The 542,443-nt window shown below is 37.5% G+C and overlaps 88 protein-coding genes, 4 long non-coding RNA genes, 3 other non-coding genes and 25 pseudogenes across 130 annotated transcripts in view; 46 read left to right on the plus strand and 74 right to left on the minus strand.

The window, feature by feature from the left end:
* The window catches only part of LOC103341097 (uncharacterized), a 2,127-nt gene extending 2,014 nt beyond the window's left edge, over positions 1–113 (plus strand). For all 3 annotated transcript variants that reach the window (XM_008244575.2, XM_089043446.1, XM_089043448.1), the window contains exon 4: positions 1–113. This exon is cut by the window's left edge. The gene's annotated coding sequence lies outside the window, so the exon portion shown is untranslated.
* A 1,204-nt stretch (positions 114–1,317) lies between these two features.
* On the minus strand, positions 1,318–2,431 carry LOC148914494 (umecyanin-like). Its single transcript, XM_089042228.1, has 2 exons — positions 2,129–2,431; positions 1,318–1,877 (listed from the first exon to the last, which is right to left on the minus strand). Exons 1-2 carry the CDS (start codon positions 2,343–2,345, stop codon positions 1,546–1,548), a joined length of 549 nt encoding a protein of 182 aa, XP_088898354.1. The 5' UTR covers positions 2,346–2,431; the 3' UTR covers positions 1,318–1,545.
* A 2,256-nt stretch (positions 2,432–4,687) lies between these two features.
* Positions 4,688–5,672, minus strand: LOC103341096 (stellacyanin-like). Its single transcript, XM_008244574.3, has 2 exons — positions 5,385–5,672; positions 4,688–5,182 (listed from the first exon to the last, which is right to left on the minus strand). The coding sequence occupies exons 1-2, from the start codon at positions 5,569–5,571 to the stop codon at positions 4,875–4,877; spliced, it is 495 nt and encodes a 164-aa protein (XP_008242796.2). The 5' UTR covers positions 5,572–5,672; the 3' UTR covers positions 4,688–4,874.
* A 3,629-nt stretch (positions 5,673–9,301) lies between these two features.
* On the minus strand, positions 9,302–14,256 carry LOC103341094 (uncharacterized). Its single transcript, XM_008244572.3, has 6 exons — positions 14,029–14,256; positions 13,545–13,916; positions 13,064–13,435; positions 12,566–12,933; positions 10,105–10,375; positions 9,302–10,009 (listed from the first exon to the last, which is right to left on the minus strand). The coding sequence occupies exons 1-6, from the start codon at positions 14,201–14,203 to the stop codon at positions 9,465–9,467; spliced, it is 2,103 nt and encodes a 700-aa protein (XP_008242794.2). The 5' UTR covers positions 14,204–14,256; the 3' UTR covers positions 9,302–9,464.
* Positions 14,257–16,948: 2,692 nt separating this feature from the next.
* On the minus strand, positions 16,949–17,846 carry LOC103341093 (mavicyanin-like). The gene is made up of 2 exons (XM_008244571.3): positions 17,651–17,846; positions 16,949–17,466 (listed from the first exon to the last, which is right to left on the minus strand). The coding sequence occupies exons 1-2, from the start codon at positions 17,844–17,846 to the stop codon at positions 17,177–17,179; spliced, it is 486 nt and encodes a 161-aa protein (XP_008242793.3). The 3' UTR covers positions 16,949–17,176.
* Positions 17,847–21,014: 3,168 nt separating this feature from the next.
* On the minus strand, positions 21,015–21,627 carry LOC103341158 (mavicyanin-like). Its single transcript, XM_008244638.2, has 2 exons — positions 21,426–21,627; positions 21,015–21,325 (listed from the first exon to the last, which is right to left on the minus strand). Exons 1-2 carry the CDS (start codon positions 21,625–21,627, stop codon positions 21,015–21,017), a joined length of 513 nt encoding a protein of 170 aa, XP_008242860.2.
* Positions 21,628–23,572: 1,945 nt separating this feature from the next.
* Positions 23,573–24,341, minus strand: LOC103341091 (umecyanin-like). The gene is made up of 2 exons (XM_008244570.2): positions 24,090–24,341; positions 23,573–23,968 (listed from the first exon to the last, which is right to left on the minus strand). The coding sequence occupies exons 1-2, from the start codon at positions 24,268–24,270 to the stop codon at positions 23,628–23,630; spliced, it is 522 nt and encodes a 173-aa protein (XP_008242792.2). The 5' UTR covers positions 24,271–24,341; the 3' UTR covers positions 23,573–23,627.
* A 1,536-nt stretch (positions 24,342–25,877) lies between these two features.
* LOC103341090 (umecyanin-like) lies at positions 25,878–26,673 on the minus strand. Its single transcript, XM_089043207.1, has 2 exons — positions 26,448–26,673; positions 25,878–26,332 (listed from the first exon to the last, which is right to left on the minus strand). Exons 1-2 carry the CDS (start codon positions 26,638–26,640, stop codon positions 25,986–25,988), a joined length of 540 nt encoding a protein of 179 aa, XP_088899333.1. The 5' UTR covers positions 26,641–26,673; the 3' UTR covers positions 25,878–25,985.
* A 1,573-nt stretch (positions 26,674–28,246) lies between these two features.
* LOC148914495 (cucumber peeling cupredoxin-like) lies at positions 28,247–29,215 on the minus strand. The gene is made up of 2 exons (XM_089042642.1): positions 28,937–29,215; positions 28,247–28,852 (listed from the first exon to the last, which is right to left on the minus strand). The coding sequence occupies exons 1-2, from the start codon at positions 29,136–29,138 to the stop codon at positions 28,371–28,373; spliced, it is 684 nt and encodes a 227-aa protein (XP_088898768.1). The 5' UTR covers positions 29,139–29,215; the 3' UTR covers positions 28,247–28,370.
* A 1,361-nt stretch (positions 29,216–30,576) lies between these two features.
* On the minus strand, positions 30,577–33,363 carry LOC103341088 (glucan endo-1,3-beta-glucosidase 14-like). Its single transcript, XM_008244567.2, has 3 exons — positions 32,985–33,363; positions 31,055–32,097; positions 30,577–30,831 (listed from the first exon to the last, which is right to left on the minus strand). The coding sequence occupies exons 1-3, from the start codon at positions 33,049–33,051 to the stop codon at positions 30,745–30,747; spliced, it is 1,197 nt and encodes a 398-aa protein (XP_008242789.1). The 5' UTR covers positions 33,052–33,363; the 3' UTR covers positions 30,577–30,744.
* Positions 33,364–36,442: 3,079 nt separating this feature from the next.
* On the minus strand, positions 36,443–39,027 carry LOC103341157 (glucan endo-1,3-beta-glucosidase 10-like; annotated as a pseudogene). The gene is made up of 3 exons (XR_016122877.1): positions 38,609–39,027; positions 36,957–37,899; positions 36,443–36,699 (listed from the first exon to the last, which is right to left on the minus strand). The product of XR_016122877.1 is annotated as a glucan endo-1,3-beta-glucosidase 10-like (transcript).
* Positions 39,028–39,305: 278 nt separating this feature from the next.
* On the plus strand, positions 39,306–41,325 carry LOC103341087 (chloroplast thylakoid lumen protein). Its single transcript, XM_008244566.3, has 4 exons — positions 39,306–39,775; positions 40,470–40,609; positions 40,867–40,939; positions 41,109–41,325. The coding sequence occupies exons 1-4, from the start codon at positions 39,397–39,399 to the stop codon at positions 41,216–41,218; spliced, it is 702 nt and encodes a 233-aa protein (XP_008242788.1). The 5' UTR covers positions 39,306–39,396; the 3' UTR covers positions 41,219–41,325.
* Positions 41,326–41,957: 632 nt separating this feature from the next.
* LOC103341086 (uncharacterized) lies at positions 41,958–44,662 on the minus strand. The gene is made up of 3 exons (XM_089042915.1): positions 44,505–44,662; positions 44,273–44,361; positions 41,958–43,118 (listed from the first exon to the last, which is right to left on the minus strand). The coding sequence occupies exons 2-3, from the start codon at positions 44,348–44,350 to the stop codon at positions 42,243–42,245; spliced, it is 954 nt and encodes a 317-aa protein (XP_088899041.1). The 5' UTR covers positions 44,351–44,361; positions 44,505–44,662; the 3' UTR covers positions 41,958–42,242.
* Positions 44,663–51,210: 6,548 nt separating this feature from the next.
* On the plus strand, positions 51,211–54,678 carry YAB5 (plant-specific transcription factor YABBY family protein). The gene is made up of 7 exons (XM_008244564.2): positions 51,211–51,630; positions 52,791–52,910; positions 53,640–53,769; positions 53,885–53,933; positions 54,019–54,094; positions 54,183–54,251; positions 54,377–54,678. The coding sequence occupies exons 1-7, from the start codon at positions 51,556–51,558 to the stop codon at positions 54,422–54,424; spliced, it is 567 nt and encodes a 188-aa protein (XP_008242786.1). The 5' UTR covers positions 51,211–51,555; the 3' UTR covers positions 54,425–54,678.
* A 2,663-nt stretch (positions 54,679–57,341) lies between these two features.
* LOC103341084 (nucleoporin-like protein) lies at positions 57,342–62,055 on the minus strand. The gene is made up of 8 exons (XM_008244562.2): positions 61,612–62,055; positions 61,259–61,320; positions 60,907–61,061; positions 60,227–60,440; positions 59,346–59,657; positions 59,154–59,240; positions 58,099–58,725; positions 57,342–57,969 (listed from the first exon to the last, which is right to left on the minus strand). The coding sequence occupies exons 1-8, from the start codon at positions 61,886–61,888 to the stop codon at positions 57,511–57,513; spliced, it is 2,193 nt and encodes a 730-aa protein (XP_008242784.2). The 5' UTR covers positions 61,889–62,055; the 3' UTR covers positions 57,342–57,510.
* A 2,552-nt stretch (positions 62,056–64,607) lies between these two features.
* LOC103341083 (Nucleoside transporter family protein) lies at positions 64,608–66,185 on the plus strand. The gene is made up of 2 exons (XM_008244561.3): positions 64,608–65,192; positions 65,394–66,185. Exons 1-2 carry the CDS (start codon positions 64,688–64,690, stop codon positions 66,086–66,088), a joined length of 1,200 nt encoding a protein of 399 aa, XP_008242783.1. The 5' UTR covers positions 64,608–64,687; the 3' UTR covers positions 66,089–66,185.
* A 371-nt stretch (positions 66,186–66,556) lies between these two features.
* LOC103341156 (phosphatidylinositol/phosphatidylcholine transfer protein SFH10 pseudogene) lies at positions 66,557–68,597 on the minus strand (annotated as a pseudogene).
* A 225-nt stretch (positions 68,598–68,822) lies between these two features.
* LOC103341082 (Tetratricopeptide repeat (TPR)-like superfamily protein) lies at positions 68,823–70,455 on the minus strand. The gene is made up of 3 exons (XM_008244560.3): positions 69,664–70,455; positions 69,311–69,483; positions 68,823–69,196 (listed from the first exon to the last, which is right to left on the minus strand). The coding sequence occupies exons 1-3, from the start codon at positions 70,279–70,281 to the stop codon at positions 69,040–69,042; spliced, it is 948 nt and encodes a 315-aa protein (XP_008242782.2). The 5' UTR covers positions 70,282–70,455; the 3' UTR covers positions 68,823–69,039.
* Positions 70,456–75,328: 4,873 nt separating this feature from the next.
* On the plus strand, positions 75,329–78,385 carry LOC103341080 (CBL-interacting serine/threonine-protein kinase 24-like). Its single transcript, XM_008244559.3, is given in 11 exon segments — positions 75,329–75,484; positions 75,828–76,070; positions 76,216–76,278; positions 76,435–76,453; positions 76,456–76,493; positions 76,605–76,712; positions 76,823–76,897; positions 77,044–77,097; positions 77,264–77,389; positions 77,723–77,812; positions 78,115–78,385. Coding segments are annotated over 10 exon segments (864 nt in total). The 5' UTR covers positions 75,329–75,484; positions 75,828–75,905; the 3' UTR covers positions 78,241–78,385.
* A 4,515-nt stretch (positions 78,386–82,900) lies between these two features.
* Positions 82,901–87,649, plus strand: LOC103341079 (CBL-interacting serine/threonine-protein kinase 24-like). The gene is given in 16 exon segments (XM_089042290.1): positions 82,901–83,051; positions 83,375–83,617; positions 83,757–83,819; positions 83,976–84,047; positions 84,159–84,266; positions 84,377–84,451; positions 84,598–84,651; positions 84,819–84,944; positions 85,281–85,370; positions 85,674–85,796; positions 86,027–86,146; positions 86,461–86,577; positions 86,805–86,861; positions 86,967–87,041; positions 87,245–87,307; positions 87,309–87,649. Coding segments are annotated over 15 exon segments (1,332 nt in total). The 5' UTR covers positions 82,901–83,051; positions 83,375–83,452; the 3' UTR covers positions 87,333–87,649.
* A 369-nt stretch (positions 87,650–88,018) lies between these two features.
* LOC148914496 (EPIDERMAL PATTERNING FACTOR-like protein 8) lies at positions 88,019–88,683 on the minus strand. Its single transcript, XM_089042291.1, has 2 exons — positions 88,490–88,683; positions 88,019–88,379 (listed from the first exon to the last, which is right to left on the minus strand). The coding sequence occupies exons 1-2, from the start codon at positions 88,581–88,583 to the stop codon at positions 88,132–88,134; spliced, it is 342 nt and encodes a 113-aa protein (XP_088898417.1). The 5' UTR covers positions 88,584–88,683; the 3' UTR covers positions 88,019–88,131.
* Positions 88,684–90,657: 1,974 nt separating this feature from the next.
* LOC103341078 (EIN3-binding F-box protein 1-like) lies at positions 90,658–94,390 on the minus strand. The gene is made up of 2 exons (XM_089042649.1): positions 93,998–94,390; positions 90,658–93,416 (listed from the first exon to the last, which is right to left on the minus strand). The coding sequence occupies exons 1-2, from the start codon at positions 94,020–94,022 to the stop codon at positions 91,477–91,479; spliced, it is 1,965 nt and encodes a 654-aa protein (XP_088898775.1). The 5' UTR covers positions 94,023–94,390; the 3' UTR covers positions 90,658–91,476.
* Positions 94,391–99,248: 4,858 nt separating this feature from the next.
* Positions 99,249–101,892, minus strand: LOC103341077 (uncharacterized). Its single transcript, XM_008244557.3, has 5 exons — positions 101,428–101,892; positions 100,695–100,951; positions 100,045–100,135; positions 99,749–99,821; positions 99,249–99,617 (listed from the first exon to the last, which is right to left on the minus strand). Exons 1-5 carry the CDS (start codon positions 101,487–101,489, stop codon positions 99,564–99,566), a joined length of 537 nt encoding a protein of 178 aa, XP_008242779.1. The 5' UTR covers positions 101,490–101,892; the 3' UTR covers positions 99,249–99,563.
* Positions 101,893–102,668: 776 nt separating this feature from the next.
* LOC103341076 (Ribosomal protein L36) lies at positions 102,669–104,620 on the minus strand. 2 transcript variants are annotated; one of them, XM_089043140.1, is made up of 3 exons: positions 104,462–104,620; positions 103,862–104,018; positions 102,669–102,997 (listed from the first exon to the last, which is right to left on the minus strand). In XM_089043140.1, exons 2-3 carry the CDS (start codon positions 104,011–104,013, stop codon positions 102,829–102,831), a joined length of 321 nt encoding a protein of 106 aa, XP_088899266.1. In that variant the 5' UTR covers positions 104,014–104,018; positions 104,462–104,620; the 3' UTR covers positions 102,669–102,828. The 2 variants fall into 2 exon arrangements, with proteins under 2 accessions (XP_088899266.1, XP_088899267.1); XM_089043141.1 differs by having other exon boundaries at positions 103,862–104,015; positions 104,462–104,612.
* Positions 104,621–112,172: 7,552 nt separating this feature from the next.
* On the minus strand, positions 112,173–113,163 carry LOC103341075 (uncharacterized). The gene is made up of 2 exons (XM_008244554.3): positions 112,733–113,163; positions 112,173–112,577 (listed from the first exon to the last, which is right to left on the minus strand). The coding sequence occupies exons 1-2, from the start codon at positions 112,902–112,904 to the stop codon at positions 112,288–112,290; spliced, it is 462 nt and encodes a 153-aa protein (XP_008242776.2). The 5' UTR covers positions 112,905–113,163; the 3' UTR covers positions 112,173–112,287.
* Positions 113,164–114,781: 1,618 nt separating this feature from the next.
* LOC103341074 (phospholipase D alpha 1-like) lies at positions 114,782–118,418 on the minus strand. Its single transcript, XM_008244553.2, has 3 exons — positions 118,040–118,418; positions 115,547–117,437; positions 114,782–115,453 (listed from the first exon to the last, which is right to left on the minus strand). The coding sequence occupies exons 1-3, from the start codon at positions 118,133–118,135 to the stop codon at positions 115,017–115,019; spliced, it is 2,424 nt and encodes an 807-aa protein (XP_008242775.2). The 5' UTR covers positions 118,136–118,418; the 3' UTR covers positions 114,782–115,016.
* A 742-nt stretch (positions 118,419–119,160) lies between these two features.
* On the minus strand, positions 119,161–122,416 carry LOC103341073 (uncharacterized). 3 transcript variants are annotated; one of them, XM_089042736.1, is made up of 9 exons: positions 121,958–122,415; positions 121,398–121,490; positions 121,186–121,290; positions 120,885–121,037; positions 120,700–120,798; positions 120,383–120,511; positions 119,959–120,138; positions 119,667–119,783; positions 119,161–119,493 (listed from the first exon to the last, which is right to left on the minus strand). In XM_089042736.1, exons 1-9 carry the CDS (start codon positions 122,291–122,293, stop codon positions 119,308–119,310), a joined length of 1,398 nt encoding a protein of 465 aa, XP_088898862.1. In that variant the 5' UTR covers positions 122,294–122,415; the 3' UTR covers positions 119,161–119,307. The 3 variants fall into 3 exon arrangements, with proteins under 3 accessions (XP_088898862.1, XP_088898864.1, XP_088898863.1); XM_089042738.1 differs by lacking the exon at positions 121,186–121,290 and having other exon boundaries at positions 121,958–122,416; XM_089042737.1 differs by lacking the exon at positions 121,186–121,290 and having other exon boundaries at positions 120,885–121,041; positions 121,384–121,490; positions 121,958–122,416.
* A 2,417-nt stretch (positions 122,417–124,833) lies between these two features.
* Positions 124,834–125,891, minus strand: LOC103341072 (ethylene-responsive transcription factor WIN1-like). Its single transcript, XM_008244552.2, has 2 exons — positions 125,701–125,891; positions 124,834–125,582 (listed from the first exon to the last, which is right to left on the minus strand). Exons 1-2 carry the CDS (start codon positions 125,778–125,780, stop codon positions 124,931–124,933), a joined length of 732 nt encoding a protein of 243 aa, XP_008242774.1. The 5' UTR covers positions 125,781–125,891; the 3' UTR covers positions 124,834–124,930.
* Positions 125,892–132,122: 6,231 nt separating this feature from the next.
* LOC103341071 (SPX domain-containing protein 1) lies at positions 132,123–134,584 on the plus strand. Its single transcript, XM_008244551.3, has 3 exons — positions 132,123–132,648; positions 133,208–133,334; positions 133,920–134,584. Exons 1-3 carry the CDS (start codon positions 132,352–132,354, stop codon positions 134,369–134,371), a joined length of 876 nt encoding a protein of 291 aa, XP_008242773.1. The 5' UTR covers positions 132,123–132,351; the 3' UTR covers positions 134,372–134,584.
* A 646-nt stretch (positions 134,585–135,230) lies between these two features.
* LOC103341155 (peroxidase superfamily protein) lies at positions 135,231–136,950 on the plus strand. Its single transcript, XM_008244637.3, has 4 exons — positions 135,231–135,599; positions 135,711–135,890; positions 135,990–136,152; positions 136,250–136,950. Exons 1-4 carry the CDS (start codon positions 135,399–135,401, stop codon positions 136,669–136,671), a joined length of 966 nt encoding a protein of 321 aa, XP_008242859.3. The 5' UTR covers positions 135,231–135,398; the 3' UTR covers positions 136,672–136,950.
* Positions 136,951–137,065: 115 nt separating this feature from the next.
* Positions 137,066–137,147, minus strand: TRNAS-GCU (transfer RNA serine (anticodon GCU)). The gene has a single exon. It is a non-coding gene; the product is annotated as a tRNA-Ser (tRNA).
* A 1,159-nt stretch (positions 137,148–138,306) lies between these two features.
* On the plus strand, positions 138,307–140,940 carry TED4 (Plant heme oxygenase (decyclizing) family protein). Its single transcript, XM_008244550.3, has 4 exons — positions 138,307–139,116; positions 139,880–140,103; positions 140,395–140,502; positions 140,623–140,940. Exons 1-4 carry the CDS (start codon positions 138,687–138,689, stop codon positions 140,713–140,715), a joined length of 855 nt encoding a protein of 284 aa, XP_008242772.2. The 5' UTR covers positions 138,307–138,686; the 3' UTR covers positions 140,716–140,940.
* A 140-nt stretch (positions 140,941–141,080) lies between these two features.
* LOC103341069 (embryo-specific protein ATS3A) lies at positions 141,081–142,192 on the plus strand. 2 transcript variants are annotated; one of them, XM_089043020.1, is made up of 3 exons: positions 141,081–141,367; positions 141,586–141,718; positions 141,794–142,192. In XM_089043020.1, exons 1-3 carry the CDS (start codon positions 141,273–141,275, stop codon positions 142,049–142,051), a joined length of 486 nt encoding a protein of 161 aa, XP_088899146.1. In that variant the 5' UTR covers positions 141,081–141,272; the 3' UTR covers positions 142,052–142,192. The 2 variants fall into 2 exon arrangements, with proteins under 2 accessions (XP_088899146.1, XP_008242771.1); XM_008244549.3 differs by lacking the exon at positions 141,081–141,367 and having other exon boundaries at positions 141,434–141,718.
* Positions 142,193–142,525: 333 nt separating this feature from the next.
* Positions 142,526–142,598, plus strand: TRNAR-CCU (transfer RNA arginine (anticodon CCU)). Its single transcript has one exon. It is a non-coding gene; the product is annotated as a tRNA-Arg (tRNA).
* Positions 142,599–142,807: 209 nt separating this feature from the next.
* LOC103341068 (protein BUNDLE SHEATH DEFECTIVE 2, chloroplastic-like) lies at positions 142,808–145,205 on the minus strand. The gene is made up of 5 exons (XM_008244548.2): positions 145,022–145,205; positions 144,832–144,929; positions 144,279–144,342; positions 143,394–143,490; positions 142,808–143,129 (listed from the first exon to the last, which is right to left on the minus strand). Exons 1-5 carry the CDS (start codon positions 145,077–145,079, stop codon positions 143,051–143,053), a joined length of 396 nt encoding a protein of 131 aa, XP_008242770.1. The 5' UTR covers positions 145,080–145,205; the 3' UTR covers positions 142,808–143,050.
* Positions 145,206–145,237: 32 nt separating this feature from the next.
* LOC103341067 (uncharacterized) lies at positions 145,238–147,823 on the plus strand. Of its 2 annotated transcripts, XR_514748.2 has the most exons (9): positions 145,238–145,441; positions 145,595–145,725; positions 145,943–146,015; positions 146,459–146,541; positions 146,674–146,712; positions 146,839–146,909; positions 146,980–147,094; positions 147,401–147,542; positions 147,670–147,823. XR_514748.2 is itself a non-coding variant. In XM_008244547.3 (8 exons), the coding sequence occupies exons 1-8, from the start codon at positions 145,396–145,398 to the stop codon at positions 147,473–147,475; spliced, it is 633 nt and encodes a 210-aa protein (XP_008242769.2). In that variant the 5' UTR covers positions 145,238–145,395; the 3' UTR covers positions 147,476–147,823. The 2 variants fall into 2 exon arrangements, 1 of the variants encoding a protein (XP_008242769.2); XM_008244547.3 differs by having other exon boundaries at positions 147,401–147,823.
* On the minus strand, positions 147,778–154,307 carry LOC103341154 (pleiotropic drug resistance protein 1-like). 2 transcript variants are annotated; one of them, XM_008244636.3, is made up of 21 exons: positions 153,854–154,294; positions 153,596–153,716; positions 153,374–153,462; positions 153,198–153,285; positions 152,928–153,087; positions 152,756–152,832; positions 152,521–152,574; positions 152,300–152,390; positions 151,903–152,204; positions 151,537–151,818; positions 151,138–151,454; positions 150,869–151,029; positions 150,687–150,790; positions 150,446–150,602; positions 149,525–150,309; positions 149,344–149,427; positions 149,115–149,248; positions 148,802–149,029; positions 148,559–148,730; positions 148,229–148,483; positions 147,778–148,101 (listed from the first exon to the last, which is right to left on the minus strand). In XM_008244636.3, the coding sequence occupies exons 1-21, from the start codon at positions 154,186–154,188 to the stop codon at positions 147,844–147,846; spliced, it is 4,254 nt and encodes a 1,417-aa protein (XP_008242858.2). In that variant the 5' UTR covers positions 154,189–154,294; the 3' UTR covers positions 147,778–147,843. The 2 variants fall into 2 exon arrangements, with proteins under 2 accessions (XP_008242858.2, XP_016651845.2); XM_016796359.2 differs by having other exon boundaries at positions 147,888–148,101; positions 148,206–148,483; positions 153,854–154,307.
* Positions 154,308–156,621: 2,314 nt separating this feature from the next.
* Positions 156,622–158,293, plus strand: LOC103341153 (sphinganine C4-monooxygenase 1 pseudogene; annotated as a pseudogene).
* A 5,157-nt stretch (positions 158,294–163,450) lies between these two features.
* Positions 163,451–166,299, minus strand: LOC103341066 (FkbM family methyltransferase). Its single transcript, XM_008244546.3, has 2 exons — positions 165,053–166,299; positions 163,451–164,283 (listed from the first exon to the last, which is right to left on the minus strand). Exons 1-2 carry the CDS (start codon positions 165,653–165,655, stop codon positions 163,921–163,923), a joined length of 966 nt encoding a protein of 321 aa, XP_008242768.1. The 5' UTR covers positions 165,656–166,299; the 3' UTR covers positions 163,451–163,920.
* Positions 166,300–168,381: 2,082 nt separating this feature from the next.
* Positions 168,382–172,431, plus strand: LOC103341065 (Pectin lyase-like superfamily protein). The gene is made up of 10 exons (XM_008244545.2): positions 168,382–168,586; positions 168,689–168,823; positions 168,971–169,141; positions 169,278–169,304; positions 169,432–169,639; positions 169,737–169,818; positions 169,917–170,025; positions 170,112–170,228; positions 170,310–170,530; positions 172,294–172,431. Exons 1-10 carry the CDS (start codon positions 168,440–168,442, stop codon positions 172,316–172,318), a joined length of 1,242 nt encoding a protein of 413 aa, XP_008242767.2. The 5' UTR covers positions 168,382–168,439; the 3' UTR covers positions 172,319–172,431.
* On the minus strand, positions 170,821–189,353 carry EMB3142 (nuclear pore complex protein (DUF3414)). Its single transcript, XM_016796433.2, has 45 exons — positions 189,032–189,353; positions 188,724–188,819; positions 188,012–188,086; positions 187,801–187,905; positions 187,598–187,708; positions 187,056–187,215; positions 186,041–186,126; positions 185,821–185,943; positions 185,503–185,730; positions 185,313–185,402; positions 184,532–184,681; positions 183,950–184,066; positions 183,643–183,849; positions 182,647–182,748; positions 182,372–182,515; positions 181,467–181,597; positions 181,253–181,372; positions 180,893–181,016; positions 180,459–180,656; positions 179,745–179,863; positions 179,398–179,548; positions 179,196–179,308; positions 179,024–179,105; positions 178,805–178,891; positions 178,601–178,678; positions 177,954–178,160; positions 177,281–177,373; positions 177,067–177,180; positions 176,771–176,941; positions 176,589–176,644; positions 176,442–176,514; positions 176,163–176,353; positions 175,945–176,071; positions 175,759–175,836; positions 175,238–175,402; positions 174,293–174,439; positions 174,048–174,185; positions 173,269–173,412; positions 172,793–172,915; positions 172,581–172,676; positions 172,331–172,468; positions 172,136–172,236; positions 171,440–171,559; positions 171,181–171,313; positions 170,821–171,098 (listed from the first exon to the last, which is right to left on the minus strand). The coding sequence occupies exons 1-45, from the start codon at positions 189,170–189,172 to the stop codon at positions 171,015–171,017; spliced, it is 5,637 nt and encodes a 1,878-aa protein (XP_016651919.2). The 5' UTR covers positions 189,173–189,353; the 3' UTR covers positions 170,821–171,014.
* A 2,744-nt stretch (positions 189,354–192,097) lies between these two features.
* LOC103341063 (2-alkenal reductase (NADP(+)-dependent)-like) lies at positions 192,098–193,801 on the plus strand. Its single transcript, XM_008244543.2, has 5 exons — positions 192,098–192,331; positions 192,453–192,630; positions 192,965–193,131; positions 193,237–193,319; positions 193,423–193,801. Exons 1-5 carry the CDS (start codon positions 192,098–192,100, stop codon positions 193,799–193,801), a joined length of 1,041 nt encoding a protein of 346 aa, XP_008242765.2.
* Positions 193,802–194,006: 205 nt separating this feature from the next.
* Positions 194,007–195,806, plus strand: LOC103341152 (pentatricopeptide repeat-containing protein At5g66520 pseudogene; annotated as a pseudogene).
* A 372-nt stretch (positions 195,807–196,178) lies between these two features.
* On the minus strand, positions 196,179–199,198 carry LOC103341060 (beta-glucuronosyltransferase GlcAT14B-like). Its single transcript, XM_008244541.3, has 4 exons — positions 198,352–199,198; positions 197,721–197,796; positions 197,476–197,591; positions 196,179–196,975 (listed from the first exon to the last, which is right to left on the minus strand). Exons 1-4 carry the CDS (start codon positions 198,899–198,901, stop codon positions 196,458–196,460), a joined length of 1,260 nt encoding a protein of 419 aa, XP_008242763.2. The 5' UTR covers positions 198,902–199,198; the 3' UTR covers positions 196,179–196,457.
* A 3,204-nt stretch (positions 199,199–202,402) lies between these two features.
* On the plus strand, positions 202,403–204,033 carry LOC103341059 (putative sugar phosphate/phosphate translocator At4g32390 pseudogene; annotated as a pseudogene). The gene has a single exon (XR_016122903.1). The product of XR_016122903.1 is annotated as a putative sugar phosphate/phosphate translocator At4g32390 pseudogene (transcript).
* A 1,125-nt stretch (positions 204,034–205,158) lies between these two features.
* Positions 205,159–205,533, minus strand: LOC103341151 (protein NRT1/ PTR FAMILY 6.2 pseudogene; annotated as a pseudogene).
* Positions 205,534–206,466: 933 nt separating this feature from the next.
* On the minus strand, positions 206,467–210,988 carry LOC103341149 (protein NRT1/ PTR FAMILY 6.2-like; annotated as a pseudogene). The gene is made up of 5 exons (XR_016122495.1): positions 210,244–210,988; positions 209,624–209,841; positions 208,848–209,398; positions 208,315–208,664; positions 206,467–207,012 (listed from the first exon to the last, which is right to left on the minus strand). The product of XR_016122495.1 is annotated as a protein NRT1/ PTR FAMILY 6.2-like (transcript).
* A 994-nt stretch (positions 210,989–211,982) lies between these two features.
* On the minus strand, positions 211,983–212,064 carry TRNAS-AGA (transfer RNA serine (anticodon AGA)). The gene has a single exon. It is a non-coding gene; the product is annotated as a tRNA-Ser (tRNA).
* Positions 212,065–213,313: 1,249 nt separating this feature from the next.
* On the minus strand, positions 213,314–214,266 carry LOC103341058 (fasciclin-like arabinogalactan protein 9). Its single transcript, XM_008244539.2, has one exon. The coding sequence runs from the start codon at positions 214,214–214,216 to the stop codon at positions 213,467–213,469; it is 750 nt and encodes a 249-aa protein (XP_008242761.2). The 5' UTR covers positions 214,217–214,266; the 3' UTR covers positions 213,314–213,466.
* Positions 214,267–216,208: 1,942 nt separating this feature from the next.
* On the plus strand, positions 216,209–218,794 carry LOC103341148 (pentatricopeptide repeat-containing protein At4g32430, mitochondrial-like). The gene has a single exon (XM_008244631.3). The coding sequence runs from the start codon at positions 216,343–216,345 to the stop codon at positions 218,683–218,685; it is 2,343 nt and encodes a 780-aa protein (XP_008242853.3). The 5' UTR covers positions 216,209–216,342; the 3' UTR covers positions 218,686–218,794.
* Positions 218,795–219,602: 808 nt separating this feature from the next.
* On the plus strand, positions 219,603–221,346 carry LOC103341147 (pentatricopeptide repeat-containing protein At4g32430, mitochondrial pseudogene; annotated as a pseudogene).
* Positions 221,347–223,076: 1,730 nt separating this feature from the next.
* On the plus strand, positions 223,077–224,263 carry LOC148914497 (pentatricopeptide repeat-containing protein At4g32430, mitochondrial pseudogene; annotated as a pseudogene).
* Positions 224,264–224,294: 31 nt separating this feature from the next.
* Positions 224,295–233,526, plus strand: LOC148914498 (pentatricopeptide repeat-containing protein At4g32430, mitochondrial pseudogene; annotated as a pseudogene). Its single transcript, XR_016122648.1, has 4 exons — positions 224,295–224,298; positions 226,441–226,876; positions 229,173–231,241; positions 233,114–233,526. The product of XR_016122648.1 is annotated as a pentatricopeptide repeat-containing protein At4g32430, mitochondrial pseudogene (transcript).
* A 2,667-nt stretch (positions 233,527–236,193) lies between these two features.
* Positions 236,194–237,144, minus strand: LOC148914499 (pentatricopeptide repeat-containing protein At4g32430, mitochondrial pseudogene; annotated as a pseudogene).
* A 5,566-nt stretch (positions 237,145–242,710) lies between these two features.
* On the minus strand, positions 242,711–243,669 carry LOC148914500 (uncharacterized). The gene is made up of 2 exons (XR_016122633.1): positions 243,001–243,669; positions 242,711–242,901 (listed from the first exon to the last, which is right to left on the minus strand). It is a non-coding gene; the product is annotated as an uncharacterized LOC148914500 (long non-coding RNA).
* Positions 243,670–245,194: 1,525 nt separating this feature from the next.
* On the plus strand, positions 245,195–251,039 carry LOC148914501 (pentatricopeptide repeat-containing protein At4g32430, mitochondrial pseudogene; annotated as a pseudogene).
* A 2,211-nt stretch (positions 251,040–253,250) lies between these two features.
* On the plus strand, positions 253,251–260,082 carry LOC148914502 (pentatricopeptide repeat-containing protein At4g32430, mitochondrial pseudogene; annotated as a pseudogene). Its single transcript, XR_016122649.1, has 5 exons — positions 253,251–253,320; positions 253,471–253,693; positions 255,949–257,839; positions 257,936–257,997; positions 259,867–260,082. The product of XR_016122649.1 is annotated as a pentatricopeptide repeat-containing protein At4g32430, mitochondrial pseudogene (transcript).
* Positions 260,083–263,024: 2,942 nt separating this feature from the next.
* LOC148914503 (pentatricopeptide repeat-containing protein At4g32430, mitochondrial pseudogene) lies at positions 263,025–267,063 on the minus strand (annotated as a pseudogene).
* A 2,089-nt stretch (positions 267,064–269,152) lies between these two features.
* Positions 269,153–271,033, minus strand: LOC103341057 (Ribosomal protein L7Ae/L30e/S12e/Gadd45 family protein). The gene is made up of 5 exons (XM_008244538.3): positions 270,875–271,033; positions 270,649–270,769; positions 270,423–270,526; positions 269,565–269,696; positions 269,153–269,465 (listed from the first exon to the last, which is right to left on the minus strand). The coding sequence occupies exons 1-5, from the start codon at positions 270,875–270,877 to the stop codon at positions 269,439–269,441; spliced, it is 387 nt and encodes a 128-aa protein (XP_008242760.1). The 5' UTR covers positions 270,878–271,033; the 3' UTR covers positions 269,153–269,438.
* A 3,404-nt stretch (positions 271,034–274,437) lies between these two features.
* LOC103341056 (uncharacterized) lies at positions 274,438–278,111 on the plus strand. 2 transcript variants are annotated; one of them, XM_008244536.3, is made up of 8 exons: positions 274,473–274,881; positions 275,004–275,116; positions 275,984–276,055; positions 276,466–276,501; positions 276,611–276,656; positions 276,948–277,035; positions 277,488–277,545; positions 277,857–278,111. In XM_008244536.3, the coding sequence occupies exons 1-8, from the start codon at positions 274,803–274,805 to the stop codon at positions 277,905–277,907; spliced, it is 543 nt and encodes a 180-aa protein (XP_008242758.2). In that variant the 5' UTR covers positions 274,473–274,802; the 3' UTR covers positions 277,908–278,111. The 2 variants fall into 2 exon arrangements, with proteins under 2 accessions (XP_088898745.1, XP_008242758.2); XM_089042619.1 differs by lacking the exon at positions 275,984–276,055 and having other exon boundaries at positions 274,438–274,881.
* A 126-nt stretch (positions 278,112–278,237) lies between these two features.
* On the minus strand, positions 278,238–280,977 carry LOC103341055 (chaperone protein dnaJ 49 pseudogene; annotated as a pseudogene). Its single transcript, XR_016122629.1, has 2 exons — positions 279,496–280,977; positions 278,238–278,715 (listed from the first exon to the last, which is right to left on the minus strand). The product of XR_016122629.1 is annotated as a chaperone protein dnaJ 49 pseudogene (transcript).
* A 204-nt stretch (positions 280,978–281,181) lies between these two features.
* On the plus strand, positions 281,182–283,731 carry LOC103341054 (ribosome biogenesis regulatory protein (RRS1) family protein). The gene is made up of 8 exons (XM_008244534.3): positions 281,182–281,361; positions 281,574–281,724; positions 282,082–282,133; positions 282,353–282,481; positions 282,614–282,731; positions 282,981–283,164; positions 283,260–283,373; positions 283,454–283,731. The coding sequence occupies exons 1-8, from the start codon at positions 281,273–281,275 to the stop codon at positions 283,601–283,603; spliced, it is 987 nt and encodes a 328-aa protein (XP_008242756.1). The 5' UTR covers positions 281,182–281,272; the 3' UTR covers positions 283,604–283,731.
* Positions 283,732–284,145: 414 nt separating this feature from the next.
* Positions 284,146–286,568, plus strand: LOC103341146 (adenine nucleotide transporter BT1, chloroplastic/mitochondrial-like). Its single transcript, XM_008244630.3, has 3 exons — positions 284,146–285,076; positions 285,709–285,867; positions 285,953–286,568. The coding sequence occupies exons 1-3, from the start codon at positions 284,507–284,509 to the stop codon at positions 286,421–286,423; spliced, it is 1,200 nt and encodes a 399-aa protein (XP_008242852.2). The 5' UTR covers positions 284,146–284,506; the 3' UTR covers positions 286,424–286,568.
* Positions 286,569–287,182: 614 nt separating this feature from the next.
* LOC103341053 (DEAD-box ATP-dependent RNA helicase 52C-like) lies at positions 287,183–291,384 on the minus strand. Its single transcript, XM_008244533.2, has 6 exons — positions 290,326–291,384; positions 290,126–290,209; positions 289,273–289,515; positions 288,889–289,056; positions 288,615–288,728; positions 287,183–288,045 (listed from the first exon to the last, which is right to left on the minus strand). The coding sequence occupies exons 1-6, from the start codon at positions 291,022–291,024 to the stop codon at positions 287,512–287,514; spliced, it is 1,842 nt and encodes a 613-aa protein (XP_008242755.2). The 5' UTR covers positions 291,025–291,384; the 3' UTR covers positions 287,183–287,511.
* A 979-nt stretch (positions 291,385–292,363) lies between these two features.
* LOC103341052 (uncharacterized) lies at positions 292,364–295,409 on the minus strand. Its single transcript, XM_008244532.2, has 8 exons — positions 295,256–295,409; positions 295,033–295,161; positions 294,750–294,865; positions 294,499–294,580; positions 294,146–294,205; positions 293,961–294,068; positions 293,451–293,496; positions 292,364–292,969 (listed from the first exon to the last, which is right to left on the minus strand). Exons 1-8 carry the CDS (start codon positions 295,328–295,330, stop codon positions 292,740–292,742), a joined length of 846 nt encoding a protein of 281 aa, XP_008242754.2. The 5' UTR covers positions 295,331–295,409; the 3' UTR covers positions 292,364–292,739.
* Positions 295,410–296,026: 617 nt separating this feature from the next.
* On the minus strand, positions 296,027–297,805 carry LOC103341145 (F-box/LRR-repeat protein At3g58900). Its single transcript, XM_089042663.1, is given in 4 exon segments — positions 296,027–296,368; positions 296,556–297,161; positions 297,163–297,541; positions 297,543–297,805. Coding segments are annotated over 3 exon segments (1,035 nt in total). The 3' UTR covers positions 296,027–296,368; positions 296,556–296,768.
* A 1,244-nt stretch (positions 297,806–299,049) lies between these two features.
* Positions 299,050–302,942, plus strand: EMB1187 (Protein kinase superfamily protein). Its single transcript, XM_008244531.3, has 11 exons — positions 299,050–299,306; positions 299,606–299,697; positions 299,887–299,993; positions 300,315–300,420; positions 300,849–300,971; positions 301,155–301,246; positions 301,541–301,625; positions 301,995–302,100; positions 302,204–302,270; positions 302,408–302,500; positions 302,583–302,942. Exons 1-11 carry the CDS (start codon positions 299,170–299,172, stop codon positions 302,721–302,723), a joined length of 1,149 nt encoding a protein of 382 aa, XP_008242753.2. The 5' UTR covers positions 299,050–299,169; the 3' UTR covers positions 302,724–302,942.
* Positions 302,943–303,026: 84 nt separating this feature from the next.
* On the minus strand, positions 303,027–305,979 carry LOC103341050 (F-box/kelch-repeat protein At1g55270-like). The gene is made up of 3 exons (XM_016796098.2): positions 305,232–305,979; positions 305,022–305,138; positions 303,027–304,515 (listed from the first exon to the last, which is right to left on the minus strand). Exons 2-3 carry the CDS (start codon positions 305,046–305,048, stop codon positions 303,256–303,258), a joined length of 1,287 nt encoding a protein of 428 aa, XP_016651584.1. The 5' UTR covers positions 305,049–305,138; positions 305,232–305,979; the 3' UTR covers positions 303,027–303,255.
* Positions 305,980–308,357: 2,378 nt separating this feature from the next.
* On the minus strand, positions 308,358–311,144 carry LOC103341049 (testis- and ovary-specific PAZ domain protein). Its single transcript, XM_008244529.3, has 4 exons — positions 310,133–311,144; positions 309,320–309,484; positions 309,189–309,240; positions 308,358–309,084 (listed from the first exon to the last, which is right to left on the minus strand). Exons 1-4 carry the CDS (start codon positions 310,387–310,389, stop codon positions 308,962–308,964), a joined length of 597 nt encoding a protein of 198 aa, XP_008242751.1. The 5' UTR covers positions 310,390–311,144; the 3' UTR covers positions 308,358–308,961.
* Positions 311,145–311,935: 791 nt separating this feature from the next.
* LOC103341048 (RNA polymerase II transcription mediator) lies at positions 311,936–315,407 on the minus strand. The gene is made up of 8 exons (XM_008244528.2): positions 315,171–315,407; positions 314,866–315,064; positions 314,648–314,761; positions 314,460–314,545; positions 313,800–314,172; positions 313,251–313,712; positions 312,849–313,166; positions 311,936–312,659 (listed from the first exon to the last, which is right to left on the minus strand). The coding sequence occupies exons 1-8, from the start codon at positions 315,257–315,259 to the stop codon at positions 312,336–312,338; spliced, it is 1,965 nt and encodes a 654-aa protein (XP_008242750.2). The 5' UTR covers positions 315,260–315,407; the 3' UTR covers positions 311,936–312,335.
* A 4,138-nt stretch (positions 315,408–319,545) lies between these two features.
* Positions 319,546–320,658, plus strand: LOC148914504 (pentatricopeptide repeat-containing protein At4g32430, mitochondrial pseudogene; annotated as a pseudogene).
* A 1,550-nt stretch (positions 320,659–322,208) lies between these two features.
* Positions 322,209–325,030, minus strand: LOC148914505 (glyoxylase I 4 pseudogene; annotated as a pseudogene).
* A 1,644-nt stretch (positions 325,031–326,674) lies between these two features.
* LOC148914506 (chaperonin CPN60-1, mitochondrial-like) lies at positions 326,675–329,928 on the plus strand. Its single transcript, XM_089042620.1, has 6 exons — positions 326,675–326,801; positions 327,253–327,297; positions 327,528–327,635; positions 329,183–329,287; positions 329,402–329,488; positions 329,660–329,928. The coding sequence occupies exons 1-6, from the start codon at positions 326,706–326,708 to the stop codon at positions 329,663–329,665; spliced, it is 447 nt and encodes a 148-aa protein (XP_088898746.1). The 5' UTR covers positions 326,675–326,705; the 3' UTR covers positions 329,666–329,928.
* A 1,164-nt stretch (positions 329,929–331,092) lies between these two features.
* On the minus strand, positions 331,093–332,893 carry LOC148914507 (uncharacterized). Its single transcript, XR_016122634.1, has 2 exons — positions 332,839–332,893; positions 331,093–332,035 (listed from the first exon to the last, which is right to left on the minus strand). It is a non-coding gene; the product is annotated as an uncharacterized LOC148914507 (long non-coding RNA).
* Positions 332,894–337,097: 4,204 nt separating this feature from the next.
* LOC148914508 (pentatricopeptide repeat-containing protein At4g32430, mitochondrial pseudogene) lies at positions 337,098–338,923 on the minus strand (annotated as a pseudogene).
* A 1,320-nt stretch (positions 338,924–340,243) lies between these two features.
* On the plus strand, positions 340,244–341,436 carry LOC148914509 (glyoxylase I 4-like). Its single transcript, XM_089042666.1, has 4 exons — positions 340,244–340,276; positions 340,361–340,509; positions 340,648–340,754; positions 340,916–341,436. Exons 1-4 carry the CDS (start codon positions 340,244–340,246, stop codon positions 341,209–341,211), a joined length of 585 nt encoding a protein of 194 aa, XP_088898792.1. The 3' UTR covers positions 341,212–341,436.
* Positions 341,437–342,937: 1,501 nt separating this feature from the next.
* On the minus strand, positions 342,938–343,675 carry LOC148914510 (pentatricopeptide repeat-containing protein At4g32430, mitochondrial pseudogene; annotated as a pseudogene).
* Positions 343,676–350,352: 6,677 nt separating this feature from the next.
* On the minus strand, positions 350,353–352,609 carry LOC103333942 (pentatricopeptide repeat-containing protein At4g32430, mitochondrial pseudogene; annotated as a pseudogene).
* Positions 352,610–353,626: 1,017 nt separating this feature from the next.
* On the plus strand, positions 353,627–354,694 carry LOC103341047 (glyoxylase I 4-like). The gene is made up of 3 exons (XM_008244527.2): positions 353,627–353,769; positions 353,908–354,014; positions 354,174–354,694. The coding sequence occupies exons 1-3, from the start codon at positions 353,636–353,638 to the stop codon at positions 354,467–354,469; spliced, it is 537 nt and encodes a 178-aa protein (XP_008242749.2). The 5' UTR covers positions 353,627–353,635; the 3' UTR covers positions 354,470–354,694.
* On the minus strand, positions 354,317–355,281 carry LOC148914511 (uncharacterized). Its single transcript, XR_016122635.1, has 3 exons — positions 355,143–355,281; positions 354,701–354,845; positions 354,317–354,454 (listed from the first exon to the last, which is right to left on the minus strand). It is a non-coding gene; the product is annotated as an uncharacterized LOC148914511 (long non-coding RNA).
* A 916-nt stretch (positions 355,282–356,197) lies between these two features.
* On the minus strand, positions 356,198–356,934 carry LOC148914512 (pentatricopeptide repeat-containing protein At4g32430, mitochondrial pseudogene; annotated as a pseudogene).
* Positions 356,935–363,601: 6,667 nt separating this feature from the next.
* Positions 363,602–365,847, minus strand: LOC148914513 (pentatricopeptide repeat-containing protein At4g32430, mitochondrial pseudogene; annotated as a pseudogene).
* Positions 365,848–366,866: 1,019 nt separating this feature from the next.
* LOC148914514 (glyoxylase I 4-like) lies at positions 366,867–367,934 on the plus strand. The gene is made up of 3 exons (XM_089042622.1): positions 366,867–367,009; positions 367,148–367,254; positions 367,414–367,934. The coding sequence occupies exons 1-3, from the start codon at positions 366,876–366,878 to the stop codon at positions 367,707–367,709; spliced, it is 537 nt and encodes a 178-aa protein (XP_088898748.1). The 5' UTR covers positions 366,867–366,875; the 3' UTR covers positions 367,710–367,934.
* LOC148914515 (uncharacterized) lies at positions 367,557–368,521 on the minus strand. Its single transcript, XR_016122636.1, has 3 exons — positions 368,383–368,521; positions 367,941–368,085; positions 367,557–367,694 (listed from the first exon to the last, which is right to left on the minus strand). It is a non-coding gene; the product is annotated as an uncharacterized LOC148914515 (long non-coding RNA).
* Positions 368,522–369,437: 916 nt separating this feature from the next.
* LOC148914516 (pentatricopeptide repeat-containing protein At4g32430, mitochondrial pseudogene) lies at positions 369,438–370,176 on the minus strand (annotated as a pseudogene).
* A 6,661-nt stretch (positions 370,177–376,837) lies between these two features.
* Positions 376,838–379,093, minus strand: LOC148914517 (pentatricopeptide repeat-containing protein At4g32430, mitochondrial pseudogene; annotated as a pseudogene).
* A 3,300-nt stretch (positions 379,094–382,393) lies between these two features.
* LOC103341046 (Dynein light chain type 1 family protein) lies at positions 382,394–384,016 on the plus strand. Its single transcript, XM_008244526.2, has 2 exons — positions 382,394–382,928; positions 383,691–384,016. Exons 1-2 carry the CDS (start codon positions 382,485–382,487, stop codon positions 383,844–383,846), a joined length of 600 nt encoding a protein of 199 aa, XP_008242748.1. The 5' UTR covers positions 382,394–382,484; the 3' UTR covers positions 383,847–384,016.
* Positions 384,017–386,436: 2,420 nt separating this feature from the next.
* LOC103341038 (plant/protein) lies at positions 386,437–387,343 on the minus strand. The gene has a single exon (XM_008244518.3). It carries the CDS (start codon positions 387,005–387,007, stop codon positions 386,666–386,668), a length of 342 nt encoding a protein of 113 aa, XP_008242740.2. The 5' UTR covers positions 387,008–387,343; the 3' UTR covers positions 386,437–386,665.
* Positions 387,344–388,306: 963 nt separating this feature from the next.
* On the minus strand, positions 388,307–391,484 carry LOC103341037 (zinc finger CCCH domain-containing protein 34-like). Its single transcript, XM_008244517.2, has 3 exons — positions 391,195–391,484; positions 390,712–390,822; positions 388,307–390,230 (listed from the first exon to the last, which is right to left on the minus strand). Exons 1-3 carry the CDS (start codon positions 391,264–391,266, stop codon positions 388,782–388,784), a joined length of 1,632 nt encoding a protein of 543 aa, XP_008242739.2. The 5' UTR covers positions 391,267–391,484; the 3' UTR covers positions 388,307–388,781.
* Positions 391,485–392,163: 679 nt separating this feature from the next.
* Positions 392,164–396,077, minus strand: LOC103341036 (FAD/NAD(P)-binding oxidoreductase). The gene is made up of 13 exons (XM_008244516.3): positions 395,706–396,077; positions 395,017–395,059; positions 394,686–394,761; positions 394,410–394,469; positions 394,266–394,316; positions 394,012–394,066; positions 393,831–393,901; positions 393,699–393,750; positions 393,299–393,376; positions 392,984–393,073; positions 392,767–392,880; positions 392,579–392,647; positions 392,164–392,473 (listed from the first exon to the last, which is right to left on the minus strand). Exons 1-13 carry the CDS (start codon positions 395,862–395,864, stop codon positions 392,417–392,419), a joined length of 975 nt encoding a protein of 324 aa, XP_008242738.2. The 5' UTR covers positions 395,865–396,077; the 3' UTR covers positions 392,164–392,416.
* Positions 396,078–398,473: 2,396 nt separating this feature from the next.
* Positions 398,474–400,740, plus strand: LOC103341035 (uncharacterized). Its single transcript, XM_008244515.2, has 2 exons — positions 398,474–399,983; positions 400,129–400,740. The coding sequence occupies exons 1-2, from the start codon at positions 399,267–399,269 to the stop codon at positions 400,408–400,410; spliced, it is 999 nt and encodes a 332-aa protein (XP_008242737.1). The 5' UTR covers positions 398,474–399,266; the 3' UTR covers positions 400,411–400,740.
* Positions 400,741–400,799: 59 nt separating this feature from the next.
* On the minus strand, positions 400,800–403,274 carry NUDX19 (nudix hydrolase homolog 19). Its single transcript, XM_008244514.2, has 6 exons — positions 402,629–403,274; positions 402,248–402,388; positions 402,069–402,173; positions 401,802–401,901; positions 401,593–401,685; positions 400,800–401,374 (listed from the first exon to the last, which is right to left on the minus strand). The coding sequence occupies exons 1-6, from the start codon at positions 403,226–403,228 to the stop codon at positions 401,085–401,087; spliced, it is 1,329 nt and encodes a 442-aa protein (XP_008242736.1). The 5' UTR covers positions 403,229–403,274; the 3' UTR covers positions 400,800–401,084.
* Positions 403,275–403,969: 695 nt separating this feature from the next.
* On the minus strand, positions 403,970–406,566 carry LOC103341033 (Zinc finger (CCCH-type) family protein). 2 transcript variants are annotated; one of them, XM_008244512.3, is made up of 3 exons: positions 406,059–406,566; positions 405,123–405,928; positions 403,970–404,515 (listed from the first exon to the last, which is right to left on the minus strand). In XM_008244512.3, exons 2-3 carry the CDS (start codon positions 405,898–405,900, stop codon positions 404,253–404,255), a joined length of 1,041 nt encoding a protein of 346 aa, XP_008242734.2. In that variant the 5' UTR covers positions 405,901–405,928; positions 406,059–406,566; the 3' UTR covers positions 403,970–404,252. The 2 variants fall into 2 exon arrangements, with proteins under 2 accessions (XP_008242734.2, XP_088898744.1); XM_089042618.1 differs by lacking the exon at positions 406,059–406,566 and having other exon boundaries at positions 405,123–406,052.
* A 1,957-nt stretch (positions 406,567–408,523) lies between these two features.
* LOC103341032 (Ran BP2/NZF zinc finger-like superfamily protein) lies at positions 408,524–409,899 on the minus strand. The gene is made up of 4 exons (XM_089042621.1): positions 409,732–409,899; positions 409,217–409,540; positions 408,958–409,028; positions 408,524–408,863 (listed from the first exon to the last, which is right to left on the minus strand). Exons 2-4 carry the CDS (start codon positions 409,525–409,527, stop codon positions 408,856–408,858), a joined length of 390 nt encoding a protein of 129 aa, XP_088898747.1. The 5' UTR covers positions 409,528–409,540; positions 409,732–409,899; the 3' UTR covers positions 408,524–408,855.
* A 5,072-nt stretch (positions 409,900–414,971) lies between these two features.
* LOC103341031 (pentatricopeptide repeat-containing protein At1g08070, chloroplastic) lies at positions 414,972–417,374 on the plus strand. The gene has a single exon (XM_008244510.3). The coding sequence runs from the start codon at positions 415,054–415,056 to the stop codon at positions 417,271–417,273; it is 2,220 nt and encodes a 739-aa protein (XP_008242732.2). The 5' UTR covers positions 414,972–415,053; the 3' UTR covers positions 417,274–417,374.
* On the minus strand, positions 417,347–418,636 carry LOC103341029 (early nodulin-93-like). The gene is made up of 4 exons (XM_008244509.3): positions 418,352–418,636; positions 417,869–417,930; positions 417,699–417,774; positions 417,347–417,598 (listed from the first exon to the last, which is right to left on the minus strand). The coding sequence occupies exons 1-4, from the start codon at positions 418,440–418,442 to the stop codon at positions 417,504–417,506; spliced, it is 324 nt and encodes a 107-aa protein (XP_008242731.1). The 5' UTR covers positions 418,443–418,636; the 3' UTR covers positions 417,347–417,503.
* Positions 418,637–422,951: 4,315 nt separating this feature from the next.
* PID2 (AGC (cAMP-dependent, cGMP-dependent and protein kinase C) kinase family protein) lies at positions 422,952–424,825 on the minus strand. Its single transcript, XM_008244508.2, has 2 exons — positions 424,176–424,825; positions 422,952–423,975 (listed from the first exon to the last, which is right to left on the minus strand). Exons 1-2 carry the CDS (start codon positions 424,754–424,756, stop codon positions 423,075–423,077), a joined length of 1,482 nt encoding a protein of 493 aa, XP_008242730.2. The 5' UTR covers positions 424,757–424,825; the 3' UTR covers positions 422,952–423,074.
* Positions 424,826–427,373: 2,548 nt separating this feature from the next.
* On the minus strand, positions 427,374–431,481 carry LOC103341045 (G-type lectin S-receptor-like serine/threonine-protein kinase At4g27290). The gene is made up of 7 exons (XM_089042224.1): positions 429,599–431,481; positions 429,344–429,442; positions 429,035–429,252; positions 428,679–428,886; positions 428,357–428,594; positions 428,068–428,218; positions 427,374–427,976 (listed from the first exon to the last, which is right to left on the minus strand). Exons 1-7 carry the CDS (start codon positions 430,830–430,832, stop codon positions 427,677–427,679), a joined length of 2,448 nt encoding a protein of 815 aa, XP_088898350.1. The 5' UTR covers positions 430,833–431,481; the 3' UTR covers positions 427,374–427,676.
* Positions 431,482–432,261: 780 nt separating this feature from the next.
* LOC103341027 (plastid transcriptionally active protein) lies at positions 432,262–433,083 on the plus strand. Its single transcript, XM_008244507.3, has 3 exons — positions 432,262–432,479; positions 432,588–432,736; positions 432,921–433,083. The coding sequence occupies exons 1-3, from the start codon at positions 432,354–432,356 to the stop codon at positions 432,961–432,963; spliced, it is 318 nt and encodes a 105-aa protein (XP_008242729.2). The 5' UTR covers positions 432,262–432,353; the 3' UTR covers positions 432,964–433,083.
* A 2,325-nt stretch (positions 433,084–435,408) lies between these two features.
* On the plus strand, positions 435,409–440,558 carry LOC103341044 (RAF-like serine/threonine-protein kinase 20). The gene is made up of 8 exons (XM_089043626.1): positions 435,409–437,811; positions 437,966–438,064; positions 438,159–438,311; positions 438,544–438,707; positions 439,160–439,307; positions 439,474–439,596; positions 439,703–439,790; positions 439,911–440,558. The coding sequence occupies exons 1-8, from the start codon at positions 435,409–435,411 to the stop codon at positions 440,075–440,077; spliced, it is 3,345 nt and encodes a 1,114-aa protein (XP_088899752.1). The 3' UTR covers positions 440,078–440,558.
* Positions 440,559–443,369: 2,811 nt separating this feature from the next.
* LOC103341025 (MAP kinase kinase kinase, putative (DUF1644)) lies at positions 443,370–446,037 on the plus strand. 2 transcript variants are annotated; one of them, XM_008244504.3, is made up of 3 exons: positions 443,370–443,527; positions 443,599–443,678; positions 444,680–446,037. In XM_008244504.3, exon 3 carries the CDS (start codon positions 444,739–444,741, stop codon positions 445,762–445,764), a length of 1,026 nt encoding a protein of 341 aa, XP_008242726.1. In that variant the 5' UTR covers positions 443,370–443,527; positions 443,599–443,678; positions 444,680–444,738; the 3' UTR covers positions 445,765–446,037. The 2 variants fall into 2 exon arrangements, with proteins under 2 accessions (XP_008242726.1, XP_088898500.1); XM_089042374.1 differs by lacking the exon at positions 443,599–443,678 and having other exon boundaries at positions 443,381–443,568.
* A 137-nt stretch (positions 446,038–446,174) lies between these two features.
* Positions 446,175–449,345, plus strand: LOC103341026 (deSI-like protein At4g17486). Of its 2 annotated transcripts, none has more exons than XM_008244505.3 (4): positions 446,175–446,962; positions 447,845–448,132; positions 448,622–448,702; positions 448,832–449,345. In XM_008244505.3, exons 1-4 carry the CDS (start codon positions 446,803–446,805, stop codon positions 448,984–448,986), a joined length of 684 nt encoding a protein of 227 aa, XP_008242727.2. In that variant the 5' UTR covers positions 446,175–446,802; the 3' UTR covers positions 448,987–449,345. The 2 variants fall into 2 exon arrangements, with proteins under 2 accessions (XP_008242727.2, XP_008242728.2); XM_008244506.3 differs by having other exon boundaries at positions 448,835–449,345.
* A 163-nt stretch (positions 449,346–449,508) lies between these two features.
* Positions 449,509–453,714, minus strand: LOC103341024 (alpha/beta-Hydrolases superfamily protein). Of its 2 annotated transcripts, none has more exons than XM_008244503.2 (10): positions 453,566–453,714; positions 452,244–452,341; positions 451,662–451,776; positions 451,391–451,427; positions 451,234–451,303; positions 450,913–451,017; positions 450,385–450,535; positions 450,200–450,282; positions 449,922–450,015; positions 449,509–449,833 (listed from the first exon to the last, which is right to left on the minus strand). In XM_008244503.2, the coding sequence occupies exons 2-10, from the start codon at positions 452,272–452,274 to the stop codon at positions 449,746–449,748; spliced, it is 774 nt and encodes a 257-aa protein (XP_008242725.1). In that variant the 5' UTR covers positions 452,275–452,341; positions 453,566–453,714; the 3' UTR covers positions 449,509–449,745. The 2 variants fall into 2 exon arrangements, with proteins under 2 accessions (XP_008242725.1, XP_088898501.1); XM_089042375.1 differs by lacking the exon at positions 453,566–453,714 and adding an exon at positions 453,360–453,541.
* A 542-nt stretch (positions 453,715–454,256) lies between these two features.
* Positions 454,257–456,085, minus strand: LOC103341022 (Protein kinase superfamily protein). Its single transcript, XM_008244502.3, has one exon. It carries the CDS (start codon positions 455,803–455,805, stop codon positions 454,447–454,449), a length of 1,359 nt encoding a protein of 452 aa, XP_008242724.2. The 5' UTR covers positions 455,806–456,085; the 3' UTR covers positions 454,257–454,446.
* Positions 456,086–457,441: 1,356 nt separating this feature from the next.
* Positions 457,442–460,481, plus strand: PRMT10 (protein arginine methyltransferase 10). Its single transcript, XM_008244500.2, has 7 exons — positions 457,442–457,791; positions 457,990–458,182; positions 458,271–458,376; positions 458,901–459,090; positions 459,420–459,605; positions 459,706–459,789; positions 459,909–460,481. Exons 1-7 carry the CDS (start codon positions 457,579–457,581, stop codon positions 460,083–460,085), a joined length of 1,149 nt encoding a protein of 382 aa, XP_008242722.2. The 5' UTR covers positions 457,442–457,578; the 3' UTR covers positions 460,086–460,481.
* Positions 460,482–464,160: 3,679 nt separating this feature from the next.
* On the plus strand, positions 464,161–470,133 carry LOC103341019 (uncharacterized). Of its 10 annotated transcripts, XR_016122854.1 has the most exons (6): positions 464,162–464,376; positions 465,181–465,604; positions 466,013–466,690; positions 467,346–467,604; positions 469,270–469,650; positions 469,950–470,133. XR_016122854.1 is itself a non-coding variant. In XM_089043154.1 (5 exons), the coding sequence occupies exons 2-4, from the start codon at positions 465,203–465,205 to the stop codon at positions 467,391–467,393; spliced, it is 1,128 nt and encodes a 375-aa protein (XP_088899280.1). In that variant the 5' UTR covers positions 464,161–464,376; positions 465,181–465,202; the 3' UTR covers positions 467,394–467,433; positions 468,013–468,887. The 10 variants fall into 10 exon arrangements, 5 of the variants coding, with proteins under 5 accessions (XP_088899280.1, XP_016651956.2, XP_088899279.1 ...); XM_089043154.1 differs by lacking the exons at positions 469,270–469,650; positions 469,950–470,133 and adding an exon at positions 468,013–468,887 and having other exon boundaries at positions 464,161–464,376; positions 467,346–467,433; XM_016796470.2 differs by lacking the exons at positions 469,270–469,650; positions 469,950–470,133 and adding an exon at positions 468,498–468,887 and having other exon boundaries at positions 464,161–464,376; positions 467,346–467,433.
* A 2,098-nt stretch (positions 470,134–472,231) lies between these two features.
* On the minus strand, positions 472,232–475,951 carry BAS1 (Cytochrome P450 superfamily protein). Its single transcript, XM_008244497.2, has 5 exons — positions 475,401–475,951; positions 474,375–474,598; positions 474,056–474,297; positions 473,575–473,968; positions 472,232–473,354 (listed from the first exon to the last, which is right to left on the minus strand). The coding sequence occupies exons 1-5, from the start codon at positions 475,681–475,683 to the stop codon at positions 472,896–472,898; spliced, it is 1,602 nt and encodes a 533-aa protein (XP_008242719.2). The 5' UTR covers positions 475,684–475,951; the 3' UTR covers positions 472,232–472,895.
* Positions 475,952–485,335: 9,384 nt separating this feature from the next.
* On the minus strand, positions 485,336–488,126 carry LOC103341016 (GTP-binding nuclear protein Ran-3-like). Its single transcript, XM_008244496.2, has 8 exons — positions 487,950–488,126; positions 487,736–487,805; positions 487,122–487,178; positions 486,909–487,026; positions 486,283–486,372; positions 485,989–486,168; positions 485,809–485,886; positions 485,336–485,601 (listed from the first exon to the last, which is right to left on the minus strand). Exons 1-8 carry the CDS (start codon positions 487,950–487,952, stop codon positions 485,532–485,534), a joined length of 666 nt encoding a protein of 221 aa, XP_008242718.1. The 5' UTR covers positions 487,953–488,126; the 3' UTR covers positions 485,336–485,531.
* Positions 488,127–488,340: 214 nt separating this feature from the next.
* On the plus strand, positions 488,341–490,100 carry LOC103341015 (SH3/FCH domain protein). Of its 3 annotated transcripts, none has more exons than XM_089042684.1 (4): positions 488,341–488,519; positions 488,637–488,719; positions 488,827–488,917; positions 489,286–489,585. In XM_089042684.1, exons 1-4 carry the CDS (start codon positions 488,482–488,484, stop codon positions 489,344–489,346), a joined length of 273 nt encoding a protein of 90 aa, XP_088898810.1. In that variant the 5' UTR covers positions 488,341–488,481; the 3' UTR covers positions 489,347–489,585. The 3 variants fall into 3 exon arrangements, with proteins under 3 accessions (XP_088898810.1, XP_088898811.1, XP_008242717.1); XM_089042685.1 differs by lacking the exon at positions 489,286–489,585 and adding an exon at positions 489,256–489,278 and having other exon boundaries at positions 488,827–488,934; XM_008244495.3 differs by lacking the exon at positions 489,286–489,585 and adding an exon at positions 489,813–490,100 and having other exon boundaries at positions 488,345–488,519.
* Positions 490,101–490,814: 714 nt separating this feature from the next.
* Positions 490,815–491,490, minus strand: LOC103341014 (uncharacterized). Its single transcript, XM_008244494.3, has one exon. It carries the CDS (start codon positions 491,412–491,414, stop codon positions 491,040–491,042), a length of 375 nt encoding a protein of 124 aa, XP_008242716.1. The 5' UTR covers positions 491,415–491,490; the 3' UTR covers positions 490,815–491,039.
* Positions 491,491–502,481: 10,991 nt separating this feature from the next.
* On the plus strand, positions 502,482–508,240 carry LOC103341013 (K+ transporter 1). Its single transcript, XM_089042655.1, has 11 exons — positions 502,482–502,928; positions 504,003–504,368; positions 504,534–504,591; positions 504,691–504,999; positions 505,080–505,325; positions 505,460–505,558; positions 505,674–505,710; positions 505,829–506,001; positions 506,118–506,312; positions 506,432–506,507; positions 507,264–508,240. Exons 1-11 carry the CDS (start codon positions 502,741–502,743, stop codon positions 508,175–508,177), a joined length of 2,661 nt encoding a protein of 886 aa, XP_088898781.1. The 5' UTR covers positions 502,482–502,740; the 3' UTR covers positions 508,178–508,240.
* A 589-nt stretch (positions 508,241–508,829) lies between these two features.
* LOC103341012 (RING/FYVE/PHD zinc finger superfamily protein) lies at positions 508,830–511,809 on the minus strand. The gene is given in 8 exon segments (XM_008244492.3): positions 508,830–509,086; positions 509,088–509,099; positions 509,221–509,507; positions 510,295–510,418; positions 510,619–510,765; positions 510,875–510,960; positions 511,266–511,486; positions 511,691–511,809. Coding segments are annotated over 7 exon segments (921 nt in total). The 5' UTR covers positions 511,450–511,486; positions 511,691–511,809; the 3' UTR covers positions 508,830–509,005.
* A 1,166-nt stretch (positions 511,810–512,975) lies between these two features.
* Positions 512,976–514,015, minus strand: LOC103341011 (EG45-like domain containing protein). Its single transcript, XM_008244489.3, has 3 exons — positions 513,758–514,015; positions 513,315–513,615; positions 512,976–513,239 (listed from the first exon to the last, which is right to left on the minus strand). The coding sequence occupies exons 1-3, from the start codon at positions 513,873–513,875 to the stop codon at positions 513,233–513,235; spliced, it is 426 nt and encodes a 141-aa protein (XP_008242711.1). The 5' UTR covers positions 513,876–514,015; the 3' UTR covers positions 512,976–513,232.
* A 614-nt stretch (positions 514,016–514,629) lies between these two features.
* Positions 514,630–518,656, minus strand: LOC103341010 (26S proteasome regulatory subunit 8 homolog A). The gene is made up of 9 exons (XM_008244488.3): positions 518,287–518,656; positions 517,320–517,417; positions 516,959–517,183; positions 516,774–516,836; positions 516,511–516,674; positions 515,833–515,989; positions 515,632–515,730; positions 515,249–515,359; positions 514,630–515,153 (listed from the first exon to the last, which is right to left on the minus strand). The coding sequence occupies exons 1-9, from the start codon at positions 518,480–518,482 to the stop codon at positions 515,013–515,015; spliced, it is 1,254 nt and encodes a 417-aa protein (XP_008242710.1). The 5' UTR covers positions 518,483–518,656; the 3' UTR covers positions 514,630–515,012.
* A 1,386-nt stretch (positions 518,657–520,042) lies between these two features.
* Positions 520,043–523,429, plus strand: LOC103341009 (uncharacterized). The gene is made up of 7 exons (XM_008244487.3): positions 520,043–520,554; positions 520,943–521,078; positions 521,306–521,387; positions 521,998–522,173; positions 522,319–522,456; positions 522,535–522,674; positions 522,959–523,429. Exons 1-7 carry the CDS (start codon positions 520,437–520,439, stop codon positions 523,210–523,212), a joined length of 1,044 nt encoding a protein of 347 aa, XP_008242709.2. The 5' UTR covers positions 520,043–520,436; the 3' UTR covers positions 523,213–523,429.
* Positions 523,430–523,841: 412 nt separating this feature from the next.
* LOC103341007 (putative histone H2A variant 3) lies at positions 523,842–526,134 on the plus strand. The gene is made up of 2 exons (XM_008244486.2): positions 523,842–524,142; positions 525,529–526,134. The coding sequence occupies exons 1-2, from the start codon at positions 524,032–524,034 to the stop codon at positions 525,823–525,825; spliced, it is 408 nt and encodes a 135-aa protein (XP_008242708.1). The 5' UTR covers positions 523,842–524,031; the 3' UTR covers positions 525,826–526,134.
* Positions 526,135–526,441: 307 nt separating this feature from the next.
* LOC103341006 (3-ketoacyl-CoA synthase 11) lies at positions 526,442–529,409 on the minus strand. 2 transcript variants are annotated; one of them, XM_008244485.3, is made up of 2 exons: positions 529,011–529,409; positions 526,442–528,365 (listed from the first exon to the last, which is right to left on the minus strand). In XM_008244485.3, exon 2 carries the CDS (start codon positions 528,357–528,359, stop codon positions 526,800–526,802), a length of 1,560 nt encoding a protein of 519 aa, XP_008242707.2. In that variant the 5' UTR covers positions 528,360–528,365; positions 529,011–529,409; the 3' UTR covers positions 526,442–526,799. The 2 variants fall into 2 exon arrangements, with proteins under 2 accessions (XP_008242707.2, XP_088899334.1); XM_089043208.1 differs by having other exon boundaries at positions 526,442–528,458; positions 529,011–529,133.
* A 498-nt stretch (positions 529,410–529,907) lies between these two features.
* On the minus strand, positions 529,908–533,452 carry HBP5 (SOUL heme-binding family protein). Of its 5 annotated transcripts, none has more exons than XR_016122870.1 (9): positions 532,917–533,452; positions 532,309–532,446; positions 532,154–532,222; positions 531,983–532,054; positions 531,820–531,902; positions 531,609–531,740; positions 531,272–531,485; positions 530,858–530,970; positions 529,908–530,353 (listed from the first exon to the last, which is right to left on the minus strand). XR_016122870.1 is itself a non-coding variant. In XM_089043209.1 (8 exons), exons 2-8 carry the CDS (start codon positions 532,411–532,413, stop codon positions 530,926–530,928), a joined length of 720 nt encoding a protein of 239 aa, XP_088899335.1. In that variant the 5' UTR covers positions 532,414–532,446; positions 532,917–533,452; the 3' UTR covers positions 530,647–530,925. The 5 variants fall into 5 exon arrangements, 1 of the variants encoding a protein (XP_088899335.1); XR_016122873.1 differs by having other exon boundaries at positions 532,309–532,442; positions 532,917–533,362; XR_016122872.1 differs by having other exon boundaries at positions 530,187–530,328.
* A 4,626-nt stretch (positions 533,453–538,078) lies between these two features.
* Positions 538,079–540,848, minus strand: LOC103341043 (pentatricopeptide repeat-containing protein At1g31430-like; annotated as a pseudogene).
* A 742-nt stretch (positions 540,849–541,590) lies between these two features.
* The window catches only part of GONST4 (golgi nucleotide sugar transporter 4), a 1,702-nt gene continuing 849 nt past the window's right edge, over positions 541,591–542,443 (plus strand). The window contains exon 1 of the mRNA XM_008244482.2: positions 541,591–542,443. This exon is cut by the window's right edge and continues 849 nt beyond it. Coding sequence (XP_008242704.2) covers positions 542,036–542,443 — 408 coding nt within the window. The 5' untranslated portion in view covers positions 541,591–542,035.

Consider the following 542,443-nt stretch of genomic DNA (forward strand, 5'->3'; position numbering starts at 1 on the left):
TGAAATTTCACAAGTTGATGTTACTTGCTAGTTGCATTCGTGGAAAGATGTGAGTTGTAAATGAAACCCGAGTTGGATTTATATTATATGATCAATGTCCTGGTAACATCAAATTTCCTGCTCGTGACAGAAACTAGTGAGATCAGTCAACTTTGCATTAGTTAGACTTATTGAGTTGAGTGAAAATGAGAGAATTAAGTGTTGTAGGTAGAAGACATGAGAGCTTTGTGGTACTGTGCAAACATGGAAGCAAAGCAAATAGAAACTTCAAATTTTAGGACTTCACAACAATGAATTGGAGTCCTCTATGAAAATTTGGCATTCCCCTCTGCGGCCTCCAAGTGGATGGCTTCTTTCCAAGAATTTGTTTACCCCAGAACCTAGAAAATTAATATTGAAAGTTGTAGGGAAATTATTGTTCATTGTTTGATTCAGATATTAGGTTAACAGTTCCTATAAGCTTTTAGATGATGAGTGCTTCTAATTTTGGGAATGGGCCGTATTCAGATCCGGTGTGTTATAGGTTCCAAGGGAAAACCTTTGCTGTTTTGCTTGGTGTCTGAGGGAGTATAGCTTTGTCTGATCAATATCTGATATTGAGACCTGGGTTGAGAGCTTTTGAAGATCATTATCAATTTTTTGAAGGTTTGTAGAGAAAATCCTTTTGTGAGGGCTCGAATGGTGTAGGGGTTTCGTTTTGACACAATGTTGAATCCTCTTATATGAGAATTTTCAAAAGTTGTTACTTGTTAGTTGCATTTGTGGAAAGACGTCAATGAATTGTAAATGAGAGACCTGAGTTGAAACATCAAATTTCCTGCATATAACTATTGAGATCAATCAACATTGCATTACTTGAGACTTGTTCAGGGCAGAAGACATTTTCGATCTCTGTAGTTTAAACTGAAACAATCATTCCCCAATAGTTTAGTAACATTTGCATTTGGTCCAAAATTACTTTTCTTTGCCCAGTTAATTGAGAGACATGATGCATCTCGTGACTCGTCGCATGGAAGGGTAAAAGTGTAATTTCATCAGGGCACAGTACTGAAACTGATGAAGCAACAATTTATTGTGAATTGTTGAAAAAAAAGGTAGAGCATTGATTGATGTATATATGATCATGAAATAACAAATTCAATTCAGTAACATTTTACTGGGAAGGAAGGACCAGTGCAGAGAATGAGAATTAAAGCGAGGACAGAAATGAGAATATTTGCAACAAATTAAAGTAGGTCGTTTGCCCGCGAAAACCTTCAACTCATTTGAACAAGTAACCCAGTTCAAAGTTCAAACCAAGGATTGGAATTATGCCCAGAAAAGAAAAACGCCATGTTCAAACTTCAAAGTTGAAACCCTTGCCAAGCAAGCGTGCATTACATTTCGTTTGGTATAACAACTTACACGTACCACTTTTATTCAAAATAATTGTACAGTACACTAGTGCGTTGATGTATAACATCATGTTATTGTAATGATAAATATGAATATGATCAAACCATACTAAATAAAAGGAACATACATTAGTTTAGGACAACGAATTTATTAAGAATGATCAAGGAAAGAAATGGCAACTAGTGTGGAGATGATGAGGCCAAAGAAAGAGCCGAGAGTAGTTGGAGTGAGAGATGAAGCATAGGAGGGTGGTGGTGGTGGTGGAGGAGGAGAGGAGTTGTTGGCTGCTGATCCAACGGTGATGGTGACCTTTTGGCCTCGCTCGCAGTGATCACCAACACTGCAGATGAAGTAAAGTGTATCAGTAGAATTGATTTCGATCCTCACACCTGGGCCGGACACGATCCCTGGGTCAGTGCAGTTATCGTATTCTTCTTTTGACGCTACTCCGCCCACGTTGTGGTTTCCAGTCCAATTGAATACTGCAGCATTAAGATAAACATTAACATTAACCAGTAATGATGACAAAATTAATAAGAACGAATTAAAGATATTCCATTTAGGTATTGATTAATTTTTCAGATTAAGCACGTTTGGGACCGCTTAGGAACCATTTAGGTATTTGAAGAAGGTTGAAATTTTAAAAAACATTTTCAAGGACTTCATGAAAATAGCGTTTCTAAGCACTCCAAACCAAACAGACAAAAACATAGCATATAGCATGCTTACTTACCAAGTCCATCTCCTATCTGAAACTTCTTGGAGGCAGCCCATTCGGAATAGAAAGAGGTGTTTGGGGGAACAGCCCAGCCCAAGCTGTCACCAACAACATAATCTTCTGCAGTTGCACCTTTCAAATTCAATAATGAAGGAAAAGCCACCGCCATAACCACGAAGCAAGCCATCACCATATTCATCTTGTTCATCATCCCCCTGCTGCGGCTGCCCATTTGCCCTACTTAACTATGCTGGAGTAGAAGTGTGTTTGCAAATTGCAATGTTAATTAGATATGCCAAGTGTGTGTTGATGGTAGGAATTAGTTGGTGTGGGATATTAATAGGCTGGGGTCGATACTCATGTAATGAACACGTACACGACAATGACACTTCAATATATATATATATATCTTTAGAAATCTTCAAAGGGGAACATGCATGTGCGTTAATTCATGAATATTGAATCCAATAAAATAAAGCATCTTCTGTGCCTCGATTGATTGATCCATCACAAGATGAAAGATCAAAAGGAAGCCAAGTTTTACCATTTCTCTGAAAGTCAAGAGACGTACGGGTCAATTGCGTGAAGCCCTTGGTTCGGTATATCACACTTGAATTCAATTCAATTTTAGACCCGTCTTCTCTTCTCTTTCTTCTTTTCCATTTTTAAATGAGAATATATTACCTATGGGCTTGGCTGTCGACATTTGTTTACCTTGTACAAGACTCACAATTATCTGCCTTAAAAGGAAATAACCAAAAATTAAACAAACCTTAAAAGATTTACATATAGATAGTAAATAGATGCCAAGTTATTAACGAAGGATGAGTTTTAAAACTGCTCAGAGAGAGAGACTGCCAAAGATATTAACAACCAGCTGCGGCGATATTATCAATCTTACGACTTCCGATCCCAAATACTTTTTTCCATCATATATACTACAATTGTTTTGTTTCCACCATTATTGTTATATATATATATATATATATATATATGCCTCTCTTGATTTACATCCAAATCATTATTGTGCCCAAATGTATAACATAACATACATGTTTTCTTTATTTTATTTTATTTTTGCCATTGTTACGCCTCTCTTGATGACAATCAAAGATAGATTCTTCTAATATGACATTGATACGTATGTATTATTATTGTCAATAATATGATAATAACAAAATGTACTGACATGTTATTGAGAATATCGATACAAAATTCTGTTATCTTGTATATATATATAGGTTCTACCAGCTCTTTAATTAAAGGTGGTATACAAAATGTGGTCTCTCTAGCATGAACCTTTTAGTAAATATGTACATGTGAGTTATTTACTCACCAATCTGGGTGATGTGGCAAATTGGAGTCCACCAACATCATAATCGAAACGACATGAGGGAATAGGCAGATAGGGAAGAATGGGGATTAGGTAGGGTTTTTTTAAAGAGTAATGCTGCACTTACTACATTTTTATCCCACATTTTTATATCACATGATGTGACATGTCCATATTATACGTCACATCAATTAAATCAATGAAGTGTATTTTAATTAAGACAATTAGAAAAACAAATACTGGAATAAATCATAAAAGAAAAGAAAATATTAAATAATTTTAATTGACGTGGCTGTCCACCTCAGCTACCACATAAGATGGTATAGGGATGTGGTATACAAATGTGGCAAGAGTAGCATTATTCTTTTTGTAGTTATTTATTTTTATAATTTTATGTTATTTTGTTATGTTGTAATTAATAATGTTTTTTTTAGTACAAGCAATAGTCTAAATTAGATTGAAGGAGATTTATCACACACACACACACACACACACAACTATGATATCATTGGGATTCGAACGTGAGACCTCTTATCTGCAAGTTAAGGCCTTTTTCCATTAGGCTAGACCCCTTTGGTAGTTAAAAAAAAAATTTAAGGTAAATAATTTAGCAAAGATGTTTGATACAAATTTTACTAAATAGCCCTTGTCACGTCAACAATTTTAACAGACTTTTGGATGGAGTTAATGATATGGGGCAATGTGGAACAACAAATCTTGGGCAAAATGGATCACTTGGACTTCCAAGAAGTAAAATGAGACCTGATCATAGTTTTGGGGGCATTGCAACAAATAAGCCTTATATTTATGGAAAAACTACATAAAACTCCCCAAATTATATGGTCATTTTCAAGTTCATATCAAACTTTAGAGACATTTACGAGTACATAATCAAACTCCCGGAAAACCTACAAATTGACCCTCCATTACACAAACTGTTAATGAATTTGTTAAATGTTGATGTAACAAATGTGACCCCCAATTTTTGATGATGTAGATTCCATGTGGCCAAAATATATAATAAACAATTCTTTTGTTTTTACAAATATTTATTGACAAACTTTGAATTCATTGACTGGGTTTGGGTTTAGGGTCTGTTTGTCTAAAGTTTAAACTGAGCATCACTAGGCCCAGCTAATCTGACAGGCCTGGGCTCAATTCATGTTATAAGTGTGTGTTTTTAACATAAGTACACCCATTAATCTGATCTGTGCAATCAACATCCAAAAAGATTCCCAAGAAAAGAGGAAAAAAAACTTCCAACTGTCCCTGCATTGAATCTGCTATAGAAAGAAACAATGAATGAAAATGAACAAAAAGGATGAACACTTTCGACCAAAAAAAATAGACAAAAAAAAAGGATGAACACAAAACAATCTGCCAATTACAAGAACATATATGAGGCAGTACATAGTACATTTTATTTAATTAGTAGCTCAAGAAGAAGGCTGCTATGGCACTGCAGAACAACAAGGCAGCGATATTAAGGGTGGGAGAAGAAGCGCTGTTCCCTTCCCACCAGCGATCATCATCTCCTCCAATTTTGATAGTCACCTTCTGTCCAAAATCACTGCAGTGACTGTCTACCGTGCATATGAAGTATCGGGTCAAGTTGGACGTCAGTGTAATTGGTACAGGGCTTGAATCATACGAAGCCAAAGGATTCGACTTTGTGCAGTTCCCGTAATTAGCCTCTGATACTTCAGCTACTGTGTGTGACCCAGTCCAGTTAAATACTGCAAAAACATCAAACAAAAAGTTTTGAGTTTAAATTTCACCAAAGACAGTTATTAGTTGATTAACCAAAAAAAACTTAATAATATTGAAGATATAGACAAGGCAAATCTGGGTTAGGTCAGTTTACTACGGCAATGAGCCGCCCGCTTCACCCATGAATCCCCTCCCCATAGTAGGGTTTTTGAAGTAAATAACAATTACCTATTGTGTCACCAATCTGAAAGCTCTTTTTGTTAGCCCAGGTTTTATAGGCTATAGAGCCCGCTGGAGGAATGGTCCAGCCTAAATCGTCTCCAACAGTGTAATTATCAGCTGCGGCACCCTTCAACAGGGCCACCGCAACAACAAGAAGCAAGCAACCAACATGTAAGCCCATCTGATTAGCCATCTCTGTGCTGCTGTGTTCTGCTTTAGGTCGTCCCTGGCTCTCTACTTTTCTTCTCTTTTTGGAAATGTTTTGGTGTATGAATCATCTAACGTCGACTACTTATAAGATTGCTGGGATTGCTTTATTAGAATTCCTTTTTCTCTTTTTTGTTGATTCAGAACTGTGCCAACCAAGCGAGTTCCTTGCTTTCAACATAGGCGACTGGTCGTTGCCAACGTTAACTCATCATCATCTAGAAGGTTGACCATTTTCTATACATAAACATATTCTTTTCATTTCAAAATGATTAACGCGTTATTCTCGTTCTGGAAGCAAAGACCAAAACATACGGTATTGTATAATTGTAATCTAGGATTAAATGAAGCTCACTCAAGTCATGATGGCAGAAAGCCATTGTGTGATTGGGATTGGAACTCAAAATTCAAACCCCTTTTTTGTTGTTGTTGTGGTTTTTGGTACATTTAATTCAAACCAAAGCAACTACGTCTTTGTCTTTCTTTTCCTTATTTTTCCCAATTTAGGATATAGTAAACTCTGTTTCTGGTATATCCACTTTACAACAATGTGAAAGGTATATATGCGAAGTTACTAAATGGTAACCATGCCAAACGGAAGGTATGGTCGTCATGACTAAATGGTAACCAGGCCAAACTAGAGGTAGCAGGCTATAGTTGGAGGTAGCTAGAGTGTGTTACTTTAGAAAACCTGACATGATATACAATTAACACTCTAAACACGTCATCTTACAATCATCGTTCATACGAAAATAAGAGAGAAATTTATCTTTATTTTTAAACAATCGATATTCTACTTTAATCTAATCTAAATTACGGGAAGATTCGAACTCAGGTGCAGAGTGGGGAGCACGTCCACTTTAGCCAATTTGGCTAAACCCATGTATATGTTAAGATGATTTTTATGAAGTGCCAATTATTAATCAATCAAGTCCTTAATTTTAAAGTTAAACGTGATCAAATTTTATTGAATGATCCAAGGAAGTAACTTTGATCGATGCAAGGAAGTAACCATTACCCAAAAAAGAAAAAAAGAAAAAAGAAAAAAGGACTGCCCTAAAGGATTAAGCGAGTCTTTCTTCACATAAGGGTTCGGTCATCGATCCTTAGTTAAAACATGAACATTTTAAGGTGGTGTTTGGGGTTGCTTAAATTTTTTTAAAAACAGCTTATTTTTAAAATTTTCTGACTTTAGGTGTTCGGTAAAACAAGTGAAAGCCATTTGAAAAAAAATCACAGGCCAGTAGTAGCAGATTTGAGAAGCGGGTGGCGAGCTGCTTTTATAATATGCTTATTTTTGAAGCATGCGGAGCTTTTAATGAAACTTTCATATCCCTATACTACCCTCATATGTTTTTAAACAATTACATGTTTTTGCCATAATTTCCACTCCCTCAGATTTCACGCCTCCTACATCTCCATTTCACTCTCTCAAAATAGTTCATAGTGTTGATAGAATTTTGATTCTGGGCATAAACGACAAGTGAGTTTGTTTTGGTTTTTAGAATATCTTAGGGTAAGAGATGGGTTAGCCAGTGGGAAATGGGTGGCTTGGCTTGTATTAGAGAAGCCTTAAACTTGCTCAAGCTAAAGAGCAAAGAAGTTGCAGAGAAGGGAGACGAAGAAGAAGGGAAAAGAAAGAAGGGGGAGGGTCGAGAGAAGAAGGGGATTTGATGGGGAAAATAGAGAGAGAGAGAGAGAGAGAGAGAGAGAGAGAGAGAGAGAGAGAGAGAGAAAACGAAATTGTAGGTGTTCAACTCTGAAATTGCAGTGCTCGACTTTGCGGCGTATATATATATACCTTCACAAACACTGTAACATCTCACATCGACCAATGGAGAGGGGGTGATGTGCCTACCTCTATCTAGTATGAGGCCTTTTAGGAGCTCACTGGCTTCGGAGTCATGAACTCGGTTAAGCGAGTTAGGGCTAAGGCAATCTAAGAATGGGTAACCCATTGAGAAGTTGCTTGTGAGTTCCTAGAAACAAAACCGTGAGGGCAGAGAGGCCCAAAACGGACAATATCGTCTTCTGGCGGAGCCGATCCCGGATGTGACAATTTGGTATCAAAGTCACTATGTTGTGTGGTGCGAGTGTGCCGACAAGGACGTTGGGCCCTTGAGAGGGTGGATTGTAACATCCCACATTGACCAACGGAGAGAGGGTGATGTGCTTTATATGTACTTGTCCACCTTTAGTACGAGGTCTTTTAGAGCTCACCTTGAGTCACGAACTTGAAGTTAAGCGAGCTAGGCAATCCCAGATAGAGAGAGGCCCAAAAAGATAATATCATGCTAAGCCGATCCCGAGATGTGACAAACATGAATTTGTATGAAACTATTGCATTTGGGCTTTTTTTGGATTGGGGCTGCTTGTGTTGGAATTGGTTTTGATTGGAAACTTCAGGTGTCTAAATAACAAGAATTTGTATGAAATCACAACAAAAACAAGTTTTGTATTGAAGCTTTTGGATGAGGAGTTGGTTGGACGACGATAGCCAAAAGAAATGAGGCTTGGGAAGGAAGAAGAAAAGAGAAAGAAGATAAGAGGAAGAAGAAAAAAAGGCGTGGCTTGGGAAGGAAGAAGAAAGGAGAAAGAAAAGAAAAATGGGCCTGGGAAGGAAGAAGAAAAGAGAGAGGAAGGAAGAGGGAGAAAGAAAAAAGAAAAAGAAATAGGGCTGGGAAGGAAGAAAAAATTTATGTAGAGAAATTGGTTTTTTTTTAAAAAAAAGTAGAAAAAGAATGAAGAAAATAACGAATAGTTTCATCGTCATGTATTTTTTTATCATTATACATGCTAAAAGCACTTATGATAAAAATTTATCAAACACTTTGACTACTCGCCGTAGTTTTTCAAAAACAATTTACCAAATGCTTAGTAACTTTTTTCACAGTTGATTATTTTTACAAGATAGCAGAAAAAGTTCTTTTTTTCTTTTTCTAAAACACAGTAATACCAAACTATGCCCGAGATAAAGCATACAACTTTAAACACAAGTGGACTGAGGTGCTGACATGAAAAGCTACTAGCTATGGTCATTTTCGATTTTGAAAATACGAGACGGAGACCCATATTTTTGTAGGCCTCTAGTCTGTCTAGGCCTACAATATGAAACCAAGTGGCTCTCTCTGGATTTTGGCATTTGTCATATTAGTTATATGTCTCTGTCTTAATTCAATAATGTGTCCTTTTTGTCGTCCAAGGACGGGAAAATAGTAATCTAATAATGTGTGGTTTAAGCGGATTTGTTCTCTGTTTGAATTAATAACTTTTGACATATTCTAATTTAATGAATTGATCATGTCCTCATGTGTGACGAGAGTCGAGACGAAGCTGATATTTTACCATATCAACAGACTTGGAAGGAAATGGTCCGTCCATGGTCCACCAGGCTATCGCCATACACGCACGTAGCAAGTAGAACAGCTGCTGCTGCTGGCGTGGAACCAAAATTGCCTTTTCTAAAAGCTAGATGATAATGCAGCAAAAAAAAAAGGATATCTATCTACAACATTGCAAGTAGAAGATAAGGCTGAGTCTGGCACCGTGTCAAACTTTGAATTTTCTTATGGTAAACCAGACAAATGAATTGGTTGGAAGAGTTGGTAGAAAATTGAATTAAAAGTTTGAAAGCAAACCATCTAATTTGAATTTCTTTTTGTCCACAATATTATTCATTCATGAAAAAGAAATGAACGGAAGAAATCCTCCATGGCTGAAAAGTCAAAAACTCAAAATCAGCTTTATTAGATCAATAATATACTCACTGTGTATAAAAACAACAATCACGTACGCCATCCCATATAGCGCTGCGCTGTCTAATAATTAATTTAAATGAATCACATCACACAAATTAACTATATACCAACACGCATCCATCTAAAACAACAAAGCCAAAGCAATGAACAGGAAGGTTGCAGATAGGCCAGCAACCCTAACAGATGTTGCTGCACTTGGTGGTGGTGGTGGAGGGCTAGCAGAACCTTCTGGTGTTGGTGGTGATGATGGAGTGGTTGGGCTGCTGGGGCTGCCAGATGGAGGACTGCCGCCGCTGCCAGGGGTAGTGCTAGTACTCGGACCCGGTGCCGGAACAGCTGCCGGTGGTGGAGGAGGAGAACTAGTACTGGGAGCGGGTGCCGGAACAGCTGCCGGTGGTGAAGGTGAAGGTGAAGGAGGAGGAGAGCTAGTACTTGGTGCAGGAGCTGGAGCTGGAGATGAAGTTCCGGTGACATTGATGCTCAACTTTTGACCACCAATACAATGGCCACCAAAGGTACAAATGTAATAATGCTCCCCAGAACTGTTCAGTTTGAGATTTGCAGGGCCGTTAGTCTCAATTGAAATGGGGCTATTGGCATTGCAAGAATCATAAGATGCCTTTGTCACTTCAGCTACGTCATGATTTCCGGTGCTAAATTTGAACACTGTGTATGTACATAAATATATAAATGAGATTAGATCATCACATAAATTAAACAATGAGTAATTAGCTGAGCTAATTAAGCTTATTGTTAATTACCAAGAACGTCGCCAACAGTGAAGGTCTTGTTTGATGCCCAGGTAGCGTAAGTTCCAGCGGGAGGGACGGTCCAACCCAACGCATCACCCACTTCATAAGTATTTGCTGCCCCCACCGAGTTCATTACCAAAGCCAGAGCCGCCATGGCTACAAAAAACGCCATGTTTGAGTTCTTTGCCATCGCTTTTGTGTTTTTGAAGGTCAGGTCGCCCCTGTTTTCTCTTGCTCTGTTTTTCTGTCCTCTGTTCTTCAACCTTACTAAAAGTTTGGGTTATTATGGCAAGAACTGAGTAGGAGAGAATATCTTCGTCATCCTTTATATAGAGGAAGGCCTTGCGATGATCACAAGTTATGGTAGTTTGGAGCCGTCGGATGGATGCCACGTTTGTTCTTCGGTCAGCATGATCGATGCTTCAGATGTGCTGATGAGGTAGGCTCAACTGGTCCAACTCTGCCGAGATATGGGACTTGTGGTGTGGACATTCAGATTTCCGCGTGAGAGGCTGAGAGCTCTCACCAAACAAAAGTGTGACCATACCTTTAGGCGTTGACTAGTCATTGCTTTATATGAATTAAATTGCCAAGTCTGGGAATTAGAGTTCATAATCGAAACAAGTGAGAAAAAGTAAAGGAACGACCACATTGACCATCTAGTAGTATAATTTTTTACCAAGGAAATTGCCAAACAAAATAATAAAAAAGGGTTTCCTTACAATGTGGAACGTAGAATTTGTCAGACTTAGACAGTAGGCCAAGCGTGGATTCGTTAAACCCTCCATTTCCATGTGAATTTGGCGACTCTTTCCGCGTTTGGATTCACATACATGAAAGAATTGCGTCAATTGACAATGGCAGCACCTTTTCTTTTCTCTGTATACGCCCCCAAGAAAAGGTCATTTGATATGTATGTATGATATCTACGTGAATAATTCTAAAATAATAATATATCAAATGGAATCGAACTCTTAACCTAACTTAATTCTAACACATTTCGATTTCGTCACTCATTCTCGTCACTTGAACTAACCACAATGGCTTAAATACTTACAATCAAAACTGCGTTCTTCTTGTTATTCCTACAATTTACATCAAGTATATGTCATAGACTTTCCTAACATACTTCTTGAGCATAGTTCTGGGCACTTATATTCTTGCAATGCTTTGCATCCTTTTAGAGGCATGTTATTACTCTGCTAGATCGTCTGTTTTAGATGGTTGGCTGCAGCACAAGTAAAAGAAAATCTACTTGCATCAAAATTGTTTGCTAATGACTTAAACAAAGTAATCTGCTGTTGTAAAAACGATGAATTCAAGTGTGAATGATATTGAACAAGAAAGCCTTAATAATCGAGTTTCTGGTTGCTTGTGTTTGTTCACATGTTACTGATATTTTGTTAATCTTGAAGACAGTTGCTTCAGTAACCTAAAAAAAAATTCCATCTGTCATCTACTCAAAATTTTCAAACAATTGTCAGCACAGTTGGTTCTTTCTTATTATTCAGTCAGGAAGCAGTGGATTGTTAATGGCTCATTAAAGTGAATAAGAGCCTCCTAAACATAGATTATACTTTTCTTTGATAATTAAGATCATGATGATCCTAATCCATTGCAAGTAAAATTTCAGAAGTGCTCTGAACCTGGCTAGTAGCACTGTAAAATTTTACACTTTCAACTTCTGGCCCTGACGATATATCGAAATATATTTCTTTCTCATTCATTAGTTTAAGCGAAGGAGACCTTGCTCCAACCAGACCAAAGTCCAATCTTTTGTTTTTTTTGGTTTTTTCTTGAACACCTAACTCCATGACTTTTTGACACATAATCTGCTATTTTCATATATAGCCTAGGCTTTGATTATGAGCGCTTTCGAGGAACTTTCCAAATTGACCGACTATATATGCCTGGAACAATTTTCTGCAATCCAATTTTGACTTTATGATATATAGCATTATTATATGGTTCCATTTTATATTAGCATCAAAGAATTTGAAGTATGCTTTTTTTTTTTTTTGGATACAAGTGATATTCTATTTTAATTTAATCTATACTATAGCGTGGAGGGGGACTTAAACTCGGGTGCAGAGTGAGGAGCACATCTGCTCTAGCCAACTTGACTAAGTACATGTCTGAATTTGAAGTAAACGAATGTAAACGAAACGAAGTTGAAGAGTATAACTAAAAACAGGTAAATGGCTGCAATTATTCATATATATAACCACCAATGTAAACGAAAGAGCAGCCATGATTATTACAGGTGTCAAAGATCAATGGAGGACAAGGCAAACAAATAGCTTTGTCCAAAATCCATGTACAAAAACTGAATGTTTATATAAATCAAATCAAACCAATGCAGCCTCAGGGTCTATATGTACTGCAAATATAAAGAACTAAGGTAGGAGGACTTAATACAAAGGAACAAAAACACATGAACTAGCTATAGCTAGCTAGCTACTAATAATCAATAATAGAGAAACGCTGCCATGGAAATGAGCACGAAGGTGAAGTGTCCGCTGCCAATCTTGGAAGGGGCAGAGCTGGATGGAGCAGGAGCAGAGCCCGGGCCACCAGTAGAAGTAGTAGGTGAGGAAGGTGCTACGGAACCAGAGGGGGAGGTGGCTGTGCTACTGGCTGTCACGTTAATGGCTAGTTTTTGTCCCCAGACGCAGTGGCGATCGTAGGTGGAGGTGAAGAAATACTCACCACTGGTGTTGAGAAGGATGCTTACTGGACTCTTTGAATAAACAGCAATCGTATTGTTGGTTGTGCAGTTTTCATAAGCTGACTTGGTCACCACAGCTACATCTTGCGTGTCATTCACAAAGTTGAAAACTGCAAAAGCAAGAAATTGAAACATTAATTGGATTATCAATTAAAAAGTTCTTAAAGTCACAGGTTTAAATTTTAATTAACAGAAAAGTAATTAATATTTCATATGTAGCAGAGTTTAGTGTGTTTTTACCTAGAGTGTCTCCCACGATGAAGGTTTTGCCATAAGCCCAAGTGGCATAAGCATATTCGCTGCCTGGGACAATCCAACCCAACTTGTCACCAACGGTGTAAGTGACTGGTCCTCTGGGGGTTGGGGCAGGAGCTGGGACTGAAGGGCTAGGGTTTGGTCCAGGATTAGCAGTCACGTTGATGGCTAGCTTTTGTCCCAATTCACAGCGCTTGTCCTTGGTGCCAATGAAATAGTACTGTCCAACAGTCTCCAACTTGAAATAGGCCGGGCCAGTTGTCTGAACTGTGGCATTGGTGTTTGAAATATTGCAGGATTCAAAAGCCTCCTTGGTCACCCTGGCTACATCTTGTTCTCCGGTTGTGAAGTTGAACTCTAAAGTTGAGCAAACATATCTCATCAAACATCAATGAATTGAACATAATCCAATTGAAATATACTTCGTTACTTAATTCGGTCTTAAACTAATTAATTAATTATTTACCTAGAGTGTCTCCCACATAGAAAGTCTTGCCATAAGCCCATGTAGCATAAGCAAGTTCACCACCTGGCGGGACAATCCATCCGAAATGATCACCAACGACGTAAGTCACGGCGCCTCTAGGTGCAGGACTGGGTTTAGGTGCAGGGCTTGGAGTAGGGGATCCATGTTCTGCAGTCACGTTGATGGCTAGCTTTTGTCCCAACCTGCAGTGCTTGTCCTTGGTGCCAATGAAATAGTACTCTCCAATGGTATCCAAAGTGAAATTGGCCGGACTAGTTGTTTTAAGTGTGAGGGGGTTTGTTGAATTGCAGGTCTTGAAAGCTTCCTTTGTGACCCTGGCTACATCTTGGTCACCGTTTGTGAAGTTGAACACTGAAAATTGATCAAACACATAATCAATAAGACACGTATATAAGACATACGGGCAATCTGCCTTACATTAATATTGCTAAAACAACTACTGTTGGCTTGTATTTGTACGTACCAAGAATGTCACCGACGGCGAATGTTTGCGTTTCAGCCCAGGCTTCATAAGCGTAGGCACCTCCGGGAGGGACCAGCCATCCAAATTTATCTCCAACCACATGGGTTTGCTGTGCTGCTGTGGAGTGGAGCAGAGCAACCACTGTTATGGCTAGAATTGTAAGTTGTCTGCCCATGTTTGTCTTTTCGTAACTTGTAAGTGCTGCTTTTCTTGTCTAGCTCTCTTGTTTGTATGTTAACGCTTCTGTTTCTGTGAAGAATGAGATTTCTGTTGCGGCCTTTTTTATAGAGGTGTTAGCAGGAAGAAATTATGGGGAAGCTTTGGTGATAATGACATTAACAAATTAATGTTAGCAAACGTTTCCCAATTTTATACTCGATCACATTTCATTCAAGGAGGTCTAGAAACCTATGACCAATCTACAATTGACGTGGACCCAGTTGATTTAATCAAATGAAGATGAAGACGTGCATATCTCAGGACAGAAAGTCCTGCTTTGGTTAGGTCTGTTAGTGAACTTTATTTGCTACTTGTCTTGAAAGAAAGATAAAAATGAAAAAAATCTCAAATCATATATGTACACCTTCCATTTGTATTTCTTAATTTTGTAGAAATAATATACAGTGGGATATTTGGATAAAACACTTTCCTTTGTTTGTAAATGAAGTCTTATTTCATAAGCCTAGTCTGCAATATCATTTTAATTTTATTATGCAGCCTCTAGAGTGAGCTTGAAATGATCCAGCATTTTCAGCGTAACGCGTTTTCGACCATCAATACCTTCTAAAAGACGAATAACTTTTGATTTGGCCTGCATATTTATGTAGTTTTGAACCTATCTACAATCAAATAGTCAAAATTTCTAAACTTTTTAATCTATTGCTTGGGGATTGCTCTACTCTATTCTATGACACCAACTTTTTTTTTCTTCTCTCACATTACTGCAGGCTGCATCCATAAGTTTCGACAGAATGGCATATGTCATTGAGTTTGTAATGCCTACCAAGAATAACATGACTTTTGCCAAGGCATTGGAGATCCTCTAAGCCTTCTTTCTCTGACTTCTAATGATAACAGAAGTTTCATACAACTATTATACCTTTTGTTTTATTTAATTAACATGACCAGTTCATTTTAATCCTTCCATAATGAAGAATTATTAGTCTTATATTACTGCATAATCTCTCCACTTCATGTTGACTGGCCAGGGCAGATCAGCTTCTTCTGTAAGACATATAATATATATTTACAGAAACAGAGACACCCTTGCTCATGAATTTGGTTGGTTCCTCTGTTTCTGTTATGTAAATCAGGGGAAGAAAAACACTGATGCTCTGTTTTGAATAATAATTCTCACCAATAAATAAGAAGAAGTTCAAAGTTTAATGCTTGTTTTTTTACATTTATACAAGATAAAAATATGCAAGTGTAAAATAATAGCAAAAGGATTTAAAAAGATTATAAATTTAAGAGAGTCAAGAAACGTAGAATAGAAGAAGCATTGTCTTTCAATATTGTTAAGCCGTCATTATTCAACTAAATATGGATTGTGATTGCAAATTGTAATACTAAGTCAGCTTAAGAAAATTCATTTACAACATCGCATCTGGACTCCAGATCATCAACTCCCCAAATCAACCTTGGTCAGAGGAGAGGATATGCCTTATGAATTTGTCTTTCACAAAGACGCTTCTAGAAATTGAATAGAAGAAGCATTAAACACACCCTCATTGATCATGTATAATTTCCCTCAGTCAAGCCTCTCCTCAGTCAGTCCTTTTTTCTATATAAAAAAAGGCTTAATTAAATTAATTTCAAGATAAATGTCGAGAGTTGCTGACAGAGCCTGTTGACATTCAAGCCTAATACGTGAACAACATATATTAAGTGACGTGAAACACGTATGATCGTTTACTGCATGAAGATGAAATGGTTGTTGATATGGAAGGGGGAGACCGTCCTGTAAGTGGAGGGGCAAATAGAAGTTTTGTAACTTTTAAAAGACCCACTAAACGTGACAATAATTCATGAAGTACAAATCTGCAATATTTGAATCTTTCATCGTTTGGTAGGTCTTCATTGTCATGTATTTCGTGAGCAAGGCCTCAAATTTCTTCTACTTCCTCGATCCGAACCTTCCTACTCTGACCCCTCTAATTTATTAATTAATTTGCCAAAGTCTTCCAACAAGGCGGCTTCACGGGCTCAAGAATAAATTAAATACGCACCCATTCCATCCATATGATATATAGTATATATTACCTTGTGTACACTATAATATATTTAATTTGATGCCGCTGGATTTTGTTATTATTTCTTATTTAATAAATAAAGGTTTTAACTTCCTTATCGACTGTTTTGTTCATTTTTGTTTCCTTTTTTTTTGGGGTCAAAATTTGTGTTTTCTTGTTTTGGGCCATAGAAGTTTGCATAAGCTTGAATTAATCTTAAATTGATTTCTTGCAAGTTGATTTCTTCCAACTCTGGTTTCAAAACTAATTGTAACCATATATACATGTACTGCATCACCTTTCCCCGGTACAATGAATGATGTTTTTAAAAGTACAAAATTCTTGTGCGCAGTATGAGGTGTCACATGCATCCATACCAAAAAAAAAAAATTAAATAAATAAATCTCCAACAAAAGAAAGTAATTTATGTAGCGAGACTAGGAATAAAGATTTGAGTAGTCCGCTAAATTTATTTCCCCTTCTTAATCAAGGAGTGTAACATTAATGATTCATCTCGTGTATGATTTGGACAATATTTATTTACATTCAATCCACCAGGCGTATATTATTTTATTAGTATCTACATTGAGTTTTGCAATGAAGTCCAACAAATTTCGGTTTGTATCAATAGTCCTTTTTAAAACTTTATTCATTGAATTTTTCATATCGAGACTTGTTCCCCTATAATAATCTCGTCTTGTCTTTATGTTGATTCTCTTCAAATAAAGTTGAACATACATACGCAGTTTCATCAACTCCGGTATCACAAATTAATTATGATAAAAGAGAAGGAAGGAAAAACAAGCTTGAATTCTTGCATTTATTTAAAAGATTAAACTGTTGAAAATTACAGAATTATATAATCACGTAATTAACTTTATTTGGGCTTCAAGATCGATGGTTACATAATTGATTAATTATGTTCTCGTGCCCTGCATGATCTTTTGAGACACAAATTTGAGGGGGAAGGAGGACGTTGGACTTGGACTTGGAGAATCGGTTGAAGAGGGAGCGAAGTAAATGGCTAACTTCTGGCCTTTGGAGCAGTGGCCGGCCAAGGAGCTTGTGAAATAAAATGTATCGCTTGCAAGAAATTGAAGTGTCGCTGGTTCTTCGAATTCATATAAGGGGTCCGTGGTGTTACACGTGTCAAAATCTTCCTTGGTTACCACAGCCAAGTCATCTTCTCCGGCAGAAAAGTTAAACACTGCAAAACAAACAACATATCACTAAATAATTAGGCAGCGAAATTTCGAATTTTACTTGTTGGTTTTTTTTTAGGGCAAAGTTTTAACGTAAACATTTCCAGTTTTTGTAACCATTCTTTCTGTCTTTCGATCAAATAAAATAAAGTAGCGAAATTCCAAGAAGAAAATAAAGAAATTGAAAACCTAGAATATCTTTGACTACAAAGCTATGCTTGGCAGCCCAGGCAGCATAAGTGGCAGCGCCGCCCGGAGGAATGGTCCAACCCAAGTCGTCTCCGACGGTATACAATGCAGCTTCTGCTGTAGGCAGCATCATCATTGATGCTGCTACCGCTGCTATAACAAGGAGCATCGCATTATTCACAATAATATTAGTCATGATGTTCTTGAAATATTGTGTAGGAAATGATGTGGTGTGGTGTATCAATTTATAGAGGAGGAGTTTTTGAATTATAGCAATGGCCTGACATCTAGCAATTGCAAGCTGTGCAACGGAATTTGTACCCATAGGTATTCATGGCGTCGATCTTAACTATGTCGAAAATGTTAAATATAACTTTTAAATGACAATTCCTAGACTTCAAATAAATTACGGATTGTTTTTATTTTATTATTTTTTGTATTTTAAATTCAAAGGGAAACAAAGCCTTGCCCAACAGAAAAAAAGTTTTAATTATAGTTGTTATCATTTGTGGGACGATGAGAAACACGACAATAGTCGTACAACAATTTGAAGAAAGTAAATAATGTTGGGAGAAGATTGTGATTTGTTGTGAGATATTTATACATCAAAATATATATATATATATGCCAATATTTATTTATTTTTTTCAGAATCTTTTGACCTTTTTTCGGGTATGTTCTAAGCCTTGCATTGCTTCACCAGGAAAGCCTCGCATTGCTTCACCAGGAATCTTAAACCCTTTCCTTTCCTTTCTTGATGCTTAAGAATAAACGACAACCGAGGAAAGTGAACCAAAATCCAATTTCATTTATGCCAATTTTAGATTTTCTTACCATTAATTTAATATTCAGGATTTTGAGCTTTCTTCCCATTTAAGTATCTCTTGAAACCAAAACAAATCACTCAAAGCAGTAATTAGTGCCCAGAAAGCCTTCACATTCTCTATATATATTTCTTACCTATCCAAAACATATTCGTCTTTAATTTCTACAAACCCATTAGTCTGATACCTCTTCTTCTTTTTCTATTCTACTCTACAAAGATCTAAAGCAATTCTGATGGAGCAACATCGTGCATCCGTTCCAGTATGTATTTTTCTTTTATTTCTATTGTATTTGGTGGATACGTAAATATATATATTATTCTTTAGAGTTTTCGATTGAAATAGTCCTTGAATTTGTCCTCGAATTGCATTTTGGTTATCATATTATTCCTGATGATTTCAAATTTATGTGACAATTCCCTGCAGATTTGTACTATAAAAATGAATCTCCATTGTTGTGCAAAGTGTCCAATAAAATTGAAGGAAAAGTTGCAGAAACTTAATGGTAAATATATATGTTTTCCTCCGATCCGTTCATGATTTCATCATGCATGTGGCTCATTTATTTAGTTTATAATTTTTTTCTTTATTTTTTATTTTATAGGAGTGGAGGACATAAACATAGATCCAGAACAAGGATTATTAAAAGTTTCAGGTAACATAGACCCTATGGTTCTCACAAATATAGTTAAAAACATGGATAAAAAGGCAGAACTTTGGTCCTTCCAGAAAGAACCCTACAAAAACAATGTCAATATTGGTGCGTCTACTAAGTACAACATCCAAATTGGCGAAGATTGCTCTTGTGATGGTGATGAGGCTGAAAGCAGTTCTGATGATGAAAGCAAACACAGTATTGTACCCAAGAAGCAACATGGGGTACTCACTTGGGCCAAAAATGACAAGAAGAAGAATGGGAAGGGATTTTCTGGGATGGGAATGGGCATGGGCATGCCTATGCCTCCTCAGCATCGGCCGCCTATGCGGCCATCTATGGGCATTCCGGCCCATAGGAGCTTTCATGGGATGCCAAGGCTCGGATATCGGCCACCAAACCCATATTATCAACCAATGACGTATCATAGACCATCACCACCATCATATGGTTACTACGGACAAATTCAACCGCCACCCTATTCTTATTTTCAATCAAGATCGCCACCGAAAGTTAACCCTATCGTCCACTACACTAATTATGCGGACAACTATCGGTACCCTATGTAGATCAATCATATTGTTGATTGAACATGCCTAGTCCATATTTTTTTAAAATTGTTGCTAGGTTAATTTCTACGTACGTAGGTTTTGCTTTCATATTTGGATAAGTTCTTAATTTCTTTGTTTTGGCTCAAACATGAACTTTCTGACATTGTGTTTTGAACATTTATGATCTCATAATCATTTATTTATATGTTAAAGTCCTGGTGTTTATTATTTTCTCGTTTGTGTGGCTGCTTGCAATTAGTAATTTGATGTTGATCCAATGTTATCTTTGAAATACACCAAAGACCTATCCTTCTTTTATAAAGCCCTTCTGAGACGGAATTTACTCCTATATATACACATATTTGGATGTTATATATACTTACTCAGTTGTACTTACTTCATGCATAATAAAGAGGTTTATTTATAAATTTTTACCGTCAATTTTCTCCTACATCCTTTTTATGCTATAAAACAGAGAATCGTCAGCTATATTCACCTTCAAGTCAGATCAGATGAGTAGAATTGATACTAATTGAAAAAAAATTTTGATCATCTTATTGAAAAAATTTAATAGTATAGCCGTTCGGCTATTTTCAGAGTAGCCACACGGCTATACTATTGAAATATTCCATCTACAGAGTATCGCCGCGTGGCCATACTCTTTTAATAAAAACACGGGTCTTTTTAAAAAATGTTTTAAAATAGTATAGCCGCACTATTTCATAGTATAGCCGCGCGGCTATACTATTTGATTCATTTCCGACCATTTTTATTTTGGGCGGTTCTCAATTTCACTTTTTTGCTCTTCTAAAATTTCAATTATGTTCCTTGATTGGCTTTCTACTCAAAATTTGCAAGCAAAGGTCTCATTTTATCTGATGTTTGACCATCTGATGTATTATTTTCAATCACTGTATCAAAACCTGTGCATTTTTCATCTGAGGTTCTTGCAGTCGGTGGAGCAGTTGTCTGACATGGTCGAGACCTCAACAGGCAACATACTATTTCATTACTATGTACAGTTGCTTATAAATGAATGAACTATATCTGCAATTTGGAGTACTGATTTAGGGAAAGAGCACCAATGTGCTGGTCAATCATCAGTTCCCTTATTTTCTGGTCCATTCTGGTAGATGTTGGCTAAACGTTATGGTTAATTATGATTGTTTCTATCAGCAGATGCAAATTACAACTGGAAGGTATCACACATTGCTAATCAGAAATTCATCACTGTACATGCATTATAGCTGGTAAAGAACTTTGATACATGACTACATACGTCACACCGAATTAGGTTTAGCACTATTAAATATTTAATTAATTAAGGTTACATATCAAACTTTCCTGAACCCAACTTTTCTAGACAGCACAAATTTGAGGGGCAGGGATGCAGCAGGAGGAGCGTCAGCACTACTTGGACTTGGACTAGGGCTTGGACTTGCAGAGGGAGCAAAAGTAACGGCTACCTTTTGGCCTTGGGCACAGTGGCCAGCAAAGCTGCAGATGATATAAAATGTGTCTGCCGAAAGAAATTGAAAGCTTGCTGGTTTCTGGAGTTGAAATAAGGGATCTGTGGAGTTGCAAATCTCAAAGTTCTCCTTGGTTACCAATGTCACGTCGTGTTCTCCTTGTGCAAACTTGAAGTCTGCATGCATCAATCATCATCATCATGTAATTAAATTAGCTAAATGGAAAAAAATAAATAAATAAAAATGTAAATGGAGAGAATTGATTAATATTATTACCTAGAATGTCGTTAACTAGGAAGTTATATTTGGAAGCCCATTCAACGTAAGTGGCAGCGCCATTCGGTGGGACAGTCCAACCCAAGTCGTCTCCTACAACATACTCTGCTGCTTCTGTTGTCTGTAACACCATTGATGCTGCTGCTGCTACTGCTATAGCAAAAACCATCAGATTCCCATTATTCATGGAACTTTTCACCATCTTTCTCGTCCTTGTTCCTCGTATATATATATATATATTATATGAAAACTAATGCCAGTTGTTTAGGTCCGGAAGGAAGTACAATGCATTGCTTTCTGAAGTTTATGCATATGTATATATAGAGAGGCAGATATACTTTGTTATGTTATCGGCATTGAGATCAAATTAAATTAAACTAGAGGATAGTGATTGATTGTACAAATATCCAAGTTTCAATTGCAATCTGACAAGCTGGGTTGTTATGGGTTCGGTACTAATTATGTCGAAGAAAACGTAACTAAAGTTTTGCAATCCGACAAGCTGGGTAATAGGATTTTAACCTTTGTTTTGTTTGTAGTTAATTTAAATTCTACAAAACACTAACCTGCAGGCCTTGGGCAACCTTGGCTGATTGTCCAACACAAAAAACTTGACTTGGTTACAAAGGAACCAATGTCTCCCTTATTCACACACATAATTTGCACAAGTATTATTCATTTATTTTTGCTAGTTTTTAGAAATTGAAACCACAAAAGTGATTTCACACTAGTATAGTATGTACAATTTTTAATGGGCAATGATTTCCCCACTCCTATTTTATCCACTTACACTCCTTTTTTAGTTATAAAAAGGAGTGTAAGTGGATAAAATAGGAGAAAAAGGAGTGAAATCACCACTCTTTTTAATTCCTTTGATACGATTCTTTGTCGTACAGCTTCCACGACATAAAATGGAAGCAGCCAAACCGATGCAAAACATAAAAGGTGCCCTCTATTTGCAATTAACATCTTTAGAATTCATAGGACCCGTCTGGTAATGTTTTCAGAGAATAAAAATGATGAAACAAATTTTTCAGAATTCAAGAATACGTCTGATATATTAATTGGAAAACAGATTCATAAAATAAAAACAATGAAATCGTGTTTGGTAGTACAATTTAAGATGAGTTATTTTTAAAGTATATTTTTGCTAATGTCTTTACTAAAAGAAATAATTAAAACAATAATAAAATTTCACGAACATTCTAATTGATTTATAAAATTAATAAATCAGATAAAAAACAAAAGATCTATTTAAAAGAAAAAAAAAAATTTGAAACACAACCCCACTGCACCATTCTCTCTCTCTCACCGACCCAAAACCCCCTTCTCTGTCTGAACTACATACTCTCACTGTCTCACACTCCCTCCCTTACCCACAACCCCAGAGGGGCTCTAGCATAGAGCCCTCCCCACCCACAGCCCCCCCCACCACCTTCATTTCTTGGTACCCAAAGTCCCCCAAAAGCCATCCTGATAAAAAATAAAAATAAAGTCCCCGGAGCCAAAGTATGACTCAGACCCAAAGTTGAATTCATGTTTTTTTTTTTTTTGGGTCATCTTGCTTTATTAACCTCATCCTCCCACACAGAGAAGGTTTCAAACACAAAGGTGGCGGTGAGGACAGAGAGGAACAGAGAGATGGTGGTGAGGACAGTGAGGAGCAGAGAGATTGCGGTGAGGACAGAGAGGAGCAGAGAGATGGCGTATCGCAGTGGTGGTGAGAGACTGAGACAAAGAGGTTGACGAGATAGCAGAGATGACAGAGGATAGAGAGCTTTCAGTTTTGAGTCGAGAGTGAAGTGAGATGAGAATTCATGTTTTCGTTTTCACAGAAAACAACAAGTTGTTTTCAACTTTTGTGCATAAGGTTTGGATTCATTTTCGGAAGTCTATTTCTACGTTTTGCAAAAACATAGCACCGAAAGCGTTTTCGGTGAAAAACGGAAAATGAAAATGGACTCCCAAAAACGATAACGAACGGGCCTAATTAAGCCATTCTTGAAAAAAAACAGGCATGCAGTTTTAATGGCATAAAAAAAACCGGGGCAAAAAAAAAAACCAAGAGTGGACTTAAAGAAAGTTCAAATGTTATTATTAGGGTTTCTGATCAAACACTACATACATATAATAGTAGAAAGTGCGTCTAGTTATTCATAAGGTCCTGTTGGCAAATACTAGCTAGCTAGCAAAGAATTATATCTAGAGAGATTTGATCGCTGCAGGTATTATTTTCTTGAAGCCATATTCTTTCTTGGACACAAATTTGACTGTGGTAGCATATTTTTCATCAGCATCATCAGCGCTTTGACTTGGACTTGGAGCTGGACTTGGAGATGCAGTGGGAGCGAAGTAAAGGGCAATCTTTTGGCCTTTGGCACAATGGCCGGCGAAGGTGCAGGTCAAATAGAACGTGCCCTCTTTTAGAAATTGAAATTCTCCTGGTTCTTTGAACACAATTAAGGGTTCCGCGGTGTTGCACGCATCAAAATCCTCCTTGGTCACCAAAGCCAAGTCTTGTTCTCCTACTGCAAAGTTAAAGACTGTACAGTGCACAAACAAAACCATATAGATTAATTAGCGATATGCATGCCATGCCATGCCATATGCCAACAACACTCAAAAACAAAAAGAACAAGTAATAAAAGGAAAAGTATAGCTCACTTAGAAAGTCGTTTACTACCAAGCTATGCTCGGCAGCCCATGCAGCATACGTGGCGGCGCCACCCGGTGGAATGGTCCAACCCAGGCCGTCTCCTACTGTGTATTCTGCAGCGTCTGTTCCATGTAGCATGAACACTGCAACTGCTATAGCAAGGATCATATTCATGGTTTTAGCCCCCATCTTAATTTCTTGAATATTTCTCCTACGTATGTCCTTGTGTTTGTGTTCTTTGTGATGGAAGGAAGGAAGGAAGGAAGTTGGTTAGTAATATGGTTGGGATGAAGTGAAGTCTGATTTTATAGAGGGGAGACCTCTTGGATTTTAGGAAGCGAATGAGCAAAACCCGCCAAATTTCACAAAGCGATACGTCAAAATATGCATTGTGTTTGACATCCCGAAATTGCAAGCTAATTAAGGAAACATCAAACCATTAATTTATTGATACGCATAGTGATGGGTCGGTATTAATTATGTCCAAACCTTAAATCATGATACATACAAATGTGTTCAATTGTTTTTTGGTGTATACAACACAAACCTGCAGGCCTTGGGGTGCATTGCGTGATTGCCTAAAAGGAAAAGCTCGCTTCATAATTGTTTCTAGTAAGCCAGCGCACTAATAATCTCACCGACAGAAGCTACAATCAACCAGCACTGATAAATTTGTACGTATTCATCATTAATCTTGTGGCAATAAGCTGGCTTTGAGTTATCTTGCTCTTGTTTTTGTGAAAGTTGGACTCATTTGTATTCGCATATGGGTCCAAACCAAACCAATATTATATGAGAGATTAATAGACGTATACAAGCTAATGCAAATAATTTTCGTTCATGTTGACTTTATGGGTTGATGATCTATCATCTATGCCCTTGGCACCTTTCCGCCCACAAAATTTCCGCTGTTTTGAATCAAACACGATCAACTATTAATGAGTAATCCTAATTTGTCTGAATTTGGTCAAGGGATGTAGAAATATTACGTGTTATTAAATTAAATGAATTGAGCTTAACAAATTAGTAATAGTAATCCTTGGCACACATTAAAGCTCACCAAGGCGAAGAGTTATAATATGAATGGACGACAAGGGTTATTTTTCCCTCTTTTAGAGAATAGTATCAATAAATATTTACTTATATATATATTATAACATATGTATAAGATGTACCATATAACCGTACTACTGTAGTATTCTATAATCATTCTAATCACTCCACCAGGACATGTTAGCTTTGAGTCTATCTATAGGTAATATAATTAATGTAAATGAATATCTTCTTGTAGAGGTTTGGCTTTGCGTTGTTTCTTAATCTTACCTTTTAATTTTCATTCCATAGGACCATAATTTTTGTAAAATTTGATGTCATGCTTCTTGTCCTATACGTAGTGCCAAATCCCTATATAATATATAGGGTTTCGGATCATGATTTCATTATTTGGGTTTATGGATCACACCACATGCACATACAGTACATAGTGCCTCTAGTTATTCATAAGAAAATATATATAGTTTTCCTTCTCTTGGCATATAGGCTACAGGAGGCAATCAATCAAAGGCGAAGCTAGCAAAAAAGGAATTACATCATTACAGGCAGTAATTTCTTGAGCCCGTGTTGTTTTTTGGACACAAATTTGACCGAGGTAGCATGCTGTTGATCAGCCCAGCCAGAAATTGCAAGCTAGTTAAGGAAGCTAGCTATCCTGTGTAATTGTAATTTGTTTACATTCGACAAAGAAAATAATCACAAAAACTGGACTTAAATATAAATAAAAAATTTATTATTGGGGCATATATGGATCACACCACATACTAAGCACAAAGTGCCTCTAGTTATTCATAAGATGACAATATACTAGTATTCTTCTTTGCAAGCTATATATAGCGAGCAAGGAATATTTAGAGGGACTTCATCGTTACAGGCAATAATTTCTTGAAGCCATACTCTTTCTTGGACACAAATTTGACCGCGGCAGCATCACCAGCACTTTGGCTTTGGCTTTGGCTTTGACTTGCAGCGGGACTTGGAGATGGAGATCCGCCTGAGGGAGCGAAGTAGAGGGCAATCTTTTGGCCTTTGGCGCAATGGCCGGCGAAGGTGCAGGTCAAATAATACATGCCCTCACTTTCAAATATAAAGTCTCCTGGATCTTGGAACACAAACAACGGGTCGGATGTGTTGCACGCATCAAAATCCTCCTTGGTTACTAAAGCTAAATCTTGTTCTCCAACCGCAAAGTTAAATGCTGCACAAACAACATATATGCATCTAGGTTAGCGAATTAATAATGCATACAAATATTAATTAGAGAGAAAGTAATTAATTTATTATTTGGAAAGTTTCACAGAAATATAGCTCACTTAGAATATCAGAAACTACCAAACTATGCTTGGCAGCCCATGAAGCGTAAGTGGCGGCGCCACCCGGAGGAATGGTCCAACCGAGCTCGTCACCTACTGTGTATTGTGCAGCTTCTGTTCCATGTAGCGTGAATACTGCCGCTGCTATAACAAGGACCAGCACATTGCTCACATTCATGCTATTAGCCACCATATCTTTCTTCAATATTTCTCCTACGAGTCTCTGTGTTTGTGTTCTTGTGTAGGAAGGAAAGAAGGAAGGAAGTTAGTTAGTATATGGTCGGGACTTGAAGTCTGAATTTATAGAGGGAGAGAGCTCTCGGATATTAGGAAGCGGGTGAGCGAGAGCCGCCAAATTTCACAAAGAAACAAGTTATATCAGCATTGTGTATAGCTAGCTGTGTAAGTATCCATGCTTTAATTCATTGTTATGGGATGTCCCCGAAGAAACAAAGCATTAATTAATTAATACGTAATATCTCGAAGGGTTGCGTACTGTCGATGTTAATTATGTTGATAAAGTACCGTAAAACGTTATAAATCTTGATAGCTAGCCACTCAACTTAATTTTCTGTGTATTCTGAAATATTGTATATAACACAAATGTACGTATTTTTCATGTTTAATATATGTGTTTTTATTTATTTATAAAGATTTCAATAAAACACAAAAAATTTCACGTATTATACACAAAATACTCACATTATTGAATAATAAATAAATAGATTTAAATATTTGAATACTAATTATTCACTTAGTAAATAATAATTAAAACATAACTACTAATTAAAGTAATTGAACAAGAGAAATTCAGGTTAATGGGTATAGCCGCACGGCTACACTGTGAAACGATTCCATTTATAGAGTACAGCCGTCGGTTTCACTGTTGAAATACTCTATTTACAGAGTATAGCCGTTCGGCTATACACTTTTTAAAAACACGCGTCTTTTAAAAAAAATTTAAATACTATAGCCGCCCGCATATACCGCGGAAAAAAATTCTATTTATACCGTATAGCCGCGCGGCTATACTGTTGAAATATTCTATCTATTTGCAGAGTATAGCCGGGCAAAAAAAAATTCTATTTATAGAATATAGCCGCCGGCTCTACTGTTGAAATATTCTATTTACAGATTATAGCCGGGCGGCTATACCGTTTAAAAAAATTCTTTTTTATAGCGTATAGCCGAACGGTTATACTGTTGAAATACTCTATTTACAGAGTGTAGCCGAGCGGCCATACTTTTTATACGTCTTTAAAAAAATTTAAATAGTATAGCCCCTCGGCTATACAGGGGTGGTTTTAAATTTGTTCGTACTAAATAGTATAGCCGCTTGGCTATACGGGGGGATTCTTGCAGAATAGCCGCGCGGCTGGACTATTGAAGTAGTCTATTTAGAATATAGCCGCGCGGCTATACCTCTCGGTATGTTTTCTCTGCTTATATGAACTTTTCTTGTGCTCTGCTCCCTCATTAAATCCTTCGTTTCATTCATTTGCGATCATTTTTTATTTTGGGAGGTTTTCAATTTCACTTTTTTGCTCTTCTAAAATGTAAATTATGTTCCTTGATTGGCTGTCTACTCAAAATTTTGCAAGCAAAGGTCTCATTTTATCTGATGTATTATTTCCAATCACTGTATAAAAAACCTGTGCATTTTTCATCTGGGGTTCTTGCAGTCGGTGGAGCAGTTGTCTGACATGGTCGAGACCTCAACAGGCAACATACTATTTCATTACTATGTACAGTTGCTTATAAATGAATGAACTATATCTGCAATTTGGAGTACTGATTTAGGGAAAGAACACCAATGTGCTGGATAATAGATTTTTGTGGAGTTTGCTAATGAACATAAAATAACAAAGGAAAACTTAAGGGGCGAATCGCGATCGAAAGAAGACTGAGTAGTTGGACTCTAGCCTAGAAGAGGTAGAAAAGAGCAATGGCAATGGACATGAAAATAGTAGAAATAGCAGAAGCCAGAGACGAGGCTGAGGACGGAGGAGGTGCTGTTGTGGCTGCCGTAGTTGGTGGCGACGAAGAAGGAGTTGTGGCCTCAGGAGGAGGAGTCTCGGCTTGAGAAGAAGGAGAAGGAGAAGGAGGAGGAGTTTTGGGGGGTTCAGAATTAGGAGCAGGAGCAGTAGGAGTTGTGGGGGCTTCAGAATGAGGAGCAGGGGCAGGAGCAGAAGGGCCAGTGGCTATGACTTTGATGCTTAACTTTTGACCCTGGCTACAGTGACCAGGGAAAGCACAGATGAAATAGTAATCGCCAGTTTGATTGAGGCTGTATTTGGCGGGTCCTTGGTTTTCAGGTAGGCTCAGCAGATCGGTGTTGTTGCACGCATCAAAAGCTTCCTTTCCAAGTCTCGCTACGTCATGTCCTCCGGTAGTGAATTCGAACACTACAACAGCAAGAAAACACAAACATACTAAATAAGTTGGTGTTTCTCTCTGATATTAATATCTGAATTCCTATTGTAAATTACCTAGAATGTCGCCAACTTTGAAGGTGTGATTGGCAGCCCAGGAAGTATAAAATTCGGGAGCAAGAGTATTGGTCCAGCCAGAAGCGCCGCCTACAGTGTGTGTTTCAGCTTCTGCTCTTTCTATGATCAATGCCGCTGCTGCTGCTATAACAATTACAACAACAGCAGCTCTCACATTATGACTAACTAGTTTAGACGCCATGCCTAATTCTATATGGGATATGAGTGTTCACAGGTTGCCCCACTGCTATTTGGTATTTTTGAGCTTTGCCTTGCTTCTCTTACAATATATTACATGTTTATATAGATCCAGATGCAGAGAAGGAGCCCTTGCATTTCATGCCCCATTTGGTTTAGTCAGATGTTGCAATAGGACAGTTGTATTCTATAATGGCATCAGCAGCAGGAACAGCACCATGTGCAGCAAAAGTCAATGACTGTAAACATGTTCCAATAGTCAACGAGAATCATATGCACAATGGGGTCGAATCAGTTGGCAGCTTGGCATCTCAAGGAATATTGTGAATGATATTGGAGTAAATTTTAAATTTCACCATTTCATGTTATTTTAATGGAGATTAGAGTGCAATACTAGTATTTCAAGTGTTAATAAGAATTTTCTAAATTTACTGACAACAACTTTCATCTCATATCTCAGTGTGTCACTTGACAAGTTTCAATGGAGGGAGGATGAAGAAGTACAATGACTTCTTTTTTTTTTATAATGAAAGAAGTACAATGACCTTGAATTGGTAAATTTAGTTAAATTTGGTTTATAGAATATCTCTGTCAGACCGATCAATAAGATTAATAGTTGCATCTATTCTCCTTTTAAGCATATTAAAATTTGGGGCTTCGATCAATTTACACATTCTGTTATTTTGACCGTCTAATCTTCTATTAAATTGACGACATGGCATGTCATGAAAAAGAATAGGAAGCTTCTTATTGTTCCCTCCCTTGCCATGCCATGACTTATTCGTTGGTTGCCAACTTTATATCTTTTATGTCTTGAGTTTTTTTATGGGCAATGATTTCCCCACTTTTATTTTATCCACTTACACTCCTTTTTTAGTTATAAAAAAGGAGTGTAAGTGGATAAAATAGGAGAAAAATGAGTGGGGAAATCACCACTCTTTTTTATTTAAGGCAAAAAAAGTATACGTATGACTCGGCACAATCAAAAAGTGTATATATGTATATATACTGTCGTGGCAAGCAATACTGTTGAACGACTCGCCGTTTTTAAGAGGTCAAGAGTGAGAACAACAGACAATGGAAGGAAGTTCTCCACGTAATCCAATTGACCGACATGATTTTGTGGCCAACTTTCAGTTTTGGTATCTCTAGTTTAAACTGGTGGTCCATGTACTGTACATATGCCCCACTTCACGTGGAGGGGTATTTTTGCCTACTCAAGCCAGCAACTTACTCATCTCTCTCTCTTTGCTATTTTTCACGTTACATGGTTCTTTCTTGGGAGATTCGTGTTTACCTTCATCATTGATTCTAAAATCAATTGTTTCAACATCTTGGAAAATTTTAAACAGCTTTTCCATTTTTATTTATAAATATCCCCAAGAAGCCTTTAAAAAGTGGTTGGAAATCATGTGACGAGAGAATAAATGGAACAAAAGGAGTTGTAGAAAAAGCAAAACTGATATACATTTCCTCTGATGGATAAACTTAATAAGCAATATAGCTAGCTGCTACCATACAATTTTCGAATCAATGTTACGTTTGTACTTTTGAAGGAGACGTGATCAACTCCGACTGCTGCTGCTGCTGCTGCCTGGTTTGGTCAATCATCATCTCAAAAACAGAAGAAATGCTGCTGCCATAGAGATTGGTAATATCAAGTATTGCGATCGAGACCAGCCTCGAGCTCCAATATCCTGTAAAAGAAACAGAACAAAAAGAAACTAATGAATTCCTGTTGTTTGGACACTCACTGCACACCAAGCAATGACACTCCATGGGATTCAATTTTATTCATTTTATTTCTTCAAACATACTTCTTTTATTTTCAGCAAGAATTCCAATTCATGAAAATCCAATCTCCAAGACATTAATTAGCATTCAGATGACTTAGTTCATGGGAGGTAAGGAAACTTGTACCTTCGAAGATAAGCGCAACGAATCTGCAGATGATGATACAAGTCCATGAAACCCAATGTCATATGCAATGGTCCCATCAGGCTTGTACAGTCCAAAATTTCTCTCAGAAGTTGGCCCCGGTTTCAAGTTCTCATTAAATATGGCAAAAATATACGCCTTCACTACAGACTTTGGCCGGAGAGGGGTCCCTTTTTTCTTTGCTAGCCTTTTACGTAGATTATAATTATATGTCCTGGCATTATTTACTGTAGCTGCAGCTTCATTGTCATCCCCACGCGAAGCCCACCCTGTCTCTGTAATGATAACTTCCATCTTTTTGAATCCAGTATCTTCCAATGCTGCATAGGCTGCATCAATCTGAGCATCAAGCATGTTATCATAATGAAGGTCAGTCTTTGGATCAGAAATCCCCTGAGTTTTCTGGAAAAGAGCATAATTAATATCTATGTTCTCCGGATCACTCATGTAGGCAAGGAATGGGTAAGCATTTAAACAGAAAGGAGACCCGATTTCTGAGAAGAACTCCAAAAGTGGCTTCATGTATTGCTGTTTAACATTATCTCTGAATATACAGGAAGAGGGAGGGAAGGAATTAGCAAAAACAGCCTGTGAATGGGCAGTGGTAATCTGAACTACATCAGTTAATCCTAGCTCCTTTATTGCATTATAGATATTTTTAACTGCACCCAAAAGAGCTCCCCACAATTCATAATCGGTCCCACCTAATACTTCATTGCCCACAGCAATCCCACGGATGCGTGTTTCAGGAAGGAATGCCTGCACATTTTCTTTAACCCAATCCCTTGCATGGTCCTCATTGGCACTCATGTCTTTCAGGTATCCATTTGGAAGTCCTACGACTAAATCAAGCCCAGTCCCGCTAAAAGCCTTGAGAACACTGTGATCAGCATCATATATCCTGACATTCTTTATCTTTGCTGCTCTGAGAAGAGTAGCAACTTTATCAGGAGAAGGGATGTTATCTGCAATTCTTCCATAATTTATTCCATAGGCTCCAGTGAATGCTTGTACTGCCACAGAGGCTGGGAAAGAACACAAACAGCACCATCAATCATTTGTTCATGTGGTAATGAAAGACAATGGCAACATATTAGGTGCCATATTTTACGCTAAAATTAGCATAGCAATCATTTCAGTGAACCAATCATAGAGATTGGTAGAGAACCAGTTCGGGCTTATTCCACCATAAAATAGGCTCTCCATCTTCTTTTTTTAATGGGAAGGGAGGCAGATCTCCTGTTTATACAATTTCAAGGAAATCACACCACTACAAATGGAATCATTAAACTGAACATTTTGAATTTTCATGAAACCGTGTGATAAATCCCAATAACCGTAAACAAGTAGATTTTGTTTTATTTTTAATCTTCAAAGATTCTTATACATTAAAAAGACTGTAGTATCATCTGTACACTTTGAAAAGTAGGAGTAATCAACTGGAAAATTTTGTAAACCTGTATAATAAAGAAAACAGATTATTCTATTTGAGAAGAACAAAAAAGAAAGAGAAAAGACTACAGCATCTAGCGGAGAGCCACAGAAACTTCAGTCAAATCTCTTTCATTAAGGGAAAAAAACACACACACACAACTTCAGATAACCAATGAAGGAGAAAGCCAATCAATCCTCACCTAAAAACAGAAACAGAGAGATTCCTAAATCTCAGGATTGACCAATGTTAATATGAAACTATCACAAAGCAATCAAAATCAATAACCACTGAAATATCTAAACCCAATTTCTTCAAGAAACCGACTACCCACTGTAAATAATCACATAGAATAGAAATACACTGTTCTATAACCATCCAATTCAACAAATTCAAGCAGATAGCAGTTAAAACCATAAAAAGCCAACTCCACAAATCAATTGAATAACAACAATCTGATCAAAGAAAAAAGAAAGGTACCAATTAGAGTGGAGAAGACCAAGAAGACGTGAAGAAACTGAGCAAAGAACCAGAAGCTCTTCATCATGGTCTCGGAATAAAAGCCAACAACAAAGGTTTCAACTTTTGGCAAAGATCCCGATATGGGTTGGTGAGGAGGACCAAACAAAGAGCAAAACTGACAAAAAAAAACCGTTCAAATTCAATGCAGTGCTTCTTCTTCCTCAGGCATGCCATAAGGCATTAATGAATAACACCCCTTTCAATCTGTCTCTTTCATTGACACTGCTCTCTTTCGAGTTGCCGACTTTGTGTCAGGCAAAGTGTGGTTAAGAAGGAGAAGATTAACAAAACTGGGTTTTGGCTGTCGTTTTGTGTTGTGAGGGATCAAAGGGAGTTGAGGTTTTGGGCGTTTGGGTGGTTTTATAGAGTTTTTCTGTGCCTTTACTTTACTGTTTATGCAAAGCGTGTTTGCGCCTACGGGTCTTGCTCTTATTGGTCGAAGTTCTTTTTTTATATATTTCTTTTCCACTTTGGACTTTCACTTTGCTCCGGCGGAATTTACTTGACCACTTTCTTTTCTCAAGCGGCCAATAGGAGGATGACATGTTTCAAACAACCTGGCTCTTTTTTGTGCAGAAGCTCACGCGCTTGCTTTTAGCAAAGTTCTTACTAAAGCCATTACCCTCTCCTTCCCTCCCTAAACCAACACCGACCTTGGTCGTCAGCACCCTGATCAGGGACAAAACACAATTATAAACAATAATAAAAGTGGAAGCTTACTGAGAAAATAATTGAATCTAAACAAAATCAATCACCAATTTGATGAATTATTGTTTTGGTCAATGGGGTAGGTAGAGGGGCTGTTTGGCTTCTGGCAAACTAGTACTTTGCTCTTTATCAAGGTTAAGTTAAAGCAGGCCATAGGAAAAACAATAGGAACCACACAATGAAATCAATAATGCATTTTATCCTACCAAATATAATGTTTGAGATATTGAGTTTCATTTCTTTCATTTTTGTCATTCGCTAGAGAGGGACGCGGAGTATTATATTGAGAGGGACAGCGGAGTATTATATTGAGTTTCTTTTCTTTTACATGTCCGAAAAATAAAACACAGAAAAAGGATGTAGCGAGATTAAGCTAATTTGAACATGCTTGGTAGCACTAATTTTTGTCACCTTCCTCTCTTTTAGAATGCGCGTGGACAATTTTTGTCCTATTGACCGTTCCTCTTGTCCTTTGGTCCGACATTGCTGCCTTCCAGTTACTTTGGTACGAGTCTCCTCCATGCACGTGGGAAGAAAATGAAGAACATTATTTAGTTTTGCTATATGACTCATATGATATGAGCATTGAAAAATTGAACACCACTTCTCAGAAAGGTTGAGAATTACAGAACCATGCATTTTTCAGAAATGATGATGCAAATATTGTGAGGCCAAGAATGTGTTTTCTTATAAATGAAGTATACAAGAAGCAAAGCAAACACACTGATCTGTGCGACTTACTTTGTCATTAGCATTCACTTTAACCTAAAAAGTACCTTTTCCATTCCATTAAACAAAATCATTTTTTTATTTGCTGACTTGTCAAAACACCTTTCCAAATTCATGTTTTTTGTTTTCTCTCTCAAAATTTTCATAGTGGCAATATAGAGATGGAAAAATAGAACAAGTTCTGTCATGGAAGTTGAAGGATCACAATCTCCATGTATACTTCATATATATGTCTTTACTTATTTCACAAGTCCAGACCAAAAAAACTTATTTCACAAGATAAGAGAAAAAAATTATATTGGGTTGCTCAAGGAATATAAGATATTGGCAAAGCTATAATGATTGGGCACAAAAATACAAATGGAAAATCCATGTGTCCAACACTCAAAAGTGTCATCTCTCAGTAAACTTTTTCCCATTATTGTTAAGTTTTTTTCTTTTTTCTTTCTTTTGTTCCTCCTTCCGTATGAATCGATCATACGGAGAGAAAAGGAAGACTTAGAACAAGAAAGACAAACTATGCAGTGAGCCTGGAAAACTGTAATGATGCCAATTTCCAAGTTATGCCTTAACTACGTACTCGTTTTCCTTTAAAAAGAAAATTGAAATTATGCTCTGTTTTCAAGTTTTAGGACAATTAGAACCTGATTCCATATTCTGCTTCCACACAATTATTCTTCACATGCATTTGACTTGCATACTAGAAATGCAATACCGTATACGATCCAAAAATCGTTTTCTATAATACGTTTTATGGGTATTTTCTTCTTAGGCAAATAAAAAATTTAACAATGAGTAACTGAATTTGGATTCAGTTTATTTTAGATTGTCTGCCCGCCAGTTCATAAAGTTTTGGTAATGGAAAGAGGTTTGTAATGCCTGAGGCATTAATTAGTTATAAACATGCAGCCTGCTAATTTGATATATTAAAGCCAACTGATGTTCTGGAAAGAAGCAAAGGGTGGTTTACTTAGAGGACAAGAGACTTGGTAGCCTTTGTCTTTTGAGTTTTGTTTTTCATAACCTTTTTTCTGTCTAATTATTTAAAAAGCCATTTTAAGCAGTAAACGCGTATGTTGCTATATGATCCCACTAAGCTCAGTCCCAGTGGAGGTGAAGAAGCCACTTTTGTTTGTTGGAATATATGCACCAAGTGTGGAAAAAGCTGAGCTCTAAACAAATTAAGGTGGAGACTCCTTTGTAATGTTTGATATACCTTTTAAGGAAAATATCTATAATGCACAGAGAGAGAGAGAGAGAGAGATGTTTAATGGGTGGGTGATGAATGAGAGGGTTGTCTCTTTTGAGCTGGTTTAAAAAGAGAGATGAATTCTGGTAGTAAATGTGAAATCACAAAAGTGATGGATCGAAAGAAAAGATCGTTATAAATACAGAAAGGAAAAAGAAGTTGCTTTAGCCCTTAGCCATACCAACTGATATGGGAATCTACTTTTACATCCACTGTTTGTTGTTGAATTTATAATATTAGCCATGGAGCACGTAGGCTTTTTCTTTTGTGCTAGTTTAGAACTGAGAAATCCATCCAGGGAGGGGCCCATTTTAACATTACCTTTGATTTAGGATTGGTAAAGTTGAATCCTACATTTAATCAGTTGGGGTTTGATTGGGCATCACTTAGACCTGCAATTTGCTAATTTGATCCCACTAGCCCATTTGCTGACCTCTGTGTGGTTGCCTTTATTGGCTGTGGAATAACTTTTGGGACAAGGACTTGGTTTTAGGCAAAGAGAAATTGAGAAAGGGACATGACTGCAGCTGAATGAAGTAATATTTTCTTGTGCTTGGAAGTGGTGGATGGATAGTCGACCAAGTTTTGATTTGAGTATTAAAACTTGAGAAAGAAGGAAAATGTTCCTTTCATTCATATAATGATAGGGGGCAAAATTGATGAACCATTTTCAAATGCTGAGTTGGTTTTGATAGTTAATGACGTTGGATGGCTCTGTATAGTATATGGATTGATGGGGACATTGTAGCACTACAGCTTCTCTATTTTTAATTCAGTACCTCTGGATTTCCCCAGCAAAAATAGCAGACGATAAGGTAAAAAGAATTTTTTTTTAATAAATAAATAAAAGAAAAAGAAATGAGCACTGAAATTCTCTCTACTGTTGCCTGGTTTGCACAAGCATCATTTTAAAAGCAGAACCAATGCTGCAGCAGAGATTGGTAACATCAAGTATTGCGACTGAGACCTACCATGAGCTCCAATATGCTGTTCTAACAGTGTACATAAAGAAACAGAACAAAAAGAAACCAATGAGATGAGGAAGCACTTCCAATAATATAGTAATTCAGGTAACAAGATCAAAGCGTTGCAAAGCAATGACAATCTAAGACAATGTAATGGGATTCAAGTTTATTCATTGTTTCTTCAACCAAATATCATTTATATTTAGGAAGAACACAAATCATGCAAACCCAAATAAGCATTCAAATGACTTAGTTTATGGGAGCTTAGGAAACTTGTACCTTTAAAGATAAAAGAAACGAATATTCAGATGATGAATTTGCAGATATTGACTCTCCAGATACTGAATCTGCAAATATTGACTCTGGAAATGACAAATCTGCAGAAGATGAATTTTCAGTTGATGATAAAAGTCCATCAAACCCAATGTCATATGAAAATGGTCCCATCAACCTTGAACAGTCCATAATTTCTCTCAGAAGTTGGCCCAGGTTTCAAGTCCTCATTAAATATGGCAAAGACTTAGGTCTTCGCTGCAAGTTTTGGCCGAAGAGGGGTCCCTTTCTCCTTTGCTAGCCCTTTACGTAGATTATAATTATATATCCTTGCATTATTTACAGTGGCTGCAGTTTCATTGCCATCTTCCAATGTTGCATAGGCTGCATCAATCTGAGCGTCAAGCATGTTATCATAGTAAAATTTAGTATTTGGATTCGAAACGAGCATAATTTATATCAATGTTTGATGGATCAGCCATGTAGACAAGGAAAGGGGCAGCATTTAAACAGAATTGAGACCTGATTTCCGCAAAGAGCTCCAAAATGGCTTCATGTATTTCTGCTTAAACAGTCTTTTTAAATGTGCAGGAACGAACAAAAACAGCCTGTGCATGTGGAGTGGTAATCTGAACTAAATCAGCTAATTGTAGCTTCTTTACTGCCTTGTAGATGTTTTTTAACTGCACCCAAAAGAGCTCCCCACAATTCAAATTCAGCCATACCTAATACTTCATTGCCCGCACAAATCCCACGGATGAGTGTATCAGGAAGGAATGCCTGCACATTTTCTTTAATCCAATTCATTGCTTGATCATCATTGGCACTCATGGCTTGCAGGTATCCATTTAGAAGTGCCACCACCACTAATTCAAGCCCTGTCCCTCTGAAAGCCTTGATGGCATCATGATCAGCATCATATATTTTCATATTCTTCATCTTTGCTGCCCTGATCAGAGAAACAACTTTATCAGGTGAAGGGATGTTATCTGCAATTCTTCCATAATTTATTCCATAGGTTCCGGTGAATGCTTGCACCGCCACAGAAGCTGGGAAAGAGCACAAACATCACCCATTTGTACATGTACTTGGTATGAAAGACAACACGGGGAAAGATTATATAAGTGCCATATTTTACACTCAAATTAACATAACTTACTCCAGTCTCAACCAGAAAAGAAATGTACTCCATTCAAGCACATAGATTGTGTAGAAGTTAGAACCCAGTTTGGGCTTACTACAATATATAGAACCTTTTTTTTTTTGGGTTACATGGCGGAGTCAAAGCCCTACATAAACAATCATCATCCAAAATATGCTCTACAGACGAAGGAAAAACATCAAAACTATGCAAACCCAAGGATAAATGGTGCCCCATAGCAGCAATATAGAACCCATTTTGATTGTATAGAAAGTTACACTAATCAATACAATATGAAGCTATCATCGAGCAATCTAAGTCAAGAACCGCTAAGATATCTAAACCCAATAGCCAAAAGAAAGCAACTTTCCACTACAAAAAATCACATAGATATACATTGTTCTATAACCATCCAATTCATCAAATTCAAGCACACAGCAGTTGAAACTGAGAACCCAACTCCAAAAATCAATGCAATGACAACAATCTATGAAGTAAAAGCAAAAAAGAAAGATACCAATTAAAAGGGAGAAGACCAAGAAGACGTGAACAAACTGAGCAAAGAACAAGAAGCTTTTCTCATGGCCTCGGAACAAAACCCCGCAATGAAAGCTTCAATCTTTGGCAAAGATCCCGTTATGGGTTGGTGAAGTGGACCAAACAAAGAGCAAAACCGACAAATACAAACACTTGAATGCAGTGCTGCTGTGCTTCTTCTTCTTCAGGCAAGCCATGAGAGAAGTTTATGAGTACTACTCTGCGGTTGTTTTCTGAGGATCAGAAGGGGTTTTGGTCGTTTTGGCGGTTTTATCGAGTTACGCTGTTGCTCACTTTGACTTTGGACTTTCATACGTTTGTTTGGTTTGGAATTTACTTTTACCACTTTCTACTCATAATTCGTGAATAGGAGGATGACACGTTTGACTGAACTATGTCTGTGCAGTTCCCCGCGCTTGCTTTAACCGCAGTGTTACTCGCTTCAGAGGTGGCCGCAGGATGATTTGATTCTATTTACTCAATTAATCAAATCATCCAGCTCTTTGTAAATTCTAAATTGTAAGGTCCAAAATTTTCCACCTGACATGAGCGTTAGAAAATTCATCAATATTTTTTTTCCAGATTACCATAATACCCTTGATCATTAGGAAAAATGACTGGATCAGATGACAGAATCCTGCAACCTTATCTCAAAAGTTGTAACATGTCAATTCAATACCTCTGAATTTTCCCACCAAAAAATACCAGAAAATAAGGTAAAAGAATCAAAGAAAAACAAAAAAGAAAAGAAAAGAAAGAAGGAAAGAAATGGCCACAGCCATTCTCTCTACTGCAAACACCTTCCTCCCTTCAACTCTGTCCTCTTCTCCATCTTCTGTTGTTTCTTCTTCATTGACAATACCAACGTTAGTTTGTTTCCAAAATCGAAATGGCAAGAGACCATTGGCTGTTTGCAAGGCCCTGAGTGAGCCACCACAATCAGCTTCTCCAATTCTGACCAAAAGAAGCCTCTCTATCTGCTTTGTCACCAGCTTTGTCTTCTCATTGGTTGGTAAACACTGCTCCAGTTCTAATGCAGCAATTCTAGAAGCTGATGATGATGAGGAGCTCTTGGAAAAGGTTAAAAATGATAGAAAGAAGAGGCTTGAAAGACAGGGAGTTATCAGCTCAGCCAAAAAAGAAACAGGTTTTGTCCCTTTATTTAATTGACTTGTGTTCCATTCACTTCAAGATCGATCACAAGACGCTTCATGTTTTCTGCATGTTTAATTTAATTTCAACAAAACTTATCAATTCCCAGTTATAGAATAGGTAGCAGAATTATATTTTCTGATGAAAAATGCGTTTACAAGTTCTGTTCATAAGTGATAATGTTTTCTAGTTTAGGTTTTGAGGCTTCAGCTTGAAAGGTCATAGAAGCCCCCTATATATTTTTTATTTAATAAGGCTTCTGTCTGTCAGTTTAGAAGGGTATGTTTGTGGGGGTCGGATTTTAGGTACACATGTTGGATAGCAATCTATCTTTCGGAATTGGACGAAAACAATCTATTTTAGAGTGCTGGGAAGGCTGCATTTTGCCTGATTCCCATGTGATAATGGCAAAAAAAAACAGTGGAGAATTAAGGAGCTGCTCTGTGTGTGCTACATTGTTTCTAAGTTTCTAGTGCATTCTGGCATTCAAATTGGAGTAGTTCAGTCTTGAGACGGCTTTGCTTTCGTTTTTCTAACTATTGAAACTAAATAACACAAAACAAATCAGCGTTTGTGTAATTCGATGGTTTTATATGAAACTGATTATTTGATCTTGTTGACATGATTTTCTCAAATTCAGGCACCATGATGCTTCCGCGACGACAATAATATGATATGTTGCATTGCAGGATATCTGCAGGAACTGGTGTACAGGCTGAGCAAAGCAGGCCAAGCCATTGAAAGCAACGATTTGCCAACAGCTAGTTCAGTTCTTGGGGCCAGCACAGATACAGATTGGGTTCAGAAGGCCAATATTGCTTTGAATAAGGTCATCCTGCTGGTTTATAAGAACAAGATTAGCACACATAATGTTCTAGATAGTTTCTTATAAGCAAGCAATGTGGCTTGTCACAGAAAACCTCAACCATCAAAACTTATAACATACATTGCGCGTTTAGATTCTTGATTTCAGAATGAAGAGTTTCCATGAAGAGTTATTGCTTCTGCTATTTGTTATGTTGCATATATTGCATAGCTTTATGACTTTTTTTTTTTCTCCTTCTGTTCTGTGTACCTTCTCAACAGCTAAGCTCTAGTCCTGAAGAGAAGACTGAGGTGGATACTTTCAATTCATCCTTGGCTTCATTGATATCATCAGGTGGGTTGTTATTAACTCTCATCACTGTAAATGATTCAATGAGATTACAGTATATTACAGAAAACGGTCCAATATCTGACTGGAATATCATCAACATTTAGTTCAAATTACATAATAAACATACTTTTTCTTCATATTTGAAAACCATTTTTCTTGTGGTTTTATGCAGTTACTCGGAATGATGTAGATTCCTCCAAACTTGCTTTTGTGTCTTCTGCCAACGCAATTGAGAAATGGACATCATTAACCGGGCTCATTGACCAGCTTAAGGGACTTTAAACAGACAACGAGATGATCACTACACTTTTTTTTTCTTTGTATGAGAGGAAAACTTTTAGTTCCTTGAATTCTCTGGTTTTATTTTATTGGTGCAATTTGAGTTCAAAGGTCTCCGTTGAGTTTCGGCTACAGTAAACTCAACAGTCTTCACTAAACACTACAAATTTCGATTTCATTGTTCTTTACACATTGAGTTGAATTAAGGGAGATTCACTATTATACCCAATATAATGGCTCAAATTATAAAAATACCATATATAAAATAGAGTTTAGAAACACACCCAAAGCTCATTTATAACATAACAAAGAGGCTTTTAACTTCTTATAAATTACAAAACTATCTTCGATTTCTTATAACAAGCCTACCCGCAAAACCTCATTAAAAAACTCAAAACACTCAATAGGGCATCAAAGTAATTTAATAATCAAAATTAAATTCAATAGGATCAGTTATCATTTTATAGGTTTTTTTTTTTTTGGTTTATTTATAGAAATTAAATGATTTAGAGTTTATTTATATCATTAGTGTTAAGAATGGGTATATGATTAAATATCTCTTGAAGTAATGGAACTTTTCATTTTTGTATGCATTGGGCAACCCACAGCTATGGATGTTTCAGTGTTTTATGATTTCAAATCTTCAGTCTTCCCATAAAACACAGAATTAACCCACCCACCATCCGGCAAAATCAACATTCAATATCAACAGCAGCTAGATCAAGTCATCTCAAGCATGGGCTTCAAAAGTGAAACGAGTTCTTAACATCACTACAACAATACAGGGCATAATAGTATTACATCACCAGTATTTTACACCATAATGTTACAGAGGTCACTGACAGCTACATTCTTTCTAGTACAACAAAAGGATGGTACATTATAGGCCTAATCTAATGATCCTATAGACGGATGCTTCAATGAACAATCAGATAGCTAAAATTAACAACACTGAAACTAATGATTTTCTCAGAAATGTGAAAGGGTCAGAATGCTGGACGAGAAACCGGAGCCATTCAGCAAACCATCAAGCTTCATTGCCTGGGCCGCCATTCTCAATCACTTCTCCTTCAACCTTCTTGCCCGCTTCATGAACACCTGAACTATTTTTTCCCTCAGTGTTCCCTTTTGCTGCTTCTTTCTCCTCGATTTCTACTTCAGTTTCAATAGCAACTTCGTTATGTTTCTCTTTTTCTTCTCCTTCTACTTCATGTTTGTCCTCATCAACAATAGCAATTTCTGCTTTGCCCTGATCCCCCGTCTTTTCCTCTTTCCCTACCTCAACCTGTGGTTGCTCACCCTTCTCTCCTACTTTTTCCCCTTCCGCATTTTCTTTTTCGGTTTGTTTTCCAAAACCAGAACCTTCAACTTCCTTCCCATCAATGGATGCTTTTGAATCTTCTGGACCAGCTTTGCTAGTTTTCTTGCACTCTTCAGCATCGCCAGGTATGTTAGCTTCTTGTTCAACTTTTGTTTCTTCAAGTTGAGCTACTTCTGTCTTGGTATCTGCATCTGGTGCTTTTTCCTCATCTTGGTTTTCCTTCACATCATCCTTTTCCATCTCAGCTTTTTCAGCAGCTTGCACATCACTAATTTTTGTCTCCTCAGCTCCTTCAGGACCAGCTTGCTTTTCTTTACTATCCTTCTTCGCCGAAGTTGATTTTCTGCTTCGCTTCTTTGGGGGCTCACCTTCTGGTGGTGGAGTTGCTTTTGCCTTCTCACTAATCCTTGCTGATCTCCTTGGTGTCTCACCAGTGCTCCAATCAAATTCTGATACTGCAGGACCCCCGGGGTGTGCTTTCAGGTACTGTTCCAACTGTCTTTTGTTGGTGATCTCCTCTCCCGTTGGAGCTGTAAATACGATTTCATTTTTCTTAGGAGTTCCACTTTGCTTGGGCAGAAACTGCATGTTACAAAGACCAACCTCAGCATGTTATATTGACTTCAAAAACTGGAAAAGAAAAAAAAACATAACGAGAGGAGTATAGGTTTGAAAATCGCTTTAACTATTAGTAAACTCAATTAAATTTAAAAAAGTACGTGGAAATCAAATAAGATATAAATTATTGCACCATGGTTGGAAGATACTGAAACTGCACTTATGAGATAAAGGACAGTGCTCATGCACCTAATGAAATCAACAAGCACAGAGACCTAAAAGTTCATTGGTGTAGCTCACTAAAGTTTCTAAGTAATGCAACTGAGGAAACTTAAATATGAAAGCTGGAAATCTAATCCAACAAATATATCCGAATAAAACCAATCCATAATTGCACACAACCTATATTCCCATTGCTCAATCAGTTCTAACAACATAAAACTGATCCGTTTGATATTCTTGTTAAGTGGAAGCAGGTCAATCAAGGTAAAAGAGTCATTTACACTTTCCATAGACCCAGTCATGTTCGCCTAACATGTTCACTTGCCAGCCATACCATAAAAGAGATCACATGCTTAAAAGTTAAAAGTAAGAATTATAAATAAGAACAATAATTTTTTTAAAAATTATCAGCAATATATTGAGGAAGGGAATTATCCCCAAATGAAATCACTGAGATTGTAATTGCCCCACTTTTATTCAAAAGTCCACATTCCAAACTGCACTTCACAAAAACAAAAACAAAAACCCCAAATCCACAGATATATGAAAATGCAGAAACCATACATGAGTTACAAGCAGAGTTCCATGAAACAAGTACAACAATGCTCAAAATATGAGAGCGTTTCCCCCCAAAACCTTACCTGACCAACCGACATAGTTTAACCTAACAAACTATATACAAAAGCCTCAGAAGCTTAAGCATAATTACTGAAATTCAACAGAAAATGAGGAACAGCCACAAACCCTAAATAAGAACCATTAACACATCATCAAATTTTACCAGCAAAAGTCACCAAATCACAAAACCCGACAAACTCAAATGAAATTTCCCCAAATAAACAGGAATATAAGTGATATAGCAACCAAAGAATTGAAAATTTGATGGCTCGGAAAACTTAAAAGGGCCAAGCAAAACAGAGAGAGAGAGAGAGAGAGAGAGAAAGCAAAGAATAAACCTTCTTAACCCAACCCGAAGGAGCTGGTAGTTCTAAGGACACAACCTCCTCACCCTCCTTCTCCACTGAGCTTGCCATTTCACTTTCACCTACCAAAATTCAACCAAATTCAACCCCCCACAAAAAAAACTCCTGAATTTAATAAGCAGAGTACATAATACAATATTTATTAGAAGAAAAAAAAGGGAAAAATAAAATGCGACAAGCACTAAGCTAGAGAGAAGTTGCTTACTTTCTCTGCAAAATTTGAAGTCTTTGAAATCGATGAAGGGGAAAAGAGGGCTAACTGAATATGAACAGAGACAACTATAACAGACACGTTGTTGAATCAGGGCATTTGTGCTTCTGTTTCTCTCTCTAACCCAAAGAGTTGGAGAGCTGGTCTGTGATTTCGGTGCTGGGTATTTGGATTCGTCACGGTAATATAATGAAGCGACACGTGTCCCAGATCGGAGTTTATGAACGGCTTAGATTGTGCCTACGTGAATTGGTTGGTTTTGACTTCGGATGACTGTGAGTCACCGCTGGGGCTTGTGACGCTCGTCTTCGCGATTACTTTGGATTTACAACCATACAATCAGTACGGTGGACAAGAGAGGCTGCAGGAGCTCATATTTTGAATTTCAAAAATGGTCTGTAGAAAGAACAAAAAAAGAATATCCAGCATTTGGAAACTCAGTTAATAAATTGAAGTAATAAAAATCTTTGGGGATGATAATCTGTGTAATTTAATAAAAATAGTAATTGCCCAAAAAAAAAGATAATATAATAAATTTGACCGACCGGTTTGTTAATCTAATCGACAGAAAGGAAAACTCGAACTTGAATACAAAGGGTAAGCGTATTGCTACGGTGAATTGGCCTAATTTCGTCTGTTAGTCAGCAATTAGTTAGAATCCCATTAAATTTCAAATTTCAATTCGGTGTAAAAATGAAATCACTATATGGGTATTATGTGTTGTCGGATTGACTTAGGTTTCAGACATGTGGCGGGGGGGCCTGGTTTGCCCTTTTAAGGTGCGAATCGAGCGATTGACTTCAGCGTGCGACATCTGAATTGTAATAAACGACACAGAATTCAGGTTATCCATAAACTGCCTTATCCACATGGACCGGATCCCCTACACATTTGCTTGTTTTTTTCTCTTTTTTTTTTTTTGTGCATTATTACTTTTTGGCCTTGGCATAATATGAATTTAATAAATTAAATAAATAGATAAATTTACAAGAGAAGACAGCGAAAGGAATTGAATTTTTTATTTTCTTGAAAAAAGAATCATAATTGAATACTTTGGGGACAAGTTCAATCAGTCTGGAAAAGTCGGCACACCTTTTTGTTTATTCATTATTTATTTTCCGCTTGCCACCTAATCCTTAAAATATATTTATACTTTGAAGATTGGATTGTTGGGAGGGTGTCGGTCGGGTGGCTGAACATTGAGGCCCAAGCCCAGTCTAAGCAGCTCTATGGGCCTATCGCAACCTAGAATAGATGCAGCAGCATTGCATGAGAGAGAATGCAGATATGTAAGAATTAATTATTTATATCGTGCAAAGAATAATAGTACATAGAAATGGAGCAAATTGTGGAGGACAAAAAGTAAGTTTGGATTTGATGTGTGTGGATAATTAATTGATTGGGGGAACAGCGTTCACATGAAGCGCATGGCTAGGTTTTCATTGCTTGTATCAATATTGACCTTGTACATGGATGTTGCATTTTCTTCACGATACTGCACTCAATTGTCATTTTCCAGAATTACTCATTTTCTTTATGTTGGGCCTCCAACATGTATAAATATATGTACTGTCTTTTAGCTTCCAAATGCAACAGCCTTCACCCTTCACCCTTCAAATGCAAACCCCCTCCATCAGTCGTAACAAAACAACACTCCGCCGTCCACGTGAAGGATTTGAAGTTATCTATAAGATATAAATGCCAGATTAATTACCAGAGCGTACCTAGAAAGATGAAGAGATGCAAGCGCAGTCTAGGTCCAAGTTCTGCACCTACACCTTACTAGTTGCACTGGTCACGAAAAGAAGAAATTAAGTCAGTAGGCTCTTTACTTTTTTTTTTCTTTCCCAGAGTAGGCTCTTTACTTTATTACATACCAGATAGCTAGAAAGAGATAGCAAATTGAAGTGCTGATATAAAAAAGTAGATGGAGTAATGTAAAAATAAAAAGACAAGACATTTACTTAAGTTTCAATAAGCGAGCTTATTCGGGCTGGGTCGAGTTATTGGCGAGCTAGGCCGAGGACAGGCTGGAAGTTTCAAAACCTAAACTCAAGTCCTACTCAACCTTAGAGTGAATCAGGCCGATCGGGCCTAATCGCCGAATCGAATTTTGGCCCTTCAAGTCTCAAACTACCCATTTCGACTCACAAATCGCGGATCAAATGATGGCCTCTTTGACCATTCTTGTATTACCCAAAGTAAAAAAAACTGTTGCGGGATGATCTATATCCAACAATTTCTTAAAGTTGCCAAAATGAACGTAGTGTTGCTAACTACTTGTTTATTTATTATTTATTTGCTCGAAAGATAAGAAGCTTTTTAAGCCTACTTTTTGACATTGAGGGTCTGCAACCCTAATACATAAATTAATTGTACATAAAATCTCGAGGCTTTCCTCTTGATATAAGGTGCACTCAGCTTCGACCTAAAAAAGAAAATTTGTTAAAGTGAAAATTTATCCACACAGATTTCAAGAAAGTTTGTCTGATAATTTGTACTTAAAAAGGTTCTCCAATCAATTTATGAGCACAAATGACTTTTCAAGTTCCATTTGGCTGGCAGATTATTATTCCCACTAATAATAATATATAGTCAATCGTCCACGGATATGGGGCTCCACAAGGCACACTGTTGTCTGATTCTTATTGTTCCTTCGTTTGTGCATAATGTAATGATATGAAGATCTCTATCCATGCTGTTCATATAATATTGTACAGTAATGTTCATCATTCATTTTCTCCTCTCAAGTCTTAAATGCATGGATATAGGACAGACAATCAAAAGGGTATACAGATTGTAAATTGATTAATTACCATATAGTACATGCATGTAGTAGTGAAATTGAATTGAATATAAATTGGATGGTTATTTCGTCTGCATAACGTGGATAGTTTTATTTGGTTTGAGGTGCCCTTGATTTTATTTAGGACGCCCTATTATGTGATTTTTTGAATCAGAGTCAGGCGTTTTGTCCTCCTATTTTAATTCTTCGTTTTATCAATAAAGTTTCCCTCGTTCCGTCAAGATTCTCTAATAATAAAATAATAATAATAATAATAAAAGAATGATTACATACCTATATTCAGATGGGAAAACAAATTTGGTTGGTTTATTAATGATCATTGTGTCTACACTCTGAGACTCCTAGATTATTAAAGATGTGGACATACATATGGATGGAGTGTCAATATAAATTTTGTATGCCATTGAAAAAGAAGAAGAAAGAAGAAGAAGAAGAAGGACAAAAAAACTGGTAAATAAAATGAACGAAGGATTAGGTAGGGAAATCACGGAGTAAAATAAAATACTTATGTTTCAAAATAATACGCCGCAACAAACAATTGACTATAGTGTATAATATTTTAGAACATTAAACAATATTATTAATAATCTTACAAGTAGGGGGCAGTGGCAAAAATCAGCAATGTCGTCTTACGCCTGTTTATTAGACCAAGAGACATGGAAAGGGACGCAACCCAAACAGCCACTACAGAGTGTTTTTTTTTTTTTTTTTTGGGTTGAAATTTTTTGGGATTGTATTCATAATTCAGTTTTTATTTTATAAAAACAACTAATCATAAAAGGCCAATACAAACTAGCCATTATAATAACGGAGAGATCTAACATCAAATTTAAGACAATTTTGTGCGCCTCCATTAACATCAAATTTAAGATAATTTTGTGCACCGGTACCTCCATTAACAATCATGGATGATTGAAGAAACTCTGGCATATGTGCATCGATCCAACTAAGATTGCAAACTCATAACAATCAAAAAGATATCAAACTTGAAAAAATTAAGTCGTAACAATACAAATAAAACTCTCACAAAAGAAAAGGTGAAAACTACACAGAAAACCTAAAGAGTTTTTGAGACTTATTCTAAATATAAAGAAATCGTAAAAATGATAGCGAGTGGAGATCCGACACTGAGATGCAATCGTTTGTAATAGGTGAAAGAAAATCATAACAAAACGAAGAAAAAAAGGGGAAACATGATGTCAATTCCACACAAAGGAGGGCTTACAACCCCCGGAAAGGAACTTGACTTTCAAGGGACTAGGTTTTTTCAGTTTTGTGATCAGAGTACTTTATCTAGTAGGCAGGCCAAATCCACACACACACAGAGATAAGTATATCCTAATAATGTTTCAATTTTATCATTTTCTCCAACGTCTTTTATATTTCAGACGTTATTTTTGTCCACCTCGATAATGTCCAATTGCATTTAAATGAGAGAAAAGTAGATAGTAGGTTGTCAAGTAGAAATCTTTGTATTCCCTGGTTATATATCAATGTAACATTTCATTCCCGAAATGTATATAACATGGATTTACAAGTGAAAGATTAAATTTTTTGGGGTCAAATTTACAAGTGAATTTAATGTGTGGAAGAGTTAAATATGTATCGGCCGGCCGAGCTAAAAAAAATTGTATATATTAACCTCTAAATATGGAAAATTTTGATCCTTATATATACACTTGTAAGTTGGAATGCACGAAAGAATCTTGTCGATCTTGCATGGTTCATGGTTTCGGGTATGAACATTAAGAATTATTCTGTGTAGGGTTTGTGTTTCTTGAAGCAATATATTCTCAAATTAGCCAAAAAGATAGAGGAAAAAAGAAGAAAAGGAAACGTGCTTTTACTTGTTAAATACACAAGTAAAAGAGAAGAACTAAAATACTTTGCAATTGTTGTTTCTTTGTTTGTTTTAAATTACTTGATGAAGAAGGTTTTTTTATTATTTTATAAATGCGAATTGAAATTGCTAAAAGTTTCTGTGCATACCAGTACTCACCCATCATATATATCTATTACGTGAAACATGAAATTGATGGCAAGTTATGTGTACACATTGATTGTATATATCTTTTTTAAGGGAACCTACATATTCTAAATATATATACTTACATGTGGGAAAATGTAAAATGGGTCAGCTTGGGGGATGCAGGCATGCTCGAAATTGGATGTGGACTAAGCTAGTTTGAGGCACTGAGCCGGTTGAATTAATTTCTAAAATATATGTGTGCATATAGATTGAAGAGGGGGGGAGTTTTGTTACATGCAACTGATTTAAGTTTTTTATTAAAAAAAACATAAATTTTATTAAATAAATTTCAATGATATCAATTCTAAGAAGACAACAATTAATATGCTAAAAACAAAACTAAAGCAAACAAAAGTCGCATTAAAATTACTAGCTCACATCATCACAATTAAGCATAATCCCAAACAAAGCCCACCAGCCCAATATAGCCGAAACCCCTAGAGCAGCCTACAAACCTAAATGAACTCTACTACCACCACCTGAAGAAGCATTGTCGCGGTCACACCCACCACCATATAAAATCTTGAAGTGAGAACAAAATCCGTAATTGATCTAGGGAAAACATGGTTTCCAAAGATCTACATGCACATAAGAGCGAATAAATAAACCAAACAACAACCCTGACAAATAGATGAATGGCAGCAAATTCAGTCAAATATGATGTAGAACCAAATTTAGAGAACACGAGTAATATTTGAGATTAGGTTTTGGGAGAATGATTTGATTGAGAACATACCCTCAAAGAGGTGGTGGGGAATTTCAACTTGAGCATGGTTCAAAGGAAATTACCACAAGGAGCTTCTTATTCCAAACACCTGAATAGACACTAACCCAAAATTTAAAAAAAAAAGACAAGAAAATATGAAGGGGAAGAGGGACAGTAACGCTTCTTCCTTCTCTATGAAGTTTTCCTTTTGAACTCACAAAAAGAGAGAACTGCTAGAATTTTGCTTTGCTCTCAAAAAATATAGGGAATTTCACTAAAACACCCAAAATGGGGGTTGAAATTATAAAAAAACTCAAGCACTATTTAAATATATAAACACACCCAAAACCCATCATTACACACACTCAAAATTCGTTTATAAACACACCCAAAAAGTTGACTTTGGGGTTGATTTTGGGTGTGTTTCTATGTTTAAATAGTGTTTGAGTTTTTTTATAAATACATGTCTAGGATTAGGTTTATTTATAAATTTGTAAAAAATTAATTGATATACCATATAAGTGTCCATTACATAGAGCATATATAGAAATGAGTTGCATGTTATTAAGTTACCAAATTATCAACCTTATTTTGAACCCAAAAAAAAAAATTTGTCAACCTTATCAATTATTTAGGTTAAACCGGAGTACGTATTTTAATTTATTTTAAAAAGAAATTATCACGATCCCCAAAATTTATGATAGTACATAGCATAGGCGCATATATATATATATATATATATATATACACATAAGCATCATGCATGCATACACATACACATACACATGCATACATTCAGTTAATATTTATATTTACAATGGGTCATTCATTATTAATAGTTACCATCCATGATCGCTGAGAGATTAGGTAAAATGCAGCCAGAAAACTTGTCCCTCTATTAAATAATCTTCTCATTAATTATAAGTATAATTAACATATCTCACAAAACCAACCCAAAATAGAAATAGCTAAGCATAAGCTTTTAGATTGGTAGCTGTAGTAGTACCATTACCAAGCAAGTACCTGATTCCTGAACCGCATTTGGTGTCCAATAAAAAAAAACCCGGTTTTCCATGAAACCCACTTTTGCTTTCGTTTCCCGGTCCCAGCATTCTCTTGCCTTCCCTGGCCACTTCCAAACACAACCCACTTTTTTTTTAATCATTATACTCTCTCCCCCTTACCACTTACCCTTACCCTCTTACCTTTCTCTCTGGCTCACTTCTTCCTTGGAATCTCTCTCTCTCCCCCTCTTAAATTTCTAGCTCTATATATGTTAGCCATTGAGGTGTAGTGTGATAGTACATAACCTATCTTGAAAGCAAGGAGTGGTTGAGAGAGAAGAAAGAGCTTTTGCTTTTGAGCTTGGTGTAATTTGCAAAAGCTGAGCTTAGAGAGCTTCCTCTCTTTTGCTTGCTTTGCTTTCTTTGTTTGTTTCTTGGTTAATCGGCTTAAGGAAGGAGTTTCTTAATTTTGTGATAATTGCATCACAGCAAGAGCCATCATGACCAGCTGCATCGATGTTGCGACTGAGCAACTCTGCTACATCCCCTGCAACTTTTGCAATATTGTTCTCGCGGTATCTCTCTCTATAAATATATATACATCTCTCTCTTCTTCTTCTTTTTTCTCTCTCTCTCTCTCTGTGATGATGATGATTTCCTCTTTCTTCTTTCCTCTTTCTTCTTTCTTCTTTCTTCTTTCTTCTTTCTTCTTTCTTTAATGGGAGATCTCCCTGCTTTTCAGCGATCTCAGCAAACCCCACTACCTACCTTGTTTCTTCTATATATCTATCTATCTTTCTATCTGTGTATAGATATATTTGTTATCTTTTCTCTGTCTTTCCCAGGCCAGGCTATGTATAAATGTATGCAACCCGATCCTGCTGAAAAAGCAGGCTTTAATTGATTCGTGATCTGGTTTTGGTGTTATTTCAGTGAAATCTATTATTGATTTTATTAGTTTACAGGGAGGGTTTTCTTTGTTTAAATTAGGTTTATGGTCAGGTCTCCATCGTTGGACTTTACTTTTTCTTCTTCTTTTGCAGTCAAAGAAAAGTCATACCATGAAGGTCCTCCTGAAGCGCTTAAGACCACACACACCATGAGAGAGAGAGACAGAGAGAGAGAGATCTAGCTGGACTCTGAGAGAGAGAGAGAGAGAGAGAGAGAGAGAGAGAGAGAGAGAGAGAGTTGATTGGCTAATTTATGTTTTGTAGTTGTAAGTTAATAGAGTTTGTTTTAAACGTCAAAACAAGAGGGGTGGTTTGATGATAAACCATTGACGAAGACAAGTCCTTCACCCTTTGATTTCCTCACTCTTTTGCGGCAGGCTTACCTTTTCCTTACTCTAAACACTGCACTACCTGAGGTCTTGTCAAAACTCACTCCTCCTTTTGCTAATAGCCTGATTGGGAAAACACAAAATGAACTTCTCATTTCTCACTCACTATTAGCTTCTTTCCTAGAAAAAGAAAAGAAAAAAAACTCCTCTCACAGCAATCTCAATATGCTTCTCTATTTTTAGGGTTTTCTACTTAATTTTCACACTTTTTTTCCGCAACCAAAAAACCCAATATATTCTTATTAGCTACTTTTTTTCTTTCGTCTTCTGTTCTTCTCCTTCATTTTCTGTGAAGTTCATTCCATTTGATGTCTTTATTTATTAATTACACAATTAATCTTGATGTGCAGTCGGTGTAAGAAAATACTAATGAAGGATTCAAATAAATATGTGCAGGTGAGTGTTCCATGCAGCAGCCTATTCGACATTGTGACAGTTCGATGCGGGCACTGCACCAATTTATGGTCCGTGAACATGGCCGCTGCCTTTCAGTCACTGTCCTGGCCAGATGTCCAGGTGCGCCTATATATTTATTTATTTATTTATTTATAAATGTATACATACATTCTAACTGATTAATTATTCAATTTGAGCTAGCAGAGGCTCCCTCTGAAATCTAGGGCTAGCTTCTGGGCGTTACTTCTTTTTTAGGAAATCGAAGACTTGATGAGGATCTGTATCCCTTAACACAGATCGAGTATTTCAAAGCAGTTGCAATACTGAAACCCTAGGTAGCTGGCACAGCAGCCGCCGTAACCCACAACCCAATACCTAAAATTTTGCTTCTTTTTTCTTTTGTTTATAGGTAGATGGGGGTGCAGGAGCTGTCCTCCTCCTGACCCATCAAGGCTAAGCAGCCAGCAATTGCTTTTCTCTTTTTTCTTTTGCTTGATTTGATTGACATGAATGTAAGGCTTCTTAGGTTTTAATGATTTCTTTTCCATCATCTTTGTCCTCTACTGTGCAAGCAAGCAGCCCAAATTTTTTTAAAATTTCTTTCAGCAACAACTGTCAATCTGGGTTTTATATGCTTTATTTTTATATGACAGTCCTAACTGATTCAGTCCTATCAATGCTCGCTCAGCCTCTTTTCCTGCTCCTCCCGCGGCCCGCCCCCCTATAAAAAAAAAACCAGGCCACCTGATAGCTACCCAGCTACCATAAAATAATCGAAAATAGTAATTACCAGGCCAACTGATTTTTTGTTTTTGTTTTTGTTTATGTATTTATATACTTGCATTGCAGGCACAAAACTACAACTATAACGCGCAGAATTACCGGATTGAGTCAGGTTCCTCGTCCAAATGCAACAAGAAGATTGCAACCAGAGACCCCACTGCAGATCATGTCACTGAGGAAAGGGGTGTGAACCGACGTTAGTACTTTTTATACCTAATTAATCATCCCATGTTATTATCATAATTTGTAATTTCACAGCTAATTACGCAATCTCTAATGTTTATTGATTGAGTTGGTATTTTCTTTCTCAGCTCCCGAGAAGAGGCAACGTGTACCTTCTGCATATAACCAGTTCATAAAGTAACTAAACCAGTCGATGAACATCCTTGTTTTCTTTACATTTGCATTTGCTAAACGAGTCTTAATTAATTATATTTGATTATAGGGAGGAAATTCAGAGGATCAAGGCCAATAATCCAGATATTAGCCATAGAGAGGCTTTCAGCACTGCTGCCAAAAACGTAAGTATTGAAACCAGATTGTAAAAAAATTACTATGACTGACACATGAACTATATTCATCATTAACTAGCTTCTTTTCTCTTTCTAGTGGGCGCACTTCCCTCACATTCATTTTGGGCTGATGTTGGAGACTAACAATCAGCCTAAGCTGGACAATGTAAGTTGTTTCATATTTTCTGTCTTTCAAAATTAGTAAGTTCAAAAGAATGATTATATCTAACAAATCAAATGGATGGCCTGATCACATTTTATTATATATTCTAACCAAAAAAATTGTTGCAGGACTCTGAGAAACATCTTATGTCAAGGGCTGCACTGCTGAATAAATGATCGACGGTGGTCATGCAGTGATATCAAAGTTATACAAGAATTGCGTCGACTGATCTACGTACTGCGTTTGTTTTAAGGAAATTGAATTGAATTACGATATCCTTCTTCTTTGTTTGTACTGTTGTCATCTCAGGGGGTTGTTTTCTACGTCTACTTTCCTTAATTAAATATTTGTCATCTTCGTCAATGCTTTGTGCTTGTTATATAATAAATTTCCTCTTGCTATAAGATGGCCATGATCTGATATTTTCCTATCTTCTGTTCGTATACTTGAGCCCAAATCCATGGCATGGCACATATGAGAAGGAGACCTACGTCTGTTTCTTGGATATACAGATTTTATTGTTTTGATGTTTGTTGGTTAAGTTCTGGGTTTAAATTTGAAAGCTTTTGAAGTTCTATTATTGCTTTTCTCTTTGCAAAAATGCGTTGCCCTACAAATAAAATATACGCATGGTCACAATCAGAATCACTGTACGTATACAAATAAAATATACGTACTTAGATGCTCTCTTGTTAACCAGTCTGCTACTTTTGTTGCCTATCAAAAGTTTTTCATCGACTGATAATAAAACTACTCTGAAGCGATTTCTTCATAAATCTATTTATATATCTAATAAAAAGAGATTTTGATTTTAATAAGTTCACATATATATTGAAAACATATACTCAATTTTATAAACACCACCCTCTTGTTCTTTCCATGTCAAACTTAAGTACGTTTTACGTTCTTAATAATGATTGGTTTAAGAGATGCTAAACCCTAAACCCCATATGTTACATATAAAATGGATTTTACTAAGAATTTGAAATAATTCATCTCCCTCTCATGAAATATAATCTGCTTATGTTTCTCACTGCTAGGCCTAGTATCCACAGTCATCATCTGCAAAAACCATTGTCTATACAAGGGGGTACGTGTCCCTCTTGCACCCTTACTTGAAGACACATGATTTGCGGGTAAAATTCTATGGAAGCTTAGGGAAAAGGGTAAGTCTCGTAATATATATATCAGCAACGAGCTACCATGACTTTATATAATTTCCAGTTGAATTATTGGATGAAGGCATGTAATGTGATGTGTGTGTGTGTGGGGGGTAGAGAGAGAGAAAAAGGCATTCTTTCCTTTGAAAAAAGGAAAAAAAAAGGAAGCAAATATCTAAGAAAAGCCATTGCCTGTCCAAGCATGGACTGCAACCCATAAATAATATGACCTCTGTGAAAAGGAATTCATGGACCACCATTTTGGCTCTCTGCCACATATCCCATTTTCATTGATACCTCCAGAGAATCACTTCCATACAAAAGCACTAAAGCAGCTTATTAGAGCAAGCACTTTAATCTTGAATATTAGCTTCAGGGAAGGAATTGCCTTCCAACTTTGGTATCGTACGCATTAACTTATAAATAAATATATGCGAGCCCAAAGGAGAAGCAAAAAAGAAGACTAAGGTGGTTTTGGGTTGCATGGTCAAAAATAAATACTGAAATGGTTTGGTTGTGGTGGTGATAGAATTTAGGAGGGGACCAATGAATGTCCTACGGATCTTGAAGTGGGTTATGGTAGATTTGAACAAGCTGGCAAGTTTTCTTTTTTCCTTGTTTTAGTAAACGAAAGGAAAAGGAAAAATAGTACAAAATGGTTATGGTGGTGTGGTGGTGTGGTGGTGCGGTGGTGTGGTGGTGGGGGTGGGCAGAGTGATACGGCTGAGAGGGCTGCTCTGCTCTGTTCTGCTCTCTGCCCACCCATTCTGACACTTAGAATCTGAAACGTCAATTTCATGTCTGTTAAGCATTCATCTCACTCATTTCAATGTCATTTCACCTCTGACTTCCCCCCCTTCCCTTCCGCTACACCCTCTCCACTCTCTCCTCCTCCACTCGCTCTCTCTTTCGAGTTTGGAAGTTTGTTGTGCTTGTGACTTCGCTCTCTTTATGTCTTTTGGAATGTATGTTGCTGTCCTCTCAAGGTGTTCCTACACTACTTAAATGCTGTGGGGCCCATTATACCTTACCCCATATAAATATCATCAAGTTGATGATGATGATGATGATGATGATGATCACCAAGGCGCCGGGGGCCCCACAGAGTGAGTGAGTGAGTGACTGGGCTAGACTGAAAAGGATTAGAGAGAGAGAGCAAAGACGACCAAAGCTTCTTCCTTCCTTGAGAAAATTGGAGCAACACGTGATTCCTTGCCATGGCATCATGTTCTGTGTGTCTGGATATGCATTCATTTGTTTCTTGATTATTACTTACTACAAAATTCTCCAACCTCCAATGTCTCCACGTGTCTGTGTGGCAAGAAACTATGCCACGTACCTTGTGGTGCTACCCTTTACTCATCCCTCAGGAAAAATATATTTATAATTTTTTTTTTTAATACGAGTAATAATCTAAACAACAAAGGAAGAGGATTTCTCACACGCTATATTAAGGTGTCATTGGAATTCGAACTTGATACCACTATATAAAAATGAATGTTCTTTTTCATTAGGATAAATCCGTTGACAATTATTTATACATTTTATATTCTGTGATATGTGTTACGAGGTACATACACATCCATGCAGTCATCACCATGTTCTGTCATGTTCATTGTTCAGTCATAGCATAACATAAATTGAAACAAGAAACATGGATGAGCGACAAGGCAGGCGCAGGACCATTTTTAGCACATCTTCAAGCTGACTTTTTAAAACATCAAACAAACGACTCTCTGCTTCTGCTGCTGCTGATAAGCTGGTTGGCGTTCAGCACATTAATGGCCTTCACGTCTTGTCACTCACGCATCCATTACAATTTACACTACTTCCTGGATTTCAAAACATCAAACAACCCCGCTGGTTGCTGGTTTTCAAAACATCAGCGAGAATTGACCAAGGAGAATTCACGGATATGAATAAGCTAGGAGAATTTAACCAAAACCCACCAATTCATTCACAGTTGTAACTTGTAACCAAGGAGAATTAATTGCAACAGATGAGCGTTCACTAAGCTAGTTGCCTTCTCACTTCCAATTCCAAGGTACAATCAGGCAGATGAGTTAGAATACAAACTTTAGAAACAAAACCTTACGCCTATACTACCCAAAAGAAATGCTAATAACAGATGGCACTTTGCCTATTGAACCGAAAGCCAAGGTTGGCTTATCTGATCCAAAACTGAACTTAATATCTGAAGCATCATCATTCTGGATTTCCGCACTTGTAGAAGGGAATGAAAATGCAAGCGGAGCAGACTTCTTGGATCCAAATTCGTAAGTAGGAACAGCGTCTACATCTTTCAGCTGATGCTGCTGACTGCTTCCCAGGAAAGATGGCATAAGGGAGGGTGTCGGTGGTTCAGAAAACACTGCAGACGATGTCGAAACAGGGAAGGTAAACCCAGAGCTATTACCAGAAGAAAACGCCCATTTTGAATCTGGCTTGTCAATAGCTATAGAAGGAAACACACGTTTAGTTGCTGAAGATTGAGATGGAGGCTTCTTTTGTTGATTTGGTACCTCAGAGCCAACAGCATTCAGGCCAATCTTAGGAAAATCCTGCAAATTTGTAAAAATTAGCTGCATTTCAGTACGATCTCGTGATCTATCACCACAACACAATATTACTTTGAAGATAATGCGTTTAGTAGCAGGCAAAGCAAAAGCAATTTAAAAAGGATAAAACACCTCATGTGTACTCTTGACTAGAGATCTTCCATCCCTCCCATCACCAGAAGGACTGGTGTTTACAACATCTGTAGCTTTTACAGTATTCTCCAGAGGTGGAATCTTAAACAGAGAATTCCCCTTGTAAGCATTCTCATGAGCAGAATTTTTCTGGAAATCTTGATTCATGAGCTTACGAGAACTGGACCCTCCTACAAGTGGTAAGCTATCATGCCCATTCTGGTTGACTGAAGCAACACCAGAAGACACGGGTTTCTTCCATGCAATGGCTAGCTTTAACTCTTCTGACTTATCTTTAGGAGTGGGCTGGTTTCTATCAATGTGCTCCAAGATTGTCCTGGCAATCAGACTAGACTGTGGATGAACAGTTGGCACACCAAAGCCGGAAGCCTTCTTGTCAGATGCGGGGATTTGGGAGTTGCCACTTAGTCCTACAGATTCAAAAATCTTCTTGCTGGCAGGCAAGAAGCCTTTGGTAGCATTGGAGTTTTCCACACGTGAAGACCCAATTGGAGAGGAATGAACATACGGAGATCCTCTAGTAGGAGTTTGTGCAATAATTTTATGTCGTGACTTGCGAATTGGTCCCACTGATCCATAGCCACCATCCAATGCATCATCCCTTGGCTTCACCAACGCATTGAAACACAAAGAAATAAACAATCAAGTCAAGAGCCAATAGCTTGATTGATAAGGGTTCAATTATCATGCAAAATTACAAGTTGATTTAGCATCTGAGATTCAACCTGTGGAACACTATGTACTTAAGTACTTATTATTCATTGCCATACTTATAAATGCATAAATAAAGTTTTTTAACTTGGCTATGAATGTACGTTCCAAATATCCAAAAACTAAGATTTTCACATATGCACCAGCAACTGCACAGTACAAAAAGAAATACAACAAATGCATTCTGTGATGCCAAAAACTAACTTGACTTCAGCTCCCTAGTCCATCTAACTACCTAAATCCAGTTCTAAAATCTAATAAAGTAATCCACGTATACCTGTAATTTAACCATTGATACAATGATCACCAATATGTAAATTTACCTGCCCATACATAGGAGTCTGTGATTGTTTCCAGGAAGTAGATAATGTTCTTGGGGCCTTATCATTACCACTTTGTAGTTGAGTTAACTGGTGACATGCAATAAAGAAAATTACCATCTACAAAGCATGAAGCATGTCTACTAGAATCAGAAAGTTAGAACTCCAAAACCAGGATCAAGACCTGTAACATACCTTCGACTTGGATTTTGAATATATAGTTCTAGAATAAGGGGTTCGAGGAAAACTCTGAAGGCCAAATCTGCCTCCTTCAGTCTGTGGGGTTAGATAATCACGTTGATCCTTTACCATGGAACCAGGCCAGCATGTCGATGGCTTAGATGAAGGGGTTGGAATAAATGGTTTTGAAGAAAACTCATCGCCGTGCAGTATGGCCCTTTCATCTTTTGACACTGTATTCTCAGAAGAAAAATCAATTTCTGATGTTCTGCTTCCCATATATGCTCTTGCAATTTCAATAGGTGAAGCACCTACTTCATCTCGAATCTGAAAAGTTTGAAAGAAATAAGAGATTCATATAAGAATATAAAAGGATGCAAGTGAACCACATATATCAAAATTCAACGTATCATGGAAGGTGTTTACACAACTCAACTATTTAAGAAGTTAAATTCAGATTTATCTGCAAAAATATGCGGGTAACTTCTGCACGCCACTTTTCTTTGCTTTTTCAATAAGAAAAACAAATCACTGTTCAATTTTAAGAAAATGATAATCACAACCATCATGGATATGCAGAAACAGACACAATGAAAGCAGTTTAGGAAAGAAAGGTTGGATCCTTTAACAAAATAAATTAAAATTAGAAGAACACTCAAAAGGGCATGGGTTACTCCATTGGATAATCTTTTACCTCTCCTAAAATTCCATTCACCAATACCAGAGTGATGATTTAAAAGACAGAGATCAAGTGCATTGAGCAAACAATAAGCAAGATTTCTTATGGAGGATAAATGCATGAATTAAAAAATTCACATAAGTTAAAATGCTTAACAAAATTGATTCTCCCTACTTAAATGTCACTATAAACAGAGCAAGTTGACAGCGACACTCACAGCTGACTGGTGTAGAGGGGTTGAGGTTCCCCAAATAGCTTTATTCAAGTCTTCCTGTTTTTCTTCAGATGACGTCTTTGGAAAATCATCTGTAATTACCACCCCCTTACCTTTTTCTGCAGTACTAATGGTTTGATTTCTATTTTCACGGTCCACAGTAGGATGTTCAACAGTCCTTGAATGTATAATTTCCATCAAGTGATTGACTTCATCCCTGGATAGAGATGGAATGAGGTTAGAGGGAGTAAGAAAAGACTGGTAAAATAACACATAATAAGACAAAGACTGCATGCCAGAGTGCCCACGAGTGAATGAATTTACAACTTGAGCTTTAATTAAAGGAAATGAAGACGGCAGGTCTGAAGAAGAGAAACTTGGGTTTCTAGTTCAAATGTAATAGTGGAATCTGAAACACAGTTTTGATATCAGAAACAGGCTTCTCAAAAAACCTTCATTTATACAACCTCTGTCGGAAAGCAACTACTTTACTCATATCAACAAAAAGTGCTCATCTGAACCAAAACTACGCTCCACCATTTTGACACATTAGCAATGCATCATAGTGGCAAACAATTAGTAAGTTTATGTTTTACAGATAGCTACAGTCAAAGATGGAATAAATGCAGCACACAACTTGGAATCTAAGAGAAATCTACACGACTACCAAATGCATAACTTGCCTAGAAAACTTTTTCCCCTTCAATAGCTGCTCAATTTCAGAAAGTCCAATCTCATCAGACCGGGCACCATTCTTGTCTCCATTAAAATCAGAACCACTTTTTAATCCATCTGCTTTGCTAGGGCCTGCTGTTTCACTTGTTCTGGATATCCCATTCTGCAAAGATGAATGTCGAACAAGTTTACGGTTTGAAATGCAAAAACACCGTCTGAAGTTGCATGCATGTGCACCCAAAGAAACAATTACAACAATACTTATACTAATGAGCCGAATAAAAGGACAAGTGACTTGTGAAACAGGATCTGAAGGTACTGCATATCCACAAAATACAATCCATATGGAAAAAGCCTCACATTTAGATCACAATGGTCTTCATCACCAGTACCATTTTGTTCTGTCTCTGTGTGCCATTCATCTGTTCCAGAATAACTCAATGAGTTAAAAGCCAAAGAAAAATCCATAATGTTAAATGGCAACATAAAGATAAAGTAATCAAATTTAATTGAAACGAACAATAATGGAAACAAGGCACAATCCAATCAATTATGTAATGCACACAAAACCAATGCCTGAATCAATCCAATTGCAAAGCAATGAATTTTATTTACCAGCATACCTATTTTAATTCACAAAACATAAATAATTTGAAAAAGTAATAGGAAGAAGAAGGTCAAAACCCTAAGAGAGGGAGAGAATTGCGACTGACCGTGATTTTGGACATTGGGCGGGGGTAGGGCACTGAGGGAGTTCGATTTGGAGAAGAAAGAGGGGAAGAGCCGAGTGGCGCCTCCGGCTATCAGCCGATAAGCCGGATCAACGACGCTCGATAACCACCGCCGCCGTCCCCGTTCGGCTTCGCTCAAAGGCGGACGCTCATACGGCGTCGTCGACGGCTTACGAGACGGTGGCTTCCTCAGTTTCCCTCCCACCCCTCTGTCTCCGTATAGCCCCGCAGACGGCGTCGTTTCGCCACCCTTCTCCATTCGTCTCTCTATCTCTCTCCTCTTCTCTTCTCGTCCTTCTCTGTTTGTGCTTCCACTCTCTGCTCTCAGTCCGATGTGGAACTCGCTTTTTGACTACCGTTTTCCTTGTTCTTTGTGGACTATTGAGAAGCGGAAACTTGTTTTGTTCTGTTTTTTTTTTTCTTCTTTTAATTTGGATTTCAGTGAGTTTTTATTTATTTATCCAATTTTAAGTGAGTTTGTATTTTTTTTAATCTGTAAATTCGGGGAAAAAAAATTACTTGTAAAAAGAGCACGTGCTTCTACTCAAATTTTGGTGATTTTTGCTTTATTTATAAAATAAAAAAAATTCTGTAAATTTGGAAAAAAAAAAACATATATATCTCATATTTCATACATCTTTCTTTCTATCTTTCTCATCACATATAAAAGCTTTATTTGTAAGTTTGGATCTTCCTCGTTTTTTCATCTTATATTTCAATTTTATCTCGAGACTCTGAAAAAGTCTTGTTTCAAAATGAGGTCTATTTCGGTTTCCAAATTTATAAATTGAAAAGACAAAATGTTTAGGGTTGGCTTGTGGAGCTTGATTGAATCAAGCTTATATGCGTGTTCATGTCTATTTTAATTGCTAATCCATCTCAGCAATATATTGGATAAATGATTGTGGTGAGCAACAAGAATATTGGGAAAATGTTCTTTTTTGAAGAAAAATAATAATAAAAAAAGTTGTATGTATCATCATTGTTCCTAGTACCTAGTACATAAATATAAACTTATGGAAGTAACCGCAGCCATCTAAATAGGCAAAAAAAGAATCCTTTTTTTTGGTAAATCTGAGACCAAGAGCTTTCCTTTTCAAGTGTTACATTATTGGCATATAGCTCATACTCTTTAATGGTACACCACTGCACTCCTTCTCTTTCACTTTCTGAAAAAGTTGAAGGGTGAGTGAGATCTTCAATTCAACATTTGATAAGTAAATTTGTAGACGCTAACTCATGTGGTAGTAGTTTATTTGTTTTCATTCCGAATCCACTTTAAACTTTATTTATTCACAATAAATAAGGAACTGCTACATTAATTAGTGACACAGCGCATCTCTATCATTATTGAGTATTGTTACCAAGCAAAGAGAATCATACGCTGTAAGCTGTGCAATATAGACTTTTGCCAGTTGCCATGGTATGGCACACCATCATCTCATATGTTCTTTTTATGTAGTGCCACTAGTGCTAATGCTCCATCAACTACGTACGACCTGCATATATGTGTAGTGCTTGTGCCTCTAAGCTGTACAGAAGCATCAATGAAAAAATTAATTCCTGACAGTAAAGAAGAAAGGAAGAGAATCAAGTTCCCAGATGGCTAATCAAAATCTTTCCAACCAAATAATTGAGGCCACCCCAAAAATAGGCAGGCCCATCAGTCTTGAAGACAGAAACCGGTTTTGGCTCTCCTCCAGTGAATCCCCCTTTAGCCTACTTTACAAAAGTAATGACAAGACTCACAACTTAATGACAAGACTCACAACTTTGAAAACTGAACACTAAACCTGCGCATGATTAACAATTGGTCATGATTGCGGAAGTTCAAGGGGAGGAACGGAATTCTGGAAATCTTTAGTGCCGCTACAAGAGTCTGCAGGGCGCGGACAATGCATGCCAGCCAGCCAGCCAGCCAGCTTAATATCACCCACCAACCATTCATGTCCCTACTCAGCATAATTTTCCCACATCAATGAGCCTCATTTGATGCTGATTCTGGACCCGTCAATCAAATCCATGGAGCAAGCAAGTAATTAGAGCCGTCAGCTACCCACTGGCTCCAGTCTCCAGGCTCCAGCTTAGTTTGTTTAAATGGGCTTGTCTTGTGTTGTTAAACTACCAGTTGCTAAAGACAGGGGATAGTAATTAATGGAAAATACTTCCCTCAGGATGACATTTGTGTACAAGTTTTTCTTTTTGTGTTTTATATTAATTATTTTTTGCACATGTGTCAAACCGTGATTTATAGGAAACTTAATTAATAATAGGGGAATGCTACAAACATTTTCTTTAACTTTCTTTTTTGAACCTTCTCTCTTTTTAGCTTAACATGTGTCATTCTCTTTACACTTAAAACAATGTCATTAATATATTATACAAGCTAACTTTTGCTTTCCAAATTTACCCTTATTAATTGTATTCAATTTATTCCAAAAAAATTCACAACTTTCTTAACATATATATTTTTTTTAATGACAATTTTTTTTATTTAAGAAAATGTCTGCTTAAAAAAAAAAGAGGAAATGTCCTTTCCTCTTTTTTTTTTTAACGTCAAGTTTAGAATTAGAATTTATTTATTTATTTTAAAAAAAATGACATTTCCTCTTTTTTTTTAAAACAAAAATTTTCTTTAAAAAAAATAATTTGACGTTAAAAAAATTTTAATATGATGGTAAGAAAGTTGTGAAATTTGTTTGGATAAATTGAATACATTTAATAAGGGTAAACTTAGAAAACCAAAGTTAGTTTGTATAATATATTAATGACGTTGTTTTAAGTGTAAGGAAAATGACACATATCAAGCAAAAAATAGAGAAAGTCCAAAAGAGAATGTTAGAGAGAAGGTTGCTAACATCCTCTTAATAATAAGCCAGAGCTGTATATTAGGAAGCCTAGCCCTGCCCAATTATTAGCCAGAGCTTGGGATCAATCAAGCTAGGAGTTGGAGATTCCTTTCTTGTCAAAAATCACTTCACTATGCTCACTTACCGCTTAAAATGCTTGCTTTAATAAGTTCCAACCAAAGGTTGATAGACCATCAAGAACTCAAAAAATGGAAGGTGGAGTGAAGGGTCTTGAGTATCAAGCCGAGCCAAGAGATGCATACAAAGTTGCTTACGTTATTCATTTCTTGCTGGGAGCAGGCAATTTGCTTCCTTGGAATGCATTTATCACAGCGGTTGATTACTTTGGCCATCTCTATCCAACCAAGCATGTTGAGAAGGTCTTCTCTGTTGCTTACATGAGTTCATCAGTGGTAGTACTTGTGATGATGAGCTGTGGGAGCTGGTGGGAGAAGATGAGCCCTAGACTGAGACTCAACTTGGGATTTTCTCTTTTTATTCTCTCTTTAATGGTGGCTCCTGTAACAGACTGGTTTTGGTACAGTACAACTGGGTCAAGTAGTGGGAGAGCCAATGCAGGTTATGGTGTGACAGTTGCATCAGTTGTAGTGTGTGGCTTAGCTGATGGCTTGGTTGGAGGAAGCTTGATGGGATCCGCCGGAAAGCTTCCAAAAAAGTACATGCAAGCTGTTTTTGCTGGAACTGCTTCTTCAGGTACCAATTCCATGTATAGAAAATTGCACTTTGAGTTCCTGCTTTGCTTTTTCAATCCAGCGAACTGTATTTAATTTGGGTACTTTTTGCCTGCCAATAGTAGAAGTGTATATGCTGTACACATAGATGCATGAAAGATAAAAGCAAAGCTACAAGTAACCCCATTTTCATTTGTTAAACAAATCCTCTGCTTGTTGGCAGGTGTTATAATTTCTCTTTTGAGAATTTCAACCAAGGCAATGCTTCCACAGACCCCAAAAGGTCTTAGAACAAGCGCCCACTTGTATTTTATGGTCAGCACCGTATTCCTCCTATGCTGCATCATTGGTTGCAACTTGCTGTACAGGTTAACAGTCATGCAGGAACATTGTAAACTTGTTCAAGATGAATCATTCTGCTCAAGACCGAAATTTTGGGCTGTGGCGCGAAAAGTCCCGGGGCCGGCTTTTGGGATTTTCATAATCTATACTGTGACTTTGTCAATTTTCCCAGGATTTATAGCTGAAAATCTGGAATCCAAGCTTCTTCAAGATTGGTACCCTATTTTGCTGATCACAGTGTACAACATTGCAGATTTAGTGGGCAAGTCTTTGACTGCGGTTTATCTTCTAAAGAGTATCAAAAAGGCAACGTGGGCTTGCATTACCAGACTCCTATTTTATCCCATCTTCACTGCTTGCCTCCATGGACCAATATGGCTGAAAACTGAAATTCCAATGGTTGTTCTCACATTTTTGCTTGGACTGACCAATGGGTATCTGACAAGTGTTATCATGATGACAGTTCCGAAAACTGTACCAGTTTCAGAGGCAGAGCTTTCTGCCATTGTAATGGTTGTGTTCCTCGGAGTTGGGTTGGTCAGTGGTTCGGTTCTCGGCTGGTTCTGGGTCTTATGAGCCTCACTAGGTTACTTCATTCTGTATTTCATTGTTAGAAATGCTGAAACCTTGTCAATGTATGTAAGCTTATAAAACAATTGCTAAGTTCTTAAAAGACTAGTTTCAGAAAACTCGTCTTAATGCTTTAAGCAAAATCAATCTGGAACTCTTTTCTCTGCAAAAAGAGAGAATAACAAAGGCCTAACTTGTCAAAATCGTTCGCTTGGCTGCTGAGAAGATGCAGATAAAAGAGGGGGCTAATGTGGAACTTTATGAAAGAAAATTCCAACCACTTAGGCAAGTGTTTTTTCAGGATCTAGCATACTGCACACTTTTTGACAAGTTTGGTCCCTATTAAAGAAAGCTTTTCCATTTCCATCTTTGCCTGCCAAAAGCATTTTGAATTATTAGATGTAGTTAGGTAGGCTGAACTCAAATAACTCGAACTTTTGATTACTCAACTCAAATCAAATCAAAAGTAAAAGATACACGATAATCTTGGCCATATTATGCACAATTCTATCTATGAAGGTTAAATTTGTACAATCAAATACATGTGGTAAATGGGACAATAAGTGAGGCCGAATTTAGGTGGCTTCTGAGAAACATAAATCATAAGCATCTTTTCTCCCTTCACCAGTGGAAACATTTCTTCTTCTTCTTCTTGTCAAGATGTGCCAAGAGCTCTTCTTGTCGGGAAAGTGACTCCTCCAGAGCCTTCTGTGTTGCCATGAGCTCTTGCTCCAAAACATCAACCCTGCCTAAAGTATCAGTCAGCATTTTCTCCTTCTCAGGTCGCATGTTCGCTTGTTTCATGCTCAAAGCGCTTTCTCTTCCACTTCAGCCATGCGCTTCATGAAAGACTTGAAATCTGCATCAAAGATATTGTCAGACTGTGAAGGCGCCTGGCGTTTGCACATTGTGTCATCATCATCACAGTGAACGGCGCTGGAGTAGAAGGTAGAATCGGTGAGCTTCTTCGGCATGTTGCTAATACAAATAATAAATGCCATAATACCACTGAAAATCCAAAAGCCGAACCATCAGGAGATTCGCTAGCATCAGATTTGGCAACACAATCTGCTGGTTCGGAGAAGGCAAATTTGTCAAACTCTCCGTTCCCCACCACCATTCGCCTAGTTGAACCCACAGTTTTATCAGCCATTGAGGCAGAGTCCTCGTACTTGTAAGATTCTAGGCAACTTTTGGTAACGGATATGATTGGAGAAGGTTGAGTGTGCTTAATTTGGTGCACGGGAGCTTGATCACCTCCCTTCTCTTCAGTGACTTCAGTTCCAAGTTTCCTTGAACACTTATGATCACCATTTTGGACCATCTTCAATATCTCCTGGTCCTTCCATGGTCCCTTATCAGAACGCATACAGCCTCCTTGATCGGCACAAGTACATGTACCTCCTAAAAAATCTGGCAACTCACTAGCATCAATTATATCAAGCAAATCATTCTGGTACTTATTGCCAAGGACATGAATCTTTGCCGTTGTCCTGGGATCAAGGAAGGACTTCACGGTGCTCCACAACATTCGAAAACCAGCACCAGCATTGATGATAAACAAGCGGTTCAAGGTCTCAGGATAATTGTCACCATCAATCTTCTGAAGCCGTGTGATAAGCTCCCTGGCAGCTTTGTTGAAATTTTTAAGTCCCACCCCTTGCACATCCAGGATGGTTGTACTTTGATCAATGTGCTTCTTTGCTGCAATTGAGCAAGCAGGGAACTTGCCATCAAATGTTCTTTCAAACTCCCGGACATGGTATTTCACGTACCGGTCCATGGTTGTGACTTGCATTAGCTTGGTGGGATCTACTTTAGTCTCTCAATGTACACAGGCCTTCCATCTTTGTCCACTCCATGATGTACTTGGGGATAATATTCCAGGACTTCATTGAGTTCCTTGAATTCAAAATCCTTCATAACAGTGTCAGCACCGAATGCCTTCCTCCACTGGAGCATGTCTGACCACATTTGCTTGGTTTTCTCCATATCGAATTTCCTGGCCTTCAAGAATCGAAGCATTATGTGATAATCATCGTGCTTGGAAGGAAGAAGCTCCTCCAATATGAGTGCCTGACGGAAGGCCTCAACAGACTGCAACTCTCCGGGTCGTGCACATCACCGATTTCCACAGCGATGACTATACTGCTTCTTCTACTCCTTCTTGACAAAAAATTTCTCAACTTGGCAGAGGCATTCATTGCTTTTTTCTTCAATGAACCCGACACTGGTTTTGGAGATAAGAGGTCCAGACATGGTGTCTCGCTTGAGGAAATGCTTTGGCTGTCTGAGAGATGTAGGGTTGAGAGATTCATCTGGTTAACACAATGGGGTGTTTGGAGGGCAGGGAGACGATGGGTATAAATAAACATATTTTGAATTTTGGCATCCTTAGAAAGTGACGGAAGGACAGTGGGTATGCACGTTGAGGACAAACACAAAATGAGGGAGAATTGACGGCATTTTCCATTTTTAGGCTTCGATTCAGAGCTTGAGGAGGGTTATTATCAACAATCAGTGTTTAAACAGTGTTTTCCTCAAAACTCGCTCTCTAGTCTTTCCTTCTACCGTTCATGCATGGATTATTTGATCCGAACCTAACGGAACCAACTTTTCAATCCGTTTCTTCAAGCTATGGTGGTGCCAAATTAAATGGAAACATTAGATAGGACTCTAATTTAGATTGCAGATCCTGGGTTAGAATATCATCGGGGAGAGAGAGAGACCGAGACAGAGATTATGCCTTCAAAACATTCCATTTAATCACTTATTTTGATTACATTTCTTTTACAAGACATGACTAGAAAAGAACTTGAAAACAAAACCAGATCAGTCTCAGTTACACAACCCATCTCACCACAGCACAGCAGCAGCCAAAGGATCACTAAAAAGGTTAAGAAACAGGCAGATATATATAAGTGTATAAACAGAAGGTCAGCAGTCCGAAGATATCTTTATGCAGCAGCTGCTAATGGAGGAGGTGAAGGAGGAGCTCCTTGCAACAAATTGGGTGTGGATGCTCTGTTGTTGGCGCCTTCTTTCAAATCCTCCTCCTCCTCCTCATCTTCCTCAGAATCCCAAAGAAACTTAGCATAGGATGCTAGAACAAAACTGCACCATCAAAACCACAAAACTCAGTCAAAATTTTAATTCACAGAGCCCTTTTTAACAGACCAAAAAGATTATTATTTTTACTGGCATATATTTAGATGAGATGACCCTCACCTATCATCGGGGGCCGCTTGAACAGCTTGATCAAAGTAAGTCTGAGCTCTAGGAGCATCCTTATGATTCTGCCATACCAAATCCGCAAACATTGATAGGACATTTCCATCATTTGGGTTCGCCAAAATGGCTCTCCCACAGTACTCTTCAGCCTTTTCAAAATCCCCACGAACCTGCAATTTGAACAACGTTTCATTAGCTTCGGTGAAAGTAATTTAACCCCAGCTAATCAAAATACGTAAGATCCACAGATAAGATAAAAATTAAACATATTTTTCAGTAAATTCTAAATCTTTTCTATTAAAATTAAAGATTTTGATATAAAAATCAAAGCTTTGGTATATATAACATACCTCTTTTAAAAAACGAGCATAATTGCTGAGAATCATGGGATTTCCAGGATAAGTGTCGATCATTTTCTGATAATAGATCTCAGTGTTACCACTCCCATTATTATTCGAATCCCAAAATCCTGAGCTCCCATCATCTCCACCGTCCGATCCACCACCCCCTTCGCCATTACCACCGCAGATCTTGCCACCGCCTCCACCAACCCCACCCTCAACCAAAACGCCCAACAAGCCCTTGTTCTCCCTCAAGCCGATCTCACACCCTTCCACCTCTGGCAATCCCAACGACACCGTTCTCCTAAACTCGGAAGAAAAAGCCATTTCCATCTCCTCATCCTCCTCTCTCTCCTCGAACCCATTCAAGGGCATTTTGAATGGCTTTCTTTTGGGCGTCAGCGAGAGATCTCTAAGATCGGCCTCAGAGGCCGCCCGAGTCATCTTCCTAGCCGAGTCGTCGATCGGCGACAACGTAAGAGGAGACCGCGACGAGGCCGAGAGGGCAAGGGAGCGAGTTTTGGCGATTTGGCGTACCATTTCGGGTTGTTGTTCTGGAAATGATGAGTCTTTGGAGTGGGGTAGCCATGAATTTAGTACGGGCGTTGATGAGCTCCTTAGAAGCATTTTTTCTTATTCTTGAAAATATGGGTCTGAGGAACCCCCAAATCTCAGACTCCTTTAGAACCCTAAAATGACAAAATTTGAAATAAAAGTTTTAGAACTTGGAGGGGAAGAGAGATGAGGGTTTGAAGGAATTGAGTGTTTTGCAGGTGAGCGAGGCGAGGTGAGGATGGAATAGAAAGAAGTCACGGGGAAACATTTTATATATAGGGGATGGAGGGAAGGGTGTAAGGATGAGATCTGAGCCGTTGATCATCTGTGCATGAAGTAGAGTGTGTGAGATGGTGTGAGGCACGTGGTTCGTTTGACAATTGGGTGCTGTATTGTTGGGACGTGTTTGGCAGTGTGGTATTTTGGCAGCGCAAGAAAAGCTCAACACTCTCCCTACACACGTGTGATATGCTCCAATGAAAGTGCTTCTAAATCAGGAAAAGTCCCATGTAGTATGCCCCTCAAGTTGCTACATTAATTTAGGAACCTTGCATGCATTTTTGCAATTGGAATGGAAGTCAGGTCAACCATTGACTTTTTTTTTTCCTTCTATTTTGTTCCTCACATTCATAAATGGTAGTTTTATTTAAGGAGACGGATAATAAATTCGAGAAAACCTAACTCTGGCAACAACAAAAAACTAAAAATTTGTTTCTAAACAAAAAACAACATCATGTGTGTAGGTCTACCTAAAACAAATTTAAACTAACTCCTTAAAAAGATGATGCAATCGAATTTTAATTAAAATGATTTATTTTGGGGGGTTGTGTGTGCGCCAAATTTCGCCCAAAAAAAGCGTTTATTCTACAAGCACGTGATTATTGTCAAACACGTCCTACGAAATGGAAGTTGGCTTCTTCGTGTATACGCGGGACGAAACCCAATTGCCCACTGGGCACATGCTACCAGGCTACGCCCAACTTTAAAAGCAGCCATGGAGCTGGGACCCATTTCAAAACTAGAACCGTCGGATTTTATCTTTGGTGGAATCCGACGGCAGAGATTGACTCTCCTCGCGCCCACCATTTTCCCCCAACCGAAACAACTGGCGCTTCGATAATAAAGTATGGCAGGATTTTTCGCGGTAATAGTTTCTGTACTCTGAAAACCCCCTGACTTTAGTCAAATTAACGAATTTGCCACTTAAACTACTAACGGCCAGCGTTGCTTGAGCTGGGCCCAATACCTGAACGCAATTACCTGGGTGGAGCCCATGGACCCACTGGATCGATTCAACGGTGAGCTTTGTACCGCCGAGGCGTGGGCATCTCCCTCAGAGACTCTTCTTTGTCGCAGAGCGAGGCAACTTGCTCCATCATGGGTAAATTTGTCATTTCAATGTGCTGAGATATTTTCATTTAACATCCTGTTTATTATTCTTTAGTCATTTCTTTCTTGTTTGGTTTTGAGCCGTTTTGACGAGTGTGGTTTCATCAGTATGTGGATGATTGAGACTCGATAAGATATGCAGGAGGGGAGAAACATTTATATCAAAAGGAGATAACACTATCTTGATATCTTCGTCAATCATGATATGTTAAGTGTAATAATTTTATCACATGGTAGTATGTGATTAATCGAAAATAACAAAATATTATTATTTATATTTCATATAAGTTATTTTGCATGAGATGACAAAATTGTATATGCGCAAGTCTATGTGGCCTTCACCATAAAGTTTATATTTCAATTGAGGGTCGCTAAATTTATTGGTCAATTATGTTGAAGAATATAAAGTATGTCTATTTTGACAAAATAAATACAATATATTATGAATGGTTACACTACTAATGTTCACTGAGGTATTTTGTGATAAAACTCCACATCTACTAGGTTATTTAAGTGGTTAAGTTTTTGACAATATATATGTCGCTAGTAGTGGGCCGTTAATATATGTCTGTGAAATTTAACAAAATAGAGCTATTCTACCACACTTATCTATTGTGAATTTGTGAATGGTGTTGCGGTATGTTTTTGTTAATCACCCACAAGCACATGAGTGATTATCAATGTTCTTACTTAAAATTAGACTCATTTTAAACTACAGTTTTTAACCCACACAGAAAGAGAAGAACAGCTTTTTAAATCCATGAAACAGGGAGAATGCTTTTATTTATTTGTTTGTTTGCTAGCCTTTATTTGGCATTGATGTTCTGAGAACCTGTCTGCATCTCTCACATGCCACATCCATTATTTGGCAAATGGAACCAAACATGGCAGTAGTTTTCGAGGGTGACTTGGTGTCATTTTCCACATACGTACGTACTTCCAATGAGAGGTGTAGATGCTTGAGTCTAAGTTGAGCCGAAATGAGAAAATAAAATTAAGATTATGATAGGTTATTGGTTCGACATAAATTTGAGAGATTGAGAGCCGGGGATTATAGATTGCCACTAACAATAATTCAAGTTGCAAAAGTTAGGAAGTAGACTGATGAACACTGAAAAAGCCACAGGAGTAGAGATAGCGAATTAATGGATTGAAAGAGAAATATAAGTAAATAACGATCCAACTTGTGTGATGGAGGTTCCAAGATGATCAAAAGGCAAACAACCAAATCAAATTCAGCCCATGTATCGATCCTCTCTCTAGCTTCCTCGCACCCTCCACTAAGAATGAGCAAGTCGTCAAAGTGGGAACCAGTTCACGTGCTTTAATTTCTTAAGTTTTAACTTCTTCCATGCTGCTGTCTATTAATTTTCTTGCCTTTCATTATCTTTATTTTAGGTTAATTCGTACATTATCTTCGTGTTATTTTTGTTGGCTTACAATCTTCATGCTCTACTTTCACTTTCATTTCATGACAAATTATAGAATAGTATGAATATACCATGAAAAGCAAGTTTTAAAATTTATTTTATTTTATTTACAGCCATGTGCTTTTATACTATTGGATGTGTAGGCTCTACACATGTGCCACGTCAGCAATTTAACAAAAAAATTGACAGAAGTAACGGTAGCACATGGCTTTAAATTAAATAAAATAAATTTTAAAACTTAAAACCTTTGGAAAAAAAAAATTTTGCTATATTCTGTCTTTCTCTTTCTTTGTTCATGGAGGATAACTTTAAAGAGTTCTGATCACCATTAGTGTCTCAAAAAAAATAGGGGGTGTTTTAAAATTTATTTTATTTTAAAAGTGATAATTTTGCAAACCTCAAAGATTATTTGTGATAAAAAGCCATAATTCCTAATATTAATGAATTTATGACATCAGTGGTCCATTTCCAAGTTTGGGCTACCATGTGGCCAACCAAGTTCAAGTCGAAGAGTGACATTGGGTTGGGTTGGGGCCCTTTGACCATAAAATAAAAATAAAAACTCCATGTTATATAAAGCCCATTGATTACTTTATGATAGAATTCCATTTTTTTGCATTTATTATATTTATGGAAAATAAAAGGGTATGTCATGACCAAAATACTTTAAAAGTGAAAATATTTTATATAACATTCTAATTTTTACTTTAAGGTAGAAAATGCCGTCTTTCGTGATGGTTAAGATAAAACGCAATGTATCTTGACCGAATCATAATAGTATGACGTGCAATCACTCCAAATCTCGACCTACAGCATCATCTTTTTTTTGTTTATACAAAATAATTAAATGATCAGCTCGAATTTAAAAGTGTTAACTTTACAAGTTGAAATGTTGATGAAGCTTACGACTAGGACATGTCTATGGCTAGCTATGAGATAGGCACGCAAATGACAACCCAGCTTTCTAATTAAACCGTGTTTAATTAGAACATCCCTTTAGCACCTCGATATAAAATTAATTCTTTAATTAATCCAATTGGTCTTTTATTTTATAATTGTTTCACCTAAGTCAAACCATAAACAGAAGAATACATGGATGGATTGATAAGAAAGATCAAACTCCTATCCTATCTTAGCATAGATTGTAATATTTTTTTGAATTGTTAATGCAATCTAAATAACAAAACTATGATATAGACATCCCAATTAAGATTGCAAATTCAGAATAATAAAAAAGATATAAAGCTTTAAAAAAACTAATTCATAACAATACAAATTAAACTCTAAAAAATGAGAATTTCTTCGATCATGCGTGATCGTTAGTAGAGGCAGAAAAAATTGTCTTAATTTTAATGTTAGATCACTCATTTATTGTAATAACCATTTGTGACTAGTGGCTTATTTTAGCTGAATTATGAATACAATCACAAAATTTTTAGAAAAATATATTTAAAAATAGCAAAACTAGAAACGTAATGACTTGTTTTCATGAACAAAACAAAAAAACGTTACGACTTTTTGAGAGCCCAACATAACAAGCTAACCAACCTAATTATTTTTATTTGATTAAAAGCAGCTTCAATTTTGTACAACTAAAAAGGCAATATAAATTAATTTATTATTATGTGGTGAATTTTTTGGGTTGTGTTTGTTAGTATTTTAAACACTTTATTTATCAACATTCTTGATATTAAGTAATAGTTTGGCATTGCTTATTTGTGGTGATAAGTGATTTTTAAAAAAAATTGGGAAGCACAACCCGTTTGATAAACTATGAGAAAATCACTTATTGTTAAAACTTACTATGAAAGAAAGCTATAAGGGAAAGTAGTTAATGAGGTGTTTTCATTTTCTGATTATGCATGAATCGGTTTCAAAGAGAAGTTGGGTTTAATGATTATGCGACAATCATTTTCTAATTATATGGGAATTAGTACCAACAACACTCTTAACGAAAAGTTTACCAAATGTCAAACTGTTTTCTCTCATAACAAATCTGACAACGATTATTTTCACAGCATATTAATGCAAAACTAGCCCTAAAATTCATTTAAACAATTTAGTGCTAATCACATATATATATATATATCACGTGGCAAACGGTAAATTACGAACTTATAATTTATTGGATTTTTGTATGATAGTAATTACCTTTGGAATAACATTTAAAATTCCGACCAAAAAAGAAGAGTGGTATATATAATTATCGCTCGAACTGTATAAATACTCGTAAGAACGTCACGTCATGTGGAAATTTCATAAAAACAAACAAAAGGCGAGATCCGACGTAATTTCCACGCTCAGCGGTTAAATTTGGACTACTCTCTTTCTCTCTCTCTCTCCCCCCGCGCTCTCTCTCTTAGCAGCCTCGGCCTCGTCGGAGCCAACCAGAGACGCAGCTGAATTTGGGCACCGGAGATACGAAAAGCACATACGTTGGATATTCTCATTATCCGGTAAGACCCTTGCCGGATTATTCCTCATTGTGTTCTCATTCTCTTGTCTTTCCAATTTTCGCTCTCTCACTCCGATTCAGCACCTCCCGATTCATTAGTGGTCAATTTGATTGCTGAAAATCACAACCACGCGAATTGAATTCCACAATTTTCGACTTGTCTCTTCGCTCCATGATCCGTCGCTGGGTGCTTCGGTTCCCTACAATCTTCAATACAAAAAGATTCGATCTTTTCTTAATTAAGAGCAGTGCTATAACTTGGTTTCATTGAATTTACATTTTTTTTTTTTGGGTATGGTGTGTGGAGTTTTTGTTGAAGTTTAACTTTTTGTTTGTCTTGGCAGATCCTAAATTCTGAATTTCCGTGAATCGAAGAGTTTGGTTTTGTTATTTTTGTGGGAAATGAGCTTACAGTGATAGCAATGAAGAAGGTGTCGAGAAAGGTAGGGAAGTATGAGGTTGGGCGAACCATCGGCGAAGGAACATTCGGCAAGGTTAAGTTTGCCAGGAACATCGAAACCGGTGAAAGTGTGGCCATGAAGATTTTGGCCAAAAGCACCATTCTCAAGCACAGAATGGTTGATCAGGTATTCACTTGCTCTTCCTTCCTTCAATCCCAAATACAATTTCACACACACGTATAAATCAATATGTGTGTTTAAATTTTCGTGTTATATGATTGCTCCTACTTGGACTAAATGACTAGGCTAACTTCTTTTAGTTTTGTTTCAGATTAAAAAAGAGATATCCATAATGAAGATTGTCAGGCATCCTAATATAGTACGGTTGCATGAGGTATTCTTATACTTCCCCGGATAAACACCTCATTTCTTTGAGAACTTTTCTTGTTAACATTAAGAAATTGCTATATATTCTCTTCTTGACATCACCGCTGATATGGCGTTTTTTCTTTTCCTTGTCACTTTTGGCTCTCTCATTTCAAAATTCTAGGTTTTGGCGGACTGGACGAAAACGAGTTTGTAACTGGAGGAGAATTGTTTGATAAAATTGTAAGGTTTCTTCTTGAATTGGGACCATCGTCATTATAACCAACTCACTTACATTCCTGTAGGTTTATCTCTTTATGCCAGAACATTTTAACACTTAATTTTGATTTACAGGTTCACCAAGGAAAGCTTCCTGAATATGAATCAAGGAAATACTTTCAACAGCTCATAGATGCAGTTGCCCATTGTCATAGTAAGGGTGTGTTCCACAGAGACCTGAAGGTGCAAATCAATATTCAGTTTGACGCTAATTTTCCTACTTGCATTTGTGATTTCTATACAGTGCTGTGTTCCTGAGTAGTTCTGTATTTTATTTGTGATATAATTTGCAGCCTGAGAATCTTCTCCTTGATTCTTATGGAAATTTGAAGGTTTCTGATTTTGGACTAAGTGCATTGCCTGAACAAGTAAGAATTATCTCATTTTATATGCATTCTATCAAGCTTGAGAAGTTTACTTTTTTTAATATGCTTTTCTTAAAATTTATCCTTTCTTCTTCTCTTCTCTTCTATCTCTCTGACTAATACTTCTACATTGCCTAATCTTTGAGCAGGGAGTTGGTCTTCTTCACACTACGTGTGGAACCCCAAACTATGTTGCGCCTGAGGTACATTTTTTATACACTTCACTGTTGCATTCACACCATCCAGTCGATGAGATAGATACCCTGTGACTTGGTATTGTGTGCCAAAAAAAAGAAGCAATAATTATAGAAGTCAGGTGGAGAGAACAAAATCTTATGCTAAATATGTTATGCTACCATTGCCTAACAGGTGCTGGGGGACCAAGGTTATGATGGCGCAGCTGCTGATGCTTGGTCATGTGGGGTCATCCTATATGTTCTAATGGCTGGATATCTCCCATTTGATGAGATAAACCTTCCTACCCTATATAGAAAGGTATGCTGTCATTGTTCAACATATTGCATTGTCCATGCCTAACACAATCATTTTCTTTACTATATATCTTAAAATTTTATTTTATTTTATTTTCTTCCCTTCTGGATGTCTTATATATTCATACTATCCTATTGTATTCCTATTCACATACTTTGTTGTACCACAGTATCAGACATACAACCAGTATAGTCCCCAGAACACATTTGTGCCTTTATCCCCCCTTCCTTTCACTTCTTGTCACTCCCACAATTATTCTTTATGGACGTTATAAGAGCATTTTATAGTGCACAAGCGTGATAGGAGCTTCTAACCGTTCATTTGGCTTGTCTGTAGATTAATGCAGCAGAGTTTTCCTGTCCATATTGGTTTTCTCCTGAGGCAAATTCTCTGATACATAAGATACTTGATCCTAATCCTAAAACTGTGAGTATTTTATTTCAACATATGCAGATATTAGTAATTTCCGAGACAATTGATTTAAAGGTCTATACGGTTAACTTCACATAGTATTTTCATGATCAAATAAAGTGTGTTTGTACAAGTATTTACCAAATTTTTTCTATGTTTATTGGAAGCCATATGCCCGTAGAGTATGTGCTATAATAGGGAGGAGAGTCTTGGTTGACTTATAATGTCAGTTCAGGGAAAAGAAAAAAATCTGCATTACTGGGACAAAGTTAATGATTCTCCTTTGCTTTATTTAACTGGTTCATGTGTTAATGCAGCGTATTCAGATTGGAGGAATCAGAAAGGATCCTTGGTTTAGGAAAAATTATGTGCCTTTCAAAAATGGGGAAGATGAGGAAGTGAGTTTGGATGATGTTCGTGCAGTGTTTGAGGATTTTTCGTAATAGTTTCTGTACTCTGAAAACCCCTGAGTTTAGTCAAATTAACGAATTTGCCACTTGAACTACTAACGGCCAGCGTTGCTTGAGCTGGGCCCAATACCTGACGCAATTACAAATTGAAGGACTTGGTTGACATCCTGGGTGGAGCCCATGGGCCCACTGGATCGATTCAACGGCGAGCTTTGTACCGCCAAGGCGTGAGCATCACGTCATGGACTGGATTCTGATGGTGCAGCTCACCTCCCTTTGCATTTGCAGGATTTGTTTTGTATTCGATCTCCCACAGTGACTCTTCTTTGTTGCAGAGCGGGGCAACTTGCTCCATCATGGGTAAATTTGTCATTTCAATGTGCTGATTTGTGATATTTTTATTTAACATCCTGTTTATTATTCTGTAGTCATTCTCTCTTGTTTGGTTTTGAGTCGTTTTGACGAATGTGGTTTCGTCGGTATGTGGATGATTGAGACTTAATTTGCAGAGAGGGAGAAACATTTACATAAAACAGGAATAGTACTATTTTGCTATTCTCGGTCAATCACAATATGATAAACGTGATAATATTTTTATGCAACATGATTGGTCAAAGATAACAAAATAATGTTATTTCCGTTTCATATAAGTTTTCTTGCATGAGATGACAAAATTATATATGCGCATGTCTATGTGGCCTTCACTAGAAAGTTTATATTTCAATTGAGGGACACTAAATTTGTTGGTCAAATATGTTGAAGAATATAAAGCCTCAGAAATTTGACAAAATAAATACAACATATAATGAATGGTTACACTACTAATATCACTAAGGTATTTCATGATAAAACTCCACATCTACTAGGCTACTTAGAGCATCCACAGTGGGGAGGTGTAAATTTGGAGATGTAAAGTTACTTTTACATCTTCTTTACACCTCTGGGAGATGTAAATGTCATTTTTGCTCCAATGAGTTGGATGCAAATTCAAAGATATAAATTCGATTTTCTTGTATTAATTTGTTTTTTGAGTAAAAAAAAATTTATGTTTTTTTTTTTTGGTTTATTTTTTTATGTGTTAGGTTTAATTATTTTTTCTAAACAAATCAACCTAAAATTATAAAAATTCCGATAAGATATAATTTCATTCAATATGATGTAAATAAAATTAATCTAAATTGTCCCCTTTGATATGAATTTATTTTTCACCATTAATCAGTTTTATATTTCAATTTGAATGAAATCTGGCCATATATTTCAATTTGCATCATTTTAATAACTTCCCCATTTTAATAAATCTCAACCACACCCTGAGCCCACCATTTTAATAACTTCACCATCTTTTAGGTAGTTTTCCAATCTACTATCTCTTGCCTTTTCTGTTACAGGACCCACTTGGATGGGTGTAAAATTAGATGTACATTTGCATCTTTTTTCCCATCTCACGGTTGTGATGTATATTTACATTCGTATACACCTCCTCATTGCAGGACATTCACAACCAAATGTGTATATTTGACATACACCTCCATATACACTTTAACACTGTAGATGCTCTTAGATAATAAGTTTTGGACAATATTTGTGTTGCTAATAGTGGACCATTAGTATATGTCTATGAAATTTAACAAAATAGAGCTATTCTACAATACTTCCCATTGTGAATCTGTGAATTTGTGAATTTGTGAATGGTGTTGCAGTATGTTTTTGTTAATCACCCACAAGCACATGAGTGATTATCAATGTTCTTATTTAAAATTAGACTCATTTAAACTTCAGTTTTTAAGCCTACACATAAAGAGAAGAAGAATTTTTTAAATCTATGAAGCAGGGAGAATGCTTTTATTTATTTATTTGTTTGTTTGTTTGTTAGCCTTTACTAATCTCTCGATGGGCTTAAGTTGGCATTGATGTTCTGAGAACCTGTCTGCACCTCTCACATGCCACATCCATTATTTGGCAAATGGAACCAACATGGCAGTAGTTTTCGAGGGTGACTTGGTGAAGGGTCATTTTCCACATACGTACTTCCAACTATCCAAAATGGAAAAGTCTCCTTTTCAAATAATGAAAATTTGTGGAATGACAGCTACCAAACCAACAATTCAGTAGCCTATAGATGGTAACCAAGTAAACTTTGCATCCTTCAACAGAAATACAGTGGCATAAGTTAATGAAACTATGAAGACAAGAAATGGGTAAGAAACTTAAATAATTTTAAATCAGGTATCTGAAATTTTTAGACGTGCTCAATGAAAAACATACTTTTTTTTTATACATGCTGAGAGAGAGAGAGAGAGAGAGAGAGAGAGAGAGAGAAGAGGGTGATGAGGGGTTGTAAGATGTGTTTTGGGGGCGGTTGGGGTTGGGGTGAGGGAGAAAGGGAGAGAGAGGTCCCTTTTTGCTCTCTTTTTTGTCCTTGAAAATGGAAAGACAAAAAATATCCTTAAAAATGGATGAAAAATTATATGGTGTTAAAGTCAGATAACAAATCAATTTTGAAAAATTAAGATGACATTTCTCTTAAATTTTTCTTTAAAGTGACAAATTAAAACTGATGTATTAGTTTAGATGACATTTCTTAAAAAATTCATTATATTAATGAATTAATGACATAAGTGGTCCATTTCCAAGTTTGGGCTGCCATGTGGCCAAACCGATTCAAGTCGAAGGGTGACATTGGGTTGGGTTAGGGCCCTTTGACCATAAAATAAAAATTCCATGTTATAGAAGCCCATTGATTACTTTATGATAGAATTCCACTTTTTTGCATTTATTATATTTATGGAAAATAAAAGGGTATGTCATGACCAAAATACTTAAAAAGTGCAAATATTTATATAAATTTCTAATTTTTACTTTTATTTTTGTCTATAGCCAAAAGGTAGAAAATGCCGACTTTTATGATAGTTAAGGTAAAACGCACCGTATCTTGACTGAATCAGAACAGTATGACGTGCGTGGTGCAATCACTCCAAATCTCTACCTATGACGTCATCTTCGTTTTGTTTATACAAAATAATTAAATGATCAGCTCGAATTTAAAAGTGTTAACTTTACAAGTTGAACTGTTGATGAAGCTTACGATTAAGACATGTCTATGGCTGGCTATGAGATAGGCATGCAAATGACAACTCAGCTTTCTAATTAAACCGTGTTTAATTAGAACATCCCTTTGATAAGCACCTATATATATAATTAATTATTTAATTAATCCAGTTGATCTTATATTTTATAATTGTTTCACCTAAGTCAAACCATAAACGTAAGAAGTCATGGATGGATTGTTAAGAAATATCAAACTCCTATCTTAGCTTAGATTTTAATATTTTCTTGAATTGTTAGTGCAATCTAAATAGTAAAACTATGACATAGACATTCCAACTAATATTGCAAACTCAAAATAATCAAAAAGATATAAAGCTTGAAAAAATCAAGACATACAATACAAATAAAACTCTCACAAAAGAGAGTTTATTTGATCACGTGTGATCGTTAGTAAAGGTGCACCAAATTATCTTAATTTTGATGTTAGACCACTCCGTTATTATAATGACCATTTGTGACTAGTGGCTTTTTTTGATTGAATTATGAATGCAATCATAAAATTTATAAAACATATATATATATATATATATAAAACAACAAAACAAAACTAGGAACGTATTAACGTAATGACTTGTTTTCATGAACAAACAAAAAACGTTACAACTTTTTGAGAGCCCAACATAACAAGCTAACCAACCTAATTATTTTTATTTGACTAAAAAAAGCTTCAATTTTAAACACTTTATTTATCAACATTCTTGATACTAAAATTCGTTTAAGCAATTCTATAAATAGTAGTTTAGTGCTAATCACATCCATATATATATATATATATATATCACGTGGCAAACGGTAAATTACGAACTTATAATTTATTGGATTTTTTGTATGATAGTAATTACCTTTGGAATCTATCTATCTATCTATATCTATATATAAAGCAAAAGGCAGAAAATGGTGAAACATTCAAAATATCAAAAAATGTCATTTATTAATTCAAACATTAAGAATTGAAATTATTAATTAAATTAGGATAATATGGTAAATTCATATTTTTTATATTAAAAAAATTGAAATAAAAACAAAGTCAGATAATAGCTCCTACTTTTATGGAACGTAACTACCCATATTATATTTTCTTAATTCTAAACATAATTTAAAAAAAAAAAAAAACCAAATTGGCACATGCTCAGGGGTTAGTATATATAAAGTAAAAGACAAAAAATAGTAAAACATTCAAAATATCATAAAATGCCATTGGTTAATGTAAATATTAAGATTTGAAATTAGTAATTAAATAAGAATAATATGGTAAATTCACACCTTTTTTATTTTAAAAAATTAAAATTAAAAGAAAAATTAGATAATAGATCTTACTTTTATAGAACACAACTATCCATTTTATTTTTTTATTTTAAAATAAATTTAAATTTTTTTTGAAAAAAACATATTGCAAGTGCAGAAGCGTGCGTAAAGGCTAGCACTTAAAATTCCGACCAAGAAAGAAACTCAAAATCAAATCATATTTATAAAAAAAGTGGTATGTATTATTATCGGTCGAACTGTATAAATACTCGTAAGAACGTCACGTCATTTGGAAATTTCATAAAAACAAACAAAAGGCCAGCTCCGACGTAATTTCCACGTTCAGCGGTTAAATTTGGACTACTCTCTCTCCTCTCTACCCGCGCTCTCTCTCTTACCAGCCTCGGCCTCGTCGGAGCCAACCAGAGACGCAGCTTAATTTCGGCACCCGGAGATACGAAAGCACATACCTTGGATATTCTCATTATCCGGTAAGACCCCTGCCGGATTATTCCTCATTGTGTTCTCATTCTCGTCTTTCCAATTTTCGCTCTCTCACTCCGATTCACCACCTCCCGATTCATTAGTGGTCAATTTGATTGCTGAAAATCACAACCAGCGAATTGAATTCCACAATTTTCGACTTGTCTCTTCGCTCCATGATCCGTCGCTGGGTGCTTCGGTTCCCTACAATCTTCAATACAAAAAGATTCGATTTTAGTGCTAAACCTTTGTTTCATTGAATTTACTTTTCTTTTTTTGGTTTGGTGTGTGGAGTTTTTGTTGAAGTTGAAGTTTTTGTTTGTCTTGGCAGATCCTAAATTCTGAATTTCCGTGAATCGAAGAGTTTGGTTTTGTCATTTTTGTGGGAAATGAGCTTAGAGAGATAACAATGAAGAAGGTGTCGAGAAAGGTAGGGAAGTATGAGGTTGGGCGAACCATCGGCGAAGGAACATTCGCCAAGGTTAAGTTTGCCAGGAACATCGAAACCAGTGAAAGTGTGGCCATGAAGATTTTGGCCAAAAGCACCATTCTCAAGCACAGAATGGTTGATCAGGTATTCACTAGCTCTTCCTTCCTTCAATCGCAAATACAATTTCACAGACACGTATAGGTCAATATGTGTGTTTAAATTTTCGTGTTTTGCTCCTACTTGGACTAAATGACTAGGCTAACTTCTTTTAGTTCTGTTTCAGATTAAAAGAGAGATATCCATAATGAAGATTGTCAGGCATCCTAATATAGTACGGTTGCATGAGGTATTCTTATACTTCCCCGGATAAACACGTCATTTCTTTGAGGACTTTTCTTGTTAACATTAAGAAATTGCTATATATTCTCTTCTTGACATCACCGCTGATATGGCTTTTTTTCTTTTCCTTGTCACTTTTGGCTCTCTCATTTCAAAATTCTAGGTTTTGGCGGGCCGGACGAAAATATTTATAATTCTCGAGTTTGTAACTGGAGGAGAATTGTTTGATAAAATTGTAAGGTTTCTTCTTGAATTGGGACCATCGTCATTATAACCAACTCACTTACATTCCTGTAGGTTTATGTCTTTATGCCAGAATATTTTAACACTGAATTTTGATTTACAGGTTCACCAAGGAAAGCTTCCTGAATATGAATCAAGGAAATACTTTCAACAGCTCATAGATGCAGTTGCCCATTGTCATAGCAAGGGTGTGTTCCACAGAGACCTGAAGGTGCAAATCAATATTCAGTTTGACGCTAATTTTTCTACTTGCATTTGTGATTTCTATACAGTGCTGTGGTCCTGAGTAGTTCTGTATTTTATTTGTGATATAATTTGCAGCCCGAGAATCTTCTCCTTGATTCTTATGGAAATTTGAAGGTTTCTGATTTTGGACTAAGTGCATTGCCTGAACAAGTAAGAATTATCTCATTCTATATGCATTCTATCAAGCTTGAGAAGTTTACTTTTTTTAATATGCTTTTCTTAAACTTTATCCTTTCTTCTTCTCTCCTCTTCTATCTCTCTGACTAATACTTCTACATTGCCTAATCTTTGAGCAGGGAGTTTGTCTTCTTCACACTACGTGTGGAACCCCAAACTATGTTGCGCCTGAGGTACATTTTTTATACACTGCACTGTTGCATTCACACCATCCAATTGATGAGATAGATACCCTGTGACTTGGTATTGTGTGCCAAAAAAAAGAGAGCAATAATTATAGAAGTCAGGTGGAGAGAACAAAATCTTATGCTAAATATGTTATGCTACTATTGCCTAACAGGTGCTGGGGGACCAAGGTTATGATGGCGCAGCTGCTGATGTTTGGTCATGTGGGGTCATCCTATATGTTCTAATGGCTGGATATCTCCCATTTGATGAGACAAACCTTCCTACCCTATATAGAAAGGTATGCTGCCGTTGTTCAACATATTGCAGTGTCCATGCCTAACACAATAATTTTCTTCACTATATATCTTAAAATTTTCGTTTATTTTCTTTTCTTCCCTTCTGAGATGTCTTATATATTCACACACACTATCCTATTGTATTCCTATTCACATACTTTGTTGTACCACCGTATCAGACATACCAGTATAGTCTCCAGAACACATTTGTGCCTTTATCTCCCCCCTCCTTTCACTTCTTGTCACTCCTACAATTATTCTTTATGGACGTTATAAGAGCATTTTATACTGCCCAAGCGTGATAGGAGCTTCTAACCGTTCATTTGGCTTGTCTGTAGATTAATGCAGCAGAGTTTTCCTGTCCATATTGGTTTTCTCCTGAGGCAAATTCTCTGATACATAAGATACTTGATCCTAATCCTAAAACTGTGAGTATTTTATTTCAACATATGCAGATATTAGTAATTTCCGAGACAATTGATTTAAAGATCTATACGGTTAACTTCACATAGTATTTTCATGATCAAATAAAGTGTGTTTGTACAAGTATTTATCAAAAAAAATTCTATGTTTATTGGAAGCCATATGCCCGTAGAGTATGTGCTATAATAGGGAGGAGGGTCTTGGTTGACTTATAATGTCAGTTCAGGGAAAAGAAAAAAATCTGCATTACTGGGACGAAGTTAATGATTCTCCTTTGCTTTCTTTAACTGGTTCATGTGTTAATGCAGCGCATTCAGATTGGAGGAATCAGAAAGGATCCTTGGTTTAGGAAAAATTATGTGCCTTTCAAAAATGGGGAAGATGAGGAAGTGAGTTTGGATGATGTTCATGCAGTGTTTGAAGATATTGAGGTTGGTTGGTGATTTGTTTGTTCTACACTCTTTCTTTGAGTAAGAAATTTTCCAATGCAAGTTCCACAATTTTGTGGTTTATATGCTTATGAAGTATAGATTATAGATTAGTAGTGTACAGTAAATTAATGATAATGTGATGGCTTTCATTGTTTGTCCTAGTTTATGCATTTCAAAGTCTATTTGGTACCTAAAGTATAAAGTATTTGTTCACTATCGGTTTGTCACAGGACCAATATGTAGCAGAGAGATCAGAAAGTAAGGACGGCGGTCCATTATTAATGAACGCATTTGAGATGATTACCCTATCCCAAGGGCTAAATCTATCAGCATTGTTTGACAGGAGACAGGTATAGTTGTATGCTTTCAGTACTTTTGCTGCCACGTATTTCTCAGAAATCTCTTGTGCCCAATTACTGCTTCACAGTTTGACAAGTATTCGTTTGGCTAGGCTTTAACTTGTTATTTTGTCAAAACATGTAACATAGTACTTTTTTCTTATTCCTTGTATGCCATGTTTCTCTTCTTTTCTACAAATTGTTACTACCTTTTCGTTGGAAATACAGATAACTATTTCTTTATATTCCTTCAAATTGATCGAATTTTGTATTACTGTATTTCTCTGTCTCTCTGTCTCTCAAGTTTCATTTTTTCCCCCTTGCAGGATTACATAAACCGGCAAACTCGATTTGTTTCCCGAAAACCAGCTAAAGTTATAATTTCAAATGTAGAAGCTGTTGCAGAATCAATGAGTCTGAAGGTCCATACACGTAATTACAAGGTATGATTTGTAATGTTGGCCTTTACTTTATATAATCAAGTTTTTGCACCTTGTTATATACAGTCCAAACATTGACTAACAATCTTGGTTGAGTTATGAGTTTACCTTGTGCTGTGGATTGGAAGAAAATATGAACTGTGGATGATGCTACCTGAAAAATCCTTTAGTTCTTCCTTTTTTGTTTGATATAGTGTGTTCTGATCTCGTGTATAATTTTTGAACCACAGACAAGACTAGAAGGAATATCTTCAAATAAGGCCGGACAATTTGCAGTTGTCCTCGAGGTGACTTTAATATTTGTCTGCATAACCATTGTAGTTATCCTTTGAAACGAAGCCTTGATTTCAGTAAAATCACTGTTTAACATGATTGTTATCTTTTCTATAAAGGTTTATGAAGTTGCACCATCCCTTTTCATGGTGGATGTTCGAAAGGCTGCAGGAGATACTCTTGAATATCATAAGGTTAGCTTCTACTGGATTTCATAAGTTCAGGTCTATCGTTAATGTTTACTAATCGTACTTGGCTGCTCAAATATGATTTTTTTTTTGGGTGGGTCTCGAGTTCTCAAACCTGATTCTTATTTTGTTTCTCCTCCTCGTAAACTCTCTTTGAAGATTGCATGCTTGCATCAGTTAATTTATCTTTCCTGTGATTCTTTTTGCAGTTTTACAAAAATTTCTGTGCCAAATTAAAAGACATTATTTGGAAACCAAAGGAGGGTATGGCTAGTTCCAATCTGCTTCAAACAATGACTTGCTGATCCATTTCCTTGGGGTGTGATGCAAATCAGTAAGCAGCATTCTAGTGTGTTCTCCGTTGGGACATGTACTGAAAATAGACAGCATACTAGTGTGTTCCCCGTATGTCGTAGTCTTTTGTATATATATATTTTTTTGTCAGTTTTGGTTTCAATATTGTTACGCCTACAATCATGAAAAGAAAATCTAGTAATTTTCCATCTAAAGATGTCACCGTGTATTTAGTGTGTTGGAAATGATCCTCCCAATGTATAATCATGAAGATTGTTTATTTAATCCACCAGTGTAGCGGTTTCTTTATGGTTCCATAAGTAATTCTCTCTTGTATCGAGTTTGTCACTGCAAGTTCATGACATGGGATTCTGATGAACGTCACCAACGGCAAGCACAATTCTTGGTTCGTTTTTTTCTTTTGGCCCTTATTGCCTGCAAGTAATTACCATATGTATTGATTATCCAACTAGACATACGGTCCAAAATTCTTTGCAAACGAAATGTCTTGAACAAGATCAAAATAAGCACTAGTTACCGCCTTCATGTCATGATATGTTTTTCTGAAGTATACACAAAACGGCAACAATCGAAGTACTGGTAATCAATTAGTCTCAATTTTAAAGAGCAATGCAACCCAATGCAACCCATGAAAGGAGTAGGTAGACTTAAACTTATGAAAGAGTAAATGGGGTGAGATTAATCAGTCTCTGTATCAAATATATATCATAAGCTGCTACTTAGTACATAGGAAGGAAGTAGGAAGGAAAATGATTAGGTTGGCTAAGCTAAAACAAAATGTTCAAGGTTGGAACAACTTGTTCCTGCATTTGCATTTCCATGAGAGGAGATAATAGCTTTCATCTCCCTGATTTGAATTTGCTGCCTTGAGATGATTATTCCCATGGTGTGCAGAAGCAACAAGAGTGGGCGTGCAAGGTATGCAACCCATGCACCTCTTAACACACCTAGGTGGACTTGAACCCAACACCATCTCCATTTGCTCTTTCAAGCCCTGATGTGCACCATCTCTCACCAATACTGGCTCAGCTTATAGAAAGAAGAAGAAGAAGAAAAAAAAAAACCAGAATAAATCAGCAAAACCAAGATATTTTTTTAGTAGAGCAATGTCTCAACTTCAATGGGTTCTTTTCAGTTACCTGAATTGGAAGGCAAGAATGTGAGAGAAAAGATAAACACCATAATGACTGTAATCTTTAACTCATTCGTACATCTTCTTGAAGAAGCCATCATGGGATGGGATTATTTGGGTTTTGTGGGGTCGCAATAGGATGATGGAGGGAATGACTTAGTTTTGAAGCTTGTTTTTTTCTTTAATTTTCTTTTTATTGGAGCTAACTGTCAGTTTGTCTTTCAGCGTGAATGACTGAAGTTACAAGTTTTTTCTTTTTCATCTTTTTCTGCCTGAATTGACTTTTCCTTGCCTCCTTTTCAAATTATTGGTGTACAAATTACAATATAATGCTCTCTCTACTTTGTCATCATGCAAGGCCAGGAGGCTTTAACCTGTTAGATTATCCCCCCTTGCTTTGTTTTCTATAAACAACACATGCCATGGTATTGTTGACACTCAACTATTTCCCCCAACGCTTCCAATTCTCTCTCACATCAGCTCATGTGTGTGTGTGTGTGTGTGAGAGAGAGAGAGAGAGAGAGAGAGAGATGGAAAATAGTTGGATTTTTTCTGCATTATTCTACGTAGAATTGCATTAAGGTGTTATCTTAAGGTGTGTTACCAACATGATCATTTTGATTGATGATGAGATGGGGGTGTGATGTGTGCTCTGGAAAAGCACTCTCAAAGTCAAGATCAAGAGCCCATGCTTTCCAGGACTTGCAGAAAGAAGCTACTTTCTGCAGTGGTGTCATAAAATAAAACAGCCTCTTTTGTTTGTGCATTTACTCTTATTAGTAGGCGTAGACTTGGTTTGGGTTTGTTCAGTTTTGGGCTCAACCCGAACACCGAACCGTAAGTTTCGGTTTGGTTATTTTAAAACCAAAATCAAACCATAATTGATGAAAACCGACCACTTCGGTTAATTGGACTTGGTGGTTGGTTTGGTTCGATTTCGGTTTTTTGGCTTTCTTAGAGAGAGAGAGAGAGAGAGAAGAAATAAAAGCGATGGAGAGGAGAAAAGAAAAAAAAGAGAGGGAGAGATAGAAGAAGAAGAAGAATGAAAAAAGAAGAAGAGGGAGTGAAGACAGATATAAGAAGAATGAGAAGAAAAAAAAAATAGAGAGAGAGAGATTGATGAAGACAAGACAGACGGAGAGATTGAGAGAGTAGAAAAAAAAAGATTGAAACTATGTATTATATATAATATTTTTTAATATCTTCGGTTTGGTTTGATTAAACCTTGGTTTTGAATTTGAAAATCGTACACCGAATCATATATTTCAATTTGATTTGGGTTCAAACAGACGACCAAAAAAATATTGAAAAAAAACCAAATTAACCCAACCCATCAGTTTGGTTTGGGCGGTATGACTGAGTTACCGGTTTGAATGCCCAGCCTACTTATTAGCCTAAAGAGAACCAACAATTTGCTCAAAAGGCCTCCTTCAGTCCATGGATTTCTTAAAAGATAGATGTATTTTCTTTTTTTTCTTTATTTTTTTGTTTTGGGTGTCTAGGAGAGAGAGAGAGAGAGAGAGAGAGAGAGAGGGTGGGTTGGTGTTGTGTGAAAAACATAATATGAATGACATGATTGAAATTGGTATTTCCTTTTTTCATAAACAGGGGAGAATCTGTACACAGAGAGTCTAACTGCTCAACATCTCAGGCTTCGGAACAACCACGTGGTATAGTGCAGAAATAGTAGGCTAGGAGGCTAGCACGGCCAGTCCCTTATCTGCTCAAAATCTCGTATCTGCTATTATTTTAGATTTATACATAATACATGAATAGATAGGACAAACAGTCATTCATTGATAACACAATCAACAGTCGGGTAGCCAAAATTGCCGTTCTTTTTCTGTCATCTCTCACCAGAGAGTACAGTCAACAGACACACCAGAACAGAAGAGCTGGTTGTTTTCACTGCCTTGGGGAGCTCACCCCCTCACCAGTTGTTTCATCATCCTGACATTTCCACCACCTCATCGCCATCTCTTCATGTCTCCAGTGTAAAATAAACAACAAACACCACTTTAATTGTTGGCCTCTAAAACCTCACCAGACTTGTCATCTCTAAATTTGTAAATTGCCATTTCATTTCATTTCATTTCTTCTTTTGTAATTTTTTTTTGTGCATCGAAATTTGTCATCAATTATGTATTCTTATATAAAAGAAATGCATCCCACACATGATGAAAAATAACTAAAAACTTTACTCGTAGTTGCAGAGTACAATTCATAAGCAAGGAGAAACCTGCAAAACTATGACTTGGTTGGGAAAAAAAACAACCCTAAACAAGGTTGTCTACGGCAGATGAATGGAATCACCGCCACCACCAAAGCCGAAAAGCAGGAGGAACCCGTACTTGGATTTGAACCGAACATAGCAACCAAACACTTACTAAGTATGCTCATGAAACGGGAAAACTAATCCCATAAACATGTGCAATACCAAGACCCTAAATAAACACAAAGGAAAAACTATGATCTCAGACAACAGACTTCCGTAAGACTGAAAAATAAGGAAAGCTTGATCAGACACGCCAACTAAGGAATGTAGGACAAAGCTAAAAACACCAGGTAAACCATCCAGTGCAACAAAAAGAGGACCGAATGCAAATGGAAACACCTTGTCTCAGCGGTTGGTGACTGCATTCTAGGGGAACCATGGCCATGAAAGAGGCAGCCTCCCGTTGATGAGGGGGCTAAACAGTTGAAACAGGCTTTCCCATGTTAAGAAAGCCTGCAAAAAAAAAACCGACGACCGACGAAATTATATGCCAAAGTCCCCCTGGAAAACAACCAAGCCACTGAGCTACCAAGCAGGGCCACTGCTGATGAGCCAAAAATGTTGTATGCTGAACGTCGCTACCCGCGTGAACTGACTGTATGAACTTAACATCTACGATATGACAAGTCGAACTAGAGTTCTTTGGATTTCTTGATCTTACCCCTACGTAATATCTACTTCTCCCCCTTTGCCACATAGGCATGCTGTTCCATTCGTGATTAGGCCAGGATATCACATCTCCACAAGCTCTCGACAAGTAGCTCAACTGATCTGTTGCTGATTGCAGTACAGTTTTGGAGATTCAACCCCACCAGGGTCTTGCCCAATTTCTTCAGGGAAGAGAGGCTCTTGTGTGATATTTCAGAACAGCCAGAAATGGAGAGGACTTGCAAATTGATCCGATCTGCACAAGAAAGGAAAGCAAGGCCAGAATCTGTGATTGCACACTTGGATACATCTAGCTCACGAAGAAACAAGCAGTTGTCTGCAATTGCCGCCAAGCTTGCATCAGTAATCTTCCTGCACCCATCGAGACTCAATACCTCCAGAGTCTCCCCATGTAGCCTCGCTAACGCCACAACTACTTCATCTGTCAAATTCAAGCAACCATTAAGATTCACTTTGACAAGTCCTTCCTCCAAACTCTCTAGAAGCGAGAGAATCCCAGCATCTGTCATTCCACAGAGACCACTCAGGTCTACATTCTGGAGCTGAGGGCACAACCTTCCTACCAGGGCCAGGCTAGCACTACCAAAGCCAGGGCAGTTTCGAACGGACAAGGATCGAAGCGATATGCAACAAGAGAGCATAGGTACTGCTGAACCTATATCCTTGATTCCCATGCACTTCACTAGAGTAAGAGACCTCAGCTTTGCTCCACAGTTCGAGAGGGCAGAAATTATCCCTGCTTGGGTAACCCTGTTACACTCCTCCAGTTGCAAGCTCTCAAGCGATCCTGCAGCTTTGGCAAAACCTACCAGCCCATTGTCAGACACAAAGCAACACTTGCGAAGGCACATCTGCTTCAAATTTGTGCAACCCTTGCCAATGGCTTCAAGACTGACATCTGTAGTTCCCCGACAGGAAGTAATTGTCAATGAAACCAGATTCTGCAGAGCTTGAGCATTACCCATGACCCAAAAGCCTTTCTCACTTACATTCTGGAGACCACTAAGAACTAAATTGGTAACAGCCTTGCCATAATGCCCAATCACGGCTAGAGAGAAATCTGTGATGTTCAAAGCCTGAAGCTTTACCTTCGTTAGCACAGAAGAAGCTGATGATAAGAGACTAGAAACTCCATGATCTCCAACAAGAGTGCAGTCTCTGATAGATATGGACTGCAGCTTGGAGCAAAACCTTCCAATAGCTTGCAAGCCCTCATTACCGATCCTTGAACAGGCTTCAACATTCAAAGCAGTCAAATTTGGGCATCTCTCTGCAATTGCAATCAAAGCTCTGTTGGAAATTGAGGGACACTGGCAAAGATCAAGCTTCTCCAACAAAGGGCATCCTTTAGCTATCTCAATCAGACCTTCGTCACCAACAGAAGAGACGTTCCATAAAGAAAGAGACTTGAGAGAAGGGCACCCCTGAGCAACTGCTGAGAGGCCAAGGTTGGTAACCCCACGGAATGAGTTGCTACCTCGAATCGATAGCTTACCCAGTCCCCCACGGCTACTGGTTCCAACGGCAATAGCAGCAAGTCTAATATCTGTCGCTTTCTTCCCTTCCAAAGACCTTGTGAGGTAACCATCATTTTCCAGTTCTTGATCTTCTTCACCAGTGGTCATTTCAGTGTCATCTGAATTGTCAAGCTTCAAGGGTTGAATCACCTTATCTGCAGCTGGGCTTTTGCAAAGATCAACCTTGCGGATACTGCTTAAGAGCATAAGCCACTTCTTAGAGACGCATGCACATGAGCTCCTTTCTTTACCACCATCCAGGCGCCTGAAGATCTCAAAGAGACATTCATCAGGAAGAACTTCAATTGAAGGCTTCCTGACTTGCTCAAAATCGCTCCCTTCGAAGGCAAATTGGGAATCATTGCGAGCCCGCTTGCTAGGACGGTAATACGCACTGGGGCCAATTGACAACAGGCAACCCAAATCCATGGGATTTGAGTAAAAAGAACCCGCAGCGTAGAAATCATCATCACCTGCAAACCCCAAAACAAAAACTAAACTCAGCTAAAAGCATCCACATCTCAAGTCTGATAGCTAAACCTAAAGTCAAAATCATTACATCCAATGAAGGAATACTGAAAGCCAAACCTTAAGTCTGGATGATGATATTGAAAGATAACTAATAATTTTAATCATGGATTAAATTCAATATGTGAGGATTTACCATATTATACAATCCTAGTGAATCTAAACACTCTTGCTTGGGATTTCTAAGCGAAATCTTTTACCCCTAGAAACACCAACAACAAAAAGGCATAGGATTTTCGAACAAAACAAACATCCAGAGGATGAAAAGGGCAACAAGCATGTATGACAATATATGATCTTGAACACAATAAGATATTTGAATATTCAAGCAGGCATTGAATCTAAGCATTCTTCAACCAACAAGGGAGCAAAAGATTCAGGCTAGAGGACATAGAGATCGATATGAATTGGATATAAAGATTACAACTTGAGACCAACCCGTTAAAACTAGACCAAGATGATGAAACCCCATTAAACCAAACCCACAAAAATCGGATCATAACCTCACAAAAACATAGGAACTTACCACTGTAATTAACGAGGGCAGGCATGACTGTTCCTCAGAGCACAAACCTCCAGAGATGGCAAAGAGAAAAAGGCTGAAGACGAAAAGCGTTGAAATCAGAGTGATGAGAGTGCAGAGGTTAAAGAGCATTTGAGAAAGAACCCTAACAAGTAGGGAAAAAAAGATGGGAGGAAGAAATGAGGAGCTTGTTGAAATGGGTATGGTGTTGCGGAGGAGAATGGCAATGGTATATATGTGTCATTGGGAAAAGCTTATATTGGGAAACGAGAAATAAAAAGGTGTCGCTCTCGTCTTCTCTCTCTCTCTTTCTCTCACATACATCTGATCTGCTACATGCAATGAATCCTTCCTCAAAACCAGTCTTCCCTACTCTAACCACCTCCCTCAGCAAAATACCGCCAAACCGAAAACCACCCTTTCCCTTCTTAATTTTTAATTTTCTATTGTACAACATTTTTTTATTTGTGGTGTTAATTGGGTTTATAATTTGATAGGAGTTTATTAAAAGATTCACGCATGTGTCACGATACATATTATTATTTTAAATTAAATTTCATTTTTGCGAAAATAATATATGCTTTTTATTTATCTTATTTTGGGGGATGAAGATCCTTGTATTGTATCATATACTATCATGCATCATCTTACTTATCTTATGCCAATCCTTGTTTAGTTTCACTTCAACTTAAATTAGTAAGTTTATAAACTTGGGTTCATCATTTTTCAACACATCACATCAAATACTATACTTTCATTTCGAAATTTTATAAATTTAAATGGATTTTTTTTTCCATATGTACATTGAATCAAATACTGTGGTCCAATTCAAGGTCCCTTTCTCTCTTCTTCCTTTTTTTTTTTTTTCGGTCACAAAGGGAGAGAATCCAACAAGTTCCAAGTTAGAAACATGCCCTCACAAATATAATTTAAAAAAAACAGAGATATACAATGTAACCAGATTAATTAGTAGCAAAATGAGTATGAAATTAAAAGGTAATCTGCAACTTCTTGCTTATAATTTTTGTATGAGGTCATTTGTACTCATAGCTATATGAGTGCTTTCGTGAATTTGGATAAGGACAAACAAATAGGAATTAATTTGGATTGGATTTTAACAGCTTTATTTCCCTATGTTACTTTGGCCTTTGTCGATGATCTAGAGATTTAATTTTGTTTAGACTTTATTGATTAACGCGTTTAAATAAGATAAAATAAGAGCAAGTGTTGTAATATTAAGCCGAAATATTATGATCAGACAAGAATTACATAAATCATTAATGATGATGATGATGGCTTCAATTGGGAGGAAAGAGTTGATGATGTTTTGTCTAATTGGAGAACTGAGTCTCATAATTAAATCCCATTATTAGGTGGCTTTTAATTTGTCCTTTCAAGTTCAACAGATGATTAACCTTGTTTCTGTTTGGAACCAAACCACCCAAATCAACGAGTGGTGGCAAATTGGCAAATTGGCAAATTGGCAATGGCACGTCTAATCAACTATATGTGGGATAAGATTTGAAAATATCCAACTTCATCTTTCTTTTTTGTATGTATTGCATCAAACGCTCTAAACATGACTTCTTTTAACCACAATAGCACGAGTAAAACGATTATATCACTAATGAATTTTCTATATCGATCTATATACGAAGAAAGTTGCATTTGTTTGATTCACGAATTTCTCGTTCTCTATTGGAATAGAAATCGATAATAATCTATTATTTTAGTGTGTTGTATTTAACAAGAAATCGATGCCTAATACATAGCTTGAGAAAGCTAAATTTTGGCAAGTGAAGGTTGATATTGGACCGAAGAAAGAAAAGTAAAATGTTGGCATGTCATGGCATCCATTGACAAGTTCAACTTGTGCGAAATTGTGGCACGAATACAAGTCAACATGCAGTGGTCAAAATTTGTTTCCCATAGAGATAGAGGACATACATGCATTATGCATACATCAAGAATGAATATGAGGGAAGGAGAGTGGGGCCCATGCCATATGCCATCTGGTTCTCTTCCCTTGGACAAATTAGAAAGTTCATGTGAAGATGTGCAATGAATTTGTAATTAAATAATATTGGCTGTAGGTCCAATGGATGTCTCAAAATATAACATTTTCAGACTAAGTAGGCTTAGAAAAAAAATTATAAAAAATATTAAGAGTAGGGTTGGGTTAGAAATTATCATGAATCAATGGATCGCTTTCAAGTATCCTCTTAGAGAGAGAGAGAGAGAGAGAGAGAGAGAGAGAGAGAAGATGATACAAACTTTGGCTTTTTTCTTAGTTGGGTTTTTCATTTTGGTTGATTTTCTAACTAAAGTCGATAGCTACTACCTCTATTCGTTTTCTTCAAGACTCCGCCAAGCCAACGTACCGACCATTTCTTCTTTTCATTATTCACCAACTTTTTCCTTGTTTGGATAACTTGCCTTTTTTTTTATTACTTAAATTATATGCGCATAATTAGGTAAAAAAATTTGTTTCTGATGTGCTTTAAAAATAATTAGCTGTAAAGTAAAACAGCTTTGTGTTTGGTAAACAATATTTTTAAAGTGTTGTTAGTACCAAAAACTGTGTCAAAACCGTTTGATACATTTAATATAAAACTATTTTAACTGTGAATAATGATTAAAATAAACATGATGTTGAAAGTGTTATGTGCTAATCATGTGGTGATAGTGGTGGTGGTGGTGGAGTGGAGGTGGTGGTGAAAGAGATGAATGTGGAGTTGGTTGTTATGATAGTGGTGGTGGTGGAGGAGGATGAGGAGGATGTGGTGGTGGTGGTGGTGTCGATGGCAGTGGTTGTGGAGGTGGTAGAGTTTGATTTGGAAGTGGAGGCGGTGTCATTTTTTTAAATGAATTATGGTATTTTGGGAATTAAAAAAATTTATTAAAGGCTCATCTCTGCTTCTTTTGAAAGTAACTTTGAAAAGCAACTCAAAATCTACTTTTAAAAATCAAAAAACCACGCTTTAAAAATAATCAGAATATTTTATTTTTACCAAACACCTTAAACGACTTAACTTTAAAGTGAAACAGATTTTTTGCCCCACAAAAAAGGAAAAAAAAGAAGAAAAACCCTAAACGGGCCTAAGTAAAAACTTATACATTCCTACTAATAGCAGTGTGGCATGTGTAACCATAAAATGTGTTTTTTCTTTTTCTTTCTTTAAACTTGATCCATCTCTTATTTTTTATTTTTTTATTTTAAAAAATGGTTAAAAGAATGCATGCATTGCATTTTTGGCTTTTGCCTTTTTTTGTTGGTTGTGGTTAGAAAGAATGATGTCAAAATGTGCATTGAAAATAAGAAATAAGAAGGTGTTTATTACTAGAAGTCAGGTGTGGGGTGGGGTGGGATTGAAAATGTGACCAGAAACAGGGATGGAATGAATGGAAGGCTAGAAACATTGGATCCTCTCTCTCCCCACTTGGTCTGGGTCTTTCTTTGTCTAGTGTAGAGTCGACTTGGTAAATAAATAAATAATACAAGGGTATTTATGTAATTCAAGAATAAATATCTTGGAAATTTCAGACCCTCTCCTCCCTCCATCAATGAATTTCCACAAGGTTCATGTTCATCTAGAAAAAGGAATAAACAAGAAACAAACAAGGAAAGAAAGTACAAATCTCTATTTTTTCTTTACCAAACCCCCCAACTGAAATAAATATAAAGAAAAAAACCCACTCCCCCAGTCCTTGGGGTAGTAATTAACCTTTTGGAGGGTGGAGAAGGAAGGTACAAGTAGTATAATGCGTGTTTGGTCTTTTTCGGAATGTTTGTGATTTGTATCTGGTCTACATCTATATAAAATTAATATTTACTTACCACTATGAGGCCCCTAATAATAATAATAAAGTTTCATATTACTTTTTCCAAAAGTTAATATTTATTTAGTAATGTAATTTGGGTGATCAACTTGAATTTGAACCAACCAACAGGGCAGACAATCATGCCAGCTAATAACACACAAACATCCTCGTGCCCATCAAGATCATGTTTTACTACACGAATGCGATTAGCTTAATTAGCTTAATTAAGTTAATGATTAATGAGATAAGCTTGCCAACATACTATGTAATGAATGAAAAGGTGAGATGAAAGAAAGGGAAAGGTAAAAGGTAGGCACAGGGTTCATGTATGTAGCAATGGCTTGCAAAAGTCTGAAATGACCAAATAAATTTAAAATATTTTATAAGAAGAGTGAGAATTTTAAATTTGTTGAGTGTAGACCCAGTCTAATGGTTTTGTTGAGTCTTTGATTCTTAATTTCTCTCTGTAAATAAAGTCTTTGCCCTAATATTATCTATGCTGACTTTTTATGACATGAAAATAAGAGTATAGTTTTTTTCTCGTAGAGAGATCCTTCGGTAAGTATTTTATGTTATAAATTGAATATATACTTCTAATATTTGCCGTATAATTTCATTCATTAAATGTATTGGTATTATCACCCCTCTTGTCTCTTGTCTATATGTAAAGTTAGATGCTCAAGTTGGTTGTAGGTTTTGTTTATAATGTCTCGAAACATTCAGTGTACTAGAATAGTACGGGGGAGAGATTCAATATAAATTGAGTATGTCAAGCTCAAGTTGTTGAATTGGATGGGAGGGGGGGCTTGCTTTTTCAGAAAAGACAAGACTTTCTCACTCACCACCACCACACCAACGTACCAAGTGGAGAAGAAAAGTGGCAATCGATGCAACTTGGTGGTTTTCCCGTTGGGGAGAGAGCCCCCGGATAAGAGTGTGAGAGGTCTTGCTGTAATGCAGCTTAATTTGGCAGCATTTTGGATTGTGCATCATGCATCGTGCACTTCACGGACCTTTGGATTGGCTGCGAAGATCTTTATACCGTAGGATAAGCTCAGTACCCATTTAGGTCCCAGTACGGAACGGAAGTCATGACTTCTACACAAACACAAAACAATCTTTGTTTCGACCAAATCAAAATACGACCTCCCCAAATATACACGCATTTGCATTTCTTACTTGGACCAGCAAAGTTGCGTCCTTGTTCATGCATCAAATTGCCAGCCAGCCCGCCAACCACGGTGTTGGTCAAATTCCAAAATGGTCCAATTACAATTTCGTTGCACCCTACATGGGCTGCGAAACATGCATGCATGTATGCTTAGTAGTACGACTGACCTTCAAAGAAACACCACTGCTTTCCCATCTAGAAGAAGATAGAGAAGAAAAGAAAAAGGCACCGAAAAAGAAAATGCTTACACATTGGGAGGAAGGACAGAAACAGACATTTATACATACAAAAGATCACCATGAGATGAAGCTTAGTTTAGTATAGTTTTGAAACACTTTTACTTTTGGTATTCACACAAGCAAAGGCAACTGGTTCCTATCATCCGAGGCAGAGGGCATGTTCCACCGTTCCATGGGGGCACACAAGATGAAAATATCACTGGGTAAAATTACAATTAAACTTGAACATATTTTCATTGTTCTGGTTCCTTCTTTGCCCTCGGCATGTAAGCACGACTCTGAGATTTACAAAGATCAAGTATCTTTCTGACGTTAAAAGGCAGAGTCTGATACTCGCTCAATCATACAGCCCCTCCTGCTCCCATACTTCCACGAGAAAGTCTATCATGTCCTGTCAATATGAACCCAATTAGCATTTCAACATAAACTGACATAGAATCCAAAACAAATATCAAGCAAAACTGCCAAATCAGATGGAAGACTTAACGAGACCCACCCCCAAAAAGGAAAAAGAGGACTTACAGACAAAGGAATGCGCTGCGTGAAAGACTGTCTCTGTTTGGTTCCAACCAATCTTTCATACGTTGAATTCCAACTGTAAGGACAAAGTTAGTTAACCATGGGGTGAAAGATATATGCAAATTAAAATACAAAGCATACAAGTTTATGTGATTCATTGGAGCCAGGATTAACCCATAGTTGAATATATTATTTCTACCACATACACCTGCTAATACAATTTCCTCCATTCGTGAAGTTGCAAAAGCATTTAGTCCATCAGCTACTTTGGAAATGGTAAAAGAGTACAAGTAACATACCTTAATCTGCTTTCCCGACTTGTTGGAGTATGATTTCTAGGCTTGCCACTTCCAATCCATTCAAGCCTGGTCTGGTTCCAGAGAACAAGACCTGCAGTTACAAAGTGTAAATGCTATAAGTCAACATTCTACACACTTACAAATATTGAAGTTCACAAGAGCATGGATAAGGATTATGCCAAACTTGACTAAAGGAGGATTTAAAAAAAGTACCAGCACCAGAAGTAGATAATGCATTAGCATAACCAGATGGAACTTATAAATATATACAGGAACAGACTTTCAATTTACCACAAAGAAATATAAGAAATCAGAAATGTCTTTCAGTGCTAACTTTTGGTATAAACAAGTACACCATATTTCTTCAGAAACTTACTTTTAATATCGCAAAATTAAATTCTTATCAGTACGCATGAGGTTCGCAACATAGCAGTGAAAACTAGGGAACTTTACAGAATACGTTTTGTTTTCTCTTTTCCATTTCCCTCTATTTATATATTTTAGGCTCCTCTTTTCTTGTTAAATGTTTGGGATTGTAAAAGAGACATGGGTAAAACATGACATGACCTCTTAGCACATATTTAAACAGAGAACACAGAATTGCCAGACCAAAATAAGAACGGTATAAATAGCATACAATGAAAACTTGCCATTATTTACAAAGTCAGACTGGCTGCTTGTGCTACCAGCCACACTGCCATGGGTGAGGGTCTGGTTGGAGGTGCTGATGGATGAGATGCTTCTCTGGGATTGAAGAGCACTATTGTCCAAGTCGTATGTACTGCTGCTCCAAAAATCATCTGAGATGCCAGGTTTCTTAACAGTTCGACCTTGAATTCTCAATCCCTTGGACGGCTCATCGACGGCAATAATTGGTGTGGGTTTAGTGCAGCATCCAAAACAACCACTGCTCTGTTAAAACCCAGGTTAAACCTTATTGCACAATTAAATTCCACCAACAAAAGACTGTACAGTGTTGATGCGAGAGTTACAGGTGTTAATATGTCAAGTCAATCATTCAAAGTGGCTAAATACCATCGATTCCGATACACCCAATCCCAGGGGATTTCATTTAACATCTGAGGGAAAATTATTCAAAACTCAAGCTGAACTTGCCATTGTTACCAAAAAGACTTCAAATTCTTAGAACCCAGATGGCAAAATTTCTTAACTTGGAAAGCATTTATAATCTGAAATTCGCTCCCAAACTTAGAAAGTTAAATTTTTACTACTAACCCAGTAAGCAGCAAGTCAAACCTTTCAAAAATAGCAGATTTGGAAGAACCCGAATAACTACCATAAATAGCAGATACAGAAACAAAGACACTAAATACAAGCACAAAAAGATAAAGGATTTCGCGTTAAGTGTAATCGAAGACTTACCCCATGCAAGCGAGTAAGTGACGGATCCAAGTTGTCACGGAGGCGTTGAGAGTCGTCACCATTTAGCCTGCAAGTGGAGTGAGTTTTGCCGGGAACATTCAAAAGCTAAAGTTTAAAAACAACGAATTTGGAGGTTTAGGGTTTCCAGTTTTCCAGGGAAGAAGGGAAAATCGAGTCCAGTGTATAAAGAATTGATGAGAAAGTGAGAGCGAGTCCGCGTGGACTTGTGTTTTCTTCGATTGTGTGGGAATCGTTGTTTTCGATTGGGTGATTTTGGATTTTGTTTTCGATTTATTTATTAAACATTAATTAATTAACTAATTAATACGCTGCTGGACGCGGGCCTGTCCACTGCAGTTTCTTTCTCCCACTAGCGTGCTGCTGAGGACGACTTGAGAAAAGGAAAATATCTTCAGACTAAAGGCTTTTTTTTTTTTTTTTTTGGTCTGAAATTCACAGACTAAAGGCTAGTTGCACTTAATTTTCTTTTGGGTGTTAAAAGGTTGTGCGCGGCAATTTCCAGGAAGGCTCGTTGCACATAATTTTCTTTCGGGTGTTAAAGATTGTGAGAGGCAATTTCCAGGAAGGCCCAAGACAAGACTTAATTGGCAAAATTCTATAATGAGGTGTTGAAACTCTCATGTGGACCTTTATTTTATGAGAGGACCTTTATATTAGCCATAAGATCATTTCATTAAACTCGAGTGAAGTTTCTATTTAAATGAATCCTGCAACTAATATAAAAGTCCACAACTATGATTCATATATGACACCCTCACCATCAAACAACTCCGATGGCAATGTTGATGCCTGAATAATATTATTAGGTTTTTATGTAGGTATCTGAGCACGAAAGAAAAGAAACATACATGATTGGGTACTCTCTCCTTTTTTTTTTCCTCTTTTTTTCGGTCAATTAAGATATATAAAGGTTCGCCTTTCGGGTATGACTTACAAGAGATGGGTAGACCTACCCGCATAATTCATAATTTTTATGGATTCATTAATTTGGTTCCATATGATCAGTAAAATGAATATGAAAAGAAAACTCTTGCAACATCCAAATTACGTTTCACTTTCATACCATCTAATTCTCTTCCAGGAAATCAGATAAAGTGTCCTTAACAATTCGAGCCATCTCATTTCCTGATTTATATATGTGGAGCAGGTAAGGTCGCTACGATCAGAATCTCTAGCACAGCTAAGTCTAAACACACACACACACACCAGAAAGCGAGGGAGAGATGGAAGTATTATATATAGTAGCAGATTAAAAGTTAAAATCCAAGAGAAAAAGAGAGGAGCTTATAACATTTTGAATATATCTCTGGCAGCACAACCAAAGAAAGGAACCTAAAAACTGAGATAAGGTTTGCATTCTTCCCATTTCAAATTTCAAAGCTACTTGGCCTTGTTGAACAGCAGGGAGGCCAGGCCCACCCTCCATCCAAGTATCATAGAGGGTATAGAGGGCATCGAGGGTTCGTGCTTTTTGGGTATCAGAGAGGCCAGACCTGCTTGCACGGTGTGACCAGAGCTGTTCTCCAGCTTGGCACTAGTCTCTGTGTACCTGAAAAGAATTCAAACATTCAACTAAAAAATTGCCAATTTCACTCCATTGCCACATCACATTTCTATAGGAAGTTCATGTGTAAGAGAAAGATTCGCATGTGAGACATCTACATACAGATATGCAGCAGTTTGTGAACATACAGATTCACATGTTAGGTTACTACTAACATGTTCTGAAGTTATTAAAATCTTTACACATATGACTAAATTCATGCTATATATGCCAGACAGAACTAATGAAAAACTGAAAAGCTACTTTCATATCAGCAAAAAGTATGATTATAGACACACATGCATGAAAAACACCACATGGAGCAGGTAAGCTAGATACAATTAGTGTAAAAAAATGGCAACCACCATCTCAGAAGTTAGAATTAGACGATGCAGTAACCTAAACCATTGACTCCATAAATTGTTGTTTCTCTTCTGCCAAATTGATGACTAAAAGCATTGTAACCGCTATGAGTTTTGTTCTATGGAAAGATTGCCAAGTCCTAATCTCCTAGATAACATTTATTATACAAAAGGAGGCTCCAGGCCACTTATGCAGGCTTGCCAAATGAAGGTCCACATATAGTAGGAAAAGTGCCTTTTTGTGTGCTCAATGATAAGAAGTATCCAAGAATCACTTAGTAAAACCACCAAACGAACTATGTACAACAAATTTACAAGAGGCAAGGGATCTCCAGGTGTTAGGGAAGAATTTGGAGTGAATTCGTCTAACATGTTTTGTTCTGTCTTAGATTACGGGGTGCTTAACATGGGATGTTTCCTTTTAAGATTAACGCAATCAGAAGAATTTGCCAAAGTAAACATATAAAAGCATAAAAAAAGAGAAATGAAGGCATGAAAGGAAGCGTACATGGAAGACACCGTGCCTTCGTATGCAAATGTTGACATGCCCTGTCTTTGCTTATGCTTGGGATTGGCTGTGCAAAGCACATAAACACGCCCACGACGTTTAACCGTCTTACAAAACTCACACATCTTCTTCACAGAGGAACGCACCTTCATGGCTACTGAATTCATATATTTTATAAACAAAAACAAAAATTTAAGAAACCATCAAATTCAGCACCAACCCAAGTCATGCTTGAGATGACTAATGAGAAACAAAAAACAGTTGCAAATTGAACAAGAAGCTGGCAAAGTAATCAGTTAAATTTTCAATTTTTGTAAATGAAGGGACCTAATTATAGTATATGACATCACCATCAGTAGTTTCAGATTATCAAATCCATGAGAGATTCACAATCCACAGTACATTCACAAAATTCATATTAAACCAAAAACAAATGCCGACTGTTGGATCAAAATCCGCCTTGTATTCATCTAAAAAAACAGGTAAAACATGCATAAGTAAAACCAATTACAGAAACCCTAGAAGCCTGTAGAAATTACTAGCACGCAATAGCAAATGTTCTATACATATTTTCGTACATCAATGGAGCACAACAAGTACCTGATGGCTGACGACGACGGCGTTTGGTTTGGTTGATAAAGAAATGACCCCGCCTCTCTCTGTAGTGTGGGTGTGTGTGCTGCTTCGTTGTTCTTCTTCTTCAGCGTCTGCGTCTGAGAGTGTAAACCTCTGTTTCCGTGAACCAAGTATGTTGGGCCCAACCCGTATCCACATTTGTGGTGGGCCTTTATTGGGCTTCAAGGCCAGCGAACTATGTTGGGCCCAACCTCTGTCTCAGTCAATAATTCTCACATGATAAAAATAAAAATAAACCGACCCGACAGCCAGGCGCCCAGACCCGCCTAGCCGCCTAGGCCGATTTTTCGAAAAATGTTTCCGAAATTTGAAAAAAGCATCTGATAAGTTGCGGATGCTTTTACAAAAAGCATCTGATAAGTTTAAGCGATACTCTGTCATAATTCTTGACGAGGTTCATGAGCTGAGGTTGAACACGGACTTACTTATCGGAATGCTATCTGGTGTAATTAGTGCTCGTCATGTAAAGCTTGATGTGGTGCTTATAACTGCCAAAACTTGTATTAATCAAGGTTTACAACCCCTTTTTATTATTATTCTCATTTGCATGTGATGGCAGAAAGAATATGCAGAGCAGCAAAAGGCGGTGATTTCGGGAAGAACGACAAGTCCTGGGCAGCAAGTTTTTCCGTTAAAGCTTGTGCTGATGAGTGCTACCTAGCGAATTGAAGACTTTATGAATAATAGAAAGCTGTTTCGTGATCCCCCACCGGATATAGATGTCAGTGCCAGACAATTTCCAGTAAGCATTAAGTTTGAAATGACAACTGATGAAGAAAAACCTTATGATATGATTATTCAATCAAATGAAGAGAAGTTAGTGTCTCGTGAAAGCTTTATAATGTGGACAGTGATGCTCTGTCCAGGGCTTATGCTTTGCAGTGCTATGAACTTTCCAACAGCCCATTGAGATTCCGCAATGACAATGCTCTACACCCGACCAATCATGCAGGAAATGTCCAAGCTGAGAAAGCAGCTACTCAAAATTTTCTTTAAATATCAAAATGGTGTTTCTGACGGTGAGAAAGAATTTTTATGAACCTGGGAGATGTAAAAGAAGATTGGAGGGTTTCCCATGATAAGAAGCCTCTCTCAGTTGACGATGAAAAGCTCTTGTGCCAAGCTATTTGTGCTGGTTGGGCGGATAGGGTTGCCACACTCATTGGCTCATCCAAATCAGGAGATAGAAAAGTTCGTGCAGTTGGGTATGAAGCCTGCATGGTTGAAGAAACAGTGTACCTCGACCACAGGTCATCTGTTTCTAATCCAACCCCTGAGTTTTTGGTGTACACTGAGTTAATACAGACAAGCTCAGGACCACCATTAATGCACGGCGTTACTTGTGTCGAACCAGAATGGCTTGTTGAGTATGCTCCATCTTTCTGCACTTCCTCTGCACATATTGAACCATACTGTTACGTGAGTATCCAAGCCTAATCGTGTGCCCTAGAGTAGGCTTATGCTTAGGATGCTAGGCTTGGAGCGGTTTTGGAATAAGTTTGGAAGTTAGGGTTTTTGGTTCGGACTTGGATTTTGAGTTTGGAGGCTAAAATCAATTTTTGGAATCCTAAAATAGTTGTTACAATATTTTTGGGTACTTAAAAAGAAATTTCCAGGATTTTATAATAATAGAAACTATTTTAAAAATACATTTGGAAATTAAAAATAATTTTTCAAGTCTATAAAAGAATATAAAAGAATTAAATACTATTTATTAAGTAATTTATGAAATTAATTAAAATATTTAAATACTAGTTATTCACTAAAGAAATAATAACTAAATAACTAATTAACTAATTAAAATAATTAAATAAGGCTAATGATATTACTTAGTTACAAATATTAAACTAAACAAACTAATTTGTATGAAAAAATTTTTAAAAAACGCCACAAAATAATTTTAAATAATTAACTATATATTGAGTAATTTATGAAATTAAATTATCTAAATAAATAATAATTAAAATTAAAGTCATTAAATAAGGTTAAGATATTTCTTAATTAAAAATATTAAAATAAACAAACTAATTTTTTTTTAAAAAATAAAAAATAAATATGCATATTCGAATAAATACAAATAAAAAATTAAAAAACAAAGATGATAGCCGCGCGGCTATACTCTTAAAAATGGCAGCTAATCAGCAAGCCCATTTATATTCTATGAAAAATGGTAACTGGAGTACTTCCCCCGTAAGACTGACTATAACTAAAATACTTTCATTTTAGTAGAAAATTTACTCCCTTCTTTATCACTTGCAGAAACCAAACTATATGCAATACAAATAACAACACCGGAAGCAAACTTAAATTTTAAAAAACCTAATAGGAAGAAAAATATAGTAACAAGTCTTCATTCTGGATAGTAAACATAATGGGAGTTTCACTAAAACACCCAAAAAGGGTAAACTACTCAAATGGTCCTCAAATTTGTACGCGATTTACATTTTGGTCCATAAATTAAATTAGTAGTCCAAATGGTAAATAAACTCTATTTTAATCGCTGATTTGATCCAACTGTTACATTCTGTCAATGTTGCTGTTAAATATGAGGGCAAATTGGTCATTTCGTACATTACAAATAAATAAATGCTAAAATATAAATAAAAACTCTCTCTCTCTCTCTCTCTCTCTCTCTCATGGCCACCAGCCTCAAGCTCCAACCCCTAAACCCATCCCACAACCACTCTCCACCCAAACCTATCCAACAACCACCCTCCATCCCAAACCCATCTCTCCATTTATAATCTGCTGACCTCTCAATTCATTCAGCAAAATCCCATCTCTATCAAATTGCCTTTTATTTCCAACGCCATCTGCCCGCATTCATAAAACATTTCTTAGGCTCCAGATTTTTGTTCAACATCATCTCCAGTTCTATATTCATTTGTGCATTTCATTGAACACATGAGAAGCAACCCATGATGTAGAGCATACAAATCCCCCACCCCACCTCCGCTCATTTCTTTTTTACCCTTGAACCTACCCGTAGCAAGCATTGGCTAAGAGGATCTGTGCCTCAGCCATCTTGGTGGAGGTGGTCTCCGACCAACTCCTCAACACCATCCTCCAAAAACTGAAGCTAAACCTAGTAGCCTGCTTTAGCTTTTTCAAATTGGCTTCAAAGCAGCAAAAATTTAGGCCCAACCTCAAGTCTTATAGTATAATTGTACATATATTGTCAAGAGCTCGAATGTACGATCAAATCATAGCGTATTTGAACAAATTGGTTGGCCTCTGCAACAATAATTATTCAGCCTCTATGGTATGGGATGAGCTTGTTAGGGTTTATAAGGAATTTACTCAGAACACCATCTCAACAACCACCCGGACCTTCTACCCATCCCCCTTGATTTCCCTTTGTTGTTGAGAGACAACCACCCACCACCCTCCTCCCCACCTCATCACTCGCTAACCCCACCTCCCAAAATCACAGCCACTGTTAATTTTTCATGTGCTTGATGAGTTTCCCAGTAGTTCACAAATTGGGTAGTAAAAATGAAGAAAAATATTAACTTTCAAGAAAATTTGTGATACCTCTTGACGTTCTTAGCCGAAGAACCCAAGAGTTTTTTCAATTCCAGAACATAATCGAATGGCATTTGCTTGTCAGCTTCAACTTTTTCATCCCCGTTTGCTTCCAAGATGCTTTTGTGTTTAGCATGAAGAATAGAGTCCAAGCACCTGCAAATTAAACAGCTTTTGGTTATTCAATATGTCTGTGTTTCTTCCAGCCATTGAAATGGGTTCAATGGGATTACGAAGAGAGAAGAAGAAAGTATTGCAGAGCATCATCTTCATCGCCATTTTTGTATTTTATATTTGTTTTAACCTTATTTTATTTGTTAATGATGAAAAGTGATATTTGCCCCTAAAATTTAGTTACATTTAACAGAAAATGTAACGGTTGGATCAAATGAGCGATTAAAATAAAGTTTATGTACTATTTGGACTAATAATTTAATTTAGGGACCAAAATGTAAATCACGTGGATAAGTTTGAGGATCATTTGAGTAATTTATCCTTTAAAAAATTATGAAATAATCAGAATCAAAATTCATCGAATAAATATTCGAATATATTTAAAGAAGTATTGCCTGACGTAGAAGATAATGGGCTTTGGTCTTTGGGCTTTGGGCTTTTGAAGAGAATAACGCTTGTAGCAGTCGTTGGTGGAAAAAAAAAGAAAAAAAAAACAAAAAAGGAGGCCACCGCTTTCTTTAGAAGCCCACCAATGATCATTGACTATCGCCATTTATCTTAAGTTTGAAAATGATTTTTTATTAAATTTAAAAAAAATTGATGACGGAGACAAACAAAACGTGGGGGGCTAAATCAGCAATCTTTTGTGTTGAAAGATATTTGATAATAAACAAAGAATTATTGGTACTTGGTGAAATGGCACGCAACACTAAAGTGACAAGCATGATTAGTACAGGGGTTAACTAAAATGTTTCCACTGATGGATGAAATTTGTTGGCAAATTATAAACAAACGCGTTTGATTTCCGGAATCTAAGGATGCCGATTCATGATTCTTTGCTGTAATTAGTTAATAGTTACGTATGTTAGGGATGTTCCAACATTTGTAATTAATATTTAACTCTCAACAACCCCATGCCCACTGATGAAGTACAATTAGGATTAGTGTTAATTAATTGATTAACACTAGCGTGATGGCATTTCCTTTTTGTTTACTTATACTCCCTTTTGTTATTTAATATATTTTACTATAACAAAAAAAGGGAGAGTAAGTAAGCTCGCTCGCTCTACCAGTAGGGTCTAGCCCAATGAAAAATGGTATTGATTTGCATATCTCTATGACATCAAGAAATCCCCTCCCCTCTAGTTTATAGTTTAGACTATCACGTTTACTATATATAAAAAACACACTAAACTTGCTCATCCTTATCTTCAATTAAACCATTTTATTTTGGCTACTTTAGCGGTGACCAAATTAATTTCAACGCTTCCATTCCATGTTTAGGCAAGCTTTCACCTCTCCCACCTAATATGCCAAATCGGATGAAGTCACTTGTACTAATAAATTAAACATGTTGGAATTTGATTGGCTAGTATTTTCTTTTTTTAAAATTTCGTGTTTCTTCTTCTACTTTCAATCGATAATTTTTAAAGTACATTATGGCAAGCCACGATGAGGTAAGATGAGCACACCTTGCTGTAATTTGCAAAGTTTAATATTAGGTTTTATGTTAAATGCTGTATAATTAAAGGCTTAATTAAATACAGCAAAAAAGCAGTGGCTCTTTTTATTGACTGAACGGAGGGCCATTGGACCACTTAAAAGAGGAAAGCCTCCTATTTCTCTCTCTTTTTCACATAGAAAAATGTTACAAAGTTGATGAGGTCACAAAGAAAGTGGATCCAGGAAGCATCTACCTACAGATTTTGCAGATGTCATGCTCCCTTTTACTGCGCTGGTGATTTGTGAATGGACCTGTGTGAATGTGTTGGTCACCTTCCACTGCTATTATATGTTTTTTGCCATTCAATTAGCATCTATAATAATTGGACGCTTTGCTCACCAAACCAAAGTAATCATTAACTTTCTTTTTCAGAAAATCATCATTATTCAGTAGTTAGCGAGACTTTTTTTGGTTAAAGGTAATTACTCATACTTACGAGATTATGCGTTATAATCTCTCCTAATTAATATCGCTTGTATTTTCATTTTTAAGAGTAAGCGAGACAATATGTTGCGGGTTTGCTATGGAAGACTTTGAGCTTGATTTGGACCCAATTGGATTTGGTGCATGATGCGCTATGAATTGCCAAAGCTAGAACCGACATGTTGGCCAAAGTCACAAAGCTTGCAAGAACACTGCCCAACAGGGCCAATCTGTTACACATCAAATCCCCAAGCATGATGAAGATAATAATTGTGGGATTTCAATTTGTTAAAGGGCAGTCTTTAAATTACCTCCAAAGTAACCAATCACAGCCCAAATTGACATATAGTGGTGGCGAGTGAGGGGGCTAAGAACAGAAGAAATACAATACACAACAAAGTTCTCAAATTTGGTTGGTTGGGTGTGACTTGGTGACCAGACCAAAACTATGGAACTTGGAACATGCTTCTGTTGCAGCTTGTACTCTCCAATAAGAAAGACATAAGAAAATAATCAAATTGGAATTTAATAACAGAACAAAACAAATTTGGATTAAACAACTGACAGAAGACATATGGGATGGGACGCACCGTGAGGCATGAGATGAGCCCCCACAAACAACATACTGAACCCTCCTTTTCAACAAATGCAACAGTAGCAAGACAAAGAAGCTCTTCATGATACATATATTTTATATATATATATATATATATATAAACCAATAAAAATTTCAGTTGCCCATTCCGCTTCTACATGTTTTGGTTGGTTTACTTTTCTCCAATCTCTTGCTTGGCATGTCTCATCCACAACCACAGAGCCTAAAGCGTCAGAAATGAGCCTACACTCACATGATGATGGAAGAAAAAAGAAACAGAGCAGGGAAATGCAAGGAAGGACTCTATTCTATTTTCTCCTCTGTCCTTATTTGCCATATTCCTATAAAAACAAAATTGACCACCAAATTTTCATTTTTCATATGTTCTGTAAGAGTTTTCAGACCCCCAATGACCTCAATCAAAATGGTGCATGCATGTTTGGCCATTTTCATAAGTGTTGTTTTTTCCATTCTCTCTGGAATATGTTTGCTTTGCAGTAAGTCAAGAATCAATTTTATTTTATTTTGATGATGAGTTAGTCAAGAATCAATTCATATGCTGCGATGGAGATGGGCCAATAATTTTATGTTTTCTCTGTGTATGTTGTTGATAGTTAGCTTTGCTTCTTATCCAAGGTTTTATCAGGTCAAGGAGTAAAAGTCTTTGTTATTTGATTGTGCGATTAGGTAAAGATAAAGGTAGTTGGGTAGTGGGTAGATAGAGGAGGAAGCATCCTCGCAGTGGCAGGCACATGGCTGTGTTCACACTCTGCATGGATGCTACCATACATACACATGTGAAGGAATTTATTTGTCAAAAGAAGCACACACACGATACAAGAACACCCACACATTATTCAATTACAATCATCAGTCAAACCCCAGCAAGTTGTGAACAAGTTCAGCCTAAGAAGAAGAAGACCAACTCAAATTCTCACATTGACATTGTCTCTGTTCTCTTCCTTCAGCAGGGTCATAGGGCTCTCAATTTCGAAGGTTTTTTTTTTCGTTTTTGTTTTTTGGTGTGTGGATTTGGAAGTCTACCAAGTCACAGGAAACAGAGCAAAATGGTGGGCAAATTCTGTAAATGCAAATCCCATATTTATTAATTGGCCTGTTGTGGACCCTGAAAGAGGAGAGATATTGGAGAGGCATTGGAGAGGCACTATTACAATCCAACCGTTTCTTTGATATTTTTTTTTGGTAGCTAGCAACATTTTAAAGTAGGAATCAGGCAGCTAGAGCTACACAGAGCCACAGAACAGAGGAAAGATGTAAGGCTGAATCTTGTTGAAAATTTTCAGTTGCTTCAAGAAACCCAAGAAGATGAAGGATTGAAATATCAACAAAAAAAATGTCCCATTAATTAAAGAGGATCCACCCTGTGCCCAATCAATCATGTTACTAGGAGAAACATAAAACGGCAACAACTACCAAAACCTGTGGGCCCATCATTCCTTACAATTCCGAATATTCCTTATAACCTCAGAAGAAAATTTGTACAAATTAAAGAAGAAAAAGAAAACGAAAGCACTAATCTTTATACACAATATACAGAGAACGTGTGAATCAGTATGAGTAGGCCAATCGGTGAACCACACGATCCCTGAGAATTCCATTGTAGAGAGCCGCGCGGTTAGCAGGCATTGGTCCTTTGAATTTTTGGACCCTTGTCTTTTTAAAATTCAGTACTGTAGATGAAGTTGAAGATGCCGACAAGCAAGAAGAAGAAGAAGAAGTGGAAGAAGTGGAGGTAATTATCTGATGCTGCCTTCTAAACTCCTGACCATCTCCACTTGGATCCACCACATCCTCTGCAAAGTGCACCCTTTTGTTCTTCTTCCTCCTCTTCTTTCCTTCTGCAGACCCAACAAGAAAAATTAAAGCAACCATGTATATAATTAGCCATTTAACCATGAGCCAGAGAAAACAGAGAATTAACCATGAAACAGAGAAAACAGAGTATTAAACAAGAAACAGAGGAAACAGAGGGAGCAGGGAATGTTAAGCATACCAGAAGATATACAAGATCGTAGAATTTGAGGTGAGGACTGGTTGATTTGGTCAACTGGGAAGTGAGAATTGGGCAAGGATTTCTGTAGGCGAAGAGCTAGGAGGATGACAGTGCCAGAAACCGCCATGGCTGTGGCCAAGACCACCCCTTGTGAGCCCAACACTGAAGACATGATCTTTTTCTCTTTCTTTAATTCCTCTCTCTCCAAGAAGAAGAAAAACAGATAAGAAAGAAACAGAAACCAGAAACCAAAAAGAAGTGGACTTACATGAATGAGGGAGAGGGTAGTGTGGTTTAATAGTAGTATACTTGGGTTGGGGGGCTGGGCTAGAAGGTGGATAAATAGTTATGGTGGTGCAGTGGGAACTACATGTGAATATGATATTGAATTCAGCCAAATGGGATTATTTTATTGTAAACATTTTGATCAACCATTGGTCATTAGTTTTTTTCTTTTATAATAATTTTTTCATTTCTTTTTTGGGTCCTTTTCTTTTTCTCTTTGAATTGGTAAAAATGTATTTTTATTAGGGGAGGGGGAAATGGGGACTCCGTTTCTGTCCGTCTTTGTGCTGTGTAGTGTCGGCTTATTAACTTTTGCTCGTGCACCGCACGGCAGTGCCAAATGAAGAGAAAGTTTTATTATTGGTGACGTCAGTTGCTTGTTTGGAAATTGGGGAGGAAGCGAGACTAACTACCTCAGCAGCATTACTTTTTGACACTTTCACAAACTTATGGAATGTGGAGGATTAATTAGAACCCTAGCTACGTGCAAGGCACCCCTCTTGCATAACCCGAATCTTGTGAGTTCCGATCCGCACGAAAGTCGTAACGATTTGAACACTGTTTCGGAGAGAGGCTCAGTGAGAAAAATATGTATGTAAAGTGCATCTCTACTATTTAGTGAATTGTGAGTATGTGAATATGCTTCCAATTCATGAGTTTGATTGGTGTAATAATTGGGATCAATTTGCAGCAGCACATGGGTAATGTTTGTTTTACCCAGATGAAACAGAGAGTAGTGAATTGCACTGCAATATAAGGAGCGTGAGAATGGCACAGAGGGTTCAATTATTAGGGTTTTTCTTTGAATATACGCAGCCTTAAATTTGTCATCCATGACATGTCAAGCCGTTCCATGCCAAAAGATTGGAGTTCTTGATGGTCAGATCTAGTTGAAAATAGGAAAATGACTTAGGACCAATGGAGTCAAAGGCTTAGAGGTTTGATGACAGAAGAAAAGAAATAAAATAATGGAGCAAGCTGCGCATGCATCATCCTCGCCAGTTAATATTGCTCAGAACTCGGTCACAATGTTACATGTGGCCCTGTTAGGTTCCCAAAAGCCAATAGGCAATGGCCTTAGATTGTTGTTGGATGTTTCCCTAAATTCTAGAATGGATAGACCGTATGAAAAACATTATGAACTGGTTCAAATATTTTATTATATAGAGTTTGAGTAAGATAAGGAACAAACAAGTTAAGAAAGACAACATATTAAAAGATAACATGCATGAATGAATTTATCTCAGTATTTAACCTAATTAAGTAGTTGACAAGATAAAGGTTCTGGACCCTTTTCAAGATAATCAATATCAACAAGTCATCTATTCTATGCCATCACTTCTTCTGCAAGGAAATGGTTCTTCTTAGAGATGTAAACAAAGGAGTTTGAATAGTTGAATAGGAATTATGACCATAATTAGTTACTGTCTTAAAGTGTATATGTTAATGGTTCCAAAAGCAGATATCAAATCCCAATAATTGAAACAAACAGATTTGAAAGGTTGTTTGTGAAGATTGTCTCATCAAAATAAAGACGTAGGTGGAGAGTAGGGTGTTGAAAGTGTTTACATCTACAGCTAGAGAGAATCTCTCATGCAACGGGGATAGCAAAACGGTGCTATACCCGTTGCAAGAAAGGTTTTTCCTACAGCTGGCTGTTCGTTCAAAACATTTAAGGTAGAGATGTCCTGTTTTGAGTAGTCAAAGAAGTACAACAATTTGCTGCTGGCAAGCTTAGAAGTATAACCCTTCTGGAAGAAAAAAAAAACTAAAAAAAATGTTAAATTTGAGACAGGAATAGTTAATTAACAAGTGCACACAGCATAAACTCAGATGTTGAAGCCGTTGGATCATAAGATTTAAATTAAATACAATAGGTGTCTGGTAACCCAATGACTTCAATATTTATGCTTATGCTATGTGCTCATTATATCAAGACATGATTACAATGCACCTAGCGGCTAGCATTTAAAAGAGAGAAACAAAGGAGATCATCACTCTAAGTAGTGAGGATTGATGGAAGCAACTCAGATTTGGAGCCTAGAACTCGAGCCTTGGTGTCTGGGAAAAATTCTGTTCCAGGCAACTCTGTGATCTCTCCATTTGCAGCAGCAACCCTAATGGGGTAGCTAAGCAAATGCCCTGGCAAGTCACCATCCAATGTCTCACATGAAAAAAGGTCCCAATGCTTTTCAGCAATTTGGTTCACCTTTCTGATGCATTTTACACTCTCTGGTTCAAGGAAGGTGTCATCAAGCAGGCCCAAGTGTTCATACCACAATGCCAATCTGAGACCATGGATTTGGCCCCTGGCTGCCCCTCTGGTTGATAGGTGATGTGGTTGGTAGGCTCCCATGGCAATCTCTGTGTCCCTGGCACCATCCATTGACCTCTGATTGATGTTGGCCGATCCGATGATTATGTACTCATCATCAACTGCAAAAGCCAGACATTTCAAACATTTTAATTAGTACAATCTAGTTAATTAAGAATTCAAATAATTAAGAAGAATGTGATAGATTGGCTTACCTATCATCACCTTGGCATGAACATAGATCATGAACCGCCTGGCTTGCTGAGCTCTACTATAATCTGTATCATGTTCTGGTTTTTCTGGAGGTTCATATTCTCCACTTCGCTTCTTCTCACGATTGCCAAGGCAAAAGAATGTCAAATAGTCCCTGGGGTTTGCCTCAAGCCCCTTGGCTTGTAGAGCTTGAACAATGTCCTTATACATCATCTCCATTGTCATCTTCTGCCAGTGCAATATTGCCTGAACAGATTGACTTTCTGGGATACCCTCTGGCCACATGGGCATGACAATGTAGACAGTAAACCTTTCTCCAGCTTCAATCTTGCTAACAATCTTTAGAGACAGTTCCTTTGGAATCAAATGCAAAGCACCAACCTCCTCAACTTTAAGGGTATGATCTGAATGCCAAGAGAAAGAGCTTCCAAGAAAATACTGGTTTTCAATGTAGATAGAACTCTTTGCTCGCCGGATGGCATTGATATATGCATCCTGAATGCTTCGATCAATCACATGATCTTTCCCAGTAACAAGACCTGCCCTGGCAGCATCTTCAGGAGAGTCAGGAAATCCAAATGCAGCTCCTCCATCGATGGACCGGAACAATTGAACATTCCATGTTTCATGGTCTTGAGGGAAGATAACTGGAGATGGAGGTATAAATGTGTCATCAAGTTCTCTCAGCTCAACAAGCAAGTCCTTCCCACCTTGCTTCCTCCATCTTTGCTCAAAGTTGAACAGGACATCCCAGGCAATAGGCCCTTCTAACCTACAATGAATGTCATGCCAAGGCTCCCTTGGTCCACCCTTTGTGATTGAGGCACCAGCAAAATTGGGCTGATGGAGATCATTCTTGTGGGTTGTGCCTAAAGTCCTGAAAATGGGATGGGAGGGAGTGTCATATCTCCCATCACAAAGATCAATGCCACCAATGAAGCTCACAATCCTCCTCTTTTCTAATCCTCCATTGGGCAATTCACTGTCCACCACCACAATCTTCTGGTGATGAGTGAACATGGTAGAAACCTCTAAATCCTGGATAATGCTCTGCCCGTTGTCAGGATTTCGAGGACATAATACGCAGTGAACTTTCGTGTGATGGAAGTAACTTTCGGTATCTTCATCGTGGGTAGCCATCACTCCATCTCTCTTTAGCAACCTCACTGAAGTTCTGTCATCCCAAACAAGCATTAGGACCTGAACTCCTTCATTTGCCTTCTTCTTTAGAAGCTCTCCCAGAGTCAAATCTCCTCCTGGCTTTTGCCTCTTTGGGTCCCTTATCAATGTGATTGAAGTACATACAGACCAACCTGCTATGTATATTAAGTGCTTTGCATTAGAAATGGCATCAAAAACGTCTTCCCAGCACCGGTGTGATTCATAGCACTTGGCCCCAGCAAGAGGGATTTTTGGGATGAAATTGTCTGGGACATGAGCATCTTGGTAAAGGGTAACTCTGCAACCATTCCTCTGTGTGAAAAATGTGTATGGAACACCTGGGAATTCAGGACTTCTGATTCCACGAGACCAATTAGGGTCTTCGTTTACGCTTGACAACCGTAATTTCACATGGATTTTGGAACCTCCATGTAAAGGTTTATTGTTATTATCCAAGATCTTAAGCCATCTGTCTACTTCTTCTCCATTAAGGAGTTCTGCAGCAGGCATGTAAGCTCTTCCAATCACTGTGGCCCCAATAGCATTGTCTTCTTTGATAGAGAAAACAACATTAGAAGCCTTGTGGGCGCAGTAAATATGAAAAGATTCACGCCACCGGGGATTTTTAGTTGCATTTTCAAGCAGTCTGGTTCGGCCAACCCTAGCATTTTCCAAATCAATCGTAGCATAGAGTCTGGAACCTTTCCCAAACTCAACTGACTTTTTAAGAAGCTACAGTTGAAATCATAAGTTAGATCTTTTACATTTTGCAAGTCAACAGAAAATAGAACCATATTAAACCATACTTAACAGAAAATAGAACATATTAAACCATACTTAGAAAGTTAAAAGGCTTCTTTGCAAGTCATTTATGGATATGGATCAACATGCCATTATTGACTCAAGGAGAAATATCATAAATGTTGCCATTATTGACTCAAGGTCGAAAATTCACAAATGTTACTGTGCGCTAGCCACTTTGAAGGACGAAAGCACAGAGCCAAATATAAACATGGAAATTTGATGGTCACCTGAGTATCTATCACCACCACTCACTCTAGCACAATTTTTGTTTGAAGGAATACTTTGCATCAGTGAGAATTTTGGATGATATGTCAATGAAAGATATATGTTAAAATTAAACTTGAGAGGTAAAAGAAAGATTAGATGACTTGATCATCAAGTCTTGAATGGAGACTGAGGCATAATTTTTCTCAGATATGCTTCAAGAGAAGAAAACTGAATAACAAAAAACAACTACAGAATGATTTAATCTGCAGATATTCAATGCAATTCAGAAAGAAGAAAAAAGAAAGTGATATATATGTATATACCTTGCAGAAGAAGATGCTGCAACCACTAGCCATGAGCCTATCAACCTCATAGATGGTTGTATGAAGTACGCCATGCAGAAGTACTGTTTGCGCCATATCGATCTCTCAAACTGTATCCCGGAATTGAACACAGGCTTGCAGCTGATCAGTCAATCAAAGCAAGCACTTGCTGCTCATGACATGAATTGAAGTTAAGCATTCACAAGTCTTAGCAAGGAAGAAATAATAACAAAGTAACGTTGAACAAAAGGTATGACCAAGAACAAACAAGTCAAACCAAAACACAAAGAATAACAGATGAGATGGAGTTGTCAATTCATGAAAACAATATATCTGTATATAATTATATCCAACAAAACAAATATGAATTGAAGCAACGTGAGAAATTTCAATACGTGTATCGGAGTGGTTGCGTTTCAAAGGGAGTTGAAGAATTAAAAAACACGAGGATATATATAGGCAGTGGTGGTGCAGGTAAAACCAACCATGTCTCGGCTAAGCCATGTGATGTGTATGTAATATGTATAGCCGAGATTAGGTTAGACGTGTTTTTGAAACTTCGAAATTTGTTAACGTTTTAAATATATATTATTGGGGTACCATTCGTTCCTAACTGTCTCATTCTGCACATGTCATTTGTGTGTATGATCAGCTAGCAACCATTTTCCAAGTCTTTAATTTTCTTGTTTCTTTTTCTGAGGTTCTTAACAACCAATTGGTGGCTGAAAACAAGGGTCATTGATGCTGCCCAATGAGAAAAGGTTATTGATTAATTTTATGGAAAAGTATTAGTTTCAATGGTCGTACCATGACATCATATTATGTGATACAAATCATATTACTGGCAAGACTTTTTTTTGTGTCTTAGACTTTCCCTTTTGACTTGAAGAACGGTTCATGCAGTTGAGGAAAAAGAATAAACAAACCTTCCCAGTTGATCACCAATGGGGTTTTATTTCTTTAACGTGCCAAATTGCGAAATAATAAATCTTCTGCAGCTGATTTTGAGGGTCAAGCTGTGAGCTGTCCTGACAGGGATGTGAGGTGACGTTTTCAGGCTGGTTGGACAAGGTTAGGTTACTTGCTAATCACATTTTCTATGTCCTTTAGTTAGATGCTGGTTTCTGCAGATGAATTGCACCCCTCTGAATATGTATCATTGAAAATTGTTTGGGTACAAATTAATCTAAAGCAACAGCTCTCGTCTTGTTCATCGTTACAACCATGGTAAGGGAAAAAATGTACAGAAAATAGTATATGTAATGGATTTACAGGGTCAAAGACAAACGATAGGTAGACGGGTCAGAACTAAGATCCCGAGCTACCTGGAGGAGGTGTTCTATATTAATGTCTGGGTAGTTCTGCAGAAGCTTCAAGTTTGCCACAAAATCGCCACTTAATAGTCTGCTTTTCACGCACAGCAACATTGCGCAACAAATTTTTAGAAGCATATCCTGTAGAGTTTCTACCAAGAAATCAGTATTTGTTCATAATGGTGCAACATCATAACTAAAATAAAAAAGAAAGGAGGAAAAACAAAGCACAATAGCAATAATTGGGAGTAGCATTGGAGTGATTTACTGAGTTACTAACATGTAGAGAGAGAGAGAGAGAGAGAGAGAGAGACCTGTACACCATAAGGACTACTCAATAGTGAATCCCAGATTCTCATGATGCATTGGAAATTGAACTCCTGTGTAAGCAGCAATGTGATCCACCTGAATGCATAGTATTGCGGTTTCACCTGCTTACAGAGGCATATGTTATAAGATGTGAAGTTAGGCTCAAGATAAGCTGTTGAAGACGGTAAAACTTCAATGATCTAGGAATAATATACAACTTGGAAAAGGCATCTCAGTTCAACTTCACCAAGATTTCAAGAAAAAGCAACTCTTGTAATTCCCTTTGATATAATTTACCTTTGTAGTGAACTCAAGATGCCTCCACAATTCCTCATCGTTGGCTTTCAATAACTCTGACAAGCGGGAAAGAGTAGAGAGTATGCCCACTGCACTGTTATCCAGTTGTTCGCAAAAGTGATCCACTGAGTCACTCAAGAGTCGAACAAAACAAGAAAAGCTATCTGCTTCTGCATTTGCCTGCAGAATGAAACCATCATGTGGATTTATTTCTGTTTACACTTGGACAAGAAAGTATAACCTTTAAGACATAAAAAGAAGATGGAGGCCATCGAAGTAAATACAGAAAACATTTCACAACTCAATTTTAAACTTCCTAAGTATTTGCAGGATAAGGTCCTGAATAGATACATTTTATATCAAACATAATAAGCCAAAGACATCTAATATAAAGACATGAAGATTTCCAAGGGAACTCTCTTACAGCATTTTGCTCATTGGTGTCAGTGCTAAAGACATAGTATATTGGTGCCAAGACCTCATTCATGCCTTGCACATAACGGATCACTGGATTTAGTTTTGCAAACAAGAGAAGAATGCTTCTCATTGATTCCTGAAAATAGAAATGCAGCAAAGATCCGGTGAGTGACACTGATAATTAATCTATTTGCTGGACATGTGAGCCAAACACAACAAGGTGACCAGAGTAATCAGTGAATTTGATATATATCCTGCTTGGAAAGTGTCAGTAACAAGGAGACCAAATTATGAAAAATAGTTTATTCCGTGGGAACCATATACCCTGTGTTTCCTACTGAATGATGAGTCCCCTGAGAAAAATTTCAAATCTGGGTGTGTGCGTTGCAAATCACGGTCTATCTGTTCTGCAATCTCTGTATGCTATAAATAAATGTGCAGAATGATTAGCGTCACCTAATTATACAGAAAAAGCCAAGATACAATCTTATAGTGAGAAGGCATCTTACCTGAAAGTATTGGTGCCAAACACTAGCCTTACCAAGGCTTAAAGGGTGATCTTCCTCAGAAATTTCATGTCGCTTCAGCGGTCCAGCTACAACACCGTCAGCAGGATGGTCGCAGTAACTCAAAGCACCAACATTTTTCCTTGTGAGTTGTGACTGTCTAGATTCAAGATTTTGATTAGTGCATAATAAAAACTAACCAGAGTAATGCACCTGATGTATATGTTTTGTTTTGTAAGAAAATTTCTGCAAATAAATTGCTACTGTGTAGTTTGTTCACTATGCAACTTGGGGAGCATCTTACAGGACTCACGAGGAGCTCCTCTTTAAGCTTGGCATATTTTAGTCGATTTTCTATCAGCTCTTTTTCCCACAAATCACGAGAAGGAGGTAGATAACCTAAGAGCAGCTGTGTGCATAAATAGTACGGACAATCTTTAAGTACTTCAAAACAGTAACGTAATTTACATTGCAGAAACTGCTAGTGACGAAACAAAGTAACCTGTAGTCCTGTACCTTCCAGGCAGTTGCCCGCAAACCTCCCCCATCTGGAAGCCCTGAACTAGCAATTCTTTGCAACTTTTCCAAATTTATCTCCGGCTGAGAAAGCTAATTGCAAAAGAAGAAATGAAAAGCTTAAAGCTGAAAATTAGCAGGACAAATAAAAAAGAAGAATAAAATCAACAAATTGCAAAGCCTAATATGATCTATATGATTTCTGAGCAAATGTAGGATCGACAAACTATCAAAATTGCCTTGTTTGTTGGTTTTAACTCAAACAAATTCCACATTGATAAAGATTCTTCTAGGGTTACAGCTTCGACCACATTGCAAAAAAATTTCCTTTTCTTTGTGACAAATTCCCAGTAATTACACACAAACACAGAACTAAACCTACTAAACTCCAGAACAAACCCTAATTAAAACAACAAATCAAAAAATAAACAAAGAAAACCAATAATTTACATCAAGAATCAAAATGCAGCATCACATTCACACTAAAATTAAATTGCCCTCTTCCATAAATAAATAAACTGACAATTTTTGCTCTTTTCTTTCGTTCATCAGATTCTCACCTCATACTCAAGATCGGATCTTTTATCATCAGCCGCAATGGCTGCCAACACCGAGACCGAACCCGGCCCTTCTCTTTCAGGTTTGGGCCTGACCCTTAAATCGGATTCTCTATCCACCTTCTCATCATAATCCTCGTCATCTTGGTCATTCTCACTCTCTCCGCCCGACCCATACCCGTTGGGCTGAATCGTCTCGAGCTCTTCACCGGACTCGAACACTAAATCGGACCCTCGATTTTCCTCCTCTTTGTCTTCGAATCCAGCGACCAAGCTGCCCAGCCGGTCCGGGAAGGCGCGCTTGGCCTTGTCCGGGAGCTTGAGCTTGCCTTTGAGCATGGTGGCCGAGTTGGGACCGAGTTAAGAAGGATGATAGGGCCGAGTTGGGTTTCTGGATTTGTGTGTGATTGCATTGGAACCGGTGAGAGTGAAGAGAGAAAGGGTTTTTGGGGAGCCATGAGTCGGATTGAACTCGACAACAGTGACTCAGTTTCGCGCTTTCTGAAAGAATGGTAGTTTACCGTTGAAGGGTAGGTCGGCCCATGTAGGACCCGCAAAGTCTTTTTTGCTCTTTTTCCGTCCAATCATTGTCTGCCACATCAAATAACTAGCTTGGACCTCCTGCTATTAAGCCCAATTAGGCCCAAATTGTGGGTCATTTATTATTGGTTGGGCCAATCTATCTGTCTCTCTTTATTTCAGCCCAAAGCTTTTCATTTTTTATTTTTAATTTGGCAAAAACCTCACCCCCTCCCCTGTTCCAAACTTTGGCCCACAAAAATAAAACATTATTTTTAATTTGCCAACGGATAGCACCGTGAAAAATGATTTTGATTTTCAGACTAGTAGTCTTAGGTTCAAACCTCTATAACACCTTGATAGTGTGTGTGTGAAAAACATCATCTCCTTTCTAACTATGACTCAAAAAAAAAAAAAAAAATATTTTAAAATTGTTTTTAATCTTTCTTGTATTGTTATCGATTTTCATTATTTAAGACAAGCTTTGCTCTCACTTTCTCGTCTCTTCTGTCGAGGCATGTGGAATACATTGCTGCTGCCGTTGTTGTTGTTGTTGTTGTTGTTGTTGTTTCCAACAATGCCCTTTGCCAGAGATGCAAGAGATGACAAAATATCTAACAAACAACAGTGACCCCTATTGATTATTGACACCACAACATTTCAGCTTTAAAATAAACGTAATATGCTTAGCATTTTCCTATTTTCTTATTGGTGTTTAGAAAAAAACCTTAATGGGGGACAACAGTATTTTCTTAATTGATTTGAGTTCATTTTCAAACTTCGGTGGAGGCCAGCTGGGGACCCTAAATGGCAAAACAAGACCGCTTCTTCAAAGATGTAAAGGAAATTGGATGACTACATTTATTTATGATATCAACCTACTACGTACTATGTCAAGTCTAATTAGTCTTTGTTTAACTCTTTTATTTTTACCAGTTTACCTTTATAATATCAAAAAATTTGCGAGATTTGTATAGATTTTTTTGTTGTTGCCAAAGTTATGAAGGGGAGGGAGGAAACTCACCCACACGTATAGGTATCATGGGGATTGAACCGAATCACTTGGGAGTACACCAAAACCCTAACCAATCCAACTAACACCCCATTAGATAATCGTATTGTATAAATACATACACATATATATATATAATATGTGGGGCTTTTCCTTTTCGTATCCAAAAATATATATGTGTGTGGGGCGCACTAAAAAAAAAAACCAGACTATATCTGCGAGTTTGAATTCATGATTCGGTTGGAGACATGTCTTAGATGATCATTATACAATAATATTGATAGAGTTCTATCTTAATCAATTGCGACATGTAGATTGACCAATAACGAATGATGTTTACAGAGAGAGGCTGAGGAAGGCTTTTGGAACATATGCTTACCGGTTACCACGACCCCCATCACTTTTATCACTCTCAGATCAGAGAGAGAGAGAGAGAGAGAGAGAGAGAGAGAGAGGAGGTCTTTATTTTAGTAACCTCGACTTTAACCAAAAAGAAGTAGATCAGTGACGTCCATGCAAAATAGTTTTGTTGTTGTTTTATTTTAAGAATAGCAACAGAGTTAATTACCACGAATTAGGGGATGTCACAATACAATTTAGGAAGATCAATATCCCCAAAAGAAACCCTTATACATACTAAATTACGTACAACAATTTTCACAAGATGATGATTCCTCATGGTACGTAGAAGAAGAAGCACAAATCAACAAATTTGACTAATCACAATGATTCTAGCTCAATCACGTGGGAATTATCATTTGCACCCTTTCAATAAACTAATTATATAAAAACCAAAAGAATTCTGATGATCCATCTTTTTCATTGTTAGGAACAGAATTATTTCCCCGACCAAAAGCAAAGGAATACAATTATTTCCAAACACAAGACGAATTAATATTAGTATATATATAGTGAGTTTCTACGGAGGATCCGTCAAATAAGCTTATTTGAGGGACACTCTTGTAGGGTTCATTCTGTATTGTATTTCACTAATTCAAACCGTTTATTTTGTGGATATTCATTCAAAAATCATCTCTACAAAAAATCACTTGAATCCGATATCATTTGACTACTCAACTGAATTATTGAAATTTTAGTACTTTCTTGAAATACTGTATTATTAATTTTGTATGATACAATTAGATGTCGAAGCAGTTTCCAATTTGTCTAATTTTTTTTAAGAATGATATATGATTATAAACTTAAAAAATAGATGGTTTGTATACATTGTACTTTCTTAATTTTAACTAAGGATAGTAGTCACTCCTCTTTTATCTGCATTTTAAACTGATTATTTTGCTAATTTATTTGCACTGAAATTGAAGAAGAAGTGTTGAAATCACTAGCCTTGACCAAACAAACATATGTATATATAAATACTATATGACAATATATATAAATAAATATATATAGCTAGTAATTAAAAAAAATTAAGACTAGTAGAACTACAAGTAAAAGCTTTCCTCTCCTGGTTGAATGCCAAATGAAGAATTACTAGGACTTGGACAATTTCTGTTAAGCAGCTCTTCTATCATCTGCAGTGCAATTTTCTCTTCTTCATCCATCTCGGCTATGAGTTCCGGCGCCCTCGCTGATGACGTTGACGCTGATGACTCAGAAGTCGACATTATCAACGGTGATGATGATGAAATACTCTGGCCATGATCATCAGCAGCGTTAGTGTTATTACTGTTCTTCTTCTTGCCAAGCTGAACAGTCATGACCCAGTTGGAATTATCAGAGCGTTGACCGGCTCGCTTTTGCCAGACTCCAATGTGAGAGCTCTCATTGTCGAGCCTCAAGCAGGTCATGGATGGAGATGGAAGCTTGCTGCATTTCCTGAGCTTGGCATGTAAGATTTCTGATAAACCCTTCGGCTCGGATAGCGAATGGTCCAAGTCGCTCGAGCTACCTCTGGGGTCTGATCCGACGGCCATGGCGGCGGCAGCAGCAGTAGTAGTATTAGTATTAGTTTGAGTGGTAGAAATTGGGAAATTGGTTTTGGCATTTCGGCCACTCATCAAAACAGCTGCTTCATCGTAGGCTCGGGCTGCCTCCTCAGCTGTCTCAAATGTGCCTAGCCACACCCTTCTCTTCCTGCCCTCATCATCACACGTAGACATATATATATAGAGTGATGAAGTTATATAAAAATGAAAGAAAATAAATATAATCTGAGCATATGTATAAATATATATATATATATATAGCTTACAGTAAGGGGTGGCGAATTTCTGAGACCCAAGAGCCCCAGTGACGCTGCCTGACACCTCTGAACTTCTTTGATTGCACCATTTTGTTTGTTTATTTGAGAGAGAGAAAAAGGGAGAGAGAGAGAGAAAGACTGATCTATTGATAGAGAGACGATAGGGTACAGGATGGACAGGGATATATAGAGAAAGTAAAGAATGAAAGAAGGGGATGGAGAGGTCTCAGAAAAGTTAACAGAAGGAAAGGCTTACATAGAAATGTAGAAAAGGTACACTGTCGGCCAACTAAAAGCTTACTATACGTACTGCATTTGCTCCTTGTAATTAATTTCGTCAACTACAATATATACAGTAACAGAGTACCCTGTCATCAATACATATAATTTGTAACTTGCCTCTCTTCGATTTTGAGCTTGACTTGTCCACCAGCTACTCTCTCTCTCTCTCTCTCTCTCTCTCTCAAATATTAAAGATATTACAGACTTATTATTGGGGAATTTGGACAAATAATTGCCTATATATATCATTGAATGTAAATGGTAATTATGATTTTTACATATATAAGTTATAGGCTATAGCAAACTTGTTACATCCTGGGATCGGTTATGTCGTGGCTCAGCCATAGCACGATATTGTCCGCTTTGGGCCATTTTCTCTGCCTCACGGTTTTATTTCTGGGAACTCACAAACAACTTCCCAGTGGCATAGCCTCAATTCGTTTAACTTCGGAATTCTAGAAGCAAACATGTACATATAAGGCACATCACCCCCTCTCTGTTGATCAATGTGGGATGTTACAAAACTAGGTGGGCAAATTATAACAATATGGCCGGTGTATATATCTTCATCTTCATAATTAATATCATGTCCATCTCCAGCTAGCTAGCTAGCTAGTTAACATATTAATCGTCTTTTCCATGATCACTTGAATTTACAAAAATCAACTGATCGATTCGATTGGACACATTTCATTTCATTGCATGAAATTAACTTCTTCAACCTCTCGTTCCTCATGAACCCAAATACATTATATATATATATATATATTTCCACGTAAGTTGACTGGAAAATTATTTGGAAGGACTTCACATGGGACTATAAAGACATCGATAGATAAGTGTACTGTGATGAACTTGTAACAAATACAATGGATGACTTGAAATGATGGGGAAGTGATTTTAGAGGCTAACTTATTAACTCCTCTCTGTCTTTCTAGGCTCCATATGTATGGTCAATCTCATGTATCAGCATCATATATTGTAATTTGTATCCTCTCTCTCTCTCTCTCTCTCTCTCTCTCTCTCTCTCCAGGCTCCATGTGTATGGTCAATCTTATGCATCAGCATGATATATATTGTAATTTGTACCCTCTCTCTCTCTCTCTCTCTCTCTCTGCCTATATATATATATATATATATGCATCATATTTTAATATTTTTGTGGGTTTGGGGTTTCTTATTTTCAGCTTCTTCCTCGAAATTGACATTTTACCAAATTGAGAAGAGACCACTACTCTGCAGGTTCTAACTGTAGGTATTGTGTGTCAGTTGTATATATTTTCCTTTTTCCATTAATTAATTGTTAGTGTTGGTTAATCCTATAAATTATCAAGGTGGTCGAATGTGTAATCACAGTCAATCTCTTAAAGAAGTAGAGGGCCCGGATGATCAATTCTGTGGTCGAGTCACAATGTGAGTTTTAAACTAATTTCAGGGACCAGACTTCATTGGATTTGACCTGCAAGCAGTGCCAAGCACGCCCTAGCTAAGTTACTAGGGTAAGGTACGTAGAAGTGGGCATGAGCGCACAGTTTAAAGAGCTATAAATAGAATGGTCCACATGAGCCGTACGATTACGAAAGTGAGGTGATGTATGATTAAAATATGCATATGGGGTGGAGATTCCAGTTCCAAACATGTCGCTTTACCCTCATTCAATAGCCGATTGAAATTCCTCAACCATTGGGTTAGGTTTCATATTTAAGATTTTCAAGGGCTACGTGGCACAAACAGAGAGCATATCTCTTGCATGAACTCAGTGGGACTCAAAACGAAGCTTATTAGACAATAACAGATCGATCCAATTTCATGTATTATATACATACATATACATATATATTCTAATATCCGAACATATACATATATTTTCATATTCAGACATCTGTATGTTATTATTATATAAAATTGTAACAAGTAGGGAAAATGTGATGCTTAATAACCCGTGAAAAAGAATAATATATCTTCACACCGTAATTCTTAGTTTTAATTACTTGTTTATTGGCTTAACAGATATCATCGGATTCATCAATGGCATATTGGTGACTAAATTAGAATTCTAGTAGTCTCATGGTGCACGCCCCTCTATGTAATATATATAATATACTTTTTAATCAGAGAAATTAAATAAGATGTATTAGGTACATAGGTTAGATATATAATTAAATATGTGCTTCCTGAACCCAAGCATGGAAGGGGACATAATCATGAGATGAGAGAGACTCACTCATGAAGAGGAGGATCCATGGTGAAATAGTTGCGAAATAGAGGGACTTGTAATTTGAATTGAGAGAGAGAGCATATCCCATGTGCAGTGTGTTCTCTCTCCATGGATACTAGTACTACTTCGTATGATTTGACCTTTTTCTGTGTTTGATCTCCATGTAAATTGTAAAATTGTAATTAAATTGTTGTAATAATATTAATTACAGCGGATGTGTCTAATACAATTTCACGTAATTGTTGTATGTAAGGACACGATCAAGTGGGTTGACTATGGCAACTAAGTATGTCTCTTTTCATTTTCTGAAACGTATGATTTTCTGTTTTTGTTGTCAAATTTCTAAAAGGTTTGATTAGACCCATGCGAAATTGGGTGCATCTAAATTAATTTGGGTGTTATATTTTCTAATAGAGTGTGTGAAATCAATAATTGTAGCTTAATAATTGACCCACTAACGGGTTTTAATTTCTTCTTTTGAATAGACAATAAATAAATATATAATTTAAAAGACGTCCTTTAAAGTAGTCCACAATTTTTATACTAAGATATATGCACTTGCTGACTAGATGCCGAGGCCGGAGGACCGCCACCACCGCCTTCTCTCAAAAACTTGGTGTATTCAAAAGTCTCTCCCCCGACCTCCTCTGCATTATTTAGTGCGTATAGCTGAATTCTTGCAAAATCAAGGGTATTGTTTCCAGAAAGAAAAGAAAAACACTACGCAATGGCAAACAGTGCTATATATAAACATTTCATTTGGTCGTTATTTGGTCTCTTCAAAAACTGTTAACCTCCAGATATTTGCTAGCTAATCATATACACATGCACGAGGGAAATGAATTTGCATGAAAAGTTAGGTCGTCCACTTATTTGGAAATAGACCTACACAAACGGCATTGTGTTTTTGAATGTTATGTAGGTCCGATTTAAAGAATATCCAAGCCTCCAAATGTCATAATAATCATATTCTATTTTCTCATCAACCCGGCCTTCTTGTCATCATTTCCTCTATTTCGTCTTTCTCCTTTGGTAGGTGGCCTGAGTAGTTCTTGTCAATTTAACAGTTTTATACTGGGTCTTCATTTAAGTGTTTACGGGGGAAATTTTATATTCCATTCCTATCATAATATGTGTATTTATTTATTAATGTAGTCCATGATATATTACCCATGAATTAATAGTACCACATGACCGCAACCATTGCATGAAAAAGTTTCCGTTTTGTGGGGACCAATAATACTATGTCACGTAAAAGTGTTATTATGTATATCATAACGTTATTAATCGGGATAATAAAACATATGGCTGTTGTTTGTCCAACCACCAAAAACCCCACTATAGAATTCTACCACTGTACAGACAGCAAATATTGTTTACAATGTTGTCCGTGTGATTGAGTCGGTAAAGGCCTACAGAATCATACCCTGAAAGCCCAACTGGCTAATAGCCTCAGATTGGTTGGTCAAACATTAATATATGGGCTTTGACCCTAAACAGCTAGTAGCAGGCCCATATTTGAACCCAGGACTGACCTTTGTTTCGTCAAATGAACCAACAGAGCTGCATATGTTACCCACCACATGTTGGACGGGAAGCTAGCAACTATCGTAACATTATTCCACGTGGCCGGCGTTGATAAGCTACTTTATAGCGTAACATAGAGCTCCTCTTCGAGTCCTTTCAATTAGTTAATAATTTAGTACAATGTTGTTAATATCTTCCATTACGAATATCCTGAAAAATATTCTCCATAGATGCCACAGTTGATGTGAGATCATAAAATATAATTAGGAGTTAGGGTTTGGCCAACACCCAATAACCAAACCAAGATCCAATCCAAGCATGTGTTTGGTGTGGACTTTGAGCTCAATCAAATATACGATTCATACATTATAGTTTGGGGTGGATAGGAAAGACCGCTGGCTTTCTAGTGCGGGTGATATCTCATATGGGATGGGAGAGCATAAAGGAACCCAAATGAGAATATGCCCGAAGGTTATATTTTCCTTCCTTTGGGCTTAATTTTTATTTTTAAATCTATAGTTATATGAAAATATTATCATCCTCCTCAACACATCACATCAAAACTGTTATCTCTTTTTCTTATCAAAATCTTTTCCACACAAGATTGTTTAGCATGTTATGTTGTGAAGTTGCTATCTGACTGTTATTTTGTCACATAACGTGCTAAATTATTTAACAATTGAACTTTCCGCTATACATGTGTTGTTTCCATAATCACTAGTGTGATAATCTATGATACTATAAACAATTAGTACTTTTCTAGTAGTGGTATTAGATATTTATATAACTTTAAGTATGGTTTTGTCTTTTGTTGTTGGACGCAATTATTGTGGTGATAATTATCTTGATAGAGATTAAGACTCGATAGAGTGTGTTTTTATAGATTGTATAGATTTTATTAGTAAGATTTCAAATGAGTTTTTAAGCTATGAATGTAACCCATGAATTGTCCAAAAACTTCGATGCTAGATTGAAGAGGAGGAAATGAAGGAATGATGCTAGAAGCAAGAAGAGGAGAGGAGGATGAAACAATGCATTACACACCAAAAAGAGAGGGAAAGCTCATAAAAAAACAAGCAAGACTTGTCCGTGAATCCGAAATTTCCAACCTCCAAGACTCAGACTTTAAGCCCAAAATTCAAGAGTGGAAGGAAGCGAAGAATATCCCAGAGATAGATCCGAATATTGTCCGTGAAGCCGAAAATTCCAAGATAAAATAGTTTCACAATTTAATGAACGAACTTGGACATCTTCTTTGCGTTGTCGTGTATGACACGCTGGCATAGTACAAGAGAGCCACGTGTATTTTCAGTATGTTAATCTTTGGGTCCGTTGAGAGATAAGGGATGCTTCCGAATCAGAATTATACCATGCGTTGCCGTTGCGTCAGAAATTAAATTAGCAAACAACAACAACAGCCCTCCTCACTTTGGCTCGGCTTACCGGGCTTGGCCTTTCTCTTTCGCTTCTTTTTCTTTTCCTTCTTTAAGGAACAAATTTAAAAATATATATATCTTCTTATAAATAAATAATATAATTACCCCATCTCTTTGACGACGTGGCAAATTATCCTTCAAACTAAGCTATGTCAATCTCCAACTTGGGCTTTTTCATCAATGATTGAAGGTCTCTTGAGATAATCAGCTTTTGTTAGAATATACGAGTACAAAATATTATGGTCCTTCATCATAATTTATTTTCAGTAATTAGACTTGATAAACACAATTAATGATTCAAGACATATAAGGCACTATGATTCTTAGTCTATTTGGGAGAGTTACGGTTATGACTTGTGATTATTTACTTAATTATTTTTATCTCAATATCCAATATATTTATTAAATTTTATTCATGTGACATATTGATCCTATAATTAAATACAAAATTAATTTTCTTTATTAAAAAAAGTAAAGTATTACCATATATGTTTAATGAAAGATTTCATTAGTAAATTTATTAGTTAAAAATTTGATGAATCAAACATTACTAATTATGAAATGACAATAATGAGATCTCTACACTCATCAATGTTGGAATCCAGCAATTTCGTGTTTGATTGATAATTATATTGTAAATATTTACGAAAAAGTATAGAATTTGCCCTGATCGTGAGTGTGGGGTAGCCCTAGCCTCTTCCTCCCCTTAACTTTTTGTTATCCCAAGTGAAAAAGCAACCAAAAGGGAAAAGCAAAACCAAATTGTATCCATTTTCCCCCACAAAACGACTCAGCTCACTCGCTCCGTGTCTCCAACCCGGCTACACTCCTCGAGCCACTCCAGATCAATATTGCTCCAAGTGTCGCTTAATTAAAAACCAAATAAATAAAAAACTAACAAAATTAAAAAAAATCCTCTATCTGTCGCTCACACAGTCACACAAAACGGGCACTTGAACTGAGAAAAGGGAATAAAACCCGTAATATACTCTTCGAAAACAAAAGGATATTCCAACATTAACCCTTCGAATATTCTCTCCCTACCGTTATATCCCCCTCCCTCCCCTCCCCTCCCCTCTACCTTTACCCCCACCCGCACCCACACCCACTCCCACTCCCTCGTATTTTCTCCCATTTTCCCGAGAAAATCTCTAAACTTTACCTTTCTATCCGAACAAACAAGATTTCGAATTCGAGATGAAGTTCGGTAAGAGCCTGAGCAGCCAGATCGAGGAAACCTTGCCGGAATGGCGGGACAAGTTCTTGTCCTACAAGGAGCTCAAGAAGTGCCTGAAGCTCATCGAGCCGAAAGGCGGTGACAGGCCCACCAAGCGTCCCAGGATTGATGCCTCCGCTGATTGTGCGGACGCCCACGGAGATAAGGAGGGCATGTCCACGGCGGAGATCAATTTCATTCAGTTGTTGGAGGACGAGCTCGAGAAATTTAACTCCTTCTTTGTAGAAAAGGAGGAAGAATATATTATTACCTTGAAGGTATTCTTTTTCTAATCTCATGTTCTAGTTTTTCTTTTTTCTTTCTTCTATGGTTGTTTGGTTCCTGAGAAATTTTTTAATTTAGATTATACAAGTTTCATAAAGCATCTAACTTTTATGTTCTAGAATTCAAAATAACGTTCACAAGCTTTTCTTTCGCATTCATCTGTTTCCTTTCTCTGGAACCAAACAGAGTCTTTAGGCCATCTAATTAATTATCGTTTATCTTCTCTTCCACGTTTCTCTTTACGAGACCGTTAGTCATTTTGGCTTTGCCGTTGCTTTTATGAACCACACGTAGTATGTGTGCGGGAGGCTGGCTGCCACCTGTCACTTTGAACTGGTTCGCACCTCGCTTTGTATGGCTGTTGTTGCTTTTGCTGCGGTATTTTCCGTTAGTTAACAAACACACCGTTTGGTACAGTAAATAAACTCAGTGCCAACTTGCGCCTTGTGTTACTAATAATGCATTGCTGCAATCGCAATTTTATTTATTTATTTTAAATACATATAATACAGTGGCAGGAAATGAATAGTATTATATGTGTATGGAATGCAGGAGATACAAGACAGGGTGGCAAAAGCAAAGCATTCCAATGAAGAGATTACTAAGATTCGCAAGGAGATAGTGGACTTCCATGGAGAGATGGTTTTGCTGGAGAATTATAGTGCCCTCAACTATACAGGTATTCATCTTTTTCTTTTACTTCTTTCTTTGGAATTTAGCAAACTTGAAGACTGAAAAGTATGCTAGCTTGTCATTATGGCTTTCCATATGTTTATATTTATTTTGACATTCCGTGTGCATGAAGGCATTTAGGATAAACCCTCATAAAGCCATTGCCAATGCGAAAGGGTTCAATCAAGACTCGGAAAACTATTTGTTGTTAAAGGTTATCGATACGTTTTGCATTAAGGCTTTATGATTTCAATGCACATGTTTAGACGTAAAGATTTGTGCGCATTTGGGTATTAATACCTTCACATCAGCTCCTTTATCTGTGGTTATCAATATGTAGTTAAGAGTATGGTGACAATCTTGTTCAGCCTTTATGAAGAGCTTTGCATGAACTTGGTCTCCCACCTGCACATCATCAAGGACTTATCCTGTGTTTTTTTTATTCTTTTCATTATGGTCATAGGAACTTTACATTCTTTGGTCTTTTAAACTACAAATTGTGTGAGTTTGACAAGTTTAAGTGAACGATCTAAACTGTGTTGTGTAGAAATATTTCATGGTTTAAAGAGCTCAATTTAATTTCTTTTAACAGGACTGGTAAAGATACTCAAGAAGTACGATAAAAGAACTGGTGCTCTTATGCGCTTGCCCTTCATTCAGAAGGTCTTGCAACAGCCTTTCTTCACCACCGACTTGCTCTACAAGCTCGTGAAGGAGTGTGAGATTACGCTTGACCAGCTCTTTGCCATGACTGAACAGCCCATTCCAAATGAAGGATCTGATGGGGATGAAGGGTGCGATCCTTCAACTTCTGCCACTACCACTACCGAGAGTGATGGCATTCCCAGAGTAAACAAGGGACTAGCAGAGATCGAGTTCATTGAAAGCTTGTACATGAAAAGTACTATATCGGCATTGCGGGCTTTGAAGGAAATTAGGAGTGGAAGCTCTACAGTTAGTGTCTTTTCGTTGCCGCCACTGCAAATAAGTGAATTAGAGGATGAATGGAAAAAAGTCCCTGTTCTGGAACAAGTTGCCAAGTAGCTAGATAGGTTGTGGGTACTGAAATGGGGACTAGTATGTGGCCCCTTTTGTTTTGTTTTTGCTGTTTATCCAAAAACCTTACATGCATCTGCTATGCATGCTTTTATATACTAACACAGGTAAAATGCAAAACTGTAGCTGGAATGAGTTCATTAGAATTAAGTTCTGTATAATAAAATCTTTGGCCTAATAGAAGTAATAATGTTCTCCATATTTTGCAAACGTAGTTTTTCGGACAATATCTTGTTTTTACTCTTAACAAAAAATTTGGAAAGATACCGCTAAATCGCTGCCGAAAATAGCAACTTAGGTGTTCGTTCGTTCTCACAGCTAGAACAGAGGCATTTGGTACTTTTCAGTATCTTCCTGTTGCGGATTTATGGATGCCATTACAGAGCATTTCCATAAAAGATGAACTTTGAACTCTTCAAAGCTCAAGAGATTCATTCTCATGCGATCAGGGGTTTGCGCAAACTATAATATATATATATATATATATATATCTACTGTTAGGAATGGAAGCCTGTTGCATTGCAGGTTTTTGTACTTGAATTATGAACACTACCAACTTACTTAAGCACTAAGTTGAAGTGCTGCACTAATTGAGAAAATAAAACTTTAATTTGCATGCACACGATCAAGCTTTTGGATGCAAAAATAGGAAATAAAAGCAAATGGGAACCCCCAATACGAGAACAATTAAAAGGAAAAAAGAAGAAATGGACTTAAACAAACAACATCATCAACAGAGGGGAAAAACGCGTGGAAGAATAAAGTTGCAGAATCAAAGATGAGAGTGAGAGAGGGGCGCCTACCACATTATATTACAGTTCACATTCAAATACAATATCCATGTAGAGTGAAATCTACCATCTTCTCTAAAGCTCATATATGGCCCACACGTTCCACTAATAAAAGGGTTACAAGCCAAAAATGCGATGGAAAGAAAGTGGCTCAAGCAAATCCATTTATAAACGAAGTAGTGGTGCATGTTTTTGTGAAGAGTGAAGAAGCAATTACAACAGATATGAAAGCCACAGGGTCGTTTTTTCTTGTCATTCTGGTAATGATTTTGCCTGTACAAGGTCAACTGAAAACTGGGTTTTACTCCTCTTCATGCCCAAAAGCTGAGGCCACAATCAGGTCCACGGTTGAATCATACTTCAACAAAGATCCTACCATTGCAGCTGGCCTGCTTAGGCTCCATTTCCATGACTGCTTTGTTCAGGTTTTCGTTTTCTTCTTTTGCTGAGTGACCTACTCTTTGTTCATATTTTTTAGTTTGGGCCATTTGGCATGTTACATGTTCATGCTTCTTGCTTGTGTTCATGTTCCACAGGGTTGTGATGGGTCGGTTTTGGTTACGGGCTCGTCCGCGGAGAGAAATGCATTGCCAAATCTTGGGTTGAGAGGATTTGAAGTAATTGATGATGCAAAAGCACAACTAGAGGCCTTGTGTCCTGGAGTTGTCTCATGTGCTGATATACTTGCACTGGCTGCTCGTGATGCTGTTGACTTGGTAAAAACATACCCCTCTGTTTAGCATACACACTAAATAATAGATTCAATTAAATTTAATTGGTTTCTAATGATGTATTTCTTGCTGTATTAATTTCAGAGTGACGGTCCAAGTTGGTCAGTGCCCACTGGAAGAAGAGATGGCAGGGTCTCTTTGTCATCTCAAGCATCAAACTTACCATCTCCTCTTGATTCTGTTGCTGCCCAAAGGCAAAAGTTTGCTGCTAAAGGCCTTGACGATCATGATCTTGTAACTCTAGTTGGTAAGCTCTCTTTTTCAGCACAAAGGCTATAATGATTTATATGTATAATTACAAAAAGCTCCAAACTAAGCTACAAATTTATGGAAATTGGATGCAGGGGCACATACTATTGGCCAAACAGACTGCACATTTATCAGATACCGTCTTTACAATTTCACAGCAACTGGGAATTCTGACCCGACCATAAACCAAGCCTTCCTAGCACAACTCCAAGCTCTTTGCCCCAAAGATGGAGATGGCTCTAAGCGGGTGTCGTTAGATATAGGCAGCCAGACTAATTTTGATGTGAGCTTCTTCAAGAATGTGAGGGATGGCAATGCCGTTCTGGAGTCAGACCAGAGGCTTTGGGGTGATGCTTCAACTCGCAACATAATGCAAAACTATGCTGGCAACATAAGGGGGTTGCTTGGATTTAGATTTGACTTTGAATTCCCAAAAGCTATGATCAAAATGAGTGGCATTGAGGTGAAAACTGGTGCACAAGGAGAGATTAGAAAAGTGTGCTCAAAATTTAACTAGTCACCCAAAAAAGAGCAGCAAGGGCCTTGTAACTCAATGGGTAAGAGCAGTTATTCATGCAGGTCACGTGTTCAATTCCTCTATTAGTATTGCTTGTATTAAAAAAAGGCTAAGAAAAAGGATGATGTGTAATAAAATAAGAAAAGTGCATGTGTGATATATGTGACACCTTTGGATTGCCAAAAAAAGTAAAGATATAGTGGAACATAAAATTAAAAAATTGTATGTGTGATATATGTGACATCTTTGGATTGTATCTTAATGAAGAGAATTTGGTCAGGGCCCTGTTCTTTCGCTATGGGTCTTTATTGGTCCATTTATCCATTAAATGAGACGACTGAGCCCACCCAGACTTCAAAAATAAAATAAAAGCCTAATTAAACCAAAAAGTAATCGTCGCCTGAGAGATTCGAACTCTCGCGGGGAAACCCCATGTACTTAGCAGGCACACGCCTTAACCACTCGGCCAAAGCGACTTTGATGTCCACTTGTCTTCTACTTTCATTTATATTCGGTTTTCCTAGCCTCTTTTTAACAATACAAGAAATTTCCATAAATAATTAGTCTGTAAATCATATGTAAAATAAGGGAACTTGGCTTTTGTTTGGTTTTCTTAATATCGCATCATTCTTGCAAATTACAATTTGACACATCATGTGCGAAAATAAATTATAAAACATAAAAAAGAAAAATTTATAGACACACTACTAAACTCTCACTAACAAAAATATAGAATTTCTTACCTGGAGAAAAATAAGGGAAGTATTGTCCATAAAGTAAGGCCATCCTCAATGAGGGCTCTATTTGGAGTTCAACCACCACAAGACTCCAATATATACAAACTCTTTCTAAAAATGCATCTCCAATAGTACAAATTTAGGACTTTAAAACTTAAAGCCCAACTAGAATAGTAGCTAAATGTGTGAGTTTAGTTGAAGTCCTTGAAACCGAGTGGGACCCACCAATTGAAAAAACTGCAGCCCATGTTTGTTTGAATTCCCACTTGCTGCCGACTGTACATGCCAAAAACTTGGATGTTCATTGCATGTTGGGCCACATGCATGAACCAAAATTCAATTGTTTCAACAGCTCTATTCCAACGATCAACATGCATGAACCAAAAATTGCAAAGCTGTTTTAAACAGCTCTATTCCAAATTTTGTCCAAATTTTGATTTTTTGTTGTTGAAATGTTCACAAAAAAAAACTAACATAACATGAATAAACATTAAAGTAAAATAGTTAACTAAAAAAAACACCCAACGTAAATCAAATTACATAATAAAAAATATAGAGCCTGCCATGAATATATAACCTCTTATTGTAGGAGAGATTCATTTAGAGCCCCAAAAATTCTATCGAAGCTCTAAATAAGATTCTATAAACCATTTTTAGAATCCTAACCATTGGAGATGGCCTAATGCTGTTGTCTTTGACGCTGAAAAGAACAGAGAAGATAGTCAAAAGACTGTTCCACACTTGCCCACGGCAGGGTCCCAAAGCCACAAACTACTTCAAGTCGTATTACCAGGTTGCCCCGTGAAGCAAAAGGTAAAACGACGTCGGATGACCTCCACCGACCCAGCTCAGCATTGGAATTGTCCCGACGAAACTCTCTCTTCTCTCTATCCACTAATCCAGAACTGAGAACCAGAAGAAGTAAATTAACATTAAAACAGAGAAACCAAGAAACAGAGCAACCCTTCTATCCAATATTCAATTTCGATAGCAACAAAACACAGAGAGACCCATACGCACGCACGCACCAGCCCACACTGCACCAAATTCAATATTTTCAATTTGTTTTTTGCTTAACTTATTGTTTGATTAAAAAATTGTTTTTGTAATATTATCCATCGCTTTGGCTTGAAGAGGACGTGAACCGCCGTTTCAAGCCAAACACATAATCTATTTCTTGTTTCTTAAATCTAAAAGTTCCGTTCACGCTTCGCTATCATACACTTAACTCACTCACTCACTCTTCCTCGCTTTGTTTCAATCTTTGAACTTTCGGAAATGGCTTCTTTAACCCCAATTTCGCAATCCCAGTCCCTTTTTAACAAGACCCGTTGCCCACCCAAGTCTCTCACCAGCCCCAATTTAGGCTCTGATTTCTTGCTTAAAAAATCTTCTGTTTCGATCCCAAGGATGACTACCAGAGTGCCCATGAAGGCTCCTGGGGTTGTTTCTGCCACCACGGTGGAGAAGGCCAAGAAGAGATACCCGGGTGAGTCAAAGGGGTTTGTGGAGGAGATGAGGTTTGTGGCCATGAAATTACACACCAAGGACCAAGCTAAGGAGGGTGAGAAGGAGGTCAAAGAGCCTCAGGAGAGACCAGTGGCTAAGTGGGAACCAACCGTTGATGGGTATTTGAAGTTCCTTGTGGATAGCAAGTTGGTGTATGATACCCTTGAAGGGATTGTTGAAAAGGCCCCTTTCCCTTCTTGTGAGTGATTTTTTGATCATTTAAATTTTGGTTCTTTGAATGGTTTTTGTCATGTAACTTTGTGCCTATTCTTGTATTTGTTTGAAGGTTTTTTTGGGTGTGCATCCTTCGAGATTTTATTGTTTGGTGTGGATTGACTAACTGTCAATATTGCCTTTCGCTATTGTTCTGAAAGTTCTGATTTTGAATATCTGTACTTGGTGTTATATGATCTTGCTATACTTTAGCTGTATGTGGTATGATTTTTGGCCTTGTGGGCGTGTGTGATTTTGCATTTTATAGCACCAAGGCATTGCTTTTCTATGTGTTGGTTAGGTGTTATTGGTCATTTATGTTTCTTTGATTTTAGAGTTGTACGATCTCCACTCCACTTCTGCTATCATAATGATGCTGCACTAACAAAGAGATCCAGTTCTACACATGCATATGTATATCTCTCACAAAACTTTTATGTTAGGATACTGCATCAGAGTCTTACCATTATAAATAAAGCTTTCCCTTTATGTTAGGATACTGCATCAGATTTTCCATGTTTAGCGACATGTTTTATTCTTGTTTAGTCTTGATTATCATGACATTTTGGGACTTGTCTAGGGAGTTTTCAAATACGAAAATTGAAATGAGGTAACTAAGGTTTCATATCAATGGAAGTATTGCTGATGTCCTGTCTGTTTATCTGAGTGCTTGTAACGCTACATGTATTTATTTACCGTAAATATGACTAAACTAAAATGTACCGTTGCTGTATGGGTTTTGGCTATAGATTCTGAGTTCAGAAATACTGGATTGGAAAGGTCTGCAAAATTGGCAAAGGATTTGGAGTGGTTCAAGGAGCAAGGCCATGTCATACCAGAACCTTCTGCTCCTGGTGTTACCTATGCAGAATATCTTAAGGAACTGTCAGAGAAGGATCCTCAAGCATTTCTGTGCCACTTCTATAATATATACTTTGCTCATTCAGCTGGTGGTCGAATGATTGGGAAAAAGGTATAGAAATAATGCTCGGAGTCCATTCTCATACAAATATGTCATGGTCTATGTTGCATTGGCTCCAGTGCCTGAGCTGGTTGAGAGTCTAAACTTGCGTAGCAGGAACCAAGTTAATCTAATTGGTAATTCTGACTTAGGGGCATGAGTGATATTCCCTATACTAGATATGTGAATCTTTCCCCTTACCTGATTAGTTCAAGCAGGGAGCTCAAACAACATTTGATTTTCTTTCAAATGCAGCTGAGGTCCAGTTCTTAACTCAAATGTTTTATTTTTCCCCAACTTCAGGTGGCTGAAATGATACTCGACAAGAAGGAATTGGAATTCTATAAATGGGATGGTGAACTTCCCCAGTTGTTGCAGAATGTAAGGGAGAAGTTGAATAAAGTTGCCCAGGTGAGTTAGCTAGCTGCTGTTCTTTTGCAAAAACTTTCTTGTATGCATCTCTTTGCTTGATTGAAGTTTCGTGTATGTATTTCCTTGCTTGATGTGTTATTTACATCTATGCATCACCAGAGCTGGACGAGGGAGGAGAAGAACCATTGCTTGGAAGAAACCGAGAAATCATTCAAACATTCAGGAGAGATTCTGCGTCTAATATTGTCATGATGCCACATGATATGATGGTGTGCTGCCACCGCTGTTGTGATCTTGTGTTTCCATTGGTACACGCCTCATCTTAAAAACTGTCTGTGGAGGCGTGGGATTTACAGTTATTGTCCTTAAAAAGAAAAGAAACAATTGTGAAATATGTAAATAAGATTTGGCTTACCCCTTCTAATTTATGGAGTGCTTATTTCCAACTGATCTATTTATAAGCTTTTATTTTAACCAGTGCCCAGTGTTTTTTTATTTTGTGCTATGGTTCTCTTCTGGTTCGTTTACTTTTTTAGACCCTCATGTTGTCTCTGCCCTTGGGAAGATTGGGGCCCAAACCTAAATGTTGAGAAGACAAAGACCCGGGCCTAGCCCCGCCAAACTCTCTATGCTAAATTAACCGCTGAAAAACTTGCGTGAGTAACACTATTCACACGTGAATAACACTACGTGCTATTCCATTCTTTTGAGAGTCTCTCTAAACCGACCTATAACATCAAAAGAATATATTGAGCGTCAGTGATTCAGTATGCGCAGTAAGTCAGCATACTAGCTTTTGGGAGTGTTGAATGAGTTGGAAAATTACTATTTCATCCCTCAGATTTTTACTTGTAAAGAGCAGTTATAAGGCAAACACTTCCCGGGGCATGTATGGAACAAGAATGTGAGCAAACCAAAGACTGTCATAGAGTTATCATTTTGCATAGACTGCAGGGGACAATATATTTGTATAAATATATGCAACCCATACTCTTGGTTAATATCTCATTTCTGGAACCAAAAGAAATTGCAGGAAAAGATGGTAAAACTAGTTGTGTTTTCAGTCCTTTTTGCTTTCTTCTTGATGGGTTTTTTGCATTTGCATGTTGCTTCTTCTACCAGCTTCAAGCCCGAAACTAGTCTGCAGGCCAAGAGGAGCTGCCCTTATACAGTGATCATAAAAACCAGCTGCTCTTCAACCACTTTCACCAGAGACCAAATCAGCCTCGCCTATGGTGATGCTTTTGGCAATGAGGTAATTAGAAGTTGGTCATGTAATTCATTAAATCTTAATTGATCATTTTATTGGTTTAATTTGGTTAATGCGCAGGTGTATGCAAAGAGGCTTGACAATCCAGCTTCAAGGACGTTTGAGAGGTGCTCCTCCGACAAGTTCGAGATAAACGGGCCATGTACGCGTAACATCTGTTATCTGAACCTTCTGAGGAATGGATCCGACGGTTGGAAACCTGAGTTCGTCAAGATATACGGTCCACATGCGAACACTGTTTCGTTTAACTTTAACACTTTCTTGCCCAACCGAGTGTGGTTTGGCCACAATCTATGCCATGGTGTCTCTGCCCCTTGAAATATTTTGTCATCAAATCAAACATCTATGTATGCATTATTGCATGTCTCTGCCTCTTGATCTGCTGTATAATTTATGTGATTGAAGTTCGATGTTTGTTGATAACAAGTAAATATAGTACATGAGTGAGTTTGATGTTTCTATCGAAGATTGAATTTTGAGAGAAACAAAACGCAGCAGGACCCGCGGTCTCCAAAATGCATCAAGTCAATGTTCCCATTAATTAATTAAATAAAAAAGGAAAAAAGAACTTTATGAACATTCAAACAGTAAGGACAAGTTGAATGAAATTGCCCAGGTCACATTGATTGCTCTCTCTACTTTGGAAAAATTCTTGAGGTTTCTTTCAGGTTTCTATTGGTAATTGGTTAATATTTGGTTACTGGCTGTGGCTGACAATTTTCCAAAATAACGTGACCAAACAGACATGCAAGTCTATTTTTGAATATTTTTGTGATAAAGAAGGACACAAGAGCGCCTGTAGCTCAGTGGATAGAGCGTCTGTTTCCTAAGCAGAAAGTCGTAGGTTCGACCCCTACCTGGCGCGTTTTCGTTTTAATCTTTAAAACCTGTTTTTTTGGTTGGAATCAGCCAGCCAACTTCGTTCCATTTATTATTATTTATTCATTCCAAATTCCAATGACTGGCTTAGAAATTAGAATCCATGAATGATGAGCTTTACTTGTAATTTTATCTAAGGATGACCACAACGCGGTTTTATCACCACTATTTAACACTTGAGAATTTTTCCACACCAAAAAAAAAAAAACCTTGGTTCTTCTTCATTGTTATTAGAACAAAATGCAGTAACCAACAGATTGGAACCAGACGTGCAGGCAAAATATCTGACCCAATAAAATTTTGGCTTGTTTTTCCAACAGTGCTAAAACCAATATTACAAAAGTCTAAACAAAGCAATAAGTTCTCCACTTGGTTACCAAGTACAACATTTCACTATAACAACAAACTGAGCAGCATATCTTTGCAAGTTGCAACGTTCTAGGAGTCATGTGTGCTCATGAAGCCACCCAAAAACCCAGCACCATTGCATTCTCCACACAAAATGTCCCTTTTACCCCTGCAAGAAAACATACAATTATTAGTATCAGATGGTAAGCATATATAAGAACTAGCACAAAATCCTCAAAAGGTGAAAGACAGACAATCGAAGGATGGGTGTAATGCAAGCGGGACTAATTATAAGCAGGGATTTTCGATGAAGGGAAGGGACAACATGCAGCATTTGAAGTTTAAGATCTCTTTATTAGGAAAATTAGCTCTAATTTCCCTTAATGGAAATTATGAAAATAAAATAGATGTTGATACGAATCAACATGGCTACCTGCAAAGCCAACATAGTCCACCAGCTTTAAACTGTCCATTGAAGTGGTCTACAGAATTAACTCCAGTACCTTTGCATTGAGAACACGATATAGCACCTGGTTGGTGAATTATAAAAAAAAAAATTGTGAGACGAAATTTTCAGATGCTGATACTAACAAATGAGAAGAGATCTTCTAATCAAAAACTTGAAAAAGATGATTTGCAGGAAAAGGCTGGCAATGCATATGCAACATATTAAATTGTCCAGGAGAACATTGACAAATCACAATAACTTGAGTAAAAGTGTCCTCAAAATCAATTTCTAAGCAATGACTATGGACAATGCAATCCCTGAATCTCAAGCCCATAAGTTAACCATGGAGGAAAGGAATGAGTTTCATTTTTTTATTTTTTTATTTTTATTTTTAAATCTCTTATTTTTGCCGTTAACAGGAAAGCAGCATGCAAAGATGGGTAATTGAAAATTCGAAAACAGCCAGCCAAACTCAACCTAAGTATAAAATATAAATCATTGACTGAAAGACCCCGGTAATAAAGAAGGTATCCAGCAGTGACGCTTCATTATTTAAAGGTTCTTTCCTCCAACAAGAATAATTTAGGAAAAGGGTGAAAAGACCTATTATTTATCTTTTGCTGCCATCTTGATGAACCACATTGCAATCAGATATGTCTAGTTTCTGAGTTAATCATCTGATTAACACATAGTTGGCTAGATGTGAAAGAAATAGATGATTAAGTCCTATAACTCCTCTCAGATATATAATGCCAGAGAGTCAACAAATATAGGAGGAAATAGTATGCTTGAATGCTTTCAGAGATTTCATTCTAAAGCCCCCAGTCAATATTCAGCATAAGTTACAGTATCTACCAGTTATCCACTTACCATTTCCCTCACATTTAGAACAGACTAGGCTATTTGTTTTGGTAGTTTGATTACCATCTGTCGCCTGCAAGACAAAACCAAAGTGAAGTCCAAGGAAAAGAATAACCTTCAATATACTATCAAGTGTTTCCAAGTAAGCTTTTCCTAATATTACTTCTCTGCGATTTGCATATACAAGCTTTTCTACTCATATGCTTACATGTATCAAACTTTAAAAGCCAAAAGATTTTTCTGAAATGATAAAACAGGACCATTTATAGTGTTGCAGTCATCAAAGTTAGACTTCAAAATGGGCATCTTTTGGCTATCAAACTTCATTATGAACGCGTTTCTCACTCTTAGTTTCACAAAGAAAGTTTACAATACATTTATCCCATTTCAGTTCTAATATATTTCTTCATAAAGCTACGTTACCCATCTATCTGTCGCCCCCTGAAATGCACTAGGAAAACAATTTAATAAAACGGTCCAAGTAACGTGCTTGAGCGAAGGAAATGAATGCAAGGCAATCCTATTCAAAATTTCGATAAATGGTTAACCTAAAATGTCTCACCTTGACCTCCCAAGACTGAAAGTTTGCAGCTTTTGAGTTCTGAAATACTTCATTCGCTCGAAGAACCTTCCCACCAATTGAATTATCTATCAACACCCCTGTAGATAAATCAAATTGAATTAACAAAAACAAATAGAGAACAATCAACTAAAGTCGTTGAGAGAGAGAGAGAGAGAGAGAGAGAGGGTACTTGGTTTGTTTGTGGATTTGAAGGAACAAACAGGTGTGAAAGAAAGAGAGCTTGCCATTCAAAGAGGTTTTCAAAATTTTCTTTCTCTTGCAATAAGAAAGTTATCAACTTTATTGAAGAGCGAAGCTTAGACTGAAGAGTGCGAAGAAGGTAAGCAATCGGTGGTGGTAACCAATACAGGTAAAACAGGATAAGGTCCCCCTTATACAAACACACATTTCAATGACCTCAATGCCCTTGGTCAAATGACGCTGCTGCTTTGAAAGAAAAAGGTCCTTACAGTAAATTCACTCTTCAAACAGTTTAGAAGCATTTCCTGCTCTTTAGAAATAAAAAGCAGTCGTTTATAGAAAATAAAAAACGAACCCAAAAAAATGGCGAGCACTCTCTTGGCAGCTCCTTGCTTTCTGTCTCTGCAAAGTAAGTTCGGTACTTTCATTTTTTTTTAAGTGTTGGTTTCTATCTTCAATTGTGCACAGATAATTCAGTGAAGTACAAGTGTGTAGTTCTATATATTAATTTGGCAAGTGAGAGATGCATATATTGAACTGATTATGAGAGTATTTCACACAGAGAGAGAAGTGGGTGGATTTTTGAGAAGCTTCAGGAGCCCAAATTATGACAAAGTGAAGTATAACCAAGGTTTACTGAGAACAAGAAATAGTGGCACCAATGGTGGTGGCTCCCTTGTTGTGGCCTCAGTGGTTATTCACTTAATCCTTCTATAATTATTTTACCCACATCCATATTTGTTGCATATGTTTTTGCAATATGAGAGATGTTACACTCTTAAGGTTATGAAAATAAGGATTTGTACCCAATATTGCCTCAGGAGGCAAGAATTTTGATTCTTGGTTTGATAGGTTTTGTTAATGACCAGATTCTGGACGCCACTCTTGATGTTAGTTTCATCTGTGACAGTTTGGAAGGAAAGTCAAGAGCACACAGACTGTGATACCCGAGCCAGATTACCGAATTCCAATTGTTCTACTAGGTAGATGCTGAAGTTTGTGTATTGATTATTCTAATTTATGTAAACCACAGTTGAAGTTATGCGTGCAGAACTTTCTTATCCCAGTTCACGGGGATTAATTGTTAGTAGGTTGTTTTGCTTGAAATTTATAGCATGTTTGAGCAGCATTGAAGGCTGAGCAACTGCCTTCCTTTTTTATTTGGTCATCTTAAGCTTTGGAGTTTTTAGTATCAGAAGCCAACTCCTAAAATTTCCAAGTTATAACACTACACGCATGATGCATCGTACTCATATCGTACTCATTTTTTTTTCATGTTGACATTTTGTAATGATTATAGCTGGTTAGACTCTTTCTTTGAGGACCTTGTATCAAATAGCCGCCTGTCAACTATCCATTGTTTAAACAAAGATTGCATTATCTAGAAACACTATGTACATGATGTCAAAAATGTTGGTTGAAACAGGTCTATCTGGTGGGTTAGCTTATACAAATAATCTTTTACCAGCTGCGCCCATCGGTCTCCTTGGATTACTCCTATTGTTTCAGGTAACAGTGCTGGAAATGGTTGCAGTACAAGCTTGATAATAGAACTTAGACATGACATGTTGCCTTTTTTTTATTTAATATATAAATTTGGAGAAGTAGCTGAACTTTTTTCTTTTGGTGTTCTTCTTCCAGACTACTAGAGTCAGATTTGTCTTTGATGACGAGGCACTGGTTTGTTCATTTAACCCTCTTAAGAAGTGTGGTATTTCTAGTAATATACTTCAATTCCTTTTAATGTATGTTCACTCAGCCTGTAGATTTAGTTTACCTTTTTCTCTGTGATTTTTGTTTCTGTAGGAAGTAAAAGTAGGAGAGCAGCTTCAGAATTCAGGTGAAAATGTCTTCGTGGGTGGAAAAAATCGTTGGAAGTAAGTATGCTCTATGAACCCATTGGATTTCATTAAAAGGTAAGTCAGTTAACTTATTTTTCTAATATAGATACTCAACGTTTGTGAATTGGGAGCTTTGGTGGCCAAATTTCCCTATTCTGGTGTATTTTAAGGAGAGGCAAACAAAGCCTGAAGGACAAGTTCACTTCTTTCCTGTGATATTTGTAAGTATCCAAGTTTCAAGCTTTTATCTGTTTGTGGGGTTCGAGTCTATGGAATTCTGCTAGCAACTGATGAAAGCTTGGGATGAGATTTAGGAAGAGGGATTTATTTTGAACTTTTACATTTACATGGTGAAGCTCTTAGGATTTTTTTCTCAGATTGCATGGGACTTAAGGGGGCAGGGAAGGTTAGTTAGGGTATAGTTTTGGTCAAAATCTTGCCAGAACACACTGAACCTAACACACACGCACACATACAGATTGAAAAGTGGTAAAATTATCTGATATCTGCTGTCATGTGGCGATCAGAATGGGAAGCAACTTTATGATGTGTTGTTGGAGAGAGCTGGTCCTTCCCAAACCAGTGGGCCAAAAGATACTTGAAGGCAGGGGCATTGTGGTTACAACTATTCAATTCTGCTGTCTGATAGCAAAGATGTTATCTTCTGAGGTATGAAAAAAAAAACATCAATAACTAGAATGCTACTTTATATATGTTTTTCACATGAGGCAGCCTTTGCTTTGGCATTGTTCCACTGGAGGGGTTCTAAATTTTGGAATTTTCTATATTTTTTCAGGCGACATTTTTTTTCAGTCAACTTATCTGTGCTGTATTCTTTTGAACATTCTATTCTATGTGATGTATAATACTACCAATTTTATACATGGAAGTCAAGTCAGAGATCAAAAGTATAAAAAATGGAACTTGCATATCATATTTTTTCTTTAAAAGTACATGTATGATGTTAATTTCATCTCTTTTGGTAGTTCACTGTTTTAATTCCTAAGGCAAAGATGAAACAAAATACCACTGAATACCCAACTAGCACAATTGCAACAACATCTAGAAAGTCATGTCTATACCCAAAATAATTCCTCATAAAATCATCCACAGTTTCACCAGAATCAAGTGTGTCCGTTATGCCCCCAAACTGTGAAGAAAACAATCCGTACAAGCTCCAAGAGGTAGGGCTTATCCAATAGAACCATCTCCACCATATTGGAATTCTCTGTAACCAGCAAACAAAAATGTGAGTACACTTCAAAAAAAAGAAATTTTTTTTTTACACAAACACAAACAGAAAAACAGAAAATGGGTTTCTAGTCACAGCACCTTTTGCAACATGGGGCACTTACTGTTTTGGGAATGATAAATCCTGAAATAATGTTCCATAATGGAAAGAAGGCGGATGAAACTACAGCAGAGATGGTGTTATTGGGAGTAATGGCCACAATCATCATGCCATGGAAGGTGAAGTATAAGAAGGTGAAATACATGAAGAAGAAATACCAAAAGAACTTGCTGACCGTCCAATCAAATCCAACCATGCTATATACTATAACCCCGTATATGATAGTCTGGATCAAAGTGTATGGGATTTCAATGACAGCCTGCAATACAACAATGGAATTTGGTCATGAGATTCCTTTTGGAATAACAACCTTGCTGCAAGTTAGTGAACAAACCTCTCCAAAGGCAAATGGAAAAGCCGAGTACATTCCAGCAGCCCTTTCTCTGTAAAAGACCATCCTCTCAGTACCTACAACTGGCTGCACTGATAAGGAATTTTGTATCCCAATGAAGAGAACAGCAGCATACATAGAACCCATTGCTTGTAAAAGATCTCTTTGCCGTTGCCTGCATTTCAGGAAAATTTTTAATTAGCCAAATTAAGAACCAGGAGATTGACAGGTATGTTACATTATTACCTTTTGGAGCCAAGATCCCAGAAAATTGTTCCAAATAGCAAAGCCATCATAGCTGTGTAAAAAAGTCTCACTGCACTGTATTGTGGGTTTCGCCAGTATGATACATGTTGCTTCCATAGGCAAGCTAGACACTGTGTAAAGAAAGACTGAGAATATTGTGTCGGAAAGTGCAAGTCTTTTGAATCTGGTGTAGGGGTACTTAGTTCCTTGATCAAGGCCTTGTTTCGCCTAAACATTAACACATATATTATTAGTAGCTGAAACAGATGTCTACTTAGCAATATTATTATCTGAGTTTTTATGGATCTCTTACCTGTACATTTCTGAATTCTTGTATATGTCTGCGAAATTAACCCCTAGAGCTGCTTCTTGTGCTGCAGAAGTAACCTCCAACATCCAAGTTGCAGGATTGTAACCATCCTTTATTTTAGGAACTCCTCTAATCCCCTAATTAATTGATTAAATATAACTCATCTATGTTAGTAATAGAAGTTGAGCAAAAAATATGGCATAAATATATTTCATGTATGCATAAGCCTAACCTCAAAGTATTCGATCAACTTGGAAGAATGGCGGCCTAGAGGGCCAACATATATTTCTTCTCCTCCCTGTTTCAAAAGCAGCATCTGCAACAGGAAATCAAAAAAAATATAAGTTCTTCTAACACTACTATAGCATAGTATCCAAATACTCCTAAAGCATAAAAAGGGATCTTATGATCACCTCATCAAAAGCATCGAATATGTCAATGCTTGGCTGGTGGATGGTGCAGACTACAGTTCTTCCAGTGTCCACTGTATTCCTCACTGTTCTCATTACAATTGCTGCTGCCCTGGCATCAAGGCCAGAGGTCGGCTCATCCATAAATATGATGGATGGGTTGGCAACAAGCTCTACCGCAATCGTTAGCCGTTTGCGCTGCTCAGTTGAGAGACCATTCACTCCAGGCAATCCAACAAGTGCGTCACGTATCGTTGTCAACTCCACAAGCTCCATTACTTCCTCAATGAACATCCTTCTGTTCTGGAGATTGACCTCTGGAGGTAATCGGAGCCATGTAGAGTAAACCAAAGACTCATAAACTGTAACATGAGGAGAGTGTATGTCTGTTTGCTCACAATATCCTGTTACCCGAGCAAATGTGTCTTGCTTTTTTGGATATCCAGATAAGGTGATGCTTCCCTCAATGTATCCACCTGTTTTTCTTCCTGCCAAAACATCCAGCAGAGTAGTTTTTCCAGCACCACTAACACCCATTAGAGCCGTAAGGACCCCGGGCCTAAAAGTACCACTAACACCCTTCAGAATTTCATGCCGGTCATCGGTTATGCCTTGATCTTTCGTTTCCTGTGGCATGTCAACAGCATATCTAATTTCATCAAACGTAAATGAAAGGGGTTCAAAAGGAAGAACCATTCCGCACTGCTTGGTCCGATTCACTGCATTTTTGCTACCTTCTGTTGCAGCCAAAGCCTCATTGGAAACTGCTGCCTGGTTCTCCTCAAGTGCTGTGCATGCAGGAAAGGAAATTGATTCCCATTATCAAAACATAACATTCAATTGTGTTTGAAAACAGTTTTACCAACAACAAAAAAAAAAAAAAATTGTGTTTGAAAACGGAAAAGGGTCTAGGTTGGTTCTCACGATCAAGATATTGAAGTGCCAAATTGAAAAGGATATTGAACAGAAGAATAAATCCAATCAAAGCTGCCACTCCAATCCAGTACCAACGTGCTTCCGGGAATATCCCTCGAGACTTCAAGACTAGAACTCCTAATGCTTCTGTTGAGTTGGCAGGAACCTGTAATACAAATTTTCTCAAGCAAATTAATTAGATCACATTTTCCGAAACAAAAAAAAATTCACAAAAGAGATCCTTACGTACATGGCTCCAACTTTCTCCTAGAAATTCATTGACAGCCATTGCATTCAGTCCGTACGTGAATGGTGAGAGATAATATCCCCACAACGTCCATTTGTTCATATCCTCTGAATCAAACAAAGACATATTCTTTAACATCAAACCTTAAATTATATGATATGAGATTGTACCAAAGATAGATTTACCTCGTGATAAGATAAAGCCACCCAGGCCAAGAATGACGAGGAAAGCAACAAACCCAAATGTGTTTGCAACAGTTATGTTCCTTCCTAATGCTCCTATCAATCGAAACAGTCCATTTGCCATCTGACTAATACACAGTAGTACAAGGAACTGTTTGAAAAACCTGTTACAAGTTAGTGAATTTTGTTAATTAGATTTCATAACCAATACGTAATCTGATCTGGGACTAAATTTTCAAAAGTAATTAGAATATCTTTCACTTTTCGATCACCTTCCGATGCTTGGATCATAACCTATAGTGTAGTAAGTGATGATCATCCAAATGAAGACTTCCACAAAGGTCATAGGGATCCTTATCACCCATTGCGGTAAAGAGTATGCCCAAGCAGGATAGAACAGATGGTCCCTTTGCTTGAAGAACACGGGAAGTCTCTCAACAGTCATATGAAGCTCTGCAAACCCGTTGAACATAATTGAGAGCAGTGTAAAGAATAAAGCTCCCATATAAATTCCACCATCTTCTACTGTGCTCCGGTGCATCTCAGTACGTAGGAACAACGTCGTTGTTACAAAAGCAGCTACAATAAGCTGAAACCATAGACAACAAAAGCACTTCATTTGCTGAAATTAAAATCAAAGATGAGCTATACGTGTTATATACTACTTGTACCTGCGCCAATTTGAAAACGTAGACAAACTTATTCCTGTTCATAAGCAAAATTTGTCTGTCCATACAAGCTTTGAACAGTTCCTTCTTGCTAACACCATTCTTCTTAGTTGCTAAAGATGCAGGGTGGCCTTCAGACTTGTTAAATGGAATAGCAAGCTCATCACCAAGTTTTTGACCAATGTGAAATGACTTAATTGCTTCAGAAAATTCTTTGGTTGTTACAAAGCCATAAGGCTTATCTCTATGAACCCAATATTGCTCTTGATCTTTCCTTGATGTCACCTATCATTGAATTCAAAACAAAAATGAAAGTTGAATTAGTGGGAGGAGATATATGTCATTAACTGTATGAGTAAGTTAAGTTACTTCTTGTAGGAAATCAGCGATTCCTTTCCTCTCTGGACATTTGAAGCCCATGTACTCAAAGAACTCAAGCACATTCTCACAGGGGCCTTGATACACAATGTAGCCATCCGAGAGGAGAATTATATCATCAAAGAGAGCATAAGTCTCTGGTGCTGGCTGCAGGAGGGAGATTAATGCAGTTCCGTTGAGGATGTGGACGTATTGTCGCAGTGAATTCAATATTTGAAATGTTGTTGAACTGTCCAGGCCAGTTGATATCTCATCCATAAAAAGTACTCTTTCTGGTCCAACCAGCATCTCCCCTGTAATTGTTGGCCATTTTTCATTTATAAGAATCAGCCTAATTATCCTGTGAGACATTCAGGGTTTGGAATTACAATTTCTATGATAGCTCTACCTGTCGTGACTCGCTTTTTCTGTCCACCAGATATACCTCTGGTCATTTCGTCCCCTACCACGGTGTCAGCACAAGCTTCCAGTCCCAAAACCTGCAAAATTTTATTAGCAAAAAATTCCAAACTCTTTTTAGCTCAAACGGAAAGTATATAGACCAAGAGAGTTAGTATCTTTATATGATGTAATGTAAGGCATTAACTTGGACGAATTGCGGTTACATACCTTGAGTATCAAATCTGTAACAACATTGGTTTCCCGTCCTTTTAGTACTGCTGCCTGCAACAACAACAACAAAAAAAAAAAAAAAAAAAGGTTGAACTATGAAGAAATTCTGGAAGATGGAAATGCTACTTCAAGGAACAAGTACAAACTAAATTGCCTATCAGCTGATACTGCAGCATCTTGTTAATTGGTGAATAATACAAATGAAACAGTTCCACATTAACTAGGTTCATACCTTCATGATGAGATCAAGATCAAGATCTGGCATAATATTTGCAGCCTCCTCTCTCCTTGATAATTCTACCAACATTTCTGAAAATTTTCCAAATGCAAAAATTTAATAACTCAATTCAGATTGTCCAGAGTTGTTCAAAACTAGAGTAAGGGTGTTTTGAGTTAGAGAGTACCATAACGTGGTCCAACCCCTTGACATCTAGCTGAAAAAGCAAACGTTTCTCTCACTGTCAATTCTGGTATGTGGAGATCATGTTGACTAACATAAGCTGCCGTCCTCTGCGGTACAAACTCCCCCATCCCTTGTCCGTTGTATGTAACTCTCCCCGAAAGCTAGTAGTCAAGTCGTAATGAAGCAATTCGATCCATTACATTTACATCCAATCAGTGAATTTAAATATAAAATATTACTATTATGATGACAATGATATCATTATGCTTACTTTTAGATCATGTTTATTAAGTTTTCCAGCCAATGCCAATAGTACTGTGGTCTTTCCAGAGCCTGGGGGCCCTAAAAGTAGTGTCATCCTGCAGAAATCAGACCAGAAGATGATCAATATGATGCATGAAAAGCGCCGGGGTGGGGAGGCGCAGCTTGAAAATCGAATCTAATTACCTTCTTGGCTTGATAATTCCACTCGCATCATGGAGGATTGGCAATGGTTTTTTTTTACTTGGAAGAATGTGAAAACAATTCAGGAACCCCTTAAAATCCAAAAAGAAAGAGGTTGGTTGGTTTGATATGTACCAGCTAGGTGAAACTAAGCATACATACATGTCGTGGATATATAAATATGTATAAATTTGATTCAAAAGATTAACTATATTTATTTCCTACCTCTAACATATTGATGGAGAAGTTGAGCATTGTAGGTGATGCCCTGCTTCCTACGTAAGCTTGTGCTTCAACGTTCAAATGCTCGAACCGCACTTCAGTTGTTGGGAATTCAAGTCCAACTCTGCGTTTAGAATTTAAGAAACAGAGAAATTAAAAACCCACCAAACCAATGCAGAGAGTACAAAATTCAAAGCTAAGCCGCAAGCATTCAGAAGAATATTGAAATTAGAAAAATAAAATAAAATAAAGTAGAATTACCTATCCATGCGGTCCTTGAGCTTGAGCAAGAAGGAAGACGTGGCACAATTGTTAATATTATTCTTATCTTGGTGGTCTACATTATTAATCTTGACCAGCCTCTCCAGCAACTTGTTCCTTTCTATTGGCCCAAGTTTCTTTACATCAATCTCTCTGTTTTCTTGATCCTGATCATGGGCGAGTAGTATGCCTCTCCTTATTCTTGAGCGAGTAGGCAGTCGCTCTAGAGCAGCCCATGACGTCATTTTCAGATTCTCGGCTCCTTCTCCTTCTCCTTCTCCTTCAGGGGAAGACTTGGAGTTTGGCTGCTGCTGCTGTTCTAGTTCGAGGTTCATGGCTTGGCTGGCAATGGCCGATACTATCTTCTCTTCCTCCTCTGTCTTTGTATTTGTAGACCAAATAAAAAGGGCAGGCACCAAGTAAAGTAAACGCAGAAAGTTTACCGTTTAGTTTCGACGGCGAGCGAAGGTAAAAGCAAAATTATTGCTGAACGACAGAGAATAACCCTAAATAATTGTATAGTATTATTATTTTTGTACATCTGTAAAACTGTGATTTGTAGAAGTAGAAATGGCTAAGGAAGCAGTGCCCTTTTGGGACAACGAATACAAAATACAGGTAAAATATATTTGGACTTACTTCGTACGTACAATCAATGAAAGAAGAGGACTTTCTACGTCAATCAGAGCTTCTATTAAAATTCTCTCTCCAATTAATTCATATAATTGATTATGTGATCCTCAACTTCCCTTTTATTCAAGGGAAATATTTAGGGTTGGTTTGGAAATACTTCTTTATAAAACACTTTTGCTCATAAGCATTTCTAGCAAAAGCTCTTTTATTATAAAAATGTTGAAATTTTTACAAAAGAAAATCCAAGTGCTTCCTAAATAAGCATATATATATATTATGTATTTCTCTTACTGCAACTAGTGCAAGACCCTATTTTATATAGTGGATCAATTCAAATGGAAATAAAAGGAGAGAATAGTGAGGCGTTCGATAAGGCTCTTAGATGAGGTCTTATATCTTAATTATTAGATCAAATTAATCAGTTTAATTTAAAGACTAACCAATTAATCAAACCATTAAGATATAAGACCTCATCTAAGGTCTTATCTAAGACCCTCAATATAAAATTCTTGATCGAAAACAAGATGTGAATGGAGGTGTCCCTCACAACATGAGAATACACTTCATTGAAGTCCACACCATCTCTTTGACTATACGTTGTGGTCTTTGACAAAGAAAACTGTATGATGTGACCTTGTTCTATGCATTTATCTCCGCTATTCTCCGGTGGACCAATTCAAATGGAAATAAAAGTCTTTGTTAAACCAACTAGTACGCTGCGCACCAGGGTTTTAGTCCTAGAAGTTTGCCATTATCCTGGGAATGACTAGGGAAGCAATGCCCTTTTGGGACAATGAATACAAAATACAGGTATTTGGACTTACTTCGTACGTACAATCAATGAAAGAAGAGGACTTTCTGCGGGTAAGAGTCCATGAGAGCTTCTTATTAGTTTTGTCCTTTATTGAAAAATTCTTTCACCAATTAATTCATATAATTGACTATGTGATCCTCAACTTCCCTTTTATTATGACGTTATCAAATGATATTTCGCGTGGGATGAGGGAAATAAATTTAGGATTTTAACAAAAGTCAGAATTTTTAAATTGACATGAACCAGTTCTCATGTTTAGAAAAAAGAACATAGAAATTTAGAAATTCCGAGTGGGAAAAAACATGGAATTTGGAGGTTATAAATCTCAACTTTAAATTCTATCTAAAAGTCGTCATTTCTAAAATTCTAAGAGAGATTGAGTTTTTAAAAGAGATAACTTTACAAATAAATGTTAAATTTCATATTTTAAATATGTTACCAAAACAAGAAACTTTACAAATTCTAGCACATTAACTTCTATCATTTATGAATTTCTTTGTACTTTTAAATTTCCTCATCCAAACGCACGGTAAGGGATATCAAATTTTCAGTGTAAAAAATACAATCAATAATACCCTAATTAAATTGGACCAAAAAAAAGAATAATATATTAGAATATATCTGTATTTTTCCTTAATAAAAAAATAAAAGAATATATGTGATAAACATAAAAAGCTAAATGATATTCATATTTGATTCATTAACTTATCGAGTTAAGGTATTTGGATTATAATAATCAGATTGTCATAATAAACTGAAAGTTCATCTCTTATAATAACATCGGATTCAAAAATCTCCGGTCAAGCTTCTTTTTAGACTCCACAATGCAACTGGTGCAAGACCCAGCAAAAGAAAACTATATATATATATATATATATATATATATATATATATTCAAATCGTTTATTTCCAACAATCGCGGATCGTAAGCAATACGCAAATAGAGCTGTCTTTCACAACAAGAGAGAATACTTCAGTCAAGTCCACACCCTCTCTTTGACTATATGTTGTGGTGGTCCTGACAAAGAAAACTACATGTTCTATGTATTCCTCTCCATTATTCTCCAGTAGTGGACCAATTCAAATGGAAATAAAAGTCTTTGTTAAACCAACTAGTACGCTGCCCACTAGGGTTTTAGTTTTAGTGCTAGAATTTTGCCATTAACCCAAGACTATTTACAGTACAAAACAAAGAGGCCAAGACTTATAATAATGGGTCAACTGCTAATATATTCGGTGCAAATGTATATTAGTATGTACACATTTTGATCTCTCTCGTTTAACTAGGTCAAAGTCACCATTGACTCCCTCCCTATATATACAAGGCCCCTCGTCACCTTTATTAAGTATGAGAATGAATTTTCCTGCTATGGGTAAAATTTCAGATGAAATATTGGGAATTTTTGTCCCAATCTTCATATATTGGATTTATGCAGGCATACTTGCAGTTTTAGAAACTGCATTTCCCAAGTACAAAATGCAAACCACTGAACAACAAGATGAGAAAAATTTGGTGTCCAGATCGACTGTAATCAAAGGCGTCTTTGTACAGCAATCCTTGCAGGCCATCATTGCGGCTCTGTTGTTCTTGCTAACTGGAGGCGCAAATCCTCATCATGTCCATGCGGCTGCTCATGCGGCAGCTGCAGCAGGAGGAGGGACTGGAGCCACTGCATCTGCATGCAGGTGTATTATTCAGTTCGCCACTGCCATGTTGGTAATGGACACGTGGCAATACTTCATGCACAGATACATGCATGAGAACAAGTTTTTATACAAGTATATCCACTCACATCATCACACACTATTGGCTCCTTATGCGTTTGGAGCTTTGTACAATCACCCTTTGGAGGGACTTATGGTTGATACGATGAGCGGGGTCATAAGTTTTCTGGTATCTGGAATGTCTCCACGAACCTCCATCTTCTTCTTCTCCTTTGCAACGATTAAAGCCGTGGACGATCATTCTGGGTTATGGATCCCTTGGAACCCATTCCATGTCTTTTTTAGAAACAATAGTGGTTACCATGCTATTCACCATCAGCTTCATGGAACCAAGTATAACTTCTCTCAGCCCTTCTTTGTGTTTTGGGATATAATATTTGGCACCTACTATATGCCACAAGTTGATCATAAAAACGAGGACAAGCAAAAATAACAAGCTCGATCGGTTAATTGATCAACGCCAGGCGAAGAAGCAGCCAGCTATAGCCTATATATATATATATATATATATATATATATATATATAGTTAAATTATGCAATAAATGTATTTGTTATGTGTTATATTTTATTTTCTTGGGTTTCTTCTATGAGATTTTCTATTTAAACCCCGCAGTTCTCTTTGTTCATCCTAACTTCTAATTCAAATTTTCACAATTTCTAAGAAAAACTCACTATCTTCCCAAACTACCCTTAAATACACACCCAGCATAAAAAATAAAAAATAAAAAATAAAAGAGTTTTTCTATTTAAACCCCACAATTTTCTTTGTTCACTCAAATACTTAAATCATTAAACTCTTAAGTTTTATTATTGTACAAAAAGACAAAAAAATCATATGTTGTCATGAGACAATGGTGAAGAGGCAGAAGTGGTGAAGCATGATCATGAAAATGAAGGTGAACAAGAGTTGGAAATATAGAAGGATGATTATGATCTCCGAATTACTCTGGCGATGGTTTATTTTTGGGGTGTGGGTGGTCTCTATTTATAGAGGGAGATGCTGGTTTTAATTAATTAAATTACAATATTAATAATACAAATTTATAAATAAACCCAATCCTAGACATGTATTTATAAAAAAACCCAAGCATTATTTAAACATAGAAACACACCCAAAATCAACCCAAAAGTCAACTTTTTGGGTGTGTTTATAAATGGGTTTTGAGTGTGTGTAATGATGGGTTTTGGGTGTGTTTATATGTTTAAATAGTGCTTGGGTTTTTTTTATAATTTCAACCCCCATTTTGGGTGTTTTAGTGAAACTCCCTATTAATAATATGTATTTAACCTGTTCATTGATAATTAATTTAATAGGCATGCATGTTCCCCTCTCAGTTTTATTTTGATGCTCAAAGAGCTAGAGTCAATCAAAGGTAGGCATGCTTTTTGTATGATTGATTACTTGTACAGTAAGACAAATCAAACTCTAAGGACTACTTTTATACTTTTATTGTTATTTTTAAGAGTAATCTGGCAACAGGATATAGAGGAGTTTGTGTTTTTCTAAAACCTAACATGAAGAGTGGTGGAATGTGTGTATAGATGTACTAGGGTTAAATCTTAAGTTGGATGATCTTTTTTGTCTTTTTACACAATAATAAAACTTAATAGCTTAATGATTTAAATATTGGGTTGAACAAAGAGAAGTGTGAGGTTTAAATAGAAGCGGACCCTTCTAACTTTCTAACTCTAATTAATTGTTATTCTTTACTTATATGGTTTTTCCTATATTGATCTTTCCCCGTGATTATGCATTTCATTATTACTCCTTAGGTGGAAGGTGAAAAAGGCCCCCTTCCGGGGGTGCCCGAGCCATCAGTGAGATACCACTATGGAAGAGACTATAGATAGAATCTATCCAATTTTTACAGTGCAATGGTTGGCTGTTCACGAACTAGCTATACCTATCGTTTCCTTTCTAACTTCAATCTTGCTACTCTTTCATTTATTGAGTTCTCTTAGAGTTTTTGTTATTGAATCGGCCATTTGTCAATTAAATCTACCAATACTAGCTATTCAGTTCTCTTTTGAGCAATGCATTATGATTTGTTTCACTAAGTCTTTCTCAGACTAATAATGTTGATCTTCCTTGAGGGAATCTTATTATTAACTAATTATTAGGAACAACAATACAAACAGATTATGACCAAAGAAAATAATATATGTAGAAAAATAAAAGGAGAAGAGCAGGGAGGGTTAGCTTAATTTAAATTAGTCCGCTTGTCCTCTTGCGTAAACGGAGCAATATCCCTCTTTCTAGGGGCAGATCCACAAAAGAGCAAGGGTGGTCAATTGACCCCTGCAGCCTATGAAATCCTCCATTAGAGCGGCCAAAGTTGACCCTCGCAAAGTGTTTGACGAAATGCCCCAAAGAAGAAGCACAACGTGCACAGTGCAGATGGAGGAGAAGAAGCACAGAGCACAGTGCGCGCCTTCTTTTTTTTGTTCTCATTAAACCACAGCCAAAACGTGCACGCCTTCATATTTGTTTTGTTCGTTGGGCGTCAAAACGACGTCGTTCTACTAAAGGCTTGTTTTTTGTTTTTTTTTCCGACATTGTACAGATTGCCTTATTTCCATTAAGTAAATGTCTTTGTCATTTTACTTTCATTTATTTTTATATTATTCAATTTACTTAAGTTTACAATGTAAATAAGGAAGTACCCCCCATTTGGATTCAAATAAAAATATTAGAAAATCAAATTCTTACCAAATCAAAATATGAAAAATTAGTTTTAGTTCAACATGCGATTTGAAATAAAAATGAAGGCTTATTAAGTCAATATATACTTCATATAAAAATCTCATAAAATTAGGTTTTCTTTTTTGATATGTAGGAAATGAAAGCCGCCAAAAATTATCTTCAGAAAATGATAATTCTAAAAAAACATTTTTCATACTTAGCTAAAATTATCTTTGTCCTTCAATACTGACAAAATTGCAGTGGACGAGACAAATTATTTTAGTGCTCACTGTGTTGCTTTGGCAGCAAATGTAGGATTGCATCTACTAGCGAGGAACCAAGAGTGTGTCTCGTTGACTGCTTTAGTCACAACCTTGAAGGCAGAGATCGCTGACTTGCAGGGGAAACCCAAGCAATCGAACCGACATATACAAGCATTAGAGAGGAGAAATCGAGACTATGCAGAGCTGGTGAAGGTCTTACAAACTCGTGTATCAAGAAGAGAAGGATGAGGATTTGAGATGAAGAAGTTGTTGTTGTTGGTTTTTTTTTTTTTTTGATGTGGTTTACTAGAGATATTTCTGGTTTATTGCAATGTGTATCTATTTTTTGAAGTTGATGCAGTTCTAATGAACATGAGTGTTTTGTATAGTTTTATCTATTAACTATGAATAAGAATATTATCGTTTCATTTCGATGAGTTTATTTTGTGTAGATTTTTTTTTAACCTTTTATACGTTGACCACTGGAATGAAAATTCCTAGATCTGCCACTGCCTCTTTCCTTCAATGACGCGGTGGTTGGTTGTAGGAAATTTTCCAGACATAGGTAATGGAATGGTTGGCCATCTCATTATCATCTTGTTGTGTGATTCTGTTTCTGTGAGTGTGGGGTTGACTGATAACAGTTTCTTCTTGCCACATCATTTTATACTATTTTATTATCTATCACGCTTAGAATGTGAATGGGAGAGAATAGATTCCGGGAATCTTTTTAGATTGTAAGTTAGTGGGTTGGGGTGGGCTGTTTTGAATTTGTAGGATGCCTTGTATTAGGGGTGGTTGCGGTTCGGTAACCGCGAATTTTTACTCAAACCGCAAACCGACCGACTATTTGCGGTTTGGTGATTTTTGAAATTGCAAACCGACCGCGTTTTGCGGTTTACCGCATTGCGGTAAACAGCAAAATGCGGTTGGTTACCGCGAATTATCGGTTTAAAACCACAAGTTCTCAAGCATTCACAAAAATATAAATTCACAACCTCAATTTCTCAAGCATATATAAATTCACAATCTCCTCAACTTCTCAAGCATTCACAACCTAAGAAAATTAAAGTTACAATTCCAAGCATTCCAGTTAAAGTTAAACTTCTCAAGCATTCCAATTCCAAATACTTTAAAGTTACAAATCAAAAGGAAAATGCAAAGCAAAATGAATTAAAGTTACAACCAAAAAGAAAAATTCAATTCAAAGTTAATTAAAGTTACAAACTAAAAGGAAAATGAATGTACCAATGTTACAAACTCAAGTGTTGGTGGTGAGTGGATTTGAAGAACCTCGTTGTGTTGTTTGAGCACCAAAGTTATCTACAAATAAAACAACATAGTTTAGTACATTTTATTATAAGAAGAAGCATAAATAACATTAGAATAAATAAACTAATTACTTACAAGTTGTCATATGTTCCATTTCCTTGTAGAATTCAACATCATCATCCGTACGGCTACACTTTGCAGTTTGCGGTAACCGCAAGTTTTGAAAATTAAATACAACCGCAACCGCAAATGCGGTTCGGTTCTTAATACCGCAAATGCGGTTCGGTTTACCGCGATTGCGGTTTCATTGCGGTAAATTATCGGTTGGTTTTTGCGATTTTTCGGTTTAAAATGCCACCCCTACCTTGTATAATAAACGGAAAAAGCTTAGCCGTTGGTACATAATCTAAGTTAACAATCTATCTGTTCATAATGGAAACCAAATTAACACCTCTATAAATTCATAAATAGCACACCATTAACAAAACAAGAAACCATTTATCTATATATATAAAGCAAAAGGCAAAGAATGGTGAAACATTCAAAATACTATAAAATGTCATTGGTTAATGCAAACATTAAAAATTAAAATTATTAATCAAATGAGGATAATATGGTAAATTCACACTTTTTCATATTAAAATTTTTTATAAACAAAATCAGATAATGAATCATATTTTTATGGAACACAACTACTCATTGTCTTTTTTAATTCTAAAAAAAAATTTAATTTTTTTTAATTTAAAAGCCTTCTTGCAGCGCAAGCGCATGCAGGGAGGCTAGTACTAAAATACAGAAGGAAAGAAATGCCAATAATACACAAATAAAGGGTATTTGCAGCAATGACCCCTCAACTATACCTGTAGTTACAGTTTGGTCACTCAATTCAATTATTAGTTGCAGAGATCACTCAAGTATGTATTTTGTTGCACCATTAGTCCATCCGTCAAGTCTGTGACTTTTTCTGTTAAAAATGAGAGTAAATTCGAAAATTCATCCACAACCCTCCCTTTTTCGTCAAGTCTGTAACTCTTGAACACACTTGTCAATTTTAGTTTTCTGAAGGGGAGGAATCTGTGCATTGGGTGGCTTGCAACCCTCAAGTAAAGAATCCAATGATCATGAGCCCTGTGAGGAGGAAGTCCAGTTGGAGGCTGAAAAACAGCTTCAAAACTATGTAAAAGCTCTTGCAAGGACTGTTGCTGGGTTAAAGAACAAGTAGACTCAGTATCGTGGACTGGAGCAGACTGAAGAAGACATAAAACCACACCAAAATTGCTCTGATGTAGTAGTTTTTCCATCTACAAATTCGTGATAGACTGTGGTGTTGAAGGTTTAGAATTGGAAAGGCGATAATGCTTAGCGCCAACTTGAATTCCATCTTAAGGTTCTTGAAATTCTATCAAGGTCGTCAGAGTTGGATCGGTAGACGATCTCATCGAGGGGGTAGGACTTGGAGTCGGCGGCGGCAGTAGAGGAATGGTCGGTGTTGAAGGGGACGTAGTGGGCAGAGAAATGGTGGGTGTGGGTTGTGTTGTGGTAGTGAGCTTCGTCGCGACTGTTGCGGCAATGGAGGATTGTGGAGGAAGAGGAGGGTTGTGGATGAATTTCCAAATTTACCCTCATTTTTGACAGAAAATTTAATAGAGTTTGACAGAGGGACTAATAGTGCAACAAAACACCTACTTGAGTGACCTCTGCAACTAATAATTGAATTAAGTGACCAAACTGTAACTACATGTATAGTTAAGAGACCATTGCTACGAATAACCCCACAAATAAATTGCCAAGAAAAGAAAAAAAAAGGGTCACCATATATATAGGAAAGGACTTTGGTTTGGAACAATTGCTTCCTTAAGAAAGGTCTTAGATTCAAGTCCTAGCATCCGTGTAATGTGTATAAATTTAGTATGTTATCGCTTCTCTCAATAGGAAAAAAATCACCATATATAAATATTATTTTGTCAAATATATAAATAAACATCAAAAGGTATATTAACCCGAAAAAAAATATATTGGTATATCAACATATGTATTTGTTAAAAGAAATGTAAAAGGTATAAGAGCTAGTTGATATGCAGTGCAGGTAAGCGTCTGCGTATACTTTCAGTTTTCTTTTCCCCTGTACACGTTTCCAATAGAGTGCCTTCATCGCACAGCAATGAAGGGGATAAAAGTATATGGTGTCTACTAGAACTAACAAATATTGAAGTCAACATCCTCAATGAATCCAACAGAAATTGAAGGTCTCTCAAATGCATCAGTAACATCAGGCAACAATAAATAACTTTACAATCTCCAAAGGCACACTGCACCAACAAAATGTAAACCAAAGTCAATTGGTAAGAAAGAATGCCGGCTAACATATAAAGATAAATCTAGTTGAGCTCAACAAGCAGCTTCTTCCGAACCAGATCTCCTTTCAATGTATTTCAATGTCTTGAGGGAATGTTCTTCCTCTCAAAAAGCTTGTCTTCAACCACTGTGCATTGGCCCTGCATCTACAGACTCCAGTCTCTCACCAAGTTCTAGTGATACCCATGTAAGACCAAACGTCTAACTTATCTCACAGAAACATGTATGATTAATCCGTCTCAGAAGATTATATGCAAACCTACCATGACACAGTAGTTTAGTTCTGGTTCTTGTGGCAAAGCTAAAGGTACGAAATACATGCTAACCCAATTTGGTGCAGTGTGCATCTGTACCAAGCTGTGTGCAATGATTGTAACCCACACCACGTAGGAACTTTCGTATCTCTTTTGCGCTGCTATTACTGGCTTGCAAGAGCCGTTCATCTTCCTCATAAATGATATAGGGTGCTTCGCTTGCCTTCCTTGATAGTAACCTGGACGCTCCTTTCAGCACATGATATTCCCAGCCTTGAACATCAATCTTGAGCAGAAGAACAGGCTCTGAATCTGGGATTACATCATCAAGAGGGATGGTTCTTACTTGAACTGCCACCTCTTCCTTATTCTTGAAGGCCAACTTTGCACCAGCGGCTGAAATAGCACTATTGTCCATCCGACCGACCAACTGGTCACATAAGCAAGATTCACATTAGAAACGCAGCAGACAGGAGATTATCACAGCATTACAAATTAACATTTTGTAGAGCTTATTAATAGTTATCTGTTGTTATAAAAATGATGAACGAATCAGACAAGAAAGGGAAAAAACATGATCCATTGCTTCCCTATATAAATCAAACAACACGCCATAAATAGAATTGGTTGTGCTAATTGGAATGCCGTTTAATATTTCAGCCTCTCTCAAGTATTTAATCGTAAGCATCATGTATTGCATGTTTCATATTCTCAGTGAAACAAGGGCTAAAAAAGGGCAGCAGACCTAAAGGCAATGCATGATTTTCAATCAATCAAAAGCACAACCTAGGTTCCCATGGATTCAGTATGACCACCAATTCAACCCATCATGTAACTATAGCGCATAATTAAATTTTCATATCCATATGCCTAGGAGAAACAAAGTTGGAATCACCCTAATTACTTTCCTATGTATTCTCAAATTGCAAATGTCATATTATTTACTCATCTTCAACAATTCGAAATTCATTTAAGGTTTCAACTTCCACAATGTTGGAAGAAAAGAAACAAAAAAGGATATTCATTTCATAAACCCAGTCATAGGTACCGGCTTATGTAATCACAAAAATAGTGAAACAACCAACAACAGCATAACAGCTTCAAAATAAAGCTCAAAATGAAAAAGAAAGAAAACAGAAGCAGAAAGGCAAAACAAGAAAGACTAAAATTGAACCCAAAGAAAAGAAAAAAGACGGTACCTTGTGGAAGGTGATATTGCCAGGGCGATCGGAGGCTGCGGCCTCGAACACAGTGACCAAATCTCCAACACGATTCAAGTAAATGCCATCACAAATCCTCTGCAAATTTTCGAAAACGGGCTCGAAAGCTAGCACCTGAAAGCCCATAACCGCGGCAGCGAAGCTGGCCATGCCCACATTGGCACCCACGTCCACCACAAGCCCATTGTCCCTCCCTTCACCTTTGAATTTCTCCAAAACCCCCTGAATCGTCGCCGATATATCGGGTCTCCGGAAAGGCTTGCCCTTGAGAAATCTGACGATGTCCTTGTGCGGCTTCTCGGGCAACCTACCCAAATCGGCGAGCGAGTAGATGAAAGGGTAGCTAAGGCCTTCGACTACGTTAGCGATTACAGGGTGGGACTGCGGGCACTCTTCGCAATTGAAAGGTGGGATTGGGTAAATCCGGAGATCGGTTCTGATGGTGGGGTGAAGGCCTGGAGGGGAGGGGTTTGACGAAGGGCGAGAGGCGAGGAAGAAGAAGATGAAGATGAGGACGAGAGTGGCAGCGAAGAGAAGCAATAGGGGTCTCATGGGTTTCTCTTTCTTCCAGGCATTAGCCATTGAAAATTGGAAAATTGGAAAACTAGTGGGAAGAGTTTGGGTTTGTTTTCCGGGAGAATAGGTGACTTTCTCGGAAAATGAGTGATTTTCCGGGAAAGTTAAGATTGGATCTGATACAGATACTTGCAGTTGCTTGTTGCTCTGGAAGATTTTCTGGGAGAGTGTTCAAATTTCAGCTCTCAGTAGTCCACAGAGAGTGAAGATTGAGAGACTTCTATCGTACGAGGGTGCTCTTTCAGGGCTCTCTTCCTGAGCCGTTTGATCAGATGTGCGGCTAAGATTTTAACTCACAGACCCACCGGTGATAAAAAAAACAATCGGGCACCAGTAAAAACAGAGCAAAGATAGAACAAAAGTTGGATTAACAAAACAAAGATGGCGGCCGATTTGGGATGAATGAGTAAGAACTGAAGATTTGTAATCTGGATGGGATTGAAGGAAAGGAAATTCTTACTTTTGTATCAATTTTGATAACTGTCTCTAAAACAGTTTGTGGCAGCTGAACCAAAATGTTCTAAACTCTGCCATGTTGTTTCTCCCAAAATCCTATTTTGGGCTATAAAATAGTTTTGGGCAACTCAGACGAAGGTGTTCTAAACTTGTGTGATGCTCAGTCAATGTTTGCTCACTTCTGTGGATCATTGTCCAAAAACACTCAAATATATTCTGAATTGGATTGATTTATTAAGCCAGCCCAGAATAAAAAGGCCGAGACAGACAAACAAGGGCTAGCCTACACATAGCTTCAAAAGGGCCCAACAAAAAACAGCCCAAGGTTGAGACCTAACAAAATGATCACCACGAAATGGGATTTAAGATTTCTTCTTTCAAACGACTTTAGTTAAATTAAAAGTTTAAGTTGCTCTCCCATCATCAATCATAGCTCATTTAGTATGAGATAGGTGGAGTAATAGAAATTTAAAGTACAAAATCTTCATAAAATGGAAATGAAATAAGAAAATCCTCTTATTAATCACAAGCATTACTGCCTTTTGGTAAAATAAAATACCATTTTTGACGACGTTTGTTGTTGGGTGGAGATGACATGCCTTTCCCTCTCTTTTGGTTGATTTGATACACCTGCAGTTGTCAAAACAGAAATGCTTGCCAGCAGCAGATGATCATACCATGTTATTGAAGAAGCAAGACTTGCCAAATCCATTTCATGAAAAACAAAGGAAAACAAAAACTAACCAAATGCTCATCCATTTTCTTGCTAACCATTCAACCTCCTCAACAACATCAGTAATGTTGGAGCTTCTAACAGACACCAACCTTAAAATTGCTTCTTTGGTCATAAAAGAAAGCAGCACAAAAGCTACTCTATTCAACAAGGATTGCTAACCATTCAACCGAAACGTTCGGTTGAATGGTTATGATAAAACTTGGACTTCCCGCCCTCTTCAGCTCATATATTAAAAACGAAGATAAAATAGATGAGACTAAATTCGTTTCTAGATGCTTATATAAACGTTTTTCGTAACTTAACTTAATGCGTGTGTTATAACTAGCAGTTTTGAATCTTGATACAGAAACATAAATTTTATAACACTACTGTACTTGGTTGTGCAGCATATATGCAGAATTAGAAGCTTTTTTGCATCAATGTGATCAGGTTACTTGCTCGTCTCTCATATATATATATATATGAAAGATTTTTTTTTTATTTGAAAAAAGGGACTTCAAGATGTAACTCTGATTTCCTCCAAACTCATACTACTTATCTCCACGCAAGAGTGAGTTCAATGCTATTCTCGTCCTCATTTAGACGAAAGAATGCATCGAATCGAAGGGTTGACAAAAACATATGGCCATGGAGCATATATGCTCATAGAATTAAATTCATTTGAAACCCTAGCTAACATCCCTTTACTGTCAAGCAGCTACTGGGAAAATGAAGCGGTATGGGATTTTATCTGAGTTAAAAGTTCAGTTGAATGGTATTAAGTTACTTGACGTTTTTATTTTCCTATCATTTATAACTGCCCAAAAGAGTTCTTAGACTGCTCTATTTGCTGATAAATAATCAATAAATCTAAAAGTCATAATTTGCCATTTGGGTTTTTGTTTTTGTTTTTTTGTTTTCTCCATGTTCTTGCAGATACCATAAAGTTTGCGGCTTCCTTTTGGTGGTATCTTAATTCCACGAATGCCATGGTAAGAAGCTAAGTGTTAGCCTCTACAGCATTTATTTATGACTCAGTATAGATGTTTTAATTATAATTAATTTGTTGTCATTTTCACGACGTTTTTTGTGTGATTTTGGGTCTTTCAGATCTCAGGTTTAATGAGTTTCATCACTTACATTTGTTTTACATGGTCAAATCTATGTGTTAATAAAAGTTATTGCTATAGATTAGGATTTTTTTGGAAAGTTATTGCTAAGAAATGAAGATTTTTAAGCATATATTATAAAGGGAGTTTCATTAAAACACCAAAAATGGAAGCTTAAATTATAAAAAAACCCAAGCACTATTTAAACATATAAACACACCAAAAACTCATCATTACACACACTCAAAATCCATTTATAAATACACCAAAAAGTTGACTTTGGGGTTGATTTTGGGTGTGTTTCTATTTAAATAGTGCTTAGATTTTTTTATAAATACATGTTTATGATTGAGTTTATTTATAAATTTGTATATTATAAATTGGTTTTCATATGTAAAAACAAAAGCCCATTATTAACAATGGGAGGGAGACAAGACAATATAACCCAAAAGAAAAAAGAAAGTAAATATATATTTTGAAAACCTTTCTGCTTTCGTATGAATTGAATCGATGCAGGGTGGTCATTATTTTTTGCTACTTTTTGTTGGGCCATTAGTTTCTGTCAGTATTGCTTGTTCAACTGAACATGCAAATCAAACGACTTTTGATGTCAGTGACTATGGAGCTGTCAGTGGAGGCCACATAGATGATTCCGAAGTAGGCAAACTCTGTTTTCCTTTCAACTTACAGTTGATTTTCTTTCTCAGTGATGATATGAGTTTTCATCCACTAATTAATGTCATATCATTGAGATTACAGGCATTCTTGAAGGCCTGGAATGCAGCATGCGGCTCAGAAACTGAAAATCCTACCTTAATCGTTCCACCGAAGAGATTTCTGCTCAATCCAATCGTTTTCAGCGGTCCATGCAGGGCTAAAAACATCAATTTTTTGGTGGGTCAAAGATCTTTCTGATATAGTTCAGATTTTTGTTATGTATATGTAGATTTTTGTTTTCTGGGTTGGTGCAATAATTTATCAAGACACATTATTGATATTTCATTGGTATTGCCCAAATGATTTGTGATTTTCCATAAATAGATATTTGGGAGACTTTTGGCACCAGACTCCCCTGGAGCATGGAAGGAGCTTGACCCAAGTCAATGGCTAGCTTTCAATGGTGTAAGCGGTCTCAATATTGCTGGCCCTGGTAGAATCAATGGAAGGGGCAAGGCCTGGTGGGATCAGTCATGCAGAGACCACCCTCGCCTGGTTCGTACATTTCCAAATTTTACATCTAAAATAAAATAAAATTCACCTATTAATATTAATATTATTGTGTAAATTAATCTGCTCTGCCTTCTCTCTTTCTGATATAGTTTGTTGTTGCCAAATGCCAACCTTTCAGGTGGGATGCAGTACATTGGCCCCAACTGTAAGTAATAACAATATTCTCATGGCCTATATAAATATCATATCATCTTGAGATTGAAGCAACATTTGACCTTAGTTTCAGGGGCACTAGTACAATTAAGCCTTATTTATCTGATGGTGAAGCGCAGGCAGTGAAGTTGGTGTCGTGTAAAAACAGCAGCATCAGTGAGATTCATTTCGTAAACAGCTCTCAAACCCATGTCCTAATCAGAGATTGTGATGGGATCAACATAGAAAACGTACTGATTGAAGCTCCAGAGAGGAGCCCCAACACTGATGGCATTCACATCTCAGCCTCTCACAATGTGGTTATCACCAACGCCATTATAGGCACCGGTAATTAACAATTTCTCAGTCTTTTTTCTCAACATTCCAACTTTTCCTATATATATTTTTATTTTGTCTATCAGCAATGACTTATTTTGCTCCACAGGTGATGATTGTGTGTCCATTGGAGACCATACATCCAACATAGCCATCTCCTATGTTAAATGCGGTCCGGGTCATGGAATTAGGTAATATGTTGTTAATTACATTGTCTTTACAAGATTAAACAACATTATTAACCACTAAATTAGATGCCCTTCCTTTCAACTGTGTTTGAATATAACAGCATTGGAAGCTTAGGGAGGAGTGGGAATTTTGTTCAGGTAGAGAACATTCATGTAAGTAAGGTATATCTCCAAGGAACTACCAACGGAGCTCGGATCAAGACATGGCAGGTACTAAATCAAAGTGGTATAATTGCTCACATTTTAAGTTTTACTGTCTTATGACATTTTCTTCCTAAATTCACATGTTCATAAAGGTCGGCAGAGGCTATGTCCGGCGGGTCACATTCGAGCACATCTTTTTTCGGTCCGTCAAGAACCCCATAATTATCGATCAAAACTACTGCAACAAAAGTGGTGCCTGCAAGGAAATGGTAAACCAGTCACACCCTTCTTTTTCCTGATTTCTAACTTGGTTTTAAATCTTGTTCATTTGTGCTACTTTTTGGTTGTAGGAAACTGGGGTTCACATAACTGATGTCTCCTTCAATCAATTGTATGGGACATCTAGTTCCCGTGTAGCTGTGAATCTGAATTGCAGTCGCTCAGTTGCTTGCACCAGTATATATTTGAAGTCAATATACCTTAGATCTGCTCTAGCAGGGCAGAACGTGACTTCTAACTGCACCAATGCCCATGGCGTTGCCTTCGGAGTAATTCAACCAGACCCCTGCCTGTAAGTTTGAACTCATGATGATTTACCATGTTGTGTAAGAATTTGATTCATTTAACTAATTGATTCACTTATCGAACCGATGGATTATCGTTTACAAAATAAAGACTAGAAGAATGCTAACATATTACTCTCGCCCTCTAACTTCAACAAAATTAACTTTTCTAATCTTCAATTGATGTAACAAATTTTTTTTTCCTTAATGGATGTTTTGATATTGAATTTTACATCAAAACTTCAGCAACAGTTGATGTTTCGCACAAATTCCAGCTTGAAAACAGAGTAAAGCTGTGTTTGACTGACAAAAAAAAGTTGTATTACTTTGCACACTTGTAACAAAGTCGTCATTTTACAGATTGCATCATGATGGCATACCCTTAATGACAATCAATCCTAATATAATACAACACTAGAACATCAGAACGCATAACTCAATACATTATGTGAAATTTATCGAGTCAAACTATTATAGCCAATTAGGGCATCCTCACGAACCCAACCTTTGGATCGTCATTTCCTTGAGTGAAGTCACTAATCTGCGAAACACCTTAAGATTGTGGCCTACTTTATCCTGAGAAGAGAAGAAAGAAAAATTAAAGAAAATTTCACACTTAGGAACTGAGAATGACCGGGCCACATAGTAAGAAGCAGACCTTGCTTAGTAACTCGAGTCGTTCTAAAGTTGGAATCAGATTTCCACACAACGAAGATATGTCCTGATCCGGGTCAGATTTGGCACCATAAGCAATTGCCTTCAAAGATCCATTGGCATCGGATACCAAAGATCTGTCAAGAAAAAACAACATTGACCAAAAAAAGAACATTAAGCCTCAACATGCTTCCAGAATCAACACCCTTCTCCGAGGAAATGAAAGACAAAGAAAAGAAAGAAAGAAATGAAGAGGTGCATACCTGTCCTGAAAATGGATTAGGAAAACATTCAGCACATGTTCCACGAGTGGAAGTAACAAAGTTACTAACTGATCTCGGATACCAACAACCTGGCACATTTCGACCATTGCAATGTATCTCCTGGAAAAAAATAAAGCGAGAATCCAATAGAAAATTATATGCTTCATGTACCCAGGACAAAAGAAAAAAGAAAAATGTGTTAATCAAACAAACTAATTCTGATGAAGTTGAACTACTTGGGCAAATCAATTGAACAAAGACAACAATTTTACTTCTTAATGGGGAATATGTAATTGCAGCTGCTTTTGAGCAAAGGACAATAGCAGACATGATAAACCGATTAATTAATAACTGTCACTTTTTCCAAGTAAATTGAAAAACAAATCCATCACTTTCACTCGTGTTCTCTTGCTTGTCACTATCATCAGTATATATTTCAACATACATTCAAATATATGTTGATACCCATAACTTGTATTTTCTGCTCACTAGTGCCTGACAATCTCAAGGATATGCTGATATCTATAACTTGCATTGGGCAGATATACAATTTCTCATTAGGTTATAACGTATAATTAAAGGAGTTTTATCAAAACTCACTTAACACAACAAATTGACAGACATTATTGAAATGATTAAACATTTCAGTGAAAAATTTGGAGGAAAAAGAAAAAGAAAAGACAACTCAAGGACTACCTTTTCTGAATATTGTCAGATGATGACATACAAACTTGCTGAGCAAACATATTGATAATTTCATCCACCTCCTGTCTTGATACTTCATTTATGTCTCGAATCTGCAGATTATATACAAAAAGGTCATAGTAATTTAATGTTCAAATTTTTGTGTGAAGTGATAAAGCAGGAAATGTTGTTTGAATCCAATTTTACCTTATTTAGTAGTAAGGATTTTTCCTCGGTGGCTCTTTCAAGAGCAGTTGTGGCAGAAGTGAGAAAAGAACCAAGCAAACTCAATGTGGGATGTTGAAGACGAACAGCAGCATTGTAATCAGGGGGAACGTCTGAGATCTGTAGTAAAGCAAGTTCGTTAGTGAAGTATTAACAGATCTATCAAGCCAATACAACTTGAGCAGGTCAATCATTAATAACATGCAGATCAGCCCAATGATTATCTACCTACCTGCAGTCTAAGTGATTTCTTTGTGACCAGAAAATATAGATAAAAGCTCAGGCTGAAGCATAATCGAAACGAATTAAGCTCTGACTTCCTCTTATTCTGCTCTTTCGCCATCAAACAAGGGGAAACAGAAAACAGCAATATCAAAAACTAAACTACAAGGACTGCACAGTCAATAGGTCAATTTACGTTGCCTTAATAGAACATGTGCAAACCTCAACGGATTGAACTGATCGAGCAGAACTGACAGACTCCCAGTCACGAGAGAAAAGAGCATGCATCAAACCAAAAAGCCCTTGAACAAAGCCACATTCATCACTCTCTTCATAAGGCCAAACCTACAAAGGAGGAAATGTTTAAGTGCATTGCGTTATTAAACTCAAGCCAACTAAGCCTTTACCAACCAAATGGAATGAAAAAAGTAGACAGGAAACTCTTGCAGAAAAATAAACAGCATTGCAGTTTATAGAACAATACATGTGGAAACTGGGAAAATGGATTTTAGGGATCCAGTTAAATGCCCCAAAAAAACGCATATGATCATATCCTACTCAACCAAGTTACAGGCCTAAACTGTTCAAAAACCTTTTTTGGAGGCACATTAACGAAGCTAGCTTTAAGCAGGAGAAGTTGACCACAGCTTCTTTAACACAATTCATGCAATCCAAAATAGATTATAAAGAACAGTTACCTTGCTAAGTATACCAACAACCAGATTTATCTGCTCCATCACCAATTCATCAGCTTCGGAAATGTCTTCCCGAAGAACATGATCAAAAAGTGATCTATGCCCTTTGACAAAATCTATGACTTCTCGAACAATTTTATTCTTCACCTATTATATGAATCCAAATTATAACGGAAACGGCATTTTCTGAAATACAAAAGGACATTGAATATAGAAAACCAAGACTGACAGAAACCTTAGGCAAATATTTAGAAACAGAAAAGAAAAAAAAAACAAGTCAGTGATTTTTACAAGACGTGGCCTTTACAAGTTAGTGGTTTTTACTGAATTTGCATAATGAAATTACAAAATTGTATAAGCTTCCCACCAATTTAATCATAATAAAATCCTAAGTGTGATATTCATGTAGGATTCTGTACTTCAGCAATTGGATAATTTACGCTTCATACAAGTATGCAAGCTATTTAAGTAAAGTTTCTAGCAATAACATATAGCTGATACAACACACTCTTTGACAAGTAGTTGACAGGACCTGCAACTTAAAATACAGCATTAGAAATAGTTATTATTTGTTTCAAGTCTTCTCAAGAAATAAAAACAATTTCGCTACTAGGTTGTTATTTCTTCAATTCCAACATCCCAATTGCAAGGTATATTGAATGGATTTCAGCAGGTAAAATTGTGTCTAGTAGATGAAGCATGCCATGATAAAACCAACATTCTAGGACAACAGAACCAGAAATTTCAAAAGCTTTCTGAAAAGAAAATCAAGGAAGGCTAACCTCAAAAAATTCAGAAGTATCAACCAACGACAACAGAGAAAACACTAATCTAAGAATAGGAGTTATAACCATCCTTTGCTTCTTGATATCCACTGGAACATCTCTTTGATGCTTAGTGCCAACCCATCTCAAGCTTCCCTGCATTTGCATGAAATTCAGCAATGAGATAAAAGAAATTTTCTGAATAAGCACAGAAAGCAGTTTGTGTTTCTTTTAAATAAAGAAAACACATAAGCAGCACTTACGAGAAAGTTTACTGCCCTGCATGAAGCGATATGCTCCAAAGCACCCATCGAAAAGATAACCTGAGCTCCAGATTTCCCATATTTGTGACTTATTCTTAGTAGTAAAGCAAGTTCAGCCTCGAGAGTGTATGCTCGCTGTCCACCATCCTAGAACAATTTTTTAGCAAAATTATGTGAGATGTGAAGTTAAAAAGTAAAAGAGGCAATGTGAAAGAGCACCTGAAAAAAAAAAATATCAGCAGAAGATAGTATGACAAACTAAGAAATCGATATCATAGAAGAAAGTACAATAGCTTCACCAAACTTCAAATCAAATCAAACTCATATATACACTAAAAATTGGGTTGTGAAAGAATTTGCAAAAGGTCGGTTAGGGAGGGCACATATGTTACTACCTCAAAGGATTTTACACAGTGAAAAATGGCAAAGTTTTTTTAAGTGAGTTTTTTTGTTTTTTTTGTTTTTTTTTGTTTTATAAATTGTCAATATGGGTCAGATTTGTACTAGTGCTGCTGGTGTAAAATTCTCTAAAACAGAACTGCCTAAAAATTTGTTTAAAATTTTAAAATAAGGTCAGACCAGTAAAGTCCTATAATAAGTTTATGAAAAGCCTGTTCCCGGCGTTACAAAATTAACAAAGCACTATATGTAATGATAGCAGTTAAATACAAAGCAAAAGTTCCTATACAGTAGAACTGCTGTAGTGCTGACCACCAGTTCCCAACCCAAACTCAGGTATATTCTCTGGTAAACAACTTATCAGGAATTATTGGATAATTTGGATTTCAGGTAATAAGGAAAAGCATTTTACCAACGTCGAAAAGGTGAGATCTTACAGTTGGCTAAACTTAAACGTGTCAAATAAAGGTTAAATGTTAATAATGCCTAGTATCATACAATCAAAACCACCCTGCTATTGGACTTGATAATTTATTAAACAAGCACCTGATGAGAGAAATTGCTGATGCTCATTAAGCAAGATCTTAAGAAACCCCTGCTTTGAAGTTGGCTTAAGAAATATCTTTCATGATCTACACAAATCAATGCATCCAAAACATAGAGTGCCATTTGCTTCCCAAGTTCACTGCCTTGAGTAGCATCCCTTATTACCTAAAGATTCATAGTTGAAACAAAATATGTCAAAGATTAAAAAATAAAGGGAAAATAGTATTTGCATTGTAATAATTCACTTGATAATAATGATTAAAGATATTGGAAGCAGTAACAATTTTATATTGTGTATGCATGACAGTGTGATGCGTATGCACTCAAAACTACATAATCCTAATACTGCAGAACCTTCCTAGCAGCAAAAACATGTCCCACAGAAGAACTCTTCCATGTAAATTATAATTCAGATCCAACTCCTTCCATATTAACAAAATACTTGGTCTTGAGTAAACTAAAATATCGAGCTATATTTTCTATTAGATACCAAAAAGTTAGGGCAAGAATGCGAGACTTACCAAATCCAAAATAGGCTGAGCTACTTTCCTTAATATAGAGAAATTGGCACGAGCAAGTTCAGCCTGCTCTCGATTGATCTGAGGAAATAACATAAGTAGAATCACCATTGTTAATGCTATTCTTTCCACCGGATGATATTTAGTGCAAATTAAAAGCAATACATTGAAATGATAGAAACTACACACCTTCTGGAGTTCCATATCATCACCATCTTGTTCATCAAGCAGCAAGAACTGCAGAACGGTTGACGGGACATCTGGATCAAGCATATGTTGACAGTACTGAAAATAGCTAAGAAGCAAAGTATATAGCCTGAAAACAATTTCCTGAAGGTCAGATGCAGACTGAAAGAGTTTAAACAAGCATGGAAGCAGCAGAACCGATATCCTGACCAGGACCATACCGTCTCCTTAAGGCTTCTGATGATTCATGTCTAAGGATAGCCAACGTAAGCTTAAACAGGATTGCGTGACAAGCTCCATTGGGTAATTGTTTTGCCATGATAATATCAAGACATGCCAAACTATCAGAATTAAAACCACCAGGGAATAAAAACCTTTCATCTCTTAACTTTGCCATGCATGTCAGGGCAACCTAAGAAATTTTGTTTTTAAATTAGAGATCAGCAATAACTTTCAAATTGAAGCAACATTGTAAGACCAGAAAAATAAATCAGTGATACCTGGCACAACATAATTGCCATCTTCAATGAACAGTCTGGAGAAGCAGAAGCAGTAAGAGCAGCATCAAGAACCCTGTCAATGGCAAGACAATGTGTTACGAGAGGAATAGGAAATGAAGAAAACGACAGATTACAATATAGACATACTGATATAGAACTTCAGATCGATTTCCAAGTGATGATATCCTTCTGGATGCAGATATCTACCAAAAAAAGAAGAAAAATGACAAATATTGGTGAATGTAATGCTGACAAATTATTATTAGTTTAAGGCTAAAACCGAATTGAAGACTTCTCAATCATGCAAACTATGAAAGATAAGAAGAGACCTCAACAATATGTGACCAGCCAGTTAACATATGTAGTTGGGCAGCTTGCTCCTCAAGGTTCTTATTGTGCTTCCATCCCCATCTCAACAACTGTTGAATTGTTTCTTTTACATCATTCAGCTCTACGTCACTTCCAATGTTACTCAACTGGGGATAAACAGATTTGAATTTCTGACCAAGAAAAAAAAAACAATATAAATCAGCAACAGGACTATCTGTTTTCAATTCAGGGATGAAAACAATTAACATCTAGTACTTAAGGAATAAATTCACTTTCTGGAACTTAATCACGCAACCTGCCAAAGTTTGTCGCGGAATGAAGCAAGGTCTATTAATCGATCACCCCGCTCTGAGTAATAATAAACACCACCCTTTCCAGAAGTTGTAGGATAAGTAAGTATGTCATCTGCCTAAGAAACATATTTGATCAAATGCAGCGCAAGTGAAACAAAATAAGATATAACGATCAGACTGTTACCAGCAAGTATCAATTACAAAACAGAATATTACCAACAATTCATATTTTGTATTAGAAACAACCGGAGACAGATTCATTGTGGTATCTGGGGATTTAAATTGCACTACTTCAAGCAACTCCAACACCTGTAATGGACAAGAATCTAAGTTTCATCTGACAGCAAGAACAGATATTGTACAGAACTCCAGAAAGTTCTAAAACGAAAACAATATTAAAAAACCACAATATTTACTACTATGATAATGACCACCCTCAACCCTGATTGTTTATAGCATGAAGCTAAGTCAAAGATTAACTCTTCCATAACTAGAAAAATAAAAGTTATATATGACATTTAACTAAATATTAATATTACTAGATACTTATTATACTAGAGAATCCAACCTGAAACCAATTGGTAATGGTGAGAGACCCCCAGATTTTACATATTGAGAATCGTTTACGGCTTAGAATTCCTAATAAAGACTATTATATTTTCAAAAATACTTAATTGAAATTATCTCTAATATAAAGGCATGGTTGATTGAAGATAATTAGCAGACTGTCAAATACACCTAAAATCAATTAAATAAATCAATAAAAACTTGAAATGGGAATAGCTTTCAGAAAAGAATAAAACAAGAAATTACTAATGATAAAAAGATTTGTTAGCCCACAGTGGCATGAGATTAAGGTACACATGTACATTTAAGCAATCAACAATACCTTACTCTTACTAACAGTGCGGGTTCCAGCATGTTCCACGCCATCTTGAAGAGAAAAGGAATGAGATGCGAGGTAATCAATTCCAGTTTCAACATTTTCCTGCCCAAAAAGGTGCGAAAGGATGCTAAGGCATGCCTCTCGGTGAGTAGAGCTATTGACATCACCAACATGCAGTTCAATGGCTAACAGTCTCAGAAGCCAAGCTCTCTGTGAATAAGAGAGAAGTGAAAAAAGAAAGAAACAATATTTACATTATGGACTGGAAAGCAAGCATCACAAATATAAAGAACTACAAAAGTACACCACCCATGTGCCAAAATATTTGCTCATAAGGATTTATGAGTCATGGCTAAAGCTTGAAGACTGAAGAAGAGTGACCTTGAAACATAGGCTGTTGATGCAGTAGGATGCAGAATGAATGTCAACAAAACAAAATGAAAGACACCTAACGTAGAACAGCCTCATCCTTCACATACCCATGTTTGCCTCTACCAATAAAAAAACTTTTTTTCCTACAACAAATAAATAAGGCAATCTATACGAAGTAATCACTATATGTCGTCCACTATCAGTTCAGCATTTTGGAAAGTTCAATAAGAGATGCAAAAGGTGTGAGATCACAACAACTAAATAATTACAGAAGAAACCTGATGAAGGGAACTGATGCGAAGCGCCTGGTTGTTATTCCGTTTAGGAAGTGGGGCAACCCCAATTGTATCTAGGTGCTGTTGTGATAAAAGCCATATGAGAAAAGAAGAATGAAAACAGCAATTAAGATAAGACAAAGAAATATCAGCACTTCAAAGTTTTATTCAAGAGCATCACATATTAAAAGATTAGTGCATCTTTACCTTTACAAAAAACTGATACTTTTTACTACTCAACAGATCCATAGTAGGACCACCTGTCAGTGGATCTAGGCACAACTCATAAAGGAGCTGCAAATAGTCAAGAAATTCTCTAAGACAAACCGTGGGAAAAATTCAAACAAACAATGAAATGTATGCTCCAAAAGAGAACAGAAAGAAAGAAGAGATATCCCAAAAGAGGTAGAGACTGTTTGATCTAACCTTAAAACCGAATTCATGAAGTAACACATTGACATCAGGCTTTGAAAGCTTCTCCAAGATTTCAAGAATAACCTTCAAGCAACTGCAAACAACATTATGGAGCACAATTCACTAGACAGAAATTGGATTACATAGACATGAAATCATTAGGGTATCTTTAAAGCAGCTAAACCTGTAATGAAACTTTGGCTGTAATACAGTCCGTTCAATGGGGCTGTCAAGATCAAACTTGAGTAGTAAATGGGTGATATTGGGAGCTGGCCGACTGATATTGTCTACTAGAAGCTGTAAAAATAGAAATGAAACTATGTCAGCGTATTCAAGAAGACAATAGCTATTGGATAGGAAGAAATCATGGAAATGACAGGGCAAACCTGCAATATCAGTACACCTGGATCCTCACTTGTGTTCTCTATGATCTGGCACGCTTCTGATCGTAATTCTAGGCAGGCTGCATAATCCTCAATCAAACAGCTTCCAGCATTGGATTTTAGCAGTAACTGTACAAGCCCAACCATGCGAGAACTGTGTCCCAAAATAATAATAATGCAACATCATTTAAGCTTCCATCAGATGTTGTGTATTAGAAATTTATCATGAAAATATGATATTTATGCGATGTTTGAAAAAGGTTACATGCATAAAGCTTTGGGCCATATCAGATCCCATCGGAGCAGATCAAGATGACAAAGCAAAACACAGAATGGATGAAGGGACTTACCTTAATATACTCATGATTTTGATAGAGCACTGCTGAATTTGAGGTCGAAAATCATATCTGACATATTCCAGTAAGGCTACAATTTGATTATGATCTTGAGAGAGTATAACATCCAGTGGCTGCAGAGAAAAGGATTAGTAATTAGAACAAATCCTTGAAAAAGAATTTGGCATGTACTGCACCCATGAACAATGCTCAAAACAAGCTTTCTAGGTCATGTAACCATCTATTAGTAAAATTACATTCTATTATAACTGGGCATGGAAATGAATGTTGTGTATTGGCACAGAGAGGGCATCGATATCCCAGCTGCAAAAAGATGTGATGACAGGACAACATATATATGTGAATCTTTTATTTATATATTTGTCTACATTTGGGCGCATGTTTGCACTGCAAATAACCATATATATCAAAACTATGACGAAACACCTGCTTGTAAATTTCTTGATAAAAAATAGTAAATCTGTATAATGTTGTATTCTCGTAAGTTTATTTAAGCACACAAAGTTGTGTCCAATGTTGAGGAAACAAGTGTCCTAAAAATTATAGTTTCTACTGAAACATAGTTTCTGAGAAAGTATTAACTCATGACTGTAAAACAGAAATAATTTTCAGAATGATGCACAGATATCTTATATATCCATTCCAAAAAACAAGTGTGCCAAAGTGCATGTAAAAATAAGCTACGCATCCAGTACAACAAAATAATACCTGGTAAAGAGGACGCCAGAAATCAGAAAGAAGCAAATCCTTCTCCAAGACAAGGATTACAATTTCCAAAGAGAGTTGCACAGCCTTTTCTAAAAGTGGCCCATACACTTCATTTGTCCGTTCAGTTATGATGGTATTGACTCCAGGCAAAAGAATACCCATAATGTTCCGGAAAACAGTTTTGCCACTCATGAAATCCTGTAACAAATTTTTTGTTAAGAGAAAGAATGGGCACAATATTGTCTTTCTATGTTAGATCAAGCAATCACAACATCATCAGAAAATCCCTTCAAAACCAAGATGACAATAATAACAACAATTGTACTAATAAAAGTACATAAAACACAATGCAATCATTAGCTTTTAACATGCATATGCTTGATATGACATTAATTGAATAGAACAAATGAACAAAAGGAAGAATAAGCACAAACTTTTAGCAACTCTAATATGGGTAGCTGCATCTGGAGTGGAGATGGTTGTGTTACTGTTGAAAGCTGAGAACGGTCAGCGACAACGTCGATGTCCTCCTCATTGATGTCATACATACTCAATATCCTGCATTGTAAATCACACGAAGATCCAAATTTTTCGACATTCAAAATCCGATATTAAACCACAAAAAGTATAAAATTACACTATTATACCAAACAGATAGACCTGGTTCAGGTAATAAAAACTGAGAAAAGACAGTAAACAGAGGATCTGGTGGAAAGAAACCTTTAAGATGCAATAAAACCATAAAATAAAATAAAAAATACAAGCTTCTGACATGGACCGTAGGATTAACTTACATATGAAAATGCTGAAGACAAGCAACAACCAACTGCCATTTCTCACAAGGATTTGCATAGGCTCTTTGGGGGAACGGCCTGAAAACATGATCATAGATGAACCTAAAGATGCCAATGAATCTGCCAAACAGGACAAACCTCTCGTCAATAGGGTGAGCATTCCCGAAAAAGAAGTAAAAAATCCAAAGAAATATTAGACAAACCAGCAACCCACCTACGCCCTCTATCGCTTAGGTCTCTTTCTTCAGAAATAAGAGTATTTAACAGGTTAAGGAAAGATATTGTTGAAGGATATTGTTCTCTCCTTGCTTCGATTTCATTCAACTCAAATTGCATGTCATATACCTGTAAAAGACAGACAGTTTTCACATATAAAATACATATAGGACCGTTAAATTACCTTGTAACTAGTTACCATACCCAAAGAACTTCTGGAAGAATGTTGCCAAACCAACCTACACCCTCTAGTCTTACTGACAACAATAATAATACACACAAGGGAAATGACAACATATATATATATATATCACATTTATTAACTGTCACACAATTAAGGCATACATATGCCAATTACTATTCACACCCCTTCAACATATGTTCAACATGCATGACCCATAAAAACATTAGTTGCAACATCCGCATCATAGCTACACTTCAAAAATTTATGGTAATAAATTGCTAAGAAACATATATGGAGAATTTTTTTCCTTATATCCCACAAGAGTTTGCACGAGTTTCCTGTTGGAGGACATAAATAACTTTTCTTATTCAGACAATAGAGGAATAGATGAGGTAAAATATAAATATCAAATCCTACGTGCCTTTTAGATGCCCAATCCTTGAAGTCCACTATACATTACCTATTTTGATAATTATATTCTACCAGGGACCAAAGTTGATTAAATAAGTATAAGCTTACTTCATGCATCTGACAAGTGTCTATATTGGGCAGTTTAAACTCAGATGTAAGACAAATAAATCCCAACTACCTTTAGACTACTCTAAAACTAAGGAAAGGTTTCATAGAGGAACGAGACAGGGTCAGGAAAATAATTAAAAAGAGGGCTTTGTTTTATTTATTTGACACCTAGCTACCACACACTACCACCCAAAACCAACCTGTGCTGACATGGGCTGTGCACTCTTCCCAGCATGAGATCCAACAACCACAGGTAGATCATACTGCTCAAGATAACTCCAAACTGTATCTTTTAGGACAGGGGAGACATGAACAAAAGTTGTGATTGTATTACGCAAAGCACCCTGCAACAGTTAGCAACATACTTTATCAACAACAAAGAATTCAATTGAAGCTTCCAACAATCAATAAAGAAGCCACAAATGGTATACTAGGATAATCCTCAATGAAGCAGCATTAAAATACAGCCATCAACCTTCACATAAGGAGGCACATTTTCATAACCAAGGAGCTTGAATAGAGGCTCAATATCAGAAAACCAGTTCTTTCTTTCAAGGGGATTTCCATTTTCCACAACCTGCAGCACATTACAAAGAACCATAAAAAGAAGTTATTCCTTTCCACATAAAACCAGTAAGAAGACTTCAATGTACAATTGCATCTGCGTAGAGAGATAAAAGGCATCTAACCTAACAAAATATAGCAGGTTCGTGCCATGTGGGCTACAGGTAGTAATTAACTAAACATAACGAAACAACCAAGATTCATACAAGTCATATAATTTTTCCGCTGCTGATACATTCTGACAAGGATTTTCTCCCTATCAGATATTTTAATCCATAAGCACAGAAAGCACTGCAGCTTTTGCACACACAGATGAAATCCTAGACATCTTTTGAGCATCTTTTGAGAATCAAGAACAAACTAAGAAGTCTAACATATCAAGAACAGAAATGTCAAATGTTAAATATTAGTGAACAAGTTGAAAAGAAATTGGAAATAAATTCCAACTAATCCACACACAGATATACCATATCATTCAATAAGCTATACAGAATATTAGCACAGATATACCATCTCCTTTCCTAAGCTCTAGAGCAAAGCAGGGTCTGAATTTTCCAGGAATCTACAAAATCATTTGAGTTCCCAGAAAAAAGTAAAGTTCACTCCAATACAAAGTGAATATATGAGAAACAGCAATGGAATATAAAATGAACAAACAACTTCACTTGGTATTTTCATTTTCATTTTTTCGTTGTAATAAGCAGTCTACTTAATATTATCAAAATTGTTGAAAGATTAAGTTGAGTAGGTAATTATATTATGAATGCCAAATACAAGTCAATGAGGTTATGGTTAACAAAAACTTGTCCGCAATTGAGAAACAAAACTATATTATACCATCTGGTAAATAAGAACAAAAGAAATCAACTGAAAGGTGAATAAATTGAAAAATGAAGCACACTAAAACCTTTTGAAGAACATTCAAATAAGCAACAAGTGCTTTTGCATCCCCCTCTGGGAATTCCGGTAGCATACCACCCGCAGTTTGAAGGGATTGTTTAAATTTCTCATCATAAATTGATAAGCAGTCAAACAAAGTGCTCCACCCAACAGAGCGGAACACTTTACCCTGAAGTAACTCAAAAACCTTTGAAGCACCTTCTTCACTAGATGCCTGAAAGGAACATAAGAACATGAAAATTAGGAAATTGCACACTTGCAAAGCATGCCTCATATATCAAGATTCAAAACCAGCTGAAACATGTTCTTCATACCAAGGTACTCAGCATATTCAAGAAGGCCACAAGAGTCTGAAAATTTGTATGATCCTCTCCAGCAAAGTTCACAAATGTCCACAAGACATCATTGCCAGACAACAGCTCTGGTTCCTTCTGGGGAAAATAATGCATAAAGAAGGCAAATATGAGGTCCAACTCATATAGACGAAAGAAGACACATTACACTGGAAAGATGCAAGATAAACAATAGATCAAGAAGCATCGCTTCAAATGCATTTGAATAAAACCTGTAGAACATCTTAAGGAAATTAAGCAATTGTACTTGTATTACAGAATAAGACAAGCACATCAAATCACTGTCATTTGGATTAAAAAAAGAATTGGTGTAAAATTGGAAAGGTACTCAAGATGGAAAGAGTGTCACATGCCAACATGAAGTCAACATGTTTGACTAACAATTAATTTAATGGCTTAAGCTGAGTAATAATTTTTTCCTTCATTAATGAAATTGCTGTTTCTTATTAAAAAATTTATTTCAAAAATAGATTTATCCAAGGACAAATAAAATCTCAATCACACTAACATGAAAAGTTAAAAAGTGTTTTTGTTCAAATTAACCTGATAAATTTCGCTCACAAACTCCAAGAGAGAGACAAATGGTAACGGGCCGGTTTCAGAGACTTGTGGAGAAGTTAAGTTACTATCATGTGATCCACCCATGCGGTATGGACTAAGAATGCTCATAGCCCGCTCCTTCGATTCTTTTACCTGCAAGGAAACTTCACCAAGCTGTAAGAAAAAACTTGCAAGTGAGGGGTGAAACCTATATTATATAAATACATTACAAATATACATGGGGGTGGGGGGAGGGAGAGACAGACTTGTATTACATTTTGATGAGAGAGAAGGATGGAATAAATTTAAATTTCCAAAGTGCAAAATGTTTCGATCAGCAATAGCCAATAGCAGTTAGATAGGGAAGTAGTGAATTGGAATTCCTGTTCTGCACCAAAAATCCTTGCCGCACCAAGTGCATGAACAAAGTATCCATTATCCACATCTCATGCAGAAATATATGTCTCAATTATACAATCAAGAATCCTGAATCCCAATTTACTTAGAAGCAAAATCATCTAGTTCATTCTCATCTATCTCCGATTCCCAATGCATATACAAATTTTGATTATCCAAATCTCATCCGCAAGCTTGGTCAGTTGTAGAAATTTGACAACACTGAAGTTGCAGTCTAATTAAACTTAAGAATAAATGAGAGGCATGCATATAGGCCAAGTTAGTCTTTCAACTACATTTTCTGCCAAGTCTATCACATTTTATACATCAAAATTAATTTTTTCCAATATATCGTTATATTCCAAGAACTAAAAAAAAATCAACTGACCTTGTCTCTGGCAAGTGGGTGAGACAAGAAACAAGTGATCAGCTTATGAAGGTAAGCATTGTACATATAAATCATATCCTCATCATCATTCTGCACAAATTACAGAAAGGATGCCCATAAGAAACAATATAGGAAAGTTTAATGACAAATTACTTTTGACAGCATCCAATAAAAGAAATCACAAACCAACCTGATAAGCGGCAGTTCGAAGAACTTTATCTAGTATAAATTGGAAAACATTGTTTGAAAAAATGGCTTCTAAGCATGACTGTAGGTAACCCAAATCACTCGATGAAGCACTTGATACAGTATCCCTTGCAGTAATAGCATCTTGTATTAACATCAAGTGTACAGCCCAAGCAAGCCTTGTGCTATCAACAAAACCCTGAACGTTTGGATCATTTCCAGCAGCCATTACCTGAAGCACAGAAGGAGCATCAATTTTCGAATCCCCATCAGAAATTTCATTAACACTGAGAAGAAAAATCAAGCAAGCATTTTGTCTTACAATTTCATGAAATTCATGTCTAAAAGAAGCATCATGGGACAGGACAGATGCTTTATCTGGCACTGCACTCAGAGCATCTGATATGAAAGCGATCACAAGAGAAAAAAGAAGACTAAATGTAATCTGCATAAACATAAATATATAAATAGCGTGACAAGGCAGCAACACAAAAGAAACAAGAAGCAAAACTAAATCACTCAACATGAAGAGAAGGACATGCCTGACGTTTCATGGTGTTGTTAGTCTCACTAAGTTCAGCAGCACAATCTTTTAAAATGAAAAGTATATCCTTCACATCCTTTGAACCTGCAATCAACATATCAAATAAAGATGTTAATATAGATTATCTTAAGGGATTCCAAGAGAATAGTAAAACGATGTTAATACAAATTATCTTAAGAGCACATGGAAGTCACTACAAAGTGTAATTCATTACCATTGGTTTTGTTCAAACAACAGAAAAAAAGTATCATCCATATGATTCCAACACAAGCTATACATAAACAATGAGCTTTAAAACTATCAAATAAATCACATATGTTGTGTCAATATAAATGCATCAATATTGCCATTGTTTTTTAACCAAGGCACTGCAACATGCACGCTGAAAATATCAAACTCTACCAATTTAGGTACCAACACCTATGACAAGGGAACATGTCGTGTCGCCAACTCTGCCAACCTTGTCAAATGCAATGCTAGTGGGGCATGTACTGAGTACTTCCAAATTGTAAGATCTTAAATCACAAGCACTTTGGTACCAGACGTTTTGTCTATACTCTATTCACAATAGTCACAACACCCAAATTTGTAAAATGCTAGGCTTCAAGATTTCTTTCCTGAAGAATCCACTTTTTACCCACCAAAAAGACGCAAATTGACCATTTTGTCAGTAAATGTTTATTTATTTAAGCAATGCACATCAAAAGTGACAACATTTACTGAAGCAATGCACATCAAAAGTGACAACAATAATTCCCCTCCCAAAAGCTAAAATCATGAATGACAAACCAGAATGAATCTCATACACAACTAAGAACAAATCAACTAGCTCAACTATAATGTTTAGAAACGCAGTGGAAATCAAATTTACAAAATGTCCAAAGAAATTCACAATAAATAAATCTTTAATAATGATCAACTTCTTTGCATGCAAAATCTAACACTACACTGTAAATATTCAGTATGCACAAAAACAACACCATAGTAATAAACCCATAAAATGTGCTGCTTACACGTTCGCACAACCAGAATAGAAAGGACAAGGCAATGTCCAAGTATGAGCCTCTCCCTAGAAACCACAGCACGCCGCCCCACAAGAGCACCTCTAGAATCTAGAACATAGTGCTCAGAGTGAGGCCCACCCAGGCCAGCCGGTTCTTCTCGATTGAGTTCCTAAAATCAAACCCACCACAATTATGTTCAAAACTATATTGAGAAATGACAACACTGAAATTGCCCACACTAAAAAAAGGTGATCACTGTGGCATTCAAGGAAAATAGTCCTTTAATTAAAAAAAAAGAATATATTTCTAACACATGCTATAATAAGTTGTCTTCTAACAATAAACCCAGCAATACTTAAACATGTGAAGCAATCTGTAGATTAAAAATCCTCTTGGTTGGAAAATTCCATAGTGAAACAATGAACAACTCATAACAAGAGAGATCAGTGTCAGCAGATGTAGTAAACTTTCTTTTTACATGCAAAATCCTAATGTAAATACTACACTTGAAATATGCACAATATGAAAGAAACTTGGTCAATGTTCCAAACCTTTATAAGAGATATTAACCTATGCCTTAGCCCATTATTGATAAGATTTTCCAAGGATTTCTGAATGTCAGACACAAGATCAGCTTCAAGTCCCTGGTCAAGCACAATGGCCTGCAATCGTATGAAAATCCATTAAAAATTAAAGGGCCAAAGTAATAATTAAAAGGTTTTAGGATGATGACTAGGGGTAGGAGAGTGAATACCCTTAATAGTGTATAGAGGGCTGTTAATAGATCTCTTCTCTCTGTGTACCAGAGACCTGCTGCAAGGCGCAAAACTTCTACTGGCTCTCTTCCCATTAAGCCCCACTAGAAATGAAACATAAAATTAAAACAGAAAATCATGTAATATTGCCAACTTGTAAATTATAGGCCAATGGGATATTATTAGAAACAAAAGATATCATAAATCTACCTCTTGATTAGCAGCGATAAGCAAACGGACACAATCTATCTCATTGAGGTGGAGGTCGTCGCTCAACTTCAAAGCCTATAATCCAACATAACATCAAACCACCCCAAAAAAAAAAGAAAATATCATACAGAATATAACTCAAACGCTATATACTATCCAGCAAATTTAAATGAAATTGCAAATTATTTAAAAAAGAAGTCCAGACTTCAATTACTTGAAAAGGTATTAAGAGAAAATGCAATATCATATGTCTTACTGAGGCAGAAAACTGAAAAATGCTGCACCAGCTTGACATTTTGTCTGAAGACAAATGGTTTCTCTGAATCATGTGTTATAACATGAAGATTGAACTAGGAATAAAATCCATCAAATAGTAAGGATATGACCCAAACATGAAAATTTGGTTGTAAGCATGATTAAATCACGTATGAAGCATGGCATAATTCCCTTACAACAATTCTATGGCCAAGCATATACTTTATGCATTTTGAAAAGAGAAAATTTGGTTCATATATCCCACAAAATAATAACAAGTAGTAACTAAATTCTTGAAAAAAGGACAGTTCAAAAATTACCATTATAATTAAATTTGAACCCCTTAACACTATTTGAAATTCAACTTTATGGGATCTAGTGGTTATTCTACTACGCCCTTAGCAGAAGGCACAGGAATGAACACTTCCAAACAACAAGGAACGAGTGGTATACATACAATCTGGACGTCCTGGTCATCAAGCGAAATTGGCGGCCCATCCGGAAGCCTAACTTCTCTCGACTGAACTTGCGCCCGATCTGAGGGTTTCGGAGGCTACAAAACGTAATGAACAAAATTCAGCAATAAGAGTAAAATCCCTAAAACCATTAAGATAACGGTACCGAGAAACGAAGTAAACTCCACGCATAATTTCCAATTCAAAACTCTCCTATTACGAAATTTTAAAAATCTCTACGCTTCCATGTTCTTTTCTTGTCCTTCATTGTGCTCGGAGACCAAACGATATAGAACTAATGGGACCATACCGGATAGGAAAGGAGGGCCTGGAAGGAGGAGAGAGAGTTGCGAATGGCGTGCATGAGCTCCACTCTTTGAGACGGGCTCGGAGGCGACGGGCCCAGTAGGGCCGATTCGACAGTAGAGAGCAGCTGCTTCGGTAACACCATTGTGGATTGTGGATTGTAGATTGGTACTGCGACTGGTGCAAATGTTGAAACCCTAGGATAGAGAAATTAAAAGGCGGGAAATGGAATGCGAGGGTCTGCAATTTTGCTATGGGGGCAGAGAAAGGAAAGAAGAGGGTTTTGGGGTTTTGGTAAACCGTATAAGCCCTAATGGCGGTGACACAGCGACACTGGCTATTTGAATATGTATCCTTTTGTCCTAGTTTCAAAGTTTTTTTTATTGCTACAAATTTGAACATTATTAGGACAATGGATTTGTGAAAAAATAATTTATTAATTATTCCGTATAGCCGAGCGGCTATACTGTTTCTTTTAATACAAATTTATAAATAAACCCAATCCTAGACATGTATTTATAAAAAAACTCAAGCACTATTTAAACATAGAAACACACCCAAAATTAACCCCAAAGTCAACTTTTTGGGTGTGTTTATAAATGGGTTTTGAGTGTGTATAATGATGGGTTTTGGGTGTGTTTATAAAGTGTTTTGGGTGTTGGGTTTTTTTATAATTTCAACCTCCATTTTGGGTGTTTTAGTGAAACTCCCTTCTTTTAAACCCCCCGTACGGCTGTACTATTTCTGTTTTTAAAAATTGGAAAAACCCGAGTATGGCCGGCCGGCTATACTATTTCTCTTTTTTGAAAAACAAAAACAGAGTTATTTCTTTCAAAACAATTTTAAACCAAGTAAAGCCGAGCGGCGGTACTATTTCTTTAAAACATTGGGAGACGCAGTATAGCCGAACGGCGATACTATTGCTGGTTAAAAAAAAACCAAAAATCCCATTACAGCCGGTCGGCTATACTATTTCTCTTTTTGAAAAACAAAAAACCGAGTATAGCCGGCTATACTATTTCTTTCAAAACAATTACAAACCGAGTAAAGCTTGGGAAAACACAGTATCGCCGCACGGCTATACAATTTCTTTTTTCAAAAAAATTCTAAAAACCGCCTACATTTTCCTCTCCGTCTCCTTCATCCAAATGCTCAAAGCCCTGTTGCTCGTTGTGGTTTATTCAATTGGCGTTGTGTTCAAGAAGGACCCTTTCAAAAGTGACACTAGGCTCAACATGGTTTCGATCTCTGTTGGTGTCACCATCGCCACTTATGGAGAAGCCAAATTCAATACTTGGGGAGTGGCGTTGCAGCTTTTAGCTGTGGCTTTTGAGGCCATGAGGTTGGTTCTTATTCAGATTCTGCTTAATGCTAAGGGTATTAGTTTGACCATGTTGCGCGATGTTGCTTTGTGTTCTTGTGCGTACCCTGGGTTATTGTTGAGTTGCCAGTGTTGAGGCGGACCTCCAGTTTTCATTTCGTTTTCGTCATTTTCAGGACGAATTCGGTGTTTGCATTTAAAAAATATAAAAACCCCAGTGCAACTTTTCCGAGTATTCCAGGTATAGCCGCGCGGCTATATGATTTCTTTTTTAAAAAAATTAGGAAAAATCCGAGTCTAGCCGAGCGGCGATACTATTTCTTAGTATTCTATTTTTTAAAAAAAATTGGAAACCCGAGTATAGCCGCGCGGCTAAATGATTTCTTTTTAAAAAAGTTGGCACGCCCAGGTATAGCCGACCGGCTATACTATTTCTTTTAAAAAAATTGGAAAACCCGAGTATAGCCGCGCGGCTATACTATTTCTTTTGTTAAAAACTGGGAAACCCGAGTATTCCAGGTATAGCCGATCGGCTACACTATTTCTTTTTAAATAGATTGGAAACCACGAGTATAGCCGATCGGCTAGACTGTTTCTTTTAAAAAAATAATAAACACAGGACAGCCGGGCGGCTATACGATTCTTCTTTTTGAAAAATAAAAACCGCATATAGCCGTCTGGCTATACTTTTTCTTTTTAAAAAAAATTGAAAAAAACCGAGGATAGTCACCCGCTATACTATTTCTTTTAAAATAACTGAAAAAACTGAGAAATGGCAATCGGCTATACTATTTCTTTAAAAAAATACAAATTTATAAATAAACCCAATTCTAGACATGTATTTATAAAAAAAACTCAAACACTATTTAAACATAGAAACACACTCAAAATCAACAATTGAATATTTTTTGGGTGTATTTATAAATGGGTTTTGAGTGTGTGTAATGATGAGTTTTGGGTGTGTTTATAAAGTGTTTTGAGTGTTGGGTTTTTTTATAATTTCAGCCCCTATTTTGGGTGTTTTAGTGAAACTCCTTGAAAAAAATTGGAAAAAAACACAGTATAGCCGATCGGCTATACTATTTCTTTTTTAGACAAGTTAATTTGAACTAACGACGTCCGTTAGATGGTGGGTTTCAGGTTTGGTGAAAAAAAAATAATAATAAAAATTGGGGCAACAAAGCTCGACCGAAGGCATCTTCTTTGTGTTTTAATCGGCTGGCCAAGTCTCTCTCTTTCAAGATTTTAACTTGTACGTTGGTTTGGCCTGTTCTCATCAAAGAATCAACCATTCTTGTGGATTTTTATGAGCATGTTATTCCATCTTTTAATTTTTAAATGCAGACAAGCTAGACTAATTTTGGTGAGTCACTAGCTCCGCATGGACCAGTACGTACGTGCATAGGATAAATAATCAACCAATGGTTTTTCTTTAATAATTTTCCTTTCTAATTCATTTTCTGCATTGAAAATGCTACCAGGTACAGGAAAAAAAATTACTCGTCGTTCTGTTCAATGCTCTGTCTTTGTTACATCCAATTCTTTATTGAAGCTCTGTCTTTTTAATTTTGGTCTGAGAAGGTCAAATGGTGATTATATCAGCATGAACAACAAACTGTCCGGCTTTTTAATTTTTCTAATGAGCCTGTTAGAAACATCCAGTGAGATTATCCTTGCTACTGCAATCTCTGTAGTGTATATATACATGTTATCCACTGAGCTTTTCACAACGAGGCAAGGCAAGTGAAGATGGAGGTAGCCAATAGGTACATAACAATAAAGACCCATATAGACGGTGAACCCAAGGAGTCAGACTTTGAGCTCAGGACTTTAGCCCTTGATATATCAGTTGACCCCGGTTCCACTGATATTATTGTGAAGAATCTGTATGTGTCAATTGACCCCTACCAGCTAAACCGCATGAAAAGTTTCAGCTCTTCACAGAAAGCTATAGGCTTTGCAGCTGCCATCACTCCAGGAGAAGTAAGCTGTCATACAATTCATTGAAGCATATGTTTCTGAGTTGAGAGTTTTGTTTGTTACAGAATCTGAAACGGCTGTTTTTTTTATTATAAATATCTTTTCATTTGTTTTATGATGACAGACTATTGATGCTTATGGTGTGGCAAAAGTTGTGGCTTCTGGGAATCCTGAATTTGAGAAGGATGACTTGGTTGTGGGGCTCATCACTTGGGGAGAGTATAGTGTACTAAAAGAAGGAAGCATGTTTAGGAAATTGGATCCTTTGGGATTTCCACTGTCTTACCAAGTTGGAATTCTAGGTAATTAATTACCAATTTACCACTTAACATCTGCATCTTCATCTTCAATTTTGCATTGTTGTTTTGCAATTCTTGTATAATGGATATGGTTTTGAATCTTGAGCCAAACAACTTCAACAGCAAATGCGCAGAACGGTAGGGATGATATGTACATTAATTTGGCCATTAGTAAATTGTTAGATGAGAAATTAGAACAGTTAGTCATCTTTGTGTCTGATCAGTGGCAGCTGAGAAACCTTAAGTTTCTGCCAATCTCTCAACTATGGCAGTGGAGTGCTATGCAGAGGATTTGTTTTTCATAACAATGCATTAATTTGCTTATTTGCTCTTGCAGGTTTCAGTGGACTTACAGCATATGGTGGATTTTTTGAAGTATGCCAGCCCAAGAAGGGGGAGAAAGTTTTCGTGTCTGCAGCTTCTGGATCGGTTGGGAATTTGGTCGGACAGTATGCAAAACTGTTTGGTTGCTACGTTGTTGGCTGTGCAGGAACCAATGAAAAGGTGACCTTACAAAACTTTTCAGTCATTATACTATTGTGTGAATGAAAATTGGTCTGAATGTTGTATCATTATAAAGGTTGAGTTCTTAAGTTCAACTTGCTATAGGTAGCACTGCTCAAGGAAAAGCTCGGATTTGATGACGCATTCAACTACAAGGAAGAGTCTGATTTAAAGCCAACCCTCAAAAAGTAAATCCTCCCTTATATACTCAAGGCTGGTGGCTTTGAAGCTAAATAATATATGCCTAAAATAAATTGATTCAGCTGTGTGTTCTAATGTTTTGATCTACAGGTACTTCCCTAATGGGATTGACATATACTTCGACAATGTGGGGGCTGAGATGCTAGAAGCAGCAGTTTCTAACATGAACACTTTTGGTAGAGTTGCCGTTTGTGGCGTAATCTCTGAGTATACAGATGCTGGAAAGAGAGCTGCACCAGATATGCTAGATGTTATATACAAGAGAATCAAGATCCAGGGGTTTTTAGCAGCTGATCAAATGATTGTCTATTCGGATTTTCTTTCCACCACCACAGATCATCTTCGTACTGGAAAATTGCATGCCATTGAAGACATCTCACATGGTCTGGAGAGTGTTCCATCAGCTTTCATTGGACTTTTCCGTGGCCATAACACGGGAAAGAAAATTGTTAAGATTCCAGATGAGTGAACGAAAGAAATCTCATTTTGCTTTGATTCATAAATTGGAAAATGAGCATTTGCTCTAATCATAATCGTTTGCTTCTACCAGCACTAATTTTATCTGCAGTAGTTTCACAAATCCACCAAAGGTCCATATTTTTTGAGTCACATTTGGCTTCAATTTGATGTTATATAAAAAACCATAACCAACTTAGCAGACAAGGCTAGGTTAGGTCCAGGAAAGGTCCGTTTGGGTTGACTTGGCTGCAACTGATAAGTGCTTTGACTTTATAAAGTCGTTAAATCAGACGGCTTTAATAATTTTGATCAAGCTATCTCATTCCTCCTCTTGGGGCAGAAACCCCGCCCATTCAGATGATTCAGAAAACCGTTAAAAGCAACGACCTTGTTTCCCTCTCACAAAAATGCAAAACCCTAAACCAACTCAAGCAAATCTACGCCCACCTCCTCACATGTCGTCTACCAGAAAACCCCTACGCAATTGCACCGCTCCTCTCGGCCTCCACAACCTCGAAAGATGCTTCCTTGTTTTGCTACGCTTGCTCAATCTTCAAGCATCATCATCACCGCAACACCTTCATGTACAACACCATGATCAGAGGATATGTTCTTCTATCGCATACGCCAATTCCCGCCATTTTGTGTTATTTAGACATGCTGAATCGTGGGTTTGTTCCTAATAACTATACTTTTCCGCCATTGATCAAAGCGTGTACAATTCTCATCCCGAATTCTAAGCTAAGTGGTCGCTTAGTTCATGCCCATGTTGTTAAATTTGGGTACCGGGATGACCCTTTTGTTCTTAGCTCGCTGATCGAGTTTTACTCTGTTATCCACGACATGGAAACTGCAAAGTTGTTGTTCGATAAAAGTCCAAAGAGGGATGTGGTGGTGTGGACGGCAATGATTGACGGGTATGGAAAGGCGGGGGACGTTGAAAATGCAAGAGCTTTGTTTGATGAAATGCCTGAGAGGAATGCTATATCGTGGAGTGCAATGATGGCTGCGTATTCTCGGGTGAACCACTTCAGAGAGGTGCTTTATTTATTTAGGCAAATGCAAGAAGTAGGCACAAAGCCTAATGAGTCAGTTCTTGTTAGTGTTCTCACTGCCTCTGCTCATCTTGGTGCGGTCACGCAAGGCTTGTGGGTCCACTCATATGCTAAAAGGTACAATCTTGAATCAAATAAGATATTGGCCACTGCACTGGTTGATATGTACTCAAAATGCGGATATGTGGAAGCAGCTTTGTGGGTTTTTGAGGGCATTTCTAATAAGGATGCTAGAGCGTGGAATGCTATGATTGCTGGGGTTGCAATGAATGGTGATGCAAGGAAATCACTTGAACTCTTTAATAAAATGGTTGAATATGGTGGCGTTCAACCCACAGAGACCACATTTGTTGCTGTTCTCACGGCTTGTACGCATGCAAAAATGGTTGACAAGGGCCTTGAGTTGTTTGATCAAATGGGTAACCTTTACGGGGTTAAACCTGGGCTTGAGCACTACGGATGTGTTGTTGACCTTTTGGCAAGGGCAGGCTTGGTGGAGGAAGCTGAGAAGTTTACAGAGGTCAAGATGGGAGGACTACGACGAGGGGATGTCAATGTGTGGGGAGCATTACTGGCTGCATGCAGAGTTCATGGGAATGTTGAAGTTGGGGACAGAATTTGGAAAAAGCTCGCTGAGATGGGAGTAGCTGACTGTGGCATTCATGTTCTTTCATATAATATGTACAAGGCTGCTGGCATGGAATTGGAGGCAAACAGAGTCAGAAATATGATCTCGGAAGCGGGAATGAAGAAGAAACCTGGTTCCAGTGTGATAGAGTTAAATGGAGTGGCTGAAGAATTCCTTATTGGTGATATTTGTCATCCACAAGCAGAAGAAATAGTTAATATGCTCGACTCTCTTTGTAAAATGGTGAATTTGGGGGGTTGACTAACAACCTCTCAATGTACTTTTTGTTTTTTCATATTTTAATGCCAACATGCCATTTTTTTACCTCAAAATATTGCTTAAGTCGTCGAATAATGCAACAGAAAGATGAATGATTCTTTCGATTTATTTACAGCAAGTCTATAACAAATTAGTCTTGTATATTTACCGGTTAATTTGTAGTAAGTATATAACAGACAACCTGTAAGGCTGTAATTGTTGGAATATTTTTCTCTTAAAAGAGCAAAAAAAAACATTTCTTTATAATTATATCAATAAACTATGGCAATGAGCAGGGCTAGCTAGTCATCTTCTCCCCTGGCTTGAATGCTAACTGCAGCTGCGTATGTGCTGTTGAAAGACTATATAAACTGTTTGAATCTACATTTTTAATTTTTATGTTTATATTATTTTCTCTTTATGATAACCTGCAGAAACTCGGCATATAAGCATGATTCAACATCACTTATCATTATGTAAATTAAATAATACATTAAATTACACCTTCAGCTTTTGAACTAGAAGAATATGGTATTGAATATTACCAGATATGGTAATGCACATATATATGATGGTAGCTAGTAACTTCTCTTCCCCACTAAGTTCCTATAGCCTACTATATGCCTTATTGGCCATTATTAATATAAACTAAGATCAATAAACGGCATTGCTTACTTGGTATAACTTCTAAAATTAGCATAGTAGTTTATCTGGACTCTCAGGAGTCAGGTGCATTGCTTTGCGTGAAAATCCTCTGCAGATATCAAACCAGTGATGAGACGTTTTAGCCTTTCAGCACCTGGACCCGGCCTAAGAGTGGTGATGTTTTTTAAATTGTAATCTGGAACAGTTACATTTGCATTTCCTTGAGTACTGAACCATCCACCTGGTACAAATCCATCGGCATTGCAGCCTAAAAGCTCAGAGTCGATCTTGTCAAGAACTGACTCATTCCTGCCAAACTTCCTGGCGAAGGGAGCATTGCTGTCTACCATCCGCCGGAAGTCATCACTGATGAGGAAATGCGGATGTTGTTTTGGCGGGGTGTCCCATGATATGAAGTGGAGATCATGGTTCACAGTAGTGTTCCGAAACTCCTCGGCATTGCAGATGACAGTGTGGAAATACCCTTCTGGTGAAGAAAGAAAGTTGGCATAATACATAAGCACTATCCTTGGGAGATTGTCCCAACCCCATAAAATATACTCTATAAAAGGGCGGGAGAGCATCATCCAAGCAGAACCTGAGGAAATTATTGAGCAGAATCCAGAATCAGGTAATAGTTAAATGCACAGAGGGACTTTTAAAGTTGAATAAATCAATTCAAATTCTTCCTATAGTAATGAGTCAATGACAGATGACAAGAAAATTAAGGTATTGTGTGCATAGCACAAAGGCAAAAGGAAAAAGAAACTACGCCGTCATGTAACTTATGTTACAGAAATTGTTTCTAATTTGAAACAATTTAGAGATATAACACGCCAACCAGATGTGTGCTAGAAATAATTTAAACTTCTCTTATATGCAGATAATTGTTTCAATAATAGCAATATCATAAAACTTTCTTGGGCATTGGCCTTAAACCATCGTTTGTTAAAACATTAGGTTTATCTAGTTATTCACAAATTTGAAAGAGATTTTGGCATTCTATCCTGTGAAAGATCAATAATCATAAAGTAGGTGAAGGAAACAACAGGTAGACAGATCAATCAAAATGAGAGCACTGGAAGCAGACATTTTCACCTGTATACAACTTATATGCAGTTGGCACACTCCTTTTCTCTGAAACCCAGAATACATCTGATTTTTGCAGGCTATACAGCCCTGGATCAATTATAACGGGTTTTGCCCTCTGATTCCTGTGGGGTTCATGGAATTCAAACCCTTAAGGAGCAGTTATATATAACTTTACAGATTTAGTGTGTCCTACTTGTGAACTTAATAAAAACAAAAAATTACTAGAAAAGGAGGAAAGATGAGCCACATACTCCTTCCAGCCAATGTCACTGGTATGCTCAATAAAATTAAGATTTCTTGGAATGGATGACAAGACATGAAGCAGATCTGTGGTACAGGAAAGACAGACATATAAACTAAGGCGTTAGGATATGACAGGGCCAGAAATGGGCAATCAAATGAAATCAGCATAGAAACTAACAAATTGCACCAATGCCAGAGATCACAGATAAAACTGCAAGAGTAAAGCCCCACTTCCCTTATCTTCTCTGTATTATAAAACAAGAGCAATATCTGAATGCCAGTACAGCTAGCAATGAGCAAAAGTAGTTATATTGTACTTACCAAAAAAATAAGCTTGGGAAACCAAGAAATCCAATGCATAAATGCAGAACAAAATCACAAAATCCGATGCATAAATGTGAGACAACTTGGTCAAAACAGTCAATGCAAACCCATAATAAGCAAAATCCAGTTCCTAACCACATTAAAGAAAAAGAATAAAAGAAAAAAAAATTCATAAATTACCCATTCTACACGTTAGACAGGTCCTTCAAAGAACCAATTCCAAGCTAATTAAAAAAAATTTCCCAAAGCAGAGACTCAGTCAATGAATCAGAAAGACCAAAATCACATTTTGCTATTAAAAGGCCGTAAATTTACCATCTTGGGTCACTAAAGGATAATCGGAAGCACTCAAATTGATAAACCAATCCCAATCTCCACCTTCCTTCAACAAAATTGCCGCAGCGTGAAGTGTATTGGTAACCATAGTAGGGCCTCTGTAAGTTACCAAATTGGCCCTCACAACCGCTCTAACATTACCCAATTTGGTAAACAGCGGCTCATTCTTGACAAACGTGGCCAAGTCCATCCTCTCCTCAGCCGAAGCCTCGAGGTCCAAATGCACTGCATATTGATTCCTGGGATGGTACAGAGCCTTCAAGGTCCTCTTCAAGCTCTCGCCGTCGCCCATTGAGCCAGAGATCAAGTAAGCCAGTCTTGGTACTGGGTCTTTGGAGGTAGCTGAAACCTTTAACTTGGACTCCACAAAATGCGGGAGCTCATTCTTCACACGGGTCTTGTACAATCTTGAAGAAGATGATCTAGAGGAAGTGAAAACAGTGATAAATATGAGCAGAGTAGATAACAACAAAGAAAGCACCAATGGTAAAAACCACTTCTTTTTCTTCTGTGGCTTGTTGGTCTCCATGCCGACAAAAACAGAAGAACAAGAACCAAAGCTAGGCTAGCTAGCAAGGAAAAAAAACAACAAAAAAAAGCTTTTCTTCTGCTTCTAAACAAAACGATAAATTTATCAAGTTCGGGTTTTTTTTTTTCTGGGTTGGGCGGCGCAGGATATGGGGAAGTGCTCCTGGGGGATCTGTGCTGAGAGATGGTGTTGGTTGCACAATCTGGTTGGTGGGGTTCACGGAATGAATGAACCTATTTGGTATACATTCTCTTCTTTTTTTACTTTTCTTTTTCTGTGGTTTAGTGGGTAAATGAGATTATGATTTATACGAGAAGGTGATTTATTTAGTTGCTAAACAGTAAAGCATGAGATTCTTCTGGGAATGCGATTGCGTACCGTTGAGAGAGAGAAGTTACTGTTGAGAGGGACTGTGCGCACAGTGTGTGTGCTTTCCCTTTTTTTTTTTGGGGTTGGAGAGTGACCTTTTAGCAGTGAGGTTTGTGGCGTGACTCATATATCTATTGAAGAAGAATCAAACACGCGGTTGTCAATCAATGGCCATTGGCCAGAGAGATAGAGCTAATTAGCTGGAAAAAATAATTCTCTGGGCCCTATGCGTTAAAGGTTAAAGACGCTCACTGCACTCCTTGTGCCCAGAAAAAGTATTGAAATTGAACAGTCATGACACTTTGTTTCACTCCACATGATTCGCAATTAGCCTTTTTAGAATTCCCCCTTCTGCTTTTAAACAAATTTGGTTGTATTAACCTGCCTGTATAAACGTGTCTTGTGTAATTTTTCAACATTTGGTTTTTGTTTGTTTTGATGTGAAATGCCACAGGCGTTGTAATTGGATTGGAGAGTGGTTGCCACAAAAAAAACAATAGGTTATTTGGGGGGAGAAAAACTTCTATATTAGGAGATATTCCGACCATGTTATGTTATTTACAATGATGACAGGACGTAGTTAGTCGAAATAGCAAAACAATGATATTCCCATAATATACAAGTTCTTCACTATAGAAGGAGCCTTGCAATCTTGGGCCATTAAGAAATATACAAATTTATAAATAAACCCAATCCTAGACATGTATTTATAAAAAAAACACAAGCAATATTTAAACATAGAAACACACCCAAAATTAACTCCAAAGTCAACTTTTTGGGTGTGTTTATAAATGAGTTTTGAGTGTGTGTAATGATGGGTTTTGGGTGTGTTTATATGTTTAAATAGTGCTTGGTTTTTTTATAATTTCAACCCTCATTTTGAGTGTTTTAGTGAAACTCCCTAAGAAATATTGGGCTGATTTTCTTTCTTAAGAATCAAGAATCTGGATAAACTTTTGAGCCAGCTGCAGTTTGGCACACCTCAACTCACAAAACCCCAAGGCCCATTGGATGTCAATTGAATCAGACCAAACAAACAAATGGCAACGAATCCAAAAGTTGACGTAGGGGGTGAATGGATGTTAACTTTTCTGCTGGTGAAGTCAATGGCAGCATGCACCTTCAAGTCAGGTGACAACAGCGTGAGAAAAGAACCCTTCAAAGCAAGCAAGAGCAGTGTCACCGACTCACCTTCCTGGGTCTTCGCCCTTGATTGCGTGGCAATTCAGTCTTTTCTTTGTTCAATTTCTAAGTTTCAAGTTTCAACCCAAAAAAGTCTCAGTCAACAATCTAACACAACTAGTATAAACCAACCCTGCTTGGTTCATCTCTCTGATATTAATAAAGATCTTTAATTTGGTCTCCCAATTACTCAATGAAACATATACGTAAAGTTCTAACTTGACTAATTAGCCTCTTAACATGTGACTCGTTTTTTCTTTTTTCATCTTTCCATCATAAACTTGTAATTCAAGTAATTAAAATTATTTATTTATAAATGCATCCGAAGTCTTGTGTTTAATTTTCCTCTTTTTCATATATAAAAATAATAATCCTCTTTCTCAATATCTTTTATGTAAATTTTTAAATTTTTATTTTAAATTTTAATATTTACAATTGGGGATATTGAAGAACAACACATTTTCTAAAGTCTATAGACACATTGATTACTTCAAAACTACTAACCCAAGTCGACACATAGTAAAATATATATTAAAATAATATCATTAATACCGATATTTTGGAATTATATCCTTAATACAGACAAGACGATATTTAAATAATATTTGGGGTTTATTTTGATAGGTGTTAAAATACATTACTTATTTTTGTTTGATAATGTTGAAATACGTTACATTATATTTAGATTTGATTACTACCTGAAAATAGAAATAAAGATCTTTAATTTGGTCTCCCAATTACTCAATGAAACATATACGTAAAGTTCTAACTTGACTAATTAGCCTCTTAACATGTGACTCGTTTTTTCTTTTTTCATCTTTCCATCATAAACTTGTAATTCAAGTAATTAAAATTATTTATTTATAAATGCATCCGAAGTCTTGTGTTTAATTTTCCTCTTTTTCATATATAAAAATAATAATCCTCTTTCTCAATATCTTTTATGTAAATTTTTAAATTTTTATTTTAAATTTAATATTTACAATTGGGGATATTGAAGAACAACACATTTTCTAAAGTCTATAGACACATTGATTACTTCAAAACTACTAACCCAAGTCAACACATAGTAAAATATATATTAAAATAATATCATTAATACCGATATTTTGGAATTATATCCTTAATACAGACAAGACGATATTTAAATAATATTTGGGGTTTATTTTGATAGGTGTTGAAATACATTACTTATTTTTGTTTGATAATGTTGAAATACGTTACATTATATTTAGATTTGATTACTACCTGAAAATAGAAATAAAGATCTTTAATTTGGTCTCCCAATTACTCAATGAAACATATACGTAAAGTTCTAACTTGACTAATTAACCTCTTAACATGTGCATCGTTTTTTCTTTTCCTTTTTCATCTTTCCATCATAAACTTGTAATTCAAGTAATTAAAATTAATTATTTATAAATGTATCCGAAGTCTTGTATTTAATTCTCCCCTTTTTCTTATTTATTTTTTTTAAACCATCTTTCTCAATATCTTTTATATAAAATTTTAAAATTTTATTAAAAATTTAATATTTACAATTGGGGATATTGAAGAAACACATTTTCTAAAGTCTATAGACACATTGATTACTTCAAAACTACTAACCCAAGTCGACGCATAGTAAAATATAGATTAAAATAATATCGTTAATACCGATATTTTGGAATTATATCCTTAATACCGACAAGACGATATTTAAATAATATTTGGGGCTTATTTTGGTAGGTGTTGATTATATTTAGATTTGATTACTACCTGAAAATAGAAATAAATATAAAGACGAATAAGAAGTGGAAGCAAAAAAAAATGCGAGTATTTGGACCAACCAAAAAAAACCTAAATTTGGAAGTTGAAATCACATAATCAAAACTCCAGTTAAAAAAAAAATGAAAATGGAAGTGAAGTTAGAATCAAACTCTAGTCACAAAGCCCATATCCTATCAAAGCCCAAATTCTAACTCCTCCTCTCTTTTCCGTTCCACAGTGGAGGAGATATTGGGATTTGAGAAGGTCTCCTCCTCCTTCCAAACCAAAACCCCTTATTTAAATCCCAGGGTCAGTGGGAGTCTTAGGGTTAGGATTTCAGATCCAATCAAGTCCCAAATTTCTCTGTGAAAAATGGGACTTTCAGAAGGGGTGGTGAAGAAGGTGCTCCTCTCCTACACCTACGTTGCCATATGGATCTTCCTCAGCTTTACCGTGATTGTTTACAACAAGTACATCCTCGATCACAAGATGTACAATTGGCCCTTCCCAATTTCGCTCACCATGATCCATATGGGCTTCTGCTCATCCCTGGCTTACCTCCTCGTCCGCGTCTTCAAGCTCGTCGAGCCTGTCTCCATGTCACGTGACCTCTACCTCAAGTCTGTCGTGCCCATCGGAGCCCTGTACGCCCTCTCGCTCTGGTTCTCAAACTCCGCCTACATATTCCTCTCCGTCTCCTTCATCCAAATGCTCAAAGCCCTGATGCCCGTTGCGGTTTATTCAATTGGGGTTGTGTTCAAGAAGGATCCTTTCAAAAGTGACACTATGCTCAACATGGTTTCGATCTCTGTTGGTGTCGCCATCGCCGCTTATGGAGAAGCCAAATTCAATAGTTGGGGAGTGGCGTTGCAGCTTTTAGCTGTGGCTTTTGAGGCCACGAGGCTGGTTCTTATTCAGATTCTGCTTAATGCTAAGGGTATTAGTTTGAACCCCATTACTTCACTTTACTATGTTGCGCCATGTTGCTTTGTGTTCTTGTGCGTACCCTGGGTTATTGTTGAGTTGCCAGTGTTGAGGGAGACCTCCAGTTTTCATTTCGATTTCGTCATTTTCGGGACGAATTCGGTGTGTGCGTTTGCTCTGAATCTTGCCGTGTTTCTGTTGGTGGGAAAGACTTCTGCTTTGACTATGAATGTTGCTGGGGTTGTCAAAGATTGGCTTTTGATTGCGTTTTCGTGGTCCGTGATTAAGGATACGGTGACACCCGTGAATTTGATCGGATATCTGATCGCTTTCCTCGGGGTTGCCTATTACAATCATGCCAAATTGCAGGCACTTAAGGCCCTAGAGGCGCAGAGGAAGTCTCAGCAGGATAATTTGGAGGCCGGGAGGTTATTGGAGGAGAGAGATGGAGAAGGGACTGGAAAGAAGAATGAAACCCAGGATTGATTTGCTAATGGGTAACTTCAACATTGTATCTGATAAAAAGGAAATATCCGATAAATAAGGAAATAGAGAATTACATTGAAGAAAATCGAGAAAGAGCAACGGGAAGCCCTATGTATCAATTGGGTTGTTGATTGTTTAGACTTGAGCATCTATTGTTCTGGTTATGTGGTGTTAGATGATTATGTGTTACTCACTCTTTGTTCTTAGTCATTTTTGGTTTTATATCTAATAGTTCAATTTAGCAGTGGTCATCCTTACCGTGCATTGTGGCAATTTATCTTTGAGAGTAGGAAATTATAAATGTTTTGAGACTCATAATTAGTTTACAAAGAGAGCTTGAAGTCATTGAGCATATTTATTCATATGCTTTTTCTTACTGTATTATGTACCCTTTATCTATATCGACTCGGTTCCTTCTTGTACTTTGCTTCTAATATTTACATGTCGTCGTTGTTCTTTTTCTATACATAATGTCACTATATGATTATTTTTACTATGTTTTGAGCTGGAAAGAAGTCAAGTAAATTTGGGTTGAGTTAACACCAATTTTATAGCTGTTGTTCCAGCATTTCTTGCATCTTCCATTTGGTTGATCTTATATAAATTCAGGCACTTGATAACAGATGGTTTTACTAAATTCATCAAAATGGATTTAGGGTTTCTTCTCATGTTGTTGCTATCAGGTGCTGGTTTTCTTCCAGGACATTAAATGCTACATACTGCTTGTTGGATCCCAAAAAAAAAAAATGTAAAATAGTGATCTGGAACTTTTGTGTAAAGTCTAAACTAATCATTTTCTTTAAGCGAGAGCTATCTGATCTGGCAAACAGTTTTGATGCTTTGAGACGGTTTAGATGAAGAATTTAACTGATGCATTACCGTCAGTTACACGCTATTCTTTGAACTACTTTGGATTGAGAACTGATGCATAAGGCCATTTACTTTGAATTTTTGTATTGGGAGTCTTTTAGTCAGGACTCAGTCTTTTGGCAAGTTTGGTCTTTTTGAGAAACACCCTCCTTTTCCTAAGTTACTGCTAAAAAAATTGACAGTTTGTGTCCTTTTGATGCCACGCTGCATTTGAGCTTTGAAAGAAAGACGACTGTTAAATGTTGGCGAGGGATTTGCTTCTCCTCCCCCAAATCACAGAGGAATTAGATGAGAATGATGGCGCTCATGAAAATGTCAAAGGAAAATTATACTGTGACAGGAGCAAATTACAGATTGGACAGAAATATAAAACAGAACATCAATTCCTTTGTGATCAATGACAAAGAAAGGGATGAAATCACTTTCTCAATGGCCATTCAAACTTAACGACAGGCAAACCAGAGGAAGCTCTTTGCACGGCCAATTTTCAAACCTGTCTTATGAAGAACCAGCTCCAACATTAGGAAATAGGCATGTATGATGAAATACAGCTTTCTTTGAAGTATCTTTTGCTATAAAAAAAATGTGGTGCATTGTGGGAACAAAAAAAAGCCACTTGCACTGATGTCTGCTCAACTATAATTAGCAACTAGCACTTATCTTCAGCAGGATAATCATTAGCAGCAGAAGTAGGTGTCAAGCCTCTCATTGTTTATACTGCTCGCAAGCCATCCATCTTTGCCTCCTGTCACCTTATTCACAATCGATACCAAGAGACTGCTAAAGAAGAAACCAAAGGACAATGCGCTAACGAAGAGGCCTGTGCTCATAGTTTTCATTCCTTTAGGCGATTCGGTTATGAAGAAATCAAGCTGGCCAGTGTATACGAAAGCATTAGCAGAACCCACCAGAATGAACTGTGGGAGGAAGAAGAAAACACTAATATGCAGAGGATTTGATCCACCATTGGCTTTAGCAACTGCTAACCTCTTCCTCTCACATATTGCTGCTGCTCCCATCCCAATAGTTGATAGCACAAGCCCAATTGCCATTCTCTATAGATGGGTGAAACCTATTGCATGCAGATAGAGATGGATAAATGCATACTGAGTCTTTTACACACTTAACTTTGCCAAAATTAGTAATCAGTTTGTTGTGGAGTATTTACTTGTTCAAATTAGTAATCATTTCATAGCCTCATCAGTATGTATTTACTTAATATGTACAAGTAGTTTATATAAATTGAACAAAGGCTTTAAACAACAAACAGCTTAGTAACAACACGTAGTCTTTACCTGCTTTAACTACTTGTACAGAACAGGCCAAAACATAAGAAAACTACTTGTACATATTAAAAACAACAGTTGCAATTGCTTGATTGATTCCATCTCATGTACAACTTCATCCTACTTTTGGAAAGAGAGTGAGAGAGAGGAAGACAAATTTGAAGGACAAACCCAATCCAAGCCAAACACTTAAGCTTATCTGATGTAATTATCTCATGTTTATTCCTTGTAAATCTCTTCCTCTTATCTTGATAGAGTTATATCTCTATCTAATCTCTTTCTACTGGTTACAAGTGTTGATCAGTACAAAGAGACTAGATAAAGATATAAGAGGAAGAGATTTACAAGGACTAAACGTGGACAACATATTTGTCCAAATTCGTTCATATCTGAACTGTGTAATATATATTCATCTACGAATACCTATATTTTTATTTTCACCGGTACTTTTATCATGTTCCTAATATAGGCAGTTAATATGAGATTATTATGCTAATTCAAGTTGAAACTTTCATCACTGCGTTATTAAAATTGCCACATGTTATTTTTATGTGGGGTTGTAGCAGTGGCTTTCATGTCATTTTGATGCATGTATATATACATTTACACTTGTAGTACACGACACACTCGAAATAATCACACCCTCATTTCTATTAAGATTCTCAAAGCAAACATAAATTAATGAACACCACAGAATAGCTAGCACCTATCCTCAGCAGAGGAACCATTAGCTTTAGCAGTAGTAGAAGTCATCTGCAAAGCAGGTGGATGCTGTTCGTGTGTCTTGTACCACCTTGCACAAACAAGATAAACTACAAAATTGATTACGCTTAGAACGGTCAAAAATCCATAGAAACAATCAAGCCTCCCATAATTTATATTGTCTGTAAGCCATCCTTGCTCATCTTTGCTTCCTGTCACCGCCTTCACAATCGAAACCAAGAATCTACTAACAAATAAACCAAGGGATAAAGTGCTGAGGAAGAGGCCTGTGCTCATAGTTTTCATTCCTTTGGGTGACTTGGTTATGAAGAAATCGAGCTGGCCGGTGTATATGAAAGCTTCACCAGAACCCACCAGGAAGAATTGTGGGATCAATAAGAACACACTGATAGGCAGAGTTTTAGTGGTGCCTCCCACTGCTCTAACAACTGACAACCTCTTCCTCTCGGATAATGCTGCCACTGCCATTCCAAATTGTTGATAGGACAAGGCCAATTGCCATCCTCTGTAGATTGGTGAAACCTATCGCAAAGAGAAAATGTTTTCAAGAACTGCAGTGTAATTTATTCTTGTATGTACTTGCATTCAAGATTGTTATGTAAAGTAACAATCAAGGGTAAGAAAATCATCATATTATCATAAAACTAAGATTGCCATTAGTATTTTTTTCTTAGTAGAAATTGTTAGTACGAAATTTGTATTGTCATTTCCTAGACTTGTTTACTGGATGTTTTGGCACAACTCATTCAACCCCATACATCCGAGGCATGACTTGACCGATATGAGAAACTTGACTTCAGGTAAATCATGACATAATCATGCATTCATTATAGGATTCTTAATTGGAGTTATTTTTCACTTAAAGTATTTTTATCTTGATCTTATTTTTAATAGGATTAGATTTTATCTCTTGAGATTACTTTCCTAGTTAGACTCTATTTTGGTTTAAGTTAAAATTATTAAGTTTTCATCATCTTGGACTTGGAAAGGATGTTTGAATGAATATCCTATTTGGCTTCGTTGTTTACATATTGATATACACTGTTTTGTTGGATATCAATTGATGATTGGATAATCATCCTTTATAGTACAAAAGATGACGAAATAGAATAGGACTTTATTTCAATCAAATCTGATTTGGCACGTTGGTGATATATTAGCTTTTTGAATCATCTCTTGTAATACAACAACACAGTTGTATAAAGCCAAGGGTGCATCTCCTTCTTGGCGACAGCTTTTGAGATATTTGTTTTGAGCATATAGAATTCTAAGAAAAGCTATTGTGCGGATATTTGAGATAAATCATCAAGTGTTCAATGTTTACTTGGTGATTTATCAAACACTTTAATCATTCATATTGCATTCATATGCATGTCGGTGACTCATACGGTTGAGGGCACCAAGACCGTGGTGGCGGTTTTTCTCCGGTGAGCTTGAAGCAATCGTGGCCAGTATTGCGTTCAACAGAAGGAGTATAGAAGATCATCCTGTGACAGAAGTTGAGTTATGAAGAAGTCGGTAAACATTATCTAGAGTGTGTCTAAGATAAGTGTGTGAGTACTTCTTGTAATCATCGTTCTATAGTGGATTTGTGTTGGACTGAGAAGTCCCGTGGATTTTCCCCAGAGGTGGGGTTTTACCACGTAAAATAATTTTCTGTGTGTTCTTTTAATTTAAGCTCTGCACGTTACAGGATTGATAGGCCATATCAATCTTGCTTCAAAAGTTAATTATTATTTATTGCAAAAAATTCGAATTAGCCTGTTTAACCTTCTCTAGGCATATATAGACATCCTACAGGTATTTTCAGAAATAATCATGTACCTGGTTGGCCATTCCATTTCATCCAAAGAGGCATGATGAGACGGTCATAGAAAGCCAGAGTGATCATTATGGCTAGCACAAAGAAGACTGTAAGAGAGCCGGCTGGGATTTGAAATTTTCCGATTGACCTCTGCATGGTGGATGCTTGTTCTACAGAGAAGGTGATCATCTGTGTATGGGCAGTCCAAAACATGATGGTTGTGGCCCATATTGGAACTAGTCTTGCCATCATTTTCACCTCCTCCACCCTTGTAACTGACCGTAGCTTCCAAGGGTTTGGGGAAAGGGAACCTGCAGCATTTCTCTCCTCAAAATCTCCTTGTGCCAGAATAGCAGCCTTGTCCAAGAAACTATCCAAAAATTGAACCACATAACATGAAATGCAAAATATCAGGCAATCGAAGATTTGTGGCAAAAAGAAAAGAACAAAGAATAAAGAATAAAGAATAGTCCATGTAATCTTGCAGAGCAAGCCTGCTCAGTAACCAATAACCCCACTTCATCATTTCCCATAAAATAAATACTGAACTTACCGGAACTGATCAGTGTGATAAATTCTTGAAGCCTCAGGAGAATTCTCATACAATGAGTTTGTATCAACTGGACTGGTCATCTTTCTCTTCCTTATAGCAGCCACAATAACATGCAAAATTTGAACTATGGGACTTCCCTAGCTTTTCTTGTATCTGTATCTTCTAGTCCCAGCCAAAAATAGTAAGATGGCCATAAACATTGAAATGGAACATACTCCATAGGCCAAGCTCCGATCCACCTCATCTTGTATGTAGACAAGGATTGTGACTGCGACCAAAGTTCCTGTGCTAATGAAGAGGAAAAACCTATTGAAGAAATAGGCCATCTGGGCTTTCTCTTTGTCATCTTTCTCGTAAAATTAGTCAGTTCCAAATCCTGAAACACTTGATTTCAACCCACCAACCCCTAGTCCAATTGTGTATAAAGCCAGGTAAAAAATTCCCATTTGGAACCCGTTGGCTTGCTCGCAGTTGATGTTGGCAGCAGTAGCGTGACAAAGAGGCGGCCGTAGCTGTGGCAGTTTTACTGATATTGCTAATGCAACTATGCCCTGCATCAGAATTATTTGATTTAAGATTAGATCACAGTTAATTATTATGGAGCACAAGAAGAAGGCAATGGTTAGAACATATCACCAAGAAACTTAAGAGAAACATATATAGTATACCATGATCATGGTGGATTAAAAAACCTTTTCATTCAAAAAAAAAAAAGAAAAAGAAAAGATGCATGTGCATACACCAATAATAAAATGGACATAGTCTAAAAAACAAACCAGTGTTTGTATTGAAGCAAAGATTGCAATAGTGTTGTATCTGGCAAGAAAGGAATCGGCCAGGAAGCCTCCAAGCAAACACAGGAGAAAGGATGTTCCTACAAAATCTGTGACAATATTGGCTGAAGTTGAACTTGGCAAATGCATTGTTCCAACTAGGTATGTCGCCAGATTAACTCCGATTCCCATGGTTGAAAGCCTTTCGCATATTTCAATTCCTATACAAAAATAATGAAATTTTTTAATTAGGTTGCCATATAGTTGAAATAAGCAAAAGGGTTATTTGAGTAATTGGCAAGAGAATTGTTTTCATGCATTTGTGCTGCCGAATGTGCTGATTATGGAATATTATTTTGTCCAGAAATAGAATGTTTCCCTCATTGATTAAACATGTTACGTACAACCCCTAAAACCCATCTCTCACCCCCAGCCATCACCTTTGCATGAACCTCCTACTCGAACTCGATCACAGTTAAGCTGTACTAATTAACTGATCAAACTACCAACACCACTTCTGATCAAATATGATCACTGACTGTTTCATAAGGAATTAACTTCGAAGTTAACAAGCTATAATGATTGTGAATAAATTCTTCAATCACGAAAGCAAGAGCGTATACCTAATATAAGCGCGGCCGCCACCCAACCGCCAGTTCTGGACTTGTCAGCAGGGAACCCTTTGTAGTCCACAGCATCGGCAACAGTCCAACTCATTTTCCCGTCCTGAGGAAAACAGACATTAATGTCTTCAATTTGCATGTGTTTATATAAGAGCGGAAGAAGAAATATTTCAACTTGCATTAGCAACCAGGATATCAAGTATACATCTCAGAAACGAAACTGAATACCAACCATTTTCTAAAGTTTCAACAGGGAAATGACCACGAAAATACCAACGCTGATAAAGAAAGCTGGGAAACTGAACTGAAGGTGTTCTACTCACAAATTGGATTTGTCCAAGTCTTGGGAGCCACCCCTTTTATAGGCAGGCAGAGAGCCTAACCTAAACCAATGTTACACACAAATTGAAGTGACCTCCCCACTGCAAGTCCGAGATTGATGCATGTTCTGATAAAGGTAGAGAAGAGATTAAGCTTATCCCATTTGATGGGTGGAAGATTCTAGGGCTCATTAAAATTGTGTTTTATTTAGATATATAAACTGGAAATTATTGTAAAAATAAATATAAAGGTGGGATGGTGATTGAGAAAGTATATAAGAGAAAAATTTGGAATCTGGAACTTTGGCACACCCGTGGCGTTTTGCGTCTCATGATCTCTGATAAGTGACGGATATGTTTTGGTTGTGAAGACGATTGTGAACCACAGCAAAATATGCACCTACCGAGGCCTTTGTAATTCTAAGTGCTTTTGCTGCCCCACAACCAAATCCTCCTCTCCATGTATATATTGTTTATTGTATTGTCTCTGTTAGGCATTTGATTGATTACAATATATAATGATGATTTTTTCTTCTTCTTTTCTGACATGAAAATTAAAAGGTTATCAAATTGTGTATGAAGAGTTTTTAAAAGATGTCTCAGTTTGACAAATATTATATACAATGCATGTTCACACACAGCAGCACCACCAGGCACCATCAACAGACAGCACTGAGTTTGTGAATTTGATCAAGTATACCCACCGGCCATTAGGGTAGCATCACATGAGGTATTTCAGATATGAGAAACCCATAACCAGACAAACCCTCTTGTGGTTCACAGGCCCAGTCCCCACACCTCACCCACTACCCTTCCACAGCTCCTCCACTCCACTAATGAACTAACTAGCTTTTGACCCTTGTAATAGATCCCCTTTTTTTCCAAGTATTATTCTCTTCCTAATGGTACCTTGATAGAGATTCTTATTTTGACAATTTTTAATATTATCAGTTTGCTGCAATGCAATGCCATCAAAAAGATCATTCAACATAACTGTGGTGCCCAGATATGTTGTCAAATCTGATTTGCATTAATTAAATGCATGCCATCCCAAAGTCATGCATGATAGCAAAATAATGTCACTTTTAGGTGATTAAATTAGAAAAAGGGTGATATGGTGATGACTCAAATATCTTGTTTAATGGTGATTAGAAGTCATATAGTGACTCATTATCTATATAATGTACTGCTAACTGGTAAGATGAACATGACAGCAAAAAACAATGCCCTGTTTTCTGAATATTAATTGATGTATCTTGTTCATATGATGACTCATTTCTGTTTAACTCTGTCTCTGCGGCATGGCATGCAAAACAAACGCTAGCCTGCATAAATGAGTGAAGAAGGGGAAGCAAAAAAGAGCAAAATGCAAGTCACAATCTCTCTCCTCTTCCAAATTCTAAAAGAAACATAAAAAAACGTGGTCGGCAGGATTCGAACCTGCGCGGGCAAAGCCCACATGATTTCTAGTCATGCCCGATAACCACTCCGGCACGACCACTTGGTGCTAATTGTTCTACAACTTTGCATATATATTCCTCTATTAAGTTTTAATGCCCAAAGTGAGTGTCCTTACAATTTGGACCCATCAAAGTTATTGAATTATATCATTGTCCATCAATCAATGCCGCTGTGAAATTAGGGACGCAATTTCATCAATCAATGTAGATTTTTAATTTCTCATATTATTGGATGTTACCAATACCAAGTTTGTACTCTTTTGTTTTAATAAAAATAAAAAGGCTTATTATCACAAAACGTCTCTAAGGTTTACGAAACTATCAGATTGCATCCTTAATGTTTTTTTGTGTCATTTATGGTCCTCAAGGTTGGTATGTGCAATTACAAATGGTCCATGCCGTTAGGTTCTGTCAAAAACTCTGTTAGTTTGCTGATGTGGCATACATATATATCACAAAATATTCCTTAGGTTTACACACTTATCACAAATGGTCCCTACAAAATTTTTTTAAAAAAAATCTAAAATTCATAAAATTTTGGTTTTCTTTTAAAAATTATTTATAAATTAAAAAACCATTTTTAGAAGGATTTTAATCTTGAGGACCGTTTATGAACCCTAAACCTTTAGTTTTTTTCATTTTTAAATTTTATGATTTTTAAATTATTTTTTAAAAACTTAATTAGTTTGTTGATGTGACATATATATGGAGCCCACATCTACAATAATATAGTGTCACATGTATTTAAAATTTAATATATTTTTTAAAATAATTATAATTCATAAAATTTAAAAAAGAAAACAAAAAATTTATGAATTTTAAATTTAAAAAATTAAAAAATTTCATAAAGACCATTTGTGATAGGTGTGTGAACTTCAAGGATATTTTGTGATATACATATATGCCACGTCAGCAAACTAACGGAATTTTTGACGGAACCTAACGGCAGAGACCATTTGTGATAATGCATACTAACCTTGAGAATCACGAATCACAAAAAAAAACATTAAGGATGCAATCTGATAGTTTCGTAAACCTTAGGAACATCTTGTGATAATAAGCCAAATAAAAATAAAGATAAAGAGAGAGAATATACCGATGCTCACATGCAACTTGCAAGTGTGAGAAGGCCTGAGCCAAATTGAATATAGAACTAGAAATATAATTCAAGTTGCTGCAAATGGAAAGGCAACCAACTACCCAGGAGACAGGATCACGTTTGGTCCTTTACAGAGCTAAGAGAGGTCCCAAATTGCGTTAAAACCCAACAGTATTAGGATTTATTGGGAATAACAATCAATCAAACAATTTGATTCAAAAATTTAAAACAAAAGTACCAAAAACATAGAGAAATAGGGAGGAATACAAATTAAGAACACGAATGTTTGTGCGTAGGTCCATATCCCACAGCCCTAGCTGGGATATTATATATTGGATGCTTAATTACGAGAAAATCCCTATGAAAAGCAAACCCATCATCCCAAACACCAATCCCATGAAACCCGCATTGCTCTTAATCGAACCAGCATCAGAATTATCAGGTGACGACGCAGCTTTTGTTGCCGTTTCGTTTGAGCTTCCTGATGATGAGTGGGTCTTAGCTGGAGGAGGAGCCGATGCAGGTGCCTTGGCGCCAAACAAGTCATTAGGCAACAGTACTTTGTCCACTTGGTAAACGGCCAATGGAAACTGTTGTCTAAGTGCATTGTTGATCTGAGTCTCCACCACCCCACTAGACACATTAACTTGGTTTCCCGACCCTGTGAAGTTCAGCCCGTACGCGCCGCCGTCTTGGCCCGTGGCCTGAGTTCTAACGGGGTTTGACACCGTTAAAAGACTGGTTAGAGTGTAATATTTGGGCAGCACATGGTAGAGCACAACGGCTACTTGTTGTTGGGTTCTTAGATTGTTGAGTGTGCCGGCTTTGAGGCTGGTGAAAGCATTGTCTGTCGGGGCAAAGACGGTTAGGCCCTCGGTGGAGCTGTTGAGTTGGTTTGTAATTTGGGATGCTACTTGGGTTTGGATTAGGAGGCGGATGAAGGTGGTGTATTGGCCGTTCTTATCGAGGATGCCGGTGAAGTTGAGTGGGCCCGCGGGACCCGGGGCGGGTGCGGTTTGGGCTTGGGTGTGGGGGGTGAAGAGGAGGAGGAAGGAGAAGGCTGCAGTGAGAGTTGGGAGAATGAGAGCTGCCATGGTGTTTTTGGATGGAGTGGTGTAGTGTAGTGTAGTGGGATGATGGGGGATTTTATGGGATAAGGCGTAAAGGTATGGGGTCGGTGAGAGAGAGAGAGAGCCTATGTTGGAATGAGCTGGCTTGGCTCTAATTGTGGACTAAAATAAATCATGACAACACATAAAAGAAGAAATTATATTTGGGCACAAACGTGACAACGCTTCTTCATATAATTTTTTTCCTTTTTTTAGTTGAAAATATATAGACCAAATAAATTAGCATATATCTATTGAATAAACAGCTCAGCTGACAAATATTTGCTAGTCTGATTTGGATGTCTAGCCATCCATGAGTAGTAGTAGTATGTTTGACCTATCTATATATTAAAATCCTATACATTCGTTCACCTTGTGTAAGTTGAGGTGCATTTGTAAATGATACAATGAAATTATATATATATAATTTGAGGGACACCCTTTAGGGTACTCTATAATTTTTTTTTTTCAATGATCAAAACAATCTATTTTTTAAGTCTACATTCATAGATCATCCTTGCAAAAAATTAGACAAATCAGAAACTGTTTAATATCCAATTGTATCTTACAAAATCAATGAACACTGCTTCAAGAAAGTACTAAAATTTCAAAAACACAATTGAGTGGTCAAACAATATCGGATTCAAGGTAGAGATAATTTTTGAATGATTATCTAAAACATAGACGGTTTGAATTAGTGAAATACAATGCAAAGTGAGCTTTACAAGGATGTTCCTCAAATAAACTAATTTGAGGGATCCCTCAATGGAAGCTATTTATATATATATATATATATATATATATATGATGAAATTAGTTATCTCATATTTGTGATATTCTTTATTCAAACAACAGATCCTGAAAGAAGAAAAAAAAGTTAAACCCTTTAGAATTAGTAGTCCAAGTAGGACTAAGACAAAATTAAACTCGGCTCAACCCATCAAGTAGTAGTATTACGTTTGTCTGCATATTCTTTTATTGATTAATCAAAAAGCAGAGACAGACAGAAGGTATAAGCATATATCCAGATCAGTGATCAGTTCGGGCAGCTTGGCTGGCATATAACATGGCATGTGGGATTCCCGTTTAACAGCTCTATATAGTTTGGTTTCAACACTATACAACTACAGTCCAGCCTACCAACGGGGAAGAACTTGCATGTCATCACGGGGTCCTCAATTTATCGCATTTTGTAATGTAAAACAGTTATCGCAAGTAGCAGAATGTGATCAATAAGAAATAGCAAAACAGTGATATTCTCATGAATCATGACATACAAGTTTTCTTCCTGCCAAAGAAGTATTGTTCCCCATGAGCAATGATGATGAAGAAGAGAAAATTTAATATAAAATAATATAGTGCAACATTATTGTGTGTGTTAGGAACCAAATGCGTGTTGCAGGGCCCATTATCCACAATATACCAGTCTGTTTGTCCCTACACTAGCATATCTATTTGTATACAACTCTCAGCCCGTCCTCATTCATTCATTTTGAAGTATATATACTGCCAATGCCAGGTGGGATTAATGTTTGCAGCTTGATGAATTTGTACCAACTCTGCCTTGCCTTCAGTTTCATGCCAACAACTACAAAATATTTATTTATAAGTAGCTGCTCTGCTCGCGTTTCATATTTAGTATACATCCCACAGGTAGGCGATAATCTTCAATCTTTTTTCTCATACACACAACTGATGTTGTGGAAGTTTGAACGTAAAACCTCTACTATGTAAGTCAAGACTCTTAATATTTGCCAATGCCAAGTGGGACCACTGGCTCAATCTTAATAACCTAACAATCATGCATTCCAATCCTAATTTTGATGTATATTTTGAGGTTTATTTAAGCCCAATCATTGGGTATGGTGTGAGGATGGGCAAGGCAGATCCTAATGGACTACCAAATCGTTTTTTTTTGGGTGACTACCAAATCATTTATAAGCCCATTTTATGCATACATCTTACTACAAACAAAAAGCCCATGCTTTATTTCTTAAAAGAAAACCCAAAGAAACAAAAGCCAGGGTTTTGGCTTTCAGAGGGTTTAAGGCGCGTTCTCCTCTCTGCCTCATGCTATTTTCTGATTACAATCGGCGTTTTGTTCGTTTCTCATGATTATCCGCCAACTGAATTTCAAAACCCTCCAACGAATACCCAAGCAACGGTATGCTAGCTGCTCTTACTTCCATTCATTCAGACATGAGCACCAACCGTTCGACCAAAATCCCCAACCAAATGCAGCCTCAACTAACCGCTCTATGCTCAACTACTTGCACAGAAACCTTCCACTTAGAGCCCTTGACATGTTCTGTAAGCAACTTCAACTACATTTGTCTCATAACATCGATGAAGTTACCGTTACCCTTGCTGTCAAGGCCTGTCAAGGGGACCCTAAATCTGGATGCCAAATTCACGGGTTTGCAGTTTCTTCTGGATTTGCTTTGTATACTACGGTTTCAAATTCTTTGATGAGTATGTACACTAAAGCTGGGCAGCTTGATGGTGCCTTACTTATCTTTGAAACTATGTGTTATACTGATATAGTTTCTTGGAATACTATTCTTTCGGGATTTCGAACAAGTGAGGGTGCATTGAATTTTGCGCTTAGGATGAATTTTAATGGAGTTGTTTTTGATCCAGTGACTTATACTACGGTTCTTGCTTTTTGTGCGGATCATGAAGATTTTCTATTTGGATTACAACTGCATTCTCTTATATTTAGGTCTGGTTTAGATGGTGAAGTTTTTGTTGGAAATGCACTTATAAGTATGTATTCGAGGTGGAGACGGTTAATAGAAGCTAGGAGTGTGTTTGATGAAATGGCGAATAAGGATCTGGTTTCATGGAATGCAATACTATCAGGTTACTCTCAAGAGGGAAATCATGGGCTTGAAGCGATTTTTGTCTTTATTGAGATGGTGAGAGAAGGGGTGGGGTTAGATCATGTCTCATTTACTAGTGCAGTTTCAGCTTGTGGTCATGAAATGAATTTAGAACTTGGGAAACAGATACATGGCTTGACAATTAAATCAGGATATGGAAGTCATGTTTCAGTTTGTAATGTATTGATCTCGACATATTCAAAGTGTGAGGTTACTGAAGATGCAAAATTAGTCTTTCATTGCATGAATGATCGCAACGTAGTGTCTTGGACGACTATGATTTCTATAGACGAAGAAGGTGCCATCTCTCTATTTAATGAGATGAGATTGGATGGAGTATATCCAAATGATGTTACATTTGTTGGACTAATCCATGCTATATCAATTAGGAAGTTGGTGGAGGAAGGCGAAATGATGCATGGGTTTTGCATAAAGACTGGCTTTTTATCAAAGCATAATGTTTGCAACAGCTTGATTACCATGTATGCTAAGTTCGAGTCCATGCATGACTCCATCAAAGTTTTTGAGGAGTTAAACAGCAGAGAAATCATATCGTGGAATGCTTTGATTTCAGGGTTTGCTCAGAACAGGTTGTGTCAAGATGCACTAAAAACATTCTTGGTAGCAACTATGGAGTCGAAGCCAAACAATTACACATTTGGTAGTGTCTTGAGTGCAATTGGTGATGCTCAGGATATTTCTCTGAAATTTGGCCAACGATGCCACTCTTCCTTGATCAAACTTGGATTAGTGACTGACCCAATTATCGCAGGTGCTCTTCTTGATATGTATGCAAAGCGAGGAAGCATTTGTGAGTCCAAAAGAGTTTTCAGTGAGACGCCTCATAAAAGTCAGTTTGCTTGGACTGCAATAATATCTGCGTATGCTGGGCATGGAGACTATGACTCGGTGATAGAATTGTTCAAGGAGATGGAGAAAGAAGGGGTAAGACCTGATTCAGTCACATTTCTTTCTATACTAACAGCATGCGGCAGAAAGGGAATGGTGGAGATGGGCCGTCACCTCTTTCACTCAATGGTGAAAGACTATCATATTGAACCATCTCCTCAACATTATTCAAGTATGGTAGACATGTTGGGACGGGCAGGGAAATTGGAGGAAGCAGAGGAATTGATGAGTCAGATCCCGGGACAGCCAGGGTTTTCATTGTTGCAAAGCCTGCTTGGGGCTTGCAGGATCCATGGGAATGTGGAGATGGCGGAGAGAGTAGCCGATACATTGATGAGATTGGAACCAATGGAATCAGGTTCTTTTGTGTTGATGTCCAACTTGTATGCTGAGAAAGGGGACTGGGAAATGGTAGCAAAAGTTAGGAAAGGGATGAGAGATAAAGGAGTGAGAAAGGAAGTGGGATATAGTTGGGTGGATACTGGTGATGCTGATGGTTCCTTGTATCTGCATGGGTTTTCATCTGGTGATACATCCCACCCACAGTCTGGGGAGATATGTAGAATGGCAAAATGTCTAGGATTAGATATGAAAATTTTGAGAGAGAACATGTGGGAGACAAAATCACTGAAAATGGACTCCTTCTCAAGGCCCTCACTTTGAAGGCTTGAATCTGTACATGTAAAGCTTCAAAAATAACTCATGATTGTTAAGAAGTGATGTAGCCAAATTTCTAAAAATAAAAATAAAAAAAGGAATTTCATCTTGAGGTAACATACAAATGAAGTTTTGATGTGAACGATAACAAAAGGTCATGTATGGGTTCTCTTTGCCTATCACCACCTATAATCTTCTAGTTTAACGTTTATAATAAAAAGAAAAAAGAAAGGTTGCATATACAAAAGGATATAAATGAGTGAAAATTAACCATCAAGATCTGGTGAGTCATGGAAACAACCAGAAGACAAAGCAATAATAATAGAGCTTATATATAGCCGAGCGGCTATACTATTTAAATATATTATTTTGAAGGTATAGCCGCCGGCTATACTCTTTGAATGTATCCGAATATTTTAAAGGTATAGACGCGGCTATACTATTTAAATGTAGTATAGCCGTGCGGCTATACACTCGTATATAGCCGAGCGGCTATACGCGCACTTGCAGCCACGACCATTTTGCTTCTCCATAAGCGCCCAAGCTTCAAAGACTCGGTCTTAAGCTCTCTCTCTCCTCTCAACTCAAGCTTGATTTTTTCTTTCATTTTGCTCCGTTGATTGGATTGGATTGAACTCTCTCTAAAACGATCAAATGACATTTAGCTATTGAAATCTCCACTAAGATAACAACTCGATGCTATAAGGGAGTTAGGCGGCTGGCGGATCTAGGCGCTCCTAGGATGCCCGCCAATCTAGCTTTGGTGTGTCTAGGCGGCGCCTAGGTTTCGGTCGCCGCCCATTTTGTTCCAAATGAAGACAAGTTTGCACTCGCAGAGGAATGTGGTGCGAGTGAAATGAAGAGAAACGAACACGATGAAGTTACTACCTTAGAGCCCTTGACATGTTCTATAAGCAACTTCAATGCATTTGTCTCATAACATCGATGAAAATCTGTTTCTTGCTATCAAGGCTCATAGGACCCCAAACCCGGATGCCAAATTCACGGGTTTGCGTTTCTGGGTTTGCTTAGATACTACGGTTTCAAATTCTTTGATGAGCGTGTACACCAAAAGTTTGATGGTCCCTTACTTATCTTTGAGACTGTGCTATACTAATATAGTTTCTTAGAATACTGTTCTTTAGGGGTTTCGAACAAGTGAGGGTGCGTTGAATTTTGCTCTTGATGTAGAACAAATGGTAGATTTTATCGCGGTTGAGCTAGAAAAAGGACATAGGGGGAATTTGCAGATTTGTCGTCTGAGATTTGATTAGGACGCAAAATACCATTTCGGAAAAGGAACGATGCCACGAGTCAAACTCACAGCTTTGCTGTGATGTATGGTGGATTTTGGCATCCTGAGGTCGTTTGGCCTTCCAAAAATGCATTCAAAGTTTCGTAGTTAATTTTCGGAATAAATTCTGTTTTCAGTTTTAATGTAATAACTCGCATAGCAGTTCAAGGGTTGAGAGATGTGTATTTAGACAGATTTAGTGAACGTTTTTCATCATCTCAGATTTTAATAAACTTATCCAAAGAGAATTACTCTTAATTTCTGGTGGAATCCAGATTTCTTGTTACTCAAGGTTTTCATTTGAAACCTGTGTTGCTTATGCTGTGTCAGCTCTTTGGATGAATTTTAATGGAGTTGTTTTTGATCCAGTGACTTATACTATGATTCTTGCTTTTTGTACGGATCATGAAGATTTTCAATTTGGATTACAACTGCATTCTCTTATATTTAAGTCAGGTTTAGATGGTGTAGTTTTTTTACAAGTACGTATTCGAGGTAGAGGTGGTTAATAGAATGTGTTTGATGAAATGGCGAATGAGGATCTGGTTTCATGGAATGCAATACTATCAGGTTACTCTCAAGAGGGAATTCATTGGCTTGAGGCCATTTTTGTCTTTGTTGAGATGGTGGGAGAAGGGATGGGGTTAGATCATGTCTCATTTACTAGTGCAGTTTCACGGTCATGAAATGAATTTAGAACTTGTGAAACAGATACATGGCTTGACAATTAAATCAGGATATGGAAGTCATGTTTCAGTTTGTAATGTATTGATCTCGACATATTCAAAGTGTGAGGTTACTGAAGATGCAAAATTAATCTTGCAGTGCATGAATGATCGCAACGTAGTGTCTTGGACAACTATGATTTCAATAGACGAAGAAGATGCCATCTCTCTATTTAATGAGATGAGATTGGATGGAGTATATCCAAATGATGTTACATTTGTTGGACTAATCCATGCTATATCAATTAGGAAGTTGGTGGAGGAAGGCGAAATGATTCATGGGTTTTGCATAAAGACTGGCTTTTTATCAAAGCATAATGTTTGCAACAGCTTGATTACCATGTATGCTAAGTTTGAGTCCATGCATGACTCCATCAAAGTTTTTGAGCAGTTAAACTGCAGGGAAATCATATCGTGGAATGCTTTGATTTCCGGGTATGCTCAGAACGGGTTGTGTCAAGATGCACTATAAAAACATTCTTGGTAGCAACTACGGAGTCAAAGCCAAACAATTTCACATTTGGTAGTGTCTTGAGTGCAACTGGTGATGCTCATGATATTTCTTTGAAATATGGCCAATGATGCCACTCTTCCTTGATCAAACTTGGATTAGTGACTGGCCCAATTATCGCAGGTGCTCTTCTTTAGTATTAAGGTAAGGCAAAATTTGTGCGGTATCTTTTTCATTTGGTTCCTATATTTACAAAAGTTTCTAGCAGGAATATATTGCAGCAGCTGTTCTTCAGGACAATTTACGTAAGTGTTGATTCTCTTGCAGGGAACAGAATCATCTGAAAAGGGACTCCTTCTCAAGGCCCCGCATTTTGAAGGCTTGAATCCGTGCATGTAAAACTTCAAAAGTAACTCATGATTGTTCAGAAGTTCTGTAGCCAAATTTCTAAAAATAAAAATAAAAAAACGAAATTCATCTTGAGGTAACATACAAATGAAATTTTGATGTAAACGATAACAAAAGGTCATGTATGGGTTCCCTTTGCCCATCACCACCTATAATCAGGGGCGGATCTATTAAGGCGCAAGGAGGTGCAGATGCACCTCCTTGAGCCGGAAAAACCATTGTAGGTGCTTCAAATCGCCCCTTTGCTCAACTGGTGTACAAATGACCTTATTTCCATTTTCAACATTTAAGTAAATGTCTTTGTCTTTTTACTGTTATTTATTTTTATATTACTCCATTTACTTAAGTTTACAATGTAAATAAGGAAGTACATTTGGATTCAAATAAAATACTAGAAAATCAAATTCACCAAATAAAAATATGAAAATTGGTTTTAGTGCAAAATACGATTTAGGCTAAAAATGATAGCTCATTAAGTCAATATATACTTCATACTAAAATCCCATAAAATCAAGTTTTCTTATTTGATGTATAAGGAATAAAAGCCGCCAAAAATTATCTTGAGAAAATGATTATTCAAAACCATTTTCATACTTAGTCAATATTGCACCTTTGCTAAAAATTTCGTCCGCCAGTGCCTATAATATTCTTGTTTAACGTTTATAATAAAATAAAAAAAAAGAAAGGTTGCATATACAAAAGGATATAAATGAGTGAAAATTAATCATCAAGATCTGGTGAGTCATGGAAACAACCAGAAGACAAAGCAATAATAATAGAGCAAAATGCAAGTTATATATAGCCGAGCGGCTTTACTATTTCAATATATTATTTTGAAGGTATAGCCGATCGGCTATACTATTTAAATGTATTATTTTGACGGTGTAGCCGTACGGCTATATTCTGTAAATGTATTCGAATATTTTAAGGTATAGCCGGTCGGCTATACTATTTAAATGTATTATTTTAACGGTATAGCCGTCCGGCTATACGCTGCGAATGTATGCAAATATTTTGAGTTATAGCCGATCGGCTATACGCGGCACTCGCACCCACAGCCATTTTGCTTCTCCATAAGCGCTTCCAAGCTTTAAAGACTCGGTCTTGAGCCTCTCTCTCTCCCTCTCAACTCAAGCTTCGATTTTTGTTCTTTTATTTCGGCTGCTCCGTTGATTGGATTGGATTGGATTGGATTGGACTCTCTCTATGAAAACCATCAAATGTCATTCAGCTATTGAAATCTCCACTAAGATAACAACTCTGATGCTATAAGGGAGTTAGGCGGGTCTAGGCGGCCCCTAGGCGGTCTGGGTGGGTCTAGGCGGCGCCTAGGCTGCCTGGGCTGTTCTAGGCTGCTCTGGTGGGTCTAGGCGGCGCCTAGGTTTCCTGGGCGGGTCTGGCAGCCTCCATTTTGTTCCAAATGAAGACAGACGAAGTTGGAACTCGCAGAGGAATGTGGTGCACGAGTGAAATGAAGAGACAGAGAAACGAACACGATGAAGTTACCGTTACCCTTAGAGCCCTTGACATGTTCTGTCAGCAACTTCAACTACATTTGTCTCATAACAATGATGAAAATACCGTTACCCTTGCTATCAAGGCCTGTCAAGGGGACCCCAAACCCGGATGCCAAATTCACGGGTTTGCAGTTTCTTCTGGGTTTTCTTCATATACTACGGTTTCAAATTCTTTGATGAGTGTATACACCAAAGCTGGCCAGTTTGATGGTCCCTTACTTATCTTTGAGACTGTGCTATACTGATATAGTTTCTTAGAATACTATTCTTTCGGGGTTTCGAACAAGTGAGGGTGCATTGAATTTTGCTCTTAGGATGAATTTTAATGGAGTTGTCTTTTATCCAGTGACTTAAACTACGATTCTTGCTTTTTGTGCGGATCATGAAGATTTTCTATTTGGATTACAACTACATTCTCTTATATTTAAGTCTGGTTTAGATGGTGAAGTTTTTTTATAAGTATGTATTCGAGGTAGAGGTGGTTAGTAAAAGCTAGGAATGTGTTTGATGAAATGGCGAATGAGGATCTGGTTTCATGGAATGCAATACTATCAGGTTACTCTCAAGAGGGAAATCATGGGCTTGAGGCGATTTTTGTCTTTATTGAGATGGTGGGAGAAGGGATGGGGTTAGATCATGTCTCATTTACTTTTGCAGTTTCAGCTTGCGGTCATGAAATGAATTTAGAACTTGGGAAACAGATACATGGCTTGACAATTAAATCAGGATATGGAAGTCATGTTTCAGTTTGTAATGTATTTTTCTCGACATATTCAAAGTGTGAGGATATGGAAGTCATGGCGAAATGATTCATGGGTTTTGCATAAAGACTGGCTTTTTATCAAAGCATAATGTTTGCAACAGCTTGATCACCATGTATGCTAAGTTTGATTCCATGCATGACTCCATCAAAGTTTTTGAGGAGTTGAACTGCAGAGAAATCATATCGTGGAATGCTTTGATTTCCGGGTATGCTCAGAACGGGCTGTGTCAAAATGCACTAAAAACATTCTTGGGAGCAACTATGGAGTCGAAGCCAAACAATTTCACATTTGGTAGTGTCTTGAGTGCAATTGGTGATGCTCATGATATTTCTCTGAAATATGGCCAATGATGCCACTCTTCCTCGATCAAACTTGGATTAGTGACTGGCCCAATTGTCGCAGGTGCTCTTCTTGAAAGTTGCTGACGGTTTCGTATAATTTGATCTTGGGACCAAGATGGGTGAGTTGTCTTATGAGATGTCTAGCCATTCATTTGATCTTTAGTTACTGCTCTTGTTCAATATTTTTGTCTTTTGATGTGCTCTTCAAGTACCGTATCGGTACAGGACATATATCCACCAGAAGGGTCTAGAGAGAGAGCAGACGTAAGTTCATGACAATTTGGTTTGTTGTAATCTCTCTATTGTAATGTAATCTCTCTATTGGAGTGTGCTCTTTTCTTTTGTATTTTATTTTAAAATTTTTGTTGTAGAGAATAGTAAGAAGCTTGAGTTAAACTTGATCTGGTGCTTAACAATGCTTTTGAGTTTTTTTTTTTTAATTATTATTTTTAATATTAATAAATTGGTCACACATTTTTCTAGATGCAAAGTTGCGTAGTTTTCAACTTCAATTGGCAAAACTTGAGATGCAATAATCAGAGCTTAAAGTGTTGTGGATGAGGCATCTTATTTTACATGTGACAAGTGACCTAATGGAATTTGGTTGTATATCTTCAAATGTATTATAGTTGTCACTGAATTAAGTCTAATAATGTCATTGCTAAAAGGCCCTGTAGCTAATGTATTAATAGCCTGAAGTGTAACATGCATCACTGTAGGAAGATGAAGGACAAAGTTCTTCCATGTTTTTCCCCCTCATATTGGTTGCGCCTATATGGCTTAACTTCAATACCTATCCAGTTGCAGGAATTGACAAATAATGCAGCAGAGTATGCTCGGTTATGGATAGGGCGGGGTAAAAGAGCAGCAGGTCAAGGCAAAATGCTCAAGAATGACATCAACTGAATGAACTCAGAATTTACCTTCTTTTTTGTTTGTTTTTAAATGGGTTATCTCCATAAGTTAAATCTCTTAGTACTTTATAATAGGTATATGGATGACCTATAAGAATATCCTGAATCAGATCTTCCATTATTTTGCGTGAATATTACTGCTGGACTGAGATTGCATGTTTGAATTTGGTGGTCAAATGTAATGGTTGGAAATAAAAGATTAGTTTTATTAGGTTATACCTTTTGTTCCATTGAAATGTTTGTCATATTCATATTTCATCTTTACGAAGCTTCTGCTTGGAACATTTTGGGGAGGATCTTTATCTCTAGATCAACATATCTTATTTATATGTAATGCCAGTGTACATAAGAACGGTTTCTTTCCCTATTCTTGTGTTCAGTATACCTATGTGCCCTATGTATGATAGTATCTCTTTACATATCGAAGACGACTTGAGAGACTTCTCGGCGTGGAAGCGTTGATGCCTTCACTATAAGATCCTGAGCATTTCAGCTTCTTGGTAACTTTATATTTCTCTTTATTAAAATTGAGTATATTGTGGGTTGTGATTGCCAGTATTAATGTATGATTGGATGCAACTTGCTTCTTTATCAAACCGGCGTCCTCCTAAAAGTTTGGATCTCCTATGCTTGCGAGATACAAGGGTGGTATTGCACTTTTCTCCCCTCTTAATATTGAGAATTTCAGGTGCACATGGTTATAGTATATGTAAGATTGAGATGCTACTTCTCATCTAACACGTTTGAAATCTCATTTAGAATAGTTCGTATATATATCAATGCCATATGACCTCGGATACATTCAATTTATTTCAAAACTCTTCTCTTCGTTGTCTCATTAGACTATTTGTATCCAATTTTTCATCCACAGAGAATACAACGTGAACTGATATATCTCATAGCAAAAGAGCAAGGTTGTCAAGTGCAATGAGAAAAAGGCTGTCATTGAGTTTAGTTCATAATTATGATGGATACATTTTAGAAAGTAAATTCTTACACAAGCCAATTTTATACTATGAAATTCAAGATTCTTTTATTCCCAAAATGTTGGCAAACCCCTATTTTTTGTTGTTGTATTTATGGGTTTAAGTTGCATTATTTCTTATAAATAAAATCCATTTTTTATTTTGGCCTAATGGACTAATAGCTGGAATTCATTAGAATGAGAGGTGTCAGAAAGATTTTAAATTCTCATTCCCAAATATCACTGGTATAAAAAAATACTTGAAGAAATAACTCTATCCTAATTAGTTAAAGTGGTATTTTAAAATAACATGACAAAATTGTATATTTAAATCGTATAGCCGGTCGGCTATACTATTTAAATATATTATTTTAACGGTATAGCCGTGCGGCTATACGCTTCGAATATATTCGAATATTCTAATAACATCGATGAAAATACCGTTACCCTTGCTATCAAGGCCTGTCAAGGGGACCCCAAACCCGGATGCCAAATTCACAGGTTTGCAGTTTCTTCTAGGTTTTCTTCGTATACTACGGTTTCAAATTCTTTGATGAGTGTGTACACCAAAGCTGGCCAGTTTGATGGTCCCTCACTTATCTTTGAGACTCTGCTATACTGATATAGTTTCATAGAATACTATTCTTTCAGGGTTTCGAACAAGTGAGGGTGCATTGAATTTTGCTCTTTGGATGAATTTTAATGGAGTTGTTTTTGATCCAGTGACTTATACTACGATTCTTGCTTTTTGTACGGATCATGAAGATTTTCTATTTGGATTACAACTACATTCTCTTATATTTAAGTCTGGTTTAGATGGTGAGGCGGTTAATAGAAGCTCAATAAATCAAATACTAAGCTGGATTAAACATCTGTAGAAAACTATGCTCATGTAAGATTTTGTACAAGCTCAATAAATCAAATACTAAGGACACAAAATAATAAAAACCGAAGGCTTTTAACTTGTGTCTTCGTCGCATTTAAGTACAAGAGGATCATTGTCACAGCAGCAATGAAAATGATAGGCGTTCTGAACTTTAACAGCAAAAAAAAGATAGGTGTAGAGTATTGAAAAAATAAAAAGGAAAATGGTTTATTGATTAGATATAGGACTGCAAGACTTCATCTATTGACTTTATTAGATTTTCTGATATTCAAAACCCCAAACAACCTGATTCCTAGTATTTGAGGCAAATATTCAGAAAGTAATATGATTTGTTAGGCGCCGGCGGATTGTGATGGACGTCTACTCCCATATTTCTTGTAGAATCTGAGCAACTGTTGATTATAAAAGGAGAAAAGCATGTAATCTGTTTCACATTTTTTTTTTCCATTTTTTATTCTATACAGTCATATGTGGCCAAAACCATCATTTGCAACATATCTGTGATTGATATTGGAAAATCAACATATCTCTTTGTTTTCCCATCATAATATTATGTTCCCTGCAACTGCAAGAGAATCAACACTTACGTAAATTTGTCCTGAAGAACAGCTGCTGCAATATATTCATGCTAGAAACCTTTGTGAATATAGGAACCAAATGAAAAAGATACCGCACAAATTTTGCCTTACCTTAATAATGACCAGATGATGACCTAGAAGGTTTACACCCCATGCCAATGTGCTGGTAGGTACAAACCAATACCTATAATTTAATACATATGCCTGATCAGTATATAGATTACGAAAATGATCTTTTTGTATGCTGAGAAAGGGGACTGGGATATAGTTGGGTGGATACTGGTGATGCTGATGGTTCCTTGTATCTGCATGGGTTTTCATCAGGTGATACATCCCACCCAGCGTCTGGGGAGATAATGTAGAATGGCAAAATGTCTAGGATTAGAGTTGAAAATTTTGAGAATGGACTCCTTCTCAAGGCCCTCACTTTGAAGGCTTGAATCTGTACATGTAAAACTTCAAAAGTAACTCATGATTGTTAAGAAGTTATGTAGCCAAATTTAAAAAAAAAAAGAAAAAAAAGGAAATTCATCTTGAGGCAACATACAAATGAAGTTTTGATGTGAACGATAACAAAAGGTCATGTATGGGTTCCCTTTGCCCATCACCACCTATAATCTTCTTGTAATTAACGTTTATAATAAAAAGGAAAAAGAAAGGTTGCATATACAAAAGGGTCATATAAATGAGTGAAAATTAACCATCAAGATCTGGTGAGTCATGGAAACAACCAGAAGAGAAAGCAATAATAGAGCAAAATGCAAGTTCACTATAGCCGTGCGGCTATACTATTTAAATATATTATTTTGACGGTATACCCGCGCGGCGATACCCTTTGAATATATTCGAATATTTCAATATATAGCCGATCGGTTATACTATTTAAATGTATTATTTTGACAGTATAGCCGTCCGGCTATACGTTCGATTATTTTAGCGTATAGCCGCGCGGCTAGACTATTTAAATCTAGTATTGTGACGGTATAGCCGTTCGGCTATACGCTGTGAATGTATTCGAATATTTTAAGGTACTATACGCGGCACTCGCACCCATAGCCATTTTGCTTCTCCATAAGCCCTTCCCAAGCTTCAAAGACTCGGTCTTGAGCCTCTCTCTCTCCCTCTCAACTCAAGCTTCGATTTTTTTTTCTTTCATTTCGGCTGCTCCGTTGATTGGATTGGATTGGACTCTCTCTACGAAAGCCATCAAATTTCATTCAGCTATTGAAATCTCCACTAAGATAACAACTCTGATGCTATAAGGGAGTTAGGCGGCTCCTAGGCGGCCTGGGCGGATCTAGGCGGCTCCTAGGCGGCCTGGGCGGGTCTAGGCGGCCCCTAGGCCGCCTGGGCGGGTCTAGGCGGGTCTGGTGTGTCTAGGCGGCGGCTAGGTTTCCTGGGTGGGTCTAGGCCAAAGCTGGCCAGTTTGATGGTCCCTTACTTATCTTTGAGACTGTGCTATACTGATATAGTTTCTTAGAATACTATTCTTTCAGGGTTTCGAACAAGCGAGGGTGCATTGAATTTTGCTCTTAGGATGAATTTTAATGGAGTTGTTTTTTATCCAGTGACTTAAACTACGATTCTTGCTTTTTGTGCGGATCATGAAGATTTTCTATTTGGATTACAACTGCATTCTCTTATATTTAAGTCTGGTTTAGATGGTGAAGTTTTTTTATAAGTATGTATTCGAGGTAGAGGCGGTTAGTAGAAGCCAGGAATGTGTTTGATGAAATGGCGAATGAGGATCTGGTTTCATGGAATGCAATACAATCAGGTTACTCTCAAGAGGGAAATCATGGGCTTGAGGCGATTTTTGTCTTTATTGAGATGGTGGGAGAAGTGATGGGGTTAGATCATGTCTCATTTACTAGTGCAGTTTCAGCTTGCGGTCATGAAATGAATTTAGAACTTGGGAAACAGATACATGGCTTGACAATTAAATCAGGATATGGAAATCATGTTTCAGTTTGTAATGTATTGATCTCGACATATTCCAAGTGTGAGGTTACTGAAGATGCAAAATTAGTCTTTCAATGCATGAATGATCGCAACGTAGTGTCTTGGCCAACTATGATTTCAATAGACGAAGACGATGCCATCTCTCTATTTAATGAGATGAGATTGGATGGTGTATATCCAAATGATGTTACATTTGTTGGACTAATCCATGCTATATCAATTAGGAAGTTGGTGGAGGAAGGCGAATGATTCATGGGGTTTTGCATAAAGACTGGCTTTTTATCAAAGCATAATGTTTGCAACAGCTTGATCACCATGTATGCTAAGTTTGAGTCCATGCATGACTCCATCAAAGTTTTTGAGGAGTTAAACTGCAGAGAAATCAAATCATGGAATGCTTTGATTTCAGGGTATGCTCAGAAAGGGCTGTGTCAAGATGCACTAAAAACTTGGTAGCAACCATGGAGTCGAAGCCAAATAATTACACATTTGGTAGTGTCTTGAGTGCAATTGGTGATGCTCATGATATTTCTCTGAAATACGGCCAATGATGCCACTCTTCCTCGATCAAACTTGGATTAGTGACTGGCCTAATTATTGCAGGTGCTCTTATAGATATGTATGCAAAGCAAGGAAGCATTTGGGTTTCCAAAAGAGTTTTCAGTGAGACGCCTCATACAAGTCAGTTTGCTTGGACTGCAATAATATCTGCATATGTTGGGCATGGAGACTATGACTCAGTGATAGAATTGTTCAAGGAGATGGAGAGAGAAGGGGTAAGACCTGATTCAGTCACATTTCTTTCTATACGAGCAGCATGCAGCAGAAATGGAATGGTGGAGATGGGCCGTCACGTCTTTCATTCAATGGTGAAAGACTATCATATTGAACCATCTCCTCAACATTATTCAAGTATGGTGGAGATGTTGGGACATGCAGGGAAATTGGAGGAAGCAGAGGAATTGATGAGTCAGATCCCGAGACAGCCAGGGTTTTCGTTGTTGCGGCAGAGAGAGTAGCCGATATTTTAGGTTTGTCAGCATGATATGTGCTTTCTAATTTTTTGTGCTTAATTAGTGTTATCGCTTTCAGAGCTTACCAAGATTATTGTTTGCTTCAGTTCTGACACCTTCAATATCTTCCTTTTGTTTTTGCCATTGTGACACTTAATGACATTATACAAAAGAAATTCCTAGAGGAATTTGCCGAAAGGAAGTTGGAGAATGATACAATGACAAACTTTGGTGTTGATTTGATCCACTCTTTGTAATGGATGGTATCCTCCCATTTCAGAAGTTTCCGATACCCATTTTTGAACCTCGGAATAGACTTATGGTAAGTTGGTTAGCAGTTTGTATTTTTCACATATGACATTCATAAAATATTTAAACGTAGAAGTGCATTTGCTGCAAAATAACTATGTTGAAAATGTTATCTGGCAAGTTTTGTATGCCTACTTGGTACTTTTTTACAGTCCATGTGTTCTGTTGTTTTTGTTGAATATTCATAGATTTTTGCTTGTACCTTGTCACTCAAACAACGGATAAGGAGTATAATGGAAGGCAACCGTCGGATGGGAATGATAGATTAGTGTCACTGGTCCTTTTCTTTTCCTTTTAACTTTCTTAAGGTATATAGAGTTTGACCCAAAGTATAAGTTTCACTGATTGTGGCTTGTTTTTTTTTAATTTTGTAGGTTATCATTGATTCTTCAACATGTTCAATAGCTGATTTTGCTTGTGAAGTGGAACTTACCAAGTAGGTCTTTCATCCTCCTCCTTTCCTTCTTAATTTTCTAGTATGCAGAATGTCATTTGTAAACTCCACTACCATGCTTCCTCCTTTCAAAGAAAAAAATTATTATTTATGTAGGTGTGAACCACTTCCAGATGGACGTTTCTATTTAGAGGATAGATACTAGTGCCTTTTACTTCAATCTGTACTTTTGCGCTCTGTTTACATTGTTTTAATGCATTATGAATGCTAAAACTGATCTACTTTTCATTTAATGAACAATTATCCTTTATTTTTTGTCTTTATGTATACACATGAGGTTGCAAATTACTATTAGGCTTATCTATGATAAATATTTCCATATCAGAACGTATTTTGTTTGAAGTTATGATGTTTTTTTTTAATGATCCATTCACACACTTATAATAATACTATTTCATGCAGATTGAAAGTTGATGATGACGGTTTCGTATAATTCGATCTTGGGACCAAGATGGGTGAGTTGTCTTATGAGATGTCTGGCCATTCATTTGATCTTTAGTGATTGCTCTTGTTCAATATTTTTGTCTTTTGATGTGCTCTTCAGGTACCGTATGGGTACAGGACATATATCCACCAGAAGGGTCTAGAGAGAGAGCAAACGTAAGTTCATGACAATTTGGTTTGCTGTAATCTCTCTAGTGGAGTGTGCTCTTTTCTTTTATCTTTTATTTTTAGATTTTTTGTTGTAGAGAATACTAAGAAGCTTGAGTTAAACTTGATCTGGTGCTTAACAATGCTTTTGAGTTTATTTATTTATAATATTAAAACTTTTTATTAATAAATTGGTCACATATTTTTCTAGATGCAAAGTTGCGTAGTTTTCAACTTCAATTGGCAAAACTTGAGATACAATAAGCAGAGCTTAAAGTGTTGTGGATAAGACATCTTATTTTACATGTGACACGTGACCTAATGGAATTTGGTTGTAAATCTTCAAATGTATAATAGTTGCCACTGAATTAAGTCTAATAATGTCATTGCTAAAAGGCCCTGTAGCTAATGTATTAATAGCCTGAAGTGTAACTTGCATCACTGTAGGAAGATGCAGGACAAAGTTCTTCCATGCTTTTCCCCCTCATATTGGTTGCGCCTATATGGTTTAACTTCTATATCTGTCCAGTTGCAGGAATTGACAAATAATGCAGCAGAGTATGCTCGATTATGGGTAGGGCGTGTAAAAGAGCAGCACGTCAAGGTAAAATGCTCAGGAATGACATGAATTGAATGAACTCGGAATTACCTTTTTTTTTTTTTTTAATGGGTTATCTCTATAAGTTAAATCTCTTAGTCCTCTATAATAGGTATTTGGATGACCATTAAGAATACCCGGAATCAGATTTTCTATTATTTTGGGTGAATATTACTGCCTGACTGAGATTGAATGTTTCAATTTGGTGGTCAGTTGTAATGGTTGGAAATGAAAGACTAGTTTTATTAGGTTAAACCTTTTGTTCCGCTGAAATGTCTGTCATATTCAGATTTCATCTTTAGGAAGCTTCTACTTGGAACATTTGGGGAGGATCTTTATCTCTAGATCAACATATCTTATTTACTTGTGACAATTTGTCTTTATTCAAGCCATTAAAATTTTCAATCTATATGTAATGCCAGTGTACATAAGAATGGTTTCTTCCCCTATTCTTGTGTTCAGTATACCGATGTGCCCTTTTGATGTATGATAGTATCTCTTTATAGATCAAAGATGACTTGAGAGACTTCTCAGCGTGGAAGCGCTGATGCCTTCACTACAAGATCCTGAGCGTTTCAGCTTTTGGGTAATTTTATATTTCTCTTTATTAAAATTGAGTATATCGTGGGTTGTGATTGCCGGTATTAATGTATGATTGGATGCAGCTTGCTTCTTTATCAAACCAGCATCCTCATGAAAGGTTGGATCTCCTATGCTTGCGAGATACAAGAAAGGTATTGCACTTTTTTCCCCTCTTGACATTGGGAATTTCATGTGCACGTGGGTATGAAATATGTAAGAATGAGATGCTTCTTCTCATCTAACACAGTGTTTGAAATCTCATTTAAAATAGTTCGTATATATATATCAATGCCATATGACCTCTGATAACACTTCAATTTATTTCAAAACTCTTCTCTTCATTGTCTCATTAGACTGTTTTCCAATTTTTCATATACAGAGAATATATTGATGTATCTCAAAGTAGAAGAGCATGGTTGTCAAGTGTAATGAGAAAAAGATTGTCATTGGGTTCAGTTTATAATTACGATATAGACATTTTAGAAAGAAAATTCTTATTCAAGCCATTTTATGCTATGAAATTCAACATTCTTTGATCCACAAAATGTTGGTGGATCCTTATTTTTGTTTTTGTATTTATGGGTTTAACATATATTATTTCTCATAAATAGAATTGATTTTTTATTCTTGCCGACCGGCTATACCTTATTGAATATTGATTTTTTATTCTTGCCGAGCGGCTGTAAGCATTAAATATATTATTTTAACGGTATAGCCGGTCGGCTGTAATATTTTAAATGTATAGCCGAACGGCTATACTCATTAAATATATTATTCTAAAAATATATTATAAGATACAGCCGTTCGGCTGTTCTCCTTAAATAAATTGTATAGCCGCTCGGCTATATCCATTAAATATATTATTTTAAGGTTTAATTATATTAGGGTAGTCACAAACAAAAAAAGTTGCAAAATCATAAACATACGTAAATTGGACGCCATGTAGCCACGGATAGAGACTCGAACTCGTAGTTAGGCGGCCTTGGCGGATCTAGGCTGCTCTTGGGAGGTCCGGCGGATCGGGCGGCCTAGGCGGATTCTGGCGGCCTAGGCGGATCTAGGCGGTGCCTAGACGGTCTAGGAGGATCTAGGCGGCGCCTAGGCGGTCTGGGCGGATTTAGGCGGCGCTGGGCGGTTCTAGGCGAAGTCTGGGAGCCAGGGCGGTCGTGTCCTTTTTTGTTTCCAAATGAAGACAACGGAAGACCCCGCCATGACTTGATCTCTGCCTTGTATTCTCTGCGATACTTCAGAATCAGAGATGAGCTTATTGTCTATCAGTCGCTCTAGATTCTTCCTTCTTAAAACTAGTTTGACCTGTGAATAAGGATATTAATCTTCCCTTTTAATTAGGGGGTGTGTTTACTCTCGCCAACATTTGGTCTGACCTGGGTTTGTGTAAAATTACATGCAAAATAAAGAGAGGAAGAAAAGAAGAAGAAAAATGCACCAATTACTTTGCAGCTAATAAGAAGTTTCCTCGTCTCCGCAACTGCAATGGAGTCACCAACGTGTCAGCAGAAGAAACGAGTAATGGAGTCACCAACGTAACATGTTTATTTTAAACTCGAATATGTTCTCTCTATTTGCTTATTGCACGTAATATTTTCAAGTTGAGAAATAGAGCATGCTGAATTTGAAGTCCTTGAATCACATCTCATTGGTGTGCAGATCAGTTGAGAAATCCCTTGATTTCTACCAGAGTGTTCTTGGGTTCTTTCCAATTAGGAGGCCTGGCTCCTTCGACTTTAATGGTGCATGGTATAATTCTTGTGTGTTTTAACTTTTCTAGCTGTCATGATTGAGTAACCAAATATGAAAATGATCTTACATATAAGAGCAAGGGAAACCAAAAACATGAGGCATAAACAGATAATATATAAGCTGGCAGTAAAATGAAACTTACCCACCACATCACAGGATGATGAGGACATCTGCTTAAATGAAAACAGAAGAACTGGGAGATCCCTTCTGTCCAAACCATAGAGCAAGTGCATCTCATCATCTCATAGCCATGCTGTTCGGTTTTGGGCTGCAAGGAGCACCCATTTCTGCAATTTCCCCATGAAGTCAAGGAGGAGAAGAAAGACAAAAATTGATGGCAATGGCGCATGTTCCAGCTATATATTTTGAACTTAAAGGGGCAGATGAGCTCAAACTATTGCAGTAGAATAGAATGGCTCATGACTTGGTTCAAGCGCTTCAACCACTCTTTCTAAAACATAAATGCTTGCATGACAGCAACAAAATGAAATACAATACAAGCATTGATTTGATGCATAGAAAATTATAGAAAGAAAAAAAACACATAAATTGTGTAATTAGTAGAATATAATTTTACAAAGGTAAAGGTGACAACAAGTTTTCAATTGTTTCTCAAAAAGAGTAAAGTAATTCCCAAGTGTGGATGCTAACTAACTACACCTCAGGTTTCTTTTTCTTCTTCCTCTTTAAGGAAATGAAATAATTCCCCACATTAGTCATATGAAACATGTTCTTTGCATCCAACATTAATTTCTTACTTTCTCTTAACTGTTTCATTGACTTTATTCATCACCTACTCTGACTCTCACTTCAATTTAGTATCCTATTGAATACGCACTATTCAATCATTTTCTTTTACGTCGTGTTTGGTAATTGGGATTGAATTGGATTCTTTATTCCTCTAAAACCTCACAATCATGCAGTTTTTTTCTGTCTCTTTCTCTGCTAGCCTAACCAATTTCTATCTACTTAAATTCCCTTCTGCTTGAAATGTTGATGTAGCAATTATTTTTGAGTTGCTTTGAGTGGTAATATGGATGGTTTGGATTATTTAAGAAACCCACATTCACCAAAATTTCAAATCTCAGGTCCTCAGGTCCTCACGCACACATCACACACACTGTTCATGAATGTATGAGAATGAGACTTAGGGCTCCCCTTGCTTCAGGACCCTCTCACTGAAAGGTCTGTTTGTTTAGCTTTTAGCCCGCAAATGTCCTTTGGATATGGGAGCCTGACTGGTGAGTCATGGAAACAACCAGAAGACAAAGCAATAATACAGCAAAATGCAAGTTACATACAGCCGGGCGGCGATACTATTTAAATATATTATTTTGAAGGTATAGCCGGACGGCTATACAGTTTGTATATATTCGAATATTTTAAAGGTATTTACAGGCGGCTATATTTTTGGATATACTCCATCCAATCTCATCTCATTAAATAGAGAGATGGCATCTTCTTCGTCTATTGAAATCATAGTTGGCCAAGACACTACGTTGCGATCATTCATGCATTGAAAGACTAATTTTGCATCTTCAGTAACCTCACACTTTGAATATGTCGAGATCAATACATTACAAACTGAAACATGATTTCCATATCCTGATTTAATTGTCAAGCCATGTATCTGTTTCCCAAGTTCTAAATTCATTTCATGACCGCAAGCTGAAACTGCACTAGTAAATGAGACATGATCTAACCCCATCACTTCTCCCACCATCTCAATAAAGACAAAAATCGCCTCAAGCTCATGATTTCCCTCTTGAGAGTAACCTAATAGTATTGCATTCCATGAAACCAGATCCTCATTCGCCATTTCATCAAACACAATCCTAGCTTCTACTAACCGCCTCTACCTCGAACACATACTTATAAAAAAACTTCACCATCTAAACCAGACTTAAATATAAGAGAATGCAGCTGTAATCCAAATAGAAAATCTTCATGATCCGCACAAAAAGCAAGAATCGTAGTTTAAGTCACTGGATAAAAAACAACTCCATTAAAATTCATCCTAAGAGCAAAATTCAATGCACCTTCACTTGTTCGAAACCCCGAAAGAATAGTATTCTAAGAAACTATATCAGTATAGCACAGTCTCAAAGATAAGTAAGGGACCATCAAACTGGCCAGCTTTGGTGTACACGCTCATCAAAGAATTTGAAACCGTAGTATACAAAGAAAACCCAGAAGAAACTGCAAACCCGTGAATTTGGCATCCGGGTTTGGGGTCCCCTTGACAGGCCTTGATAGCAAGGGTAACGGTATTTTCATTGATGTTATCAGACAAATGCAGTTGAAGTTGCTTACAGAACATGTCAAGGGCTCTAAGGGTAACGGTAACTTCATCGTGTTCATTTCTCTGTCTCTTCATTTCACTCGCGCACCACATTCCTCTGCGAGTGCAAACTTCGTCTGTCTTCATTTGGAACAAAATGGAGGCGGCCAGACCCGCCCAGGAAACCTAGGCGCCGCCTAGACCCGCCCAGGCCGCCTAGGCACCGCCTAGACCCACCCAGGCCGCCTAAGAGCCGCCTAGATCAGCCCAGGCCGCCTAGGAGCCGCCTAACTCCCTTATAGCATCAGAGTTGTTATCTTAGTGGAGATTTCAATAGCTGAATGACATTTGATGGCTTTCGTAGAGAGAGTCCAATCCAATCCAATCAACGGAGCAGTCGAAATGAAAGAAAAAAAATCGAAGCTTGAGTTGAGAGGGAGAGAGAGAGGCTCAAGACCGAGTCTTTGAAGCTTGGAAGCGCTTATGGAGAAGCAAAATGGCTGTGGGTGCGAGTGCCGCGTATAATACTTTAAAATATTCGAATGCATTCACAGCGTATAGCCGCACGGCTATACCTTCAAAATACTACATTTAAATAGTAGAGCCGGGCGGCTATACTGTAAAATATTCGAATACGTTCACAGCGTATAGCCGGACGGCTATGCCGTCAAAATAATACATTTAAATAGTATAACCGCTCGGCTATATATTAAAATATTCGAATACATTTCCAATGGTATCGCCGCACAGCTATACCGTCAAAATAGTATCGCCGCACGGCTATAGTGAACTTGCGTTTTGCTCCATTATTGCTTTGTCTTCTGGTTGTTTCCATGACTCACCAGATCTTGATGGTTAATTTTCACTCAATTATATGACCCTTTTGTATATGCAACCTTTCTTTTTCCTTTTTATTATAAACTTTAAACAAGTAAATTATAGGTGATGATGGGCAAAGGGAACCCATACATGACCTTTTGTTATCGTTCACATCAAAACTTCATTTGTATGTTGCCTCAAGATGAATTTTCTTTCTTTTTTTTTCCTCTTTTTTTTTTTTTGAAATTTGGCTACAGAACTTCTTAACCATTATGAGTTACTTTTGAAGTTTTACATGTACAGATTCAAGCCTTCAAAGTGAGGGCCATGAGAAGAAGTCCATTTTCAGTGTTTTTGCCTCCCACATGTTCTCTCTCAAAATTTTCATCTCTAATCCTAGACATTTTGCCATTCTACATATCTCCCCAGACTGTGGGTGGGATGTATCACCTGATGAAAACCCATGCAGATACAAGGAACCATCAGCATCACCAGTATCCACCCAACTATATCCCACTTAACCTTTCTCACTCCTTTATCTCTCATCCCTTTCCTAACTTTTGCTACCATTTCCCAGTCCCCTTTCTCAGCATACAAAAAGATCATTTTCGTAATCTATATACTGATCAGGCATATGTATTAGATTATAGATATTGGTTTGTACCAGCACATTGGCATGGGGTGTAAACCTTCTAGGTCATCATCTGGTCATTATTAAGGTAAGGCAAAATTTGTGCGGTATATTTTTCATTAATTTCTTACTTTCTCTTAACTGTTTCATTGACTTTATTCATCACCTACTCTGACTCTCACTTCAATTTAGTATCCTATTGAATACGCATTATTCAATCCGTTTTCTTTTACGTCGTGTTTGGTAATTGGGATTGAATTGGATTATTTATTCCTCTAAAACCTCACAATCATGCAGTTTTTTTCTGTCTCTTTCTCTGCTAGCCTAACCAATTTCTATCTACTTAAATTCCCTTCTGCGTGAAATGTTGATGTAGCAATTATTTTTGAGTTGCTTTGAGTGGTAATATGGATGGTTTGGATTATATAAGAAATCCCCACATTCACCAAAATTTCAAATCTCAGGTCCTCACTCACACATCACACACACTGTTCATGACTGTATGAGAATGAGACTTAGGGCTCCCCCTTGCTTCAGGACCCTCACTGAAAGGTCTGTTTGTTTAGCTTTTAGCCCACAAATGTCCTTTGGATATGGGAGCCTGACTGGTGAGTCATGGAAACAACCAGAAGACAAAGAAAAATGCAAGTTACATACAGCCGGACGGCTATACTATTTAAATATATTATTTTGAAGGTATAGCCGAACGGCTATACACTTTGTATATATTCGAATATTTTAAAGGTATAGACGGGCGGCTATATTTTTGGATATACTCCATCCAATCTCATCTCATTAAATGTAACATCATTTGGATATACTCCATCCAATGTCATCTCATTAAATAGAAAGATGGCATCTTCTTCGTCTATTGAAATCATAGTTGGCCAAGACACTACGTTGCGATCATTCATGCATTGAAAGACTAATTTTGTATCTTCAGTCACCTCACACTTTGAATATGTTGAGATCAATACATCACAAACTGAAACATGATTTCCATATCCTGATTTAATTGTCAAGCCATGTATCTGTTTCCCAAGTTCTAAATTCATTTCATGACCGCAACTCGCACTAGTAAGGCCAGTTTGGGATTGCTGTCACTTTTAAAAAAAATTGTTTCTGCTGTGCTTTGAAAATAATTAGCTATAAAGTAAAGTAGCTCCGTGTTTGGTAAATAATATTTTTAAAGTGCTGTTAGTACAAAAAGCAGTGTCAAAACCGTTTGGTAAGTTTTAATATAAAATTGTTGTAACTGTGAATAATGACTAAAATAGACATGATCTAACCCCATCACTTCTCCCACCATCTCAATAAAGACAAAAATCGCCTCAAGCTCATGATTTCCTTCTTGAGAGTAACCTGATAGTATTGCATTCCATGAAACCAGATCCTCATTCGCCATTTCATCAAACACAATCCTAGCTTCTACTAACCGCCTCTACCTCGAATACATACTTATAAAAAAACTTCACCATCTAAACCAGACTTAAATATAAGAGAATATAGTTGTAATCCAAATAGAAAATCTTCATGATCCGCACAAAAGCAAGAATCGTAGTTTAAGTCACTGGATCAAAAAAAACTCCATTAAAATTCATCCTAAGAGCAAAATTCAATGCACCTCACTTGTTTGAAACCCGAAAGAATAGTATTCTAAGAAACTATATCAGTATAGCACAGTCTCAAAGATAAGTAAGGACCATCAAACCGCCACTTTGGTGTACACGCTCATCAAAGAATTTGGCATACGAAGCAAACCCAGAAGAAACTGCAAACCCGTGAATTTGGCATCCGGGTTTGGGGTCCCCTACATGTGCCTTGATAGCAAGGGTAACGGTATTTTCATCCATGTTATTAGACAAATGCAATTGAAGTTGCTTACAGAACATGTCAAGGGCTCTAAGGTAACGGTAACTTCATCGTGTTCGTTTCTCTGTCTCTTCATTTCACTCGCACCACATTCCTCTGCGAGTGCAAACTTCGTCTGTCTTCATTTGGAACAAAATGGAGGCGCCTGACTACCAGAAACCTAGGCGCCGCCTAGACACCCAGACCCGCCCATCGCCTAGGAGCCGCCTAACTCCCTTATAGCATCAAAGTTGTTATCTTAGTGGAGATTTCAATAGCTGAATGACATTTGATGGCTTTCGTAGAGAGAGTCCAATCCAATCCAATCAACGGAGCAGCCAAATGAAAGAAAAAAAATCGAAGCTTGAGTTGAGAGGGAGAGAGAGAGAGAGGCTCAAGACCGAGTCTTTGAAGCTTGGAAGCGCTTATGGAGAAGCAAAATGGCTGTGGCTGCGAGTGCCGCGTATAGTACCCTAAAATAGTCGAATACATTCCCAGTTTATAGCCGAACGGCTATACCGTCAAAATATTACATCGTATAGCCGCGAGGCTATACTCTAAAATATTCGAATATATTCACAGCGTATAGCCGAACGGCTATACCGTCAAAATAATACATTTAAATAGTATAACCGCTCGGCTATATATTAAAATATTCGAATACATTTCCAATGGTATCGCCGCACGGCTATACCGTCAAAATAGTATAGCCGCACGGCTATAGTGAACTTGCAATTTGCTCTATTATTGCTTTGTCTTCTGGTTGTTTCCATGACTCACTAGATCTTGATGGTTAATTTTCACTCATTTATATGACCCTTTTGTATATGCAACCTTTCTTTTTCCTTTTTAATATAAACGTTAAACAATAAGATTATAGGTGGTGACGGGCAAAGGGAACCCATACATGACCTTTTGTTATCGTTCACATCAAAACTTCATTTGTATGTTGCCTCAAGATGAATTTCCTTTTTCTTTTTTTTTTCTTTTTTTAAAATTTGGCTACAGAACTTCTTAACAATCATGAGTTACTTTTGAAGTTTTACATGTACAGATTCAAGCCTTCAAAGTGAGGGCCTTGAGAAGGAGTCCATTTTCAGTGATTTTGCCTCCTACATGTTCTCTCTCAAAATTTTCATCTCTAATCCTAGACATTTTGCCATTCTACATATTTCCCCAGACTCTGGGTGGGATGTATCACCTGATGAAAAGCCATGCAGATACAAGGAACCATCAGCATCACCAGTATCCACCCAACTATATCCCAGTCCCCTTTCTCCGCATACAAAAAGATCATTTTCGTAATCTATATACTGATCAGGCATATGTATTAAATTATAGGTATTGGTTTGTACCTACCAGCACATTGGCATGGGGTGTAAACCTTCTAGGTCATCATCTGGTCATTATTAAGGTAAGGCAAAATTTGTGCGGTATCTTTTTCATTTGGTTCCTATATTCACAAAGGTTTCTAGCATGAATATATTGCAGCAGCTGTTCTTCAGGACAAATTTACGTAAGTGTTGATTCTCTTGCAGTTGCAGGGAACATAATATTATGATGGGAAAACAAAGAGATATGTTGATTTTCCAATATCAATCACAGATATATTGCAAATGATGGTTTTGGTCACACATGACTGTATAGAATAAAAAATGGAAAAAAAAAATGTGAAACAGATTACATGCTTTTCTCCTTTTATAATCAACAGTTGCTCAGATTCTACAAGAAATATGGGAGTAGACGTCCATCACAATCCGCCGGCGCCTAACATTTTCATTGCTGCTGTGACAATGATCCTCTTGTACTTAAATGCGGTGAAGACACAAGTTAAAAGCCTTCGGTTTTTATTATTTTGTGTCCTTAGTATTTGATTTATTGAGCCTGTACAAAATCTTACATGAGCATAGTTTTCTACAGATGTTTAATCTAGCTTACTATGGCTTGGACAATATTGAACCTGAGTTTGATATAAAGTGGATAAGGACCGCTTAGATGATCCACATGTCAAAGCCAATCTGCTATTTCAGGTCAGAGAACGTTGTCTTGTTTTGCTTTTTAGTTATTTCATCGTTTTATTCTCTTACTACCACGCATGAATTCTGCATTCAGCCACATTTCTCGCAGTTAGAATTACCAATCAGTAATTACGTCAGAGACTTGGAAGTCAGTATTCGATCAAAGTATACGAATCATCCAGGCCATGACAGATATATGTGCTAAAAGTGGGTGGATTTTAAGCTCAATTACTTGCATGCATCCTCTGCAAATGGTCGTGCAGGTATTCTTCTTAGTAGATACAATTCTGACTTCTTAGTAGTAGTACTTGCCTCGAAGTTCATAAAAACATAAAATTTAATACAAATCAAACATCAAAAGATTTCCTAGTAACACAACAACTCCATCACACTGAATATGCATTTCCTAGTCAAAGCCTCTGAAGGCTCCCACTATTACAGTCCGAAGAGGCCCATCACACGGAATATGCATTCGAAGATAGCTTAGATAAGGAGTTTCTCAATGGCATCCTGCAGTTCATACATAAAATGTTCAGAATGTAGGACCAAATCCAAGCACTAAGGAAACCTGAAACATAAATTGCAGATTAAAACTAGAACGAAGAGTACCTTGAGCTGTTGTATTTGCGACTTCAATTGACTTCCCTCATTGGAAGTCACAGAACACGCAATGACAGGTCTTGTGACACCACAGGCTCGGCCAAGTGCTTGCTTCGAAGGGACAAAAACGTAGGGAACATTCTGCCAAATTCAAATAAAACACTTGTAACGTGCTTTAAATTGATTAAAATCGCTAGGAGAATCATCAAAGTAATAAGTAAGGATTTTGAAGCTTCAACATAATAAACTAAAAAATCATGAAGAAATAAACATATAATACTATCTTGGGCATGGTCTTTCATGTCTGCAACCAATAAGCCCTGTTTACTAAAATGCTTGCACCAAATGGGATGCACACTGTCTAACCTTCAAATAGGCGATAAGGTGCATCTATGTCCAGCCATAGACCACAATCCTACCAACTAGGGTAAATACCTAACGAGTCTGGTTTGGGTCAAATATAACACAAACCGTCCCTCTATATAACACAAAACAAGTACGCAATCAAACACAACCAAAGAGGTAATAGTTCTCTCTCACTTCATTTTTGCGTGTAAAACATCAAACACTTGGAAACTACAGTGAGTAACTCTTAACAGACGATAACGAATCGTAACAGGACAGACAATGAGACTAAAAGGAAACAATTAATACACAAAAGGTGAGCAAATAAAAATAGAACTCGAGTATCTCTTTGTGAAAAGCAGCAATAGTTGAATTTATTGAACTATCCTCAGATGAGAAACACAACACAACACAACACTCAATGGTGAAAGACTATCATATTGAACCATCTCCTCAACATTATTCAAGTATGGTAGACATGTTGGGACGGGCAGGGAAATTGGAGGAAGCAGAGGAATTGATGAGTCAGATCCCGGGACAGCCAGGGTTTTCATTGTTGCAAAGCCTGCTTGGGGCTTGCAGGATCCATGGGAATGTGGAGATGGCGGAGAGAGTAGCCGATACATTGATGAGATTGGAACCAATGGAATCAGGTTCTTTTGTGTTGATGTCCAACCTGTATGCTCAGAAAGGGGACTGGGAAATGGTAGCAAAAGTTAGGAAAGGGATGAGAGATAAAGGAGTGAGAAAGGAAGTGGGATATAGTTGGGTGGATACTGGTGATGCTGATGGTTCCTTGTATCTGCATGGGTTTTCATCTGGTGATACATCCCACCCACAGTCTGGGGAGATATGTAGAATGGCAAAATGTCTAGGATTAGATATGAAAATTTTGAGAGAGAACATGTGGGAGACAAAATCACTGAAAATGGACTCCTTCTCAAGGCCCTCACTTTGAAGGCTTGAATCTGTACATGTAAAGCTTCAAAAATAACTCATGATTGTTAAGAAGTGATGTAGCCAAATTTCTAAAAATAAAAATAAAAAAAGGAATTTCATCTTGAGGTAACATACAAATGAAGTTTTGATGTGAACGATAACAAAAGGTCATGTATGGGTTCTCTTTGCCTATCACCACCTATAACCTTCTTGTTTAACGTTTATAATAAAAAGAAAAAAGAAAGGTTGCATATACAAAAGGATATAAATGAGTGAAAATTAACCATCAAGATCTGGTGAGTCATGGAAATAACCAGAAGACAAAGCAATAATAATAGAGCTTATATATAGCCGAGCGGCTATACTATTTAAATATATTATTTTGAAGGTATAGCCGCCGGCTATACTCTTTGAATGTATCTGAATATTTTAAAGGTATAGACGCACGGCTATACTATTTAAATGTAGTATAGCCGTGCGGCTATACACTCGTATATAGCCGAGCGGCTATACGCGGCACTTGCAGCCACGACCATTTTGCTTCTCCATAAGCGCTTCCAAGCTTCAAAGACTCGGCCTTAAGCCTCTCTCTCTCCCTCTCAACTCAAGCTTCGATTTTTTCTTTCATTTTGCTCCGTTGATTGGATTGGATTGAACTCTCTCTACGAAAACGATCAAATGACATTCAGCTATTGAAATCTCCACTAAGATAACAACTCGATGCTATAAGGAGTTAGGCGGCCTCAAGCGGATCTAGGCGGCTCCTAGGATGCCCGGCCAATCAAGGCTAGGCGGCTAGGCGGGTCTAGGCGGCTCGTGTGTCTAGGCGGCGCCTAGGTTTCTGGTCGCCGCCCCATTTTGTTCCAAATGAAGATGACGTAAGTTTGCACTCGTAGTAGAGGAATGTGGTGCGAGTGAAATGAAGAGACAGAGAAACGAACACGATGAAGTTACTGTTACCCTTAGAGCTCTTGACATGTTCAGAAGCAACTTCAATCGCATTTGTCTCATAACATTGATGAAAATATCTGTTTCCCTTGCTATCAAGGCATCAAGGGACCCCAAACCCGGATGCCAAATTCACGGGTTTGCAGTTTCTTCTGGGTTTGCTTCGTATACTACGGTTTCAAATTCTTTGATGAGCGTGTACACCAAAGCCGCCGCAGTTTGATGGTCCCTTACTTATCTTTGAGACTGTGCTATACTGATATAGTTTCTTAGAATACTGTTCTTTAGGGGTTTCGAACAACTGAGGGTGCGTTGAATTTTGCTCTTGATGTAGAACAAATGGCAGATTTTATCGCGGTTGAGCTAGAAAAAGGACGTAGGAGGAATTTGCAGATTTGTCGTCCGAGCTTTGATTAGGACGCAAAATACCATTTCGGAAAGGGAACGATGCCACGAGTCAAACTCACAGCTTTGCTGTGATGTATGGTGGATTTTGGCATCCTGAGGTCTTTTGGCCTTCCAAAAATGCATTCAAAGTTTTGTAGTTAATTTTCTGAATAAATTCTGTTTTTCAGTTTTAATGTAATAATTCGCCTAGCAGTTCAAGGGTTGAGAGATGTGTATTTAGACAGATTTAGTGAACGTTTTTCATCATCTCAGATTTTAATAAACTTATCCCAAGTGTAACACCCCGACCCCAAATTTATCACATGTTTTAATTTATTTAAGTGGAATTGAGAAATTACCCGTGGGATAGGGGTATTTTAGTCATTTTCTTATCCGGAAGGAATTTGGGAATTCCGGTTGTACCGTTGCATAGAGCACGGTGAGATGAGTCCGTAGACACATAGTGGGCTCGAATCGGAGTTGTAACGAGAGAGATATGATCAAATGAAGCTCAGTGGCATAATCGTAAATATTTGGAAAATGGATTTTTGGTTAAAAGACGGAATTGCCCCCGTCTCTCTCTCTCTCTCTCTCTCTCTCCCCGCGTCTCTCCCTCTCTCTCCTCTGGTTCGCGCGCCACCGCACCGGCCACATTTTGGCCGGCCGTTCGCTTATCCGCCACCACTCGGGTAGGGACCGGTCCCAAAATGACCACTGACTACCGCCGTCCCTACCCCACCCGTTCTCCGACGTCACCAGCAGCGATACTGCCGAAATTGCAGAAAACGGCCGATTTTACCCAAATTTTTGAGCTCGCTCGCGATTCCGCCACCAAATCTTGCGATCAAGGTATGCTTTCTCATCTATTTTCCGAGCTCTAGCTGCCTGTTGATAGGAATTGATCAATTTGTAGCGAGCCAACCCGATTTCTGGTGGGTTTCGCCGAATTTCGAGGAGATTCCGCCACCTCCGGTTAATTTTTGGGGTATGCCCAAGAACAAAAGTGACTCCAAATTAGGTGTATTACCTAGGGTAGGAGTCTTGGCTCACGATTTGGAAGTTTTCCGGTGATGCGATATCGCTTAGACACCCACGCGCTGCCGCGCGCGGTGGCGGCGCGTGGGCACTGTAGCTGAGGGCATTTTTGTCCCACCGTGATCCTTTCGATGTCACGAGCGCGTAGGTGTGCTCGGATCTCATTTTGGATACCGTTAGAGTTCCGAACGGATATCGCATATCGCGTATTTTCTGGGTTCGCTAGGTTTGGACCGTTGGATGGTCCTGAAGTTATAATATGTTGATCTAGGTATTACCAGGATCGTATAGGATTCGACGGATCGTAAAACGGAGTCCCGGATACTCCGGGAATGCCAACCCTATGGGTGAGTTTTAGTGACCGTCCGATCGTGCGATCGTGAGCGATCCGACCGTCCGATCTGGACCAAACTTGCAGGACATGTGTCCTAGAGCCTGTAGAACCTATAGGAACTTTCGGATCGGAATTTGGAGGTCGTGGGCCCCGCGGGCCTGTGACCAAGTTTGGGTAGTTTGACCTGGGTTGACCGCTGGACTTTTGTTGTAGTTCTATCATCCCAGGAGGGTTAGAATGACCTTAGTGACAGGTCTTGAGCGTTGTTGAGTTAAATGGTTTATATGCGAATTTAGAATATTATTATATAATTTAAATTGCGGAATTATCAGATGCTATGCCAGGGTTGAGGTTTGTATAGGAGTAGAATTTATATTTTATATATTTAATTGTGTAGATGTAAAAGGTAAATAAAGCGATCGAATGTTAGTTTACAGTGCATATACGCACTACCCACGTACCCCATATTGTGATCATGTTGAGGCCTTTAAACCCGTGTGAGGGTGGTGAGAATGTAGCCGTGCCCAGTGTGAGGTCGCACGCGCGTCTTTGGATTAGCCGGCATGTTGATGCACCCATACGTGGCGGGTCCCGACGTATGAGGGAGATATGATTGTGTGAGGGCTGGTGAGAATGTAGTCGTGCCCCAGGAGGTCGCACGCCGCCTTTGGATTAGCCGCGTGTTGCGGACTCCCATACGTGGCGGGTGGCCCCGATGTATGAGGAGATATGATTGTGTGAGGGTGGTGAGAATGTAGTCAGGCCCAGCAGAGGTCGCACGCGTCTTTGGATTAGCCGGCGTGTTGACGGACCCCATACGTGGCCAGTGCGTCCCGACGTATGAGGAGATATGATTGTGTGAAGGCTGGTGAGAATGTTGGCAGGCCCAGTGTGAGGTCGCACGCATCTTTGGATTAGCGGCGTGTTGCAGACCCCATACGAGGCCGGGTGCGTCCGTCGTATGAGGGGTGATATTGTGTTTGGGTTTGATGTGTTGTGATGGATTAAGCCTAGAATGTATGTATTTGTATGGCTGTAATGGTTTCTCTGATATTAGGAGTCAGGATAGATACGAAAGAGCTACGTGTGGCTTGATCCCTTAGTAGGTACGTAGGCACCTGAAGTTACTAGGTGCAGCCACAGATTAGACCCCACTTAGGTGGTCTTATTGAGATTGGTTTGGACCTCGTTGTTGGTCCCGAAACTTGGTTGAATTGAGGCTCGTCCGGTGGACTGAGTAAGTGAAGGTGTGTATAAGTAGATTTTGAAGTTGTTATATGCATGTTTGATGCATTGAGTTATTTTAAAAGTATTGTGGGCAGTTCTGCTAGAACCATTTGAAGGCCGGAGACCATTTATGTAAATTGCATGAGATTTTATTGTGCGTGCTGCCGGTTGGGTTATAAAATGCGCTTTTGTGCAGGTGGAAATTTTGGGAAATGTTCAATTCAGGGGAGACTCACGAAATTTCGCAGAAAGTCTCATGCCCTTAATCCTCTATGGTAAACGAGGACGATTTAAGGAGTGAACCCGGCATGGGTGTGATACCGGGTCTCCGCAGGTTCGCCTCGGGTTCCGGAAATTCGGCGGTCCTGTACCAAGAGAATTACTCTTAATTTCTGGTGGAATCGTTTCTTGTTACTCAAGGTTTCGCTTGAAACCTGTGTTGCTTGTCAGCTCTTTGGATGAATTTTAATGGAGTTGTTTTTGATCCAGTGACTTATACTATGATTCTTGCTTTTTGTACGGATCATGAAGATTTTCTATTTGGATTACAACTGCATTCTCTTATATTTAAGTCAGGTTTAGATGGTGTAGTTTTTTTACAAGTACGTATTCGAGGTAGAGGTGGTTAATAGAATGTGTTTGATGAAATGGCGAATGAGGATCTGGTTTCATGGAATGCAATACTATCAGGTTACTCTCAAGAGGGAATTCATTGGCTTGAGGCCATTTTTGCCTTTATTGAGATGGTGGGAGAAGGGATGGGGTTAGATCATGTCTCATTTACTAGTGCAGTTTCAGCTTGCGGTCATGAAATGAATTTAGAACTTGTGAAACAGATACATGGCTTGACAATTAAATCAGGATATGGAAGTCATGTTTCATTTGTAATGTATTGATCTCGACATATTCAAAGTGTGAGGTTATCAAGATGCAAAATTAATCTTGCAGTGCATGAATGATCGCAACGTAGTGTCTTGGACAACTATGATTTCAATAAACGAAGAAGATGCCATCTCTCTATTTAATGAGATGAGATTGGATGGAGTATATCCAAATGATGTTACATTTGTTGGACTAATCCATGCTATATCAATTAGGAAGTTGGTGGAGGAAGGCGAAATGATTCAAGGGTTTTGCATAAAGACTGGCTTTTTATCAAAGCATAATGTTTGCAACAGCTTGATCACCATGTATGCTAAGTTTGAGTCCATGCATGACTCCATCAAAGTTTTTGAGCAGTTAAACTGCAGAGAAATCATATCGTGGAATGCTTTGATTCCCGGGTATGCTCAAAACGGGTTGTGTCAAGATGCACTATAAAAATATTCTTGGTAGCAACTACGGAGTCAAAGCCAAACAATTTCAAATTTGGTAGTGTCTTGAGTGCAACTGGTGATGCTCATGATATTTCTTTGAAATATGGCCAATGATGCCACTCTTCCTTGATCAAACTTGGATTAGTGACTGGCCCAATTATCGCAGGTGCTCTTCTTCAGTATTAAGGTAAGGCAAAATTTGTGCGGTATCTTTTTCATTTGGTTCCAATATTTACAAAAGTTTCTAGTAGGAATATATTGCAGCAGCTGTTCTTCAGGACAATTTACGTAAGTGTTGATTCTCTTGCAGTTGCAGGGAACAGAATCACTGAAAAGGGACTCCTTCTTAAGGCCCCGCATTTTGAAGGCTTGAATCCGTGCATGTAAAACTTCAAAAGTAACTCATGATTGTTAAGAAGTTCTGTAGCCAAATTTCTAAAAATAAAAATAAAAAAACGAAATTTATCTTGAGGTAACATACAAATGAAATTTTGATGTAAACGATAACAAAAGGTCATGTATGGGTTCCCTTTGCCCATCACCACCTATAATATTCTTGTTTAACGTTTATAATAAAATAAATAAAAGAAAGGTTGCATATACAAAAGGATATAAATGAGTGAAAATTAATCATCAAGATCTGGTGAGTCATGGAAACAACCAGAAGACAAAGCAATAATAATAGAGCAAAATGCAAGTTATATATAGCCGAGCGGCTTTACTATTTCAATATATTATTTTGAAGGTATAGCCGTTCGGCTATATTCGGCTATATTGAGGGATATCCGGTCTTTATTGAGGGAAATCATGGGCTATATCCGGTCTTGATTGTTTGATGAAATGGCGAATGAGGATCTGGTTTCATGGAATGCAATACTATCAGGTTACTCTCAAGAGGGAAATCATGGGCTTGAGGCGATTTTTGTCTTTATTGAGATGGTGGGAGAAGGGATGGGGTTAGATCATGTCTCATTTACTTTTGCAGTTTCAGCTTGCGGTCATGAAATGAATTTAGAACTTGGGAAACAGATACATGGCTTGACAATTAAATCAGGATATGGAAGTCATGTTTCAGTTTGTAATGTATTTTTCTCGACATATTCAAAGTGTGAGGATATGGAAGTCATGGCGAAATGATTCATGGGTTTTGCATAAAGACTGGCTTTTTATCAAAGCATAATGTTTGCAACAGCTTGATCACCATGTATGCTAAGTTTGATTCCATGCATGACTCCATCAAAGTTTTTGAGGAGTTGAACTGCAGAGAAATCATATCGTGGAATGCTTTGATTTCCGGGTATGCTCAGAACGGGCTGTGTCAAAATGCACTAAAAACATTCTTGGGAGCAACTATGGAGTCGAAGCCAAACAATTTCACATTTGGTAGTGTCTTGAGTGCAATTGGTGATGCTCATGATATTTCTCTGAAATATGGCCAATGATGCCACTCTTCCTCGATCAAACTTGGATTAGTGACTGGCCCAATTGTCGCAGGTGCTCTTCTTGAAAGTTGCTGACGGTTTCGTATAATTTGATCTTGGGACCAAGATGGGTGAGTTGTCTTATGAGATGTCTAGCCATTCATTTGATCTTTAGTTACTGCTCTTGTTCAATATTTTTGTCTTTTGATGTGCTCTTCAAGTACCGTATCGGTACAGGACATATATCCACCAGAAGGGTCTAGAGAGAGAGCAGACGTAAGTTCATGACAATTTGGTTTGTTGTAATCTCTCTATTGGAGTGTGCTCTTTTCTTTTGTATTTTATTTTAAAATTTTTTGTTGTAGAGAATAGTAAGAAGCTTGAGTTAAACTTGATCTGGTGCTTAACAATGCTTTTGAGTTTTTTTTTTTTTTTAATTATTATTTTTAATATTAATAAATTGGTCACACATTTTTCTAGATGCAAAGTTGCGTAGTTTTCAACTTCAATTGGCAAAACTTGAGATGCAATAATCAGAGCTTAAAGTGTTGTGGATGAGGCATCTTATTTTACATGTGACAAGTGACCTAATGGAATTTGGTTGTATATCTTCAAATGTATTATAGTTGTCACTGAATTAAGTCTAATAATGTCATTGCTAAAAGGCCCTGTAGCTAATGTATTAATAGCCTGAAGTGTAACATGCATCACTGTAGGAAGATGAAGGACAAAGTTCTTCCATGTTTTTCCCCCTCATATTGGTTGCGCCTATATGGCTTAACTTCAATACCTATCCAGTTGCAGGAATTGACAAATAATGCAGCAGAGTATGCTCGGTTATGGATAGGGCGGGGTAAAAGAGCAGCAGGTCAAGGCAAAATGCTCAAGAATGACATCAACTGAATGAACTCAGAATTTACCTTCTTTTTTGTTTGTTTTTAAATGGGTTATCTCCATAAGTTAAATCTCTTAGTACTTTATAATAGGTATATGGATGACCTATAAGAATATCCTGAATCAGATCTTCCATTATTTTGCGTGAATATTACTGCTGGACTGAGATTGCATGTTTGAATTTGGTGGTCAAATGTAATGGTTGGAAATAAAAGATTAGTTTTATTAGGTTATACCTTTTGTTCCATTGAAATGTTTGTCATATTCATATTTCATCTTTACGAAGCTTCTGCTTGGAACATTTTGGGGAGGATCTTTATCTCTAGATCAACATATCTTATTTATATGTAATGCCAGTGTACATAAGAACGGTTTCTTTCCCTATTCTTGTGTTCAGTATACCTATGTGCCCTATGTATGATAGTATCTCTTTACATATCGAAGACGACTTGAGAGACTTCTCGGCGTGGAAGCGTTGATGCCTTCACTATAAGATCCTGAGCATTTCAGCTTCTTGGTAACTTTATATTTCTCTTTATTAAAATTGAGTATATTGGGGGTTGTGATTGCCAGTATTAATGTATGATTGGATGCAACTTGCTTCTTTATCAAACCGGCGTCCTCCTAAAAGTTTGGATCTCCTATGCTTGCGAGATACAAGGGTGGTATTGCACTTTTCTCCCCTCTTAATATTGAGAATTTCAGGTGCACATGGTTATAGTATATGTAAGATTGAGATGCTACTTCTCATCTAACACGTTTGAAATCTCATTTAGAATAGTTCGTATATATATCAATGCCATATGACCTCGGATACCTTCAATTTATTTCAAAACTCTTCTCTTCGTTGTCTCATTAGACTATTTGTATCCAATTTTTCATCCACAGAGAATATAACGTGAACTGATATATCTCATAGCAAAAGAGCAAGGTTGTCAAGTACAATGAGAAAAAGGTTGTCATTGAGTTTAGTTCATAATTACGATGGATACATTTTAGAAAGTAAATTCTTACACAAGCCAATTTTATACTATGAAATTCAACATTCTTTTATTCCCAAAATGTTGGCAAACCCCTATTTTTTGTTGTTGTATTTATGGGTTTAAGCTGCATTATTTCTTATAAATAAAATCCATTTTTTATTTTGGCCTAATGGACTAATAGCTGGAATTCATTATAATGGGAGGTGTCAGAAAGATTTTAAATTCTCATTCCCAAATATCACTGGTATAAAAAAAATACTTGAAGAAATAACTCTATCCTAATTAGTTAAAGTGGTATTTTAAAATAACATGACAAAATTGTATATTTAAATCGTATAGCCGGGCGGCTATACTATTTAAATATATTATTTTAACGGTATAGCCGTGCGGCTATACGCTTCGAATATATTCGAATATTCTAATAACATCGATGAAAATACCGTTACCCTTGCTATCAAGGCCTGTCAAGGGGACCCCAAACCCGGATGCCAAATTCACAGGTTTGCAGTTTCTTCTAGGTTTTCTTCGTATACTACGGTTTCAAATTCTTTGATGAGTGTGTACACCAAAGCTGGCCAGTTTGATGGTCCCTCACTTATCTTTGAGACTCTGCTATACTGATATAGTTTCATAGAATACTATTCTTTCAGGGTTTCGAACAAGTGAGGGTGCATTGAATTTTGCTCTTTGGATGAATTTTAATGGAGTTGTTTTTGATCCAGTGACTTATACTACGATTCTTGCTTTTTGTACGGATCATGAAGATTTTCTATTTGGATTACAACTGCATTCTCTTATATTTAAGTCTGGTTTAGATGGTGAGGCGGTTAATAGAAGCTCAATAAATCAAATACTAAGCTGGATTAAACATCTGTAGAAAACTATGCTCATGTAAGATTTTGTACAAGCTCAATAAATCAAATACTAAGGACACAAAATAATAAAAACCGAAGGCTTTTAACTTGTGTCTTCGTCCCATTTAAGTACAAGAGGATCATTGTCACAGCAGCAATGAAAATGATAGGCGTTCTGAACTTTAACAGCAAAAAAAAGATAGGTGTAGAGTATTGAAAAAATAAAAAGGAAAATGGTTTATTGATTAGATATAGGACTGCAAGACTTCATCCATTGACTTTATTAGATTTTCTGATATTCAAAACCCCAAACAACCTGATTCCTAGTATTTGAGGCAAATATTCAGAAAGTAATATGATTTGTTAGGCGCCGGCGGATTGTGATGGACGTCTACTCCCATATTTCTTGTAGAATCTGAGCAACTGTTGATTATAAAAGGAGAAAAGCATGTAATCTGTTTCACATTTTTTTTTTCCATTTTTTATTCTATACAGTCATGTGTGACCAAAACCATCATTTGCAATATATCGGTGATTGATATTGGAAAATCAACATATCTCTTTGTTTTCCCATCATAATATTATGTTCCCTGCAACTGCAAGAGAATCAACACTCACGTAAATTTGTCCTGAAGAACAGCTGCTGCAATATATTCATGCTAGAAACCTTTGTGAATATAGGAACCAAATGAAAAAGATACCGCACAAATTTTGCCTTACCTTAATAATGACCAGATGATGACCTAGAAGGTTTACACCCCATGCCAATGTGCTGGTAGGTACAAACCAATACCTATAATTTAATACATATGCCTGATACAGTATATAGATTACGAAAATGATCTTTTTGTATGCTGAGAAAGGGGACTGGGATATAGTTGGGTGGATACTGGTGATGCTGATGGTTCCTTGTATCTGCATGGGTTTTCATCAGGTGATACATCCCACCCAGCGTCTGGGGAGATAATGTAGAATGGCAAAATGTCTAGGATTAGAGTTGAAAATTTTGAGAATGGACTCCTTCTCAAGGCCCTCACTTTGAAGGCTTGAATCTGTACATGTAAAACTTCAAAAGTAACTCATGATTGTTAAGAAGTTATGTAGCCAAATTTCAAAAAAAAAAAAGAGGAAAAAAAAAGAATGAAAATTCATCTTGAGGCAACATACAAATGAAGTTTTGATGTGAACGATAACAAAAGGTCATGTATGGGTTCCCTTTGCCCATCATCACCTATAATCTACTTGTTTAACGTTTATAATAAAAAGGAAAAAGAAAGGTTGCATATACAAAAGGGTCATATAATTGAGTGAAAATTAACCATCAAGATCTGGTGAGCCATGGAAACAACCAGAAGACAAAGCAATAATGGAGCAAAATGCAAGTTCACTATAGCCGGGCGGCTATACTATTTTGACGGTATAGCCGTTCGGCGATACCATTGGAAATGTATTCGAATATTTTTATATATAGCCGAGCGGTTATACTATTTAAATGTATTATTTTGACAGTATAGCCGTCCGGCTATACGTTCGATTATTTTAGCGTATAGCCGCGCGGCTAGACTATTTAAATCTAGTATTGTGACGGTATAGCCGTTCGGCTATACGCTGTGAATGTATTCGAATATTTTAAGGTACTATACGCGGCACTCGCACCCATAGCCATTTTGCTTCTCCATAAGCCCTTCCCAAGCTTCAAAGACTCGGTCTTGAGCCTCTCTCTCTCCCTCTCAACTCAAGCTTCGATTTTTTTCTTTCATTTCGGCTGCTCCGTTGATTGGATTGGATTGGACTCTCTCTACGAAAGCCATCAAATTTCATTCAGCTATTGAAATCTCCACTAAGATAACAACTCTGATGCTATAAGGGAGTTAGGCGGCTCCTAGGCGGCCTGGGCGGATCAAGGCGGCTCCTAGGCGGCCTGGGCGGGTCTAGGCGGCCCCTAGGCGGCCTGGGCGGGTCTAGGCGGGTCTGGTGTGTCTAGGCGGCGGCTAGGTTTCCTGGGTGGGTCTAGGCCAAAGCTGGCCAGTTTGATGGTCCCTTACTTATCTTTGAGACTGTGCTATACTGATATAGTTTCTTAGAATACTATTCTTTCAGGGTTTCGAACAAGCGAGGGTGCATTGAATTTTGCTCTTAGGATGAATTTTAATGGAGTTGTTTTTTATCCAGTGACTTAAACTACGATTCTTGCTTTTTGTGCGGATCATGAAGATTTTCTATTTGGATTACAACTGCATTCTCTTATATTTAAGTCTGGTTTAGATGGTGAAGTTTTTTTATAAGTATGTATTCGAGGTAGAGGCGGTTAGTAGAAGCCAGGAATGTGTTTGATGAAATGGCGAATGAGGATCTGGTTTCATGGAATGCAATACAATCAGGTTACTCTCAAGAGGGAAATCATGGGCTTGAGGCGATTTTTGTCTTTATTGAGATGGTGGGAGAAGTGATGGGGTTAGATCATGTCTCATTTACTAGTGCAGTTTCAGCTTGCGGTCATGAAATGAATTTAGAACTTGGGAAACAGATACATGGCTTGACAATTAAATCAGGATATGGAAATCATGTTTCAGTTTGTAATGTATTGATCTCGACATATTCCAAGTGTGAGGTTACTGAAGATGCAAAATTAGTCTTTCAATGCATGAATGATCGCAACATAGTGTCTTGGCCAACTATGATTTCAATAGACGAAGACGATGCCATCTCTCTATTTAATGAGATGAGATTGGATGGTGTATATCCAAATGATGTTACATTTGTTGGACTAATCCATGCTATATCAATTAGGAAGTTGGTGGAGGAAGGCGAATGATTCATGGGGTTTTGCATAAAGACTGGCTTTTTATCAAAGCATAATGTTTGCAACAGCTTGATCACCATGTATGCTAAGTTTGAGTCCATGCATGACTCCATCAAAGTTTTTGAGGAGTTAAACTGCAGAGAAATCAAATCATGGAATGCTTTGATTTCAGGGTATGCTCAGAAAGGGCTGTGTCAAGATGCACTAAAAACTTGGTAGCAACCATGGAGTCGAAGCCAAATAATTACACATTTGGTAGTGTCTTGAGTGCAATTGGTGATGCTCATGATATTTCTCTGAAATACGGCCAATGATGCCACTCTTCCTCGATCAAACTTGGATTAGTGACTGGCCTAATTATTGCAGGTGCTCTTATAGATATGTATGCAAAGCAAGGAAGCATTTGGGTTTCCAAAAGAGTTTTCAGTGAGACGCCTCATACAAGTCAGTTTGCTTGGACTGCAATAATATCTGCATATGTTGGGCATGGAGACTATGACTCAGTGATAGAATTGTTCAAGGAGATGGAGAGAGAAGGGGTAAGACCTGATTCAGTCACATTTCTTTCTATACGAGCAGCATGCAGCAGAAATGGAATGGTGGAGATGGGCCGTCACGTCTTTCATTCAATGGTGAAAGACTATCATATTGAACCATCTCCTCAACATTATTCAAGTATGGTGGAGATGTTGGGACATGCAGGGAAATTGGAGGAAGCAGAGGAATTGATGAGTCAGATCCCGAGACAGCCAGGGTTTTCGTTGTTGCGGCAGAGAGAGTAGCCGATATTTTAGGTTTGTCAGTATGATATGTGCTTTCTAATTTTTTGTGCTTAATTAGTGTTATCGCTTTCAGAGCTTACCAAGATTATTGTTTGCTTCAGTTCTGACACCTTCAATATCTTCCTTTTGTTTTTGCCATTGTGACACTTAATGACATTATACAAAAGAAATTCCTAGAGGAATTTGCCGAAAGGAAGTTGGAGAATGATACAACGACAAACTTTGGTGTTGATTTGATCCACTCTTTGTAATGGATGGTATCCTCCCATTTCAGAAGTTTCCGATACCCATTTTTGAACCTCGGAATAGACTTATGGTAAGTTGGTTAGCAGTTTGTATTTTTCACATATGACATTCATAAAATATTTAAACGTAGAAGTGCATTTGCTGCAAAATAACTATGTTGAAAATGTTATCTGGCAAGTTTTGTATGCCTACTTGGTACTTTTTTACAGTCCATGTGTTCTGTTGTTTTTGTTGAATATTCATAGATTTTTGCTTGTACCTTGTCACTCAAACAACGGATAAGGAGTATAATGGAAGGCAACCGTCGGATGGGAATGATAGATTAGTGTCACTGGTCCTTTTCTTTTCCTTTTAACTTTCTTAAGGTATATAGAGTTTGACCCAAAGTATAAGTTTCACTGATTGTGGCTTGTTTTTTTTAATTTTGTAGGTTATCATTGATTCTTCAACATGTTCAATAGCTGATTTTGCTTGTGAAGTGGAACTTACCAAGTAGGTCTTTCATCCTCCTCCTTTCCTTCTTAATTTTCTAGTATGCAGAATGTCATTTGTAAACTCCACTACCATGCTTCCTCCTTTCAAAGAAAAAAATTATTATTTATGTAGGTGTGAACCACTTCCAGATGGACGTTTCTATTTAGAGGATAGATACTAGTGCCTTTTACTTCAATCTGTACTTTTGCGCTCTGTTTACATTGTTTTAATGCATTATGAATGCTAAAACTGATCTACTTTTCATTTAATGAACAATTATCCTTTATTTTTTGTCTTTATGTATACACATGAGGTTGCAAATTACTATTAGGCTTATCTATGATAAATATTTCCATATCAGAACGTATTTTGTTTGAAGTTATGATGTTTTTTTTTAATGATCCATTCACACACTTATAATAATACTATTTCATGCAGATTGAAAGTTGATGATGACGGTTTCGTATAATTCGATCTTGGGACCAAGATGGGTGAGTTGTCTTATGAGATGTCTGGCCATTCATTTGATCTTTAGTGATTGCTCTTGTTCAATATTTTTGTCTTTTGATGTGCTCTTCAGGTACCGTATGGGTACAGGACATATATCCACCAGAAGGGTCTAGAGAGAGAGCAAACGTAAGTTCATGACAATTTGGTTTGCTGTAATCTCTCTAGTGGAGTGTGCTCTTTTCTTTTATCTTTTATTTTTAGATTTTTTGTTGTAGAGAATACTAAGAAGCTTGAGTTAAACTTGATCTGGTGCTTAACAATGCTTTTGAGTTTATTTATTTATAATATTAAAACTTTTTATTAATAAATTGGTCACATATTTTTCTAGATGCAAAGTTGCGTAGTTTTCAACTTCAATTGGCAAAACTTGAGATACAATAAGCAGAGCTTAAAGTGTTGTGGATAAGACATCTTATTTTACATGTGACACGTGACCTAATGGAATTTGGTTGTAAATCTTCAAATGTATAATAGTTGCCACTGAATTAAGTCTAATAATGTCATTGCTAAAAGGCCCTGTAGCTAATGTATTAATAGCCTGAAGTGTAACTTGCATCACTGTAGGAAGATGCAGGACAAAGTTCTTCCATGCTTTTCCCCCTCATATTGGTTGCGCCTATATGGTTTAACTTCTATATCTGTCCAGTTGCAGGAATTGACAAATAATGCAGCAGAGTATGCTCGATTATGGGTAGGGCGTGTAAAAGAGCAGCACGTCAAGGTAAAATGCTCAGGAATGACATGAATTGAATGAACTCGGAATTACCTTTTTTTTTTTTAATGGGTTATCTCTATAAGTTAAATCTCTTAGTCCTCTATAATAGGTATTTGGATGACCATTAAGAATACCCGGAATCAGATTTTCTATTATTTTGGGTGAATATTACTGCCTGACTGAGATTGAATGTTTCAATTTGGTGGTCAGTTGTAATGGTTGGAAATGAAAGACTAGTTTTATTAGGTTAAACCTTTTGTTCCGCTGAAATGTCTGTCATATTCAGATTTCATCTTTAGGAAGCTTCTACTTGGAACATTTGGGGAGGATCTTTATCTCTAGATCAACATATCTTATTTACTTGTGACAATTTGTCTTTATTCAAGCCATTAAAATTTTCAATCTATATGTAATGCCAGTGTACATAAGAATGGTTTCTTCCCCTATTCTTGTGTTCAGTATACCGATGTGCCCTTTTGATGTATGATAGTATCTCTTTACAGATCAAAGATGACTTGAGAGACTTCTCAGCGTGGAAGCGCTGATGCCTTCACTACAAGATCCTGAGCGTTTCAGCTTTTGGGTAACTTTATATTTCTCTTTATTAAAATTGAGTATATCGTGGGTTGTGATTGCCGGTATTAATGTATGATTGGATGCAGCTTGCTTCTTTATCAAACCAGCATCCTCATGAAAGGTTGGATCTCCTATGCTTGCGAGATACAAGAAAGGTATTGCACTTTTTTCCCCTCTTGACATTGGGAATTTCATGTGCACGTGGGTATGAAATATGTAAGAATGAGATGCTTCTTCTCATCTAACACAGTGTTTGAAATCTCATTTAAAATAGTTCGTATTTATATATCAATGCCATATGACCTCTGATAACACTTCAATTTATTTCAAAACTCTTCTCTTCGTTGTCTCATTAGACTGTTTTCCAATTTTTCATATATAGAGAATATATTGATGTATCTCAAAGTAGAAGAGCATGGTTGTCAAGTGTAATGAGAAAAAGATTGTCATTGGGTTCAGTTTATAATTACGATATAGACATTTTAGAAAGAAAATTCTTATTCAAGCAATTTTATGCTCTGAAATTCAACATTTTTTGATCCACAAAATGTTGGTGGATCCTTATTTTTGTTTTTGTATTTATGGGTTTAACAGATATTATTTCTCATAAATAAAATTGATTTTTTATTCTTGCCGACCGGCTATACCTTATTGAATATTGATTTTTTATTCTTGCCGAGCCGCTGTAAGCATTAAATATATTATTTTAAATGTATAGCCGGTCGGCTGTAATATTTTAAATGTATAGCCGAACGGCTATACTCATTAAATATATTATTCTAAAAATATATTATAAGATACAGCCGTTCGGCTGTTCTCCTTAAATAAATTGTATAGCCGCTCGGCTAGATCCATTAAATATATTATTTTAAAGGTATAGCCGACCGGCTATACGTTTAATTATATTAGGGTAATCACAAACAAGAAAAGTTGCAAAATCATAAACATACGTAAATTGGACGCCATGTAGCCACGGATAGAGACTCGAACTCGTAGTTAGGCGGCCTTGGCGGATCTAGGCTGCTCTTGGGAGGTCCCGGCTGATCTGGGCGGCCCCTAGGCGGATCTAGGCGGTGCCTAGACGGTCTAGGAGGATCTAGGCGGCGCCCAGGCGGTCTGGGCGGATTTAGGCGGCGCCTGGGCGGTTCTAGGCGAGTCTGGGAGCCAGGGCGGGTCGTGTCCTTTTTTGTTTCCAAATGAAGACAACGGAAGACCCGGCCATGACTTGATCTCTGCCTTGTATTCTCTGCGATACTTCAGAATCAGAGATGAGCTTATTGTCTATCAGTCGCTCTAGATTCTTCCTTCTTAAAACTAGTTTGACCTGTGAATAAGGATATTAATCTTCCCTTTTAATTAGGGGGTGTGTTTACTCTCGCCAACATTTGGTCTGACCTGGGTTTGTGTAAAATTACATGCAAAATAAAGAGAGGAAGAAAAGAAGAAGAAAAATGCACCAATTACTTTGCAGCTAATAAGAAGTTTCCTCGTCTCCGCAACTGCAATGGAGTCACCAACGTGTCAGCAGAAGAAACGAGTAATGGAGTCACCAACGTAACGTGTTTATTTTAAACTCGAATATGTTCTCTCTATTTGCTTATTGCACGTAATATTTTCCAAGTTGAGAAATAGAGCATGCTGAATTTGAAGTCCTTGAATCACATCTCATTGGTGTGCAGATCAGTTGAGAAATCCCTTGATTTCTACCAGAGTGTTCTTGGGTTCTTTCCAATTAGGAGGCCTGGCTCCTTCGACTTTAATGGTGCATGGTATAATTCTTGTGTGTTTTAACTTCTCTAGCTGTCATGATTGAGTAACCAAATATGAAAATGATCTTACATATAAGAGCAAGGGAAACCAAAAACATGAGGCATAAACAGATAATATATAAGCTGGCAGTAAAATGAAACTTACCCACCACATCACAGGATGATGAGGACATCTGCTTAAATGAAAACAGAAGAACTGGGAGCTCCCTTCTGTCCAAACCATAGAGAGCAAGTGCATCTCATCATCTCATAGCCATGCTGTTCGGTTTTGGGCTGCAAGGAGCACCCATTTCTGCAATTTCCCCATGAAGTCAAGGAGGAGAAGAAAGACAAAAATTGATGGCAATGGCGCATGTTCCAGCTATGTATTTTGAACTTAAAGGGGCAGATGAGCTCAAACTATTGCAGTAGAATAGAATGGCTCATGACTTGGTTCAAGCTCTTCAACCACTCTTTCTAAAACATAAATGCTTGCATGACAGCAACAAAATGAAATACAATACAAGCATTGATTTGATGCATAGAAAATTATAGGAAGAAAAAAAACACATAAATTGTGTAATTAGTAGAATATAATTTTAATTTTTACCATGGATGAATGCCTAGCATGCCTAACTGACAAGAGAATCTTCAATAACATACAAAGGTAAAGGTGACAACAAGTTTTCAATTGTTTCTCAAAAACAGTAAAGTAATTCCCAAGTGTGGATGCTAACTAACTACACCTCAGGTTTCTTTTTCTTCTTCCTCTTTAAGGAAATGAAATAATTCCCCACATTAGTCATATGAAACATGTTCTTTGCATCCAACATTAATTTCTTACTTTCTCTTAACTGTTTCATTGACTTTATTCATCACCTACTCTGACTCTCACTTCAATTTAGTATCCTATTGAATACGCACTATTCAATCGTTTTCTTTTACGTCGTGTTTGGTAATTGGGATTGAATTGGATTATTTATTCCTCTAAAACCTCACAATCATGCAGTTTTTTTCTGTCTCTTTCTCTGCTAGCCTAACCAATTTCTATCTACTTAAATTCCCTTCTGCTTGAAATGTTGATGTAGCAATTATTTTTGAGTTGCTTTGAGTGGTAATATGGATGGTTTGGATTATTTAAGAAACCCACATTCACCAAAATTTCAAATCTCAGGTCCTCAGGTCCTCACGTCCTCACGCACACATCACACACACTGTTCATGAATGTATGAGAATGAGACTTAGGGCTCCCCTTGCTTCAGGACCCTCTCACTGAAAGGTCTGTTTGTTTAGCTTTTAGCCCGCAAATGTCCTTTGGATATGGGAGCCTGACTGGTGAGTCATGGAAACAACCAGAAGACAAAGCAATAATACAGCAAAATGCAAGTTACATACAGCCGGACGGCTATACTATTTAAATATATTATTTTGACGGTATAGCCGAACGGCTATACATTTTGTATATATTCGAATATTTTAAAGGAATAGACGGGCGGCTATATTTTTGGATATACTCCATCCAATCTCATCTCCTTAAATGTAACATCATTTGGACATACTCCATCCAATCTCATCTCATTAAATAGAGAGATGGCATCTTCTTCGTCTATTGAAATCATAGTTGGCCAAGACACTACGTTGCGATCATTCATGCATTGAAAGACTAATTTTGCATCTTCAGTCACCTCACACTTTGAATATGTCGAGATCAATACATTACAAACTGAAACATGATTTCCATATCCTGATTTAATTGTCAAGCCATGTATCTGTTTCCCAAGTTCTAAATTCATTTCATGACCGCAAGCTGAAACTGCACTAGTAAATGAGACATGATCTAACCCCATCACTTCTCCCACCATCTCAATAAAGACAAAAATCGCCTCAAGCTCATGATTTCCCTCTTGAGAGTAACCTGATAGTATTGCATTCCATGAAACCAGATCCTCATTCGCCATTTCATCAAACACAATCCTAGCTTCTACTAACCGCCTCTACCTCGAACACATACTTATAAAAAAACTTCACCATCTAAACCAGACTTAAATATAAGAGAATGCAGCTGTAATCCAAATAGAAAATCTTCATGATCCGCACAAAAAGCAAGAATCGTAGTTTAAGTCACTGGATCAAAAACAACTCCATTAAAATTCATCCTAAGAGCAAAATTCAATGCACCTTCACTTGTTCGAAACCCCGAAAGAATAGTATTCTAAGAAACTATATCAGTATAGCACAGTCTCAAAGATAAGTAAGGGACCATCAAACTGGCCAGCTTTGGTGTACACGCTCATCAAAGAATTTGAAACCGTAGTATACAAAGCAAACCCAGAAGAAACTGCAAACCCGTGAATTTGGCATCCGGGTTTGGGGTCCCCTTGACAGGCCTTGATAGCAAGGGTAACGGTATTTTCATTGAAGTTGCTTACAGAACATGTCAAGGGCTCTAAGGGTAACGGTAACTTCATCGTGTTCATTTCTCTGTCTCTTCATTTCACTCGCGCACCACATTCCTCTGCGAGTGCAAACTTCGTCTGTCTTCATTTGGAACAAAATGGAGGCGAGACCCGCCAGAAACCTAGGCGCCGCCTAGACCTAGCCGCTAGGCACCGCCTAGACCCACCCAGCCGCCTAAGAGCCGCCTAGATCCGCCAGGCCGCCTAGGAGCCGCCTAACTCCCTTATAGCATCGAGTTGTTATCTTAGTGGAGATTTCAATAGCTGAATGACATTTGATGGCTTTCGTAGAGAGAGTCCAATCCAATCCAATCAACGGGCAGTCTAAATGAAAGAAAAACAATCGAAGCTTGAGTTGAGAGGAGAGAGAGAGGCTCAAGACCGAGTCTTTGAAGCTTGGAAGCGCTTATGGAGAAGCAAAATGGCTGTGGGTGCGAGTGCCGCGTATAGTACCTTAAAATATTCGAATGCATTCACAGCGTATAGCCGAACGGCTATACCGTCAAAATACTACATTTAAATAGTAGAGCCGAACGGCTATACTGTAAAATATTCGAATACGTTCACAGCGTATAGCCGGACGGCTATGCCGTCAAAATAATACATTTAAATAGTATAACCGCTCGGCTATATAGTATAGCCGCCCGGCTATAGTGAACTTGCATTTTGCTCCATTATTGCTTTGTCTTCTGGTTGTTTCCATGACTCACCAGATCTTGATGGTTAATTTTCACTCAATTATATGACCCTTTTGTATATGCAACCTTTCTTTTTCCTTTTTATTATAAACGTTAAACAAGTAGATTATAGGTGATGATGGGCAAAGGGAACCCATACATGACCTTTTGTTATCTTTCACATCAAAACTTCATTTGTATGTTGCCTCAAGATGAATTTTCTTTCTTTTTTTTTCCTCTTTTTTTTTAAAAAAATTTGGCTACAGAACTTCTTAACCATTATGAGTTACTTTTGAAGTTTTACATGTACAGATTCAAGCCTTCAAATTGAGGGCCATGGGAAGGAGTCCATTTTCAGTGTTTTTGCCTCCCACATGTTCTCTCTCAAAATTTTCATCTCTAATCCTAGACATTTTGCCATTCTACATATCTCCCCAGACTGTGGGTGGGATGTATCACCTGATGAAAACCCATGCAGATACAAGGAACCATCAGCATCACCAGTATCCACCTTACTATATCCCACTTAACCTTTCTCACTCCTTTATCTCTCATCCCTTTCCTAACTTTTGCTACCATTTCCCAGTCCCCTTTCTCAGCATACAAAAAGATCATTTTCGTAATCTATATACTGATCAGGCATATGTATTAGATTATAGATATTGGTTTGTACCAGCACATTGGCACGGGGTGTAAACCTTCTAGGTCATCATCTGGTCATTATTAAGGTAACGCAAAATTTGTGCAGTATCTTTTTCATTAATTTCTTACTTTCTCTTAACTGTTTCATTGACTTTATTCATCACCTACTCTGACTCTCACTTCAATTTAGTATCCTACTGAATACGCATTATTCAATCCGTTTTCTTTTAAGTCGTGTTTGGTAATTGGGATTGAATTGGATTATTTATTCCTCTAAAACCTCACAATCATGCAGTTTTTTTCTGTCTCTTTCTCTGCTAGCCTAACCAATTTCTGTCTACTTAAATTCCCTTCTGCTTGAAATGTTGATGTAGCAATTATTTTTGAGTTGCTTTGAGTGGTAATATGGATGGTTTGGATTATATAAGAAACCCCACATTCACCAAAATTTCAAATCTCAGGTCCTCACTCACACATCACACACACTGTTCATGACTGTATGAGAATGAGACTTAGGGCTCCCCTTGCTTCAGGACCCTCTCACTGAAAGGTCTGTTTGTTTAGCTTTTAGCCCACAAATGTCCTTTGGATATGGGAGCCTGACTGGTGAGTCATGGAAACAACCAGAAGACAAAGCAAAATGCAAGTTACATACAGCCGGACGGCTATACTATTTAAATATATTATTTTGAAGGTATAGCCGAACGGCTATACACTTTGTATATATTCGAATATTTTAAAGGTATAGACGGGCGGCTATATTTTTGGATATACTCCATCCAATCTCATCTCATTAAATGTAACATCATTTGGATATACTCCATCCAATCTCATCTCATTAAATAGAGAGATGGCATCTTCTTCGTCTATTGAAATCATAGTTGGCCAAGACACTACGTTGCGATCATTCATGCATTGAAAGACTACTTTTGCACCTTCAGTCACCTCACACTTTGAATATGTCGAGATCAATACATTACAAACTGAAACATGATTTCCATATCCTGATTTAATTGTCAAGCCATGTATCTGTTTCCCAAGTTCTAAATTCATTTCATGACCGCAAGCTGAAAACTAGTAAATGAGACATGATCTAACCCCATCACTTCTCCCACCATCTCAATAAAGACAAAAATCGCCTCAAGCCATGATTTCCCTCTTGAGAGTAACCTGATAGTATTGCATTCCTGAAACCAGATCCTCATTCGCCATTTCATCAAACACAATCCTAGCTTCTACTAACCGCCTCTACCTCGAATACATACTTATAAAAAACTTCACCATCTAAACCAGACTTAAATATAAGAGAATGCAGTTGTAATCCAAATAGAAAATCTTCACGATCCGCACAAAAGCAAGAATCGTAGTTTAAGTCACTGGATCAAAAACAACTCCATTAAAATTCATCCTAAGAGCAAAATTCAATGCACCCTCACTTGTTCGAAACCCCGAAAGAATAGTATTCTAAGAAACTATATCAGTATAGCACAGTCTCAAAGATAAGTAAGGGACCATCAAACTGGCCAGCTTTGGTGTACACGCTCATCAAAGAATTTGGCATACGAAGCAAACCCAGAAGAAACTGCAAACCCATGAATTTGGCATCCGGGTTTGGGGTCCCCTTGACAGGCCTTGATGGCAAAGGTAACGGTATTTTCATCCATGTTATTAGACAAATGCAGTTGAAGTTGCTTACAGAACATGTCAAGGGCTCTAAGGGTAACGGTAACTTCATCGTGTTCGTTTCTCTGTCTCTTCATTTCACTCGCGCACCACATTCCTCTGCGAGTGCAAACTTCGTCTGTCTTCATTTGGAACAAAATGGAAACCTAGGCGTCGCCTAGCCAGACCCGCCGCTAGAGCCGCTAACTCCCTTATAGCATCAAAGTTGTTATCTTAGTGGAGATTTCAATAGCTGAATGACATTTGATGGCTTTCGTAGAGAGAGTCCAATCCAATCCAATCAACGGAGCAGCCGAAATGAAAGAAAAAAAATCGAAGCTTGAGTTGAGAGGGGAGAGAGAGAGGCTCAAGACCGAGTCTTTGAAGCTTGGAAGCGCTTATGGAGAAGCAAAATGGCTGTGGGTGCGAGTGCCGCGTATAGTACCCTAAAATAGTCGAATACATTCACAGTGTATAGCCGAACGGCTATACCGTCATACTCTTGATCGTATAGCGCGGCTATACTCTAAAATATTCGAATATATTCACAGCGTATAGCCGAACGGCTATACCGTCAAAATAATACATTTAAATAGTATAACCGCTCGGCTATATATTAAAATATTCGAATACATTTCCATTGGTATCGCCGCACGGCTATACCGTCAAAATAGTATAGCCGCACGGCGATAGTGAACTTGCAATTTGCTCTATTATTGCTTTGTCTTCTGGTTGTTTCCATGACTCACCAGATCTTGATGGTTAATTTTCAATCATTTATATGACCCTTTTGTATATGCAACCTTTCTTTTTCCTTTTTAATATAAACGTTAAACAATAAGATTATAGGTGGTGACGGGCAAAGGGAACCCATACATGACCTTTTGTTATCGTTCACATCAAAACTTCATTTGTATGTTGCCTCAAGATGAATTTCCTTTTTTTTTTTTTTTTTTTTTTTTAAATTTGGCTACAGAACTTCTTAACAATCATGAGTTACTTTTGAAGTTTTACATGTACAGATTCAAGCCTTCAAAGTGAGGGCCTTGAGAAGGAGTCCATTTTCAGTGATTTTGCCTCCTACATGTTCTCTCTCAAAATTTTCATCTCTAATCCTAGACATTTTGCCATTCTACATATTTCCCCAGACTCTGGGTGGGATGTATCACCTGATGAAAAGCCATGCAGATACAAGGAACCATCAGCATCACCAGTATCCACCCAACTATATCCCAGTCCCCTTTCTCCGCATACAAAAAGATCATTTTCGTAATCTATATACTGATCAGGCATATGTATTAAATTATAGGTATTGGTTTGTACCTACCAGCACATTGGCATGGGGTGTAAACCTTCTAGGTCATCATCTGGTCATTATTAAGGTAAGGCAAAATTTGTGCGGTATCTTTTTCATTTGGTTCCTATATTCACAAAGGTTTCTAGCATGAATATATTGCAGCAGCTGTTCTTCAGGACAAATTTACGTAAGTGTTGATTCTCTTGCAGTTGCAGGGAACATAATATTATGATGGGAAAACAAAGAGATATGTTGATTTTCCAATATCAATCACAGATATATTGCAAATGATGGTTTTGGTCACACATGACTGTATAGAATAAAAAATGGAAGAAAAAAAAAATGTGAAACAGATTACATGCTTTTCTCCTTTTATAATCAACAGTTGCTCAGATTCTACAAGAAATATGGGAGTAGATGTCCATCACAATCCGCCGGCGCCTAACATTTTCATTGCTGCTGTGACAATGATCCTCTTGTACTTAAATGTGCGGTGAAGACACAAGTTAAAAGCCTTCGGTTTTTATTATTTTGTGTCCTTAGTATTTGATTTATTGAGCCTGTACAAAATCTTACATGAGCATAGTTTTCTACAGATGTTTAATCTAGCTTACTATGGCTTGGACAATACTGAACCTGAGTTTGATACAAAGTGGATAAGGACCGCTTAGATGATCCACATGTCAAAGCCAATCTGCTATTTCAGGTCAGAGAACGTTGTCTTGTTTTGCTTTTTAGTTCTCTCATCGTTTTATTCTCTTACTACCACGCATGAATTCTGCATTCAGCCACATTTCTCGCAGCTAGAATTACCAATCAGTAATTATGTCACAGACTTGAAGTCAGTATTCGATCAAAGTACACGAATCATCCAGGCCATGACAGATATATGTGCTAAAAGTGGGTGGATTTTAAGCTCAATTACTCGCATGCATCCTCTGCGAATGGTCGTGCAGGTATTCTTCTTAGTAGATACAATTCTGACTTCTTAGTAGAAGTACTTGACTCGAAGTTCATAAAAACATAAAATTTAATACAAATCAAACATCAAAAGATTTCCTAGTAACACAACAACTCCATCACACTGAATATGCATTTCCTAGTCAAAGCCTCTGAAGGCTCCCACTATTACAGTCCGAAGAGGCCCATCACACAGAATATGCATTCGAAGATAGCTTAGATAAGGAGTTTCTCAATGGCATCCTGCAGTTCATACATAAAATGTTCAGAATGTAGGACCAAATCCAAGCACTAAGGAAACCTGAAACATAAATTGCAGATTAAAACTAGAACGAAGAGTACCTTGAGCTGTTGTATTTGCGACTTCAATTGACTTCCCTCATTGGAAGTCACAGAACACGCAATGACAGGTCTTGTGACACCACAGGCTCGGCCAAGTGCTTGCTTCGAAGGGACAAAAACGTAGGGAACATTCTGCCAAATTCAAATAAAACACTTGTAACGTGCTTTAAATTGATTAAAATCGCTAGGAGAATCATCAAAGTAAAAAGTAAGGATTTTGAAGCTTCAACATAATAAACTAAAAAATCATGAAGAAATAAACATATAATACTATCTTGGGCATGGTCTTTCATGTCTGCAACCAATAAGCCCTGTTTACTAAAATGCTTGCACCAAATGGGATGCACACTGTCTAACCTTCAAATAGGCGATTAGGTGCATCTATGTCCAGCCATAGACCACAATCCTACCAACTAGGGTAAATACCTAACGAGTCTGGTTTGGGTCAAATATAACACAAACCGTCCCTCTATATAACACAAAACAAGTACGCAATCAAACACAACCAAAGGGGTAATAGTTCTCTCTCACTTCATTTTTGCGTGTAAAACATCAAACACTTGGAAACTACAGTGAGTAACTCTTAACAGACGATAACGAATCGTAACAGGACAGACAATGAGACTAAAAGGAAACAATTAATACACAAAAGGTGAGCAAAGAACTCGAGTATCTCTTTGTGAAAAGCAGCAATAGTTGAATTTATTGAACTATCCTCAGATGAGAAAAACAACTCAACACTCTCCCATCATCCAATAGGAAAAAAAAAAAAAAACCATGTCGCAATCGAAGAATTAACGCATTTATGACACTAAAATTTCAGTGCCATAGATGTGTTACAAGAATGATGAATAGTACCTTATCTTCAGCCAACAGGGGAAGGTGAAGAAGAATCTCAATCGGCTCAGTGTCACAAGCCATCACTACGAACTCAGAAATACCCCTGTTGAGGGTCTTAGTCGCTGAAAAAAAACCCATAAAAAAATGTTGAACTCTATATAATTCTGACTCTATAAAGAGAGACTGCACAGATAAAAAAAAGAAGCAGGTAGCCATGGCATTGAAATATGAGCATTTAACGTACCTTCATTGGCGCCCTTTTTAAGCTGCTTGTAGTTAGCTGCCTGTTGAACCAGGTCGAGTATTGTAATCGTCAGCTGCGCATCGGCCAAAGGGTACGCTTTTGCGTTCACTGCCTCTCCTGTCTGCAATTACATTCATACACGAACAAATTAATAAACATGCAAATCACGAACACAGTCAATCAACCATGCTCAAGCTGAAAACAAAGATGAAGAGCAAGATACTACCATTGTGTGGTCGAATTCGTGGGAGCAGAGAGGCTGCTAGGGTTTTTAATGCGATATAAATTAGGGTTTAAGAAGATGCATTGCCGTCTACTGAGGGATTTTATGGGCCGCCGTAATTTACACCGACTATTAATCACCGGGTTGCTCTAGCCCGTTATGTATAAGTTGGGCTAAACCTTCTGTTTTATATTAATAATTAGTCTTGGGCCTAGAAATGTGTCTCTTATAATGTAAAAAATAAAATGTGTTATTAGGATCGGTTTTGTTCAAGGTCCCTTCGTTTAGCTGAAGGAATTGAAAATTACATAGAATTCTAAAATAACGGAATTTAGATTTCCATTATTTCAATTTCTGTTTTGGATTTATGTATATCGGATTTTGTAAATGACATTATAACAATTGTGAAATGACTCATATTTTGGTGGAAATTAAACTCATGAATTTGATGCCTCAATTTTCTTAATTTTTCAGCACGTCATTTAATAAAGGGAGCTTCACTAATATACCCAAAATAGGAGTTGAAATTATAATATAAAAAAACCCCACGTGGAATACATTTTAGAAACACACCTAAAACTCATTTATTACATAAGAAATTGGTGTTAAAGTTCCTATAAATTACGTGACTGTCATTGATCAACTTAAAAGAAGCCCAACACAAAAAACTTAAATAGCACCCAAAACAAGCCCAACCCAATTTTATAAATTTAAAATAAAAAAAATAAAAAAACCAAACAATTCATTACAAACAAAATGTCTTGAAAACCATAGCTTCATTAACGTGTCATGTTGATTAATGACTATAATGTTCCATACATTTATTGTCAAATTGATTAATTGTTGTAATGTTCCAGTAGAGGGTAATAACACTATAGTTTACTGTCATGTTGATTAATGGCTATAATGTTCCAGTTTAGGGTAATAACATTGCTAGTTTCCTATGACATCTTATTTCTTATGCATGTCTACCCATGTAATGTTTCAGTCTAGGGTAATAACACTTCCATTTTAGGGTCATAACACTATTAGTTTCCTATTATATCCTATTTCTATTTCATGTTTACCCTGTAATGTTCTAGTTTAAGGTAATAACACTACTAGTTTCATATGATATCCTATTTCTAATGCATGTTTACGCATGTAAAGTTCCAGTATAGGGTAATAACATTACTATTTTGTAATGTTCTAATCTAGGGTAATAACATTGCTAATTTACTGTTATGTTGATTAATGGCTATAATGTTCCAATCTAGGATAATAACACTGTAAGTTTACTGTCATGTTGATTTAATGGTTGTAATGTTTCAATATAAGGTAATAACACTGCTAGTTTCATATGACATCATATTTCTAATGCATGTCTACCTCGTGTAATGTTCCAGTCTAGGGTAATAACATTGCTAATGTTCTATGACATTCTATTTATACTTGTAATGTTCCAGTCTAAGGTAATAACACTGCTAGTTTACGATGTTGATTAATGTTTGTCTTGTTGCTATTTCTAATAAATGTCCACCAAAGAAAAGACAAAAGAACAAACCAAACCAACTCAAAACAAGCCGAGTCCAGATTGTTAATACTATCATGTCATAAAAGTACATTGTTAATATTTTGTCATAGAAGTACATAGTTAAACAAAAATGAGATCCATAACTGAAATAGTAACAGAGGATAAATCAATCATCAAAGCTTAAAACACATTTTGAAAATCAACTAAAATATGAAGAGAAACACATAATTGAAGCAAAAGATCAAAAATCTCAAGTCAAAACCAAACAACGACGACGACAATAAAGAGGACGATGATGACAACAACGACGTTGTGAAAGAGGAGTAGAGCTCGAATATGAGAATGAAGAATATAGTTGAACATGAGATTGTGCTTCAATGGAAGCTGCTCTTGCTCTAACACCAAGAAAACACTAGCGAGAAAGGAGAAAATAAATCAGATTTGATTTTTTGGCAGATTTGGTTTTTTGGCATATTTAATTTTTTTGGCATATTTGATTTTTTTGGCAGATTTGGACAAATCTAGTTTTTTGGTAGATTTGGGTAGATTTGATTTTTCTCTCTTAAATCTATAGTACAAGGGCAATATAAGTATTTTACACATACAAATAAACTAAACAATAGCTATTAAATTATAAAATTGACAACTGTCGATTTTTGGGGTTTTTTTTTTTGCGTGTTTATAGTTTTTAAATGGTATAGGGTTTCTTTGTAAGACTATGTCTAAGATTGGCTATATAACTAAATTTGTATTTAATAAATTCTACTCTTAAGTTGCCAAACAATGGAATTGTCAATTTCACCTTTTAAATTCTCGACTTTTAGCTAAATTTCGAGTTATTTTTCCTCATCTAAACAGAAGGTAAGAGTTTAAGAATGAGTACAAAATTAAACTCTTATATTCCGCGTACTCTTGTATTTTTGGTGGAAGGAACTCAAAATGTAGTTCCCATATTTTAGAGATTATTGTTTCCAAATGATATTTGGAAAGTTTATAAAACTTTATTGAGTTTCGTCCTAATTTAAATTGTAGTAACAAATCACCATGCTTCTAATTCATAATAAATTTTTGGGAGATTATGCTCCCACTCTCACAAGGGGGGAGACTCAATGTGACTCATATTGAAAAGGGTCTCGTCTCCTATGTGAGTATATTAAACTTGATGTCCAAATAGGTGACGTAGGGGGTCAACATTTGAGTTAGAAAATCAAATATCAATCTTTTTCAAACTGACGGTTCATTTTAGTTCGAAAATCAACCCAAAATGCCGATAAAATTGTAAGTTGAGTAGTGCCGAACCAAATCAATTATTATAATTCAATGCACAATTACTTTTTACTAAACATGTCACATTTCTATTGGAACTTGAAATATTTATGTTACTATGAGGTTGATGAAACCAAGCAACTAGGCATGATTTTTGGACAAATCAGATCATAATAAGGGGATTTCAATTCTAATCCAAACATATTCAGAATGAAAATTCTATTCCAGTTATGTTCCAAAAATAAATAAATTAGGAATTTCAATTTCCATTCTAATTCGGAAAACTCAAAATTTTTGGAAACTTTTGGAACTTACATATTCCGTTTTTGTTGTTGAAATTTCTGGAAACTAGCTACAAATTATTAACATGCCCAACCATTTGAAGAATTAAATTTGACTCAAAATTGAAAATTCATTCTATAAGCTTTTTGTTGTTGTTGTTGGAAGTACAAACTATAAGCTCAGAAAACTATTATATGCTTGTACTTAGAGGTTGTTATCCTTTAGGGAATAACTTGTTTATATCTATTTGGTCATCAAATTATATTTAGTTGAACATGAAATTCGAAAATTTTGGGAACCTCTAGATACATTCCAATTCCAATCCAATTTTTATCGGAATTTTCAGATTTTAGATGTCATAATTGATTTGGACTTGCCAAAATTGGAAAATTTTGTAACTTAATAGCTTGAAATCGGATTTTTCAATCCAACTTGCACCTGTACAAGCAACCGAACAACCCAAATCAAAATTACAGTAAATTGAACCCAGCCAAACCAATATTATTTGGTTGATTACGATTTGAAAATATGTTCAATTTAGTTATGAATTTGAGAGTATTTTCTGCACACTTGCACCTTTCTAAATGGAACCATACGGATGGTGCTCATCTTTAAGTGGCTGTGGCTGTCCAGTTGGCGACATATAATTTGACGGGTGACAAATTGTTGTTTCAACGCGGCACTCTCTCTCTCTTATTGTCAGATCCCCCGGGTTAAAATCAAAGATCATCAAACATTCACCGCGAAATCCTATTTTCTTTTGCAATTACAGACTAGTTCTGCAATCACTGCACCACCGCCACCGCCAAATTATAGTTCTGCAAAAACCAGACGACCACAGCATTTTACAACTACAACCCGTAAGCTCTAATGGGATGGTTCGGGGAGACCATGGACTCCGTCAAGTCCATTCAGATCAGACAAGCTCTCTCCCAAGCCCTCACTCTCGGTCTGTACAACCCCGAACCCATGTATTTTTTTGTTTCACTGCACAAAAGTTTTCTATTTGTTTCAATGAACTTACAAGAAAAAGAATAAGATTGCAGCTTAGGTGTTTGATATATGGTGCAGGCTTGATTGTCACGTCGGCATTGATTATATGGAAAGGGTTAATATGTATGACTGGGAGCGAATCACCTGTGGTGGTTGTGCTCTCTGAAAGCATGGAGCCTGGCTTTGCAAGGGTGAGTTCAATTCCCTTTTAAAACTTACTTCTCTTGCAGAAGAATTGTACCCAAGAGTTGTTTATGTGTCTAGGACTGTGTTGTCTAATCCAAAAGAGTCGCTTGAACTTAAAAGCATGTTTCAAGCTAAAACAAAAGTGAAGGGCCTGAATTTAAGTTTGGGATGCGGACTATGCATTGTACTTGGTTTGAGCAATTATTGTGTTTTAAAAGTAGTTGGCAATTGGTGTCTTGGTGATCGTTGGTGTTTCTGACTGTAAGAGTTGAGTGGTTAAATATTTTTCAGTTTTCTGAAATAGCTGTATACAAGATTTTGTCAAATGGTATATATACCAATGCGTTAATATAGTGGTCTATACCTAGAGATTCAGGTGCTGATTATTTTCGTTCAGAAAAGCATGTTTCTAGATTCTAGGTTATTCCAACATTCAGATGTTTAATAAACCACCATTATTCTAGTTGCATCGTATTCTTTCAGTTAAAGAAATGTTTATGAATGGTCCTTGTTGCCATTTGTGCATCTCTTCCTTTAAGAGTAGGTCTTGGGTCCACATCATGGAAGATGAGAGATTTGAGAAGTGAAAGGCTATCCGCTGTTGTGTAGCCCAATAGCATCTTATAGGTTATTGGTCTACCTATCAATATTTTGTTTAAAACCACTTTACCGTATTATCACCTGCGGTTCTACAAAGTTATGCCGCGGGGGGGCGGCTTTTGTTTACATCGTGAAGTGCTTCACTGTTACAGACACTCATCTTTGCTTTTCGTTCAATTTTTGGCATCTCATTTTACCATTAAACATGAATAAAAATATGTGCTTTCTTTTGCTCTTTTTCATTTGTTTGTTGACATAATGATGTCTTTCAGGGTGACATTTTGTTCTTGCATATGAGCGAGGATCCTATTCGGGCAGGAGAAATTGTGGTGTTTAATGTGGATGTATGCCCTTTTTATGCTATTCCTCCTTAAGTTCATTCATTTAAACTTTTTCTTATTTGTTTAATCCATTTATGAGCATCATCTAGCATGTTTTGGCGTTTATCGTATGTTTATTATACTTCATTTAATCTGAATTTTATGAAACAAGCATTGCATGATTAGCTTTCACTGCTGGAGGTTGGGTGCCCTTTTGGTTCATCAGTATAGATTACATGATTTGACAGAGAAGATTTGGCACTCGGCAATATCTTAGCTATGACATTTGGTTTCTTATTATTGTGTTGCTTTCATAACTGATGATAATTACAAAATTTTCTTTTGGGTCATACTACTGGCCTATGCATGCAATTTATTGTGTTTTCAGACTTGTAGTTGTACTTCTGCTAATATATATTTTTTGCTTTGTCTAGGGACGTGACATTCCAATCGTTCATAGAGTAATTAAGGTAAGAATCATGATTTAACCATCTGAGCAAAAGGGTGACCCTGTGACATCATAGCACCTCCCTTCAGCTTAGATGAATCTGTTTAATGTTGATGACCATTTTCTGTTAGGTTCATGAGCAGAAAGATACTGGAGAAGTTTATGTCCTCACAAAAGGTACTATTTTCTTTTCTAGGCAGATCCATTAGACCATTTAAATCTTTGTATTCCTGTCAATTATACAAATTTTTTGCTGGTCATCTCTTCTTATAATTTATAAAAGAAGAAACTGGAAAATAATAATAATAATAATAATCTTTAAGTCATTAGATGATGACATAGTAATTTGGGAAAAGTTTGAGGATTTAAATATGTTTCAGTATTTCAGTATTTCAGATTCTGAAAATCATTTTATAATGTATGATTTTAGTAACTGTAGTCTTCGTGTTTTTTTTTTTTTTTTTGCAGGAGACAATAACGACAAGGATGACAGGGCCTTGTATGCTCGGGGCCAGCATTGGTTGCAACGACGCCATATCATGGGAAGAGCTGTTGGGTATTATTTTCTTATATTTATCATTTTCTTTGAGCTGTTGGGTAATTTGTTTATATCTGTTAGGTAAATTGACAACTACCAAATACTAATGTAGAGATTTGACTTTTTCAAACAATCAGAATTGTTCTGGTTATGTTTTGAACATTTGATGCACCGAAGTCACATACAAACTAACATAAGGCTGCTTTACCATGGTCGATTCTGCATTATTTTCCGCATGAAGCTATCTAGTTTAATGGGTTGATGTATGTAAAATTAATTGTTTCTATGAAAGTTGGGTTCTACCTGGGACGATTGTGGGCTATTTCTGCCTCTTTGCCTAATCATAATATCGAGCCTGGATCCATATATACATATGTATTTGTCAATATATATATGTATCGTCTACTTTCATACATGCTGAAAGAGTGCCTTTTGATTTGTATTTGTATTTGTATTTCGTTCCTCTGCAGGTTTTTGCCTTATGTTGGATGGGTGACAATTATCATGACAGAGAGGCCTATAATCAAGGTTTGCTTTTATTGGATTTTAGATCATGCTGTGTGTATATAGCATCCTAAAGTTGAAGACATTCTTCAGATTTGTTTCTAATCGTGCATTAGTCAGTTACAAATAAATTTTTGACATTCTTCATATTAGAAGGCTCTTCTACGTGTAACTCATATGCCCATAAATCCTATGAATCTCAGAAAAACTGAGGAGAAAAAAAGCAATCGAATTTTTTAAAGGGTTTTTGCCCCCTACAATATGCCTAGGTATCTACAGCCTACAGCTGAGGCTTGGGACTTAACGAAATTAACAAGGTGTTTTTGTTCTTGCAGTACATTCTGATAGGGGCGCTGGGATTGCTGGTCATAACGTCGAAGGATTAGGGATACCAGTGTAGTGATACACATTTCTTTTCTGAAGCAGGGGAAGAGAGAGAGAGAGAGAGAGAGAGAGAGAAGCCAGTTGTAATTTTTGTTTTTCCTTACCTCCTGCCATATTGTAGCAAGGCATCAGCATCAATAATTCATCCTTATTTTGAAGGATAAAGAAAATATGAAGACTAATGAAAGTAGAAAAGTATTAGGCCATTTATCAATGTCGCAATCAATGGCACAATCAACTGGCTCATTATACTAATGAAAGAAGAAAGGTAAAAGAAACGAAGATTAGCAATAAGTGCCATTCTTCTACACTCGTGTAGCACAATTTGTCAATACAGAAATCATTTTTCCTTTATTTATGGTAAAAATCACATCTCTAGTGTATCTATGGCTCCTTGAACCGTGCATGTCTAATCCACAACATTTTATGTAGACTTTACAAATGGATGTAATCTGGATCACTTAAACTTAGATGCCATGCCAGTGCCACAAAACTCCCTCGGCGCATACACCAGCACAGGAAAAATTATGTTGAACATGATATGTAACATTAACAATAGCAAAGCTTACATACTAGCTCGTTGCATCCGTGATAATGCATGCATGGAAACATTAATTAAATCACAGACAATTTTATACAAAGTCATTGTGCATATATAAGACTAAAGAACAGAAAATGTGTGCAGGCGGCGGGCACTGTCAAGTTTTAATAAGTAGAACTTCAAAATTTGCAGCTATGATCCTTCCCTCGATTGTGCTCCATGCACCGTCCACGACAGGAAAACTGAAAGACTGGCACCTAACATGTAGTCTGCATGAAAAAACAAGAATGTAAAGCACTTTGTTACAATTTCGAAAACAAGGGGCATTTAAATTCCATCATGTAAAAGCCAAAGCACAACAATATTACATTTATAAAAATAAAAAAAAAAAAAAAAAAGTCAACACAAACATCGCAGCTGCAGGAACATGATAACACTAGATTGTTTTCGCAGAACATTATGCAAATCTTTCTTTCAATCATGTGCATATGTGATGCTATTCAGACAGGGGTAACATGGAATATTTTGAAGAAAGAAAATGAAAACAATCATTTTTGTTTCAAAGTTCTATAGTTGAAACCATAGATATGAGCAAACATATAGTTCCATCAAACTAGCAAACGAATCCTCTTGTCGTCAAGTGCAGCAGTACATTAACGAAAGAAGAATTGAGGTAAAAAAGGTTCTGCAATCAGACATAATACAAGAATTCATGAGAACACCATGCATATGAGATGGCTTTATATGCTGATTCAACCTTTCAGAACCTTAACTATCATATCTCTCAAAAGTCAGACTCCAAATTTTCACAAAAATATGTACGCCCACCGCACCATTTTCAAGTGCATATATACAAATTACTTTAGCAAGGGATCATATCTACGATAGTTTATAGCTGGAGCAACAGATGTATATCCGTAACCTGATCACACATACAACATTAGCTTGTGCGAAAGAAAAAGAAGCAGCAAAGAATCACTAATTGCACATTTCCTCACTAGTTTTATCCAGAATAGGCATAATTGTACACCATCTAAAAGAAAATATACCAGGATAAATGAGACACATTAAGCTGCCGTCTCAAACCGTTGCAACATGTCACAATGTGGTGTTTCACGAATAAATCCCCACTGGCGGCGCTGCAGCTCAAGCCGACAGTTCTGGGAAAGAATATTGAAGTATTCTCTCTCAACGCGTTGCTCTAGCGTGACACGCTCCGAGCTACCTGGCGGGAAATCTTGCTCAAACTTGGTTGACCTAACATAAAAATTAACACCCTTTTCCGTAGTAAAGCGGTATTCATAGGGATAGGACCTGGAAAGGGCATAGATAGGCTCCGAAGATGGCATAAAGTTGACAAGCAGAATAAGCAACACAGGCAACAACTGAATTAGAGTCCGAATATGGGACCCGCCAGAACCATGATCACCACCAGCCCTCTGTCCCATTCCGCCATGCCCAAAACTGAATCCACGGAACTGGGTTGCCGGTGCCATTCCTCCAAAGAAGAAGTTCCTAAAGATCTCCTCAGCATCAACATCCCCATCATAAAAACCATTAAATCCATGTGCTGCATGGCTGGAAGCACGTCTCTCGTAAACAGGCTCATCCGAGCCCATAACATCATATTTTTTCCTACTCTCTTGATTGCTAAGACACTGAAACGCCTTCGACACAGCCTTAAACGCTTCCTCAGCTCCCGGCGCCTTGTTCTTATCCGGGTGAACCTTCAAAGACAGTTTTCTATAAGCCTTTCGAACATCTTCAACAGTGCAGCTCTTTTCCACCCCCAAAATCTCATAGTAATCCTTCTTCTTCTTCAGTTGCCTCACAATCGCAATCTGCTCCTCTGTGTACGCAGCAGCTGGTGATACTTTAGAGGATGAAGATCCATCAGTTCGACGGAACTCTTTGGCGAAGCGAGGGTTGATCGGACGGCTTAGCTGAAGCCGACCCAGATGGCCCATTGGCAGACCCGCCAGCATCTGAACCGGACTGAGGATTGGAATTGCCCTCAATCGACGATAAGAGATCGTCGATGGGTAGCGTCGGATCGAGACGTCGAGCTTTAGTTAGGAATTTTAGGGCACGGGTTCGATCCCCAGCTTCCAAAGCTTCTTTCCCAATTTTGAAGCATTTCAAAGCATCGTCTTTGTTTCCGTCCATTTCAAAAACTTTCACAGAAGACAAAGACAACCAATCCCCACAAAATAATTCCAAGAAAACTAAGCCGATAAGGAACCACTATCGAGTTTCAAGAACACGCAACCCATAAAAAAAAATCGATGCTTGAATCAGAAATTGAATTCTGTTTGCTGAAAATCGCCAGAATAAAGAAAACGACTAAAGCAATGAACTTGAAACAATTCTGGGAAATTTGACTTACGAACGAAATGGATCTGAAGGAGACGTATTATAGGGATCAATCAATTTCTGGGAATTGGAAATTTTGATCGAATTAGGGTTTCATTGTACGCGGGATTTGGGGCACACTCCGACACGGTTGGGATTTTGGGAAAGAGTGATTTAGCGGAAGTGAAATTCTTGTTTTAAAGGACGTGTTTGCGTGGCAACGGTTGAAAAGTCGTTACCTGTTTTTTTTTTTCGTTATGTTAAGCCCAAAATACAGTAAGGGCAAGGCCCAATATACGATTGCCAAACAAAGATAAAAGCCCTATTACCCCAACTCTAGGTTTTTACAAATATAGGTCACGCAGAGAACGAAAACGTCGGCGTTTGGTCGTAATACATAAACCCTGGGGGTTGCTCGTTCTCTTCTTCTTTAGCTTTCAAGTCCCGAGCTGTACAACCAAAGAGGTCGCAGTAATGGAGACCCCGAACCAGATTCAAATCGACCTTGGTAATCTCATGGCCTTCGACCCTCATCACCACTTCCCCTCAGTCCCCTCCTCCAGGTTATTATTATTACAATTTTTTATAATTAATTATTTTATTTATCGTTTATATTTTGGTAATATTTTGTGTAGCACTGGGTTTGTGAATTTTTGTGTTTGAGAACTTGGTAATCTCATAACCTTATGATTGCGGTTGGTCCGATATCTGACCATTAAAAATGGTTTGTTCATTTGCCGATTTTCTTATTTTATTTATTTTTCACTATATTTAGGGAGGAATTAGTGAAGGAATGTCTAACAAAAGGCACTGAGTTGGTTCAATCGATTGCGGACAAACTTTTCAACTTACCTTCAACTGAAGACATAGATGGTCCCCTTGTGCAGTTGCCTCGTCCAGAAACTAAATTGCCCAGAGAGAAGCATGTAAGTCATTCCGCTTCGTTTCTTGATATGTATGATTGTACATATATTGCTTAACAATCTGTCATTTGAAAATAAGTGGAATGAAAGTTCTGAATGCATGGTTTCTTTTAAATAACTAAAACAATTAGAAAAAGAACTTACTTCTTAAGGGGTCTGAGGAATTCCTGTTACTTTTGATGCCCCTTCTGTGCTTCTAAATTATGGCACCCCTCATGCTAATTGGTTGACTAGAATCTTGGCATATGCAAAAGGGCTGTTAGTGCTGCTGGTTGTTTTCTGTAACTGCATTAAGAGTTTCTATTGTATTCTTAGCATAAAGACCTGACTGCCAATTGCATATTTCTTTGTTTTCTACAGCTTCCAGTGCCTAAACCTCCTACAAAATGGGAAGTGTTTGCCAAAGCGAAAGGTTAGCCATTACTGTACGGAGTTATATGAATGAAACAACTTTTTTATTTCCCCTTTTTTCCCCCTTTCCCCACCCCAAACCCAAAAGGCTCTGTTTGAGGTTTAGCATGTTTGGCTTTTTGGGCCTTGAGAAATCTAGTTGGATTTAATATTTTGGAAAATGGAATATCCACGAGCTGAACTTGTATGTGTTGGTTATATTATGTTGGGGTTTTTGCAGGTATAAAGAATCGTAAAAGAGACAAGGTTGCATATGATGAACCAAGTCAGTCGTGGAAACGTCGCTTTGGATATGATCGTGCAAATGATGAGAATAGTGTGCCTATCATTGAGGCGAAGATGACTGATGGTAGTTAATTCAAACCCTTGAGGCCTTCAGAAAAGTCATTATATTCTTTTTATAAGCACTGAAACACATGCTTTATTTTGTCGATAAGACCCGAAAACTTATCTTTGTGGCCATGGATTTCACTTTTTGCAGTGCCAGGGGAAGATCCTTTTGCTAAAAGACAAGATGAAAAAAAGAAACGAGTTGAAAAACAAGACAAAAATAGGTTGCAGAACTTGAAGCAAGCTGCAAAAGTTGGTGCTCTGCCAAGGTTTTGACCTTTTACTTCTCTGTGTTATTCAAAGCATAGATAGCTCATCACTGGTTAAACTAGAAAACCAGTTAGCAGCATACACATCTAATTGGCCATCTATAACAACAAATTCTGTCCTTTTAAGATCCAGAAAAACGTAATAAGCTAGCCTTTTTATTGTAAGTTCACACTTTGGACAAGTTTCAGAGATCTTATTATGTTTTTCTTGCATTGGAACACAATAACTTAAGTAAACTCTTTTTGCAGTCATGTTCAACTAGCTGCTACAAGGTTGCCCATAACGGGAACCCAGGCTGCACCTAAGAAGGTTACTAAAGACGAATTGGGGAATGTAGCTGGAATAGCAGCAACTGCAACAGCCAGTGGTGGAAAGTTTGACAAGAAATTGCCAGGCGAAAAGCCTTCTAAACATAAAGGAAAGTTTCGCAAGGTATGTATTCTCATCCTAGCCATGTACAACTAATTGTTGCATGTCTTGATAAAATGGTAAAGTAGTTGACCTTTTTTTCCGGCTTTTGCATTCAGTTTTTACCAGTTGTAGAAGGAAAGGGCAAACACTCGCAAGAGAAGGAGCAAACAGAGAAAGTTCTGAACAAGCTAATGTCTAAGAATTCCCATGAGATACTTAATGTTGATAAGGTTTAAATCTCTTTCGCTGGCCATGGTTTTTTCCTGCAGCATTTTATTTTCCAATTATTAACTGAATCTTTGTGACACAGGCTGTTAACATGTATAATGTCAAGAAAGACAAGAAACGAAAGAACAGACCGGAGAAGTCTCCAGCATCCTCAAGCAAGTTGAAACCAAAGAAGAACCTTCACAAGAAGCCATTAAAGAAGGGATCTTCAAGTAACAGCAAGGGAAAGTGAAGTTATTATTAGTGATGACAATGATAAGCTGTTGGAGTTTTGAAGTAGGTTCTACAAGTTTAATTATTTGGAATCAAAAGTTTTTGTGTAAGACTGCTTTATTTTTCAGGAGAAAAGTATTCGATCTCTCTCTCTCTCTCTCTCTCTCATGTATATCTACATATGTGTGTGGAAGGTGGAATTTCTGTGGTCTACATGTCCTTGGAGACATGGATTTCCAAGTTCATGAAATGTGTCCACGTGTAGTTGATGAGTCTTCCAATGAATTATGGCACAAAACAACTTTCGTCCTCTCTTTACTCAGTAATTTGGAATGGAACATCGACAACCAAAAGTTCAATTTTTATTTTCACAAGTGGATAATTCGTATGACATATGGATTTAGTAAAGCGGATCCAAGTATTTGAGTTGTATCTAAATTAAGTATTATTGTAAACGGAAAAAATAAGAGGGATCATGAACCACAAAAAATAAACCCCACTTGCCCTTTAATCTCAACTTACAAAAAAATACTCGAATATAATTGGCTCGCCTAGTTTTGCAGTATTGGGAGCAAGACGTGCTTTTCTTCTCATACCGTACGCACAAAGAAAAACAGAGACCAACCAATACAGAAGCCGTTCTTCTGAAGCGCACATCATCCTTCTTTATTCCTGTAGTCTGCGGAGAGGAGAGCCTTTTCTTATAGTTTTTCATTCTTCATGCAGACCATGTAGCAACCTCTGTATTGAAAATCTCGCGTACCTTACGCTCTCTTATTCCGAAAAAGAAACGTCCTTTTGCTAATTTTGTTGATACCCATTAAGCCAACCAACTCTTTTTATATGTTCATGCAAAACAAAAGCAACATTCTTACTACATTGGAAACTTGAAGAAGACATCTTAGTTTCAAGCTTTGGATTAATGGGTAGAAGAAGATTGCAAGGCACTGAAAATGCAACCAACGGTGTTGTGTTCTCTTGTTCTGTGATTAGGATCAATCGAAGTCCTGCATCTCACGCTGGTGGGTTGTTTGCAAGCGTTGGTCAAGTAGCAAGGGGGTTTGTTATTACACCAAATCTTCAGAATCCTATAGATAAAAGCACAAAGCTTCTGAGTTCCACATACATGAAATATATGCCAACTCCGGATTTTGGTTGGCGGATTGGCAGGGTTGATGAGTTGGTGGAAGGAGAGGCGTTGGAGCTTGGAGAAGAAGAACTGCTCAAGAACAACAAAAGGGGTGGTTTGAAATTGAAAATTAAGATTGGGAATGCATCACTGAGAAGGTTGTTCAGTGGAGCAATAGCAGGCGTGGTGTCGCGCTCTGCGGTTGCACCATTGGAGACAATAAGGACCCATTTGATGGCGGGGAGCTGTGGTCACTCCAGTTCTCAAGTATTTCAATCTATTATGGAGACTGATGGATGGCAAGGCTTATTCAGGGGTACTTTGGTCAATGTCATCCGGGTTGCCCCAAGCAAGGCTATTGAGGTATGAGGTCAAGAATGTTGTGTTTTACATTTGAATTTTGATAGTTGATTGCAACAATCTTTGAGTAAGTAGAGTTGTGCTGGAAGACTTGTTAAGTTGAACAAATATTTCACTCTGTATGGTTGTATTTTGTTTGTTTAATTCTTGTTAAAAATCTCTATGCAGTGAATTCTTCAGCTGAGAAGTATTTTATTCACTGATTTGCTTCTTTTCCCTCTGTTGTGAGATGCTATTAATTTTATTTATTGCTTGTGCACCAGATCCAGCACTAGGCTGAGATTTCTACATTAATATTTGATCAGCCAGAGATATTGACGACGATGGCGTTGGCCTTCTCTTGAATTCATTGGGAGCTGGTATATTACTTGGGGAATCAGTGGATTAGCACACATAATTACTCAACTGATTAGCTGAAGCTCTAGTATGCTTCTTGGGGATCTTTATTCTCTCCGTAAAATATATGTTTGGTAGTTCTATATCATTTCTTTGAATGCTTGTGTTTTCCCTCCTTTACTGTGTATCTATAGATTTTCAAATCTGATTGTTCTGGTTCCTGCCTATCTAAACACTGCATATTTCTGAACTACACTATTTGGTAAATATTTTCATTTGCTGATGGAACCTATGTGCAGTTATTCGCTTATGATACGGTTAATAAGCACTTGACTCGACCTGGGGAGGAGCTGAAAATCCCAATTCCCGCTTCATCAATCGCAGGCGCTGTTGCTGGATTTAGCTCAACCTTGTGTACATACCCTCTGGAATTGTTAAAAACACGATTAACTGTGCAGGTAAGCCGGAGCCTGAAAAGGATTATTGAATTTATTGGCTTCTTTTCTTTGCATCAGTACTCACAGGTTTTTATGTTGATTGCAGAGAGGAGTGTACCATAACTTTTTTCACGCATTTTCTAAAATTGTCCAAGAGGAGGGACCTGCAGGACTGTACAGAGGCCTCACCCCAAGTTTAATTGGAGTAATTCCATATGCTGCCACCAATTACTTTGCTTATGATGCACTCTCAAAAGCTTACAAGAAAGCTTTCAAAAAGGAGGAAATCGGAAATATAACTACACTTTTAATCGGGTCAGCAGCTGCTGCAATTTCAAGCAGTGCAACTTTCCCACTTGAGGTGGCTAGAAAGAAAATGCAGGTCGGGGCTCTGAATGGGAGACAATACAAGCACATACTTCATGCTCTTTCTAGCATACTTGAGAGTGAAGGAATTGCTGGTTTATACAGAGGGTTGGGGCCAAGCTACATGAAATTGGTCCCTGCTGCTGGAATATCCTTCATGTGCTATGAGGCATGCAAGCGGATACTGACTGAGAATGGGGAAGAAATCTAATACGCTGAAAACCGCAGAGTTTGTAATTTTTCGATCAATTGAAAGGTAAGTAGTTTTTAGTTCATAAACTGAAAAATGTGGCTGACTCACTAGCTAACCTTGCTCTGAATATTGAGATGGGATGTTCCATCTTTGAGTCCCTTCCACCTTCGGTGCACTCTGTTTTGCTTATAGTGCTTGCTATTAGTTTTGTTTGGGGGTATTGGCCAACTGGCCCCCATTCTACCTATTCTAATCCAACTGCTATCAATCATGTCTCTGATCTCATCAGATCATTATAAACATATGATAGGAGTCTTGCATCATCATCTTCATCGACATGAAAAGCTGTGATGAATGAAACTAAGCTGAAATTCAGGGTGTTGGAAAAAGTTATCTTTACGTATAAATGTATACATGTATCAAGAAATATAAATAAAGATTTTTTTTTTGGGTCGAAGAAATATAACTAAAGCTTGAGTGAACATCTCACCATCAAACTGAGGTAACGTGCAGTGCAGAAGAGAGAGTTCACTTGAACACATGCTTGTGGAAACAGTTCTGGCAAAAGTATGTTGACGTAGCCTCTAGTTGTTTTCTATCTGACTAAACCTTTGCTTCTTAACAACCAACACGGTATTGAAATTTTGAATGGTTAATTTCAACATGATGAAATCCCTCTAAAAATCTCATCAAGGTGAGGAATTGATATTAAACATAAAACTAAAATGAAATTGAAAGGACGACCATTTAATTTTAATTTTAAACTGCACTTGGGCATGAATCTATTAACCTGAGATTCTGCTTCATATAACAGCAGCTATAAAAACAAGCTGAGTGGAGTTGTACAAAATGAGGCTGCTCTGCTCTACATCTGGGACAAGAATTTCAATTCGAAAAGGATGACAAAAGACAAATACCCAATGAAACGAGCTACACCATACTTTGATCATATCTTCCAAAACACAAAAGACCATTGGGTTTGTTGAATCTCCAACTTGTCTGCAGCAACTATTTCTACCTTTATCAATTGATATGGTTATCATATACCCTATGTAAATATGCCACCAGCAAGTATATAATATTTCATGGTGTTGTGCACTGCATACCTATTCCCAACCACCAGCAACAATAGTTTCATAATTTCCATAGCCGTATGGAACAGTAACATCATTATAGGAAGCAGCAGAAGTGCCCACAGAACAATCTCCATAACCATAGCTGCTTGGACCGTAATAACTCTCACGCCCCGATTGGGCAGACCTACGGAAGTCATAGCCACCAAACCTACTGCCACCAGACCTTTGGCTCCTACCACCACCGCCACCACTAGTATAAGTCTGTGATCCTTCAGCATATTCGTTAAGCCAACTAGGAACCTCCTGGTTTGACTCCTGCATCAACTCAATTAGTCCCTTTGCAAGTGGCTGGTTCTTGTCATTGAAGAAGGCAGTTGCAAGACCAGAATTTCCAGCACGTCCCGTCCGACCAATCCTGTGAACATAGTCATCTATGCCTTTTGGGAGGTCAAAATTGATGACATGAGCAACATGAGGGATGTCTAAACCTCGTGAAGCAACATCTGTTGCCACCAATATTGGCGCAGAGCCACACTTGAATGATCTCAAAGCTCGTTCCCTCTCCTTCAAATTTGCAAGTCAAATATTATTGTAGATACATTGGTAGGGAATAAAAATCTTAAACCCAATACAGTACAACATATTTATCTTCAGTTACAATAACATCTAAGAATTAGGCGTTCAATTATTTACTGGAAAATAAAACTTATAATTAAGATATCAATAAGCTTGATCATAGGAAGTATTGAAGATATTGAGAATGCCAAGTTAGCAATGCTGCATGGAGAACACAGGAAGAGAAAAAGAAAATTACACTTGCAACCACATGCATTCATCTCCCTTTGAAACCAGTTTTAGGTGTAATTTGGAAGCTGATATTAAAAGTCTGCAGTCTAACTAAAAACAAAATAAACCCTATTTATATATAATTGCCAAAAAAAATAATCCATTAAGACAATTGACAGAAAGCAATGGAATCCATATAACTACTCAAACTCAGATTATAAACCGCACGAGCAACAAATGAAGACAAAAATCAGTGAACACGCAATAAATGGTGCACTCCCAAAACAAATTTAGAAAAACTGTTAAAAAAATGAAGAAATGGAGAAAAGGAAAGAAGATAATCTAACCATTTGCACTTTGTCACCATGAATAGCAATTGCTGGGAAACCATTCATGCATAACCAGTTTTCTAAAGCATCTGCACCTCTCTTGGTCTCCACAAACACCAACGTTAAAGCAGGCTGAATTACAAACAATATCATGTCTTAACATAGGCTCAGGAAAACTATCCATTTCCAAAAGAAAAAACTTAGGATGGGAGAGAATATTCTCCAATCAAAACAGAGTAGATGTCATTGTCATATAGATCACAGTTCAAGAATTCTCAAATTGACATCAAACCTTGCCATGGCTTCCATTGGCCTGCTGGCTATGAAGATGATCCATTAAGTGGCTTCGTTTGTCCATATCCTCAACAAATTCGATTTTTTGCGCAATAAGATCCGTACTTGATCCAACTCTTCCAACCGCCAGGAATATGTAGTTTGAAAGAAAATCTGCAGCAAGCCTCTGCAAGAAACAGATTATAAATACAAGCACACTAGCCAGAGGAGGTTTAAGCAAAAACTAGAAAAATTAGATCGAAGCACCAAACCACTAGGCAAGAGCAAGATACTAAGCGCAAATAATGAAACATCAAACTCATCATATCATATACGAGAACAGAATCATGTTATAAGCTGATAGAATTAATGTGCACACCAAGCATAACAAGTAATCACAAACCTGTATCTCATTTGGGAATGTAGCACTGAAAAGCAAAGTTTGTCTAGCACCAGGGCAAGGCATGTCCATTTGTTCAACAATCCTTCTAATCTGTGGCTCAAAACCCATGTCCAACATCCTATCAGCCTCATCTAATGCCAAATATTTGATCATTCTAAGTGAAACTCGTGACCTCTCAATCATGTCCACTAAGCGCCCTGGAGTGGCAACTAAGATATCAACACCTCTCTCCAGATTACGGAACTGCAGAATTGAGCATTATCAAGGCATCATTATCAATAAACAAGATATAAATGTGTGTGTGTGTGTGTGTGTGTTTTCTAAATCATTGAGTGGAGAAATGCAATCATCCTTAAAAATTAGGAACGGCAATTACACAATACCCTCACCCCGATTAACAAATCTTATACATAAACTGTTTGGTATCTCAAAAGAGAACGCTTATCTTTCTTTCCAATACTTGACCAGTTTATGATATTTCATCAACAACGCAAACCACAAATTGGGTCAGCTACCTTATATCCATAGCCAACTGCACCATTCAAAGGGCAAAGAGGAAAAACAGAAATAGGAGCACACAGAAGAGATAACCAAAGAGAAATCTAGACTTGATACCACATTGATGCTATCAAATGCATAAGCTAGTGAGGTACCAAAATCTTAAATATCAGTTTAACACAAATATACTGCATCTTATTGTGAGAAAATAGTAGTCCAGAATGGAAAGCATATGCTTAACAATCAGTATACAACAAGTGAAAAACGAAGCATAATAATCATCGTGAAAGATAACCAATGGTAATAATCAAACACAAAATTTTAGGCCACAATATCACTGAAGAAAGACACAAACCTGCTGAGAAATTGGTGCCCCACCATAAGCAACAACAATCTTGACCCCACTCTGATAAGCAAACTTCTTAGCTTCATCATGTATCTACCCAAAAAAATTCAAAAGCAAACAAAAAAAAACAGCAAATACAAAACAAAATTAGACAAACACCCATTAGCACAAAAACAACAAAAATCACCAGAAGCTAGCAAACACATTACCTGACCAGCCAACTCTCTAGTCGGAGACAAAATGAGCGCAGTAGGATACACAGTATGAGCCCCACCTCGAGTCGGCGACCTTCCCAAACTGTTATTGTTCAAGACCCCACTAATGATGGGTAAGCAAAACGCCGCCGTTTTGCCAGACCCAGTTTGAGCACAAGCCATTAAGTCCCGGCCAGCCATGACTACTGGAATCGCGTGGCGCTGAATAGGAGTGGGCTTAACGTACTTACATCGCGTTTTGATGTTGTGGTTCAAACACTCACCCAAATCGATCTCGTGAAAGGTGTCCACCGGCGGTGGAATGTCGGCGCCACTCGCCTCAACTGGGATGTCTTCGTAGGCATCAAAATTGATACCGCCATTGCTATCTTCTTCAGTGACTTTGAGTTGGTCGAATTTCTCAGAGACATTGTCAGACGGGTTTAGGTCTAGACTTGGGTTTGGGGGTGGTTGAGCCCAAAAGCGACCACCACGGCCACGACCTCGGCCCCCGCGACCCGTGCCGGCCCGACCGGGTTGCCTACCGGGACCGGTGTTGCTTGACCGAAAGCCGTACTGGGCTGACTCTGTAGAGGACCCATATCCGTAGGAGCTGCCACTGTGCCTGAGATGTGGAGGTACGTAGCTGGGCCGAGGTTGGCGAGTGGGCGTCCGGGTTGACTCAGTAACAGCATCAGACCAAGACATTGTCATTGCGACGGCGTTTTCTTCAGAGAAACAACAAAACAGGGCTCAAGCTAAAAGGAGAATATGAAAAATGGAGAGAATGTAGGGATGTGTTGTCTATATAAAAATGCAGTGCAGAGGAGAGAAGCTGTACGGACTGACGTCGTGGAGGGGTTGGCTCGAATATCAAAATGGCGTACCTATTTTGGTGAAAGAGACTGAGACGATGATGAAAAAAAAGTTGCAGTATGTAGTAAAATCACTCTCTCTCTCTCTTCTTTTCATTTCCCATAAAGTTAAAGAAGCTACAAAACCCTAAAAACCCCTTCGAATCTAGAGAGAGAGACGTTTCGCTTCTCTTTCCGAGAGGGCAGGACTCTCAGGCGAAGTATGTGGGGAGAGTGGAGAAGCGTCGTTTTGCACGTTCATTAATGCGCGCGCGTCCATGACCCATGAAACGCCCGCGAATTTTTGTTTTGCGAAATTGTCCTTTACTTCTCAATTTTATGTCGTACGGGGTCCCTTTGTAGCATGACTTGGAGCTCTGCGAGTGGGCGGTGCAGGAGACATACGGGTAGAGATTAGCTTAGGCGATTGCATTTCTGAAAATATCTTCCTGAATGGACCGGCGATATTTGTGGGAAACTGTGGGGCTCTTTGGTGCTCCACACGCGTACTGAATGCGAGTGGACTTCACTAATAGAGAAGCCCAATGGCCAAGAGGGTAGAATCGGAATTCGGCATGTTGGCTAGCCTATACATGATAACCCTTACTAGAAGTATAGGCGCACATCTTAATTTTGATTTTATCTTCCTAAATAAATAAATAAACTCTTTTTTCTTGTTAGAATAGAAAATAGTTAAATTATTTGAATTTGGGGACCTCCCAAAACTCATCCTTAAAAATATATATATATATATATATTAATTTTAATCTATATTTAAGATACGCTTTGCTATCGTTGTTTAGAAATCAGAAGGAATAGTAAAAGCATCTCCAACCAAACATGCCACGAAGACATTTAACAGCTAAAAATAATATCTCATATTACTCCAACCGATGTGTTAAAACTGATGTAAAATGAGGCTAGAAGTTGAGATGTTATTTTTGACATCCCAAAAGCAAGATGTTAAATGAATATTTTATTTTTCTTTTCTTTTATTATCTTATTAATTAAAAATGAATCAACAATAAAATGTAATAAAATAATAATTTAATTTGACATATCGAATGGGTGTAAAGCTGTGTAAGATGTCAAATTGCCACATCAACCATCAAATTTAAATTTGATATTTGGTATTTGACATCTTCCTTAGAGATGCTCTAAGCTTCAACATGATTTAAGTCCAGGAACAAGCATCAAAATAGTAGAGCAAATCATTCTTCCAATCTCCATAGCTCCTAGAAATATTTGTACTAACATATCCTTGGTCAATTGAACCATAATCAATCTGGCACAATACATCTAAAGATTTGCTAGGCATGATGGATGGCAATTCCCAAAGTATACATCAAATATGAAGAAAGAATATATATATATACACACACAAATGAGCACACCACATCAGTAACCTTCCAGTTGGTCATTCATGACAGCATTGCACTCCAACATTTGCGAAGCAAATTTGTCTCTCGGATTGTGCCATATGTTTATACCGACGCATATCAATACAGTCACGAGATTAAAGGAAGAGCTGTATCCAGTCAGTACATTGTCCGGTTACCAGTTTTCTTTTCCTCCTTAAGTCTGTTCAACCATTTCGGTTCCGGTCAATAGATGCTTCTCTTCCTCCTCAAGTCTTTCCAACCATTTCAGTCCTAGATCGCATCCTCCTTTCGCAGCAATGTGGAACCGTTCTCTTGCCATCTCAATGGGATCTGTTACAAGGCTTTCTCCATTCTTTCTTGCCATTCTGGCCAAAGAACCCCTCTTGGAAACGAACTTCGTCACAGATTCTGGAATTTCAACACCTAAGACATGCAATTATGCCATTAAGGGTATAAAAAAATCACAAAATTGGGAGGGGAAATATAAATTATGGGTGCTGCAAGCAACCAGAATCTCCATATTGAAAAGTGAAAATGGATAGGAAATGACTTTGGCTGCCACGTTGCCATCTCCTATGGTGGAATGCAGACAACTCAAATATAGCCATGGGATTTGTTTGACCATTGGCTACATGATATCTGTGTTTAGAACTGTTTTATTTTCTCATAAATAGGATGATCACCAAAGAGGACCTTACAGTGAGTGAATCTCCCAATCACCCTTCCTAGCCACTATTTGTGTTACACCATCTATGAGTGCACATCATCCCACTTAGAATTGTGCAACCAAAAATGTCACGTCAAAGTCATGATTGTCTACTCTATGGACACAAAATGTTTTTTTTTTTTAATTAAAGAAAAAATCTGGAAATAAAACAAAAGAAGCATGGTTGGAAGAATAGACCTTGAAGAAGAAGAGACCCAAATGCTATAGCTGCACCAGCATGCCCCTGCATGTATTAAAAGCAAGAACAGTTTAAAATGGTACACTAGTTGAACATAAGATGAGGTTCTGCGTATGTATACACAAAAATTTGTAAAGTTTTGTTTTTCAGAAATATTCAGTCAAGTTATTCATATGATGCACCAGTAATTATCTATGCAGTTGAATTTCCTTCTATTTTTTTTGCATTTGGATCATGAAACTTGGCACTTGTTTTGCAAATGGAAGAAAGAGGCTGTTCAAGCGAAGAAAATGTGAAAAGTTTAAGTACATATAGTTAAATGACAGAATAATCTATCAAGTACATCTAAGCCTTCAGAATTCACCATTCACCATTTTTGCCCAATGAAAATCTGTAACTACTAAAACACTTGTTTAAACAATGTCAAATTTTATGACTATTACTTAGTTTCCACCAACATGCATATCCCTCATTGATGGTCCATCACTGAAACAGGGAGCAGCATTTACCTTGTCTGATGCCCTATGGAAACACCATAATGCGGAGGCAACATCTTTCTTCACACAGTCCCCTGTCAGATACACGGCACCCAGAAGATAAAGAGCACCTGGATGCAACTAGAACATAGCAAGCTCAGGTAAGGATTCGAAACAAATTTCAGAAGCATTAAAGTTTCTGCATTATAGAAACATACCTGGTCAACAGCCTTCTCCAGATAATGGAAAGCTTGTTGATCGGATTGGACATGTTCATTCTAACCAAAACCGCAGCCAGAAAACATCACAAAGTCATTGTATAGGCAAAAAGTGAAAAGGAGAAAAGAAAGACATGTGATAAAACAATTGGCAAAGCCCTAATTTAAACCAAAAGGACAGTGTGCTAGTAGGGGAAGAGTTAGGCACAGGAGCCATTAGAGTGCATGCAAGACTATTACAGGAACAGCGCCTGGTACACCTTGGAAACATAAAATTAATACTCAGAAAACTAAATCAATCCATACAACTAAAATTCTCTACTTCAAATTCAAATTGCTTCATCAGGGCATACCTCAACTCTAAGCTTACAACCTAGTTCATACTGTGCATCCGGATCACCCATATTCGCCGCTTCAACTAACAAAGCAGCTCCTCTGTTATGACAAAAATGGCAAGAGCATCAATTCCGTGAACTCTTTTCCTTCATTCCTTTCTTTTTTTTTCTTTTCTCAAATGCTGATCTAGATGTCTCATGAAAAATTACAGAGTAATAATATGTATGGTGACTATCAATGAGTAAAAGGATTAAGATAGTAGACTTACATAGCTCTGCAAGCACCTGGGACATGGTATTTCAAATGTAATTTGGACAACCAATACCTGGCATGGGTATTTGAGTTGTCAGCTTCTAGAGCCAACTCAAAGTTCTCCTTTGCTGCCTGATGTTGATTCAAATAACAGAAAGAGACATGTTAATGCATAATGTTAGATCAGAAAACAAAAAATTATCTCAATTTCACTAACAAAACCATAAATTCAGAACTGGGTTTTTTTTTGTTTTAATGCATGGAAAACACAACTATAAAGATCCATACACATTACACACCCTTAATAGAGGGATGAGGCGGCTATCATTGAGCTCGCAATAATCGATAACTCTGTCCACTTCCTTTAGAGCACTCCACCCTTTGGCTATCAACTCCATGGCCTTCTTGTTCCTGCTGTGCATTTCTCTCTGAAAATCAAATGAACAAATGTAAGCAAATGAAAATATAAATAAATGATAATTTGCCGAAAGTAGCTTCGGAAAGTGGAAAATATGTACGGACCCGTTGATTGAATTGAGATATTCCATTGGGAGGTCTGAAACTGAGCTTCTTCAACAGCTGCCTCTGCATCATCATCTCTGTGTGTGCGAGAGCGAGAGAGAGAGAGCGCTAGCGCAAGAACGTTGGAAAGAATGGTACAAAGCCTAAAAGCAGTTGGGCTTCGGCCCCATTGTAACAAAAATAGAGGCCCGTGGACCATGGTTCATGGGTTGGTCCATCAAATCCTATAAACATCTAAAATAAATACTTCTCCTTTTCTTTTTCAATTAATTTAGGGCAATGATTTTCCCATTCTTATTTTATCCACTTACACTCCTTTTTTAGTGGATAAAAAAGGAGTGCAAGTGGATAAAATAGAAGAAAAAGGAGTGAGGAAATCACCACTCTTAATTTATGGTAACATCCACTCTCTATCATTTTAACACCTTTCAGGAAATGTGAAAATAAATTAAAAAAACCTTTAAGATAATATATTTGGGTGAACTTCAAAATAATTGAAATATAAAGAGCTACTTTATATACTAGTTGGGCATACTGCATTCGTGCACCACCTTGTATACCACTTCTCTAATAGAGGTCGGGGCCCATCTCTATTAAAAAGGTGACATGGCTACAAGAGAATATGAAATTGAAGTAAGTAGTGTATATCTAGGGAGATGCACTCTAAAATGGCTTTGAAGTCAATTACCATATTCAAAACTAATATTTAATACCAAACAAATAAATCAAGAGAAAAAACATAAATCAAAGTATTAATAGCATGATCTGAGCTTTTGCATCCTCTTCCTCACTGACTTCTAGAGGCATACATATTGTATGGTAGAGGGCAGTTTTTGTTTAAGGTATTGGATAGCATGATCTCTTGCATACGCTTCCTCATTGACTGGTATGGCATTGCTCTCGATTCCAGTAGGCCAACACCAATACCGGACAGGATTTATAATAATCTTCCCCAGTGCAACAACATTCATTTTCAAGTACATGACATGTTCATCATAACATTTCATAGCCACGGTACCCTGAAATTTCTACTTCCTTGAGGTAGTATTGGGGGCAGTTGGCATTAGCTTTCTCTATTATTGCTGTCCTCCAATCGGGAGTTCCGATACCCAACTGCACCGCACCAAAGAAACAACGCTTTAGTCACAAGAAGAACTAGAAAGAAAAACCCTAATTCCTTTTTCTTCTCCATTTTATACTTTGGTAATTTATTCAGTTTGACAATAATATTTAGTAATTCCTAAATAATAGAATGAAGAGAAATGAAATGTACGTATCAAGTAATGCATGCATAGCATACCCCAAAATTTAGTGTCCGCATGTAAGGAGCTGCCTTCATGAAAGAAGCTAACCGACCAAGGGACAAATAGTAGTCTGCATCGACTAATATTTGCAAATGCTTCAGATTTGCTAGTATGGGAAATACATGATTCGGATTGTACACCTGCAACAAAGCCAACCCACCGAACCAAATGAGGAGCAAGTAAATAAGAAAGAAAGCTGACACATGAGATTATATACTAACGGCTTCTCTGATATCCAGCTTCAAAATCTCTAGATGAAAAGGACAGGATGAAAGTTGGCTGAAAGCAAACCTTATGAATTCACTATAATCATTGCCTAACTTGTTAATGGCAACCTCAACAAGCCGCGGTACATTCTTGATATGCAATGGTACCAACAATCCACAAAAAACAAATGAGACAATGTTTGCATTAGAAATCTCAATGTTTTCGAGTTGTTGACAATATTTTATCTCCAAATGTTTCAATGCAATCGAGGGACCAACAACTTTCAAATTAACTAAATCTCGAGCTATAGTTAGAGATACTCGCTCAAGAAGTGGACAGTTGGACAATAAGAACTCGACAAGTTCCCCGGTCACAGCAACATGTCGGAAACGAATATATAACTTTGAGGGACTTGAAACCAATATTATTATTGTAATATCCACCAGATCCTAGGCTTGGAAAGCCAGAAAATTGGTGCTTCGAAGCAGATCCCTTTTCCATACCCAATAGTTTGTGGGGAAACGCATAGTCATATGGACTGTAATTCGTCCGTTCTGCCAACAAGTCCAGCTGAAGTACTTGAACTCTCTTTTCCATTGCAAATTGAATCCATTTATCAGTGTCACTTGTAAAGCCCTTGTCTAGAAAAAAGATAACCCGGAAACGTTCAATGCTTTGGCCTCTATGCTGCTCCAGCACCCGATTCACCTAATTGACGTACTTACGGCCTTCTTGGTTTAGTGTATTTTCATCAAGTCTATAGAAGTATACGGTCCTCAAAGTTAACAGCGTCTAAATTGAGAGTCGTAGTAGATGCCCAGACATACCGCCATCGCCTAGAAAGGATACTAGTCGCTGCTGCTTCCTTTAGGGTCAATAGTGACACTATACGAACAACAACTTCATGTGGCAACTTACTGATTCGGTCCTCCTCCTCCGCCGCCACCAATTCCAAGTTGTGCTCATCATCCTTGATTATTTTTCTTCTCTTTGTTCCCAATTCCTCCGACTTATTGTACTCACCATCATCCTTATACATTATATGGAGATATCATAAACATTATAAAAATAAAAAAATTAATAAAAAAGAAGAAAGAGAGTAAAGCATTTTATTGTTTACCTTGGGTTGGGCAGATTGAGAGGTTGGGGTTATTCCTTTTTCCATTAAATCTGGGAGTTTGATGACGAACGTGGAGGGAAAGAGAAACGCAATTGCAGAGTTGCTGTGGTGCAAATTTATAACTACACTACATACACACACGGACGTGTTTTCTTTAGAGAGAGAGAGAGAGAGAGAGAGAGAATAGTTTGAAGCATGCAAAACTCTATTTCATCAGTGTCCCTACTACAAACGAGGATACATGATTCAAAGAGCCGGGCTCAGCCAGTATGCATGTTTATTTTGACTTGCAGGTGTATGACTTGATTAGTCGAAAGCACAAGATCAGTATGCCAGATGGTATAATTGTTATGTGTGTGTGTGTGTGAGAGAGAGAGAGAGAGAGAGAGAGAGAGAGAGATGAGAGGTAAATAAATGAAAGATAACCATTAAATTAGGTTGTCAATCAAAACTAATTTGGCATCTCCTATATATTTGGGGTTGAAAAGAGAGAGATGCACTCTAAAAATGGCTTTGAAGTCGATTCTAGCCCCCCACAACACAAACACAATGATAAAAATTAATTAAAAAAATATTGTGCAAGTTCTATTGACCCAAATTTTCACGTTTCTGTTTAATTTAATAATAAAAATACAGAACCGTTGCATGATGTTAGCGTGGAGACGCTACGCACTAGTTTTTTAATCCAAACAGGGTCCTGATTCTATTGCTCTTTCACATCGTTTCAATTCCAATCAATCAAACCCAAATCCTTGACCAGGCCCACTAATAAGATAATGGCCCGACAGTTCAACAAATATTGTGCCATCTGGAATTTCACACTTGGCATCGTCACCATCCTTCGATTTTGACAATCCCAAAAGGCTCTTGTTGTAATGTTATATAAATGACGTCTTGCTCGTGTTACTTGGCCAGTAACCTCGCATAAAGACAAGGTTGTGTTGATGACTTCCAAGTATTTGAATTATGAAGGGATTAAAATGGTTATGGTTCGGTTCAACCATTCATGTCGCATGTGTGTTTAATATATTATCGTTATCCTTACTTTTGTTTACAAAGGCCGACATAGTGCCTTTGATTATACACAAGATTTTTTTGTTGGAAAGCAAATTATACAAGTCATTGACCACACAACTCTATTAAAAAAAATCATTGACCAGTTAGGCGGTGTCCTAAAAATCAAACTTGAAGGGATACATGTGGCAAAGATAAAAACGCCCGAGGCGCAAACGTTGCGTTTGAAAATTAAGAGGAAAACTCGGAAGCTTGAAAATAAAGCAGAAATGGGAGGGGTGAAGAACATCTGGAACGCCATGGAAGTAGCTGAGCAAACTTCAGATTGCTCCACCTCTCAGATCCATTCTTCTTCTCTATCCGTCGACCCTTCGCTTCCCCTCTCTCACATCACGCCTCTGATAATGTCAGTTTCTATCTTTTTCTTCATTTCTAGGGCCTCTTATTCATTTTCTGTTGCTTGCTTCAGCTCTTCCCTGGCCTTTATCTTTATCTTTTTATTTTGTCTGGAAAAAAATTGTTCGATTTGAAATTCTGTTTGGCAGATGAGAAATTGCGGGAAACGAAGAAAAATGTGATATCCAGGATTCCGATTTTGTGTTGTCTTTCATTTTATTCTGTTTGATCGGAAATCAAACGGGGGCTGGATCCTTTAAAATTTATCATTATTTTTTAAATTTATGTCTTATGTAATTTGATTTTCAGAGAGTTGTGCAAGGATCTATTTAAGAAATGGTCAAATTTGGAGAATTCTCGCTTCTCTGTTGGGACAGTTTCTGGTGGCATCACAAATCTATGTGAGTGTTTTCTTTTCTTCTTCTTGTGTGCTGTAGTTGGTTTCTATAAGCTAAAACAAAGTACGGGTTCGCAATAAATAGCTCATTATGTGAAATTAACTTTACTTTGATTTCCTTATTATTCAATCAGTTTTTGTGAGTCTTTTAGCTATGGTGCACAACTGAATTAGTGGTCGTTAATACATGCAGTGCTGAAGGTGACTGTTAAGGAAGAGAATGGAAACGATGTGTCTGTAACAGTCAGATTGTATGGGCCTAACACCGAGTATGTCATCAATCGGGAACGGGAATTGCTGGTAATTTTGTGAACTTTCATGGATTTATTATTATTATTATTATTATTATTTTAGTATCTTTGAGTTATATAGGTGTTGAGACTTGTTCAGGGATATGAACATATGAACGCTTGTAATCTCCGCTGTGGTCCGGTTGGGTTATAATTTTTTGAATGTAATTATCAACACAAAAATGATGTGTTTCTGTTTATGTTTGTATGAAATTTCTTTCTAACTATATTGATTGTTCGTCTTAACTTAGTTTTCTTTAGCTTTTACATTATCGATGATGTTTTACTAGCACAATTCAGTTTGTAACTCCTCACTGCATATTGTCTTCAGTCAATCAAATACCTCTCGGCTGCAGGATTTGGTGCAAATTTGCTTGGAGTTTTCGGGAATGGGATGGTGCAATCTTTCATCAATGCCCGTACGCTAATCCCATCAGGTAACTTTGGTTATATATTCTTTCGATAAGTAGAGTATTTTATCAAAGAAGCACAAGAAGGTGCTTGCATGTACCCAAGATGTATTCATAATTCAGAAAATGAAAATCAAATAAACAAGAAAAGGAGTTCTCTGGTTGTATGTGACCATTCAAAAAACAGATGGACAAATTTACCCCACCACTAAATATTCTACCCTTCAAAAGCTCTCCTTGTCAGATCTATGGATAATCTCTTGGTCAAGTCTATATTAAAAAGAGCCTCATTTCCAAGTAAATGTTCTTGAAGGCAATTTCTTCAATCGAAACTAGTATACAAGCTTAGAGACAGAAGGTCAATTCCATTGAAATAAATTATACACATTTTCAGGGTTCTTGGTGAACTGAATCTGTCCATTGACATGACTTTTAACTTCTTCCCATCTCGGCAGACATGAGAAATCCGAAGCTGGCTGCTGAAATTGCCAAGCAACTATGCAGATTTCATCAAGTGGAAATTCCAGGTTCTAAGGAACCCCAGCTGTGGAATGACTTGCTCAAATTCTTTGAGAAAGGTTTTCTCTTACTTTATTTTCAGCTTCCTATATTTTATGTTCTACATCTCCTGTTAGCTAAATTGATGTTAGGTGAATGGAAGTGACCAGATATTCATTGGCAGGTTTACTATTCCATATCAATTTTTAAATTGAGTTCATATCTGTAACTTTTCTCATGATTGAGTCACCTCCTTGTTGCAGCCTCTGCTCTTGAATTTGATGACAATGAGAAGCAGAAATTATATAAGACAATTTCATTTAGTGAAGTTCACAATGAAATTATTGAGCTGAAGGTATCCTCCCCTATCATAGTTTACTTGGTATTTCTTGTTGCTGGCTACCATTCTATCAGTTTCGATAGTATCCAGATGATAATAAATTGGCATAACATGATCTGGGGATGGCAAATGCAAAAGTGTTCTCAACGATGATATGTTGTTGAAAGATAAAGGAGTTGTATATTTATATGCATTAGAAAGTTTGTTGGTTTCAGTTGTCATTTGCTGATTCTATCTTGATTATATTGTGTGATTCGTTAGTGAACTTTATCCATATTTTCATATACGTCTCTCCTGAATATGGAACAGGAATTGACTGGCCTTTTAAATTCTCCGGTGGTTTTCGCTCACAATGACTTGCTTTCTGGAAATATAATGGTTAATGATGAAGAAGGTATTCCACTTTGTACACTTCATTTCACCCTCTCTTATTGTTGACTCGTGAGAAGTCACTTTACCTTCCATATGATGTTCAAGAGTGGTCAAATTCAATTACCAGATATCAGTTTGTGATAGTTGCCTAGGATTCTGATTGGTGGTGCCCAAGATGGCCAGAAATAAAACAGTGATGTTGGTTTTGGTTCCTTGTGCTTGAAATGGTGTTTGACATGGATAGGGGAGAAAAGCTAAAATAGATTCAAATTCTTGTTTCATCGGCTAATTTGGCTTTCCAATTTTTTCCTTCTCAACTTACAAAATGAAACTAATATTGTTTTTTGCTGTTTAGCTCTTTACTTACACTGCTTTTCTGATGAGTATCCAGATAAACTCTACTTGATTGATTTTGAGTATGGATCATACAATTATAGAGGCTTTGACATTGGGAATCACTTCAATGAATATGCAGGCTATGAATGTGACTTCACCTTGTATGTTTTCTTTTTCTTGTTTTATCTCCGTTATTTTCTTTTCTTTCAAACTATCGCGATCACATGGGATGACCTTTCACCATTGAACATTATGTCAATGCAGATGCCCGAATAAGGATGAACAGTACCATTTCTTGAGGCATTATTTACAACCTGACAATCCACATGAGGTATGTGAAGATAGCAGAGTCAATTTGCATGCACAAATTGAAAGATTTTAGTATTGGGTATGCATAAAATGGGTTTCAAACTTTTTACATGTAGGGTTTTTCTTTGATTGTTATTTTCCTATTTTCCATACCAACAGGTATCTGAGAAAGATCTGGAAGCTCTCTATGTTGAGGAAAATACATACACGTTAGCCTCACACTTGTATTGGGCTTTATGGGGACTAATCCAGGTATCCCTGTTTCTATAGCTTGTTTCTCCTCAAAAACCTTCAAATTTGTATCACTAAATATATTACGGTCAATCGTGTGTAGGCAAAGTTTTCTCCGATCAACTTTGATTATCTTGGTTATTTCTTCCTGCGATATAATGAATTCAAAAGGCAGAAGGAAAAATGCTTCTCGTTGGCAAGATCATTCCTCTCACGATCTCAGACATTAAACATGCAAACATAGGTGCCTGGATGTGATGGATTTGTAGGGAGATGGATTTTTATTTTTATTTTTATTTTTCGTTCTTTTACCGATGTAATATTCTTTTGTAGCCGTTTATCAGATGGAAATGGAAACAAACATGAACAAAATAATTGGCATTTAGGGGCTCCCTGAAGCATTGTAATGCAGAAACTTGTGTATCTGATTTGTGCAATTTTTATGTCTTCAGTTCATGTACAACAGTTTTGAGCATTCTAGATTAAATTCGTTATAGCAAATGGCACCTAACTTCTGTATATCATATAGATAAATGAATTCAAGAAGTCCACCAAAATAAACTTCGTCCACCACCTATCACATTTCATGGTACACGAGAAGAGAATCTATACCAATGTACTTTTTGCGTCCGCTACATTTCATGGTACACGAGAAGAGAACCCTGTCATCCAAGATGGCGAAACATTACATATGTAGTCCATTGAATCCTGAAATTTCGCAAAAAACATACAAACCAAAAGAGTGAACCTTTCGAATTTGATACAATTTACAGTTTCTAGGCTTGAAGAACCTGGCAGTGAACTATGTGACTTTTCAGGCGGTTCCTGCCAGCAAGACTTGACCACAGATTTGTGACCAAGGTCCTGAACTGCCCTCTACCTGCTATAGTTTCCCACAGATGTTCTGCACTTGCTCCACCAACTTCACTGGATTTCGAAACATCAACCAGTGAAATGCTCATATTATTCCGGATGATGCAAAGTTTACCATTCAGGGGAACAAGGGAAGCTGCCTCCAAAGCCCTAGAATTACCCAAATGCATCTTGCTGTCGATATGCTTGCCCCAAGAATCAGTCGCTTCATCATAAACTCTAAGTTTGCAGCCATCTTTGCAGTCCAAAGCATAGAGATGCCCATTTAAAGCAGCACTTGGGTTCCTCCAGCCTGCAACCATTCCGTCATACACAGAGTACCAGCTGTCATTTTCTGGTTGGTAGACCTCACTCAAAACTTGCCGATGAGACCCTAACCCCTTCAAGAACCATTTGCCTTCATAAACAACCCCAATGAAGGGCACCATTGCAGTGCTCATATCTGAAATGAAGGACCATCTGTTCTTGTTGGGATCATAGACTTCAGCTGATCTCAAGGACCGATGCATCCCCTCATTCTCCCCACCGGCAACATACAAGCAGTTATTAATAACACATGAGCCAAAAAAATGACGCCGCCGAAGCATATCTGGGGCACGGTGCCATTTATTGGTCCTGGCACTATAGAAAATGACTCGTCTCATTGATCCTTTTAGCGGATCTTTTCCCCCAAACAAATAGAGGTGACAGCCACTCAGTACAGCACAACCAAACCCAAGGGCTTCAGAATATTCCTTAGGGACAGGAGGAAGGGGTTGCCATAGCTGGTATACGGGGTCAAAGGCATGCCAGGAGATTTTCCCATCTCGATCTCTCTTAATTAAATATATCCATTCTTCTGCAATGCCAAGGCTCTTACGGAGGGAGTAAAAGAAGTTACCAACCAAAAGACGGTACCATCTTTTGCAAACCAGGCGGAGCTTACGATGCTCGACTCTTGGGACCCTGATTAGGCAAGCAATGGCAAGATCATCTGGAAGTCCAGGAAGTAGAGGGGACTGAATCCGGCTACCGTCACCACGTGAAGGCTTACTCCTAGTAGGATGAATGGAGGGTTTAATGTCAGGTTGAAGACAGAGCTTTGCCCCTGGGACATACTTTTTTGCTCCAGAAACAGTTTTAAGGCCAGCATCTACTCTACATAAACATGCTGTTGTATCAACCTGCAAGACAAATGTATATTACTTAAAGACAATCAACCTGGCTGTTTTACTCTCGAATTTCAGCAATTCAACTCGATGCACTATGTAAACACAGTTTCCCTGGTTTTGTGGCAAGTCATTACCACGAGGGAGCAGGTAGCATGGATAATTTTCTATTATTGTTTATAATTTGCATAGCATGAAGAACTCCTCTCAATATCATAGATGCTTGGGCAGGAGATTTATCTTTAACGTCGATACAGCAACTAACTGCATTTTCCAACCCCCCAAAAAAAAGAAACTAACATGGGGGCATAATTAGCTCCCATCAGTCTTTCCTCATCTTGAGAAAATAAGTAAAACTGAATTAGTGAAACATTTAAAACACACACACACAAAAGACCCAAGAATCTGACAATTCGAAAATGTGAAAGTCAAAGATGAAAGCTCAATATGGCATATGATTTCAGTTACCTATGCTATGAAGCAAAACATAAAAAGGCAGAGTAGTTGAAAAATAAACTTACCAGCGGAGGCTGTATCCTTCTGTCCATCTTTTCTTCCACTAGGGACTTGCCAAGACCAGATTTTGCCGCAAAAACTCCACCTCAAATATCAAATACCAATCTCTCAATCATTATGACCTGATTTGAACATAAAGAGCACGCAATGCCTAACTCATCAGAAACCAACCATCGCCATCAGAACCTAACTAAAGTTCAACTCCAAAATATTACCCAAATCTTGAACTTCACTGCAAATAATCTTTGATTAATCTCCTAAACGAAGTAACCTCAAGATGTCCTTAATCCACCTCCAGTGGTCAAAAGCCCATCTGAGTAGAATTCATAGTTGACCAAAATCAGCTTAAGAATCACAAGCCGAAACCAGTAGAGACACAGAACCCCTGAACCAGAGTTAACCCCAATCGGAAACAACGCAAGCCCGCCATTGTTCACCTCATTATCATCAAAACCAGTCGAAAATCAAAAACCCAGTTTGAAAGGCCCCAGAAAATCACACGCCAAGACCTCCATAGAGAAGAATCAAAAACCCAAAGATCTCATCTTTTCAATAAAAGATGAAAAGAAAGAAAACGCAAAACCACCAAATGCGAGACAGCACAAGACTAGGAGGCAAACAGAGCACTGAAGGAATAGATGGAGACCTCCATAACCATTAATCTTCAGTGGAGTTTAGGGCCCATTCACCTCAACGGCACAACCTACCAAGCACAAGAGTGTGTTCAACAAGAGAGAGAAAAGGAGAAAAGGGCAAACCTAAACCATTAAAAGGATCACAGAAAGAGAGAGGCTTTGAGTGATGACAATTGGGTGGTTGTTTCGTGAAAGAAATTGAAGAAACAATTCACAACCAAAGATTGGAAGTTAGCTTTTGTTTGAGACTGTGGGAAAGAGGGAGTGGGAAATGCGAGGGTCGAAAGCTCGTATTTGGTTCCACCATTTTCAGTTTTTATTTTTATTTTTTTGGACGAAGAATATGGACAAAGATTCAAAAATAAAATATGATGTGCCCCAGGGGCCCACAACTCACAAATCAACACAACCCCACCAAACGCCAAGTGCTATTTATTACACAACATTTTCTAGCATATGTGTTACGTTGTGTTGTGTTGACCCACCGCCTAAATTTATCATGAGCCCCCACTCCACCAAGGGTATTTTGGTCCTCTCGTAAGTCATTTGCTTGGTGATGACCAGAATGGGTCATGATTTTCCTAGTGTGATTGGATTATGATAACAAGCTTACTAAATTTGTGCTCCCATTTTTCTGAGTAGTGATTGGATTATGAGAAGTGATGAGAGACGAAATGTTGGGCAGTAGAAGGGTTGAATGAGAGGAATCAAATGACATCAGTTCCCACGTAAGAAAATTGGAAATATTTTAAGTAATTATTTTTGTTTGAACCGTGAAAATGATGGCTAATAATTCTAATAAAAGCTAGTATAATGTAGGGATTTGTAATTCAAATAGTTAAAAGTATTTATTCTTGCACTCGAGTTGCTAGGTTCAATTTACTTTTTCCTCAATATCACTCATATTTAAAAATAAATAAAAATTTATGTATAGATTATAGAATAATACGGTGATACGGCATGTTATAATATGAATAAACAATACAGTTCATAATATATCACGTAATCATATTACCATACTATTCTATAATCTCTCACTATACTATGCTGATACTAATTGGCATAGACAAGACTTTTTAGCATTCAATCAGAAAGAAAAAAGAAAAGTGCAGAACATGTCCTGGAGACAGCATTAAGGTCCCAAAATAGTTGTTGAAATTTCCAATTCACAAGAGTCTTTCCGAGATTTCTAGAAGGGATATGTGCCTGCCTAACACCACATGAGAAAACAAAAAAAAAACAGAAAACATTTCTTCTTCCACGTCTCTGTTATGTATCCCACACCCCATTACATCTACAGGATCTTTGGTCCTAGAAATCTTTGAAAGTTATAAACCATGGATTTGTCTAAGCTTTGCTTGGCTGATTTGTTGACTTGTTATTATATTTATAAAAAAAATTAAACAAAAAAAGCAAGATCATTAGCTCAGACGTCCTTTTGTTTTGAATCCCATGATTGGGAATAATCCAAATCATCCAAGCAAGAGGTGGATTTAAAAAGCCCCACCCCACTAACCAATCTTTCTTTCACAAGTTCCAAAAGTTTGATGATTTTGAATTAGTTAGTCCTATTTTGTAGTTAAGTCTCTCACCATCCTCTCTTCTCTGATGGGGAAGAATAAGACTTTTCAATTAATATTTAGTTGGTATCTTACCTGAACTGCTTGACCTGATGAAGCCAGGGAGGAAAAAAACAACAACAATGACTGATGGGAAAATTGAAACCATTCTTCACTCCACAGCATCAGTCTTGTATAATATGTTGAAACCCTTCTTCACTCCACAGCATGTAAAGCCATGTGGGATTGCCCGAAAACAGCTGCCTAAGAAATTTCAATCTTATCGTTTTCCAGAAAAGTCAGCCCATCTTTTGCTTTCATTCAATCTCGTGTTAGAAAAACAAGTCGTTTACGAGAAATAATAGCAGATCGCATGAGCTCACTTTCTGCTCCATCCTATATTAGTTAAAGAGTATTTACCCATATATTTGAGATTCTAAGTTCGATTTCCCCATCTCTAATATCGCTTTGTATAAAAATAAAAATGTGAGATATCTATTGGGATTGGGAGTTTCACTATCTTGCACAGTTCTATAAGGTTTTTTATTTTTATTTTTTGGAATTTCCATGTGATGCAAACTGACCAATTATTCTGAGCACTAAGTTGAGAGTTGAGAATGATGAGACTGACCACTTTTCCTTTTTGAGGGGATGGATGGGTGGATGTTGAAACATGTCTTTTACCAACTTGGGGGACAATGCATGGTTGGAGTTCTTTCATTCTTTGTTGGGTTTATAAAGAAAGTCATATCTGTGGGGTTCACATCTTCTTTCTAACACACATTCCATAGGTATACCACAAAACCAGAAAAAACCAAAAAAAAGCCCCATCTGGACATCCGTTTATCATGCAGCTTATCTTACCTAGGCAAAATTATTATCTCCTCCTAAGTCCTACCTACCTTTGGGAAAATTAGTCGCCACATCAGTTCTAGCAGAAACCAGCAATGACTAGGGCACGTGAAGAGCACCCAGAATCATAAAAACATAGTCTAAATTATACTAGTAGATACTAATGATCACAATTTGGGTTCCTTGCTCTTGCTGGCATGCTCATGGATTCCCATTATCTATTACTTTGACTTTCAATTGTTTAAATCTAATTGCTGTTAGCATAATCAATAATCATATTATAACATCAACGATATAAGCTTGGGTAAATTCCTTCAAACAAAGCTGAAAACATGTAGAAACTCTGGTGCAATCATAGCTCATTTACAACGAGAACAGAGAAAAGAAGAAGATGAAGTAATTTAACAAGAAAAGAAACATAAAGAGAAGAACTCAATATCGTAATGCCAAATCAATATCACAACCTCCGCTTTGATCCAAAAAAACATATCACAACCTCCTCCCCAGTGAAGATGGATTCATATACTAGAAACAAAGAGCATCAATCCTGTTCAAAGGGTTCAACAAGCTGTCATGAATAATTTCCGGCTGGCATCTGATCATAGAAACCTACATCCCAACCAGTCCACTTCAGGTTATGAAAATTCTATGGATGTGCCCATCAGGTGTATCAACCAAATGAGGCTCATGTAAAAAGAGAAGCTGACAGAATGCAAGACAATAAGAGTGTGTGTGTATCCTTTCTTCCACCGAAAGGGGTATGATTGAGATTGTTTGCTGTCAAAAAGGGTCAGTCTCGCACAATGAGCCAAGGAAAGCATCAGATAAAACTTCAATCTTCTTCTGACGTGACTGACCATCCATGGTTGAGTTAGAAGCTTAGAAGCTCTTGATCTAGGTCAGTATTGTTTCTCACTTAATTCCGAGGCGGCATAATCTGTACGCAGCACATCATGTTGTTGCCTAAATATCCCGATTATAACGTATGGACATATAACCATGCATGCCATAAACAGCGTGAACTGCAGTAATGCAAAGAGTAATTAAACAGTTGCCACACCAAAATAAAAAGAGAAATATGTACACCTACAAGGTATCACAAAATGAAAGGAAATTTGGGACTTACAAGAAGAGGAAGGGTCAAGAAACTCCATATTGGCCACAAAGCGAAGCAGAACCTGCAAAAACAAAGATATCAGCAGTCATAAAGATAATAGCTGATGAATGTAAATGGAATTGCAGTATGGTTCCTCTTACAAGCAAAAGGAGATGACGCCAAGTAGTGTCACAAATGGCAGAGCAGATATACTAGCTAATTCCCATTTTTCATCAAATCTCCTCACACTCCATGCGGACATACTTGTATAACAGAAGATGATAATGTTCAAAACCACGCCCACCGTTCCAAGGTATAAAGGCAATCTACAAGATATATAAGAATGCAAACTTTAAAACGTTAATGAATCCCGATTAGTTAATAAACTATCTAATTCGTGAGCAACTACTAAATATATGCAGGCAAGGCCTGCTGCTCCCTCCACTGCAAACCCAAGACTTTTCAAAACAGCACAGTTATGCTTGTCATACACATTATCCAAATCTTAAGCAAACATATGGATGAATGACTATACACTAAATCAAAACCACATTTTCATTTAATATAACAAACAATGTTGTCATGCTAACTTTTCCACTATATTACACAAATGAAGAGGCGTATCGCTGGGAATGTGACTAAGCTGCAAAACAAGGACATTTACTACATGTGTCCTAAACAATGTACATTTCTAGAGTGACAAACAATACAGCAAAGAAAAGTTTATTCTCCGTCAATTCAATGGAAAACTGTACCACCAAACGTCCATGAGTATTTCTAGTATCATTTACCAACTGCCCCAGACTAAACAAACAATGACATACTTAACGTATCTGGTCCTATAAAAAACTTTAAAAATAAAACAGTAATATTTAGTACATATTATTTCTGTCTAAAAGATAATCCTTCTACCAAGTGAATGAACAAAATAACCCGAGCTGCAAATTGAGAACAATTCAAGCAAAAATCTATACCTTCTGATTCGGTCATCATGCCAGAAGAGATATATCAAGTTGGATTTCCTATCACCATAGTAAACAATGAACGCTGCTGAGGCAAGCCAAAGGACATTCTCTACAATCTCAATCCGTGACCAAACTCTCGGAGTTCTTGGGGACGAAGTGCGCATAACCGAACATGCATCATCCTCAAGATCATCGCCACTCGATGCATACCCCTGGCTATGCCTCTGCCTCATATATCCAGCCCCAGTTGGTGTACCCCCCGACATGGAGATAAACAATGTAAATGACTAAACAAACTAGAAGAATCTCAAGCCGCACAATCTGAACAAAACACTCCAATCGCTAAACCAACTAGAAGAATTCAATTCTACAAAGAATGTGGTAAAGTGCTGCTCTTAACCTCTAATCAATATTGACCAGCAATGTGTTTCTATATCTATTCTAATCTGTGAATGAAAATTGAATACAATAAAGAACGCGCTACAGGTATTCAATCACCATATATCCAATATCAGCTATAATAAAAGAAGTCGCCATGCTTATCAAAGCAAGCAATACCAAGGCACCAATAAATCTTGATAATCCAAAGAACCCTCATGAGAAACCCAAACTCTCGCAAAACCATCTCGAATTTGAATATAAAAAGGGAGAAAAGAAGACCCAACAAGAATTTCAAAAGAACAAACCCATCTGGAGCCCAAGTCCAAAATACTTCCGCTACAAAGAACCAACGCTCCGGATTCTTCAAACCCACTTTCTGAATTCAACCTCACCTCGAAACCCACACGGCAATTTCATCGGTTTCTCCGGTTGCAGACGTCAATCCCGAGCGCCAGTCCAAGTAGAAAAGCAGAGCTGCAAGGTTATAACTAACGGAACTCGATAAGGGTATTTTAGTCTTTTGGTATTCTGGTCTGGTCTGGTCTGTCTCTGTGTGAGCGTGTGTATGTGAGTCCTGTGCAGGTGTAGAGAGGGAAGGAGGGGGATCTGTATAACAGAAAATGTTTTGGATTGTAACAAGAGGAGTGTGGGAATGATTCGTTTCGTGCACGTTTGAAGAACCTATGGAAAAAAAAAGGAAACAAAAAGAACCTTCCTATTCTATAATTATTTTTAAAAGTCCTTATCTCTTGGACTACATGATTCAAAAGATTTGTGGTTACTCACCGTTAGACGGTTCACTCACTCTTGTTAAGAACTTTTTAAACCATTGAATTAATATTCAACGGTGGGTGACTACAATCTCTTAGACTTGTGATCCAAGAGATCGGGACTGTTATTTTTAATTTTATAATTTGTAATTTTCCCTCTTTTTGGCAAGTATATTATATTTATATATATAATCACGGCGAGCAGTGAGGTGACCATCTATTTTTGTTAATTTTTATTAATTCACCTTTTGGTATTAAGGGTCTGAGATTGTGTGCCAAAAAAGTCATGCCTCTTGAAACTTGGCATGCAGTGATTGGCCGAGACACAAAAGGTCAAGGTTCTTCTTAATGAGTTGACTTATTACTTTTCTTGTTGCTTGCATTGCCTGCTTGGAAGGCAAGCAATTGTTGGCTTTGATTTGGCGTTGCCTGGCATGCTTCCAAAGCACATTTGGGTTGTTATCCATCCAACTCACGCTACCAAAAGAAAAAGGAGAGAATGTTGCCTTTCGTCTTTCCCCAAGTAGATGAGTAAAAGCGCAAAGAGATATTGCTTAGTGGGCACTAAAGGGAAGGGTTGTGTTGTTTTTATGTGCCACAAAATAACACTTGTGTTGTTGGGTGGTACCAATCTGTGACGTTAGAGTAATTGCCAGCCCACTCACCTACAAGGTTATATTTTATTACAATAGTTAATGGAAGCTGAATTACCCATTTGAGAGGGCAAAGGACATGCCACAATTGATAATGGGTTTGTATATTTAATTTATTACATGAATGGGAAGGGCATTTGTACATAAATGGGAAAAGAAAAAGAAACGCCTACGTTTCCATGAGCCACTATATGGATAGAAGTTCACACGAAGAAGACCTTTCAATGTGCTATTTAGAGCCAAGCAAGCCAATAAATCTCATTTTGCTCATGCATTTTCCTTAAGCATGAGCGTTGGTGAGGGCGGCTGACGACATTTCACTACTACGATGTTATACAATGTGGCTGACTAATACCAAACACCAGAAGCTATTCCTCTTGGAAAGCACAAAGAACGTCTGGTTCGTCATCAGTTGCCTCTTCCAGTGCACAGGCTAACCAAGTCCATCAGTGTTGAATATAAAACTTCCAGGGATAGATGACCTAAAAACTTCCTAGATTCTGATGCACCATCTGAAGCGTCCATACTAAGGTTTCGTTCCTCTACAAAACCACCATCTATGACCAACCACCATGAGATACATCCTTCGCCATCTTCTGGGTCCACATGTGCCACCAAGCTGAGTGTTTCTCCCAGATCCAGCTCAAAAGACAAACATAGAAAGTCTCTGTTTGCCTTTATTCCAACCATAAGAGCTTCTTCGTGAAGCCAGCGAATAACTTGACTTGCAACCTGTTGCCAAAGTCCACAATCATTTAATCACACAAAAGTTGTAGTGTACCACATGCAATCATATAAATATACAGAGATCAAAACACACCCATTATTATCTGTGCAAATAATCTGATAGCTTCACAATACTACCTTTGTCCTTGTTAAATTTATACCACTTAAAAGTACCTTTAGAAATATAAGAAATACCTGCTGTAAAATTATCACAGGAAGATCCGCCAAGTCACAGTCGTATCTGTTCATTGAACAAATTTCCTCAGAATTCCCTTTGAACAGGCCAACAACATTAGGAGCACCTTCCCCTTCTACATTGATGCAATCATCAGTTACAACCACCTTAGTATGAAACTGAGACTTGGTAATGTTCCTCATGTGACGCATGTCTGACGTTCTGGTTTGGCATGCATGTAGAATAGATTCAGGAATCTTCACAAAGAGCATCCAGGATGATGTCCGTGAATGCCAAGTGGGGTGGGATAACAACTGCAGATATGGTACCCCTTTAACCTACAGAATCATGAACACTACTGAGGAAAAGTTCTACGCATATAAAATTCAAAATTGATGTCTTACAATAATTTCGGACTTTACCACATTTTCCAACTCCTTAAGAACTTTGTTTGAAAAAATCCTATGAGCCAAAGACATGCAGAAATGACCAAGAAGACCAGGCCCTTCTTTGGCCAGTTGACCAGATACTCGAGCACCTGCCGAAGTGGGTCTATCCTTTGCTTTGACAAATACATGCTGGTGAAAAATCTGTTGCAGATATATTTCACAACTAATTTGATCAGGAATTACTGAAGTTTTCTTTACAGTATCCGGTTTATCTTCTGCTAACTCCAACCCATCCAATGTGTCCAAAGGTAAAATGGTATTTTCTAAGTTTTGGGTGCTTGGACTGTCAACTGTTTGTTCACCTCTAGATGGGACAAGTGATATGAACACAGAGGTTCCTTGACCTATGTTCAATTGTAAATAGTTTTCTTGTATTCCAGTCACATTGACTCCTAGAGACTGGTTGAATGCTTCACGATTTACCAAATCAAACACCTGGACCAGAAGAGCAGGATAAAACAACATTAAAATGAAGTGTGAAAGAATGATAAATAAGGAAAAACGAATAAGAATAAATTATGCCTGCTCATCGAAGATTGCTTGATGAACTTCACGAAGAAGTGAATGTGTTTCTTTAACACACTCATCGTCGCTCACAGATTCTTTCTCAGCTTCACTTGACAAACGGATTTTGGTTTGACTGGATTCAATTGGACTAACACCCAGATCAGCACCAAGAAAGCCAAATTGAAGCGAACGGTATGAGTTTGGAGGTAAATTTATCGCTAGCATGCCAGCTGAGTCATGGTCAACACGAACTGTAGAAAGAGAAGATGGCCGAAATACAGCAGCTGGATCATATAATGAACTGTCAAAGAGATCAATGGTGAAGCCTTCATTTCCAGAAGCTGAAGCTGCCACACGCTGCCGCTTAACTTTCCAGTTCTGCTGCAATCTATCCGCTTGTCAAGATGCAATATAGAGGATATTGTTGAAGAACATATGAATGCTACTGTAATGAGTTTCTTTCACTCATACATAAACAAAGTAAGTTGAGAAAAACACAAACGAACATCACAAATTCCAAGTTCACAAAATTCTTTTATGCATGAAGAAAACAACAGGACTTATTGAAGCTTTTAAGGTGATATAAATAAGTCAGGCAGAAAGGTTAAAAATTAAAGGAGATAACTTTCTTTTAGACAAGAAATTAATGGAAATACATTAACATTGCAGACTCACCTGATTAGAGCACCATAAAATCTTGCTTCTCTAGCAACCTGCCGCTCCAAAGCTTTGGCAGACTGCTTAAAGTATTTCCCAAGATGCTGTAATAGAAATCAATACAACATAAAGAGAGATTTACAAAACAAAAACAAACCGAATTTCAAAATGAGATATTTTTCACCAAAACTAAAAAGAGATGGTACCCGGAAGCATTGGAGCTTGGTTGCTGCGGATACAGCAAGATCAGACATAACTTCATCATGAAATGGCTTTGGACGCGTCATGCTAGCCACTGTTACAGCATCATTCGTTTCCACCTGCTCATACCATAACAAAGCAAGCTTAAAACCCAACCCACATTCACCTTTCATTGCAATCACAAGTATTTGCTCCTTCAAATGAGTATGCGAAAGAGACTGACAGTGTTGATGAGATCTATAATGACAGAGAGCTCCTGGTGTGCCAGCTGCAAGTTCTCCACCATGCTCTGCCATTGCCATTGCGTTGCTGCACTCTCTTTCGAGCTCTTTTTCTGCTTCTTGTTCTCGTCCTTCTCCACAGCCCAAGCGAAATCGATTCTCCGAATCAGCGATTGCCGCTTCTCTTCGTAACCTACATCACTGTAAAAAACCAACAGAAAATAATACATAAAACCACAGTTCCTGTTCGGTTGCCAAGAAAATCAACCGAAAAGAGGGTAAAGAATGAGGATAGGAAGAGCCGTACGGAGGAAATCGTTCGAGGCCGTTTTCTTCGATGACGTCCAAGCGCTTGATGGGAAGTTTGTCGAGAGAGATTTCCATTTTCCCGTCCATTTTTCTCGATAATTTTTTAGGGAAAAATTGGTCAGAACCCTAGGAGTCGGATGTTGGAGCCGGGAGCAAGTTCGGGTTTCAGTGGGTGCTTTGCTAAAAAGACATATTTGCCCCTTTTCTACAAAATATTGTTGTTTCAATTGTACAGAGTAGAGAGAGAAGAGAGAGACAGATTGAGTTGAAAATCTTCGGAATTATTGGGTGTACAAAAGGAATTAGTGGGTGTCCCTATAAATAAAATCACGCTTTATTTGGTTTTGGGCCTGAAACTGATATAAAAGCCCAAAATGGAAGAGATGTAAACAAAAGGGGAGCTTAACGTGACAGATTGAGCTTCACAATGAGGAGTTAAAGTGAGACCGATCCGACCCAAAACATTTAAAATATTTAAATCCCATGATTTCTTTACATTTGTTGATGGTGAAATTTGACTTCCTCAAATAACCTCCTCACTTTAAGCTCATTATATTTCCGACTGATGCACTAAGTCTAATAATGTCATTGCCAAAAGGCCCAGTAGCTAATGTATTAATAGCATGAAGTCCGTATTATTTTTTATTTTTTTAATGGGTTATCTCTATAGGGTATTTGGATGACCATTACAAATATATCCTAACTAGATTTTCCATTATATTGTGTGAATATTACTGCCTGACTGAGATTGCATGTTTCAATTTGATGGACAATTGTAATGGTTGGAAATGAGATTGAATATTTTATATTTAGGAAGCTTCTGCTTGGAACAAGCAATTTTATACTCTGAAATTCAATATTCTTTGATCCACAAAATGTTAGTGCATCTCGTATAAAAATAAAATAAAAATGTTGGTGCATCCTTATTTTTGTTGTTGTATTTATGGGTTTAATCTGATTATTTCTTATAAATAAAATTCATTTTTTTATTCTTACTCAAAGGGCTAATACCTGGAAATTATTAGAATTGGAGGTATCGAAAAGAATGTAAATTCTCATTCCCCAATATTGCTTGTATACATAAAATAATTTAAGAAATAACTCTAGTCCAATGGTCTAAAGTGGCATTTTAACCCTAAAACAAAAAAAAAGGACAAAATTGTATATTTAAATGGTCTAGCCGCGCGGCTGTACTATTTAAATATATTCTGCCATTTTTATGTATAGCCGGGCGGCTATACACTTTACATCTATTCGCCGCGGCTATACTATTTACATATATTCGAATCTTTTACGGTATGGCCGGACGGCTATACTCATTTAATATATTACCATTAAAGTATAGTAGCGCGGCTATACCAATTTAATCGTATAGCCGAGTGGCCATACCATTTAAATATATGATTTTAAACGTATCGCCGTGCGGCTACACTATTTAAATATATTATTTTAAATGTATAGCCGACCGGCTATACGCTTTAAATATATTTGAAATGAACACGAAGCTTGCCCTCGCAGTCACAGGCATTTCACTTCTCTATAAGCACTTCCAAGCTTGAAAGACTCGGTCTTGAGCCTCTTTCTCTCTCAACTCAAGCTTCGATTTTTTTTTCTTTCGTTTCAGCTGCTGAGTTGATTGGATTGGATTGGATGGAGTATATCCAAATAATGTTACATTTGTTGGACTAATCCATGCTATATCAATTAGGAAGTTGGTGGAGGAAGGCGAAATGATTCATGGGTTTTGCATAAAGACTGGCTTTTTATCAAAGCATAATGTTTGCAACAGCTTGATCACCATGTATGCTAAGTTTGAGTCCATGAATGACTCCATCAAAGTTTTTGAGGAGTTAAACAGCAGAGAAATCATATCGTGGAATGCTTTGATTCGGGGTTTGCTCAGAACAGGTTGTGTCAAGATGCACTAAAAACATTCTTGGTAGCAACTATGGAGTCGAAGCCAAAATTACACATTTGGTAGTGTCTTGAGTGCAATTGGTGATGCTCAGGATATTTCTCTGAAATTTGGCCAACGATGCCACTCTTCCTTGATCAAACTTGGACTAGTGACTGGCCCAATTATCGCAGGTCTCTTCTTCATATGTATGCAAAGCGAGGAAGCATCTTTGAGTCCAAAAGAGTTTTCAGTGAGACGCCTCATAAAAGTCAGTTTGCATGGACTGCAATAATATCTGCATACGCTGGGCATGGAGACTATGACTCAGATATAGAATTGTTCAAGGAGATGGAGAAAGAAGGGGTAAGACCTTATTCAGTCACATTTCCTTCTATACTAACAGCATGCAGCAGAAAGGGAAAGGTGGAGATGGGCCGTCACCTCTTTCACTCAATGGTGAAAGACTATCATATTGAACCATAATTATTCAGGTATGGTGGACATGTTGGGAGGGGCAGGGAAATTGGAGGAAGCAGAGGAATTGATGAGTCAGATCCCGGGACAGCCAGGTTTTCGTTGTTGTGGCGGAGAGAGTAGCCGATATTTTAGGTTTGTCAGCATGATATGTGTTTTCTAATTTTTTGTGCTTAATTAGTGTTATCGCTTTCAGAGCTTAATTAGTGTTTTTCCCACTTCCCTTTATAATAAAAACCGAAGGCTTTTAACTTGTGTCTTCACCGCATTTAAGTACAAGAGGATCATTGTCACAGCAGCAATGAAAATGTTAGGTGCCGGCGGATTGTGATGGACATCTACTCCCATATTTCTTGTAGAATCTGAGCAACTGTTGATTATAAAGGGAGAAAAGCATGTAATCTGATTCACATATTTTTTTCTTTACATTTTTTATTCTATATAGTCATGTGTGACCAAAACCATCATTTGCAATATATCTGTGATTGATATTGGAAAATCAACATATCTCTTTGTTTTCCCATCATAATATTATGTTCCCTGCAACTGCAAGAGAATCAACACTTACGTAAATTTGTCCTGAAGAACAGCTGCTGCAATATATTCATGCTAGAAACCTTTGTGAATATAGGAACCAAATGAAAAAGATACCGCACAAATTTTGCCTTACCTTAATAATGACCAGATGATGACCTAGAAGGTTTACACCCCATGCCAATGTGCTGGTACAAACCAATATCTATAATCTAATACATATGCCTGATCAGTATATAGATTACGAAAATGATCTTTTTGTATGCTGAGAAAGGGGACTGGGAAATGGTAGCAAAAGTTAGGAAAGGGATGAGAGATAAAGGAGTGAGAAAGGAAGTGGGATATAGTTGGGTGGATAATGGTGATGCTGATGGTTCCTTGTATCTGCATTGGTTTTCATCAGGTGATACATCCCACCCACAGTCTGGGGAGATATGTAGAATGGCAAAATGTCTAGGATTAGAGATGAAAATTTTGAGAGAGAACATGTGGGAGGCAAAAACACTGAAAATGGACTCCTTCTCAAGGCCCTCACTTTGAAGGCTTGAATCTGTACATGTCAAACTTCAAAAGTAACTCATAATGGTTAAGAAGTTCTGTAGCCAAATTTCAAAAAAAAAAAAAAGAAAAAAAAAAGGAAATTCATCTTGAGGCAACATACAAATGAAGTTTTGATGTGAACGATAACAAAAGGTCATGTATGGGTTCCCTTTGTCCATCACCACCTATAATCTTCTTGTTTAACGTTTATAATAAAAAGGAAAAAGAAAGGTTGCATATACAAAAGGGTCATATAATTGAGTGAAAATTAACCATCAAGATCTGGTGAGTCATGGAAACAACCTAGAAGACAAAGCAATAATGGAGCAAAATGCAAGTTCACTATAGCCGTGCGGCTATACTATTTAAATATATTATTTTGACGGTATAGCCGTGCGGCGATATCCTCTGAATGTATTCGAATATTTTAGTATATAGCCGAGCGGTTATACTATTTAAATGTATTATTTTGACGGTATAGCCGTCCGGCTATATTCGAATATTTTAGGGTATAGCCAGGCGGCTACACTATTTAAATGTGGTATTTTGACGGTATAGCCGACCGGCTATACGCTGTGAATGTATTCGAATATTTTAAGGTACTATACGCGGCACTCGCACCCACAGCCATTTTGCTTCTCCATAAGCGCTTCCAAGCTTCAAAGACTCAGTCTTGAGCCTCTCTCTCTCCCTCTCAACTCAAGCTTCGATTTTTTTTTCTTTCATTTCGGCTGCTCCGTTGATTGGATTGGATTGGACTCTCTCTACGAAAGCCATCAAATGTCATTCAGCTATTGAAATCTCCACTAAGATAACAACTCTGATGCTATAAGGGAGTTAGGCGGCTCCTAGGCGGCCTGGGCGGATCTAGGCGGGTCCTAGGCGGCCTGGGTGGGTCTAGGCGGCCTGGGCTAGTCTAGGCGGCGCCTAGGCGGCCTGGGCGGGTCGAGGCGGCTCTGGTGTGCTAGGCGGCGCCTAGGTTTCCTGGGCGGGTCTGGCCGCCTCCATTTTGTTCCAAATGAAGACAGACGAAGTTTGCACTCGCAGAGGAATGTGGTGCGCGAGTGAAATGAAGAGACAGAGAAATGAACACGATGAAGTTACCGTTACCCTTAGAGCCCTTGACATGTTCTGTAAGCAACTTCAACTGCATTTGTCTGATAACATCGATGAAAATACCGTTACCCTTGCTATCAAGGCCTGTCAAGGGGACCCCAAACCCGCATGCCAAATTCACGGGTTTGCAGTTTCTTCTGGGTTTGCTTCGTATACTACGGTTTCAAATTCTTTGATGAGCGTGTACACCAAAGCTGGCCAGTTTGATGGTCCCTTACTTATCTTTGAGACTGTGCTATACTGATATAGTTTCTTAGAATACTATTCTTTCGGGGTTTCGAACAAGTGAGGGTGCATTGAATTTTGCTCTTAGGATGAATTTTAATGGAGTTGTTTTTGATCCAGTGACTTAAACTACGATTCTTGCTTTATGTGCGGATCATGAAGATTTTCTATTTGGATTACAACTGCATTCTCTTATATTTAAGTCTGGTTTAGATGGTGAAGTTTTTTTATAAGTATGTATTCGAGGTAGAGGCGGTTAGTAGAAGCTAGGAATGTGTTTGATGAAATGGCGAATGAGGATCTGGTTTCATGGAATGCAATACTATCAGGTTACTCTCAGGAGGGAAATCATGGGCTTGAGGCGATTTTTGTCTTTATTGAGATGGTGGGAGAAGTGATGGGGTTAGATCATGTCTCATTTACTTTTGCAGTTTCAGCTTGCGGTCATGAAATGAATTTAGAACTTGGGAAACAGATACATGGCTTGACAATTAAATCAGGATATGGAAATCATGTTTCAGTTTGTAATGTATTGATCTCGACATATTCAAAGTGTGAGGTTACTGAAGATGCAAAATTAGTCTTTCAATGCATGAATGATCCCATCTCTCTATTTAATGAGATGAGATTGGATGGAATATATCCAAATGATGTTACATTTAAGGAGATGAGATTGGATGGAGTATATCCAAAAATATAACCACCCGTCTATACCTTTAAAATATTGTGTATAGCCGGTCGGCTATACCTTCAAAATAATATATTTAAATAGTATAGCCGCCCGGCTGTATGTAACTTGCATTTTGCTGTATTATTGCTTTGTCTTCTGGTTGTTTCCATGACTCACCAGTCAGGCTCCCATATCCAAAGGACATTTGCGGGCTAAAAGCTAAACAAACAGACCTTTCAGTGAGAGGGTCCTGAAGCAAGGGGAGCCCTAAGTCTCATTCTCATACATTCATGAACAGTGTGTGTGATGTGTGACTGAGGACCTGAGGACCTGAGATTTGAAATTTTGGTGAATGTGGGTTTCTTAAATAATCCAAACCATCCATATTACCACTCAAAGCAACTCAAAAATAATTGCTACATCAACATTTCAAGCAGAAGGGAATTTAAGTAGATAGAAATAGGTTAGGCTAGCAGAGAAAGAGACAGAAAAAAACTGCATGATTGTGAGGTTTTAGAGGAATAAATAATCCAATTCAATCCCAATTACCAAACACGACGTAAAAGAAAACGATTGAATAGTGCGTATTCAATAGGATACTAAATTGAAGTGAGAGTCAGAGTAGGTGATGAATAAAGTCAATGAAACAGTTAAGAGAAGGTAAGAAATTAATGTTGGATGCAAAGAACATGTTTCATATGACTAATGTGGGGAATTATTTCATTTCCTTAAACTTGTTAGTTAGTTAGCATCCACACTTGGGAATTACTTTACTGTTTTTGAGAAACAATTGAAAACTTGTTGTCGCCTTTTCCTTTGTATGTTATTGAAGATTCTCTTGTCAGTTAGATGTCACTCATCAAGTCATCATGGTGCCCAGTTCTTTCTTCTAATCAATGCATGCTAGGCATTCATCCATGGTAAAAATTAAAATTATATTCTCCTAATTACACAATTTATGTGTTTTTTTTCTTCCTATAATTTTCTATGCATCAAATCAGTGCTTGTATTGTATTTCATTTTGTTGCTGTCATGCATGCATTTATGTTTTAGAAAGAGTGGCTGAAGAGCTTGAACCAAGTCATGAGCCATTCTATTCTACTGCAATAGTTTGAGCTCATCTGCCCCTTTAAGTTCAAAATATATAGCTGGAACATGCGCCATTGCCATCAATTTTGTCTTTCTTCTCCTTCTTGACTTCATGGGGAAATTGCAGAAATGGGTGCTCCTTGCAGCCCAAAACCGAACAGCATGGCTATGAGATGATGAGATGCACTTGCTCTATGGTTTGGACTGAAGGGAGCTCCCAGTTCTTCTGTTTTCATTTAAGCAGATGTCCTCATCATCCTGTGATGTGGTGGGTAAGTTTCATTTTACTGCCAGCTTATATATTATCTGTTTATGCCTCATGTTTTTGGTTTCCCTTGCTCTTATATGTAAGATCATTTTCATATTTGGTTACTCAATCAAGACAGCTAGAAAAGTTAAAACACACAAGATTTCAGGCTATCAACTAAAAATTAAAACTAGATAAGTTTTCAAGTTGGTTAATCAAATTTTCACATGTACTGATCCGCACCTTACAATTTATGAACAAGGAAGGTAATCTTCCTTGATGTGTACGGAAGGAGGCATGCCATCTGCTGCTGCTGCTGTTGTTGTTTCTAGGCATTTATGGTGACACATGTGCAGGGCCTGACTGGCTCTCCCGCGAGGGGTATTACAGGAAGGTTGTCACAATTACAGATCTCAATCATAGTGGCATCAGGGTCATGGAAGAAAAGCTGAACAACTTAGATTCCACCCTCCTCCAACCTGCGCTTCACGTACTCTATCTCCATCTCCTTCAAATTTTTCTCCACTGTGACCATGCTCTCACACTAAAAACAATTCAAATGTATTTCTAGTCATTTTCACATCACAAATATACTGTACACATATAGAAGATATATATATACATAAATTCTCCTATGCGGACGTTATATATATAAGCATACAATAATGAATAAAAGAGCTAGAGAGAGAGCTGGAAAGAAATGTTGGTTTTCCAAGTTTTTAAGAATTATACCATGCACCATTAAAGTCGAAGGAGCCAGGCCTCCTAATTGGAAAGAACCCAAGAACACTCTGGTAGAAATCAAGGGATTTCTCAACTGATCTGCACACCAATGAGATGTGATTCAAGGACTTCAAATTCAGCATGCTGTATTTCTCAACTTGGAAATATGACGTGCAATAAGCAAATAGAGAGAACATATTCGAGTTTAAATAAACACGTTACGCTGGTGACTCCATTACTCGCTTCTTCACGACACTTTGGTGACTCCATTGCAGCTTGTAGAGACGAGAAACTTCTTATTAGCGGCAAAGTAATTGGTACATTTTTCTTCTTCTTTTCTTCCTCTCTTTATTTTGCATGTAATTTTACACAAAGCCAGTGTCAGACCAAATGTTGGCGAGAGTAAATACACACCCCCTAATTGAAAGGGAAGATTAATATCCTTATTCACAGTCAAACTAGTTTTAAGAAGGAAGAATCTAGAGCGACTGATAGACAGCTCATCTATGATTCGAAGTATCGCAGAGAATACAAGGCAGAGATCAAGTCATGGCGGGTCTTCCGTTGTCTTCATTTGAAACAAAAAAGGACACGACCGTGGCTCCCGGGATCGCCTAGAACCGCCAGCCGCTTAGATCCTCCTGACCGCCAGGCACCGCCTAGATCCGCCTAGGCCGCCATGATCCGCCAACCGCCTAACTACGAGTTCGAGTCCCTATCCGTGGCTACCATGGCGCCCAATTTACGTATGTTTCGATTTTGCAACTCTTTCTTTGTGATTGCCCTAATATAATTAAACGTATAGCCGTCCGGCTATACATTTAAAATATTCAAATATATTTAAATAGTACAGCGTCGGATTACTATACCGCTAAAATAATATATTTAATGCGTACACCGCCCGCTGTACCAGAAAAATATCGAATATATTTAAATAGTATAGCCGTATGCGGCTATACCATTTAAAATTTTGTCATATTATTTTAGGGTTTAGGGCTAAAATACCACTTCAGCTAATTGGGCTAGAGTTATTTCTTCAATTATTTTATTTATACAAGCGATATTGTGGAATGATAATGTAACACCCCACCCCAAATTTATCCCATGTTTAATTAATTTAAGTGGAATTGAGAAATTACCCGTGGGATAGGGTATTTTAGTCATTTTCTTACCCCAGGAGGAATTTGGGAATTCGGTTGTACTGCTTGTAGAGCACGTGAGATGAGTCCGTAGACACGTAGTGGGCTCAATCGAGTTGTAACGAGAGAGATATGATCAAAAGAAGCTCAGTGGCATAATCGTAAATATTTGGAAAATGGATTTTGGTTAAAGACGGAAATGCCCCTGCTCTGTCTCTCTCTCCCCGCGCTCTCTCCTTCCCCTCCGCTGGTTCGCGACATCAATGGAGGCCGCCACGCTTTGGCGGCCGTGCTCTCGTCCGCCACCAAAGTTGACGGCCGTACCAAAATGACCGGCCGTCCTCTTCCTACTCCCACCGGGTCTCGCCAGCCAGCCGTGATTTCGCCGGAGAACGAGGAGAAAGCGCCGGTTTGAAACGCGGCTTCGCTTCTCCGTCGTCCGCCACCGATTCCGGCAAGTGAGGTATGGATTCTCACCTATTTTTCGAGCTCTAGCTGATGGTTGGGTAGGATTTCATAAATTTTGTGGCTAAGTAGCTCGATCTACGATTTGGAATTCGGCCGGTTTTGCGATCGCGATTCCGGCCACTTCCGGTCGTTTTTGGGGTATGTCCAAGAACAAAAGTGACTCCAAATTAGGTGTATTACCTAGGGTAGGAGTCTTGGCTCACGATTTGGATGATTTCCGCGATCGCGATATCGCTTAGACACCCACCCCGGCGCGTGTGGCGGCGCGCGTGGGAACTGTAGCTGAGGGAATTTCTGTCCCATTGTGATCCTCTCGATGTCACGAGCGCGTAGGGTGTGCTCGGATCTCATTTTGGATACTGTTAGAGTTCCGAACGGATATCGATATCGCGTATTTTCCGGTTCGCTTAGGTTTGGACCGTTGGATGGTCCTGAAATTATAATATGTTGATCTGGTATTACCAGGATCGTAGGATTCGACGGATCGTAAATGGAGTCCCGATACTCAAAATGCCAACCCTAGGTTAGGTTTTAGCGATCGTCCGATCGTGCGATCGTGAGCGATCCGACCTTCCGATCTGGACCAAACTTGCAGGACGTGTGTCCTAGAGCCCTGTAGAACCTATAGGAACTTTCGGATCGGAATTTGAGGTCGTGGGCCCCGCGGGCCCGTTTGACCAAGTTTGGGTAGTTTGACCCTGGGTGGACCGCTAGACTTTCCTTGTAGTTCTACCATCCCAGGAGGGCTAGAATGACCTTAGTGATGTGTCTCGAGCGTTGTTGAGTGAAACGGAGACCGTGAGCTTAAGATATAAATTAGTGAAATTAAATGGGGAGTTTACGGTATGCTTTATTTGTGGAGGTTTATATAAGTTTAGAAATTATATTTTATATAATTAATTGTGTGGATGTTTAAAGGTAATTAAAGCGATTGAATGTTAGCTTACAGCTATACGCACTACCCCACTCTCCCATTTTGTGATCATGTTGAGGTGGTGAGAATGTAGCCGTGCCCACAGGTGGGTCGCACGCGCGTCTTTGGATTAGCGGCGAAAGGATTGCACTCCCATACGTGGCCGGGTGCGCCCGACGTATGAGGAGATATGGTTATGTGAGGGCTGGTGAGAATGTAGCCAGGCCCAGCAGGAGGTCGCACGCGTCTTTGGATTAGCCGCGCAGTTGATGACTCTATCACGTGGTCGGGTGCGCCCCACGCATGAGGAGATGTGATTGTGTGATGGCTGGTGAGAATGTAGCCGTGCCGTGGCCGTGAGAATGTAGCCGTGCCCAGCAGGAGGTCGACGCCGCCTTTGGATTAGCCGCGTATAGTGATGCACCCTACACGTGTGGCCGGTGCGCCCCGGACGATGAGGAGATATGGTTATGTGAGGGCTAGTGAGAATGCAGCCGTGCAGCAGAGGTCGCACGCGCCTTTGGATTAGCCGCGTGATTGCACCTACACGTGGCGGGTGCGTCCCGACGTATGAGGAGATGTGATTGTGTGATGGCTGGTGAGAATGTAGCTGTGCCTGGGCAGGTGGTCGCACGCGCCTTTGGATTAGCCGGGCAGTTGACAGCCCCATACGAGGCCGGGGCGTCCGTCGTATGAGGGTGATACTGTGATTGTGTTTGATGGTTGCGATGGATAAATATTTGAATGTATGTAATTGTGTGGTGGTAATGGTTTATTTGATATTAGGAGCCGTGGATTGATACGAAAGAGCTCGTGTGGCTTGATCCCTTAGTAGGTACGTAGGCACCTGGAAGTTACTAGGTGCAGCACATAGTAGACCCCACTTAGGTGGTCTTATTGGAATTGGTTTGGACCTCGTTGTTGGTCCCAAAACTTGGTTGAATTGAGGCTTGTCCTGGGGACTAAGTGAGTGAAGGTGCGCGTGAGTAGATTTTGAAATTGTTATATGCATGTTTAATGCATTAAGTTATTTTAAAGGGAAATGACCTCCAATGCCACTCATTTCATAATTTTAACTAAAAATACCATCATTTCCCAAAATTTTTAAAACTATCACATATAAATACATCTTTATTGTTGACTGATTGCACCCATATCACATTTTCAGAAATTTTGTTCTCTCCACCGACCACACTTCTTTTGCTTTGCAAAGTCATGTAATCGATAATATTGTACTCGCTTCCACTGAGATCTTCGTCACCGCCTACACATCCACGGAAAGGCCACGCTTTCACATCGTCTCCCTTCTTCTCACTTGGACTCACCGACTAAAGACGCGTAACTCGCAACAAACTTGGCTGCCAGGCGTTGCGAGATCGCTCACTTTTGTAGCCGCCCGGGATGAAGAAGGCATTGCGTCTCAAATCAGGCGGTTCGGGCTCCAAGAAGAGTCTTGGAGTCGTGGGTCCGGTCGGGACCCGGAAAGCCCAAGCGGGTTATGACGGTGGGTGAGCTAATGAGGATCCAAATGGGGATTTCTGACGCTATGGACTCTAGAGTCAGGAGAGCTCTGCTTAGGATTTCTGCTGCTCAGGTGAGCTCAATTTCTGTGCTTTCTTATTTGTGATCTTGGTTGATCTGGTTTGATGGGTTTGATTTTGTTTGGTGGGTAATGTTTGATTTTTATCACTGTGATAATTGTGATGATGGGATGGATATGGAGCTTAATTTTGCTACTGGTTTGGCCAATTTTGGATTTTGGTTTTTCTTACTTTAAAACAAAAATTGTTTCTTCACTAAGTGTAGTTCAATCTGATAAAACTGACAATGCAAAATGTTTCACGAATGTTTAATTTCATAATGGGTAATTTCAAACTTTTGTAATTTCATAATGGGTAATTTCATAATGTTTAATTTCATAATGCAAAATGTTTCACGAATGTTTAATATCAACATATTAATTTGAGTGATTATGCCACTATTTAATGATTTTAGGCTCTCCTATTGTGTGTATTTAACTGGTTCATATGATGCTGTTTCTTCAGGCCTTCATTCAGAACTTGGCATTGTTTCTCACTTCATTTTACAAGGCAAGTTTGTTAGCTTTCAGATAAATATGTCGACATATTGCCTTGCCTTCGCCAGCCGTATTTGGATATGATAGTTTTGCTGTTTGGTTTATGTTGTAACAGAATCTTTAAGCTTTACTATTGTGTTGTCTATAATTATTGTTTACTTATCCATAAAAGAGTTTGCAATTATGATTAATCTTTAAGCCTCCAATGAGGATGTTATTAGTTGTCTCCTTTTCTTTTTGCAGTCACATATTCGTGTGCTTGAAACCACACAACAGAATATAGCCGCATTGCTGATGGGTCTTGAATATCTAATAAACATCTCATATATGGATGACACTGAAGTTTTTAAGGTATAATTAATTATGATGTGCTCTCTAGCACCCACCCGAAGGCCCTATTTAGCTCTTTCTCTCTCTCTTCCCATTTGAACAATGAAGTGATAATTTGACTTGGAATTGGTTGTTTCTTCGAGCAAGATTGCTTAGAATATTAGAATTCCTTGGTTTTGAAGTGTTTGAGTTGCATCATAATTTGGATAACCCGCAGCAGCTGCAAATATGATGGGGCTGCCGGTAATTTAGATACTTTTATCTTTGAAATTTTTGTTGTTTTGAGTTTTCTGTTTTCTACTTTGTATGAATGCTTCCTTTAGTTTTACTTGAATCCCCCTATTTTTCTTTAGTCTATCCGACTGTAATTTATTTTGTAATCTCTTTGTAGTTGAATAAAGATGTATGGTTTGAAATTGGTAGTAGATAGGTAAGTCTTTTCTAAGTTTCCATCAACGAGAAGGTTGTCTGGGAAAAGACCAATTTATTATCTCAGAACTTGCAAACCTTCCATATTGAAAGAGACTCAACAAGTCTGAATTAGTTAGGTGTCTTAAATTTGTTTTGAAATTTTGGGGAGATTTTCAGTTAACCATTGGAACCTTTACCATTTTCCTATCAATAACATTCAAATCTTTTCCCAACAAATTTTGAGACAGTAGGTTTTCTAAGCATTGTGTCCATGTCACTCTTGCTCATTCACGTGGACAATCACATTAGCCATGTAATGCTTCTTTAGTTTGGTTTTAAAAATGGATTTTCTGTGTATGAGTTTAGATATGGTATTGGGCAACTTTCTTGTTAGAAATTAAGTTCAGAAGCCTTTTGAAAATACTATCTACAGAAGCTTTTTAATTTATTTTAATCTTACCAGAAACTCAGTTTCTACGATATGCTTCTTTCTTAATAGTAGAAAACGTATTGGATTATTTGTTATTTTCTTTCTTGAATGTTTTCATACTTATTTTTTGTTATTGGTGTCATTTTGATCTTGTAGATCATGAGGGAGATAATATTTGTCACACCTTGAGCATTGGAACAACTTAAACACCTTATGCTGGGCAATAGGGTCCATATCTGGTTCCATGATGGAAGAACAAGTATTGTTTGCTCTTTGTTCATCAGTTTATTTTTATGCTTAACTGAAGTCTTAATTATCTTTGATTTGATGTATAGCTCTGATTTGAGTTTTGAGTTTCATGAAATTTTCAATTATTGTACAATTCTTTAATCACAATTTCATTTGCGCTCTGCATCTGCACATGGGTTGTTTCAGTCATTATTTCTATATCAGTTTGTGTTTCATGAATATAACGATTGTATATGTTTGTCTATGTTTGTTTCTAGTCAGCAGCTTTGTCATAGGCATATTAGTGTAGTTACCGTAGTGCAAGGGCTGAAATCTGGATGATATCAACTTCTTTTTATTGTTGTTTTAAAGTGAGGTATGTGTGGATCTTATGAAATTTTTACAGAAATACATTGGAGGGCAAATAATTTTATTTTAGTTTTTTATTCCCAAATGATACCCAAAACATGTAAGCTTCACACTATGTTAATTTCTGCAGGATGGGGAAACATTGGACAATGAGTTGGAGGTTGTTGAGGGAATGAAGCTAGACAGGGGTTACATATCCCCTTATTTCATCACCAACCAGAACAATCAGAAATGTGTAAGTTTTAGTTTGACTCAGCGATAACTATGTCTTGAAACTGTTAGAGGGCAGCATCTCAAGTCCCTTTTTGCTTGATGCTGATTATCTTCAAACTTGTGTATGTGCTTATAGGAATTGGAAAATCCTCTAATCATAATCCATGAGAAGAAAATCTCAAGTATTAATGTTGTGGTTAAAGTATTGGAGTTGGTTTTGCAGGTTAGCATTTCTCTGGTTAGGTTCACTAGTTTCTTCATTTTTACTATGAATTGGTTGACAAACTTTTGCTCCTTTTCAGAAGCAAAGGTCTTTGCATTTTGTTATATATTTCATAACCAAAGTTATAAAAGAAAATGGTTTTCCTCTTTGTTAATTGAGAATCATCTGCAGTTATGATTTCAGATCTGTAGATAACCTGTTGCTGATATTGCTACACGGGAGGAGAATAGAACAACTTGGAAAATGTGCAAGAAGGGAGAGCTAACTCATACAACGAAGAACAAATTGTTGAAGTTAAGATCAAATTAGTAGAATTTGTGAGCTCTCCATTATTTATAATTATAGGTAGGAAGTATGTATGTGATAGAGCAAAGATTGGTTGACTATGTAATAACAATTGAATTTTCAAGTTTTATGAAATAAATAATTTTTACTTCGCAGGATAATATTGTTAGGGTTCAATGGCGATTTATTTTCCATGTCTAAATTGTAGTCTGTAATGGATGTGTGTATTGTATGTAGATTGACTTAATATTGATGTCCTATTGCTTGTGTATTGTACTAATATTGCCTATGTATTGTATACATATTGTATGCATATTGCCACCATATTGCATGTATATTGTGATGCTATTGTCTGTCGTAGTGCCATTATATTGCCATAATATTGCCTCTCTAATGTATGTATATTGGCCTAATATTGTTATTATATTGTATGTATATTGACTACGGCTCATCAATGGGTTTACGGTTTAGGCCATACTTCATTCAAAAAGAAGAAGAGGAGAAAGAAACAACGTGCCTTTAAAAAGCAGGTAGTCAGTGCATCATAATTGCACTATAAGACATTGTGAGAAATTATTTTAAAAAATAATTTACAAAAAAAAAAGGAAGTATGAATAAAGAGACAGAGAGCAAGAGAGCGAATAGGGGGAGAAAGAGACAGAACAAGCTAGAGAGAGAGAGCAGAGAGAGAAAGAGCTACGCTACTGAGAAAGAGAGCAAAGAGAGAGAGAGAGAGAGAGAGAGAGAGAGAGAGAGAGAGAGAGAGAGAGAGAGAGAGACAGATACCAAAGAGAAAGAGAGATGTGCCAGAGAGATTGAGCTGAGTGAGCTAAGAGAGAACAAAATTTCTGAACATGTGAAAAATCAGCAATAAGTGGACAATAATTATAGTTTTATAGGTGATAATTGTAATACTATTGCTATCATATTGTGGTTATATTGCTCTAATATTGCCTCTATAGTGTACATATATTGGCCTAATATTGCTATTATATTGTATGTCAATGGCCATTTGGTCTAATAACAGTCTCCACTTCGTTGAAAGTAATCCTGAATTCAAATCTCATGGGCACGACAATTGTTATCCATTATATTAGCATGAATTGATGTTGACTTTTGAAATGATAGTTGGAGTTGCACATCGATTCATATTCAAAAGGAAAATAATTCTCTCCCTCAATGAATCTTCGTTCAAAAGAAGGCAGCTGTCAAATATTGGGTATAAAAATGCAAGATTCACAGTAAATTAATTGGCCACAAACCACATATTACAAAACCGGGATGATTTTTGGCATGCTTGAAAAGACAAGGGCCAAATACAACAGAAAAGAAAATCCATTCAAGCTTCTCACTAAACATGGCTCAAGCACTCGACCATGATTTCAATCCAAACCTACCCAACAAGGGCATACCACATGTCCATCGTAACAGAAGAGTGGCATTTACAATATGTTTCTTTTTCTCCTAAACAAAATTGTTACTAAAATGGAACAAAAGGTCCCTCACATAGAACAATACAAGCAAAGATAGTCAATTGTCATACACACAAAATTAGTCCTCATCCATCCCTGCAGGCTGATCTATCTTACTAGGGTCACCTGCTGGTTTTGCCATTATAATCTACAAGATAGTCAAAGCATTGTCAACAACCTTTTTTTAATGAAGGTATTAAATATTAAATAGGCTGCAATAAGATAGATTCATCATTTCTCACACATTTTCAGCTAGCCAGAAAACCCCAGCATATAGATTTTCTATTTACTATCAAGCCTTCTGCACTGAAGCCATATTCATTATAAAAGTTCAACATTTCCCAAAAGTAACTTTCAATTTTATTTTATTTTTCCAAGTTAAAAACTAACGTTTGTGACCGTTCTTTTGAGTTATAAAGGAGTTTGTGTTCTGAGTACACACGGGCATACATGCATCTGTGCCAAGTTAGGGGAACGTTGAAAAAAAATAAGAGAAAAAGACTTCACAAAAAGTATAAAAGTATAAAATTAAATAAATAAATAAAAAGAATAGTAAACTAATTCATAAAGCCTCGACTTTTTATTATTATTATTATTTTAAACTGTATGTAGTTTAGCATTTTTTCTGCTTTGGCCTCAAAGATGCAATCAGGGATTCAAAGATGTAGTTCATACCAAATTTGGTTCGTCAGGTTTAAGTAGAAGACCTGGATATGAAACTCTTACACTAGGCAGCACTTTACCCTGAGAATGATTTATATTCACTTCGTACCTTGTTAGGGTTGCTTGCCTGCATGCAATATAACCCCAAATATCAAATGTAGTTATAAAGCAGAGAAACAAATTATATAAAACAGGTCACTATTGAATGACATCAGTGAAGCCTTACGTAAAGTTTTCCACCTTATGTGTGCCCACAGTTAGAACAAGCAAGCCAGGAGCATATGATGAAACTAAACTTATTCGTATCAAGTCTAAAAGAACAAATAATGTACAATAAGTAGGACGATTTTTGCCAAAACAAAGAATATTGGAACCATATTAGCAAAGCAATAAGAATTGTCCAATTTGGAAATCTCCAACTCAATCACCAATGTCATAAATCAATATTAATAACAATTTCACGAATCAAGCACAATCTTGGATACTGCACTTCTGTTTCCTGACTGGAACATGAGCAGAAAGCTTCTATTATGATCTACAGTAGCATAGGTGTCCTAGAATTCAATATTATTCTTCATTCTGAAAATGCACAAACTTAACAAGAGTCCGAGACTTCCAATTTACTAGTCACATAAGACTTCCAATCTCACTCTCCTTCTCCCCTTCCCCCTCTCTCCTCTCAGAGCAAGACCAGAACGTAAAATCCAAACAGCCTATCCCACTCCTCTAGTACCTAAAACTAACCACGTAAAATCCAAAGTAGTCATTTTATATAACACTCAATATTTTCTTAGTCAAAATCCAAAACTAGTGACACTCTTGAGGTTCATAACACTCCCATTTGACAAGACAACAAGGACCATAGGAGATCAATAGACTATGTTTCTACACATGCATATAGCAAGTTATTAGTATCAACGCACGTCTTACCCAATTTTTAATAGCATGTCATGTCCAGGAAATGCTTCTCCGTTCTTGTACAGAGGCATGAGATCACATTGCAACGCAAGGAAAAACATAACTTAAATGAAAACACTATAATTCCAGAGCTAGATACAGTGAAGGCATCAAAAAACTGGTGAACCAAATTAAAAATAATCTGGTTTGTAGTTGAGATGCAGATAGCAGTCAAGAACAATAAGTATTCTTTCAGTCAAGATTTCAATGCAAGCTCATGGCCTAAAATAATCATCACCTCCAGGTGAAATACTATTATTTAAACCGAAGTTACTCAATGTATGATACAAAAAAAGTAAATGCACACATTGTTCAGGAAAAAGCTTGAGAAGTTCACCTTTTCAAAAGTAGTTTCCCATTCTGCTTTGTAGAGTTCATACACACATGGCAAGTCAAAAATATTTTACTCAGCTGGAAGAAGTTTTCATCACCTGCCAAGAAAAAACAAAGAAAAGAATTAGCATTAATATATCTGAAGAAGGTAGAGAGAATTTTTTTTTTTTTTTTTTTTTTTTTGTTCTTCCAGATACAAAATAGATAAACAAAACTTCCTTTCAACCCAATAACAATTTATGCAGCTAAAGTTGTATGGAGTTGAATGCTACTAGTGCAGAAATTCACTACTTTAAACCAAAGATCGAATAATTTGGTCCCGAAGCCATTTTTCACCATGCTACTCTTTAAAGAATGGCACTTAAAAGATTTAGCAAACTCCAACTGACACCATTTTCATCTTTGTTACTCACCAAAAACTATGTAGCTATCTGGATCTCATGTATTTCATATTAGGAATGCATATTTAACGTAGTAATGATGCGTCATATGCCTCACTCAAGGGTATTGATTACCTCTTCTAAGATGTAACATACCATTTAAATAAAAGAAGTTTCACCAACAGAAATCATTTTTCATCATGACTGTAAGATATAATCTGACTCACTTGAATATGAGGTGCCTGGAACATTTCTTGTATGGTGCTTCAACCTCTGCCATTCCAACAAGTGATTTTCCTGCAAAGTAGGTACATATAAATCCTGTAAGTGACAAGAATTAAAGCCTCAAAGCAAGATAATAACGCTCCTAAACAAAGCAAGCACATAGAGTTTAAGCTACATGAGATGTTGGTGCTTAATAATACCAATGTAGTAACAGAGTATTTCTTTTGAAACTTCAGGATACAGGAAAGAAGAGAAGTTGACAATTCTAATTCCTTGGTTGACCAAAACAGAATACTGGTTTAAAGGTTGCTTAATTTTCATTTTTTCAAATAAAAGAAAATGAAACAAATCCAATACCAAAAACAAAACAAAAAAACAAAACATGTATTATTTGGTATTTAAACCAGCTCTTCTATGACACAAACTCTCATTATGGGACCAGTTGGCCAATGAAAGGCCATGTTTTTTTTCTCTGACAAAAGTAATATTCTAAACTACTCTAATGATGCTTATGTTGCTAGATTGTGAATTTAGATAACACACTAAGACAAGAACCAACATAATAAATGGCCTAAATTCAGAGTCTTGCAACGTAAGCATTTTACGCTGCCAGATTGTCTGGCAAGAGAACATTTCTCTATGAAGTATAGTTTAAAGCTTGCTTTGACATAACGCATTCTGGATTTTTCAAGTAATCCTAAAATGTAAACTGTTTCACCATCATAAAACTGAAAACAAAAGCAAAAAAACAAAAATTACAAACTAGAATCAAAATGATGTTAAATAACAAATAAGGTGCAATAAGATAGATTCATCATTTCTCACACATTTTTAGCAAGCCAGAAAACCCCTGGCAAATAGATTTTCTATTTACTATCAAGCCTTCTGCAACAAAAGTACATAGATTTTACGGGATGAATATTCAAAGGCATGAAGTTTAGATTCATTAACCTAATTACTTCTGGCAGAAGTTCATAAATGGGATGGATACCCGAAATTTAAAATAAACAAAAAAGCTTCCTACCTGTAATGAGTACATCAAACACAAGGCTTGATTAATTACAATTCCAATGCAGACGACCATTCACAAAAGTTTGAAATTACCCATTATGAAATTAAACATTCGTGAAATATTTTGCATTGTCAGTTTTATCATATTGAACTACACTTAGTGAAGAAACAATTTTTGTTTTAAAGTAAGAAAAACCAAAATCCAAAATTGGCCAAACCAGTAGCAAAATTAAGCTCCATATCCATCCCATCATCACAATTATCACTATGATAAAAATCAAGCATTACCCACCAAACAAAATCAAACCCATCAAACCAGATCAACCAAGATCACAAATAAGAAGGCACAGAAATTGAGCTCACCTGAGCAGCAGAAATCCCAAGCAGAGCTCTCCTGACTCTAGAGTCCATAGCGAAATCCCCATTTGGATCCTCATCAGCCACCCACCGTCATAACTCGCTTGGGCTTTCCAGGTCCCGACCGGCACCCACCGGACCCAAGACTCTTCTTGGAGCCCGAACCGGCGATTTGAGACCCAATGCCTTCTTCATCCTTCGGCGCTAAAGTGAGCGACCTGCAACGCCAGCGAGCTATTGGGCGAGTTAGCGTCTGGGTCGGTGAGTCCAAGTGAGAAGAAGCGAAGCCGATGTGAAAGCTGGGCCTTTCCGGTGGATGTGTGGTAGGCGGCGAAGATCTCAAGGGGAGCAGATAAGAGAGAGCAAAGACGAGAGACATGAGTTGTGCACAGAGAGAGAGAGCCAAGATAGACAGAGAGCTCGATAGACATATACCAAAGAGAAGAGAGTTATGCCAGAGAGAGAGAGAGAGTGAGTGAGCTAAGAGAGAGACCAAAATTTATGAACTTGTGATAAATCAGCAATAGGAGGACAATAATTTTATATTTATAGGTTATAGTTTTACAAAAATTGGGAAGGGGTGGTATTTTTAGTTAATATTAGCAAATGGGTGGTAGTGGAGGTCATTTCCCTATTTTAAAAGCATTGTGGGCAGTTCTGCTAGAAGCATTTGAAGGCCGAAGGCCATTTATGTAAATTGCATGAGATTTTATTGTGCATGCTGCGGTTGGGTTATAAAATGCGTTTATGCGGTGGAATTTTGAAATGTTCAATTTATAGGAGACTACGAATTTTCGCAGAAAGTCTCGGCCCTTAGTCTCTCTCGTAAACGAGGACATAGATTTAAAGTGAACCGGCTTGGATGTGATGCCGGGTCTCCGCAGGTTCGCCTCGGTTCTGGGAAATTCGGACGGGTCCTGTGATAATTTAAATTCTTTCCGATACCTACCATTCTAATGATTTCTAGTAATTAGCCCATTGCGCAAGAATCAAAAATCTATTTTATTTATGAGAAATAATATTGGTTAAACCCATAAATACAAAAACTATAATAAGGATCCACCAATATTTTGTGGATCAAAGAATGTTGAATTTCATAGCATAAAATTGCTTGAATAAGAATTTTCTTTCTAAAATATCTCAATCGTAATTATAAACTGAACCCAATGACAATATTTTTCTCATTACACTTGACAACCATGCTCTTTTGCTTTGAGATACATCAATATATTCTCGGTATATGAAAAATTGGATACAAAACAGTCTAATGAGACAACGAAGAGAAAAGTTTTGAAATAAATTGAAGTGTTATCAGAGGTCATATGGCATTGATATATATACGAACTATTCTAAATGAGATTTCAAACAATGTGTTAGATGAGAAGAAGCATCTCATTCTTACATATTCCATACCCACGTACACATGAAATTCCCAATGTCAAGAGGGGAAAAAAGTGCAATACCTTTCTTGTATCTCGCAAGCATAGGAGATCCAACCTTCAGGAGGATGCTCGTTTGATAAAGAAGCAAGCTGCATCCAATCATACATTAATACCGGCAATCATTGAGGCAACATACATGCTTGAATAAAGACAAATTGTCACAAGTAAATAAGATATGTTGATCTAGAGATAAAGATCCTCCCCAAATGTTCCAAGTAGAAGCTTCCTAAAGATGAAATCTGAATATGACAGACATTTCAGCGGAAAAAGGTTTAACTAATAAAACTAGTCTTTCATTTCCAACCATTTCAAACAAAAGGCACCAGTATCTATCCTCTAAATAGAAACGTCCATCTGGAAGTGGTTCACACCTACATAAATAATAATTTTTTTCTTTAAAAGGAGGAAGCATGGTAGTGGAGTTTACAAATGACATTCTGCATACTAGAAAATTAAGAAGGAAAGGAGGAGGATGAAAGACCTACTAGGTAATTTCCACTTCACAAGCAAAATCAGCTATTGAACATGTTGAAGAATCAATGATAACCTACAAAATTTAAAAAAAACAAGCCACAATCAGTGAAACTTATACTTTGGGTCAAACTCTATATACCTTAAGAAAGTTAAAAGGAAAAGAAAAGGACCAGTGACACTAATCTATCATTCCCATCCGACGGTTGCCTTCCATTATACTCCTTATCCGTTGTTTGAGTGACAAGGTACAAGCAAAAATCTATGAATATTCAACAAAAACAACAGAACACGTGGACTGTAAAAAAGTACCAAGTAGGCATACAAAACTTGCCAGATAACATTTTCAACATAGTTATTTTGCAGCAAATGCACTTCTACGTTTAAATATTTTATGAATGTCATATGTGAAAAATACAAACTGCTTCCTTGCTTTGCATACATATCAATAAGAGCACCTGCAATAATTGGGCCAGTCACTAATCCAAGTTTGATCAAGGAAGAGTGGCATAATTGGCCGTATTTCAGAGAAATATCCTGAGCATCACCAATTGCACTCAAGACACTACCAAATGTGTAATTGTTTGGCTTCGACTCCATGGTTGCTACCAAGTTTTTAGTGCATCTTGACACAGCCCTTTCTGAGCATACCCTGAAATCAAAGCACTCCATGATATGATTTCTCTGCAGTTTAACTCCTCAAAAACTTTGATGGAGTCATGCATGGACTCAAACTTAGCATACATGGTGATCAAGCTGCTGCAAACATTATGCTTTGATAAAAGCCAGTCTTTATGCAAAACCCCATGAATCATTCGCCTTCCTCCACCAACTTCCTAATTGATATAGCATGGATTAGTCCAACAAATGTAACATCATTTGGATATACACCATCCAATCTCATCTCATTAAATAGAGAGATGACATCGTCTTCGTCTATTGAAATCATAGTTAGCCAAGACACTACGTTGCGATCATTCATGGATTGAAAGACTAATTTTGCTCAGTAACCTCACACTTTGAATATGTCGAGATCAATACATTACAAACTGAAACATGATTTCCATATCCTGATTTAATTGTCAAGCCATGTATCTGTTTCCCAAGTTCTAAATTCATTTCATGACCGCAAGCTGAAACTGCACTAGTAAATGAGACATGATCTAACCCCATCACTTCTCCCACCATCTCAATAAAGACAAAAATCGCCTCAAGCCCATGATTTCCCTCTTGAGAGTAACCTGATAGTATTGCATTCCATGAAACCAGATCCTCATTCGCCATTTCATCAAACACATTCCTGGCTTCTACTAACCGCCTCTACCTCGAATACATACTTATAAAAAAACTTCACCATCTAAACCAGACTTAAATATAAGAGAATGCAGTTGTAATCCAAATAGAAAATATTCATGATCCGCACAAAAGCAAGAATCGTAGTATAAGTCACTGGATCAAAACAACTCCATTAAAATTCATCCTAAGAGCAAAATTCAATGCACCTCACTTGTTCGAAACCCCAAAAGAATAGTATTCTAAGAAACTATATCAGTATAGCACAGTCTCAAAGATAAGTAAGGGACCATCAAACTGGCCAGCTTTGGTGTACACGCTCATCAAAGAATTTGAAACCGTAGTATACGAAGCAAACCCAGAAGAAACTGCAAACCCGTGAATTTGGCATGCGGGTTTGGGGTCCCCTTGACAGGCCTTGATAGCAAGGGTAACGGTATTTTCATCGATGTTGTCAGACAAATGCAGTTGAAGTTGCTTACAGAACATGTCAAGGGCTCTAAGGGTAACGGTAACTTCATCGTGTTCGCTTCTCTGTCTCTTCATTTCACTCACGCACTACATCTACTGCGAGTGCAAACTTCGCCTGTCTTCATTTGGAACAAAATGGAGGCGGCCAGACCTGGCCCAGGAAACCTAGGCGCCGCCTAGACCCACCAGAGCAGCCTCGACCCGCCCAGGCCGCCTAGGCGCCGCCTAGACCCACCCAGGCCGCCTAGGAGCCGCCTAGATCCGCCCAGGCCGCCTAGGAGCCGCCTTGATCCGCCCAGGCAGCCTAGGAGCTGCCTTGATCCGCCCAGGCCGCCTAACTCCCTTATAGCATCAGAGTTGTTATCTTAGTGGAGATTTCATTAGCCGAATGACATTTGATGGCTTTCGTAGAGAGAGTCCAATCCAATCCAATCAACGGAGCAGCCGAAATGAAAGAAAAAAATCGAAGCTTGAGTTGAGAGGGAGAGAGAGAGGCTCAAGACCGAGTCTTTGAAGCTTGGAATCGCTTATGGAGAAGCAAAATGGCTGTGGGTGTCGGCTACACCTTAAAATATTCGAATACATTCACAGTGTATAGCCGAACGGCTATACCGTTAAAATGCTACGTTTAAATAGTATAGCCGCGCGGCTATACCTGACATTCACAGAGTATAGCCGCACGACTATACCGAAAAAATAATACATTTAAAGGGTATCGCCGCGGCTATACCGCAAAATAATATATTTAAATAGTATAGCCGCACGGCTATAGTGAACTTGCATTTTGCTCTATTATTGCTTTGTCTTCTGGTTGTTTCCATGACTCACCAGATCTTGATGGTTAATTTTCACTCATTTATATGACCCTTTTGTATATGCAACCTTTCTTTTTCCTTTTTATTATAAACGTTAAACAAGAAGATTATAGGTGGTGACGGGCAAAGGGAACCCATACATGACCCTTTGTTATCGTTCACATCAAAACTTCATTTGTACGTTGACTCAAGATGAATTTCCTTTTTTTTTTTTTTTTTTTGGAAATTTGGCTACAGAACTTCTTAACTAAGGGTCGTGTCCTTTTTTGTTTCCAAATGAAGACAACGGAAGACCCGCCATGACTTGATCTCTGCCTTGTATTCTCTCGCGATACTTAATCATAGATGAGCTCGTCTATCAGTCGCTCTAGATTCTTCCTTCTTAAAACTAGTTTGACCTGTGAATAAGGATATTAATCTTCCCTTTCAATTAGGGGGTGTGTATTTACTCTCGCCAACATTTGGTCTGACCTGGCTTTGTGTAAAATTACATGCAAAATAAAGAGAGGAAGAAAAGAAGAAGAAAAATGTACCAATTACTTTGCAGCTAATAAGAAGTTTCCTCGTCTCTACAACTGCAATGGAGTCACCAACGTGTCAGCAGAAGAAACGAGTAATGGAGTCACCAACGTAACGTGCTTATTTTAAACTCGAATATGTTCTCTCTATTTGCTTATTGCACGTAATATTTTCCAAGTTGAGAAATACAGCATGCCTGAAGTTGAAGTCCTTGAATCACATCTCATTGGTGTGCAGATCAGTTGAGAAATCCCTTGATTTCTACCAGAGTGTTCTTGGGTTCTTTCCAATTAGGAGGCCTGGCTCCTTCAACTTTAATGGTGCATGGCATAATTCTTAAAAACTTGGAAAACCAACAACAACCACCCTTCATTTTTATTGAATTGGTTTACTCTGTTTTTGAAACATTATAAATATAGAGTATTAATTTGGTTTTTGGTTAATTCTGTGACATTTGAATCATAGGCTATTCAATTGTGGCATTGGCATACATCGTCTCCAATCTGAAGACCCTGATAAAATGCCCAAGAAGATCGCCCAGATTAACCCCAAGGATAACCACATTTCTTTCCAGTTCTCTCTCTAGCTCTTTTATTCATTTTTTGTATGCTTATATATATAACGTCCGCATAGGAGAATTTATGTATATATATATATATATATATATATCTTCTATGTGTGTACAGTATATTTGTGATGTGAAAATGACTAGAAATACATTTGAATTGTTTTTAGTGTGAGAGCATGGTCACAGTGGAGAAAAATTTGAAGGAGATGGAGATAGAGTACGTGAAGCGCAGGGTGGAGGAGGGTGGAATCTACGTTGATCAGCTTTTCTTCCATGACCCTGATGCCACTATGATTGAGATCTGTAATTGTGACAACCTTCCTGTAATACCCCTCGCGGGAGAGCCAGTCAGGCCCTGCACACGTGTCAATTGCAATGCCTCGAAACAACAACAGCAGCAGCAGCAGATGGCATGCCTCCCTTCTATACACATCAAGGAAGATTACCTTCCTTGTTCATAAATTGTAAGGTGCGGATCAGTACATGTGAAAATTTGATTAACCAACTTGAAAACTTATCTAGTTTTTAATTTTTAGTTGATAGCCTGAAATCTTGTGTGTTTTAACTTTTCTAGCTGTCTTGATTGAGTAACCAAATATGAAAATGATCTTACATATAAGAGCAAGGGAAACCAAAAACATGAGGCATAAACAGATATATAATATATAAGCTGGCAGTAAAATGAAACTTACCCACCACATCACAGGATGATGAGGACATCTGCTTAAATGAAAACAGAAGAACTGGGAGCTCCCTTCAGTCCAAACCATAGAGCAAGTGCATCTCATCATCTCATAGCCATGCTGTTCGGTTTTGGGCTGCAAGGAGCACCCATTTCTGCAATTTCCCCATGAAGTCAAGAAGGAGAAGAAAGACAAAAATTGATGGCAATGGCGCATGTTCCAGCTATATATTTTGAACTTAAAGGGGCAGATGAGCTCAAACTATTGCAGTAGAATAGAATGGCTCATGACTTGGTTCAAGCTCTTCAGCCACTCTTTCTAAAACATAAATGCTTGCATGACAGCAACAAAATGAAATACAATACAAGCACTGATTTGATGCATAGAAAATTATAGGAAGAAAAACAACACATAAATTGTGTAATTAGTAGAATATAATTTTAATTTTTACCATGGATGAATGCCTAGCATGCATTGATTAGAAGAAAGAACTGGGCACCATGATGACTTGATGAGTGACATCTAACTGACAAGAGAATCTTCAATAACATACAAAGGTAAAGGAGACAACAAGTTTTCAATTGTTTCTCAAAAACAGTAAAGTAATTCCCAAGTGTGGATGCTAACTAACTACACCTCAGGTTTCTTTTTCTTCTTCCTCTTTAAGGGAATGAAATAATTCCCCACATTAGTCATATGAAACATGTTCTTTGCATCCAACATTAATTTCTTACCTTCTCTTAACTGTTTCATTGACTTTATTCATCACCTACTCTGACTCTCACTTCAATTTAGTATCCTATTGAATACGCACTATTCAATCGTTTTCTTTTACGTCGTGTTTGGTAATTGGGATTGAATTGGATTATTTATTCCTCTAAAACCTCACAATCATGCAGTTTTTTTCTGTCTCTTTCTGCTAGCCTAACCTATTTCTATCTACTTAAATTCCCTTCTGCTTGAAATGTTGTTGTAGCAATTATTTTTGAGTTGCTTTGAGTGGTAATATGGATGGTTTGGATTATTTAAGAAATCCACATTCACCAAAATTTCAAATCTCAGGTCCTCAGGTCCTCACTCACACATCACACACACTGTTCATGAATGTATGAGAATGAGACTTAGGGCTCCCCTTGCTTCAGGACCCTCTCACTGAAAGGTCTGTTTGTTTAGCTTTTAGCCCGCAAATGTCCTTTGGATATGGGAGCCTGACTGGTGAGTCATGGAAACAACCTGAAGACAAAGCAATAATACAGCAAAATGCAAGTTACATACAGCCGGGCGGCTATACTATTTAAGTATATTATTTTGAAGGTATAGCCGACCGGCTATACACAATATTTTAAAGGTATAGACGGGCGGCTATATTTTTGGATATACTCCATCCAATCTCATCTCCTTAAATGTAACATCATTTGGATATATTCCATCCAATCTCATCTCATTAAATAGAGAGATGGGATCATTCATGCATTGAAAGACTAATTTTGCATCTTCAGTAACCTCACACTTTGAATATGTCGGCTACATTACAAACTGAAACATGATTTCCATATCCTGATTTAATTGTCAAGCCATGTATCTGTTTCCCAAGTTCTAAATTCATTTCATGACCGCAAGCTGAAACTGCACTAGTAAATGAGACATGATCTAACCCCATCACTTCTCCCACCATCTCAATAAAGACAAAAATCGCCTCAAGCTCATGATTTCCCTCCTGAGAGTAACCTGATAGTATTGCATTCCATGAAACCAGATCCTCATTCGCCATTTCATCAAACACATTCCTAGCTTCTACTAACCGCCTCTACCATCTAAACCAGACTTAAATATAAGAGAATGCAGTTGTAATCCAAATAGAAAATCTTCATGATCCGCACAAAAAGCAAGAATCGTAGTATAAGTCACTGGATAAAAAACAACTCCATTAAAATTCATCCTAAGAGCAAAATTCAATGCACCCTCACTTGTTCGAAACCCCGAAAGAATAGTATTCTAAGAAACTATATCAGTATAGCACAGTCTCGAAGATAAGTAAGGGACCATCAAACTGGCCAGCTTTGGTGTACACGCTCATCAAAGAATTTGAAACCGTAGTATACGAAGCAAACCAGAAGAAACTGCAAACCCGTGAATTTGGCATGCGGGTTTGGGGTCCCCTTGACAGGCCTTGATAGCAAGGGTAACGGTATTTTTCATCGATGTTATCAGACAAATGCAGTTCAAGTTGCTTACAGAACATGTCAAGGGCTCTAAGGGTAACGGTAACTTCATCGTGTTCGTTTCTCTGTCTCTTCATTTCACTCGCGACCACATTCTCTGCGAGTGCAAACTTCGCCTGTCTTCATTTGGAAAGGCGGCCAGACCCGCCCAGGAAACCTAGGCGCCGCCTAGACACACCAGAGCCCGCCTCAACCCGCCCAGGCCGCCTAGGCGCCGCCTAGACTAGCCCAGGCCGCCTAGACCCACCCAGGCCGCCTAGGACCCGCCTAGATCCGCCCGGGCCGCCTAGGACCCGCCTAACTCCCTTATAGCATCAGAGTTGTTATCTTAGTGGAGATTTCAATAGCTGAATGACATTTGATGGCTTTCGTAGAGAGAGTCCAATCCAATCCAATCAACGGAGCAGCCGAAATGAAAGAAAAAAAAATCGAAGCTTGAGTTGAGAGGGAGAGAGAGAGGCTCAAGACTGAGTCTTTGAAGCTTGGAAGCGCTTATGGAGAAGCAAAATGGCTGTGGGTGCGAGTGCCGCGTATAGTACCTTAAAATATTCGAATACATTCACAGCGTATAGCCGGTCGGCTATACGGTCAAAATACCACATTTAAATAGTGTAGCCGCCTGGCTATACCCTAAAATATTCGAATATAGCCGGACGGCTATACCGTCAAAATAATACATTTAAATAGTATAACCGCCGCTATATACTAAAATATTCGAATACATTCAGAGGATATCGCCGCACGGCTATACCGTCAAAATAATATATTTAAATAGTATAGCCGGACGGCTATAGTGAACTTGCATTTTGCTCCATTATTGCTTTGTCTTCTGGTTGTTTCCATGACTCACCAGATCTTGATGGTTAATTTTCACTCAATTATATGACCCTTTTGTATATGCAACCTTTCTTTTTCCTTTTTATTATAGACGTTAAACAAGAAGATTATAGGCGGTGATGGACAAAGGGAACCCATACATGACCTTTTGTTATCGTTCACATCAAAACTTCATTTGTATGTTGCCTCAAGATGAATTTCCTTTTTTTTTTTTTTTTTTTTTTTTTGAAATTTGGCTACAGAAGTTCTTAACCATTATGAGTTACTTTTGAAGTTTGACATGTACAGATTCAAGCCTTCAAAGTGAGGGCCTTGAGAAGGAGTCCATTTTCAGTGTTTTTGCCTCCCACATGTTCTCTCTCAAAATTTTCATCTCTAATCCTAGACATTTTGCCATTCTACATATCTCCCCAGACTGTGGGTGGGATGTATCACCTGATGAAAACCAATGCAGATACAAGGAACCATCAGCATCACCATTATCCACCCAACTATATCCCACTTCCTTTCTCACTCCTTTATCTCTCATCCCTTTCCTAACTTTTGCTACCATTTCCCAGTCCCCTTTCTCAGCATACAAAAAGATCATTTTCGTAATCTATATACTGATCAGGCATATGTATTAGATTATAGATATTGGTTTGTACCAGCACATTGGCATGGGGTGTAAACCTTCTAGGTCATCATCTGGTCATTATGAAGGTAAGGCAAAATTTGTGCGGTATCTTTTTCATTTGGTTCCTATATTCACAAAGGTTTCTAGCCTGAATATATTGCAGCAGCTGTTCTTCAGGACAAATTTACGTTAAGTGGTGATTCTCTTGCAGTTGCAGGGAACATAATATTATGATGTGAAAACAAAGAGATATGTTGATTTTCCAATATCAATCACAGATATATTGCAAATGATGGTTTTGGTCACACATGACTATATAGAATAAAAAATGTAAAGAAAAAAATATGTGAATCAGATTACATGCTTTTCTCCTTTTATAATCAACAGTTGCTCAGATTCTACAAGAAATATGGGAGTAGATGTCCATCACAATCCGCCGGCGCCTAACATTTTCATTGCTGCTGTGACAATGATCCTCTTGTACTTAAATGCGGTGAAGACACAAGTTAAAAGCCTTCGGTTTTTATTATTTTGTGTCCTTAATATTTGATTTATTGAGCCTGTACAAAATCTTACATGAGCATAGTTTTCTACAGATGTTTAATCTAGCTTACTATGGCTTGGACAATACTGAACCTGAGTTTGATACAAAGTGGATAAGGACCGCTTAGATGATCCACATGTCAAAGCCAATCTGCTATTTCAGGTCAGAGAACGTTGTCTTATTTTGCTTTTTAGTTCTCTCATCGTTTTATTCTCTTACTACCATGCATGAATTCTGCATTCAGCCACATTTCTCGCAGTTAGAATTACCAATCAGTAATTATGTCATACATCAAAAGGGCACATCGGTATAAGAATTTTCATAGCATAAAAATAAGGATCGACCAACATTTTGTGGATCAAAGAATGTTGAATTTCATAGCATAAAATTGCTTGAATAAGAATTTTCTTTCTAAAATGTATCTATCGTAATTATAAACTGAACCCAATGACAATCTTTTTCTCATTACACTTGACAACCCTGCTCTTCTGCTTTGAGATACATCAATATATCCTCTGTATATGAAAAATTGGATACAAAACAGTCCAATGAGACAACGAAGAGAAGAGTTTTGAAATAAATTGAAGTGTTATCAGAGGTCATATGGCATTGATATATATACGAACTATTCTAAATGAGATTTCAAACAATGTGTTAGATGAGAAGAAGCATCTCATTCTTACATATTCCATACCCACGTGCACATGAAATTCCCAATGTCAAGAGGGGAAAAAAGTGCAATACCTTTCTTGTATCTCGCAAGCATAGGAGATTCAACCTTTCATGAGGATGCTGGTTTGATAAAGAAGCAAGCTGCATCCAATCATACATTAATACCGGCAATCATTGAGGCAACATACAGGCTTGAATAAAGACAAATTGTCACAAGTAAATAAGATATGTTGATCTAGAGATAAAGATCCTCCCCAAATGTTCCAAGTAGAAGCTTCCTAAAGATGAAATCTGAATATGACAGACATTTCAGCGGAACAAAAGGTTTAACCTAATAAAACTAGTCTTTCATTTCCAACCATTTCAAACAAAATACGTTCTGGTATGGAAATATTTATCATAGATAAGCCTAATAGTTAATTTGCAACCTCATGTGTATACTGATGAGTCGATTTTATATTATATATTTAACCTCATTCTTAATATATTTTGGTTAATATTTTGGAAGAATTTTGATACTTTGAATTATATTTCCAATATAGGACTTTCGACTCTCTCTGGAGCAAAACATAATCAAACGGACGAATTTTGGAGTAATTCCAGTTGGACAACATACGTGAGTCACTTAGCTTGATCGTATCAAAATATCAGACTTTTCCACCAAGCAATGATTTCCTGGCGAATAAATGAAGGAGCAGTGCGCTATGCTGGAATAGTGACGTTTTGGGCTTTTATTGCGTTTTTGGAGCCCAAGATGACCTCGGATGGGTTCGTGGCCTTCTGGAGAAGTGTTCGGAATATTTTTATCTTTAAAACGAGCTATCTTGGGCCAGATTTGGGGGAGATTTGAGACTAAAACGTGGCTAGGCAGATTGTGGGCAGATTCTCCTAATCCAATTTGGACTTTATTTCCTAGTCTTATTTTATTTTAACTTAGTTTCCTTGTGGGGATTGGGTAGCTAGGTTTTAGGAGGTATTTAAGCTCCTTTTCACAGAATTTAGAGCACTTCCTTTTTGACTTCCTTTTGGACTTCTTTTCGGCTTTGGGAGCAATTGCTAGGGTTTTGGATTTTCGCTACTTTCAGGTGTTTTCATTCTTATTCATTCGAATGATATTTTCTTGGATTTCAATTATGATTATGTGTAACTAATTCCTTTTGCTAGGGTGAGGCCGTAAGCCTTAGCATGAATGTGTAGTTTTATTAATTTGCTTATGAATGGATGCATGTTTGCTTTGAATTATTAATCACTGTGTTTAAAACTATCTATCTATTTTAATGACTGATCACCATTAGGATATGTAGACAAGTAATTTGATGCAATTTCTGTTGGAACATCACCCTGAAATTGAGGAGGGCTTCTTGTGATTAGTAATTGTAAGTTCACTTAAGGCGAACATCACGCTCTTAAGGGTTGCATGGTTTTTCAAAGGGTTTTCACAAAGCTTAATGAGTCTTACATGTTTATATTTGATCTGAACATCACAGACGGATTGCATGTTAGATATACGTTTTCGCTTGAACATCACAAGGAAAGTATGCATTAGGAAAACCTAACCTTCAAAGCATATATGTGGAAATTCATAAGTAATTGATAGAATTGCATAGGATTGCGACGGTGTTGGCTAGACCCTAGTTTTCTCTAAATTGTTAGTCTTTAAAAAGAAATCGTTTTTCTTCTTTGCTGTTATTATTTCCCAACTTTCAGATTTCTTTTACTGTTAGTTTAATCTTTTCAAATTCATAAACTTCAAATCTTTGATAAAATCTATTTTAGTTATTAATTAAGAGCTAGTTTAATTACAAATTAGTCAAACAATCTTTGGGGACAACGACCTTGCATTAGCATTTATACTACAATTACCTTGTATTCTTGCAAGTATTTTCAGTGATTTTAACCTTGTTTGCGCAGGTACTAAAAATCCTATCATATACATAAAGACAAAAAATAAAGGATAATTGTTCATTAAATGAAAAGTAGATCAGTTTTAGTATTCATAATGCATTAAAACAATGTAAACAGAGCGCAAAAGTACAGACTGAAGTAAAAGGCACTAGTATCTATCCTCTAAATAGAAACGTCCATCTGGAAGTGGTTCACACCAACATAAATAATAATTTTTTCTTTAAAAGGAGGAAGCATGGTAGTGGAGTTTACAAATGACATTCTGCATACTAGAAAATTAAGAAGGAAAGGAGGAGGATGAAAGACCTGCAAATGACATTCTTCTTTTCTTCCTCTCTCTATTTTGCATGTAATTTTACACAAACCCAGGTCAGACCAAATGTTGGCGAGAGTAAACACACCCCCTAATTAAAAGGGAAGATTAATATCCTTATTCACAGGTCAAACTAGTTTTAAGAAGGAAGAATCTAGAGCGACTGATAGACAATAAGCTCATCTCTGATTCTGAAGTATCGCAGAGAATACAAGGCAGAGATCAAGTCATGGCCGGGTCTTCCGTTGTCTTCATTTGAAACAAAAGGACACGACCCGCCTGGCTCCCGGATCGCCTAGAACCGCCAGCCGCCTAGATCCGACTGACCGCCTAGGCGCCGCCTACATCCGCCTGCATCGCCTAGATCCTCCTGCACCGTCTAGGCACCGCCTAGATCCGCCTAGCCGCCAGATCCGCCCAGGCCGCCTAACTACGAGTTCGAGTCCCTATCCGTGGCTACCATGGCGTCCAATTTACGTATGTTTCTGATTTTGCAACTCTTTCGTTTGTGATTGCCCTAATATAATTAAAACGTATAGCCGTCCGGCTATACATTTAAAATATTCAAATATATTTAAATAGTACCGCCGACCGGCTATACCGTTAAAATAATATATTTAATGCGTACAGCCGCCCGGCTGTACCGTAAAAATATCGAATATATTTAAATAGTATAGCCGTGCGGCTATACCATTTAAAATTTTGTCATATTATTTTAGGGTTTAGGGCTAAAATACCACTTCAGCTAATTGGGCTAGAGTTATTTCTTCAATTATTTTATTTATACAAGCGATATTGTGGAATGATAATTTAAATTCTTTCCGATACCTACCATTCTAATGATTTCTAGTAATTAGCCCATTGCGCAAGAATCAAAAATCTATTTTATTTATGAGAAATAATATTGGTTAAACCCATAAATACAAAAACTATAATAAGGATCCACCAATATTTTGTGGATCAAAGAATGTTGAATTTCATAGCATAAAATTGCTTGAATAAGAATTTTCTTTCTAAAATATCTCAATCGTAATTATAAACTGAACCCAATGACAATATTTTTCTCATTACACTTGACAACCATGCTCTTTTGCTTTGAGATACATCAATATATTCTCGGTATATGAAAAATTGGATACAAAACAGTCTAATGAGACAACGAAGAGAAAAGTTTTGAAATAAATTGAAGTGTTATCAGAGGTCATATGGCATTGATATATATACGAACTATTCTAAATGAGATTTCAAACAATGTGTTAGATGAGAAGAAGCATCTCATTCTTACATATTCCATACCCACGTACACATGAAATTCCCAATGTCAAGAGGGGAAAAAAGTGCAATACCTTTCTTGTATCTCGCAAGCATAGGAGATCCAACCTTTCAGGAGGATGCTCGTTTGATAAAGAAGCAAGCTGCATCCAATCATACATTAATACCGGCAATCATTGAGGCAACATACAGGCTTGAATAAAGACAAATTGTCACAAGTAAATAAGATATGTTGATCTAGAGATAAAGATCCTCCCCAAATGTTCCAAGTAGAAGCTTCCTAAAGATGAAATCTGAATATGACAGACATTTCAGCGGAAAAAGGTTTAACTAATAAAACTAGTCTTTCATTTCCAACCATTTCAAACAAAAGGCACCAGTATCTATCCTCTAAATAGAAACGTCCATCTGGAAGTGGTTCACACCTACATAAATAATAATTTTTTTCTTTAAAAGGAGGAAGCATGGTAGTGGAGTTTACAAATGACATTCTGCATACTAGAAAATTAAGAAGGAAAGGAGGAGGATGAAAGACCTACTAGGTAATTTCCACTTCACAAGCAAAATCAGCTATTGAACATGTTGAAGAATCAATGATAACCTACAAAATTTAAAAAAAACAAGCCACAATCAGTGAAACTTATACTTTGGGTCAAACTCTATATACCTTAAGAAAGTTAAAAGGAAAAGAAAAGGACCAGTGACACTAATCTATCATTCCCATCCGACGGTTGCCTTCCATTATACTCCTTATCCGTTGTTTGAGTGACAAGGTACAAGCAAAAATCTATGAATATTCAACAAAAACAACAGAACACGTGGACTGTAAAAAAGTACCAAGTAGGCATACAAAACTTGCCAGATAACATTTTCAACATAGTTATTTTGCAGCAAATGCACTTCTACGTTTAAATATTTTATGAATGTCATATGTGAAAAATACAAACTGCTTCCTTGCTTTGCATACATATCAATAAGAGCACCTGCAATAATTGGGCCAGTCACTAATCCAAGTTTGATCAAGGAAGAGTGGCATAATTGGCCGTATTTCAGAGAAATATCCTGAGCATCACCAATTGCACTCAAGACACTACCAAATGTGTAATTGTTTGGCTTCGACTCCATGGTTGCTACCAAGTTTTTAGTGCATCTTGACACAGCCCTTTCTGAGCATACCCTGAAATCAAAGCACTCCATGATATGATTTCTCTGCAGTTTAACTCCTCAAAAACTTTGATGGAGTCATGCATGGACTCAAACTTAGCATACATGGTGATCAAGCTGCTGCAAACATTATGCTTTGATAAAAAGCCAGTCTTTATGCAAAACCCCATGAATCATTCGCCTTCCTCCACCAACTTCCTAATTGATATAGCATGGATTAGTCCAACAAATGTAACATCATTTGGATATACACCATCCAATCTCATCTCATTAAATAGAGAGATGACATCGTCTTCGTCTATTGAAATCATAGTTAGCCAAGACACTACGCTTGCGATCATTCATGGATTGAAAGACTAATTTTGCTCAGTAACCTCACACTTTGAATATGTCGAGATCAATACATTACAAACTGAAACATGATTTCCATATCCTGATTTAATTGTCAAGCCATGTATCTGTTTCCCAAGTTCTAAATTCATTTCATGACCGCAAGCTGAAACTGCACTAGTAAATGAGACATGATCTAACCCCATCACTTCTCCCACCATCTCAATAAAGACAAAAATCGCCTCAAGCCCATGATTTCCCTCTTGAGAGTAACCTGATAGTATTGCATTCCATGAAACCAGATCCTCATTCGCCATTTCATCAAACACATTCCTGGCTTCTACTAACCGCCTCTACCTCGAATACATACTTATAAAAAAACTTCACCATCTAAACCAGACTTAAATATAAGAGAATGCAGTTGTAATCCAAATAGAAAATATTCATGATCCGCACAAAAAGCAAGAATCGTAGTATAAGTCACTGGATCAAAAACAACTCCATTAAAATTCATCCTAAGAGCAAAATTCAATGCACCCTCACTTGTTCGAAACCCCAAAAGAATAGTATTCTAAGAAACTATATCAGTATAGCACAGTCTCAAAGATAAGTAAGGGACCATCAAACTGGCCAGCTTTGGTGTACACGCTCATCAAAGAATTTGAAACCGTAGTATACGAAGCAAACCCAGAAGAAACTGCAAACCCGTGAATTTGGCATGCGGGTTTGGGGTCCCCTTGACAGGCCTTGATAGCAAGGGTAACGGTATTTTCATCGATGTTGTCAGACAAATGCAGTTGAAGTTGCTTACAGAACATGTCAAGGGCTCTAAGGGTAACGGTAACTTCATCGTGTTCGTTTCTCTGTCTCTTCATTTCACTCGCGCACCACATTCCTCTGCGAGTGCAAACTTCGTCTGTCTTCATTTGGAACAAAATGGAGGCGGCCAGACCCGCCCAGGAAACCTAGGCGCCGCCTAGACCCACCAGAGCAGCCTCGACCCGCCCAGGCCGCCTAGGCGCCGCCTAGACCCACCCAGGCCGCCTAGGAGCCGCCTAGATCCGCCCAGGCCGCCTAGGAGCCGCCTTGATCCGCCCAGGCAGCCTAGGAGCTGCCTTGATCCGCCCAGGCCGCCTAACTCCCTTATAGCATCAGAGTTGTTATCTTAGTGGAGATTTCATTAGCCGAATGACATTTGATGGCTTTCGTAGAGAGAGTCCAATCCAATCCAATCAACGGAGCAGCCGAAATGAAAGAAAAAAATCGAAGCTTGAGTTGAGAGGGAGAGAGAGAGGCTCAAGACCGAGTCTTTGAAGCTTGGAATCGCTTATGGAGAAGCAAAATGGCTGTGGGTGTCGGCTACACCTTAAAATATTCGAATACATTCACAGTGTATAGCCGAACGGCTATACCGTTAAAATGCTACGTTTAAATAGTATAGCCGCGCGGCTATACCTGACATTCACAGAGTATAGCCGCACGACTATACCGAAAAAATAATACATTTAAAGGGTATCGCCGCACGGCTATACCGGCAAAATAATATATTTAAATAGTATAGCCGCACGGCTATAGTGAACTTGCATTTTGCTCTATTATTGCTTTGTCTTCTGGTTGTTTCCATGACTCACCAGATCTTGATGGTTAATTTTCACTCATTTATATGACCCTTTTGTATATGCAACCTTTCTTTTTCCTTTTTATTATAAACGTTAAACAAGAAGATTATAGGTGGTGACGGGCAAAGGGAACCCATACATGACCCTTTGTTATCGTTCACATCAAAACTTCATTTGTACGTTGACTCAAGATGAATTTCCTTTTTTTTTTTTTTTGGAAATTTGGCTACAGAACTTCTTAACTAAGGGTCGTGTCCTTTTTTGTTTCCAAATGAAGACAACGGAAGACCCGGCCATGACTTGATCTCTGCCTTGTATTCTCTGCGATACTTCAGAATCATAGATGAGCTGTCTATCAGTCGCTCTAGATTCTTCCTTCTTAAAACTAGTTTGACCTGTGAATAAGGATATTAATCTTCCCTTTCAATTAGGGGGTGTGTATTTACTCTCGCCAACATTTGGTCTGACCTGGCTTTGTGTAAAATTACATGCAAAATAAAGAGAGGAAGAAAAGAAGAAGAAAAATGTACCAATTACTTTGCAGCTAATAAGAAGTTTCCTCGTCTCTACAACTGCAATGGAGTCACCAACGTGTCAGCAGAAGAAACGAGTAATGGAGTCACCAACGTAACGTGCTTATTTTAAACTCGAATATGTTCTCTCTATTTGCTTATTGCACGTAATATTTTCCAAGTTGAGAAATACAGCATGCTGAAGTTGAAGTCCTTGAATCACATCTCATTGGTGTGCAGATCAGTTGAGAAATCCCTTGATTTCTACCAGAGTGTTCTTGGGTTCTTTCCAATTAGGAGGCCTGGCTCCTTCAACTTTAATGGTGCATGGCATAATTCTTAAAAACTTGGAAAACCAACAACAACCACCCTTCATTTTTATTGAATTGGTTTACTCTGTTTTTGAAACATTATAAATATAGAGTATTAATTTGGTTTTTGGTTAATTCTGTGACATTTGAATCATAGGCTATTCAATTGTGGCATTGGCATACATCGTCTCCAATCTGAAGACCCTGATAAAATGCCCAAGAAGATCGCCCAGATTAACCCCAAGGATAACCACATTTCTTTCCAGTTCTCTCTCTAGCTCTTTTATTCATTTTTTGTATGCTTATATATATAACGTCCGCATAGGAGAATTTATGTATATATATATATATATATATATCTTCTATGTGTGTACAGTATATTTGTGATGTGAAAATGACTAGAAATACATTTGAATTGTTTTTAGTGTGAGAGCATGGTCACAGTGGAGAAAAATTTGAAGGAGATGGAGATAGAGTACGTGAAGCGCAGGGTGGAGGAGGGTGGAATCTACGTTGATCAGCTTTTCTTCCATGACCCTGATGCCACTATGATTGAGATCTGTAATTGTGACAACCTTCCTGTAATACCCCTCGCGGGAGAGCCAGTCAGGCCCTGCACACGTGTCAATTGCAATGCCTCGAAACAACAACAGCAGCAGCAGCAGATGGCATGCCTCCCTTCTATACACATCAAGGAAGATTACCTTCCTTGTTCATAAATTGTAAGGTGCGGATCAGTACATGTGAAAATTTGATTAACCAACTTGAAAACTTATCTAGTTTTTAATTTTTAGTTGATAGCCTGAAATCTTGTGTGTTTTAACTTTTCTAGCTGTCTTGATTGAGTAACCAAATATGAAAATGATCTTACATATAAGAGCAAGGGAAACCAAAAACATGAGGCATAAACAGATATATAATATATAAGCTGGCAGTAAAATGAAACTTACCCACCACATCACAGGATGATGAGGACATCTGCTTAAATGAAAACAGAAGAACTGGGAGCTCCCTTCAGTCCAAACCATAGAGCAAGTGCATCTCATCATCTCATAGCCATGCTGTTCGGTTTTGGGCTGCAAGGAGCACCCATTTCTGCAATTTCCCCATGAAGTCAAGAAGGAGAAGAAAGACAAAAATTGATGGCAATGGCGCATGTTCCAGCTATATATTTTGAACTTAAAGGGGCAGATGAGCTCAAACTATTGCAGTAGAATAGAATGGCTCATGACTTGGTTCAAGCTCTTCAGCCACTCTTTCTAAAACATAAATGCTTGCATGACAGCAACAAAATGAAATACAATACAAGCACTGATTTGATGCATAGAAAATTATAGGAAGAAAAACAACACATAAATTGTGTAATTAGTAGAATATAATTTTAATTTTTACCATGGATGAATGCCTAGCATGCATTGATTAGAAGAAAGAACTGGGCACCATGATGACTTGATGAGTGACATCTAACTGACAAGAGAATCTTCAATAACATACAAAGGTAAAGGAGACAACAAGTTTTCAATTGTTTCTCAAAAACAGTAAAGTAATTCCCAAGTGTGGATGCTAACTAACTACACCTCAGGTTTCTTTTTCTTCTTCCTCTTTAAGGGAATGAAATAATTCCCCACATTAGTCATATGAAACATGTTCTTTGCATCCAACATTAATTTCTTACCTTCTCTTAACTGTTTCATTGACTTTATTCATCACCTACTCTGACTCTCACTTCAATTTAGTATCCTATTGAATACGCACTATTCAATCGTTTTCTTTTACGTCGTGTTTGGTAATTGGGATTGAATTGGATTATTTATTCCTCTAAAACCTCACAATCATGCAGTTTTTTTCTGTCTCTTTCTCTGCTAGCCTAACCTATTTCTATCTACTTAAATTCCCTTCTGCTTGAAATGTTGTTGTAGCAATTATTTTTGAGTTGCTTTGAGTGGTAATATGGATGGTTTGGATTATTTAAGAAATCCACATTCACCAAAATTTCAAATCTAAGGTCCTCAGGTCCTCACTCACACATCACACACACTGTTCATGAATGTATGAGAATGAGACTTAGGGCTCCCCTTGCTTCAGGACCCTCTCACTGAAAGGTCTGTTTGTTTAGCTTTTAGCCCGCAAATGTCCTTTGGATATGGGAGCCTGACTGGTGAGTCATGGAAACAACCTGAAGACAAAGCAATAATACAGCAAAATGCAAGTTACATACAGCCGGGCGGCTATACTATTTAAGTATATTATTTTGAAGGTATAGCCGACCGGCTATACACAATATTTTAAAGGTATAGACGGGCGGCTATATTTTTGGATATACTCCATCCAATCTCATCTCCTTAAATGTAACATCATTTGGATATATTCCATCCAATCTCATCTCATTAAATAGAGAGATGGGATCATTCATGCATTGAAAGACTAATTTTGCATCTTCAGTAACCTCACACTTTGAATATGTCGGCTACATTACAAACTGAAACATGATTTCCATATCCTGATTTAATTGTCAAGCCATGTATCTGTTTCCCAAGTTCTAAATTCATTTCATGACCGCAAGCTGAAACTGCACTAGTAAATGAGACATGATCTAACCCCATCACTTCTCCCACCATCTCAATAAAGACAAAAATCGCCTCAAGCTCATGATTTCCCTCCTGAGAGTAACCTGATAGTATTGCATTCCATGAAACCAGATCCTCATTCGCCATTTCATCAAACACATTCCTAGCTTCTACTAACCGCCTCTACCATCTAAACCAGACTTAAATATAAGAGAATGCAGTTGTAATCCAAATAGAAAATCTTCATGATCCGCACAAAAAGCAAGAATCGTAGTATAAGTCACTGGATAAAAACAACTCCATTAAAATTCATCCTAAGAGCAAAATTCAATGCACCCTCACTTGTTCGAAACCCCGAAAGAATAGTATTCTAAGAAACTATATCAGTATAGCACAGTCTCAAGATAAGTAAGGGACCATCAAACTGGCCAGCTTTGGTGTACACGCTCATCAAAGAATTTGAAACCGTAGTATACGAAGCAAACCCAGAAGAAACTGCAAACCCGTGAATTTGGCATGCGGGTTTGGGGTCCCCTTGACAGGCCTTGATAGCAAGGGTAACGGTATTTTTCATCGATGTTATCAGACAAATGCAGTTCAAGTTGCTTACAGAACATGTCAAGGGCTCTAAGGGTAACGGTAACTTCATCGTGTTCGTTTCTCTGTCTCTTCATTTCACTCGCGCACCACATTCCTCTGCGAGTGCAAACTTCGTCTGTCTTCATTTGGAAAGGCGGCCAGACCCGCCCAGAAACCTAGGCGCCGCCTAGACACACCAGAGCCCGCCTCAACCCGCCCAGGCCGCCTAGGCGCCGCCTAGACTAGCCCAGGCCGCCTAGACCCACCCAGGCCGCCTAGGACCCGCCTAGATCCGCCCAGGCCGCCTAGGACCCGCCTAACTCCCTTATAGCATCAGAGTTGTTATCTTAGTGGAGATTTCAATAGCTGAATGACATTTGATGGCTTTCGTAGAGAGAGTCCAATCCAATCCAATCAACGGAGCAGCCGAAATGAAAGAAAAAAAAATCGAAGCTTGAGTTGAGAGGGAGAGAGAGAGGCTCAAGACTGAGTCTTTGAAGCTTGGAAGCGCTTATGGAGAAGCAAAATGGCTGTGGGTGCGAGTGCCGCGTATAGTACCTTAAAATATTCGAATACATTCACAGCGTATAGCCGGTCGGCTATACGGTCAAAATACCACATTTAAATAGTGTAGCCGCCTGGCTATACCCTAAAATATTCGAATATAGCCGGACGGCTATACCGTCAAAATAATACATTTAAATAGTATAACCGCTCGGCTATATACTAAAATATTCGAATACATTCAGAGGATATCGCCGCACGGCTATACCGTCAAAATAATATATTTAAATAGTATAGCCGGACGGCTATAGTGAACTTGCATTTTGCTCCATTATTGCTTTGTCTTCTGGTTGTTTCCATGACTCACCAGATCTTGATGGTTAATTTTCACTCAATTATATGACCCTTTTGTATATGCAACCTTTCTTTTTCCTTTTTATTATAGACGTTAAACAAGAAGATTATAGGCGGTGATGGACAAAGGGAACCCATACATGACCTTTTGTTATCGTTCACATCAAAACTTCATTTGTATGTTGCCTCAAGATGAATTTTTTTTTTTTTTTTTTTTTTTTGAAATTTGGCTACAGAAGTTCTTAACCATTATGAGTTACTTTTGAAGTTTGACATGTACAGATTCAAGCCTTCAAAGTGAGGGCCTTGAGAAGGAGTCCATTTTCAGTGTTTTTGCCTCCCACATGTTCTCTCTCAAAATTTTCATCTCTAATCCTAGACATTTTGCCATTCTACATATCTCCCCAGACTGTGGGTGGGATGTATCACCTGATGAAAACCAATGCAGATACAAGGAACCATCAGCATCACCATTATCCACCCAACTATATCCCACTTCCTTTCTCACTCCTTTATCTCTCATCCCTTTCCTAACTTTTGCTACCATTTCCCAGTCCCCTTTCTCAGCATACAAAAAGATCATTTTCGTAATCTATATACTGATCAGGCATATGTATTAGATTATAGATATTGGTTTGTACCAGCACATTGGCATGGGGTGTAAACCTTCTAGGTCATCATCTGGTCATTATGAAGGTAAGGCAAAATTTGTGCGGTATCTTTTTCATTTGGTTCCTATATTCACAAAGGTTTCTAGCCTGAATATATTGCAGCAGCTGTTCTTCAGGACAAATTTACGTTAAGTGGTGATTCTCTTGCAGTTGCAGGGAACATAATATTATGATGTGAAAACAAAGAGATATGTTGATTTTCCAATATCAATCACAGATATATTGCAAATGATGGTTTTGGTCACACATGACTATATAGAATAAAAAATGTAAAGAAAAAAATATGTGAATCAGATTACATGCTTTTCTCCTTTTATAATCAACAGTTGCTCAGATTCTACAAGAAATATGGGAGTAGATGTCCATCACAATCCGCCGGCGCCTAACATTTTCATTGCTGCTGTGACAATGATCCTCTTGTACTTAAATGCGGTGAAGACACAAGTTAAAAGCCTTCGGTTTTTATTATTTTGTGTCCTTAATATTTGATTTATTGAGCCTGTACAAAATCTTACATGAGCATAGTTTTCTACAGATGTTTAATCTAGCTTACTATGGCTTGGACAATACTGAACCTGAGTTTGATACAAAGTGGATAAGGACCGCTTAGATGATCCACATGTCAAAGCCAATCTGCTATTTCAGGTCAGAGAACGTTGTCTTATTTTGCTTTTTAGTTCTCTCATCGTTTTATTCTCTTACTACCATGCATGAATTCTGCATTCAGCCACATTTCTCGCAGTTAGAATTACCAATCAGTAATTATGTCATACATCAAAAGGGCACATCGGTATAAGAATTTTCATAGCATAAAAATAAGGATCGACCAACATTTTGTGGATCAAAGAATGTTGAATTTCATAGCATAAAATTGCTTGAATAAGAATTTTCTTTCTAAAATGTATCTATCGTAATTATAAACTGAACCCAATGACAATCTTTTTCTCATTACACTTGACAACCCTGCTCTTCTGCTTTGAGATACATCAATATATCCTCTGTATATGAAAAATTGGATACAAAACAGTCCAATGAGACAACGAAGAGAAGAGTTTTGAAATAAATTGAAGTGTTATCAGAGGTCATATGGCATTGATATATATACGAACTATTCTAAATGAGATTTCAAACAATGTGTTAGATGAGAAGAAGCATCTCATTCTTACATATTCCATACCCACGTGCACATGAAATTCCCAATGTCAAGAGGGGAAAAAAGTGCAATACCTTTCTTGTATCTCGCAAGCATAGGAGATTCAACCTTTCATGAGGATGCTGGTTTGATAAAGAAGCAAGCTGCATCCAATCATACATTAATACCGGCAATCATTGAGGCAACATACAGGCTTGAATAAAGACAAATTGTCACAAGTAAATAAGATATGTTGATCTAGAGATAAAGATCCTCCCCAAATGTTCCAAGTAGAAGCTTCCTAAAGATGAAATCTGAATATGACAGACATTTCAGCGGAACAAAAGGTTTAACCTAATAAAACTAGTCTTTCATTTCCAACCATTTCAAACAAAATACGTTCTGGTATGGAAATATTTATCATAGATAAGCCTAATAGTTAATTTGCAACCTCATGTGTATACTGATGAGTCGATTTTATATTATATATTTAACCTCATTCTTAATATATTTTGGTTAATATTTTGGAAGAATTTTGATACTTTGAATTATATTTCCAATATAGGACTTTCGACTCTCTCTGGAGCAAAACATAATCAAACGGACGAATTTTGGAGTAATTCCAGTTGGACAACATACGTGAGTCACTTAGCTTGATCGTATCAAAATATCAGACTTTTCCACCAAGCAATGATTTCCTGGCGAATAAATGAAGGAGCAGTGCGCTATGCTGGAATAGTGACGTTTTGGGCTTTTATTGCGTTTTTGGAGCCCAAGATGACCTCGGATGGGTTCGTGGCCTTCTGGAGAAGTGTTCGGAATATTTTTATCTTTAAAACGAGCTATCTTGGGCCAGATTTGGGGGAGATTTGAGACTAAAACGTGGCTAGGCAGATTGTGGGCAGATTCTCCTAATCCAATTTGGACTTTATTTCCTAGTCTTATTTTATTTTAACTTAGTTTCCTTGTGGGGATTGGGTAGCTAGGTTTTAGGAGGTATTTAAGCTCCTTTTCACAGAATTTAGAGCACTTCCTTTTTGACTTCCTTTTGGACTTCTTTTCGGCTTTGGGAGCAATTGCTAGGGTTTTGGATTTTCGCTACTTTCAGGTGTTTTCATTCTTATTCATTCGAATGATATTTTCTTGGATTTCAATTATGATTATGTGTAACTAATTCCTTTTGCTAGGGTGAGGCCGTAAGCCTTAGCATGAATGTGTAGTTTTATTAATTTGCTTATGAATGGATGCATGTTTGCTTTGAATTATTAATCACTGTGTTTAAAACTATCTATCTATTTTAATGACTGATCACCATTAGGATATGTAGACAAGTAATTTGATGCAATTTCTGTTGGAACATCACCCTGAAATTGAGGAGGGCTTCTTGTGATTAGTAATTGTAAGTTCACTTAAGGCGAACATCACGCTCTTAAGGGTTGCATGGTTTTTCAAAGGGTTTTCACAAAGCTTAATGAGTCTTACATGTTTATATTTGATCTGAACATCACAGACGGATTGCATGTTAGATATACGTTTTCGCTTGAACATCACAAGGAAAGTATGCATTAGGAAAACCTAACCTTCAAAGCATATATGTGGAAATTCATAAGTAATTGATAGAATTGCATAGGATTGCGACGGTGTTGGCTAGACCCTAGTTTTCTCTAAATTGTTAGTCTTTAAAAAGAAATCGTTTTTCTTCTTTGCTGTTATTATTTCCCAACTTTCAGATTTCTTTTACTGTTAGTTTAATCTTTTCAAATTCATAAACTTCAAATCTTTGATAAAATCTATTTTAGTTATTAATTAAGAGCTAGTTTAATTACAAATTAGTCAAACAATCTTTGGGGACAACGACCTTGCATTAGCATTTATACTACAATTACCTTGTATTCTTGCAAGTATTTTCAGTGATTTTAACCTTGTTTGCGCAGGTACTAAAAATCCTATCATATACATAAAGACAAAAAATAAAGGATAATTGTTCATTAAATGAAAAGTAGATCAGTTTTAGTATTCATAATGCATTAAAACAATGTAAACAGAGCGCAAAAGTACAGACTGAAGTAAAAGGCACTAGTATCTATCCTCTAAATAGAAACGTCCATCTGGAAGTGGTTCACACCAACATAAATAATAATTTTTTCTTTAAAAGGAGGAAGCATGGTAGTGGAGTTTACAAATGACATTCTGCATACTAGAAAATTAAGAAGGAAAGGAGGAGGATGAAAGACCTGCAAATGACATTCTTCTTTTCTTCCTCTCTCTATTTTGCATGTAATTTTACACAAACCCAGTCAGACCAAATGTTGGCGAGAGTAAACACACCCCCTAATTAAAAGGGAAGATTAATATCCTTATTCACAGGTCAAACTAGTTTTAAGAAGGAAGAATCTAGAGCGACTGATAGACAATAAGCTCATCTCGATTGAAGTATCGCAGAGAATACAAGGCGAGATCAAGTCATGGCCGGGTCTTCCGTTGTCTTCATTTGAAACAAAAGGACACGACCCGGCTCCCGATCGCCTAGAACCGCCAGCCGCCTAGATCCGACTGCACCGCCTAGGCGCCGCCTACATCCGCCTGATCGCTTAGATCCTCCTGCGGACCGTCTAGGCACCGCCTAGATCCGCCTAGGGCCGCCAGATCCGCCAGGCCGCCTAACTACGAGTTCGAGTCCCTATCCGTGGCTACCATGGCGCCCAATTTACGTATGTTTCGATTTTGCAACTCTTTCTGCTTGTGATTGCCCTAATATAATTAAAACGTATAGCCGTCCGGCTATACATTTAAAATATTCAAATATATTTAAATAGTACCGCCGACCGGCTATACCGTTAAAATAATATATTTAATGCGTACAGCCGCCCGGCTGTACCGTAAAAATATCGAATATATTTAAATAGTATAGCCGTGCGGCTATACCATTTAAAATTTTGTCATATTATTTTAGGGTTTAGGGCTAAAATACCACTTCAGCTAATTGGGCTAGAGTTATTTCTTCAATTATTTTATTTATACAAGCGATATTGTGGAATGATAATTTAAATTCTTTCCGATACCTACCATTCTAATGATTTCTAGTAATTAGCCCATTGCGCAAGAATCAAAAATCTATTTTATTTATGAGAAATAATATTGGTTAAACCCATAAATACAAAAACTATAATAAGGATCCACCAATATTTTGTGGATCAAAGAATGTTGAATTTCATAGCATAAAATTGCTTGAATAAGAATTTTCTTTCTAAAATATCTCAATCGTAATTATAAACTGAACCCAATGACAATATTTTTCTCATTACACTTGACAACCATGCTCTTTTGCTTTGAGATACATCAATATATTCTCGGTATATGAAAAATTGGATACAAAACAGTCTAATGAGACAACGAAGAGAAAAGTTTTGAAATAAATTGAAGTGTTATCAGAGGTCATATGGCATTGATATATATACGAACTATTCTAAATGAGATTTCAAACAATGTGTTAGATGAGAAGAAGCATCTCATTCTTACATATTCCATACCCACGTACACATGAAATTCCCAATGTCAAGAGGGGAAAAAAGTGCAATACCTTTCTTGTATCTCGCAAGCATAGGAGATCCAACCTTTCAGGAGGATGCTCGTTTGATAAAGAAGCAAGCTGCATCCAATCATACATTAATACCGGCAATCATTGAGGCAACATACAGGCTTGAATAAAGACAAATTGTCACAAGTAAATAAGATATGTTGATCTAGAGATAAAGATCCTCCCCAAATGTTCCAAGTAGAAGCTTCCTAAAGATGAAATCTGAATATGACAGACATTTCAGCGGAAAAAGGTTTAACTAATAAAACTAGTCTTTCATTTCCAACCATTTCAAACAAAAGGCACCAGTATCTATCCTCTAAATAGAAACGTCCATCTGGAAGTGGTTCACACCTACATAAATAATAATTTTTTTCTTTAAAAGGAGGAAGCATGGTAGTGGAGTTTACAAATGACATTCTGCATACTAGAAAATTAAGAAGGAAAGGAGGAGGATGAAAGACCTACTAGGTAATTTCCACTTCACAAGCAAAATCAGCTATTGAACATGTTGAAGAATCAATGATAACCTACAAAATTTAAAAAAAACAAGCCACAATCAGTGAAACTTATACTTTGGGTCAAACTCTATATACCTTAAGAAAGTTAAAAGGAAAAGAAAAGGACCAGTGACACTAATCTATCATTCCCATCCGACGGTTGCCTTCCATTATACTCCTTATCCGTTGTTTGAGTGACAAGGTACAAGCAAAAATCTATGAATATTCAACAAAAACAACAGAACACGTGGACTGTAAAAAAGTACCAAGTAGGCATACAAAACTTGCCAGATAACATTTTCAACATAGTTATTTTGCAGCAAATGCACTTCTACGTTTAAATATTTTATGAATGTCATATGTGAAAAATACAAACTGCTTCCTTGCTTTGCATACATATCAATAAGAGCACCTGCAATAATTGGGCCAGTCACTAATCCAAGTTTGATCAAGGAAGAGTGGCATAATTGGCCGTATTTCAGAGAAATATCCTGAGCATCACCAATTGCACTCAAGACACTACCAAATGTGTAATTGTTTGGCTTCGACTCCATGGTTGCTACCAAGTTTTTAGTGCATCTTGACACAGCCCTTTCTGAGCATACCCTGAAATCAAAGCACTCCATGATATGATTTCTCTGCAGTTTAACTCCTCAAAAACTTTGATGGAGTCATGCATGGACTCAAACTTAGCATACATGGTGATCAAGCTGCTGCAAACATTATGCTTTGATAAAAAGCCAGTCTTTATGCAAAACCCCATGAATCATTCGCCTTCCTCCACCAACTTCCTAATTGATATAGCATGGATTAGTCCAACAAATGTAACATCATTTGGATATACACCATCCAATCTCATCTCATTAAATAGAGAGATGACATCGTCTTCGTCTATTGAAATCATAGTTAGCCAAGACACTACGTTGCGATCATTCATGGATTGAAAGACTAATTTTGCTCAGTAACCTCACACTTTGAATATGTCGAGATCAATACATTACAAACTGAAACATGATTTCCATATCCTGATTTAATTGTCAAGCCATGTATCTGTTTCCCAAGTTCTAAATTCATTTCATGACCGCAAGCTGAAACTGCACTAGTAAATGAGACATGATCTAACCCCATCACTTCTCCCACCATCTCAATAAAGACAAAAATCGCCTCAAGCCCATGATTTCCCTCTTGAGAGTAACCTGATAGTATTGCATTCCATGAAACCAGATCCTCATTCGCCATTTCATCAAACACATTCCTGGCTTCTACTAACCGCCTCTACCTCGAATACATACTTATAAAAAAACTTCACCATCTAAACCAGACTTAAATATAAGAGAATGCAGTTGTAATCCAAATAGAAAATATTCATGATCCGCACAAAAAGCAAGAATCGTAGTATAAGTCACTGGATCAAAAACAACTCCATTAAAATTCATCCTAAGAGCAAAATTCAATGCACCCTCACTTGTTCGAAACCCCAAAAGAATAGTATTCTAAGAAACTATATCAGTATAGCACAGTCTCAAAGATAAGTAAGGGACCATCAAACTGGCCAGCTTTGGTGTACACGCTCATCAAAGAATTTGAAACCGTAGTATACGAAGCAAACCCAGAAGAAACTGCAAACCCGTGAATTTGGCATGCGGGTTTGGGGTCCCCTTGACAGGCCTTGATAGCAAGGGTAACGGTATTTTCATCGATGTTGTCAGACAAATGCAGTTGAAGTTGCTTACAGAACATGTCAAGGGCTCTAAGGGTAACGGTAACTTCATCGTGTTCGTTTCTCTGTCTCTTCATTTCACTCGCGCACCACATTCCTCTGCGAGTGCAAACTTCGTCTGTCTTCATTTGGAACAAAATGGAGGCGGCCAGACCCGCCCAGGAAACCTAGGCGCCGCCTAGACCCACCAGAGCAGCCTCGACCCGCCCAGGCCGCCTAGACCCACCCAGGCCGCCTAGGAGCCGCCTAGATCCGCCCAGGCCGCCTAGGAGCCGCCTTGATCCGCCCAGGCAGCCTAGGAGCTGCCTTGATCCGCCCAGGCCGCCTAACTCCCTTATAGCATCAGAGTTGTTATCTTAGTGGAGATTTCATTAGCCGAATGACATTTGATGGCTTTCGTAGAGAGAGTCCAATCCAATCCAATCAACGGAGCAGCCGAAATGAAAGAAAAAAATCGAAGCTTGAGTTGAGAGGGAGAGAGAGAGGCTCAAGACCGAGTCTTTGAAGCTTGGAATCGCTTATGGAGAAGCAAAATGGCTGTGGGTGTCGGCTACACCTTAAAATATTCGAATACATTCACAGTGTATAGCCGAACGGCTATACCGTTAAAATGCTACGTTTAAATAGTATAGCCGCGCGGCTATACCTGACATTCACAGAGTATAGCCGCACGACTATACCGAAAAAATAATACATTTAAAGGGTATCGCCGCACGGCTATACCGGCAAAATAATATATTTAAATAGTATAGCCGCACGGCTATAGTGAACTTGCATTTTGCTCTATTATTGCTTTGTCTTCTGGTTGTTTCCATGACTCACCAGATCTTGATGGTTAATTTTCACTCATTTATATGACCCTTTTGTATATGCAACCTTTCTTTTTCCTTTTTATTATAAACGTTAAACAAGAAGATTATAGGTGGTGACGGGCAAAGGGAACCCATACATGACCCTTTGTTATCGTTCACATCAAAACTTCATTTGTACGTTGACTCAAGATGAATTTCCTTTTTTTTTTTTTTTTTTTGGAAATTTGGCTACAGAACTTCTTAACTAAGGGTCGTGTCCTTTTTTGTTTCCAAATGAAGACAACGGAAGACCCGCCATGACTTGATCTCTGCCTTGTATTCTCTGCGATACTTCAGAATCATAGATGAGCTGTCTATCAGTCGCTCTAGATTCTTCCTTCTTAAAACTAGTTTGACCTGTGAATAAGGATATTAATCTTCCCTTTCAATTAGGGGGTGTGTATTTACTCTCGCCAACATTTGGTCTGACCTGGCTTTGTGTAAAATTACATGCAAAATAAAGAGAGGAAGAAAAGAAGAAGAAAAATGTACCAATTACTTTGCAGCTAATAAGAAGTTTCCTCGTCTCTACAACTGCAATGGAGTCACCAACGTGTCAGCAGAAGAAACGAGTAATGGAGTCACCAACGTAACGTGCTTATTTTAAACTCGAATATGTTCTCTCTATTTGCTTATTGCACGTAATATTTTCCAAGTTGAGAAATACAGCATGCTGAAGTTGAAGTCCTTGAATCACATCTCATTGGTGTGCAGATCAGTTGAGAAATCCCTTGATTTCTACCAGAGTGTTCTTGGGTTCTTTCCAATTAGGAGGCCTGGCTCCTTCAACTTTAATGGTGCATGGCATAATTCTTAAAAACTTGGAAAACCAACAACAACCACCCTTCATTTTTATTGAATTGGTTTACTCTGTTTTTGAAACATTATAAATATAGAGTATTAATTTGGTTTTTGGTTAATTCTGTGACATTTGAATCATAGGCTATTCAATTGTGGCATTGGCATACATCGTCTCCAATCTGAAGACCCTGATAAAATGCCCAAGAAGATCGCCCAGATTAACCCCAAGGATAACCACATTTCTTTCCAGTTCTCTCTCTAGCTCTTTTATTCATTTTTTGTATGCTTATATATATAACGTCCGCATAGGAGAATTTATGTATATATATATATATATATATATCTTCTATGTGTGTACAGTATATTTGTGATGTGAAAATGACTAGAAATACATTTGAATTGTTTTTAGTGTGAGAGCATGGTCACAGTGGAGAAAAATTTGAAGGAGATGGAGATAGAGTACGTGAAGCGCAGGGTGGAGGAGGGTGGAATCTACGTTGATCAGCTTTTCTTCCATGACCCTGATGCCACTATGATTGAGATCTGTAATTGTGACAACCTTCCTGTAATACCCCTCGCGGGAGAGCCAGTCAGGCCCTGCACACGTGTCAATTGCAATGCCTCGAAACAACAACAGCAGCAGCAGCAGATGGCATGCCTCCCTTCTATACACATCAAGGAAGATTACCTTCCTTGTTCATAAATTGTAAGGTGCGGATCAGTACATGTGAAAATTTGATTAACCAACTTGAAAACTTATCTAGTTTTTAATTTTTAGTTGATAGCCTGAAATCTTGTGTGTTTTAACTTTTCTAGCTGTCTTGATTGAGTAACCAAATATGAAAATGATCTTACATATAAGAGCAAGGGAAACCAAAAACATGAGGCATAAACAGATATATAATATATAAGCTGGCAGTAAAATGAAACTTACCCACCACATCACAGGATGATGAGGACATCTGCTTAAATGAAAACAGAAGAACTGGGAGCTCCCTTCAGTCCAAACCATAGAGCAAGTGCATCTCATCATCTCATAGCCATGCTGTTCGGTTTTGGGCTGCAAGGAGCACCCATTTCTGCAATTTCCCCATGAAGTCAAGAAGGAGAAGAAAGACAAAAATTGATGGCAATGGCGCATGTTCCAGCTATATATTTTGAACTTAAAGGGGCAGATGAGCTCAAACTATTGCAGTAGAATAGAATGGCTCATGACTTGGTTCAAGCTCTTCAGCCACTCTTTCTAAAACATAAATGCTTGCATGACAGCAACAAAATGAAATACAATACAAGCACTGATTTGATGCATAGAAAATTATAGGAAGAAAAACAACACATAAATTGTGTAATTAGTAGAATATAATTTTAATTTTTACCATGGATGAATGCCTAGCATGCATTGATTAGAAGAAAGAACTGGGCACCATGATGACTTGATGAGTGACATCTAACTGACAAGAGAATCTTCAATAACATACAAAGGTAAAGGAGACAACAAGTTTTCAATTGTTTCTCAAAAACAGTAAAGTAATTCCCAAGTGTGGATGCTAACTAACTACACCTCAGGTTTCTTTTTCTTCTTCCTCTTTAAGGGAATGAAATAATTCCCCACATTAGTCATATGAAACATGTTCTTTGCATCCAACATTAATTTCTTACCTTCTCTTAACTGTTTCATTGACTTTATTCATCACCTACTCTGACTCTCACTTCAATTTAGTATCCTATTGAATACGCACTATTCAATCGTTTTCTTTTACGTCGTGTTTGGTAATTGGGATTGAATTGGATTATTTATTCCTCTAAAACCTCACAATCATGCAGTTTTTTTCTGTCTCTTTCTCTGCTAGCCTAACCTATTTCTATCTACTTAAATTCCCTTCTGCTTGAAATGTTGTTGTAGCAATTATTTTTGAGTTGCTTTGAGTGGTAATATGGATGGTTTGGATTATTTAAGAAATCCACATTCACCAAAATTTCAAATCTAAGGTCCTCAGGTCCTCACTCACACATCACACACACTGTTCATGAATGTATGAGAATGAGACTTAGGGCTCCCCTTGCTTCAGGACCCTCTCACTGAAAGGTCTGTTTGTTTAGCTTTTAGCCCGCAAATGTCCTTTGGATATGGGAGCCTGACTGGTGAGTCATGGAAACAACCTGAAGACAAAGCAATAATACAGCAAAATGCAAGTTACATACAGCCGGGCGGCTATACTATTTAAGTATATTATTTTGAAGGTATAGCCGACCGGCTATACACAATATTTTAAAGGTATAGACGGGCGGCTATATTTTTGGATATACTCCATCCAATCTCATCTCCTTAAATGTAACATCATTTGGATATATTCCATCCAATCTCATCTCATTAAATAGAGAGATGGGATCATTCATGCATTGAAAGACTAATTTTGCATCTTCAGTAACCTCACACTTTGAATATGTCGGCTACATTACAAACTGAAACATGATTTCCATATCCTGATTTAATTGTCAAGCCATGTATCTGTTTCCCAAGTTCTAAATTCATTTCATGACCGCAAGCTGAAACTGCACTAGTAAATGAGACATGATCTAACCCCATCACTTCTCCCACCATCTCAATAAAGACAAAAATCGCCTCAAGCTCATGATTTCCCTCCTGAGAGTAACCTGATAGTATTGCATTCCATGAAACCAGATCCTCATTCGCCATTTCATCAAACACATTCCTAGCTTCTACTAACCGCCTCTACCATCTAAACCAGACTTAAATATAAGAGAATGCAGTTGTAATCCAAATAGAAAATCTTCATGATCCGCACAAAAAGCAAGAATCGTAGTATAAGTCACTGGATAAAAAACAACTCCATTAAAATTCATCCTAAGAGCAAAATTCAATGCACCCTCACTTGTTCGAAACCCCGAAAGAATAGTATTCTAAGAAACTATATCAGTATAGCACAGTCTCGAAGATAAGTAAGGGACCATCAAACTGGCCAGCTTTGGTGTACACGCTCATCAAAGAATTTGAAACCGTAGTATACGAAGCAAACCCAGAAGAAACTGCAAACCCGTGAATTTGGCATGCGGGTTTGGGGTCCCCTTGACAGGCCTTGATAGCAAGGGTAACGGTATTTTTCATCGATGTTATCAGACAAATGCAGTTCAAGTTGCTTACAGAACATGTCAAGGGCTCTAAGGGTAACGGTAACTTCATCGTGTTCGTTTCTCTGTCTCTTCATTTCACTCGCGCACCACATTCCTCTGCGAGTGCAAACTTCGTCTGTCTTCATTTGGAAAGGCGGCCAGACCCGCCCAGGAAACCTAGGCGCCGCCTAGACACACCAGAGCCCGCCTCAACCCGCCCAGGCCGCCTAGGCGCCGCCTAGACTAGCCCAGGCCGCCTAGACCCACCCAGGCCGCCTAGGACCCGCCTAGATCCGCCCAGGCCGCCTAGGACCCGCCTAACTCCCTTATAGCATCAGAGTTGTTATCTTAGTGGAGATTTCAATAGCTGAATGACATTTGATGGCTTTCGTAGAGAGAGTCCAATCCAATCCAATCAACGGAGCAGCCGAAATGAAAGAAAAAAAAATCGAAGCTTGAGTTGAGAGGGAGAGAGAGAGGCTCAAGACTGAGTCTTTGAAGCTTGGAAGCGCTTATGGAGAAGCAAAATGGCTGTGGGTGCGAGTGCCGCGTATAGTACCTTAAAATATTCGAATACATTCACAGCGTATAGCCGGTCGGCTATACGGTCAAAATACCACATTTAAATAGTGTAGCCGCCTGGCTATACCCTAAAATATTCGAATATAGCCGGACGGCTATACCGTCAAAATAATACATTTAAATAGTATAACCGCTCGGCTATATACTAAAATATTCGAATACATTCAGAGGATATCGCCGCACGGCTATACCGTCAAAATAATATATTTAAATAGTATAGCCGGACGGCTATAGTGAACTTGCATTTTGCTCCATTATTGCTTTGTCTTCTGGTTGTTTCCATGACTCACCAGATCTTGATGGTTAATTTTCACTCAATTATATGACCCTTTTGTATATGCAACCTTTCTTTTTCCTTTTTATTATAGACGTTAAACAAGAAGATTATAGGCGGTGATGGACAAAGGGAACCCATACATGACCTTTTGTTATCGTTCACATCAAAACTTCATTTGTATGTTGCCTCAAGATGAATTTCCTTTTTTTTTTTCTTTTTTTTTTTTTTGAAATTTGGCTACAGAAGTTCTTAACCATTATGAGTTACTTTTGAAGTTTGACATGTACAGATTCAAGCCTTCAAAGTGAGGGCCTTGAGAAGGAGTCCATTTTCAGTGTTTTTGCCTCCCACATGTTCTCTCTCAAAATTTTCATCTCTAATCCTAGACATTTTGCCATTCTACATATCTCCCCAGACTGTGGGTGGGATGTATCACCTGATGAAAACCAATGCAGATACAAGGAACCATCAGCATCACCATTATCCACCCAACTATATCCCACTTCCTTTCTCACTCCTTTATCTCTCATCCCTTTCCTAACTTTTGCTACCATTTCCCAGTCCCCTTTCTCAGCATACAAAAAGATCATTTTCGTAATCTATATACTGATCAGGCATATGTATTAGATTATAGATATTGGTTTGTACCAGCACATTGGCATGGGGTGTAAACCTTCTAGGTCATCATCTGGTCATTATGAAGGTAAGGCAAAATTTGTGCGGTATCTTTTTCATTTGGTTCCTATATTCACAAAGGTTTCTAGCCTGAATATATTGCAGCAGCTGTTCTTCAGGACAAATTTACGTTAAGTGGTGATTCTCTTGCAGTTGCAGGGAACATAATATTATGATGTGAAAACAAAGAGATATGTTGATTTTCCAATATCAATCACAGATATATTGCAAATGATGGTTTTGGTCACACATGACTATATAGAATAAAAAATGTAAAGAAAAAAATATGTGAATCAGATTACATGCTTTTCTCCTTTTATAATCAACAGTTGCTCAGATTCTACAAGAAATATGGGAGTAGATGTCCATCACAATCCGCCGGCGCCTAACATTTTCATTGCTGCTGTGACAATGATCCTCTTGTACTTAAATGCGGTGAAGACACAAGTTAAAAGCCTTCGGTTTTTATTATTTTGTGTCCTTAATATTTGATTTATTGAGCCTGTACAAAATCTTACATGAGCATAGTTTTCTACAGATGTTTAATCTAGCTTACTATGGCTTGGACAATACTGAACCTGAGTTTGATACAAAGTGGATAAGGACCGCTTAGATGATCCACATGTCAAAGCCAATCTGCTATTTCAGGTCAGAGAACGTTGTCTTATTTTGCTTTTTAGTTCTCTCATCGTTTTATTCTCTTACTACCATGCATGAATTCTGCATTCAGCCACATTTCTCGCAGTTAGAATTACCAATCAGTAATTATGTCATACATCAAAAGGGCACATCGGTATAAGAATTTTCATAGCATAAAAATAAGGATCGACCAACATTTTGTGGATCAAAGAATGTTGAATTTCATAGCATAAAATTGCTTGAATAAGAATTTTCTTTCTAAAATGTATCTATCGTAATTATAAACTGAACCCAATGACAATCTTTTTCTCATTACACTTGACAACCCTGCTCTTCTGCTTTGAGATACATCAATATATCCTCTGTATATGAAAAATTGGATACAAAACAGTCCAATGAGACAACGAAGAGAAGAGTTTTGAAATAAATTGAAGTGTTATCAGAGGTCATATGGCATTGATATATATACGAACTATTCTAAATGAGATTTCAAACAATGTGTTAGATGAGAAGAAGCATCTCATTCTTACATATTCCATACCCACGTGCACATGAAATTCCCAATGTCAAGAGGGGAAAAAAGTGCAATACCTTTCTTGTATCTCGCAAGCATAGGAGATTCAACCTTTCATGAGGATGCTGGTTTGATAAAGAAGCAAGCTGCATCCAATCATACATTAATACCGGCAATCATTGAGGCAACATACAGGCTTGAATAAAGACAAATTGTCACAAGTAAATAAGATATGTTGATCTAGAGATAAAGATCCTCCCCAAATGTTCCAAGTAGAAGCTTCCTAAAGATGAAATCTGAATATGACAGACATTTCAGCGGAACAAAAGGTTTAACCTAATAAAACTAGTCTTTCATTTCCAACCATTTCAAACAAAATACGTTCTGGTATGGAAATATTTATCATAGATAAGCCTAATAGTTAATTTGCAACCTCATGTGTATACTGATGAGTCGATTTTATATTATATATTTAACCTCATTCTTAATATATTTTGGTTAATATTTTGGAAGAATTTTGATACTTTGAATTATATTTCCAATATAGGACTTTCGACTCTCTCTGGAGCAAAACATAATCAAACGGACGAATTTTGGAGTAATTCCAGTTGGACAACATACGTGAGTCACTTAGCTTGATCGTATCAAAATATCAGACTTTTCCACCAAGCAATGATTTCCTGGCGAATAAATGAAGGAGCAGTGCGCTATGCTGGAATAGTGACGTTTTGGGCTTTTATTGCGTTTTTGGAGCCCAAGATGACCTCGGATGGGTTCGTGGCCTTCTGGAGAAGTGTTCGGAATATTTTTATCTTTAAAACGAGCTATCTTGGGCCAGATTTGGGGGAGATTTGAGACTAAAACGTGGCTAGGCAGATTGTGGGCAGATTCTCCTAATCCAATTTGGACTTTATTTCCTAGTCTTATTTTATTTTAACTTAGTTTCCTTGTGGGGATTGGGTAGCTAGGTTTTAGGAGGTATTTAAGCTCCTTTTCACAGAATTTAGAGCACTTCCTTTTTGACTTCCTTTTGGACTTCTTTTCGGCTTTGGGAGCAATTGCTAGGGTTTTGGATTTTCGCTACTTTCAGGTGTTTTCATTCTTATTCATTCGAATGATATTTTCTTGGATTTCAATTATGATTATGTGTAACTAATTCCTTTTGCTAGGTGAGGCCGTAAGCCTTAGCATGAATGTGTAGTTTTATTAATTTGCTTATGAATGGATGCATGTTTGCTTTGAATTATTAATCACTGTGTTTAAAACTATCTATCTATTTTAATGACTGATCACCATTAGGATATGTAGACAAGTAATTTGATGCAATTTCTGTTGGAACATCACCCTGAAATTGAGGAGGGCTTCTTGTGATTAGTAATTGTAAGTTCACTTAAGGCGAACATCACGCTCTTAAGGGTTGCATGGTTTTTCAAAGGGTTTTCACAAAGCTTAATGAGTCTTACATGTTTATATTTGATCTGAACATCACAGACGGATTGCATGTTAGATATACGTTTTCGCTTGAACATCACAAGGAAAGTATGCATTAGGAAAACCTAACCTTCAAAGCATATATGTGGAAATTCATAAGTAATTGATAGAATTGCATAGGATTGCGACGGTGTTGGCTAGACCCTAGTTTTCTCTAAATTGTTAGTCTTTAAAAAGAAATCGTTTTTCTTCTTTGCTGTTATTATTTCCCAACTTTCAGATTTCTTTTACTGTTAGTTTAATCTTTTCAAATTCATAAACTTCAAATCTTTGATAAAATCTATTTTAGTTATTAATTAAGAGCTAGTTTAATTACAAATTAGTCAAACAATCTTTGGGGACAACGACCTTGCATTAGCATTTATACTACAATTACCTTGTATTCTTGCAAGTATTTTCAGTGATTTTAACCTTGTTTGCGCAGGTACTAAAAATCCTATCATATACATAAAGACAAAAAATAAAGGATAATTGTTCATTAAATGAAAAGTAGATCAGTTTTAGTATTCATAATGCATTAAAACAATGTAAACAGAGCGCAAAAGTACAGATGAAGTAAAAGGCACTAGTATCTATCCTCTAAATAGAAACGTCCATCTGGAAGTGGTTCACACCAACATAAATAATAATTTTTTCTTTAAAAGGAGGAAGCATGGTAGTGGAGTTTACAAATGACATTCTGCATACTAGAAAATTAAGAAGGAAAGGAGGAGGATGAAAGACCTGCAAATGACATTCTTCTTTTCTTCCTCTCTCTATTTTGCATGTAATTTTACACAAACCCAGTCAGACCAAATGTTGGCGAGAGTAAACACACCCCCTAATTAAAAGGGAAGATTAATATCCTTATTCACAGGTCAAACTAGTTTTAAGAAGGAAGAATCTAGAGCGACTGATAGACAATAAGCTCATCTCGATTCAAGTATCGCAGAGAATACAAGGCGAGATCAAGTCATGGCCGGGTCTTCCGTTGTCTTCATTTGGAAACAAAAGGACACGACCCGCCTGCTCCCGCCTAGAACCGCCGCCTAGATCCGACCGCCTGGCGCCGCCTACATCCGCCTGCATCGCCTTAGATCCTCCCACCGTCTAGGCACCGCCTAGATCCGCCTAGGCCGCCAGATCCGCCCAGGCCGCCTAACTACGAGTTCGAGTCCCTATCCGTGGCTACCATGGCGTCCAATTTACGTATGTTTCGATTTTGCAACTCTTTCTGTTTGTGATTGCCCTAATATAATTAAAACGTATAGCCGTCCGGCTATACATTTAAAATATTCAAATATATTTAAATAGTACCGCCGACCGGCTATACCGTTAAAATAATATATTTAATGCGTACAGCCGCCCGGCTGTACCGTAAAAATATCGAATATATTTAAATAGTATAGCCGTGCGGCTATACCATTTAAAATTTTGTCATATTATTTTAGGGTTTAGGGCTAAAATACCACTTCAGCTAATTGGGCTAGAGTTATTTCTTCAATTATTTTATTTATACAAGCGATATTGTGGAATGATAATTTAAATTCTTTCCGATACCTACCATTCTAATGATTTCTAGTAATTAGCCCATTGCGCAAGAATCAAAAATCTATTTTATTTATGAGAAATAATATTGGTTAAACCCATAAATACAAAAACTATAATAAGGATCCACCAATATTTTGTGGATCAAAGAATGTTGAATTTCATAGCATAAAATTGCTTGAATAAGAATTTTCTTTCTAAAATATCTCAATCGTAATTATAAACTGAACCCAATGACAATATTTTTCTCATTACACTTGACAACCATGCTCTTTTGCTTTGAGATACATCAATATATTCTCGGTATATGAAAAATTGGATACAAAACAGTCTAATGAGACAACGAAGAGAAAAGTTTTGAAATAAATTGAAGTGTTATCAGAGGTCATATGGCATTGATATATATACGAACTATTCTAAATGAGATTTCAAACAATGTGTTAGATGAGAAGAAGCATCTCATTCTTACATATTCCATACCCACGTACACATGAAATTCCCAATGTCAAGAGGGGAAAAAAGTGCAATACCTTTCTTGTATCTCGCAAGCATAGGAGATCCAACCTTTCAGGAGGATGCTCGTTTGATAAAGAAGCAAGCTGCATCCAATCATACATTAATACCGGCAATCATTGAGGCAACATACAGGCTTGAATAAAGACAAATTGTCACAAGTAAATAAGATATGTTGATCTAGAGATAAAGATCCTCCCCAAATGTTCCAAGTAGAAGCTTCCTAAAGATGAAATCTGAATATGACAGACATTTCAGCGGAAAAAGGTTTAACTAATAAAACTAGTCTTTCATTTCCAACCATTTCAAACAAAAGGCACCAGTATCTATCCTCTAAATAGAAACGTCCATCTGGAAGTGGTTCACACCTACATAAATAATAATTTTTTTCTTTAAAAGGAGGAAGCATGGTAGTGGAGTTTACAAATGACATTCTGCATACTAGAAAATTAAGAAGGAAAGGAGGAGGATGAAAGACCTACTAGGTAATTTCCACTTCACAAGCAAAATCAGCTATTGAACATGTTGAAGAATCAATGATAACCTACAAAATTTAAAAAAAACAAGCCACAATCAGTGAAACTTATACTTTGGGTCAAACTCTATATACCTTAAGAAAGTTAAAAGGAAAAGAAAAGGACCAGTGACACTAATCTATCATTCCCATCCGACGGTTGCCTTCCATTATACTCCTTATCCGTTGTTTGAGTGACAAGGTACAAGCAAAAATCTATGAATATTCAACAAAAACAACAGAACACGTGGACTGTAAAAAAGTACCAAGTAGGCATACAAAACTTGCCAGATAACATTTTCAACATAGTTATTTTGCAGCAAATGCACTTCTACGTTTAAATATTTTATGAATGTCATATGTGAAAAATACAAACTGCTTCCTTGCTTTGCATACATATCAATAAGAGCACCTGCAATAATTGGGCCAGTCACTAATCCAAGTTTGATCAAGGAAGAGTGGCATAATTGGCCGTATTTCAGAGAAATATCCTGAGCATCACCAATTGCACTCAAGACACTACCAAATGTGTAATTGTTTGGCTTCGACTCCATGGTTGCTACCAAGTTTTTAGTGCATCTTGACACAGCCCTTTCTGAGCATACCCTGAAATCAAAGCACTCCATGATATGATTTCTCTGCAGTTTAACTCCTCAAAAACTTTGATGGAGTCATGCATGGACTCAAACTTAGCATACATGGTGATCAAGCTGCTGCAAACATTATGCTTTGATAAAAAGCCAGTCTTTATGCAAAACCCCATGAATCATTCGCCTTCCTCCACCAACTTCCTAATTGATATAGCATGGATTAGTCCAACAAATGTAACATCATTTGGATATACACCATCCAATCTCATCTCATTAAATAGAGAGATGACATCGTCTTCGTCTATTGAAATCATAGTTAGCCAAGACACTACGTTGCGATCATTCATGGATTGAAAGACTAATTTTGCTCAGTAACCTCACACTTTGAATATGTCGAGATCAATACATTACAAACTGAAACATGATTTCCATATCCTGATTTAATTGTCAAGCCATGTATCTGTTTCCCAAGTTCTAAATTCATTTCATGACCGCAAGCTGAAACTGCACTAGTAAATGAGACATGATCTAACCCCATCACTTCTCCCACCATCTCAATAAAGACAAAAATCGCCTCAAGCCCATGATTTCCCTCTTGAGAGTAACCTGATAGTATTGCATTCCATGAAACCAGATCCTCATTCGCCATTTCATCAAACACATTCCTGGCTTCTACTAACCGCCTCTACCTCGAATACATACTTATAAAAAAACTTCACCATCTAAACCAGACTTAAATATAAGAGAATGCAGTTGTAATCCAAATAGAAAATATTCATGATCCGCACAAAAAGCAAGAATCGTAGTATAAGTCACTGGATCAAAAACAACTCCATTAAAATTCATCCTAAGAGCAAAATTCAATGCACCCTCACTTGTTCGAAACCCCAAAAGAATAGTATTCTAAGAAACTATATCAGTATAGCACAGTCTCAAAGATAAGTAAGGGACCATCAAACTGGCCAGCTTTGGTGTACACGCTCATCAAAGAATTTGAAACCGTAGTATACGAAGCAAACCCAGAAGAAACTGCAAACCCGTGAATTTGGCATGCGGGTTTGGGGTCCCCTTGACAGGCCTTGATAGCAAGGGTAACGGTATTTTCATCGATGTTGTCAGACAAATGCAGTTGAAGTTGCTTACAGAACATGTCAAGGGCTCTAAGGGTAACGGTAACTTCATCGTGTTCGTTTCTCTGTCTCTTCATTTCACTCGCGCACCACATTCCTCTGCGAGTGCAAACTTCGTCTGTCTTCATTTGGAACAAAATGGAGGCGGCCAGACCCGCCCAGGAAACCTAGGCGCCGCCTAGACCCACCAGAGCAGCCTCGACCCGCCCAGGCCGCCTAGGCGCCGCCTAGACCCACCCAGGCCGCCTAGGAGCCGCCTAGATCCGCCCAGGCCGCCTAGGAGCCGCCTTGATCCGCCCAGGCAGCCTAGGAGCTGCCTTGATCCGCCCAGGCCGCCTAACTCCCTTATAGCATCAGAGTTGTTATCTTAGTGGAGATTTCATTAGCCGAATGACATTTGATGGCTTTCGTAGAGAGAGTCCAATCCAATCCAATCAACGGAGCAGCCGAAATGAAAGAAAAAAATCGAAGCTTGAGTTGAGAGGGAGAGAGAGAGGCTCAAGACCGAGTCTTTGAAGCTTGGAATCGCTTATGGAGAAGCAAAATGGCTGTGGGTGTCGGCTACACCTTAAAATATTCGAATACATTCACAGTGTATAGCCATGCTGTTCGGTTTTGGGCTGCAAGGAGCACCCATTTCTGCAATTTCCCCATGAAGTCAAGAAGGAGAAGAAAGACAAAAATTGATGGCAATGGCGCATGTTCCAGCTATATATTTTGAACTTAAAGGGGCAGATGAGCTCAAACTATTGCAGTAGAATAGAATGGCTCATGACTTGGTTCAAGCTCTTCAGCCACTCTTTCTAAAACATAAATGCTTGCATGACAGCAACAAAATGAAATACAATACAAGCACTGATTTGATGCATAGAAAATTATAGGAAGAAAAACAACACATAAATTGTGTAATTAGTAGAATATAATTTTAATTTTTACCATGGATGAATGCCTAGCATGCATTGATTAGAAGAAAGAACTGGGCACCATGATGACTTGATGAGTGACATCTAACTGACAAGAGAATCTTCAATAACATACAAAGGTAAAGGAGACAACAAGTTTTCAATTGTTTCTCAAAAACAGTAAAGTAATTCCCAAGTGTGGATGCTAACTAACTACACCTCAGGTTTCTTTTTCTTCTTCCTCTTTAAGGGAATGAAATAATTCCCCACATTAGTCATATGAAACATGTTCTTTGCATCCAACATTAATTTCTTACCTTCTCTTAACTGTTTCATTGACTTTATTCATCACCTACTCTGACTCTCACTTCAATTTAGTATCCTATTGAATACGCACTATTCAATCGTTTTCTTTTACGTCGTGTTTGGTAATTGGGATTGAATTGGATTATTTATTCCTCTAAAACCTCACAATCATGCAGTTTTTTTCTGTCTCTTTCTCTGCTAGCCTAACCTATTTCTATCTACTTAAATTCCCTTCTGCTTGAAATGTTGTTGTAGCAATTATTTTTGAGTTGCTTTGAGTGGTAATATGGATGGTTTGGATTATTTAAGAAATCCACATTCACCAAAATTTCAAATCTAAGGTCCTCAGGTCCTCACTCACACATCACACACACTGTTCATGAATGTATGAGAATGAGACTTAGGGCTCCCCTTGCTTCAGGACCCTCTCACTGAAAGGTCTGTTTGTTTAGCTTTTAGCCCACAAATATGTCCTTTGGATATGGGAGCCTGACTTGGAGCTTCCAAGATTCCAAGTCCAAACCACCACATGGAGACTATATTATTCTAAAGACTAAAATACAACTTCTCCCATCAGACCATCAATGTCAAATTGTCTACTCTAACAAACATGCTTATGCTAGCCCCACAATGTATGTGAAATTTAATCTGGAAAGAGATATGTTGGTGATTATGTTATTTTATATATGGATTTTTGGTGTTTTTGGATGTGTATCTCCAAACCGGCTATATATATATATATATATATATATATATTTTATTATTTATTTATTTATTTATTTATTTATTTATATTGGATTAGTTTGTTTGGTGAATTCTCAAAATTACTAGACATTATGAAGAGTCAATTGGGTCTAATCCGGTGAAAAATGTCATTGATTTGTATATTAGTGGTCTTAGGTTCGAACCCTATGACACCTTGGTAGTGTGTGTGAAAACTCTCTCGTTATAATTTAGACTATCAGTTGTATTAAAAATAGACATTAGGAGGAAGTGCAACTATGTCTCAACAGTGCCGACCCTGAACAAGGGCGGAAGTCACACCCAGGCCCATTGTCCAGGGCCTTTTAAAAAAATTATATATTCATTTAATAATTTTTAAAAAAATAACAATTTGGATAACCTTGGTTTCTTAAGATAACATTGGAACATGTGAAACTTCACTTTTTAAGATTTTGAAAATTTCAATTCTAATGTAATAGCCTTAGATTTTAAAATTTTTATATTGAAGTTTGAATTGATATCATTTATTAATCTTGAATGATAAATTTTTATTTAACTTGGACATGTTAATTCTTTTTGTTTATGCTTAAAAAATAAGAGTGACACAATAGGAACGGGCAAAGGGAGAAAGGAAAAGTAGAAAGAGGGGGGGAGGAAGCAAGCTCTTTACTTTCGCCTTGGGTCCTCAAAAACTCAAGACCGACCCTATGTCCCAATTAAATTATTAAAAAAGAAAAAAACACTACGCAAAATTCTTGGATCTAGATAAAACTGGTCCCAAGTTTTTAAATTTAAAAAAATAAAAGAGAAGTTATTTCAAAGAATTACTTTTATACCTTTAAGCATGTTGGAAGAAAGATAGCACATGTTGTCATGTTGACCCGCGGTTCATGGTGATACTTGGCAATTCTCATTGACTGATATCTCTAAAACCAACGCCATAAATAAAACTCTGAAGTAATTTGATGTATTTTTCCTCTTTTCTTCCTCATCCCTCTCATTTCTCATCTTACCAAAAACAAAGAATAAAATAAAACACGGTTCTTCCTCTTTTCCTGTTCTTTTTCACAAAATTAGTATCTTCAACAGCCTCGTTGTAGAATCTTTTGAAATTTGTTGATCATGTTAATTTTGGGAAAATAATACTCTGAAGAAAACAAAGGTGGTTGTAAAATATAAACTAGCATAAGTAGGAGCTACAAATCTATACAAAATCTGTGCTGTCAATTCATGTAATTTAATTTCTATATATGTATTCTGTGGATACTCCAGATTAAATAAAAACAGGACACAGCAAAGACAGCGACCATTTTGTTTTGTAGTCCTAACAAAATGAGCGGTACAAGGTAGGGAGCTCTTGGGGGCCTTTGCTTCTTGTCTGCAAAACCAAAACAATCAGACTCCAATATGCCCCAATGAGTAATTGCTAGTCTCCACCATCCACAAGAACTACTAATAATTTCAAGCCACAACAAACTCATAAAATGATACGACATACTAACACGAACGATAATCAAATCAGCTACTTAATTACCCAATTGATACAAGTAGATACGTACAATGTACCCATAGCAATGTAATTAGACCGTCGTCTTATTTAAGGATTACAATCTAATATTTTTAGATCATGTCCGAAATGACTAGGATCAATTAGTATTCAGCATAAATCCGAAATGATATGAGCGAGAAACGACACATTATCATTACTAATTGAAATCTGTTGCACAAGAACTTGATGTGACCAAATTATCAATTTCATCAACAGTTTAAATATCCACAATCACGGGCAGTGACACATGGGTTTGCTGCTATAAATAATGTTACCATCCTAATCAACCATTTAATTAATAGCTTTTGATTGTCCTGGTGATTCCAAACAGACCCCTCCATCCACCTCGCATTATATATTTTTAGGGGTACCACAATAACAAATGCAAAGAGTCATCTGAGTCTGAGGGTTGAAATGGAGAAGCAGAAGAAGAAAGCAGGCATGTCCAGTACATACATATACAACCCCAGCAGCGGACGTCACTTAAAGCCTGAATCAAAGCCTCCTCCCAGTGCTGCCATGGCGGTGGATAAAAATAAAACACCAGTTTTACGTAACTGGTTTAATTTTTCCTTCAGAAAACCAAAACCACGTCCAGTGTTTGATGTTCAAGATGAGCAGAGGCAGCAGCAAGGAAGAAGAGGAGGAGGAGAAGTGGTGGTGGTGGAGGCAGCAGCAAGGAAGTCAGTGTCTCATGTGGAAACCAATTTGGTATCAGTGGCTGAGTTTCTTCAGGTCAAAGTCTTGGTCTCTGACATGCCTGGCTTCATGCAAGTCCATGCCTTTCGCAGTGCAAGGCGAACTTATGACAGCTTGGAGAAGTTTAGCTCCAAACACATGGCTTATAACTTAAAAAAGGTATGTCGTATGTGTGTTTCAAATTTTGTTACCAATTCAATTCTCCTACATCTAATTTCATCTTGTTCTTAAATTCCATTAATTAAAACAGAAAATAAAAATAAAAAGATTTATGGGTTGTGTTGTAACTTGTGATGATAATTAAGGGGGAGGGGCAAGAGCCCAAGACAAATGTCTGGGATGCATACAATTGTTTTCTTGGTGGTGTTTCTTTTTGGAATTTCATGACTTGTTTTGGATGATTGGGTTCATGTGTGATCATATTCATAGATTTGATGAAAAATATCAACAACCCCACAGGCCACATGGGAACACACAGTCAATGAGTCACTGACTTGACCAGATATGTAATGTATATTTCTTGGTTGGTGCTTCAATTCTGAGAATACAGCACCATCTCTCTCTTTCTCTCTGTGTGTGTCTCTCTCAATGGGGCCACTTGACCTACAACAAGCAATTCTCATTGATGAGAGAAGATTTGATGATGAGAGTTGTGGATCTTGATTCTTCTTTGTAACAATGAATCTGGATTGGCAGCATCAGCATGTACATCCTTCTGAACTAGTTGTCTACTTGTCTGCTAATTGGGACTGGACTCCTCCTGTTCCAGCTTCCAACACCCCACGTGTTTTGATCACATTGCACCCGAGTTCGAACTCCCTCCCTCCCTCCCGTAGTACATTAGAATAGTAAAAAACAACCATTAAACAGAAATAGTGGTGATCAATTAACTAAGCATGGGGCTCTCTGTTTCCTGCGCAGGAGTTTGATAAAATGTATGGGCCGGCATGGCATTGCATCGTGGGCTCGGGTTTTGGGTCGTTCGTTACCCATTCAACAGGTTGTTTCCTCTACTTTTCAATGGAGAAACTCTGCATTTTGTTGTTTAGAACTAAAATCCAGAAAGCCCAGGATTGAATTTGCTGTATTTATTCTTTTCCGTTATGTGAGCTCAGATAATCCTTTATTTAATTACTGTATTGTATCACTGAGGATTTAGAGTGTGCATAATATATCAATTATTATTCTGAAATACACATATATATATATAATATTTGGACTTATTTGGTCTGTGAAGACCAATGCATTATGTTATTGGATTCATGGTAATATTTTGTTTTTAAAAATACTGGCTCGATCACCACCAGTGGCAGTGACGCTGGAACTAACAGCTAATCATGACCCTAGCTCACCTAAACACATCCGCAAAGCTAATTATGACCCTTGATGCACATATCATTGGAGATACTTTTGACTCTAATTAGAGATATTCATTTCATGTATGCATATGAAGCTATGGGGAAAATACTTAAATGTGACCGTCATATCGTGTAGTATTGCTGATCTTTGAAAATATATTATGCAATGGCGTGGACATATGATATAGTATTATTAAATAGATATACATGTTATAACATGAATGAATTGATAACACCATTGACAGTGTGATCACATAAAATGAAAGAATTTATCAGTAAACCTATAGGCCGAAAGAAGAATTAAACATTAATTAATTAAAGGGAAAACATAAAACAGAAGAAGTGGAGTAATTAGGAGAGATGGAGCAAGCAATGATGAGCAGTTATGGAGAAAAACGAATAGAAAAGGTGGAGATAGGAGTCAAGTATGGTTTGCCAGATTGGTATGACGCTTTCCTTTCGTGGTCCCTTGTGGGTGGCTGCTGCTGTCTTTCGTTGGATTCTTGAATTTGTCCAAAGCAGAATATGATGGGGCGGTCGGATCCTGTTGCGGCTGCTGCTGCTGATTGCTAATTTGCTAATTTGGCTGCTTCTATTTGTCCAAGCATATAATAATAATAAGGTGGTGGCCTTATTAGTTTTATTATCCCTAAGTATTCATAACCAAGTTTTTATTTTATTTTTAAAGTCATAACCAAGCTTTAAGTACAAGGAATTTTGCTGGTTTTGGACATTGTATATGTATATGCAAACAGAAATTTCACATATTCATATGTGAACCAACTATGAAGTCATGGAAAGTCTTTCAAATGACCCATCATTTCCTTTGATTCTGACTCCAAATAGAATCAAACACAATGATGAAAATTGAAAAATATTATTTTCGGTCAAAAAAAGTATGTTCTTGCACCTACTAAATATGACACCAATGTCTTTTTCTCGTAACAAATTGTGCAAGCTGAATAGTGTCATATAACTTGTGATACACAATATTTTTGTGTTATTACTTTCTTCAAAAGAAAAAAAAATTATACTCTTATCTTGTTGATTCTTAATATGAACATTAAAAAACACTAGGCGAGACAATTTTCGATACGTTTTATTGTACTATCCGGAGCATACAAAAATTACTCGCTTATGTGCCAGAAAATGGTATTGTCAAAATCGAAAAAAATGAAACAGCTTTATAATTTGATTCGGTGCACCTTATCCTTATTCCTTACGTGTCCTCACAATCCAGCAAGCCCAGTGGCCCAAGAAGCCCTACTGCCCTCAACTCACCCTGTTGATTATTGATTATTGATTATTGACTTTAAAATGAAAGCAAGCCTAGAAAATTGAATTAGCTGATGTTTATTAGCTGTCAACTTGTCACACCTTTCTTTAATTAATTATTATGTCTGGGACCAACTGAGCAAATTGTAAAATTTCTTCAAAACTACTCCTATCTTAAATATTCCCACATTCCGTTGGCCTAAACTTGCTGAAATTTAGCTCTAATCCATCATCACAAGTACTAGATTTGACTTTTGGTCTTCATTTTTTGAAGCATTTTTGTTTTAATGTTTTTTTTAAAAGGCAAGAATAATATTAGAATACATGGTGGCCGGCCGGCGATAGAATATTTAATGTAATTTTTTAAAGGTAAATAATAATTATCAGAAAATCAGTACAAATAAAAACACTGCAAATTTCAGACATCATATTATAAAGGTAAAATGAGAAAAATAAAAGATGCTGCGTGCATTATTACGCAACGTGCTGTCTGTCAATCCTTCAAAGGGGCATATTCTAAAAAGGCCCCACTATAATCTCTTATCTCACATTGAAAACAAGTCAAAATCCTTTTAAGAAAAAAGCCCAACTTTGTTGAATGCATCAAATTTGCACTTCCTACTTTCTTTGAAAACCGCCATGGACAACTTGTCCAATTATCAACATGAATTCGAATTGTGTAATTTAAAATGATTTTGTTTTCATGAACACAAAATGAATTAATATTCGGACTGAGAACCTCACCCAATATCCAAAAGACAATCACTCATTCAGAATCATAATGAACAGCACAATATGTGTAACATTTCCCAAGCTCGAATTCCCTTCCCCGTCGTCGTCTAGATTAATTTAGACTATCGCTTTTATATACAAAAAATGAAAATCACAATAACAACGGCATTAAGCTTGACTAGTAATTAACTTGATAATATACATGTTCTAGATATTGGGAAAGCTATGAACACTCCAGAAGTGAAGTGAAGATTTCCCCATCAACAAAAACTAATTCTGAAAAGAATTAGAAAGAAGAAGGATGAAGCATAAATAAGAATTTTAATGGATATTATTGTAGCTCACCAGACACATCAAGTATTAATTATACAATTTTAACAACATTACATTACAATCACCCTAAAACCCCCCTTCTTCTCACAATCCTTTAATAACATGGAAAAATAAAAATTTAGAAAAAAGGGCATGCACTGTTGAATTAAACAAAACAATCAAAACAAAACAGCTAGAAATTAAGTACAGATTCAGTTTCTATGACCTTCGCTTATTCGATCTGGGTCGACGCGCTGACGAGGGCTTTGGTTTGCCGAAGGCGCCGCAGAGGCCACAGCCTGAGACCTTAGGGGAGGGTGGGTCCGTGGCTTGTGGTGAAACCTTGACCGTCCGATACCCGCGTCCGCCGTTGGATCGGCTGCGCTCCATGGTGGGGGCCGCACCACCAGATTCTGTAGCCTGAGCCTGCTGAGCTGCTTCCTGCTGCTTTTCGGCCTCCACTTGGTTCAACGCCCTCTGTAGAAACTTGTCGTCCCAAATCAAACCCGAAGACCCCTGTCTCCTGAAGGTGCTTTCAGACCTTTGCAGCCCCTCAGCCATGTGATGTGATGTGATGATATCTGAATCTCAGAATCTCAGAATCTCTGATCTGCGGTGTTGGTTGGTTTGTGATGTAATCGGTTCTCTTTCTAGAGTCTAGAGGCTTCTGCGAGAATGGAGGATGGGATGCGAAATTTGAAGTTGAACTGGGCTATAATGGTAGGTTTTTTATATGGCGTTGGACTTTTCTTCCTCCCTGTTATTATATGAAGGGAGAGAGAGGGGAGAGAGAGAAGAGAGAAAATGACAAATGAATATGACGAAGAAAGAGACCATGAGGGTAGAATCTAATCTGCAAGCGATTAATTATGGCTGTGTCTGTGTGTGAAATCTGAAATGCCGTATTTCAGTCTTCTTTTTTCCGCCTTGCAATTTTTGATTAAAACATACATGCCAAAGCCAAACAATTAATTAATTAATTAATTAATTACCTTACCAGTTTTGCTTTTATTCTTCCTTGTGTTTGACTTTTATTTTATTCTCAACAGTTTTAAGAGCAGTTGGGTTTGGTTTGGGTAGTGTTTTTATTTTAATTTTACAAATAAAAATATAGATAAAATTAATACGAAAAATTGCTTGGCCATTCAATGCAGCATATCTGAATGAAAGTCTTTATTTTCCATGTCTCTCTAAATAAAAGACAAAAAAACGTTACTAAACTAACTCAAGTTTGTCAAAAGTAGCAAGAAAATTCTTGCCAATGGCTGAGAATTCTCCCCCTTGGTTGTTGTTGGACATGTGTTCCTTTCTAACTTTGCTTTGAAATTTGGGACATTAATGCGAAATTAATTCACTTTGTGAATTTCTTGCGGTGTCATCTTTTCTTTGGTTGTTTTGTCGGCATTATTTTATTCATTGTTTTTGGTACGAATGAAAACTTTTTTAAAAAAAACATTGGATGACCAGTCAGTCAGTCTGAGTCGCCACTCTGTAGAGCCGCGTGGAGTCCGTGGACCATTAGATAGGTTATCGGGTCAGGTTAAACCCAACCACGCATCAAACGGGCCCTTTCAAGTTAGCATCGGTCAATCTTGTTGTTCTAGCCTCTAAAGCAATGTGTTTGACTGACTCAGCCAGCCAGCCAAAACAAGGAATGTGTCTTGACTCATTCTGCCTACCAGCTAGTTTGATTTGAATAATAAAACTTGATCACTGTTGTTCTCATTCATCAATAAACATTATCGTACAAGTGTGTAGAAGTAAATACAACTCAGGGAATATAGCCTACAATTTCAATCGAGTGATAATCTAAACTATTCTAAATTAATCTAAACGACATGCGATACAAAGGAAGGTGTGTTTCACAAAGTCAACAACATCGCCTTATAAAGGTTGAATGCATTGACATAATCAACCCCAATCATACACACCACCTGGAATATGATAATACTGAAATGAATATACAAACAAACGACAGAAAGGAGCAAATATGAGCAAAAACCATAGAGACAAGATGTGATATGTGGCTCTATCTGTACAAAAATGAAAACAAGCCCAATACAAAGATGCCAAGTCTTTGAAGATAGTGCATCGGCAGGGTTCTGGCAATAGCCTCCAAATCAGTAACTACGATATCTGAGAGCGAAAGTATATTCCAAAAAGGGGTATTTCCTAATGCCAGGAAGCTTCTACACCATGCCCAACACGACACGAGCTTCATCTAGTAACACAAAACAACAACTATTTCTACAATTCTATCTAGCAAAATCTTATCATCATCACCCGAAAATCACTCTTCATTGAGTAAAAGCATGTTTCGTATCAGAATTTCTCTTCAGTTGCTGCCGGCATTTCCTTCCCTCTTGTCAGCTATCTTTCCTTTCTCTTTTAAAATTTCATTTAAAGGTTTGGGACCCTGGAAGTCCACTCTAGTTCTTCTCACATGCCTCACTATCCCAATGTGATCTCTATTTTCTTCTGCTTTCTTCTTCTCTTCTTTAATCTGGGCAAGGGTCTTGGGTCCTGTAAAGGTAGTTGACTTCTGTGCAGATTTCTTCTCCCTTGGTACTCGTTTCTTTGAGATTCCAGATGAAGGAAGCTTCTGCTTAGCCAGCTTTCTCTCCTTGTGATGCTTCCTAGGCCTATATTGCTGTGAATGCCTAAGTGAAACGCGTTGAATTCCAGCACTAGAGGAAGCTCCATTCTCCCTGAGTGATCCATAAGTGCTATTTCTCACTTCTGATGCCAATCTTCCATGCACCCGCCAACCCATACCATGCCTTTGAGGCATTTCCCTGCTTCTACCAAACAACCTAAGTGCTTCATGCCTTCTTGATAAACCAGTAATTGAATGACAATCAGTCATCCTTCGCCTTCTCAGGCGGTCTCGAACATCCAAAATATCCTGGTCATAGACTGCCAGTTCCATTGGCATCAGTTTCCTCTTGCGGGAGTATATGGCATCCGACATTGTCTCCTTTGCATAGCCAGGAAATTTTCCATCATTACCAAGCATATGCTTGTTATCCAGAAAATCATAGGAGTCATATACATCTCTCTCATATAGAAGTTCAGCATCAGGAGGACACACAGGAACATAGTCATCCGGATTTTCAAAATCATAGCCCAAGAAGTGGCTATTGAGCTCCCTGTGCTCCCCGTCAAGTGTCAGAAAACACTCCGGATCATCCTCACAACCCAAATTCTCTGATTTACCATCAACAAGAACATCAAAGCCTGGGGAGGACTCCCACCATTCCTCTTGCACAAGGTCATCAGCTTGCTCATCAGAACTCTGATCTGTGCATGAATGAGATTTGCTATGAACAGAGCCGTCTGCAGGTAGTGAGTCAGACCTAATTTCAGTGGCCTCTTCATCCCCAGACACAGAAATCTGAGGAGACACACTTTGCTGTGGAACATCTCTCTGTGCTGACTGCTCGAAATAATTAAGATCCTCTTTGGGCTGGAATCTTGTATCAACTGTTTCCTTCGAGGCAGTTTCAGAAGGGTTGAGATGCGCCATTCTTGGACCTGGCATCATGTCATTTCCAGCAGATGCCTTATTTTCTGAAGAAAGTGCAAATGTGTCATTAAATGCAGAGGCTGTCTTTGGAGATTTCTCAGTTGATGCACCACCTTCAATGTCATGCAAGAAAGAGCATCTATCACCTTTATTGCAGAACCCATTGAAGTAAAAGTAACAAGGAACAATTGTCTTGTTTGCAGATACAGAAGATGGCGCAGACTCTGATGACAGTGCTCCACCATGCCCATCCAGTGGCTACGAAAGCAGAAAACAGTTTCAATTGGCATTTATCAAATGACCCAGGGATGATAAAGAGTCCCTAAAACAACCATGAATTGATAAATACTCAATACATTACTCCGAAAAGAAAAGAAAATGCATGGAAAGCCTCAATGCCATAAAATGACAATGCACCAAATTTAAAGTACGCATTAAGTGTCAAGTACTAGCACTGATTTAAATGTTTAAGCCTAACTTGTCAAACCAAGAAATGGCACGGGACAAGGAAGGAAACAGCTTTTTAACAGTACATTATACATTGGAATCCATTTATCATTTATTAAGAATATATATGAATGAAAACATGTGTTTTATTGTGAAACTGTGATTATCTTAAACATATCATAATTTAGGTAACCACCAAATACAAACGAATCCCCAAATCCACAAAACAGAAAAAAGAGAAGTCATAAATAAGGGACATTGACGCAGTTAAAAAATGAGAACAAGAGCTTACAGGATGCCTAAAAGCACAGGTTGGATTAAGACAATTCCCAGACAACCAGTACCAGCAATCCTTTGGGTTGAGCCTCGCAATCTTGCTGTGCCGGAACTCACAATCAACTCCCTGAAAAAGAACACCACCACCAATGTCACTACCCAAACAGATGAAAGATTACAATGTACTTAAATTGAAATATATTCACTGCAAACAGAACCCATTAGAAACAAATTGGCATTTTCTTCAACAGAACAAAATATGAACACTCGAATTTGATAAAAATATGTGTAATAACCGTTCAAGAAAGAAACCTAGATCTTCCCAGGCTTTCACAAACCCTAGAACCCAAATACCCTTCAAATGTAAGGCAGTACGACGTAATTGTAATAATGGAAACAAAGAAAGAACCACAGCTCGCAGCATTGAACAAAATCTACATAAAAATAAAAGTAAAATCTAGTAGGAAAAACGAAACGGGTCATTCTTTTCTTCACGAACCTTCTTGCATGTGAGGGGAGAAGCCAGGAAATAGACGCAATCGGTGTTTCGCTTCAGCAAATCTTCGTCCATTTTGAAAACTGAAAATAGAAGAAAATGCTTAAAAGTTTGAAAAGAATTATCGGAGAGGTCTTAAGAAATGTCCATGACTGTTCTGATATTGGCTTCGATGGCAGAGAGATCGGAACGGAGCGAAGAGTGAGAGAGATAGAGGGTTGTGCTTTCTCTGCTGTTTGGGTTTTTATTGTGGCGTTTTGGGTCCTTTGGCGCTGCGACACCTCGTTTGGGGTTTATATCCGCGGTGCCGTTCCTCGCTCTTTATTTCATTTTTTATTTTCATGGCCCCACTTTAGTTTAATGAAGTAAAAAAAAAAAAAAAAAATCATTTAAGTCTAACATTCTTGCACTTTATTTAAACAAAACTAACTTGACACTAACTCAATTTGATTATGGATTGCCAATCAAGTCTGACACGCTAACACTGTGGAATAGCAGAAAAACTTGTATAAAACGGAGATAGAACAATTTTGATATTTCTAATCAATCACAGTCTGCTACGTGAAAAAATTATCATGTGTGACATACCGTAATTGGTCAGGAATAGCAAAATAGTAATATCTTTGTTTCATGTAAGTGTTACTCGTTCAATAGGGCATTGATTTGTAGACTAGTGGTTTGAAGTTCAAACTCCCATTGCATTGTGGTAGTGTGTGTGAGAAACCTCTGTTCCTTTTAATTTAGACTATGCTTGTGCTTAAAAAAAAAAAGGTCTAAAACATTAGCATATGTGAGTTAGGTCGGTGTCCATTCCCTCTCCATACACTAGAATAATTTGGAATATTGCTTTGTTAAAAAACAAAAAAAGAGTTCTACTCAACCTACTACAATCTGTTCAATTTTAGGATTGGATCCGAGTTGGTTCTGATTAAGCACGACCAAGTAGCCCTGCTCTATCCATAAGATAAGTGGTAGATAACGCCCATCAAACGGTAGGGTTTGCCTTAATTGATATAAAACTTGTACAAAATGAAGGGCTAACAGCTAACGCATGTAGGCAATATCACAAATTCATAACCAAATATCACCTATTCAGCATTCTTCCCAAATTTATTATCGTAGATTTTGAGTTCAAGTTGCGTATGCTTTCTAAGAAAACAATTTATTACACAAAATTTGAAGTAAAGCCTAGTGATAGCTTGAAAAGCTAAAGGGTCTTCATCGATCAAAATTTGTAAACCATTTCTTCTGTGTATCCAAGTTCTTTTAGTATGCCAGTGAGCTGCAACAAAGCAAATATAATTTTTTAAGAGTTTAAAAACAGAAAGAAAAGTGAAATGGTAATTGGTTTGACAGCAAGTACAAAGCAGGATATGCTCTTTCTTACCTCTCCTTGTGACCAGTCTTTAGCCTTGTCACCAGATATATGTTTCATCAATCCAGGGGGGCCACATACCTGCACAAGCAAATGAACGTTGGTTGACGGAGTTAGTTTGAAAATTGAACTAGAAAATGATCTTGATTTCTGAAAGTGTATAGATTATAGCGACGAGTACTTGTCAGAACAACACTTACAAGGATGAGAGTATCTTCAGCAGGACCAGGTAAGCCTTTAACGGCCATGTCCTTCGATATGTAACCTTTTCCCCCTTTCCAACTCTTTGTTGGATTATCTACTGTGTAATATACCTGAATTTTATTTTTTTTCACAATATAAAGCCGTATTTTGTGAGATAAATATCCCAATTTGGAGATATGCAGGGATAATATTTTACAATGAGAGAGATTGTACCTTTAAATTTGGGTGGCTAGCTGCAAGTATGTCAAGTTTCTGTTTAAGCAATATGTCATCTGGGGAGACATTAGCATAAAGCAGTGACACCTAGGCCATCATCAAGGGTCAATTTTACACAATTGAACATTATGTTAAGGAGAGCAAGTAGACTGCTTATTTACATATGATCTTATGATATATATATATATATATATATATATGTTTAATAATATTATGTATATGTACACATATATTGACATGAGAATTTCCAGATTTCAAATAAATAAATTTGTGGTTGTGACTGAAGACAAATTATATAGGCTCATTGCTCACCTGAGTCGTGTCATCGGGATTTTTTATTATAGCCTCAATAACCTGAAGCATTGGAGTAATACCACTGCCACCTGCAATCTGGAATAAAGAATGAAATCGGACTTAAGACAGGGTGACCACATAGATTTATTACGCATTGGATGATATCACTTTTTATAAGTAGTCACGAGAGTATAATTTTGATTAAACAGACATTGCAAGAACTGAAAACCATTTGTGTGCCCCAGCCCTTCAATTTCAAGCTTGCATTAATAATCCTACCACTCCCCTATAGATGCTAACGTTACAACTGGTGCAAATGCATGGCAAGTTGGCAACCAAAGTAAGAGAGATAAGTAAAAGCTGGAGCAAATTCTTATATATAAACATATATATTGAATTCTATATAACTTTTTCTTACCATGCCTATGTGTTTCTTCATGTTGGGAGTATATCTGAACTTTTCAATGGGCCTGCAAGAAACAGATACGCCGGATTATAAGATGATTTAGAGCATATCCTCTAGTAATACTTATGATTTTGAATATGTTACCCCTTCACTTCAACTACATCGCCTGGTTTTAAGCTTGCAAAATGCTGGCTCATTTTTCCTTCTGGATACACCTGCATACAGTTTCAAGAGATGAAAGCGTGAATTACATCCATGAGAATCAGTGAACCCTCAAAAATCTTAACCAAAGCAGGAGAATTAGTGACCATTATTGACAGCATACCTTAATTAACAAGTCAAAGTATCCCTTGGAATCTGGATCTGAAATAGGAGTATACCTGAGCATATAGGTACACCAAACAAATACTGCAAGTCATGCAAATGTAAAATACGACCAACCAAAACATTGAAAAGCAAAATTAATAACTCAGACAGATGGAAAAGTGTATAGAATTCAAGGACTTAAAAGTTAATCAAGTCACAAGAATGATGAAAAAAATAAAATAAGCATATTGACGTTTGGACAGAAAAACTTACGGGCGTATGACATATTTTGGTTTCCCTTCTGCATCTTGTTCTATTGGAGCCCTACAGTTGCAAGACCACATCGAAAAATTTAATATAGTGACAGACTTCCCATGATGAGGGATTTCAATACTAACCATATACAGCAGAGTATACCTCGTAATGAGACATGAAGCAACATCTAAACCCAATTTGGCAGTGGGCTCAAATGTAAATCTGCCCATTTTTACAGAAAACTAAAAGAAATCAGTTTTCAAGTCTAAAAACCTATAGGAAACATAAATAAATAAAAAGGACACCTTCATATTATTGCAGATTTATTTGAAACTACAAAAATTTGTTCTTGGCTGTGATTCTTCTGATCTAAATTAATTTCTTTCAGATAATAGTTTAATATAGTTAAGGAATCTGGAGAGAGTCCAGAGGATATACCTGAACAATTGAGTGTTGTGGCTAACCCTGGCAGTATCTTGCAACTTAAATTCAATCCACTTGTTGGGATTAAGCGCTGAAAACACATTGAAAGCATCTATTGAGTATGATGTAAAGGTGAAAAAATGGATATATGGCGTCTCCAGAAATTTAGCTTGATATAACAAGTTTCCAATACTTTAAAGCTAAACCTAATTCATGATAAAACAGAAGCCTTCAAGCTAACTATATAGTCTTGTAAAAAGTCCAACCAACTTTCTCATCATAATGCTCAACTTCTGTGTACATTTGTGGGAGAGAGAGAGAGAGAGAGAGAGAGAGAGAGACTCACCAACTTTTGGGCCTGCCTGTTCTTTGGTCTCATCTAGATAAACCTGTGAAAGAAAAGAGTCCTAGTTCTCAATACAGAAGAAGACCCTGAACCCTAAACCCTTAATGATAAATAACTTGATAGTATGGGCAGACCATCTAAAATAAATTGAACCACTAACTAAATGAGCAAGGAAAAAAAATGAAAAACCTTTCATCTTTAGGAAACTCAATTGCAAAGATGTTAGGTGAATTAGAACATGTAAGTTTATCACATGCAGGTTGAGCAAAACCAAAAACAAAACTGAATATGATTCCATTACTCCAAACAAACATCCTAAACTACAGGTATACAGATGCAAACCAAATACATAGCTAATCAGCCAAGAAGCAGGACCTGAACAAACAAATCCAAATTAGTTTTCGATAAGCACGCAGACAATCACAAACTGAGCCCCGTGCTTTATAATAAAGCATAATCCAATATCAAAATTTTGAAATGCAAACAAAGTATCACCACTAACAAAACCCATTTCTTAAAATATTCAAAATCACCAATCCAAATCCAATATTCAAGAAACCCAATTAGGCACGCCACAAGAATGACCTCAATAGCACGTTAATGAAAAGAAAAAGAAACACTGCGCACGAAAATGAGCGATAAATCATCAATCCGACTACAGCCCAGATAAAATGAGCACGAAAATGTACCAAATCTGGCGAGGAATAGTAGCAGAGATAGGAGATTCCACCAGAGACAGCTGCGAGAGCTCCAAAGGGAATGCGAAAGCTGGACTTGGATTGGCCTCCAAATGAGTTGTTGAAGGCGATTGGGGCAGCCTTAGCCAGTCTCTGAAAGAAGGCAGTCATTTTCAGTGAACCACAAGCAAAGCACAATGCTCAGTATTTGTGTGCCCGGCAACAAAGATACAAGGGGGCTTTCTTTTGTTGCCTCCTCCACTGCTTTCTTTCTTTCTACTCTTGGCGTCGTTTCTCCAGTTTCCACTTTCGTGGGAAAATCAGTATTTTTAGTCACTCACCCATGCGTACGACCGTTATTTTAGAATTGTCTACGCCTCTTGCGTGGAATTCATTGATTGGCCGCACAAAAAATACACGCCGGTAAAGTTCAACATGTAAGCGAGCCCAATAATCCTTGGGTGGGCCGGAAATTACAATATGGGCCTGGCCTAATATAAGGGGCTGCACATGAGTAAGTATCCAGTAGACAATAGTACAGCGAGAAAAACATAAACTTTCCTTTTTGGGAAAGTGTTAATTATAAGTGCGTATCAAATTTATCTACGAAAAGACGTCTTAGTATTCGATTGATTGAAGGGATTACACAAAACCTTATTTATTATCGACAAGTAAGGTGTTGACACGTTATTATTACATAATGACAAATTTTTGTGCCACATACGCAGCAATTTATGCATGTTCTATTTCTTTCTATATTCGAGTTATAGTATTTATTTAATGTGTAAGTTTAGTGTTAGTTTGACATTGCTTATTTAGGGTGATAAATGATTTTAAAAAAAAGTTGAAAGCTCAGCTCCTTTGGTAAACTATAGGAAAATCACTTAGGCCTTATTTGATTCATGGGAAAGAAAGCTTGAGAATGAGAAATCAAATAATTTCCCATGTTTGGTAAGTCTGCAGGTATGGGAAATCGTTGCCTTGCACATGAGAAAGTAGTAGGAAAGTGAAGCATTCCTCTCCTCTTAGGTTTTGTTTTCATCATCGAAGGAAAGTTTGAGAAAATTAGCCAACATTAAATACACATTTTTCATGATCATATTGTCTCAATTAACAATTTAGAATCACAATATAGCATTAAATGCATTCTTTTTTTATTTGATTTCATATGGGCATAATTGAAAAATTAAACAAACTTTGTTTTACATTCCTACACAAACCAAACATGCGAAAGGAAATAAATTGGTATTTCTTGATTACTTTCCCAAGATTACCAAAGAAAGGAAAGGAATTTTTGTTTCCCATCCCTTGGGAAATGACATGAACTCAAATCTGTTTCGTGAATCAAAGGAGCCTTATTGTTAAAAATTGACGTGAGAGAAAATTATAAGGGAAATCAGCTAATGAGGTTCTTTCATTTTATGATTATGCAAAAACCAGTTTAGAGGCGTTGGGTTTAATGATTATGCGACAATCATTTCATCACATATATATATATATATATATATGTTCTATTTCTTTAATTTTTATTTTTTTAGTGCATGTGGGGTTAAGTCATAATTCACGTAGCTGAATGAAAGATTAAAGTATGCAATAAAAAAAAGATATCTGAAGCACTAAAGACATAGTTGGGGATAGTAAAAGGAAAAATTATTAGAATAAAATGGGATTAATTGGTTTTAAGCAATGAATCAATAATTGAACATGTTGATGAGTGATGTTGATGTGATGATGAACACAAGGAAAGGATGATGACGATGCATTTATCGTTCTCAGTCGTTTATGTTGGTGACATTTCTTGTCTTGAGCTCGGTTAAAAAACAAAGAATAATCAATTGTTAATGGTTTTATTTTCGTGCCAAACTTGAGCCACATAACGAATGACAAGTTTGCAATGGGGTAGGACCTGAAGCTTTAAATTTGAGCCAAGTAAAAAACCACACGCATGCATTTCCATGAGATTGCCTCAATCTGTTTGGAGGAAGATATTTTGAGTTGTTTAATATTATAAATAGTAAAGTAGGTAAATGGAGCGTTGGTTTTTATTTTTAATTCTTCAACAACAGTCAAAATATTCGACTAATTCAAAGATAACATAATTAAGCTGGGAATATTATTTATGATAAGAACAGTAATTTATCATAAAAACTAGGCTGGCTGAATGGAGTCAGAAAAAGACATTTCTGCTTGTCTTCCTGTTCTTTCTGTTCTTTTGCCGAGTCTGAATCAACATTTTAATAATTCAAGTACCGGGACCAATGGTTTCAATACAATCTGTTGCTTCATGTGTCCATCTTTGGTTGATAGATTGCACACCAACCAACAAACTCAAAGGCACTTCTAGATTATCATTTCTGGAGGAAGGCACATGTGAACTTGGTGGAATTATTTCTGTTTTTTTAAAAAAATATTTATTTTACAAATATTGAAAATGATCTCGAGTTTTTTTTTTTTCTTTCTATTTTCAATAACTTTTTTGTTTGACAGTTGTGATAATATATTAAACTCACACACTACACGGATATTAGAACTTGAATTCAAGACCTTGCATGTGGAAACAACTGCTCCAAATCACTACATTAGTTGGTCTTTTGCAAAATGATCTCAAGGTTAACACTCAATTAACAGTGGTTATGGTAAGGTAACCTTAATTGGTTTGTTTGTATACAACATAAGTATTCAGGTGTATTCTAAGACCATTAGTTGAACACTCACGATCATGGGAAATACACAGTAAACAGCTACTTATTATTCTTCCCATGATCAGGATTTGAATATTTATTTTTCTCTCCAAGTCCTGCCACACTGCAATCCTTGTCAAATTTGTCAGACTAGGATAACAATAATTCAGGCCAAGGTAATGAAAGTCTTAAGAACAGATATTTTATTTTTATTTTTGTTGGGCTTTTCAACTGCTGACGGTGATGCCCTGGCAAAACCTGACAGTATATGATGGCATTGTGTAGATTCCTTTAACTTTTCATGATTGGACATGCAATATTTTTGTTTGGTTTGCATATATAACATTAAAAGAAACCCCAAGATCATGTCTTCACTGCCTCACCAAAATTCTGATGTTTGAAGCCTGTCATATATGGTAGACGGTGCACCGAGCCATACATCAAGTTATCAACAACTCGTTTAGAGTAGCGCTGGGATCTCTCTGGGGTCTGGAAATCTGTCTCAGCTACCTTCTTCATCTTATTCTGTGGATCCTTTTTCTTGTAGGGAATTTGTTATCAGATAAGCTCCACATATAGACTTTTGGGGTTCTTGTGTCTTAGGATTTCCCTTTTCTCCTTGTAAAACCCACCTATACAGCTAGATTCTTAGAGGGTATAACATATAAAAAGGTTTGAACTTTGAGTGGTAAAATACAGAAAGGCTAATGGGATTTTCTAGTTTCCGAAGGTGGATTCGGTACAAGAAAATTAGAAACTGGTATTTTACGGTCTTATAGAATTCGAAGCTAAAAATTGCAAGTAACGTAAGATACAGAGTGAAGCTGCCTCAGGTGTTACCGAAAAAAAAAAGAAAAAAGAAGCTGCCTCAGGGAGTAGCTAATCATAGGAGATGGTTGATGCAGGCATGACCATGTCCTTCCACACACAAAATCGCCCACCTCTTCTTCTTGGAGTTGCAACCAAAAACAGGTCTCACAGCAGAACCAAATCAAGCCCATCTGTATCTGCTGTGCAAGTATCTTCAGTCCTGCAAACCAACGAGAGCGGAAATCTGCCTGAATCTAAGAGATCAAGCATGCCTCTAACAAGATTCCAAGCCCCCAACTACATACTCAGCCAGCCAAACACAGTTGGTATCATTGGAGGGGTGTCTGTTTTTTCAAGTCTGCTTTTCTTGGAGAAGCTTGTCTGGTGGAGTCTAAAAGATGGAGGAGAATGCCCACCTTTCGTTGTGTGCAGTGATCCAACACTATATAAAGAGCTTCCAATTCGTAGCTTGTTTCATTCATTCACAAGATCAAGAGCTAGTGCTCAAATCCTAACCAACAATTGGCCCATCATTGAGAGCTTGTGCCGTAAACGGGCATTCCTTGAGCACTCTGGAGCTCGCTGCATAGTCATGCCATGCCATCTGTCTCATGCGTGGCACGACCAGATTTCTAAGGACTGTTCGTTGCTGTTCCTTCACGTCGGCGAGTGTGTTGCTCGGGAGCTCAGGGAAGCAAAGCTGAAGCCACTGGAGAATGGAAGTAATGTAAGGATTGGGGTGCTTGCTGCTGATGCAACTTTAATGGCTGGATTTTACCAGGAAAAGCTACAAAGTCAGGTATACATTCAAGCTTAGTTTGTTCATTTATGGTTACTTTGTTGCTTATTATATCTATATAAACTACTAAGAACATTTGGTAAAATCAATGAAAGTCACCGGTGAAAACATTTTTTGGTTTTTTTCTTTCAATGGCAATGAACAGGGGTTTGAGGTTGTGGTACCTGACAAAGAAACCATGGAACATGTTGTGATTCCTGCAATCGAAGCAATAAAAAGGAGGGACATGGAAGGGGCACGAAATCTCTTGAGAATTGCAGTGCAGGTTCTGTTGGTGAGGGCGGTGAACACCGTGATCATTGCTTCTGATGAACTGCAGGGTGTTCTGCCTCGTGATGATCCTCTTCTTAAGAAATGTATTGACCCCATGGATGCTTTGGCGAGGTCAACCATAAAATGGGCAAATGCTACAGGAAATGGTGGCTAAGAGATCTTAGCTTCATACTTAAAAATAACATGCACAAAATCTTGGTGCCATTGGCGGTGGATCTGTGCCATTTTCTTTTCTGGTTCTGTCTAGTCAATTAAGGGATATTAGTTGAAAGACTATACCAAACATATTGGCAATTTTTAAATCAGGGTGTGGCTCAAAGCTCTGTCTCCCTCTTCTCCCTTGGACAGAAGCATTTTGACCCAGAAACTCGACTCATACGAATGAGGAAAAAATAGAAACACACCTGAAGTTGATCAAGATTCAAAGACTAGTAGTGGTAACATTATTCGCTGTTAATATATGCTAATCTGTGTCCAGCTTGCATGTTCATTTCATTGAAACTTAGGGTAAAATCAACTTCTGGGTGGTTTGTTCTCCCCCTCTTGCCACAACCCGCAATGATTTGAAATATATCATAAAACAGTTGAAATACATAAACATACATATGTGAGTTACATGTAGACGAGAAAAATGCGATTGAATAAAAATCCAACATAAACTATATACAAGGATGAAATAATGGGAATCTTGGGAAAGAAAAAAAATAGTTTGAAATGCCATTAACCCTAAACCATCAGAATTAGAATATATCTGAGCTTATTTGGTGATGACAAGACATTTAGTTCATCCAGGATTTTGGATTATGGTTGAAATGAATTTATGCACTGCTACAGATTCGAAGTAGAACCACTAGGTTGTTTTAGACGTGCTGCGACACTATCACCTGCATCCTGATAGACCCAAGAAGAGATGAGGTGATGGGCAATTGCAAATGGCCCGGGTATAAACATGGGTGCAAGTTCGCCACTTTCCACATTGAAGTCTGCAGAGAAGTTCTGCCCTTTCTCAACTCCCTTGCACATCTGTTCTACCTTTGATGCCGCTGTTTGCTGTGCCTTCCTGTATTCAGCATATGCTAAAGCTTTTTTGACATCTTCTCTACTGTGCCACTCAGCATCTACGGGAACCAAATTTTAAAGAACAAAATTAGAACTTCATCTGATCTGATGCGTGCATTGTAGCTCATATGACGTTATCAGATGCATGCCTTGCATAAATATTATAATCATGCAGAGCACAAAGCAACCTCATGCAACCAAATTCATTATAAAGAAAGGGCTAATGTGATAGAGGGTTTGATCAAATAATGCAACTACATGCTAATTTCCTGTGTACCTTCCAACTCTTCCTTGTCCACATTTAGTTCAAGCGATTTTGCATATGCATAGAACCCAACCATCAACTGGCATGGCATGCTATTTGGTCCAACTGAAAACAAACCAAACTAGGAACTTAATCAATCAATAGAATACAAAGAAATATGTCCAGACAGTGTGCAATACTTTGCTCCAAAAAGCAAAATAAAAATTTGGCAACATTCATACCAGGCCATGGCTGAGAGCTATGATATACAACTTCTCCTACTTCAATACCGGTCTCCTCCCATGTTTCTCTCCTCACTGCTTCTTCTAAGCTTTCTCCTGGCTAAGGAAAACAAAAGGATCCAAATTAATAAAACTCAGAGTTACACAACCCTCAAAAGTGAGTTATAATACAAATATACTAATATTACTAAGAGTTACTAACTTAACAGTAACTACCATATTTCATAACACGGAAGTATTGGTCCTAAAGTTGGCCAAGGCACTTACCTCTATAAAACCAGCTAAGCAACTCCACATTCGAGGTACGAATCGAGATTGTCTGCTTAGCAGAACACGATCGTTCTCTCTATCAATGACTAACATTATGACAACCTGTTGAGAATGGCATATGCATGAGTCAACTATGTAAGGGATTGAAGCAATGCCAGAAATGGACATAATTATACCGGATCAACACGAGGGTAGACCCTCTTTCTGCACAGCTCATTTGAACATTGCTTCCGCCTCCCAGCTTCCTTGGAGACTGTTTTTCCTCCACAATGTCCACAAAATAGTGATATATTATGCCATTCTAGCAAAGCCCTGGCCTGATCACACATGAACACCATACAACATATATGAAACTATTTAGGAAAAATATTGAGACCACCCCAAAACTGTTGTGCGCCAATAAGAAAACACTTTCAATTTGTTCATTGATTAAACATGCATTCCAATTCAAAGAAATTGATCTGACATTATTTTCTAATAGCACAAACCTTGGCAACCAATAATGACCCAACACTTAGTATAGAAGTAAAAAATTAAACATAACAACAAGCATTTACATGACCAGCAATAGCCAACTCCCCCATAGCCCGGGCATCAGCCCAATCAGTAGCCACCATAAGCGTTCGTAGCTCAACAAAACATAATTGCTTGCTACCCAATTCAGGAACCACGCTACTCTCACCAGAAACATCAATGGCCCAATAAACGACATCATCCTCCGACCGCGAACCCAGATAGACCAGCGATTCTCCACTCAGCTCAACCCCAGAATTGGCCAATAAACCTTTACACTGGGACAAACTGATCCAACCCAGATGCCAATTTGGTGTGGAATCACTGGTCCCACCAGTGGAGGAGGCTAAAGGCCTGCCCTTTCTGAAGGGCAAAACCTTGAAACTGAGAGAAGAGGGCAAGTGGGTATTGTCTAAAAGTTGGGTTTTGAGGGTCTCATAGGCTTGGGTTGGTGAAAATGGGTCACTTGATTTTGGTGTCTTGGGTATCAGAGGATTGCCAGCAAAGGCATGGGACTGTAGGTTTATGGACATGGTGGTGGTCGAACTAGAACAAAGACTTCTTCTGGTTAAGGTCTGGACGGTAAGTTTTCTACAGAAAGAAAGGAGATAAGTGGAAGAAGAGAGGAGCGAAAGCTTGACCATGCTTCCATTGGGTGGTGGCTTTGGGTTTTTGAGGAGAGAGGGAAAGCTAACGGAGGTCGGTGATGACTAAGGAGCCTCCAGTAACGACAACTGTCCAGATTGATTGAGACCCAAAGCGGCCGCTGCTCTGAGATGAGCCCACAATTAAAGAAGCCCAAGTGGTTAGATGGGAGTTTTTGGGCCTGTTTGGGAACGTTTGTGTTTGAAGTGCTTTCTGACAATTAAAAATGTTATAAAAGCGTTTGGTAGAAAATTTTAGAAGTATTTCTATATCATAGAATCACTTTCTTGAGAAGCATTTGCTATATGCTTCTTCGTGAAGCCCTTTCAATTGCTTTTTCAGAAAGTACTTAAATTTCTTACAAAAATTTCAACCTTTTTTTACAATTTAAAAATTCACTTTTACTATAAACTCTGATGAGCAAAAGTGCTTTTGAGGAAGCATTCCCAAACGAGTACTTCAAATTGGACAACTGCTTTAGGCACTCTCAGCACTTATTTTTTTCGTCTACGATTATGGGAAATTCAAATTTAGCATCTGATGCAATATCAGAAAGGTAAATACACCCGTTTACAGTTCAAAGGCTAAATGCGTGATTGACATCAGGAGTGATTTGCCAGGGGCTTTCTTGTTTGCCATGGAAGATGTTTCCATATATATAACCTCTGTTTTACGAATTACTAAACTTCCACATTGACGGGGAAAGGCGGGGTACACATACACAACAAGGAATAGGCAAGTTTCTCTCCCCTTTTAGGGTGCACGTGAATAATAATCACATTCACTTCTTATTTGATCTTTTAAAAACAATAGCTAGTTTTGCATCATTATTATAACATAATCTAATGACTGAGCGAGGAGCCAAACCTATAATAAGAAATAGAAACCTATAGACCTGATCAACAACCAACAATGACCAATTTCTGGAAACGAATCATCCTGGAGAACAAATTTTTTGAAACACAGCACTCTGATTTTTTAACAACTGGAAATTGACTCCAAGACCAGAGCTTGAACTCCAATTTAGCTCTCCACTGTGCTGGACAAGTTCTGCTGGTGCACCAGCGGCACATCATCAAGCCAATCAGCATATATGCGATTGATCTTTTTGGACCCTTTCCATTTTAGTACCCTCTTCTTACCCTGGTCCCCTTCTTCATTTGAAGCAGGCAGTATTGCCATTGCAGTTGTAGAGGAATCATTAACAGGACCAGCTTGGGGTTTTGTTGAAATGGGTGTACTACTCAAAACTTCGGCTTCAACTCGTCCACCAGGCACTTGTAACTCTGAAATTAAAAGTTCATTATTAGAAAACCAGAATTAGCACCAAATGGTAGTTTCCACCTTCATAACCCTTCTCTACCCACTACAGGTTGCCATAACTAACAGAACAAATTTTAAAAAAATGTATGTATAAACAGCTTAAAAGTAAATTCCTAATCATCTCATGAACACGCCAATCCCATAAGATAAATAAACGCTAGACAGTGATAGGTTGCTTGTTACGAACCGAGTGCACAAAACAAAATACATAAATTTCTAAAGTAGGAATCATGAATACCAAAGTTAAAATTCACATCAGTAAATTCCTCATCTATGAAGAATAGCATTGCAGGTCAGCTATGTGCCACTCGAAACAAAACCTACGAGATTTAAGTAAAAGCTCTACTGGTCCTCTAATCTAATTTGCAATAAAATGCTAGTTTTCTATTGCACAAGCAAACACTGCATGAGTTCCAAATCCGGTTTTCAGTGCAATTCAGAGTCTAACATAGGTTCAATGTTGATATGAACATAAACTTGTTTCAGGGTTAAAATTAATCATACAAAGCAGATCACCAAGCATAGTAATAATGAAAATTTAAGATACTATGCACAAGCACTAGGAAATACCTGCTTGGCCGTGAGCAAAGTGACATTTCTCGCCAAAGGGGCATTTGCCTGTTGTCTCCCACTTATTACATAACTTTGTCTTCCAATACACTGGCTTCATATTTACACGGAAAGTATCCGTACCCGTGTTTACAAGCCTATTTTCCTCAGAATGATTAGAGCCACTCCCATGTACCACCGATGGTCCTGTAGTTCCAATGCTTATTGCTGTGTTCTCCCTAAACCTGCTTATATCATCCCTAAACTTTGCTGGATCTTCATGAAGAAAGTTACACCTATCTCCATAAGGACACTCCTCCCCATTGTAAAACTTCTTGCATAGCTTCATCCGGTGGATTATTTTCTGATCATCATCCCAATTACCGGACAATGGTGGTCGATCTTCTTCACGAACAGAAACAAGTTCTTGCCAATTGGGAGGGGGATGGCGGATGTCTTCAATGCCATGTGCATAGTTGCAGTTCTCACCATTCCTGCACATGCCCGTTTTAAAATTTACACACAAACGGGTCTTATAGAAAATGTTGCTTGCTCCCTTGTTAGCTGGGGCATTTGGGGGCTGCATTCTAGCGTTCATGGGTGGGTAGGGCATTGGATTTGATTGGTTTTCTTCAGAATTTCTGGGTCTTTTAAATGGAGAAGGCTGCTGTTCAAACTGAGAATGTTGGTCTTCATTGTTCATACTCATAGGGAATGGAGGCCAACAATTTACTGCATCACTGCCTCCAGCATAAGGCGTTTGTGACGGCATAAATTGTGTGTGATCAGAAAAATTCATGCCTCAGAAACTACTTTTAAACCTACCTCTGTAATCAATCAAATAAAGATGAAAAACTTAGGCGTGAAGAAACTGGAAACATTTACAAAGTTTAAATGTCTCAAGAAATACTATACAATTTTAATGTATGAGAGCAAATAAGAATCAAAGACGCGTACCAGATAATGATCAAATCAACAAGCAGGGTCTATTCAAGAACACCCAGATCAGATCATAACCTGTGCAAAAGCCAAAACTTTCTTCACAAAGCCCACCAACCTAGATTGATTTTGATGAGAGGAAGGATCAAAGTTCACAACTTGTCACAAGAAAACCCAGACGAGAATTGGGGATAAAATAACAAAACCCAAATTGAAGTTGGAATGTTTGAGAGGAGTGACAGAGTTGATAAACTCTTCAAAGAACAGGGAAAGCATATAACATGGAAGAAATAGGATATGCTAAAAAAGAGCCAATCTTTATTGGGTGGAGTCAAACCCTAGCCGCCAAGAAGCAGAAACCCTATTTTTTGTAGGAGAGAAACGAAATCGGTGAGTACTGACTCCTGAGTCCCACCCACGACTACTAGGAGGAGTTTGTGGGAAGGCCTTAAACCCCTACACGTCCCAAAACCCTGCGATTTCGGGGTTAGAAAAACTAACAGGGCTTGACTTGGCTAGTGATTACGGCCTGTAATTTTAGTTTAACCTTTTAAAATTTGCACGTCACTCAGCAGGTGCTTAGGTCACCTGCAAGGACTGCTATTTTGGTGGGCCGCCCATCTGTTGCTTTCCACGTGTCCCTTCCTAGGTTTCTTTTCTTTTTCTTTTTTCTTTTTTTCAGTTTTTCCTTTTTACATTTCTTTCTTTCCTTCTTTTTCTCTCCCATATTTGTTTATAATTTAAAAGAAATTTTAGTACTTGTTCTTATCTTCTTCCTTTTTGCTTAAGAGGCTAGTTTCTATAATTCAATGCAAGTTATAAAAAATTGGTTCAATGTTTCTTCGCCAATATTTTTGAAAGGGTTTTTTTTTTTTTTTTTTTTTTTGTTATAAGTGATATTTGGGGGAGTTGGAATTTGAATATAGGATATCAAATAGAGAATTAACTGTTCGTAACCACTTGAGTTTACATTCCCATTATTGAAAGTAAGGTTCCAATAACCAATCCATAAACCATTACACACCCGTATTGAAATTGGAAGAGCATGAAGATTGCAACATTTTCTTTGGCGATCCTCTAGACCAAATGCACCGATCAATTTGATGATTGGCGCTTCTAATTAAATCAAACTTGGTTATTATTGGTGGATTAATGATGGTCCTTAGACAAATCAAATTTGATTGATCAATAAAACAAGGAGTTGGCAAAAAGCAACTGATGATGAAGTTAAAAAGTGATTGATGGTGAGGCCGTTTAGCCGAATTGAACAAATCAAGTAGTTTTTGGTGCATGACTTTTGCCATATCCCTGATGGTGTGTCTCCCCCCCTGATGGCATGAATCATAGCAGTTCATTTTTTGGGCTGCCTGATATAAATATCTTTGTGCATGACTTTTGCCATCCCTGTTATTTGACAATGGAAATAATGTAATATGGCTCAAAATTTTCTTGTTGGTATAACATGGCTGGAGTTTTGTCTTTGGTTTTTTGGCATCTGTATAAAGCCAGGAATAGTATTCCCCTTCATTGGACAAAGCAGGCTTTATTTATGCAGAAGTTTGACCAAGTTTGACAAAGCAGACTTCATTGGACAATAAGTAAATTTTCAGAACAAGAGCTATGTAATTGACAGCAACAATGTAGTATCAAGAATGCATGTATTTTGGGCCATGTTTTTAATTTAGATTACATGAATTAATACACGGCCTCAGTTAATCCTGTATTTTTTTTATAAGAATCAATACGATCCTCATAAGGTTCCTCCTCCGAATGAAATTCAATGGGATCCAGAGAGACCATGTATTATGCAGACAGATGGTTTCTCAGAATGGAGAAGGACGTGATATATATATATATATATATATATATATATGATCTTTAGCTTGGAACCTTTTCCTGGAGTATGATACCAAAAGAGTGAAAGTAAATTTAAAGTCTGCGTAATGTGCTGGGGGAACTAATTCACCAGAAGCTGCGTAGTTGGAAGTTGAAAATTTTATCCAAATTTGGCATAAGACATAGAATCCAATGGCATGAACTCTTCTTTCTAGCTACTGCGCATGACGTTGAGGTTCATTTTTGCGTGCTTTGCTTTGCCATCAAATGAAATGCAAAAGCTTTTCCAGGGAGAAAGTTGAATTTGAATCACTTTGAACTTCCATATTGCATTGCATTTATGCTTTAATGAATCAGAGCATCGGGTTCTTATCTGCATAATTATTTGTTTCTTGGATATTTGATGCTTAAAGGGATGATAAATTATTGCAGTGAGAGAAGGCCTTTAAAGTGAACAACTCAGAGATTCCTTGAATCTAATATCTGTTTTCTCTTCTTTTTTTTTAAATTTCTCTGTTGATCTTTGTAGCCACTGCCAATGTTGGACCATCTCATGATAAAAGTAGTATTGCATTATCAATTTTGCACGTTCCCCACACACACACACACAACCCGAGAGAGAGTGAGAGAGAGAGAGAGTTGATAGGTACAGACAAACTTAGTTACTCCATTAATTTAAAACAAGAGAGAGAGAAGAAGGGATTTCTGGGCTTCATGGAAGAGCATCTTCCTTGCAACATGAAACTAGAAAACCCTCCCCAATACAGTTGTCAGTGGAATGGCTATGCCTGTGCAAATGTGCCTTCAACCATGATCAACCTAAGTTTATTTATCTCTAAAAAGAAAAGTAGAGGAAAAAAAATAGACAGCATTTGACGAGGGATCAGTGCGAAAAGAGATATGATGAAGACGGTGCATAAGAGAGTCTTCTACACTCCATTTTCTTAAACAGCACCACTTGATCAAAATAGAGCATGTGTTACAGACCTGCAACCAAGTAAACATTTGCTAATCATGAGCTGAGCCCCTTTTTTAATTTGTGTTCATAAATTAACATATGGTAATTTTGAAGGCTGCTTACCATAATCTCTTGGTGTTTTGCATTTGAAGCATTCTGTCCGACTCGCGTAATTGTGCACTCCACATCCAACTCTGCTCCATTCAAAATACCCCCGGATTAGAAAACTCAAGAGAAATGACATTACCAGCTACCAGTACACATGTTGCTTATCTAATTAAATTGAACCTTATTCACAGAAGGAAAGTGATATAGCCTGTGGAACAATGCAGGCTAATTTTCAAGAACAAAATCAAAGAATGGATGAGAGGTTGGTGCTTACCTATTGCACATCCAGTCACCAGATTTCCATCCAGGTGGGGAACTGCCATCAGATCCATAGGCAGCAGAAGGCATCATGCTATAGTCATTTTTCATTGCACTACATCTAAAGCAATTGGGTCTGCTGGCATAGTTGTGAGCTCCACAGTTGCAGTACCAGTCCCCTGCCAACACCTCCGTCCTGTTGCATATATATGTTGATGGATCAGGGCCACCATACTTAGGGTACCCGCAACGTTGGCATGTGTCGCGCTTCTTAAAATTCAAGTGCTGGCATGCACCACACATCCAATCTCCTCCTGCCCAGCTCATTCTTAATTCCTCTCTGCATATCCAATATTAATATAAGACTTAATTAGCATATCAGCTAGAAACCAGCATTTTTAAATATTTCACCCTCTATGAGGTCCTTTTTAATATATAATAATAAAATCTTTATAAAACAGAAGTTTAAAACAGAAGGAATTATGTCAAGTTCAGAACAGAAAGCAGAAGGAAGGAGGTAGTAGAGCTCACCTGAAGGGTAAGTAAAGGCTTAGAGTGTTAAGACTGTAGAAGCTCTGCTTGGTCTGTACAAAATAGCTTGTTGCAGAAAAGAGAACTTAATTTGTCAATGAGTTTGTTGATCTTGTTTGAATGGGCAAGGGAGGTTTATCTTAAATTTTCAATGAGTTTGGTGATGTTGTTTGAATGGGTAAGGGAGGTTTATATAGTACTTGTTGAAGGCTTCATATGTGGGGGCCATGGATGTTCCTCTGTTTTATTCTCTGCCAGCTTTCTTCAGATGGGTTTTCCTTTTTCCATTCCTTAATATGCACATGTATAGGATTCCATAAGATTGTTTCTTCATATTTATGTTGGGATTCTACACTCAACTTTACTTACTTCTGCTACTTTGATTGCTCTTGGGAGTTAGAAGTCAAGTGGGTTTGTAAAGGTGAGAAAAACTATCTAGTTGATCACCTCAGTGCATGCGCACACAATTTACAGTGACCCCTCCCTGCCCTGCCCCATCTTTAAATTATTCTCCATGCATTATTGCAAAAACTACACTCGGAACTATTATTCTTCATGTCCTCAGTATATCCCCAATCTTTTATGAAGGTGTTATGAGGGGAAGCTGCTACTTGGAAGTTGAAAGTTCAAAAGAGGCCCGCAGAGGAATATAATTTTCGTGTAAGCTGAAAGCATCGTATTTTCTAACCACATTAATCAATGTTATTACACGACAGATGATCAGCGCGTGTACTTATCACAATTTAATTATTATGTAACACATCAACAGTCACACAACATGAATTGTTAATAAATTATTATGACCATTTGATACATATATATTGTTGATGTTGAAAATTGGATTCAACTTAAAAAGGGGGGAAGTGTGTTATCTAAGCATGGCTCATCTTAATTTAGTTCCCATCTGTTGTCAATTTATTCACATTGGCTTTCACGTGCAAAACTGAGATTGATGTTTACATGCACACATGCGTCGCACGCCAAGGAGTTTCCAATATCCAATCTGGCATGGCAAATAAACCTTCCCTAAGTAGTTCATATGCAGATGTGGGTCAGTTTAAAAAGGGCCAAACACTAGCCAACTTTTTCCTCCGAGACTCAAATTTTTTTCACTTGGAATCAGTTCCTCCAACCAAATGCACATCCATTGTCAAATTCTTCTCACCCTCTCTATATATTCCCCTTTTGCCTTTTTGGCAATAATTGAAATGCCATTCGAAGATTCATATCCACTTATAACTTTTACTCCTTTTTTTATATATATATAAAAACAACTTTTACTCTTTTTAATGCTTGTGAATGGTAAAATTATATCCATTCCAAATTCTCATTTGGTTTGGTCATATATATCCATGAAATAATATCTTAATTAATACTCATGTGAAACTAGATAAGATACATTAGAAAACAATTAAGGGCTTGTTTGGGAGTGATTATGTAGAAACGATTTACTCATTAGTGATTTTAGCATAATCACTTTATGTTAGTAGCACTTTTGCGCAAAATCACTTTATCGTTTGGTTTCCAACATAGCAGTGCTTTTATATTGTAAAAAAGTGATTTCGATATTATTCGTAGCATTTGGCTTCCCAAAGAAAAAAGTGATTTTTTTTTTTTTTTTTTGCCTTTTTTTGGTATTTTCATAATCAAACATTTTAAAATTGATAACCAATCACATAATATTATATCTTGGACATTCTTAAACGAAAATTGAAAATTTATAGCTTCAAATCATACTTCTTGAAAAAAAAAAACATGAATAAATATTTTTTGGGATGAGAAAATATATTGTTAATCGACACAAATATCAAATAGACATAAGAAGATTTGCAATTGTCTCGCATTCGTAATCCATCTCTCGTGCACAAGTTACATTTTCTTGTACAATAGTCTCTTCCATACTAGTCCTTCCATCATCTGTTTGGGGAAGTAACTCTTCATCATAATCATATGATTGAGACTCTACATCCGTCATTGAATGAATTCTTATGAAGTTATGAAGAGTCATTGAAGCGACAACGACTTGTACTTGTTTTTCCAAAGGAATATTATGAATTTGACGTACCATTCTCCATCGGTTTTTCCAAATACCAAATGTTCTTTCAATTGTGCATCTTAGAGATGTATGCCTGTGATTGAAGATTTCTTTTTTCCCTCTTGGTTGGCTTCCTCGTCGGAAATCCGGAAGATAATATTGGTATTGCAAAAATTTCATTAATAGGGTTAGGCTTTTTGGCCATATTGTAAAAATAATAAGGATAATATTGGTATTGCAAAAGTTTTCATTAATAGGAATCAAGTGATTCCCGGTTTTTTGAAGAAAAAACCACTTCCTGGGAGAAGCACCTTTCATGTGCTTCTCCCTAAAGTCACTCTAAGTGATTCTAATACCTATTTTAAGCGCTTTTAAATTTTTGTCAAATACCCTATTTTTGAAGCAAAAGTGATTATACTCAATAGGAAGTGATTTTGACCCTCTCAGAATCACTTCCAAACGAGCCCTAAATAGAATAATATTCTTAATTAATGTGTGCATAGGATCCTGGACTAAGACCAAACTTTACTTTTCGTTAATTAGAATGTGTAAACTCAGTTGTGAGGTGACATGGGATCCCCTAGCAGTTGGTGGTCGGCCACGTGTATGGAAATCAATCTTGAAGAAAGCAAAGGTATGGCCAGCAAATCTTACCCTTCCAGTACAGTTCCAGCACCTTTCTTTTTTATAGAGAAAAAGGAGACTGCTTTCAGCAAATTTAATGGAATACGAATCGCGGCGGACCGACGCAGGTTATGCAGAATGAGCTGGAGAACCTTAACCTGGTATTTCACAAAAGTGCTTCGCAGTTAAGAGTTTCCTTGTCTAGCTAGGAGGGACGATTGCTCAACTGCAACGTAACATTCAAAGGTGCATGCTGTAAACCCTCATTATTTAAGAGGCTGGTTTTTTTTTTTTTTTTTCTTTCTTTCTTTCTTTTGACACAATCGATATTGAGAGAGGCGGGAGATTGAACACAAAACCTCGTGTACATAAGTAACTACTTAGAACCACTTGAGTTACAAGCTCCTTGCGAAAATAAAATATATATTATATTATTATTATTTTCGTTTCTAGTTCATGCATAGAAGAATGCATGAATATGAATTGGTTAATTATACTCAAGGCATGCTAAAGTATACACCTTAAAATATAGTTAATTAACTCATTTGGGATCCAATTCTCAATTATCCAATATTTAATTAGACTGCTGTGGATTTGAGCCAAAGCATTTTTCCAAAGTCAACTTGGGTCAGCGCCCACCCTACCTCCCATGTGGACAACCCATCACAAACCTCATCCATCCAGAACCAGAATATTGCTCAAGTAAATGATTCATGGGTGCGCACATGAAAGTTGAAACTATTCACATAAAGATTTGCATGCCCTCTCCGACAAAGTCTCCACATTTGCTGACATGTCAAGCAAATACAAGGCCCATGCAATCCGACGTGGCAGAAATATGTTTGCGTGTTGACCTGTGGTTTGATAAGGAAGAATCCTAATCACCACATTATTTTCACCAGACATGATGAATATTTCACGTGAAATAATCAAAAAAACCCTAGACCACTTCAATCTTTATTCCCCCATATAAAAATGTGTGACTAATTTCAAAAGGGAGGAGGAGGCTGAGGCCATCTTCCCTCAATAATATAACACTTTTGGAGAATCCACAGCCTCCCCATATCCCCAATTCCTAACGACTGCATAACCATCAAAAAATAGCCGTGGCTTTGGAATTTTTGAATATTCTATCTCATTTTCACTTATGGGATGGCTTGATATTTTTCAGATAGGCACCACTATAAATGTAGTTAACCTTTAATCACATCGTTATCGATCGTGTTCCCGATGTCTTAATTAGATTGTCAGTTTAAACACACACTAATCACTAATCACATAGAGGATACATCAATTCCTCTCAATTCTCAAAAGCTAGCTCTTCTTATCTTTGCTATCCTATCCTTTGGTGTTTGGTGGATTTTATTCAGATATCAGAGAACATGAAAATTAATAAAATGTGGCTCGTGAATGCCATCTTTTTGGTAGGGTCAATTGTGGAATCAAATTGTGAATAAAAAAGGGGTGTTAGTAATGATTGGATTGGGGTATTTTGATAGCTTTCGTAAAATTCTAGGTTTAAGTTTATTAAACTTTGTACAAGCAAATTAAGAATAAAACCCATGCATCCAAACATTTCAGCATGTGAATATACTAATTTGGGTCCCCTTATTCCTGGCTAAATATAGATACAGGATGCTTGAAGATAATATGCTGCGTGACTCGGGCTTCACCCCCAACGCCAACCCCATGCCATGCCTATACCACGTTGGATATATATATGGGACCCTTCGAGGTGGCACACTCAAATGAAGATAATTCCTTTCTGCCTTTTCCTCACTATAATGGAAATATGTATATAGATTAAAGCTATAGAGTAAGAGATTTAAATATCTGATCCAAAAAAAAAAACATAGGTTACAAATGATGGGCCTATGAGAGTGCTAGCCATTCTTTTGGACATTCATGGACCATGAAATGACATGGCTTGACTTCTAAGTTTCATTTTTGGATTTTTGGGCTTTCATGAACGCTCTGATGGTCTTGGGCCTTAGTGATCAATCATTGAGACATTAGGGTTTTTTTATACAAGCGGTATTGGGAGGGTGGAATCGAACCTCATACATCAGGGTAAATGCTCTTAACCACTTAGCTACAATTCTAAATATAAATATTTTAATTTTTTTAAACATTTTGTATTTCAAGAAACATTAGAGTGATTTTTTCTTGCATGATAATTTGTCATGTTATGTTTCTGGAATTCTATCAGTACCATAAACCAACCAATGCTAGAGAATGTACTTGAACATACTTAAACCAAAACTAATTAGAATAGGAAATCAAAACATATTCTCATTTCTTTTTACCAAACAACGAACTAATAGTAAATTATCCACTAGTATAGTGGTTTGAAATAATTGTTTCTTCAGGAAAAGTATTGATTCAAGTCCTAGCATATATGTCGTGTATGTGAAAGGTCTTAAAAATAAATAAATAAATAAATAACAACGAACTAATATTTTAAAGTAAATAATCATATATGACCAAAAACAAAACAAAAAAGATAAATATTTTTGACGTAGAAAACAAATTAATTTCAAATCTAATTAGTCAATATTTCTAGGAAGACTCATTGCAGTTAATTTTGGCGGGTAATCCTAACTAATCCACTAACTGCATTTCAAACCTTATCCCTCTATTTTCCAACTCGAAGTTGCTCAGCCATGGTGTTTTCCTCTTCTTCATTACTGTCATTGCCCATTTTACCCTCCACTTTCCATGTCCTCCCAACCTCTGATCCTCCGTACAAACTCCTCCAAACCCACCCATCTCTCACCCTACTCTCCAAATGCAAAAACATGCAAAATCTCAAACAAGTCCACGCCCACATTATCAAGACTGGCCTTCACAACACCCACTTCGCTCTGAGCAAGCTCGTTGAGTTTTGTGCCGTTTCGCCTTTCGGCGACCTCTCTTATGCCCTCTTAGTCTTTCAATCCATCGAGAACCCCAATCAGATTATATGGAACACAATTATTCGAGGTTTTTCCTTGAGCTCTAAGCCAATACAAGCTGTGGAATTTTATGTTATGATGCTTCTTTCTGGCGTGGAGCCGAATTCTTATACGTTCCCCTTTCTTTTGAAGTCTTGTGCGAAATTCGCGGCCAGCCATGAAGCGAAACAGATCCATGGACATGTTTTGAAGCTTGGACTTGACTCTGATGCCTTTGTGCACACCTCTCTTATCAATATGTATGCTCAAAACGGTGAATTGGATAATGCACGTTTGGTGTTTGATAAAAGTTCTTTCAGAGATGTGGTTTCATTTACGGCCTTGATCACTGGTTATGTTACAAGTGGTTGTATGGATGATGCTCGTCACCTTTTTGATGAAATTCCAGTAAGAGATGTGGTGTCTTGGAATGCTATGATTTCGGGTTATGCTCAAAGCGGTCGGTTTGAAGAGGCATTGGCTTTGTTTTCGGAGATGCGGAAAGCAAATGTTTCGCCCAATGAGAGTACAATGGTCGTGGTGCTTTCAGCTTGTGCTCAGTCGGGGTCTCTTGAATTGGGCAAATGGGTTGGGTCTTGGATTGAGAACCGTGGACTTGGTTCAAATCTTCGGCTTGTTAATGCACTTATTGATATGTACGCAAAGTGTGGTGCTTTGGACACAGCTCGAAGTTTATTTGACGGTTTGCAGCAAAGGGATGTAATCTCATGGAATGTCATGATTGGTGGTTATACACATAAGAGCCACTACAAAGAAGCCTTGGCACTCTTTCGGTTAATGCTACGATCAAATACAGATCCTAATGATGTCACATTCTTAGGCATTCTTCCAGCTTGTTCTCATTTAGGAGCCCTTGACCTTGGCAAGTGGATTCATGCTTATATAGATAAGAACTTTCAGAGTTTGACCAATACCTCTCTCTGGACGAGTCTCATTGACATGTATGCAAAATGCGGAAACATTGAGGCAGCAAAACAAGTCTTTAATGGTATGGAAGCCAAAAGCTTGGCTTCTTGGAATGCAATGATATCTGGCTTAGCAATGCACGGACATGCACAAACAGCGCTCGAGCTTTTCTCGAAAATGGCCAATGAAGGATTCAAACCAGATGAAATAACATTTGTGGGAGTTTTATCTGCTTGTAACCATGGTGGTCTTGTAGACCTTGGCCGCCAGTATTTTAGTTCCATGATCACAGATTACCATATTTCAGCACAACTGCAACACTATGGATGCATGATAGATCTTTTAGGCCGAGCCGGATTATTTGATGAAGCAGAGGCCCTAATGAGTAGCATGGAAATGAAGCCAGATGGCGCTGTCTGGGGTTCTCTTCTTGGAGCTTGTAGAATTTACAGGCGTGTGGAGCTGGGTGAACTTGTTGCCAAACATCTGTTTGAATTGGAGCCTGAAAATGCTGGGGCTTATGTGCTGCTATCCAACATCTATGCCGGAGCTGGTAGGTGGGATGATGTGGCAAGAATAAGAACCAGGCTGAATGATTTGGGGATCAAGAAAGTTCCAGGATGTACCTCTATTGAGGTGGATAGTGTTGTTCATGAGTTTCTTGTCAGTGACAAAGCGCATCCCTTAAGCAAAGAAATTTATGAGATGTTAAAAGAAATAGATAGGCTTTTGGATATGGCCGGTTTCAGGCCGGATACATCTGAGGTGCTATATGACATGGATGAGGAGTGGAAGGAAGTGGCCTTGAGTCATCACAGTGAGAAGTTGGCCATCGCTTTTGGTTTGATCAGCACCAAGCCAGGCACAACGATTCGGATTGTAAAGAATCTTCGTGTATGTGCAAATTGTCATTCAGCTACAAAGCTGATATCGAAGATCTTTAGTAGGGAGATTATTGCAAGAGATGGGAACCGTTTCCACCATTTTAGAGATGGTTCTTGTTCATGTAATGACAATTGGTGAAAATCACTTAGAGGGTTGTATATGGAGATATACTCTTACCATAGATGTATTCAGTTGAGATTTTAGATTAAGATGGAAGAAAATATTGCGTTCATATAAAAGCTGATAACTAAGTACATCATTGCTCTAGTGCTATTAGAAATGAAAATCCATCTCAATTTATTTATTATCAAGATGATGGATTCACAGGCCAACAAAAACAGGAACTTAAAACCAGGTTAGCGATGAACTCATGCTTCACGGTTAGCAGCTTGTTTGAATGAGTTCCTTCTTGCAGTTGCCAAAACAGTCTTGTCAGCCACGATGAAATATGCCATTCCAGCCACTGCCATCAAATTAACATTTTCCTTAATTAATATATAAACTAATGATTAAATGAAGACAGTAATTACGATAGAGGATGAGGGCAAGGATTTAATGAAAACCTGTGGAGATTATGAGGGCCTGAGCAGTGGGATTGAGATTGGCTCTTGCCCAAGGTAGCATTCTCACACTAGCCATCTGCATGCATATATATAAAAATTATACTTATGTTAGCTTAAACTGCCATAGGTGTTCTTAATATTTTCAGTCCTGCCATGAAGCCAAAACTTACAGTTGGAATGGCAGTGGCAATGGTAGCAACCACAGCTGCCTTAGCTCCTGCCTTCACACCCTCTGATATTCCATTAAAAAAAAAAGGAAAAAATAATTACATTTCCAGAAGAATCTTGGGGCCACCAAAAAAAGGTGGCCCTATACTTTATTCATTTTGATCTGAACAAGAAGAAGCCCTTTTTATGTGCTACATATATAGCATTTGTCAGCAAGAGCATGAGGAGAGTATCTATCAAATACAAAATCTTAATCACATAATTAGCATATCAGAGATTCAGTCTGCAAGTATATATATATATATGCTTTGTAGAGGCTCGAGGTAAGTGCTAGATACAATTCATAGGACTGTCAATTGTCATGATGAATTACCACATGACTTTCATACACTATAAATTTATATATAACCAAGATGAATTAATATAAACAATCAATAATAAGTTGGTCAGAAGGGAAGAGAAGGCAAGCATGAAGATGAAGATACCATGAGAGCAGCGCTTAGCCAAGGCCAGCTGATCAATTGAGGTCAGGCTGTTCTTCTCAAAGGGAGACTGAGGAGCCACATTTTTTGCCATTGTAATTTGTAAGAGATAAATGAATAAATGGTAGTTGAACAAGTTAGAGAGAGAGATGAATATGTGAGAAGGTTTTTGAGAGAGTGGTTGAATTGGAAATGGTAGATTTGAGTGGATATTTATAATGGATTTAGGTGCAGAGCTGATTGAGACTAAAGAGGCACAGAGTGTACAGATGTTGTGAGAGAGTTAGATGGTTTCACTGAATTCTGGGGTCAGAGTCACTTGTTTTCAGTTTCACCATGTTGTTTGTGGTTGGTTTGCTCTTTTTCTTTGGCTTTTTATTTATTCCCCACATGCCCATGGTTTTATCAGGGAAATCTGGATATTTCCAAGTGATGTTGGAGGTTAGCAGTGTAAGTTCACCTACTCATTGATCAGGTGAGGGGTGGGTTCGAGATCTGCACTGCACATATTATCCATTTGGTGTTGCTATTTTTTCAAGTTCGTGAGATATTTTATTAAGGTGGTAGTAGTTTTAATAATAATATTACACCTTTTATGAAACGAAAGTCACTTTCTCTCGACTTTTTGGGGAGTGAAAACAGCATTTCTGCAAGTGGTTTGGAACAAAGATGCCCCAAAACCATGGGTAGCCCTTCCAAGTGCTTTGGTTGCATTGCCTTAAACCTCAAACTGTTCATCAGATTGGGACAGGTGTCCTAAAGGAAGGGCCCAGATCATTTCTGTTGCAGACAGTAGCATTCAAAATATCAGATGGGTTTTCTTTTGTTTTCTTTTCATCAGTTCATGGTTTTCCTCTTGAGTGGGTGGCTAGTACTGTGGGGCAATGGTTTCATTCATATATTGCTTGTATTGCACCGCCACAGAGGCTACTGTGGGAACTAGTTTAATTTGTTCATCTTTCCTTTTGTGGAAAATTAACATTAACTTATTTATAATTAATGGAATATTAGTTAGATTAATTCAAGATTTTGACGTGCTTTCAAGTGGTCATTCGTTCAAATCTGTATGAGTTTTCCCCCTCCTTCCTAACACTTGGAAAAAATGTTACTCGTAGTTTTATCTTACGTCATTGAAATAAGGCAAAGGCAATATGCATATAAATTATATGATATTTTCTACCAACTCAAATCAAAACCTCATAAAACTCAAATGTCCAATTACAACATTCCAAGCGTTAACCAATGACTACATAAAGTTAAAAGGTGAAAAAAAAGAAGAAAACAAATTGGTTTGATTCTGAGTACTAATCTACAGTCCCGCGCTATAAAAATAATCAATCAAATGGCAAAAATGGTCCAAACATAGCTAGCTAAGCTAAGGCTAAGGCTTAGACTAGTCTTCCCCAAACGAAGAGCCTCCTACAAGCATGAAAATATATTGGAAAGTAATACTTGTCTGTTGAGCGTTTCTCTTCCTTAAATCTTAATTAAAGATGGTATTGACACCATGATTGCGATTGTTGTTTTGTAAATTTTAGGCACATGCAAGTGATATATATATATATATATATATATATATACATATGTGATGAGATATACTTGTACGGACAAACCTAAAATTAAGTTTGTGATAGGTTGACCAAAGACAAAGTTGTGCATTGAATGTATTAAGATATATATGTGGGACTCACCTCACCTAGGCTATGTTATGCATCTATCTTGTATTTATATACCAGTGATAATGCCAGGTTACTAATGAAGTGTATTCTCAGCTAATTTCTTGGGGTTGCCTCTATTGTTTAAGGGAAAAAAATATCTGCTTTGAAGAAATACCATTTGAATATTTAGTAAATATAAATTTAATTAATAAATAATTAAACTTTTATCTAATAGGAACTTGGGTTTCAATTAATATTGCTAACTCACTTGAGTTAGTGGGTTAGTTAGTCGAGATAATCTCTATCTTGCAATTAACTATTTAGTTCATTAATTGTGCTTTAGCAGGATTGTGAATTGTATTGATTTATTTTTAATAAAGTTCATTCTCTGTGTACATGAGTTAAAGACCCTAAACCCTGGTATTATATAGACATTGTCTTCTTCCTTGAAAGGAGTCATTCATACTTCTTGTAAAAATCTCTACACACATATCAAACTGTGATTGGTTCCGCTTCTAGAGAAGTAGACGAGTATTTACTAGTATCAAATCTATATCAAATTAGTACTAGCATCCTATTGTCATTATGGTTTCAAATTAGTACTAGCATCCTATTGTCATTATGGTTTTCACAACTTAAGGATTCAATGAATAAACTCATGATGGCATCTGATCTGATGATGGTCAAGAACATCTCTTAATATCCTCAGTTGTAATTGTCTGAACTCAAATTATATGCAACTTTTTTTAGTGGTTGGTTACACTGATTAATATTTTGGTCCCCACATCCTAATAATAAGTAATAAGATCACGATGCTTGATGGTCAAGCGAATAATGTGCGCTAGAAACCAACAATATGTAAAAAAACAAGGATTAATTTGGTACATCAAGTCAAGGTTTGAACTTGTCATTGAAAGTCATGATAATTAAGGAAACACTATACAATGTTTGTAGAATTGTTAAATGATTTCTGAATTATATTCATGATTCTTTCGGAGGTGGGAAAGCCATGAGAAAAGGCGGCTTGTCTAATCACGACAATGATGCCTGGCTAAAGGGAATTTGAATAGCAAAATCAAAATGAAATATACTAGATATAATTTTACTTTTAATTTCAGCATGATGTACATACAGGATATCTATATATCTATCTATCTATATATATATATATATATATGCGTGATGAATTATTAGCTGATTTTAATTTTCCGAGAGAAATGGTTCGATGACACACATTCCTTTTAATTATTTGGTCTTTTGGCCATTGACAGTTCCCAGTTCCTTGGTGTAGAAACACTTCATTTCAGGTTCACCACACACTCAAACGTGATTAAGTCTTGTTTGTTTGTCGCTGGCTGCTAGCTATAAATTTTCCCAATGGGACTGGCTAATTAAACTCAGCAACTTGGTTCAAATGGTTGCCAAAGTTTTGCATGAATTTGAACCAAACAGCATGCAGAAACCCAAAAAGCAACAGAGAATTAGATGAAAGTTTACATGTATATGCAGCTGGTTGGTTTGTCTTTGTGGATATGCATGATATGATGGGTTTCTGAAATAGAGCAATCATAAAATTTTGCTAACACATATATCAAATATACATCATGATTCATGAGTACATATATAATTATTTTTTGTTCTTTTACCTGTTTGATGAAGCCGATAGCTAGCTAGGGGCTAGGCCCATGCATAGCATACCAATACAAGGACTGTGATGTGAGAGAGATATATATATATATATATATATATCTTGCAAGTTGCATGCGCGTGCTGCTACAAAATACTGTTGCCCGCACTGTCTGAATTTCCATCAATGGTATAGACAGAACGGGAAGCTCTTGAAAGCCAACGAAACCTCTATTGATCCTTCATGCACATAACGTTGACTTAGTGAGCCCCCTCTCAAAAGCTTCACATATATTTACACTATGTATGCAGCTAGATAGCACATCACAGTGACATGACATACACAAATTCTTATATTCTCAGATACGTACAGCTAGCAATGCGATTGTGATCATGACCCCCAATCAAATGCCTAGTTTCTGTGCTTGGGTGAATATGCTAAAACAGATGAAAACTGATGATCTCCTTTTTTTACTTTTGCTTCTTTTGTGTGTGTGTGTGTGTGTGAAAATTGCTGATGGAAGGTCAGTATAGTCTGATATGTGGAGAAGATTATAATTAGGAAGCTTCATATAGTTCATATATAATGACAAGATTATAAGAATCTTGATTGACCAAAAAAAAAAAAGATTACAAGAATCTCATGTCTTTTCTTTTTTTTGGATGAAAACAGATAGAACCCAAGTTGGGAAGATTGTCTGCGTATAAATTACTGGATTGAATCAAAATGTAGATTTGTCTGAGCACTGAAGACCTTCTGCTTTGTGAAGCATTCTGTTTTGAGACTAGCTTCATGAGTCATGTGGTCTGATTGGTATTGGTTGAAGTTGCTCTCTCTCTCTCTCTCTCTCTCTAATCGTACATGTTTAATCAGTAAGATTATTAATGACAGAAAGTGGTAAGATGGATATGGGGAAAAGGAAAAAAGAAGGTTGCCCTTTACATGATAAAAAATATCAGAAGAACAAAAAGAAGCGAGGAAGCATGATGGCTTTCTTGGTGAAAAAGAGCCTGTGAAGTGAATGCGTGGATATGAAAGTGCCCATATGCAAAAAGTAGACCATTTTCGTAAAAAGTAAAAAAGAAGAAGCATATATCATTCCATTTTTCTTTTTTATTATAATTCTTTCCATCATTGACAAGAGTAATTATTGTCCTCACATGACTTCATAGACTTCTCATGGAAATCCCATTGGGACAATTATGGGATCCTCTACTTTTACACAAACTTCTTTTCTCTCTCTGTATTCTATACTTAACATATATACAGAGAGAGAAGAGAGAGTAATTAGCATTGTAGCAGAGTGACTAATATATTGTACATTATAAAAATCACAGTTCTCATTAATTAGTAGGAAAAACAGAGGAAAAATCTTAGTTTCTATGGTGTCAAGCATGAAAATTACTTTGCTTTCTGCTTTACCTATTTACATTCTAAGCAATTAGAAATAATCAACATGATGAGGGATCTGAAATGGTTCATCTCTCTCCTTCTTGCTTAACTTAGGCAAGTAAGCTCTATTTCTAATCTTATTATGCAAATCACTATTAGCAGCAGGGACATGAGGAGGCCTAACAGACCTAATCAAAGCCCAATTCACACCCTTAAAGAAATCATGCCTTTTGATCTCAACTGACCCTTTTAAGCTTCCAATTCTCTTCTTGGGATTCTTCACCAAAAGCTTGCTTATAAGATCTTGAACTTTGACCATCTCTTCAAACTCCTTGCTGCTGCTAACCCCAACTCTTGGAAACCTTAATGGCTGCTTAAGAATGTTAATGAGGGTTTTCTCATTGTTTTCACCTTTGAAAGGTGTCCTCCCATATAACATTTCATACAAGAACACCCCAAATGTCCACCAATCCACTGCACTTCCATGGCCTTGCCCTGAGATCACCTCTGGTGCTAAGTACTCATGTGTCCCCACAAATGACTTGGACCGGGCTTCGATTGGTTCGGCTACCATTTCCGGGTCAAGTTCTTGATGATTATCATCATCATTATTATCATGATTATTATCAGCACCAACTTGTTCTGTTATGGTTGTGACTGTGCCTTTCTTTTTCTTGTTTGAGGAAGAGAAACAAGAGAGCACAGGCTGCATGGGGGCTGCAACACAATATGGCATTGAGGAGCTCTTTACATTCCTTTGGTTGGATTCCAAGTCCATTTTGCGCCTTAACAACTTCGGAACGACGTCGCATTTGAGTGACAGATCAAAATCTGAAAGCATAATGTGACCATCCTCTCTAACCAGCACATTTTCAGGCTTCAAGTCTCTGTAAACAATCCCCATCATGTGTAGATACTCTAGAGCTAACAGCGTCTCTGCCGCGTAAAACCTATGTTTAATTCATCCCAACATTGTAATTAGCACTCCTTAACTTCCTCATAATTAAGAAATCATATAGTATTTAACAATAATATTAATGACAGTCGTTAATTGCTGGTTTCACACAACATAACATACTGTCCAACAAAAGAACATTTTTCGAGTACAACTAAACTAAGATTAATTAGCGAAACAAATTTTGATTTTTACCTAGCAGATGAGATGCTAAAGCATTTTCCGGGCAGACGTTGTCGAGCGGCATACAAGTCACCGCCAGGGCAAAACTCCATAACCAAGCAAGAATAGTGAGAAGCATCAAACTCAGCATAGAGAGTAGGCAGAAAAGGGTGATCAAGCATGTCCAAAATCTCCTTCTCCATTTCAGCTCTATGCAGTTTCTTCCTTATAGCAAGTGCTTCTCTGTCCACCACTTTCATGGCATAAAAGCACTGAGGCAAACCCACCACAGGGTTCCTTATCTGGCAAAGGTACACGTTGCCTATGTCACCGCTGCCGAGGCGGCGCAGGAGCCGAAAATGGTCGAGCCCAACTCGGCCTTTGGTGCTCCTGAGCCGCCTCATGGCTTCCCATGCAGCTTGGTTAGCCTTGTGGGGCTTCTGAGCAGAGGAAATCAGAGATGCTTCAGTGGCAGAGGAACAGACGGAGACTGAGCTCCGGCGGCGGCTGCTGAAGCTCAGGTTGCTCATCCAGCTCCGGCTCGAGTCCAGCACCGTTATGGATGAGCAGCTGCTATCATAGTCCGATTCATCTCTGGTTGTTATGGCTGCCATTGATGATAATGTTTTGAAGAAGCAGAGAGAGCATGTATGTGTTTGTGTTTGTGAGTTCTGTTCTGTTTGCTTTATCAGGCTTTTTATAACAGATTCAAACAAACAAGGCTACAAAGTGCTACTTTTGCTAATAAAGATACCAAATTTTTTTGTTTAAACTTAAGCCCCAATTGATGTTTTGGGCAGCTAATTAAAAGTCATATGTATATGCCTCTGCTTCCACAGAATTTCACAACATTGCCATTGTTTTTACTTTATGATGAATCATGTGGGGTTCTCCCAAAAGATACATAGAAAGGGCATCCAGAGGATGGTTATTTTGGTATTAAATCAATTAATTTGAAATCACTTTTGGGAATTTCTTCTGCACCAGCATCTGCATTGCTATTTGCAGGATTTCTACAGCTGAGCTCAACCAAGCAAAAGACTGCAGCGAATAAAGAGCTTTAGTTTTGGTGTTGTTCTAGGCATGCTTATCTCAGCTGACACCACCACTATGCTTTGTTGTCAAAAGCGGCTTCCAAAATAAATGGTTGACGCATGTTTCATCTTATAAAAACACCCAACCAAACACGGCATTGTAACTTGTAATTTCATTATTTACCTTGTCAACTTCTGATATTTATTATAAATAAAAAAAGTCTTGCATGGAAGTGACTATTTTATGATATTCATCGTGTCATTAGGATCCAACTAGTTGTGTGTGCAATGTAGGTCATTTTGCCCCTCTCTCTCTCTCTCTCTCTCTCTCTCTCTCTCTCTGCACTCTGCTGTCGTATATATTTGTATTTCTTCTGTTGGTGGCATTTTTGTTATTTTCGCTCCACAAATGTGCCTTTCCCAACTCTGACGGTCAAAAGGCGTTGGTTCTTTTCCTGTTAAAAGCTCGTAGTACACCGTTTTTCAAGAACCATGATAAAAGTTCCCAACCCACGCCTGTCATAAACGACATGTCGTATAGAACTGCTACTTGCATTGCACTGTTATCAACCAGTCAGTCAACTTCCTTTTCATCTTCCTGGCTCATTATATATCAACCAGTCAAGTTGCAATCTGCTCTGGAATGGAATGGTAGTTACTTTGAAAAGTGAGGGAGTTTTTGGTAAATTAGCAGACAAGCCATGGCCCGTTGGCTCCCATGCCATGAATTAGAGGAAAGTTGGTGGGTGCACCAAATACCCGTGCCTCAAATTCATATCCACCTCATTCTTGGCTACGTGGCTGCCCCTTTATATCCTCTGCCTTAATACGTGTTATGATATTGTTGTCATGCATGTGAACCCATGTAGATTGTAGGGGACCTGTATTGGGTCCAAGCCAAGTGCAACTTAAATACCACTTTCAGGAGCCTAGCAATATTTAATACATATCTAACAGTTTAGAAGCTGTATTGAGTCCTCTGCATATTATAATTTTTCATTGTTGCTTCGGGCGATTTTTAAACGTTGATCAAACGTGAGTCTCACATTAATCAACGGACAAAAATCGTACACGAGCACTTATGTGTATGATTACTTTATCCCATTTTAATAATGCATAATCTTTGATTTCATGAATGCCACCCTAGAAAGACATCATATTCCCACCTTTTAGCTTTAGATCAGACAACAAAGATCACCCAATCAGTGTGATTCTGGACTTCTTGTTACTTACCCCATTCCATGGTGTTGATCTTGTGGGACCATGAGCACTGTTTATTTTATCATATTATTGTTCACAAAACCATTAATGAAAATTTAAAGAAAATGGAACAAATATTATTCATGAGGAGAAAAATGGAAGATGGGTATGATCATTTAGGAGGATGGCACCAAATCTTGTCCCCTGCCCATTTGAATGGAATTTGAACTTTTTCAGAAATCCTTTGAATTGTTCCTCTGCACATTTCATATTTAAAAATAAGTTGTATTTTATCCCCTTGCGCCTTTCCTTCAAATTCTCCACAGGATCTTATCACTTTCAGTTTTTGGTTTCAATTTCAGGCAGCAGACCTAGCAAAATTGGCAGGGTTACAGAGTAGCATACGTATAGGAAGACTCAAAGCTCCATCACTTGCCCATACGTTCGTCTCCCCTCACTCATAAAAGTATCCAAGTTACCCAACAGCATTGTTTTGTTGGGTAGAATAGAAGAGTTGATTAGTGAAGACTTTAATTTTTCTGTTCAATTGTTTGGTGGTGTTTTGTATTGCATGAAAGTTGGATTTTTATTATATTATTAGGGATAGGGCCAAAATACCAGTCATCATTGGGAATGATCAATTTTTAAAAAAAAGTAGAAGCGATAGTCTAAATTACAGGAGAGATGGTTTTTAACACATATAACCATGACCTTTGGTCTACAAGTCAATGCCTTTGTTCATTGGACTAAATCCCTTTAGCGAATTTTCATATTGAAGAGATTTGATTCATTTCTTTAACCAACAAATGCAAAATTAAAGTCAAAGCTCACAAAATTAACGCTGCAGGGTAATGCCTTGGAGATTTAGTATATATATGGATTAGAAACAACAAAAAGTGAGATGAGAGAAGAGAGTTAACAAGGAAGTTGAACAAAATGAAAAAAAGGAAAACAACATTTGAGGAGATTGGAAACAATCAAATGTCATTGTATAACTGTGAGCTTCCACTCCTTCAATAATGTACAGATCATACACTGAGAAAAATATGGCCAACCTGACAGCCCCGCAACATAAGGCATACACAATTATAGGAAATGAATGCAAAAGTTCAAAAACCCTTGTGGTTTCTTAAGAAAAAGTTCATTTGTTAAGAAGCAGAAATTTCATTGCAAGTGGATAAATTTCAGCAACAATGTGGATTGGATCAAAACTTGAGCAATCCATCTGTACATGAACAGGAACATGAACTATACAGGCAATCCATCTGTACATACACTTGAGCATACAAGTTTGAAGTTGTTATCTTGCTTCCATGGCTGAAAATGTCAAAAGATTTTCAGAAGGCACTTCACGTCTTAATGGTTTATCAACCTCTGTTATTAGGTTAGAATACGTAGGCTGTTTCGGCGTAGGTAAAGTTGCCCCTTCATTGCTGAACATGGAAACAACATCTGACATGGTTGGCCTCTCTTCTGCACAATCTTGTACGCATAAAAGTCCTACCTGAATGCAGAGTGCAATGCTATCCGTTGAACTTGAATCGGCCAACGTTGAATCCATCAACTCCACGCATCGCCCACATTTCCATAAATTCCATGCCTTCAACAATTTTCACATTTTAACACCTTAGATAAAATAAACCAGGGGCATGAGAATATAATAAATTCATAAGCAAGGTGTTACCACTTACATGACCTAATAAGTTCAGAGAATGATCTGACTCATGAAAGTTTGCGTTCTTCCTGCCACTTACAATCTCCAATACAATGACTCCAAAGCTGAATACATCGGACTCTGTTGAGAAAAGGCCGTGCATCACATACTCAGGAGACATATAACCACTGGTTTCAAACAAAGGGAAAAAGAGTCATTTGAGTTTTATCAAAAGGATATGCTGCATGACAAACATATGTTTAAATACACTAATGCAGGCATTACTAAACCTACCTGTGCGTATAAAACGTACAGAAGTTACTTACTATGTTCCAACAACCCGATTTGTTTTGGCTCGACATTCATTTCCGGATAAAATTCTAGCCAAGCCAAAGTCTGATATCTTGGGGTTCATATAAGCATCCAATAAGATGTTGCTAATTTTCAGATCTCGATGAATAATTCTTAATCTAGAGTACTTGTGAAGATAAAGAAGCCCTTGAGCAATCCCTTCAATTATGTGTATGCGCTGTGTCCAATTCAATAGTCTTCGCTTTGTTGGATCTGCATGAGTTGCAATTTACACAGCATGAGAGAAACTGACAGCCAAAAATAAGACAGGGAATGGGCATATATGAATTTACAAACCAAAAATGAAGGAGTCCAAGCTTTTGTTGGGCATGTACTCATAGATTAATATCTTTTCTTCTCGGTGAATGCAACAACCCAAAAGCTTAACAAGATTTCTGTGCTGGAGCTTAGAGATTAACTGCACCTCATTCTTGAACTCCAACGGTCCTTGTCTAGAATTTTTGGAAAGCCTTTTGACTGCAATGTCATGTTCTAGTAACTTACCCTGCAACAAAAAGCAGATACTGGTTTTTTAATTTTTTCCATCGAAACTTTGAATCTAATATAACAGATTATCAATGTATATAAATGATCAAAAAAGAAATCAATAAAACCTGTCACCATATGCCTTATTGTTAGTTCTGCACACACACCTTATAAACAGGCCCAAAACCACCTTGTCCAAGCTTATTTGCAAGAGAGAAATTATTGGTGGATGTCACTATGAAGGAAAAGCTAAGAAATGGCAACTCATGATCCTTCCTCGTTCCAAGTTCTATAACATTGGGACTGCTTGCATTATCATCAGAGCTCAACTGCAACAATAATAACCTCGTACTTTCTCTCATGCCATTATGGAAGCCATAAATTCCTGTTGTTGATACAGAGAAATAAGTCCACACAACATGTTTAATTTGGCAAAGTTTTGGTATATGTTGGCCAACTCAGTTTGGTTAACGTACCTAAAGAGTTTAACTTTCTCCATAAACAATGCAGCAATATGATCAAAATGAAGAATACCAAGGGAATCACCATAACTGTGACAACCAACAGTTTCCTATCTGAGGGAAAGAAAAAAAGCTCTCTCAGATTTTAGGTAGAGAAAAAGGGAGGGTGTTCACATCTTACCATCTAAAAACTTTGAAGGCATTCAAAATGAATAAAAATACAGTGTTTCTTCTTATTATCATCGAAGTTGAATAAAGGTGAAAGCTTACCGGATTTAGAAGCATTACCACGCACATAAACAGTGCTGTTTCCTGTCCCTACCAGTTTCAGAAGATCGCTTTTATTTCCATAATAAAGTTGACATAGAATTCCTTCATCTTGCAATGAAGCATGTGCATATGCAACACATGAGCAATTGTTCCTGCACAATATCTCGCAGTCATAGGGATCTCCATGAATTGGCCAGCTTAAAACCATTGAACTCGGCAGCGATCCTCTGGTGTTTGAGAAATTATCTCCACCTGAGCATGCTGATGGCATCGCCACCAAACAGCCATTAGAACTGCGTGCCATTGTGTCATTACATAGTGAATAATCCACAATCTCAATTTCCTGCCCTACCATCCTGAACTCATCAATCTCCCCATTTGAGGTTAACACAAACCATGAAGGCATGCTAGTGTTTTTGTTGTTAAAAGTAAGATAAATCTCATTGCGATTCCAAACAAAGCTGAAATTGAGATTATCTGATGTGCTTTGGAAGAAGAACTTAAATTCATGGCCATCCCACAAGCCAATCTGTTGGTAAGCACCATCACTGCGCCAGACATTGAACTGAGTATTGTTTACAGGATCAATGCCTAAAGCATAAGAACCATCAGCAGGGACAGATGAGCTAAACCAGGATACTAGAAACTGTTTCCTCAACTGCTCAGTCTTCATGTTAAACAACCCCAATTTCATTCCAGGAAGAAATGTATCCGTCGGATAATAGAAACTCTGCCACAAAATCTCTTCTCCTTCCATGAGAATTAGATTTCCCGAGTCATGAATTGTTGCACGTGTGTTATTGCTTGATGCAAGTGCTCCATAATTCAGAATAAACGGAATATTGCTTCGATCACTAATCACCATGTTCCCATCATACCTGATGGTGAGAAATACTCCTGAGGAACCCAGTACTCCTGGGAAATCCATAAGGGGGCTATCTCTATTTGCAACCCAAACTGGCTTTTGGTTCTTGTCATTCTTGAACCAGATTCCCAAGTATCCATTTGGTGCAGCATGGGAGCTGAAAAAACCTAGCTCAAACACTCCACCAGCAGAAACCAAGGTTTCATTTCTATATAAATACTGTCCATGCCTGAGGGAGCCTGATGCATGAGATAAGCACACAAAGAAGCAGCTGAAGATACAGAATACAACAGAAAATGCTTTCCATGGTTTCATGTTAAATAGATTAAAGAGAGACAGCACTAGTATGATCTGAGTCGAAGTTGTCATGAGGCTTATTATACTAGTGACAACATTTCTTGATGCACCATAATCAGAAATGAGAGTCGAAATTCAACTTTTAAAAAATAGTCAAAATGGTAGACTTCTAACAATTCTTTGGAATACGGTTTCTGTGAAGTGAAATTGTGAGCTAGATGTTGGGAACTTATGGTTTGGAGAATGATGTTGCTCCGGTTTCGTTCCCTTTTCGCTGAAATGATGTTGGAAACTTATGTGTGGGGAATTGAAATGATGACAGAATTACAGCCTAATGGAGATTTAATTTTGTTTTTTCAATAAAATCCTATAGTCCAAACGAAGGAATAAACATTGTTGACCTCACTCCTAACCAAGGAGACCAGCAGTCCCTCTAAAATCCAAGAAAGTGTTCAGTATTTCTTGGCCAACGTTATGTGCATGAATCTTTAGCATTGATATTATCATTATCATATTCTCAAAAGTCTAACAACTTGTTTTTATTTTCTCCCCTCCCTATGCTCATAATTTTTTTTAAAGTCTTTAAACACAAATGTTAAAGATCCATCACATTTTATGTTTAAATTCTCACTCATGTTAAAATATATTAAATGTACATTATTTGTAAGTAACGGCATTTATTCTATATTTAAATATGAAAAATGCGGGTTATCATATTTTTGTATCACATTATGTACCATTTCTATAATAGAGGTGGGCCCCATTATATTGGTGGACTCCACCTCTATTATAGAGTCTTATCATATTTTTATCTGCATTGTATATCACCTCTCTAATAGAGATAAGCTCCATTGTATTGGTGGACTCCACCTCTATTAGAAAGGTGATATACAGTGAGGTATAAAAATGTGATAAAGATTATTCCTTAAATATATATGTACTCGAGATTAACTTAAAAGCTTACCAATAACCCTGAAGGGTATCATTTTTGGGTTTAACAAAAACTCCAAATACATTAATTTAAGGGAATTTCACTAAAACACCCAAAATGGAGGCTGAAATTATAAAAAAAACCCAAGCACTATTTAAACATATAAACACACCCAAAACCCATCATTACACACACTCAAAACTCATTTATAAACACACCCAGAAAGTTGACTTTGGGGTTGATTTTAGGTGTGTTTCTATGTTTAAATAGTGCTTGGGTTTTTTTATAAATACATGTCTAGAATTTGGTTTATTTATAAATTTGTATTAATTTAATAAGTCATATGAAATATTTTAAAGTAAAAAAGAAAAGATAAAACATTTAAAGAACAATGGCAATCCAAACATAAAAAGCGTAGGAGGTCCCATATCAGTGCCAGTGTGCCACGCATTCCAAATTGAAACGGGTCCCCTCCTTGGGCCGGGTGGGGCTGATCTAATAGAAGCATCAGATAGCAAACCAAACGGGCCTCTGTTTTCTTCTACGGCCCGCTTCATGAGCACAAGGGTCCACCTGGGAATTTAGCCTTAGCTTCATGGAATTGACTCCATGCTCTCCAACCGTTTGAGAAATCGACCCTGCGAAACTCCAACCCTGTAAAAATGATTCCAAAGCCACTACGCACCGTGTGCACAGTTGCTGCCGTACTCGTCGGCGGATTTTTCACACTGAATTTGGCTTCCACTGCCACTATTGGAGTGCTTCGGTTGGCCACCGAATCCAAAAGGGTAAGAAGACCAAAACCCACCCTGGCATCTTTACCTTTCCAACTTTCATCTCCTTTTGTTTGCTAAATTGCTCTCTTATCATTCTTTTTTTTGGTGGGTTTTGGGCAGAGAAAGATTGCTCTGCCTTGTGGGGTTTGTAGAGGGAAAGGGTTTTACATATGCAAGCTATGCAAAGGGAATAATACCATTGAATGGTCGCCTCTGTATGACCCAATTGCCATCAACCCCTGTCTTTGCCCAACCTGCGATGGAAATGGGTTAGTGAACACTGATACTGCTTGCTTTTATTCTTTCTCTCCCCTCTTCATGTTGCTACAATTTGGCAATGAATTTTTGGGTTAGTGTCTTCAGCCAGATTTAAGCTTACATTTTTCCCTTCTTATTGAGAAGATTAAAATGCTTGAGTGGTGTTTTGAAGTTTTTCTCCATGGGATTTTGCAGGATACAACGCTGTCTGAATTGTGTGGGGAAGGGATACAATTGAGTTGTGAAAGAGGCAGAATGTACTTTTAATTCTCTAGTTTTTGATATCATAATCGTGTAATATGTCTCGTATCATCCATCCACTAAACCTTATAGTTGTATCAATTATTAATTTGTCTTAGCCTTTTGAGATTATAAACCAACAGGATAACCCCTTCAACATGCAGTCACTACGTCTATCAAAAACTGGTTTGAGATTTGACCTAATAAGCTTTTGCAAGAAAAGAGAAAAGAGTAAGCAGAGAGCACTTGAGAAATCTAGATTGTTGTGTGTACATGAAATGAAACTTGTTGAGGATGAAATCCTTGAAAGTTGAAACTTGTATACCATTGTAATTTGCAGGAATTATGCGAGTGCATAGTTATATTTATGATCGTGAGTGACTATGAGCCGTTGATGGCCATTGTCACTCGTTAATTGTGAGCTGATGGTGGGATTATAGCAAGAGCTGGGCCAGACTGTGGCTCAGCCCAAACTCTCATTTTGTTAGCTTTTCCTATGTAACTCAAGCCCACAACTATCCAATTCTAAACCACAGCCCAAAATTTTAAAATTTTAATATTTAATTCGTATACGCAAAGAGTAATGGACATCACATCACGATTTGTCATCAGTGCACCTCCATGAGTCATCACTCCTTTCACATATCCACGTCCCTAGAAACAAAACCTACGTGTTGATCAGATTTCGGGCCCCATCTAAAGCCGCCCCTCCCCCCAAAACAATGTTATGATTGGGGGTCGTGGTGTGATGACACCGGGCCGCGTGTCACCTAACGTCAAAAACCGGAAATGGCAAAAAAGGAGGAGGAGGTTCAGCAGCTTTTGTGGCTTTCAGGTGGGAATGAAATACAGTGGCCCACGTATGCACATAGATAATTAAAAGCCTCTCAGCTCGGATGCTAACTTACGCCGCCCATTCGCATTATTTTATGCCCCCTCTTCCCCTGTTTTTTTTATAAGAATAATATTTGGTTGGTTTAGAATTTTAAAGGTAATTTTTATTCCATTATCAGAGTTTTTGGTTTTGTACGAACTTCCTTTTTCCTTGAAAGGATTGATGTTCCAGTAGTTTGCAAACGTGTACGCTCGGCGCAATATAGCACAGGATTTGTTAAATTGAATGATATGCGTCAAATGCTGCTTTGACTGAAGGTTTCCTAATTGGACTAAAAGACAAAAAAAAGGGAGGTTATCTCGTTAGAATGTAACCGCCAGCCAACAGGCCAATGGCATGGCACCATGCAATGGGAAAGAGAACATTTTCATTGCGCTTGTAAATTAATACCCTTGCATGCCTTCTTATTTTCTAAAATGCCCCTTTTTCAATTAAAAATATACAAATTTATAAATAAACTCAATCTTAGACATGTATTTATAAAAAAACTCAAACACTATTTAAACATAGAAACACACTCAAAATCAACCCCAAAGTCAAAAATTGTATATTTTTTGGGTGTGTTTATAAATGGGTTTTGAGTGTGTGTAATGATGAGTTTTGGGTGTGTTTATAAAGTGTTTTTGGTGTTGGGTTTTTTTATAATTTCAGCTTCCATTTCGGGTGTTTAAGTGAAACTCCCTTAAAAATAATGGTTAATCCACTAATAAACTATAACCACCTCCTCGTTCATAGTCATATTCCATTGGAGAGCATCTAGGTTTATTCGTTTGTTTCTATAACTCCCCGATTCCAGGATCAAAAGTTTCGCTATAATTATTATACTTGGTAATTCTTTACTTTCTAAAAATAAAAGAGAGTGGTTCGATAGTAACAAAATTAATCAATCTCAATTCATTTATAAAAAGAAAAAAATGCATTACGTGATAAGTATTGAGAATACTATCAATGATCAGTATGAGATGATGATTGAAAAATAAACGCTTGGAAAGTAATTTTGTTTGCGAAGGTTTTGTGGATGCCTCTAAAAAATCATGATAGTAGAAAGAAAAAAAAAACACCAAAAGAATCCACCATTTGAGGGCTGAGAATAAATCCCACATCTATTGTGATTAGATTTGGGGACTACAAAATCAGATATGCAGTATAATTCCCTTATGATTGGAAGTTATTATTCCATAAGAATCATAATAATAAGTGGACTTCAACCTTAAAAAAAAAAAAAAAGGTGCTTCCTTATCTTCTTATAAACTCTGTATTTAATTGATTTTTATCCTCTTATTTAACCATTTACATGAGTCAAAAAGGCAAAAAGAACAAAAAGAAAGGGAGAGTAAGTCACAAGATTCCCACACAAATATTGGACTTTCAAAAGGCAAAATCAAAAGAAAAAAAATGTATTTAGGTTCATTTGACAGAAAAAGAAGAACATAATAAAAAAAACCCTATAATTAAGTCTTGTCCAAATCAGATTTGGAATTATCATAATATATAGCAACCTCAACTCAAGTTGTAAAACCACAAACGCAACAAATTTACTGAACTGACATGAAAAGGAGTGGCAACCTGGAAATTTCAACCTTTTCTCAGGGTAAGGATTTGAACCCTGGCACACTCCCATACAATACAAGTATAAACTCTGACACTCTGTTTCTCAACACACCCCAAGAATCACTCACTCTCTCTATGTCTATGACATCCATGAAAGAGCCACCTCTCTCTCGTCGCAAAAGGCCCACTTCTCAGCCCAAGAAGCTCAAGCTGGTGTGCAGCTTCAATGGCGCCTTCCAGCCTAGACCACCTTCCGGGAAGCTCCGGTACGTCGGTGGCGAAGCCAGAATTGTATCCGTTGACCGAAACATCGGGTTCTCGAAGCTCCGATCAAAGATTCTGGATCTTTGCCCCAATATTAATCCCTCGTTTACCCTCAAATACCAGCTTCCCGGTTCGGGCTCCGACTCCGAAACCTCCCCTCTCGTCCTCATCGTCTCCGACGACGACCTTCGGTGCATGATCGACGAGTACGACAAGCTCGAGCTCGACGGTAAGTCCGCGAGGCTCTGGGTCTTTGTTTGTAGCAATGGCAACGATAATCTTAATGTTCAAGTTAATTGCGTGAAAGGAGTCAAATTCAGTGATGGGTTTGAGTCCGAGAGCCCAAATATTGAGACCCATCATTTGGGCGGGGCTCCGATAGATAATAAGGTGGCGGTTAAAAACCCAGGGGCTGTACGGTATGGTGATGAGTCGCTGAGGAAGATGGTTTTGAAACAGCAATTGCTAGCAAAGCAATCGGCTTTAGGCCGTGGTTTTGGTGTTAATGAGAGTGATATGGAAATGGGTTGCTTTGGCGAGAGCCAAAAGTGTGCTTCATATGAACGTCCGCCTATAGATTTAGGCCCTGAACAGCAAGTCTCGATCAACAGAGACATGTTGGCTAACAGAGTAGGGAGTAACTGGGGTAATAATCAAGTGCAGTTTTCAGTGTCTCGGTCCAGTCTATTGAATCCCAGATATGGGAATTTGCATGTTGAAACAGATAGTTCTGGGCAGTGTTGTTCGGCGAGGTCGGGTCAGGTTTTCTGTAATGGGGTTGGCATGTATAGTCAGTCAGTCCCTGCAACACAGTGTTCGAAACCAATGAATTGTTCTTCGGGTATGAAACCAACTTGTAATTGTTCTAATGCTAAGAAGGATTTGGGAAACTCTGGAGTGGCTGGGATTAGCTATCTGAACAGAGAGAACGTTAAGCCTTGGGAAGCCAATTGTTATTCAGTGAAGGATCAATTGAGTTGTCATTATAGTGGTGATGCTTTGGCTGGAACTGTGTATCCTGTCAAGTCTTCTTATGCTGGAGATAAGGTGTGTGGTAGCTTTAATAGCAGCATCCGTAACCATAGATTCGGTGTGAATGATTCTAGAATTCAGCGGTGTTATCAATACCATGTTCGGAATCATCATCGGAACAACATAGTTGAAATGGGGAACAACAGAACAAAGCAGGGGATTTCAGTACGGAAATGCTACCCCGGGCTCAGGCCAAATTCGAACATTGCAAAGCAGGGGCAGCCTATGAGAGCTCACAATCTAAATTCATGGAAGCATTGTTATGGTTTTTCTGAGCAAACAATGGAAGAAAGGGTGAGGATGATGGATTCTAATTCAGTGAAAGACAGTTACTTGATGGATGTCCTACGTGGTAATGAGAAACCGAGTAAATGGGGTGGCCCTGCACTTTCACAGCATAGGACTCCAAGTCCTGAGGAATCCCTTTTAGGTTGTTATGGTGCATTTACTGGTGTGGTTGATCAATCGCTCTTGAATCCTGATGCCACTGAGAGTTCATGCCCATCTGTGAGGAGAATGGACATTCTGGAAGATCTCTTGACTGGTTCTGACTTTGGGAACTGTGAAGGTCCATATCGGACTTCGTATGAAAATTTTGATGCAGTGCCTGTCAATTGTGACCTTGAAAAGGAGGTGCGCCAGATGGACTCTCAGAAGGTTGCCGACACCTCTGGCTTACCCAGTGAAGTGGGATGTGGCGTTGGAATAAGATTGGAAGGTGATAGCAAGTTGCCTAATGGAGAAGCAGTCATCAACTCTGTAATCAATTGTGAAAACGGCACTAATGGTTCATATAGCGGAGTAACATCTTCAGTGAGTATTTCTTTGCACAACCTTTCGCTGTCATCATCCAAAGAAGCAGTTGCTCCTCAGCTCTCTTTTCATGCTAGCAGTGTTGTGTCTTCTGATGTCTTGCTAAAACCTCAATCAAAGCCTATAGATCTCATGGATGAAGGACAAGTTACCTCAGGCCATCTAGTTGATGGATCAAATGGAGTTGCATCTAATCTTCTCTCCCAGAATTCAGCTAAGAAAGAGAAAGATAGCGTGCAAGATGAGGAGGTTCAGCAGGATCCTCCATCTAGTATAAGAATTGATGGAAAGGTAGTTACTTGGAAACATTTTATCTCATTTACCTCCAACATATAAGAAATCAGAAAAGAAAAAGAAACATCTATTTTAGTTTTTTATTAGCTTTACTATTTGACTATTAGTGGTAAAATTTCCTCAGCTTTGACTTATGATTCTGATTTCTTAGGCCAACAATGGAGAAAGTCTTGAATGCTTTAAAGTAATTGGTGGAAACTCCAGTGATCCGGCTGCGTTTTATACTCATCTGGCCAGTCGAGAGCTGCAGGTAACTTTTGAACATGCACAATTTCTGCTTTATAAGCATATGGAGGGTGAATGGAATGTATAGATTGAACGTTTGTTTGCACCTTGTTATGCAGACTATAAAAAATTCTGACCTTGAGTTCATAAAAGAACTTGGTTCGGGAACATACGGAACTGTTTACTATGGAAAGTGGAAGGGGTCTGATGTTGCTATAAAAAAGATTAAGCCCAGTTGCTTTACTGAAGGCACAGTGAAGGAGGATCGATTGGTAATTATTTCATTCCCACGACAGTCCCATTATAATAATTTATTTATTTTTTCTGTTCTTCCCCTTTCACGAATAAAAAAGTTATCTTGTTTTTATGCATGCATTGCATGGAGTAGAAAGATAGAAAGTGAGGAGAGGAAAACATCTGATACATTATTTATCTCAATACTATAGTTAATGCATATACCTGCATGCTATCTCATGTGTTAACTCTTTCTGTTTATTTCTGCAGCTTGCTGACTTTTGGAAGGAAGCTCACATACTAGGCCAGCTTCACCACCCAAATATTGTGGCATTCTATGGTGTAGTGTCAGATGGACCAGTGATAAATTTGGCAACAGTGACAGAGTACATGGTGAATGGCTCTTTAAAACAAGTTTTGCAAAAAAAAGATCGGTAAGATAGTTTTATAGCATAATATAAGGTTCTTTCATCTTCTTTTTCTTTTTTGGGAGCCAAAATCTAGCATAAATGTATTTTTATTGGCAAAGCAATCCAAGGATTTGATCATTGGAGTAATATGACTGTGGTTTCTCAATCTTTAATATTGGCTCATTGGAGTAATATGACTCTGGTTTCTCAATCTTTAATATTGGCCTGGAGATAATCTAGAACAAATTCCCTCTAATTGTGATTGAAAGCCTTGCATCCTAATCTAAAGATCATGAACTGTATGCTGTCATTCAAATGTGGCACTGATTACCAGTTTCTCTTCTTATACAACTACAATTCTAAAATTGTGGTGCATATTCCCCTCTCCCTTTTCCTCATACATTCGCATTGACCATGCAATGAATAGGTAGCGATGCAGTAGAATCATTTTCTCATGTTGCATTTCTGATTCACAGAACTATTGATCGTCGAAAGAGGCTGATTATAGCAATGGATGCTGCTTTTGGTATGGAATATCTTCATGAGAAGAGCATTGTCCATTTTGATTTGAAATCACATAACTTTCTCGTGAATATGAGGGACCCTCAGCGCCCAGTGTGTAAGGTATGCAGCCTGGGAAGCGTTTTTGGTAGTTTTTTTTAGAATTTCTTCTACCTTTATTCTTATTATTGATGATTGATCCATGACGATTAGGAAGAATACTATTGCCTCCATATATTTCTGTTTTCTTTCCCCTTGTAAATTTGAAATATCAACTTAATGTATTCAGATTGGTGATCTGGGTTTATCAAAAATCAAGCAGAGGACACTTGTTTCTGGTGGAGTGCGAGGTACCATACCATGGATGGCTCCAGAACTTTTGAACAGCAAGAACAATTTGGTGACAGAGAAGGTAAAGGATGGTCGTTTTTCAAATGCTCAATTATGTTTATGTTTTAATTTTTTTTGTCAATCACATTACGGATATTCGATGATTTCTTTGATACTTTTATATGTAGGTTGATGTGTACTCATTTGGAATTGTGATGTGGGAACTCTTGACTGGGGAGGAACCCTATGCAAACTTGCGCTCAAAGGAACTAATAGGTAAGCATTAAGTTAATCTTACCAAAAAGAAAAGAAAGAATAGAAGTTCTACTACTAGCTTGTTTTCTTGTTTATGGATTATCAAAGTTTGTTTACAACATTTTCTTGTGATGTTTACAGCTGGTATAATCAAAGGCAGTCTCCGACCTGAAATCCCAAGCTGGTGCGATCCAATGTGGAGATCATTGATGGAGAGGTGCTGGTCATCTGATCCTGACTCTCGGCCACCCTTCTCAGAAATTGCAAAGGAGCTACGTGCCATGTCAGCTGCCATGAACATCAAATGACAATATTGAAGCTGACCTTAGACGCTGAACTATGAAATATGTCCTGTAAATACGCTGGGACTACCAGGAAGTGCGCATGCTGAGACAAGGTTAAGTTTTGCCGTCCACTGTCTTGTGCAACCTAAAGAAAATCTTGCCGTAGGGTTAGCCAAGCTGGATGTCATTTTTGCAATCACCAGTATGTAATAGGCTAGTAGGTAGCATATAGTAGGCAGAGGCTGAAGTTCGTTAAAGAAAGTTCTTCAGTAGTTGGATGGTCCTGAAAGTTTGTCTAGTCTTTAAAGAACAGGGCATGACCTTGATTGTTATGGCTTGCAATGGTCATGGCCTTGCACCGTTGCATAGAATATAGATACTGTATAGAACATATACCTAAATTTTTTTCTTTTTCCCACTTAAGATGTGAATTGGGATGGCAAAATGTGATTTCTACATGGTGGAGAGGGATGTTGCAATGAATCTAAACCAATGGATTTGAAAAGGATACTTATTGGACATTGAATTATCAAATGCAGGTTCCACTGGGGTCCTGCCTGTGCATTGGAAGGTCCGTGTATATGTCTTAGTTTTCCTTGCCGTTTGTGCTTGTGCCCCTCCCCTGAAAAACGCCTCAAAATTGCACAAAACCTCGCTGCCCTGTCAGTTTTCCTACCTACCTAATGCATGCAACCATCAATGAGCTTTCATATGTCAATCCTTCTATAATCATTATTATTCTGTCAAGTGCTAAGAGTGTTGCATTGCAGGGCCTTGTGACTCTAGTGGGTAAAAACATTTATTCTTGCACTCTATGATTTTCATTTAAAAGAAAAGAAAAGAGGAAGTTGGATTCGTTCTCTCCCAATTCCTGCATTTATAATTTCACAACTGAGGTCTTTCGGAAGCATATTTTTTCTTATTAGGAACTTTTTAAAGTGGCTTAAATGGAAAGAATCAAAGATCATAAGTTTCCTTATAATTATTAATTTATCATTCAATTATATCTTTATTCTTCACTTCAACAATACAACAAATTCTCAATAAGATTTTACTCTAGTCAATTGGGTCTAGCCCAGTGACAAATGACATTGACTTACTGACCAATGATTTTAGGTTCGAACCTTCATGACACCTTGATAATATGTGTGTGTGAGAAACTTCCATTTCCTTCGTAGTTTAGACTATCACTTATATTCCAATTTCTCTTATTATTTTACTCTAAAACCTTGTTTAACAAAGTGAAAATTGAACTACACTAAACCTATTAGGCCACTTCCAGCAGCCCCCGAGGGCTCGGTGAAGCGGGCAAGAGCCCAAATGCAAGTTCTAGCAACAAAGGTGGCCCGGGCAAGGTGGGGTCCACGAGCCACAGGTTGGCGAAGGCGGAGGAGCCCGAGCTCCAGCTCGAAAGCGTTGCGTCGCAGAGCTCAAATCATTTTTTTCTTTCTGCTGCCACGTGGCGCAACCTGGTCCTTCAATTTCCGATTTTTCATCCAATCCAACGGCCTGGAATTTTTCAAGGCAAAAAATTATGAAAAAAATCGTAAATTTTTTTTTAAAAATCCCAAAAAATACTGAATTTTTTTTCTATAAATACCAATCCATACTCTTCACTTTTAACAACAAATTCACTTTCTACTCAATAATTTTTTCATTTCAACTCGAATGTTTTTTCACTTTCAAGTTTAATTTTTCTCTATCAAAGAAACTATTAAATAAAATTCCTTTTTATTCAAAACATTCCATTCATAAAAAAACTAACCACAACCAAAGCATTAAATATATTAAAACAAACAAACCACAACCTCATTCACAGCCATTATCATAAAATCTCATCCGAAAATATTGTCAAAATTAATTGTTTAGGTAAACAAATTTGTGAAGAAAAAAAAAATTTGAATAGTACCCCCTTGTCATGGCAACTGCTGGAAGTGCAACTTATTTTTTGCAATGGTAGACACTATTTTCGTGAATAGTGTCACTACCCTTGCCATGGCAAGATTCCCACTTGGAAGTGCCCTTAATCGGGAGACTTTGAAAAAAGCAAAAGGAAAGATAAATTTTTTAAAAGAAGCCAAAATGGACAAAATTGCCCTTATTTATTTTTGGATTTCCTAAGGAATCCTTTACATTTGCATATCTTTGATTTGAAAGTTGAGAGATTTTTCTATCTTTTTTGAAAAAGTTTTGGCTTTTTCCAAAAGGGAAAGCTTTTTTATGGCTAAAACCTAAATTTACTACTAGGGTATTTGATTAGTTTCTTATTATAAACTCGTCATAGTATTATTGGTTGAATTATTTTCTTCATGAAAAAGAAAAAGGATCTCGACTCTATACATAGAGGAGGGCTTTTTAATTTTATTTTATATTTTCATCTTTGTAAGTTCTTAAGAGTGATCACACTATCATACCCCTTCCTACGAATATCTATGAGATATAATGGTGATTCATTAATTCAAGGGATTAAAGATCAAGTTGAAGAGGACCAAGATTGGCTTCGAAAACACTAAAAGAAGGTATGAACACTAACCCTAATTTCTCAATTAGATTACATCATATAACTTAGCAAATTTTAAAGATTATAGTTTGTTTTCAAGGAAATTTCAAAAGTTTTCGTTGCATCAAAGCTCTGTTATTCTTCACCCAAAAAAAAAAAAAAAAACTATGTTCTTCAAAACGTAACCATTAGTCCCAATATCAAGAATATCAATTTTAATTTAAAAGGACCACTAAATTCAAGTTAATGGAAATAGTTGTACACCAAGAATCAACATTATATTCTTCTTTATAGAAGGTGAAATTGGACACAAAACTATGTATGCATAGGCGAATGCTTTTAACGGCTTAAACTATAATACAGTCATTCTATGACATATTTACTCATGTGTAATCGGGATTAACATAAAGAGTTGAATTTCGATTGCGTGATGTCGTGTTTATGGGCTCAATTTTATGATGAGCTAATTTGTTAAGCCCACAAGCCCAATTTCTTAAAATAATAGCCTTTAATTACAATACTTGATAAGAGCGTATCATCAGCGCCCTTGAAGCAGCACTGCCTCCAAATACAACAAAACTGCGCCGAGTTCAATAATCATTCACACTTTTGAAGAGCAATAAAAAACAATCAATTTATAAAAAATAAAAATAAAAACGCCACGTCGAGGAGATGAGCGAACGCGAGTGGTCCACGTCAGCTCACACCCAATAACACACCACCATGTCTTGTATATACAAATACATACATACAATACGAAAATGATGTATTATATTAGAATTAGAGTATATATACGCCCTCTCGGTTCCCACTCGCATTTCTTTTCTCTCTCGCGGTAGCTGCTGCTGAATCAGTTACCCTAGAAAGGCTGCTTCTTCAGCGCTATCTCTCTCCCTCTCTCTCTTAGGGCTCTGAGCAATCAGCTGCTTGATAAGGCTTCTAGAGTCTCTGCCGAGTCAAATTCAATTGAATCGGTATTTCAAGTTGGGGTTTTGTTTTTCCCAATTTCAATCTGGTAATTTTTCTAATCCTGACCTAATTTCAGGTCCGATTTTAGCTGGATCTGAACGCTTTGGGGTGCTTATCTCGGCTGGGTTTCGGTGCTCCGTGTTTATTCTAGTTAAGGTATTTTTGTTAAATAATTTTATTATTATTATTATTATTATTATTATTATTGGGACCTTTGGAGGTGGATAGGTTTGGGAAACGGTGTTTTAATCCCTGGAATTTGGAGTCGAGCTGGTGTGTTAGCTCAATATTCGCGGAAATTGAACTTTTAGGCTTTTCTATTTGTTATGTAGAAGCTGTGAAATTGGCATTGTTTTTGCTTTATATGATGACTTTCAATGATGAGAAAGTAAGGGTGTTTTGTTGCTTCATTATTCATGTTTGGGCTGATTGTTTTTTTTAATGGTGCGTTGGGTTGTTTTGATTGGTATCGAGATATACCCATCCGTGGTTGGACCGTAACTATGAGTTGTTCAATATCACACCTGAGGTTTTCAATCTGTAATCAACATACAGAGTTTCAATCCTTGTTTTTATCCAATTATACTACACTTGAGGTTCAGGAAACAAAAAGAAGAGCTGGAAATTACTTATGCTGATTCCATAAATGAAAAAAATGGCCAGTTTTGTAGTTATGCGATTGCGGGAGGTGCATCCCAATTTTAAGTGTGATTTCTAGTTGTCAAAGTAGGAGAAGTATATTGATTTAGTGGTTATCTTTGTGTTGTGAGTTTTTAAATTGTTTTTAAAATATAGTTAATTTCTTTAATGGCAGTGTTTAGAATCTTTGTTTACAGGTATTCTTGAGGCTTGTGCATGACATTACAGTTTCTATACTCATAGTAATATTTACCAACTCATTGTTTAATAGGCTATTCCCAATGTGTTTCTTTTGTGGCCTCTGCGATTTCGGAAACTTGTTTGTTTATATGCCTTTAATCATGGTGGTGATGGCTTAAGTTCATGGATGGACTTGAGAATTTATTTGCTTGTTGAATTTGTGCTTGATATTTTTTTAATCTTCGTTATTGTTGTGGTATTCACTCAAGCTCAACATTATCTTTAATCTTTAAATCAGAATGTTGTTCTAATACTAATGTTAATTTGGTCTTTTTTAGTTTCAATAATTTTGCTACTATCACTTGGAGAGAGGGTGAAGTATCTTTGAGAGCACAAAATGCCCAAGGATAGAAGGGGCCGATCTGTGTCTCGTGATAGGTATAGAGCATCTCCTTATCCATGCAGCTCCAGTCATACAAGGCGGCCGCCACCCAAAATTCCTTCAGAAACTGAGGAAAATGTGAAAGAATGGGAAGACACCAGGTGCCCTGTTTGCTTGGAGCATCCACACAATGCAGTTTTACTCATATGTTCATCCTATGAGAAGGGGTGCCGCCCTTACATGTGTGACACAAGCTACCGCCATTCAAACTGTCTAGACCAGTACTGCAAGTCATTTTCAGCAGAAACCTCACCAACTGTGCCACCAGAAGGAGAAAATCAGATTTTAGATACTCAGTCATCTCCAGCTGAAACTCTTGAATCAACAATTACTCATGTGCAAAATGGTAGAATTGAGGAAGAGCCCCCCACCATGAATCCCATAGCCTGTGAGCATGAGGCACAGCCAAAGCTTTTGTGCCCCCTCTGCCGCGGGGAGATAAAAGATTGGATAATCGTGGAGCCCGCTCGTTGTTTCATGAATGCAAAATCAAGAAATTGTTCTTGCGAGACATGTAGTTTTATTGGAACCTATGCAGATCTTAGGAAGCATGCTAGGCTGGAGCACCCACAAGCACGCCCATCAGAGGCAGACCCAGAGCGACAGCGTACCTGGAGGAGTTTGGAACGACAGAGGGATTTTGGTGACCTGCTCAGCACACTCCAATCTTCAATTGGAGAGGATAGGGGTGATGATAGCAGTTTGCCAGTTGATGATGGGGGTTGGTTAACTGTAGTCTTTCTAGTTCGAGTAATTCAACCTGGGGCCAGTTCAAGGAGCAGCACTTGGTCTGGTCCCAGAAGAACCAGAGCACAAGTTAGAATGAGAGGGAGAGCTACCACACTTTGGGGGGAGAGCTATGATGGCGAAGCTGCATCTGGTTCTAGAGAAGAGGATAATGATTCTTCAGATGGCAGCACAGGTTCTAGGAGGCGCAGTGCGCGCCTTCGGCGACGGACAACACCAGACAACCAGCCATGATTGCATATGTATGAAGAGTAAGTTTGCTCCAATTCTGTATTCAGGAGCTGTCAGTGGCGTACTGATTGTCGAAATTCTGATTTAAAGAAATGTATGTGATTTAGCGAATGAAATGGAAGCTCGTTTCCTTCTACCCTGGAGCCTGTTCTACTGAGTTGTGGAGCAGTGTCGCTTGGTATGGTAATGCTGATAAATGTCAGGCTGAGAGTGAAGTCCTGAAAAAAAACTTCAAACCAGTTTATATATATTTATTTCACGGTCTTCCCCAATTTACCTCTTTGTGTTGATGAACACATTGAATTCGTCAGTTTGCGTTATTTCACAAGTTCGATTAGAAGGGCTTTTGCCAAGTCTGTCAGCTTTTTGCAGAGCATTATTGCCTAGCCGGGAATTGAAGAAATAAATATACCCGCTTCATCGCTTCGCTTGTTGCAGAACATTATTTCCTAACTCAAATAAATATTAGCCTAAATAGACAAACAAAGCAACCAATTGGAACTTCGAAGTTGACAATATAATGAACTCAGTATCGCTGAACCGGCGCCGGTTTTTCCATTTTCCCCGCTCTTATTGTAACAAAATGTCGTGTTACGGTCAAAGACCAAAGTGCGACTCCTGACTCACACGTGAATAATCTTGAGCAAAGGAATTTCTCACGAGAAGGGTTCCAAAATTGCGCGTTATGTCTCAGACCTCCGCCCGAAATTCACAATCCGTCAATGACAGCCAAGAGTTTTCAAAATACAACCTGGTCCAAATTTAAAAAAGAAAGGAAGAAAATAAAAGAAAGAAAGAAACTCGACCCATGTCTTGCCACTTTTGATTTTATTTTTTATTTTTTTATTTTAATTTATTCCTCCAAAGTCTCAAAGCTTTCAACTTTTTCCGCTCTGGCCGGAAACGGATCTCCGAACTGAAGGCTCTTGTTATTCTCTCTCTCCCTCTCTCTTTCTCTCTTCTCCGATGGACTGAGAAGGGAATAAAAGCAAAGTTGAAATCTTGGGGTTGTTTTGGAATTTCGAAAAGAATTGGGGTAAAATGGGGGACGAGAGCACCTCCAACTCGGTCTCTCAACTTGGCGGGATTGATGGGAACAAAAGCCATGAGACCCAGGTGGTGTTGAACGTCTACGACCTCACCCCTCTCAACAATTACACCGTTTGGTTCGGCCTCGGAATCTTTCACTCTGGTATTGAAGGTGAGGATTCTTTCCTTTTTATTCTTTCTTTCGTTCTGCTATGTGTTCAGGCGATCTGGGTACGGTTGCATTGTGTTATATGCTGTGCTTTCTTTTTTCTTTTTAGTTACTTTGTCGATTCGTTTCTTTCCTTTTCTGGGCATTCCATATATTTTGGATTGGATTGTATATATTTATTCTAAAGATTGGCAATTTCAAGCTTAAATGGATACGAAGGATGTGGGATTTGTGGGCTTGCTTGTTTTCTGTTTTCTGTTTTGAAGTTTATGTTTTTGTTTATGCATATGGTGTTTAAAGCTGGTAGGTCTACATCTGGTTATGTTTCACTGATTTCGGACCCAAAAATGAATTAAGAATGTAGTTATTGAAAAGGTATGAATGTGCTTGCATCTAATGCTAAGTTATTATTGTACTACGTCATATAGTAGTTAGATATGTAGCAGCAAGAATTGAAAATGATATTGGGATCTAGTCTAGACTCATGTCGTTCTATACCATTTTGTTTGCAGTTATGCTGATAGTTTTACAAAGTGCATTAAATTTGCCATATGCTTTTTTTTTATTTGTTTACGTTTGGTTATGAAGGAAAAGATCTGCCAATTGGAAAGTACCGGATATGTGTGTATCACTGTATTGAGAGCTCTCGATGTGGGAGATGATTTTCTGGTTGATTAACTAAAAGTTGCTGACTTTGAAGAAATAACAATTTCTCGTGATATAATGTTATTATAAGCTTTTTTGAGAGTATACAAAACAAACTGAAATCCTCTTTTCTGAAAATTGCTCTGACTGATCACTGACTTCTTTTAATGCTCCTTATTTCCTTTATTAAAATGGAGAAGAATCTGTTTAACAACATCATCTTTCTCTTGTATGTAACAGTCCATGGCAAAGAGTACGGTTTCGGAGCCCATGACTTCCCAGTCAGTGGAGTTTTTGAAGTGGAACCAAGGAGCTGCCCAGGTTTTATTTACCGGTGTTCTGTTTCACTTGGCCGCATAAATATGCATGCCTCTGAATTTCGGACATTTATTGAGAATGTTGCTTCAGAGTATCATGGGGATACCTATCACCTCATCTCCAAGAATTGCAACCATTTTACGGATGACATGGCATGTAGGTTGACACAAAAACGGATTCCCGGATGGGTGAATCGGCTCGCTCGGCTAGGTAGAGAGAATATTTTCTACTGACTATTGTAGTACTCCTTTATTTCATTAGTGTTTGAGCTTTATTTACTTCACTGCTGCAGCCTTCTACTGAGGGTTTCAAGTGTTGAGGTTCATGAATATAATCTGAAAGCAATTATGTGTTTGCTGGAAATAAGATTACTCATCTCTGTTTGCATCATATTTGACTTGATTAATTCAGTAAGATATTATCTTTGAGACGACTATGATTACTTTACTTACACAGGAACAAGTTGCTTTATGTTTGTCCATGTAGGACTATGGGAATGCCTTTCAAAACTCCATCCTTCGTGATGGATTTTACTTTAGTGTGACTCCATGCATGAGGGTTTGGATTGCGATGCTTTGCTTTGTGTCTTCATCTTATGTCATATTCTGTGTAATATAACTGCGATGGCCTTTACTTCTCACGGGCATGATTTATTGCTTGAAACACTGTCGTAAGTCCATGTTTTGGTTGTAATTTCAGGTTCTTTGTGCAGTTGTCTTCTTCCTGAAAGCCTTCAAGTGACTACTGTTAAACAGATACCTGAATACCATCATGAGTCTGGTGATTATTCTCATTCTTGACTATTTTCAACTCGATATTAGAGTGTTTGTATTCTCTGTGTTGTCTATAGTTGTTATATCATTAACATTTGAAACCTGTTTTGTTGCTTTTCTGGGTGGTTGTGACCAGAAGAAGATGGTACCGAAACTCTATCAATCACCACCCCTCGTGTATCAGAGGAATTGGATGATGATCAAGAGAAGCGCCTGCTGTCACCATTGGCTGCAATGTCTCCGGTGGCTGGAAGTGGAGATGTGACTTTTGTCAAAGAGGCTCACAAGTGAAACAAACCCAAAATTTTTGGAAAGAGTGGAAGGATTCAGCCTTTTTGAAAAAGGGCTGTTGGGCCCGTTGTTGTTATGGATGGTTTACTTGGTAGGGAAGTACCTGCTTCAGAAACAGAGCTGCCTGAACTGTATTCATTGTTGGTATGCAAAGTGTTACAAGCAATGCGATTTAAGTTTTGAATTATGTCTTTCTAATATTTTTGGCCAAGGTTTTGCTTTTATTTTTTAATTTTTTAAACCGAAGAATCGGAAAGTAGATAGTAGTTTGTGTATGACCTTATGATTTGTGCATGAAGGCTTTGAACGGTAGCTGTTTTTGCAAGTGGAAATGAATCTGTCTTTAATTTCTTATACAATCTTTACAGGAGGAAATAAATGTGACTTTAATGTCTTCAATAACCCCCCGGTTCTGTGTCTCAAGAGTATGGACGGTAGACAATTTTTGTCAAGCTCACACGTTAAGGGTCAAAGTATCAGCTCATGTCCAGCCAGCTTTATTGCAACTATGGACGTAGGCAATTTCAGTGAAAGAACTACCTTTTACTTTCATACGACATGTTCTTGATTCAAATAATGAATGTCGTTACTACATACGAATATGGATTTATCTAATGGCACCAGCCAAACAATAACAAGTCATAAAGGACAAAATAGGTCATACTGAGACCAAAACCACTTAAATTCTTGTTTCTTAACACATTCCCTTCAATTTCCTCCTCTTCCTTGATGTTGCTTGAGATTTCTCATGGGGTCATACTATGAAGAAGTCCCCTCAAGCCCCAATTTTGACGAAAGCCAAGCACAAACTTCATCCATCTCTTCAGGAACTGTATAATGACCAAGCCTGCATCCCCAAACAAAACATTCTTTTACTTCCTTGAACTAATAATTTATATGCAAAACTTTTAACACATAATGTCTAAATCACATACCCATTGTAGGCTTTGAAAGCCACATTCTGATAGCCAGTTGAACTCAAAGCCTGTGAAGATTTCTCACCAAACTTATAAGGAACCACATCATCACCTGCAATAAATCATATCAGTAAATATCTACAACAGAAAATCTGGTAAACCAGCTTACTTAGTACAGCAGAACCTACACCAGAAGAGGATGCTAGAGCCATGGATGCAACTCCTCTTCAATGATGACATATGCGAAAGGCAAATAAAACCAACAATATCTATGTATGAGAGGTAATCATGATTACCTTTTCCATGGCATAACAGAAGCGGCAAGGAGGCAGCACGCCTCGCAGCATCATCTACTTCTTCTAACTTCTTACTCAAGGTCCTGAAAAAGAATAGGACTTGTAACTATGGGCAGTTAATTAAACTGCTAAACAACATAGACGGGGTCCAGCTAAGATGGGGAGGAGGGTGTTAGAAATCAAACTTGGAACATGGAAGCCATCCGCTTAGTCCGACAACTGCACTCAGATTGCATGGGTATGGATTACCATTCCCGTATTTTCTTAGAGTAAAGCAAGTAGCAGAGTATAGGGCAGTAGCTGCACCCATACTAAACCCTCCAACTCCAAGTTTAACTGTAACAGAGAAAGCTTGACTTAATGACTTAATTATATCAAAATTCACCAACGGGTAAAAATATGCTTCAAAGTTCAAAAGTATAGGGTATTAGAACCATCCATAAACATAATTTTGTAGAAGAAGCGTCTAGCAAAGATTTTACTTTGACAAAAGCTACCCTTAATTTACAAGCTCATAAAAGAATCTTGGACCTGCAGAGAAGAGGGGAGGGGTATAATGATTTGAAGTTGTCCTTTCAAGATATCTCAATGATCAAGAGGAGCACTGAAATCTTTAAAGGCTTCTCTAAACATTCACAGAGACACATTTCAAACAGAGTATATCAACACCTTGAGAAATCATCAAATGCTAAAATCCAGAGAGAGGAACCTACTGTCATCAGGCTCTGTTGATAGCAAATTTGCAACATGCGCTGCAGAAGCATCCAAACCTTCTATATCATCTGGAGCATCTTCTGAAAGTTCTCCAACATCAAACCCTGTTTTAAATCACAAAAGTAATTAGGGTACTTGCGATGACTTTCAATTCTATTATTCTATCAGCAAGATGATATTTTCTTTTTTCTGCGACTATCTATGAGGATGATGGTAATTAGATCAATTGCTTTTGCTTCAAACAAGATGCTGCTCGTAGATGATTAGATATTGCTGAACATACTTCATGTGGTGATACATTAAAGAAACAAAAAACTTACAAGCAGTGGAAGGAAAGCCACCAAACACTTTAATTGGTTGAGTAGGAGCGGTTGGACAAATCCATTTAATCTGAATCATTATTTTCACCATAAATTATGACTAAACCAATTATGAGAAAATTCAACTTCCAATAGTTCAAATGTAAAATATTCTTACATTTGGAAGAGGGAGGGTCTCCAAGAGCTGGGACCAGCTGCCAAAGAGAAATTTTTTAAGCTTAAATGCATATTAAAGAAAAATGGATAAATCTCGTATCAGAATATCACGTGATTCTCTAGAAGCAATTCAAAAATAGATTTTACTCCTCTTTGAAGCAGGAACTTAAAATAAAAGATAGTCACTTAAATGAAAAACTTCCTCAGTTTCATGATTATTGTGCAGGCCTCTAAATAAAACAGTAAAATAAGCAATGGGGACAAAGTAACACCTTGAACCATTATCGCCAAGACCATGTAGCCAAACTACAGTGGCCTGGTGTTTCCCTTTAGGTCTGACTACATAGGTTCTTCCAAACTCAAATACCCTTCTAACAGTTCTACCACCTGAAATCAGGTTACAATCAAGTTTAATGAGACAGGATAGCAAATAAGATAACCAACAGAATCTCGTATATCTCCACACAAAAAACAACTAATCAACTGCTCAATACCGATATTGAAAACCCAGGCAAATTGATATGTATTAAGGAAAGCCCAAAATCCTCATCAAGAAATGGGAAGAATCAAACAAGCATCCTTAATCTTATAATATGAACAGGGTTGACCATTTTAAAACAACTCAAACCCAAAACGAAGGTTAGAGGTTAGAGTTCTAGAAAGGCCAGAAAATTGATACCCAAAATCCTGACCAAGAAAAATTGATGTACTAAAAGAGCATATCATTGGTGAAAAATAATTAGTCTTTTACCAAACCAAAATAACAACCTGATGGCCACCCCTATGTATGAGAACCCATTAACCAAACCTTTTTACCAAACTACATCAACATGAAGAAAAGGAAACAAACTAACCAGAACCCACAGATGAAGAGGTGAAGCTCATATTAGGCCCCCCAAATAAGATAGCACAGACCAAACTCCTACTGCAGCAATCGTACAGAGCACAGATCCTGCAGTGAAGAAACACACACAAAAAAACAAAAAAAAAAAAAAAACAAAAACAAAAAAAAAAAAAAATCAGATTTATCATCTAAAAGCAGTTTATGGACTAATTAGAACTCTCATAGAGCATCACAGTGCCCACTAGAGGCCCTAGGTGATTTTGGCACCACAGGAAGCCTAGGTAGGTGACCAACTGTCTAGATTACCCAAGTGATCACATAGGTGCCATCCAAGATGAAACCTAACATATTGGTCACATTCTAAGTATCCACATCATGGGATAACTGACAGATACATAGGTGTCATCACCCTCTCGTATATAATATATCTCCATTTATAATGTGTCATGTGCAGAGATGCAAAATAACTACATGAGCTAAAAATCATTTTGTATCCTTTATCATTCAAAAACCATATCAGTTAAAGTTTTCTTCTTTGCAGCCACGTAAAACCACTCACTTCTTGAGCTTTGAAACTTCACATGATATCAAAACATATAAAGTACACCTAGTTAACATGTTGGAGCCACTTCAAGAGCTTTTGAGAGAAGAACTTAATTTGCTGATACCTCAAACAAGCTGGGGGACAAAATTACTTTGGCCATGCTAACCAAATGTAAGAGCATTTGAAAACGAGTGTGGCCAATATCTAACTACTTCCTAAACTCTGGCATCTAAAATTGAAGAAGTGAACAGCCGCAATCTAATAAGAAAACTAACACAAGCGCATGCAAACAATAGCAAATAAGGGCTTCCGCATGTTAGGGGTTTTGTCTTCCCAAATGTCAAACAGATACACATGAGCCAAAGGGTGCTTGAACACTCTTGTCAATCATTTGGGCTTCAATAACTAGGCAATTGGAGATACCCAGTTGTGCTCGACGCGTTTAACATTGTTCCCAAACACCCCATTAATCCAGCAAAAAGAGAAAAAACGAAGATCATTACAAGAAATTTCTAATCTTTAACACAATTCAAGCATACAAATCGAGACCTGCAAATTAAGAAAGAAAAAAGAGGCAATAACCGTTTATAATTGGTGGGTGGTTGGGTAGCAAGTACTGAAAAACTAAAGCTTGAATTTTATCGAGAGCAATACAAAAGCTTGAAGGATATAAGCATAAAGATGGTAATTTTAAGATTATGTTAAGCAACTGGAACGTAATCAAACAAAATTGAGCATAAATCAGGAGTGGGTTTTAGGGTTTTACACCATTGCTACAGAGTACAAACCTCAATTAGCTGTGGACGCTGTCTCTCTTCCTCTCTCTCTCTCTCTCTCTCCCCTTCCAAATTTTAAGTTAGCATCATTTTATTTGTCGTTTTATTAGCTGTCGTTAGCCTTCGGAATTCGAATCGTCTACGAGAATGTCCAGTGCGTTTAAAATCTACAATAAAATCTGAGTATTCTCATCCGTTCGATTGTAATCCTTGGGTTCACTTGATAGCACCATAGATGTGTGCCACGTGTCCTACAAAGAGTGGAGGATTAAAATTCCAGTCTCAGTATATAAACACAAGACGCTTGAGATGAGAAGTTGCTTGCTGGACATTGGTCCCCTATTTCAGCGATTTTTTGCTTAGGCTGGTCCCACGATCTCATCTTGCCACCTACCAAACTAACCCTTCATAAATTTCCTTTTGTTTTTGGTTTTGGAAAAGAACAGCTCAACGTCAAGGCAACTAATTTGTTTTTGGTTTTAATAATAAGATGCTTATACAAATCATCACTAGGCAAGCTAATATTCCATGGAGCTCATGGTCTCTTGCATAAGTTATTTGGTGACTTCTTGAGAATTCAATTCCGTGATTATTAAGCATGTTTACAAAGAAGCTAATATCGTTGTTGATCAGTTAGCTAAAAGAGGGCATGAGTATAAGAATTCATGTATTTTGTTTAGTAATTTCCCTATGAATGTTATCATACAATGAAGGCTAACCGCTTCATTCTTTTTCTGAATAACAGGAACAAAATGCACACATAATACAAGCAGAAGAAAGTTTACCATGAAAGTAAAAACAAAAATGGTAAGCTTAAAAGAACCCTACTTTTAAGTTTTTATATAAAATATAGCCATAAACCAACAAGCAGCTAATCAATCCTGTTGATGGAGCTATCTTGGGGATATCAAAGACATTGCATTTGCATATGAGCATGTTGATGTGGAGGCATCTTTGCTATCTACTCGTTTTGTTGCCAATGCAGCAGCAATCTTTGGCCTCTCATGACCATTTGCTGGCTCTTCATCTGTTGCCAAAAAATCAACCACCACCATATGTGTGTCAGGAGGCTCCTCCACTGTCACACGGCCTTCAAGCATATCAACCACATGAGACATGCTAGGCCTAAGCCTAGCCCTCTCTTGTATGCACCAGAGAGCTATGTGAACCAGTTTTTTAACCTCCCTTTCATCAATACCTCCACTTTCCATTAGCCTTTGATCAACAACTTCCATAAGCTTCCCTTCTCTCATTTTCTCACTCACAGTTTTGGGAAAATACTGCCGTTTCCTTTGAGACCTGTCATTCCCTTTTTCGACGAAGCTGATGTTTCTTCGGCCTCCGATCATCTCCAGCACAACCATTCCATAACTATAGACATCAGATTTCTCTGAAATTCCATGCTCCAAGAGCCACTCAGGGGCTAAGTAACCTCTAGTGCCTCGGATCGTTATCATAACTTTACTCTCATCTTTTCCCATTAGCTTTGACAGACCAAAATCTGCCACAACTGCCCTGTAACTCTCATCCAAGAGTATATTCTCTGGCTTAACATCAAGGTGCAAAATCCTTGACCTGCAATCATGATGCAGATAAGAAAGTGCCTTAGCAACATCAACAGCAACCCTGTACCTTAAATCCCAAGACAAGCAACCCCCACGCCGGTTAGGCCTTTCCTTTCTAGAGAAAATCCAAGAATCCAATGATCCATTTGGGATGAAATCATAGACCAAGAAACGAGGTCCTGCAGGAACACAACAATAACCGAGAAGGCGCACAAGATTGACATGTTGCAGGCTAGCAATTGCTGCAACTTCTGATCTGAATTCCTTCTCGCGGCGCTCTTCAGCATCAAGCTTTTTGACTGCCACAGGAGTGCCATCACTAAGGATCCCTTTGTAAACAGAAGCAGAAGCCCCTTTGCCAAGCAATGCCTGAAAATGGTCTGTTGCATCCTCCAGCTCTTTGTACCTAAACTTGGTGGGAACACCCGCAACTCTTCTAAGGAAACTGTACTCTATTCGCAGCTCACGGCCTTCTGATGCGTAATTTGATTCCATCAGCTTTTGCCTGCAATTGTAATGGTGTCTGATTATAAGCCATGCAAACACAGCAAGGATCACAGCAATACCTGCCCCACAAATGAGAAAGAAAGTATGGGAAAGTTTGAGAGAGACACGAGCAACAATTATAAAGATGATGAGGGTGATGACTGATGATGCAGCTACTATGTTAGCTTTTTTGTCCTCCATCAGAGTCTCATTCTTGTTTTCAGATAAAGAGAGAGATAGAGAGGCAAGGAAGCGTTCTCTCTTATAACATGATCCACTTTCTTTCTGTGCTGAACAAATCTACTTTTATGGTCTAATTTCCTAATTTAAATTATTTAAATCAGAGGTTAGAAGCGTGTCCATCCACAGATCAGCCGAGAATTGAAATATCGGACAGTGTTCTGTACCGATGGCCATGGGTTTTATATGGACCAAAGAGAAACAACCTGGAAGTCACCTCTAATTTATTGTCTGACTTTATACTTTTTTATATTGGAACCTCCACCCCTCCCTTTTCAGACATACACATCCTTATATTTAAGGCTTTTATCTGGTCAATTATTTGGAAATGTCTTGCAGAACAACAACAACAACCAAAAAAACCCTTCTGAAATCAAATAGCCACTCACATCTAAACCGATCCAGTTTCACAAATGAAAAGGAAAAGAAAAGAAAAAACTCATTATGTGACTTGATGAAACACTGGGGGTCTTTTTTCTGTTTTTGTCTCTCTCTTGTGGTTAATAGTTTTTGCTGATGCATTATGATTCACTTGTAAGATCAGGAAGACACGGTGTACAATCTGACCTAGTCATTGACCAAAAACAAATGTTGGCTTTAAATTCTTGACTCATTCAATCCCTTTAACTAAAGACAAGTGCTGTTGAGATAACATTTATATATGATTGTGGTGTTTTGGCCTTAATTGTACTAAAAACACAGTTTCCATGATATGCTTATTTGAGCACTGACAGAATTATATTATATTCCAATGCTTGACAAAACCAAAGATTAGTTTGACAATAGCAAGACTGCAAGACCGGGTCCTGCATATGAATAATTTATACTGATGAAGAAACCTAAAAACAGTCGCGAGGGAGAACAGGCAATGCCGCTGATGCACCTAACCCCGGTATTAACGGGAGATTTCGACACAAAGCAACAATGTGCAATGCGCCAAAAATTCCCAACTATATGGATTCATGTGATCTTTTGCTTATCATAATAATAATATAAATATTTTGTAGGGTCCCTGTTTGTTTTGTGATTACAAAAGCACATAACCTTGTGGAGAAGAAAGGCCAAGGAGGGAAAGCAGAGAGTTTGAGTGAGGGAGAGAGTGATCACAACATACCTCTCACACAAACATAATGTTGTGTTTTGGTTTTTTCTCAATTACGTTGGATGGAATCAAACCCTTTACAACGTTGCGTTTTTATTAGAAGAAAATGTCTATTGAAGAGTCAAAAACTTGAATATAAATCCATCATCCATTGCAAAGAATTCAATGTACATGGTAGAATAAGGAGAGATAATTTTACAGAAATGTTATTGCTTGTTTCTGTTTTTGTCATAAGAACAATGAGTAGGCAATTGATTGAGCGTGATAAAGTTGTGTGTAAGAAAGAGGTGGTCTTATGTTTTTTTATCATAATTATTCTGATTTATTAAGGTTGTCTTATTTTTTTAATAATAATTGAAGTTTTCTAAGTAAATAGTGTAGGTGTAAAAGAGAGAAAATTTATCCGACCACCAAAAGAAAAATAAAAAAGCTTTATACTTTATAGTTGTTTATTATTATTAAGAAAGTGCAAGTTGCAAGTTTGCATAGTGCAGAGGAGGCAGGGCCCATGGCTAAATCGACGTTGCCCTAAAACCCAAAGCCTCCCTCCTCTCTGTCTTTCAGTTTTTCGTCTCTGAGACTGGGAGAAGAGAGCATTGACTGATAACTACTTACGATACCTGCATAACTACATGGGGAGCTACACAAACGCTGTCGTTGGAGACCAAAGCGGCACCAGCAATGGCGGAGACGGCGGCGTGGCGGTGGACAAAGGCGTCGACTTCGCCAACTACTTCTGCACCTACGCCTTTCTTTACCACCAGAAGGAGATGCTCTCCGATCGAGTTCGCATGGACGCTTACTACAACGCCGTTTTCAAGAACAAGCACCACTTCAATGGCAAGGTATAGCTCATAAGTCATAATACTCTTTTGTCCTCTGTTCGTTTCGTTACTCAAATAGCTCCAATAACCAAAAAGTTCTAACCTTTACTGAAAAAGCTTCACCTTTTACTTATCTTTAGACTAATGCTTATTGGGAATATGAGAATTTTGTTATAGTATCGAAAATTTGGGATTAATTTGGTTAATTTCTTGGAGAAGGCTGTGTTGGATGTGGGAGCGGGGAGTGGCATTCTCGCAATTTGGTCGGCACAAGCCGGAGCGAGGAAGGTTTATGCTGTTGAAGCGACTTCCATGGCAGAACATGCACGTGCGGTTGTGAAAGCGAATAAGCTTCAAGACGTGGTTGAAGTGATTGAGGGCTCCATGGAGGATGTTGTTCTGCCAGAGAAAGGTTTGGCATTGCTCGAATTTGACAAATTTGGTTTTAAAATGTTGTTTCCATTAGTGTCATGCTTATGTGATTCTGCATTGTTGCACAGTGGATGTGATTATTTCTGAGTGGATGGGGTACTTCCTACTGCGTGAATCAATGTTTGATTCGGTAATATGTGCACGTGACCGGTGGTTGAAGCCAACCGGAGTCATGTAAGTGTTCCTTGGCATTTACATGTTGACAGTTTTGGTGCTATATGTAGAAGCAGTAAATCGGTAGTGTTGCATACACACACTTTTATGATTGTTTCCTTGTTTCTAAAGTTTAAAAGTTTTTTGAATATCTGGTGTACAGAAAACCATCTCGATTTTTCTGAACACAACACTTGAATCTGTTTTAAAACCATTTGAATGCAGCCCCCATATGACAAGATTATATGGGTACTTGTAGATGTAGTCAAGCTTTCATCTCTTCTTTGTCTTTTCTAAAACCAGGGCTTAAATTGTCTCTTCAAATTGTGTTTTCACCAATTCCTTATCACTTTGTTGTTGGTCCTTAGATTGAGCCCCAGAGTTTTCTTGTACTATGATGGGAATAATCAGTAAACTGTCTGTTGGAGAGAGGGAATTTTATCTTGAACCTGCTGCCACCACTTTTAGTCTGTTAATTAGGCAATCTTCAAATGGTTTACTGATCATTTTATATTGTAATTTGGAATTAATTTGTGGTTTCACAGGTATCCTAGCCATGCTTCTATGTGGGTGGCACCTATTAGGTCTGGATTGGGAGATCAAAAAAGTAATGATTATGAATCATCTATGGAAGATTGGTACCGTTTCACAGATCAGACAAAAAATTATTATGGCGTTGATATGAGTGTTCTAACAAAGCCTTTCTCTCAAGAGCAGAAGAAATACTATCTTCAGGTGATTTCTATGATTCTAACGAGTGTTGACTTTTATCTTTTTCTATTCATCAGTCAGTGGATAGACTTGTATTTTATGTTGTACATTGTGGGACGGTTACTTATTATTATTATTTTTACTCTTTTTTTTTTTTGTGTGTGTGTGTGGAAAGTCGCAGCCATGTAGCCTGTGAATCCCCTCTGCCCCTCCCCCTTGAATTGTTTCCTTTGCTCCTTCCCCTGTGAAATGTTAAAATATCATATTTGTACAATATATGTTTTTCAATTTTTCGGTTAATCCATGCTCCTTCTGGTGTCCAATATCTTAAATGCATGCTATGGAATTTGCAGACATCAATGTGGAACAACCTTCATCCACATCAAGTTATAGGGACAGCTGCTACAGTCAAGGAGATTGATTGTTTAACTGCCTCTGTCAGTGACATCCTTGAAATTAGATCGAACTTTTTGTCAACAGTTACTCTTCAGAACACAAGGCTCTGTGGGTTCGGGGGATGGTTTGATGTTCATTTTCGAGTAAGCTGATTAAACATCTCTTTTTGTTTTGGATTAAAAGGACTCTTCAATATTTGCTCGCTCAATGTAACATGAAATTTATCCTGTTCTGGTGTATCAGGGAAGAAAGGAAGATCCAGCTGAGAAGGAGATTGAGTTGACTACTGCACCTAGTGTAAATGATGGCACACACTGGGGCCAACAGGTTTATTCTGCCAAATATCTTTTGCCTTTTACTTTTAATAATTGTCAAGAAATCAATGTGAGTCTTTGATTACAGCATCTAAGTTTCTTCCGTGTTTGTCTCCCCGTTTTATTGAACAGGTTTTCCTCTTGGACCCTCCAATTCGAGTCAGTGAAGGGGATAAACTGAATGCTTCTTTCTCAATGAACCGATCAAAGGAGAATCATAGATTGATGGAAGTTGAGTTCGGCTGTGAGATTAGACAGTATTCTGGCGAGTTACTTCCGCCTTTCAGAAATAGATATTTCATAGAATGACCTGAACAAGGATCCTTTCCACCAGCATACTTGTGAGACTGGGTTGTCAGATGTTATCAGTCTAACAAATCATATGTGCAAGTTTTGTGGGAGTTTTGCAACAGGCTTTGCAGCTGTTTTGCTATACTCGAATGTTCATTATGTTTTAATTTTGTGATATTTTGGAGTTAAGTTTGTCAATTTCATCAGAATAGGCCTTTATGTTGACCTTTAACTCCTTATAGTAGTTTTGCAGTGTCATACTGGAGAGCATTTGAACCCTTTTTACCTCCCCTCCCTCCCTCCCTTAATTTTTTTTTTTTGGGGTTCTGTTTACGATGCAAAATGTATTATACACATTTTGGTAAACGTCTGATGAAATGTTCAAAACAAAATATTATGTCTGGGGTTGAGAAATGATGTGGTTGCTCTTCCTAGCTAATTATTATTTTTAGGTAACTGTTGGTCACAATTTACAAACAGTTGCATATACAGTTTCATCAGAATGGTATCTCTAGTTCATGAAAACTGGTATCGGATTTTGCAGCTCTGGTCATAATGACAGATCATTGAACCCTAACTTGATATGACTTTGACTCAACTGCAAGCAGATGAGCGCTCAAACTGAATACTTCTAGTGTTCCTATCCATTAGTTGAAAATTGCTAAAAATAAGCAAGTGTGTTACGCTTGACAGCCTGCACAAATCTCTATTCTTAGACTAAAATAAAGTAATTTGACTTTTTTCATCACATTACATGCACATGGTGACGTGAATGCCTTTAATTGCCCTGCAAGCTGTTCTTTAGGCCAAGTTGACTTCCTTCTTTGTATGTATTCTATGACCATTCAGGAAATCAGAACATTATAAGTTGATATTTAATTGTCAAACCATATGCTAAAATAACTGGCCAGAACCTACCCCCCTGCATTTTTGGCTCTGCAAGCAAAGCTGTTATCCTCGATTTCCAGGCTTTCCTAAGTTCGCAAGCTCCATTAATATAGAGTATTGTTTTCCTCTTCCTCTCCTCCACTATAAGATCTCGTAGCACTTTGGCCTTCCCTTTTGTATATTCCTCATCATTTATCCGTTCTTCTTCTCCATCGTTTTCAACTCTCTGTTGGCTTCTTGTTCCCCAATAACCCCCGAAACCCAGAAGAATGCATCGATCATCAAGCACTTCTCGAGCCTCAGAAGAGTTCTTGGTGAACTTCTCACCAGCATCCCTGTCCCTGGCCTCATCTCCACCTCTAAAAACTGCAGCAGCTTCTGAAAACTTGCCTGTGTATAATGCAAATTCGGATCGTGCTACGAAAAAGGAAATTGCTCTGCTGCATAATAAATCGTCAGGAGAGAATTTCATTCACCTAATTCCCCTTGTCTTGGCTCTCTGCGGTTTAATACTTTGGATTTTCTCTCATCCAGCTAAACTGTAAATGTAATGATATGCACCCCATGTAACTTAAAATATGTCTTCTCTAATACACCATTCTTCCCTCTCTCTTGCAAGAGGGTCGATATTATCGCAATGTAATCACCATCACGTTATATGATCACGAAAGAAAATGAGACAATCATATTTGCTTGCTTTGATTTCATGGGTTTTGTTTTGTCTTAGATTTATCTTACCAAACACTTCTTAACATTAACTAGCTCTTAGTCTAGTGGTTCGGGAAGTTCGAAAGTAGAATACAAGGCTAATTTGACTTTGGATGGGCTTGGACCAAGCCCAACATGTGCCCAACTATCTTTTCAATCTCTCAACCCACCCCCAATGCTTGCAAGGGTGTGCTTGCCATTTTCTCACCTAAGGCAATAAGAGCAGGGAATGCTGTGGAAATCATGCTATAAGTACATTGCAGGATGCCCTATTCATGCCTGCCATACATAAAGAATGAAAGAAAAAAAATTGAAACAGAAAGGTGACAGAAAAATGAAATTAAAAACAATTTTGTGTTGGTTCAACAGCTTTCAGTGTGGTTTATATGGCTCTTTTTTTTTTTTGTGTGTGCGCGTTCTATATATCAAGAGTCTTTTGCTTCCAAGCAACAAATGAATATATCATCGCATATTAGGATATGATTAGGAGGCTGGCAAAAAGCGACATTCCAACTTTTATTAAAGAAATAAAGGATCCAACAAGATTTGGCACTTTATTTATGTATTAATTTTTTAAGGAAAACAAATTCTTGACTTGATTATCTGATATGGCGTACAACATTAAAATTTAGAAAATCTTCATCCGTGCTGTTCCTAATATCCAAGTCAACATTACAACTCTAGTTTTTTTTTTTTTTTTTGATGAAAAACATTACAACTCTAGTTATAAGACAAAGTTAAGTAACCATGTACATATTTTTGGTCCTATGTTAATGTCGTGTCACGTATTGCCACCCTTTATTGAATTGCAGCGGCACAGATAAGGGGGCGGCAATGAAAATAAGATTACATTGAGGGGCATACGTATAAGGTGCGAATTCTATTTAAAAGATACAAACAAGAAGTAAGTACTACTAATCTAATCTTGTCATATATGCTCTCTCTCTCTCTCTCTCTCTCCCCCCTAAGTGGGGGGCCAGAGGGCTTTGTTTTCCCAGTAGCTATCCATCCGAATTGCCAAATATGTGGTTTAGCGTGGGAAAAAAAAAGAAAAAAAAGAAAAAAAAAAGGATCCTCTTTTTCAAATTTAGAATGTAATGCGAGTACCATTAATGATAAAAACGACAATTCGTTGATGAATGAAGATAATTAGGCAAATGTCACTACACAGTCACATGAGCACATTCAATTGGATAACAAACACGTCACCATCAATTTAGGCACCCTTAAATATCTCTCAACCGGTTTATTAGGAAGTAAAATTACACATTTTTGGATCTAAATTGCTCCCATAATACTTTTATATAAAATAAAATAAAAAACCAAATTGGTAGCTTTTGATGTTTTGTTTATGTGTGAAGCTTATAACATAATGTGGTTGTTGACATGTTCTTCAGAACCGGTCTCTAGTTAAGACCGGAAATTATAGTATACATATGTTAAATTGTTAGCCACCACCACGTTCAATTCAAAGTAAGACAACTTGACCTACATATATATATATATATATATATATCATATATTGATGGTCTTCTTCCTCAATTGGTCTCCAAGAAAAGAAAAACCCACGTGCCCAAAGAAGCTTTTCAACATTTTTTTGTTCAGAATTTTCATTAAGAAAATTTTATTTAGAATTGAACCTCCCAACAATATGGCATATGCTATATATGATCTATAACTAATGTTTCTTTTAAAAGGATATTTTCTAGTGCGAGGGTGATAATGTACTAAATTAGAACTCGAACTCATGACCTTTTTTAAGCGATTATTTACTCCAAACTATTACACTGGTGGATTCTTTAGAGTTGGTTTTCCTTTTTTATTTTATTTAAAATATAAGAAAAATAAAAGGAAAATAGAGAATTCATTCTCTATCGCTGCCTTTTTGGATGCCAAATTCGAAGCATGACATTTTTTATTTATGAAAAAGTGTTCATTTAAAGAAATTAGACAATCATAAATTCGATATCCAAGTGAATCTTTACAAAATTCCTTTAGATGGATAACCATTCATTCACCCATATCTCAAGACACACAATTCCACAAGAGAAGACAACGTGACAATCCCATAATAATTAGCTCGTGATAATGCAGTTAAATAATATTTATTCAGTAAACCGTGATAGTAAATAAAATAAAATTTCTGAAAATTGTAATTAGTGGTATTTATCGTTCTAATATTACAACAATGCTCCAAGTTCGAGCCTTTTCCTTCTTCATTTAAACATAATTCTTGGTTTTTGCGTGCTTCGAAATTTTGACTTAGAATCACTTTTTTGACCTTATACTTGCAAAGAGAAATGTGAAGGAGTTGTAAACTGGAATTGTACGTATTTGGAATTCACCTAATATGGATAGATATGTATCATGTGTTGTAGACGGAATGTATCCATAGCAAAATGAACCGTTAAAATACAGAACAAATAAATAAATAAAAAGGAGGAGAGGGTATGCGTAGTGCACACCCATGGTTTACCATGAGATTTAACAGTTAATCCCCACCTCAACAAGCTATTCTTGGGCAGATGGCAACTTGGCACAGAAACCATGCCATATTCGTTGCTTATTAAGCTAAATATTTGGACCTTTTAAATACCCACAAAAAATAATTTATTCATAAAAACAATAAAACTAAAACCAACACAACAACAAGAAGAAGAATCACCGAGTTCAAACTTTTTCTGATAACCAATTCCTCTCCGAATTGAAAAAGGTCAGTGAAACTCTCTCCATTTATGCTTATTTTAATCCTCTCTGCATTTAGATTCTGGATAAAATTCTGTGCTTTGTAATCTGTGCATCTCCTGTCAGTTTAATCTTCTTCTGGATGAAGACAGGGAATTGACAGAGAAGTTAAAATTTTGCTTCTTGGGTCAAATCTTTTTCCTTCACCCAACTGTTTGTTTGCGGAGAAAACGCTGGAAAATAAGAAGAAAACATTGGGTCTCTATTTTGTTTGTTTGGTAGACGGTGTTATGAAATTGGGTCGATGAAACTAAACCATCTACTTGCCTTAAGCTCAGTTGAGTGCTAGTTTGAGTTTTCTCAGGTCTTAATCTATGGAAAACTTAGGAATTCAAAGTTTGGTTCTTTTTATCTTGTTGCATTTTCCCAGCAGCAAAGCAGAGCATATGTTTTGGCAGTCTGATTTGAATTTCTGATATTTTTTCAATTTTCTTCCTTTAATATTGAACGAAAGGAATTCTTCAAGTGTTTGAATTTTATGACTGTTTGGTTGTTTAGAAGATGCAGAGAAAAATTGAAATTTTATGTTGTTTTATTTTATTTCCGACTTCCAGAGAAGATACACATGGTATGGTATCTTATCTGTTTGCTAAGAATTCTCTATACGGATGTTCTTTTTATTGATTTACGTAGTGTCAATCATTCCATCGCCAATGATCCTCACTCTTCCTTATGAGATGTCGAGATTATTATGAATTTATTATCTTATTTCAAAACTGAGAATTTTAGATTCTTTGTCTTGTGTCTTACGTTAGTTTTATTGTTGAAACAGGTTTTATAAAGCATATAGCATCATGAGATTCAAAAGTGGAAGCAGCGTGGAAGTATTGATCAAAAAGGAGATGCCTTCAGGCTCCTGGTGCTGTGCCAAGATAATCTGTGGTAACGGCCACAACTACACTGTTAGATATGATGGATTTGAGGGTGCCTCTGATAAGGCCGCTGTCGAGAGGGTACCCAGAAATGCAATTAGGCCTTGCCCTCCTCCACTGGAAGTGTCAGAAAATTGGGTTCCTGGTGATCTCGTTGAGGTTTTTGACAACTTTTCTTGGAAAATGGCAACAATTTCAAAGGTTTTAGGAAAGCAGTACTTTTTAGTCAGGATACTTGGATCCTCCCAAGAATTTAAGGTCGGAAAATTTGAAATCCGAGTCAGACAGTTTTGGCAAGATGACAAATGGGTTGTGATTGGAAAGGTAATGTCGTCTGAATATATTTGCCTTCAGAATATCTTTATTTACATTTTGCAGTTTTATGTGTCTAAAAGTTTTGAAGTGTTTATTGAGGAGCTTGTGTTCAATATACTTGCTTCTTTGGTCTTTGTTTTTGTTTTGCATTTTTAATCTGCATCGTGGACACTTACTGAAAAGAAAGCACGCATTAAGGTTAATCAGTAGTTGTACAAAATTTAGCATCACAAATGAGTGATTGATATAGACTCTAATAGTATAGATGTTTCATTTTGAACGTTTGAAGTTGGAAATTTGCTTTGGCTGTTGGAATTGTACTGATCAATAATTTAATGTAGTGCAGACCAGAAAATAACTTCCACTAGATGTCTTCTTGTTTTCATGTGCTTATTTTTTGTTTACTTTTGCATGCAGGGTTTGAACAATTATGAGTATGGAAAGCGTGGTGAAACTTTAAAGTACAACCAAAGTTCTTGTCTCAAAGCTCAGAAGAATGAAACGCGCGTTGCCTTCTCTCATAATCTGAAGAGAAGATCGCCCTACTTGTATTTCCAAGATGAAGCATATGATGGATCTGCTGAGAAGTTTAGAGCTGTTGAAAGAGAGGGCAAGCGTCTCCGAGTAATTTCTGCTAATTTATGCACATTTTCTGAACAGGTAGATGTTGGGGTACCAAGACATATGCAGGGTGGAAAAGAAATACGTGCTTCTCTTAACAACAGAGCAACTGTATTTTCTGATGTTGATATGGAAAGAAGGAAACCAAGTGGTGACGTTGGGTGTTTCTTTGCTGTTAACTTAAGGTTGAATGATGCTGATAGTGTGACATGCTCTGTTGGTAGTTGTAGTATCGGTAGCAATGATTCCTATAAGTCACCTCCTCCTGTTTCTGCTAGTTCTACTGAAGATTTTGATGATCGGTCATCTGATGCTGAATCTATTTGTCAATTGGGATATGAGGAAGGAAACTCTCTCCTTCCTGCAAAGGAAGAATTGGCGGCTGAGATCCATAGGTTAGAGTTGCATGCCTACCGTTGCACGATAGGGGCATTACATGCGTCAGGACCTTTAAGTTGGGAACAAGAAGAATTGGTGACCAATCTTCGCCTTTCACTCCATATATCAAATGATGAACATTTAATGGAGCTTAGAAACTTAGTGTCTGGAGATAACAGCATTCATATTAGATGACAGGAAAACTGGGACCATGTCTTTTGATTCATGTTTTTCTTCTAGCTGTAGAATCTGATGAAATTTTCTTTAATGACCTTACTCCACTGTAAGAAACAAGATGAGATGTTTTGATATCCTGTTATTTTAGTTACAACAAATAGTTGAAACTCAATGTAGTACAAACTTTTCCAAGTATGCATTTTATCAAACTCATCTTTGTGAATCAATTGTTTTCTTTTGTTTATCTCTGGGATTGTACTGAGAAGCATATCGTGATTAAGATGTTCAACATAAACCTTACTATAGGAAGTTTTGTAAACATGTATTATGGATGCATTTTGCAAGTAAACGACTGTGCATGTGCTCTTATAAAAAATCTGATTTACATATATAGTGTGTATCTTTTTTCCTTCTGTTGATTTGTGAGGCTGATGCTTGCTCTTAGATTCCCTGAGTCATGAGAAATATGTTCCATGATTTATAACAAGTCAATATCTTGATTGTCTCCCTATCATTTGGAAGTCTAAGAAATTTCATTTGTGGACAATATTAATGCTTCCCCTGCGTTTTCCAGGGCCGAACTAGGAGGCTTGTCGCCTTTCTTTCAAGTCTCCAAAGATGATCTTGGGGCTTGCCAGCTTTCTCTCAGTCTAGACGCGAGGGTAATTATTATAGGACAGCTTCTGATTCTCCTGTTCTCATTAACATATCTGGTCTCTTCATTCTTCCATGTCAGGCCACCTGTGAGCCTTAGATAACTGTTTTGCTGAAGGATGTAAGACAAGAATCTTGTGGCTGACACAGGATGACCTGAGATGTGGATGCTTTTAAAGGTTTTATTTCAAACCTTCGCCTCAGCACACCCACATATAACTTATTTGACTTGCTGATATCTTTCTTATTCTCCATCTGCTAGAAATTTATCATGTGAACGCAGTTGCATTTCGTGACATTCTTCGTTTATATGGTTTACTGCTGTTTTTTTTTTTGGGTTGTGTGTTATGTCTCTTTTTTATTTAGGCGGGGAAGGTTATAAGTTTATGAAGCCTAGTCAAGGGTCTTTCAATTTTAAAAGTAAAGTTCAAAATATTGTAATTTTCCATAAGCATGGGCAGTCAATCTATTTTCAAGCTTAAAGTTTCCATCAAACAGGTAAGCATTGTTAATTAAGATGTGCGATATTATCCAGAAGTTTTATATTGGGAGTGGTTTCAAACTCTAATCTCTAATCTGCAAACCAGGAATGAATTTGTCAACTCTCTGGGTGTAAGCAGTAAGAAGATATCAATGTCCTGATTATAGGCATCTGGACTGTCCTACAGCTCTTGAATTCTTTGTGATGATTGCAGTATTTGTAGCATATCACAAACTTTTTGCTTGCTCCTGGTTGACACAGATTGTCAGCCATGTTCTTTTACTGCAAGTTTTGAACTGAGGTAGGCAGGAGAGGGCTATACTGAACACAGAACACTGAAGGAAACATAACTCATTTCTCCGTTAATACGACATTAAACTCTCACTGATCTCAAATTAGTTTGTTTTGTCCTTATTAATTTTCCATGGAAAAATAGTACTGGATTTGGATGTCCTTTAGGTGGAAATATTATTTGTTTCTGTCCATCCTTGCAAGTCGTTTCATTTCTCTATCTCACTTGTGTTTGTGAGGCTTCAAATTTTTATCTAAGCAGGCCTGAGTTCGATTTTTTGTTTATGGTTCCTGCTGCAGATGCTTTGTACGTGAAATATATATCAGCTTGGTTTGAATACCATAAAGCTGTGACTGGTGTCCACTGCCCATCAAATTTTTGAATTTGATGCAATTATTCCAAGGATCTTGAGCATGTGATGATAACATCATATCCCTTGGAGTTGCTCTTAGCAACTCAAAATGATTCTGCTAATCTGTGCTCAGTTTGTACTTTCACCCCGTGCCATTGTTTGGTCTCTCAACTTAACATGTCCTGTCGTTAATTTGTTTTTATCACCAGAGAAGAGAAGATGGTGTAGCTACTGTTCATAAGGAGGTTGCTTGTACTTTATTTGTATATCTTGTGAAGATTTTCAGAGCATGCGAAAGGACAACGAAGATTTTCATATCAAGTGTTTTTGAAACCAAGCAAGTTCATTGTCCGTGCATACAAAAGCACCAATATTTTATGGGCCTCTTGACAAAAAAGAAAACAGTTTTATGGGCCCAAGTTTAGGTATTTTTGTTAAGTTGGGCGAGGGATTCTTGGGCTTCACATATCCAATATTGGAAGAAAATCATATAAATTTGATAAGCAGGTTAAACTTCTCTAATGAGACTCACTAACTTGACCAAGTAACCTAACCCATGTATGCATTCCTGTTATCTTATTCACAAAACGTGTTTTGACTGATAGTGATGAGAGAGCTGGTCCAAGGATGACCACATGACAACCTTGAAATTTATATACGCGTCGTCCTGACTCCTGATTGATTAAAATGTTGCTAAATTTCTGTTGTTTCTTGTTCAGAGTTAGAATCTTGAAACAAAAGGGCAATGAAACAGGTGGGGGTTGTCACTGAAATGACCAACAAAGTTCCAAAGGTGTCATTCTTGCAAGCAAAAGGGGCGTTTGTGGATTAACAAAATGAGTGGTGTGGTGCATTTATGTGGCTCCACCAAATCCTCTGCTCTTGTCTCACTTGCATCTCTTCATGATTGTTGTTCCCATGTGATTTTGCTCCTTTCACAAATAGAGACAGACAGATAGTGAGAGAGATGTCTATGTGGGACTTCAACTGATTTGAGTTTAGGCTCCTAATCAAGCTTTCAATTTCCTCATCATCTTAACTAATAATATATTTCCTCAGATGACGTGGTTGGGCGGTGCTTGAGTTCTCCATCTTATCAGGTATCAACCTCAATTTGGACAAGAATGTTATTAGTGTCATTTGAAATATCTAACACTAAAACTTAGCTGTTTTTCTATTGCAAACCATATTCTACTTTAGTATAAACTACGAGAAGAGAATTTGAACTTGAGTGTAGAGTGAAAACCACATCCACTTTAATCAATTTCGCTAAGTCCACATCTGCAACTTAGCTCCTTTTACCTAATAAGATATACAACATTTATTGTTATATGCTCACTTTATCTCTGTGTCTGTATATTGAGTTTAGTTTTTTGCATGCCACTTTCTTTTGGAACAGAGAACGTGTCTGTGATGTGCTGCTGTTGTAAACTTGGGATGAAAGCTCAATCAGCCAGAATTTGTTATTGGTTGTCAGCAAATGTTGGGATCTGCTTGTATCAGAGGACATTGATTCATGATATTCTGTTAAAAATAGACATTATCTTACAACTAACTTATATATATATATATGGAATTATGGATGATATAGTATATAGAAGAAGGAAGGAGTGATGCATGCCAAGTTGCCAAATGGGGGCAAGAGAAGAGAAGGAGAAAATGGCCAATCATGCAAAAACAGAAAGAGCTAGGCCTTTGGTCTATGGCAGACCGACAGAGTCGCATTAATCAAGGGCAGACATTAGCCAGCTAAATTTCTTTGGTATGGCTGCAAAATTGGGAGACATTTGGGGCTGATTTATATTCATATTAATATTGATATCAATATATACTTTGTTTGATTAGGGAATTGGGATGACTCTGTCACAACCATAGATCTTAAATATTTTCTAGGGATCTATAAAACCCTTATATTTTTTTAATTTGGTAGGGTGGGGGTACAAAAAACCCAATTCCTTAGACTAGGAGGTGGACATATCTTCCATGGGCCATGGCATGGAGATAATCAATTTAATTTCTTGTTCCCGTTCTTAGGTTTCCAACGGCTACTTGCACAAAAACAAAATATGGTTCAAATAACCATAACTTTTGCTCCAAGTTTTTCTGCATTATTGTCGTTGTATTTAACCAATATTTTAGAATGTTAGCTTGACCTTTTGAGATGGAGTCATTGGAGTGTTGGTTTTGTCGCCTAGCAAAGTGGGGGAGACATGGCCTAGATGTTAATGTGGGAAGCATGCTCAAGACCAAGCACAAGAGAACAGAGAAGCCTCTAATATAAATGAAAAGTTAAAGTTAATTAACATTAATAAGATTAGGACAGGGATTACAAAATTTATCGGGGGAAGCGTGTTACAGATTAAACAATTGGGAAAAGAAAAAAAGGTTAAGGATTGTTTTATGTGATTGGGGTATCGTAAAGGTAATTCTGGCTCTCTTCTCATGCCTTCTATTCAGATAGAAAACAAAGCAAAGAAAAGCAAAGCAGCACACTTCACCAAGATTAAGGAAGGCACACACATAACATAATAATGGTCTTCTTCTGGTCCTTAACATAGCACAATTTTCAAGATAATCCTCGTGATTAGGAAGAATAATCAGATTGTAATCACCATTAATGCATGCACCAGCATGGTCCATGGTGCCCCAGATAGAAAGAGGAGGTGGTTTAATTAACTTGTGAATTGAAAATTATGAGTCATAATAAGGTAATTAGGGGATGAGTGATGAGATCACATGGTTCTTGGCATGCTATTGATTCCTTTAACACAACAAAAAAAGGTAAAATACACACAAAAACAGAAGAGGAGGAGGAGGAGAGATTTGTTACTTGTAGAGCTCCAAACCCACATGCTTCCATGGGGACCATAAGAATTCAAAACCCCAAATTAGAGCTACCTTCCAAAGAGCATGAGAAGATCCCAAAAAGTAATACAAAAAGAAGGGGTTGGTTTGGTTGTCTCTCAAATCTTACTCCTTACTAAACTACAACTCAAAATTAGACACAAAAACAAACTGCAACTGAAAAGCCCTAAACCCCATAAAAAGGAGAATGTATCAAAAAAGTGCATCTGCATGCTGGCTTACAGTCACTTTGCTTAAAACTATCATTTTTCATGCCTTGGGTACTGCATGTGTCCTTGCTTTTACTCTTGTTTCTAGTAACTAACAATGCATCCAATTTTCTTTTTCTTTTTAATCTTGTTTAGAAATAATAATCAAAGCTCAAGAGTCAAGGATTTGAGCACCCATGCTTATCACAAACTGAAACTATAAAGGGGCACCTACTTTTTCTTATGGATATGTAAATAAAATAGCAGAAATTCTTGCGTTGTGTTTGTGAGCATGGTTTTCTAATGCTTTCTACTATTACTTAGATTCATCTTTTAACATCTAGATTTCTAGTTGTAGATGTATAATATTATACAACACTGGTTTTACTTGCAATTTAAGATAACTATTTTAATGGAAAGGAGTTGCCCTAAAAGAGTTACATTGGGTTGCTCATTCTTAACTGGTAGCTATATATATATATATATATAGCTGCTCTAGACTTTGCCATGAAATAAGCAAATGTTAATGCATTGGTAACATACATCATACAGTTGTTTGGGTTGCAACAAACTTGTTTTCTAATCAACTGATGAATTCCCCACGAAACAAATGTATTGCCAATTGAATAGACCAAAAGAGGGTAAGGTACCCTGTCCAGGAGTCAAATCAGAGACCAATTTGGCTCTTCAATGTTTGAAAAGGCCAATGGGATTTGTTCTGTATCTCATTCTCATCTCAGGTAGATTTCACAATTGCCATCAACCAAATGATTCTTGATCAGTTCAGCCCCAAAAATGTAAATTTTTCTTAATGCAGACAGGGAGACACAGCAGCAGAGGCAACATGGCTTGAGTTGAGAGACAACCAATTAAGGATGATGATATTACAAAACTTTGTAGAAACAGAGGAGAATATACATTACATACAACACAGGAGAGACAGAGCAAGCTACCTACTTAATTGTTAGCAATTCACTAATTCCTAAGATTCATAAAACAAGAACTTACCTGCCATGCCATGCCAGGGTTAAGATTTTTGTTTGGTTTAAAAAAAAAAAAAAAAAAAAAACCCATGACCATGGTCGTCATCATGGGTGATGGGGGTCAGTAACTCTAGGTTAACTGAGTTCAACATCTTTCTCTTAAGATATTTATCTCATAAGTAAACCCAGCGTTAAGAAAACGAAACAGGCAAAACAGAAATAAATTAAGGAAATCGGCCAAATGGGTATTTCGGTCAATTCACTTCGAATCATACGCACACTCACACGCAAACCAATGGTAGTAATAGATCAGGGCCCTTGATCTTGTTCCTGATCATGTTGGGGCAGACGTTGAAAAATGATGGGCGCACCGTATTGAGGGTGAAGTAGCATCAGGACCGTTGGTGCGTGTTGATAGGTGGGGGCCAGCCTGAAAGAGAAGCGTTGAAGTATGATGGCCAGAGCTAATTTTGCCTGCAACAACGCTAGATTTTGCCCAATGCATGTGCGGACCCCGAGCCCAAATGGAATGAACGCCACCGGATGCTTGGCGGCTCGGGCCACGCCCTCCGCGAATCGGGCCGGATTGAACTCCTTCGCGTCATTCCCCCATATGCTCTGATCATGATGAACAGCCAAGATCGGAATCAAAAGCTCGGTCCCACGTGGGACCTTGTAACCCCCAAGCTCCACATCCGTTCTTGACCGTCGGATTGTCGCGATAGTAGGCGGGTACAACCGTAGTGATTCATTTAGGATCATATTCAGCTGCATACGAATACACCGTATCATTGCAGGTATAACAACAGACAGTTAGAATTATGTATTTGACCCTTAGTGCCTAACATCTGCATTTGAATGTTTTCTGTCAAAAACGTGTAACACAAAGCAAAAAGGTGGCAGTTTGGTTTTGTGTGGGAAAAAAACATGGGCAAACAGACAAAACACGATTTTAGTCCCAATATGTAAAACCAAGGTTTTGGCTTACCGTCTTAAGCTTCACAACATCGTCCTTGGTTGGTATGTCACGTGCTCCACACATCTTCAGCACCTCGGCACGTGCCTGTAGCTGCCACTGTGGGTGCATTGCTAGGAGAACCGTTGTCCATGTCAGCAAATTGGACGTCGTCTGTTTGCCAGCAAAGAAAAAGCTCTTGCACTCTTCAACAATGTCGTTGACAGTAATATTGGAGGAGGGGGAAGAATTTGAGGCTTGAATCATAAGGCCGAGTAAATCCTTGGGACATTTTTCATGCACATTGTTGTTGTTGTTGTTGCCCGAGTTTGAATTCTCTCTCCTCCGGTCGATCAGCTTTATCAGGGATTTCTTGATTTCCTTGTCCAATTTCCAAGAATTTATGTTTCTTTTTGTGGGCAAAAATCTGAAACAAAATTAACCATAAGCAATATGTCATCGGTTACTTATAAAAATAAAATATATGTGCATGAAGTTTATAAGTTTTAATTACCTATAACCAGGGATGAAAACTTTTTGAAAAGCCTCGGCAACAAGCACCATTTGTTGAGCTTGAAGCCTGAAAATGGCTTTGCCATCTTCATAGCTGCTTCCAAAGGCTGTTCTGGTAATTATATCTTCTGTTAGGTTTTGGAACCACTCAGAAACTTCAATCTCCACCTCACCAGAGCTGGACATTGCTGACCATTTGTCCATCATATCTACTATACTTGTGGCCATCACCGGTATCAACAACTGAAAAGCATTCATTATCATCATTAATCAATCAATTAAAAGGTAATAAAACATTATTAAGAAAATTAATTAAGTACCTTGACATTCTCCATATGGAAGGTAGGGGTAATGATTTTTCTATGGTGAGCCCATTTTTCACCTTTGAGGCTTAGGAGGCCATCGCCCTCGAGCTGTTTAACAAGTGGGTGAGCCTCATTTTTCTCATAGAATTCTGACTTTGAAGTAAAAATTTCACGGATGAGATCAGGATCAGAAACAGTGAGTCGAACTGTAGGTCCAAACCACACAAGAAATGTTGCACCTGTGAACAAGAAAAAGGAAAAGGAAAAGGAAATTATAAATAATGGAGGAGGAGGATGGATAGTGTAGACCCTACAACAGAGAGCAAAAACAAAAGAAAATAGGAAGAAGAAGACAACCAAGCACAAACATACAACTTCATTTGGGAAACTCAAGCCACCCTTAGAAAAAAAAAAACAAAACAAAACAAAAGAAAGAAGACAATTGAAAAACTGAAAAAGTAGATGAAAGCTTTACTTCCCGCAAAAGTTGAACATTTTCAGACTTCACTTTGATTGCAGAAAAAGGACATTAGCAAGATTATTACCATGCTGGAAAAGTTTTTAATTAACAATATGATAAAGTTTCAAAGGAAAAGAAAGCTGCGGAAAAGAACAAAATCTGAACTTCAACATCAAGCATCCAAGCTCGGAAAAAAGAGCCTGAAAAAGGCTTGAGAAGAAGTACCAAGACTAAAAACAAGCCTTTCAAAAAGCCACAAATTCTGATCATCACAAGCCCAAGGTAAAGGAACAATCATGTATGGTAGAAGCTTTAAAGATTCCACCTTCCAAAAAAAATAAGAAGAAGAAGAAGAAGAAGAAGAAGAAGAGAAGGCTCAAAAAACCATGTTAATTAATCAGTACCATTTCATCAACTTGTTTAGAACATTCAAAAAAAAGCAAAAGAAAGATATGGTTGTGTGAATGCAATATCCATTAAAAAGTTTTGAGACGAGAGAAAAGATGACAAGCCAAACAATTGAAAACCCAGTTGTTGAATGATGAGAAGAGAGAGAGAGAGAGTAGGAGAGTAATTAATACCATAGATTTTCTTCCAGTGATGGTAAAAAGGAAGAACTCTGGGGAGAATATTGTGAGACGTGGAAGGCATGGTTTGAGAAGAGGCCTTGATCATCATCCCCACAAGTTCCTTAACATTTCCAATGAAGAAACGGTAAGGGGGTCCTCTGATCCCTTGCTTCCCAAAATGTTCCTCAATTTTTCTGGGCCTCCACCAAAGCAGCACTGCCATCCTTAGAGAAAAAACCAGCACCATCAGAGATATACAGACAAACTTGAGCCAGCACAAGAGCTCCTGCTCCATCGTTTCTTAAACTAATTAAGCAGCTAGCTAGCTAAGCTTAATTAATTGATCCTTAAAATGATGGTGCCTAGAGCTAAGCTAGCAGCAGCTCAGCCTCTCTTCCCTCTTCCTCCTTATAAGTGTGGTGTGTGGAGAGCAGAGCAGCCTTTCTTTGCTTTGCTTCTTTTTTATCTGCTTTGCTAGCTTGTGCTGTTGTTACTTGTTAGTGTGTGTCTTCTTGGGTTTTTAATACTACAAAGCTGAGAGAGAGAGAGAGAGAGAGAGAGAGAGAGAGAGATGGTTTTAATTTAGGAGGGAGATGAGGGGAGGATATGAGCAAGTGCAAGCAAGGCCAACGGCGTAGGGACCGCCCTTGGAATTGTAATTTGTAAGAGGGGTCAACGAGTGGGAGTGGGGATCAATTCTTTTGAAGACAATGTTGCCCTTGTCTTTTCCTATTAGTATTATTATATCCCCACTTGATTTCCACTATCAACTTCTATTTCGATTTTCTTATTCTTTTCTTCGATAAACCAAATAATTTTTTTGTTGAACATTCTAATGTAAGAATGTTCCAAGCTTATAAGACGTTTTCATTATCATTTTTTTATTGACCTGCTATCTATCCCATCAAAATTGACATTCTAATTTCTAATACACAAATTAATGCACTACTAATCCTTTTATCTACATTCGTTAGTTTTATATTATTTTCTACTTCTTCTTTTTTCTTTCTTTTTTTAATTTATTTCCTGAGGATGGTACATAGAATCCCATCAAAATTTAAATTCCGTTTGGATGAAAGAATTGAAAATTATATAGAATTCTAAAATGACGGAATTTAGATTTTCATCATTTCAATTTCTAATCAAGATTTCAGTTTTTGGATTTCATTGTTGTCTGAGTTCAAATCTTCTATCACTATACATAAAAAATTAAAATTAAGAACTCTAAAACTTTTATTCTATGGGAGCCAACTCTAAAAACTTGCGTGATGCCAAACCACAACACCCCGTTCCCCCCTTTCTTTTCGGAGGAACGTTAATCCAACCTCTTTTATTTGTCTAATTATGGAATTTGGCAATTCTATGCATAGTGAATCGTCTTTTAACACGTTAAGTTACCACACTATTTTATTTGGATGTAAATAATCACCGTCTTTAATTTGCTAGTAATATACGCTAATCACGTATGGACAGAGTCATGTCGTTGATTTTGAAATTTCCATACTAATCATGTCACTAACATCTTTTTCCCCACTTCAATCTTATGCGATGTATCATGTTCACAACTAGATTTCTTGATTAAACTAAACCTATAATGAGCCCCACACGAATATATATTAACAAAAAGATCTATTTAGAATTTAGTGATCAGTCAACTCCATGATTTTATTCAATAATCATAACCCATGTTCTTAAATAGTTAATCTATATTGACATTGGAAATATAATGATAACCAAATCAACACCTTTCACTTTTTTTTTTCTTCTTCTCTTGATTTCGACCTAGCTAGCTAGGTCACATTTAGGAAAATCAAACAAGGTTTGTTGAATTGAAACTAAAATTATAATTAAACATATACAATGTAGCTAATTAATCTTGGGTTGATGAAAAGGGAAGGATATCATATCCAAGTTTCTTCCTTTTGTTCCCAAAAAGATGGGTTTGGGAGGGAAGGGAGAAAGATAGAGGGCACAAAGGAGGTTGTAGATTTGGAATGTTGCTCTTAAATTTGTGCACATGGAAACAAGGCTGTCTATTTTAGGGTTTCTTTCTGTGCTCTTGGTGGGGAAATATGCTCTAGTTGACCCAACACTGCAAAGGCACCGTCCCCTAATCTTGTCCTAATAGACCCAAGACATGTTGGGCCATGTGCCCTTCATGGGTCCTACAATTTTAAAACAAACTCAACGGTTACACTAAAGAGTTTTGTGGCAAAGGGTGGCAGCAGAGCAACAGCTGCTGACTTCGACCAACCCTACCTTCGTGACCAAAAATCGACAAACTAACCGTTCACATTGACCTATATTTTGATCATTAAATATAACTCAAGTAATTAACAGCAGTTCTCTTCAAGGCTTGTGTACGAATCTCCCGGCCCCTCCTTCAAATATAAACACATGTATATCTAACAAAAAGGAAGGGAACATGTTCAAGTACATAGGGACAAGGCACGCGCGATACATGTGCTGCATGCATATATTTCATTGTACAAAGCCACAAAGGTGGGGTTGGTCACGAGGCCTCCATGGAGGGAATGCAACGATATTGGTTTGGAAACTTTAGGTCAATTTAAACAAGAGCTGTGATCAATCAATCTTAATTAAGATAATTAATTGAGCTTGCATGCATGAGAGAGAGAGAGAGAGAGAGAGAGAGAGAGAGAGAGAGAGAGAGAGATTGGAGATTTCAATGAAGATCTGAGTTGGAGTCTGTACTGTCTAGCTTTAGTTAGATAAAGTGGTGGATACGAAATACGAATATGGAGCTTTAAAAAGGGTGAATATTGACAGAATCAGGTTGGCCTAGCTAGACTCCTTATAAAACATGCATAATCTTTTGTTTCTCTGCAAAATTAAAGAAGAAAAAAAGGGCAAAAAGACAAACTAGAATATGCAACCACTTAACAAGCGGAGTTTATATATATATAAGGATCTAAATCCAAAATGGTACCAGCTGATTGAACCCGAAAAACTGCAGACCTTTATATTTATGTTAAAAGTATTTTCCTACTGTCACTTCATCAAATCAAGAAGACAATTAGTCTTAAATCGTGTCAATGTGATTAATTATACAATTAACATGAGAAGAGAATGTATGATGTCTCTTCTAGAAACAAAATTTGAGGATGCAAATGATTGAGATTCCTTGATAGAGTTTTGACCCAAAATTCCAATGAAAATAATTGACAATAATTGAAGGCGAGATCATCACTTATTTTTCTTAGGATCTTAGGATACAGATAGATAGAGTCTAAAGAAGATTGAAACTTTTCCAAGGTGATAAAAGATTTAGTTGGTAAAGATAGACACTTGCTAGCTACAAAGAGCAAACCAAGGGATTTGCTACCAATCCCTCCCCTCCCCCCACCATACTTTCTTTTTCTTTTACTTCTAATGATCACAAAGTCACCGCTCGCTCCCCTATGCTACAATCACCCCAAATCTAATCCAGCCATTTTGGAGTAATATTTTATCCACGTGTCATTCCGTATATGGCATACCTGGCCAACTGGGTCCCATTTTACAAATTAAAAAAAACGATTTGACTTCCATGATGAGAATTGAAAACCCTAGTTGGAGTATCCATAGGCACTCATGCCAAATCCAAATTTGAACTAGAGCTTTGGTTATCCTTTGAGAATTTCATCTTAGTAATAATGCCATAGTAATTACGCTTGATTTAATATGGGTGCTGGTCAAGATTTGCGCACTTAGATTAGATGGTCAATCAAGAAAAAAAAAGAAGAAAGAAAGTTGAGTTTCACTATCAACTTAAAAAGAGCATGCGCATGCTTTTAGCGAAAAGTGCACCATTCATATGTAATGTTTTTGAGGATTTTCTCCCTCTTTCTAGCTAACTTTTTCACATTTTCTAAACCCACACACAACTCAAAATCCCTAGATAAGGTTCACAATCATTTTTTTTTATTTTAAAAATCAAATCAAATCAAATATCATTTTGCGCGCATACGAAAATGTTACATGTACTCTATTATTCATCATATTATTGATCATATCTCTATCTATATTTTAAATAGCTCGTTTATAAAATATATAAGTTTGAAACTTGGTTTGAAGAAATTTTGCATCACATATTCCGGGTTTGGTTGATTTGTGATGTCATATTTATTATGTTTAATATTTTATTACACGAGGGCGGAGGAGTTTTCGTCCACGCAATCAAAGGTGTGACAGGTCCAGGACCTCTCGTCCTACAGGTCCAGGCTCCAGCTGCACTGTCTTATTAGATCCCCATCCACGTCAAATCATGGTTTGCCACGTGTCGCCCAATGATTGACTTTTCTCTACATTTTGTCCGCATACAAACGCCTTTCGTTACATCTACTCAAACAAAAGCTTTGGCAGATTCAGATTTCTTTTCTTTTCTTCCTCAAGTTACCAAATCACCCTTCCTGCCACTACCTAAGTTATATTTATGTGCCTAACCAATCGATAGCCCTTGACCAAAACATAAAAAATTAAAAAAATAATAATAATCGATAGCCGATACATGAGCAGTATCTGACCAGCTAGTTTCTATATTTGATGGGGAAAGGAAAGACTAAACAACGAAGAGAAATGTTGGTTTCGAAGTTTATTATACTCGAATCTCATCCAATCGTTCAATATAGAAAACTTAAAGTCGAAATTAAAACCTGACATACATACAAGAGAGACTCGAACATTTCGTATGTTTGCAGCATCTCCTTTGGAAAAACCAAAATAGAAAGAAAGAAAAAAAAAACATTTACGGGGATCATACTCACAATTCACAAACACACCCCTTAGAATAGGCAATTGATGAATTTAAATAATTGACATAGATAGACATATATCCACACAACAAGATCCAGTAGTGTTAGGATAGGATTGGTTTGTCTTTGGTGCAAAGCAAACAAAAAGTCACAGATTCAAAGTTTGTCCCGGCAGAGCATGAAATAAATCATGGGCTTAAAACGAGTAGAGTAATGAAAAGAAAGATATGGTTAAGCAAAGAATGTAATCATAGAGTGATGAGTTTGGACTGTCAAAGGGGACCCCCACCCAATCGTCTAGCACAAACCCGACATGGGCAGTTTTGGTATATCACAAAGAAAAAAGAGAAAACCAGAATGGCAATGGCAATGGCAGGTCAGGTTTGTCTTTGAGTACGAAGATAACCACCTCTGGCAGTGCCAGTAATGTACAAAGAATCACACAGTGGAAGAGGCAAAGGCAAATCCGTACTTTTTCCTCCACCAACAGAACAGGTTGGCCACACCCACAACCCCTCGTGAATCGAGGGTCACCTTTTTATTATTTTTTTGGTTTTGTTTGTTTTGTTTACAAACCCTTTTCTTGTTCGCTGCCTTCTATGAGATGAGACTATGATGACTATTTATTTTACCACCTTTTTCTACCTTCCCAAGATTTTACCGGCAGAGATAGATATTGTAAAGCAAAGAAGCAAGTGCATGCTACATTTTCGTTTAAGAAAAACGGCAAATGTTTTGTCTCTATAAAACCATCCTTGTCCATTCCAACGACCATGTCTTGTTATAAGTTGCCTGATTTACTGCTTAATCTCTTGTTTAATCTCTTGATTTGGATCGAATTATGTGTTTCTAGATTATTCTATATAAAATGAAGGGTGTGAGATCGAGGCCCGTGGTGTGGTTGCATGATTATGCAAGGCAATGTTTATATTTATATTTACTGGTAGGAATTAGGAATATGTTGGAGGAATGTTTACAGACAGTGAATCATGTGACACCCTCCCTCAAATTTTAAATTTGATATATAACCATCTATTTATGGAATTAATTATTTATTTATTGGCAGCAGAGTGTTTCAACTTTCATTTCAATCAAAGGTTTGGAATGTTTCAGATGATCTTTATATTGGTATTATTATTTTTTAAAGTAAATAATTCGACCTCAAGTCTCAAGAAAGAGGGAATGGGAGGTTAAAAGGATCTTTTATTTACTTTTTGCAGGATTCTCTCACAGAAGCTAAGCTACTACTCATTGGAAGGGCAGTGGCATGTCATTCCATGATGTGATGTGAATGTGAGGGGCTCTAAACTAACTAATAAAAGTAATATGGATTGAGTGCATTTGCACAACCAGAGCCTCAAACTGGACTGCAGCAGCAAAGTAAAAGCAGGTAGCTGAGAATATTAGATGACAGGACCAAAAGTCCTTGCGTTTTCAAGTGACAATGAAGTTGAATTTTCAAAAAGAAACAAAGCATGGGATCCAGATCATCACAACAACTAAGAGAGAGAGACATATATATATATATATATATGTGAATTGAACTATAATAGCTACAAGCATAAATAAATATATAGTTATTTGATGTCCGCAAATTATTATCATGTGAATGCTATTGTAAGGGTGAATTTGAGATTGTTGTCACTTTTAAAATAATAATAAAAAACTTGTTTTTGTTGTGCTTTAGAAATAATTAGTTGTAAAGTAAAGTTGCTCCATGTTTGGTAAATAATTCTTTTAAAGTGTTGTTAATACAAAAAATAATGTCAAAATCGTTTGGTAAATTTTAATATAAAACTGTTGTAACTGTAAATAATAACTCAAATAGACATGATGTTGAAAGTGTTTTGCACTAATTATGTGGTGGTACGTAATGGAGGTGGTGAAAGAGATGGAGGTGAAGATGCTGGTGGTGGGGATGGCGATTGTGGAGTGGAGGTAGTGGAGTTGGTGACGGAGGTGGAGGAGGAGGAGGTGGTTGTTGTGGTGGTGGTGGCGGAGGAGGATGTGGTGGTGATGGTGGTGGTGGTAGAGTTGGATGTGGAGGTGGTGCCATTTAAAAAAAATTAATAATGGTGTTTTAGGAATTTAAAAGATTCTTTAAAGGCTTATCTTTATTTCTTTTGAAAGTAGCTTTGAAAAGTAACTTAGAGTCTGTTTTTGTCAAAAGGCCACTAGTTTTAAAATAATCGAGATATTTTATTTTTACCAAACACGTTATTTTAAAATGAAGTAGGTTTTTGGCCCCAAAATAGAAAAAGCAATTCCAAACGAGGCCTAAATAGAGAGAAAAACGGAGAGATGAATAATAGAAAATACATGACGTCCTCGTAAGAGAATTTATATATACATGAATTGTGAAATGGGAATGATGGCATTAACTTCAGGTTTGGGCAAGAGAAATAGATGCTGCATGTATACATGAAGGATGGATAGACAAGGACAGTTGCTTGCTGTGGTTTCATTGATGGCAGTTCCCGTTATGCGTAAGCACATGCCTCCTTTGCAGAACATGTCCTGTTTCAAGTTTACATGAAATATTATTATTTATTATTTATTATTAGATGCACAGACAGCAGGCTGAGGCTCCTCTCTAAGCAGAGCTACAATGAATTCCTCTCATCATCATGCTCTCCTTACCCTACCCATCCATGACATGAGGAGGACAGATGAGAGGAGGAGGAGGGACTTCTCATCTCCTCTTCTATCTAGCTAGCCTACCTAGCTACTTTCATTATTATTTTCCTACTCCCCCTTCTCCCCTTTCCCATACCTATTTATTTGCATGTTTATATGTTGTGCCAACCAAGAACATAGCTAGCTAGCAAATGCATTTTAATTAACTTTTATTAGTAGTAATATGATTAATTAAGGAACCAGGACGTGTAATTAAAAAAAAGTGACTATGTGACACATGATGTGTAAGTTCTTTCTTGCCTAATAACCTAGATATTTGTAGCAATGTACAGGAAGAGAGATCGGACTCGAGTGCAAAACGACATGCACATTAATACCTTGACCAACTAGAGCAAGGAGCTTTTACATATCCAACAACATTAATAAAATTGAATACATATGCCAAAACTTATGAGAAATAAACGAATATAAGGAAGCTACAGAAAGATATGGACACTAAAAACAAGAGCGGGTGATGATGAGGGTGGAGGAGCTATCATGATTCAGAAAAGAAAAAGAAAGAATTAATAGCCATTTCACCAAAAGGAAGCAAGACAGGAGAAGTCATTGCAAAGAGAGCCCATTCAAGATAATAGCAAGTAGAAGATGACTAGTTTTGTCTTTTGAAAAAAAGATGATGATGATCTCTCCCTATGAAAATGAGAGAAGCAGCAACTGAAGGGAAGGGGAGGGGACTAGTTGCTTGCTATTGCCAATTGGGATATGATATTGTGGCCCTTCTACTAGTCATCTGCTAGCTAGCCTTAGCCCAAAGGCCATGAACTAATATTTAAGCCACACCCGACCGCCTACCGACACTGAAAGCCACCTTTGTTTTAAAATTTAGCTCTCTCTAATCTCCCAAATACTTGTATTCATTCATTCATTCATTCAATGAGATGAGCCCCTGAAGTTTTGGACAGTGTCCTTCAAGTTAAGGGGATCATCCCCACAATCCCACAATCTCACATAACAAAACATATAACAAAACATATATCAAAACATATATCATAGTGTTGTAGCTAGGCATATGCTGGCAATGGCAAGGGGGGTAAGACCAGCTATTTCACTTGCCCCACTTGTGGTTGGAATGATGTGGATGCCTAGTGGTATGTATACCCACAGTGACACATAGACATTGGGTCTCCTTGAGTGTGCTTGGAAAACCGACACCGATTAGGACAAGTCCTATTGATGTTCATTTTCGGGCTCATGTTTTTTCGTTTTTATTTGTTGGCTCTGAAAGAAGAGAAAAGAACAAAATAGCAAACAGATTTGCTTAAGTTATACTCGAGTAGTTCCTGAGACACAGCAAGTGGGTGGGTTTGGGTTGGGGGAGGTGGGGGTCCTTGTTTTTGTGTTGGGTGTACGGCCCAGAAGCACCCAGAGAGGGCAGGCAGGCAGACCAGATGCCATGTGGACTTCACATGTCGTGATGAGGCAAGAATTAAGCTTATAGTACAATTATCATGTAATGCAGTTAAGTGTTGCTGCTGCTTTTCCTCATTCTAAATTACGACACAACAAAAACCACATCATTGGAAATAAGGAACGCACCCAAAATCTATCTAACACACGAACACAACACACAAATATCTACTCCTCCTCTTATCTCTCTCTCTCTCTCTCTCTCTCTCTCTCTCTCTCAGACGAGACGACATATCGCCAAGTATCATATGCTCTTGTTTTTGCAACAAAGCTGCTGGCCTGGTACCACTGGAACTAGAAAAATCAACATCAATCATCAAAAAAAGAATCCTGCTGCTTGCTTGCTCTTACATTGATTGAGGAGCTTTTTAAAAACAGGGCTTTCATATTCGCCTGGCAGTGGTGGTACCACATGCCTTGTAGCTCATCTTTGCTTTTAGAGAATCTTCCAACCCACTTCCCAGTTATTAGTATGGCCATAGGCTTCATCTTTGCAACTGTGGAGACTTTTTATTTCTGAGGTTTGGCAGCTTATCAAAAATTCACAACAATGGACCAGATTAGGCCCAGCCCTTTTCTTAGCCGGTCTCAATTGTGGAACAAAATTTTACTCCACTCCTCCGAAGCCTGAAAAGCCCATTCGATTCAATTCGGTTCGGTTTGATCCCCTATCTGATCAATAAAAATGCTGAATTTAATTCCTAAACACACCCACTCAACATAGGCTGGATTGAAACCCTCAACACAGCCTCCTCATTATAAAAGCTGCTCCTCTTTTCTATTGATTTTTGGTGGAATGGGATCTTCCACCATTATTTGTTCAAAAGGAATGAGACACCTCCTCCCACTAGATGGACTTTCTTATATTTGAACTTAAGGCCGTACATTAAGGCCCAACAGCGCCTATCCAATTGCTCAAGAAGGCCTTCGGCGCCATCACATTCCGAACCGTCCAAAACCCAGATCCACTGTTTTGGACAAGACCTTACCTTACAGATTCATCTACAGACGAGAAATGTAGAAAGCCATTAGCAAAGGCAAACCAGCACAGCCTTCAGTCGAGGATGCTTAAAAGGCAACGACATCTGATTTTACAACCATTGATAATCAATAGCTCATATTAGCTGAATTTAAATCCGCCTAAATAGAGTCATTGTTATATGACATTTCCGAAAATCAAATCCTCCAATATATTGTCAACATTTCCAGGACAACTACCAATGATAACGCCTAAATAGAAATAAAGGCTGAATGAAAACCATCCTAGCAGAGTATTTAAAGCCCTCTACTCAAATGCATCATCATCGTCATCAGGAAGAGGCTGATTGGCTGCCTGTGCAAGCTCCGCTTCATGCCTGCAAGAAGCAACAAACACCGACATAAGAAAATCTTCTTCAGAAAATTCAGCTCTTAATAGAACTCAATGGCCACAAAGGATTGGTGAAGCTATGACGCTTAGCAGTTTGAACTGCAAAATTTCGATTATGGTAGCCTCAAGAACATAGGAGTCGAACAATTTCAAGATTTACACCAAAGAAGACCAGCATAGACAAAGTTCTTACTGTTGTTGAGCAGCCAAGTCAATGTGTACTTCTGGAGGAGCAAGGGCAGGAGACTCAACGAAATGAAGATTTGTGTCACTAAAATAAAACCAGCAAATATTAACCTTTAGTATTATTATCAACACTCAAGTACTGAAAGGAAAAAAGAGAAGGAAAAAAGAGAATATTTATCTTAATTACCCTGCAAGCTTCCTAGCCAGGTAGAGGAAAGGCTTCTCAAAATTGTAGTTGCTCTTTGCCGATATTTCATAGTATTGCAGATTCTTCTTCCTGTGGAAGGTAACCTGCTTGGCTTTAACCTGCCTGTTCTTCACATCAACCTTGTTTCCACAGAGAACAATGGGTATGTTCTCACAGACCCTGAAATTACAATTTTTAGAGCCAAAATACCAAGCCATCATCAACAGCTGGAAAAATGAAACAATAAAAGAAAGAACAGACATGACATGACATCTAGAAATTTAGTCAACTCACCGACAGAGATCACGGTGCCATGTAGGAACATTCTTGTATGTCAACCTAGCTGTGACGTCAAACATAATGATTGCACATTGCCCGTGAATACTGCATAATTTAACAGATAATTTCAGGTCAGACCTTCAACTAAGCAGCACAATGAAAGGGCAATTAATCTTGTGAACCACCAGAGAAAAAGTTGGTGAAAAACCTAGAGGTTGCAGTTAATCACAAAATCACAAGAATGAGATTTACACTCTTCACTAAAGCATAAAAGCTTCCGTGCAATACTTAAATATTGTTCTAGCTACTAACAAATATTTCTTTCTCTATCATTCATACCATGCTAATATTACGCATCAATGAAAAAATGAAAAAGGTGATTGCATCTTTCAGTCCCATCTCCTTCATACAAAATTCCTTTATCCATCACAAAATCAAATACAACTAGATACCATTGAGGTGTACGTTGTCACAATTAGTTTATCCTAACATTATTTCACATGTATAACAAATTAAAAGATACAGTAAAATGTTCTGAAAGACACAAAATATATTAAGTGTCATTAGCGGATTACGTGATTTTATGTGGGACGTGAAATACCAAATAAATCATAGCAACATCAAAATAAACCTCCACTTACTAGTAGCCATCCCGAAGACCACCAAACTTCTCTTGCCCAGCAGTATCCCAGCAGTAAAAGCGGATCTTTCCGCAATTTGTGAAGAAATCCAAAGGATGAACCTCCACACCAATGGTTGCTGTTTGCAAGTATAACCAAACATAACTCAATCAGAAAAATAATAATAATTAAATTAATTGAACCATGTAGTGAAATGTCAAAGAGGAGTCTTACGTTCATATTTCTTCTCAAACTCTCCAGTGAGATGCCTCTTCACAAAAGTGGTTTTTCCTGCACAATTCATCACCATTCAGCCCAAGTCCAAATTACCACACAGCACACTATAGTGTAGAGAGCAACGGTAATTGCTTCTTCATTCCTTCCCATTGTAGCTCCGAAATTCCCATTAAAACGAAGGTACGAACATATACATATACTGAAAAACAAGCGGGAAAGCCTCGAACCCATAGACAGCATTTGTTTTAGAGTAAAATAACTCCAGGAAAATCATCAAGTTCACAGAGAAACAAATCTCAAACAAGAAAGAAATAACCCATGGAAATTCTTTACTTTTACGGGAAATTATTTCTTTAGAATCTCAGGCAGGGACCATAGTAGAACAAAGTATTTTTTGTGGTTCTGTTTTTGTTTGCCCTTGTGCTGATAAGTGTTGATCAAATCTATCAAAATCCAATACCAAAACTACCAGGAAACAGTGAACTTTTTATCCAAGCGAATCACATTCTTGTCAAAAACCTAATTCTAAACATGAAACACTTGTGCCAGGATAGTCAAACAAAACAGCTATTCAGAAAATCAGACAGAAAACAGGGAAACGTAAAATCTACCAGTGCCTCCATCGCCGACGATGACAAGCTTAAAGCTTGGATAATCAACAGTCTGTTGGTTTGGCAAAGCCTACAGAACAAATTTGAAAGACATGAAAAAAAAAAAAAATTAATATGACCTAAAGCGAAACGAAAAAGATCGATCTCGTGAACAGCTAAACCCTAACATAAGGAGAAAAATATTAGCGAGATAGAGATAGAGATAGAGAGTTACCATTGGGTTCAAGGTAGTGAGTGGGGAGAGAATCTAAGAGCAGCGGAGTGACAGAGACGCAAGGAGAAGAAGACGGCTACTTGAGTTTTGAGAGGTGAGGAGGGAGGCACTTATATGGATCTCTGGCTCTGAGCTCGTGGCTTTAGATTGACGCTATCATCTCCGCCGTTGGATTTGATTACTTTTGTTTCCTGAACGTTCTATAAGAACGAACTATTTCTATTTTCGGAATTTCACCCACTAGACGGTCCCACATATAATTTTTTTGTGTATAATAATAATTTTATGAAATTGAATTATGTAATTATAAACGAAAAATAAATAATTTTGTAGCATCACGCCGTGATTTTCGGCTTACTAGGTGGGGCAACAAGAAAAAAAAAACGAAAAGAAAAAAAAATGCATTTTTGGGTGTAAACAAATTTAATTTAATGAATAATACAGTCGTCGAAGATCAAACAAGAAAAAAGGCTGCCGGCAGTAAGTTTTAGACCACCACATCACAACAGATCTGAAACCCTTCGACCCCGCCATGGCCTCGTGGCCTTCATCGTCCGATCCCTCTAATCAGTAAGTCCGGCGAAACCCGCAACGTATATTTCTTATGTTTCTCTGTGTTTTTGCCTTTCAATTCATAGAAATTTGTTCGGTATTGATATCAAATTGTGTTCATGAATATGTTGAAAGGGAGGCTGCTATAAGAAAGAGAAGCCCGGGGTCCCAATTTAAGTTCTTGGTTCCTCTTATATATGCCCCTGTTCTTCCGCTCAGTAAGTTTTGCAATTTTCTCAACTCTTTTTTTACTTGATTTTATCGATATTTCCCATCTGGGTCTTGTCCCTTCAACAATTTTCGCTGTGGATATTTGATTTTGCAGTTCGACTCTCGCTGCGTAAGAACCCAGTTGTACGGGACCGTTTGTTTACTGCTGTGTTGGTGGGAGCATTTGCTCATGGCTTTTATTTGGTGTATCCTTTTTTTTATGGTGAGTTCTTTTTTATGATTGATAGATTATGTATTGAATAGATAGGTTGGTGCTACGCTGCTGAAAATTCACCATTCTAGAAGAAATGAAAAGTTTTGATCATTGCATATAGCCTGTGAACGGAGGTTAATAGTTGGAAATAATTACTTCCTTTGCTTAGAAATTGGAACTAAAGTTGATAGATTTTAGTATTTTCTGCCTCAAGTTTGGATCTTTAGGGATTTGCTTTTGCAATGAGTGGCTATGGAATATGAAATGTTATGGGATGTGTGTGTGTGTGTAAATAAGATGGGGCACTTTTTTATCCTTTTTTGTTCCCAGCTCTTTGAGAGCGCCTATAAATGAGGGTAGAATCTATACTATAATGATGGAGCAGAAGGGGATGGTAAAGCACATTTCTTTCTTTGCATGAGATGAAGTCCTTGTATAAAAGCATGCAAAATGTCTCCATCTGCTCTTCTCTCATTGTACCAGTGTATGTTCTGGTGGTAGACCAGGGGTGAGAGGAGCAAGGGTAGGGGAATTGGTTTTCGAGAAATATTTTCACTTGCAAGTTAGAATTTGTATGAATAATGTGATAATGGATTGGAGATATCAGTTGTTGAAATAGATTACCTTCAACCTCAGTTGAATACATAACAGTATGACTCACTCTGTCTTGTGTGCTTGTGTGCTTGTGAGACGAAGTTATGCAACTGCATCCTGATGTGGTTCCTTTTGAGAATTGGAATACCAGAATCAGATTTATGTTCCTGTAATTGCTACTCAATCATTTTCTAGTCTTATGATCTCTTCAAAACCCGAACTATTTTTCTCTCTATTTGTTGTTGTTGTCTTCTCCGCATTCTTTTGTTTTGTCCTTGATGCAACGTATTCAGAACTGATCTGTATGATGTTGAGAGCAAGTAAATGTGCGGAGCATGGTTTGAATTGATTTGCGGGTTCGTTGCAGCCCAATGTTCCACTGGCACCAACAATAGCTGAAGCAAACTTTGATATTTTTTTATAGTAGTTTCAGATTATATCCATTTATCATGGAGTGATACAATTTACAACACAATACATTTCATTTTCTTTTCACCGGACGGAGGTGTAAGAATCCGAATCATTTTTTGCTTATAATTGCAAGTGAAATAAATACAGAATGACCAAACTGGTTTTGGGAATTGTAAGGTTTGTTTTTGTTTTTGTGGATGCTTGATGTGCTAAGACGGGTTGGTCAACACTCTGCTAGTTATGCAGGATATTTCATACTGGCTTAGCTGCAGTGGAGCTGGCCTCTTATCTGTTACATCTGTGCTTTATAATTTGAGAAGTATTCAGGCCCCAATCATCCCAAATATGTCATTAGGGCACTTGTTTGGTGTCCCTATCATGGGCCATGTCAATGGAGTTTACCATCGTTAGTTTCATTACCTTATGCATTCATTCAGTGCGATTCTCATAGGCATATTCCCAGTTTGGATGCTTTTCTAAGTTGCAGGATCCTACCCAAGATTCAAATATACCGTATCCAACTTGAACTTTATTTGATGAGCCCCACATTAGCCCTCACTTGAGCGATATTTTGAACTTATCAGTAGGGGGATTCGGCAGGAGGGGCACCCTTGTATCGGAAGGGGATTCGAGTCGGGAAATATTGAACCTATCGGCAGGGGGGATTGGGGTTCGGGAGGGAAGGGATAGGAACACCCAAATATTTAAGGAGGGGGATTCGAATTCCCAACCTGAAATATTGAACGGTTGAACCAACCTAAACAGATCAAATTACTTATGGTTAGGCTCAGCCAGCATCATTCATCATAATCAGTCATCGTCATTATCATTATCATTACCATTTCTATCAGGCACAAGCTCATACAAGCAAATAATCCAATATCTTGTAATCGAAATAGCAAATCCAATAATAAAGAAAAAGGATTATATATACATACACACACATCAATAATTACACGCTTAATCGTCTAAGCCACGCAATTAACTAAAAACAAGCGTTAATTACATCATAGACGGCACCATCTTTCACATTTTCCACCCCTAAAATCCTACTCTATGAAAAAAGAAAGATAGAAGATTTGGGGCTTTATTACACCTAAGTCGCCGGCTCATAGATCGGATCGGTTCTTGAAATCGGAGGCCAGCCTGGAGGCGATTGACGAGTGGTACATGGCGTCATGAAACGACTCCGTCTCCATGGTCTTGATCCGGAGCTGCCTCGCCTTCTCCTCCGTGAAGCAACCAGGCGCGAACCGAGATCTCCACGGCTTCGAGTCGGGGCCCGAGTCCGCTCCGCTCTCGGCCTTGTCCCGGGACTCGGTCTTCGAGTGGGAGTCAATGTAGTCGGGTTCGGAGGACCACCCGAATAGGGGGGTCCACCACTTGGACGCCGAGCCTTTCCGGGTAACTGAGTCGGGCTTTCGGTTTCCGGTGGCATGCGGCCCGATCAGGGTGGGCCGAAAATGGATGAGATTGGTGGACATTTTGAGAGAGAGAAAAAGCTTGGGAAACACGTTGGATTGGGAACTTTGGTTAACAATTACACTAGACAGTTGGAGAGTTTGGATTCAGAATTTAAAGGGAAAATTGTGTGGGAAATGGATAAGGCCGGACGCGTGTCGGTCACTATTTTACAGTTCTAAGGGACATGTGGGATCCACGTACGCTTTGTTAATGACTTTTACCGGCTATTCCGGTTTCCACGTTAGGTTCTTTTGGTTTCGATCGTGATGGCGATGTTTTAAAATGAATTGACGAAAATAACCTCGTCTTTGAGGATCTTTAATGCCCCAAAGCTCCAAAGATTACGGGGCTATCTAGAGCTATAGCCTCTTCCAATTTTAGTTTACTCTTATTTAGTAAATCTTGATTTCATCTTCTTATATTACGCCAAAGACATTATAGGTTCGGAAGGGATTTGTAGGCTAAAATAGTTAAGAATAATTACTTTTATTTACATCCGAAATTCTATATTCGAATCATATTTTTTCAAATATCGTCTGTGAAAAAAAAACTCACACAGCCAAGTAAATTTCATATTCATCACAACCGTTGGGGTAAAATATGCAGCGAAAACAAAAGAAAAGTTATGAAAACACGTGAAGTAGAAACCAACCTCTCAGTCAGTCTTTTAATATCGATCGCACACATAACATAACATAACAAGTTGTCCATATCATGAAAAACACAAAAGGTCGTATAAATTTGGTCTTGACTTGTTATTCCCACCCCTCCCCGTCCCCGCTGACATTTCCAAAATAGAAAGAGGCCAAAGTATGGTTCAAACTGGGGGGGTATGGCGCAAGAGGAAGATTCCTATATGCTTTCTTGTCCGGCATTGATCTTATTCGCTTTCTTGTCCTCCTTAATTTGCCGTCGGCCACCATGAAATGAATGCATGGCTTTCCTGTAGGCTTCCTCTTCGCGCGTAAGACACGCACGTGTTTCTTCATACAAAAAACAATTTTGTTTTTTTCTTGACAATGCGATATTTTATGAGTAACACGTGAACAATTATTCAAATAAGGCCCAAATTGCAAGCCCAAGAAACAAACAATACCTTGAAGAGATAAAACAGAATCATGGGCCCAGCAAGCCAAAATACAGCAGTAATATCACAAAAACAGTTTCTTTTTAAGTAAATTTAGGTTTTAGCCACCACCCAAAAAAAAAAAAAAAAATCACTTTTGGAAAAAGTCAAACTATAGAATTCTTCTATAGTGAGGGCCTTATATGTGGACCCTATCTCTTAACTGTTTGATCAAATTGGTTAGTCGTTTGATCAAATTGATTAGGTTGATCAAACAATTAAGAGATATGACCTCACCTAAATGTTATATATAAAATTCTCACTATAGAATCACTATGATCATATGAGAGGTAGCACCAAACATGACCAAGAGACTTGTCTATTTTAATTGGATCCGAACAATACAACCAAACAAGGCCTAATTATGTTTGCCCAAAATGGCCTTGGAGTATTTGGGCTTGTTACTATTAATCGACTGCGGCCCAACCCAAACACAGAGTCCTACGGGAGGAGAAGGGGGTTGAGCTTCGGCCTACACACACCAAACTTGCACCATTGCAATTTGCAATCACAAATTTCATGTTGCCTGCCAGCTCCCAATGCCAAATAATTCGAACCTAAACCAAAAATAACAACCTCCTCGGACAGTCCTCGTGTTGCATACTTGTCTTTTTATCAGACAAACAAAAAACAAGAAAAAAAAAAAAAAAAAGTTGGCATCATCTTGGGTTTGGTCGTTGATGGTGATTTTTGAGATGATTAATTAACGACCATGTGAAAAGTTTGCTATGTTCTAATGCATCCACAAAAAATCTCTTGCAAGTCACGAAGTTAGTTTGAAACTTTGAAGGAAGCAAATGGTGGTAGGCCAGTTTATGATGGTTTAGTTGTGTTTTGTCACTTGGGAGTTGCAGAGGTTTGCATGGAATGTCAATGAAGTTATCGGGGCCAATTGGTTTGGTGGTCCACAAAACCCACATGCAAAAATTATTCATTCAAACCCATCCATCCCCTATGCCTATGCCTACTCTACCTTAGTTTGAACACAAGGTTTTGTCAATTTGTTTGTTGGTTGGTCTATTTCCATCCAACCCACTAATAGTAAAACCCAGAAATAAAATATTTTCCTGATTTTCCATTCAATGAAGCAATGATAATGATTTCAGGTTGTCATTTGGGAATTTTGAGGGGTCCCATGGGGACCCTATGTGTAGCTGCTTTCATTTACAAACCCACTCCTTTTTTGTGGGCCTTTTTCTCTCCTAGGGCCTCCGTAGGCTGACTGGGCTTGTCTCAGCACCTTCTTCAAAATTTTCCAGGACTATCTAATTATATACCCTTCTTGCCCCTCACCCACCGACCAAATGCTCCATCAATCTCCAAATTTTTTTATGAACTTTTTTACTTTTTTCTGCCATATATATGTGTGTAAAAGTTAAGAAACACTCCAATGTAAAAGTTAATTCTCTGTCTTCTGGTCTCCCTCTCTCTTTTTTTTTTTTTTAACTTTTTACTCTCTCTCTGTCTAGACCTGTCAATGGTTTGAATTTTAATTCAAATTCGGTGTAATTAATAGGAGATGGATTGGACTTTTCAATCCGATTACAATCCAAATCCAATTACAAATAAATACAGATATGAATTATAATTGATTCGATCCGACTTAACATGATGTATAATTTTAAGTAATTTTAGTAATTGATCTGATCCGAATTATAATTGTTTTTCTATGCTTTATATTAATATTATATATATATATAAATGAGTCATTTTAGTTTTATATGCACTAAGAATACACTTAAAACTAATTTTGATGATAAAATATCAAAAATTAATATAAAAAGTAGATAAATACAATAAAAGAACGAGGGTACTAATGACATTTTGATTTTTTATAGATCACAAAATAAATCCGATAATAATCCGAATCTAACCCGTTTACATGTCTATCTCAATCTCTTTCTATCTCTCACCTCTCTTTTTCCCTTCCTCTTCTTCTCTCCCTCTTTCTGTCTGTTTCCATCTCATCTCCCTCTTTTTTTTTTTTTCCTTTTTTCCTTATTCCTCTCTCTGTCTGACAAGCTTTTCGGAATTGACAAAACACCAATAAAGTAAATTTAGGTTTTAGCCACACAAAAATTTCACTTTTGGAAAAAGCCAAATTTTTTCCAAAAAAGACAGAAAAACTTCTCAACTTTCAAACAAAAGACATGCAAATCTAATGAATTTCATGAAATTCAAAAATAAATAAGGGCATTTTTGTCTTTTTGGATTGTTTTCAAAATATTTCTCTCTCCTTTTGCCTTTTCAAAATGTCCCTTTTTGCGGTTTTGCCGACATCGACTGCGATTATCGGTCCAATCGCAAAGTGTCGGCCAGTACTAGTATCAAATATGTCAATACTGCAAATTTGTTGTTGGTTTCCGATTGTGGAAAAAGTTGCAGATTTCGAATCACATCCATCCCTAATTATGATTATATGTATATAAAAAAGTTAGGAAACGTACTACAAGGGTTTTGGCCTCCACGACAATGAGCTGTCTCTTCTTACATTTAAGTTTGAGTTCATTTTCCTGTAAATTAGAGTAGTTTAGTCCATCACTATTATTATTATGGATATAAAAAAGTTAGGAAAACACTCATCTGATAGTTACAGAGCATCTAACTCAATTATTTTAGTTACAATTATGAACTTAAGTAGAATGCTAAAAGTTTTGGAATAATATTGTTCTTGGAGTGTTTTGCTTTCGAAGGGTTTACTCACACTTTATAGTCCCCGTGTAACCTAACCTCCAGACTGGGAAAAACAAAAGGGAGGTTCACGAGAGCTTAGAAGTGAAAAGCGGGGGAGAGATGTCATTGCCTACCGATGTGAGTGCAGCATGCTTTTCTGTTTTCTGAGGCCTAAATTATGGGGCTGCGCCTAAGCTTAACTTTACAAAGGCCGGGATCTACGCCATGCATTGCACATGGTCGGCTGCATATCATAATTGAATCTACAATATTCTCTCCTGTAGCTACAAGCTAATTCTAGTTCTGGTCAAAAGTGTTAAGACCATGAGAGTTGGATGCTCTTTCAGTCTGTCAGCTAGCTTTTCTCTTCTTCTCTTAATTTCTTTATTTGGGTCAACTAACTCTGTCAAACCCTAAGACGGTGAACATGATTCTACTACCAATAGGAAGAATAATACAGCTTTTCATTTATCTTGGCATTAAGCTTTTATTTTATTTTATTCGTAGAGTATGATCAGGGAAGGAATAATTGAGTTTTTGGTTTCTTTTTAAGGCCCTGGGAAGGAAGAATATGCTTCAAGAAATGATGATGAAAAACAAAAGCAGGATTTTCAGCTTGCTTAAGACAGAGTGCAAAGTGTACACATGTCACAATAAGGTTGGTATGCAATTAATGAGTAAAAAAGCTGTGTGAAACCAGCCCTTAGCATCAAGGTCTAAAATATCAAGAGTTTCGGAAATATTAGTAGTTTAAAAACACGGATATATCGATGGAAATATCGATAAATATCGATATCGATATCGATAAAAATTGAATAAAAATCACAGAAATTGTGAGAAAAACTTGAAATTTTTATTGAAACTTTAGAGGATGTTTATTTAGTCAATTGTCTATTATTTTATCACAAAAAAATTAGAATAAAATACATGGCATAGTGGGTTAGAGTGATTTAAATTGATTATGCATCGACCTAACAAACACCGTGTCTTTAGAAAATATGTAGTAATTAGTGAAAGAAAATTAAACGCACCATAATTTTTTAGTTATAATAATTTACTACAATATATTGCATATGATAAGATATATGAGCTTGACAAAATATATATATATATATATGAGTAACTTAGTACCACATAAAAAAAATTCCTATTAAAGTTAAAACTTAGTATCACATATAATGAACAATATTAAAACTCAATAGTGAATAATAATACAACTCCATAATATATAACCAAAAAAAAAACTCCATAATAAAATAAAATAAAAAATTAAACATATGCCTAAATTTATCATTAGGGATTTTTTTTAAAATGGAAATTTATACTAGCTAATGTTAGCTTGCATAGAAATTTTTAAGACCATATAAATATTACAAGTCGTAACATTATTAACAAACTCATTCACAGCGTGTTGGATAAGGCCCAGTAGATGGATGGGAAAGAGAGTGGTTTGAATCCCTTTGTTGGCAAAAGCGCCATTTCTCAACAAATTTAATATATTTTTCAGTTTCAAATCGATAATATCGCGATATATTGCCCAAATAAAGCACGAACGAGTACGAAATTATCGCCTCCGACATTATCGCTATAATATCAACGAAAATATCGATATATTGACGATAATTAAGTGGATATGGCCTAAAATATAGCCCATTAAAAAAAAGGATATTATCTGCAAAATATCGCCGATAATTTCGATATTTAAAGATTGTGCTCAATATAAGGTATGAAACAAAAATGAGCTTTTATCTGGTCAAATTTCCATGATGATTGTGTCCATAAGATAGAAAAATTTCATACGTGTATGAACCACTGTCAACACATGCGCTCTATAGCCTCTCAAGTCTCAACCACGAAAGCACTTATGACTTGTCCCAGCCAGAGCCGGTCCATTGATTTTGGAGGCCCTGTGCAAATATGGATGTCGAGGCGCTATATATACAAGTAGGAAGGAAAAAAAAATCCATATAGAAACAAAAATTTCTGATTCTCATGTGAATAGAAGAACACATGAGAGTTGGGAAGAGGAAAATGAATTAAATTAGGGTCTCTACTCTCTAAGTCGTAGAATTTGTTGATACTTAATATTCAATTCAATTTTGATTTTGATGCCTTACATGTGGTGTTATGGGGTGATATTTAATATTGCATTTTTATTTTCATATTTTAGTTAATTTAATATGTTGACTTGGAAAAATTTGGAGACTCCTCAATTTTGGGGGCTCTGTGCAGTCGCACACCTCGCACACCACATGGGCCGCCTCTGGTCCCAGCAGCAGTCCAGAAGAGACTGGTCCAGAAAAAACCCGTGTGCCTATAAATGCCAAAATGAGGAACTTTTTAGAACTTTCAACAAAACCACTTCAAAGATATTGGTTTCAACTTTCCAAGATATGGACCCATGCAAAGCAATCAAACTGGGACCAACTGCTTCTTTCGACTTTCCCTTGTTCCTCAAAGTCCCATCTGATACAGAGAATCTCTTAAAACCCTTATTAAATTTTGGCTTCTCTTTTTGCCTACCTCTTGTCTACCCACAACACACAGCTTCTAGCGTTAAATCATGTGTTGTCATGCATGATGTAATTAACATTTTTAGAAAATTTCAAACGTGTACAAAATTCTATTGACAAGTTTGAATTCACTTGGTAACGTATATTTACTCAGTTGATCAGTAGTAAATTTGTACCCGTTGCACCCAAATTTGAGTCATCCTTCCGTAAGTGAGATTAATTTATTAAATTATTACTTGTGTGAAGGAAAAAAAAATCCGGAATGACCCAAAAATTAAAAGCCGTCCAGCCCAAAATAACCTGAACTGAAGGTCAACTAAAAATTTCACCCTTATTTACTATAATTTTGAAGTAAGTGCAGAAGGTAAGGTAGTTGAATTGGGGTAGGGGGAGGAGCATAGACATTGTTTGGTTTGGGAGTTGACTTCCATGAATCAGAAGCATGGAACCTCTGATGACAATGACTAGAGATATATGTAATATTCAATTTCTTTGGATTGCTTACAAAAATGCCCACTTTAAATTTGTTATTTTATTTCTTTTAATAAAAAATTCCTTCCAGTAATAAATTATCTTAATTTCAGTAATTAGTTATTGTGATTAGCTAACTCGAAGAGGAAATCATAGCTTCCAACCAATTTATTACTTTTTTAAAACGTGGGTTAAACCCGAAGAGGATCCTTGATTAAAAATAATCCCATGGAAATATGAATCAGTACTCAAAAATTCCTTTTTAATTGAAATAATCCAATCAAATATAAATTGGTATTTAAGTTATGGGAAAATTCAAAGCGAGTTGTCATCATATTGAGATGTATAGCATGCAATGAGCGACGTAGATGGAAGGAGGAAGATAAGAAGAAGCCCACGCCAAAAAAAGAAGAAACCACCTCCCCTATATTAATAGAGGTATGTATAATAAGAAAACCATATCATTTATATATATAGTTTTTATTACGGTAGGGTAAAATGCATTTGTCAAAGAAGGTACATGTTGAATAAAATATGACAATGGGCTATTTAATTTATGCTTTTTTTAATCAACCCATAAGGAAGCCATTCTTTTGAGCAATCATCAAGAACATTATGGAGGCGCCAATTTTGTTGCCACCGGCCAACCCGCTTTCCTTTTAGCTTATTACCTTTTAGTCCCTAATAATAACATTTTAAAATATTCAACGGTGTGACATTATGGGTTTAGTCGATATGACATTATGGTTCTCTTCGGGTTGCCAGAAAGGATGTGAAACAATGATCTTGCTTCTAAACTTAATTTAGTCTAATACTTCTCCATAAACTCCTTAGGAGTTTGATATAGTTTATTTTTTTTCACATTCACAATATGCTTCTTTGTTTGATCCCCTTCCATTGCATTGCATTAACTATGCATCTCATTAGGGTATCAAACTGAGAAGAGAAATTAAAATGCAATGTCCCAAATTTATATTTTCCATAGTTGGTTGGTTACTTTGGCTTCAAGTTGTTGGACTCGGCGTTTGCAATTAATCCGCCCAATACATTTTCAGGATTTAGATTTAATTAATTTTGTCATTCAATAGTGCATGTCGGCTTCCAACACAGCTTTTAATTTGCCTCTGCAGACTCTAATCAACCTTATTTTAAGGCAAAGTCTCCAGATCCTCTATTAAGTGCCAAAAAAGTAGGAACAGAAAACTTTCTATACAAATTTATAAATAAACTCAATCCTAGACATGTATTTATAGAAAAATCCAAGAACTATTTAAACATAGAAATACACTCAAAATCAACCTCAAAGTCAACTTTTTGGGTGTGTTTATAAATGGATTTTGAGTGTGTGTAATGATGGGTTTTGAGTGTGTTTATATGTTTAAATAGTGTTTGAATTTTTTTATAATTTAAGCCCCCATTTTGGGTGTTTTAGTGAAACTCCCAACTTTCTAATCAAATCATTTTCCGAACTGGAGCCAAACAAAACAAATCTAAAATACCTAATAAAGTAAAGATCCTAGGAAAATAAATAAAAGATTCCTAAAATCCACGAAAATCCTAATTCAATATGAACTAGGAAATTAAAAATAAAAGCTAATTTCGGAAACTTGCTTACAAAAATAGTAAAATAAATCAAACAAATTTCGGAAACTTGCTTACATTTTCTTTGATATTTTGGTAAGAAAAAAAAGAATATAATTTGAAAGAATAATTAAATGCCAACTTTACTTTGTATGATGGGCACGTATTGAAAGCAAAACACCCAAACCTGGGTTCTCCCAGCTTCACTGCATGGACTAGGGTTACGTGGGTTGACTTTGTTTGACGAGGGAGAATGAGATGGCCTTCCCTTCCTTCCATATAAGAATGTTCTATAAATTGTCATGTACATAACGATGATTGAGATATGCTGCCGGGGCTTGTAAGGAAAAAACTGCATTCTCTGGGAACCTGGGAGGGAATATTGTTAGGTGTGATGTAACATTTTTTCCAAAAGAACATGGCGGAATATCTACCATAGAATAAAAGTATATCACAAGTTAACATTTAAATAAATATACGAAAGTTTAATTGTAACAATGGTTCCTAAACTTATATACAATACGAGTTACATGTAGGGGTGGGCACGATGCAGTGCATGCGGTATTGAGCATCGCTACCAATACTCGAAATTTGAATCGGTGCAGTGACGGTATTATGGTTTGCAAAATTGATACCGCATCGTCGTCAAATCGATATCGGATGGTATCGGTATCATTTCGGTACCAAAATGATACAACTAAAAAATGAACTAATTCAATATTCATCACCAAAATAAGTGATGCCTAAGTTACAAATTCAAAGATTCAACATATTCAATATCCAAATCCTAATTAATATATTCAATATCCATCAACATATTCAATATCTAAATCAACCAAATCAATATTTATCCATCAACATATTCATCAAATCCAAATGGTTAAAACTCATGCATTATGGCTTACAAACCAAAAGAGTTAAACTTATGCTTTATGGCTTACAAAAATACAAACACAATCCAAACATAAATGACAAAAGCGTTTGAGAAATTGAAAGGCAAGCGAGAGGCGAGAGACAGAGAGCGAGAGAATGAAAAAAAAAAATATATTTCAATAGAGTACTATTGGTGACGGTATTGACCGGTATCAAAATCTTGATATCGCTACCATACCATATTCAATTGGTACGATGCCGAATAAAACGGTATGAAATCGGTATGGTAAGGTGCGGTTAGGGTACGGTTTCGGTATTTCGGTTTAAGATGCCCATCCTACTACCCTAGTTACATGTTAATCGCATATTATGTTCCAAATAAGCCATGCACCAATTAGCTAACACAGTGCTGCGTCGGTTCATACAATATTGAGTGCGGCAGTGGCAGATTTTATTGTGAGTTTGAGGTGCAGCTAAAGAGATGCATTTACAGAAACTGATTTCGGGAGACCGTCCAATTTTGACTCATCGCATTCTCACATCAAAGTGTGAGTGAAGTCGATCATTCCTAAATTCCAAATAATATTAAATCCCTTAATTATTAAACAAAGAAAAGAAAAAAAAAAAAAAAGGCAGGGAGGCTCATTGGGACGATGGAGGCACAAGGACACCCTTGTTAGGTTGCATGTCATAAACGGAAACGGAAACTCATACCTGTCGATTATTCCCAAGCAGTCACAAATGGAAACTCACACCTGTCTCCCTCTGTCCCACTGTCCCACACCACACACACTGCCTGTTTCATGAGGTATACAAAGATATTCCAAATGCTTTTTTTACATTTGTTTATCTCATCACCCAGAAAAACCAAGGTGTTATCCCTCTAAAAACGCATAAATACATATCATGTGATAAATAAGACAGAAATATGACGGGTGGATTCATGAAAGTTTTGCTTCTAAAATGGATAGGGCACCGGCTGTTGGGGCTTTAGGCTCTGTTACACTTTCACAACAACTTGGCCACAGGTAGAGTTCGCAATCTTACATCAGCTTCCATTTAGGCCGTACAATTTTGTAACTTCCATCTAACTGTATACACAATTTAGAGGAGAAATTTACCAGAAAAAACAAAAAGAATCATGTAGGGGGAATATTTTAGTCGAGGATTACAGGCAAGGGAGTTAGGAATTTGTCATTATGACCGATTGCTTATTGTCCTTGTGTTCTCTTTTTACATATGAAAAACCACTTTGAGGTATTTCATCAAAACACCTTGTGTTCATCTTTGAAAGAAAAACTCAGAACTTTGTTGGGATTAATTACAAACTCACTTCAAGTTGATGAGCAAAAGAAAGTTGCTATATGCCCCTCGAGAAAAACCTTTGGTCACGTTGCCTGAATGCGTAGTTTGTCCGACCAACCTCACAAAAGATCAAGACCTCTTATATTTTGGTTTCACTCGATCCCACGCGGGTCCAATCCTTATATGAGAGAGTTGGGCCCACCCAAATTTCTCTTTCCTATTCCTCCACCGCTAACGGTTGTCTAGTATCTTCGGAATCAACTCCGCCCAATTTAAGAGAGTTGCCTTATACGGTGGCCCTATCCAAACTCTATCATATCCCTCAATCGCTACCGGCAGTATAATATATTCGACATCAATCCGGCCCAATATAAGAGAGTTGCCCTATACAGTGACCCTACTGAAATTTATCTCTCCTATCCCTCTCCACCGGTATTGATTGCCTAATTAGTCGTCGTCAACCCCGCGGTTAATAAATTCTGTCATACAGGGTCAAAAGGGTCAAAACAAATTCTTCTGTATAAGTGTATGGTAAAGATGGGACAGGGCAGAGAGAAACACAGAGAGAGAGAGAGAGTGCAGAGAAGAAGCAAACGGACGTGAGTCGTGACCGTATGAAGGCGCAATAGCCAAGACCCCGTATAATAAAATATTACAAATCCACAGGGAGTCTAAGCAGACCAGTCTCCTTATTTATAGCACCTTGAAATCACACCGAGTAAGGACCAAAGCTTGGAAACACAAAACCAATAGCCAACGCCCCTTGCTGCTGCTGTGACGTCTCTCTGAATTTTCTGATTAACAATGGAGAACAGAAAAACCAGAAGCGTGTTTAGTGTCCCAATGTGTGGTGAAGAACAGCTTGAGCTCTCAAGAGATGGCAGCCAATACAGTCTCTCTACAGGGATATTGCCTTCGCTTGGTGCAAGGTCTAGCAACCGGAGAGTCAAGCTCAGCCGCTTTATTGTGTCACCTTATGACCGCCGCTATAGGTTCCTCCTTTTCCTCTCTTTTGGTTCTTGGGTTGTCTTTGTTTCTTTCTGTAAATGCTTTTGATTTTTAATTGTGTAGTTGTTGGTTGCATTGACTAAACTGTTTGCTTGGTTATTTTTATGTTACCTTTTCTTCTGGGTATATGTGTCTGGAAAAGAACGGCATTGAATCTCGACGCGTTACAACAACTACTGCTTTGTTCTTCTTTTGTGGTTGTTTCGTTTGTATTTAGTCCCCACTGGGATTTTTGCATCGGTGAATGCATACGAGACTTTTTTTTTTCGAGTGTTATTTGGTTCTCTTTTCTTTGCTTTCTTGTTTATTCATCTCTTCCATCTTTTGTGGATTTAGAAAAGACGAAATTGAATTTGAAGTGCCTTTTCAGTGATCAAAAGGTTTTGTTTTTTTCTTTCAGTTTATTATTTTATTTCTTTAAAGTAGGTTTGATTTTACGCTTCTAATAAAGTGGTTGTGGGTCTGTGATGTTTGAATGGTTATGATAAAGTGGTTGTTGTTAAAAGAATTTCACTGTTACAATTCTAGGGGCCAAAAGTATCAATTTTTTTTGTCAAAAGAAATCTGGGCTGATTCTATGCTAGTATATACGTTTCCTGCTCTGAAGGGCTTGACTTTTCTTCACATGAATTTGGCCGAGTTTGGATTAATATTCTAAACTGAAACATTTCAATTGAGACTTTTTTTTTAGTTAAAAGAAATAAACTTTTTCAATCAGACGAGTAGTACCGAATAGGAGGCCTGGAAAACATCCTATTTGACTTGTATAGAAAACAATCTTGCGTTTTCATTTGTTAATTTTTGACATGTTTTGAATCAGATGGAAAAGGAAAAGTCTTGAATGCCAATCACTCAACCAAGACGTCCTATGTTTTATATTGGAATGACTATATTTTTGTAATCTTGATTTGGCTAATATTTCTTGGAATTCTCTTACAAGCTGATTCGGTTTGATGTGTTTGATGCGTAACTACCAGGTTATCGTGCACAATATCAGTTTCTGTGAGAAAAAGAAATATCTTTTTGCTCAATTTATCTGACTGAATTGGTTTTTGCAGGGGATGGGAAACATATCTTGTTGTTCTGGTCATCTATACTGCTTGGGTGTCGCCGTTTGAATTTGGTTTCCTTAAGGGACCAGGGGGACCGCTCTCCATTGTAGATAATGTTGTCAATGGTTTCTTTGCTGTGGATATTGTTCTTACATTCTTTGTGGCTTACCTGGATAAGTCTACATATCTACTTGTTGATGATCACAAAAGGATTGGTTGGAAGTATGCAAGATCCTGGTTTCTCTTTGATGTCATATCCACAATCCCGTCTGAACTTGCTACAAAGATCTTTCCAAAATCTGTGCAATCTTATGGCGTTTTCAACATGCTTCGTCTTTGGCGTCTACGAAGAGTTAGTGCACTATTTTCCAGGTATGGGATTTTCTTCATACAAGTAGCTTCCAAGTTCTAACTACAGACAGCATATGATTAGAAACTTGGAGTAGCTTTTTCCTTCAGTTGTTTGATTTCGAAAATGAATATCTCAAGAAGAAGATTTCCTTTGTATTAACTTTCCCATTATTCTTGCCTGAACAGATTGGAGAAAGATAGGAACTATAACTACTTTTGGGTTCGCTGTGCAAAACTTATTTGTGTAAGTAACTTTGATGGTTCTGCGATTATTTACATGAACAAAAATGCATTTTCTTACATTGCACCACCATCTTATGGGGATTTGGATGCTCTTTTGTAGGTCACTCTTTTTGCCATTCACTGTGCTGGATGCTTCTATTATCTTTTAGCTGCACGTTATCGTGACCCCCAGAAAACGTGGATGGGAGTAGAAATCCTAGAAGAAAACATGTGGATTCGATATGTAACTTCAGTTTATTGGTCTATCACTACACTAACAACAGTTGGATATGGAGATCTGCATCCGGTGAATACAAGGGAGATGATCTTTGACATAGTCTACATGCTCTTCAACCTGGGATTGACATCATACTTAATTGGAAATATGACCAACTTGGTTGTCCATGGGACCAGTCGAACTAGAAAATTTGTGAGTAAATCCCTAGTTGCTAAGTGCAATAAAATTCACGAAATGTGAAAATCTTATTTTATGTCGCTTCTATTTTACAGAGGGATACCATACAAGCTGCCTCCAGTTTTGCGCAGAGGAACCAACTGCCTGGCCGCCTGCAGGATCAGATGCTTGCACACTTGTGTCTGAAGTTCAGAACAGACTCAGAAGGACTGCAGCAACAAGAGACTCTTGATGCCCTTCCTAAAGCCATCCGCTCAAGTATTTCACATTATCTTTTTTACTCTCTTGTCGATAAAGTGTACTTGTTTCATGGGGTTTCAAATGACTTGCTTTTTCAGTTGGTAAGTTCAAACCAATCTCAAAATTTTCAATTAAATGCTTCTTTCTCCAGTGGACCTGTCCACATTGTTTGAAGTATCGCTATGTAGTAGATAGATGTTTGATTGATTTTTTTCTTCTTCTTCTGAATTCAAAGGTGTCAGAGATGAAAGCCGAGTATTTTCCTCCCAAAGAAGATATAATCTTGCAGAATGAAGCACCCACTGATTTCTATGTACTTGTCACTGGTGTTGCGGTAATAATTTCACCTTTCTTTTTCGTCAAGTTTCAAGGGAATTATCAATTTTCTATACTCTTTGTTTGAGTTTATCTTCTGAATAATCTACTCTTATGTTTGAATTACTTGACAGGATTTAGTGGTTCTCAAAAACGGAGTTGAACAGGCAAGTCTAACACTTGAATAGAATGGACATCTTTCGCGTTTTTTAGTTCCATTGACCTTGGTGGCTGTGATAAATAAGATTTTAAGCAACATTATCCTAAACAATTGCAGGTCATTGGTGAGGTAAAGCTGGTGATCTTATTGGTGAGATTGGGGTGCTCTGTTATAGGCCACAGCTCTTTACAGTTAGGACCAAAAGATTGAGTCAGCTACTAAGGCTGAACCGTACTGCTTTCTTAAATATCGTTCAAGCTAATGTTGGAGATGGAACTGTAATTATGAATAATCTCCTCCAGGTGAGTTAGTTTGGTATAACCTTGCTATATCTGATCCATAAGTTGAAAAAATTTCTTTGGTTTCTAGTGATGAAGAATTTTGACATGTTATTGGCGTTTCTTTCTCGGTGGGGCAGCACTTGAAAGACCAAAAGGACCCAATAATGGAGGGAGTTCTGTTGGAGACAGAGAACATGCTAGCTCGTGGTAGAATGGACCTACCTCTCAGTCTATGCTTTGCAGCAAGCAGAGGAGATGACTTGCTGTTGCATCAGTTGTTGAGACGGGGTCTCGATCCAAATGAATCAGACAACAATGGGAGGACAGCTCTGGTTTGTGAAATCCTGTGTTCCTGATTTTACATTTTTTTATATGTTTTTGTAATGCATTAAACTCTGGATATAATGATGCTAACATTTTACATTTCCCCTTTTGTTGTTTGAAAAACCAGCATATAGCATCAGCCAAAGGAAGTGAGAACTGCGTGCTTCTTCTACTGGACTTTGGGGCAGATCCTAACAGTAAAGGTACCAATGTATTGACTTTTATTGCTCGCATGGTCTTTTTAGTCAACTGAACTGTAATTTAGTAATACTTTGCAGTTTTCCACCTACATGTTTGACCATGGAGAAATGGCCTCACCTCACCTGATGTCGTTGAATTGTCATATCTAAAACTTTAGTTTTCCATTCCCTTAATGGCAAGATAGAATATTATGCTTGTTGACTTTCCCCTTGTTAAACTACTTGATAAAATTATTTGCTCCATTTCTTATCTTCTTTTTTTGTCTTTTTTTTATATGTATGTAATAAAAAAAAAGGGTTGACTTCATAATCTGATCCACAAACAACATCTTGCTATTTGACAAATTTTTAAGTTTATTATTACTAATACAATACTAACCCACATTTGAGAGCATCTGTTCATCTTATCCTCATCCTTTTAACATGATATAATATGAAAATGTCGGTGTCTCGTTCCTCTATTTTATTGAACACATGCAAATATGTTGAATTATTCAGTGTCAAGGAAGTCAATGCGAATGGCCTTATCTTATTTCAAGAATGGTTCGTTTCTGTTGACTTAATGAAGCTATTTGCAATTGAATCTTCTGGTGCGCATGCGTGTATACGTCCTGTTTCCATTATTGGATAATCATAACCATTTCATAGGGTCGGTCATATTCTTTATTGTGGACCCCCACGCCCCTATAGTCCACATCAATTCGCAGAATAAGGGTAAATGGTTCAACAATAACTTGACTTTGTTTCATACTTTGGCAGACACAGATGGGAATTCGCCACTTTGGGAGGCAATTCAGAATGGTCATGAACCAATTGCCAAGCTGCTGCAAGACAATGGTGCAGATTTCAACTCTGGGGACGTGGGTCAATTTGCTTGCTCTGCCGCCGAGCAAAACAGGGTGGACTTGCTCAAGGAAATCGTTGGACATGGAGGTGATGTCACACGACCTAAAGCCAATGGAACCACAGCTCTCCATGCTGCAGTGTCAGAAGACAACGTTGAAGTCGTCAAGTTCCTGTTGGACCAAGGGGCTGACATTGACAAACCAGACCTCAATGGCTGGACACCAAGAGCTCTGGCAGACCAACAGGGACATGAAGACATAAAGAACCTTTTCCACTCGAGGAAAGAAATATCCAAATTTCTTTCTGTTACCACTCCCGAGCACCAGCAGAATGGAACCCGTTTCATTGGAAGGTTTACAAGCGAGCCAAACATCCACCCTCCGTCCCAGGACGGCTCATTTGCAGGAGCAGACGGAGGACCTTGGGGACGAAACCGGCCACGGCGCAGGACTAATAACTTCCACAACTCACTCTTTGGCATGATGTCAGCTGCCCACACCGGCGAGAAAGACTTGTTTTTCGCGGTGAAGGGGACGAGAAGTCCAAAGAGTAAAAACTATGGAAGTGACCCTGCTAGGGTGACAATTAGTTGCCCTGAAAAGGGTGAAGTTAAAGGGAAGCTTGTGCTGCTTCCGGTGAGTTATGAGGAGTTGCTTGAGCTTGGTGCAAAGAAATTTGGCTTCTCACCGGCTAAGGTCGTAACCAAAGAAGGAGCTGAAATTGATGACATAGATGTAGTTAGAGATGGTGATCATCTTATTTTTGTAAGCGTTGGTGAATCACAACAAGAACCTGAGACCCAGAATTCTCCAATTCAAGGAGATTAACATGTTGGGTTTTGAGATGGATTAAAAAAAGAAGGCCGTGGCTAACCTTTGTATTTTGGGTCACATTTTCTCCATTTTTTTATTTTTTGGAGGCAAATCAATGTGACAACAAGTGTAGGGCTCTACATGTTTCTGGATTCAGTCACTAAAGGCTCTAATGTAGGAAAACAAAATGTCTATAAATTGTAAACTTTTGAGTATGCATTCAACAATAATTAATCAATGGGTTTGTAAAAATTGATTAATCCCAAATTTATATCTTCTTGATTGAAATGAGACTTTCGAATTTGATTTTTGTGGTGAATAGTTGAATCGCTGTATTTTCACTGCAGTTTATGCAAGCACAGCTCCAGTTCAAAGGAAGGAGCCATGGCAGATTTTTTATACTTTGGTTGATGACAGGACGCTACCTTGCGATCAAGATCGGTAACTTTTGACGAAGAAGATAATAATAATTTGGGTTATGTATTAATTATCCTATAATCCTACCAACCCCAAAGAGTGGCCGAGGGTGGAGAACAGATGGCAGCATTGAGGTAAAGCATACAACACCAGCCTAAAATCCACTTCATGGAAGACAAATACACGCAGGCTTCATGGGACTCGGGAGGAGACAAGTCCAAGAATATCCAAACTCGTACAATACCAGAGCAGAGCAAAATCATAAGAGACTTGAGAGTATAAAACTACTGCACAGGTGGTCACATTTTGGTGAATTCAAGGAAGAATGAGACTAAAATCTTTTCCTTCTCTGCTCCTTTAACGTCAAGCAAATACACATCGCCGATTTCATTACCTGATAAATTTATTTTACCTCCTCATCCATCACTACAACAACTTGAGCATTTTCAGACGTGCTTCATGTTCTGGATCCAATTTTGGTGGGGTATAACATCCATGAAGATCCTCCAACTATGTACTCCTGCAAAATTTTGAAAAGATAAGCACTCTTGGACTTCTGAACGATGCAATATCTAAACAGTCAAAAGTTGAGAGATTATAAGTATCCAGACCTGCACAGGAGAAGAACGTCTAAGACTAACCTTTGTGAGTTCCCTCTTGGTCAGGATGTGATAATGTCTCTGCCAGATCCTCTGAATAGCCATGGTAGCAGCAAGGAAACCATAAGCTATGCCAAGTATGGCAAATATGACAACAAAAACGATAACTAAGGCAAAGCAAGCCTCCATAGATGCGGGGAAACAATCCAAGATTCCCCAACCATAACAACAATTCTGGCAGCCAGCCATTCTCGGGTCATTGCTATTGAGGGATGAACAGTGTAGTATAAGCCCAAAAAATCCAAGCAGCACAAAAAAGGCCAGTACCCCTGGTATTTACAAGTGCACAGTGGCAAAAGTAGCAATGTTTTTAATACGAGGCCATAGATGTAAGAGATTGATAACAAGTGCAATATTTATTTGTTTCTATATTCCTTCTCATATAAAAAACGGTAGAAGTAGAAAGCCTTGACACTGTTATACCAAACAAGACGATACGACCAGATTTTCCATATCAACAAAAGACATTAACAGAAAGCAAAATCAAAGCACAGCCTGTAACAAATTTACTGATTACTAACATAACTGACAATTAGCTTTCACAGTTTCTACTATTATGAAGAAGGCAAGGCCAAAACGGGGGGAATGGGGGAGTATTCTTCCCATGTTCATGAGGGGGTATGCCATACACATTAGGTAGAAACAGCACAAAGATTGATGAACCGAAATTACTTAATCTCTTCGACACACATCTGTCATTGATTTTCTTAGAAATGTCCAAAATATTACTTCAAACGACAAAAGACTTTTATGCTTACTGAACGAGAAATGGCAAAGAAAATAGCACAACTGTCTTTATTCTATCAGAAACTAAAAATTTCCCTAAGATCTACCATTCTGACATATTCGATGCCAAACATTAAGTAGCAACAATTTCTCAACCCAGTAAACTGTCTCATGTTTGTTATTAGATATGAGCATTATAATAGAATTGATCCAAAACTTGCTTCAACTGAATTGTTAGTCAGATACTTTTGAAATGTGAGCACCAGAGTCAGAAGAAACTCTGAACTACATAAGTTTTTCAAATAACATTTTAAGGTGTAAAGAGTTTACCTATACAATAATAAAATGGTATAGGATGTTTTGACAAGATACGATCCCAACCATCACTAAATGAATTCCTGAAGGCACCATCTTTGTCCATGACATATGCAAAGCCACCAATTGCAGCAATTACCTGGATAAAAGTTAATCAGAGACAGGCAGAGGGTTATTATTGCCTTTCAAGAAAAAAGTATACCACAACAATTAAAACAGAAAAAGAAAGTAAATAAATGCCATTATGCCAGAAACGAGAACATAACTGCTTAATTAATTAAAGAATGACATTGTGTAGGAACCCTTTTATGGAACATAATCCAAAGGACAATTGCTTACTGATTGTACAGCTAAAAATACGAGGAAAACATCCCTTGCCACAAAAACTCTGAATTTTATTTTACGCCAAGAATTGTCCTCATATGATTCAACTCGAAGGTGAAATTGGGCTTTGCAAGTTGTGCAGTGTGAGAAAGCAAATCCCTCCTAGAAAAAGCAGAGGGAAATTCAGTAAATAATAAAATAAACTGCTCACTTTAAGAAAAAGGGAAAGGCAATTTCCTCACTGTAAGGAAAAAAAGAAGAGGTTATTTACCTTAACAGAGCGCCAGTGGTCAAGACAGGAGCTATGAACAAACTGCTGGGTGCCTTTACACATGCAAGGTGAAATCAATTCATCCCCTGAAAAGTTAAACAAAAGTAATCAGGCCAACAAGTATCCCTAGGCAGCAATGAGTGCATCATGACATACATTTAAAAATATATAAAAAACTCGGAATCCACCCCGGGACATATGAAGATTACAGTTTTCCCAAATGTACTAAATTACTGCAACCTACAAACATAGACTAACACTACACAAGATACAGTCTTTCCAAGTTCCCAAGTATGATTAAAACACAACAATTTAAACCACAAAACAATAAACAATATTCATGAAGAAAAGAAAAATCAAATTAAGCTTAATGTCTTTACGCGAGATTGACCTGGTTCAGCATCGCTTTCAAGACAAATGCGACAACAGGGAATGGAGCCAGACTCGAGGTCTTCATTGTAAATCTCAGTCGAGCTTCCAGGTGACGAATCTTCCTGGTCCTCTAGCAGAGGGTCCACGTCAGTAGGGTCTCGTTCCCTTTCACCTGCTGGCTCTAGCTGCACTTCTCCTTTCATTGATCGGCCGCAGAAATCGTTCAAACCACTGAAACAACTCCCAATTACAGCAAGCAAACATCAAAAACCTAAACTTTGTCAAAACGCAAAACGCAATAAGAGAAGGGCTTCAATTCAATTTAAGTGCAATTCGAATCTCTGAGTGAGCATTTGTTTCTTCTACACAAGTTTCTCAGCGATTCCAATGGAAACTCAAAAATTAATTCATGAAACAATTTGCGATTTAATTTTAAATAAATACCTGAACTTTTGCAGAGAATTATCAAGGCAAAATCGTAAATCGGTGATTTTACGAAATCGATAGGTATAGGCTGTTGGAGGATTTTGATGTTTTCTATACGACGCGCGGTGCGTACGGCGCGCCTGGATGACTTGACTGGGTAAACTTGGGTTCTGTTTTCTATGGGCCCCATGGATTTCTTTATGTGTATGGATGGGCCTTGACGCTGAATATTGGGCCACTTGACCCGCTTCAGTTTCCATGTCTCTAAACTTCGATTCAAATTTTGTGGACATATTTTTGGAAAAAAAAAAATAAAAATTGGATATTGATAAGAAAGTAAATAAAGTAGCAAAATATTAAAGCTAAAAGGAACTATATTAGTTTTCAGATCCATAACTTGGCTTAAGAGATGGGGTCCATACATGGTTACGAATTGAGTCATATATATATACACACAGTTTTTCTCTAATTCGAACATTCGAACCGTATTAAAGTCCAGTTCTCTAGACTTAAGTTACTGAAAAAGTGCAAGGTTGGTTGCGGATTGAAACAGTTGTGCAGTGATTGAATAGTGCACCAATGACTGCAATATGAAGTAAGAAATGTATCTTTGATTTAGTTTGCATCAAAGTACGTATATTCTTCGTACTTTTTTTGCATTTTGTCAAAAGAAAGTAATCAAAGGAGAAAAACAAGTATTAAGAACAAGAAAAGTAAAATGTGCGTAATTTCCTTTATGTTTCTAGATTGTTATAAAGCTACACACAAAAACACGAACTAGGTAGAGACTTGACACAAACGACAGCAGCTTGGACGTGTTGACTACGTACGTGCTTGGTTTGATAGATGGTTCCAAATTTGATTTGAATGCTCAAAAGTCATCAACACTATCAGTCCTTGGCATATTTGACTGGTGTGGAATTTACTTGGCTTTCCCTTTACATGACCCGATCCCCATTCATTTCCACGCACCCAAATTCCTCACAAGTCAAGCATCCACATGCAGCTGACAGAGACACCTTCTGGATTTATCCAGCCCAGCCCAGCCCAGACCTTTTGCATCATTTGAGAACCCTTCTGCATCGTGTCGTGTGTTATCTTAATTTATTTTGTGTTTTTACGGTTTGATGCGAGAAATATGAAAATTCCATGTCAAATAAATAAATGAAGGATGAGAGAGAGGGAGGGATTATAGCAATGATTGATTCAAGTATTTAATTCCCACCAAACATAGAAGAGAAATTGACAAAGATGGTTTCGTAGCTTCCAAAGCGCAGCAGCAAGCGGGGAAATTTCCGGGATATAATATGAAAAGTAAAAAATATTTAATGTATAAGAGAAAATGAAAATGACATAATTTTTTTGTAGACATTTGCTGAATATTCCATTACAAGTAACAATGACCAATAATCAAAATATATATAACTAGAATACAAAAGCACAAGAATTTTCTCCGCCATCTCCTGCACCTTCCACCACTCATCACACGGTACCTTGCACACATGACATGATTGAAAATTCAAGCCCACCTCAGACCTCGTCATTTCTACGTTTCCCACATCACACCCTGCATAAAATAAAAATAAAATAAAATCATCACCCTCCATATTTGTGGAGATAATAAAGAAATGAATCTGCTTACTGCTGGAACTCAATGTTGATTGATTTTGCCGTTGAATTTGCGATGGCTCCGAAAGCCGTTTGGGACAAGACCATGGTGGTGGCGGGAGCCGACGGCGCAGAATTAACAGAGCCGGCATAATCCACGATTCTGATTTGAATGGTCTTGTCGGGAACACACGTCCCCGTTCGTGCAGCGCTTATGCACCTCACCAAGTACTGCCTCCCGCAGGATGCCCCATTGTCCCATATTCCGTCTCCAGCCGCCGCAAATAAGTTGCTCGAAGGAAACTGCGACGAATCGCTGCCGTAACACGCCGTCGCTACATATGTAAAAGAAAAAAAGCATTACATTACATTACATACATGTGCATCGAGGTAAGGTAGAGAAGAGAACATAAATATAAACATGGGGTAAGGATATATAAGTAAATATACGTGGGATGGGATGGGACGTTAACTTACGTAAATATGGAGGAGGGTACTGTGCAGCAGAGCCCACGTCAGCGTGAGATGTGTGCAAAAGGTGTAGAAGGAAGAGGATGAGTAGGGAGACCCATTTTTGTGGTTGAGCTCTCGACATTTTTGCAGAAACCAAAAGGGTCTGGAATTTGGAGGATAAGCTGTTTTTTTATTTATTTCAATGGCGTGAATTAGCTGGACAGAGATTGATAGATAGATAGATAGAAGAATGAATTCATTGTGTAAAGTCAAGAATAAACGAGGGCATTCAAAGTCAACGTGCAGGTTTAAGTTGGAAGTAGGCTTTTAAATTAGAATAATTGACGGCTGTGGGCCAGACACTTCAATTATTTAAATAATAATTATGGGTGGTATATACCGACATCGCCAACTCACCACGCGGCTTTAGCCGTAACGTTTCAATTTGAACTAACATCACACGTTGATTACTGATAAGCATTTCTATAACCTATCAATCGACGGGCTCTAATCCAATCCAATCAAAAAGGATCTTGATTTGGAACTTCATGACATCTTAATAACATGTGTGAAAAACCCTCCTTCTCCGAAAAACATTTATATATTTATATTCATATATGTATCAAATTTGTACTTGTATATCTTTGCACCCATACGAAGATTTGACTTGTGATTTTATAATTCATTTGCCCTCTGCACTTTTACATGCCAGTAAATCGGATAGCCGATCGTAATCTTATAAATCCCATTGAGAATTGACCCCATGATCGCTCCAGTATAAAAAATATCCAATATGATATATGGCACAACTTGTCTGCTGAAATTCTCCTGGATCAGTCATCAGTGTAAAAGACAATGGAGTTAATCAGATAATCAAGTCTAACAATCACTCGACTAGGGGTAAATTTTAGAGTTTTACCCAGCATTCAATTTGACTGGAAGGAAGACGGGTGAATCATTATCCCCAAATCTGATTCAATGCATTTAACATCACAAGCAACATTAAAAATAATTTCAAGTGAAGAACATTTATATAAACCTAAAAGTTTAAAACGAATACCACAAGTCCACAGCTCTTTTAACTTTTAAATCAGGAAAGTGGTATGTATGCAACTAAAAACTCCCCCACCAAGCAAGCAAAATGCAAAGCATTGTAGCAACAAAGGCAAGATGGCCATGCTTGCTTGCGTGTATCCTCTTCTTAGAATTTCACTGCCCTTTAAACATCTGTCTTTTATGCCTACATTGCCTCCCAAGAACACCACGATAGCGTGCATAATTACTTCCACAACTTGCGCAATGACATGTTCTTCTCGGTCTCCTTCTTCATTACCTTGGCAACTGCCATTTCAAAATCTTCTTGTGTCACATGAACTCTTCTCTCCCTCAAAGCAAACATCCCCGCTTCTGTGCAAACAGCCTGCATGGCGGAAATAGAAAGCGAGCGTAAAGATTTGATACCGCACACAAAACCTCGATTAGTTATAAACCACTGAGGAAAAGCGAAAAAATTACCTTCAGTTCTGCACCAGATGCACCATTCATCTTCTCTGCAATCTTCTTCAAGTCAATTCCACGCATTAAATTCATTCTTCTTGAATGGATTTTCAAGATATCCCAACGAGACTGCAATTTTTTAAATGCATTACTAAGAATCGTATTCATCACGACAGATAAAATAGGCAATGCCAACCATCAAAAGTACTATAAAACTGGAAGTTTAGTACATGCACTCTGCTAAGTGGACTTTGTATTGCAAAACTGAGAAACCATTTACCGCTGACCAACCTCAGTTGATGGCATACAGACAATTAATATAAAGAGTAAACAGAAATTCTGACCTCTGAATATGTAAACCTATTGAAAACATTAATCCTAGTATGGCGACTGAAACATACCTCTTCATTAGGATTTGGGAATTCAATCTTCCTGTCAATTCGTCCTGGCCTAAGGAGGGCTTGATCCAGAATATCGATACGATTTGTGGCCATTAAAACCTGTCAAGGGATGAATTTAAAGATGGTGGTGGTAAGACAAATAATAACGTTCAGAAGTATTATATTGAGTTTCAAACCAGTGAATCCACATCTGTTCAGTACCTTGATCTTGTTTGATGCCTCAAATCCATCCAACTGGTTGAGAAGTTCCAGCATAGTCCTCTGCACCTCACTGTCACCATTGCCACTACCAGATTCCATACGAGCAGATCCAATACTGTCGATTTCATCCATAAAAATTATAGATGGAGCGTGTTCCCTGAAGGAAAAACCAAATTAAAATAAAGTGAGCAAATGGTCAATAAAAATATGGAAGCAAATCAGATTAGAAAATGTAAGTGCATGAATCCCATAATCATTATGGGAGGCTTAACAAGAGGTAGATCATTGAATGATTACAGATTCATCCACAACCCAGATCTTTGCAGTAGAGAAAGATAAACATATAATCCAGAGTTCAGGGACAACCCAATAATTTATTGTTCCTTTTGTTTCTTCAAGGTGCCACAGATCGGATGAACATACGTGCCTCAGACAATCCGATAGTATGACTCTATTTTAATAATACTGACAGCCCAACATTACAATTATGGGTAAATAGCTTATTCTAACTTAGAATTTCCCTCCACAAATTAAAGCCTCAACATCAAATGTGAGCATAGAATAAGTTAAAGTTCAACACATAGAGCAACAGAATTTTAAATCAAGGCAACAAAAGTAACATTTGCACATAGAAACAGAAACCAAAACCAATCTCAATAACAAGAGATCAAAACAAACCTGGCCATGACGAAAAGTTCTCTAACCATTCTAGAGCCTTCTCCAATATATTTCTGAACTAACTCCGAACCAGAAACCCTGATGAATGTGCAGTCAGTGTGATGGGCCACAGCCCTAGCCAACAATGTTTTCCCAGTGCCAGGTGGCCCATAAAGCAGCACGCCCTGTTGTATTGAAGAGGAGTCACAGGGCACAAATGTAACAGTTAGTGCCTATCTAGTAAGCAGATAATCAAACCTAACAACTTGGCGACATAGTTCTACCTTTGGCTGAGCTATACCAAGACTCTCGAACAATTCAGGATGTTTAATTGGAAGTTCAATGACCTGGAAAAATGATTATATGTTATTTACAACACATGTAGAAGAAAGTGCAGAAGTAAAATATCACACAAATCCAGCAAGCAATGAAATGCGAGTTCAGAAAGTAGGAATGTGCAGAAGCAAACCTCCTTTATTTCTTTGATTTGCTGATCAAGACCACCAATCATATCATATGTAGAATCCGGAACTTTTTCAACTTTCATAAGGTTAACCAAAGGATCTACTTTGCTGGGCAAGATCAAATGAAGAACATAGCTGTCATTGCGGAGAGCAACTCTTGTTGATGGCGTGATCTTTGTGACATCAATGTTTTTATCAATATCAACGACATATTTCCCTTCTGGATGTACCTGGAAATCGAGAAGACATGAAGTAAGTGAAAAAAGCATCAAGGAATTTGGTTAGCATAATTAATGAATGGTCTGTAATTAAGACAAGAGTACATAATATCAACTTGATGTTAGCGAAGAATGTAAAACTACTTACCTTAACCAAAACCTTGTTCTTCCCCATCACTTTAACAACTTCCCCAACATATGATCCAGGCTCCTGAAGCAGCTGTAGTTCTTCCCTGAGCATTCTCACTGTTCAAGTTGCGAGGTTAGATAAATTTATTTGATCAATCCAATAGTTCCAACTTGACTTGCTACAATATGTATAATGAATGGATAATAGATATGGGGAAAAAAGGCTGCAAGAACTCCATCAAAACCAGATCCACACGTTATATTCACATTGCAACAAAGCAGAAACACTGATTAACTGACATCGTGATTGGTACAACCAAATAGATATTGCTTACTAGCTTAAGCACATAACAAATGGATGCTTTTGTTATAAAATAATGTTAAATCCTCTGAGTGATATTTTGACTATATATGCATTCATTTTATCTTCTATAGTATTATACTGGATTAGCTTCTTCCAGTTAAACTGGTTTGATTTTCAGCATTTATTCTTTATAATTACTCTCGGACAACAAATGGGAATATGACTGGGTTGTTAGAAATGTTACTTCACTCATCAACAAACACTCGGTGTCAGCAAGCGCAATTCCTATATCAAAGAAAATTAGTACCAAGTATTTCCTCAAACAAAAGAATGCCATAATTCAGATATGAAAAGACCAAAGTCTTCCATTACTATCTCGAATTACTCTAGAGAATTTGTTGAATCATCTTCCTCGTCAAAATCTACATTCCCACATACCAGTAAACTCGCCAAAAATCAAATCTTTACGCTAGTTTTCATCAAATTATAAGTACCAATAACCAACACCACTGTGTCAGAATCAAATCAGCAAACATACAATAGCCGAACTACAAAAATCCACCACAATCGACAATTGACTAACTCAAATCCAAAATTTCCTCCAATTATGTAAAGAAACCCCATAAGAAAAAATTAGGGTTAGCGCATCACAGGTGTGAATTAGAAAACAAATCGATCGAACCTCGGGAATTGAGCTCGTTACGCTGAGCTTCGAGACGATTGAGGTTGTGGGTCTTCTGGCGGACCTGGAGCTGAAGCTCGTGAATGTGCTGGAGATAGTACTGCCTGAGCCCCTCGCCTTGCTTGGTGGCCTTGGCGGAGCAGGCCTCCTCCGGCACGGCCTCCGGGTGCTTGATCTCGACTCCTACTGCAGCCATTGCGATCCTTTTCTTGCGACAAAAACCTGAGATTTGTGAATTTTGGAGAGCTTTTTTATGCTTCTCTGCCAATTTGGGTTTTATAAAGAAGGGAGGTGTTTGGTGTTGGTGTCGGTCTATGGGCGAGGTTCTGTTCGTGTCGTTCAAGAATTCATATTTCCTTTGGTTCTTTGTTTTTTATTTTCCTTGGGTGTAAGGGATTAGTACGCAATGCCCCGTTTGTGATTTTGGGTCGAACTTTGATTTGGTCCAAAGAAAAGTGGGCCATAATTTTATCTTGTGGCCTCTCTTTGGAGGCCCAATTCATTTGCTACGAGGATTAACTTTTTTCTTTTGTTGGAGAGAACGGCAATAGATTATATTTATAATTCATGTCAAAAAGACGTTAGTTACAATAATCAATACAAATACATGAAAAAATCATACATATATCTGAACTGACCAAACTATTACTGCAACTACAACATTTTAATTATCACAAGTATATATTATAAAACACGCAACAAACTCATAAGAAGTTGATTCACTTATTACAACTAAAAAAACTAAAACAAAACAAGGATATAAAAGCCGACCTACCACTACGTCATCACCAAGACTGCCAAGCATCCACCAAACTCAACCAAGACGAAGGTGTTAGAGGGAATGAGCGAGGATTATAATGGAGAGAGGATGGAAATGTATGTGAAGGTGAGGAGGAGAAGGAACTAGGCCTCCAATTCCCAAGGAGGACGACAATTGAAACGTTTCTCTCTTTAGGGCTTTGTCAATGTGAACTTATAATCATGGATTAACTAATGTTTGTTTGTTGTCAAGACAAGAGATATTTGGTGAGAGGGAATTCGATCATAGGACCTTGGTGGAGGAGTAAATGTTTTTAACCTTAAGCTACAAGTCTCTTGCAATAATTAACTCCTTAGTTTAACTATAACTTGAAACGATTCAATTTTGTTCTAAAAGAAGTGTTCAATTTTAAACGTTTTGAAATATTAATTGCTTATCTCATAACAACTAAAGATCATCTTCAATAAGCAGTCATGAACAAAAATCATGAAAAAATATAATTAGATCTTATTGATATCGTGAGATATGGGGATGCAAACAACTTCGATGTCCGCAATAAAAAAGATCATCAAAATAAAGTTTTGAATTTGAAATTTGCAAGGAAAAAATCAATAATAGAAAGTGCCCCGTATGCTTGAAATTCACGATTTTTATAATGAATGATGTTACAAATTCAAGTAAATTACGACCATTCGTTGATTTGTTGATGCATTGCGAGTATCAAATTCATTAATAATCAGGACTTGCCGAATACGCGCGTGGCAATATCTCTTTCCATAATTTAACTAATGGGTCATAATCAAAGCTGGACCAGGAGAATATTTTTAGTGGCTGGGTTGTACGGATCCGGGCCAGAAAGCCCATTCTGAGGAATAGAGATCCAGAATCTAAGAAATGGAGCAAAAAGCCCAAAAAGCGAGGCTATAAAACGCAGAGCGTATGCCCAAACTTGCGCTTGCGCCTAGCCCTTTGTTAGTCACACAGCTCTGTTCTGTTCTCTAACATTTACGTTTTCTTTTAGATTTTCAATTTAGGTTTTTCTGTCTGTAATTTGCATTAGATTTGATTCAGTCAGAGCCATTGTAGAGGGTTAGGGGGTGTGGATTCATTTCAATTTCTTTACTGTATCGTTTCCCACCTGTGTCAAAATACCGCCATTTTCTCGCTCCAAAATCAACATCTTTGTGTACAATAATCCTAAATTAACACCCAGAGACTTGTCTCAAGGCAATTTTATCCTTGACTGCTTGTTTGATTACGCTTCAATTTGTATAGAGAAATAGAAACCTGTTAAGGATTAGGGTTCTTTTTTCTTTGAATTTTTGAGATACAGATCAAGAAAAAATAAAAAAAAATAAAAAAGTTTATTTTTGGGATTAGCTTGTAAGTGATGGATAAGAAGAAGGTGGCCGTTCCGCTGGTTTGCCACGGTCATTCCCGTCCGGTTGTGGATCTGTTTTACAGTCCAATCACTCCCGATGGTTTCTTTCTCATCAGTGCCAGTAAGGGTACGTATCGATATTGAATGCTTTCTTGTATGCGTTTGGATTTGTGTCAATCCTTACTTTATAATTTGACATATGTATTTATGTATGTGTATGAATGAGTTGATGGGTTTATAGCATTGGGTTCTTATTTTTCCTATAACTTTAGATGAAAATTGCATTTGTTGTCTTTGTATTTCCCTGGAAGTAGTATATTGACTGTTATCTGTGACCTTGTTACTTTATAGGGTTAATAGTAGTGGTTGTGGAAATCTGGTGAAACCTGTTGTTAGGATGTTGGGCACAGCTGAAACAAATATTTCCTCCTTGAGACTGTGACATGCTAACACTCATAAGTGCTCTTAAATATTGTTATGTTCATATATCTGAAGTTTTACTTTTTTTCCTTTAGATTCTAGCCCCATGCTGAGAAATGGAGAGACTGGAGATTGGATTGGAACATTTGAAGGACATAAGGGTGCAGTATGGAGTTGCTGCTTGGATACTAATGCCCTACGTGCTGCAACTGCTTCTGCAGACTTCTCTGCGTATGGCTTTATCTTTTATATTTCTGTATTGTTTTAATTCCTAGTCGATGCTTAGTCGCTTTTCTTGTTTCTTTTCACAAGTCCTATTAAGTGGGTTTTAGCCGGGGAACTTGGCGTTGCAATCTATATTGAGTTCCTATTACCTGAAAAGTCCTTCTCCTGTTCTTAGAAGTTGTAGTTAATTTAATTGAAAGTTGATGTATTACGTGCATGAAATCCATATGCAGGAAAGTTTGGGATGCATTAACAGGAGATGTTCTACACTCATTTGAACACAAGCACATTGTTCGAGCCTGTGCTTTCTCAGAGGTGGGTTCTTCTGTCATCATCATCGAACTAGAGTTCTATTTAAGTGCAATGAGCATACAAAAGATTCTAATTTCCATTTCAAAGATCTTATCTGCTATGTTGGTTTCTGGCTTCAAGCTAAATGTGATATGTGATGTTTATATTTCACTATATTCTAAATCATACCCACTTGAAGTAGCTATCTGCTTAACTTTTGAGTTTGAAATGTTTTCTTATTGTGGTTGGTGTTATCCTGGGGTAAGAGGGGACTTCTAATATAAATGCTAGACTTTTGGATATTTCACCTACCAAGCTCAGTTGTAACTTGTAAGGTATCAACGTTTTAAGTTTTTTTAAAGGTATTTGGCCTCCAAACTAGTTACTCTTGGTTCAAATTTCAAAAGTATCTGAGATGTCATGCTGGAATCATTCAGTGCTTGTGAAAACTGGTTAATTGGTGCTGAAAACATTAGATTATGGTGTGCCCCATCGCATGCTGGAATCATTCAGTGCTTGTGAAAACTGGTTAATTGGTGCTGACAACATTAGATTATGGTACGCCCCTTTTTTTTCTTTTTTTATTATTATGTACTTTTGTAATCTCATTTGATTTTTATTAATATGGTAGCAGGATACACACCTTTTGCTTACTGGAGGAGTAGAGAAAGTTATCCGTATATATGATTTGAATCGTCCAGATGCCCCTCCAAGAGAAGTGGATAAATCCCCTGGTTCAGTCAGAACTGCTGCATGGCTACACAGTGATCAGACCATACTAAGTTCTTGCACTGATATGGGAGGTGTCAGGTATGCACGTCTTTGAAACCATCTGATGTTAAAGCTACTCTTTGATTTTTGTTTTAATCTCTTATGGTGCACACATATATTTATTTAAGAGAATAATGTTTTTTGTATTCTGTACTAAACTTGGTAGTGGCTGGTGAATGTACAGATTATGGGACGTAAGAACTGGTAAAATAGTCCAAACACTTGAGACCAAATCATCTGTGACCAGTTCCGAAGTGAGTCAAGATGGTCGTTATATCACAACTGCTGATGGGTCTACTGTGAAGTTTTGGGATGCAAACTAGTAAGTTATGAGTTTGATTGTTCTGTATTTTGGCAGAGTTTCTGCTTGGATGACTTATGATATTTTACTTGATTCCAGCTTTGGGTTGGTGAAGAGCTACAACATGCCGTGCACAGTAGAATCAGCTTCACTGGAACCAAAGTTTGGGAACAAGTTCATTGCTGGGGGAGAAGATATGTGGGTTCATGTATTTGATTTCCATACTGGTGATGAGATCGGTATGTGCTCCAAAACAATAATCCTTTAAGTGAATTTTATTGGGGGAATAAGACATGTTGTCTGGCAATATCAACTAAACAAAACATTTCTTAAAGCTTCCTTAAACCATGGTAAAGGCAGGATTTAATTGTAATAGACTACTAGTTAGGCAATATGGCTGCTTTTAGTCATAGTCCATGTAGGTTAAATTTCTACGTTCTGTCTGGTGCTGTTATGATCCTTGTATCTTGTGTGGGGTTTCTAACTCCAAATTCTCAATTAATCCAAATGTATCTGGATGCAGCATGCAACAAGGGTCACCATGGTCCTGTTCACTGTTTGCGTTTCTCGCCAGGAGGAGAATCATATGCCTCAGGATCTGAAGATGGTACCATTAGAATATGGCAGACTGGCCCCTTGACTCAAGACGAAACCGAGGCACTGGCAGCAAATGGAAAGGTGAAGGTACCTGCAGAAGAGGTTTCTCGAAAGATCGAGGGCTTCCACATTGCAGAAGAGGGGAAATCGAAAGAGAAGGAAGAGGCAGGGAATGAGTGACTGGCTGGTCCAGAGTATAATAGCCATGCCTGTCATCATAGTTCAGAGCTATCCTAGTTTGATTACTTCATTATATAGACAGAGACTAAACAAGAATTTTTGTACAACTTTTTAGTTCACTGTTTCGTTGCTGCTGGGATATCGACTGGAGAAATGATTTGTTTTCTGGATATTCAGATTACCTATAAAGTTGAGTGCTGCGCCCCTTTTTCTGTTATATACATCTATTTTGTATACGACAAGCCTGGAATTTTGTATTTTCTTCTTCCCTGCTTCATTTTCAACATCTTCTGATTTTCGCATTTTACTCACTCTTGTGGATTTCTAAAATTGCTTTTGTATTTGAAGAAACTTGAGAAAAATAAAAATATCAAATGTTGGGAGAAAATGACTGGTTTGGTCATGTTCTGAGATAAATGTTACATTTTGATAATTAAAAACTGATACATTTTTGTGTTGGAAAAGAATTCGAAGACATTAATAAAAATTTATCTTAAATTGGAAAGGCCAATGTATATAAACAAACGGAAAAAACAACCAGGGTACCAGTATCGTAAATTGAAAAAAGTACGAGGGTTAGTTTAGTCAAAGTGGGCTTCAATAAGTAGGCGTCCAAACTCTGGCCGACCATTTGCGAATCGCGACCGTCTCTTTGGCTGTCTGTGTTGGTGTTGCGAGAGACCAGAGAAGAGAGTGCTCTAAGAGCGCATCATCTTTGATTCTTTTTCCAATTAAATCATATATTATATGTTATCTGATTAATATCTACCCCATAAGTAAAACCCTACCAAAAATCCTTTTGCTTTTTCGCGGGAAAAGATGTCGGGGAAGGGCGCGAAGGGTCTGATAATGGGCAAGAGTGCCAGCAACAGCAACAAAGACAAGGACAAGAAGAAACCCATCTCTCGTTCCTCTCGTGCTGGGCTTCAGGTTTTTACTTCTTTCTCGTTTTCAATTTCTTCTTTTCATTTTTGGGTTCTAGAACTATCTGGGTTTTGCTTCTTTAGGATGACTTTTTGGGTTAAATCTATGAAACATTCAATAAATAAAGAATAAAGAAGATAGCTTTCTATTTGGAGCTGGGACAATATTAGCCGTGGGCTTTGCTTCATTTGGTGATAAAAACAAGATAAAGTTCCGAATGCTACTCACTAAAACTGTTAGGCCTAACTTGACTGTGCTTTTCATATTTTGGGAACAAAATTGATGTAGTGATGACTGGTGTTACATCTCAGTTGTCTGAGCAACCAAAGGAGGTGATTTTTTTGTTTTTTGTTTAAAATGATGGGGAAAAACAATGGTTTTAATAATATCTTTGGTGGTTTTCCATTTAAGATTGTTTTGGGAAGAAATATGTTTCAATAAGATGGGAGTGTCAGAATCTAGAATGCACAGTTTGCCCTTCATGGTTTAGTTGTTACCTGGTTGGCTTGGAGAATGTGTCTGAGAACATGATCTTTTGAGACCTTATGCCTTCCCACAGATGACAATACAAACAACTGGCTTAGCTTAATCACTACATTAATTGGTATTAGATTTAATAGAAATATTCGTGCTCTTGGCTTAAGTTATACAATATATTAGAATATAAAAATAGTTTTAACTCACTTTCAAACATCTTAATTTGTAGCAATAGTGGTAAATTCAACAAAACTGATGGTGGTATTAGAGTGGGGAGATTCTGAGTTTATATACCAGCAACTGCGACCTGTCAATCTATGTTCAATTCCATATGTTGGGCTCTCTGGTAGTGGAGAAAGTTCCACGCGTGAGGGGTCTTGAAATATAAAACCAATAGTTGGCCCACACCTTGACAATTCTAACTTCTAAGGAAAACATAACCAAAAATAACTTATTATAAGACACGTTTTAAGATTTTGCGTATGAATTTATAGTTTCTTTCGTGATGCTTTGGAGTCTCTTTCTCTCTCAGTTGTCCATAAGTTTGTATCCTAGGTTTCATTGATGGTAATAGTTGGCCTTGGTGAATAAATGTTCAGAATTATGTTCTTTGGACTTTTTTTCTGGGTGGTGAGCAGGGATGCGTCCTTGTTCCTAGTGAATAGTTTGTTTGAATTTACCACATATGATGCTGGCACCCATCTTTTTTTTTCCCAGTGGTTTATTTGGATTGTAAACCTGTTCTGTATTCTATATCTTTCTTCTTTTTGTTTTATCCCCACATTCCCATTGTCTAGAATAATAGTAGTTGCTGGTAATGGTCTCAATTTTTTATTTATTGAATCTCTAAAACTAGAGACTGGAAAGTTTGTTGCTGGATGTTCATCCATTTACTAACGTATTATGTATTTCTAGTTCCCGGTGGGTCGGATCCACCGCCTCTTGAAGCAAAGGACCACCGCTAATGGGAGAGTGGGAGCGACTGCTGCGGTTTATTCTGCAGCTATCTTGGAGTATCTGACTGCTGAGGTGTTAGAGTTGGCAGGCAATGCGAGCAAGGATCTGAAGGTGAAACGTATCACTCCCAGGCATTTGCAGCTTGCTATTCGTGGTGATGAAGAACTTGATACCCTGATCAAAGGAACCATTGCTGGTGGAGGTGTGATCCCTCACATTCACAAGTCACTAATCAACAAATCGACCAAGGAATAGTTAACAGATGGACTATAGCTGCAGAGGAATGCCAAATTTCTTCAAGGAACAGAGTCTCCCAGTGACTTCAGTTACGTGCTTAGTTTGCTGTTTCCGCTGCTTAATCTTCTTCATTCTGTATGTCATTATCTGACATTTTTTATTTAATCGTAGGCTTACTTTTAGGAATCTTGTCATCAAGTGGTATTGCCATCCCTGTATCAAAGACATATTTAGACAACCCGTTGATATTTTTCATTTATAGAAAGATGTACCAAACTATGATCTGCATGAATGCAATTGATGATGGCGTCTGATTTGCCCTTTAAATCTTCAGGTTGTGCACTTTTTATATGCTATAAAGTGGAACCCCTCTGCTTTCATTGGGGATGTCTAGAAACACTAGTAGGTAACAAACAGGATCTCTATCCTAAATTTTATGGGATATTATCTGCAATTGTTGACCAACAATGAAGTTTTGAAAATGCCTTCCAGGCAGATAGAGATAGATGATCACAAGGATTGTTTTAGCCCCCACAAAATTCCAGTTAAAAAGTCCTCAGGGTGGTAATTTTCAACTATTCTAAGCGTGTTGATAATTTTGTAACAAACCTCGCACCAATACACGCATACAAGATTTATAGCAGTAAGAGCAGAAGCAAATATATCAAGTAGATTCAATTAGTTCCAACATCCAAGTAGATTTACAACATACAGGTCCTAATTCGAAATGTTCGAATTTAATGTCCTAAAATCACCAATAAATAAATGTCCCCACACAATCCCTACCACCGCACCCCTTAGTAAATAAGTGAAATTTGGCTGCTCTCCGCCCTACTAAACCACCAAAGACCTGTCCTAAAAGAAACAATCAAATTCCTAGAACCTCAGACACGGCAAAACAAGAAAACCAATTCTAAGACCTCAATAAGAAAGAAAGCTAGCAAAAGCCACCAAAATGCGGTGGCATAAGAATGGGGAAGACCATATTAAGTTTAGAAGGTTGACACCTTCGGAACATCTACGGGGAACCGATCAATTTCATCCATCCATGGGTTCTTTTCTTTTGCTGGATTTATGCTCTTAAGAGCCTTCCACACAGCACTGTTACACTTGAATCCCGATCCAAAAGCTATCTGCCATGTTCTATCTCCTTTCTTCATCCTTCCCTTGGCTTCTGTATAAGCTAACTCATACCAGAGAGAACTGCTCGATGTGTTTCCAAATCGATGGAGTGTCATCCTTGATGGCTCCATATGCCAATCAGATAGATGCAGGTTCTTCTCCAATTCATCCAATACGGCTCTTCCTCCAGCATGAATACAGAAATGCTCAAAAGCTAGTCTGAAATCTGGGATGTAAGGTTTGATCTTCCTTTTGAAAAGTTTCCTCCCAACCAATGTAGCAAAGAAAAGCAGCTGTTCAGACATTGGCAGAACAAGAGGCCCCAATGTGGTGATGTTGGTCTTTAAAGCATCACCTGCTACTGCCATCAGATCCTTTGACAAAGTAACACCAATCTTTCCATTGGAGTCTTCTTCTTGGGTAACACAGCTAAAGCACTTATCATCAGCACCCTTGTGGGTTCGAACAGTGTGAACTAATCGATATTTGGACCGTCTTCTGTCTGAGCTTTTGTTTGAAAGCAATATAGCAGCCCCTCCCATCCGAAATAAGCAATTTGAGACAAGCTTTGAGCGATCATTTCCAAAGTACCAGTTCAATGTGATGTTCTCCATGCTGATAACCAGTGCATAAGAATTAGGATGCACCTGAAGAAGATTTTTAGCAAGATCGATTGAGATCAGACCTGCACTGCAGCCCATCCCACCAAGATTATAGCTGACTATGTTCCCTCGAAGCTGGTAATGGTTGATAACCATGGCAGAAAGAGATGGGGTCGGATTGAACAAGCTGCAGTTCACAATCAAGATTCCAATGTCCTTAGGTTTTACAGCTGTCTTAGCGAAAAGCTCATCAATGGCACCAAACATCACAGCCTCAGCTTCTTTTCTAGCTTCTTTCATTGACGGATTTGGAGGAATGTTGAGTACAGCCTCTGGAAGGTAAGTTGAATCCCCAAGGCCAGATCTCTCAAGAATCCTTCGCTGGAACTGAAGATTCTCCTCTGTGAATGTACCAGTCATTTGAGACTGATCCATAAAAATCTTTTTCGTGCATTTTCGAGATTCTTCTGGCTTGTAGCAGGAAAAGTTAACAAGGTACACCGGGCGAGGGCGGGTGAGAAAGTAGACAGTGGATAGGAAAACAAGGAGAGTCGAGCAGATAATCACCGAAATTAGGTTGTATTGGAGATGCTCCCAAAGATCATACAGATCTTGGAGAGAAAATGTTGAGATCTGGGCAGCGATAACAACAACAAGAGGGGAAAGAAAGAGGTACATTCCATGGGTAATGAGAATATGGTAACCAAGCTTCACATATTTCAGTTTAACTGAATTTTTGAAGTCGGGAAGGTTTCGCGATGATGATGATGATGATGATGATGATGAAGATGGTGGGATCAAGGGTGTGTCTGGTTTCGGCTCTGTCATTTTTCCCTGATAGATATACAACAGTATGGATGAGATCAAATGCACGACAAGATCATAACAACAGTTAATTAATAGTTGATTCTAAGCGCACAAGAGGAACTGCCAAAAGAACAAACAAACAAAAAAAAGGCAAAACGAGGTTATTAAGCATATAGGCAATTTGCATAGAATTTCAATTGCAATTGGGCCAGAAATCCCTTCCCAAGAAATACATATTTTCTACAACTTTTGGATGTCAATATAGATTTTTGAAAAGAGAGGGTTCTGCCGGATTTACAACTACAGATCACTGAGATGATGGAAAAGTGAAAGCAAAACAAACTTACAGCACCTAAATCCAAGGACCGAATATATAATTTAAAAGGATAGTGAGAAAAAAATAAAGCCCCTCTTTTTCAGACTTTTATCCCAGCAAAGTAATCCCAGAACATAATTTACCAGAAAAATAAAATATTCTTCAAAAAAATTACTAGAACTAAACGATAATCGCACGAAACCCAGATGGAGATGGACATCAACGATTGAACTTTTCAGATATTCCAACAAAATTTCACAGCAAAAAGCATGCATAAAACGATCACAGACCAAATATTCATGCGTAAGAAAGCCGCGAGTCCCATAATGCGGCAAAACCCAGAACAAAAAACTCACCTTTAATCGTCAGATCCCACCACCAGATCTCAGAATGTCGCTACAGAAGCCAAAGAGAAAGGGAGAACAAAAGAGAGAGAAATCTATAGGCAGAGAGGGAGGGGAGAGAAGAGAGAGAGATAGAGAGAGAAAGAGAGAGAACGTGCAAGGTGCAAACGGTAATAAATAAAGTACCAATTTGAAATGAAAATTGCAAATTAAACTAAAATTAGGATTATGAGTGCGTGAGGAGAGGTTGAGGTTGGTATTATATATATTTAATTCAGTTTAAATAGGAGCTGAGGACGACAAGGCAAGGGAAAGCCATGAAAGCAGCGAAGAGTACGCGTTCGGCGTTCACAAAGCGGCGCAAGCTGCCTCTTTGACTTTCCAGACCTTCTTATCATGTTTTTTTTTTCCTTCTTCTTATCAAGTTTTACTCCCCTGGATTTTTTTATTTTTTTATTTTTCTCCCATTAAGAAATTTCCTTAATTTGTCGTCTGTGTGCTGGAAAAGTCCTTTTTCCGAATTTTCATTTTGCATTTTTTAATTTGTAATTTAATTTGCTTTTGGTTATTAATTTTAGTGAGTGTCACCAACAAATTCTAGGACTTATAAAAATCCGGACAAGACAAAGCAGCTTTTGTTGATAAATTTGATAGACTTTTAATTAGTCAAAATTCTGAGTATATGTCATCAACTACAAGTCGACAACCTGAACCAAATTTTATTGTGATATATTTGTGAATATGAATAATTAATTAAATTTAATCTTCCTTTAATTGAATGGTTATGCGTAGCTCATTCGAGATTGAATTTAACCATGAAAATATGGCATTGTAGAAACTTGAGCATAAAAATTTCAAGTGTCATAAGATTTTGATAAGAAAATGGCAGCATTATGATCGGAGTAAAGATGTTCTAAAACTGTTCTTAATTAGATCACAAATCCCTCATTAGAGATCACAACTAAACTAAGTATTGGTAAAATACATTAAAATTGAGAGGCACATTGCACCGGCAGACTGCAGTCATGAGGCGTAATGTACAAAGCCTGAGTGAGTAAAGTATATTAAACTTGGTTCGAGTATATGTTAGCTACATTATGTAATTTATGCATATGGGACGGGACGGTTCATAATTGATTATGATTTTGAGGGATCATTTCCATGAGGTTGATGAGTTGTTCACATGGATATAACTTTTCTGTCCTGTCTCTTTGTCTCTTTGTCTCTCTGTCTCTTTCTCGAACATATGTTGTCTGTCTGTCAGGGGTCCACGTGCCAAGCTGTTCTTCCATTCCATCCATGAGCAGGGCGTTGCATTGCATTGCATTGACTGATTCAACTTCAATAATAATCACCTTGTTTCATAATCAACACATGAGTTTAACAGAGACAGTATTGTTTGAACATTGAAAGTTCTTAGATGATTAAAGGCTTTCAGCAGAAACTGTTTGATGATTATAAAGTACGAAGCATCCGTTGTCAGCAGAGGCAAATAGTTGAAAAGGAAATGCGACCAACTTTGTTGGCTTGGTTTGGCATTTGGCAAACTTGCACTTGCACATGCGCACGACCTTAGGCATTAAGCATAAAGCACGGAGACAGAGGTGCTCATGCCTTTTTAAAAAAAAAAAAACTGGCAAGACAATGGTTGAGGACAGAATGAAACCACCAGGACAGGATGTGAGTTTTATTCTGCATTGGGAACTTCTGAAAACGACCAAATTCGATCGGGCATTGTTTCAAGAATTTGTCTATACATTTGACATTTGAAAGCAGCAGATAGTAAATCTGATTTCACAACTCAAGGGAACACTTTACAACAATCAACAATGTGTAATGGGAAGAGAAAAAACTCTTACCGTAAGTTGTGGAGAAAAATGATCAACAGGAAGAGTTAGAACGAAGAAGAACGGCCATGTTCAACATGCTAGTCCAATGTAAACTCCTCCAGCCATATCAGTACTTCATTCCTCTACAATGCAATCAACCCCACAACAAATTCAAAGTTCAATAGTTAGAGCGCAAAATGAAAATGCAACCAGCAAGTACTGAAGGCAGCAGACACCAGTGTTCTTAGTTGTGCTTCTTACAGTAACTTTTTCATGCTCAAGTATAATTTCAAATTTTCAAGGGGTAGATATCCTTTTTACCAAAGTTATATTATGCCTATTCTCACACAAGTTATTTATCACATCTGTCCAACTGGTTGAAGTCAGGTCTCAAGGAAAACAGATATCTAAGAATTATGAGCTTTGAGGTTACAAAAACCATACCATTACAAAGCTCTTAGTTCGGCCTGGATCATTGTAACGAGCAAGCAAGCAACCATTCTTAGGTTTGAGACCATCTCTAATAAGATTAGAGCGCAACACTTTCTCCTTCTCGCGAACTATCTCTTCAGTAGGCTTTCCACTGAACTTCAGAACTGCAGCAGTGCCTCCTTCCACCTTTTTTAACCTAATTGTTTCTTGATTGGGATCTGGTAAACTGGCCACAGGTATTTTCTTATTACTAACTGCATCACATATAAATAAATGCGGATTGACATATCATATCTATTAATTTCCCTCTTTTAATATTTTAGAACTAAACCAAAAAAAGGAACCTCACCTGCTTATATCCTTCTCCAGTGGAAGACATATTTTGATGGATACTTGGGAAAATTCAGCATCAGATGCCTCGGTGAAGACAGGGGTAGTCATTGGTATCTTCTCCATTTTTGAGTTCTTCCCAAAGATGTACCTAAACAGAATCCATTATGCTTATCATCCAAGAGAAGAAAGGGAAGAATAACATATGATTGGCTAGGGAAAGCACTCACCCAGTAACATCATTGAAACCGGCCGACCCAGACAGCTTGTCCACAGATCCCTCTACCACTATAAAAGGGGAGTACTTTCTCACCTGTAGATTCAGGACATGGTAATAAAGTCTATAAGCCTTGAGTTTTGATGAACACAACATTCATTGAAAGGCTTACACACCTCGTAATTCGCCGTTCGTTTTAATATCTCATATTTGGGTGTTTCCAAGTCTGGAGTTTTGTAATACCGCAGCTGCAGAGTTTTACATACAATACAAGAAGGGACTTAGAATCTCTGTACATGATTCTGATCATATAATGGCAACTTGGCAAGTGAATAATGGATCAGTACCTGCTTGAAAACATCCAACAAACCTTCTACTGAAAAGTAGTCATTCGTCTTTATCGAATCCCAGAAGTCCTACACATCAAAGGATAGTGAATTACTAAAACATGTCATGAACAATGCATTCTATTGGCTTGTTATAAAAGACAGGTAAGTCTTACCACATGGCTGCAGAACTTCCCGGTCTCCGGGTTGATGCCCATAACTGAGGTTCCTGTGAAGACCAATTCTGGTTTCCAAGGCAGAGGGATGAACTTCATAACCATAGTCCACCTTGTGGTGATTTCATATGGTCCTGTCTATAGAAACTTGGTCAGTAAAACAGGCATAACCCATATGCCATTATATATAGCATTCTTCAAGTGAATACCAACATGAATGCTTCATTGCAAACTTAAAGATTAGGAGCTTTGAGATATCAATGAGATCTCAAATCCTGATATACTGATCATACAATATCAGAAGAACTCACATCCAAGTTTAGCTGGTTTACATAAAGTCCATTTCAATGAAGGGAAGTGTAGTTACAATTGCAATAAGTTACTTTGATGTCAGAATTTCAAATCCCCATTCACCAGAACTCAGGTTCCATACAATAATATCAACAGAACACAATCCTAAAACCAATATAAAATCTTCAAGAACATCACAGCTTCTAGAATATGTGGCATAAATGATCATTGAATTATCTATCTTTATCTCATTATCCAATCATTTCATTATTTTAAAGTAACTGAAATAAGAAAAACAGAGAAAGCAAACGTGTTACCTGTTTGACCCAATGCAATTGGAACTTAGGCGTGAACACAATCTTCAAGAAGGAGATGTTCAACAAGTACCCAGTTATCGTGTCATGCTTCGTAATTGGGTCCCTGAACTTCACACGCTCATCATAAGCTGTCCGATCAATTCCCTGATCATCAAAGAGATGGACAAGATCCTCGTACAAAAAATCCACTAACCGATCCACGTCAACCGTTGGTTTAGATTTTGGCGGGCTTTGGTCCAGTAAGCTTAGCCTGACAGCCCACTTGGAGTTTTGGGTTGTTTGAAGAGACAAGTGTCTGTGTTTCAAAGCTTTGGGACGTGGGCCAGGGCAGTAGCTTAGAGGTGCTCAGCCGCCGGAAACTGGCACAGGCGGCAGGGATTAATGGCCTGAAAATTTGGTGTGTGCTGTTCCATTTTGTGGGGCTGACGGCTAAGGTTGTGGTGTTTGTGTTAGTTTGGTGCATTGCTTTGGGTTTTGGCGTACGAAAATCTTAGCCAAAATTTTGATTGGTTGGTGTTCGATTTTGAGAAAAGTGTCATCAACCCCACCTTTTTCAGAATCTCATCTCAGCAGATATTTAGTCACACTCACAGTCACAGGGCCCATCTGAAATTAGTGGCTGCAATGCCTTTTATGTGGCAATACATGGACGGTAGAAAATTCCATTTCTGTAAAAAAGCCAGGTCAATATGGTTCCTTTTTTGGTCATCTTTGCTAATTAGTGCATACAAAATCTGTATGTTAAGTGCGTACATCTATATATACACACATATATATATATATGTATATGTATATAGCTGGACCACATTAGTGCTATATTAGTGGCACAGTTCACATGCATGCAGTAGGCTAGCACACCCTTGAAGCACAAGTCCACACTCTCAACACGCGACTAACTTGTGGCAAAACGAGCCCAGCAAACTTCTCCACTCTATATATACCTGGTAAACCCTCAAACATTCTTATTCAAAGCCAATCAAAACCTTCCCGTTTTCCCAAACTCCAGTTGTTTTATATTCTTCTTTCTTTTTCCCCTTTCCAAATTGTTGGAAATGTTTCCCCTTTCCAAGTTGATCATCAGTGCCTCATGGTGCGATGTGCATGGGGATGGAGTCAACGACTTCAACGATATATTTGCCCTGGCAGCATGTATAGAAGGCGACCGCGATGACGATGATTCAGACTATGACTATGCTCCAGCAGCAGCAGCAGCCATGGAAGGGGATGACGATGACGATGATGATGGTGGTTATGATTATGCTCCAGCTGCATGACTGACTAGTAATTGCATACGTTCTTGATAGAGTGGTAATGTTTAGCTTTGATAAATTAAGGAATGTACTATTAATTGCTAGGATTGTTCGATCCTTTGGAAAAAATTTGTTATGGAATTTCGAGCTAATTAATCAACGTGTACCTCCTTTGATTTAATGAAGTCATATGCGACCAATTATTATTTGTGTGGTTTCTAATGATGGCAATTATAGATATGGCTATTATTAAAATAAGCTAAAATCTAACAATGGTCCTGCTGAATTATATCCCGACTTACATTTTCATCCATGAACTTCAAAAATAGTTATGATCGTCCTCTAACTATGCCTCAACTTACAGAAAGTGTCCTTTCTATCAACTCTGTTAGACTTGAAGAATCCAGTATGTGGAAAGACAAATATAGCCCTAAATTTGACCCAAAAATTGATAGAGTTGACAGAAAGAATGCAAGTCAAGGTATAGTTGGAGGACGACTTTATAGTCAATTTCTCATATATATATATATATATATATATATATATATATATAAGCAAAATGGAGGGTGATTAATAAGAAAAACGTGGTAGTTAATTGAAGTGGAAACACAAAGAACAAAAGGAAAAATAAAAAGAAAAATAAAAGTGGTATCTATAGCAATTAGTAGCAACTGGATTGGGTTCCGATTTGAGTGAAGCACACGTTTCATGCTCCACATTAATTTGCTTACTTCAATGGTATGATAACCACTAAGGGCATGTTTATATATCCGAGTAATGGAGAAAGTAAGAAATCAGAAAATTTAGGAATCGGCGAATTATTGAATCGGTATGGTAAGAATCATTCTCATTAAGTTGTTTACTAAATATATAAAATTAGCAAAGGAATGAGATTGATTCTCATTATTATTGTTTACTAATTTGCATGAATTAGAATCCAAATTAATTTTAGAATTATGGTAAAGTGATAAGGGTTTTTTTGGAAGTTAATAAGAGAAAACAGGAATGAGAATATCATGTCGACTACTCCCTAGTTGATCGATACCTAGTTTTGAGGAATGTGATTACGGATTTTGAGGTGGGTCCCACTTGTTTTTTTATTCCTGATTGTAAGTAAACACATGGGAAGTCAAGAATGGAAATCATTCCCTTTCATTCAATACTCATTATTGATACGTAAACATACCCAAAATTCATGAGAAAAGACGTCTGGGTTATTGTTAATAAATCCTTCTTATTTTGAGTTGATATTTAATTTTCTAAAAAGAGGGACGGGGGAAGGTATATGCCTATGATGTTTCAAGCTGCATGATTGTTTGTTTGTCAAGAATCAACAACTGAAAACTGCACACTCCATCAGATTTAATCGGTTTTAAAAATATATTTTGACTTCCAGGTCACACAATAAATAAATAAATCATTCAAATGTCATTTTAGGCTCCAAGTGGAAGGCAATACACATTACAATACTATCAACTGGTATGAAGCTTCTCTGTATTGATCTGAAATGAAACGCATGCATGGTTCCGATCTGCACCTCGTTTCCAACGCAACACTTACGCCAACGCGCTCTCTCCAAGCTCTACATATACATGCTTCCAAGTTTGCTACTCTTCACACTCATTCTTATTCTTCTTCATCAACTAAATTTTAGTAGCCCATAACATTTTCTTTGCTACTTCAAAATTAGTCAGTGCATTAAAATTACTACTTCATGGCTCCCATTTTCAAGCTCATCGACCTCTCATGCTACTCCAACTATATGCATGGTGATGGAGATGACGTTTATGGCCTTGCTGTATGCTACAAGATTCGTATTGGTACTTATGACGGGGATGACCACGACGTTCCCCACTATGACTACGCTCCAGCAGCGTGCACTGAATGGGACGGTGACGACGACGACGACGACTATCCTGACTACGATTTTGCACCAGCAGAATGACTATGATGCTTATCATCGTGGTCCATGGCTATTAGGCTATTATAATTACTATTTCAGAATAAAGCTTCCTGATCATTGCTATGATAAAATGACATGGCTACAACCAGTGATTGCTGTTGTTTTTTTCATGTCAATGACACATGATTCGAGTATGCGAGGGAGCTCCGTCTATTTACTTATTATATGTTATATTTTAATTTTGATATTCTTTAGTTTGTGAAGCTCGTTGATTTATTAATGAGATTGGTTTAATTAGCCTATGCTAAAACATAAATATGGTTTGAATGTATTAGCATGGTATCAGAACAATCAATCATCGGTTGTCTCTAGCTTAATTAATGTTTAAATCCCATTAATAAGCTCACCATGTGATGTTACTTACAGTGTCAGCCCTGAACAAAAAATTATTATTATTTATTTTATAAAGAGGTTGTTGCTAGTCTAGTCATCCCTATTAAACAAGCCTTGAAAATGTATGGTAAAATATTAAGGCTCTCTCTGTGTAGGCTGGTCTCTTCAAACTTCAAATTGACAAAGACCAGATGTATATGCATATTATATCGTACGATAAAGGGGTTATCTTTATCAAGATTCTTTTAGAATAATTTTCGAGGAATAAAATTATATATATGTTATCTCACATGTGTATTTACAATATTGGTCGAAAGCCACTACTAGTGTGACATGAACATGATGCTGGTCCGGTATATCTCCACGATCATAAATTAACGATCCGACATGATGACATGATTCCAGTGCTCATTGAAATAACAAAATCAACTCATATTGACCTGAAAGATATTAAGAAAGAAGAATACTAAAATCTCCTTCAGTCAATTAAATAAGAACATTATCTTTATTTTATATTTGTGGCGATTTTCCTTGAGCTAAATTAAATTAATTATGTTCCACGATCAGTGGCACATATCTTTGCTAGCTTTATGTAGATAAAATAAAGCATCGATTCGATCCATCACTTTCAGTTTCCACCAATTATATATGTATATATCTCAGTCGCATTCGTGTATCCAAGAATGGCCCAACCATGCACCCAAAGGGCCGAAGATCTTTTCCTTCATTTATTTTTCTTTCAATTTTATCGTCAAAACCTACACAGTCGCACCAACGTGTTTGCTGAATTGTCTTCTGTGAATCCTAGGTGGCTGGATGACAGAGCACCACCTCTCATGGGGCAATGGTTCTTGCACAGCCTTCATGCATCATTCACACTCCCCACGTGAATGCCTTGCGCATGTATGAGTTTTACATGCATATATATGAATTAATGCACAGCCACCTTCTCCTTCCCTCCCGCCCACCCTCTATATATATCACCTTATATTACCTTGCAGACTCAATCTCTCCACACACACCCCTTCTAACTACTTCTTATACCACCCCTTTGAAAGAAATTCTTCAAGAAACCCGAAATCCAGCGTTCTTCTTATTCTTCTTTTTATTCCCAAACAAAAACAGAAAATGTGTCCCATTTCTGAGAACAATATGGCCTTGTGGAGCAAGAAGCATGCAGATGGAGAAGGTAGAGATGACCCTAAATTTGAGGGTCTTGCCCCTTCTGCAGTGACAAGCTCAGAAGGGGACGATGACGACGACGATGATGGAGACTATGACTTTGCTCCGGCTGCATAAATAATCAATTACCTAGACTCTACTACTTGTTATCATCTTAATTAATTAGTACATACCTTTTATATTATGTATAAGTATAACCAGTGACTTGATTAGCACCATATTTAGCTAGCTCCATTCCATGTACCCAAGATGCCATTGGGACATGGGGTGGGGTCGTTACAATATTATCTTAAGTTTTTGTGAAAGGTTATTAAGAGCATACTTTGAACTTTTATCGTAATTATCCAAATCTTAGGTTTGGATGTGCTGCAGTCATATGACAAGGGATGCAACATATAAATTGAGGCATAAAATTTTAGAACATCTGCATTCATTCATCATAAACCAATTAAAACTAGGTTTTCTCTTTCCATTCCCTTCTCTTCTAAACCCAACAATTGCTTTATCATCTGTGTAACACAATATTAATATCTGTCTCATGGACAATGCCATCAATCTCAATTGAACTGCTTCCAGGCACCTTTCTAACTCCAAGATCTTACATCTTCCTTCTCACCTTTGTTACATCTTCCCATCTGTCGGCAGACGCGTACGTATTGGCTAGAAGCGTGTGAACACTAGAGCCGCTTGATTCAATATCCGCTAGCCTTTTAGCTACTCTTTCACCCATCTCAACATCGCCATGGATTCTGCAAGCACTAAGCATAGCACCTTAAAGTGGAATCATAATCTCATTGTTTTCACTTGGAACCCACTCTACCATCTCCTCTGCTTCATCTAACAGTCCAGCTCGACCAAGGAGGTCAACCAGACAAGCATAGTGTTCTAACTTTGGCTCAATTTCATACATCTTTCTCATGGAGTTGAAGAACTTACGGCCCTCGTCAACCAACCCTCCATGACTGCAAGCACTTTGAACAGCAATGAAGGTAATGTCATCAAGGTTGATGCCAATCTGTATCATTTCTGAGAACAACTCGACTGCTTTGCTTGCCTTGCCATTCCTTGCAAGCCCACAAATGATTGAAGTCCAACAGGCTGCATCTTTTTCCCTTAATCCATTGAAAATCTCCAAGGATTTGTCTATGCACCCAAATTTTGCATACATTTCAGTAAGAGCAGTACCAACAACTGCATCAATCTTAATTCCGTTTTCATCTATGCACCTGGGAATCCATTTCCCTTGCTCTAATGCTCCCGACTGAGCACAGCATGTGAGGAGAGTAACCGCTGTAAATTTATCTCCTTTAACTCTTCTAATTTGCATCTCTTGGAATAGAGCCACCGCCTCAAAAAAAAACGGTTATATTACACATACCCATTAATCATAGCGGTCCATAGAACAGCATCCTTGATTGAACTCACATCAAAAACCTCTCTAGCCTCATCCAGCCTACCACAATTTACATACCCAAACACCATACTAGTACAACAGATCGCGTTTTTCGATGGTATCGCATCAAAAATTCGCCGGCCTTCATTCAAACAACCACACTTAGCATACATGTTCAACAATGCATTTCCGATTAGAGTAGTCAATTTAGGCTCACTTTTAACATAGTCGTGAATTTGTTTACCAAACTCCAAATTTTTCAATGCTGTGCAAGCCGAAAGGGTGCTTACCACCGTAGTCTCATCAGGCTTCTTATTGCTCTCACATCGCATCCGCTGGAACATATTAAAAGCATCCTCAAACCTCCTGCACCTAACATACCCTGAAATCGTAACATTCCAACAAAGCCAATTTCTGTCAGGCATTGCGTCAAACAATTGCGTAAAATTTCGAACCATACCCAAGTCAGTATGCATGTCAATGAGCGAGTTACATACATACGCATCAAACTCAAAGCCAGTTTTTACAACAAGCCCATGAACCTTTGCTCCTTCACGAGGCTCTCTCAAGCATCCAATGGCTTTAAAAACAAATGGGTACTTGAAACTATCCGGCCACAAGCCCTCTTCCCTCAGCCGTCGAAAGAGCTCAAAGGCACTTCTGAAACTACCCTTTTAGCAAACGCTTTAATCATTCTATTGTAAACGAACAAACATGGGTTTTGGATGTAATGGAAGACTTCCTCACCGTAATTCAAGTTTCCAAGAGATGGGTCTGTGCAAAAGGCCATGAGCTTGCTGAGGGTGAATCTGTCTTGGTGTAGACCAAGAAGAAACATCTGGGACTGGATCTGTTTGAGCTGGTTCATGGATTTGCAGCTTTGAAGGAATTGGATAAAGGAAAATATAGATTCTCATTAATGATAATTAAATTACATCCGAGTATTTATACAAAGACTAAAAACTGACTTTGCTTACTGTACAAGAGTCGTGCTCTAACAATATCCAACAGATCATATCAAAACTGCAGCTGTCTAAACAGAGACTTAACATCAATATTCTAACTAACTTTGACTTGTTTGACTCCTTGTAGAGAGGTCTCTTTACACCCCCTCAAGCTGAATGGAGGGGACTGAAGTGAAAGCTTGTATCTGAGAAAAAGGAAACGTTGCTTGCTCAAAGACTTGGTGTGAATGTCAGCAATTTGGTCTTGACTAGAAACATACTTCACAGTCAATTTTTGATTGAGAACCTTTTCTCTAATGTTGTGGAAATCTAGCTCAAAATGTTTAGTTTTAGAATGAAACACAGAATTATTTGATAGTGCTATGGCAGATATATTATCACACCATAAGACTTAAAGAGAGGGAAGTTTGTAACCAATATCTGCAAATAACTTTGCAATCCAGGAAAGCTCAGCTGCTGTAAAAGTGAGTGATCTGTACTGAGCTTCAGTTGAGGATCTTGCCACAGATGATTGCTTCTCTGCACTCCAACTGATGAGAGTAGATCCTAGAAAGATGCAATAACCTCCAATAGATCGTCGATCATAAGGGCAACCTGCCCAATCTGCATCAGAGTAGGCTTGCAGAGATAGAACATTAGTAGCTTGCCTTTGAATAAAAAGACCACGGATGATTGTGCCTTTAAGGTATCTCAGAATTCTTTTTACTGCTTGTAGATGAGGGCCTCTTGGAGTATGCATAAACTGACACACATGATTGACTGCATATGAGAGATAAGGCCTAGTCCAAGTAAGATACTGGAGAGCCCCCACAGTAAAGCGATATTCAGCAAACCACTGTGATCCAATTTTGCAGAACCAACGGCCTTTGACTCCTTGTAGAGAGGTCTCTTTATTGGATGCATGATGCTTTGGTTAGTGTGGGGTTGTGACAGGAGGTTGGGAAGAGGAATGGCAGATAGGAAGTGGCGGGAAATGAACATGAAGGATTGACCGTTGTGTTTTTGGGTGAGCATATTCGGCTTCTTGTTGGTTGTGATTTTGCTTGCTTGCTTTGGTTCTAATATTGGGCCTAATTTGATGTGTCAATAGCTTGCAATAATTTGGGCCTATATTGGGGTTCAAGAGTGAGCATTACTTGGAGGCTTCAAAACGACCCAACAATTTGATTAGCGCACCAACTTTCAATTTTTTATTTTTTTTTCCTTTCTTAAATACACGCAATATGATAAATTACTTTATAATATTAATTCAGATGTAATGAGTGATTTATTATCCTGACCAACCGACCTAACCTACAAACCCTCTTCAACTTTGGCTTATATTCAGTGAGGCAGGTGTGAATATTTTTTGACAACATGTTTTGTCTATTTTTTTCTTTACCTTTCCTGTTGTTAATATTATTATATTCACACTTACATGATCATTAATTAGGGAAATCTTTAGAGATCCTCCTCAAGAAATCTTTAATATTAAATAAATATCACTCCATTAACTACGGCATTAACACACAAACCCCCGCACGACGACATTGTCCAATCAAACCAAAACCAACAACTCTTAAAACGAAGCCGTTTCACCATCTTCTTATTTCGACAAATCAACGCCATAGAAATTTCATCGGTCTCTCTCCCTGTTCTGCAAGGCTCTCTCTCTGTTCTTCTCCCCCATTTCGCTTCTCTAAGCTTTCCAAGGCCCTCTCTGAGATCTCAGCCTCCACAGCGAGGCCATCCTCTGCTTCCTTCTGCTTCAAGATCCGTGCTTTTCTCTGTGTCGGTGATGTACAATTTCTTCTCTATGTATACATTTCAATCCAATATATCGTCGTTTTATGTATTAATTTCCTGACCAGTATAGCAGATCGGCATAATCTTCAATACCCATATGTTGGATTTTCTATGAAGTTCTTGCCTCTTCATTCTCATTCACTTAACCTTTCATAGTGCTGTCTTTCACTGTATATGTAGTTCTTGAAATTTTTGAAGATCTGCTAGATTTTGCTCTGAATTTGAATTGGGTGCATTAATTAGTCTCAATGTCTTCGATTAGAGTTGATTCAACTAAGCCGTACTTCGCCACGAGCAGTCTCGTGGTTGGGTATGCACTCTGTTCCAGCTTGTTAGCTGTGATAAACAAGTTTGCCATTACCAAATTCAACTACCCTGGCCTTTTGACCGCACTGCAATACCTTACTTCTGCTTTGGGAGTTTGGGCTCTGGGAAAGTTTGGATTTTTACACCATGATCCCTTCTCACTCCAGACGGCCAAGAAGTTTTTGCCTGCTGCCTTTGTGTTCTACCTTGCAATCTTTACCAACACTAATCTTCTTCGCCATGCCAATGTGGATACGTTTATAGTGTTTAGATCATGCACACCCCTTTTGGTTGCGCTAGCGGATACTGCCTTTAGGAAACAGCCAATCCCATCTAAGCTTACCTTCGTG

The sequence above is a fragment of the Prunus mume genome, linkage group LG8, assembly GCF_029339155.1.
Source record: "Prunus mume cultivar Tortuosa linkage group LG8, ASM2933915v1, whole genome shotgun sequence".
Classification (NCBI taxonomy): Eukaryota; Viridiplantae; Streptophyta; class Magnoliopsida; order Rosales; family Rosaceae; genus Prunus; species Prunus mume.

What these genes read in the sequence shown, in the direction of transcription:
- LOC148914494 (XM_089042228.1), bottom strand. Translation starts at nt 2,345, where the DNA reads ATGGGCAGCCGCAGCAGGGGGATGATGAACAAGATGAATATGGTGATG. An exon ending in TCAGATAGGAGATGGACTTG is followed by an intron (nt 1,878 to 2,128) that starts GTAAGTAAGCAT and finishes TTAATGCTGCAG; the next exon opens with TATTCAATTGGACTGGAAAC.
- LOC103341096 (XM_008244574.3), bottom strand. Translation starts at nt 5,571, where the DNA reads ATGGCTAATCAGATGGGCTTACATGTTGGTTGCTTGCTTCTTGTTGTT. An exon ending in TCAGATTGGTGACACAATAG is followed by an intron (nt 5,183 to 5,384) that starts GTAATTGTTATT and finishes ATGTTTTTGCAG; the next exon opens with TATTTAACTGGACTGGGTCA.
- LOC103341094 (XM_008244572.3), bottom strand. Translation starts at nt 14,203, where the DNA reads ATGGGCAGACAACTTACAATTCTAGCCATAACAGTGGTTGCTCTGCTC. An exon ending in CATCGTGGGAGACACTCTAG is followed by an intron (nt 12,934 to 13,063) that starts GTAAAAACACAC and finishes TTGCTTTTGCAG; the next exon opens with TTTTCAACTTTGTGAATGAC. An exon ending in CACTGTTGGCGACGTTCTTG is followed by an intron (nt 10,010 to 10,104) that starts GTAATTAACAAT and finishes GTACATACACAG; the next exon opens with TGTTCAAATTTAGCACCGGA.
- LOC103341093 (XM_008244571.3), bottom strand. Translation starts at nt 17,846, where the DNA reads ATGACTAATATTATTGTGAATAATGCGATGCTCCTTGTTATAGCAGCG. An exon ending in TGTAGTCAAAGATATTCTAG is followed by an intron (nt 17,467 to 17,650) that starts GTTTTCAATTTC and finishes TTTGTTTTGCAG; the next exon opens with TGTTTAACTTTTCTGCCGGA.
- LOC103341158 (XM_008244638.2), bottom strand. Translation starts at nt 21,627, where the DNA reads ATGGTGAAAAGTTCCATGAATAATGGGAATCTGATGGTTTTTGCTATA. An exon ending in CCTAGTTAACGACATTCTAG is followed by an intron (nt 21,326 to 21,425) that starts GTAATAATATTA and finishes TGATGCATGCAG; the next exon opens with ACTTCAAGTTTGCACAAGGA.
- LOC103341091 (XM_008244570.2), bottom strand. Translation starts at nt 24,270, where the DNA reads ATGGGGGCTAAAACCATGAATATGATCCTTGCTATAGCAGTTGCAGTG. An exon ending in GGTAGTAAACGACTTTCTAA is followed by an intron (nt 23,969 to 24,089) that starts GTGAGCTATACT and finishes TGCACTGTACAG; the next exon opens with TCTTTAACTTTGCAGTAGGA.
- LOC103341090 (XM_089043207.1), bottom strand. Translation starts at nt 26,640, where the DNA reads ATGGTGGCTAATAGCATGAATGTGAGCAATGTGCTGGTCCTTGTTATA. An exon ending in GGTAGTTTCTGATATTCTAA is followed by an intron (nt 26,333 to 26,447) that starts GTGAGCTATATT and finishes TTGTTTGTGCAG; the next exon opens with CATTTAACTTTGCGGTTGGA.
- LOC148914495 (XM_089042642.1), bottom strand. Translation starts at nt 29,138, where the DNA reads ATGGCGTCTAAACTAGTTAGTCATAATGTGAGAGCTGCTGTTGTTGTA. An exon ending in CAAAGTTGGCGACATTCTAG is followed by an intron (nt 28,853 to 28,936) that starts GTAATTTACAAT and finishes TTGCTGTTGTAG; the next exon opens with TGTTCGAATTCACTACCGGA.
- LOC103341088 (XM_008244567.2), bottom strand. Translation starts at nt 33,051, where the DNA reads ATGATGAAGAGCTTCTGGTTCTTTGCTCAGTTTCTTCACGTCTTCTTG. An exon ending in GGTCTTCTCCACTCTAATTG is followed by an intron (nt 32,098 to 32,984) that starts GTACCTTTCTTT and finishes GTTCTTTCCCAG; the next exon opens with CCTCTGTGGCAGTACAAGCA. An exon ending in CGTTGCGCTTATCTTCGAAG is followed by an intron (nt 30,832 to 31,054) that starts GTACAAGTTTCC and finishes TTTCTTTTACAG; the next exon opens with GATATTGGAGCTCGAGGCTG.
- LOC103341087 (XM_008244566.3), top strand. Translation starts at nt 39,397, where the DNA reads ATGGCCACAGCCATTCTCTCTACTGCAAACACCTTCCTCCCTTCAACT. An exon ending in CTCAGCCAAAAAAGAAACAG is followed by an intron (nt 39,776 to 40,469) that starts GTTTTGTCCCTT and finishes GTTGCATTGCAG; the next exon opens with GATATCTGCAGGAACTGGTG. An exon ending in GGCTTCATTGATATCATCAG is followed by an intron (nt 40,940 to 41,108) that starts GTGGGTTGTTAT and finishes GGTTTTATGCAG; the next exon opens with TTACTCGGAATGATGTAGAT.
- LOC103341086 (XM_089042915.1), bottom strand. Translation starts at nt 44,350, where the DNA reads ATGGCAAGCTCAGTGGAGAAGGAGGGTGAGGAGGTTGTGTCCTTAGAA. An exon ending in CTTCGGGTTGGGTTAAGAAG is followed by an intron (nt 43,119 to 44,272) that starts GTTTATTCTTTG and finishes TGTAACATGCAG; the next exon opens with TTTCTGCCCAAGCAAAGTGG.
- YAB5 (XM_008244564.2), top strand. Translation starts at nt 51,556, where the DNA reads ATGACCAGCTGCATCGATGTTGCGACTGAGCAACTCTGCTACATCCCC. An exon ending in TTTGCAATATTGTTCTCGCG is followed by an intron (nt 51,631 to 52,790) that starts GTATCTCTCTCT and finishes AAATATGTGCAG; the next exon opens with GTGAGTGTTCCATGCAGCAG. An exon ending in TCAGCACTGCTGCCAAAAAC is followed by an intron (nt 54,095 to 54,182) that starts GTAAGTATTGAA and finishes TTCTCTTTCTAG; the next exon opens with TGGGCGCACTTCCCTCACAT.
- LOC103341084 (XM_008244562.2), bottom strand. Translation starts at nt 61,888, where the DNA reads ATGGAGAAGGGTGGCGAAACGACGCCGTCTGCGGGGCTATACGGAGAC. An exon ending in AAGACCATTGTGATCTAAAT is followed by an intron (nt 61,062 to 61,258) that starts GTGAGGCTTTTT and finishes TCATCTTTGCAG; the next exon opens with AATGGGATATCCAGAACAAG. An exon ending in CCCCTCTACACCAGTCAGCT is followed by an intron (nt 59,658 to 60,226) that starts GTGAGTGTCGCT and finishes CAAACTTTTCAG; the next exon opens with ATTCGAGATGAAGTAGGTGC.
- LOC103341083 (XM_008244561.3), top strand. Translation starts at nt 64,688, where the DNA reads ATGGAAGGTGGAGTGAAGGGTCTTGAGTATCAAGCCGAGCCAAGAGAT. An exon ending in TGCTGGAACTGCTTCTTCAG is followed by an intron (nt 65,193 to 65,393) that starts GTACCAATTCCA and finishes GCTTGTTGGCAG; the next exon opens with GTGTTATAATTTCTCTTTTG.
- LOC103341082 (XM_008244560.3), bottom strand. Translation starts at nt 70,281, where the DNA reads ATGCTTCTAAGGAGCTCATCAACGCCCGTACTAAATTCATGGCTACCC. An exon ending in ATGCTCGTTTTTTAAAAGAG is followed by an intron (nt 69,484 to 69,663) that starts GTATGTTATATA and finishes TTCAAATTGCAG; the next exon opens with GTTCGTGGGGATTTTGAAAA. An exon ending in CAAGCGGCCCCCGATGATAG is followed by an intron (nt 69,197 to 69,310) that starts GTGAGGGTCATC and finishes TTGATGGTGCAG; the next exon opens with TTTTGTTCTAGCATCCTATG.
- LOC148914496 (XM_089042291.1), bottom strand. Translation starts at nt 88,583, where the DNA reads ATGATGGCTTCTTCAAGAAGATGTACGAATGAGTTAAAGATTACAGTC. An exon ending in ATTCTTGCCTTCCAATTCAG is followed by an intron (nt 88,380 to 88,489) that starts GTAACTGAAAAG and finishes TCTTTCTATAAG; the next exon opens with CTGAGCCAGTATTGGTGAGA.
- LOC103341078 (XM_089042649.1), bottom strand. Translation starts at nt 94,022, where the DNA reads ATGCCTGCCCTCGTTAATTACAGTG. An exon ending in TGCCCTCGTTAATTACAGTG is followed by an intron (nt 93,417 to 93,997) that starts GTAAGTTCCTAT and finishes TGGGGTTTGCAG; the next exon opens with GTGATGATGATTTCTACGCT.
- LOC103341077 (XM_008244557.3), bottom strand. Translation starts at nt 101,489, where the DNA reads ATGGTGACGACTCTCAACGCCTCCGTGACAACTTGGATCCGTCACTTA. An exon ending in CACTTACTCGCTTGCATGGG is followed by an intron (nt 100,952 to 101,427) that starts GTAAGTCTTCGA and finishes TTAACAGAGCAG; the next exon opens with TGGTTGTTTTGGATGCTGCA. An exon ending in GTCTGACTTTGTAAATAATG is followed by an intron (nt 100,136 to 100,694) that starts GCAAGTTTTCAT and finishes TTGTAACTGCAG; the next exon opens with GTCTTGTTCTCTGGAACCAG.
- LOC103341076 (XM_089043140.1), bottom strand. Translation starts at nt 104,013, where the DNA reads ATGAAGGTGCGTTCCTCTGTGAAGAAGATGTGTGAGTTTTGTAAGACG. An exon ending in GAAGGCACGGTGTCTTCCAT is followed by an intron (nt 102,998 to 103,861) that starts GTACGCTTCCTT and finishes AATTCTTTTCAG; the next exon opens with GTACACAGAGACTAGTGCCA.
- LOC103341075 (XM_008244554.3), bottom strand. Translation starts at nt 112,904, where the DNA reads ATGTCTTCAGTGTTGGGCTCACAAGGGGTGGTCTTGGCCACAGCCATG. An exon ending in ACGATCTTGTATATCTTCTG is followed by an intron (nt 112,578 to 112,732) that starts GTATGCTTAACA and finishes TTGGGTCTGCAG; the next exon opens with AAGGAAAGAAGAGGAGGAAG.
- LOC103341074 (XM_008244553.2), bottom strand. Translation starts at nt 118,135, where the DNA reads ATGGCGCAAACAGTACTTCTGCATGGCGTACTTCATACAACCATCTAT. An exon ending in GCAGCATCTTCTTCTGCAAG is followed by an intron (nt 117,438 to 118,039) that starts GTATATACATAT and finishes TTTCAACTGTAG; the next exon opens with CTTCTTAAAAAGTCAGTTGA. An exon ending in TCATGCCAAGGTGATGATAG is followed by an intron (nt 115,454 to 115,546) that starts GTAAGCCAATCT and finishes TGGCTTTTGCAG; the next exon opens with TTGATGATGAGTACATAATC.
- LOC103341073 (XM_089042736.1), bottom strand. Translation starts at nt 122,293, where the DNA reads ATGCTCAAAGGCAAGCTCAAGCTCCCGGACAAGGCCAAGCGCGCCTTC. An exon ending in ATCTTGAGTTCACTACAAAG is followed by an intron (nt 119,784 to 119,958) that starts GTAAATTATATC and finishes CTCTGTAAGCAG; the next exon opens with GTGAAACCGCAATACTATGC. An exon ending in GTAGTCCTTATGGTGTACAG is followed by an intron (nt 119,494 to 119,666) that starts GTCTCTCTCTCT and finishes GAAACTCTACAG; the next exon opens with GATATGCTTCTAAAAATTTG.
- LOC103341072 (XM_008244552.2), bottom strand. Translation starts at nt 125,780, where the DNA reads ATGGTGCAATCAAAGAAGTTCAGAGGTGTCAGGCAGCGTCACTGGGGC. An exon ending in GAAATTCGCCACCCCTTACT is followed by an intron (nt 125,583 to 125,700) that starts GTAAGCTATATA and finishes TGATGAGGGCAG; the next exon opens with GAAGAGAAGGGTGTGGCTAG.
- LOC103341071 (XM_008244551.3), top strand. Translation starts at nt 132,352, where the DNA reads ATGAAGTTCGGTAAGAGCCTGAGCAGCCAGATCGAGGAAACCTTGCCG. An exon ending in AATATATTATTACCTTGAAG is followed by an intron (nt 132,649 to 133,207) that starts GTATTCTTTTTC and finishes TATGGAATGCAG; the next exon opens with GAGATACAAGACAGGGTGGC. An exon ending in TAGTGCCCTCAACTATACAG is followed by an intron (nt 133,335 to 133,919) that starts GTATTCATCTTT and finishes TTCTTTTAACAG; the next exon opens with GACTGGTAAAGATACTCAAG.
- LOC103341155 (XM_008244637.3), top strand. Translation starts at nt 135,399, where the DNA reads ATGAAAGCCACAGGGTCGTTTTTTCTTGTCATTCTGGTAATGATTTTG. An exon ending in TCCATGACTGCTTTGTTCAG is followed by an intron (nt 135,600 to 135,710) that starts GTTTTCGTTTTC and finishes CATGTTCCACAG; the next exon opens with GGTTGTGATGGGTCGGTTTT. An exon ending in CTCGTGATGCTGTTGACTTG is followed by an intron (nt 135,891 to 135,989) that starts GTAAAAACATAC and finishes TATTAATTTCAG; the next exon opens with AGTGACGGTCCAAGTTGGTC.
- TED4 (XM_008244550.3), top strand. Translation starts at nt 138,687, where the DNA reads ATGGCTTCTTTAACCCCAATTTCGCAATCCCAGTCCCTTTTTAACAAG. An exon ending in AAAGGCCCCTTTCCCTTCTT is followed by an intron (nt 139,117 to 139,879) that starts GTGAGTGATTTT and finishes TTTTGGCTATAG; the next exon opens with ATTCTGAGTTCAGAAATACT. An exon ending in AGTTGAATAAAGTTGCCCAG is followed by an intron (nt 140,503 to 140,622) that starts GTGAGTTAGCTA and finishes ATGCATCACCAG; the next exon opens with AGCTGGACGAGGGAGGAGAA.
- LOC103341069 (XM_089043020.1), top strand. Translation starts at nt 141,273, where the DNA reads ATGAGTTGGAAAATTACTATTTCATCCCTCAGATTTTTACTTGTAAAG. An exon ending in GGCATGTATGGAACAAGAAT is followed by an intron (nt 141,368 to 141,585) that starts GTGAGCAAACCA and finishes TTCTTCTACCAG; the next exon opens with CTTCAAGCCCGAAACTAGTC. An exon ending in GTGATGCTTTTGGCAATGAG is followed by an intron (nt 141,719 to 141,793) that starts GTAATTAGAAGT and finishes GTTAATGCGCAG; the next exon opens with GTGTATGCAAAGAGGCTTGA.
- LOC103341068 (XM_008244548.2), bottom strand. Translation starts at nt 145,079, where the DNA reads ATGGCAAGCTCTCTTTCTTTCACACCTGTTTGTTCCTTCAAATCCACA. An exon ending in TTCTAAATGTGAGGGAAATG is followed by an intron (nt 143,491 to 144,278) that starts GTAAGTGGATAA and finishes TTCACCAACCAG; the next exon opens with GTGCTATATCGTGTTCTCAA. An exon ending in GGACTATGTTGGCTTTGCAG is followed by an intron (nt 143,130 to 143,393) that starts GTAGCCATGTTG and finishes GTTTTCTTGCAG; the next exon opens with GGGTAAAAGGGACATTTTGT.
- LOC103341067 (XM_008244547.3), top strand. Translation starts at nt 145,396, where the DNA reads ATGGCGAGCACTCTCTTGGCAGCTCCTTGCTTTCTGTCTCTGCAAA. An exon ending in TTGCTTTCTGTCTCTGCAAA is followed by an intron (nt 145,442 to 145,594) that starts GTAAGTTCGGTA and finishes TATTTCACACAG; the next exon opens with AGAGAGAAGTGGGTGGATTT. An exon ending in GATTACTCCTATTGTTTCAG is followed by an intron (nt 146,542 to 146,673) that starts GTAACAGTGCTG and finishes TTCTTCTTCCAG; the next exon opens with ACTACTAGAGTCAGATTTGT.
- LOC103341154 (XM_008244636.3), bottom strand. Translation starts at nt 154,188, where the DNA reads ATGAACCTCGAACTAGAACAGCAGCAGCAGCCAAACTCCAAGTCTTCC. An exon ending in GGAATTATCAAGCCAAGAAG is followed by an intron (nt 153,286 to 153,373) that starts GTAATTAGATTC and finishes TGATTTCTGCAG; the next exon opens with GATGACACTACTTTTAGGGC. An exon ending in TATGATCCAAGCATCGGAAG is followed by an intron (nt 151,030 to 151,137) that starts GTGATCGAAAAG and finishes AACTTGTAACAG; the next exon opens with GTTTTTCAAACAGTTCCTTG.
- LOC103341066 (XM_008244546.3), bottom strand. Translation starts at nt 165,655, where the DNA reads ATGGCTAATGCCTGGAAGAAAGAGAAACCCATGAGACCCCTATTGCTT. An exon ending in GCAATATCACCTTCCACAAG is followed by an intron (nt 164,284 to 165,052) that starts GTACCGTCTTTT and finishes TTATGTGACCAG; the next exon opens with TTGGTCGGTCGGATGGACAA.
- LOC103341065 (XM_008244545.2), top strand. Translation starts at nt 168,440, where the DNA reads ATGCAGGGTGGTCATTATTTTTTGCTACTTTTTGTTGGGCCATTAGTT. An exon ending in GCAGTACATTGGCCCCAACT is followed by an intron (nt 169,305 to 169,431) that starts GTAAGTAATAAC and finishes GGTGAAGCGCAG; the next exon opens with GCAGTGAAGTTGGTGTCGTG. An exon ending in GTGGTGCCTGCAAGGAAATG is followed by an intron (nt 170,229 to 170,309) that starts GTAAACCAGTCA and finishes TTTTGGTTGTAG; the next exon opens with GAAACTGGGGTTCACATAAC.
- EMB3142 (XM_016796433.2), bottom strand. Translation starts at nt 189,172, where the DNA reads ATGGTGTTACCGAAGCAGCTGCTCTCTACTGTCGAATCGGCCCTACTG. An exon ending in TCCGCGACAAACTTTGGCAG is followed by an intron (nt 176,942 to 177,066) that starts GTTGCGTGATTA and finishes TTTCTTGGTCAG; the next exon opens with AAATTCAAATCTGTTTATCC. An exon ending in ATGATATGGAACTCCAGAAG is followed by an intron (nt 175,837 to 175,944) that starts GTGTGTAGTTTC and finishes TTATTTCCTCAG; the next exon opens with ATCAATCGAGAGCAGGCTGA.
- LOC103341063 (XM_008244543.2), top strand. Translation starts at nt 192,098, where the DNA reads ATGGAGGTAGCCAATAGGTACATAACAATAAAGACCCATATAGACGGT. An exon ending in CTGCCATCACTCCAGGAGAA is followed by an intron (nt 192,332 to 192,452) that starts GTAAGCTGTCAT and finishes TTATGATGACAG; the next exon opens with ACTATTGATGCTTATGGTGT. An exon ending in TTAAAGCCAACCCTCAAAAA is followed by an intron (nt 193,320 to 193,422) that starts GTAAATCCTCCC and finishes TTTGATCTACAG; the next exon opens with GTACTTCCCTAATGGGATTG.
- LOC103341060 (XM_008244541.3), bottom strand. Translation starts at nt 198,901, where the DNA reads ATGGAGACCAACAAGCCACAGAAGAAAAAGAAGTGGTTTTTACCATTG. An exon ending in TCCTTTAGTGACCCAAGATG is followed by an intron (nt 197,797 to 198,351) that starts GTAAATTTACGG and finishes CCTGTACCACAG; the next exon opens with ATCTGCTTCATGTCTTGTCA. An exon ending in TGCATATAAGTTGTATACAG is followed by an intron (nt 196,976 to 197,475) that starts GTGAAAATGTCT and finishes TAATTTCCTCAG; the next exon opens with GTTCTGCTTGGATGATGCTC.
- LOC103341058 (XM_008244539.2), bottom strand. Translation starts at nt 214,216, where the DNA reads ATGGCAGCTCTCATTCTCCCAACTCTCACTGCAGCCTTCTCCTTCCTC.
- LOC103341148 (XM_008244631.3), top strand. Translation starts at nt 216,343, where the DNA reads ATGATTATCCGCCAACTGAATTTCAAAACCCTCCAACGAATACCCAAG.
- LOC103341057 (XM_008244538.3), bottom strand. An exon ending in TAAAAAGGGCGCCAATGAAG is followed by an intron (nt 270,527 to 270,648) that starts GTACGTTAAATG and finishes GTTTTTTTTCAG; the next exon opens with CGACTAAGACCCTCAACAGG. An exon ending in CGCAAATACAACAGCTCAAG is followed by an intron (nt 269,466 to 269,564) that starts GTACTCTTCGTT and finishes TATGAACTGCAG; the next exon opens with GATGCCATTGAGAAACTCCT.
- LOC103341056 (XM_008244536.3), top strand. Translation starts at nt 274,803, where the DNA reads ATGGGATGGTTCGGGGAGACCATGGACTCCGTCAAGTCCATTCAGATC. An exon ending in CTCCCAAGCCCTCACTCTCG is followed by an intron (nt 274,882 to 275,003) that starts GTCTGTACAACC and finishes TATATGGTGCAG; the next exon opens with GCTTGATTGTCACGTCGGCA. An exon ending in TTGTGGTGTTTAATGTGGAT is followed by an intron (nt 276,056 to 276,465) that starts GTATGCCCTTTT and finishes TGCTTTGTCTAG; the next exon opens with GGACGTGACATTCCAATCGT.
- LOC103341054 (XM_008244534.3), top strand. Translation starts at nt 281,273, where the DNA reads ATGGAGACCCCGAACCAGATTCAAATCGACCTTGGTAATCTCATGGCC. An exon ending in CCCTCAGTCCCCTCCTCCAG is followed by an intron (nt 281,362 to 281,573) that starts GTTATTATTATT and finishes CACTATATTTAG; the next exon opens with GGAGGAATTAGTGAAGGAAT. An exon ending in AATTGCCCAGAGAGAAGCAT is followed by an intron (nt 281,725 to 282,081) that starts GTAAGTCATTCC and finishes TGTTTTCTACAG; the next exon opens with CTTCCAGTGCCTAAACCTCC.
- LOC103341146 (XM_008244630.3), top strand. Translation starts at nt 284,507, where the DNA reads ATGGGTAGAAGAAGATTGCAAGGCACTGAAAATGCAACCAACGGTGTT. An exon ending in CCCCAAGCAAGGCTATTGAG is followed by an intron (nt 285,077 to 285,708) that starts GTATGAGGTCAA and finishes ACCTATGTGCAG; the next exon opens with TTATTCGCTTATGATACGGT. An exon ending in AAACACGATTAACTGTGCAG is followed by an intron (nt 285,868 to 285,952) that starts GTAAGCCGGAGC and finishes TGTTGATTGCAG; the next exon opens with AGAGGAGTGTACCATAACTT.
- LOC103341053 (XM_008244533.2), bottom strand. Translation starts at nt 291,024, where the DNA reads ATGACAATGTCTTGGTCTGATGCTGTTACTGAGTCAACCCGGACGCCC. An exon ending in GGGCACCAATTTCTCAGCAG is followed by an intron (nt 289,516 to 290,125) that starts GTTTGTGTCTTT and finishes TCAATTCTGCAG; the next exon opens with TTCCGTAATCTGGAGAGAGG. An exon ending in ATGGTGACAAAGTGCAAATG is followed by an intron (nt 288,046 to 288,614) that starts GTTAGATTATCT and finishes GCAAATTTGAAG; the next exon opens with GAGAGGGAACGAGCTTTGAG.
- LOC103341052 (XM_008244532.2), bottom strand. Translation starts at nt 295,330, where the DNA reads ATGATGATGCAGAGGCAGCTGTTGAAGAAGCTCAGTTTCAGACCTCCC. An exon ending in CCAGGTGCTTGCAGAGCTAT is followed by an intron (nt 294,581 to 294,749) that starts GTAAGTCTACTA and finishes TTGTCATAACAG; the next exon opens with AGGAGCTGCTTTGTTAGTTG. An exon ending in TGGAGAAGGCTGTTGACCAG is followed by an intron (nt 294,069 to 294,145) that starts GTATGTTTCTAT and finishes GCTATGTTCTAG; the next exon opens with TTGCATCCAGGTGCTCTTTA.
- EMB1187 (XM_008244531.3), top strand. Translation starts at nt 299,170, where the DNA reads ATGGGAGGGGTGAAGAACATCTGGAACGCCATGGAAGTAGCTGAGCAA. An exon ending in CACATCACGCCTCTGATAAT is followed by an intron (nt 299,307 to 299,605) that starts GTCAGTTTCTAT and finishes TTTGATTTTCAG; the next exon opens with AGAGTTGTGCAAGGATCTAT. An exon ending in GCTCAAATTCTTTGAGAAAG is followed by an intron (nt 300,972 to 301,154) that starts GTTTTCTCTTAC and finishes TCCTTGTTGCAG; the next exon opens with CCTCTGCTCTTGAATTTGAT.
- LOC103341050 (XM_016796098.2), bottom strand. Translation starts at nt 305,048, where the DNA reads ATGGACAGAAGGATACAGCCTCCGCTG. An exon ending in GAAGGATACAGCCTCCGCTG is followed by an intron (nt 304,516 to 305,021) that starts GTAAGTTTATTT and finishes TTTGTCTTGCAG; the next exon opens with GTTGATACAACAGCATGTTT.
- LOC103341049 (XM_008244529.3), bottom strand. Translation starts at nt 310,389, where the DNA reads ATGTCGGGGGGTACACCAACTGGGGCTGGATATATGAGGCAGAGGCAT. An exon ending in GGCGTCATCTCCTTTTGCTT is followed by an intron (nt 309,241 to 309,319) that starts GTAAGAGGAACC and finishes TTGTTTTTGCAG; the next exon opens with GTTCTGCTTCGCTTTGTGGC. An exon ending in TCTTGACCCTTCCTCTTCTT is followed by an intron (nt 309,085 to 309,188) that starts GTAAGTCCCAAA and finishes GCATTACTGCAG; the next exon opens with TTCACGCTGTTTATGGCATG.
- LOC103341048 (XM_008244528.2), bottom strand. Translation starts at nt 315,259, where the DNA reads ATGGACGGGAAAATGGAAATCTCTCTCGACAAACTTCCCATCAAGCGC. An exon ending in AAGCAATCTTCGATGAGCAG is followed by an intron (nt 313,713 to 313,799) that starts GCATAATTTATT and finishes CTTCTGGTCCAG; the next exon opens with GTGTTTGATTTGGTAAATCG. An exon ending in TTAAGGAGTTGGAAAATGTG is followed by an intron (nt 313,167 to 313,250) that starts GTAAAGTCCGAA and finishes ATGATTCTGTAG; the next exon opens with GTTAAAGGGGTACCATATCT.
- LOC148914506 (XM_089042620.1), top strand. Translation starts at nt 326,706, where the DNA reads ATGACGGTGGGTGAGCTAATGAGGATCCAAATGGGGATTTCTGACGCT. An exon ending in TTAGGATTTCTGCTGCTCAG is followed by an intron (nt 326,802 to 327,252) that starts GTGAGCTCAATT and finishes CTGTTTCTTCAG; the next exon opens with GCCTTCATTCAGAACTTGGC. An exon ending in TTCTCACTTCATTTTACAAG is followed by an intron (nt 327,298 to 327,527) that starts GCAAGTTTGTTA and finishes TTCTTTTTGCAG; the next exon opens with TCACATATTCGTGTGCTTGA.
- LOC148914509 (XM_089042666.1), top strand. Translation starts at nt 340,244, where the DNA reads ATGGAGTCACCAACGTGTCAGCAGAAGAAACGA. An exon ending in CGTGTCAGCAGAAGAAACGA is followed by an intron (nt 340,277 to 340,360) that starts GTAATGGAGTCA and finishes ATATTTTCCAAG; the next exon opens with TTGAGAAATACAGCATGCCT. An exon ending in GGATAACCACATTTCTTTCC is followed by an intron (nt 340,755 to 340,915) that starts AGTTCTCTCTCT and finishes TGAATTGTTTTT; the next exon opens with AGTGTGAGAGCATGGTCACA.
- LOC103341047 (XM_008244527.2), top strand. Translation starts at nt 353,636, where the DNA reads ATGCTGAAGTTGAAGTCCTTGAATCACATCTCATTGGTGTGCAGATCA. An exon ending in TTCAACTTTAATGGTGCATG is followed by an intron (nt 353,770 to 353,907) that starts GCATAATTCTTA and finishes TTTGAATCATAG; the next exon opens with GCTATTCAATTGTGGCATTG. An exon ending in GGATAACCACATTTCTTTCC is followed by an intron (nt 354,015 to 354,173) that starts AGTTCTCTCTCT and finishes TGAATTGTTTTT; the next exon opens with AGTGTGAGAGCATGGTCACA.
- LOC148914514 (XM_089042622.1), top strand. Translation starts at nt 366,876, where the DNA reads ATGCTGAAGTTGAAGTCCTTGAATCACATCTCATTGGTGTGCAGATCA. An exon ending in TTCAACTTTAATGGTGCATG is followed by an intron (nt 367,010 to 367,147) that starts GCATAATTCTTA and finishes TTTGAATCATAG; the next exon opens with GCTATTCAATTGTGGCATTG. An exon ending in GGATAACCACATTTCTTTCC is followed by an intron (nt 367,255 to 367,413) that starts AGTTCTCTCTCT and finishes TGAATTGTTTTT; the next exon opens with AGTGTGAGAGCATGGTCACA.
- LOC103341046 (XM_008244526.2), top strand. Translation starts at nt 382,485, where the DNA reads ATGGAGAAGCAGAAGAAGAAAGCAGGCATGTCCAGTACATACATATAC. An exon ending in TGGCTTATAACTTAAAAAAG is followed by an intron (nt 382,929 to 383,690) that starts GTATGTCGTATG and finishes TTTCCTGCGCAG; the next exon opens with GAGTTTGATAAAATGTATGG.
- LOC103341038 (XM_008244518.3), bottom strand. Translation starts at nt 387,007, where the DNA reads ATGGCTGAGGGGCTGCAAAGGTCTGAAAGCACCTTCAGGAGACAGGGG.
- LOC103341037 (XM_008244517.2), bottom strand. Translation starts at nt 391,266, where the DNA reads ATGGACGAAGATTTGCTGAAGCGAAACACCGATTGCGTCTATTTCCTG. An exon ending in CTCCCCTCACATGCAAGAAG is followed by an intron (nt 390,823 to 391,194) that starts GTTCGTGAAGAA and finishes GTTCTTTTTCAG; the next exon opens with GGAGTTGATTGTGAGTTCCG. An exon ending in CCTGTGCTTTTAGGCATCCT is followed by an intron (nt 390,231 to 390,711) that starts GTAAGCTCTTGT and finishes CTGCTTTCGTAG; the next exon opens with CCACTGGATGGGCATGGTGG.
- LOC103341036 (XM_008244516.3), bottom strand. Translation starts at nt 395,864, where the DNA reads ATGACTGCCTTCTTTCAGAGACTGGCTAAGGCTGCCCCAATCGCCTTC. An exon ending in GCTTCATGTCTCATTACGAG is followed by an intron (nt 394,317 to 394,409) that starts GTATACTCTGCT and finishes TTGCAACTGTAG; the next exon opens with GGCTCCAATAGAACAAGATG. An exon ending in CTAGCCACCCAAATTTAAAG is followed by an intron (nt 392,881 to 392,983) that starts GTACAATCTCTC and finishes AATAAAATTCAG; the next exon opens with GTATATTACACAGTAGATAA.
- LOC103341035 (XM_008244515.2), top strand. Translation starts at nt 399,267, where the DNA reads ATGGTTGATGCAGGCATGACCATGTCCTTCCACACACAAAATCGCCCA. An exon ending in AGGAAAAGCTACAAAGTCAG is followed by an intron (nt 399,984 to 400,128) that starts GTATACATTCAA and finishes GGCAATGAACAG; the next exon opens with GGGTTTGAGGTTGTGGTACC.
- NUDX19 (XM_008244514.2), bottom strand. Translation starts at nt 403,228, where the DNA reads ATGGTCAAGCTTTCGCTCCTCTCTTCTTCCACTTATCTCCTTTCTTTC. An exon ending in TCTACCCTCGTGTTGATCCG is followed by an intron (nt 402,174 to 402,247) that starts GTATAATTATGT and finishes CATTCTCAACAG; the next exon opens with GTTGTCATAATGTTAGTCAT. An exon ending in GCTTAGCTGGTTTTATAGAG is followed by an intron (nt 401,902 to 402,068) that starts GTAAGTGCCTTG and finishes TGTTTTCCTTAG; the next exon opens with CCAGGAGAAAGCTTAGAAGA.
- LOC103341033 (XM_008244512.3), bottom strand. Translation starts at nt 405,900, where the DNA reads ATGAATTTTTCTGATCACACACAATTTATGCCGTCACAAACGCCTTAT. An exon ending in CTTTGCTCACGGCCAAGCAG is followed by an intron (nt 404,516 to 405,122) that starts GTATTTCCTAGT and finishes TTTTAATTTCAG; the next exon opens with AGTTACAAGTGCCTGGTGGA.
- LOC103341032 (XM_089042621.1), bottom strand. Translation starts at nt 409,527, where the DNA reads ATGAGCTGGGCAGGAGGAGATTGGATGTGTGGTGCATGCCAGCACTTG. An exon ending in GGTGACTGGATGTGCAATAG is followed by an intron (nt 409,029 to 409,216) that starts GTAAGCACCAAC and finishes TGAATGGAGCAG; the next exon opens with AGTTGGATGTGGAGTGCACA.
- LOC103341031 (XM_008244510.3), top strand. Translation starts at nt 415,054, where the DNA reads ATGGTGTTTTCCTCTTCTTCATTACTGTCATTGCCCATTTTACCCTCC.
- LOC103341029 (XM_008244509.3), bottom strand. Translation starts at nt 418,442, where the DNA reads ATGGCAAAAAATGTGGCTCCTCAGTCTCCCTTTGAGAAGAACAGCCTG. An exon ending in GGCTAAGCGCTGCTCTCATG is followed by an intron (nt 417,931 to 418,351) that starts GTATCTTCATCT and finishes ATGGAATATCAG; the next exon opens with AGGGTGTGAAGGCAGGAGCT. An exon ending in TTGCCACTGCCATTCCAACT is followed by an intron (nt 417,775 to 417,868) that starts GTAAGTTTTGGC and finishes ATATGCATGCAG; the next exon opens with ATGGCTAGTGTGAGAATGCT.
- PID2 (XM_008244508.2), bottom strand. Translation starts at nt 424,756, where the DNA reads ATGGCAGCCATAACAACCAGAGATGAATCGGACTATGATAGCAGCTGC. An exon ending in TTTAGCATCTCATCTGCTAG is followed by an intron (nt 423,976 to 424,175) that starts GTAAAAATCAAA and finishes AATTAAACATAG; the next exon opens with GTTTTACGCGGCAGAGACGC.
- LOC103341045 (XM_089042224.1), bottom strand. Translation starts at nt 430,832, where the DNA reads ATGACAACTTCGACTCAGATCATACTAGTGCTGTCTCTCTTTAATCTA. An exon ending in TGGTAATGCTTCTAAATCCG is followed by an intron (nt 429,443 to 429,598) that starts GTAAGCTTTCAC and finishes TCTTTCCCTCAG; the next exon opens with ATAGGAAACTGTTGGTTGTC. An exon ending in AATCGGGTTGTTGGAACATA is followed by an intron (nt 428,219 to 428,356) that starts GTAAGTAACTTC and finishes GTTTGAAACCAG; the next exon opens with TGGTTATATGTCTCCTGAGT.
- LOC103341027 (XM_008244507.3), top strand. Translation starts at nt 432,354, where the DNA reads ATGATTCCAAAGCCACTACGCACCGTGTGCACAGTTGCTGCCGTACTC. An exon ending in TGGCCACCGAATCCAAAAGG is followed by an intron (nt 432,480 to 432,587) that starts GTAAGAAGACCA and finishes GGTTTTGGGCAG; the next exon opens with AGAAAGATTGCTCTGCCTTG. An exon ending in CCAACCTGCGATGGAAATGG is followed by an intron (nt 432,737 to 432,920) that starts GTTAGTGAACAC and finishes GGGATTTTGCAG; the next exon opens with GATACAACGCTGTCTGAATT.
- LOC103341044 (XM_089043626.1), top strand. Translation starts at nt 435,409, where the DNA reads ATGAAAAGGAGTGGCAACCTGGAAATTTCAACCTTTTCTCAGGGTAAG. An exon ending in GTTTTGCAAAAAAAAGATCG is followed by an intron (nt 438,708 to 439,159) that starts GTAAGATAGTTT and finishes TCTGATTCACAG; the next exon opens with AACTATTGATCGTCGAAAGA. An exon ending in ACAATTTGGTGACAGAGAAG is followed by an intron (nt 439,597 to 439,702) that starts GTAAAGGATGGT and finishes TTTTATATGTAG; the next exon opens with GTTGATGTGTACTCATTTGG.
- LOC103341025 (XM_008244504.3), top strand. Translation starts at nt 444,739, where the DNA reads ATGCCCAAGGATAGAAGGGGCCGATCTGTGTCTCGTGATAGGTATAGA.
- LOC103341026 (XM_008244505.3), top strand. Translation starts at nt 446,803, where the DNA reads ATGGGGGACGAGAGCACCTCCAACTCGGTCTCTCAACTTGGCGGGATT. An exon ending in CTTTCACTCTGGTATTGAAG is followed by an intron (nt 446,963 to 447,844) that starts GTGAGGATTCTT and finishes TGTATGTAACAG; the next exon opens with TCCATGGCAAAGAGTACGGT. An exon ending in GAATCGGCTCGCTCGGCTAG is followed by an intron (nt 448,133 to 448,621) that starts GTAGAGAGAATA and finishes TTGTAATTTCAG; the next exon opens with GTTCTTTGTGCAGTTGTCTT.
- LOC103341024 (XM_008244503.2), bottom strand. Translation starts at nt 452,274, where the DNA reads ATGAGCTTCACCTCTTCATCTGTGGGTTCTG. An exon ending in TGGCTTTCCTTCCACTGCTT is followed by an intron (nt 451,018 to 451,233) that starts GTAAGTTTTTTG and finishes GATTTAAAACAG; the next exon opens with GGTTTGATGTTGGAGAACTT. An exon ending in ATCAACAGAGCCTGATGACA is followed by an intron (nt 450,536 to 450,912) that starts GTAGGTTCCTCT and finishes TCTCTGTTACAG; the next exon opens with TTAAACTTGGAGTTGGAGGG.
- LOC103341022 (XM_008244502.3), bottom strand. Translation starts at nt 455,805, where the DNA reads ATGGAGGACAAAAAAGCTAACATAGTAGCTGCATCATCAGTCATCACC.
- PRMT10 (XM_008244500.2), top strand. Translation starts at nt 457,579, where the DNA reads ATGGGGAGCTACACAAACGCTGTCGTTGGAGACCAAAGCGGCACCAGC. An exon ending in TTGAAGCCAACCGGAGTCAT is followed by an intron (nt 458,377 to 458,900) that starts GTAAGTGTTCCT and finishes GTGGTTTCACAG; the next exon opens with GTATCCTAGCCATGCTTCTA. An exon ending in GCACACACTGGGGCCAACAG is followed by an intron (nt 459,790 to 459,908) that starts GTTTATTCTGCC and finishes TTTATTGAACAG; the next exon opens with GTTTTCCTCTTGGACCCTCC.
- LOC103341019 (XM_008244498.3), top strand. Translation starts at nt 465,203, where the DNA reads ATGAGATTCAAAAGTGGAAGCAGCGTGGAAGTATTGATCAAAAAGGAG. An exon ending in AATGGGTTGTGATTGGAAAG is followed by an intron (nt 465,605 to 466,012) that starts GTAATGTCGTCT and finishes TTTTGCATGCAG; the next exon opens with GGTTTGAACAATTATGAGTA.
- BAS1 (XM_008244497.2), bottom strand. Translation starts at nt 475,683, where the DNA reads ATGGAGCAGGAGCTCTTGTGCTGGCTCAAGTTTGTCTGTATATCTCTG. An exon ending in TCCATATGGAGAATGTCAAG is followed by an intron (nt 474,298 to 474,374) that starts GTACTTAATTAA and finishes AATGCTTTTCAG; the next exon opens with TTGTTGATACCGGTGATGGC. An exon ending in ATGTTGTGAAGCTTAAGACG is followed by an intron (nt 473,355 to 473,574) that starts GTAAGCCAAAAC and finishes ATTCGTATGCAG; the next exon opens with CTGAATATGATCCTAAATGA.
- LOC103341016 (XM_008244496.2), bottom strand. An exon ending in GTTTGAGAAGAAATATGAAC is followed by an intron (nt 487,027 to 487,121) that starts GTAAGACTCCTC and finishes ACTTGCAAACAG; the next exon opens with CAACCATTGGTGTGGAGGTT. An exon ending in CTGGCTAGGAAGCTTGCAGG is followed by an intron (nt 485,887 to 485,988) that starts GTAATTAAGATA and finishes GTTTTATTTTAG; the next exon opens with TGACACAAATCTTCATTTCG.
- LOC103341015 (XM_089042684.1), top strand. Translation starts at nt 488,482, where the DNA reads ATGGCCTCGTGGCCTTCATCGTCCGATCCCTCTAATCA. An exon ending in TGCCCCTGTTCTTCCGCTCA is followed by an intron (nt 488,720 to 488,826) that starts GTAAGTTTTGCA and finishes TTGATTTTGCAG; the next exon opens with TTCGACTCTCGCTGCGTAAG. An exon ending in GCTCATGGCTTTTATTTGGT is followed by an intron (nt 488,918 to 489,285) that starts GTATCCTTTTTT and finishes AAATGAGGGTAG; the next exon opens with AATCTATACTATAATGATGG.
- LOC103341014 (XM_008244494.3), bottom strand. Translation starts at nt 491,414, where the DNA reads ATGTCCACCAATCTCATCCATTTTCGGCCCACCCTGATCGGGCCGCAT.
- LOC103341013 (XM_089042655.1), top strand. Translation starts at nt 502,741, where the DNA reads ATGGAGAACAGAAAAACCAGAAGCGTGTTTAGTGTCCCAATGTGTGGT. An exon ending in CCTTATGACCGCCGCTATAG is followed by an intron (nt 502,929 to 504,002) that starts GTTCCTCCTTTT and finishes TGGTTTTTGCAG; the next exon opens with GGGATGGGAAACATATCTTG. An exon ending in GGCAGATCCTAACAGTAAAG is followed by an intron (nt 506,508 to 507,263) that starts GTACCAATGTAT and finishes ATACTTTGGCAG; the next exon opens with ACACAGATGGGAATTCGCCA.
- LOC103341011 (XM_008244489.3), bottom strand. Translation starts at nt 513,875, where the DNA reads ATGTCGAGAGCTCAACCACAAAAATGGGTCTCCCTACTCATCCTCTTC. An exon ending in GTACCCTCCTCCATATTTAC is followed by an intron (nt 513,616 to 513,757) that starts GTAAGTTAACGT and finishes TTACATATGTAG; the next exon opens with CGACGGCGTGTTACGGCAGC.
- LOC103341010 (XM_008244488.3), bottom strand. Translation starts at nt 518,482, where the DNA reads ATGGCTGCAGTAGGAGTCGAGATCAAGCACCCGGAGGCCGTGCCGGAG. An exon ending in TTGGTATAGCTCAGCCAAAG is followed by an intron (nt 516,675 to 516,773) that starts GTAGAACTATGT and finishes TCAATACAACAG; the next exon opens with GGCGTGCTGCTTTATGGGCC. An exon ending in AGGCATCAAACAAGATCAAG is followed by an intron (nt 515,731 to 515,832) that starts GTACTGAACAGA and finishes ATCCCTTGACAG; the next exon opens with GTTTTAATGGCCACAAATCG.
- LOC103341009 (XM_008244487.3), top strand. Translation starts at nt 520,437, where the DNA reads ATGGATAAGAAGAAGGTGGCCGTTCCGCTGGTTTGCCACGGTCATTCC. An exon ending in TCTCATCAGTGCCAGTAAGG is followed by an intron (nt 520,555 to 520,942) that starts GTACGTATCGAT and finishes TTTTTCCTTTAG; the next exon opens with ATTCTAGCCCCATGCTGAGA. An exon ending in ACTGATATGGGAGGTGTCAG is followed by an intron (nt 522,174 to 522,318) that starts GTATGCACGTCT and finishes GTGAATGTACAG; the next exon opens with ATTATGGGACGTAAGAACTG.
- LOC103341007 (XM_008244486.2), top strand. Translation starts at nt 524,032, where the DNA reads ATGTCGGGGAAGGGCGCGAAGGGTCTGATAATGGGCAAGAGTGCCAGC. An exon ending in CCTCTCGTGCTGGGCTTCAG is followed by an intron (nt 524,143 to 525,528) that starts GTTTTTACTTCT and finishes ATGTATTTCTAG; the next exon opens with TTCCCGGTGGGTCGGATCCA.
- LOC103341006 (XM_008244485.3), bottom strand. Translation starts at nt 528,359, where the DNA reads ATGACAGAGCCGAAACCAGACACACCCTTGATCCCACCATCTTCATCA.
- HBP5 (XM_089043209.1), bottom strand. Translation starts at nt 532,413, where the DNA reads ATGGTTATGAAGTTCATCCCTCTGCCTTGGAAACCAGAATTGGTCTTC. An exon ending in GGAAGTTCTGCAGCCATGTG is followed by an intron (nt 532,223 to 532,308) that starts GTAAGACTTACC and finishes TTTGATGTGTAG; the next exon opens with GACTTCTGGGATTCGATAAA. An exon ending in TGTTGGATGTTTTCAAGCAG is followed by an intron (nt 532,055 to 532,153) that starts GTACTGATCCAT and finishes AAAACTCTGCAG; the next exon opens with CTGCGGTATTACAAAACTCC.